The sequence below is a fragment of the Zootoca vivipara genome, chromosome 3, assembly GCF_963506605.1.
Source record: "Zootoca vivipara chromosome 3, rZooViv1.1, whole genome shotgun sequence".
Classification (NCBI taxonomy): Eukaryota; Metazoa; Chordata; class Lepidosauria; order Squamata; family Lacertidae; genus Zootoca; species Zootoca vivipara.
In genome coordinates, this window is record NC_083278.1 from 55,731,521 (window position 1) to 56,308,236 (window position 576,716).

At 41.5% G+C, this 576,716-nt stretch overlaps 3 protein-coding genes, 1 long non-coding RNA gene and 1 pseudogene across 13 annotated transcripts in view; 2 read left to right on the forward strand and 3 right to left on the reverse strand.

The window, feature by feature from the left end:
- Nucleotides 1–36,194: 36,194 nt before the first annotated feature.
- LOC118082752 (vesicular inhibitory amino acid transporter-like) lies at nt 36,195–48,764 on the reverse strand (annotated as a pseudogene).
- Nucleotides 48,765–54,245: 5,481 nt separating this feature from the next.
- On the forward strand, nt 54,246–66,182 carry LOC118082108 (uncharacterized). The gene is made up of 4 exons (XR_009557339.1): nt 54,246–55,025; nt 63,005–63,094; nt 64,136–65,108; nt 65,930–66,182. It is a non-coding gene; the product is annotated as an uncharacterized LOC118082108 (long non-coding RNA).
- A 27,313-nt stretch (nt 66,183–93,495) lies between these two features.
- LAMA2 (laminin subunit alpha 2) lies at nt 93,496–471,050 on the forward strand. 8 transcript variants are annotated; one of them, XM_060272671.1, is made up of 67 exons: nt 93,496–93,724; nt 192,594–192,764; nt 195,092–195,204; nt 214,733–214,975; nt 231,974–232,153; nt 233,928–234,017; nt 239,834–239,951; nt 240,853–241,031; nt 241,469–241,568; nt 244,837–244,997; nt 250,226–250,366; nt 254,616–254,789; nt 295,128–295,229; nt 297,078–297,289; nt 304,426–304,537; nt 309,186–309,239; nt 309,801–309,914; nt 316,988–317,115; nt 319,037–319,123; nt 327,894–328,105; nt 332,120–332,226; nt 333,733–333,996; nt 335,800–335,980; nt 342,250–342,386; nt 345,303–345,539; nt 348,453–348,596; nt 354,089–354,268; nt 355,431–355,619; nt 355,714–355,847; nt 359,939–360,056; nt 366,035–366,169; nt 367,250–367,374; nt 372,005–372,091; nt 374,214–374,407; nt 379,766–379,908; nt 380,394–380,492; nt 384,905–385,016; nt 387,354–387,516; nt 390,347–390,557; nt 391,651–391,767; nt 393,596–393,759; nt 394,265–394,403; nt 399,958–400,060; nt 410,830–410,946; nt 414,065–414,247; nt 419,560–419,714; nt 422,897–423,040; nt 423,873–424,006; nt 425,743–425,902; nt 431,094–431,218; nt 432,279–432,441; nt 434,942–435,086; nt 436,752–436,893; nt 439,438–439,449; nt 442,737–442,857; nt 443,466–443,642; nt 445,317–445,465; nt 448,224–448,400; nt 450,610–450,805; nt 455,737–455,796; nt 458,055–458,167; nt 459,278–459,467; nt 460,820–460,975; nt 461,519–461,672; nt 462,597–462,727; nt 464,083–464,305; nt 469,351–471,050. In XM_060272671.1, the coding sequence occupies exons 1-67, from the start codon at nt 93,592–93,594 to the stop codon at nt 469,506–469,508; spliced, it is 9,792 nt and encodes a 3,263-aa protein (XP_060128654.1). In that variant the 5' UTR covers nt 93,496–93,591; the 3' UTR covers nt 469,509–471,050. The 8 variants fall into 8 exon arrangements, with proteins under 8 accessions (XP_060128654.1, XP_060128658.1, XP_034964920.2 ...); XM_060272675.1 differs by having other exon boundaries at nt 374,214–374,269; XM_035109029.2 differs by lacking the exon at nt 455,737–455,796.
- A 21,637-nt stretch (nt 471,051–492,687) lies between these two features.
- On the reverse strand, nt 492,688–540,212 carry ARHGAP18 (Rho GTPase activating protein 18). 3 transcript variants are annotated; one of them, XM_035109024.2, is made up of 15 exons: nt 540,033–540,212; nt 523,167–523,363; nt 520,842–521,077; nt 517,223–517,286; nt 514,694–514,854; nt 512,923–513,088; nt 508,644–508,735; nt 508,391–508,468; nt 505,489–505,648; nt 504,102–504,184; nt 502,707–502,913; nt 500,976–501,140; nt 497,093–497,217; nt 496,472–496,533; nt 492,688–495,550 (listed from the first exon to the last, which is right to left on the reverse strand). In XM_035109024.2, exons 1-15 carry the CDS (start codon nt 540,146–540,148, stop codon nt 495,459–495,461), a joined length of 2,004 nt encoding a protein of 667 aa, XP_034964915.2. In that variant the 5' UTR covers nt 540,149–540,212; the 3' UTR covers nt 492,688–495,458. The 3 variants fall into 3 exon arrangements, with proteins under 3 accessions (XP_034964915.2, XP_034964914.2, XP_060128662.1); XM_035109023.2 differs by having other exon boundaries at nt 523,167–523,366; XM_060272679.1 differs by lacking the exon at nt 540,033–540,212 and adding an exon at nt 528,536–529,380 and having other exon boundaries at nt 523,167–523,366.
- A 25,731-nt stretch (nt 540,213–565,943) lies between these two features.
- TMEM244 (transmembrane protein 244) overlaps nt 565,944–576,716 on the reverse strand; it is an 11,801-nt gene continuing 1,028 nt past the window's right edge. The window contains exons 2-6 of the mRNA XM_035110537.2: nt 575,461–575,546; nt 575,011–575,084; nt 568,411–568,536; nt 566,646–566,690; nt 565,944–566,038 (exon numbers count right to left, since the gene is read on the reverse strand). Coding sequence (XP_034966428.2) covers nt 565,944–566,038; nt 566,646–566,690; nt 568,411–568,536; nt 575,011–575,084; nt 575,461–575,546 — 426 coding nt within the window. The remainder of the gene's footprint in view (nt 566,039–566,645; nt 566,691–568,410; nt 568,537–575,010; nt 575,085–575,460; nt 575,547–576,716) is intronic.

The following is a 576,716-nucleotide window of genomic DNA, read 5'->3' on the forward strand; positions in this document are numbered from 1 at the left end:
TGTTAAGACTAATCACAGGGGTGTTTTTTAGGTTTGGCCAGAAGAATGCCACAGTCTTCTCAGTAGGATTGGCCTTCTATGAAATCTTTGGGTTTGGGGGCTTATTTGAAGGTACATCTCTTCCTAACTCACATGCTGAGTTTATGGTTTTCATACGTTATCTGTACTGTAAGGGTTTTATTCCGGGAAAGGAATTAGAACACTATTGACAGAACAATGTCCACCCAGCATACATCCATTCCTAACTGACGCTGGAGGATTTTTGTTTTTTGCGGTCATGGGTGTCACATTTTTGGTGTTTTCAAATATAAGTGCAAATGAAACAAAATAAAATGAGCAAGACCAAAATAGAAGAAGAATTAAAAGTGTCATGCCTTTGTTGTTTCATTTCCTTTACTACGGAGTGTAATCAATACTTTACAACAGGGTTAATATGCTCTCTTCAAGCATGCTATTATTCTTTCAAAAGAGCACAATAACTTTATTAGTTATGCTGTCTGCAACACTTCCAATGTGACAAGACTGCGTGGGTGTTCAGATCATGAGCAATTCTTGGTGCCCTCTCTTGGAGGATTTCCATGCCTGTTAACAATAGCAGCTAACACTACACAGCTGCAAGAAATTTTAATGTTGGAAGTTCTAATTTTAATTAGTATAATTTACACAAACAAAGAAACCCACACAGAGATTTACTGTTTCTCCCTAGCAGCAACTTACTATTCAGATGCTATATTTGCCAACCCTTTCCTATGCAAATGAAGTTTGTGTAATACTTTTCCTTTCCCACAAAGAAAATGAAAATGGAGTAAATATAAGTTTTCAGAAACCTCTGTGATAAAACTCTGATACAGAGCTCTTGCCATAATATCCATTCAAGTTTCTTAATGTCATCTCCATCCCCCGCCAATAATTAAGTGGGACCTGAAGAGAATATTCAGTCTTGTCTATGGGATTCATAAGTCTTCAGTTATATGGAGGTTCTCATTGAATACTGTTTACAAGGCCATCCAATCAAATGCATTTTGAAGTGTACTTAGGTAGAGGTTTCCAAAAAAATGTTCCATGAAACACCTTCTACATGTTATCTTTTCATATGGACGTTGATTGCTCTATCCTACACACTCAGAAGTAAACTTCATGGAGATCATTCCCACGTAAGTGTGTATACGATTGCAATCTAAGACTCTGAAAATAGGGAAAGAGAACTGGGGGCAGGTGTTGGTGGGCTAATGCATGGATCAGTTCTGTTTTAGGAAAAGTGGGCACACCCAGAGAGAGATATTAGGAAACACATATCCCTTGACAAATCTAGCTTCACCATATTCAGGTTTAACTGCATACATGCCAAAATTCCTGACTCTGCCCCCCCCCTCGGCAGTAGAGAAGCCAGTGGATGCCAAGATTTGATTGGTGTTTCTAACATACTTTCAGCACTTGCCTCCAGATTGTACTGAAAGGTGTCATTGTTGCTGCTATTTCCCACTGGCACTCAAATGCCTGGGTCCCAAAATTTACCCACCATACAAAGACTTGGTGAATGGGTTGAGCCTCTCCCCCACTTTGCCCCGTGAACCAGCTTTGATTCAGGAGACCTTCCATTTTGGCTTTTTGACCAAATGCTGGCTGCAGCTCTATTTTCATAACGGTGATGAGCTTTTCATGCCTCAGTTCAAAAATGAGATGAATGAAAGTGCAGAGCGGAAAATTAACTGATAACACCAGAGAGCTAACCTTAGGCTTGCCCAAGTGACAATATGCAGACAGTTCCTGCCTCAGTTCTTTCCAGAATGGAGACCTCTTGCTGAGAATTAACATATCACAGAATATAGCTTTTGAATTCAAAAAGCTAGTGCTTCACCAAATGAATTTGAAAGCTCTCAGATGAAGACAGTTTTTACCCAGGGAATGATGGAACTAAAAATTACAGGTGCCAGGAATTCTACACCTTGGGTTCTGCACCATGAACTTGGCTTACATTGTTATGTAACTTTTCTGCTTATGTAATTTCACACACAACATAATATGTGGAACTACTAGAGTAGGTCAGGACTGAGCTGTTCAGCAACTGAGTTGCCTACACTTCTTGACTTCATAACTTTCAGCAGCGCAAAACAAAGGGGTACTCTTGCGGAGTCATCACAAGATAATGTGTCCCAGTTTAAGACTGTTACAACTCTAGCATACACGCTTTAACTTGGAAAAAGCATCTGCAGTTACCCCCTTTACTTAAATGCCTAAATCTACTTAAAACTCCTCTCTATACACAGTCCTATGCTCCAAGCACACCAACCGGATCTCTTTACTACAGGGGTGGAATTTCATGATATGGCACCCTGTGAGCAGTGGCAGAGCTTCATGCTCTGTCACCAGGGGGCGGAGAGCAGGTGGGGCATGCATCCCAGGGGTGTGACATGCCGCCTGCAGGGTGTGTAGCGCCCAGCATGGGGGGGGGGGGCAGCTGCGATGGCATCCTGCCGGCATCGCACTGCTGGGGGTGGTGCGCTCCCCCCGCACTCCTCTTCCTCCACCAATGCCTGTGAGAGGCCAGATTTGGCACCCCAAATGAATCTTCTCAATTTTTTACCCCCTTGGCTTGCTGCCTTGTGCTGGTGAACCGCCCTCTTTGCCCTAAATCCAGTGCTGCTTTATTATCAGGCCCATATATTGAAGTTGCTAGCTACTTTGCCCTTTCCAGAAATCCATTCTGTCTACGATAGAACAACTGACTGAGGGCTCAGAATGCTTGTCCCCCCCCCCCCACACCTCTCAACCACCTCCAGTCAGGTAACATCTTGAGCATTTATACTCCCACTATGTGCTCTGACTTACAGACCAAGGACCAGTTCTATGAGAAAATAGGTCAGGCTGTCAAGAGAGTCTCAGGCTGTGAACACCTATTGCTGCCTGGGAGATTTCAGTGCCAGAGTTGGAGACGATCATCATACATGAGACAACTGCATAGGCCATTTTGGTATTGGCAGCATGAATGAGAATGGATGAAGGATGCTTGAGCTGTGCTCCTATCATAGCCTCTGTATCACAAACACATTCTTCTCTACCAAGACAAAGCACTGAGTCGCTGGAGACATTCAATGTCAGCCCACTAGCACCAGCTGGACTTGTTTGTCACCAGGTGATCGGCACTGAACTGGGTTAATGTCACACGGAGCTACAGCACAATGCCAACTGCAACATGGATCATTCTCTGGTGGTGAGCAGGATCTATCTCCAGCCAAAGAAAGTGTGGCCTTGAATCAACACTGCCATTCATACCCAAATGCTGATTCCATTGAACAAACTCTACTGAGCTACCCCAGGGATAGAGTCAAAGGATAAAAGAGACAACCTCCTTTAGCAAAAGAGAGCAACAGATCTCTGACTGGTTTGAGGCTGGCATAAAGGACATGGAATCTGTTATTGCTGCAAAGCATGAGGCTCTTGTGAACTACAAGCATGCACCCTGTGAAAAGACACTTGTTGCACTGAGAAAGACAAGGGGCCGTGCCCAGACGATGTGCCCATGACTACTGGCTAAAGCTGTGTCAGAACATTCAATTTGCTGCTGAGACCAGCAGCACTTGCAAAATGTACAATATCAATAATGGAGTATCTAATCAGATAGCCACATTTCTACAACAGTTTGATGTGCCACGAACCAAGGCCTTTTGAGTAGCACAATGGCATGAACTGGCAGGACAATGGGGGGGGAAGAGGAGGTAGAGAATCTCAGAAGGGGTGTAGCTGGGACTGGGACACATCAGGGCGAGCTGGGGATGGGGAAGGAAGTACTCACAGAGTGATGGAGGATGGAGGATGCACAGGACCCATCACCAGAGCCAGAGAGGCCCCTGTCTCCATCACCACGGTGGGCTCTGAGGCGTAGGGAGCAGCAGGCAGGATGCTCCAGCAAGCAGAGGCATGCAGGGGCCCACAGGCCAGCTCCCTGGCTGGCCAGGTGGGGCTCGCTAGCTCTGGGAGGAAGTGTGTAATTTCTCAACTGGAATAAGCTTGGAGCAGGTGAGGGTCACCTGCCTCATCAAGCCCAGGTGCTGCAATCAGCATGCAAAGCACAAAAGGGAAGCAGACTTGAGGTGCTGTGTCTGCTCAACTGCCCATGTTGATGGTCCTAGACCTCTATGGGATTGTGCTTCAGGTTTAACTCTGGACTGTATCCTTACTTCAGACTCCTACTTGGATTGATCCTGGACTGTGTTTCCTGACCTTTGGGTTTTGCTTGTGTGACTTGACCCTCAAACTTGGACTTTGGACTTGGCATACTGACTTGCTGCCATGTAGGCCAGGGGTTCAGGACACACAAGGGCCTGGACCTTCACTTGCTGGTCTAGCCACACCATTCCCCACCAGGAATTCCTCAATGCCACATTGCTAGTGTATGGATATTGCATAATTTAATCACTAGGTGGTACTCGACTCAGTTGTATATGGGTGTATTCAGATACTCTTCTGTTCTTGCTTAAGGGGGACAATAAAACAATACAATTCTTGCTGTGCCCTCTAACTCTTCCATGACATCCAGGGATTAAGAAACAGATAATAATCAATCTCAGTAAGGCTCATTAGGCTAAATGCAGAATACTGGTTGGTTCCCTATCTTTTAAAGCAGTGTTTCTCAACCTTTTTTGGGCCGCGGCACACTTGTTCCGTGAAAAAAATCACGAGGCACACCACCATTAAAAAAGTTAAATAATTTAACTCTGTGCCGCCCTATATTATAATTATGACTGTAAGAAACACTAGCCAAATATTGCTTTCCGGCGGGTCAGTGTTGTGCATTGGCGGCCGCCAGGCTCGTTTGCACTGAGCTTTGGGAAAGAGGAGGAGAAATATTGCTTTCCGGTGGGTCATTGCTGTTCATTGGCGGCCGCCAGGCACGTGACAATGCAAATCGCCCTTCTCGTTGCCGCACGTCGCGGCACACCAGCCAGCGTCTCGCGGCACACTAGTGTGCCGCGGAACAGCGGTTGAGAAACGCTGTTTTAAAACACCATTGCCTTCTGAGATGCTTGCTTTGTAGGTGGTCAGTCAGGTGACAGTAAGCGGATGAGTATACCATATCTTTTTTTTAAAAAAAAGGTTAAATTGCCAACTAGTTTTTAGAGCAACCTGGGTGTAGGTGAGGCTCAGGTTGAATAATATAATATATATGAGCTACCTGGATGTAGGTGAGGCTCAGGTTGAATAATATAAGAGAGCAGAACTCAGATGTTGCTTCTTTCAGCAGCAGCTCCTAGTGGGCTGTCTCATATAGGAGCTGCAGTTCAGTAGCTACCGTAGCTCCATCTCTACTGAGAGGTGCCCCTTTATTTTAAAGGGCCTGTCTTCACCAGGAGGCATTTAATACAATGAAGATGGGGAGATCTTGGTTGCCCTGGGGCTTCTGAGACTGACAGTGAGATGTCCTCAAGCTGGGGGTGAACTGGCTTCATGGACTCTTCTTGTAGAACTGCTTCCAGTAGGTTAGGTGCTTTGGGGACTGCTCCCGAGGGCAATTTGCCATCACATTCTGAGTTCCTTGCCTCATTCCTTGCAGAAGGTATGACAGTTGGTTTCTTCTGCTTGGATCTTGAAGCATCTGTCTTTGTAGCAGCTAACAAATTCTGTAGATCCTCTTCTTCAAGCCCCTGCAAGGGTCTAACTCAGGCATCCCCAAACTTCGGCCCTCCAGATGTTTTAGACTACAATTCCCATCTTCCCCGACCACTGGTCCTGTTAGCTAGGGATCATGGGAGTTGTAGGCCAAAACAGCTGGAGGGCCGCAGTTTGGGGATGCCTGGTCTAACTAAATGGAATCTTCAGTCTTTTCTCTACTGATACAATGAGCTGAAATTATAACCTGATTAACACTGCAATCATAAGGGTATTTGGTTGGGAGTAAGCTTGATCAGTAGGATTTTTCATGCATAGGATTGTGCTAGATTCAGGTAGGTAGCCGTGTTGGAAGACCTTTCATTGCCTACAGCAGTGTTTCCCAACCTTGTGCCTCCAGATGTTTTGGGACTACAACTCCCATCATCCCTAGCTAGCAAGACCAGTGGTCAGCAATGATGGGAATTGTAGTCCGAAAACAGCTGGAGGCACAAGGTTGGGAAACACTGGCCTACAGACAGCCACCCGATCTTAAACAACTCCTCACCCACAATAATACAGCAAGCAGACTTAACTTGGAACACTGGTACCAAAGCCTGCAATAAACCCAGATGCCAACTTTGCTGCCACAGACACCCAGACAACACCATCACTGGACCCAGCAACATCAAACATCTCAGACCTATTTAATTGCTCATCTTATAACATTGTGTATGCCATCAAATGCCAGCAGTGCCCTTCAGCTGTCTATATTGGACAAACAGGCCAAACCCTACGCGAAAGGATAAATGGACATAAATCTGACATCAGGAATCACAAGACAGAGAAGCCAGAAGGAGAACACTTCAATATCCCAGGACATTCAATACAGGATCTCAAAGCAGCTGCCTTATTACAAAAGAATTTCAGAAATAGACTTGAAAGAGAAGTTGCTGAATTACAACTTATCACTAAACTGAAAACTATCGAGAGACCTGGTCTTAATAAAGATATTGGATTCCTGTCTCATTACATATGCTAATCATCTGCATACTATCCTTTGCTTTTTTCTGTAGGACTAATTGTAGTCGTTAACAGTTGTCAACAGTTCTGGTTACAGGTAGGTAGCCGTGTTGGTCTGGGTCAAAGTAAAATAAAAAAATTCCTTCAGTAGCACCTTAAAGACCAACTAAGTTTTTATTTTGGTATGAGCTTTCGTGTGCATGCACACTTCTTCAGTTTTTATTTTGGTATGAGCTTTCGTGTGCATGCACACTTCTTCAGGTTTACCATACCCATTGAGTCAATCACCCATCTTCTACTACCCTCCTGAAAAACCCCACCCCACCCTCCCACTATATATAAGGGTTTGGTGAATTCTGTTTCAGTACACATGTGCATGAAGAAGTGTGCATGCACATGAAAGCTCATACCAACGACAAACTTAGTTGGTCTCTAAGGTAAAGGTAAAGGGACCCTGGACCATTAGGTCCAGTTGTGACAAACTCTGGGGTTGCGGCGCTCATTTGGCATTATTGGCCAAGGGAGCCGGTGCACAGCTTCCAGATCATGTGGCCAGTATGACTAAGCCACTTCTGGTGAACCAGAGCAGCTCACAGAAACGCCGTTTACCTTCCCGCCGGAGCGGTACCTACTGTATTTATCTACTTGCACTTTGACGTGCTTTTGAACTGCTAGGTTGGCAGGAGCAGGGATCGAGCACCTGGGAGCTCACCCCGTTGCGGGGATTCGAACCGCCGAACTTCTGATCGGCAAGCCCTAGGCTCTGTGGTTTAAGCAACAGCGCCACCCGCGTCCCTAGGGTGCTACTCTATGGTGCTCTAAAGTCTCTAAGGTGCTACTGGACAATAGGATTGTGCTGTTAGTTTACATGTTTCTTCCCCACAGACATCTTTAGTTCTAAAGCCCAAATGCTGGCAGCTTCTGCAAACCATGAATACTATAACTTTGAATATTTGTATGTCTATCTTGATGCCACCTGCACTACACATCTGTGTTATTTGGAAGACTAAAGCTTCAGCACCTTATTAAATGTCTTGCCTTCGTAAATGCAATGAGATGATTTAACTGACTTACAAAATAGATGCCTCTTAATATTTCTATAAAGTTGCTATAGCAATATTGATGACTTTATGATGGCTTTATAAATATAGTTCTGATGACAATTTTAAATATAAAAGTTTCAGTTCACATTCAGTCATGTTAAATGGATTTAATGCCTTAACCAATAAAACTGCAGAGACAAAAGAACACAGCTGATAGGACTATGTGTCCATACTTGTGTTCTTTAGGGACGGTGTGTGTGCATGCACACAAAACTGCCCAATGGCTTAACCAGGTTTCCTGGCTTGTAATAAATGAAAATGATTGCTGTTAGGCTAGCTGCTATGAATATTAAGAGAACTGATTTTTATTTTTTTTTCAAGAAAGTGTTTAGACACACATAATTCATCTATGGTGAGTTGTTTAAAACATGCAAGGACACAAGTCTCTATCAGTACTGGCTTCAGACCAGTGCAGTCTTGTCTACCAATATTGCAAGCTATGCTAATAATGCAGAGCAACTTTCAAGTCACTTAAACAGGGATGAGAGAAGAAGACAGAGGCAGCTAAAGGCTAAAGGCCACCCACCCCAAAGAACACCTGAGCCCCTGATCCTCCCAAAACAGGCAAAACAAAATGACTGCTATCGTCATCAAGGCTAACTGATAAAGAAAACAGAGAGGGTTGGTCGATTTTCCAAGCATCCAGCTAGACTGCCTTGTCTGCAGTGCACCTTGGGAGCAGACCTGTGCTGTGGATGCAGGAGCTAAGGTCAGAGGGGAATGTGTGGAGAGAGAGAGAGAGAGAAATACAGAGGAGCTGCAGCTGAAGAGGTCAAGCCCTGAATAGTGAACTGATTCACATACTTGCTTCCTTTCCTGAAGCACAGTATCTCATTTTCTCCTTTACATAGTGCCAGGCCAAGCTTACTTCATCAGTATGAAAGTTGAGAGTCCTAGATGCAAGCGAAAGGCAACAACCCTCAATTCCTCTCAGCCATAGAAACCCCCTTAAGACCCACCTGAAATATGAGGTCAGATTTTATTTGCACACTTGTTTTTCTCATTTTCTTCTTTTCTTTTCTTCCTTCTCCCCCTCACCTTTCTCCCTAGCATTTTCCCTCTTTTTATGTCATTCTAAAAAAATGGCCATGTTAGACAAATTTCACAATTCATTCAATTGCTCTTTTTATTTATTTATTTATTTTAAAAAAGAGATAGAAAATGAAACAGGCAACAATCAATGTTCCTTTTATGTGTCACATTTTTAAAAGTATCAGAAAATCCAAGATCAGCAGAGGTCATAATCCCAGAGCTGTTTGTTTGTTAAAATACCAGTGGTTCAACTACTTTATACTGAATCAGGAAAATATCCCACCCAGTTCAGTATTATCAGTATTTTGTATTTATTTTTATTTAACAGTCTTTTAAAGCCATGTTTCTGGGCAAACTAATCCAAAGTGTTTTACAACATTGAAAACTCAAACCATCAGTGAAAATAAATAGATAATCAATAAACAAGCCAGTAAACACACACACACACACACACACACACACACACACACACAAACACACACACCAGTCCTACTACTGGAAGATTCCCTAAGGCATGGTAACATAAGGGAAGTATGTATGAATGGAAGAAGAATGAATATCATTCAAATTTGCATTTTGCAGGAGCATAGTATGAGGATACAAGATCAAGGATATTTCTTGTTTGTTTGTTTTTGATTTCCCTCATCTGGAATGCAAATCTAAAAATTACCCTGGCTAGAATGTGCCAATAGTTTTTATCCCAGATTAACAGTATCTATCCATGCATACAAAGAACACAAAGGGGAAGAGGTTAATGTGTGAAAATGCCCTTATTGTCCAAGGTGGAATTAACAGTTATTGTTTCTTTTCCCTACTGCAATTTTCCTGAGGGGCAAGTCTTTATATATATATATATATATAGAGAGAGAGAGAGAGAGAGAGAGAGAGAGAGAGTGAGTTTCATTAGTTTTCAAGAAAGCAAATACATATGCAATAAAACAAGTACAAACAAGAACTTGCATGAAGAGCAAAACCTCTTTTACAAGCATGGATACCCATCCCAAGGCAGACCAAGCATTGGCTCGAACCGCAGAACAGACTGGTGCACAATGTCCGATCCCTGAGGCTCAATTATCGAGCAAGTGCCTATGCCACAGTGTGGCATGAGAAGCCAGTGGATAAGAGAATTGCATGTTTCTATTTATTTATAAAAGTTTTTATACATATAGTGCCCTCTCATAAAATATCAATGTGATATAAAGCAATAGAAAAACATAATAAAAAACCCAGTAAAAGCAGTACAAAACACACTATTTACAACATTAATACATGGAAACCAAACCTTATAAGAATATAAGAGCTTTCATGTTTCGTTGAACCCCTAACTACCTGGCTGTGTTGTGTTGTGTTGTGTTAAATACCGTACTCAGAGAGGGCAGTTTCCCACACTCTGTCAATACAACCCACATTGTAAAACCCACTTACAACCCAGTGTCTTCCAATGTCTTGAAATCTCCATGCGCGTTGCTGGCAGGAGCATTGAGACCAAATCTTTATGCACAGCAGAATAATTCAGAGAGCTTTCCATCAACAAGAAAGCCAAGGCTGGATATGATTATTCCAGACATTTTATCAAATATTTCTGTCCAAAACTGGTTGACTCAAGCACAGTCCCAAGTCTTTATCAGGGTAGGATTTGGATGGAAATTCTTGCTGTCTAGATTTGAAACCAGCTGAATCAGTAGAGCATAATCAGAGTCATGGGTTCGAACCCCACATTGGGCAAAAGATTCCTCCATTGCAGGGAGTTGGACTAGATGGCCCTCGTGGTCCCTTCCAACTCTATAATTCTATGATCCTAACTCAAGTGATGGGGAAAGTGAGCACATGATGCTGTGTATGCAACTTATTGTTAGAAGAGCTCTGGAAGTTAAACAACTCTCGCATTACATATTCTATATCTCAAGGAGAAAGAGGTGGCAGTATACAATAGCAAGGTCAGATTGTACGTGGAGATGGGAAGACACACATCAGTGACAGGAAAACCTTATCGTGGATTCCCATTGACATTTATTCTTCATCTCTTTATTGGATGAATATCTTTATTTCCTGTCCCCTCACTCAGTTGCATGCAAGCCCTGTGTTTGATCTGAGATTTTTGTGAACCCCTGGGAATGCAGCTTCCATCTATATGGAAATCTTGTGCTTATACATGCCTTCCATCACGTTCCACTGTTTTGTTCACTTTCTTGCCCTTTTCAGGCTAGGGTTGCTTTTTTGAACAATTTGTCCTCTCTCAAAAATAAATTTAACAGAACATACAATTTTCCTATTCAAGCTCTGAAGAACTGTTGAAATGCAAGGAGCAATGTTCATCTCCACTTTCTGGGCCTTAGGCTCCTTTCCTCTCCTCTTAGCCTTTTGAATCTTGGTTTTTGCCCCCTGCCTATCTTTGGTGGGCTGAGTAGGAGGAGCTTCAGGTGGCAGGATGCCATAGGACACAACCACTTTACTGACCCTAAGCAACATATGAGCACCATGATGGAAGTAATCTATTGATTCAGTCATGCAAGTCATTGTCATTGGATATCACTTTCATTATGTAACATACATATATTTCGTGACCCTTGTAAAGTCCAGATGAGGAAGTACTGGATTCCTGATTTGGGTAAGAAAACTTGGTGTGTCACGATTTCCCCTTGCTTCCCCTGTTCCGGAAGCTGATTATCTATGTGCCTTACAGGAACATATGCTGCCTCAGCCCCCACCATATATATTTTTTTGGTCCCACTCTCGCCTCCTGAGAATTTTCTTGATAGCAAGAGACTTCCTTGGGAATGAAAGTTATTAAAGTATTCTTTTAATTGGGATTGCCGTGGAAGGAAAGAGATAAAAAAGGGGATCATTCCTCAAAGGTATTCTGCCTGAGGCACTTTCTACAGTCCAATAAGAGGTGACTGAGAATTTGCTTTTAATTAAGCTGAGTTAATTAGCAGAAACAGGAAGGTCGGAACCTTCTGTAAAGCAATTTGGTGCAAGGATTTAACACTAGTAGAAGGTTCTAAGGAAGAAATGGTGAAAGGCCACACATTATTTCTTGACGAAATGTATTAGGCTGAAGTATGAGGAAAGTTTGTTTAAATTCTGGGTAACACTTTAGGCCTCATGTATAGTACCTGGCTCTCAGAAAAGGCACTTTTGGCCACTTTTAGAAATTGAGAATATTTTGGCACAGATGGGTAGACAGGACAACGGTGCTCTGCGCCATGTGATGTGCAGGATTGGCCCAAAGATATCATCTGAATCTTAATGGAATGGAGAGCAAAGCAACTGAGAAACAGGATTCGGAAGCAGTGGGATAGCGAAAGGGTTAAATACCACTCCCCGCCCCCAGAACTCACAGTTTCTTCACTCCAAATTGTCCATCCATCCTAAAACAGCTTTTCCTTAGAAAAAAATCAATCATCTGCCTTTTTTTATTACATGCATATGCACATAACATGTAGTTAGGCCTTCAGGCATCCTATCAAGTAGAATAAAAACTTGTTGTAAAAAAAACCCCTCTTATTATTTAATGTATAATTTTATATCGTCAACATCAGCTGGATTTGATCTGCTGTCCTACATGCATTCACAGAAACCAGAAGGAAACACTTTAGTAAATTATGGTGTGGTGGGGAAGGTAGCTAAGTAAGTTTCTTGCTGCACTTTAGTTTTTGTACAATCTAACAACACTTGCAGAAACTATTAGTCTGAGAGATTTTGTGGGAAATGGTTCAGACAAACATTCTTTTTGCTTTCTGAAAATTAATATCAAGTGCTTTTACAATATGGAGCCCAGAGAGGAAATTGCAATGTCCTTTCACTGAAAATGTATCGTGCAGTTCATTACATCCATCATGTGCGATGCCCAGTTCCTTGAAAATTTGTTTTCTGTAACTCTGATAAAGGTAAGATCTATAGACCTTTTGTTGTAACGAGGTGAGTCATTCCAGCTTGGATGTTTCTCACACATTTTCTCTGGGTAGAGGCTCTCTTTTATAACCCTGATAGAGTGAAAACACATTAAACCCATCAGAAGCTTGTGTCTGCAGTATGTCCAAGATAAGCATCATATAAAGGACTCTGCCAGTTCCTGATCAGATTCTTCTGCAAAACAATCCACTCCTTTTATCCATTTACTTCAACTATTTGTTTTGCTTCCCTGTAAGAATCCTCTATGTGGTACCCAGAGCTCCCCAAGGCATTTTCTTTCCATTAACTCCTTATTGATTTTCATTTATGTGTACAGATTACAGCATATACATTAACTGAAAGCATCAGCTGAGGAAAAGTTCAGACTTCAAATGAGTTCCAGCTTGGTGACAGTGCATTAGCATCTGAATGTTAATCACAGCCTGCGACCATTGTGTTTACAGACACACTCAGTGACATACAGCTGGAATGATATTTATTCCTTAGATGTCTTAGAGCCTTAGTTCTCTTTTTTTTTGTTAAAATAACTTTTGAAGTAGAACTTATACTGGCAAAAACCCTTAAGCAATGCAGGCAAGGCCTGCTGAAGGCCAGTCTCCGTGCTATCTTTTCAAGAAGGCCTCAGGTTTAATAGGCAGCATCTCAGATCCCAGACTGAAGCCTTGGAATTGTGATGAAACCCGTGCTTCCCATCAAGAGCATTACTGTTAGTATCAGGCAGTTGAGTTGATGATGATTGCCGAATAATCTACACCCACTAGCATAAAATGTCACTTGGTCATAGCTTGAACCTAGCTAGCAATCATAAAGAGAGAAGATACTGGCCACTTCACTAGGACTATTAGTTTTGACTAATTTGCCTTAGGCAGACTGCACTGATAGGAATCAAGAACTGCTAAATTGAAAGGGATCACATGAAGGCACCCAAATGAATCCTATAAATCTGTGGACCCCAAACTTCCCCCCAACTACTTAATGAATTATCTGCCTCTTGTGTATTGTAGAGTTCATTATAGAATAACTCTGGACAGTTCTGTCACCTGCTCTTGTGAAACATTAAGGACAAATCCAGAAGAGAAGCTTTAAAATTAAATTGACACCTTTCCAATTTCAGAAGACTGAGATTTCATTGTGAGCTTTGATGCGAGATACCATACCATACCTTTGGAGCCTGTAACACCACCTGCTTTGCGTCACAAGATTTTTCACCTTGCTCCCCCCCCCCAACAATCTTTCTCCAGAAACCTTTTCATTTCAAGCATGTAGTATACTGTATAATTTTATCTGAATTGTGGGATCTTCAAAGCACAACATATTTTATAACAAGAGGCTTGATCTGCGATGAAGATGAATCCTTTTCTCTCTGATTCATTGGAACTGCATATACTATTGTGCATACCAGCGAGGTCCAGGCTGATTGTCAGCAGTTAAGTTTAGCGCAGCATGTTTGGAAGAATGAGATTGCAGAGTTCCTTTGTCCTGCCTGTTTTTGTAAGCATCTCTTTACCACTGTCCTAGATTCTCTCTTGGCTATGTGACTGTTTGGGAGAATTACCAATGAACTACTGCACATCAGGCTATGGATCCTGAGACGTTTTGCTTCCTGTAAGGACTGGATAAGGCACTTCTTCCCTTCTATACACTGCAGGTACTCTGACAAATTATACTTAGAATCATGTGCCCCCAATTTACTCTTCAGAAGTGGCCTTTAGGGATTGTTTAAATTATGTCAAGTGGAGTAATGGTAGCAAATCTTACCATTCACAATGAACTGCAACAGTTCCCTTGAAGGATTGCTTTAACCCATATGTGCCCACTCAGCTGCTTTCCACCTGCAGAACCTCACTTTTACAAGTGATACAAAATGTTCATTCTACCCATGCAAGGAATTGATCCATCAGTGTGGCAGCAAGTGCTCTCTCGATCTCCCTGCCAATTAATATTAGGAAGGTGCTTTAACTGTGCCTGCTAAAAAAAAATTTGTTTCAGCAAGACCTGCAATTCTAATCAAATTTTATTAAGAATAATATTTTCCAAAACTGTTGATCTAGATATGTTTTGATATTGATCTTTTGATAGCATTTTTTGTCAACTTGCTTTTAATATTTGCTTTCATTGGTATTTTTAATGAATATTTCAGACTGTTCTGTGGAAGCCACTTTGGAGCATCCACTTGCCATCTCGCCCATAGGGAGAGAAACATCACACCTCGTACCACAGAGTTGAAAGGTGGAGCCCCAAATGAGTAAGTTGTTGATATTTGTTGATTGGCTCCAGTGACTTCACTTGATTGCCTTCAGATTAGTGACAAATCAGTGGGCAGTGCAATCCCAAGCGTGCTTACTAGGGAGTCAGCCCCATTGTCCTCAGTGAGACTTGCTTCCCACCAGTGTTCTGCACTAGGGGAAGACATCATAACTCATCTCAGGGGGCCTTTTCTGATCAAGATGTGAAGGCATCTAGGGAGGCTGCAAGAATGCCAGACAGGGGTGAATTTATGGTATGTAGGGTGCTATGTGCACACTTCTTGGGGGCCATATTCATTCACCTAAATAAATGTGACTATGTCATAATTTGGAATGTATGAGAAGAAAAAGAAGAGGAGGAGGAGGGGGGAGGGGGAGGGGAGGGGGAGTTTGGACTTGATATCCTGCCTTTCACTCCCCTTAAGGAGTCTCAAAGTGGCTAACAACCTCCTTTCTCTTCGTCCCCCACAATAAACACTCTGTGAGGTGAGTGAAGCTGAGAGACTTCAGAGAAGTGTGACTAGCCCAAGATCACCCAGCAGCTGCATGTGGAGGAGCAGGGAAGCAAACCCGGTTCACTAGATTACGAGTCAACCACTCTTAACCACTACACCATGCTGGCTAAGATGATAATAATAATAATAATGTTTCTGCCATTGCGGATGATTTGAAAGGGGCTTCAGAAGACCCACCAACCAGCTGATTATTGGGTATTCAGAAGCTCATTTCAAGGCACCGTCTTGCTAATTTGCCCAGCAAAAAGGGTTTCTGTTGTGCCAGCTTTGCAAAGTGCTTGGCAAGCTGCTTGCAGAGGGAGGAGGCACCAGGTGACTGACAGATGGGCAGCTCCACCCAGCTGTCATAATTGGCCCACTGGCCGGATCCAGTTCCCACCACTTTCAGAAAATGTTCTCCTTTGAAATAGAGTCAGGAGGGCCCCACCCATAATTTGAAGTGACCTGGGTGAACAATCTTGGAAAAGGTGGTCTTGGAGATAATCTGGCACCAAGCTGTCTTCTCCCTCCATCACATTCCTCACCATCTAATGTAGTCAGGATGCCCAGAAATGTGTATTTTTTATCCCTTTCCTGAGCACATCCTTGAAACATCCAATAAAAGATGAAACACTCATCAGAATTTCATATCAAGTGTGTTTATGTTGATTGGTAAAGGCATCTGTTTCCCCACCACCCCCAATGTGTAACAAGGAAATTTCAAGACAGTGTAAGAAAACATGATGTTTTCAGATTGACAATTTAGCCTTAGGGGCCTGATTATCCCATGCACAGGATGCTGCAGAGCACCAGGAAAGTATGTAAATTGAGCACTCTCCAATCAAATAAATGGCAAGGGTTTGCGCAAAGCAAGCTGCCCTGTGTATGAGCTACATACTTATGATTTTCTCATCAGGTTGTCAAAGAAAGTCAGCCAAATGTAGATGAGGGCTATAGCTGGGGGAAACTGATGCATATGTAGGCTGCTGTGCAAGTGCAAGCACAGTGTGTTCTTTCTTAACGGAACTGAGAATTTGTAATCGTAACCTAGAGCTGAGTGCAGAGATCAGCAAATGTCATAGCTAGCTTCGTAATTATGGTTCACCTCAAAACCTTCCATAGTCCTTACAAGTACTGAGCTGCAAATAAAATGCTATAAATGTGTTGTAAAGTGCAATGTACAAAAGTGACACTAGATGGCGACAGTGAGCTATGTCAAATTCAATCTATTTTTCAAAACTGTTTTTTAGAAAAAGCATTTTCACAGCTTTTTTAAATATGTGAGTAGATTCCACCCAAGTCACTAGGACTACTCCTGCCCAAGCCTTCCAGCCAAGAGCTCTGGAGCAAGTGCCATCCATCTCATCAGAAGACTTCAGCGCCAGACGTTCACATAAGGTTGTGCCTGTGGTATTTATGGGTCCAAATTAGGGTCAAGTGGAATGTTCTTCTGCACCTTTGACAAGGCAGACCTTTCCAAAGGCATATAATGTGGAAAAGAAGAATGGAAGCTTCAGGTTTGTGGCTCCAGTGAAAACAAATACAAAACTGAGTGTCTTACCTGAGCCCTAGTATAGAGTTGGCAGAAGAAATGAAGGGCTTGATGGATGAGAGGGTTTCTTCCATTATCTTTTTCCTTGATGAGCCCTCCCATCCTGTGCCAAAGTGGCTCCCAAGTTAACAAGGAGTTACGCCATGCTATACATTCCCATCTGGCTTCTTAATGAACAGTGTGTTCCCATTACTAACCATTGCCAGCATCCCATGGCTGGTAACCAGGCAACTGTATCAGGATGCAAATTGCTATTGAGTTGCTTTCTGATTCCAAAGGCAGACCTTTTACTGCTCTGTCCTGATGACGTGTTATCTACTTTATGCTGATAGAAGCTATATTATTCCCTGCCTCACCTGCGCTGCCTGTCCTGGGCGCTGGGTACAGTTACCAGCTACAGATGGTGAGGACCAGCTGTCCATGCTCAGCTTAGTATCCCTGAGGCAGCTGTAATGGGAAATTGGTATATGCAGTGTGCCGTATATGTGCTGAGTATACTCTTTGACTCCTTCTGCTTCTCCTTATTTCCCCCTGTTTTGTTCTGCAGCTATTATAAATGATGATGGTTATTTGCTAAGTGTTAACCAATGTGGGCAGCAACCTGCTAACACTACAGTACGTCCATGTGCTGAGGGCTTTTCTGGTCTGCTGGAGCTCATGCTGAGTAAATGGTGCTAATTAACAAACTTTCTCCCACCTCCTCCACTTCTTAGGTTTTACTGTTTGCTGTTTTTGTTTTTGTTTTAAATGAAAACTTTTCTATGGTTTGCAACAAAGGCTATGACTAGGTGGGGGAGCACCTGCTGCAGCTGTAGAAAGTCCCAGTTTCAAGGCCCAACATCTCCAACTTGGGCTGGGAAAGTCATCCTGCCTGAAACGATGGAGAGATGCTGGCAGTCAGAGCCTTCTCACACTGACCATTTCTAGTAGCATAGTGGCTATTTGACCTGATGTGTTTAGGATTGAATTTGGAGCAGAAAGTGAGTGCAGGGTGTCTGTTCCACATTCATGGCAGGTTATGTCCATGGCTGGAGTCATACTCTTTACATACCCTCATGTTCTTTCAGCCAGTGAATTTTGGAGTTATGAGCATGAGCATGGGGATAGCCCTTTCATAAGCATTACTACTACTACTACTACTGTTGTTGTTTAGTCGTTTAGTCGTGTCCGACTCTTTGTGACCCCATGGACCATAGCACGCCAGGCACTCCTGTCTTCCACTGCTTCCTGCAGTTTGGTCAGACTCATGTTGGTAGCTTTGAGAACACTGGCCAATCATCTCATCCTCTGTCGTCCCCTTCTCCTTGTGCCCTCAATCTTTCCCAACATCAGGGTCTTTTCCAGGGAGTCTTCTCTTCTCATGAGGTGGCCAAAGTATTGGAGCCTCAGCTTCAGGATCTGTCCTTCCAGTGAGCGCTCGGGGCTGATTTCCTTCAGAATGGATAGGTTTGATCTTCTTGCAGTCCACGGGACTCTCAAGAGTCTCCTCCAGCACCATAATTCAAAAGCATCAATTCTTCGGCGATCAGCCTTCTTTATGGTCCAGCTCTCACTTCCATGCATCACTACTGGGAAAACCATAGCTTTAACTATACAGACCGTTGTCGGCAAGGTGATGTCTCTGCTTTTTAAGATGCTGTCTAGGTTTGTCATTGCTTTTCTCCTAAGAAGCACGCGCCTTTTGATTTTGTGATTGCTGTCACCATCTGCAGTGATCAAGGAGCCCAAGAAAGTAAAATCTCTCACTGCCTCCATTTCTTCCTCTTCTATTTGCCAGGAGGTGATGGGACCAGTGGCCATGATCTTGTTTTTTTTTTTGATGTTGAGCTTCAGACCATATTTTGCACTCTCCTCTACTACTACTACTACTACTAATAATAATAATAACCTAGTATTCCAGAATTTTGATGTTGTGGGACTATAGCAGATTAAACTATGTGTTTAATTAACTATGTGTCTGCTTGAGCTATGGTCAACCTGGTTATTGTGAGGAATGTTTGCCTGCTGTCATGGGCAGTGCTTTGGCTCAATACCATTTATTACATTTGTATACCGCCCCATATCCCCATTTCTGAACATAAAATCACAATATAAAAACACAAAATGCATAATAAAAATTAAAACAAGAATAGCCCAATAGTCCCACAAACACTCCCCAACACAACTAATAATCCCACACACACTCCCCAATACAACTGCTGCCCTGTGTGTGTGTGTTGATGATGATGATGCGTAATGGGTCCTGTTGTGCTGTCCAAAAGGCCCAATAGGTCCTAGCTGGAGCTCTGGAAGGGCCCAATAGGGCCTGACTGGCTGCAGAATATTAAGATAAGATAAGATATCTTTATTGTCATTGTCCCCTTGCGGGAACAACGAAATTACTTGGTTGCTACATCCACTCCGATAAAGCATTCCGCATAATCCAAAATTATAAAAACCTAATTAAAAACAGTAAATATAATACAAAATAACAAGTAAAATAAGATGACTTCAAAGTCCAGGCTTTCCATTTAAGGCCAAAATTGCTCTAGAGAAGAAACTGTTCCTGAGACGGCTCGTTCTTGCCTGCATTGTTCTATATCTCCGTCCCGATGGCAGGAGCTGAAAGAAATGGTGACCAGGGTGCGTTGGATCTCTTGATATATCTAGTGCTTTTCTATGGCACCTGGTGGTGTAAATTTGTTCTAAGGTGGTGAGTGAGCAGCCAATAATGCTCTCTGCTGTTTTAATAATTCTACACAGCCCTGCTCTGTCCTGGGAAGTACAGCTTCTGTACCACACACATAAACCGTATGTGAGCACGCTCTGTATGGCACAGTGATAGAAGGCAAGCAGCAGCTTTTGTGGAAGATGGTTTTTCCTTAAAATTATCAAAAAATACAGTCTCTGCTGCGCCTTCTTCACAAGCCCCCTTGTATTAACACTCCAGGACAGACTCTCCTGTAACTCAATGCCTAGAAATCTAAACTTCCTAGAATGCCTAGAAATCTAAATCTAATATTGAGGGGGCTCGAGGGGGGGTTCAGCCCCCACAGCCCCACATAGATGGCGTACCTGTCCAGTATGCTTTATTCAAAGTGTTGGTGCTGACCTTTAAAGCCCTCAATGGCTTTGGCCCTATATACCTGAAGGTGCATCTCCACCCCCATTGTTCAGCCCAGACACTGAGGTCCAGCTCTGAGGGCCTTTTGGCGGTTCCCTCACTGCGAGATGTTAAGTTACAGGGAACCAGGCAGAGGTCCCTCTCAGCAGTGGTGCCCTCCCACCAGATGTCAAGGGGATAAAGAAATACACAAGTTTTGGAAGACATCTAAAGGCAGCCCTGTATCAGAAAGTTTTAAATGTTTGACATTTTATTCTGTTTTTATATGTGTTGGAAGCCACCCAGAGTGGCTGGAACAACCTAGCCAGATGGGTGAGGTATATCTAATAAAATTATTATTATTATTATTATTATTATTATTATTATTATTATTGCTTTGAAGGAAGCAGATTCAACCGTGTCTGCCTGAAAAGAAGTGGGATGACATCCAGCCCCACTGAGAACACTGAATCTGAGCAGCCCAACTGTTCAAGACTGCAATCTCACCTTGGACAAAATTTACCATGCTGCAGAAGTACAGCAACAAGTTGGCAACTCTTCCTAGACGATGACAAAAATGCATCCATGTTTTTTTCTCTGGCTTCTCAAATACAATACAAATGACTAAAGAATAGAATAAATTTCCTATCATTTTACTTCCCCTATAAGACTGTAAATCTTGAAATAGCATCAGAACTTTTTTCTTTTTTTAAAAAAAGCCTTCATTTCCTTTTCAAAAGAATTTTGGAAGATTAAACTTTTTCTAACAGAGATAGATTATCCTGGTATTAATAGTAGTGCAGGAGAGCAGGATAAATGATTTCCAGCAGTTGGTTACAAGTTTTTAAAGTTTTATAGTTAATGACCAGCAATAGCAAAAACTGAAACTTGATTTAGCATTTTTGTAGATAGACATCACTCTATTTTTTGAAGCACAGATAACGTGCCTTATAGTTTCCATTTCTCCACTGCCTTTTTTCCTCTTTCAAAGTAGCTGCTTAGTATAAAATGAGTTTTGGATGTACAATTCAGCATTCAATTCAGAAAGTATATTGTATGGTAATCAGGGTGAACATTTAATAAAAGTGTTTGGGTCTCAAGAATATGCCTTTCAATATCCTCTCCTGATCTACCTCCAAAGGTCTCTTATCAGTAACCCTGGAAAGGAATGCATATATCATTTTTGTTGAAGAAGGAAAAATAAAGACTGAGGTGGCCTTTGGAAAACAATTTTCTGCATAAAGGGGTAAAAAAACAACAACAATCTCACAATGCCCTATAAGTTTAATTGGAACTGTAAATGGTTTTTGGTGGAATACTAGTGCTGTTCCAGAACTCTTGAGGGCAATAGGTTTGGATTGCATCAATAAGCTATATTAAGCTTCGGTGATACAATATTTTTGATGCAGTGGCAGGTAGAGAAGCTTGGTCCAGCCTTTACCTCTGCTTAATTTATTTTCCTTTTGAAGCAAGAGTTGCTACCCTGCAGCCCTCAAGTTGTTGTTCAACTCCAATTCCCCATCAGCAATCACAGGCAATGGTCCGAGATGATGGGAGCCATTGTCCAACAGCACATGGAGGGCACCACCTTGGCTACCACAGCTTTAAAGGTTTGGATCCCGACTGAGGTCCAGTGGAGGCTCTGAATGGAGAAACGAGGAGGGGGCTGTTTTAATCTACTCATTCCCCTGCAGCTCTGACAAAATCTCCCACACTGTTCTGAAGGTTTCCCTCCCCAAATGTTCAAGGTTTTTGGGAGGGGTCAGGGGCGGTTAATGCTACCGTAGTCCTACTCAGAGCAGACCTATTGAAGTAAATGGACATGACTAACTTAGGTTCATTCATTTCAATGGATCTACTCTGAGTAGGACTAGTGCTGAACACCACCCAATGAAAACAACCTCCCCACCTTTCTCCATCAGGAGTTTTCCATGAGAGCAGTTACACCCATGAGCTCCTTCCAGTGTGATATATAAATATAATAAATAAATAACACAATGTTGCTTCATTTACTGCACAAGGTGGTGATTCATCCCTGCTGTGTTTGGAGGCTCTCCTGTGCATCCTTCTGAATGAGGCCCCAAATATCTGCCCCTAATCTAACCTGGCCTCCAATCTAACCTGGTCCTTTTGTATCCCTGCCTCTTCTCCATGTATGTCTTTGCTCCCGTGCATTACTCCTATTTTGTTCTCTCGGCATATTGCCCTTGCAAAGGACACTCATAGTAAAGTGCCAATTCCAATTTTGTTCTTTTTTTTGGGGGGGGGGGCTTTGGCAAGATGCTCTCAGAATGCCACTTTTATGGGTGTAGCTCTTGTTGCTGTTGCCACTGTCCATTTCCTTGCCTCTACCTGTGGACTCTGCATGCTTCCCCCACCACCACCACCAAAAAGAAAGAAAGAGGATAAGACCTGCAGGGATTATGTTTCCTCTCATTGCTTGCTCATTCAAGGAGTATTCACACATTACGTAACATAAGTGCACAATCTTTGTACCTTTTTTGCACAATAGCTGAGATGTATGCTCATACGTGGGTGGCACTCTGGTCTAAACCACAGAGCCTTGGGCTTGCCGATCAGAAGGTCGGCGGTTCGAATCCCCATGACGGGGTGAGTTCCCATTGTTCAGTCCCAGCTCCTGCCCACCTAGCAGTTCAAAAGCATGTCAAAGTGCAAGTAGATCAATAGGTACCGCTCTGGCGGGAAGGTAAGCGGAGTTTCCGTGCGCTGCTCTGGTTCGCCAGAAGTGGCTTAGTCATGCTGGCCACATGACCCGGAAGCTGTCTGCGGACAAACGCCGGCTCCCTTGGCCAGTAAAGCGAGATGAGCGCCACAACCCCAGAGTCATCCGTGACTGGACCTAATGGTCAGGGGTCCCTTTACCTTTACCTTTATGCTTATGCAGTTATTCCCATGTAATGGTCAACAAATAGACAATTGTACCTGTGTGCACAGCAGCTCATCTCTGCAAATCAACACGTGTACGATGTTTCACACAAGGAGTGTTTGCGCATCATGTAAAATGAATGCACAATTTGTGTATACAATAGCAGAGCTATACACTTATACAGTTCTTTCCATGTAACGTTCAAGGGATAGCTCAGTCGGTAGAGCATGAGAATCTGAATCTCAGGGTCATCGGTTCGTGCCCTATTTTGGGCAAAAAGATTCCTGCATTACAGCAGGTTGGACTAGATAATCCTCATGCTCCCTCCAGCTCTATGATTCTATGATATAAGTGTACAGTTGTACCTGTGTGCAACTCGACAAATGTACAGTGTTTCACACAGTTATAAAGGTTCACTCTTGTTCCTGTGTTCAGTATAACATGAGAACAAGTCTTTAGAGAAGGCAGGTGAATGATCAGAAGCAGCAAGGACCGGCACAGCAGGACGAGGAGATTTCAAGATTGAACCCCTACTGTGGTTTGAACCTTAGGAGATGCCCCAAAGCACTGACAGTTGGTGCTGACCATGGTCAGAGTTGCTGCTGCAATTTAGCTTGGCCAACTTCACTCCTGCCTTGTTACTGGAATAAAGAGGTCCATTTTCTTTTATCTCCCGTCTATTTTCCTCAGAGAAGTCACAACTGATTTTAGCACAGCTTTATGTGGAAAAGGATATTTGAAATACATAAGCCGCCGTTAGTTATCCTTTACTCATGCCCGAAAGTATACCTTGGTATGACATATAACAGAATGTTCACATTTAATCCCAATTTTGCATTAAAAGACATTTTGACAAGGCACAGATAGCTGTGGTGAATCGGGACTGTGCTGTATTGCAATATTGATCTCAAAATGTAAAACAATGATCTGATTTTTATAGGGGTTGTACATTATCATTTGAAAGCCTGTTTGGCCAACTTAGAGGATGAAATAAAAATGTATTTGGAAATATTTTCTCAGCTATTTTCATTAAAAAATAAACCTATTAACTTCAGTTTACGTTTTTAGACCATTATCCCATATTGAGCTATTATTTTTATCTAGCACATTACTGTACCCTTGTACCTGCTGGCTCTTAATGAGTGTTATATTTATTGTGTTTATATCTAGCAAAGACCTTTTTTTAACATAGAAATGGAGGAAAGCTCTGCTGTTGTTTTGAAAAGAGCCACCAAGATGAACAAGCTTTGGACTGATGGGGGCTCCTTAAGATTTTGCAACAGCTTGGTGGTACAACGTCAAAGAGATATTGGTGTGGTAATAAAGTCTACTCTATGGCCCTCAGGTGTGGTGCATTTTGAGATACATGATGTGGTTGCTTGTTCCTGACTCTTGAGAGCGGTGGGTTAGTGGCAAATTCTGATCTACAGACACTAAGGCTATGAACACACTATAACTTTAAATCACATTTGAAGCACATTCTTTCCCTCAAAGAATTCCGGGTGCTGTAGTTTTTGCTTCACAGAGTTACACTTCCCAACAACCCTTAACAAACCAAAGTGCCCAAAATTATTGGAGAGGGGGAATTTGCTTCAACTGTGATTTAAAGGTATAGTATTGTAAACAGCCTATGAGGGCCAGCCCACCCATGAGGCAAGGTGAGGCAACCACCTCAAGTGGCAGTGCCCCCACAGGCACATTACCTGCCCTGCTGCCTCAAGAGAAGCGATACTGGCAGCAGTGCTGGTCTCTGGTGAGATCCTGCACCGCTGTACAACACAGGTAAGGCAATTTTCAGCGAATGCATGGGGGTATTGCGTCAGTTTGCTTTTCTTGGCGCAGAAAGTATTGATCTGATGTGTAGAGATCTTTCCTATTCTAATTAATTCAAGAGGGTTCTGGAAGCTTCTCTGTGTGAAAGAAACAAGCGGAAGGTTCGTGGTGTTTGGGTTATTCCTTCAGAGAAGCTGAGTACAGCTAGTTTAAAGTGGTTCTATTATCTCTTCTGTCAAGGTCATGCTGACTATAATAATATGCCAGAAGGAAACTGAGTTTCACACTTTCTCTTTCTATCTCTTTTCCTTCTGGTGTGGTGTCCTGTATCCTTACGTAGTGTTAAGGTTTATACTTATTATAAGTTATTGTGAGTTTAAGTTAAATCTGCTACAGCTGGATTTCTTATGGACAGTGCCAATCCTGAATGTATTGGATTTGTGACCATTATGCTCATTTGCCTTCAGTAGCAGATCGTGAAGCTGAGGCTCCAATACTTTGGCCACCTCATGAGAAGAGAAGACTCCCTGGAAAAGACCCTGATGTTGGGAAAGATGGAGGGCACAAAGATAAGGGGACGACAGAGGACGAGATGGTTGGACAGCGTTCTCGAAGCTACGAACATGAGTTTGACCAAACTGCGGGAGGCAGTGGAAGACAGGAGTGCCTGGCGTGCTATGGTCCATGGGGTCACGAAGAGTCGGACACGACTAAATGACTAAACAACAACAGCAGTAAAGCTCTGCTGGTATGAAATACAATTTCCTCTGTTCTATTTTTTGGGAATCCTGCTAACTATACATTGGAATCTACTCTGGATCAATATTGAGTAGAATTTCCATGACAATGCATGCCCTTTTTGCCTCAAGTGGTGAATGGGATGTGCCTATAATTAAACAACAAAAATATTTTTTCTTAAGCCAATGGAGACATTCTGGGATGCGCTGCTAAGGACCATAAGCATTTCTGCTTGCTTGATGGAGTGATCTACCCTCTCCTCCCCTTGTGCACTGTTCTGGGGGTTCTCCTACCTCCCTGAGCAGCTGAGCCTATTTGGCAGGAAGAGGAGATGGCCCCATTGCACTAGTGAGCATCCTTGCCCAGGTTTCAGCTAGTCAGACCCATTAGTTGCATCCAGCCCTATAGCTTCAATACCAAACCATTTTCTTCTTATCCCCCCCCCACACCTTGATTAACGTCTAGACTGATCAAGGGTTCTGATAGACCCCCAAAGCTCCTTGCTATTTTGTCACATTTGGTCACAGTAAAGGGACTTTGGGAATTTTCAAAAGTGGCAGTTAAACCCTTAGCGATGCATGCTAACATAACCTATCTCTTGCTCTGCTTAACTCATTTGGTGGGGCTTTGGCAGAGAAAAGTTTACATATAAAGGACTGGCAAATACTGTAGTGCCCCAGGAGATAACATAATTGTTCCTGCAGTGCAGAAAGTGGCTGGGCCCTTCCTTGCTCTCCCATGCCACTGATTTAGAGATAAGAAGGGAGATAAAGGTAAAGGGGCTCCGAGGGAGCCGGCGTTTGTCCACAGACAGCTTCTGGGTCATGTGGCCAGCATGACAAAGCTGCTTCTGGTGAACCAGAGCAGCGCACGGAAACACCGTTTACCTTCCTGCCAGAGTGGTCCCTATTTATCTACTTGCACTTTGATGTGCTTTTGAACTGCTAGGTGGGCAGGAACTGGGACCGAGCAACGGGAACTCACCCCGTTGCAGGGATTCAAACCGCCAACCTTCTGATCAGCAAGCCCTAGACTCTGTGGTTTAACCCACAGCGCCACCTGGGTCTACAGGAACATAAAACATATTGCAAAGCCAGTGAGGAGAACCATTTCAATGAGAAAAACTGCAGAGATATGTCGGGAAAGACAGGCTCTGCTTCTGTCACAAGTAGAGTATACTGTATAGCAGGGGTCCCCAAACTTACTTCGCCGAGGGCCGGTGCCGCCAGCGCCAATCGCACTGTGGGCTGGAGCACGTGGGAGCGTGCACCCATACATGTGTGCACACGCGATTTCCAGCACACTTCCGGGTCACTGGAACTCCAGAAATAGCTTGTGCCCAGAAGTGCTCCGGAAATGACGCTTGTGCATGCACTATTTCTGATGCTCCGGCGACCCGAAAGTGGGCAGCCACGCCGTTAAGAGCAGGCGGCAGCAGTGGGCGGCTGGGGGCCACATAAAAGTGCCTCGCGGGCCGCATCCGGGCCCCGGGCCTTAGTTTGGGGAAGCCTGTCACACTGGAGTGGAAATATTATTATTATTATTATTATTATTATTATTATTATTATTATTATTATTTATACCCCGCCCATCTGGCTGGGTTTCCCCAGCCACTCTGGGCGGCTTCCAACAGAAAATAAAACACAATAATCTATTTAAAGCCCTAAACGGCCTCGGTCCGGTATACCTGAAGGAGCGTCTCCACCTCCATCGTTCTGCCCGGACACTGAGGTCCAGCTCCGAGGGCCTTCTGGCGGTTCCCTCACTACGAGAAGCCAAGTTACAGGGAACCAGGCAGAGGGCCTTCTCGGTAGTGGCACCCACCCTGTGGAATGCCCTCCCACTAGAGGTCAAAGAGAACAACAATTACCAGACCTTTAGAAGGCATCTCAAGGCAGCCCTGTTTAGGGAAGCTTTTAATGTTTAATGGATTTCTGTATTTTAATGTTTGATGGATTTCTGTATTTTAGAATTTCTGTTTTGTTGGAAGCCGCCCAGAGTGGCTGGGGGAACCCGGCCAGATGGGCGGGGTATAAATAATAAATTATTATTATTATTATTATTATTATTATTATTATTATTATTATTATTATTATTTATTAAACATTAAAAGCCTCCCTGAACAGGGCTGTCTTCAGATGTCTTCTAAAAGTCTGGTAGTTGTTTTCCTCCTATACTGTTGTGCATTTGGCATCATGATTAATCCGGACAAAAATGGGATTAAATTTAATAGAAAGTGTGACTACTTTGGGAAGTGCTTAATTGTTAAAGGAAACCCATTGGTAGTGTCTGCTGCAGTCTTTTTGATTCACAGTTATTTCTGTTGTTTGTTTTTCATCAGAATTAGCCATTCATCTCCTGAGCAGTTTCTGACTGGCCTGAGCTACTCTAGAATTCCAACACACTTTTAATGGCATGTATTGCAGCAGTCTGTGGTCTTCCCAGTTGTTGTCTGTGAATTTCCCAACTGGGGCTTGAATGTTCCACAGTCACTGGCAGACTTCTGTTGCTGTTGTTTCTTTCCCCATAGCTCCACCTGGCTTCTTCATGCTCCATTATTTACCCACAGCAGGAACCATTTGCTTTTAAAAAGGTTATGCAGTGTCAGCAACTACAGGGAACCCTTGCTGTCTTTTTGCTGTTCCTACACTTTTTTATTCCTCTTACCAGGTTCATACACACATCAGCTGTCACTGCTGGTTTTGCCTTATTTTTGCATTCTCTAGGGCTGCCATCTGGTCAGTCCTAAATAAACCCGACCAGTGTTCTTTTGGGGGGAGGGGGGGGTTGAATCTGGCCAAAATACAGAGCAGAAGAATTTAACCATGCAATCCTATGCATGTTTACTTGGAAGTAAGTCCCTGTCTGCACTATACTTTTAAGCAGTATCATACCACTTCAAACAGTCATGGCTTTCCCCCAGAAATGTGGGCACTGTTTGTTAAAAGTGCAGGGAGTTTAGGAAACCTCTATTCTTCCACAGTGCTCAAATTCCCAGATACTACACACACACACACACACACACACACACACACACAACCTGAGCCTATGATGGAGGGGCTCACAGCATTAGCACCCCAGAAGGTTTTGCTTCCCCCATAGCCACAGCCTTGGATTCAAACAGAAATCAAGCATTGGTCTGCCTCAGAGGCGTCAGCCTGCAGCCCATGTCCATCTTCTAGCTTCTAGTTCAAATCACTCAACTCTCCACTCTGGCCTTTGTCTTTCTAAGTACACCTCGGTTTGAATATTTTCAGTTTAAGTACTCCGCGGACCTGTCTGGAACGGATTAATCCACTTTCCATTACTTTCAATGGGAAAGTTCGCTTCAGGTTAAGTACAGACTTCCGGAACCAATTGTGTGTGTAAACCAAGGTACCACTGTACCTGCCAGTTGAGGGAAGGAGTCCATTCAATTTTCCTCTGCTGCCATGTCACTTCTTAATGGCCCAGTAGAGGTGGTGGTAGTAGTAGTAGTAGTAGTAGTAATTTTATTATTTATACTCCACCCATCTGGCTGGGTTTCCCAAGCCACCCTGGGTGGCTTACAGCATATAAAAAAATTGTAAAACATCAGACATTAAAAATTTACTGACACAGGGCTGTCTTCAGATGTCTTTGAACTTAATCCGTTCCGAGAGACCATTCAACTTCCAAAACTGTTCAAAAACCAAGGTGCAGTTTCCGATTGGCTGCAGGAGCTCCCTGCACTCAAGTGGAAGCCATGTCAGACTTTCGGGTTCCGAAAAACATTCACAAACCAGAATACTTACTTTTGTATACATACAGCCTACTTCCTCGCAACCTCCTAACATGATAGAAGCAGGACTTTCTGTAATAGTACTCACTGGCATGGAGTGCTGGCACCTTTTCGTTTGTTTGTTGCTGCCCATGGCCACCATTTTGTGCTAGCACCCATTGCAGCTAAAAAAAACCACAGGTACCAGTATTCTGAGTGTCAATCCTTATGTAGCAGAAGCTGTACCATCTGTGTACAAGAAAGGGCCTTCATGGTGGCACCTCAGTTGTCAAATATTCTCCCCTGAGTGCCTTACCCGGTGTCTTCTTTTATGTAATTCCTGTACCGAGCAAAGCCCTTTTACTTACTTCTAGTTTTGTCTCCAGTGATTGGTTTTTATGTTGTTCTGCCATCTGGTGTTTTATATTTTATTGCTGTTGTTGTTTTATTGTATGCATTTTATTATTTCCATTTTATAATTGGGGAGAAATTCAACACAGCACTGTGTCCATTGTTCCACCAATGCAAGCTTTCCAGCTTGCCAGACAGAACAACCCCCTTTTGTGCTGTGCTGGGGGTTCTCCTGACCCCACCCCACAAACCAATGTTGTGGGTGCAGGTGGAGGAACTACCAATGGCTGCTAATCACAATGGCCATGTGCAGCCTCCTCTGTTGGAGATAGTAGTCTCTGAGCACTGGTTGCTTGGAATCTGAAGTAGGAAGAGCCCTCAGGTCCTGCTTTGAGGCTTACCATAGGCATCTAGTTGAGATGTGAGAAGAGGATGCTGGATTAGATGGGCTTTTGGCTTGATCTATATTCTAAAGATGTGGCATGCTGGTGAACACTTTACACCAAGAACTTTAAATATAAGCTACTGTTACAGTCATCTTTGTATCCCAACCTTTATCCAAGCCTGTCAGGTGCTGTACATGGGAGTTCTCCCACTTTATCCTCACCACTCCCCTTTAAGGTAGGTTAAACAAAAATCTAGCAACTGCCCAAGGCCACCCAGTAAACGTCAGGGTTGAGCGGGGATTTCCCTATTTGAATATGCATAAGCTCTCTTAACTCATCAAGCTAGAGACAGTTTTTAGTGTTTTGTTCACTGCTATTGTTTCTTTTTCTTTCTAAATCCCTCTACCACATTACAAGAACAACAATCACTCTACGTGCAAAGGCAACCTATTCTTTCATTTTGCCCCAATTGAGTGTGCAGAGGGTTTAGAGAGAGTTTAAATCTGGCCAAACCTAAAGGGAGGGGAAGCGGAGGGCTTGGCACACAAATGCAAGATGGCAGACATAAGCAGGAGCTTTGGATTAAAGTAAAATAAAATAAAATAAGCAATTTGATTTGCCTAGTGGTTTTGCCTCCTTTAACATCGCAGTTCCCCACATCTTTTCTTTCATCATATTCTAGAAATGCTAAGACTGGGAGAACATTTTATGATATATTTATTTGCCCAGGTATTTTCTGCTATTGATACTCCATTGTAGCCATTGTTCTGCCTACTGCATTTGTATTTCGTTTCATATTACTATTGTACGCCACCTTAGAATCTTAGATTCTTAGATCCAGTGCATGCTTGTATAGGTATCATTTGCTTAAGGGGGAGTAGTAATTCTCATAAAAAGCACATATTTGCACACATGAAGAAATCTTCTTGCTGGATAGGAATGAATGGACAAATCATTATGGATGAAAGTGTTCCCTGTATGTACTAGTGTTCCCAGACTTCATAGAAGACATTGATGAGATTTATAGCCTTGGGTATATATTATAATCTGCATAATTTATCTGGGGTGGGGGATTTAATGTGTGGAATTTATCACTATTCACGCATTATATGAGCCTGTGCTTTCCAGTTGGTAGGCTCTTGCTTCGCTCTTTAGAATTGTACCTGCTCCTCTTAAATTTGAACATAGTAATGGCCTCTTGGTGCAAATCAAGTGATATAGATGTAAGGGGTGTGATTTTGAAAATGTTAAGTGCATGAAATTGGTAGGTTGTGGGCATCAAAACACTTACACCATTTGAAAGCTGCTTGATGTCCTCTGCTGCTTGGTTTAGCCACGCAGTAAACTGTTGTCCATGTGTTTTCCACATGGTTCAGTCCCCCACTGCATGGTATATCACATTCTGCCACTGTTAATGTATTTCTTAGCATGGAGATAAGTGGGTGTTAAGAGCATTCAGCATTCTCTAGAGTGGACATGTGCATGTGCATGTGCATACAAGCCACATGAGTTCATCAGTGAAATGTGGTTATAGAAAGAAGGATAACCAGGGATATTAAGTGTACTGTGTCATCTTTAATTGCGCAGTTGTAACAATTCAATGTGTTAGTCTTCAGAAGTCATTGTTGCTCATTCAGACCAGAATCATTGTTCAGAAATACAAAGGGAAAACGCTGCATTTTGAAAATCATCATTTGGCATTCAAGTCTATGAGCCAACCTCTGTTTGCACATTTTTATTATGACTTGGTGCCAGCTTGAGTGAAAGTGTTAGTAATGATAATTTAACTTTTTGTCTTTCAAATAATTATTCTAATTACCTAACCTAAGATAGATTTGACATAATAAGATGCTAAGTATTCATTAAAGTACTCTATCTGGATTGTTTCCTATCATAACGGATTATCACTAATGCAGAATACATTGTGATGCCTATTCTTTTAATAAGCTAATATCTTTTAAAACTAAAGTCTGTTGTGCAGGATGTTAATTATATGTCTGCTTATTGAAGTAGATTTTATTTTATTTCAGCTTCCACTTTGCTCAGATAAAACACAAAAAGGAGTCAAGAAATACTCTGCATAACAAAGAAAATGAATTGCATATTAACTTCCTGATGATGCCAGTGTGGCTTCTCCTAAACCATAGGATAATTGCATTTCGGAAATGGGAGTCTTACAAATGTAAGCAATGAGGGGAAAGAACAGTAAATAATTATTTTTCTCATTTTTCTTGGTATAGCCTCATCCTTGGAATCCTGGGGGTGTTCTTTAAGGTGGTGGTGGAAAGGCTTGAGGAGGACCAATTTTTATTTTGTAAAAGCCTCATTAAACTAAGGGGATCTCGACTGTATTGAAAAGCACAGATCACAGATATTACAGAATAAATAGATGTTCACCATTCACAACTTAGCCTCTTCACCCTCAACCTTAGATCTGTGCATCGGCAGGTAGGTTTTGCTGTATTCACTTACTATCCATTTGCTACACTTGGAGGCCAGAAAGTAGTTTTATGCAAGACAAATTGTTAGTGGCCTATATACCGTGTTTCCCCCTTTTTAATACGTAGTCAAAAAGTAAGGCATGGCAGGGTTTTTAATCGTTTGAGAAATGTAAGTCATACCCCGAAAATAAGCCATACTTCCGCGACGTGCAGAGCAAGACCACCGAGCGCCCCAGCCAACTAGCGGGACCCAGCACGGCGGCCGCAACAGGAGGAGGAAGCCTGCCAGGTTGGGTCGGTGCCCGGAAGCGGCGGCGGCTGCTGCAGCGCCAATAAAGCGCGCAGCAGTGCCGCACAGAGCACCAAGGGCACAAGCCAGCAGGACCGAGCTCCTGCAATGCCGGCCGTGGCAGGAGGAGGAAGCCTGCCAGGTCGGGTTGGCGCTCGGAAGCGGCGGCGGCTGCAGCGCTGACAAAGCGCGAAGCAGCACCGCTCTCTCTCTCTGTGTGGGTGTCAGTCTCTTTCTCTCTGTGCGCGTCTCTCTCTCTCTCTCTCTCTCTCTCTCTCTCTCTCTCTCTCCTCGTGCGTCTTTCTCTCTCCCCCCCCCTGTGTGCGTGTCTGTCTCTCTCTGTTTGTGATCGTGTCTAACCCCCCCCCCCCACAGAGAAAAGGTGCCGCGCAGGTTCCTCTTCGGCTCGTCATTCAGCTGACGCCGCTCCTTTCCCCCCTCCCTTCCCTTCCTTCCGTCGGTCCGTCAGTTGGGGTTGCGCACGCCCAAGCCTCGTCCCCCTCGCGCTTCCCTCACTAGCTTCTCGGAGCGGGACAGGTCCCAGCCTCCCTCCTCATTCCCCGGCCAGCGAGAGAGAGCCCGGGGAGCAGCCTCTATTCCTCTGCGTGCACACACACACGGCCGCCGCTGCCTTTGAAGCCATGGTGGCGAGCGCGAAGCCGAAGCAGGAGGAGAAGCACCTAAAGCTGCTGAGGGAGATGAGCAGCCTCCCAGTGCTCCCACCCAACCGCGAGTGCTTCGACTGCGACCAGTGCAGTCCCACCTACACCGACATGACGGTGGGGAGGAGGGGAAACGGAGAGAATAGAAGAGGCAGAAAATGCACACGGAAGAGAGCGCCAAGCGTCCTGAGCCAGTGGGACCCAGTTGTACCGGCACTTTAAAAAAAAAAAAGACATCCCCTGAAAATAAGCCACCGTGTGTTTTTTTGAGGGAAAAAAGTTGTAAGACGGTGTCTTAAAAAAGGGGAAACACGGTAGCATATGGCTTGGTGCAATAGCATGAACTAGGCATACTATGTGATCCACTGATGTCATATCCTCCTAATGGCATAATACAGCTCTCTCTTTCATTGCACACCACAACCAAGATCAGAAGTGAGAAACCTGTGGTCGCAGGATAGCCTACAGCCATTGGTGTAATCTCACATGGATGCTCTCACTGGCTCTGGCCTCTAGAAAGCATCCTCCTGGTACCCGAGGGAACGGGCTCTCAACAGAAGAAAGGACCTCCATCCCTGAATGGGGTGAATGAGACAAACAGGTGCAAGTTACAGGTAGGTAGCCGTGTTGGTCTGAGTCGAAACAAAATAAAAAAATTCATTCAGTAGCACCTTAAAGACCAACTAAGTTTTTATTTTGGTATGAGCTTTCGTGTGCATGCACACTTCATCAGAATGAGACAAACAGGTGCAGAATGGGTTGATTTTCAAGCACAGCACAAACCTCAGAATATTTGCATTATAATACCTGAAAAGAAAGAAAAACATGCGGTATAATGGGAAGAAGTCAATGCAGGCACACAGTCATTGATGCCATTTCTCATCACGGAATGAATTTGTTGATATATTTGACAAAAGATGAATTTGTACCAAATACAATTTTCAAAAATATCTACTGGTACTTAGGATGGTGCAATGTCCGTTTTTTGTGTGGTGGGGGTAAGTGATTACTAAAAGTAAATGAAAAACAATGGAGAAGTTACCTTAAACAATACCCATGGTTCAGAGGGAATTTTATTTTTTTCAGTGAATACTCTGTATCATTAGATTGTTAGAATGGCAACATTTTATCGGGTTCACTGATGTACTGGGCCAGTTTGCAGCAGCCTCATTGAAGGCAGAGATTTTGTTCTGCTATGAAATATATCCAGAGCAAAATGTTAGGTCCTGGGGAATGGACAGAATATTCTCTGACTCTCAATGATGTGAAAAGGATTTCAGTTGAGGAACAAAATACAGAAGCACCTGGCATTATATCCTAAACTTGTTGTTTGTTCAAAATAAAAAAAATTCCTTCAGTAGCACCTTAAAGACCAACTAAGTTTTTATTTTGGTATGAGCTTTCGTGTGCATGCACACTTCGTCAGATACACTGAAACAGAATCCACCAGACCCTTATGTATATTCAGAGGGTGGGGGTGGGGGTGATGGGAATGGGTGATGGGCTGATAGGAGTGGTAAACCTGTTGATGACTGTTAACAACTGTTAATGACTGCAATTGGTCTTGCAGGGGAAAAGCAAGGGCTGAGGTGCTAAGGAAAGCTTGATCATGTTTAATGAGATAAGAAACCTTTGTCTTTGTTCATTCCAGGTGGCTCCATGGTTTTAAGCTTGCTAATGAGTTGCAATTCAGCAACTTCTCTTTCCAGTCTATTTCTGAAATTTTTCTGTAATAAAACAGCTGCTTTGAGATCTTGTATAGAATGTCCTGGGAGATTGAAGTGTTCTCCTACTGGTTTCTCTGTCTTGTGGTTCCTGATGTCAGATTTGTGTCCATTTATCCTTTGGCGTAGGGTTTGTTGTTTGTTGTTGGCATCAATCTGTCTTTAGGGACAATGGAAGAGTGGACCATTGTGGGGGCAAAGTGATAGGCCAGTAATTCTGTTTCCCCCTCCTGTGTTATTCTGCTGCATTCTCTTTGCACAGTAGGCTAGAATTTTTTTATTTTTTAAAAAAACAACACAGCTCCAGATATGAACTATATATCCTGTCTCACATTTTTGGATTCGCCTTGCCTCAAACTCTTCTACTACTGTTGTATGATATCTTGGTATTCCATTTGGGAATTAAATCACTTTCCATCTGAAATGTATTCAACATAAAAAAATATATATTGTTGACATAAATGCATGGATAGCTTGGCTGGATATAGTGGATGCTTGTTAAGCTTTAGTCCCCCTGAAATCAATGGAGCCTGTAGGTCATTCCTATCATGTCCCAGTGATTCCAGCGGGACTAAACCATGATTGGATCCAACTTCAGTGCAGACTTTGATGCAATTGCTTATGTTTTCTTTATTTCTCTAAACTTTACTTTTTTACAATAGGGCCTTTGGTGTAGTCTTGCTACTTTTAAGGGCCTTTGGTCTAGTCTTGCTACTTTTATCCAAACGCTTTCAGTAGACATTTTATAGAGCACACAAGACCACCTAGGCTGAAGAAGATGCCCAAGGTAAACACAGAAATGTCTGTACATTTCTCCAGGAATATTAATTTTCCTCATTTCAGCTTCAAGTGAAAAAGAGATGGAAGGAGGAAGGTCACTACCTGCTAAACCCATCAGAAGAGCAAAATGTGCTTTGCATATGGCCATCAAAATTGCAGGAAGTGATAGAGACATGTGGCTCCAAGTTATGTTGTTATTGTTTAGTCGTTTAGTCGTGTCCGACTCTTTGTGACCCCATGGACCAGAGCACGCCTGGCGCTCCCGTCTTCCACTGCCTCCCGCAGTTTGGTCAGACTCATGTTGGTAGCTTCGAGAACACTGTCCAACCATCTCTTCCTCTGCCGTCCCCTTCTCCTTGTGCCCTCAATCTTTCCCAGCATCAAAGTCTTTTCAAGTTATGTAAGCATGCCAAATCTCTGTCATTGAAAATAATGACATTGGGTAAGACAGAAGTGCCTTGACTAAGAGGCACAAGTTCACTAAGGTTTGCAATGAGGATGGAAGGTTGTCAGTAATGACCTCCTTTGTTTCTTCACCCCAAGTCAGGAATGCAGTCAGTGCAAAGATTGTCTTGAAGACACAGGCCAAAAGATCAATTCGGCATTGATCTACTGTCTCCAGGATTTTGCATATTCCCCTCTAGGGTAGGAAGAAATATGTGGGATGTGTACCTGAAAACTACTGAGATCAGGAAACTCTCAAATTCGACTGAGAGGCTGAATCTTGCCCAGAACCACAGGTGCATTTAGGTCAGACAGTATGTGATCACTACAAAGAAAATGACAAAATGGACTAGGGAGCCAAAGAGGCTGAGCTTGGACACAACTTTGAGGGTTTTGATGAACACACAAGGAAGCAGGGCTACGCAGGCAATTACTGACCATGTTTTCTCGGTCACTGGGAGATCTGGAAAGCTGTGTGACAGCACGTTGCCACTAACAACCAGATACAAAATGTATGTCATGATCAGTTCCATCGCCTGGGTCACAATGACAACTCTGCCACCAAGTTTCGGAAACGGCTCTTTGCAGCAAGCATTAGTAATGTCTTCATATGTGCCTCTCACTTTTACCAGCTGCCCGTCTTCATTTTCCTCATACAAGCATGCTATTAGGATTTTGCCAGTGCAGCAGCAGAAAACTGCAGCCAGGATATTGAGAAGCAGCCCACTGAATCCACTGTGGAGTACAGCATATGGCAAACCTAGAACAAAAATCCCCTAGAGACAAGAGAGAGAGAGAGAACAACAACAACAAAAAACCCAACCTGAAGCAAAATGTTTACTAGAAACAACCCATTCAAACTCACAGCTGTCAGTGGCTACCTTTTGCTAATTGCATGGAAGGATCGCGGTTACATTAACCTGTCTCAGTAAATAATAGCTGCCAGAAATGTGTATATTCATGATGAATGAAGTTAGCAGGGAAAATAACTGCTGGCAGAAGCACAGAAATCCAGATAAGCCAGAAAATTGAAGACAAGCAAATTGTAGAGACAAGCTCCTATTAAATATCAAGTGCTGATGTGATTGCAGGCATAATTTAAAAGGCTGCGAAGCAGTTATTTAATCAATGTGCATATTAATGTTCAATAGCAGTTCAATAATGATAAAATCAAAGAGCTTTCGCTGTCCCCATGCATTTTGTGCAAGCAGGGAGGTGGTACTGCTGGATAAATAAGCAGGGGGACCTAGAAATAGCATCCCTCTCATAGTTCTGACCTTGCACTATTACTTTTTTATGGATTTTACACAGATTCATGAAAGGAAGAACTCTTCACCTTCACCCATAAGGCAGATACACATCCTTTATACTCTTCTGATCCCAAATACTTATGTTCTGAATTTTCCTTTAATCGTGAATACAGCCACTCTGTTACAAACAGCAGCAATATTTAAGCAGCAGATATATATGTGTATTTTAAATGCATGCTAGATAAGAAGACCATCAAAGTGTTTTTTTAAAAATTAAAAAAAAATACATTGTGTGGAAGATAGGTATCTGTTTTGGCTTGGCACCAATTCTGTAGCTGTAGCCTTTGACCCTGCCAGTGATACTTTATACTATAGAAAGCTGCACAAGTCAAGACTATTTGTCTATTGTGCCCAGTACTGCCTACTCTGACAGGCAACATCTCTTCAGGGCCTTGGGCAGAGATATTTTGTGTCACCTACTGCCAGTGTACTGGAAGAAGTGAAGCTCACCAGTGTCGAAGCAATGATACTTTAACATCAACTTTGTTGGACTGGTCATGTTGTGCGAATGCCTGATTATCGTCTTCCAAAGCAACTACTCTATTCCGAACTTAAAAATGGAAAGCGTAATGCTGGTGGTCAACAAAAGACATTTAAAGACTCTCTCAAGGCAAATCTTTAAAAATGTAGTATAAACACTGACAATTGGGAAACACTGGCCTGCGACCGCTCTAATTGGAGAACAGCCATGACACAAAGGTGTCATGAGCTTTGAAGACACTCAAACTCAGGACACAAGGGAGAAACATACTAAGAGGAAGGCACGCTTGGCACATCCACACCGTGATCAACTCCCACCCAGAAACCAATGTCCCCACTGTGGAAGGATGTGTGGATCCAGAATTGGCTTCCACAGTCACTTACGGACTCGTTGTTAAAACCGTGTTTATGGTAGACAGTCTTTCTCAGCTACGAGTGATTGCCAAAGAAGAATGAAGAAGAAATGCATAGCTGATTGCATAGCAGATAAGCAGAAAGTATCTAGGTTTGCTCAGGAATTCCAAGAAATCAAAAATTACTGTGATTTATAAATGGATAATGTAATTTGTTATTTTCGAGGGCTGTGCACTGCTTCCTGCCTTACCTAACTGGGCCAACCCAGCAAACGTCCAACCAAGATCTCACTCCAATTCAATTAGGGGTGGGGCTAATGTTCAATTAAGGAACATGGGTGGCACTGTGGTCTAAACCACTGGGACTCTTGCGCATGCTGATCAGAAGGTTGGCAGTTCAAATCCACGCGGTGGGTTAAGCTCCCATTTCTTTGTCCCAGCTTCTCTCAACCAAGCAGTTCAAAAGCATACCAGTTCAAGTAGATAAATAGGTACCACTACTGCAGGAAGGTAAACGGCATTTCTGTGTGCTCTGGTTTCCATCATGGTGTCCCGTTGTACCAGAAGTGGTTTAGTGATGCTGGCCACATGACCTGGAAAGCTGTCTGTGGACAAACACCGGCTCCTATAGCCTGAAAAGTGAGATGAGCGCTGCAACCCCATAGTCACCTTTGACTGGATTTAGAGATCTGACTCACAGTCCTATTAGTTTCTTGCCAGATATGGTTAATATCAATGCAGTTTTAAAAGGTCCAGTCCAATATCTTAAATTGAAATGGCGTCTGATGGTATTCAAATATGGACCCAAACCTCATTGATCTCAGAAACCACCATGCCAAATTGGGCAGTGATATCTTTAGAGGCGTTGAAGGGCACAGAGAAACCAACTTTCCAAAATTAAGCTATGCCATGTTATATAACATTATATTGCATTGTATGCATTGCTCAAGAGAGGCAAATCTGTTTACCCTAAATTCAAACATATTTGTTCTATCTACCTGCCCTCCATCTACCTATCTCAAACCTACAACATTTCTCTACAGTACATACAAAACTGGGTGGGTGACCCTCCAAATGAAAGTCTCACACTTTTCATGTACCGTCATGCCCAGTGTGTTATTTTTATGGCAATTTAATTCACATTACCGTAGTACTGAAACTGGCAACCTCTTGAACCAAGTTATGCATAAAAAAGATTCAATTTCAGATAAACAGTTCTCACTGACATTTCTCATTTATATATTAAAAAGTCTGCAAATATACCACGGGCATCAGTCACAGTTTTGTCAGTGTTTTTCATTTCATGAAAGATAATTGAAAGAAAGAAAAAAGGAGAGAAAATTATTTATGGAAATAAGGATCTAATAAGGATCTAATAGATAAATGTCCCAGGGACAGTGGAGCAACTGCAAGGAACAAGTATGTTACATGGCCATGGGAATATTTTTTGGGGGGGAGGGGAGTGATGGACAAAACATAACAGAGGGGAGAAGGCTAGTTTCTCACAAAAATAAATTGAGAAAAATAGTGCCTGTGCTTTTTGTCTCATATCTCTGTTTCTACAAATGCTGTAAACCTACTCTTAAAAAGAAGAAAGAAGAAAGGAAAGATGGGAATCTGGGGATTATGACAGATTTAAGGGGGACAACTGTCCCCCTTGCCACATTCCTGCCCATGTTATGTTACTCTGTAGACCACCCTCTCCCAGAGATGGAGTCCCCTGCTTTAAAATAGTCCCATCAACTATTTACAGGTGAAACTCGGAAAATTAGAATATCGTCAAAAAGTGCATTTACCGGTATTTCAGTAACGCAATTTAAAAGGTGAAACCAATATATGAGATAGATGCATGCAAAGCAAGATATGTCAAGATTTTATTTGCTGTAATTGTAATTTGTTGTTAGGCGGGTCAATTATAAATGGAATGTAATTAATGAAATGAAATGTAATAGCGATGTTTATTTTTGTATCATTGTAACTATTTGTTTTATTACTGTGGAATTTCCAAAAGAAAGCATTTGTAAAAATTAAAAATAATAAGTTGCATTACTGAAATAAATGCACTTTTTGACGATATTCTAATTTTCCGAGTTTCAGCTGTAAATGGATTGAACAAAAACAAAAATATATGCAGCTTATTATATAAATTGACTGGCTTACCTATACCAGAGTGTTGGTGTTTTCAACAGCTGTTTTGTGAAACGTATATTATTATTTTTTAGTGTACGTGTGGGGTTTTGTGTCAGCGTCAACTGGATAGGTTCTTTTTCTATTCGCTTGTTATATTTTCTTGATAGTGAGAGGGATTGGAGGGCATTGCCTGTACTTTTCATTTCATTTCTCTCTGACTGCATTCTTTACAAGTTGACCATCACCACCAAATCATGTGAATATTTGGGGGATAACACTTCACGCATCTGATGAAGCAGACTGTGGCCCAGAGAAATGTTGTTAAGGTTCCACAACACTCTTTCTTCTATTCTGCTGCCATCACTAAGGTGGCCACCTCTCTGGAAAGAAAACAAATAAATGAGTAAGATCCACTTCAGCATTATTTTTGAAGCAATTGTCCAAAGCTGCATCCTCTTCATTCTTGCACTGCAAGAGTGTTACACGTAAGCCATGGTGGCTGGGGCCCATTGGAACAGATAGGGCAGAAGGCAAGCAGGAGTTGACATGCAGGGTCAACTAATTCCAGTTTTTGTCCCCATCCTCCTCCCTGCTAAATTCTATAAGGGCAACAGTGAGATTATGGCAAAGGAAGTTGGCTGGCAGCACCACCTACTGGACTGGATGTTAAGGAGGCAGGCAGATAGAGGCTAGTTGAGGGCTAACTGATGTTGGTGGGGCATGCTCACCTCTACTAAAAGGAGTCACATAAGCAGAGAAAGTCTGCCCTGCTTGCTTCTGCAAGTTCATCAGATTCTTATTTCTGGCACTTGTCATTCATTGCCAGTGCAAACTTGTATAATCCAAAGCCAAGAACTGTGGAATGAGTGGAGTTTGAAATAGGTAGGTCTCTGGCTGAGCCAACTGAAATCCCCCATCCCAGCTCAGTCAGAGATATGTCAGCATACGTCCTCCATCCTTCTGCAGTCAGACTCAGCCAAAGCTGACACATGACGCTGGGGTAACTCCTCAAAAGTGGGGGCAGGCAGGACAGAGCAGGGGGAGACTTAACCCTATTCCAAACTCTATTCAGTTTGGTCACGTGGCCTAGGAACTCAGCAAAAGTTACACTTGCAAAAAACAACAACAACAACACCTTTATTTTGAAGTCTTGTCTTTCCTCTGCCAGGGTTTAGAATAGGGATATGTTACATTGGCGGGACGCGGGTGGCGCTGTGGGTTAAACCACAGAGCCTAGGGCTTGTCAATCAGAAGGTTGGCGGTTCGAATCCCCACAACGGGGTGAGCTCCCATTGCTCAGTCCCAGCTCCTGCCAACCTAGCAGTTCGAAAGCACGTCAAAGTGCAAGTAGATAAATAGGTACCGCTCTGGTGGGAAAATAAATGGCGTTTCCGTGCAATGCTCTGGTTCGCCAGAAGTGGCTTTGTCATGCTGGCCACATGACCTGGATTGGCTCCCTCGGCCAATAATGCGAGATGAGTGCCGCAACCCCAGAGTCGGTCACGACTGGACCTAATGGTCCAGGGTCTCTTTACCTTTACCTATGATACATTGGCATAATTTAAATTACATTGGCTTCCTATAGTTTGGATTGCTCTGCCCCATGACTTTTGTGTGGTCCTTCTTAACCACGCAAAGGAACTAGATGAGCCTTTGCAACAGGTCTGGGAGATGGATTTCCAGTCCTGCTAGTTTGCAGCACCAGTACAGCCCTGAAATTACTGACGAGAGTACAGTACTCCATAAAATGAATTAGAACAACAACAAAAAAATCCACTGATTTAAAAACAACTGCACAGCATTTGTGCAATGCTCTGGTTCGCCAGAAGTGGCTTTGTCATGCTGGCCACATGACCTGGATTGGCTCCCTCGGCCAATAATGCGAGATGAGTGCCGCAACCCCAGAGTCGGTCACGACTGGACCTAATGGTCCAGGGTCCCTTTACCTTTACCTATGATACATTGGCATAATTTAAATTACATTGGCTTCCTATAGTTTGGATTGCTCTGCCCCATGACTTTTGTGTGGTCCTTCTTAACCACGCAAAGGAACTAGATGAGCCTTTGCAACAGGTCTGGGAGATGGATTTCCAGTCCTGCTAGTTTGCAGCACCAGTACAGCCCTGAAATTACTGACAAGAGTACAGTACTCCATAAAATGAATTAGAACAACAACAAAAAAATCCACTGATTTAAAAACAACTGCACAGCATAAGAACAAGCATAGAGGTGCAAAGGTGAGCCCCTATTAACCTCCCCAGGTGGATTTCCCCCCTCTTTTTTGCAGCTGTTACATTTAGGAAATGTGCTTTGGTTCTCCTAAATGTGTTGTGAGCATCTCTATGGACCAGAAAGATGAAAATAAAAAGAATAAAGACTCCCAGGAGTCTCTGTGGAGGGGAATATGCTATTACACAACATTACATTGCTTACAGGTGTCTCTTCATATATACTGCTGTGTGTTTATAGAAAATGTATTTTCCTGGTGCTAGCATAAAGCTGAAAACACAGTTGAAAAATTGAAAATGTCAGAATTTATCTTCTGAATAATAATAATAATAATAATAATAATAATAATAATAAAGGACCAGTTTTTAGGAACCCCAGATTTTAACAGCCATCTCTGTCCAAAATTAGCAAACCAGCTATTCCATTACTGAAGACACTTGGGTTTTAATCATTTAATAAAATTCTTCCTGTTGGTTTGAGGGTTTTTTTTCCTGAAGCAAACATTTGTATTACAAAATGATGCTGGAAGTTAACGACCCCATTGCTTTGTTTGTTTTTAATAGGGAGAAAAGCTGCCTTGTGACCACGGAGCTCGAAATGGTGTCTAAGAAAACAAGCTCAACAATTTCAAATCAATTTCCTTTCTCCATATTTTTTTTCTGACTTGTTTTGCCAAATAAAAAAACAACTTCATCCAATGTGGTTTTCTTTGTTTAAGGGGTTGGCCTTGTAATCTGATTGCTTCAGACCCAGATACCTTTGCAAATTAATTTAGTGTGTGCTGGCGCAGTGTGTGTGTGTGTGTGTGTGTGTGTGTGAGAGAGAGAGAGAGAGAGAGAGAGAGAGAGAGAGAGAGAGAGAGAGAGAGAGAGAGAGAAGTTTTTAAGGGGGTGGGGGGTGGGGATTCGAGCTCTACAATTCTATGATTCTGTGATTTGGGGATAGGAAGGAAAAATGGAAGCTACAGGTATGTGCCAAACAAGGAATCCCTGGGCTGGTTTAGGGATTAGCCTAGGGCTGGCTGAATGCAAGCCATTATGAAACAATGGCCAAGCATTTACAAATCAAATAAGGTACTTACCGTAGGTCTGTGCAAAACAGGGGTTGTCAAAGTGACAGGGAAGTGTGTGAGCTGACAGTAAAAAAAATACCTTACTCTTAGGTGCCACACAGGCATAGCTGCCAAGTTCTCCCTTTTTTAAAGGGAAATTCCCTTATGCTGAATAGGCTTCCTCGCGAGAAAAGGGAAAACTTGGCAGCTATGCACACAGGTGCCTCTTTGTGTGTGTTCTGGAATATACCTGTGTATTCAGTCTGTGGCCTTGGCCAAGGCTGTCCAAAGTACAAGAAGGTGGCCTCCTTCCCTTTGTCTGGTTTTCTTTTCTGTCTCCTCTTTTCCCTTGTTGTGGCTTCCTTTCCCTTCCTTTATCCACCTCCTTTCTCCTTATTACTTTTCTTTCCCCAGTCTATTCACATAGCAGGTGTCATAGGCCATGCTTTTTGCATGCTTGGACCATTTCATGTTGAGTATGGCGGCTGGCAAAGCAAGGTACGACCTTAACCTCTGAAAAAGGACCTCTAGCTAGTCTGATGGGCACAGTCATCCACTCTCTCCTACACATTCTTGCCTTCGGATAGGCAACTAGATTTGGCCTTGGGTTTCTAGTTGCTTATCCTAGCATATTTCTTCAGACGGCTCATTTCCCAGTGTTTAGGGTGAAAAGAAACTAAAATAATGTTACACACTAACCCAATGTTCACAAGCGCTGTGAGATTCCAGGAGTTCCAGGCTCTTATCCAAGGTTGTGTATCTGTTGGGAAGATCGAGGCACAGCGGAGGCTAGTGTCGAAGAATAATTGTTTATTAGCACATATTCACTCCTGGAGTTTTCAATGGAGTGGGTGTAGAACAAGCATTCCCAAACTTCGGCCCTCCAGGTGTTTTGGACTACAATCCCCATCATCCCTGATCACTGGTCCTGTTAGCTAAGGATCATGGGAGTTGTGAGCCAAAACATCTGGAAGGCCGCAGTTTGGGGATGCCTGGTGTAGAACATTACACCCCAAAGCCCAGGAAGCTTCTGGCCTGGTGGTGCATTTTGCTGATGTTGAGAAAACATTTGGGCATGTCTGTGATATTTTCATAAATATTCAAGAACCGTTCCATTGGCCTCATAGTCAGTGGACTAGGAGGAATAGGCTACTACCCTAAAGCCCAAGAAGCTTATGGCCCAGCTTAGGGAGGAAGGCACAATGTGCTGATGGGTCCAAGAGCCCTCCCTCCACCTTCCCAAAGTCCACTTGGCTTTGGGAAGGAGGCAGGACGTCTCCAGCCTTCTGTCAGAGGCCTGTCACTCCCTTCTCAAAGCCAAGGAAGCTTCTCCCTGGCTTAGGGAGGGAAGCATGATGCCCAGGCTTGCTTGCAACGCCCCTCCCAATCACCCTCGCAAGCTGGCACCTCTGACTCTGTTTCCTAAGAAATATTTCGCCGGACACCACTGGACTCTTCCCATGTTATGATGACTGGACTTTGAATGAGGAGTAGGAGGATGCCCTCTAGCCTCATTCAAACCCAGCATGCATGCTCATCATAATTTCTGTAAACTGTACTTGCATAAATCCTGTCCAGACAGTAATCAGTAATCTCTGAAAATGCATAGGATGTGGGGTGAATAAGTATCCCGTTTTACAGAGGACCATCTTCTATTTGATGAGCCACCCAGTCCAAGTCCAGCTGAAAGAGAAAGAACTACAAAAAGGAGAACAGAAAATGCAAAGGTGCCGATCAACAGCACCAGATAGCAGACTCAGCAGGCACACAGGTGGCCTGGCATCTATACCTAATTAGCATATGCAGATTTTATGTAAATTGGTGTCCTCTTTTCTCCTTTGGTGATGTGTGAGTGGCCACCCTCAAAGGAAGCTGGAGTGAGGATTGTGGAAAAATCCTACTTCTCATTTTACCTGTACACATCATCCTTCAGATACTGTTCAAAGGTACAACAGATAATAGGAGAGAATCCCTTCGAGGCACATTGGGGGATGGGGGATTAGGCTAGTCTGATATCATAAGCTTTGACCCTATGCCAGTTTTTTGGTTACTTACAACATTACTTTTCAAAAATATGCATGTTCATTCTTGAGGAAATGATACAAGTTTGGATTCCTGACACACACTTCCAGTGACAAACATAGGTTTTTGGCAAAAGGAAGAGAACAGTTTATCATTTGGGAGGATTAAGCTGATTACTGGTTAAAACTGGGGAGGGTGATGCCTTTATTAATTCCGACTGATTTGTGTCTGAGAGTGTGTTACGCAGGGAACACTTGCTTATTTCCTACCCACTGAAATGAATGGGATTTTGGCAAGATCATTTCCTGCATGTGCCTTTTTTTTCAGAAATGGTGTCACTTAAGATAGCTATGTTCTTTTCTTCTTCCTTTCCCCTGTAGCAAGGAATGTGGCAGAAGGAAAGGTTTATTTTCTCCACTTAGCTCCAGGTGCAAACATTCTGTGCAGCTCACTACCTCTGAGACTTAGGGTGTGATTTGTCATCCTCTGTATTCTGTGTAATCAGTGTTTAGGGCATTTAGTCTTCTGGAATAGGTCTATTTGCTCATTCAAGCAAAGCATTGTGCTTTTTCCAAAGAGAAAGTGTGCCATTTGTTGGATTTACACACCTAGTGGTGCATGATAGATTAGCTATGGTGTGTTTGGGAAGGGAGAACACAGTCTTTTGGATACCTCTGTGCTATAAATGCCAATAATACGCAATGGGATAATTAACATATATGGTTTTTCAGTCTTAAAATCATTGGAAAGCAGGGCCTGATTTCAGAATCTCTGTTTGTAAACACTAGGGGTCACTCTTCCTTGGCTTAAAAGTACAGTCACTGCCCAGTACCCGCTGATATCTGAGGAGAACATGTTTCTGTGTAGGAAAAGCTTTTGGCTGTAAAAAAGTTTTTAGCCTTAGGCTGTCAGTCACGGAGGCCCAGCATCTATATTCTGTTTGCCTTGTTTTCCTCCAAGCGTCGCTAAGATTTCTCAAAGGCTGTACATTAAAGAAAATAATTTACACAAAGAATGAAGTGGAGAGTAAAGGTAGTTTTGACAGTTATAAGTTTCAATCTCAGACAAATGTGTACCGAGACATCCCCTCCTCAATAGTTATCAGAAGCCTAGATGTATTGACTAATGAAGGTTACTTTACTTTTCTCCCCTCATTCTTAGCACTATCGCTTCCAGGCTACACATGGGAAACGAAAGAATTGTAATTATGGCTTTCACTTGAAGACTACATGAAAATGCACATCTCAAAGGAAAAAGACAAATGCCTCAGTTAGGCAGACATAATATATGTAATCTATGGAATGGCCTTGAAAGGCAGGGATAAGTCAGGAATGGGAGGCAGAAAAAAAACATCAATTTACTTCTCTGTGTCTGTTTCTATAAAAATTGGGAGGCATCAAAGTCTGAGTCAAAAGGAAAAGGTGCTAGAACATTTTTCTTGCAGACTGAATGTGGAATGCGTGTGTTTCTTTTGAGGGCAGGATGGGCAAAAACCTGTACACACTGATTTCCTCACTTAGTTCAGGAATAGCAGTAAACCATAGTTTGCAGTTAATGGCCCAATGAGCAAAAGTCCTTCAGCCACGAGTGGAGGAACAGTGGAGATGAGGGTCCTAATGCTCATTGCCCTCAACTTTTGGATAGCAACTGTGTGAAGTGGAGAGCTTTGGGTATTTGTGGAGACTCCCTGTGTTTTGGAGTCCTGAGTATCCAGGATTCCAAAATGTGAGTGGACTCTATAGATATAGGACAGAGGTCGGCAACCTCCGGCCCATGGGCCGAATGCAGCCCGTGAAGGCCATTTATCCGGCCCACAGGCCGCCTGTGAACCGAGCCGCCCGCTCGGTGAGTCCCCCGTGTGCTGCGCTAAACCGGTGCAGCACGGCACAGGGACACGCTGAACGACGCCAGAAATGGCGCCTGTGCAGACGCCGAAAATCACATATGCACATGCCCAGATGCCGAAAATCGGTTCTGCGCAGGCACAATTTCCGGAACCTGCGCAGCCACAGAAGCGATTTTCGGCACTGCGGACATGCGCAGACGCCATTTCCAGTGTCACACTGCGCCTGTCAGCCCACAGATGATGGTCATGGCTGGATAACCTTGCTGACGCCTGATATAGGTGGTTCCCCAACTCACACAGTTGCTTTCCATGAATGGAAGGAAATGATGGCAGAATAAGCATTCTCATTCCCACTGCTCCTTCACCTGTTTTCTGAATACTGCCCCGGAAGAGGGCTAAACTGTGTTTTGCTGCTAATCCAGAAGTAAGGAAGACAATCCAGGTGCACAACAGATGGAGCAAGTGCACGGGGACAAACCTCAATCACATAGTACAAACTATGGTTTAGTGTTACATCTGCACTGAGGTTTTACACTGGCCTGTGCGCTCTTGAAAAAATTGTTTTAGAACTCAGTCTTGAATGTGCTCACAGGGCCAATTCAAAGTGCTGGTGGTTGTTGCCCTAAATGGGTTGGCACCAGTTTATGTGAAGGACTGCCTGAACCCACATGAGCTTACTGTTGTGTAGTGGGTCTTCAGTGATTTCAGTTCAGTGCAAATAAGAAGCAGGAGGCGAGGATCTGGTACAACATCTCTTTACTTCAAAGAACAAGTAAGAGCCAGAACACAGGGAATGGGGAAAACTGGGGCTTATATAGTAACAGAGAACTAGCAGGGGAAATATACATTTTGGCGGGAACCAATGGCAAGGATTCCCTCCAGCGGAAACCAATCCAGCAGCGGATCCAAATCCTGCACTCTGAACCAGCAAATGATAGATGTTCCCTCTGGAACTTATACATTCAAATAAACTCTGTAATACAATACAATAAACTCTATATTACAATACATACTTGGCTGTGCTATTACTTTAATACACAACACTTACCAAGCTCTTCAGTTCATTTGTGGAGGCCCTGTTTGCAAGACTGCTCATGAGGTCCACCAGGCTGGTAGGTACAAGACAGGGGGCCTCTCAGTGTCTGGCTCTGTCATTATGGAACTCCCTCACACAGAATGTTCACCAGGCTTCCTCACTGAAGGCTTTTACATGGCCTTGAAAGACCTGACTGTAAGAATAGCCAGTCTAATCTTGCAGTTGGAGATGGTAACACACAGAGGCCTGATTTTGCTCTTTGTGAGAATCAACTGCTGTGGCTCTGGGAAGCCCCTTACCCCAAAACAGTAGCAGCATCTGTTAGAGTACTAATGATTTGAATCTTCCATCCTATGGTCAGACTGTATATATGTGTAAAGAGAGAGGTGAGCATGTTAATGATTATGTGTGCAACATGGGTGTGTAGCAATTAAACAAACAGCAACAATGAGACTATCCTTCTCATTGAGCACAAGGCATTCACTGATATAATATAAAAAGCAAGCAATATTTTGGTGCCTTGCCATTACGCACTGCAGTGACTTAGCTACTGTTGCTAAGAATAACTACATAAAGGCTAGCTACATGAACCAGTTATGTGCGATATTTAAGGTCTGCTTTGCAAGCAGGAGGAGAAACATTTGGGTGCATAGCCCTTCTATACATGGGAGGAGAAAATCTCAAACCAAAGGGTTACAAAGAAATCCTCTTTGCTCCACCCCTGTCCCAAATCGTAACAACGTTTTCATGGTAGGGTTGTCACAAGTTTTGATAGGCTGCTGAAGTTTTAGTAATGCAAAGAGGGCTGTCACAATAAAAAAATAAATATCCCAAAGCCTTGTGTGGCAGTGGAGAAGTAGAAGTGGTATTTAAAAATCCTGTTGTGCATTGAGCATTGCAGTTTAAAGGGCCCCCCTGACAGAGTGCCACCATCTGATATGCAGGCACTTCACAGCCCATTAGGCTGATGAAACTGATTGAAAGGAGCGCTTTGGGATAGGACAGGTTGACTATGATGAACACATCAGTTCCCGCTGATTCTTTCCCCCATTCATTTCCATACGGACAAACTTGTTCCCATCTATCTGACTCACTTCCCCTGATGTGAGCAACAGAAAGAAAAGCCACAGACATGCTCCCAAAGCTCATGAACAATGTAGCATCTTCCGCTTGTGACTGGCGAGTGCCATTTGGGTCACCTTGACGGCCATTCACTTTTTTGGGGGGTGCAATCTTTTACTGAGGCTCCAGAAAAAATAAAAATAAAAAAGCCGTCTTAAGAGCTCTCAAGGAAGTGAGAAGAAGGGGCTTGCCCAGTGGGGCTGCAGCAATAGCATCCTGGAAGTGGCATCGTTACTGCTTACCTGGAGGTGAAGGTGGTGATGAAGTCAGAGTTCGGTGGGCAAACTGGCAGGAGTGTTTGATCGGTCCTGCTGGTGCATCTTCGTAGCCCTAACTTTGCTGCTGCCTTGCCCCTCCAGCTGCTAATAATTGGCAGCAACACAATGGTGCTGGGGCACATTTGCTAAATAGTGCTCCTGGAAGTAGGTGGATTAGTCAATAACTCTCTAGATCCCTTTCTGTATAGATCCAGAAGCTCTGGAGATCTACATTGTTGTTGTTCATTACATCTATTCATTGCTTACTGAATAAATTGTGTCAAACGGACTTGCCATGGGAAAAAAGAAAAAGCTATACAAAATTTTAAAATACCAAAGCAATAAAATGTTATTTACTAAAAGTATCGGGGTGTAGGATGGCCCCACTCCTTGCACCTATCAACATGGAAGCTATAATTTTCTGGCCAGGGTTGTGCATTGAGGCTTTTGTCACCTGCGTGTGCAAAAGAAGAATATAATATAATATATTTCTTTAGAAAGGGTAAATGCCTGGATCTTTAAAAATAAATGCCATCAAAATTACATGCAATTCAGCTTAAGGGGGAAAGGGCTTAATGGAAATAATTTATACCCAATGCAGAATATAATTAGAATACATTTTTATTCCATATGGACCCAACACGAAGAAGCCTTTCACCCCCTTTACCTCCCAAACAATCCAGATTATCAAACTTTTCCCAATTTGATGTTTTTCTAATAGCTCTTTTGAGTGATTTCAAATGCAGCTCAGAACTGCTACCTCTAATTGCCATGCAAAACAGTGTTGCCCTTTCCTCCGGCTAGGGCAAAACGACTGTGTCGTTCTCATTTGTTACACTCGGTTTCCACCAGTAAAGAGCAGTCTGATTGCTTTAATCATTCTTCTAAGGTCCGTGAAGACTTTCCCTGCCACCCCAAAGTTCCAATTCATTATTTCACACAGGCTTTTCCATCATCATCCCATATTTGCCATTGCTTTCAAAAGAAAAGCAGGGTCCTCTAAATGTAGAGCAAGTGGGAAAGGTTTTTGTCTTACAGGAAAAGACACACACACACACACACACACACACACACACACGGAAACAGGCAGGTATGTGAGATATAACATTGTCAAGCTTTATTACTCTCTCATAACAGTGAAATACGTCTGGGGTGTCTTCTTGTTGCTGTCTTGTGCCTTTGGCAGTGCCAGAGTTGGCTGCCAGCTTTAGCAGAATCATCGGTTTGACCCCATGTCGCTCAGGAGAACAAGGAAGAGATGACAGTAGCTAGGTTTGCACTTCCTTTCCAACTGCTCCCATCTCTTTCCAACTAGGGTGCAGTGGAAGCTTTGAAAAAGAGGAACTGGCTTGTGTAGCTGGGCTGCTCTGTGACAGCTTGGAGCTTCTAAAGTATCAAATGAGTCAGTACCAGTAGATTTGCTGTCAGATTGCAAAACAGGGAGAGAGACCATATTTATATAGTTAGCCCTCTCTTCGCTGCCCCACCCCCAATATTCGCTAGACATATTAATGCCTTGGCTATCTGCTCATCAGGTGCTTCCACATAAACCAAAAATGTATATTTCCAGGACCCTCACCAAAAAATGCTGAAGAGCACACAATTGTAAAGAACAGTATATTGATAATAATAAGTTTACGATTAAGTAGACAAAATATTATTACAATTGCAAACTGTACAGCTCAGCAAGACTTACAAAGAATCATATAGCACAAAAATTATTATTGTAATGTTCTAAACAGCTGACACATATTACACCTGCAAACTATACATTTCAGTTTGGCTTACAAAGAACTATTATTATTGTGCCGAAGAATGCTGTAAGCAGCTGACAACAAGCTTCTGAATACAGTCCCTTTTCAAAAACCTTCCTGTTTTATAAAATCATTTATTTTCTATTACCAGGACCCACCCTTTTTTGAGATTGCATTTTTTAAATTGTAACTTTTAAAACTCTTTTAAAGTTGTCTTTTAAATGGTTGTAACCACCCCTGGAGCTAAGGGTGCTGGAAGGGCAGTAAATTAAATAATAACAATACTGTTTCCGTTCTGCTGCATTTAGTCTTCTTCCAAAAACTGCATTATTTGTCTCACTGTCCACTGTGACAAAATTATGCAGCTTACATAATTTACATAATTAAATATGCAAAATAAGTATATAAAAATATCTCATGTTATTCCACCCCATTCATCACCCCATTCATTTCAATGCAACAGAAACACAATGCAAATGGGGGTGGGGGGGGGGAGACCCAATCAATTACCTATCATTTGCCTGAAAACCACAGCAGCAGCAAATACCAATCATATTTGCTGGATTGACTTCCTTTCTGGGCATGGAAAGAATAAATGAAGATTGGCAAGTTCGGCTCCTGCTTTTGTTTTCATTGGACTTCTCTGACATCCCTAGTCCTAACCATGCAGCTGTGTTGCCTGCACCCTCCAGGTGAGCTGCAGCAACACCATGCCAGGAAGGAAATTTTGCAGCAATGCCCCACCGTACTAACCACTATTTGTTCAAGCAAGTCCCACAAGTCTAGGGAGGAAAGTTTTCACCTTGAAGGACACAACTTGTAGGCAGGCTAGTGATTAATGATAAGCATGCTTCCCCATACTTGGTTCAGAATTTGCAGCTCATTTCTCAAAACTGTGAAACGGGGGAAGTATTTTCCAAGACCAGTCCAAAGCATAGACATTGTTGTGCTTTTGGCACCAGGAGCATAACAGGATCTGAAAAGCTCTCCAACCTCTCATGAAAACCATTGATGACCAGAAGACCTACTTCTGCCCCAACGCTTTCCGCAAGTAGTGAGCTCTTTTACATCCAAAACACTGCTATGACAGGTTCTTGAGTATTAAGAATGTTGAGAATTACAGTTCTCATGGCTTCTAGAGCAGGTGTCCCCAAACTAAGGCCCGGGGGCCGGATGCGGCCCAACTGCCTTCTAAATCCGGCCCGGGGACGGTCCGGGAATCAGCATGTTTTTACATGAGTAGAATGTGTCTTTTATTTAAAATGCATCTCTGGGTTATTTGTGGGGCATAGGAATTCGTTAATATTTTTTTTAAAAATATAGTCCGCCCCCCACAAGGTCTGAGGGACAGTAGACCGGCCCCCTGCTGAAAAAGTTTGCTGACCCCTGTTCTAGAGTGTCATGATACACAGGAACTGCTACATCATGAGATACATTTGGATGAGAAAGGAAAGGGGCAGTTATAGCAGTAGCTGAAAGCCCCCACATTTGGGTGCAACTATTATGAAATAAACCTGGACATAATGGGCATTAAGGGGAAGTCAATCTTTGAGCTGATTGTTCTGAATCTGTTTCCCCACATGGCCACTTTAAGTGCCATCACTTGAGACCCAGGCACCCAGCACACCTTAGAAATTATGTACTGATTGCTACTACCTATTCACACTCAGTGTTAATATGACACCTTGTGTTGTGCAGACAATATTCCCAACTGAACCAATGCCTTATGTCAGGATTCAAATATGCACAATGACAACTCATTGGTCAAGAGATCTCTGGTGTGCTTGATGGTGTAATAAATTCCATCCTTTATCAATGGTTTGTAGCTCAGTCCTACATTCATGTTTCCTTGCAAGTCATATTTATGAAATTTGCTCCCATGCAAGACTTGCAATCTGAATGGCACATCTCCATGTAACAGTTCTATTTTTTTGGAATTGGGTTGGGTATTTGGGGTCTTATCAAAGCAAAAGATTAATACTGTCATGATAGCATCTTAGCTCCAAAATATTCGAAACTTCTAACCTTTATTTTAGTTATGATTGGCAGTTTGTGAGGTATGCTCAAAGTAGAGCAGGCAAAACAAAGGGCATCTCAACTTTTTTATGGGACTTCTTTCTGACTACTGGAGCAAACATATATTATGAACTGAATACCTTTAGCTTTCAAGCTTTTCAAGTTCATTAAGAAACTTCCCACGCTACATAAGCACACTGATAAAGAAACTGCAGCTGTAAAATGAATTTCTTTTATTTTAACTGTATGTTTTTTGCAGTTGGACGATGTTTTTTTTTTGAAAACCAACTAGTGGGAGTTTTCTTTTTTCTTTTTTAAACTGCATTGGCAGTAAAATACACAATAGTTTTTTCCTGAAACTTCAGTTAAATATCAAAAGAAGTATGAACTGCTTTGCCTTCAAAGGAAAGAAGTGTAGAGAAGGAAAGAAGTTCTTAAATACCTTTATATTTTCCCTGCATGTTTAGAATCCCTTTAACAGCCATCCAAGTTAAATTTTGCCAACCTCTCTGCTTTCCCTCTTTCTGACATTTGGCTGTTGCAATCATACAGACCCAAACATTTCCTATTCCTAACAAGATTCAATATGAAATATAGGCATATGAATGTACAGCAGTAATTGATCACATGTTTATTGTTTTTGATGCACTTCTTAAATTCAGTGCTACTGCCATTTCTGTAGCAACACCAATCGAGCCAGAATATTTTAATTTAGCCATTAATCTCATTAAATCAAATAATTCAAATACAGCGGATCAACAGCTCTGTACATGTGGCTGCTGTGCAGGTGCATAGCAAGGGGGGAACAGAGGGGGTGGCCCACTCCCAACTCCGTCTTTTGGGGGGCAGCACGAGCGGTGGTGGCACCTCGTTATGTAGTGTGCATGCGCAGCGTCACTACGTAGTGATGCCCTGCCCCCAGGTGCGCACCATGTTTGCCGCTCTGGGTGCCCGAGCGGATTCCTACGCCAGTGTTGCTGTGTACATCAATGATGTACAGTATATGTTGCAGCCAAATGGTACATCATCTACTTTGCATGCAGGTGGTCCCATGGTGAATTCATGTCATCTCCAGGTAGGACTGGGAAAGAATGCTGTCTGAAATCCAGGAAAGCTGCTGCCAGTCAGTGTAGACAAGACTGACCTAGATAGACTACTTGACTCCATATAAGGTGATTCCTGATGTTTCTATGATGCTCTTTTGCTTGGAATTTAGGAAGTCTAGATAGGGGCAGTTCCAAATCTTTATTATTCTTTATTGTTATTTAGATAGACTCATAAATGTATGCAACACAAGGAAATGTATACAACCAAAGGAAAGAAAGACAGGACCCTGTCTCAAGGAGTTTGAAATTTAAAATCCAACAATGAAGGAGAAAATAGAGGGGAAATGAAGAGCGAGTGTTAACAGAGTAACACGGGATTAATGCAAACTCATGCTACAACCTTCAATTTTGCATTTACAATCCAATGCTACAATAACTGATTAAGTAATAATTGCCTTACACTTTTATTTGGTTTTGTAATTTGAGTAGAAAATGGAAATCTTCAGAAGGCTGTGAAGAAAAAAACATATCTGAAGAAGTGTGCATGCACACGAAAGCTCATACCAAAATAAAAACTTAGTTGGTCTTTAAGGTGCTACTGAAGGAATTTTTTTATTTTGCAATAAAAAAACAGTTTAAGAAAATTATGAATGGGTGATGGGCAGGACGTCTGAGCATTGCATTACCTGAATATTACGTTCCAACCAGCTTCCCAGGTGGTGATCAATGAACCTTTAGCATTTTGTAAACATCTGGTGATCTGGGTCTTGGGAATGGGCACCAAACACCCTCTACATCATGGGTCCTGTTGAGTTGATCCTGTCTGGCAAAATTTACATTTTCTTCATCTGTATATAGGCAACCTTTCCATCTCCAAAAATGATCCAAAAGAGGTGAAAACATTTGCTTCATTCAAGATATCCTGTACAAATGAGACTGTTTGTTGCTGAAGTTAATTCTGCAGATGTATTATTTCCTCATTGGGAATTTTTCAAGATGTACACTGACAGAGCAGCTGTGCTATATAGCAGTAGATTCTCCTTAGTCCTTCATTTCTACCAGTCCACACAGTGTATGCAAAAAGGACTCTCTGCAGTAGTCCTCAAGGCACTGCTCAAAATTATCAAGGGCGAGTAGCCTACAAACCAACACCTCCAATTCAAATCCTTCCAGTTGTGGTCATTACATAGGTCAGTCAATCATGATGCAGCTACAAGTGGCTGCCAGAATATATTGCTAGGTATTATGCAAGCCCATCTTCCATTACAAACAACTATAAACCATAAAATAATTACTGCCCTTAATTCTCAAAATTGACTGATGCTGCCAAAAGGAATTCTAATATGTTTTCAGTGGCAAACCAATAGTTTAGGAAGGTTGTTAGGGTGAGTCATGGCATCCTTAAAAAAAAAAACAGTTCTCTTGAGCCAGGTGAAAATTTATAGACTGCTGTGAAAACATGTAAAAACTAATAATTTGTTCAAATTTAGCTACATAAAATAGAAACAATTTTTTGCTTGACACATTTCCTCTTTGTTGTTGACAATAGGTATAAATGACGTGCCTTAAATGTGTGTATGAATTTAGCAGCTTAATCTTTTTAGTTGCTATTTTGTTCATGTTAATCTTGTTTTATAAATACTTTATTGATTTGTTAATCATATACCATGAGTTTTGCTGTAATTGTGATGTTTAGCTTATTTTTAGTTGCTGTTTTGTTAATAGTGCTTTATAGATTGTATTATTTTATGTGAGTTATGCTGCGATGTTCTGTGATGTTCTATAATCTTATAGTTTGTAAGCTGCTTTGAGATTCATTTGAATGTAAAGTGGCATAGAAATTTGATCATATCAAATCACCATACCTCATACACTGTATACAAGATCTGTATTCTAGCACATAGGTCGGATCTGAGCACGTTTCAAAGAAATGGATAAATATGATCCTTTTGTGTGCCCGAGAGTGTTCCTACATTTATCTTTGCCCCTCTCCTGTCAGATGAAATATTCTCCACTGAAGTATTATTTTCATTTCATTTCAGGTATTTATCAGTTGCATACTGTGGAATACTGGTCCTTGTAGTGGCCTTCATTTAGTAAGAGAAACAGAGAACATAAAACATTAAAACAACCCTAAACTAAGCCAGTGACACTCTAAGAAAGCTGGAAGGAAATGCCTTAAAAATATTTTTGTCATGTGGTAGAAGAACAACAAATATGCTTCCTGTACATGTACATGGCAGCTATAAGCAGGTAATTCTACCATGGTTTAAATTCCTGACATCCATCTTTAGGATGGCCTGACTTCATTCCTGTTTCAAACAGCTGGAATTTGAGAAATATATAATGTGATTATTCTGCGCTTTTGATTTTTTATTACTGATGAAGCATTGACATTATAGAAGATGCTTATATTGTTAAGGGGGAAAACACATTTGGTTGATTCACTGAGTAAGTCCTATGTGAAAGGTATAATCTCGTGGGATGTGTAATTAGCATTTTAAAAAGCATTTTTATTAGATTGGAATACAAATAAGAATTATTTAAACACACTTGACTGAGAAACTAAATTACATCAGCAGTAAAGCTTCCATAGTTTATCAATTTATGTTTGATTTTGCACATAGGAGAGAATGCATTGTTTGGCTATACCTTATAGTGTTGCCTTGGAAAGAAATAATTGACTGAACACAGTACTTTTTAAAAAGATACCTGGAATGTGTGTAGATCAGTGCACACTGACCAATGCACAGCCATCTTGGTAAGGCTGTACTCCAGGCATGTCCAAAGTCTGTTTTGGAGGCCTAATCCGGCCCGCCAGTAAATTTAATCCAGCCCCCATGGCAGTATATGTCCTGTGGTAAAATCTCAACAACTTTGCAGTAAAACTGTAATAATAATAATAATAATAATAATAATAATAATAATAATAATAATAATAATAAGCTCAACAACTTTGGTGAGCCCTCATGCATGTTCACTTCATCAAATCTGGCCCTCTTTGAAAAAAGTTTGGACACCCCTGCTCTATTCTGATGGCATGAGTATCATGACGACAGGTAGATTCTTATGTGCTGCAGCCTTCGTCCGCCTTCACAGCCATTGTAACATACCACTTATTATCTCCCACCTGTTCTGCCATTTAGGACTTCATGGATCATTCTTTGTCTAGCTACTCCCCTTTGACCTTACCAGCAGGTGACCCTGCTGGGAGTCTGAGATTCCCGACGGCTTCACTCACAAGGGTCATAGGAACGTGCAAGCCCACACACCATGACAAGGTGATGATCTAGCAAGTGATGATTACCTGTAACAGGCCCACTGGCACCACATTTAATGCAGTATCATACCACTTTAAACAGTCATAGTCCCTCCGCCAAGGAATCCTGGAAGCTGTGGGTGCTGAGAGCTGTTAGGAGACTCCATTGCCTTCACAGAGCTAGAATTCCCTGGGAAGAAGAGTTGATTGTTAAACCACTCTGAAAACTAAAAAAAATTCCTTCAGTAGCACCTTAAAGACCAACTAAGTTTTTATTTTGGTATGAGCTTTCGTGTGCATGCAACTTCTTCAGATACACTTGAAACAGAAGTGTCAGACCCTTATATATATACAGAGGGTGGTGGGGGTGGATGGGAATGGGTGATGGGCTGATGGGAGTGGTAAACCTGTGGATGGCTGTTAACGACTGCTGATGACTGCAATTAGTCCGGGGGGGGGGAAGCAAGGGCTGAGGCACTAAAGAAAGCTTGAACATGCATAATGAGATAAGAATCTGATGTCTCTATTCATCCCAGGTGGCTCCATGGTTTTAACTTGGTAATGAGTTCCAATTCAGAAACTTCTCTTTCCAGTCTGTTCCTCCCAGAGCTTGAGAAAGGGAGCTGTCATTGTCCAGGAGAGGCTGTAGATCTCTGATGATGCGTTGTACTGTTTTAACTTGGGAGCTGTATGTGATGACTAGTGGTGTTCTGTTATTTTCTTTTTGGGGTCTGTCTTGCAGTAGGTTCTCTCTAGGTATCAGTCTGGCTCTGTTGATCTGTTGTTTAACTTCATCAGGTTTTCTCTGTTTTATTACAGAGAAATTTCAGGAACAGACTGGAAAGAGAAGTTGCTGAATTAACTCTGAAATCGATGGTTTTTGACTCCCCATCAGGGACATTTCATAATATGAATTAACTCTGAAACCGATGGTTTTTGACTCCCCATCAGGGACATTTCATAATAAAATATTTATATAGTCGCTGGTAGTATTTCTAGTTTATTGAATCAGGAGCTGCTGCTTAAATTGTCAACTCTGTTAGACAGCAGCATATGCAATCTAGGGTGCCTCCAAATGTTTTGGACAACAATTCCCATAAACGCTGACCATTGGTTGGGCTGGCTGGGGCTGATGGGAATTGGAGCCCAGCAATACCTGGATACCATAGGTTCCTTACCCGTGCATTACTGGTTTCAGTTAATATCTTCTCAAACACTTGTGTTTGTTTGTTTGTTTTTTAAAAAGAAAACATACAGTAAGTTGATTAGTAGGTTTGAGAAACACCCTTCATTTAGCTGTGTTGGCACGTGTTCTAAACACATGAGTTGATTCGATGTTTTAGTTTGGGGAAATGATTTCACTTTGGATCTAAAGAAGAGATTATACAGTTTCATTACAGGGTGCTTCCAAGAAAAAGCTTAGAAAGACTCCTCTGTTGGATATTAGAAACAATCCGGCACTTTCATATTATTGAGTTGAGCCATGAGGGTGAGTCTCAGATGAAGGCATGAATATTTTAAATCAAACCCTTTTTCTCTGCTACAGTGAAGCAGTTGACTACTTCCTGTGCCAGTTTAATGATTATAATAGTTGATATGTTTTGCCCTATTCTTTCCTCACCTATTGTTTTTTCTTCCTGTCTTAATGAGGTTGGAAGCCTATAGGCAGGGTCCAGTTGATTTAAAATCTGTACAGTGCCTAAGCAGTCCTTTTAAAAGAAGGACGAAGAATCTGTGGCCTCCCAGATGTTGTTGGACTCCAACTCCCATCATCCTTGATCATTGGCCATGCAAGGTAGGCCTGACATCTGGAAGGCCGCAGATTTCCCATCCCTGTCCTGGTCTAAAATAACAAATGATGATGCTGGGTCATGTGATGATAAGAAGTGGTGGGAAGAGTCCTGCTTATTCATCCCTTCCTCTGATCAGTCTTAGAGTCTTAAGACTATGTGAAAAGGAGAAAATAGTTCCTATACCTTCACCTGTTGCACACAAACGGGAATCTTAGCAGTTGCAGCATCTCTCAACCCTGTCAAAAATCTTGCACAAGGTACAGGAGACTTTGAATATGGACTGCTTTTCGCTTCTGGGAAATTCTGCCTGTATTTGGCAATGTTTTGTAGGCCAAGTTGCAGTTGCTTGGGTCAGATGAAATTGTTTCAGGAGGGAACATGGGAAGTTACCTTATACAGATCCAGAACATTGGTTCATCTAACCCAGTATTGTCAACATTGAATGGCGGAGGCTCTCTAGGGGTTGAGACTTCTTCTGTCTTTCTCGACCCTACCTGAAGACATCAGGGGTTGTCCCTGGGACTTCTTGCATTTGAAACATGTATTCTACCACTGAGCTAAGGGAAATCTAGCCACATAAGAGAATGTATGGGGGGGAATATAAATGAAAGTTCCCAGAATATATAGGACCTGGTTACACAAATGTGTCGTCAGCAGGATATGAGATTTGTAGGATTTATGTCTTCATACCTGCTGCGGCTAAATATATTGAAGAATAGATATTTATTTTATTATTTAAGTTAACTACTGGCCTTTGCTGAATAACTGCATGATGAACTGTCTTCCCTCATTACCTTGTTGCTGTCTTGTTTCCCTTCATTGGCTCGTTCTTAAATGTCAGCTTCTAGCTTTCCAGAGCAGGGAGTGTGTCCAATTTCCCTGGGAGTGACAGGCTTAGGATAAGTTGAGGTATTCCAAAATAACATGCAGTAATCCTCTTTTCAGGCCAGCCCTTGCAAAGTAAGCCATCTGTAAACTAACAAACACTTGAGCGTATCACTTGACATTCTTGTCAGTAAGAGGGTTATGGCAAATGTGCACTCATCCCTGTTATTTATTGAAAATGACTTTTTTATTGGTCCTCCTCTCCAATGAGCACAAGAGATCATCAATTTTTTAAAAGCTTAAGCAAATAATTCATCATTAATTATTTTTCTTCTATATTTATCCCCCCCTTTAAAAATGTAGAATTATCTCTGTTAAGTTCCTTATTCCCAAATTCCTTATTCTACAGTGGTGTAATTTAGTATAGATGTTGTGTTTGTGTGTTTAGTGTCACTTCCGTCTTTGCTGGGTTTCAGATCGAATGCTACTATTATTTGGAGTACCTATATTTTTGGCTAACTCAATAGTTCCATGCACCAGGCAACTATTATTTTTCCCAATCAAACCTGAAGTGGCACCTCTGATATTGTTTAAAATTCTGCTAACGTACATTCTTTGGATATTGTGAGTTGCTAATTAAAATGATAGTTTAACCTATTTTTTAGTCTAATGATTGAAAACACACATGGTAATCTGTGGGCCTCCAGATATTGTTCTACTCAAACTCCCATCTGACCCAGTTAGCATGGGCAACCATCAGGGATGATGGGAGTTGGAGTTCAACAACATCTAAAGGACAGATATTGAATTTCCTACAAGCAAAGATTCTTGGTTTGTTAGCTTATCGCATTCTCAATAAATTGTCCAAAGCCAATACAATTAAAACAGTCCTGACCTTACCATTCTGCTGGAATTGCCAAACTGCATATTATGTTTAATGTGACCATGCATTAGGCACCAGGGCTGGCCCTACAATGAGGCAGAGTGAGACACTGCCTCAGGTGGCAGATGCTGAGGTGTGGGGAGGGAACAGAGCTGTGAGTGCCTTGTATCCCCTATGCTAGCCTGCTGCCTTCAAGTGCAGTGGAAAATACTGTCCTTCTACCAGTATTGGAGTAAGATTCAGCAACCAGTCCAATTGAGTTCTCTAGATGCTTTAGGGGCAAGGCCTTGTCCTTTACCCTCAGGCAGCAAAATGCCTTGAGATATCCCTGTTTGGCACCAGTAGCAGCTTTCCTCCTGCAGCAAATTGGAGCTGGAAGGGTACAGGCCTGTGGGACACAGGGAAGTGTCTTACATCTTCCTTTCCCACTTGCTGAGGTCCCAGTCCTGACAAGCCTCCCTCTAGCCACTATTTAAACAAACAGATACGTTTAAATGCATGTTACATTTAATGTAACAAATAGAGTATTCACCTAAACTTGTTTCTCTCTGCGTTGAATTTCTAAGGGTGAAATATGTTAGAATCATAGAATTGTAGAGTTGGAAGGGATCCTGAGGGTCTTCTAGTCCACCCCCTGGCAATGGAGGAATCTTATCTTGCTCCCTGCTTTGAACACCTTCCCCGTTTCTGCTTTACAACATAGTGGTTGAGGTGTGTAAATAAGAACTGCAGATAGCCTGGCTAGCAGGTGGAACAAAATACTTTCTGTATTGTAGGAGCCCATAAAGTTAGTGCTGGATAAAAGGGGCATGAGGAAGAGTGATCGTTCTTTGTGGTGATTTATCCGGACATATGGCATATGGAAGAATGAGACTTCCATTCCCTGGAGTCTGGTTCAGTCAGTGTAGTAGGCCCTTCAAATCTCTTGAGCTATCCCTGAACAGCATGTGGTGCAATGGTTAGAACAGGCTTCTTCAACCTCGGCCCTCCAGGTGTTTTGAGATTACAATTCCAATAATCCCTGACCACTGGTCCTGCTACCTAGGGATCATGGGAGCTGTAGGCCAAAAACATATGGAGGTTGAAGAAGTCTAGGTTAGAATGTAGGAATAAGACCTAGGAGACCAGGGTTCAAATTCCCACCCAGCCATGGAACTTTCTGGGTGACCCTGAGTCCATCACCAATCCTCAGCCTCTAATTTACCTCACAGTGTTAGTGTGAGGATACTATGGAGAGGGGAGAACCATGTGCACTACCTTGAGCTTTTTGGAGGAAAGGTGGGATATAAATATGATAATAAATATCAATAAATCATGTTTTTCTTTGGTGATTCCCATTGAACAGAAGGGGTGATGCATTTACATGGGCTGAGGTTTCCAAGCGAGGGTTCTCCCAAGCCACTGAAGCCATTTCAACAAAATACCATATTTTCATGTGAGTTTGGCGAGGTGGAGGTTGGCTTTTTAAAGGTACAGTATTTGTGCTACTGAACTTCAACACATAAAAGAAACAAAAGGAGGCCAGGTCTTTGAAACTTGTTTGTCAAAGGGCTGTGAAGCATCTGCTTCCCAAGTTCAACTTTTTTTTCTTTTCAGAAGAATTGCTGCCCACATTATAATTAGTTTCTACTGAGGTTATTTTCCCACCAATACTTACAGTAGTTCTTTCGAAATTACACTCCTCCCCCCCTTTTGGTAATCTTTGAAGAATACTGTAAATGTAACATACATGGCATGTTAGAAGTACATAAGACAAAAAGTCCCTGCCCTGGGGGACTTAAAGTCTAATTCCAACAGACAACAATTAATGGGATGACAATTTAATTCAAGAGTTGGGGGAGATGTCAACAAAGAGATCAGTACTTGAAGGCTTCTGGAGAGAAACAGATTTGGAGCAGGGATTTGAATGTGTGGGATGGCTTTTGTCAAGAGCAAGAAGTGGGAAGCTGCTCATAAAGCCTGAGGGACAGTATGAAAGAACTGAGACTCAAAGTGGCAGAGACAAAGGAGATACAGTACTAGGAAAAGACAACTGTGAGGTATACAGATCCAGGAATGAAAGCAGGCATCAGTGTAGAATTATGGGACTGGGGAGCTGAAAGCAGGACTTTTGATAAAGAGATTCATAGTTACTAGCTATTATTTAGAACATTGTTCACCTCCAGATGTTGTAGGGCTACAACTTGCATAATCTCTGACCACTGGCCATGTTAGCCGAACAAATTCCATATGGACTGGTAGTACAGACCTGTCAAGATATTGCACATGCAAACTGGTATAGTGGTGCTACCCTTCGAATATTTAGTGTATCATTTCAGATTGGCTATCATGTCTTAATGCTGTTGTAACTGTGTACTGGTTTGGCAACAAGGTCATGAGTTCCAGGCATCAGGCTTTTATAGATGAATATTTCCAGATCATTTCTAGGTTGGTGGGGAGGGAAGGAGTGTTACTGAATTATATTTTGTACTTGCAGTATTCTATCCACTCAAATGCAAGGGAGAAGACAGTAATCCCACCCTTGAAAATAAGTGCTGGCCTGCTCATTCGAAGTGAGCAGGCAGTCATTCCAGAAATGAAGAAATGGCAATACATGGATTGATTTTGTGACCAAGACACACATGGTATGGAGTTAAGGGGAATGATAACTCTGGATATGTGCAGCATAAAATCTGTACCAGGGCAGTCCCAAAGTGTAAATATAATAATAATGCATTTGTGTATGACTGAGTTAGCTATGTATGCTTTTTTATGGATTATCATTAGTACTGGTATGTTGCAACAGAAATGATGGAAGTCAGCTTTATTTTGAGACTGATGAAATTCAACAGTTGCTTGGCATCATTAAAAACTGAAATCTCCACGTATGTGTGCAATTAAAATTAGAGACCATACTGTGGTGAGAAAGAGTGATAAAGATAGCAAGTCAGGAAAATTGTTCTCGATAATAACAAATTACCCATAAGCAGTTCAAAGAGAGATTAATGAATGCTTGTTGCCAGTCTGAAAAACATCAATGCTGGTAGCAATTGCAAAGGTTCATGTCCTCTTCACTGACTTCCTCCTCCACTAGGTGAACCGTAAAAAGAACAAGACCAAGTGTTGCTAATCAGTAGTGCGTAACTCCAGCCTCAGCAATCTGTCACCAAACACAGGATAAAAATATAGCCCTGTCATCATGCAGGGGTCACAAAGAAATGAAGTAAGTGTTCTGATTCAAACAGTGACTCAAACAAGTAGAGCTATTTGTTTGTTTATTTATTTGTACAGCTGCCTGGCTAGCTTCTTCCGATGAGTTAAGAAGATAAGACGAGCCCTGCTGGATTAGACCAAAGGTCCATGCTGTTCATTATCCTGCTTTCACGGTGACCACCAGATACCTATGGGAAGCCTTCAAATTGGACATGAGTGCAACAATACATGCAATTCCCAGCAAATGGTATACTGAGGTATAGTGCCTGCAACACTAGAGGCAGTACAGAGCCATCATGGCTGGTAGCCGATGATAGCTTTATCCTCCATGATTTTTTTCTAATCCTTATTTTATTATGTACATCCAGACCAGAATGAGCTCATGGAGATCTGGGAGAGACAAGCTCTGAGAAAGGCAATGCATGTGTGGCAGGTGGTTGGACGATCAGCAAATAGGGTGTTCACATTAGAAACAGCTGGAAGCAGCTGGTCAGATTTGGGTACCAGCAGTTCCAAAGCACTTCAGAGCTTCTTCTTTTTAAAAAAGTAATTTATGTGTGGGGGGAAATAACTTGTATCAAAAAAATGGGAAACTCCATATTGTGATAGATCCATAGCTGCCAAGTTTTCACTTTTCTCGCGAGGAAGCCTATTCAGCATAAGGGAAAATCCCTGTAAAAAAGGGATAACTTGGCAGCTATGGATAGATCACAAAGATAAATATTGCAAGTCAATTAAATATTAAGCACGATCCTTTAAAATCAATAATATTATGAGGAACTCTTCATCTAAGAATGTGTGTAATCAAATCATACCCATAAAACTATTAAATCAATGTTACAAGGCATAATGCAATGCTTTCTAAAAAGCTGTATAACCAAAATAGACTTCTAAAAGTCCACACATTTCAAACACTGACATGTAACAACTTGTTTCTAGTCTAGCACATACTAAGGCTTTATGTATTGCATTTGGTTGGATTTCTGAGCTCTTTCCAAATAATCAATATATATATTGATACAGTTGTGTTTCCTTCTTAGAAATGGTTTTGCATCTTTGGCTTTTCTTCTCTTTTTAGATGTGATGCTCTTCTTCCATCTCTTTGCCAATATATTGGTACCTCAGGACCTGGGAGAGCTCCCAGGGATGACACACCAATCACAACTCATTCTCCATTACCTGCTTGCCTTCACTATGATTCCATGTTCCTGTGTGTGTAAATGATGGAAAGAGCCAGACACACAAATGCATCCATGGGATTCCCTTCCACCCTGGCTGAGGATTGCAATTTGTGGTAGAAAACGAACTGCTAAGTGCCTGCAAAAAGTCCACTTGCTGAGTTTATTCTTCCTTTTACTTTTTTTTTAATAAAAAAATCTGCACTGGCTTCCTGTTGAAATAGGAAAGCCCAGCTGTCAGTTCAGCAAGTGGGATGGCTGTAGAATGCAGACCACCAGAAAGATAGCTTACAGCGTCAAAGGAATGCCTCCCCCCCCCAAAAAAACCCAACCTCTTGGTCACCTTGAAAGTTAAGGTATGTGCAACAATAACCCTGTACTCAAACTATGAGAATTTTGCCAACATTTTCTCTTCCTTTCTTTCCATTTAGGAAATTATATTAAGGTGTTCTCTCTCTCTCCTTCCTATGCCTTTAGAATAATTTTCAAATACATTTGGGGGGGGGGGAACCCATAATATTTTTAAGCACATCACTAGCTCTAAAGCAAACAGTGCAAGTAGATAAATAGGTACTGCTCCGGCGGGAAGGTAAACGTTGTTTCCGTGCACTGCTCTGGTTTCGCCAGAAGCGGCTTAGTCATGCTGGCCACATGACCTGGAAAAACTGTCTGCAGAAGCAGACAGACGCCGCTCCCATGGCCTTTAAAGCGAGATGAGCGCCGCAACCCCAGAGTCGTTAGCAACTGGACCTAATTGTCAGGGGTCCCTTTACCTTTACCTTTACCTCTAAATATCTATTCAGTGAACAGATACTCAGCTGTCCCATTCCCCCCCCCCAACAGAATCAGACTGACTGCAGTTCTTCAACAACAACAACAGCAACCACACACACACACACACACACACACACACACACAAGAAAATAATAACCAGCCAACCAGTGATACGGTAATACAAGAACAGCTAATTAGGGAGTCTCTTGGTTTAGTAGCACTTATCGTGTACCCATTTTTCCATTCTCCTAACTTAGAATCTTGGCTTGCAGATATTATTTCATTCCCCCTACCCTCATATTTGAGTTATGATCTTTTGTCTCCGCAAGAGCTCAGCTAAGAAGCAATATAGTTTTATTTCCTCTCTTCTCCTTTATCTCATATCATCACCTCTTGATGTATCTTCCTCCCACTCCGTAGGCATTCTTTTTAACAATTTCTGAAAGCCTTATATATTTGACCCAAGTGTTTAGTGTCTACCAAGTGCATTAAGTTATACCATCTTCCTATGCACCAGCAAAATCCATTCCCTGCCATCATCCTGCTCCTTGGCAGCTCATATCAAGTCTTCGTATAGTGTGAGGAACAGGGCCAAAAGCTAGTGCAATGGTACTAGTGGCAGATATTGCACAGGATCTGTGGTCATATCCAAGTGCTAGCAAAACACCTCACACACAGGGGCAACTACTAGTGGGGCTAAGCGACCAAGTCATTTTACCCATTTGTATCCACCTATTAACATTTATTGTTTGGGGAAAGCTATTGATAGTTCCAGTTGTTCTTAACTGGGTTCTACTTCCAGATCTGTACGCCTGGTTTTTGTTTTTGTTTTTAAAAAGAGATCTCTGTTATCTCTAACACAATGGAATGCACAGGATTATGAAATTTATGACAACAGAGAATCATAGAATCATAGAGTTGGAAGAGACCACAAGGGCCATCCAGTCCAACCCCCTGCCAAGCAGGAAACACCATCAAAGCATTCTTGACTTAAAGACCTCCAAAGAAGGAGACTCCACCACACTTCTTGGCAGCAAATTCCACTGTCGAAAAGCTCTTACTGTCAGGAAGTTCTTCCTAATGTTTAGGTGGAATCTTCTTTCTTGTAGTTTGAATCCATTGCTCTGTGTCCGCTTCTCTGGAGCAGCAGAAAACAACCTTTCACCCTCCTCTATATGACATCCTTTTATGTATTTGAACATGGCTATCATATCACTCCTTAACCTTAACCCCTTAACATGAGCTTCTGTTATCTTCATTGCCCAGGTAGAACCTTCTGATCAAAGTAAGGGACATTAGAATCCCTCTCTATAAGAACCTACTGAGCAGAAGAACACTCTCCCCTTCTGCAGTTTCTGGCAACTGACATTCAGAAGCATACCACCTCTGACTGTGGAGGCAGAGTTTAGCCATTATGGCTAGTAGCCACTGATAGCCTTATTCTCTATGACTTATTCTAGTTCTCTTTTAAAGCCACCTGAGTTGATAGGCATCACTGCCACCGATATATTCACGAGGCCCCATCAGAAGACTCCAAAATTTCAATATATTTAATTTAGGGACCCCAAAGAAGGACAGTTTGGACTCATAGTTCATAAAACCAGTTTCATAAGACTGACATAAAAATATTTGAAAAGGTAAAGTCATAGTTTGTTAAAGGGAGTGGCAAGGATAGGCACCACTGCAGGAAATGAGTTGCTATGGTGAGCTGGGAGGTATGGTTTGAGCAAAGAGGTACCATTTGAAGAAAACTGAAATGAAGACTTAAATAAACCATTGTCATAAATGCTCTTTATTATAGCTTCTTATTTGCCATAAATAGCTCCCCTTACCTTGAAATGCAAGTTCACCTGAAGCCAGCTGAGCACTATTCTCTGTGGCTCCAACCTCTAAATGGCCCCTATAAATGGAAAGAGGATGAGCTTGGTAGAAGCTCCTGCTTAGAGCTCCTTGGCTTTGCCCTGGACCTGCTTCCTGACTCTTCTGTTTCCATCAACTTACTGTACTCTAACTCTTTCTCAATCTTGCCCAATCTTTTTGGTTTGTTCCCTATCTACCCCCCCCCCCAATCCTCGATCTAACTGTATAAGATCTAGTGTATAAGACGACTGGGCCTATAAGACGACCCCCATTTTTTTCAGTTAAAATGTAGAGTTTGGGATATACTCACCGTATAAAAAATACGACCCGGCATATAAGACGACCCCCAACTTTTGAGAAGATTTTCCTGGGTTAAAAAGTAGTCTTATACGCAGGAATATACAGTATCCTTTTTTTCACCAACCCCTTGACATTAGCTTTGCCCCTGGGGGGGGGGAAGCCAAGTGAGTTTTCAAACAAACAATTATGAATTGCTTTGGAAACACACAACAATAAATTTAGATTATCTATGCCAACTGCTTTAAAAAAAGTGAGAAAGAAATATAACAATGTGATTTTTCCCTCCGACAAAAAATCTTTAGTTACTCTAGACTAGAGAAACAAATGGGTTTTTATACATACATTCTAATTACCTGCTGGTGCAACTGAAAAGCCGTTTGTTAAAATTATGGGTAAAAGAATGAAGACATGTACCAGTACACTACTGCTTAGGTTTTATTTTTATTTTTTTTTAAAAAAAGGGATTTGTGAAGTAGATTGGTATTGGGTTTCAGTAAATAATGGAGCACTTCAAATATTGCATGTCAACTTGTGCTTTTAGAAATAGGTGGTTTGTTTTGATCATTCAGAAGGGAGTGCAAATATCTCCAGCTAATTAAAGTAGAAAAATTAGTTATGCATATTAATAATACAGCACCTGTGTTACCTATACAGAACATCCTATACTGTACAGCAAAACAACTGGTCCCCCTCCCCACCCCCTGTTTGCGGCATATGAATCACAAGCCACTTCTTTTTTAATCAATATATCCCATGGACTGCAAGAAGATCCCATGGACTGCAATATATCCCATGGACTGCAAGAAGATCAAACCTATCCATTCTTAAGGAAATCAGCCCTGAGTGCTCCCTGGAAGGACAGATCGTGAAGCTGAGGCTCCAATACTTTGGCCACCTCATGAGAAGAGAAGAATCCTTGGAAAAGACCCTGATGTTGGGAAAGATGGAGGGCACTAGGAGAAGGGGACGACAGAGGACAAGATGGTTGGACAGTGTTCTCGAAGCTACGAACATGAGTTTGACCAAACTGCGGGAGGCAGTGCAAGACAGGAGTGCCTGGCGTGCTGTGGTCCATGGGGTCACGAAGAGTCGGACACGACTAAACGACTAAACAACAACAAATTTTTATTAAATATTTCTTAGTTTACAAAAATACATGCATTGTCTCTTGTTTCAAGTTGTGTTTTCTACAAATCAGTTTCACTTGCTGTGAGACGTTAGTGTTGCATGCAGCATTAGGTTCCAAAGACAAGAGGGGGAAAGAGGGGGAGGAAGGAATGGTGAGTGGGGTGGGGTGGCAATGCTTCTATTCTTCTGCTTAGCATATGCGTGGGGTTTTGTGTCAGCATCACTTGTATGGGTTCTCTTACTACTCGCTTGTTGTATTTCCTTGGTGGTGAGAGAGGTTGGGGGGTGTTCTAGGGTGTGGTTGCTTGTCTTTGGTTGGCTGTAGTGAGATTTGTTAATTTGTTTGAGTGTGTCCCTGTGTCAGTTTCAGTTTATTGGTTAGTTTTCATAGTGAGGCTGTTTCTCATACTACATATGTGATGCCATTGGTCCATGTTTCCCCCCAGCAGATCTCTCCAGTGTCTGGCTATGATGCTTCTGGCTGCTGAGAGTAGGTGGGTTATGAGCTCTTTATAACATGAGTGGGGATTATTTTGTGGGGATTTCCTTTAGTTTGTTTGAGAGGAATGGCATAGCTGCCAAGTTATCCCTTTTTTAAAGGGATTTTCCCTTATGCTGAATAGGCTTCCTCGCGAGAAAAGGGAAAACTTGGCAGCTATGGAATGGGTATGCTGTGGTGGAGGTATTTTTGATTTATTTATCTCTCCAAGTGTACTCACTGTTTTGTCTCGTCAGCGGGAAGGTAAACGGCGTTTCTGTGTGCTGCTCTGGTTCGCCAGAAGCGGCTTTGTCATGCTGGCCACATGACCTGGAAGCTATACGCCGGCTCCCTCGGCCAATAATGCGAGATGAGCATGCAACCCCAGAGTCGGTCACGACTGGACCTAATGGTCAGGGGTCCCTTTACCTGTACCTAGAATGTATGGGATTATGTGATGCACTTGGTTGACAATGAAGTATAGTTCTATGCTGGGGATTCCCCACCCTCGTACTGAGAAGGGGAGGTGTAGGTATTTGGGGTTTATTCTTGTTTTTTGTGTGTGAGAAGATAAACAAGTGTATTCCCCCCCCCTGTCATTTGCAGAGTTGGGTTGGGGAATCCAGATTAGGAGGGTTTGGAATAGGTAGGTTAATTTTGGGAGGGTGATCATTTTGATCATGGCTATTTTGTCTGAGAGGGTGACGTTGGTGTTGTTCCATCTCCTCAAGTATTTGTTGATTTGTTGCCACAAGGGGTTGTAATTGTAGAGGTATAGTCAGTTGAGGTTTCTGGTTATTTGTACCCCTAGATAGCTGAGTTTTATCTTGGTGATGTTGCCAAATTCTTTTTGGATATGAGGGGGGTGTTGAAACACATATCTCAGATTTTGCAAAATTTACTTGTAGGCCTGACACCATTGCAAAGGTGTTGAGTTCTTTGGTTTGGGTGGTTCATGGGGTCTGGTGTTGTGACCATCAGGTCATCTGCAAACAGCCCTAATTTATATGTTCTGCCTTTTATTTTTCCATTTCCTTGATGTTTGTGGCTTTCATGTTAGTTAGTATTGCTATTAGGTATTTCCATTCTAAGCAATCAAAAGCTTTGAGGATGTCTAGAGGCATAATAGTCAGTGGGAGTTTAGTTGCCTTGCTGTGTTTGATCAGATTCAGTAGTTTCCTGATGGGGGTCTGTTATATTACAACCAGGGACGAAGGCAATCTGGTCTGGCACTAGGAAAATTTTAGGCAGTTATCTTGTAGTCTTGGTTTATTAATGAGATTGGGTGGTATTATATTCTACTTTGAGGCTTTCTTTGAGTGGTTTAGGGATAGAGACTATCTTGGAGGAGGTCCAGGTTTTAGGAATGGGGCCCCCTTTTATGATGTCATTGAATAGGTGGGTCATGTAGGGCATCAGGGGTTCTTTGAATTTCTTATAAAATTCTGCTGTAAAGCTGCCTGGGCCTGGGGCTTTATCACCAGCCACTTCTGGAAAAACAATATATCTTGCATTGTGAGCTATAAGATGAATACCCTTCAGTCTCATTCAGTGAATTTATCCCTGGTGTATACACCTGGTCACCCTGGTGTATTGATGTAAGTGATGGAGGCTCTTCTATCCAAATGCCCAGACAGGGGATGATGGGCCATAGCTCCACCATGGTGATCTTGGGAGGGGTTGCCCTGACTTGGTGTACATCCATAACCCTGCTCAACCCTGCCCAAATAATCAATCTGCTGACAGGTTGGTTGATTCATGATACACCCAATGCCTGTGCTGAAACCTGTTGACATCTGTGATCAATAAAGTTGTGGCCTGTTAAAATTCCATGTAGTTGGCCTGTGTTTATTCCAATTTCACCATGCTTAGGCCCTGCCTTCACTGCACCTGGGCTCCATAATAGATATATCGTTTGTCAGGATTGTGGTGCATAAAGAAGTTACTCAGTTCAAGCATGTATTCAAAGTAATTGTGGACCCTAATGAACCTTTCATATTAAAGATGGCCTTTTCCTATATATATATATATATATATATATATATATATATATATATAGTCACCTTGTGTAAAACGGCAAATGAATTGCCTGCCTTCAACAAACAACCCCCTCTTGTTCTTGTTCTAGACCACATCTTGAGTTTGTCTTGAGTTTGTAACACAGTTTATCTACTGGATTATTTCCCCCAACTTTTTATAAGAAGCAATTCCTAAACATTATTTGTGTGTGTTCCCCCACAAGTTTCTTTTGCAGAAACTGCACCTAGCTATTTATTCGTCTTAGCTGGAGAAGTAGATTGCTTTTTGTTTTTATTTGTTTACTTTTTTTTGTAAACGTGAAGTCCTGGCAAGAAATTTGTGTGGAGGAAAGTGGGAAAAGTCTAAGGATATTCTTTACATGAGCAAGAGGCAGTGTGGGGACCCAGGGTAAACACTGATTAGTTCTTTGTGTGTCTGAAAGCAAGTGAAAGAGCCAAACAGACCACTTTCATGAATGGTGATAGAGCAGACTCAAGTGACCAGGGGTTTTTCCTCCCTCCAAGCACAATAATCTTAGCAGTTGTAACAAAGTATGGGCATGCAGAATGAGGTTGACTGGTGGGGTTCAACACTGGGGATCAAGCAGCTGTCAAGTCTTACCTGCAGCAGGTAACCTAATAGAGGTTTGTAAAATAATGGATGGTGTGGAATGACTAGAGAGGAATTCTTCACCCTCTCCCACAGCACTTGAACCTGGGACCATCCAATGAAGCTGATTGGCAGAAAGTTTAGGAAATACAAAAAGCAAGTCTTTCTTCACACAACACATAGTTGACTTATTTAACTCCCTGCTGCAACAAGATGCCCAGAGGCTTAGATGGCTTGACAAGAAGCCGCCCTCAATGTGTGCGGTTGTTTGCTTAGGATTTCTGTCAATGCATTCCATTAACCCCAGAGTGAGAAATTTCCCATCAGGAAATGCCCAGAGTAGTCCCAAATCAAAGCAGGAGGTGATGTCCCCCCCACACACAGTGATGTCCCCATCCGGCAACCCCCAGCTGGACTCTAAATTCTCCAACCAAGGTAAACAGGGGGGCTCAACTGGCCAATCCAAGTTGAGGGCCACACACCAAAAGTGCTCCTAGGACAAGGAGGAAGCATGGGGTCGAAGAACGGGGCTGGCAGTGGTTCAAAAGGGAAAGGAAAGAGAGAGGGGGGCATTTCAGCAGACTCATTTGAACAAAGAGATGCTGGGACTCCCAGTGATGAATCTGAAACTTTGTTCTCATCTAGCAGAGCAATTCTTATGGGAAGATTTGAGGATCAGGAATTGTATCCAATTAAGTCAAATCCATGGAAATATTGAATGTAAGCTGGTCAGGTCCATGGATTTAATTAGTTCTACTCTTAGTTGGATTCAACCCAGGATCCTAAATATCAGGACATGACAGAATTCACGGTCAGAATCAAGTAAGAGGACCAGCTTTCATAGCACAGTATAACCATATCCACACACCCAAACTTACTGTTAGAAACCTAGGAGGAACATGTTCATGTCCACCTATGAGATGTGCATCTGAATCCGCATTAAGTGTACATATGGAGCCTTGCTTTGGTGCATGCAGCTTTGTTGCTTGATTGGCATAAATCCATTTGTAATGAGTGACTTTTTCTGGCTGCACATCCTGCTGTTGATTTGCCCACACTGCAATTACTTTTACAAAGGAAACCGCTTTCTTTTCATCATAAAGAACTATGCACATGGATCCCACATGTGATACTTTTCCAGTGTCTCCTTTCCAGTCTTAAAATGAACCAGATTTCCAGAAATTGCTACTAAAACAAATGGAATGGTATTTAGAGAAGTACGAGCAGCGCAGGATGACCTTGTAACAGTTTAGTTGGCCACAGAGGCCTTTTTCTTTCTTTAATGGTGTCCATTACTGAAGTGTATCTCTAAGTGCTCACCAAAATGCATTAGATTCACACGGAGGCATCAATACAAGATTTACTCAAGAATTCTTTCCCTGGCTTTTCAGAAGCTCTGCTGAGTTTTAAATACTTTTTTAAAATCATTTATAAACTAATGTCAGATGTAGGAGAAAAGCATTTAAGATTTCACACAGTTGTCACATTGAATAAAGCCGACAAGTGGGCTATGAAAAAAAACTGGGAAGCTAATTATTAATATAAATGGAAGTGATGAAAAGCAAAACAAATTATAATTCAAAGCTTCCCTCACTGTGCAGTTGCCAAATGCTTCTTTGCCGTACCAATTTAAGGATTCTGGGCTACATATTATCATTATCCTCATTAGATTCTGGACTCGCATGTTTGTTTTGGTGGGCTTTTTTCTCAGTCGAGGTAAATACTTCTTCTCATGTAGGTCCACAGGGCATAAATATGTCACATCTGGGTATCAGCTCTAGATGGATTTGTACATATTACAAATTGTGTAAGAGACACACACACACCCCGATCCCCAGATGGACCATATTAGTTCCACTGAAATCACATGAAATGTGAGATATTGAAACATCCATAAAATAAAAAGCATTTGAAAACAGCTGATTTCACAAGAATGGTGGTCAACTAACCACTGAAAAAACCCTTTCAGAAAATATGTTCTGTTGTATTTGGATATACAGTAGTACCTCAGGTTACAAACACCTTGGGTTACAAAGAACTTCAGGTTACAGACTCCGCTAACCCAGAAGTAGTACCTTGGGTTAAGAACTTTACCTCAGGATGGGAATAGAAATTGTGCGGCAGCAGGAGGTCCCATTAGCTAAAGTGGTACCTCAGGTTAAGAACGGTTTCAGGTTAAGAACGGACCTCCGGAATGAATTAAGTTTGTAACCAGAGGTATTTGGATAGGAACGTGTATCCCTATATATATCAGACTATTTGTCCTTCTAGTTCAGTATTGTCTACAAAGACCGGTAGCAGCTTTCCAGGGTTCCAGACACGAGTCTTTTCCAGCTATACCTGAAGTTGCCAGGAATTGAACCTGGAACCTTCTGCATGCTCTACCACTGAGCTATGCCCTTCCCCTTACTGACTTATTTTGATGGGAATGTGTTAATCATTTGCCAGTTATTTTAGTGCTATGCTTTTACTGATGCTTGTTATGCGGTTTGAAAGTTTGTTGTGCATTGCTCTGAGGAAGGGTGATTAACAGGGGCGTAGCATGGGAAGGCTGCCGGTGCAATGGCCCCAGGTGCATTTTTTAAGGGGGTGCTGCACATTTGGCTCCTTATGCTGCCCTGTGAGTCCTGCACTGCTTTGTGAGGCTGGCATCTGATCTGAATGTTTCAACAGGCAAATGATTCAGATCAGATTCCAGCTTCACAAAGCAGTGCAGGGCTTGCCGGGGGGGGGGCAGGATGAGGAGGATGCAACAGCCATGCGTCATCCTCATCCTCACCCCACCCATGGGCACCGGGAGCCCCCTGCTTGGCTCCAGTGTGGGGGCCACTCCAGCAGTGTTCACCCTCCACACCCCAACCCCGCCAGTGCATGTGTGCATCCGCACCGGCAAACCACACTACATAACTTAGGTAGGTTCATTAATTTAAATAGGTGTCCCCTGTGTGAAATTTAGTTGAATACCACCCACTGTTGCCAGAGTACCTTACATACCTGTATGGTTCCCAAGTGGGCTGCTTCCAAGCAAGTAAAAGGGCCTGCTTACCTTAAGAAGCTGAGCTGTATGATGTGCATGGCTCTGGACTGTTTTCTGAACCTTGCATGTCTAGGCATTCTCTTCTCGTGAATAATTTCCAGGTGCACCAATTCATAGTTCATATAAATAACCACTCCCCAAATTAAACTGCATGAAACAAAAGAATTACTGCAGAAGTGAAGTGCAGAGCTAAGAAAGTAAAGCAGCACACTGCTGTCATGATCTCCAAAGGACAGCAAAACCTAAAAGCAGCAAAAGGAATAGCAAATATAACAGGGACATTAAATAACTCCTTAGCTCCTGCTGAGAAAATAATCACTTCTTACCAAGTCCATCTTCTTATAAAGGGCAAGTGAACACTATGCAGGGCCCAAAGGATAATAAACTTGATTTCTCCTGGAACTAAAGGGGAGTTTCCCCCGTCTCTAGAAGACCTTGAATTCCCTGCTTGCAGTTCCAGATGTTTAGTTGATAATTGTTGATGACTTCGCTGATCATAACTGTCAAATTAAAGCACTTAAGAGGAACAGTCCAATATCAAAACCATTAGGGAATGCAAGGAAACCACATTGTATGTGGTCTGATTATTCCACTAGTAAAATGTCTGCACCTTTCAAAGCTTGACTTAGATGCTCCATAGATTAGACAGTGGCAAGGCTGCTGGATGGAATAGGAAGTTGCAGGAAGGGACAAATCACACCACACCCCAGAATCTTCCTAGCAATAGGGAGTCAGGACCAATTTGATAGTGACTGGGGCCACCGCTATATAATAATAATAATAATAATAATAATAATAATAATAATAATAATAATGAAATTTATTATTTATACCCCGCCCATCTGGCCGGGTCCCCCCTGCCACTCTGGGCGGGTCCCAACACACATTAAAATACATTAAAATATCACAGAGTAAAAGCTTCCCTAAACAGGGCTGCCTTTAGGTATTTTTAAAATGTCAGGTAGTTGTTTATCTCTCTGACCTCTGATGGGAGGGCGTTCCACAGGGCGGGTGCCACTACCGAGAAGGCCCTCTGCCTGGTTCCCTGTAGCTTTGCTTCTCGCAGTGAGGGAACCGCCATATAAAAATAATATGGACAATGTTACTGAGGCAAATCCAGCAGATTCTCTTTCAGTGGTCTCATCCAGACGGGGATGTAGCCCCAAGGGAAGGGAGTGCTAGGCATGAGTCTGGGCACCATCAAAGGAAACAAGGCAAAGCCAATCAGAGGTCATGTTTCAATGAGGCAAAACTGTTACGGTAGCATCTTGAATAGCTCCGGCTGAAGAATCATATTGTCCTGGCTCCCAGTTGTGAAAATGGTACACAGACTCTTGGCACAATCCTTTACAAATGCTTTATTCCAGAATCTACTGCAATGTCCAAACAAACATAGATCGGGCTATAAGCTGCACAAATCAGCAGCTGAAACAGAGCTCTACAGTTCATGGCTAGGCATAAGCTAAGATGTTGTCCCAACACTTCATTGGCATCCTGAGCTTCTCTTTTGAAGTGAAGGACAGCCACTCCCCATTCACATGGATACCATCCTGAGCAAGCAAGCAGGCACTCTTGCGAGTAGCTCATGCTGGTGCAACCAATGTTGTCCCCTTGGAAATGAAGGTGGGATTGAGGCTGCTTGTTCACTGTTCAATCTAGGCTCTGGCATCTCCTCTAAGGTACTTTGATGCTTAGATGTTCAGTGATTCTGAGGGAGGGCTCAGCCCCATTGGACTGCTCCCCAGGACTAGTTTCCACACTATTACCCAATCTCCCTCCCCATCTGACCAGCATTGCCGTGGCATCTCTATGGGCTCATCATGACACATATGAGCAGAATGTTGCTTCAATGACAAACAGGCCCACACTGACCTTTAAAGACAGGCTAGGTTCCATCTGGGTGGCTGGTTCCACATCCGGCCAGTGCAGCCTCTCAGTTAAAGGAACAATTTGTTCACAACGTTCTAATGAGGACCACCTGATGACCCATTTCTAGTGCCTTTATTCAAGGAAAAATCTTCTGTTGGTCAACAGCTACAATACCCACAGACAGAGGATATTGTGTGATATTTTGACTTCCTGTCCATTCTTCCAGGCCTAATAGAAATGGAGGTATATATGGCAAAAATACCAGTGCATATTCAGAAAATGTAATAGGCACATGCAGTATAAACTGGATCTATCAAAACTCAAACCAGGTTGGAGGGACTTCCCTTCAACAACAATCTTTTTCTTTTATAAAGAAAATCAGCTTTAAAATCTTATTTCTCTAGGCTAGGGATAGGGAACCTCTGGCCAACAGGTTGGACACAGCCTGCAGAGGATCTCACAAAGGCAATCTTCTCCTTGGCCTTGCTGCCTTCTCACTTCTTTGCCTCCCCAGGTCACTCTGCAAATTGCAGAGGATGAGACCCTAATTAGAAATGGGGCCATGTCATGTCATCCTGGGGGCTTTGACCCTTTGCTAATCCTGATGAGTTTCAGAACACCTGCAATTTGCTGTGGGGACAGGGAGATTCAGTTTGCTCCAATGGGTATTTTCTTTTACTGATGTAGATTGCAGGCACAGTGGACCAATCCAAATGACTGCTGTAGCAGCAAGCAACAGCCCTCCTACCTCCATGCCAGAGTTTCAGTTTTGATTGAGAACAGTGTACCGGAAATTTGTGTTGGGAGGAAAAATCCCACTATAATTCCAGAGAGATTAATAGGTATTTATTGTAAAATGTCAAGTAATATGTGGTACAAAATTGATATACCGGTATTTTGCGTCATATGAATATATGGTTATTTTACCACAAATTGGTTGAACCACTTTCCTTTTATGCCCTTGATTTTTTTCAGACTACAGCATTTGTTCTTGATTAAAGGGCTGTAGTGCATACAGCCTGATCTTATGCTCTTGCTTACAATACCGGTATTTGTTGATTCCACTACAGCCATGGGAAGTTCTGTTTTCCCAATCACATCAATGGCACATAGATCAGAGACGGTGCATACCGTAGTTACTACCACTACTGTCTATGAATCTTTAGGAAAGGGTGGTAGCTCATTGGTGGAGCATCTGCTTTCCATGTAGATGGTCCCAGGTTCATTCCCTAGCATCTCCAGGTAGAACTGAGAACATTCCCACAATACAAACATGGAAAGCTGCTGTCAATTAATGTAGACGATACAGAGCTGCACTGACCAATAGCCTGACTCAGGCAGCTTCTTATGTTCCTATGTAGTAGCCTGCACAGTCCTACCAACTGCTCCTGTTCCTATGTCATTCCAGATTTTTTTTCCCCCGTAGCAATGAGGAAAGACACAAAGTTCATGTTGGGAACCTATAACCCTCCAGATAATGTTGGGACACTTACTCACATAAGAATTCAGTGGCCAAGTTTCTCACCGGAGCAAGATGGTTTGAGCATATTATACCAATCCTGGTCTGACTGCACTGGCTACCAATTAGTTTCTGGGCCCAATTCAAAGTGCTGGTTTTGACCTATAAAGCCTTAAACAGCTCAGGATCGCAATACCTCAAGGACCACCTCTTTCCATATGAACATACCCAGACCCTAAGATCATCTTCTGAGGCCCTCCTTCGTGTGCCGCCTCCTCGAGAGGTCCAGAAGGTGGCAACACGAGAACAGGGCCTTCTCTGCAGTGGCTCCCCATCTGTGGAATGCTCTCCCCAGGAAAGTTCGCCTGGCACCTTCATTATAGACCTTTAGGCGCCAGGCAGAAACATTCCTTTTTAACCTGATCAACATCCAATACCCTTTTAAAATTTGGCTCTTTGGGGGAGGGGGGTATTATTGAGTTATTGTTTTTATTTTAATTTTATATATTGTGATCTTTTTATGTGAACCGCCCTGAGACCTTCGGGTATAGGGCTGTATATAAATTTGAAGAAGATGTCAAGTCAGTATGGCCAATAGCCGGATGATTATAGGCCCCAAGACCACAACATCTGAGGATTCCATGCCTTCACTAAGTAGTTCAAGGAAGACAGAAGGTCATTGACTATATCTGTGTAGATGTGTATTGTCCTGATGACTTCATTGCGCTTGAAAATGAAGATGTATCCTCAGACAAAATTAAGTAGCATTGAGGATTTATTCTTCTTTTTACTTCTACATATTTTTGAATACTTTTCTTATATTAGGCAGAAGTCACTGTAATATGAGAGATTGTTGGGTTGGGAGAAATCTTTAGAGACCCAGATAAAAGGAAAACAAGCTTTGTTCCAAAATATTTCTCAAAGTGACCTTAGAATGGTATGAATATATTTCTTTACAGTAACAAGTAAGAAATGATACCTTTGTAGTTTAGATTTGGCATCATGGCCTCAGGGAGTTGCTAGCTGTCTCTTATGTTAGGAAATGCTTAGGAAATTCACAGTGCACAGTTCCTAGCTTATATTTTTAACATGAAGCTTTTAGTTCTTAGCTTATGCTCTTAACTACTATACCATACCAGTTCCTGAAATATCAAATCCTCCCTGCCTCAGCAAGAAATTGCTTGGTTACTAGTCACATACCCCTCCTTTGGGAAGGAGGGAAGAACATAAATTTGACAAAATGATTCTCTTAAAAAATAAAACAAGAATATTTGGAAATTACGTTCACTATTCAAGGAACCTAGGTTTTCTACAAGAGCACCTTCAGCTAAAAGGTACTTCACTTTTATAGTGTCTGCACATTTCAGTGCTGATTTTGCAGAAGTTTACTGCTGGGATAAATTCAGGCCGTTGTGTGCAAATAAGTTACATTACTTAGAATAGCCACAGGAGTAGGGAGCAGCAGGCTTGTTACAAGCAACATCTGCGCCTTCTGCTCTTGATAATCAGCCACTGCTTCCCAGACAGGTTGAGAGAATGAAAAAGGGGGAAAGGCCAGTGCCAGAGGAGTAAGAGAGCATTGTGGACGAGCAGGTGAGTAGCAAGACCTGGGTCGGGTTTCCAGCGACAAGTACGAAGGGAGCCAGTTGTGGATGGTGGGTTGCCATCCAACTCTGGCAGTGGTGACACCAAAGGGGATATACCCTTTGGGATGGCATGGGGCTGGGGACTAGGGTTGCCAGACTCAATAGAGGACAGGACTTCTGTGCCTTTAATTGCCCTGCTCTCTTTTGAGTCTGGAAACCTTAAAGAGAAACCAGCAGACCCTTTGCTTGGAAATTAAACAAAGGGTCTGCTGGTTTCTCTTTGAGGTTTCCAGACTCAAAAGAGAGCAGGGCAATTAAAGGCACAGAAGTCCTGTCCTCTATTGAGTCTGGCAACCCTACTGGGGACATATGTTTGTGGTAGACAGCCTTAATGAAAGAAGGTGGATCAGAGGGAGAGTCTGGAACTGCATTTACATTCTGAGTGGCAGACAGGACCTGGATGCAGGTGGGAATTTTTCCCTGGGTGAGATACGGAGTCGTTTGGAGTGAAGATGAGGCTGTAAATCCCTCTAGGTGCTTCATGGGCAGCTGCACTCTTTGTACTCTGAACACAGTATGCCGCTGCTCTAACATCATTTTATCTCTCGCATCACCTCCCAGGGCCAGCCCAAGACATTTTGGCACCATTTTCTTGATAGTTGGCTGATACAGCCCAAGAAAATATGGGTGAAAGTAGATGACAGCCACATAGAGCCAAATTAATGGTGTCTATTATGACAACTCTGCAAAACCATCCTACTTAGGAGTAGAATGGTCTACTTAGGCGTAGAATGGCCCTGACTTTTCATATCCCTGTCCTAGACTGAGTTTCTAGATGTTTACTGCATACATTTTGCTAAATGTTTTATGTTCACTACATTCATATGTGATTCTGTTACTATTATATTATAGTGATCCTCTGACTATGCTGATGGGTTTGTTAGTTTCTTCTGCTTCTTTTGCTGTCTTTGCTTCTTCTAAAATGTAAATAAAATCTATACATTTTGCTTTTAATCACAGTCTCTATATAATAAAATAATTTAATCACCATGCAGTTCATTCCCAAGATTCACACTAATTTGCCTTGCTCCTAAATAGACCACTAGTTGGAATATGCTTTTGAAAGAAGAATATCACCAAAAGAACCTCTAGGGTGTAGGGGATTTTAATTTTTTATTTTAAAAAGCTGAACTGTGGGAAGTGAAGCAGATGGTCACTATCTTGAAATTTTATTTGTTAGATATAGCCCATCTGGTTTTCTCCTTCATTGCAAGGTTAGCTTGCAGTACCATCAATGTTCTGAAAGGCTAGTCAATAGAATCCTACAGATCTGGTCTAATTTAATATTTATTATTTTTGCAACTGTTGTGCTTCTGGCAAAAGCCTATAAAGCTTTGTTGATGTGTTGATTAAACCTCATCGTTCTTAGATCCAATGCATGGAAAAAGCTAAGAGACATAACAGTGTAAAATTAGAAGTCACTAGCTCCCTCCATTAATCAGTTTCAGCAATTCTGGCAGCCATCCTCCTGCAACAGACGCAGTAGTTAAATGAAGGTGGTAAAGGCTATTTTTAAAAGCTTTTTTTTAAAAACTGAAAGCATCAAATGTCATCCTAAGCTGGTTCTAGTTTCTCTTGGCTGCACCAGACTGTGAAAATCAGGAGGGGTTCTTTAGCAAACATCTGATCATCTCAGAACGTAGTTATTAAAGCGCTCTTAAAGGCCCAAACTAGATGTGACGTTAATTGTATTAATGGAATTAATGGTGGGGAGGAAAGCTGCTTCTCTCCTCCAAGTTGTTACCTGCATCAAGAGGGAAGCCTTCATTGGCATCAGTGGAGGCTTCCTTTCTTACCAAAAGGGACTGAACAAAACAGACTGGATCCAGAAAGCAAAGAGCTTGGCAAAGTGAGTTATAAACAGGTAGGCTGAACAAAACAAAGGCCCATCCACACCTTTGCTTAATATGGAATATGTACGCCTTGCTTAATATGGAATATGTACGCCTTGTGTGCCCTTTAATTTGCTCTTGTCCATACAGCTGCTGTCCCAAAATTTATCCCTGCTAAATCCAGGGTCTCCCTACCTTTTGAAAATCCCCAAAGGACACCCGCTCTTCTTTCAAAGCACTCCTGCCAGTTTCCCATGAATGCGCTTGTCAAATTTTTGGGGTTTGGTTTTATGTGGGCATTTTGGATGTGGAGCAGTTTCTGCAGAGGCTGGAACAGAAAAGAGTAGAAAATTGAGAGAATGGATGTGGGAGCTTTGGGTTAATATCACATCTGAATATAAGCTGCGAAGTATGGGGACAAATTGATTGTTATTTGTGGATTTGTGGATTTTGCTGGGATCTAACAGTGTACGGAGTCCATTGATTCAGCAACTAGTCAGCAGATCTGACCAGATTCCAAGAGAATTAAACTACCACCACAACTAGAACACACTGACCATGCTAACCTTTCTATACACAAGAAACCCAGGGTGAAGAAAACTTCTTTGGCCTTTGGCTCCATCTGGTTATTAAGGAATATTCCCCTAGTTTAAAGGCCTCTCTAGATGCAGCCAAAGTTGTTAGTTGACACTGCACCCTGTGTGACCTCTGCACTACTAGCTGATTGAAAACTCTGGAACAAATTCACGTTCAGCTTACACTTTTCAGTGTGATCCCTTGCCATTGTTTTTCCAACACCTCCCATATTTGAGCAACAGCTAGACGATTTTCAACAGGATCAAGGTGTGAAGGGAAAGTATCCTGACGGGGTTAAACTCTCCCTCTCCATCTCCTGTACTCTTGACACTTTTCAGGCTCTCTCACAATTTCTATTTCCATAAGTGCGGGGCGGGGAACACATGCATCTTAATTGTACTCACACAATAAACATCACAGTTGCTTTGGCCCTCTAAAGGGATCTGCATTTGTGCAAAGGAAATACAAATAAATATATCTGACCATAAATCTAGGGAAAGGTGAACCACATGACATGTAGTTTGACGTGCACCATTCTGCAAGGGAAAGCACAAAAGATGAGCTAGTAGTTGATCCTCTTGTGCCATCCTAGGGCTCAGGAGCTGGGAAGAATGGAGCAATCCTGCACTGCTGCTCTAAAACAAATACTCACGTAAAGTAATTTGTTTCTCCTTTCCCATCTAAGGTAAGCCTAATCGGAACCATAAAAAAACTGACATCTAGTAGGTGAAGTTGGGTGTAGGAAAGGAGAGTAGTGAGCTTATTATAACATGCGGCTCCAGGGTTATGGGCATGAATGTTATGTGCAAAGAATATGGAGGAAAAATAGAAGCGAAGCGGAGAGGGAGCCAAGAAAGGAGATCATTTGTATGCTGGAGAGCTATTTCTAGTTGGTCAGATGGTGGCCTCTGTACCCTCTGCTTCTCTTTTTGCACACAGGCACAGGCACACTATGACAGTAGCACTACCTTACTTTTCCACAATGCTTTCCTAATGAAGCTATGGTCCCCCTTGGCTTCCTACTTAGTGCTAATCATTGTTGCATACCACATGTTTCCAGACAGCATTCCAGGCTGTTTGTTTTTCAGTAGACATGGCCTGATGGCCAGGTTCACAGTGCTTTAGCTTTGCCAGGAATCCTTGAAGCCAGAGAGTCTCTGCAGCAGACGAGTTTGGATTTAAAGTAACACAGACAAGTAATAACAAATTAAATATTTCAGAAAGGGATGGGAATATGCATACTTTCATTAGCTCATTAGTTTCTGAGTGCCACACAAAGAGAGAGGAAATGAAAATTCAGCTTGCTTGTATGATGCAAACACAAATCCACCCTTAGCTGCCGGTATTGGTTCATGGTCCCCACCTCCTTGTACTTTGGTGCAAGGTAGAGATGGAGAAAGAGAAATGTGAAAAATGGTTGAGAATCCCCAACACTGAAGCCTTGTTAATGGACTGTATTATAGAAGCATGAAGATGCTTCTATAATTAAAGTGAGCAGCAAAAATAAGATTCCATCACTATAAGCTCCACAATTCTATAGTCTTTAAAAATGGCATCTGTTGGGCCAAGAGCATGAAGACCCCCCACCCCACCCAGACCCACACTGAAATACAGAATCTCTGCACTGAGCACTCAACCCCAAACAGATTCCCCCACACCCTCTTCACACCTCACTCCACACTGAAATCCTTCAACATACAGTAAGGTTTGGATGTTTCATAAGGTAGCACAGGACCAAGATAATATGGAGCATCTTTGCCGGTCCCAAGCACTCCACCCTCTGCATTTGGATTTTGGGCCTGAAAGACCAAGGGAAAGTGCAGATGCATGGAGGACAAGAATATAAGATGAACCTGTTGAAGAGAGAGGTTTGGAAGAGAGATTCTTACTTTCTTGTAGCAGCGTGTAAGCACAATGGTGATTACTCCTCTTGAAAAGTCATCTAAATTGGTGGCCATCACTACCTCTTGTGGGAGCAAATTTCATAGTTTATGCATTTTGTGAAGAAGTACTTTTATTTGCATGTACTTAATCTTCCAACATTCAGCTTAGTTGGATGGTGTCAAGTTCTAGTATTATGGGAGAGGAAGAAAAGCATTTCTTCATCTACTTTCTCCACACCTCTATTATTTTCTCAAAAGTAAAAAAACAAAACAAAAAACCCAGATGTTGTAATCTTTTGAAGTTGCTCCATCCACTTGATCAGTTGGGCTGCTCTTTTCTGAACCATTTCCAGTTCTACAATATCTTAACTCGGACACGGGTGGCGGTGTGGGTTAAACCACAGAGCCTAGGGCTTGCCGATCAGAAGGTTGGCAGTTCGAATCCCCGCAATGGGGTGAGCCCCCTTTCCTCAGTCCCTGCTCCTGCCAACCTAGAAGTTCAAAAGCACATCAAAGTGCAAGTAGATAAATAGGTACCGCTCCAAGCGGGAAGGTAAAGAGTGTTTCCATACACTGCTCTGGTTCACCAGAAGCGGCTTAGTCATGCTGGCCACATGACCCGGAAGCTGTACACCGGCTCCCTCGGCCAATAAAGCGAGATGGGCGCTGCAACCCCATAGTCATCCGTGACTGTTCCTAATGGTCAAGGGTCCCTTTACCTTTAAACTTTACACAGTATTTCAAGTGTGGCCACACCATACTTTTTGTAAGGGAAGGTTGTAAGTATGCAGATCTTGTGGCATTGCACATCATTGCTGATCACTGGACACATGTGTTAAGGCATCAGCCTGAACTTCTAGTTACCTACCTTTGTGGAGTTTGAGACAGTCTTAGTTCCAATCTTAAACTGGTAGGTTTTTGTTTTGTTTGTTTGTGTGTTTGTTTGGTTTTTTAAAAAATAAATCTATATATGTATCTTATACCAGGAGGTGAAGGCAGAAGGTAAATGGGATCTATAGTTAATAGATCTGCAGTAGATTGGCAAGAGTTTCTGACTCCCAGCAACTAAATGAATTTCCTCCTAAATTGTCTTGTTGAAATGAAGAAAGGTAATCAGAAGTGGACTTTTGTGAGAAGTGACCATGACTTCAGTTCATTCATTGAAAACAAATTCCTGGGCACCCTGTTCTTAAATTCTAATGCATATATTTTTTTACACCTGGCTCCAGTTGGCAGCTATTGCACTTCTAGTAAAAACAACATAGATTTGACATGCCTGAAGTCTGCCCACCAGAGCCATACACCTTAATCAGTAGGTGCTTATACCTTTATCTTTCCTCAATCAGACTGAACTTATACTGTAATGAAACTATACATACATCTTATACCTTTTATATTTCATCTTTGATTTGCTCCATTATTATTGTCTCTGCGCCATCAATCTTGAATACCAGCTATTTTTTTATATATCATAGAACAATGATATTTGTCATGATAAAGCCCCTTGACTTTGTCAGAATGGCAGCTGAATTTCATGCAGGACCAGTTTTCCCCCACTGTCACTCAGAACCAGAGTTTATGGACTATCTGAACTCAGGCTAACTGGTGACTCAAGGTCAGGTTCGCTACACACCTGTCATTTCACTCTTCCTATATGGCTCCATTATCCATTTCAAACATCCCATTATTGTTTCCTTGTGGGGGTGGGCCTGATCCAGGCACCTGCTTGGCATAATTGAATTCAGGGTCAGAGCATTGCTTCTGCTGCTACCTGCTCTCATTAGTTCTGCAACTGTTTGGGCAGATTCTTCTGACCTTCTGCTTGGAATAAAGGTCAGCCACAACTTGACATGAAGAAATAACAGTCAGCTTCCTTAGAAGTGAGATTGGGTTACGCTGAAAATGTATACTAAATCAAGTATACAGCTGCAAACTGTATCACCAGTTTAAAGAGCTTTATTAAACCCAAGATGAATACCACTCTCTTTATTGTCAAAGGGCGATTTCACACTCTATCTAGGTGTACCCATAAAGCTATAAAGTACCTGCAACAAATTGGTATTGTCCACATACACTTATCAGGTAGCCATGATTACTGGTTGAATGGTAAACTCAGTGGTAAACTCAAACTTGCCTCTGCATACCGTGTGAATTCAGTCGATTTCACACAGTGACATGACTAAACTGATAAAGCCATTGGAACAGGTAAGTGAATAATGTACTGTGCCCAGCTCTGAATGTTGCAGTTTAAGAAGGATTCTAGACAAACTGGAACAGGTTCAGAATAAGGCAGAGTCTTATAGTATAGAAAGTGGTCAGTGGTATAGAAAGCAAATCCTATTAGGAAAGAAAATTAAAAAATCCTTCTCGTAGCACCTTAGAGACCAACTAAGTTTGTCTAGGTGCACACGAAAGCTCATACCTATGACAAAATTAGTTGGTCTCTAAAGTGCTACGAGAAGGATTTTTTTATTTTGTTTTGACTTCATCAGACCAACACGGCTACTTACCTGTAACTAGTCCTATTAGGAAAGGTTGAGGGAACTCAGTATGTTTAGCCCCGAGGGGAGGGGAATTTTTAAAGAAGGAGATCATTTTATTATTAATAATAATTTATGAATTGCCTTTCACACAAGTCTGAGGCAATGTGCAAACATACCATAAAAAGACCTACAAATAGTTCTAAAACAGTACAAAAGATGTATTTAAAAACAGTAATGTGCAAACATACCATAAAAAGACCTACAAATAGTTCTAAAACAGTACAAAAGATGTATTTAAAAACAGTACAAAATAAACACCTAAGACATTTTTATCCATCCGAGAAGTTTGTAAAAAAAAAAGTCTTTGATTGTTTCTAGAAAGTACAAATACTGGACACTTTTCATATCTCAGCAGGGATATGAGATATCAACAGAGCATGCGTAGCCACACTGAAAGCCCTGCTCCAAGTTACTGTGGAATTGGCTTCTGAAATTTTATCTGGAACTTCAAGGGGAAATTCTCCTGCAGAATGCACTGACCTACTGGGTGAATAAAGAATAAGTTAGTCACTCCAGTAATGTGGTCCTAGGCTGCATAGGGCCTTATGTGTTAGCACCAAAACCTTGCATTTGGCTCAGTAGTAGACTGATAGCCAGTGCAGATCCTGTGGACAAGGTGTTAGATGTTGGTGATAGCTTGCCCCCACAAGTAGGCTAGTGGCCATATTCTGTACTAGCTGCAGCCTCCAGACCAACCTCAAAGGTAGCCCCACATGTGGTGGGGCTCTTCATGTACCTGGAGGACCATTGTTTAGAAGAGGGTGAAGACTTGCTTTTTGCTGCCCTGGAGAGACTAAGGATGAATTTCAGTGGAACATTTCCAGAAATATATTGATGGTAAGATATTTGACTGTGGATCCAACTACCTAGAAGGGTTATGGACTCTCCCTCTTCAAGCAGTGGCTTTATAGCCCATCTCTAGCTCTGGATTTCCTACACTGAGCACAGGGCTGGATGACATGGCCTACAAGGCCTCTCCCAACTCTATGATTATATAATTATGACAAGACAGTATGAATTGGGATAGGCTTGCCAGCTGCCACCCTTGTTGTCTTGTTTGTCGACTGAAAAGTGTACAAGCTGCAAGAGATGATGCAGCACAAAGTTCAAGAAAGGAAAGGGGCGTTTCATATAAACTATATAAGACCAATATTTGGCACAGCTAACTTTCAAAAGTTACCCGGTAATCTTAAATATATGGTTCCTCACTAAGGAGTTAAGAATTCCTCTCTGCCTCATTTTCCATATGCTTGAGAGTGACAGTGGGGAAATTCTGGTTGCTGTCATTTTACTGATAGAAATGCACACCAATTTTTAGAATGCTTATGAAGTAATGAGAGTCCTTTGAAAAGAAAGTGCAAGTAACTGGAACACATACCATTTTGGTACAGGTCTCAATTGCAGAAGAATTTCAGAAGAAAAGAGCTCTGTTCAACATGGATGAGTAGTGAAGGGAGTAAATGGATTGTATATTTATTTACATTGAGCAGAATTTTCTGCTGTCAGCACAATGTGATGTGCATCTGAATTGAATTTTGGGCTTGAAGTAGCTAAGCAAATACATTAAGAAAATAGGACTTTCAGGAAAGTGAAGTGTCCATGCAAAATTTCTGCATCTTTTTCATATGCCATGTGATTTGTATCTCGTACACAGTTTACACAAATTTTCTTTAACAAGATGCTAGCTCCATGTTATGGAAATATTAGTAGAAGATTTTGTAATGTTGCCCTATTATATTTATCACTGTATGCCATCATAAGAACTTAGCCAACACCCAAAAACATGCAAGTGAACACTTAATGTTGTATTTAGCAAGAAATGAATGTGTATATGCATCAGACTGAAGGGTCAAAAGGCAGGGAGCCCAGAAATAAATAGTAAATAAACCAAACTAACTGAAACCTGGCAGCAGCCATTCCAGCCAGTTGCCTAAATGGGAGACAGGAGAAGCAGGGCTCATTCTAGCTGAAAGACCAGTTCCATCAAGCACCTCCTGTCCCTGGATTAGTTCAATTCCAGGTGTTCGCTATAAGAACTACTGTATTGTACTATTTAAAAATTGGTGCCTGAGTCCATTTCCCCGCCCCCCTCCCTCCCTACCATTTCCCCCCTTTTGTGTTGTGTTTTTTACATTGTAACCCCATGGGCAAGGATTGTTTTCTTTTAATTGATTGTATGGTAAACAGCTCTGGGAGCCTTTTTGGCTGAAGAACAGCGTACTACAAATAAATAAGCTAAGCACTGCATAAATAAATCCAGCTGTGCTGGATATACAGATAAGTTCAATCAAGTTTTCATCTGAATGACCCTTGAATGTATTTAACTGTGTGTGTTTCTTATGGATGTGATAAAGGGTGGGCTCTTTCCTATAACTGCCCATGCTCTAACAAGTTTGCCTTTAAGTGGCACAAATATTCCTTCAAGCCAACCCCATGCTTACTTGGTCCCATTGAAATTTATGGCATGTCCTTCCATTGAGAGGTGTTTAGGATTGATATCTTTGTGATCTAATCCCGGTTTTCTTGTGCTTCTCTTATCTTGCAGTGTGATAGGTGACACACCAGATGAATTGCTTTCCTTGGAGTGTATTCCAGAAATGCAAACAGCAGTAGCACTGTTTTTGGACCTTTTATATATCACTATGGTTTCTTGCCCTCCCCATTTTTCTTCTATTCCATGTCTTCTTTCTTTCAGTCTTGAAACTCAGCACGCTCCTCAGCCATCTCAATTCCGTTGTCAAGATCTTTCTCTGGCTGTCCTTCTTCTCCAATATTTCAACCCAAGGAAGAAGAATGGCATGACAATTGAATCATAGGTATTGATTTTAGTTTCTAATGAAATATCTTTGGCCTTCCAAATCTTTACTAAGTTTTCTGTCCTTGGCAGCATGTAATCCAATCCTTTTTAGATCATCCTCATAGCCCTTTTATGTCACCTTCACAACTCCAACTTTGTTACCAACCCTCCCAAGAATATAGATTATTCCACTAGTTATATTTCTTGATATCTAAGTTCAACACACTCAAGACCAAACCCTTGTTCTCAGTGTCAATAGAGTACAAGTAACACTTTTATGTCCGCAATTACCAATGCATTAGGCATCCACACTTCAGCAGTAAGTATAGATGGGTAGGGAAGCACACCCTTTTATCTCTCTGATTATGTGCAGGAAGAGTTGTTAAAGGTGATTACAGCTAGGCTCAGCTTTTTAAGTGATCTTGAGCAGGTACACCAGCTCATGTCTTCAAATGATTAGTTTCTCCCTTTGTATCTAAGGTTTGTATCCCTTGCCCTACTTTTTCTATGTACCATACTAGCTGTTATCAGTTATCTTGAGCCAGTAGATAGTACAAATAGTACCTACAACAACGCAATGCAGTGGATCCTTAGGCTAAAGGCGAACTCAGATTTTTATTACATTGCTTTAATTGGCAAAGATGTGAATATGGCCAAAATAAACATTTAAACAGAAAACTCCTCAACATTTATCAGCATATTTCAGCTGTCCGAGTCGAGAGTGGTCCAGCTACTAAACTGAAATTGATTCCTGACAAGATGGAGGCATTGCGGGTGGATAGTTCACAGGTCTGGGAAATAAGCAAGGAGCCTGGCCTCAGGGCCAGCCCTACGGCCAGGCTGGGTGGTGCAGGGCGCCAGGGCGCCCGCCCACCAGGGGGGCGCTGCACAGCTGCACCCGCCCACCCGCCGTGGAGCTGCACCCCCGGCAGCCGCGCTGTGTGCTGCGCCTGCCCGCCAGCCCAGCCTCGCAGCTCTGGCCACGCAGCTCCTCCCACCCGCCACGCTGGGAAACGGGGTGGGGGCGCCGGAGGGATCCATCACACCACGGCGCCAGGGCACCAAATATACTTAAGACGGCCCTGCCTGCCCTGAATAGGATCACACTCCCTCTGAAAAAGGAGTTGTGAAGTCTGGGGGTGCTGCAGTCATGGCTGACATGCTAGCTATGTCTGTTCCTGGCCAAGAAAAGTTTGGCCACAGTGATCTGTGCGCTGGTAACCTCATGACTGGATTAATATAATGCACTCTATGTAGGCCAGTCTGCAAAGCTGAAGCTAATGAAGAACAGGATGACTAGACTGCCATGATGAGGCAGCTGGGTAACACATACAAAGGATTTGGGAGTAGACAAGATTTGAAACATATGCTGGTAGCGTACCCTGTCACACATCTGCAAAAAAGAGTTGAGCATAAGATATGTGTAACTACACCACAGTAAACTGGCTGGGAAGGCAGGAACCTGGTAAAATTACCGCCCACTTTACGGGATGTTACTGTGTACAACTGATGCACTGAGAATCAGTCTGAGATAAAATGCCACCAGATAAATGGGCATATGTTTTTCTAGTCCTCAAGCATGCCTGAAAGGAATTGAGGGCTAGTGTAGTAAAGAGGGAATGGAGGGAAGAAATACTGAGAGTGATGATGAAGGAACCCATCACTTCAGCTTCACTTTTTGACCCACGTATCTTTTCAATGTGTTGGTTTCCTCATCCGTTCATGGTCAGTTACTTCTCTCAAGGGGAAGAGGAGGGCTACCGTTCTGTACATGCTATTATCTATTCTCAGGGAACCTCTGCAGGCTCCTTCACTCCCCGTTCAAGAGTCTGTAATATATACCCTGCGGGCTAAACCGCACCAAATCGATTTGAACCCAGAATATTCCATTGTTCCACCCCCATCCCTTTCACTATCACAATTGTCCCAGTATTTTAGTTTGGAAAAAGCTCCAAGACACATGCACACACATGTTTAAAGATGCCAGGCCTGCTACATGGAGAGAGTGTATATTGATTCGAATCCGTGTCTCACTCACTCATTGGTCCAGTTCAGTCAGTGCCTGGAGTTGCTGATGGAAAAGTGAGTTCTAGGTCGTTCCATGAAACTTCTTCCGCTCAGGTGAGGTCCTATCATCATCATCATCATCATCATTATCATCAGTGCTTTTTTCTGGGGGAACCCAGGGGCACACATACCCCTAAACATTTTGTGAATCTAAGTTTGGCCTCACTGAGGGGCAAAATTTCAATATGATTAGGAAAATGAGAGTACATCATCATCATTTATTATTTATTTATTTATTTATTTATTTATTTATTTATTTATTTATTTATTTCTACTGTTAAACGTTCTCATTCCTATTGTTTTCCATTCCCTTGTTGTTCTTCACGCTTTCTGGCCAAGACCTTGCCCGCTGTTCCGCATCCTGCACCCCTGGCGCGCGCGTCGCTCGCTGCCCCCTTCATTCGCTCGAAGCCTCCTCCGTCCTTGGAAGGCTTCCCTGATTGTTCATTGTCCCGTGACCTCCTCAGGCCCTTGGCCGGTGCCTGACTGAGGCGAGTGGGCCTGGCTGAGGGAGCGCGCGGAGCGGGACAGGGGCGTATCCTTCGGCGGCGCCCTCCCTTGTGGCAGCGGCTTCGACGCCTCTCTCCCTCTCTCTCACAGGCAGCGTCTCTTGTCTTCACTTGAAACTCATTTCGCTAGCCGGGAGAGAGCGAGAGAGCGCAGCGTCTGCCGCTGAGGAGGAGCAATGACGCGACCCGCTCTGCCTCCTCTCTTGGTCCTGGCCGCCTTACTGAGCCGGTGCGGCGCTCAAGTTCTTCAGCCGCAGCAGCAACAGCAGCAGCAGCAGCAGCAGCAACAGGCAGCGCCTCAGCAACGAGGTACAGTAAAGTTTGCCGGCATGGAGCTAGTTCCCTAGAGCTGTGAGGGGCTTCTGGTAAACACACACAGACACACTTCGGTTGCTCTCCCTCCCCAGCCCGCTTTTTTCTCATCTCTCGCCTGCTTCTTCTGAGTCTTCCCTCCACGTCAGTAAATGAAGAGAAGCAGCAAATGGTTGGTGTTTCACCCCCCCCCCCCTGTGCACTGTAGCATCTCCCACAGATGGGCTGAAGAGGCACTTGGGAGAGCTGTGAAAGGCAGCCCGGCTCCAAGTTTCCCCTCTTCTGGTTAAGCTGTTATGCAGGCAGCTGCTGGGCTTCCACGCTGCAGAAGGGCAAAGTGGAGTCAGGCTCCCTTTACGATCCTTCACCCCCCCCCCGCCCTGCTTTTTCGGTCCCTTGGAGAAGCATTTGATCTCTTCAAAACGCGCCTGTTGCAAATCAGATTTTTCAGACCGAGGGGGTTCTTGACACCACCGACTTGACGGGACGCATATTCAAGGCCAAGTCCCCCCAAGAGTCACAACTGACATCAGTTTTCTCAGGCGGCTTTGAGGTTCTGAATATTATAAGCCTTCCAACTGAGAGTCCCCAGTGCTGGCATATTATTATTATTATTATTTATTTATTATTATTTGAAAGTGATGATTATGAACTGGAGAACTGAACCTGCGTTTCTAGGGAACAGTCTCTTTTCTGCTTATTGCTAGACCATTGCCAGGTTTTACTTTCAAACTGCATCTTCCCAAATAGTTCCATGAAATAGTGAGGTTGTTATGACTTACTATTGTGGTGATGGGAAATAACTCCTCAAATATGGTGTAAGCACCTAGGGTTTGGGCTAGGTGAATGTTACATTGTATACTTCTTTTTTCTTATTCTGCAATATGATGAATTGGAAAAAGAGAAAAATCACTTAAGAGGATAACATGGGAGTCATATTAATTAGCGTAAAAATGGCTCCAAAAGACATACAGCATGAATAAAGTCTTACGATATTGAAGTAATTGCATATAGGCTTTAGCTTTACTAAAGAGAAAGAGTGCTTTTCAAAGAGTACTTTTCTCTTTGAAGAGAAAACTTTGTGGTAAGGTTAGAAAATGGCTGTGTTGGGGGTGGAGGGATATGATTAAAAATAACAAAGCCTGTTCATGACTTTAATGTAGAAATCTGAAAGTAATTAAAACATTCAGACTCATCTGAGGATTTTCTGCCCATCCCACATTTTGCATTAAAGGACCAGATGCTATGGTCAATAGCCAACTAAGCCAACTAAGTTGGGGTGTGTGTGTGTGTGGACTTAAGTAACTTTAGTCCATTGATTTCATTGGGTCTGCTTTGAGTGTAACTTAGTTGGATATCATCCTTAAACTTGTAGGTTGTATGTGCCCTTTAGGAAACCTCAAATAGCTGGCTCCTTAATGCTAATTTTCACTCTTTGGAAGATTAATGAGGGCTTGTCAAATGATTAGGAATAAGTACCATTGAAATCAGTGGAACTTACCTTTTGTTATTATTGATTATTAATTTATGAACTACATTTCACATGCATCTCAAGGTAATTTATAAACATGCCATAATGATTTAACAATGTTTTAAAACATTACAAAACAACAAGAACGATAGGTTTTAAACAGTATAGCATGAGCACCTAAAGTGGAAACTTATTTGATCCGTGCAAAGGATAGGGCTGCTTGTGTCTTCTCAGATTCTAAATAGAGTTATGATAAACTATGGGGAGAACTCAGACAGGTTGACTACATTTGGAAATAGGCTCACTGGAAAACAGAGAGCAGTCAGTCACATTTTAAAATAGCACATTTAAAATACATTGGGGCACATATTCATTGCTGTTGCCATTTAGTGTTCAGACGAGGAGGTAATTTGCAGCTATAGAAATACATATTTAACCATTTTTCTCACCTTCTCTTAGTACTGATGATGTAATTTAAAGGGGACCACTATCATCATACATGATACTTCAAAGAGTAAACCCAAGCCTGAGATAATATAGGTCCTTTTGTTGAGGACCTTTCAGTGTAAATGTAAGCATTGAGGGATAACCAGTGCTAGAGAAGAGAAGGGAAGAAGGGGAAATTCTGCAATTCAATATGAACAGGTGTAATTGCATGTACATCAACTTCATTTCAGTTGGGGTTGAGAACTATGTAGAGTAATAGTTTTCATTAAAAAGGTGAACAAGAAATAGGGAGGGAGAGATGGCGCTACAGAAGTAACTCTGGAGCATTGAGGTCTCTGAGTAACCTTGACCATTAGTATGAACAGCCAGACTTTAAGTAGAACCTGGACATTGCTGATGCATTGGAGAGTTGGAATATTGGCATGATCCCATGGAAGCAAGCAGATGAGGATGTTAATGTTGCTATGATTTGTCCAAGAAGAGCATTAGAGAAACCCAATGTCATTCACACCCCACTGAAACAAACAGCCAGACTGTATAGCTCAGTCATAGTCTGCTAACTACCTTCTGCAGTCTTGAATCTAGAATGGTGGGTAGGGATTAGAACTATAGCAATGCCTGTTATGTATGTTATGTATGTTTATATTGGAGAAAACCACAATGTTTCCTTTTGGTGACAATTGGTTATTCTAGTAGTGACTCCTCACCACTATGCCATATGTTTTTAATGCCTATTCCAGGCATCCCCAAACTTTGGCCCTCCAGATGTTTTGGCCTACAATTCCCATGAACCCTAGCTAACAGGACCAGTGGTTGGGGAAGAATGGAATTGTAGTCCAAAACATTCATCTGGAGGGCCAAAGTTTGGTGATGCCTGGCCTATACTGTAATAGATAAGTCTACTTTGCATGTAATTTATCTGGGTGGTTATGAAAAGAGAGCTAGTCAAGAGCAAGGAAAGAAATCCATTTACTGACATAGAGAAATTATGCATTTATTATTTTTATTTATTGCATTTATAGTCCATCTTCAAGGGCTTCAGGGTGGAGTAAACGGTTCCCCTTATTTTTAGAGACTGAGCCTCGGTCGCATGCTCACTTAAGTCAGTGAGCCACACCCCCCCCCCCCGGGACGTCCAGATTGGACGCGCCAGGGAGCGCCGCGCCCGGGGCATGGCCAATGGCTGGGGGGATGACAGCCATCCCCCCAGCGCGTGAAGGGCTTGTGGTGCGCCCACAATCTCCCCTCCTGCTATGCTGGAAGGGACTTTGTTATACGGGGCAGCAATAAGGGATATTATGCCCATTCTTAGAACTGTTCTTCTTAGAACTAACTGCATGATTCATGGTGTTGATATTTGTGCATGTGGCTCTATACAACCTGAAGGAGTGCCTCTTCCATTACCATCTGATCTGGTGCTTTAAGATCTGCAAGGAAAACTCTGCTTGTGGTCCCATACGTAAGGGAAATCTGTGTGTTAATGGCACAAGGCAGGACTTTCTCAGTGACAACCCTCTGGCTATGAACTGCTTCCCACCTGATAATCAGTTGTCCCACACATCATCAGTGATTGGTGATTCACTTTAACAGAGATCAAATGTTGTTTGCTGAATTGTGTTTTAAAGGTTGATATTGTTCTGTTGGTGATTTTAATCATTGTTGTATATTCGTACTGTGCTTTAAGATTGTGGTTGCCTCTCTGCATTCTTTTAAGAGGAGCAGTAAGGTAAAATAACAATAAATACATGAATAATTGACTGATTAACTCTGAGAGGTAGGTTAGCACCTACAAGGTCTGGCTCAAGATCCCTTGCTGAGATTTGTGGAGACTTTATCTTGGATCTCCCCAGTCCTAGGTCAACACTCTAGCCATCACACCAGCTATAGATGATTGTGATATAGCAACAAGGATGTCATACGGCACCATAACACCAATATTACCAGCCTTCCTTGTTACTCACAAATACATCTCTGTCATCCTTGAAGCATTGTATATTTTGAGTGATCCATACAAACTTTGATCAAATGAGAGAATTGCAAGGTCAGCCATTCCTGAGGGATACAGCTGAACACCTTATAGAATAGAAGGCATTGTATGAAATACACTCTAGGAAACCTTATTTTATCTGAGTAACTGTTTGCTGCTTTTCCCTGTCTGTCCTTATATCCTGTTGCTCTTTGAGTGACCCCACTATTACCTCCTGCCTACTTGGTAGGATGAAGTTGTGGGAGGATTATGAAAAGGACTGTATTTAACAGGCTTAGTATTGAGCAATATACAAGTTCCACACCCCTACGATTCATCTGCGACTATTTCATTTGTTCAAAGCTGCCATTTTGTTCCAAGCCAATCTAAGCACACATTCAGAATTTGGCACAGTTATTCCGTCCTTTCCTCAGTGGGGAGGCATTACATTTAACAAACAATACTGTGTAATAAATACTGTCATAGTACCAAATGGCACTTTTGGATATTTTGATATATATTCCTGTCAACCATGTTCAGGGCATTTGGGGTCATGAGATAGTTAAGACGTTTACAGGATTTCCAGATGGCAGTTAAAATGTAGAATTCCAGCACATCTTGCACCTCAGACAATATGCTACTCTGTAATTTGACTTTTAAAGTTATTTGGAGACTTTGTGGTCAGAAACCTGGAGTTAATTTAATATTTAGCTTGTTGCATCATATGTTACTTATTTTTCTGTTAACTGAATTATGCTTTTTTTCCTCCTAGAGGTCTTTTCAAAAGTATTAGGTCCATGAAGAAAACAATATTTTAGAGCACTGGATCTTACAAGTTTGCATGGTTTTCGTTCAGGAAAACATGCCAAAAAGATATATAGTAGCCCTTAAAAAACCAGGCTACACACTGCCTCCTCTGGAGTATTAGAATGAAATTTGTGGGAGTGGAGAAAATACTTGATGCAATTCTAGGAATCGATTAAAAAACACCCGCAAAGCTTAAACAAGATTTAAATTTCACACTATGTTAAATACATACTTCGCAGACTTTAGATGAATTTTACTTTCATATTCTGTTTGTTGAAGATTTGGAAATGGAATTTTAAAATTCATATATTTAATTGGGTTAGATAATGATTTAAGGGTCAGTACCTGAGCCACAAACTTGATATGTGAAATCTAAATCTATACTGTATAAGTATTTTAGTCATTTAGGTTTACATTTTTACAACAACTTGGTATCCAAATCTGGGCCATCTGCAAAAAGACTAGGGAATCAACACAGTCTATGCAAATAGCCTGAATATTAAATCCCATCAAATTCAGTTATTTTATTTATTTTTGGGATATTTGGCCTTAATGCTTATTGCTATTACTATTATTAATTACGTGCTCTTTAGCCTCCAGAGCAGGAGAAAACAAGCATGTTCCCTGTGACAGCCCTTGAGATATTTGAAGATAGTTATCATATCTCCTCTCAGTCCAAGTTTTTCTTAGGTTAGACCTTTTGCAATTAATGGACTTAGTCACATCCATTCATTTCATTGTGCCTACTCTGTATAAAAGATTAGTTGAATTCCACTCATAAAGTTGTGTGCAATGGTGTTGCTCAGCTGACAGTAAGGCTTCCACCAATGGAATGAGAAGAGAAGCAATTTTTGGTGATTCTCTCTCTTCCTTGTACTCCCTAAATCTGACCCAGGGGGTTGGGGCATGCTCCAGAACTGATTTACTGTAGTAAAGTTTCAGGGGTAGCAGGGGAAGATGGAATCAGTGAAAACTTTTTGCCTCCCCAATCAGCTGAGAGAAGCCTTACCAACACTGCTGAATTATATAACCCTTACTCTTGTACTATGATTTTTGTTTCTGGATACAGTGATCTATGATTTATACTTGAGCAAAGAGTTTGGTAACTGTTTCATTCTTGAGTTTCCCTGTTGGCTAAAATATCAGGATGTTGATTATATGATTATGAGCCACCAAAGTAATGTGGCTGTAAAGGACCCTGTTTTTATTATTTAAGGAGGTGGGTGGCACACTTTTAATAGGGATAAGAAATACTTGCAAGATACACAGTATACTATTGGAAGATTTCAACTACTGAAGAAGAATAGAACATTTTTCATGAGGGGCACTATTATTTGGGTTACTTCCATATTCTAATACTGTACAAAGATAGGAAAATTGGGACCCTCGAGGTGCTGCTGGACTACAGTTGTCATCATTCCTGATCATTGGCCATGCTGGCTGGGACTGATGGGAACTGGAGTAGATCATCAGTAGGGCAACAGGTTCCTTACACCTGGTATCTTTAGTGTAGTATTTGACTTCTCAAATTTGTTGTGTGCATAATGTGCAAAAGGACAATTCCATGAACCAGAGAGGTTCACAGTAAGACCCATGCATACAGTGAGGTTAAGGGTATATCTATGTGCTACAGTAACCGTGGGTCTGTGGTTGGAATGACATCCTATGTTGAACTCCACCCCTTCTCCCCATAATGTATATAAAAGCTCACTTGGTTCCCTAGGCCAGACTCTGTATCAGTAGCTGCCACTGTTAAGGATGAGAAAAATTGAACATTATGACTTTAGGAAATGGGGTAAGATTTCTATCATAAATGGAAATTCAGCACCACATTCACACCGTTCAGAGGGCTGTCAGAAGTTTTCTTTGAAATGCAAGGAACTGTTCCCTTACGACTGCTATATCCATGCTACCTCTTGCATTATTATTATTATTACTAATTATATTTAGTAGTTGCTTTTAAAGAAAAGTAAATGCATACTAACTTACAATACATACACATATTTGGGCTCACTGGGTTGATATGGCATTGTTAATGCCAGATCAATACTTTGGCAAAAAGAAACTCAGTGACCAATTGATGTTGCAGAAATTAGCAGGTAGAAACACAGCTATTGAAGTTGCAAGGCCGTCAATGACATTCTGGTTGAAAAAGTAACATTGAATGCAGTTTCTGAAACATCTTTTACTGATTATGAGCTGATTATAATAATTTGATCGTACATGAGTTCCTGTATTGTTGGGGTCACGAAGAGTCGGACACGACTAAACGACTAAACAACAACAACAAATGCTTCATAGTATTTAGACAGTTGCCCCTGCTTCTTATTTTAGGTTTCATTACATAGAAGCATTGTATATCAAAGTGACAATTTGTGTTTGGGGCAATATGATGTTTTAGTTGCAATGTCACATCAAAATTTGTTCACACCAGCATATTGAAATTTAAGATAATAAACATTTCTTTGTAGCATGGATCAAAGAAGAATGCTTAAATTCATATGGAAAAAATACATTTCAAAAACAATTACTTCTACAAATGGTAGAATGCATACAGATGTCTACATGATGTGCTTCTGAACAGCACAACATAAATTTAATGGTGATTGTATTTCATAACATTGCAATCAGCAACAGTACATGCCAGTGTCACTTACTGTCCACTGTAATATAGCTGTCATATTTTTTTTTAGACAAGATATCGTCAAGAAAGAATGTACTAGTTTAAAGCAAGTGATCTTTAAAGCAGGTGATCTTCTTTCGTGCTTTGAACTGCTTCATCAACCTAAAAAAAGGATCTGATTCCATCTGACATAACGTGTGGAACCTTAAATAACTGCAGAACAGTATTGGAAAGAAATATATGTAGCAGTCTTGACAAATGCATGATTCAAATGGGAAGTTAACAAAGACACGGGAGAGATATAAAAAAACTTGGATTTATTTTAATTCTGATCCTTTTAGTGCATATTTCAGATACAAACCTGTCTGACTGTATGAGAAAAACACTTTTAACCCTTCTCCACTTTGTTTCTATCCTACAAATCCTTTCCCAGGTCATTTAAAAATATTTGTTTCCCAACTGGAAATGACCACATCAGGGTGGCCTCAGGAAGAATTGTTTGGGCCCCGAAAATTCTTGGGAATGGAATCTGGCCAGCAAGTCATCTCCTAGGTTCCTCCACTCTCAGTGGAGTATTTTGAGAGATAGATGGGGCCCACTTGTCAATCACCTGACCACTATAATGTTAGATGATTTCCACCTTGCCAGCTAAGGTTCCACCCTCCCACCTTGCCAGGTTGACATTGTTACTGACTGGGAACTTCCAAGCTTCCATGACTTCCATAGAAAACTCAGTAGCACAGTCCTGAAATACATGGATATTGTTTTTCTTAATTAACGACAGGGTTGAACTACCTGTTATATTTTTTAAAAAACTCTTGCTTGGTGGATGCTTCATCAACATCACACATACAAGTTTCACAAGGGCTTGCCAGAGTCTTGCAACAGCTTATCCCTTTGTGTCAGAGCCTAATGTCATTACAGCAGCTGCAGCAAGGATATACTAGTGGACTATTGTGAAATCTTACCATGAATAATAAACTTACTTTCTCATTCCAGCCTAAGTACTATTCCAGCATCCAATTCTGTTGGAAGTTGATAGTCAAATGTTTATGCATTGGTTTCAAAGTTTTAAATCATAGCCAGTTACTTCAAACAGCCATAAATGCTTGCATGTCACTGGGTTTTGCTATTCAAGCAGCAAGGAAATGCTCTTGGATAGCAGCTGCAAAGAGCTATTTATTTATTTAATTTAATTAGATATTTATAAACTACACTTTCATTTAAAACATCACATGGTAATCAGCCCTGAGTGCTCACTGGAAGGACAAATCGTGAAGCTGAGGCTCCAATACTTTGGCCACCTCATGAGAAGAGAAGAATCCTTGGAAAAGACCCTGATGTTGGGAAAGATTGAGGGTACTAGGAGAAGGGGACGACAGAGGACGAGATGGTTGGACAGTGTTCTCGAAGCTACGAACATGAGTTTGACCAAACTGCGGGAGGCAGTGCAAGACAGGAATGCCTGGCGTGCTCTGGTCCATGGGGTCACGAAGAGTCGGACACGACTAAACGACTAAACAACAACAACAAAGGCACAGTATTACAACAAAAACATCAAACACATCAGTAAGAGATGATTGGAAAGGAATAACAGATTGGAAAGACCTACCTGATTTTTTTTTTTAAAAAAAGAAAACATCTAGAAATGAGTAGGGATGGCTAAACACTACGCATACTTCATGTGATAGGACGACTCCCATGCCTTGAGGATGTGTGCGAGATGTGATAGAATTGGATGTTCATGCAACTAATGTATGAACAGAGTTTTGAAGACAGTTCCTTTAATAGACAATAAAACACTCAAGGCAGGTTCATAAGGATGTAGGTGACCCTTCACATCTAGTCCCAAACAGTTTAGGACTTAAACGTTTAGTGCTAGTACTTTAAATTGAGCTCAGCAACACATGGGTAACCAATGTAGCTGTTGCAAAATTGGTGTGGTAATATCAATACCCTAGCTCCAGTAGGCATCATACAGTCTGGATTTTGCACAAACTGGTGCAAAGAAAGCATTACAGTAGTCTAGTCTGGATATAAGCAGGTGTACTTTCTACAGATAGGGTTGCAACTGGCAAACTACCTGTCAGAGGGCCTGGTATGGCTACTCTAGAGTAACGACTCCAGCATGGTCTTTTAAGGCTTTTATTAAGTGCTGATTATTTACAGTGTTCAGAGCAATAAAAATGCATCCTTAAGGTGAGGTGTCAGAACTCCCGAATGGCGATTGGCGCGTTTTCTTCCAGCACCACAACTTTGGCAGACCCAACCTCTTCCCCCTACGTTTGCGTCGCAATTCGGGAGTTGGGGGGATTGGCCTCCCCCCCGTGCGTCCAACTTCCTGTCCCACCTGAGGCATGGGCTCCACAACCCTGCCTGAGCCTCGGACACCACTTCCTGACTCTCCGCTGGAGGCAGAGCTCTCCTTACTCTCTCCCGCGCTTGGGGATGGGCTGGAACTTAAGATGGGAGGGACTTCCCTGTATCCCTTGTCCCTCACATCCACCCCCCTCCCAGGCTCCTCTCTCCCCCTCCCTAGTGGCTCTCTGCTTGCTGGGGACGAGTGAAATCCCAAGAAGTCAGTGGCATCCGAGCCTGTGGGTGTGAAAATTTCCCCCCAATCCGGCGATCTCTCTCCTTCCCCCTGAGAAGACGGAAATCCCAAGAAGTCAGTGGCATCAGAGCTGGTGGGAGTAAAAATGTTCTGCCAGTCCTCTCCTGCCTCTGACGTCGTCGACCTCGGTGAAACCCACACCTCTTCTTCCGTGTCCTCAAATTCCGCTTCCCATCTCCATGGGGAGCTGCTGCCTGCTATCCCTTCCTCCTGCTCCTCCCCCTCTCCCTCCCTTTCCATGTGCCAGGGCTTGGGCCTGTGGGGGAACAGGGCGTGGAACTCTTCCACTAAAAATTCCTCAGGTACTTCCGTGGCCGGTATCCACTCATTGTGGGATGGCGGAGTGTCCTCCCATGCTATCAGGTACTCCAGCCCTCTCACCCCTCTCCTTGAGTCTAAAATCTCAGTTGCCTCATTGAGCTGTCGGGCGTTTCCCGTCTCCCCCCCTCCCTCTGGAGGTTGATCGCTGTCCCTGAACCTGGTACTTTCCCTGTACGGCGACAGCAGTGATCTATGAAACACTGGGTGCACTCTCATGTCCTCCGGCAGTGCTAGCCTGAAGGCTACCGGGTTGACCTGTTGCGTGACCGTGAAGGGGCCCAGCCTCCTGGGTGCTAACTTTTTGCATCGCCCCCTGGTGGGAAGACCTTCCGAGGATAACCAAACCTTGTCCCCCACCCTGATGACCTCTCCCGGCCGCCTGTGGCGATCTGCCCCCTTCTTGTACGCTTCCTTGGCCCTCTCCAAGTGTTCTCGGAGCTGCTGGTGCACCGTCTCCAGGTCCTCTGCCCAATCCTCTGCCTGTGGGCCCTCTTCCTCCTCCTCCCCCTCCCTCTCCGGGAAAGATCTGAGGTCGCGCCCGTAATTGGCCTTAAAGGGCGACACCCCTGTGGAGACGTGCACCGCATTGTTGTAGGCAAATTCTGCTAGTGGCAGGCGATCCACCCAGTCCGTTTGCCTCTGGCTGACGTAACATCTCAGGTACTGCTGCAGAATGGCGTTGACCCGCTCCGCCTGTCCATTGGTCTGCGGGTGCCGAGCCGTCGACAAGCTGACCTCCACCTGCAGGAGGTTCATTAGCCGTCGCCAGAACCTGGAAACAAATTGGCGGCCACGATCCGAAATAACTCTTAAAGGCAATCCATGCAGTCGGAATACGTGGTCCACAAACAGTTTGGCCGTCTCTTCTGCCGAGACCGCCCTGGCACACGGTATAAAGTGGCACATTTTGGACATGAGGTCCACCACCACCAACACTGCGGTCTTGCCCCTGGACGACGGCAGGTCTGTGATGAAGTCCATGGACACTACTTCCCACGGCCTGTGCGGTGTGGCTAATGGCTCCAGCAAACCTGCTGGTGGCGCTCTGACCACCTTTGCTCGCTGGCAGGTGTCACATCCCCTGACATAATCCCGAACATCCTCCCGCACCCCTGGCCACCAGAAGTGTCTCATGACTAGGTGAGTGGTTTTGTCCCTTCCGAAATGACCCGCCGTTGGGTTGTCGTGCATCTGCTTGAGAACCTTACCTCTCAGCTGTTTGGTTGGGAGGTACAGGGCTCCCCTGTAAAAAAGCAAACCCCTCCTTTCCTCAAAGTCTTTGGCCTGCTCCCTCCCCCCTCTCAGGTCTCTGAAGATGCGGGTGGCAAATTCATCCGCTGCCGTCAGTGCGGTGAGTTCTGCCTCGCTCACCACTGCTGCACCGCATGACCATGCAGATGGGGGGAAAACGTGCCTGGGTGCTGGTGGCAACTCCTCCTCCATGTACTCTGGCTTGCGGGAGAGGGCATCCGCCCTGACGTTCTGCTCCCCCGGGATGTAGTGGATGGAGAAGTTGAAGTTCGAGAAGAACTCTGCCCACCGTATCTGCCGCTGGTTGAGCACCCTGGCCGTTCTCCAGAACTCCAGGTTCTTGTGGTCTGTGCACACCTGGATGGGGTGCTTGGCGCCCACCAGGAAGTGTCGCCAGTGCTGGAACGCAGCGTGGATCGCGAGAAGTTCCCTATCAAAAACTGTGTAGTTGCGTTCAGGCTGGGTCAGCTTCCTGGAGAAGAAGGCACAGGGTCTCCACTCTCTGTTGGCGTCCAGTTGCAACAGAATCGCTCCCACAGCTTTATCAGAAGCATCTGTCTCCAGGCGTAGGGGCGCATCCTGCACCACGTGGAACAGGTGCTGGTCTGAAGCGAATACCCTCTTGAGGCTTTCGAACGCTGCTTGTGCCTCTGGTGTCCACCTGAACTTCTGCTTGCCTCTCAGGCAGTCGGTGATGGGAGCCGTGACACGAGAGAAGTTCTTGATGAACTTCCTGTAGAAGTTAGCGAAGCCTAGTAGGCGTTGGGCATCTTTGCGCGTCCTGGGGCTGTGCCAGTCCAGGATGGTCTGCACCTTGTCCTTGTCCATCGCCAGCCCCTTGTCTGACAGCTTGTAGCCCAGGAAGTCCACCTCCTTGGTGTGAAACTTGCACTTCTCCAGCTTCACATACAGGTGGTTGTCCTTCAGGCGCTGCAACACCTCCCTGACATCCTTCACATGCTGCACTGGGTCATTGGAATAGATAAGGATGTCATCCAGAAAGACCAAGCAGTTCTTGAAGAGGAGGGACCCCAGGACGTGGTGCATGAAGGCCTGGAAGCAGGCTGAGCCCCCTTGCAACCCGAAGGGCATCACCAGATATTCAAAAGAGCCCAGAGGCGTGAACATCGTGGTTTTCCATTCATCGCCCTCCCGGATCCTGATCAAGTTGTACGCCCCTCTTAGGTCTAGCTTGGTGAAAATCTTGCCCCTGCGTGCCGCTGTCAGAAGATCATCCACTCTGGGCATGGGGAAAGCCACTGGCTCTGTCACTGAATTCAGCCGTCTAAAATCCACCACCAGACGGCGCTGTTGCGTGTCTTTCTTGTCCACCCAGAAGACCGGGCTGCCCCCTGCTGCCTTGCTTTCTCTGATGAACCCCCGCTTGAGGTTCTTGTCGATGAAAGCGCGCAGATCCTCCAGTTCCTGGTCTGACATGGCGTACAGCTTGGCTGGGGGTATAGTTGCCCCTGGCACCAGGTTGATCTGGCAGTCAAAAGGCCTGTGTGGAGGTAGGTGGTCGGACTCCGCTTCGCTGAAGACCTCCTGCAGGTCCCAGTACGGCTTGGGTATCGCCTCACCCCCTTTGACTTGCATGGTGGCCACCGTGGCTATCGGAGGCCCCTCCCCTGGTTGGTGCTGCATGCAATGTTCCAGACAAAAGTCCGACCCAAACGTGATGCATCTCTGGTGCCAACTTATGGAGGGGTCGTGGCGCGCCAGCCAGCTCATTCCCAAAACGATGGGGGGGTCTGAGATGGTCGTGACGTTGAAAGCCAGTGTCTCTGAGTGCCTTCCCACTGTCATTCTCATGGGGGGGGTTTGATGAGTGATGGCCCCTCCCAGCAACTCTCTGCCATCAATGGTGGCCACGTGCAGGGGAAAATCCAGCTGCAGAAGTTGGATCTGGTGCTCTTCTGCAAAGTTTCTCGAGAAGAAGTTGGCGGAGGCACCACTGTCAATTAAGGCGAGGACTGTCAGGGGATAGCCATTTGGGAGCGTCAGCGTGACTTCTAGAACCACTCCTGCTCTGGGAGGGGTGGGCTGGCTCTGCTCCTCTCTGTGCGGGTGGGCGGGCTGGGGCTGTTCACTGCTGACTGTGCCTGGCTGCTGCCCCTTGTCTCCTGCAGCCAGGCTGTCTCGTTTCCCTGCTGTGGTGCTACGTCAGTGGGGGAAGGTACAACCGTTCCCGCCTTTCCTTGCCACTCTCTGCGATGAGGGCAGTCTCTGACGCGATGCCGGGGGGAGTTGCAGAGAAAGCAATTCCCGCCTCTTCCCTCCTTGCGTCTTGGCGCCGCCGGGGTTTGAAAAGCCCGCGCGCGCGCTCCCCCGATCTCCATCGGTTCCGGCTCTGGGCTTGGTCTGGGCGGGTCTGGGGGCGGTCCCTGGGGTGGGGTTTGGTGATGTGGTCTGTCCTGAGAGCGTGGGAACCAAGGTTTTGCTGCGCGCGTCGCTTGTTTGTCATACCATCTGGATTCCTGTCTCACCCCCACCGCTAGCGCCGCTTTGCTGAGCTGATCCATAGTCTGCGGTCTAGGACCTCTTGCCAGCTCATCCTTAACGTCTGCATGCAAACCCAGGTAGAAGGCTGATTTCACTGGCTCACTGTTCAGATCCCACCCCAGTTTGTGTACCAGCATGGTGAATTTCGCCCAGTAGTCCCTAACTGTCGATTTTCCTTGTGTTAAGTCATGAAGCTCCTGTTTAGTGGCCTCCATTTCACTGTCGCTAGCGTACATTAATTTTAAAGCTTCTAGAAATAAAGTTGCGTTCTTCATGCAAGGATTTTTTTGCGCGATGAGCGGTCTTACCCATTCCCGGGCGGCCCCCGTCAAATGCTCTATGATAAAGTAGACTCTGTGCGCGTCATCTGGGAATTCTGCTGCATGCAATTCCAGCGCATAATTTATTTCTGTCTCGAATCCGAGGTACTCCCTCGGGTCTCCGCTGAACTTGGTGACTAGGCTCTGTCCCCTTCTCACTTGGACTAGCTGCGGCTGGGGTGCCCCCCCACCTCTAGCGGCTTTCTCCTCTTCCAACTTTTTCTGCAGGTCTAATACCATCACCCTTAGCTGTTTCTCAGTCTCCTCTTTTGTCCTCACCTGGTCCACCAGCTTGTTCAGCTCCTCCTGCGCCCCTCGCGCCTCCTCCTGAGCGGCATGCAATTGCTGCTGTGCGTGCGCTGTGAGGTTCTGTAGCTCCTGCTTCGCTGCTTCGGCCTCCAGCCTCCAATGCTCAGCCTCTTGAGCGCTCATCGCTGCACTCCAAAGTAGCCAAAAAAAGATTCGGGAGTTGCTGTCAGAGGGCCTGGTATGGCTACTCTAGAGTAACGACTCCAGCATGGTCTTTTAAGGCTTTTATTAAGTGCTGATTATTTACAGTGTTCAGAGCAATAAAAATGCATCCTTAAGGTGAGGTGTCAGAACTCCCGAATGGCGATTGGCGCGTTTTCTTCCAGCACCACAACTTTGGCAGACCCAACCTCTTCCCCCTACGTTTGCGTCGCAATTCGGGAGTTGGGGGGATTGGCCTCCCCCCCCGTGCGTCCAACTTCCTGTCCCACCTGAGGCATGGGCTCCACAACCCTGCCTGAGCCTCGGACACCACTTCCTGACTCTCCGCTGGAGGCAGAGCTCTCCTTACTCTCTCCCGCGCTTGGGGATGGGCTGGAACTTAAGATGGGAGGGACTTCCCTGTATCCCTTGTCCCTCACACTACCTTATATGGATAAAAGTCATTCCAAGAACTACCTATGCCTCCATATATAACACTGGGTACAGGAGAACCCTCAAGCATTGTAATTGTTTCTTTAGAGAAACAATTGTCTATATCAGGGGTCAGCAAACTTTTTCAGCAGGGGGCCGGTCCCCTGCCCCTCAGACCTTGTGGAGGGCCAGACTATATTTTGAAAAAAAATATGAACAAATTCCTGTGCCCCACAAATAGCCCAGAGATGCATTTTAAATAAAAGGACACATTCTAATCACGTAAAAACATACTGATTCCTGGACCGTCCGCGGGCCGGATTGAGAAGGCGATTGGGCCGCATCTGGCCCCCGGGCCTTAGTTTGGGGACCCCTGGTCTATATAGACCAGCGGTCTTTTTAACTGCCTGAACTTCCACCTTATGTGGATTAAGCTTTGGCAAAAATGTAGCAAGGAACTGATTGCATAGAACTGATCCATTGCTCTCGCTAACTGTGACTGGTGTATTAACATCATTTACAGAAGAAAATTTAGTCATTGGAATTGAAGATATAGTTGGTATGCACATGCAATATAATGTGGTTCTTTTAAAAACTGTCAGAAACAAAAGAATCAAGCTTTCTAAAATAGTGCCATTGTTCTGTTGGTTAGACGTGTTACCAAAGGATGTGCTTCCCTCTCCTAATCACTTCTGCACTGGCCATACAGTAAGCGCGTAAAATATTTGCTGGAGTGGGTGGGTGACTTTGCCATGCACACTCTATACATTGATTATGCATACAGCTGCTGTGTTTCTTCTTCCCAGTTGTAATACAGACAAGTGAACAGTGTGTCAGTTAAACATGTGGATATTTTCTACCACCTACATATCTTGGTAGCTAGGGAGAGCCTCCAATGTGTACTTGTTCTACTGAAGGCTAACAAAATCATTTTGTACACGAGTTACATACTACGGTCTAGCTGGCCATGCATTAAATAGCAAATAAAAACGCATCTTGCCACAAAGGACATTTTATATCCATCCATCCATCCATCCACTATGGAAAGCACTTAAGAGAAGGTAAAAATGCCTATAATGCTGGAATGAAGTGTGAAGTTAGAACATTTAACAAAAAGCTGTAGAAAACTAAAACAACAGTAGAATACTGTCATCTTGGTAAGACAAGACAGGGCTAACGGGCAACCCTTTTCCAAAAAACAATGCTGGCTCATGGTCCAATTGTTCAGAAAATTTATTGTCTTCCCAATTGGAACTGAAGAACTGAGTAAGAGTTGGGGTTTCTAGTGCTAAGTAAGAAATCCTGGATGGAAATGAACAATAAATACCTGGTATTTTGACTGTGATAAGATCATCTTAAATGCGAGAGCTGAACACTATCTCATTGTGGAATGGTGATTATTAAACACAGGATTTTAGTCAGTGATTTTACTTCTATTAATACATTAAGCATGGCAGTTGTTGAATAGAAAATGTAGGCATAATATGCTTCTGCATTAAAAGCAAAATTTTAGATCATAATGGTACAAGAAATTGGTAATCCAGAGTAGATTCTAACATTTCCTGAAAAGCATGCTACCATTCCTGAACTGTCACATTTTGGAGAGTTCATAACTTTGGACAGAAAACATTTTTGGCTTCAGAAGCAGGCTCACCCCCCCCCTTCAACCCTGAAGTCATCTCTGGGAATGGGCAGCCATCACTGCAGAACCTCTGTGCCACTTGGAATGTGGCTGGTGGCTATTGGCTGAAGGGATATCACCTGTCTCCAAAGCTGGCCTCTGAGGTAGAACAATGTTGGTGAAGCTGGAAGTTTCAAAGCAGGTGCTCCATTGCTGAGCTATGGGGTCTCTCAAAGCAGTTCACCTCGTAAAAATCCATAACACATCATATAGGATGTGAAAAACACATCCTATAAAATATAAACTATGAAAGCAACAATTTCCAGCAGAGCTAATCCATCTCAGCCAAAGCAGCCTTCTGAAACAGTTGTGTTTTAGTTAAATGCCGAAAAGTACAAATGGTCAGAACCTGGCTAATCTCCTGATGAGGAATTCTTAGAACTCAGAAACTTGCACACTTACTTGAAGACATTTGAGCTACCATGACATGGCTACCTTTACTCCAAAGGTACTTTGGGCTGTATTCAACATCCATGTCCCATCAGTACAAGGATTTCTGCAGAATGAACTTCTGCTTTCTCCTCCCTATGTACCTTTCCAAAATATGTTCCAATCTGTTGTTACATGTAGATTCAGTCAAACATGTGTATATTTATATTCATTTCTGGGAGTATAATTATGTGGATTTACAATGCTATTTATTGGTTGTCTTTGAGAAAAGGGCAATGAAGAATAAATAATATGTACCCCTAGAGTATTTTCAGTAGAATTAAGATTGAAGATTTAGATATTTTCTGGGGACATAAATACAGATTAAAATACAAGCTGCATTAGGTATTCTTCTTGCCACTTTAATTTTGTCATAAGTAATTATAAATGTAACTGGAAGTTGAAAAGCAATTGCACTGGATAATACAGGAGAATAAATTTTCAGAAAACTTGTCACAATCAAATTTGAGGGATTTGCAAACTTATATATAAAAAAAGACTTCTCTACACTTTCATTTTATAATAGCAATGACTGCCCGTAGGCAGGGTAATTTTCATGTATTAATGATGACTTTTCCTAGGTAATGACTGAAGATATTGCCAAGAGCCACCAACCTTCCATGGTTGGCTATTAATCTTCCAGAAATGCCCTGTGACTTGACTGTAATGACTTAATTGTATTCTAACAGTTTGAAACCAGCATAATTCCCCTGCATTTTGTCAGTCATTATATATTCCTGGTAGTGGTACTAGAATTGTTTTGTTCTTTTAACAGTCCCTCTTGAAAGAACAACAAAAACCTTTAATACAATGATGTATTTTTAAAATCATGAGAGCAGAACCAGGCTGATAAAATCACTGTCATTGCATCTTTTCTTGCAAAACAGATCATTGCCAGTGGTGATAGTGAAGTTGCAAAAATAATCTCCTGCAGTAATGGCATAGTATACATCATTATTCATAGTTACATTGTACAAAGATTTGTACAGGACAGTGAAGAAAAGTACCTCAATTTATTAATATCATCCAGCATATTAAACCTAAAAGCAGGAAGGTATTTTCAGCATTGTACTTATGATTTCACTGTGAAATGTTGTCTCTAGTGATTATACCCAATGTGTTGCATAGAGGGGAACATAAATTATTGAGGAATATTGTTTTATTTAAGAAACCTGATCTCTTTAATATACCCCAGAGAAGGCTGTTGGGTTATTTTGTCACGGAGTAGATCCTTGCACGCATGGAAACCTTTCTGATTATACTGAGCTCTAGGGGCAAATTAAAGTGTTAAGGGAGCAATAGTACCTCTGGTGGGGGGACACATCATGCTCGTTTTGGGGTAGTTTGGCCATCTTTGGTCCCACCTGGCACTCAGCTCTCACCTGTGGCTCCTGGAAGCTGTTGGCATGCAACAGCAGCCACACCCTGGAATGGTTTTGATTGGCTGGCTAAACCTTCAGTGAGTTAAGGACTTCCTCTGCATGCAAAGATAGGCTTTGGCAAATTGAGTGGATGAGACCAATAGTGGGCCCAATGGTCAAGAATGGTCTTGTCTACATATTTTGACAATTAATGACATAATGTCATTATTTTAACATCTGTTTTTGGCACCTGTCTTTTTAAAAAGACAACAAAGTGCACCTCCAGGGTTGAAGTCAAACTGAAGCGTCTTTCCCATGGTGTAAGCCTGGGCAGTGTGTATGGAGGTCCTAGGCTGTCCAGACAACAAGAATGTTTCTTTTCCTAGATGGGTTACCTTTCCAGGTTGACGAGCCCTGAGTTCATGAATCACCCAATATTAACTAAAGAACATAACTGGTTGAAACCCAAGGACCATTTAATCTAGCATCCTGTCTCCCTCAGTAGCCCACCAGTTTTATCTGGAAAGCCCATAAGTAGAATTGTAAAGAATCAGCCCATTCTGATGCAGTTATTCTCTAGATCAATTATATACCCTTTCACTTCATGCATACCTAGTAATTTACAATGTAAAATTAAAAACATGCACAGTGGTATCCTGGGTTACAAATGCTTCAGGTTACAAATTCTGCTAAACCAAAAATAGTACCTCAGGTTAAGAACTTTGCTTCAGGATGAGAACAGAAATCGCGCAGTGGTGGCACGGCGGCACCAGGAGGCCCCATTAGCTAAAGTGGTACCTCAGGTTAAGAACAGTTTCAGGTTAAGAACGGACTTCCGGAACGAATTAAGTTCTTAACCAGAGGTACCACTGTAGTGGGAGACCCAATGGGTGCCATTCCATTAACAGAAGACATCTGTCTGTAAAACAGTGAGGGATGCTTTAAGAGAATACCCACTCCCCTTTGCAGCTGCCCGCCACAAATAATCTCTGGAAATTTCAAATTATAGCACAAGTTGCAGGACAAATTAATTTCATATAGTGTGAAATTTACTTTTTGCATAGTGTTGAGGATCTTGTCCTATAACTTGTGGTATAATGGAAGTAACTGAGTGAATAAATGATTGAACAAGTTATTGAGCAATGGGTCACTTAAGTTCTAGCAGCCATGATGCTTATTGAATGAAAATGTAAATGAAAGATATCTCTGCATCTTGGAATTATATTAACTGGTGACAGCTTGAGACACATGAGAAATTAGACCAACGAGGTCAGTACATTCTATAATTATGTTATTGTAGTTTCATTTGAAGACCACTGTTTAATTCTGGATCATGCATCAGACTGATCCAATATGACTGCTTTTTAATGGTGTTCTAATATAATAAAGGGGGGAAAGCCTCCTTAGAAATAAAAACATAGTAATGATATGAGGTATTGGAATTCCTTAATAGAGACACACATTGCTTACATGAACAATCAGTTTCCTGGAATCATCCCACATTTTTCTGGCTAAAATGAAAGATGTCAGCTGGACCTTGCGAACATCTGTTTTCAAAACTCTAAGGAACAAAATTGTTCAGAATGTTCTCAGGTTGTACTACATTAAAGCTACTGATCTTTTCCAGCACTCTCTCACACAGTGACATACAACCCACACAATTTCATTTTAGAATGCCCTCAACAATATTTCACTTTCTTGGTAAAGCTAAATCCTATTTAATGAGAAAAGGAGATGTTTGCATTGGATCCCAACCATTGGAGGAGTGTGTATGAATACCCCACAGCAAATTGCTAGGTGGCTTCCTTTATTCAACTCACCAGGTCTCTTCGTCTGGCCCTTGGCACAACCTACAAAGCATGACACCTCTGCCAGGCTACATAGCCTCCACACTACTTATCTGATGAGGATGGCCCAGTGGTCAGAAGTTTCAGGACACATAGCTCCAAGTAAGCAACTTGCATCACCAGAAGTTAGGAGACTTTTAAAGTATGTATTCAGACTACCTCTCCTAGGCATCACTCTCTTCAGAGTCTTAAAGGGTCAACCTCTGCCTCCCACTCCATTCCATAGGCTTCTCCCTGCACTGTTGCACCAGTGATGTGTGGTTAGAAGCACCTGGTTCCTCAGACTTAGGGGAAGTTGCCCATGTGAGTACAGACTACAGGTCCTGGTAGCCCAGGACATTCTTCTGGGGACTCCTTTGGACAGACTTGTGCGCTGTGTAACCCTGATCTCCAGCAGACATCTCAGAGCCCTGAATTTGATCATGCTGCTTAGCTGGTGCCTCTGCAGTTTATGGCTCTGTGTCTGGATTGCTGCTGGATTCAGGGGTCATGCCACTGGCTATCTGAGTAATTTTCTCAGTGTTTAGCTGAGAAAGAAATTGCTAGATGCAGTACAGCCTGTCAATAAGGAGGAAAACCTTTAGCAATTCTCCAAGCCTTAGAACACAGGAGAAATCGATTTGTTTTCCCCGCTCCTCATCCCCAATCAGGCATTTTGCAGCAGATAAGGAGATAAAATTCTGATTTTCACTGGGCCCCATGGTTATAAGTTCTAATTATTAACTCCTATTAGCTTCACAGTAATATTAGGCTTGAGAAAGGAAATGAAGGAGGGATTGGTACTAACCTTGTGAGTCAGCTCCCAGGGGTGTGTTCTTTTAAGCTAATAAACAAATTGTAAATTTCAGCTTATATAATGCGTCCAGGAAACTATAAATTAAATAATTGTACAAGTGTCCTAGATAATGCATCTGGAGTTGGTTACTACACTCACATCCTACCAAGAGCAAGCACATCATGAGATATTGGAAATCTGATAACATTACAAGCCTTTGAGCACCATGCATTCTCATCTGGAACACAGTTTCCTGTAGTATTGCTGATATGCCAGATAAAATAAATGGGTGTCCAAAATCAACCTCCATTATTACTGCTCTCTTTCAGTTCCTGTCAGTGCTGTGACTTGTTGCTAAATGTAACTGTACATTAAACAGCAGGAGAAGCGCAGGGTTTCTTCCTCCTCCTTTGCAGTTTTGCATTGATGCTGCGTTCACTTTTAGACAAAAAAGAAAAGCGAATGTGGCTTACATACCATAGCTTCTTGGTAAAGAGAATGTGGTTAATTTTGCTTTTCTGCTACGGTGAGGTGTACAATTTTTTATTCAATAGGACGGACTTCCAAGTAGCTATTCACTTTCAAGTTTCTCGCTTGGGGATGACATTGTTATTTCTCTTTTCATCCTCCTGATGTTAATATTCCTGTACTGGGCTTCTACACAATAATAAGCACCAGAATTCCCCCACCCACCCCCCATCTCATTGATAACAGCAAAAAATAAGTACAGCAAACAATATAGGCCATAGAATTAAGTGTATAAAAAAGATTCTTTTAGTTCCTCCACATTATACTCTTACAGAAATAATTATGAAAAATATAGGACCATTGCTCAATAGTAAGGCACCTGCTTTACATGCAAAAATTGCCAGGTTCAAACTCTGACATTTCCAGGTAGGGAAGTTTTCTTGCTGAAATCCTGAAGACAATCTGTCAGAGCTATCGAAACAGATTCTGTTACATAGCCAGGGCAAACCCTAGACTGAAAAGGGCCAAGAAAAACCATTTTATTCGGGAAAGCTTAGAATTGTTCAGCCACAACATGCAAAAGTATAACTAATTCACAATTATGGTATAAAAATACTTCTTGTTTCTTCTGAATGTCATTCATTGACTGTATTCAGACGTAATGCCAAACCATGGCAGATTAATGCAATGGGGCTTCCCAAAGCAGGATATCAAACCACAGTTTGAAGTTAATTTGCCTAACTGTGGTTTGCGGTTATGTCTGAATTCACAAGACATTTCCAAGCATCAGAGCTTTAGCTCTGCCTCAGTAGGCTTCTGCCCTATGAAGATGGATGTTGTTCCATTTTGAGAAGCTACTGCGCTTCAGAGACAGGAATGAAGTTATGAGGCTGAGTTGCTGAACAGATGGAGAATAAAAGCAGACAAGTGGCTATAAACTATGGTTAGCCTGCTGTGTATGTGCAATCGTTGTGTAGATTACTAACTGTGGCTAATGCAAACCATGGTTTGTGTGATGGCCGAATTGAGACAGTTCTTTTGTGAGTGTGAGGGAGCTATTGTGATGCTCGGGCCCCCTCAAAGTATATTGAAAGGTATGTACCGATTAAGAGAGAGGTTGAGAAATCAAATAAACCAAATTAACATAATTTACATGCTCTCATTTTTTCATTGTTTTGCAAGAAGGATATTGATGTCCTTGTGTTTGTGTTGCCTGACTGTGTTTGAACTTTGTTTTGAAATGAAGGAACAGCAGCTGTAGCCTTGGGTATCTTTTGAGAGTAGGTGTGGTTCATACCCACCATCCCAGCAGGATGGCTTTGTTTTATTTGAAATGAACTTGGCTGCCTTAACTGAACTTGAATGAACACAGAAAAAGTACAAATCTTCCTTTGAGATCATCTTGTTCTTTCTTCCTAGAACAGTAAGCCAAAAAGGAAGGTCTTCAGCTCTAATGGTGTCAGACATGAAAAACAGCCCTCATGAGGAGGCTGTATTTTCTTGCTTCAAAACATTAGCTGGAAGGAGAGATGTTCCTAATGCCACTGTTCTGAGCAACATAAGGATAAGATAATCCTTAACTACAAGTAGCCCAGCAAAATAATAGATGAAGCAATATTTAAAGACATGTATTTTGACAGCACTGAAGTGTTGTTTATGACCAATTGCACACATGTTTAACAATTTAACATCACAGTCCTTCCAGTAATGACTTGCTAGGATTTTGTATTATATGAATTTTATACTATGTGAAACAATTCAGATGGGGAAGGCTTCCAGACCCTTTTGTAGGTTAATATCATCTTCATTCTGCTCCAGATGTCACCACCTGTTGTTTAAAGATAAAGTGTGGAACTATCACCTGAGAAGAAGCAAAATATTTTCTAATACTTCTGCAAAATCCATGCTGAACACAAAATTCACTATTGATCATCAGGAGAACCATTTTACATAGATGGAAATGTAACCAAGTAATTGTAACTTGCCATGTTCTTAACCTCCTATTCCACTGTTGGTGGTATGTTGCAAAACCAGATTTATTAAGTCCCGGGTGAGCCACCAAACATAGTTGGTAGGTTGCAATTAATAGTTGCGAGACAGGTTCTGCAGGCCTGATCTAATGTAGTAGTGGTGGCTGCTTTTGGAGTCAATATACTGTATTGGGTTAGAATTATTGATTTGGCCCGCTATATGTTCACAATAAAAGCACTCAGAGTGTTTGGCTATACAGTGGTACCTCGGTTTATGAACACAATTGGTTCCGGAAGTCTGTTCATAAACTGAAGCGTTCATAAACTGAAGCGAACTTTCCAATTGAAAGTAATGAAAAGTGGATTAATCTGTTCCAGATGGTCCGCGGAGTACTCAACCTGAAGCGTACTTATCCCGAAGCATGGGTGTAATTGGTTCCGGAAGTCTGTTCATAAACTGAAGCGTTCATAAACTGAAGCGAACTTTCCCATTGAAAGTAATGGAAAGTGAATTAATCCATTCCAGATGGGTCCGCAGCGTTCATAAACTGAAAATTCGTAAACTGAGGTGTTCATAAACCGAGGTTCCACTTTATGGGGTTATTTCCTCAATTTTTTGCCTGTTGTGTAGTTGGGGGAAAAGGTGGAACACCGCTCCCTCCTTCAATCAGCTGTTTGACTGGGAAGGCTAAGCCTTGAAAATCAGAAAGACTCATGTGACTTCCTCTCTACTGAAATGTTTTTCCGAGTTGTGTGGAAGATGTTTATGGTAAAGCAGCTTCTGTATGGCTAGGTGAACATTGTAAGGATTGCCTGTTTCCACATGTAGCTGGTCCACCAAACAATATACAGCCGGTTTCAGGTTAATTCTGTTTTCTATATTCTGCTGTTCTTAATCCGTTGCATTATTTCGGTGACTACTTTCCATGTACATGTATGATTTAAGTAGAACTGGCATGCATTAAAACTGGAGACCCAGTATCTGTCATATTCCAGTGCTATGAATGTTACCTGCAGAGAAATACACTTTAACTGCAGTTACCCAGCAGGTCAGTACTTACAACAATTCAAATGTAAGGGGAAATGGGTGGAAATCCGACTGTATTTTAGTGACCTGCTGGCATGTAAGTTTGGTTTTAGTTCAGATGTAATATTCAATGCACCATTGGCTGTAATTGCAACTACTCTATGCTTTTCAAAATGTAGTTTATGAAACACAGCACCTCCCCTGACAATAGTATTACTCTTTTATAAGTATGTCTTCTCTCGAAGAAAAATTATTGTTGACATTTTTCACATAAAGCCAACTTGCCCTTTAAATCTTATCCAGGTGGAGATAAGAGCTTTATCCTCAAATTTAAAGCCCCGCACACAAGTGCACACATACACACAGAGGAAGAGAATGCCTGGGATATAATAGACAACAAACGTGAGCATAGGACTACTTTTGCAAACCTACTTTTTGTTTCAAACAGAAACAGGGGGAAAAAATCTGAAGGGATCAACATATTCCCCCCTCTTTCTTCCCTCAAAATGAACAGTTCACACCTGGTAGTTTTAAAATCTTTAAAGTGGTTTGAAAATACCCTTTTGCTTTCCCACTCCTTGCATACATAGATGCCATGATTCATTCTGCTTGAAACTGACCGTGGCCTGTAAAAAAATAATCTGTAACGTTAAGTTAAAACTAACCAAAGAAGAACATTGTCAGCAAAAGCTGAAACTGGCTTAGACTGAGTTAAAGTTACCTGCTCTACCTGACTGCAGCTCAGTTCTGACACCTCTCAGGTGGGCACCATTCCCATCTAAAAGAATGAAGGAGGTGTTCATAGTGAGTTCTGGCACCTCTTTGAGCTGCCATGACATTTTCAAAAGAGTTTAATGGTGTAGAAGATGCGATTGTGTAATGAAATTGTGGACCTGAATCCACTGCATCTGTGAAAGTGGTGTGCCTACAAAAACACTTTTCAAGTTACGGAACAGGAACTGAAAACTATTTTAGGAGACATGTTTCCCTTTTAGATGACATTTCTATAAAAGTGTAAATCCCCCATGACTCACAGTACTCCTAAACACATTTGGGAAGAAGATGTCATGAGGATACCAGGCATTGCTGCACTTGAGCTCATAAAGAAAGGTGCTACATTGATCTCATTGGCCGTGAAATAATTCGGTGTTTGAAAGTGATAGCACAGTGACTTTTTTTGCAACTTGGAACCTATAAGGCATACAAAGGGGGGAGATGGACTTCGTTGGCAGATTGCCTTTCACATTTTCAATGCATTTTAGTTTGTGGAGTGAGGCTTCCAGTTCATATTAGTGATTGTGAGTGGAGAATCAGTAAAATTAGGACAATAACATTCAAAACCTCATTGCCCAGAAATAAAATCATGATTATTTTTACAATTGTGAAATCTTATCTTCAAATCTCATGAAATAAGATTTTAAAACATTTATATTCAGATTGCATATTTTTGAAGAGGTAAAAAAACACACCCTTAACTTGTTGACTTCAGATGCAGTGAAAAGAGTCTGAAGTTTACATTGACTTGCTCAGCTTTTTGATGTTTGCAATCAGTAGGATCCTTTCAGGGTCCATATTTCAGCCATCAATCACAATGCTACGGGCATCTGTCCAAGGCTGTATTTAATCAGGCTTTTTTTTTCATGCGTGGAGCTCAGCTGCTAGGTAAAGAACTCAGCCTGGCTGACAAAGTTTAAGGGAATACTTGGGAATATAAAGAGATTTGTTGCAAATTGAACTGGCTTCTTTCAGGAATGGTTATTTTTAATTGTTACATAGGGAGGCTTTCTTTCCCTGATTATTTTGTGGTGGTTTCTTTTCAATTTAGGGTGGGGGTTGTCTAAAACATCAGATTTAGCACTGACACAAAATATGTGCACATATTTTATTATCTTATCCTCTCTCCTATGGCCAGGATTCAGGACTGATTCTTATGTGTAGGTTCAATAAATTTGATTAATTTTGTAATCTGGCACTTGAATCCACATTCTGGTATTGAATTCATTACTCACCATACAGTGGCCATCAGTTTGAGGCTTCTTGTGTGAGCTGTTGCTCATAATGTTTTTAGTTCTTGTTTCCAGGAATCAGCACTGCCTTCTGAACCCTTGCCAATCCCCTGCAGGGTGAATTAGTACTTTTGATTTACAGTTCATAGGATTATAGTATAGTAAGAAAGAAAGAAAGGACAATGGCATGCATAAACCAGACATGTCCAACTCTCAAGAGACTGTGATCTACTCCAACTATAAAAACAGTGGCAGTGATCTACCTATTGGATTGACCAAAGTTGTTGAGCTTTTTGGGGGAAGCCAAAGTTGTTGAGTTTTTTTTTGGGGGGGGGAAGCGAGCGAGTGAGCGAGATCACACAATCGACCATGATTGACCAGGGACACCCCACGATCGACTGGTAGATCACGATCAACCTGTTGGGCGGCCCTGGCATAAACTATCTCCAGGGATAACTATAAATAACCATTTGAGGAATGCTGTCAATACATCAATGTGTATTTTTACATTCACTGTGATATGAATGCTGTTAGTATGGTTTAAATATTTGTGATTTAAGCACAGCCCCAATTCAGACAATGCTCCGAGTCCAAATCATACGTAGTTAGGAAGATTGTAAATAAGCTCTGGTCTCCTCTATTTGCTGCTCAGCATTAACTATAGCATGCTGTGATATCCCCAACTAAGGTTGTCATGTGTTTGGGAAAAGCCAGATGTATCCTATTGGGGGGGGGCAACATGCCCATCTGGGCAGATTTTTACATTTTAAAGGAAATGCCTGGGTTTGGGAGGAGGGGGTTCGAGGGGCTCAGGCTCAGGCTCTGCACGCCACAGCCACAGCCACTGCTAGCCCCAGCCAGGGAAAGAGGTGTGCGGTTCCCCAGTTCAGGCTGGCAATGACTTGGGCTATCCTCTTTCTTGCTCTTCAAGATATGGCAACCCTATAATAGTGAGTGCTTTCCCCTTTGAGTGAGGATCCAAAATCCTGGGTTCCTAATTCTAGTTCTGAGTTCTGCATGATGTTTAGCAGCAGGCAAAAAATTTAGGGAATTATGCAGTAGAAGGGGAGGCAGGAGTGCTTGAGTGTAGGGCTTGTCCCCCCCCCTTTAATAGCCCATCATGCCTTCTCAGGTCTTGTGTGTCTTTATTCTGAGGAAAATGTAGACTTGGCACCTATTTTGTTTTTGATTTGAACAGCTAGTCTTGAATAGTATGTAACTGAAAGCCTGCTCCTAGAATTTTCCCTTGAATTACTTGTGGGTATTTGCCACCAGAAAACAACAGGAGATTATGTACTGTGAACTTGAATGTTCCTCTTAAAACTTGTGGCAATGTAAGTGCTTAATGGATGTGAAGAGAATGAGGAAAGAGTGTTTGTGTGTGTGCATGTATTCTACTGTGGAAGTTGTTTTGAACAGAGATTACTTTACCTTCTCCAAGGATGCGGTAAAGGTAAAGGACCCCTGACAGTTAAGTCCAGTCGCGAACAACTTTGGGGTTGCGGCGCTCATTTCGCTTTACTGGCCAAGGGAGCCGGCGTTTGTCCAGAGACAGTTTTTCTGGGTCATGTGGCCAGCATGACTAAGCCGCTTCTGGCGAACCAGAGCAGCGCATGGAAACGCCATTTACCTTCCTACCAGAGCGGTACCTATTTATCTACTTGCACTTTGACATGCTTTTGAACTGCTAGGTGGACAGGAGCTGGGACCGAACAATGGGAGTTCACCCTGTCGCTGGGGATTCGAACCGCCGACCTTCTGATCAGCAAGCACTAGGTTCTCTGGTTTAAACCACAGCGCCACCCACGTCCCTTCCAAGGATGCAGACATGATATCAAATCAGAATTTATCTTATAGGTGTTTTGTGTATATATATTTCACATGAAATATTATCATTACTTGGAGTTTAGATTTGAATTATGAGTAATTTATTTTACAAGAATTACACTGTCATTCCGTATTGGTTTCAAAATAGAAGCTCAATGAATTTTTAAATTCAACACTGCATTATGCCGTTGAAGGAGGCATTCAAGCAACTGTCAGATATTCAGCAAGGATACCTTTCTTTTATTTCAATGTGCTGTTCATCAGACTTTAAGAAGAGTTTGGATTTGATGTCCCACTTTATCACTACCCTAGGGAGTCTCAAAGTGGCTAACAATCTCATTTCCCTTCCTCCCCCACAACAAACACTCTGTGAGGTGAGTGAGGCTGAGAGACTTCAGAGAAGTGTGACTAGCCCAAGGCCACCCAGCAACTGCATGTGGAGGAGCGGTGGCCGCTCTTAACCCACTACTCCACACTGGGTCTCAGTTAAAAATAATAATAATAGTAGTAGTTGGAATGCCACTTGTAGTTTTTTAACAATGGATCAATGCCATATTGGAAATGTACCAACCAGAGTTTTAACAGGGATTTGTTTTGTGCTTGATCTGTTCAACATTATCATTAATTACTTAAATGAAGTGAAGGAGTGGAGAACATACTCATCAAATATACAGACAACCCCATATGGAAAGAATTTCATATATTTTAGTAGATTGGTCTGGGATTAAGATATTGCAGATTTGGGCTGAAAACATTTGAAATTTAATACAACAGTATAGTGCACAGAAAATAAAAAGATTGAAGGCATATGTCATAAAGGTGTGTTTCATATGAGGTTTAGTAATAGCAGAATTATCCATGGTGCTTATTTTGAGCATTATGCTGCAACTAATTGAAGCTTCATTTTTCAACAAATTAACTAATTGGTAAACATTAAGTGGCCCTGAATGTTGAAGGACACTGTTTGTTAATCTTAGCAATGGCATTTTGTATAAAATTGACTTCAACGGGAGAGAGATAATAGCATTTAACATCTTGTTATAATTCTTGCAATAACCCTGTAAAATGGGGCAGTATTATTATTTTAGTAGTGTAAGTGTGGGCTGGCGCAGAGAGAGGTAAGAACTTCTATAAGCCTACCTAGCCTGTGTACTCCTGAGCCTGATTCAAGGGGCTAGAAATGGCCTGCAAAGCCCTGAATTGTTGGGGCCAAGTATCTGCAAGAATATCTCCTTGAAAGCAGCCAACTTAAACTTCATGCAGGAGGGACTTTTCTTGTGGTCCCCATAGGGTGACTATTAACCTTGGTTATCCCTGCCAATTAATAAACCAACAAATGGGTTGCTTGATACAGAAGACACAACCAATGCCTGTGCCAAACCTGCTGACATCTGTAATCAATAAAATTGTGGCTTCTTTAATCCTGAAATGGCAGTCCTGTGTTTATTGCAACTTCCCAAGCTCTGGTTCTCCATTCATGGCTTCAGCTACAATGAATGCTCCATATTTATTATTTCTGCTGACCTTTGCCTTGAAGAACATGGAAAATAAAATTTAAAAACCCTACCCAATTGAGTTTGTACACTGACAGATGGAATAAGACAGAATGTATCTGGACTGGGGGTGCCTGAACTCCTTTAAATAAAAGTGATAGTATTAAAAAAGCGGAGCTTTTATTAAGTTTATTTTATAATGATTTTTAAAATCCATTTATGTAACATAATAGAAACAACAAAGTATTTAGGGCTTCATTACAGCTAACCAAAAGCTTTTGTATGAATTAAGAAATTGGGGTGTATTTTGTTCATGGTTCTCTTTAGTAGGTTCCCATGCTCTTGTCAGCTGGTGAAATGACAGAATAACTTCTGTGATACCACTTGGTTAAGACAATATATTTGGAAACAATTTGCCAACCAGTGTTTGCTTTTGAGAACAGCAGGATAGACAGCCAAGCAAAAACAGACTTACAAAAAGTCTCAGGAAAATCCCCCAAACCCCCCAAATATGTTTTGGGTTTTTTTATTTAAAAAAACAACCAGAAAATAATTCCCTGAATGCACAATCTGTCATATTCTAATGAGTGCTGGATGTTTATCAGTTTGCTCTGGTTTTAATTAGAAGCAGTAACAACTCAATTTAGAAGTAGCAACCATTCATTGCAATGTTAAGGGATTGTATCCAGATTTCACTCCCACCAAGGGGAACATGCTTTGGGAAGAGTTCTGCTCAGGGGGTGCTTTTGATGTCAGAAGGGAAGGCACCTTTTGACTTTCTCCCCTCCCCTTGCAGCCCCCAGTGTCACTTCCCACAATTGTTCTGCTGAGTAAGAGAATCCTTCAGAATGTTGTAGGAGATGGCACTGGGGAAGGAGCTGAAGCAGGAGGGCAAATTGATCAGTCAATGGACAGAAGGAGCCTTTTTATTTTAAAGTAGCTCTATTAGATTCTGTTTATATGTGTACATTTCATATAAACAGCTGTATATCAAGAGAAGAAATAACAACAATTTAAAAAACGTTAAAGTCAATAGTACAAAATGCACAATATTCCATAGGTTATGAAGTATTTGGGGAGGGGCAAAAGCAGTAACACTGAGTCCTTCCAGAACGAGTTCTTCGTTAATGAGGGGCTGAGACCTGCTCCTGAGGCATTGATAAAGGGTATAAAATGAACTAAGTAGCCTCAGAACTCCCTGAGATTTTGGGCCTTTTTTATTGCTTTTCTGAAAGAACAGTTTGCCAGATATGATTTTACCAGAGATGATGAAGTCTGGACCTGTTCCAATATCCTTATGATGTTTTCTGAAGGATGAATAGATAGTGTAGTAGATAGTGGGCATATCATATCATTCAATAGCCTTATGCACTTACTATGCCAAACTCCTTTTGTAATCATGTAATGATGTCTTTCCACTAGCATAATAGAAACCTGCTTCCCTCCAGCCTGTTAAACTCACCTAAATCGGCCCCCTAACCCTTTAGAGTAGATTTTGAGGGCACACGGGGGACTGCGGAAGGGAGGAAAAGGAAAGTCTGCTCAAACTATTCCTGGATCTCACCTGTGGCTCAACCTAGCTGTGCATGTAACAAAAAGCAAATTAATGTGCAACTAGCCAATTGGCATAATAATTGCATTCTGTGAGGGTTTACTGTGGATCTTATCATATCAGGCAATATGTTTTGCACAGTATAAGACTAGGGCTTTAGTGTTGCGACACCTACACTTTCAAATTCTGTTCCCTTGAATATTAGACTGGTCCCACATCTGTTTTCTTTTTGGCACCTACTGAAGTTCTTTTTTTCAGCAAACCTTTTAAACTGAAGTCTTTCCTAGTCTGAATCTATTTGGATATATTACTGTTATTTTATCATTTGATGTTTAATGCCCTGGTCTACATTGAGAAGAAGGGCTGACCCCCAAAGTTAGCAAATTTCCAAGATGTAGTACAAAACAATAGCTGGCATAGACAGGAAGTTTAAATTGTGAAGGAAAATACCGTAATAAAAAGAAAGTATTTATATAAATAGATTCGCTGCCTGAGAAACTCAGCATTTCTGCTCAGAAGAAAATATAAAAGTAGCAGGAGATCAGACATTCCGGGGGGGGGTGGGGAGGTGGAGAGTACCTATTTTTTTTCACTTGCATTTTTTTTCACTATTTAATGAGGATAAAAGAAAAAGTGGTTTTGAAAATCAAAAATCTAAATTTCAAATGGAATTATTGGAGGGGAAAGGTAAATATCTGTCAAAAATGTATTATTTCTTTTTAAAATGGTATACTAAAGATGAGGTAGTGAAAGAGGTAATGATAAAATGGGCGATGGATTTGGGTTATAATACAGTATAGATTTTGAAAGGTGGTCGAAATTGTGGAATCAGAACATAAAATTCACAGCATGTATGATACTGAAAGAAAACATAATGAAGAAGATGTACCGTTGGTGCCTAACTCCGGTCAGATTAGCAAAAATGTATAGAACGAAGGATAAGAATTGTTGGAAATGTAAAGCAAAGGAGGGGAATATATGGGGTGGTCATGTGTTCCCAAAAAAGGTTTTGGGAACAAATTTACAATGAATTTAAAAAGATATTACAATATACTTTCCCAAAAAAGCCGGGAGCATTCCTACTTGGACTCATAGGAAATGAGATAAATAGAACTGATCAAAGACTGTTTCTATATGCACCATGGCAGCTAGAATCTTACTAGCTAAGAAATGGAAATCAATAGACTTACCAATGATCGAAGAATGGAGAACAAAGTTGCTGGAATATTCAGAACTGGCGAAAATGACTGGAAGGATAAGGGACCAAAGAGATCAGAAGTTTCAGACAGACTGGTATAAATTTAGTGATTACTTAAAAAATTATTACAAAGATGTGAAGACACTGAGAGGTTTGGTTTAATATCTGCAATTCAAAATTTTAGAATCTCTGACCTTAAGTAAGAGAGGTATAAACTTATATAAAAGCCAGAGATGGTTCTAGAAAAGCAGTAAATAGAGTATGGAACTTAAAACCAATAGAAGAGATGGAGGGAAGTTGCAGGCTCAGCGGAGTATCAGTATTAATTTGTAAAATGTAAAGTATGAGTGTGGAATGCATTTCTTTTTTGTTTTTTCCTGTTATTATTTTTTGTTATTTCCTGGTTATTGCAAAAATAAAAAATATTTTTTTAAAAAAAGATTTTCCCCCACTTGAATAATACACAACATGAAACATTTTCTTTATATTCTCAGAAATTATAGCCATGACCTAATCCTTAGTCACCAAGACAGTGACAAAAGAGCTTAATTTCAGTGCAACTAACCTATTTTTAAAAATGCAGAATATCTAAAAATATATATCGGATAAGAAATGAGGAATTATAACTGATTAAAAGCTGGAAGAAGCATCAAATAGCAGGGATTTCATAAGTAGCTGAGAAGTGATAAAATCACCAATTGTTAACTGAAACAAATTGTACAGTAAATGAAGTGATTTTGATAGGCATTTTAATCATTTAAAGATGCTAAGGCAATATTACCACCACTATTAACCCACTTGTGGATGTGGCCGTCCTAGTAACAGGGTAATGACAGTAATATTATTCAGTGTTATTGCTTTTTTTTGTATACTTCTATACCTTAGAAAACTATTAACAAAATCAAGGTGATTATCATACATTAGAATTTAACTATTGTTAGGGAAGAACAGTAAAATATGACTTTTAAAAATATCAGTTACTATAAAATAATATACTAGACAGTGAAATACTTGAAATCTAAACATGCAGATTCTAGCCCAGCAATCCACTTTGAAAGTGTGCTATATTCAATGTTGCATGAACAGACTTCTGCTTTAGAGAGTTCCCCAAAATCTCTGCAGCAGACTTTGTGGATCCATGGGGGCACTATGGGGGTGGAAATTTGTTCCTCCAGTGGAGTGTGTTATCCTCTTTGAAAGACATTAATGCATTTCACCCATGGAGTTTCTCCTCTGATTTCCCTATTGAACATAAGGATCAGCTCCTCATCCTTGCTACTACCAATCAATTGAATCAGTAATTTCATTAATTCAGGTAGAGAATTTTTTATTTATTTTATTTATTACATCTATATACTGCCCTTTATCCGAGGATCACTGCGTGGTTTACAGTATAACTTTGTATCAGGGTGTTAACTTGAAAAGATATGTTTCATTGAATCAGTTTAACTCACTTGCTGGAACCAATTGAACTCATTCACTGTCTGAGCATCTTTCCGCAATGTACCTGCTTGCTGCTTATTATATTATGTACTCTAGATTTAGCTCACTTTGGTAGATGTATAGGGAATAGTGAAAGGATACACCTGTCTTTGGACAAGGACACTGTACTAAATGACCTTTCAGCACCATCCAACTCCATTTTCCCTTGTTCTGGAAAGGGATGCAAGCTTGAAGCAGATTTATGAACTGAAACTTTAGTTGATTAATCATTGAGGATGATATACTAGACAATACTGAGAGTTAAAGGGAAAGCACTCATTTTTGTAGGCGATTTTGGCTCTGGTGTGTTATGATAAAAGATGGCACAACTTCCTTTTAATTAATCAAAAAGGCACATATCTAGGTACTGGTAAAATGCAAATAAGCTTATATTTAATATTTAATTGAATTAAATATTTGATTGAATGAACTTATTAGAGTGTAGATTAATTCTTCAGCCATTTGACACCTCTAATTCTATAAAATCAACAGAACTTATTCTAATGTGTTTAGTATTTGGATATCCCATACTGGAGGGGAGTTAAAAATTATCCTGACCATATCTGCAAGTTTTTGAAAGCGTGACTTTCATTTTTTAAATTTATGAAATTTATATTGAATAAATAAATTGGAAAAAATTATAATTTGCACGATTACATTGCAAAGCTCTAAAGCAACTTACGTCGTTTTCAGTGTTCACAACACTGTGAAATCTCACTTGTAGTTCAGTTTTGTAAAACAACCTCATTATGAATTTGACATTATTTCCATAATATGTCCATTGTTTCCTTGCAGCATGCACTGTTACATCTACATATGGGCTTGCAACAAGCTACATCTGTCCCTGATACATGATACAAGAGAAATATTCCAAGAATGCTCTGACCACTGCTAAGTTACAGTGACAGTAGATACATAATGTTCCCCATGGAGCTACTGCTGGAGAAGGAAATGTATTCTTAATCAAACAGCTTGCAAACCTTTTCATGCTGTAAGAAAAAAGGTCCTCCAAATATGCTTTATAAGGAATTCCAAGAGATGCAGTCAACCTTGCCAGTGTTAAGGAAGAAACCACTGCATAGAGCACAGTTTAAAACAGGAAGGAACTAGATTGCGAAGGCCATAAGCTTCCAGGGGGAGAATGTATGTTGATGTTTATATTCTTGTTTAGATACAGCTTTAAACTGAGAAGCTTAAGATTTCCTGACAATATCTGTAGGCTTACTCATCCTCAATCTTTGTATTTTGCTATGTTGCTACTTCACAGCAAAATCTGTGACAGATTTTATTTATGAGAGAGAAATAGGAAAAGTAAGTTAGAAATAGGAAATGAACTTTAATTGTGCAGTGCGTCAACATCTGGATTGTCGTTTACTCCAGGAAAGCTTGACGTGGCATATCTTCCAAAGAGATACTATTTCCCCCTTATTCTTTTGGCTTTTGTTGCGATTGTTTGTTTTCAAATGTGCTGGCTTACTGAGTTCAAAATTAAGGTGACTCATTCAGGACCAGAACTGAACAATGGAGACACAATAAAAGCCCTCATCTGTGTCTGAAAGCCAACTTGGATAATTAGCTCATGAGTGTTCCTTCAGTCACATGTTGATGCACTGAGGCAGGATTAGGTTAAATTAGCAGTGCTGGAAAAACTGATAAACTTGTTTTATACATGATCTGCAAAGTCTGTCCTTGCGTTGGACTGTTTCTTCTTCAGTTGACTGTGTAGAAGAGTTGTTCCTAACATGGTGTCCTCCAGATGTATTGAACTACAACTCCCACCATCCATAGCCAGCGTGGGCAACGGTCAGGGAGTTCATAAGCCTAAACATCTGAGGGGAAAGCAGGTTGTGGAAATGCAGCTGCTGAATAACCAGTAGAAATGTCCCTTCAGAAGCTGCTTCAGATTCTACATGCAGTTTTTTTCCTGACACTTATTTCTATTCTTGTTTGAACTAATCAAACAAATGGACAGCTGAACAGGAATCTAAACCGACTTAAAATTTAAGATGTCAGTTAGTCTAATACGAAACAGTTCTGCTGAAGACCAGCCAAAAAAAAAAAAGGTGGGAAGTGTGTTTTGCTTAAATTTTCAGAAGGTACAGGTAGCCCCTGAATGTCATGACGTTTAAGCAACATGTGGCCAAACAGATCTGTTTGGCACCATGATGTTATCAGGTTCACAGTTTGATCCCAGATTGGTTGGGATTTTGAAGAGGGAGAAGACCCTGCAAATGTGCCAGAGTAGCAGTAGACCACATCTGTGAACAGGCATGTAAAAGTGCTAATTACCCAAAAGGAAAAAGTCTGTGAGAGCCACACTGTGAAGCCTGTGGAAATGCTTTTTAATTTATATGGATGTATAAGGATGACTAGATAAGAACTGAAACATAATTCTCAACAAGTATTTAAACACTTGAAAGTTAATTAAAAGTGCCAAATGCCTGGTTACCACATGTAGCCTTCTACACAAATATGCTTGGGCTTGTCTGTATTTGAATGGAAGAATTGGCAAGTGAATCTTAAGCAGCAAAATTATATTGCAGTGAATTCCTAGATCAGAAGAACGCTAAAATGAATCTGCTTCACATTGGTTGCAAATACTTAAATACTGTACATGTGCTCATCCAGGCATGCCAACAAGATTTTCCTAGGCTCCGTACATTATATGTGGATTGTGGGGAGGATAATCTATTGGCAAGAGCTGTTTCTTATGTGCCTATATTGATTTAACCTAGTCTGCCTCACAGGGTGATATTCTTAATAGTTATTTGATTTATTACTTGCCCTCCACTGTAAAGTCTTGAGGTGGGTTACAATAACATAAAATGTATTATTAAAAATAGTTTTAAAACAAATTACAGTTACAATAATAGAGTGGAACCTATTAATAGGGTGGACCCTATCGTAAGTATAAATATAGTGTGGGTGTGTGAAGTATAATGTACATAACAGTGGGAATAAGCTTGCTTTAACATGTGGGACTTATACAGTGGTATCTCGGGTTACAAACACCTCGGGTTACAAACATTTCGGGTTACAGACTCCGCTAACCCGGAAGTAGTACCTCGGGTTAAGAACTTTGCCCCAGGATGAGAACAGAAATCATGTGGTGGCGGCGGCGTAGCCGTGGCAGGAGGCCCCATTAGCTAAAGTGGTACCTCAGGTTAAGAACGGTTTCAGGTTAAGAATGGACCTCCAGAATGAATTAAATCCGTAACCAGAGGTACCACTGTACATCTAAAGTATGCAATAATCAGGCCAGATTCACGTTAACTGAAGCTTTGAAATGATAGTGTCCCATTACCTTCTACATCTTCACAGCAGCCATAAGAAGTAGGTTAGGTTGAAAATTGGTTACTGGCCTATGGCAGGAAGTGAGGAAAACCAATGTTGAGTTGAGTTTAAAATGTGAAACTGCACACAGTCAGAGAATTTTCTTTTCATTTATCAAGGCTAGCAAAATGTGTTTTGTTTCTGTTTTCCTGAGAGCTGTGAAACACCACCAAGTCAGAGTATTTATTTATAGTCCACAATAGCTTAGACCATAATAGATTTGTTTTTAAGATAACAGAAGACCTGGAGATGATGATGATGATGGTGATGATAAAAATAAAGCTCTTTAGAAAGTTATTTATTTCATAAAGTTTGTACAAACAAAACCCTCAAAGTAGTTTATAAAAAGATAGAAAACCAAGAAAAAATTACAACAATAGTTAAAAACACACAAAGGGTTAAAATATGAAAAGCAGGTTAATATTAACATCAATGCCTTTAAATTAATAAATTTCATTTATTTCTTCTTGGGGGAAGGGGACCCTAACAACCTTAATTAGCCCTAGCTCAGCACTATTATATTGGGTGGGTGGGGGTGGGTGGGTGGGTGTGTAATGCCATCAGTTTGAGATATACTTTGTGGTTATGGCAAAACACTATTTCAAAGGGTTAAAAAGAAATCACTGTGCTTAAATTTTGAGTTCCTGAGCTGTCATCAATCATAATGTTGGTTTTTGAAATTATAAACAAAATCACTAAAAAAGGAAAGGTTATAATGTTTGGGTTATTTTTTGTGGTTAAAGGTAAAGGTAAAGGGGCCCCTGACCATTAGGTCCAGTCATGACCGACTCTGGGGTTGCGCGCTCATCTCACATTATTGGCCGAGGGAGCCGGCGTATAGCTTCCAGGTCATGTGGCCAGCATGACAAAGCCGCTTCTGGCAAACCAGAGCAGCGCACGGAAACGCCGTTTACCTTCCCGCTGGAGCAGTTCCTATTTATCTACTTGCATTTTGACGTGCTTTCGAACTGCTAGGTTGGCAGGAGCTGGGACCAAGCAACGGGAGCTCACCCCGTCACAGGGATTCGAACCGTCGACCTTCTGATCAGCAAGCCCTAGGCTCAGTGGTTTGTTTCCGTTTAAATGATGAAAATGGGAAAACAACTTTAGTGAGGCAGTTCAGTTGTCTGTGAACAGATGTTACTCCAATATAATCGGTAGTTACAGCATTGTAGTTAAAATACAAACCACTTTTATTCCATACTTTTGAAATGGTACTAATTAATCAGTGAATGAGCATAATTTGCAGAGAGCAAGACAATCAGTTCAGTTTTATTCAGACATTTCTAGAAAGAAAAACCCACTTAAATGTTTTATCAAAGTTGACATTGATCTTAGTTTCCTTGCATGTGTGGGGAACCTTTGGTTCACCAGATCTTGCTGAACTGCTACTACTATCTATCCCAGCAAACATGACCAGTGGCCAGGGATAATGTGAGTTGTCATTCAGCAACATCTGGAATTCCAAAGCTTCCCCACATCTGTTGTAAAGGTTACATAGTAAGTGGTCCTTTGGACAAATTTTATGTTCACTTTTCAACTTAATGGTGCATTGGTACAAGGTAGTGGACTGTCTGATCAAGAAGAATGCTTTGTTATTTTTCTGAAGAAATTTGCAATCTAGCCCTACATGTTTTCACAAAGTAGTCTGTTTTCTTTAGTTAGGGGATGTTGGTTTCCAACACTCATCAGCCCCAACCAGTTTGGCCCCAACCAGTGGTCAGGGATGATGAGAGTACTAATGGGAGGGGCTCACGGGTTTGCCATATGCCAATGAGTCTGTTGATGTGTGTGTATATTCACACAGTCGATATTTGACGATATTTGACGTCACCTGGAGTTAAGCTATCTGAAGGACATGTAGCAGGATTTGTGGGGACTATATTTGCAACAAGCAAGATAAGCCTGAAGGGTAGTGGAATCCATAGTCCATTGGAGTCTGCTGTTCCACAGGGATCTCTTCATGGTGAGTGCAAAATTCATAGTGTTCTGAAGGTGTGTGTGAGTGTGTGTGAATGACCCTGAAGCAAATCAGACATGGGGATGATCTTGACTATTGTATACCATCTTAGTTAATTTTTAGGGGATTTTTAGGGGGGTAAGAATATTTTCTTTCCTCCAATACAGCTATCTACAACATATATTATTCCATGAGGTAGACTATGGGATCTGGAATACCTGGGAAACAAAATCTCCTTCTGAAATCTGCCTATGATCTACTGAGAGCTCTTTCTCTAGTGTTCTTTTGTACCATACAAACTGATTCTCAGAAAGAGCTTAGGAGCCAAGTCATAAAAGTAAAAGAAGGAAGTGAAAACCTGAGAGAAAAAGGAGGTTTTATTAAAAATATATAAAAGAGCATAGAAAGGTGATATGAAAGCAAGGGAAAATGTTGACTGAAAGAGGAACCTAGTATTTCTTGAAAGGAAACCAGCTATTCTTGACTCTTGCCTGCAGAGCGTCTTTACAGACTCTCCATGGTTGTCCCTAAGACCAATCAAACGATCAAGCATTCTCAGTTCCCATTTGTCCCATTATAAATAGGTTTCCATTAATAGGAAATTTGACCCATGCATACACAGAAAGACAGGCATACAGGTGCTTTCTTATGCACACACACCTTTCACAAAATCACTCATAAACCTGAATGCACTTGAACATTATTTTATAGTTTATATTAAGTATGCCTACTGCTGGCATCTTAATATATCTATATCTATTTATCTAATCTCCCACCCCCTCCCATGTTATGGCTGATATAAACATTATATTATACAGTACAAGAGGACAATGAAACAGGCTCCAGATGAGATTCCTTGTGCAGCATCACTTCAAGTGTTTTATTGTATCCAACAGAGAAGCAAGAATGTCTCCTAAATCTGACCAGATTACTGATTATGCTCTGTTAATTAAGGCACAAGCTGTTTGAATAAATTGTCCACTCAGGCACATGCATAGGATGTGACTATTTTTGAAGTGTGATTTAGCAAAGGATTGATTGTAACACTGAGAACCCCCAAAGAGAACCAGAGCTTCAGTGCAAATCTGTTTGAATATATCTCTCCATGAGACATTAAACAAGTGATTTTAAAACTTTTCACTTCTTTGGAGCTATTTCCATACCAGTTCATCTGCCTCAGAACCCCTGGACTTTCCAGAAGGCTCAACCTTGTCCACCAGATTTCTTATTCCGTCAAGCAACACTTTCCACACCTCATGCACTGTAACTCTACCTAACGTTGCATCTGATCTTACACTCCTGCTGTCCTCCTCTTCCTCAGGTGGATCAGTGTGTCTAGTTGTTAATCAGAAGGTTGGTGGTTCCAGCCCATCCAGGGATGTCTGTGGGCAGGATTCCTGCATTACATGGATTGGATTAGATAATCCTCAAGTCCCCTTCCAGCTCTACAATCCTATATTCTGTTACTCACTCTGTTAAAATGGTCATATCATGAAGAAACCAAGCACATTAGGCCTCCCTGTTGCCACGTGTGAATTGAAAAGGGCATACCCGGCTCTGCATTTGCAGAACAATATAGGCAAATTGTCTTTCAAGGAAGCTCATCCACAAATACGTATCTTTTTGTTCTGAGCAGCACCTGTTAAAAACCTCTGAGCTTAACCTCATATGGCACATGAGTTTATATTACGTATCCAGCTGGTTATTGGATCCCTGCTGTTTGCTAATGTTTCAGCTATAAAGCTGGGTGGTTGCATGTTAAAAGTTTAGGGAAGATTTTAATGTTTAACAGACCAATGTATTTTAATATTTTGTTGGAAGCCGCCCAGAGTGGCTGGGGAAGCCCAACCAGATGGGCAGGGTATAAATATATTATTATTATTATTATTATTATTATTATTATTATTATTATCCTTTCCATAGGACACTATTTTTATGCAAGACATAGTTCTCTGCTACCAATGATGTAGTGTGTACATGTATGTATACATGTGCACTTTAGATACATTTGTTACTTGAGAAGTAGTAATTGTATACTGATGAAGCAAAAGAACAGTGATCTTCGTCAGGAAAGATGACTATTTTTTCTGCCAGAGTCCTAGTCTATGATAATAAACCTATTGAATTGAGATAAGTAAGAGGTTATATTTAACAAACTGAAGGAGACTCTACACGCCCTGGCAAGTCAGGGGCTCTTGTTACTTTCAACAATAAATAGAAAGGGCTAGTTATTTCTAGTGGGTAGAGATTGCAGTTCTCAGACAAACAAAATAGCCTATATCCATAGGGTTCAGGTTCTGGACCTGGAGCCTAAGGTCTCCTTGGCAGTGGCGGAGCTTCATGCTCCAACACTGGGGGTTGGAGAGCAGGCAGGAGCAGGGCTGGCGCCTGTAGGGGCATGGCACCCAGCACGGTCAGGGGAGGGCAGCCATGATGGCATCCTGTCAGAATCGCACTGCCAGGGGCGGTGCGCTCCCCCCCACTCCTCTTCCTCTGCCAGTGCTCATTGGAGGAGGAGTGGTGCCCTCTAGCAAATTTCCATTCTGCCAGTAACCCAAACATCCCTGCCCCAGGACTGGCAGTTATTACCCCAGCATCCTGTGCTACCACCCCTATCTCCCCCAGACATAGAAGAGAGGTGAGCTAGGCAGGACCCTCAGGGCTGCCACCAAAATGCCCAGATAGCTACACTGGAGATTATTCAGGAGAATGAGAAATCACATGAAAGGATCTGGCCAGATCTGTTGCTGCCTGGGAGCCAGGAAGGAGTGAAGCTTCCAATCCTGCTATAATCTCCCAGTCAGTGCTGCTTCATTGCTTGAAGCTACTGCTTCCATACAGGCCCAAGCTCCAGTCTTCTGAGGAGATGTACAGTGACCTTAGATTATCAGTAACGAGCATCTGGATGAAACACTTTGAGATTATTTGTTTATGCAGAACAGGGTTCTTATCTCAGGATAAGAACCCTGAAATAACAGCCTCTTGAATCTTTACTGCAAGCAAACAACTTAAACATCATTAACTCTTGTTCCAAATTTTGTTATTTTTTGTATGTGTTTATTAGCTCCCTTCCAGCAACATCCCCACAGTTTCTAAATAATATGTCCTAATATTTGAGCTGGGGATGTATATGCTTGCTACTTGTATGGCGGGCTCACTCTGCTTTGCTATGAATTATTTAGTATCCCGACACCTTCCCAGTTCTCTTTGTCTCAGACAGACAAATCACGGGTGAAATGCATGTGTATTTATGCAAAACTGAAAATGCAAGACAGTTTAACTCTGTGAGATAAATATTCTTTGGTGACAGCAGAATGTTTCTCCTCTATCCTACCATGCTTGTGAAGACAGTTCAATAAACTACTTTACAGTGTTCCTGATCTGCCCGGCAAACAGAAAAGATGTGAAAAGGGGAGACACTTTCTTCTCTGTGATGTGATGTACTGTGGCCATCAGGCAGAGATGTTGCCAAATTGCATTTCATCTCTCTGAGGAATTTATTCTACCTTTAAGGAAACTATAAGCTGTTTCAAATGGGTTAATCCGATGGGTTAGAATGATTTTTATTATTTGGGAGAAAAGCATAAAAATACAACAAAACTACCAAATGCTAATCTGGTAATCCGAAACCGCTTTGAGGTTTTTTGTTTGTTTGGTGTGTAGTTTTTTTTGGTTTGTTTTTTTTGCAAGCAAGTGGTATACAATTTTTATGAAATAAATAAATAATAAATGCCTTCATAGGTAATATTCTAATTCTAGGTAATAGTCTAATATTTACTCTTTTGAATCAGAGGAGCAGTCCTAAAATGCCAAAACCATGAGTTTGGGCAAGGCCCTGTCCCTGACATGTCTCAGGAATCAGCCACTCAGGCAATCTCTATTGCAAAGACTCCCATGTATAAGGAGCCACTCACACCACTGTTTTCAGTGGGAGAAAAACTCCCATCGGTGGCCATTGGACCTTTGCATTTCTTGCAGCTATAGGTGCAGGAGGCCTCAGCTCCAATTAGGGCATTGGGAAGAGCAAAGAGTTAAAGTTCACCTCTGCTGGTGCTACGTTCAGTCCTGATCCAGCCCAGCCAACTTCCATGCCATCCATTTATTAAACAAAAAATAGCCACGCAAAGCCAAGCCACATGACAGTCATATTTAACTTGGCCCTTGGTCCTACCTATCTCTCAAACTATGTGCTGTCCCAGGTCCTGATGATGAATTAGCACTACCGTGTTTCCCCCTTTTTAAGACGTAGCCATAATATAAGACATAGCAGGATTTCTAAGCAGTTGCGCGATATAAGCCATAACCCGAAAATAAGACATAGTGATAGACCCTTCCCCCCTCCCGCCAGCCAACTCCCCCCCATAAAAATCTCTCCCCATTTTACTGTCGCTCCAAAGACACGTATTTCTTTTAAAAGCTTGTAAAAATGCACCGTAGAGCCGTTCCTGCAGCCTCGTGATTCCCCCTCCCGTTTCTGTAAGCATTTTTTAAAATACCTGTAAAAGGATTCCAAAATATATTTTTTTTAGCTAGGCTGTGTGAGCTCTGCTTGCTTGGTGAAGAGGAGAAAAGTGGCATTTGCGGAGGGGAGAAGATGAAAGCACGAGGGAAAAAAGAGGGGCGATTGAAGACGCTGCCTTCCCCTTTAGGGAGAGACTCTGTGTGCGCGTCTCTCTCTCCCCCCCCCCCCCGCCTCTCTCTCTCTCACACACACACACACACACACAGCCCACCTCTCGCTTCCCCCCACCTTTCCCCCTTTTAATAGCCTTTTAAAAAGTGAGGATTCTTTTTTCTTTCTATTGCTTGTCTGTAGAGCTTCCCCTTTAAGGATTTGTACCGGTACCGGGATCGCTGCCGGTGGCGCAGTCCTTGCCTTGGGGATTAAGGACTTTCCCCTTCTCGCTGTTTAGGAGCTGCTAAACACTGCCCTACACCCTACACAAAAGTTAACATTTTGTGGGTAAGAGAAACACGGACGGGTTGTTAGGACCAGCAGATTATCTCACCCGGCTTTCTGCTGGCTCAATTGCTACTTAATTGCTACCATTTACCATCTTAATTGCTGCTCAGCTGGCTTCTTTGTTTTCTGCAGTATCTCAGCCGGTAGCCTCTTTGCTATCAGTGCTACAAAGTGCTACATTGTTGGAACTTTCGCTCTTAAGTCTTGAGCAGTTGGCTGGCTGGTAGAGATCCTTATTTGCTTTAGTATAGGCTACTGCTACGACTGCATCACACAGATAGATTCCATTATACTGTACTGGTTTAAATTTAAGAAGCTCCAGTGTAGCAGATTGCTATTAAGTGAGTCCCCACCTGGGAGGGGAGAGAGAGAGAGCAGCCCTTCGGAGGAGCTCCTTCCCTCCCTCACGAACATCCCAGGGCCGGGGAGAGAGGGCTGGGCCAGCGATGCACACACCTCCCTTCCCTCAGACTCCCTCTCATGGAGCTTGGTGGTGGCTGTTGCCCGTCATTTTCTTTCAGTCAAGAGTCCTGCCCCGCAGGGAGACAGGGAGCAAGAGGGGCACTGCTCCTGATGTAATAAAAATACCGGTAAGACATTCCCTGAAAATAAGCCACCCAGTGTTTTTTTGAGGAAAAAAAGTTATAAGACGGTGTCTTAAAATGTGGGAAAGACGGTATGTGTCACCCACTGTTGCTTGTTGGACTCCTGTTACAGTTTCTGCAATCCATCTGTAGCAGGGATTACAGTATTACAACCCACAAATGTTGGGACCTACTGCCAGGCAGTGAAATGCCACAATGAACCTCGTTACAGAAAGATTCCTTCCTTATTAGTGGCAACAAATTGAATGCTAGGAAATGCTTTCCCATTTCTCCACACCTGCTACCCTCTCTCAAGTTTAAAAGACATATCAAACTGGATACCATCATACACTACAGATGCTAAAAGATGTAAGAGAGCCTGTTCACTATGAGAATAATCTCCTGACATCCTGACTTATCCAAGTATCAGTAGATGTCTTTCCTGAGTAAAGGCTTGGTAAATACTTGAGGAATTTCTCTTACGTTGTTCTCTTGGTAAAAGATACAGAGAGTTCCTGTATTGATTTCACTGGGAGCACAACCCCTGCTATAGTGTGACTGGGGTGGATGTTTCAGTTCTAAAGGACACACATTTAGATTGAAAGCACAGCTCTATTGAAATTGCTGCACCTGTTTGTGGTATTCTGCTGTGTAAATGAAACATAAATTTCTGCTTTAGGAAACAGCAAGCATTTAAGCAAACATCATTTCTGGTAAATAATAATTTTGACATGATTCTTTAAAGGGCCTCATTCACAATTTTTTGATTTTTATGTCAAAGCATTCCGCGTCCCCTGAGTAGTATATTGTGTGATGGCCAGGGGTTGGTAATGCTTCACATTCGAATGGAAAACCTAATTTAATCAGTGTCTGAATTCTGAAAGCACTTATTTGCTTTCAGTTTTTCACCTAGCTCACTCACATTTTTTCATAAGTGTATAAAAAGGTAATTTAAATGCTTTCCTATTCATATAAAATGTTTTAGTGGGGTGCTAGAACAACAAACAAACAAAAACAAAACCCTGCTTGTATTGTCCCCACATATTCATGATATGCATCTAACTGGACAATCTAACACATGTCAATTCAGAAATAAGATTCATTTAGCCCATTTTAACTTACTCCTAGGTAGGTGGGATGGGCATACTTTATACTGGGTGGTATACTTTACACCGGGGAAAACAAGCCTTTAAAATAGTTTTTGACTTACCCCACCCTTTTTGCCAATGAAACGTCTGTGATTGAGGTAAATAGAGATTGGAATAGGGGTAAGTCTCAGCCTGCCCCACTCTTCCTCCAGAAAACCCATTTTTGGGGACTTGCCACAGCCACAGCAGACTTTGAGCAGGCTGGGAGGGCTTAAAACCTAGCTGAGCTCGGATGAGAGACTTCAGCCTAGGCTCAGCCAGAGATCCACCTATTCCAAACTCCTCTCATCTTGGTGGATCTTGCGTTTGAATCACTCCCTAGTTTCCCTAACCATCTTACAGCAAACTCCTATGCATGTTGACTCAGTCCCATTGTTAGGTAAGCCGGTATAGGATTGTTGTTGCTGTTTATACATTTTTATTAATACAGGCAACCTCCCATTTACATGTTTTCAATATGGCCACACACACACACACATCACAGTGATCCCAGAAACAACCCAAAAACATCACAAAAGGGGGCAGGATGTGGTGGGGGCAGTTTGGGGTGTTTGTAGGCTTCTACCATGGTCTTTCTAATATATGTGATTTCACTTATGTGTGCGGTGCCTCGGAACGTAACCCCCAGGGAATTGCCTGTATTACTCTATCTACAAACGTGTACATATAAAATGCAATGCTCAAAGGGGAAAACAAAAGTCACATTAAACTATTGTAACAGCAAACATATCAACATTATTTACAAAAAGCTGAGGTCTGTTTTTCAATCATTAATAAACTTTTTCCAATTTCTGGGATTATTATTTTGTGATTTTTTTTCTCCAACTCAAATACATTTGGTTAATTTAGCAAGAACTGCATATATAACTGACTGGCTCATTTTTTAAACTTGGTGTATTGTATATCTTTTAATATTTTGCATAAAATAGTGCTAAAATCATTTCATGATGGATCTTTGGGGTGTTATTTGTAAAATTCTTGTTGGGTTCAAGTCTAAAAGAAAGAGTGTTATTCTACTTATTGATAACTGAATATCTGACCCAAATTCATATGCTATGCCTATGTTCTGTAATAGTAAAAGAAATTGCAGACGAATCACAGGTGTTAAAAAGATTCAGATACTAGGCATACAGTATCACAGATTAAACCACATTTTCAGACCAAGCTCTAGAATAAAGTTCTGGTAACGTTTGTTGGAATGGGGAAGCTACAGAAGCAGTTAGATTGAGTCCAATGCTACCAATCTAGTATCTTGCACAGACTTCTGTCTTCTTCAGCCTATATGAAGCTGGTTGGGTGGATACAATTCTTATGGGCTGAATTTACCCTTTTGCAGTAGACTCTGTCCGCACATTATACTGCTGCACACTGAGGTAATAATATAAATTAAGCCTAACGGAGCAGTCCAAACCCAAGATCTGGGATCCAGTTGGGATCTTGTGGATCTCCAGCTCAGCTGGCTCCACCCTGGCTCATCTGGAGTTATACTGGTATAAGCAGGCATCCCCAGACTTCACCCCTCCAGATGTTTTGGACTACAATTCCCATCTTCCCCAACCACTGGTCCTATTAGCTAGGGATGATGGGAGTTGTAGGCCAAAACATCTGGAGAGCCGTAGTTTGGGGATGCCTGGGTATAAGTCTCCAACTGCAGCTTAGACTAAGAAAAACTGGAGTAAGTCCCTTGCTGAGGATGGTGTAAGCTGAGGACGGAGTAAGTCCTTAAGGGGAGGGTGTTCCAGGGATGTGGCAGGGGCACATCTTTTCAGATCAGGCAGTTGGAAGCCTGATGGAACTTACACTAGCGAAAAAGGTGGTGTATGTCACCACCTATTTTACAGGCTTCTTTTTGCTCTGTTGGGTTTGAGTCAACTCAACTGACTGTAGGCTCACTCCTGAAGGGGGCTTGGCTCTGGTGTATTTTATGCAGGTATAACTTGAACTGACATAAATTGCAGTGGGTAGCCCTAGTTAGGATTGCTCCCTAAGTCCCTGCAGCCAAAACCTACACATTTTATGACAAAGAGCCTCCAGAGCATGGATCTTTTAGGAAGACTTCACACATAAGTGAAGAAAGGTGCAGTTCAGTTTTGATAACATATGCTGCATTTTTATTTGCTCACTTGCATCCAATTAAGTAATTTCTGAAGGCAAGCAACTTGTACCATCCCATGAGCTGGACGATAGGAGGTGTATTTACATGACGAATCCCTGTGTGGCTCTGTTAGAGACAAGACCTCTGTAAATTATTAATAAACTTTGGCAGAGATGCAGAGGTAAAAAAATAACAGTTGTGCTATCACATTTCAGCTGAGGAAGCATTCATTGAAATTCTATATGGTTATGAAGCATTGGGAAAGGCATCATTTAATAGTTAAATAGACTGGCTGATCCTACAGGAAGAAAATAATCTAGTCAAGGATTCCTCAGTATACTATTGACCCAAATTAAATGAAAGTCCAGATGTTTACAATCTGAAGGATGTGGAAAAAAGAGGGAATGTTTGTCAAAATTTGATTACAATAACTTATGTAGCAAAACTATTTTTGTTTTTATAGATGGAAGTGGTTTACTACAGAATCATAGAATTCACTGGATGAAAACTTATGCATTTTTCCCTTATTGTTTTAACTTTTTGTGCATGGATACGTTATGACTCCACTGGCACACATGAAGAATCTTCTTTTACAACTCCTGCTCTTAGGTTAAAATTGAATATGCCTATTTCAGTAGGTTGGATTGAGGCTCAGTCATACATTGAGTAGGCTGTATGAAATCAATGAGATTTGAGTTAGTCCTTCCCATTGCTAAACCATTGTCCTGTCCTGGATCAATGAAATGTTTCAATGAAATGGAGAGCCAGTAGCAGCAAAATGCCATACATAACTGAGTGCCTTTATTATGAAGAAGTCAGATAAATTAGTACATAAAAATCATGCCCCAGTTGTTTAAACTGGGTCTGTGATAGAATTCCTTACTGGTTCTCATCTGGCAGCACCTGCAGTCCACAGCAAGGTTTCATATCACACCCCGTGAAACAGAGCACATGTATGATGGGCACACACCTCCTCAGTTTGGATATATGAGGATAGGACTGGAACAAAATCTGCGCTCTGGTGTGCTCTCAGCATCTCCTGCACCCTTCCATCAAGTGCTTAGCTGATTGGGCAAGGGACCAGAGAACATGGAAGGCCATGCTGATGGCAGCAAACCCACTTAGTAGTCTGCCTTTGGTTATGCTACTCCCCACCAAGTTTCCAGTCCTTTCCACCTGCCACAGCACCATGTATAAATGTGACAACTGCTCAATGGCAGAAATTCTTTAAGAATTTTGTGTTGGAGTAACTGGACATGAGAATGAGTTAATTTCCTTCATGAGTGTGAATCACTCCATGGATGAGCTATTTCCAGGTGCAAGGTCAGCCAAGCTGGTTGCTACAGCAATGACCCAGTGACCTGTCTATATCTGTGATTAATACATGTCAGCTCAGTGGTCTGTTAGTCTGCAGTTAGTCTGTGTATCTGTTAGTTGGTTAGCCAGTCAGTGTTTTTTGTCTAGTGTTATGTCTTAAATTACATAACTTATTTAGCGCAACAGAAATACTTTGTACTTGTATGTATCTGTAAAAGCCTACAAGATACTGTACCTACAAAACTGTTTTACTGAGCCTTCTGCAACAGTAACCTTTCTCTACTTCTGTGTGGTGACTGGTACTGGGAGCAACCACTTCATGGGCATCATGCTTGAGATTCCCTGCATTTTATCTCATACTGTGTGCATCCCATAAAAATCTCTCTGCTCAAAACAGAACCTACCAATTCCCCTATGCTTCCCACTCTATTTCTTCATCTCTTAACTGTAAGGTACATGAAGTGATTGGAGTGGGGGAACATACTTTATTCATACTGGACTACATGCAGTGCCAGTCATACTCAAAGTAGACCTATTGAAATTCATGATGACTAATTTTAATGGGTTTACTTTGAGTAGAATGCAGTTGGATATAACCCATTGTAAATATTTAGAAAACCAAACTTGAAAAAATATTGTAGGTTAGACAGAGTTTGGCAACAAATGAAAAGGTTCTCACTGACCCTTTGAAAATATGATGATGTTCAGGCAAGGTAAATAGAACCTTATTTATGTCTCAACCTAACATTTTCTTACCTAACTTGAAAAGATACGGTCTTGATTCTGTTTTGTATGACTCATTTTAATTGAACTCATATAGAGGAAATTAACATCGCATAAATCCCTTACACAGTTAATTTCAAAATTAATAAAACTAAGTAAGATACTTACAACTACAGCATTTTTAATAATTAGTCATATATGAAAAAGAAATGGCCTGTAAAAAGAAAATAGCCATTTATGTAGACATTATAGCTTCAGAGAACTAGAGAAAGTTCATTTCTGGAGTCCCTTGATTTTCCCTGGACATATTAATTATCTGAATTTATTCATTATGCTATGAGCAGAATATATGAAAGGTCTTAAGCAGGGGTGGGCTTGGGGACTGAAAGTGGCCCTCCAGGCCTCTCTTTCTGGCTCTCATAACAGACTGAATCCTACCAACCCATAGTGTGAATTGGTTCCATGGCTTCAGTCCAATGTATGCTAAGCCAGGAATAAGCTCAGCTGAACTCTGTGGAACTGACTTCAGAGTAAAGATGTTTAAGATTGTTTTCTGTATTAACTACCCCACCACCACCACCACCGCAACAGTAATCCCGATTTAGATCTGGCAGTTGTAAGATTCCAAAGACATATGAGAGGCATTGCTCTAGCAGTTCAGCTGGGAGACTTTGTGTCTCTTTAGCATGTGTGCATTTCTTTCTTTCTTTCTTTCTTTCTTTCTTTCTTTCTTTCTTTCTTTCTTTCTTTCTTTCTTTCTTTCTTTCTTTCTTTCTTTTGGTTTCTGGCTGACAGATAAAACCCACATAGGGAAAGGGACTTATGCAGACATTGATTGAGCAGAATCTCACATGCTATTTCCCCTTAACATTTCTTGTATTACCGTTAATTCATTATGCTACGTAAATAAAGGGAGAAATTGATGGTGATGGTTGGTATTCAGTTCTGCTACATTCCTGATTAGGTTTTAGTGAACCTGGTTTCATTAAAATAGATTGGGGATGTTGTTTTGTTTTAGACAATAGTTCTGATTTCACTGTAGAATTCCAGCTCAGTTCTCTGTCTTCAGATTAGCAGTCTCTGTCTTCTGCTTCCAAGTTTTTGATTTGCTTGAAGCATTTGGAATGCATTGGTAAATGCTGGACACGATGGAAGCAAAAATGGATTCTTAGGATGCTGCATAATGCTGCAGAATAGCCTACATTTCTAGACATTCTTTTGAACACACAGGTCGGAGCAAGATAACACAGAAATCACTGCACTGCAGGAGGGTTGTATTCTAATCCTAGAATCACTGGGATTTACTGTTTTTGTTTTTGTTATTTCAATTTATTACCTACCCTTTGTCATAAGGCCCCAGGGTGGGTTACAACAATTAAAAAATTAAATATTAAAGACAGTTTAAATCAAATTACAGTCACAGGAATAGTGTGAGTCCTGAAAACATTTACCTCAAGTGTCAAAGGCCAGGGTAAAGAGGTGAATCTTCAGCATATGATGGAAGCTACATAATGAAGGTGCTCAACCCACCCTTGTGGGGAGGGAATTCTATAAACTAGGAGTTGCCGCAGAGAATTCCCTCTCCCAGGCTATCACACCCCCACACCACCACTGCTCAACTTCTGAAGGTGATAGAACTACCAAGAGGACTACCTCTCTCCATATAAAGTGACCCAGATCCTATAATCCTCATCTGAGACCCTTCTTTATGCACCTTCTCCATGAAAAGGTCCAGAGGGTGGCAACACAAGAACAGGCATTTTCTGCCGTGGTTCCCTACTTGTGGAATGCTCTCCACAGGAAGGCTAGCTTGGCACATTCATTGCATATATTTAGGTTCCAGGCAAAAGCATGCTCTGTAATCCTTGGATAAAGGGCAGTATAGAAATAATAATAATAATAATAATAATAATAATAATAATAATAATAATACTTTTAGGCAGCAGACAAAAACATTCCTCTTCTTTTGACTAATCAAACTATGGCCTTTTAAACTGTTTATGTGGGGTTATTATTTATGTTTGTTAGTATATGTATTTTTGTGCCTCCTCTGTGTCTCCTCCATGAGGATGGTATAGGAATAGTAGTAGTAGTAGTAGTAACAACAACAGCAACAACAACAACAACAACAACAACAGTCTGCTCTGCAGATCTTAATGCCTCAGTACATCTGTAAAGAAGATGGATGTCTTTCAAATATTTGAGGCCTTAGATATTTAAAGTCCTAATTTAAAGTCCGGGCACCTCGAATTGTGCCCGGAAATGAACTGGCAGTGAATCTAGCTTTTCAAAGCTTTTAGTTCTAAAGGGAACCCCAACCAGTAATCTGGTTGCTGCATTTTGGACCAGTTGAAGGTTCTGAATTGTCTTTGAGTGCACCACCATGCAGAGTCCATTGCAGCAATCCAGTCTGGAAGTTACCAGAGCATGGAGTACTTTGACCAAGTCATATCTGTCCAAAAGGGGTCACAGCTGCTGAACTAAGCCAGAACTGGAAATAGGGCTTCTTAGCTACTGAGGCCTCTTGAGCCTCAAGTGACAATGTTAGATCCATGAATTTGCTCCTTCCAGTGAAGTACAACCCTATCCAGAACAGGCCTTCTATCCACCTTCTGGACCTGAGAACTCGGAACACACAATTCCTCTGATTTTTCAGGGTTCAGTTTCAATTGCTTGGCTTACATCCAGCTCATCACTGCATCAAAGCACTGGTCTTGTGCCCCAACCACTGCTCCCAATTCAGATGGAACAGAGAGATAGAGCTCTACTCCAAAACTCCTGATTGGAAATGTACTGGAAAGAAGAGAAGAAGAAGAAGAGTTTGGATTTGATATCCCGCTTTATCACTACCCGAAGGAGTCTCAAAGCGGCTAACAATCTCCTTTCCCCTCCCCCCCCCACAACAGACACCCTGTGAGGTGAGTGGGGCTGAGAGACTTCAGAGAAGTGTGACTAGCCCAAGGTCACCCAGCAGCTGCATGTGGAGGAGTGGAGACACGAACCCGGTTCCCCAGATTAGGAGTCTACCACTCTTAACCACTACACCACACTGGCTCTCACTGGCTCACTGGAAAGTTCACCAAGATAGAGATCACTGGTCCAAAGATGATATCTACCAACTGAGGAATGTGGCACATAATTGTTTGCAGTATGGCGCACTGCTTTCAGTCACAGAATCAAAGAGGGCTTGTGGAGCATCCAGCACTGTCACTTTTGAGTTATAATGTGACAGTGCAGATACAGCAGTTCCTGTCCAATAGATAGATTCTAGGTGTTTTCTACGAAGAAGAGCGAACTTGCAACAACTTGCTCTTATTGCTTTGCATTGCTGTCCAAACATTGCAGATGTTTTGTCCCTAATAATGAGGGTGTCACTGCAGAAATGTACAGAAGCAGAGACAAACAGGAAATTCAAGTGTGAATTGTGTTTATAAGGGTAAAAAATAATAAGGTTTTAGACTCTTTAAGCCTGAAAAGCAAGACAAAAAGTTACATGTTAGTTATCTTCCAGCTATTATCATTAAAACAGCAAAAGAAATACACTGGAGAGCAAAGCCTTTTTACTCCATTAATTTTTCTCCTCAATGTACTAGAGGCATGATTATAATAACAAAACAATATATTGCCTCAGTAAAACAAGGAAATCTTTGGAGAATTGTCATGTATATATCAGACTCAGTTTGGGAAAGTGAACACCATAGGAAAGCATTGTTCCTCTGATACTTTTGAGTGGGCAGTGGGCTCAAGCAAAGCCTGGAGCTGCTGTCTTCTGCACTGACTTTCTCTGCATATACTTGCAAGCATCTTCAGTTACTGACAATACGTGTAATAAAAAAAAATATAGACTCCTTTCATTATTTCCAAAGCCATGTCACATGAATAAAGCTGCAGGCTGTGTTATCCTCCATGAGGTTTGGCATTAAATGCAAAATGAAATGCTAGCAATTGCAGATTACTAGAGGGAATGAGAGCTGAGGAAATGCTAAAAAGATCTCATGAAAAGCAAAGGATCACATGAGAGATGAACTTATTCAAAGAACACATTAGCTCTCTTGAAAAAGTAAACTGTGTTGCTGTTGTAAGGCTATGTTCCAGTTTTTCTGATAGACAGCACCTACAGCTACAATAGACAGTAGTTCTAAATCCCTTGAGAAATACTAAGCTCCCTGTTTTTTGGTAGCCTGCCATGAAATGCCATAAATGCTCTTCTGATACGACCACAGGGCAAGAAAATAGCATTCCCATCTTCCTTTTTTACTCATTCTTTCTCGAAACAATACTAGCAAACGTTTATTTGAATTGTCCCTGTGAATTGGGTGAATGTTTTAATTATCTCTGCATGGAACTGAGCAAGAGCTACTTTGTCAAGCCAGCTATAAAGCCAGGATTCCAAGATGGCAGCATACAAAAAACATGACTTGGGTAGTAAATGTTCAGTAAATATTTTGGTGCTTAGGCAAGATCAATCTAGCAAATGCTACATAGCTCAAAATTCTTAAGCAACCTGGTAATACTGTCTTCTTGCTGATTAAATGGAGGAAGTCCACAAAATATTTCCAGTACCACTTCAGTTTCATGTCAGCATTATCCTGGTCATATTTTCTTCAGAGGAACATGAAATTGCATTCTGCAAATGCAATCAACCAACCCATGACATTACTCAAGTTCCATTCATTTCAATAGGAGTGTTGTATCTTGCTTCAGGACAAGTCCCACTGAAGCTAGTGTAATACTACTGCTCAGTAGGTTTCTTTCCCAGCTCTAATGCTTTGCCCTACTATGTTTGCATGATTCTAATGTATGTAATTTGTGCAGGGTTGCAGTCATTTTTATGATGTAGCTTTATTGTCACTCCATATTAGGACAACTGCTTAGGTTGTAAGCCTTTATAATAATATAATAATTTATTAGTTATCTTTTCCCCATGCAGCAGCTTTTTATCTGGCTTACTCTGACCCTTTGTGCTTTTCCATTCCTTGCATAAAAATAATTTATTTGACCATAGATCATTTGCCATGATTGTTGTACAACCAACGGTCCGTTTTCTTATTAAGAGTTTAGAAAGTTAGACATATCCCTGTTCTTAAATTGTTGAACAAAAGGCATGAACACCACCAGCCCAGCAAAACAAGTCTGTTGGGCAGGCCCTCAAGTGTCCATGTAGTCAAGATGGTGCATGGAATCCACTTGATGCTCTTGTGCTGATGGAAGAGATTTTAATCCAGCACATGCCTCCACTGATGAAAAAAGAGAGGAATGGATCCCCCACTACCCGCTTTGGCCTTTTACCAGCAGCCCACAATGTCACTCAGTTGTGGTGGGCCCTCCCACTTTCTGTAACTGATTTTCAGTTGGGCACAGAGGATTGTAGAAGGAAGGAGAAAATGACCACGCACACACACACACACACACACACACACACACACACACACACACACACATACACCACCTCCTCTCTTCTTCCATGTTGGATCAAAGGCCCTGAACACAAGGATAACAGAATTGGATAACACTCTTGTTGGACTGGTTCCAGAGAAAGTCTGAGTGGAACATGAGTGCTGGCATTGAGATGTTGGATATATTATCTTGCCTGATTTTGTGGAATCACAGTTCCTGAAGCCTGAGGATGTGGGCAAGCTGCTTGCTCACATCCAAGGTGTGCTGAACATTTGGTTGTGTGATGGGGTAGTTCCTGCTTCCTTGAAGGAGATGGTGATGCTGCCACTCCTGAAATAATTTGTCCTCACCTGTACCCAGAGGTTTACTGCCGGGTCATTAGCACTCTCTTTGGGGATAAGGTGATCAAGGGCAGGCATCTCCAAACTTCAGCCCTCCAGATGTTTTAGACTACAATTCCCATCATCCCTGACCACTGGTTCTCTTAGCTAGGGATCATGGGAGTTGTAGGCCAAAACATCTGGAGGGCCGCAGTTTGGGGATGCCTGATCAAGAGGGATGGTGGCAGTGCAGCTTCAGGCCCAGTTTGGGGATTTAATCAACCATACTCAGCTTGATGGCTTCCTTTTATAGGAGAGGGACATGGAAAGTATGACCCTGTTGCTTCTCCTGGAACTCCCAGTGACTTTTGATGCTATCTGTACCACTGGGCCACTGTACCTCAGACACCTAGTAGCTGATCTGTGGGCTCAGTTTTGTCCCCAATGCTGTTTAATATCAAAATGAAGCCCCTAGGGGTGGTCATTAGGAGAATTGAGGCAAAATTCCACCAGTATTGACAAGGGCCAGGAGTCAGCTTCGTCTGCTGAACAGCAGCCTGAAAGGGGAGAAGGGGGAATGACTCCACCTGCAGCTGATAAGCCTTCACAGAGGAAAAGGTACTGATGAGAGCCAGGTGGCAATGATGAGAGCCAGCTGGCTCTGGCCTTCTTAAACAGAGCTCTCAGCAGCCATCAGGTGCTGGAAACAATGCATGTAGTTCCTGGTCTTACCTTGCTGTTTCCTGCTGAGCTGTTTGACTTTGTATGTGGAATCAGCTCTCAGGTAAGAGTTCGTCAGAGACCTCCGGCCTCTGCTTACTTGGCAATGGAATTTGGACATGGCAACATCATGCTGACAGTAACCAACTCTATTTCTCTGTAACTTCTGAATCAGTAGAGGCTGTGCATGTTGTAAACTGCTGTCTGGGTGCAGTAAGAGGCTGTAAACTACTAAAGAACCCTGATGGGGACCCTATGGATGAGTGGTTTCCAGATCTAGTAACATACCAGCTCTGGATGGAGTTGCATTCCCATGAAGGAGCAGGTGCCTAGTACTCCTTGTTTCACCTCTGTCACGGGAAACCAAGGTGACCTCAGTGACTTGGAGCACTTCATGTACTGTGCCAACTATGTCTGATCTTGGCCTTGCTATGGTGGTCCATACTTTGGTAACCTCACTGTGTTATGCCTGATTTGGAAGCTGCAACTAATGCAAATTGTAGCCACTAGGGTGCTTAGTGGGACACCCAGCTTTACACATATTACACCTGTGTTTAATATAATAATAATAATAATAATAATAATAATAATAATAATAATAATTAATAATAATAATAATAATTTATTATTTATACCCCGCCCATCTGGCCGGGTTCCCCCAGCCACTCTGGGCGGCTTCCAACAAAATATTAAAATACAGAAATCCATCAAACATTAAAAGCTTCCCTAAACAGGGCTGCCTTAAGATGCCTTCTAAAGGTCTGGTAATTGTTGTTCTCTTTGACCTCTGGTGGGAGGGCATTCCACAGGGTGGGCGCCACTACCGAGATGGCCCTCTGCCTGGTTCCCTGTAACTTGGATTTGCACTGTCTCCATATTAGCTACGAAGAAAAGTTCTAAGGTTTTGTTGCTGACATTGAAAGCCCTAAAGGACATAGTATAGACCAAGCTGATTTCTAAGGTTGTTGAGGGAGACTTCACTGGTCATTTCTTGCTCAGCAGATTGTCACTTGGTCATAATACAGCCTTGTGATAGCACAGCCCCTCTGCCCCCCCCCCAGGTTATTCATGAGATTATGAGATGGCGGTAGTAATGATATTTAAACACATCTTACAAACATATATTTACTCAAGGTTTTCTGGGCTTGTATATATAAGCTCAGTTTGATCTTGCTTTTATCTTTTAAATTTAACTTTTAGGACATTATATTGCTATTATGTAAACTGCTTAGAATTTTTTATTAAGTGGCATAATTTTTTATGACATAAACAAGCACAACCCCACATTTGCAGTGGGGCTTTCTGGAACAGTACCTCCCTCTGTGTTCAACCCCTTGCACTCCCTGGGAATCCATTCTTGAGGAACGAGAGACCCTCTTTAAACCCCAAACAGCCTTAGCCCTGTGTACCTGAGGGAGCACCACCACCGATGTCCACCTCCAAGGCCCTTCTGGTGGTTCCTTCACTGTGAGAAGTGAAGTTACAGGGAACCAAGCAGAGGGCCTTCTTGGTAGGTAGTGGCACCCACCCTGTAGAATGCTCCCCATCACATGTCAAGAGGATAAATAACTATACAACTTTCTAAACACATCTGAAGGCCTGTATTGGGAAGGTTTTTAATGATTGATGTTTTACTGTGTTTTTATATTTTGCTGGAGTGGCTTGGGCAACCCAATCAGATGGGCAGCCTATAAATATTATTCTTATAGTAAAAACAAAAAACGTATCTATTATTTTATAGTGGAGCATGAAGGGGGCTGCAGCAGGAGAGAGCAATTGGTAGAGTGGAGGGGGCTGCTGTTTTGGATCCAGTTAGGTGTGTTCCAGGCAAGGAGGTGTTTGGAATAAGATGTTTGGAAATATTAAGAGACGAAAGAAAGAACAAAGGACTTGAGCAAGTGAGCCAAGATAGATGCTAAAGTGAATAAGGGATGAATTTACAAATGACTTATTCTTCAGCAGTGGCTGCTGATGTGTAGATGAGCCACGTATAATTTTTTAAAACTTTTTTAGCTGACAAAACTCCAGAACATCTGTGTTTTCTTTGCAGTATGTATAAACTGAACAAGCAAAAGACATGTGTGCTGTATATGGTGTGAACTAGGCTGTATCTTGGATGCTACTCCTTCATGTAAAGAGGAAATTCTTCAGCTCTGATATTTCTAGGGAATTTCTAATGGAACAATAGGTCAAACTGGGTGAAACATAGCAAGCATATGTCTTATTAAGCTCTACACAGTATTTACTAAAGGGATAACCCAAAAAAACAAATAAGTATGCTTGTTTCTACACAATGCCAAAATGAGGGGGATAATCGGATTTCATTCATGTAAATAGCATTAGCACCAGCTGCATTATTCTTATTATCATGATGCTTTTTTGACTCTGAGCTTTTTGGTAGATGCTGAATCTCTCTTCGTATTCTTCCCTATATATATACTGTACTATAAAAGTATTTGTGTGCTAAGTCTGTTAGCCAAGACTGAATATACTTGCAGTGCTATCAAAACAATATCAACATTTATTGATCTATTTAACTACAGTAGTAGGATTTCTATACTGATTAATCATCTATAACCTCTATATTGCACTTTACATTTCTTCTCAAAGCAATTTTTATCCCAATTAAGAATTGGATATCTGATGTCTGCCTAGAACATCTCGCTCCATGGAAAATCAATTTCTTACCCAACTGCTTCTGAACTTGAGGGACCTCCTCTAGAAACAAAAAGAGCCCACATTCAGCAGAACTCCACTATCTTCAGTAGATAAGCACATGAGATGCAATTTGGATAAAAATTCTTACTTTTTAAGATAGCAACTGGATGATTTTCTGTTGTACACCCCTTTTATCACAAATGTAATATTATTACTGTAAAATAAGGAAGTAGACCTTGGAATTTTTAAAAAATCAGATTTAGGATGCATTCTATATGTATGCAGTGCTAATGTTTTTATGTTTTTTAAAAAAAATTGAAAAAAATTGTTGAGCATGGAACTTGTTTCCCAGTTGCTAGATGACTTGTGAATGTTGCCTATGCTCAGTGCTTCTAGAAAAAAGATGTAGGAATAGCAGGATTAGCAGTGATTTCATTCTTCCCCATTTTGCTCCCCTCCCATTGATACTGTAGTATGATTGGATGGTACACAGAATTGCTAAAACCTACGAACTATGATCTGGATTGAAAAGTGTTGTGTGTTGGAAGTTTTGGAATGCAACTCAGGTTGTATTGATGACTGAAGATTTGCATGGGAAGAAAGTACCAGTAGGTAGAGGAACCTCTGTGTTATCTTTCTGATCTAACCTGTGTTGACCTTTCCTCAGAAGCTAGACAGGGCTGGTGACCTCACTTTCTACTTCTTTCTCTTCTTCATCTTTACATTAGGAGAGGAGACATTTTTGTATGATTCTCCTGCTAAGAACAAAGCGAAAACACGGCTCTTTGCATCTCCACCTTAGTTAAACAAAACTAGGATCTTTACTATCAAGCGTGTATTTCCTTTAATACACTTAGCTCTCTTATCTTCCTAAAGCCAGAGTCTCGCTCTGATTGTATCCAAGGATAAGGCATGCTCCTCTAAGTAGGTTTTCATTGTTACCTCAACGTCTGCTGGTGCAGAAGCAATGCATAGCAAATATCTGCAAAGTAATTATCTAGCCTGACTCCAGGTTTTGGGTAACACTGAGCAAGCTGCCCTCATTAGCCCCTAGTGGTGCCCACCCCACAACCTCTGCCAGTCTACCCATAGTGGTGATGCCAAGTGAAAGTGAGCAGGAACTGAGGGCCTCTTGGTTGTAGTACTGGCCAGAGCTCCTCTCCAGTACTCACCAACACCACGACTGGAGTCCTTTAGCATGTGATGGAGGCAAGTTAAGGCATGCCACACTGGCCTAGCCATCCCTCTCTGTTCGTGCCACCACCCAGCGGATGTGACAGTATTGGTCAAGTGGCAGAAATATTAGTCCTAATTGGGGTGCCACAATTGCCATATGTTGGTGGTGGGCCTGGAGTCATCTCATATCTGGGGGGAAATGTTGGTAATTGCTAATCATCACACCCTGTGATGTGCAATACACAGCGAACACCTCGTTTTTGCAGGGTTTGTGTCAATGGTTTTAAACCAATGTTTCAGAGAATCCCTTCATCAATTAAAATGTTTTTGAATATGAATCTTGGCATATAGCAGTGATTAAAAGCATGAGTTATAATCTGCATAAGAAATTTTAAGAGCAGGCTGGATTGGGCTAATGGCCCATCTAGTCCAGCATCCTTTTCTCACAGTGGCTGACCAGAAGACTATGGAGAAACCCATAAACCCTGAGAACAATAGCACTCTCTCCTCCTGATGTTTCCAGCCTCTGACCATGGAGGCAGAGCATAGGCATAGCCATCATGGCTAGTAATCACTGATAGCATTACACTCGATGAATTTGTCCAATTCTTTCTAAATCGTGTCCTCTCTCAAAGAGGTGAGGCCTGGCAATCAAACCCTTGTCTTGTGCATGGGTACGATTGGATAGCCACAACACCCGATTGGTAGGTCCCTTGATGCCGGGTTGAATCTGACCAATGGGGATGCTAGCCAAATGGATCAAAGGACCTATATATGCCAATGCACGTGACCTTGAGCTTTCTCTCTTGGTCAGTGCATCGGAACACCCGCCCACCTCTCCCTAGATTTAGGGCTTGCGTGCTTGACCTTGCTATGCCGTCGTGTGTCATCTGTCATTGGGTTAGGGGCATGGCAGGAATTTTCCCCACTTGGCTGATTGGCTGGTGCCATTTGGGTTTCACCTCCCGCGTAGCAAATCGTCACAACTTGTAAGGTTGCGGATAGGATCTGATTCAGGTGATAGGGATGGGGGAACGGTCTCGCCATCCCTATGTGAAGGGTATTCCGTTAAAGGAATCCAGGGACTCAATGGTTTGGTCAACCCTGAGAGGGGTTGTGCCTGAGTCCATGGGGACATCTGGGTGGTGGACATAGCATGTCCCCAGCGTTCTGCCATTCCGGATGTTCACCCTAGGCTGACCTATGGTAGAGCCCTGGGTCAGCGCTACCTGCCACGGTGCAGGGAGCTAGTCAAACCAGAGCCTATGCAACCACTCACTTGCTGTAATCAATAAAGTTGTGGCCTGAATTCTGCCAAAAACCAAACCCAAAATTTGAGTCTTGTGTGAATTTATTTCAGGGGGAGGTTTAAACACGCAAAAGTGGTGGACATCACTGCCTTCTGTGGAAGTTCTATAGTTTAACTATTCACTCTATGAATTCCATATCATACATGAACTCACCGTAGGCAGGCCACAGGAGTCACTGTTCATCTTGTTCTGCACTGGAGAGTTTTAGCAGAGCCAGGAACGAACTGCTTCTTGATCTACTCCAAATGATGCTTCTGCTTCAATCGAAACCCAGCTAGCTGGCTGGCTCAGGTTCCAGTTGGGCAGAAGTCTACTCTGTCCCTACCTATGAAACTGAACAAAACAAAATACTGATAGATTGTTCAGTAGAAAGTATAGTATCTGTAAATGTGGCTTTAGTACAACCTACCACCCATCACCAGATTTTTAATACAGTGATACTTTGGGTTACAGATGCTTCAGGTTACAGACGCTTCAGGTTACAGACTCCACTAACCCAGAAATAGTACCTCGGGTTAAGAACTTTGCTTCAGGATGAGAACAGAAATCGTGCGGCGGCAGCAGGAGGCCCCATTAGCTAAAGTGGTACCTCAGGTTAAGAACAGTTTCAAGTTAAGAACAGACCTCCGGAATGAATTAAGTTCTTAACCCGAGGTACCACTGTATGGTCTTTTTTGTTGGGGCTATTTCTGCTTTACACTGTTGGTCTTATTGCTCATTCTGTCATACAGCCCTTTTCCAAAAGACTAGGATCTAAACAGTGTTATATATGTACAGCAGAAAGTTACCAAGGGGAGAAATGAATGTGTTTGTGTGTGTGTTAGTGTTACTAGATGTTTTAACCTCAAGCAATCTGTTTAATTTAATAGACATCTTCCCCTAACCACACAATCAGATTCCATTTCCAAATTGTGCTATAGCTTAATCTCAAGCATCAGCCACTTGCTACAGACAACCGGGTTTTTGATTAGCTCTCCCTTGTATTTTATCTGTCTGTTGGACTGGCTGAGGGTACCTGCATTATTGTTTCCTTGCAGAACACAGATTACATTCCTAAACCAGGGGGATTATATTTGCTGCTGTTTGAACCACAGTGGTATGTTAAACATAAAGAAATGAATATTTTACCAATGCCTCACTGGCATTTCTGTCGTGCTCACTCTACCTCTGTCGAATATTCAACAAATTAATTAGATGGCAGGCCCGAAAAACCTGTTTTTTTATTACATATTCAGTGACAGAATATCACATTTTTATTCTTTTGATGTAAATCAGAGTGCTGTACCTGTAACTCCTGTATTACTCACTCCTCTCTTCCCCAGCCCCCGCTTTGTTCATAACCTATTTCATCCTTTTCTGATTTATGTCTCTTACGTGTGTGTGTGGTCATGAATTTTAAGTGTATTCCTATGAATAAAAATAGGTCAGTTGCTTGTACAGATTTAGAAGAAAAAAACCTACTGATGTCTTTTTAGACTCTCGTCTGGAGGGCTCAAGTTTAAAATACAGATCAGTCAAGGTCGACAATACTGCTATCAGATAGAGCTCCTGAAATGGCTGTGCTGAGTTTTCTCCTCCTTTTCTTTTAATGCTTAGAGGTAAATCAATTTCTTTTGAGGATCCTCTTTTCTTTTAAGAATCTCTGAGATAGAAGGGGGTGGTGCCTTGCTTTCTGAGTAGCTAAATATAGATATGACACGCTATAGATGGTCATTGTCACAAGCCTCTGTTCCTTCACCCGATGGGTTTTACTTTATTTTAACTGTTCATTTTGTTCCTGAAACCCAGTTTTTAGCAACACAGCAGCTGTTGCTTTACCTGCACAATTCTTAGAGGCAATGTGGGGCTCCCTGCTGCTAAACAGCAATTAATCCTGAGTTTATTTGCAAAACAATTTAGGTGCTTTAAATACTGGACAGTGCTGTCACATTTTCTCAGCTTGCTTCACATTTGAATCTATAAACTTTTTTTTTTTAATGGATCCTGAGAGGTCCCTTCCTGGGCAATAAAATAACTTGCTGGTTACAAAGGTATGGTATGCTGAACATGTATTACACAATCTTGACAGCTAGTGAGTCTCACACACCTTATATATTTGTTGTTGTTTAGTCGTTTAGTCGTGTCCGACTCTTCGTGACCCCATGGACCAGAGCACGCCAGGCACTCCTGTTTTCCACTGCCTGCCGCAGTTTGGTCAAACTCATGTTGGTAGCTTCAAGAACACTGTCCAGCCATCTCGTCCTCTGTCGTTCCCTTCTCCTTGTGCCCTCCATCTTTCCCAACATCAGGGTCTTTCCCAGGGAGTCTTCTCTTCTCATGAGGTGGCCAAAGTATTGGAGCCTCAGCTTCAGGATCTGTCCTTCCAGTGAGCACTCAGGGCTGATTTCCTTAAGAATGGATAGGTTTGATCTTCTTGCAGTCCATGGGACTCTCAAGAGTCTCCTCCAGCACCATAATTCAAAAGCATCAATTCCTTGGCGATCAGCCTTCTTTATGGTCCAGCTCTCACTTCCATACATCACTACCCGGAAAACCATAGCTTTAACTATACGGACCTTTGTTGGCAAGGTGATGTCTCTGCTTTTTAAGATGTTGTCTAGGTTTGTCATTGCTTTTCTCCCAAGAAGCAGGCATCTTTTAATTTCATGACTGCTGTCACCATCTGCAGTGAACCTTATATATTATGGATTAGCAAATTTGGTTACCCAACAAGCAGTATACTTTGGATGTACAACTATGTACTGTCTCAATTCTGAGAAAAAGTACATGTCTAAAATTTGCTTTTGTATTTGGGGTTGCAATGAACCACCACCACTTGATGCAGCTGTAAAGCATGCACATGACTGGAAAACTCCACAGACGGGATAAAATAGAACATTGTTTGAAGATTTGTAAAATGTATAAATTCCCACTGACTTTCCATAGGATCCACAAAGGTTACCAAGTTCTCCATATCATAGTATAATATACAGCTTCCTGTTATTGCTTCTTAAATTAACAGTTATAGCATTATTGTGCATGGTTTTATTGTGAGATGAAGTCAACACTTGTCTGGGTGGTCACATGGCTGCGTCAATTTTGGCATCAGTTCTGGTGGTCATGGGCAGTGGAAGGCATAGTTTGGGTAGAGGGTAAGATTACCACTTGGGGTGGAAGCCTAGGTACATGTTCTTCTTCTCTCTTTTTAGCCCCTTCATTCTCCAAGAAATAAGTGGGTGCTAACCTACTGAGTCTTCTGGTTTGGCAGTGCTAGTACTTAATTCCAGGTTGGTCCAAAATAAGACTGTACTCATCCATGATTTGATTGTGGATGAAGGGACTGACCTGGCATACATCACTGAGACCTGGTGGACCTGATTTAACACAGCTATGCCTGCCTGGGTACTCGGAGCAACACCAGACCAAAGGGTCGTGGAGGTGGTGACACCATTGTCCATATCAGTTTCTGTTAGGAATTCATTCTTCATGAAACAGATTCATAGTTCCTGGAAACTTTGAAGAAACTTCTGAAACACTTTTTTAAAGTATGGGAGTGGCATTCCAGGCTTAATTGGTGTCAGCTGGAGAGGCAATTAAAAGGAGGAAGTTGAGTTTGCAATGTGAGGTACAAGGAGAATACACATACGCTGTTAGTACACATGCTTACAGCTAGTTTGGATATATGGTGAAGTGTGCTGCTCATACTATGAGTTTGTGGTATCAGGACTGTTTATTACTAGACTGAAAGTATATCGTGCCAAAGAGAGGAAGGAGGATTGTAAATAGTTTATGCAAGCATTTTCAGTTACTACTATGTGCAAAGTTATTTTTGATTGTGCATTTGAGTGTGACTACAGTTCTTTTCGTCTGCCACCAGGGGAACTCTGCTAGACACTTTGGGAAGTGGTTATGGTTGGGTAACCTCTAATAGTTTCATCTCCTACACTAGGAAGCCTCTTGATATGGAGATGGGCATAGAGGGTCTGCAGCTAATGTTCGGCCAGAGAGACAGATTGGGGGTGCTGCTAGTGTATTGACAACCTGTAGGGACGTGGGTGGCGCTGTGGTCTAAACCACTGAGCCTCTTGCTGATCAGAAGGTCAGCAGTTCGAATTGCCGCAACGAAGTGAGCTCCCATTTCTCTGTCCCAGCTCCTGCCAACCTAGCAGTTTGAAAGCACACCAGTGCAAATAGATAAATGGTGGGAAGGTAAAGCGTTCTGTGTGCTCTGGTTTCCATCACGGTGTTCCGTTGAGCCAGAAACGGTTTAGTCATGCTGGCCACATGACCCGGAAAGCTGTCTGTGGATAAACACCAGCTCCCTCAGCCTGAAAGCGAGATGAGCACCACAACCCCATAATTGCCTTTGACTGGACTTAACTGTCCAGGGGTCCTTTACCTTTACCTGACCACCTACTGTGCAGTGGGCTCCCGATGTGGTGTTGAAAGAGCCTTTTTGCCTGGAGCCTAAAGGTGTATATTGAAGGCATCAGACAAACCTCCCTGGGGAGAGCATTCTACAGGGAGCCACTACAGAATAGGCCCATTCTCGTATTCAAGACCTTATAGCTGCTAACAGTAACTATTAAACATATCTAATTCAGTTCACAGGTATAGCCATCTTTTCTCTGTGCAATTCATCTGTGCAATTCACCAGGAAGGCCTGCACATTATGATGCACAATAGCTTCCTAGGAGCATTTTAAAAAAGCAGCTGTAATATGTTAAAGTAACATAAAGGCAGCCTTTGAATCAGACCACCTTTTAAGTATTTAAGTACCTTAATTTTGAGGGAATTATGTATGTTTAGCCTGAAGACTGAGATGTGATATTATAGTCATCTTCAAATATCTAAAAGGCTGTCACATGGAAGATGGAGCAAGCTTGTTTTCTCCTGCTCTGGAAGAAAGGACCCAAACCAATGGCTTCAAGTTACAAGAAAATAGTTTTCAACTAAACATCACCTTCATTGTCAAAAGGCAATGGTAAAGAATCACCTCTCTGGAAGGCTGCCTGCACCAATCAGCTGTTTGGCACTGGGAACACACCTTCAAGGGGCTTGCTGTAGCTACCAAGCCACTGAATGGTGGTTATAGGGAGCTCATTTGAAGCCTAAAAACAGAAAAAGCTTTTTGCAGGAGGTAACTTGAATCCAACCACTTATTGCAAACGGAGCATTTTTCCTCTGCAGATGTCTGTGTCTGCAGATATCTGGTCAGAGTCCGTACCCCTGTTCTGTATGATTGTTACAGTGTCACTGAGTAGCTACAATAAAATGGTCCTCTGTATTAAGGATACATAATCCAAATGGTGAGTGTTTGATGTGTTCAAAACACAACAAAATTCTTTTTAAACTGCACAGCTTCTCTCCCCACATTGAATCATGAATATGCTCAAAATTGGGACTCAGAGCCTTGCTGAGAACCTTGTACTCTGAAATCACCCCTCCCCCCAAATTCTGAAATAATGCCTCTGTTTTGAATTCTTGAAGAGTTATCATGAAAGCAGCTGGACTTTTTCCAAATGAGAATGAAAAAGTTAAGTGTTGAGAATTTTGCCTCATTGCATAAAGCCTACTTTACATTCAGATTGTTGAAGACGGAGCCCTCACTTGCCCATGATTAGACTCTTTATCAGTATGCTGTTCCGCTGGCAGTTGGCTGCTTTATTTTCTTGTAGAATCTGAGGCAAACTGCTTTGCATCCTAAAAAAGAAGAAGAAACAAAATGAAACAGTATTACTTTTTCTGATATGACCTGTGCTATCGAAACTTAATTTCAGTGGATGAAAGCTGAGTGATGTATCACATGAAAGCAATACCGTCTTATATTTTTTTCCTTGAGGAAAATATTTCAAAGAATAATGTTGTCGAGTGGAGAGCAGCACATAAAACAACTAAATTTGCCACGTTCCACAAAATAAATGTATGCTGATTATACAAAATTGCATGAATTGATTAGATACACATAAAAGTCACCATAGTAATATCTTTAAAAAGTTAATCTTATGTATGCAGTTACATTATTTCATTGAGATGTTTGAAAATGAGTGTAAGGCAGAAGGTCATAGAATTATCCTAGCCATTTTTTAGGCCAGCGCAAGATAATTGCCAGTTTTGCTTTGTTTCAAATACCAGTAATTATAAAATGGGGGTTAGCAATAGGTTGACAAGATATAGCACACTCTCACCCTAATTGTATTTGAAGGGTTCATTTATATAGTATCTGACTCATTTTTCTGTGATCTCTTTATTTGTATTAAGAGAATAGAACATTACAGCCAGAGAATCCCACATTAATTGCCATTCTGATTTTCCCCACTGCCGCCATTTTGTTTCGTGAAACAAAGGCCCTTTTGTGTGACTAACTTGCCCTTCAAATATTTATCACAAAAGCCTCATCTCCAAAATGACCTTTTTAGGTTACAGAGGCTATTAAAAATATGTATGCCCTCTTAATATGCAAAAGAAGTTCATTTCATGGAAATAATCGGACTGAACTGTGTAGGGGCAGGGAAAACAAACACGTTCGAATACTATGGGAGATATTTAAAAGGAAAGGTAATGGGTTTAAGTAATAGCTTGGCTTGAAAGCTGTGTGGGATTATTTCCCCCAATAGAAAGTCAGTTTCCAGAGTGATTGCCTTGTGTTAAAAAGACACTTTCACAAAATCATTGTGCTTTAAAAATAAAGGGTTAGTTCAGACCAGAAAATTAGTTTTGAGGCAGTTACAATTAGAGATGGATAAAATGGGACGTAGATAGTGGCAGCTGTGAAACACGATAGATGACTGATGGAACAAATCAATAAGGACAGGCAAGAAATCTTTCTAGGGCATCTGTATGCTTGAGTTGGGATAAAAAAAAGTCACATGGAAAGAGCAGCATGTTGCATAACCTTTTCCAAGGAATGGTAGTAAAGAGTGTTGAAGAGCAGACTGCAAAGCACTCCTTGGGCACAGCACAGATGGCACAGCTAGCTGGGCACAGCTCTTGGTGGGGGGGAGGATACTTGCATAGATGAAGTGTTGACTGATGGCGATGGATGGTTCCCATCTGCTACACCTAAAGCAGGAAGATGTAGGTATCAAACAAATGGGCTGCTCTCTCTCCTCTCTTTTGCAGAATTAAGGGGCGAGTCTAAATAGCAAAGGAATGCTTAAGGTCTCTTCCAGGCATCCCCAAACTTCGGCCCTCCAGATGTTTTGGACTACAATTCCCATCTTCCCCGACCACTGGTCCCGTTAGCTAGGGATCATGGGAGTTGTAGGCCAAAACATCTGGAGGGCCGCAGTTTGGGGATGCCTGGTCTATTCATAGAACAGTAGAGCTCAAAAGAACCTAGAGGGTATCTACACCAACCACCTGCCCTAAAGTAGACAATTTACAGTAGGACACTACGATCAAACAATTGCTCCTGAAAAGGAAGCCCAGGGTCAGTGTTCAGGATGACAACCTACATTTACAGCCTGCTGTTCCAGTTCTATAGATCCCAGTTAATGGGAAAACAAATCGCCGGGAGTAAATGCAATTGCTGCAAGACTCCAAAGATGATGGCTTTAAATCACAGATTTCATTACCAGGAGCAATTCAAGGTGATGACATTAGCTTATAAAGTCATAAGTGTCTTGCGAGCCAAACACTAGAAGTGCCACTTCTTCACATATCTGTCAAATTGGGTCTTGCGTTCTGCCGGAGACACGCTTTTCATTGTTCCATTCACAGCCTTTGCCCATTTTGTAGTAAAATGGAAAAGGGCCTTCATGATTTTACCCTGGTGGTGGAACTCCCTCTGCAGATGCCACAATCTACCTCACAAATGATTTTTAGGAAAACAACTGAAAATTCACCTCTTCACTTTGGCAATTTGGACGAGTGCTGTAGGCTGGAGCATTTGTTTTAAACTGGTACTGAAGTGTTTTCAAAAGTTTTTTTTAAAAAACCTAGGTGCATTTCACCTAGGTTTTGTGGTGTAACATCTGACCTGCTAGAGAGACTTGCCTTGATCTTCTTTCCTGACAATCTGACTTGGCCTGTTCTGCCTGACCTGTTCCTTGTTTCCACATTCACTGTGAGCCACAAGCCACAGTGGAACAAGACACTGTGCTCCTCGCCTATTTTGGGGCATAATGATGACTACTACTAGCAGGAACGACAGAGGACGAGATGGTTGGACAGTGTTCTCGAAGCTACGAACATGAGTTTGACCAAACTGCGGGAGGCAGTGCAAGACAGGAGTGCCAGGCGTGCTCTGGTCCATGGGGCAGACCTTCTCACCAAAGGAGCCCAGTGGAGAAACACTACACCAGACCTGCACTAGCAGTGTAATTTGGGTTTCAGTATTGCACACCCGCCCACCCTTCCACGGTTCTGTTAAGAATACCCAGAGTACAACATGGAATTGTAATAAAAATGTAAGCAATTACAAAATACAACTAAAACTCAAAGGAAAGCGAAACACAAACAAAGTGGCAGCATGTGTAAAAATCTAAAACTTTAAAACTTAGTGTTATAGTTCCCTGGAGGAATTTAAACACACCATTTGGAATTCTTCGTAACTCTTCAGCTTCAAGTGAGAATATCTTAACACTCCAAGGACATTACCCTGATGTTTACCAATAAGACAAATATTTTAAAAGGACATGTTGCCACACTCGAATATCAATAATTATTCTTCCAGTGACCCAAATGTGTGTGTGTATATATATATTTGTATGTTTGTTTAATTTTAATTCTCATTCAGTTGTATTTCCTTTATTCCTTAAATGTTATAGAAGTATATGTTTTTGATTAAATTGATAAAAAATATTTTTTAAAACACATTTGCAACATTTGGTGTTACAAATTAAAGCTCATGGAAGTAAAAGTTTGTTTAGTTTCCCATGACAGGCACACAAAGAGATTGATGAATCAGAAACAGATTGTTCTGGGTTTTTCTGGGGAGAACCATGGAGAATGAGGCTGTAGGTGTTTTCTGCTGTCCTACAAACCTTTTGAGCTTTTCCAAAAACAATAAAGCATATAATTTTAAAGAAAAGAATGGACTATGGATTCTTCTGACAGGGGATATTCTGTGTTGAGGAGGAGGTGTGGTATCATGACATCCTTGTCATTGACGCACATCGATTCATGCCTCCCATACCTTGCTACCTTCAGAGGCATTGGTGTGCAGTGTCAAGAATGCTGAAGGTAGTGCGAGGCTCCTAGTCAGTGTTACTGCATTATGTCTTTTTACTGGTATAGTATAGACAGATTAGCCTATTTTTGTTCCATGCCAGTTTCACATGCATTCAATCATAAGCCTACCCTGTATCATTGCCCACATTTTTTAAAAAAAATCACATATAAATTGAATGCATTTTTTGCACTTTGACAAAATTCAAATTCCTCCCCCAAGCCACACATTTCTTAATGCTTTCCTATGCACTTCCCCCTAACATATGTATTTTTGTACACATATTTTGAACTAAAATCTGGATAGCAAAATTTGGAGAAATGTGCAACTTGATTGTTGACTGCATTTTAATACACGTATTAGTCTGGGATCAACAGATGTGGTCTGTTTTCTATAAAACAGGAAGCAAACAAAATTGTCCACCATCTCTATGTTGCACTTAGCTGCTGAGAATGTCTAGGAGTGCTGCCGTGCTACCTTGACACAACACGAATGTAGTTGTGGGGTGGCTGGCACAGTTGGACCATATGACCACCTTTGCCTTCTGGAAAAAAATTCAGTGTTGCAATACTTGTTCAGCTTTTGGTGTGTACTTGTACATATGATGCAAGCCTAAATAATTTGACAGGATTTTGCCATTGATTATATAGCTGTATTCCACCCAGCCAGATGTGAATGATTCATTCCAGCAATTCCTGCTAGCATATTTGAAGTTTTCTTGTGATCAGGTTTGGTTTCAGATTTCCCACACCATTATGGTCTCATTATTTTATTATGCAGAACTGACTGTTGCATTGGGATGCTGAAGCACAGCTTCCACAAGGGTTTTGTTTTGTGGGTGGCGGTGTTGGTTGTTTAGGTAAAATAGTCACTAATGTCTTTGCGTTCCCAGCAGATAATTTTCAGGGCTGTTGAGATGTTTCCTTTATTAAGCATAGGGCCTAACTAAGCTAAAGTTGTTGTTGTTTAGTCGTTTAGTCGTGTCCGACTCTTCGTGACCCCATGGACCATAGCACGCCAGGCACTCCTGTCTTCCACTGCCTCCCGCAGTTTGGTCAAACTCATGTTCGTAGCTTCGAGAAAATTTAGCTAAAGTTAAATACTGTATTTCTAATCCCCTTGTCCCAAATGCAAATCTTTACTTTCCTATGTATTGGTGAATGGCTGCCATTTATTTGTATAAGCAAATAGTAAAATGCTGCAGTTGAGAATAGGTGCTGCAGTGAGGGGGAAATTGGTTAGCCTGGCCCTCATTGGCAAATATTTGCCTGTGATGTGTGCATATGGATGCACATGGACATGTTCGCACCACACTGTGTGTTCACACACTCTCGGGAGGCTTTGCACTATTTCAAATAGGAATTTGTTGTTGTTGTTGCAGCCTAATTGGATGGGACTGGTAGGAGCCTGATTTTAAAGTGTACTTATCTGGTAGTAAGGACCAGCAAATTTGTCTGGAATTACTTTAGAAGCAGAATAATTGGGGCTGCAAAAGACACAGAGTATTTCTGCTTTGACCTAATGCTGTTATTAATTCCCATTGTAACTGAATTTAGAGAATGCAGAACCTTGAGGACAGTATTTCTGCCATCGTCCATTTTTCTTGCAATGTTGTTCTCCCTGCTTACCACCAATTCCGAGTCTTCATGAAACTGACCTTCACTGTAACTTCTGTATATAACTCATAAAGTGTATAGATCTGGAATGAAATGATAATAATAGTTTTCTTGCTTATACTGCAGGGTCCTATTTCATCACTTCTGCTGTATATTAGAGATAACATTTGCTTTCCTCAAAGGAAACCAAAATGATATGAGCTTTTGGTGGTGATACAGCTGCACCTGTAGACTGGCAGCTGTTGAGGGTTATTGCAAGTTGTGTAGTCATGAAAAGGGGGCAACAATTACAAATTAGAATTAAAATGGCTACTAAAGAGGTTTGTGTAAGTATTTTTATAGTTGGAGATGTTGACAGTAAAGTAGAAACAGCATATCTATTTCCTGGAATTCATTTATCAGGGAAAGTACAAGCAGTTATCATGCATTCATTAAAACATGTGAATTCCCTGTGCTAATAGGGACAGTGAAAAATCAGGCCCTCCTTCTCTGTCTCCTCATCTAAAATGCTTGGTCAAGCTTTGACCATCTTCTACCACTACTCCTGCATCCTTTCTATTGTCATACCCACTCCTCTCACATCTGTCAAGAACTCTGATGCCAGACTTTTTCATCCTGCGTGACACGTTTTCTTAAACTGTCACTCTGGCTTCCAATCTATTATCTCTTATTATTTATTTATTGGTTCAAATTGTATCCTGCCTTTCATCAGGGCAGGTTACAGTTAACAATAAAACAGTGATTAAGCCAATGCAATCATAGAACAAAATTTGTGTGTGTGTGTGTGTGTGTGTGTGTGTATATATATATATATATATATATATATATATATATATATATATATATATATAATGATGATAGTTCAGTAGGGTAACACAGTTAAAGTGCAGATCAAACATTAAGTCAGTACCCTACAAAAGCCTGAGTGAATAAGTACACAAATGCACACACACAAAGTATTATGCTGCTGGCACTTATCTCTGTTATCCAGTATCCCCCACCTGCCTATCACACTACCACCTTTGTGCTGCTGCAGCAGGGAGAAACAAGTGACAGGCTGGCACTAAAAGTCAGGCAAAGGCAACCTTTGCAAGTTGCCGCTAGCCAGTTTTCTACAATGCTACCTTCCTTTCAGCTCCCCACACCATAGCCCATCACATTCAGCAGTGGTTCCCCAAGGAGAAGCCCTGCATGATCTGTTGGAGGAAAGGAGAAATCTGCTTCCACTAGCTCTCCCCGCTTGGAGAGTTTCTTTGAATCAAGCCTAGTACTCTCGGAATTAAGGAAGGCATAGTGACTTTGTGAAAGCCAATAATAATAATAATAATAATAATAATAATAATAATAATAATAATAATAATTTATTATGTATACCCCGCCCATCTGGCTGGGTTTCCCCAGCCACTCTGGGCGGCTTCCAACCGAATATTAAATTTGAGAAGGACGTTTACATTGTTTTGAAATTTGTAATGAGCTTTAATGTGCTGTGCTGTGCTGTGCTGTGCTGTGCTGTGCTGTGTGTGTGTGTGTGTGTGTGTGTGTGTGTGTGTGTTTAAGTAAGAGTTGAAATATCCCAGAATATCATATTACAGACATATGAGGGCTAATCTTATTATCTAAAAGGGCATGGGAAGGGGAAACCATTTGGGAAGTCTGTGTGTTTATAAAGTTTCAGCTACAGTTACACACCACATATATTATGTTTATCTAGTTATTGTTAAATGCAACTTACTGTTCTATTTTAGGCTTCATAATTTTACTTCTGTGCGGTAGAACAAAAGTGTTTTCTTACTTCAGGTTCCTAGACATCCAGTGAAGGTTTAAAATAATGCGCATCTGTTCTTACTCATTTGACTTCATTCCTTAGTGCTTGTTTTCCCACTTGAATCTTCTCACAGTAGCAATACTTACAGATCCCAAGGCTCAAAGGTTCTGCTTGAGAAGAAGAACTTGTATTAACAGCATATATCACTGCACTGACAAACGACTCAGCCACCTCTATTAGTGATCAAAGATTTTTCATCCTTCTAGTGGCCATGGGCATCTTTTAAAAAAGCATTTTATATGTAGAAAATAATCCTCTGGTTTCTTTCATGTTTCTGTTGCCTTTCCTCCCGGCTGTATGTCTGTGTGAAGTAATTCGTGTGATTATGCCTTTTCGTGTGAATTAGCCTTAGCATTATGGTCGTACAGCACCTACCTGGATAAAATGTCTTTCATGTTGCTCATGGTCAGTGGTGGTTATAGATGTTGCATGATGTGTTAACACATTTTTCTTTGCTTTGAGGAAGAGCAAAGCTCTCGCTGCGGATTAATAATTTTACAACCTCTTGATTTTGTGTGGAAGCTGCACTCTGCCATTGATGTTGCTATCTACAGGTTACTTTCAACCTGATTGAACTATGAGCTATGACCATGAAATTAATGAAGGATGGTAATGATTGTGACAGCCAGCTTTTTTTATTTAAAAAAACCCCACACATGCACATGCACATGTGCGTGCACACGCGCACGCACACACACACACACACACACAATTTTTAGCACTCATGCAGAATTGTTTCTTGCAATTAAACTTCATACACAAAAGAAGCTGGAATATTTGTCTTCACTACCAAATGAAATGGTAAAAATGCTGCTAAAGTAACAGCCCTACAAAGCCATGGCTTCTAATCCTGAATTTTAGAACTGATCTACATTCAAACTGCTAAGGGGAGAAAATGCCAGAGTAGAGCAATATTAAGTTTTGAACCACTGTCAGTAATGTCTAGGACTGAAGCATCACTTGACATTTCACCACTATTAGAAGGACAGTTACATCATGATTGCAGGCAGGTTTGCTGATGTCCAAATTTAAACATCTGTTGAATTAACTTCACTCCGAAATGATGTATTGAAGATATTAATTGTTATACCATTGAGGAAGTGATACAGATATTTCAGTCCTGAAGTCATGCACAGAGTGGTGTGCTGCAGTTTCCAATGCAAAGCAAGTATGGTTGGCATTAACATATTTCCCACTCCCAACACTTTGCAACAAACCATGAGTTATTTCTTGGTCAATGCTGTACTGCAAAGTGGCAGATAAGAAAGGGAGGAGGATACCAACTAGCACCTTTCGGTAATGAGTGAAGTGTTGAGGTTTTTGTGTTATCCTAGTGCACATTTAGCTCTTCTTTGTCAATGGGGTGGGTGGGCGAGTGTCTAGGAAGCTGTGCTTATCTGATGACATCATTGCTTTGTGCTAACCCACACCTCTAGAGGTTTCTGTGCAAGCAAATCAGACAAACGGAGTCTGCTGCTGGCATAGGAATGCAGGCAATTGCCTTAAACCGAGTCAGACCATTTGCACATCTAGTTCACTGTTGTCTCAGGAATAGCCAACATTGTGGCTATTGGATTACAATTCCCATAATCCATTACTACTACCGTGTTTTCCCGAAAATAATACATACCCATAAAATAAGCCGTAGCAGGATTTCTACACATTTCCACAAAATAAGACATGGATGCGGCGCATCCCAGCAACAGCTCACTGCCCTCAGCCATGCCATGCCACGCGGAGCCCTTCCTGCTGGAATAAGACATCCCTTGAAAATAAGCCATAGTGTGTCTTTTTGAGGAAAAATAAATATATGACAGTGTCTTATTTTCGGGGAAGCACAGTATGCTTGCTGGCTCAGGCTGATAGAAGTTGGAGAGCACCACATTGCCTGTTCTTGACAGTGTTTTAGAGGAGTCTGAGAAGATGGATGAAAATGAGGAATATGAGAAGAGAATCACATTCCTTGCAGTTAGCAAATAAAAAGTAATGATCATTTCTCACTATCTTAAATTCGTGCCACAAGATTTGTGCAGTGTGGTACAGTTCTGAGCTCTAGGTCACATTGTTTAATGTATTTTTAATCTTTGTTGGAAACCGCCCAGAGTGGCTGGGGAGACCCAGTCAGATGGGCGGGGTACAAATAATAAATTATTATTATTCTTATTATTCTTATTTTATTATTTATTGTCAGTCTACCTCTAGATGCCAAGGATTAAACCTGTTCAATCTGTTTTGATACTCAAAATCTAGAAAAAGTGAATGCTGAAATTGTTTCTCTATGCAGCTGTGGAACAATTGGCCCCTGTGTATTTTGCTGTGAAAATTCCCAATTAATATGCATGTGTTCCATTTGAACTGATGTCAGATGCATGTACAGTATTTATATTCAGATGTTCAAAACATCAAATCAGAACAAGCTCAAGCAATGGCTAGATGCAATTTATTGCCAAATGGTAATTAATAATGAGAATACCCCTGTTATAACGTGGGAACAAACAGTCACTACTCCTAGGTAAATCTTATGCCCAGCCCAAGCCAATAATAAATACAATGTGACACTCAACGTTTGAGAAGAAATAAAATAATATGAGCAACCATTAATGCAATCTCAGTATTTGCTGAAGAAAAATCATATAAATAAATCATATTAATAAATGATTCTACTGGGAGCAGAGAGTTAAACCTTAAAGAGGTCATTCCAGTTATCTTTGCCGTATGTCACTGTGATATTTAAGACACACTGTTGCCTTGGGAGACAGCAGCACTTTGATCTGATGACCTGACATCTGTGCTTCAGATCCCTGACACTTAGGGTTATTATATTAATCGACAGACTACAAGTGGCCAGTCCTCTTTCCTGCAGTCAGAGGTCATGTGGAGGTCACACCCAGCAAAGGCCATGGAATAAAGTTATGCTGCTCCCTAATATTCCCGCAAGGGCATGTAACAGTTGCCATATACTGTGTAGCAGAAAAGGATGTCATCTGCATGGGGATGGGGGATTATGTGTAATGTATTCCATTTGGGTTCTTAAATTAGAACACATTCTATCCAGTCTGTCTAGGAATTTGTATTGGCCTAGAGACTCACTGATATCTGAGAATTTACTAAGTATTAAGAAGGATATTGTAGAGCTGGAGAACCAGAATTACCAGAGAGATACAGTAGAGCCTTGTCCCTGCGAGGAAAGTACTGGGGCTTCTTAGTCTAGAAAAAAAGGTGAGGCATGATCAAAGTTTGCAAAATTATGCACAGTTTGGAGAAAATGGAAGGACATTTTACTCCATCTCTCTCAATACTGACACCTGGGGTTGTCATATGAAGCTGACTGGCAGCAGACAGACAAAAGGAAGCACCCTTTTTCATACACCCTTTTTCATACATTGTATATAGCTGAACTATAGAATTGCTACCACAAGATGTGTTGATTGCTAAAGGAGTAAAAAAATTGATTCACTGATGTGTCACATTTTCTTAACACAATACTTTGTGGCAACACTGAATCCTGGATCACAAATCTAATTCATGGGAAATTGTGAATTTGGCAGAAAACTCTGAGAATTCTGACAGGTTCTTCAGACTCCTTCTTGATATGACATGAGGCTTCAGTTTTCAGGAGATAGGATGCACATTTTCTGTTGCTGCAACAAGGGGTATCCTTAAGGTCATAAGAACCTCACTGGACTTGAATAAAATATCGATCACATGATGCAGTGCACACACTATTTGAATGGGAATGCCCATCAACTTTGTGGGGCCTGGCCCCCTCAAATGTTTTATTGTGGGGGCCAAAGCCCCCATGGCCCATAGGAGTTGGCTCCTATGCCAAAGGATCAGAGCAAAGGTCCATCTCATCCAGCATCCTGCTCCTAGAGTGGCCAGCCAGCTGCTTCTGGGAAGCCTGCCTTGTTGGTATTGATGAGACAATAGCCAAAGATTTGAAACAATGTGTATTTTAAATCTGTAGAGGAAACATTATTTTGACATTTTTCTAAAACAAAAAAGGATTTGCTCAATATAATAAATAGATCTGGCTGCAAATCCAAAATTTTTGAACTAGTCCAGTCTTTTTTGAGACTTTGGCATTTCCTTTACTGAATGATTTATTACGTTGTCTAACAGCTATAATCATACTTTCCTTATTTCCATAAATTGCTCTGTATTGCAAGTTCCCCCCTTCCTTTTCTCTCCTGAAAGGACACTTGTTTTACATAACAAATGAATTCATTTATTTTTAGACTATGCTATTTCTGAATTGTTTTTATTGTCTGCTTGCATTGACAATTTGTTATATTCATTTACTCATGTGATTTGTCTCTAAGAGGAAGGTGAAGACAAAAGGAAGGTGAAGAGTTTTGAATTTAGAAATTTTTTACAGCCCATTAAGAAAATAAGAGGTTGTGAGAACTGCAAAAAAATTACTGAAACATTCCAGAGGATTAGATTTTCAGAGAAAGCTGCTTGGTTTCAACTAGGTTGGGAAAACACATGTTTTTGTTTTAATTTCCAGAACATTGGGTTCCAACTATCTTCCCCCCCCCCCTCCCATAGAACATCCATAGCGATGGATAGAATAACTTGAATGTGCCTCCTTTATATATTATTTTACAAGTTTGTAGGGCAGATTTTAAGAAAAGGCCCAAATTGCACGGTTCCAGTGCTTGTGAAAGGTCCTCCAATGTTTGCCTCACTGAGGCTCCATGCTTTTGTGGGGAGATTTCTCCCTCCTCCGTGTGAGAAGTTTGTCAGGATTGTATCTGTACCAGACCCATTTGAAAGATTGTGCACTAATCACTGTGCATCTTCATGTACGACAGCCTTCTGCTTCTCCCACTTTGGGAAATGCAGACTCAGATTTTGGGAAATATGCAGGATACTTTCACAGATGGGACTTAAAGCAAGTTTTGCTTCAGTGGTGTTCATACTGCAAACATAAAATCTGCATTGGTCACAGATATACTTTAAATTACAAATGCCTTTTTTTTTCTTAATCAGAGATTAGCAGTAATATTGCGAAAGATGATCAGAGATTCAAGTTTTGCGGGAAACTGTTTTGCAGGGAAATCCTATGAATATCAACTCAAAATTAAGTTCTACTGAGATCACTGATGCTTACTTCCAGGGAAGTGGGTTTACAATTGAAGCCTTTTTGCTTGCAATACACTTTGCTCCACCATTGAAGCCACTGCTTTCCCCTATATTTTCCAGCTAAGACACTGATGAACACTAGGCTAAGAAGTATAACAACTGGGTTTAAGAGCTGCAATGCTCAAACAGATCACTTGCACAGCAGGGCTCTCTGATGCTTTGCAGGGAGGCGACAGTGAAGGACTAACAAGAAGAAGCTTGTAGTGTTCAGAATCCTTGCTGTGATCAAGTGTTCCCAGAAAGGGTGATAGAAGAAAAATAATCAATCAAGTTCTCTCTCTCTCAAAAAAAACAACAACCCTAATACAATTACTCCAAGACATTCCGTGATTGTTGAAGCCTGGATAAAGCACTTTTGTTTGCACTGGGAAGTACGATTCTTGCCATCATACCACAAACTTAGGTGATTCAGGTCTGTCAGAAATCCTCAGTGAGAGCACACCAGTAAAATGAAATAAGTGCATAAAATAAACTGGTTAATATAGAATTGAACTGAAGTAATGGGACTTTGGCAGATTTAGAAATGCTTCATGCTTTCATTCACTAAGCTTTGTGTCAGGGGTACTGGAACTTGATCTTTTGACCAGAGAGCAACTGGGGAGTTTAGCACTTCCAATTAAAATGGATCGAGGAATACCGTAGATAGATAGATATTACCAAAAGTTTAATATACTCTTAGTTCAGGGGATTCTGGGAAGGAGGCCACAGCTGAGCAACCCAAGCTCTTTGCTGCCTTGCTGCTCCCTCTCCTTCTCCCTCTCAGTAAATGGCAGCAATGTGCTGCTGCAAAGTCAAGAGATTAAGGCAGCTCCACCTGCACAGCCACTGCTGCTTCTGCTGCTCTTTAAATGCTGTTTTAATGAATTAAGTTAGTGTAGTTAAGCTTCAAAGTTGCGCATTTAAAAACAAAGGTTATATAACTTATGCTAGATTTTATGCAGAAAATGTAATTTTATAAAATATTTTTAAACGTTTGAAATAATGTTTTTTTATATATTTTAATAGTACAGTGTGAGATACCCAGAATATATATTTTTTATCTTGTGTGTGTGGTCAAAATGAACAGATAAAGCATGCACACGAAAGCTTATATCCAGAACAAGCTTAGTAGATCTCTAAGGTGCTACTGGACACTTTTTATTTATTTATTTATTCCGACTGCATCAGACCAACAAAGCTACCTACCTGAAGATAAAGCTAGGTTAGACCATTGTCCCATCTAGCCATGTTCTGACCCCTGAGTCTGGCAGTGGCCCTCTTGGGAGAAATATCTCCTCCAGGCTTTGCTCCTGAAATTCCCCTGGAAACCCAATGGCTTGAACTTGGGGCTTTACTCTATGCAAAGCATGTCCTCGACTGCTAAGCTGTGGGCTGTTCCTCAAGCCATTAATCGGCTATTTGTGTTTGTATATAGAGGATTTGAGGGGAGGCAAGACCCCAGTCCTACTCAGTGACATTGGGTACCTATTTATTTATTACTTAATATAGTAATTTCTGCCCCACCTTTCGAGAGACAAATTCTTCCAAGACAGCTGCTGTTTCCTGCTCTTTTCTTATTTAGATAAATTAATTACATAGTTTATGAGCTACAATAAAATAACTAGTCAGCACTAGATTATGATCACATAGTTTGCAACCATTAATACTGTAGCCTGAATAATAATAGTGCTTTACTATAGCAGGCTGTACTGTTCTAGTATATACAACGTTGTGGAATAGGATGCAGATGAGAAGAGCAAACCCTCCCATTTAGATAGTATAATTTTCAAGTGTGGGAGTTAACCCTGCAACAAAGCAGCCAGGTCACACACACCCCCAATTAAAAGGAAAAGCACTTCTGCTGAAAGCAGTGACAGAGCAGCCCCGAATTGTTCAGCCGTCATTTTGAATGGGGTGCCCCAATGGTAGTGGCACTGCATCACCATTCCTGAGAGAAAAAGTAGCCACCCCCATTGGGCAAACTGAACTAGAGATAGGTGAGATAGCTAATGTTTTGTGTGTCCTCTTATGTTACGTTTTATTCACCATCCATTTAGACTGGGGCATTTGCAACTTGGGAGTTCTCCTTTCAACAAGCCTGGCCATTTGTTCATGCCGCAAGGTTTGTGGGTAAGAGAGAAAGGAAAACCGAGGCAATCATTTGGCTCGTAGTGACTAAGGAGGCATTTTGTCACCCACAGGTTCTATTTTTTTACCCAATTTTCTTCCCAAAAGAGGGTTATTGATGACAAATGCTAGTAAAAGAAGAGAAGGAAGAATTGGAGCCACATGTTCTCATTTAATGGCTTCCTGTGGATGTTGAAAAATGGAGAGGTACAACAGTGTTTCTCATATTTTAAGTCATCCCTACAAAATAAGCCATGGCAGGATTTTCCTGAGTTGAAGAAATATAAGACATACCCCAAAAATAAGCCGTAGTGGTGGGAGCAGGTCTGGATGGCGCCATGGAAGAGGAAGATGCCTGTCAGCGCCCGGAACCGGCTGCTGCTGCCCCTCCAAAATGTCCAGTAGCATGCACCGCGCCAAGCGCTGACCCGGCGGCGGGACTGGCAAGAGCCGCAGTGCGTGCTGCTCCAAGCCCCGACCCGGCGGCGGGACGCAGCAAGAGCCGCAGCGCGCGCTGCTCCGAGCCCCGACCCGGCGGCGAGACCCTCAGCGCGCGCCACGTGGAGCCCCGACCCGGCAGGACCCAGCAGCGTGCCCTGCTGAAGCGCCGACAACGCGCGCAGCAGCAGCCAGTTCCGGGTCGCCGAGCCGTGACAGGAAGAGGAGGGACGCAGCGGGACGCAGCTACAACGACAAAAAACACCCGGCCGAGCCTTCATTGGCGGCCGCGGCTGCCACTCGCTGGTCCCTCCTCTTCCTGTCGCGCGTGCGCTGCAGGTCCCGCCGGTCCCGCTGCTGGGTTGGCGCTTGGCGCTGGCGCTGCTCCAAGCCCCAACCCGGCGGCGGGACGCAGCAAGAGCCGCAGCGCGCGCTGCTCCGAGCCGGGATCCGGCAAGAGCCTCAGCGCACGCCGCGTGAAGCCCCGACCCGGCGGGACCCAGCAGTGTGCCCTGCTGAAGCGCCGACAACGCGCCCAGCAGCGCAGCAGCAGCCAGTTCCGGGCACCGGACAGGGGAGGTACCATACTGTATTTTTTTAAAAAATAATAAGACACCTCCCGAAAATAAGCCTTAGGCTTATTTGAGAAAAAAAGATTATAAGACATGACTTATAATATGAGAAACACGGAAGATAGAGCTCTCTGGAAACCTATTGCAAAAGTGCCATGGGGTGGAGCAAAAGCCCTCCGGTGCCATCTTCTGGAATTGATTAGACTGTGCCCCACAACTCACTCCAGTTACTGGTGCAGAAGTGTACGATGATCAATGGTACTGAAAACTATTGAGAGATGCAGAAGAATTAGCAAGGACATACAGAATTTTCCTCCTTCTCCCAGAACAGGATGTATCAGGGCAACCAAAGGGTTTTGTTGTGTAGTGGGTCTTCAGTGATTTCAGCTCTCTTGACAAAACATGCTGTAGACAGTTCTCTAGTAACAGCTCTTTATTAAAGTGAACGAAGAGTCGGACACGACTAAACGACTAAACAACAACAACATTAAAGTGAACAAGACTGAAGACTGAGGAGAGCAAAGCTACATTTATAGGGACAGGGGACTAGCTAGAAAGGGATACATTTTGGAGGGAACAATATCAAGCAATCACAGTGCTGCCTTTTGGAGGGAACCAATAAGACAGAGGATCCAAATACAGCAGCTTAAATGAACCAATAGTAGCTGTACCCTCTGGAACCAAAAGGTAGTTACTTTATCCTAATGCAAATACAGACAATAATAATACAGATATAAAATCCTTTGACTCAATACACAACAGGTTTCATTGCCAAAACTCGGCAGGCACTATTGATCTAGAGCAGGCATCCCCAAACTGTGGCCCTCCAGATGTTTTGGCCTACAACTCCCATGATCCCTAGCTAACAGGACCAGTGGTCGGGGAAGATGGGAATTGTAGTCCAAAACATCTGGAGGGCCGAAGTTTTGGGGGTGCCTGATCTAGGGAATCTATAATCTTCATCTGTTTTCCTAACCCATTTTAGACTACAACTCCCATCAGCCCCAGCCAGCACAAAGGGGACCATGAGAGTTATAGTCCAATACCTCATGGGTACAGGAGGCTGATCTGGATATTATGGGGGAAAGGAAGGTCCTGAGCCAGACAGAGCAAAACTGAGAAACTTCTACAACCAGTTCAATCCTTGGCATACCTGCCAAGTTCCTGTCAGAGAAATAAGGGACCGGATGGAAGTAGCAGACTGGAAGTAGCGCTGCAGCCATTTTGGAGCTGGGCAAAGCAGCATCAAAAGTCGCTTCTGAGCATGCTCTGCCCAGTTCCAAAATGGCCGCTGCGCCAGAATAAACCGGAGAAAAAACAAAAAAATCTGTTTTTTCGGCTGGGAACAGCTGGAAAAACGGGGGTTTTCCCAGGGAATACTGGAGACTTGGAAGCTATGATCCTTGGTCCTTCATAAATCTTCTCAAAAGATACCCCACTTTATGGATTTCTGTACTCTTATTATGACCATAGGTCCTTCTGACCTTTGGACCCCTCTAAAGGCAAGCTTTTAAGTCCAATGCTCTGGAAAAACACAAACTACCTTTATATATTTGCAAGAGAAATGTGACTTGAGAGAAGCAAGGAAATGTAGGCTTGATTACTTGGGAAATGACATTTGGTCATCTGTGTCACTGATGTTGGAACTTTTTAATCACACAAAGTGACAGCAGATCAGTATATGCTGAAGCACAAAAGGCAAGCTGAGTGGAAAATGCAACAAAAAGGGGAAAACAAAATCAGATTAATGCTGAGACTTGAGCTGTCACTCTGCATTAATGCAAGTGGGTGTGCCTGGAGGGACTTTCTTAGTAGTCTCAGCATTCCCACCTCCTTCCCAGGAGTCCAATATTTTCTGAAATCTAAATTCTGTCACTGTTTCTCCTCCATCCAGGAGGATTGTTAGCATGCAATTTTCTGTTAGGATGATGTAGAGCTAAGTGCTGCATTTTCATTTTGGCAGCCTTTGTGGGGCTGAGCAATGGATGCAATTTTTACTTTGCTGCAGCAGGCAAATTCCTGTACAAACTCCTCTCTTATCCCTTATCAGAGTTCAGCCAGATAACATTCCAACCAGGTACAACACTAAATAAGGGTGTAAATGAGGAGTGTAGCCTGAGATGAGTCCTGAGAGCTAGGTAGAGAGGCCTCTAGGGCTGCATTCAACCCCTAGGACTGAAGTTCCCTACTCCTGTCTTAGGATAGGGATAGAGAGCAGAACTGTTCTGCACATTTCAGGTCATGAGAGTATGTAAAATCACACTATGAAATCAGTAGAATGAAACCAACAGGTAAGGAAGCGACAACAGGGTGTTCTGAACTTACCTCTGTACTATTGCTAGAACAATTGAACAATAATTTAGACAGACTGTGACCCACTATAATATTTTACAGGAGAGAATACTAGTAGGGAAAAACATCACAGCTCTTTCCAATATGCCCCTGAAATATTAAACATACCATATGTATGCAAGTCAGTGAGCAGAAATATGTAAGGAACAGTTGTTTGGGGTTTTAATTTGAGTTGAATGGTAAGATAAGAGAGCCTGGGGGTACTCTTTAAATGTGGAGAATTAATTGAAATGTGTATTTCTATTATCTTTAGAATAAATAGAAAGTTCTCTTTTTCAAAAAGAAAGGGTTTTTCCCCTCCCCTTTCGTCATGGGAAATTAAAGTAATATGTTTTGGGGTTTTTCAAATGTTTCATTAACAGATCTCATAGTTCCGTCTCTTTGGGAAAGAATTAGGCAAGTGTAAAATAGGAGAAATGAATGTAAAGAAAGAAAGAAATTGCATTTGGCATTACTGGAATAGTAAGGTGTGGGGACATTTGTTTAACTGCTTAAGTTTAGAATCCAGTGTTTTTATTTCATTTATGGAGATTGATCAGAGGCAGGGCTGGCTGGCCTATAAGGCAAAGTGAGGCAGTCGCTTCAGGTGGCAGATCCTGCCTGCTCTGTGGCCGCCACCTTCCTCCTTATGATTGCCCACTTCCTCCACACCTGCCCACCACTGTGCCCGTCACTTCCCACTCTTCTCCGACATCCTTTTACTCTCCAACCACCTTCAGTGTGGGAGACTGAGGAGGAAGAGGTGGTGTCAATGGTTGGGTGGCATTTTCTGTTTTGCCTGAAGTGGCAGCACTGATCAGAGGTTTGCTCTGGTAAGAAGCAATGTTTTACATAAATAAAGAGGAGGAGGAGGAGGAGGAGGAGGAGGAGGAGGAGGAGGAGGAGGAGGAGGAGGAGGAGTTTGGATTTGATATCCCACTTTATCACTACCCGAAGGAGTCTCAAAGCGGCTAACATTCTCCTTTCCCTTCCTCCCCCACAACAAACACTCTGTGAGGTAAGTGGGGCTGAGAGACTTCAGAGAGTGTGACTAGCCCAAGGTCACCCAGCAGTTGCATGTGGAGGAGTGGAGAGGGGAACCGGGTTCCCCAGATTACGAGTCTACTGCTCTTAACCACTACACCACACTGGCACCAACTGGAGTTATACGATTGAGTGGAAGCTGGATGTCTTACAGAGATGTCTGAAGAGGTGTATAAAAATAATGCTAATCAACTAGCCTATACTTAGGGATAAGAGACTGGGAATTCTTATGCACACCTACACATTCGTCTCTATCCTTATTTTCCTTTCCTTGTGTAAGTAAAGCAGTCTTCTTTGCTATGCCTGTTTAATTTATAGACCTTGCTTTCTACTTACGTTTTATATTTCTCTGCTTTTCATAACAACTTAGCAAAAGTAAATTGAGCCCTTGGTACTAAGGTTTAAACCAGGCACCCCCAAACTTTGGCCCTCCAGATGTTTTGGACTACGATTCCCATCTTCCCCGACCACTGGTCCTGTTAGCTAGGGATCATGGGAGTTGTAGGCCAAAACATCTGGAGGGCTGCAGTTTGGGGATGCCTGGTTTTAACCATTTAACTGTGGCTTCTCTGATGAACTGGAGAGTTCCTGGACCCTTAATTGTCACCTACTGTATCATATATTAGAGAAAGCATCCCCAAACTCAGCCCTCCAGCTCTTTTGGGACTACAACTCCCATCATACCTAGCTAACAGGGCCAGTGGTCGGGAATGATGGGAATTGTAGTCCCAAAACAGCTGGAGGGCCGAGTTTGGGGGTGCCTGTATTAGAGATTCAGTGCTCTGGCAGGTTGTGCAACAAGGGTTCGATCTATTCCCAAATGACATTGGTAGCCTTCCAATGAGAAGAGATGGGGCTCTTCTTGCAACAGGGCATGTGGCAACAATGGCAAGCAAAAGGGGAACTGTGGCTGGGAAGAGGAACGAGCTGGCATTGATGAAGCCATTGTGGTTTAGTGGTTAGAGTGTTAGAACAGGACCTGGGGAACGAGCGTTCAAATCCCCACTCATACATGAAACTCATTGAAGTCCCTCAGCCTATCCAACCTCACAATATTCTTATGAGAAAGTGGGGAGTGAAGAGAACATGCCACTTTGAGTTCCTTAGAGAGAAAAGGAAAGTGAATACAGGTGAGATGGAGCACAAACCTATATATAACATTGAGGTCTGTTGATTCCAGTGTGCTGGGCTCTGTCTCAACGTTTTCAATCACTCCCATTTATTATCTCAAACAAGCTGGAAGTTACATAAACATCATTCTTCTTTATATATGAAGAACGGAGGAGGAACAACTGATTTGTTAGAGGCTGCCTAGCTAGTTCATTGCTAAACTAGGATTTGACAATTCCTTTGAAACCATAACATTTCACAAGAATTTAATGCAATAACCCAATCCCAGCTTCCCTTCCAAAACTGTTTGTTTGCTTCCTCAATCCCAGTTCGTGCTGAGGATGGAGAGCTCAGAGCAGATGGCTGTCAGAAAAGCAATGACTACATACCATGGCTGAGAATTAGTGCACAGAAAATTATGCATCTTGGTGAACAGTACAGAGATCCTGCCTATAAATGCCAACAGACATCTGGCTTGAAAACACTGTAAAGCCAGTTTAAATATTCTTCTACGCTTACTTTAATATTCATGAATATTAGATTATTACCATGTCGGCTAACACCTCTCTGATTGAAGTTTTACTTTCCTTCCTAGGATTTGAATTTCAAGCATTTATTCTTTTGTCATTTAAAAATCATCCTAGAGTGAGCATAGGTTTGTAATATTTTGTTAATTCAGGGAAGGAAAAGAAAGGAGGAAAGGCATAAAAACATTTGTGGCAGTGAGAGTTGTTAGTTGGCTTCCAAAATTCTACGTTGCTTACTGAAAGGGGTACATTTTCTTAGAATCATGCCATTTTGTTCTTGGGTAAGGAAAACAAAGGTTTCTAAAAAAGAAAACCAAGTATCAAGCCTTTGTTCAGCCAGTCAGTATGATTGCCCAGAGGACTATAGGAAGCTGCCAGTGTGCTTGTTTAGAAACACTAACTGTATGAACTGAGCTGGGTTGGGTGGGGGGAGATTCAGACAGCAATGGACAAAGTCATCAGACTGCTGAAGGCAGTGAGAACTGGGTGCCTGATTGTTTACAGTGGCCAGTGTGAGAAGAGCCAGTGAACAATCTGGTGATGGCAGCTGCAGCTGTTGCTGCTCCTTCTCACCATGACCATCCTGCACTTGTTCAGTCCTTTTCAGCCTAAGATATGAGAACAGGTGAGCAATGGTTAGGAGATTCCAGGGGTCTATGTTAGACTGCCCTCTCCTGCTGGAGTGGGAGTCTCAGAAGTTGCCCTATTATGGTGACCCTTGATAGTGACCTGAGCCTAGACTTTGGGGGAGTTTCCAGTGCCCAGTCGGAGAGCAGGTATTTCCCCTATTTTCATGGTTTCTTGCTCCTGTTTCCCTCATACTAGTCAATGAGAATCATTTTAAAAAAATGGTAAAAGCAGACTCTGACCTCCTCTGAGATCAATGATCTGAAAGCCAGATTAAACAGAAGCCCTATAAATACTAAACAGGTGCTAGAATAATAGAATTATAGAGTTGGAAGATACTCTGAGGAATCCTGCCCACAACCATCCCTTGGGGGCTCGAACTACCAACCTTCTGGTTAGCAGTTAGACACATTGACCTCATATTTAACTGGAAAGCAACAGAGATCTATTTTGTTTATACACATATCATAATGTCTATGATTAACTCACATGGATTTTCAGGGAGGAAACCATACATTATAAGGGTATGCTTTTGACAGAGTGGGGAAAAGTTGCTAGTCTAAAAGAGAGAAAAGTTCTTGGGATTAAAGCAGAAAAGAATAAAATGAAAAGAGCATCCCCTGAAAGAAGTGGCAACACCACAAAAATGCATTAGTTCTCTTTTAAACAAGAAAAGATAACAGAGCTGTTTAACGCTGTAGGAGCAGTTGATCAGAGCAGTAAACATGAACTGAAAGGCGGTGGTATTGGATTTTGTTTGCCTCTGGACAAATAGTTTTTAACATCATATTTTCCAGTCTGCAAGCACTGCTGTGCTTGGACAGTGATTTCTTAAAATGGAACTTATTTTCCAGTTGTATAAAAGTGTTCTTTTACATTGTGGATTGAGTGCATTAAGTTGCTCCCTGTGGTGCACAGCTGGAAATTATCCTTTGCTGCAATGTTTTGTTTTGCTTTGCCCCAGAGTTTTTCTGTGCCTACTCACTGTGTTCCCACACACCAGCATAGTTTAGTACTACAACAGGGAACTTTCTTTCTCTTCTGTTCTCTGCTGCTGCTGTGTGTGTGTGTGTGTGTGTGTGTGTGTGTGTGGATGGATGCTTCTTAGAACATCTGAAAAAGACAGTTGTTGTTTTTTTAAGCTGCCTTTGAGTATTCGATACAAATTTAGTGGCATTTCAAGCTTTCCCCTGCAGACCTGGAAGATGGGGTTGGCAAAGTTAAGCTGAAATTTAAGCAGTGTTTTCCTTTCCTTCTTTGAAGCAGCAAGTGGTGTTTGCAGAGAAAGTAGTTGGACCAAATAGTGCTGCATTAGGGAAAAGTGTAACAATATTAGTCACAAAACAGTGGTGGAGAGAAGTTGAATGCATTTCCATAATCTTTTACAAAATGCATTTTCGATTTGCAGTTTTAAAAACTAGGAATGTTTGTATGTGCATAGGGTTGTCTTTTCTAGGCTTTAACTTTGGCCTGCTGAAATTGTGACCCACCAAGGCCACCAGCCATAGATGACGCAGGATCCTACTCTTTTGCTGCCAGCTTTGATATGCAAATGGGCTCAGGTGTTAAGTGCTGGGTAGGCTAAAATATGTGACTGGTGGTCTGTGTTCAGTTTGGTGGGTCAAAAATTACACTGGCCTGCTTTAAGCACCTTTAATCTTACATGCCTTCAGGAAACAATTGTTAAAGCCATCAGGCCCCATATCACCTGATAGTAGTGGCACTGGCTAGGGATACAATGGATTCTATCTAGGCCTGAGTTTCCCAACTGGTGGTCCGCGGACCCCCAGGGGTCCGCGAGCTATGCCAGAGGGGTCCGCGACTGGGACTTCCAGCGAGGCAAGATGGCGGCCGGCACGCTGGCGCGCAGCTCCGCAACTGGGACTTCTTGTTTCCTGTTTCCTCCGCAGACCGGGAAGGAGCGCGGGGTGAGCTCTCCGGAGAAACCCTGAGCTTGCGAAGGCAAAAAGGAGGCTTGCTAGGGCTCCGCAAACCTCAAAACCCTAGAGTCTTATTGCGTTCAAGCGACTCTCCTGCTCGGAGACCAACTCAGAAACGAGTTGGAGGGAGCAGGATTGAAGTCGCGAACGCCAAGATTCACCGTGCCTTGCAAGCGCTGCCACTGAGCTCCACGGAGAAGCAGAGAAGCACCCCAAAGCCGGGTGTTTCCTGAGGTCGAGGGAGGAAAGAGGTGACTACACAGACGTAAAGAAGAGGAAACCAAACACCACCACCCCCCCCCCCCCCGAGGAAACTAAAGGTACAACCTTAAGGGGATTTACCGGAGGCGGCTAGATAAAATGGCGCTGGAAGCGGAGCGGTAAGAGAGACAGAGTGGGAGTCAAATCAGCTGAGTAGCGGAAACAACGACGGGATTAAAAATACGTTTCGTGGGCTGACAAAGGGGATGATAAAAGTCTAACAACTTCTGCTTCATAAGCATTACCAACTGGAACTTGCGTTTTTCAGACTGAGAGACTGGTGGTTCCCTGTTTCTCCCTTGTGGTTTCCTGCGTCTCCCTGTGCTCCCTGCGTTCGGGAGGAACGGGGGTGCGGCCACCAGGGCAGCCCTGAGCTTTGCTAAGGTAAAGGATAAAAGAGTAAAAAAGTGTAAAAAGGATCTTTCCCAGGAGCTATTTGAAGCCATTCCAAGCCGGATCATATACAATTGGGCCATATATTCATACAAGACTGTTACTGGGAGGCTGTCCCTGGCAACAGAGATAGCACTGAACACTTTGTATCGGTGTAAAACTGTATCCATTTAAGACTGTATCTACTTAAGACTGTGTCCATTTAAGACGGGAAAGGAGAGAGAACAGACCTTGAAAGTAACTGTTAAAGGACACATCGAGTTGAGACGGTTAAATGCGGTGAGCTACTATTGCGTGGAAAGATATAGGAATAATTTAAAACTGTGACTGGGAGAGTAAGATCCAACGGCTACTCTGCCAAGTGTTCTCTACTTAAGTCCTCAGCCATTCCTGCTCTCAATTTTTGCTTCGTTCCTGAATTTAGGGGACCCAGGTGGCATTGTGGTTAAACCACTGAGCCTAGGGCTTGCTGACCAGAAGGTTGGAGGTTCGAATCCCTGTGACGGGGTGAGCTCCCGTTGCTTGGTCCCAGCTCCTGCCAACCTAGCAGTTCGAAAGCACGTCAAAATGCAAGTAGATAAATAGGAACCGCTACAGCGGGAAGGTAAACGGCGTTTCCATGTGCTGCTCTGGTTCGCCAGAAGCGGCTTTGTCATGCTGGCCACATGACCTGGAAGCTATACGCCGGCTCCCTCGGCCAATAATGTGAGATGAGCGCGCAACCCCAGATTTCAGAGTGAAAGTTTCAAGTTTGGAACCTAATATTTCAGAAATAATGAACTCAAAGGACAGATTTAACTCATCTCATTAAGAACTGAAAATTAAAACTAACTGTATACTGATGGAGTACTCTGTTGTAACTGTAAAAAACGTATTAAAAAGACTCTTAATTTGGCTCTCACTTTTTAATTTTAGGATTAGGAATTAATGGGGGTCCTTGTCACAATAGCGGCTCAATAAGGGGTCCTCGAGAAAATTTTGTTGGGAACCCCTGATCTAGGCCATCTCAGGTCCACCCCATTCCCTCATTTCCAGCAGGGATCCAGCCAACATCACTTTGCCACGCCTTCCAGGCAGGAAGGGGAGCTCTGTGCCAACTGATGTCACTGCACAGGCAATGGCCAGCAGAGGCTGATGGAGGCCCACGGGACTAGGCAGAGGGACACCTTCGTCCATTCAACCCCTCCACTCCAGCCTGGCACAAAGGGTATTTGGATTGCCCTGTTAACACCAAATAAGTAAATAAAAGAGGAATTGCTAGTGTTGTGTAGAATTTAAACTTAAAAATAAATATCCATTGGTAATTTGCTTTATTTTTTATTTATATGTATGTTTTTAGGTGTGCGTATTTTTAAGTGGGGAACCAAGCTGCATTTCAAAAATGCCTATATAATATTATGCCTATGTCTTAACTGGGCAGGAGGACTCATTGATATACTTGCAGTTCACCATGACCTACTGGAGAGGTGGTGGAGATGTAGGAAAAGAAGGCCATTCTACCTTCTAAGAAAGCCAAATAAAGAAAAGTAAAATGTGTAGGCTTTCACAAATCCATCTTACCATACTATTTGTTATATGCTAAATTAAATATGCTTTCTTAGTCTAGCTGTGGTTGCAATGACTACAAATTCAATTCAATCTGAATATCAAAGCAGACATAAGGCTGGTACAAAGTAAAAAGAATGTGAGGGAAAGAGAAGAAAGACAAAGTGAGGGTTTTTTTTTGTTTTGTTTTACCTGGCACCATCTTATTTAGAGTATCTTCCAGTTATTCTGTTCCTCTAAGTATGAGGCAAGGTGGAATAGGACTACGTATGCGGAATGCAAATTTTTCCATTGCCAGAAGCATCCAGAAATCGAGGGCTGCCAATCTTTCCTACTGTATCCTACCCAAATTGGCAACATAGTGTAACAATAGTTAGCAGCCAGCTTCTCTGACACACACAAACTTTTGGGTAGTGAATAAAATTCCCTGTTTGATACAAGAGCACAATAATATTTCCATTGCTGACATACTTCCCACTCTCCCTTTGCAACATTCTGATTGTCTAATTTATTCTTAACCACATCCAGGTGGATTTTGCTTAGGAATAAAGCAACGTTTTAATCAGTACTACGCATAGTATTGCCAGAGTGAAATGGTTTTCAGATTGGTTCCAAAACAATTTGTTCCTGGGATGCCTTTTGTTGAGGAAGCTGCTGGTTCAGTTCAGTTTTGTTTATTGGTCAAGCAGACAGGTTTTAAACACTAACAAGTTGTTGGTGGAACAGACTAATGTGTTTTTCATTGGATGGGAAAACAAGGGACCGACAATCAAGCTTATTTACTTCTTGTGTCTTCCTTAAAAGCATATTTACATTTTGCCGACTCAGATGATAAATAAATTGTGGACTATAAATTCCTGGTGGATGGTGTTTTCATTGTGCCTTAGCATTTATTCATTTATTTTGCAGCCATAATTCAATCTAGAGGATATCACAGGCTTATAGGTATTTGGAGAAATATTTCACTCCTGTATTTCAGAGATGCTATTTGGACATGATGTTCCAAAATTACGCAAAGGCAAATGAAATATTCTGATTAGCGCTGAGTGCCCAGCACTAGATCACAAGTGACTGTGAACATACAGAGGTGACCTGTTCAGGAAAGACTGCAGTTCCAACTTCAAAACATTTAACAACAACAAAGCATACATACAAAGAACCAAAGAACACCCACCCCTTACCAACAAAGGGCTTTTATCCTTATCAGCTGTGTAGCAAATGTATTAAAATGCCAGCTCCAAGGCTTGGCAATCCATCAGCAGCAACTGCAGTGTTTGAGTTCATGGTAGGAGAGCTCATTCACCTTCTGGTGCTTTTGTGCTCTGCCTGCCATCTACGCTCATGTATGCCAGCAGGGGGTTGGATATGACAAGGTTCCTTCTCTCCGAAACACTGGGACATTGACAATGTCTCTGTAATAAAACATCTAACAACCGTTGCTTGTGTTCATGCTGATAATGTGTTGTATTATGAGGTCAAATTTTGTTCTCAGTTAATGACATGTTGGCACAGTTGGGAGTGGTATTTTCTTCCAGACAATTTTGATGAACTGTTACAAAAACAGCCACATATAATGTATGTGTGCTTCTGTGAATGGTGCATGTATTCAATACTTTCTTTAAAATTACTGGAATTAACCAAACCAACTATCCAGGGAACATCTTAAGTCCCTGAGTCTAGTGTTTCTATTTATAAAGAGCTGATAAATGCTTCCTCCAGGGCAGAAGTAGTATAGGTGCATTTGTTCAGAGGGTATTTCCCCATGTCTGAAAGGAAAGTAATATTCTTGGTGGGGGGGGCATTTTGATTGGCAACCAATTGTTCCCCTATTTTAGGTTTTATTGTTGCTCACTTCCTAGCAAGCCAGCTATCTCAACATGCTTCAAGCCATAACACAAGCCAGTATATGGTCCTTTAGAAGTTTGCAAAGCACAAAGTACTAATCAAAATGAAATTAAGAAATGGGTTCTTATTTAAAGTTGACATTCTCCTGAGTCACCATTAAATCCAACATGAAATAATGAAAGAATAAATGAGAATAGAAGTGTAACTCTTTAAAAGCTTATTAATACCCTCAATTTAAACATGTCTATGATTTAAAGATCCCTGTCCATTTACAATAGCAGTTGGTAAATAGCAATTAACATAAAGATGTTAAATAAAAAGATGCTTTAAAATGAATTTGAGAGATTTCTTATTGGTGATAGGCAAAATTCCCTATCCAATTCAGAATTAGGATCAGAATTGCAATTTGTTTTGCAAAATATCAACTATAGTCCAGTCCCCCCAGGAAATTTGAACCCCATCTAAAGATGTGGGGGTTGGGGTGGGGGGGCAGAGACAGGAAACTGAAAGAAGAACCCATTTTTCTGATTTCTTCAAGAGTGTTTTTGTGTGTGTGTGCTCCCCCCCAAAAAAAGACCTAGGAGGAAATGCCCCCCCTTCCAGGTTTTGTTCCCTAGGTCCTCATATCTATAATATCATCATGAAATGGAAGCCTTGGCCCCTTCATATTTTCCTGGCAGCAGCAGTGGAAATGTCTCATGGAAGTTACAGCATGCTCAGCAGTGAATTAGACACAAGTGTGCTGGGACATGGATAAAGCAATCCTATAATGCAATTATGCCCAGTTTGGGGATACGTTGCTGTGCTATGCCCACAAAATGGCCACTGCATTTTATATGTGCCCAGTGCAAGGCAGGAGGTAGAAAACCATTGCAAGAAAAAACCCATTGCAAATGTGGCTGTTGTAGTCCCAAAATCCTTGACAGAACTGCCACTGGCCAGCAGTCCCAGCCACCCCATGAACACACATTGGCCAATCTCAGAGCATGGCCATGATGATACTGTTCCCCTCCAACACAACACACACATTATTACTATAATCTATATACCACCCTATACCTTCAGGTCTCAGGGTGGTTCACGGGATAAAATCAGAATATAAAATCACAAAGTACATAAACAAAATAAAAATAACAACTCAATGACCCCCCCCCCACACACATACACATTTTAAAAGGGCATAGGATGTCAATCAACCACAGGCCCGGTTAAAGAGGAACATTTTTGCTTGGTGCCTAAAGGTGTATAATGAAGGCACCAGGCAATACCACAGCTTTCTTCTCAACAATAATGATGACATCCTCATGTCATGTGTGCGATGTTGATGCCCCATCACCCTTACAAGCTGGCACCTCTGTTGGAAGAGGAGTCATCTGGCAGTGACAAGACATTCTCATGGGGCCAGTACCATCTACTCCACTCCTCGATAGGCCAACCATGCTGGGCAGCATCCTAGACCCTTGAATGGCTGAAATATTTGCCAGGGGCAATGATCATTTAGGGAGGTGGTTGGTTTTAAACAGCTGACTGGGAAAGTGTGATGCACTCTCCATGAGTTGCTCTTCCATTCTTGATTCCAGATTCCAAACACCTCTCCCCTCCTCCAGATTATAACAAAAACAATAAGGGCACCATTAGATGCATCTGCATATAATATCTAGTTTGTCCCTAAAAGGCCAGGGTGTCCTCATGGGGAAAATAAAATAATGCATTTCATGTGGGTTTTGTGAGAGTGTGTGAGAGAGGATTAAGAGTAAGAGACATAAAGTACGCATAGCTGTGTGTCTGTGTGCATCTGTTTCCTCCCTGACATTTTTTCCCACCACCTCCTTTTATATTCTTTCAATATATTTTTCCAACATCCCATACTGTAAATTCTTGCCGGCCTCACTATATTATGAGCTTATGTGATGTTCCCATTAGCTGAAACTATATGTGGTGCACTTTAAAGCAGGCTGCTGGTCTTCCTGCTATGCCTAGATTGCTGGCTTTTATATTATTCATGATGCAGAGCCTGAGGTTTTAAGTAAACCTGGAGGTGCTATAGCTTCTGACTACTCATTTGCTCTTTCAGTACTCAGTCTTGACTCTGTAACTTCCCTGCATAGAGTCATAAATATATCTTAGTGGAGGGTTTTTTTTGTGGGGAGGGAGCTACAAATTATATATACACTTTAAAACACACTAAAGCAGGGGTGTGTAATCTGCAAAAACCCTGGTGAGGTGCAAATTCAATAAAGTCCTGGCTATTGATTGACTGGTTGTACAAATTGGACAAGTTAGCAGCTAATTGGGTGCCTTGCTTAGGCAATATGTTGAACATGGCTTTTAAAAGGAGCATTGGAGTCACTAACTTAGAATGTCAGAGGATAACTGTACCATGACCGAAAAGGTCAGTAATTAAATGGCACACAGGTTAATTGCGGGGACAGACAAGAGAACTGAGATGGGAGATCAAAATGCATTAATTTAGCAAGGGGAAAGAGGAGAAAAGCTTTGAAAATCTGTTACACATTCAAGCCCATCCTTGGCAATTTTAGCTGAGATTAGGTTTTGTGCTCATTAAAGTCTGGAGCTAGATTCAGGGAATACAGCCAAACATGGGGGTGGCAAACATTAGATCCAGCATAGCTCTCAGACACAAACCCACAGTGTTGATGTCTTAAGCTTTTCATATCCTCAGCCCACATGATCTTTCTTTTGTGGGAAATCTTAATATTTGATCCAACTTACTACTTAATATTTTGGGATTTCCTCCTCCTTCTCCTTGCTACACAACACACACAATGGTTCTGCTTTTAATTGGAGATGTGATATCCTTCATAGGCTGAAGCACCTGTTGGGTTTTGTTGCATTACATTAAAAAAAAACCAACCCTCTGTTAAATAGGTAAAATAAATGTGGATATATTGAAAAGGTAACAACTGATTAATACAAAAATATTGGGGGCACAGAAGATGGGGAAGAAAATAACATTTTCTTTAACATCTATGGATCGGCATTAATGAAACTGCTTGACTGCACTACTAATTTTCTATTGTGTGTGTGTGTGTGTGTGTGTGTGTGTGTGTGGCCTGTGTCACATTGCTGAAGCTCGGCAGGTTTGGGAACCTTCTGCAAACTGATATAAGTTCCATGATGGGAGAAAGGTGGAATATAAATGAAATAAATACAATAAAAAGCATGATCTTAGCGTCAGAAATCACTACAGCAGTTTAGGATCTACAGCCTATGTTACCAAATTCTTCTTCTACTACTACTACATGCATCTTAATTCCTGCACCAATGTGAATGATAGAAATACTAGTATCTTGAAACCCATTAAATTAACGGGTGCTAGAACATGCAATTTCCCCCCCCCGCCCATTCCCCCTCTCTCCCCCTCCCTTCTTTTCTCCACCCACACGCGCCGGGACTCTCCTGGGCTGCCACCGGTGCTGCTCCTCCGTCGCTGCTCCACCTCCTCCTCCTCCACTGCCGCGGTCCATGCCTAGGCAGGGGAGGGGGGAAGGTAAGGGCGGCCAGGGCCCTCTTTCCTTCCTGCCCTCCCCCTGGGCTCGAGCCTGCTTTTGCGAAGGGTTAGCAGGGAAGAATGAGCAGCATCCCTCCGCTGCCACCGGCTTCTTGCTGAACGCGGTGGAGGCGCAGGGTAGCGGAGGAGATGCTTCACGAAGCAGGGAAAGAGGGGCGGGCGGCGGGCGGCTGCCACCAGCCCCCCTCCCTGCTCCCTGTCAAACATCTCCTCCCCCCCTGGCTGCTCTTCCTCCCCCCCCATGCGCTGCCCCCGCTTCTGTCTGCCTCTGACCCTGCACCGCAAGGGAAACGGTAGGCAGAGGGGTGGGGGGGAGAGAGCGTGCGCGTGTGTGCGATGCCCGCTTGCTGCTGGTCGTCGGGGGGGAGTGTAGGAAAGAAAAGGGGGGAAAGCAGCCTCCTTCTCCTTGCCTTTCCCAACCCACCCAGAGCTGAGCCCACCTCACGCCGGGTGGGGGGAGGGGTTGGGATGTGGTGATGGGGTGGGGGGTGGGGAACGGCGGCAGAGGGGACACGAACCCCCCGGCGGTGGTGGGGAACACGCGCTCATGTCTCAATCCCTCACGGTCCCTTTCCCTCTTCCCCTCGCGCCATTAGTCGGGAGGCGAGGCGCGGAACAGCGGTTTGGAGGAGAAGCCGTTGAGGGAGAGAGAACCACATTCCGCCCCCCGGCTCTGTGTGTGTCCAGTCTCTGCGTCCAATCCCTGTGTCCGTGGGGCACATGCGCAGTAGTGTGGACACAGGGAATACTGGACGCAGAGACACTTGCACTTTATTATATAGGATTCTGTTTTATTACTGCGCCATGACAAATGTTCTTTTTTTCTTTCAGGTTTGTTTCCAGCAGTTCTGAACTTGGCTTCTAATGCTCTCATCACCACAAATGCTACCTGTGGGGAAACAGGGCCTGAAATGTACTGCAAGTTGGTTGAACATGTGCCTGACCAACCTGCAAGAAACCTTCAGTGTCGGCTCTGTGACCTGCGCAGTAGGATTCCCAATCGTACGTGTGTAATTTTTCTTTCATGATGTGTGTCCATCTAGCCATCCTGTCTAGCATCACTGTTAATAATAATGCTTGGTTAAAATATTGCACCTTCATAGCCCTGGTTATTGAATGTGCTGATTCATGCACACTGGGTCGGGTTTTGGACATGGGAAGAAAATCCACCAATGGAAGCATCTCCAGTCTTTTAAGCCTCTGTTAAGAAGTGTGTACTTCTGCAACCCAGTCTCTGTTTTTAGTCTGCAGTGTAGCCAGCCTTTAAAATACACGGGCTTTCAATACAATCTCATCACATTTTAAGGTTTGCAAAATGTTCATTTGCCAGAATGAACTGTTTTATTTACCCAGAGATGGCCCTTTAATAAGAATGCCATGTAATGTAACCAGACTTTAAATGGTCCCCTTGGAATTTGTGAATCTGGTGTACCTCCCCTTAATTACTGTAGAAGGAAATGAACACACACTCCCCAGTTAATCATGTGTGAGCACAAATTAAAGACCACACTTTGATGGGTTGCCTGTGTGAGCTATCTCCCCTGTCATTCATCATTGAGGTTGGTCCTTAAGCCTGCAGTTCTACCCCATTTTTCCTGGTGGTGTATAGTATATTTTATCTCTCCCCTTTTAAAATTGGGAATACATTCCAGCAATTAATCAGTGGTTTTAAATTAATTAAGATTAAATTTCCGTAATGGGATTACAGTTAATTGTATATTCATCTCTCATTCCTCCTTTTCATGACTAACCCTTATATCAATTTGACTTGAGGAGGCTGATAGCAAAATTTCCAATTAGACAACTTCTATCACTATCACCTCAGAGACCTGGGTTTGATTTACAGTTGATTTCTTCCCCGCTAAGATTTTTTTCCCACTGATTGCCCCCCCCAAAAAAGATCAGACATAGTAAAAAAAAATATTGAGAGCAAAGGAATGCATTTTCCCCTGCTCTTGGTATTTTATTTTTAAAATGTTGTTGATATGAATCCAATAACTCAATTCTCTTCCTAATTTTTTAACACACTACTGTTAATGCTTCTAGAGCTATTGAATCATTTGATATTTGCTTACAGTTTATGACATTTGCAGTTTTTAGACTGACACCTATTCCTCCCACAACTGCTTTAATTGTGCTTCAGACATTCTGCTGTTTCACTGATGAGGCAGGATTCCTTTCCTTCAGTGAACTGCTGATTTGAATCAAAGCATAAGCTTATAAAATTAGCACCCTGGCTCAAAATTTTTAAAAATGTGGTTTTTAATGTGGTTTTTTACATGTTGGATCCAAATCATTGCTGTTATCTGTTGCTGTTATCCAAAAAGAAAGATCAGCATGTACAAGGAAGGACCCATCCATTGGATTGGGGCACGCATGTGCAACTGGGCCCTGTACACTTTGATATCCTAGCTAGATACCTGTAACCACTAGTTAGGAACTGTGGATGGCGTTTCAGCATTGTCCTGACCAAGATGTCTGCAAGAGACTGACAGGGCAATCATAACCATGTCTACTCAGAAGTCCTACTGAATTAAATGGAGCTTACTCTCTAGATACTGATTTACAGGAATTAGGAATTAGGCAACTGGAATTAGGAAGGGCAGCAGCACAACTTAAAGCACTGGATTTGTACCCTGATACCACTGAGCTTAACTAGCAAAACTAGCCATAGTGCTTGAAAAATTCTCCATTTGTCAGTATGACATATCCACAGTTCACAACTACCACTTCTCCTCCTTCATCTTCTTCTCACAACAGCTGACAGCTTCATTGGGTGTAATTCTCTGGGCACTGCTGCTGAGCATTTGCTGTTCATTTCAATGCACTGTGCATGGGAAATGTATTTAAAATCTCATTGAAATAATGAGAACTTGTTTTCCGAAACAACAGCCTATAGCCTAAACACTACAACAGAGCATTGTGTTTTAAGAGGCCTTAGGAGTAAGAAGTATGGGGAATCGTGGAAAGATCATCCCTCTCTGTGTTTAATCTGCATCTTTAATCTCTTCCTGATTATGTCTTGGAAATATATTTCATCCTAAATCTTTGTGATGCACTTCTAAAGCTTGTGTTGTGTTATTGCAAGCACAGGAAAATAATTTTATCCAGGATATTATATGTGCCTCTCACACACTACTTGTTGTTGTTGTTGTTGTTGTTGTTGTTGTTGTTGTTGTTGTTGTTGTTGTTTGTTGTTGTAAATTACTGTATGTAACTGAATTGGCTGAGTCAGTTGAAATGGAATTTGTGAGTGAGATGGAAGCCAAGTCACATTCACTGCTAATTAGCTTCATTGTTATTTTTGCATTTTACTAATGTTCCAACAGAGCGACACCCCATAACAAGTGCAATTGATGGCAAGAATACTTGGTGGCAAAGTCCCAGCATTCAGAATGGGTTGGAATATCACTATGTGACCATCACACTGGACTTGCGGCAGGTAACCTTTATGCTTTGTTTCTGCTGCTGAATTTTGGTGCTGACATTTGTTCCTATATTTCTACCTGTCTATGTAATCTTGAGCATCCAGGTATCAGGACAGGGAGCAGCATAAAACAAATTGGAAAAATATATAGAAAAACGGGACTTTTATGGCCATTACAGATGGAAACGAGAGTTCGCCCCTGCCTGCAAAAGGTTCAAGGTTTAATCTCCAACATTTCCAGGTAGGGATGGGAAAGACTTATGACAAAACCTCCAATCAGTATCGATAATATTGAGCTAGAGGGACCAATAGTCTGACTTAGTGCAAGGGAAGAAGTAATCCTCTGTAAATCACATCCTCCAACACAATATATTGCTCGTGTGAATAGAACACTCACACGAGCATTTATTGGTGTACAGAGAGTGGTGGTAACAATGGCATTACCTTTTTCAGAGCACTTTTTATATACAAATATTGAACGTCTAGGGCTGAGACTGGAGTCTAGAACACTGAAAGTTAATCTTTAAATGTTCTTAGAAATGCAAAAAGATTACAACACAAGCACTTTGTTGTTAAAAAATGGCAAATGTGCTTCCATGAAGCGGGCATAGTTCCAGTTTTCTTTGATCCAAGTAGGCCTTTGAAGAAATGTCATTGTGTTACAGAAAGCTCTGCAAGCTGTGTATCTTTTTGCGGGGGGTGGGGAGGAATTGAACCTAGTATATTCGGAAGTCAAACAAGTCCTGAGATACATTTGCATTAGACTCTGTAGGAAGTTTCTCTGTAGGAAGCTTTGGGTTTCTCATCGCATCTCCTGTCATTCTTCTCCTTCCATGGTAAGTTTGATGAAACGGCAAGTGTATAGATTCTAGGAGGCTGTTATCATTTGATGTTCACAAGAATGCTGGATTATGGCAGGTGTGCAACTAAGAGGACTTGGAGTGACAGAAGAGAAGTGGCTTTATTTCCCTTTAGCTAATGCAAATACAGAATATCTAGTTAGGTGCCAGAAATAACACACCGCGATGTTATATTTGTTCCTGCTGCAGCTCAATATCCAAGAAATTGAAAATAGCTTAGATAACCTAAGAGGTTCCACCCTTCCCTTTACTCATTCCCTGTGGAGCATTATCACACTGACTCCTGAAGCTGCCATCTTGACTGCAGCGTTGATCCCACACCCTGTGTGACAATAGCCAGAGCACCAGTTGATGGGGGATGAGAGTAGAGATTAAAGTTAAATGAAGAATTACTGAGTGTATTTTATTTGAAGGGGGAAGAAACAGAGCCAGTTACTAACATTAGGATTAAATAGGCTAATGAAACCGGGAACAAGGCATGTAGAGCTACTTAATAAAACCAGTGCAGACGGAAATAAGATACTTGATATGAGGTGAGCTGGGATGTATAATCAACTAAGCAAAACTCTTGGCAAAACTCAGCGGACCTTTCAGTTAACACCCACAAATCACTTGCTCTCCCCTTCCCATGGAGAGTGACTGAGTCAAGTATAGTACATTTCACAACCAAAATTAGCAGCCTCATCCTTCAACAGATCTGTGAAAGTTCTGCCTCTCTTCTTACTACTAAGATTCTCCTGTGTATTTTTTAATTGTATTCTCACTCACCCTGTACTGCTTTTGCCCTAGAAAAGGATCAACCTGGGCGGACTCCTCTTTCCCAAATTATTTTCACAACCTCCTTTGTCCCTTCAGCTATACTCAATGAACAAGTATCACAACCCTTATGAACTCTGTTGCTTCCGAAAGACCAGGTTTATGACATCCCCGCTTTTCATAAGAGCAATCTTCCCAGGGTCCTCTTCTGTCTTCTTGGCCTCCCTCCTGAGTTATTTCTGACCTCATTAACATAACATCTGAAAATAATTATATAAATGGCCCACTTGCTAATCAGCTTAAGCCCTAATATGGTCACCAAACAGTTTCTCCAAAAATAGCTAGTAAAAATACCGTGGTAATTCAGAATCGCAAAATCTGAAGGGAATTTGTCACCTCCCTTCCCAGTAATGCCTACTGAGAGCTCCTTCTCCAAAGGCCTAAAGGCTTCATCTGTTAAATTAGGCTGCTGCAGCAAAATCAATGCTACCTGTTAGTTGCAAGAGAGCAGCCCCACTAGAAAAGATCAGGGATGAGTGGAAACTGCAGAAGTCCGGCCTCTGCACTTCATGTCAACCTCTTCCTCACTGCTCCACTTGTTTTTTCACCATATAACTCCACTCACACCCTTTTCCAAAATGCTATGGGGAATGTTGTGTAGCATAACATTGATTCCCAGGGAATGTTGGGAGAGAAGTTGCTGCTGATGGCTCAAAGAGGAGCTTCGTTGCCACCCTCAGTAGTGGCACATTAAAAAATATATAGTGAAATAACGATAAGCAAAAAAGGAACGGTCACTGCAGCAAATAATCTACCTCTCCCCCCCCCCCAAGAAAAAAATAACAGAACGACATTCCAAATTATTTTCAATCACTAGGAGAGAATCCACAAAATCAGCAATTGCTATGTCTATTTGCTTGCCCTTAGAATTTCGGATATCCCCCAGAGCAAGTAATGCTTCTTAGGCTGGAAACATGTGCTGTGGCCAATGTGAGACCATTGCCAAAAGCAGCAACCTATGTCCCCACTTCCTCACATTTCTGGCCAGTGATATTTTTCTAGAAAAAAGGTGCCAGAACTCACCATAAAAACCTCCCTCCTCTTAGAATGAAAATGGCACCCACCTGAGTGGTGCCAGAACTGAGTTCTGGCGAGTTCTGGCTAAAAAAAGAGCTCTGCTTCTGGCAGTGTTTTATCAGGGGAGATGTGTGACACGAAGTCAGCATGTTGTGGGATCCCCTCCTTTCTCCACTTGCACTTCATTGGCTGTTGCCAAAGCTTGCAACTTTATGATGTCACATCACAATATCTGTGGTATTGAATCCACAGAGAGAACGATGAGATGTGATGCTACTCCTTTCAGTTGTATTGTGCAGGTCTAGTCTTAAACACATACCAATCTATGTAATAAAATACTGAATAAAACATGGGGTTTCTCTTTTGGTTGTGGTTTTATGGATGGAGTCAAAAGGACAAGATGAAGACATCAATTGATTGTGCTTTCTCTCCTCAGAAAGCTTGTGATCCAGTCATTACTAGGCATTTTATGGATTATTATTAAAATGCTGTATCCTTTTGTACAACAGATTGGACATTTTCTATTGCTAAAAGTCATGGTCTGTAAATTGCAGGAATGCATTAGTGGCTGTTATTATTGATAATTATGAATGTACATAGAAAGCTTTTAGCAAATTCTAATGTTGTGGGGAATGAACCAAGAAAATAATTACAGTTTTCATCATTAAATAAACCTAGACCTTTTGGAGGAGTTGAATTATATTTTTGGTGACTATCCATCATAATAAAATAATAGCATAACACAATAATAAATAATAATGCATTTTCCCCCTAAATGACATCATTTTAGCTGCATAAACAGGAAAATATAATTATTATTCCATTTTAGGGTAATTATAGCGTTCCTTTCAGAAGCATGCAAGTACCATAAGCCAAGGGTATTTATGGTCTACCCTTAACTCTGCCCTTGACTGGGGATCATAGGGTTGTCTCCAACACTGTTGCTCTTGTAGTGGGACTTTCCCTTCCACTTCTCCCCCCTGCACATCCTTAAAATCTATGCCAGAGGGCTGGGGCAGCCTTCAATACAACCCATAGTTTTGTGGCTAGGAAACAGCTGAAATCTTATATGCATAGCAATATAAGTCAGCCCCCATCACGTTTCAAGCTTCAAAATGGAGAAAAGGTTACAGCATTTGGTAATTTTTAGTTTAGAGAAAAGGCAAGTTAAGACGACAAGGTAGAAGCTTACAGCACTGTGCATTGTATGAAGAAAGTGGATAGAGAAAAGGTTTTCTGCCTCTCTCAGAAAACTAGAACTAAGAGTCATCCAATGAAGCTGAATGTTGGAAGATTCGGGAGAGACAAGAGATTTATCATTATTAAATTATTAACATTTTTCAAACTCTGCTTAGCTAAACTATGTAATTTGCTCCCACCATGCCAGGGATGGCCACTAACTTGGATGGCTGTTAAAAAAAAGAAAAAAGGATTAGGCAAATTAATGGATAATAAGGCTACTAGCGGCTACTAAGCCCGATGGATATGTTCGACTGCCACAGTAGGAGGCAGTATGCTTCTGAATACTAGTTGCTGGAAACCACAGAAGGGGAGAGTGCTGTTGTACTCAGGCTTTGCTTGTGGGCTTCCCATAGGCTTCTGGTTGAACATCATGAGAACAGATGGGCCACTGACCTGATGCAGCAGGCTCTTCTCTGTATTTTTTTAAATTTAAAAATCAGTAGGCTTCTATCTGTTGCAAAGATTGGGGGCGGGGGGATTTTAAAATAATATTTAGAAAGGTCTCTCTAGGAAGACGGATCAGCTTTGGACACCAAGCCACAATAGAGGAATCATGAGCAGCAGAGGAGAAAGTCATGCAAATGACTCATGAAGAAATGCATAGTTTCCATTAATGTCTGCCTTCAATTTATGTAAATGTTTCTTCCCCCATGAAAGAGGCACCTGTTTCCCCCTGCTTCATTCACAAGAGGCTTCAGAATGTCTTTATAATTTCAGTGGGGGGGGTTCATGTATTTGTTTATTATACTTTTTATTGTAAGCAGGATAAAAGGGAGAGAGGGAAGAAAGAAACAATGTTAGCACCCATTAACAATAAGTATTTTATATATAATATCAGGTTTTAAAATGTACACAGCTGCTTGACCATCTAAATTTTACAAACATGAAATGATGCCAGCCTTTCCTTGTCATTGTGATGTGAATGTGATAGTGCATTTTTTTACAACTTCTATCAAACGTTTCTCCGGCATTCTGGAGCCTCCTGGCCGTTCACATGTCTTGATCTGAAAAAAGCCCTACATGAGGAGTTACTTCATGATATCTTCTCCCTAGACTATAACTGAAGTGTTGGGAACAGGAAGACTGACTACTGAGTACCTCAGATCAGTGCACTGGCTAATTTGTATAGGAAGTTCTTCCTCTTATCCCAAAAAAGGTCTTTCTTTAAAAGCAGAAACCACTTTAACAGATAACAGACAGCTGTCAGGTACTTGGTAGGCAACCTCCCCACCTTCCTGCACTTACAGCAGGCATCCCCAAACTTCGGCCCTCCAGATGTTTTGGACTACAATTCCCATCATCCCTGACCACTGGTCCTGTTAGCTAGGGATCATGGGAGTTGTAGGCCAAAGCATCTGGAGGGCCACAGTTTGGGGATGCCTGACTTACAGGAAAGTGAAGTCGAGGCTGCTGTGAGGTTTTTCCCCCAGGAAGTCTGCTCACCCAAGAAGGCTGCAGAGTGCAGTCCACCAGAGATACAAACTGCAGTTTGAAAGAAAGCTCTCTCTCTCTCTCTCTCTCTCTCTCTCTCTCTCTCTCTCTCTCTCTCTCTCTCTCTCTCTCTCACACACACACACACACACACACACACACACACACAAAACAGGCCATCCTTCAGCCTTCTAAACTAATCAGAATATATTTGTGTGCATATTCATGTTTGCCATCTATATATAGTACCTGTTTGATTAATGCCACAATCCTACAGAGTTAGGCATCTTCAGCTAAGCTATTGAAGCCAATGCAATTAAAACCGTCTGCCTTTATGCAGTACTCGTGAGTCAGCAGCATGCTCCAAGATCTAGAACAACAGAAGCTTGTTGAATTATCATGCAATATTAAGGCTTATCTGTTAGCAGTATTGTTTTTATTGGTGGCCAGGTATGTTTTCAACTGTGAATTGTGCGTGTGTGCGCACAGCCTGCAAATTCTGGAAACTTATCTGTACTCAAGTTCGTTAAAAATCTATCAGTGAAGTGTGCAGCATTTTCATGTAAATATGTTTTTATACTCTGCTGAAAGCCGGCCAGAGTGGCTGGGGAAACACAGCCCGATGAGCTTACACCCCCTCCTGTGGTTTCCAGGAACTGGCATTGAGAAGCATTTCTGCCTCTGACCATGGAGGCAGAGCATAGCCATCATGGCTAATGACCTTCCCCAACATAGTGCCCTTCTGATGCTTTGGACTACATTTCTCACCAGCACCAGCCAGCACCAGCCTCCCCATGTTGGAGAAGACTGTTCTAACATGCATACAGACTTGACACCCTAGAAGCAGTGGCAAGCCCCATAAATGAAGTCAAAGTGTTGGGAAGTTTCGAAGTGTTGTAGTAAGATTACACAATGGTAGCTGAGTCTTGGTCAGCTTTGCTCCTGTTTTTGAAATATACTGCAGCTAAGCAGTTTACGGGGAATCAGGACAAAACCTTTAAAACTGGATGTTTGCAGCATAAATAACAGTATATGGGAATATCTATGGTCACAAGATATGACAGAATTACTATTGCAGCTGCCGTTTATCTCCGAACAGACATTGAAATTTAGGATCTTTGCTAAAGATTAAAACCGCTCCAAGGGCAGAAACATTTTATTGCTAACACAGAGTTAACACAAGGATGATGGCAGCAATAGACCCTTTAGAGGGGATGTTCTAATAGTTGCATAGCTTTTTTACATTTGCAAATATATGGATCATTTCTCCATGGCGGGCTATGGGGAATTAGGCTTTCATTGTTACAGTGCACTTAATTATGATTCAATACATTTCAGGGAACAAGATGTATATCCAATGCTTTTTGGGGGGGTGTACGCAGGGGTACGCATACCCCTAAACATTATGTGAATCTTTGTACTTTTGTCCATTTAATGTATTCACTTTTCTTGAATTGAACTATAAAATGGTGATTGAGTCAAAATGAGAGTTCCCCTAAACATTTTTTTAAGAAAAAAAGCACTGTGTATATCTAATAAATGCAAGTGGAGAATTTGTGGCCGGAACATTTGGATAAAACCAAAGTGGGGAAGGCTATTCTAAATTTGACACTGTTTCAGCAGATGATCCAAAAGTAAGTCAAATTGGTAGAAAGTTTCAAATTACCATCATAAAACAGACAATGAGTTTCAGAAGTAGTTGAATCTTGTATAGGCTTGCTCCTGTTTTTGAAATATATTGCAGATAAGCAGCTTATTGGAAGTAAAAACAGTTTTTTTTAAAAAAAAAAGCTGGATGTTTTCAGCATATATTAATATAATGTAATATCATATGATATGTTATGATAGGAATATAGGTGGTCACAAGATAATGGCAGAATCATTTGCCTGAAATTATCTCCAAATTATTGGAGGTGTATCTAGCATAAACTTTTCATCTGTTGGTGAAGATAGCCAGACCTTTGGGGATGGTGACAAAGACTACTTACCATATTCAAACAGCAGTGGAAGTTGTACCTTGGAGTGGTCCCTTCAAATTATTATTATTATTATTATTGGCAGGCAGTTGATGCCTGCGGGGAGGGTGATGCTCTGGTGGTGAACCTTACGGGGCCAGTCTTCTGTTGGGTCCACCAGTGGGGCATAAAAGCTTGAAGCAGTCATACCACTATCCTATATATGCTATAGCTCTGCCCCGAGGTAAATGGGCAGCGCATGAGTGTGGCTTTGCTATGGGGCTTCTCATTCTCCATATTGGGCCAGGAAGAGTTTGTCTGCAGACAGATTGGGCCTGCCTGGAGGTTTTGCCTTCCTCATAGCAGTTGTCAACTTTTGGGGGGGAAACAGTATTGTGTTGGATCCTTAGTCTAAATCAGGCATCCCCAAACTGCGGCCCTCCAGATGCTTTGGCCTACAACTCCCATGATCCCTAGCTAACAGGACCAGTGGTCAGGGATGATGGGAATTGTAGTCCAAAACATCTGGAGGGCCAAAGTTTGGGGATGCCTGGTCTAAATCGGGGGGGGGGGTTAATTCAGGGTAACCTGGTAAAGGAGTCCAGAGGCTGGGTTCTGACTGAAGACCCCAGAGAGGGGCAAGTGAATTGGCTGTGCAAATCACAAAGTAAGTCAAAGCAGTTGTGTTTCTTTTTATATTTGATGGGTGAAATAAAACTAAGCCAGAGTACATGTTTATTTCAGTGACTCTGCTCTGAATATGACTAACATTGGATGTTACCCAACATGTTTTATTTTGTAACCTGATCTGACTTTGTTTTTGGTAAGGGAAATCCATATCATAACCTAAAACATACTCACCAGTGCAGCACCCCAAGAACACCACTTCATTTTTGTATCCATGAGCCTGTTTGTTTATAACCTTTATCTATCATGCTCACTGCCCCCCAAAAAAACCACTCTCGAAATTAGGGTTATTGAAGAATTAATGAAATCACAATGATGTTAAAATGAAAGCCAAAGCTTAGTCCAACAAAACAGATAAGCTCAAAATAGCCAGCTGTCACAGCGCTGTCAGACAAGGAATGTCCAGAGTGAGAAATTAACTCTTTATTGTAACATTTACAAGTTAGGGAAAGGCATGTCCATCAGTCCTACGTTTCCCAGCTACTCCTAGGTGTGCATCCCATGAGGCAGTTGCTGCAACAGAGAGTCCCCGCTCCCTACCTCAGCTTGTGTCTCCCCTATCCCAGCTGCACACATATAACCTACATGTAACCTTTTGTTCCTCCTACTTCAGTCTTCTTCTGCTCCTGAGTGGAGCAGGAGAGGTGGGGGCAGGAGGAGAAGGTATGGAAGCCCTTGACTCTACACCAACCTGACCTCTCTCTCCCTCCTCCAGCACCTGTTCTTCACTCTCGGATCCTACAGCTTCTCCTGCCTCTGACTCCTGTCTCTCAGCTGCTACAGGCTCCCCCCAGATCACGGATCCCATCTTTTTTTTATCCCAATCAGTCTCCAACCCCACTCCTCCCATTGCCCACTCATCAGTATCCAACCACCCCCCTCCTCAGTGTCCAGCCAGTCCCCAACACCAACAAACAGTTTGACCAAATCATAAGGGCACAACTTCTCAGCAGTCATGTTTAAAGCTTTTTGATGCAACAATGACAAAAATGCCATTCTTGAGTCAGATGTCAGTCATCACAACAGAAATGTGGCAGAACTAAAATGAGAAGCCCTTCTACTTCAGTAGAGTATTTTTACTGTTTCACAAAGCTTCATTATTCCATATTTAACATTCCTTTCATATAAGGCACATTAGGAACAATACACCATTTTAAAAAATCTTGTCAGAGTGTGTGGCAATGCTGCTACTAACATGAGTTTGACCAAACTGCAAGGCAGTGGAAGACAGGAGTGTCTGGGATGCTCTGGTCCATGGAATCACGAAGGGTTGGACACGACTAAACAACAACAACATGTGACAATGCTAGCAGGACTGCAAAGTCTTCATTCCTTGTCTTGACTAGCCATTGTTATAAAGAAATGTGTAAAGGTAATAAAATAGTTTTTATTTATGTTAATTACATTTCTACAAAGGTCCGGGATCTACCTTATTGAGATGATAAGCTCATGATATCTTTTAGAGAAGTTGTTACAAGATGCCTGTTAAGATTGAGAAAAGATAACACTAGTCCAGTTTATGTTCTGCTGAAGTGCCAAGAGACATCTTTGCAACTGTGAGGATTAAAAGATTTTATATATATATATATATATATATATATATATATATATATATATATATATAATTGGCACTATATCTCCAGACAGTTGTCATCATTCCTGCTTTGCATTCCAAAGTAGACCTTGCAAACCAGTTTCTTCTGCTGAAGGTTACAAAGGACAGGAATAATGTGAGCATTTCCCCACACTCTCCTTCCAAATTCTTCTTCGAGCGTGACTTTTGTGACACAATCCTACATACCAAAGGCGGCCTTCCACATCCTTTTTGACTGCAACTCCCATCAGCCCCAGCCAGCATAGGCCATGGGCCAGGGACCAGTGATGTACCTGCTATACACAGGGAGTTACTTGCTGGGAATAAGTACCATTGAATTCAATAGGACTGGTGACTGAGTTGGATTGCACCAAAAATGTCATCTATGCATTTTCAGTGACATGACTGAGGTTTTAGAATGAACCTTGGTTGGACTAAGGCTAATCTATCACAATAAATAAAGGGGTTGAAGGACTCCAGTACAGCTTGTTGCTGCAACTCCATGAAATATAGCTATGCAAAAATTAAGTCTCAAGTTGTTAGAAACTATACATAATTCCTACATACATATTGCTCATATTACAGATATGTAAGTAGCTATTCAATTGTATTTCTCTGTGTGACGCTGTTCTGCAAGCTAAATTACACAAACGGCTCCTAGCTAATGGATTTATTTTGAGCCAGAAGAGCAGGTGGGAGCAATACACAATGAGATTTCCTGCTTCATTGGCTAGCGGTATGTAGATTAATGATTCATTTCAGCACAATATGAATAATATTAGTGTAGTGAATTACCCTTTGTAATAGGATACAGTTTCCTGTGTCTTATGAGCCATTTGTTAGTGGGTATTGCAAGTTATGGAAGTGTGCTTCACAGTGTGTACTGTACAGATTGAGGCAATTACCAGTGGAAATGGAATCTTGTGTCTTATCATGTGGGCCATAGTGTCTAATACAGGAAAATTCTGGGAAATATTTAGAGGGGTTCTTTGGTAACTCAGTTCTACAAGCTATGCTGCCCCACAGGCCCCAGGACAGAAAATGGAATTTATAAAATCTAAAACGCTGTAACAATTAAAAATTCTAACAAATAAAATGGGTGTGTGTGCAGCTGTGAATAATTGCTTAGCTATTCTTAACTGCTAAACACTTGAAAAGGATTTTTCTTTTTTTTAAAAAAAAATACTTCCACAGTTCATAGAGACATATTTTCACATATGATTTACATTAATTATAAATGATGGATTAAATAGGTTTTGGAAGTTGACTTGGACTTCTGAATGACCCAACAAGTATGTTGATCACAACACATGTCTGAAGCATACATCTGTTTACAAAATATATAAACACTCTAATAAACATGTTTTTGCATTTTGCATAGACCTCTACTTCTATCACTTTTAGCTTTCTCTTCTATTATAGTTTCACCCTCCATCCTTTCTGCTATTTTAAATTATTCATTCTTACGATTGTTCCAAAATTGCCAGTTAAAACAGAATTTGTGGCATATCCTGACCATTGTCCACATTGGATCAGCCTATGTCTTACATATTTCACGAAGACATAAGCTACAATTTATTTTTATCTATCTAACATTTTTTATCTATTTAACAAAATTTAATTTATTTATTTTTAAAAACCCACCTCGAACTGGCTTACAAAAGATGGACAGAGGTCAGTGTACTGAAAAAAATGTTTCAACATGACCAAATAGCCACAAAAGCCCAAATGCTGTTGACTTCACATGTAAGAAAATTTTAATGCAAATTAATAATTGATTTTTGTAACAATGGCCAATGCAAGGGTTTCCCGAACCTCCCAATATGCACAAAAATGTAAGGTGTGAACTAATTGTGCATGGATTCGGTTCACAGTTCACAGTAAAATCTGTGAGCTTCAGCATTTACTTTAGTTTGAGGATGATATCCTTGAGTGAGTGATCTGAATGTTCATTTTGTGTGTGTGGTTCATTTCACGTATCTTCAGCAAATGAACACCTGCATTTCCCCTCAATCTCAGGGGAAATAGTAACCAAACCTAGAGGCAGCTGTTGAGATTATTGAAAATGACTTTCTGTGTGATATCAAGAGGGCACTTGGGACTGATCCTAGAGGTGGCAATGTGACATGTCTGGTATGCAACAGAACATACTCCTCCCCTCTCTGGGTGTGGCTACTTCCATAGCTTAGTGGGAACTAACGGGAACATTGGTCTTGCCAGTATAGGAAGTCTTAGCTGTTATGTAGAGCTGTTGGTCTATTGTTTGCCAAAAAATACAAACTTTTGAAGTTATCCAGATTCCTGCTGCTTCCTGGAATTTGGGCACACCGGTTGCAAGATTTTCTCAAACCAAGAGTCCCCTTCCCAAACCCATAGGATACTCCATTATCTCAGAACTGGGCCCGCATCTTCCATAAGCCTGAAGCATTTCTAAGAGAGAGACTGCAGGTATTCCTTATGCACCATGAGTGAGTGTGAGTGTGTGTGTGTGTGCGTGTGTGTATCTGTATCTGACAATTTAAGATAACACTTCATGCACCTTAAGAAGTGGACTGTAATCCATAAAAACTAGTGCAACCCTGTTCTCTCATTAAAAACTAGTGCAATATAATTATTTATTTATTTATTTATTTATTTATTTATTTATTTATTTATACCCCACCCATCTGGCTGGGTTTCCCTAGCCACTCTGGGCGGCTTCCAACAGAAAAATGAAATAAAATAATCTATTAAACATTAAAAGCCTCCCTAAACAGGGCTGCCTTCAGATGTCTTCTAAAAATCTGGTAGCTGTTTTTCTCTTTGACATCTGATGGGAGGGCGTTCCACAGGGCGGGCGCCACTACCGAGAAGGCCCTCTGCCTGGTTCCCTGCAACCATTTAGGGCTTTAAAGGTCAGCACCAACACTTTGAACTGTGCTCAGAAACATGCAACCTGTTCTCTCATTATCTTCAACTAATATGCTTAGGCTGCAAACCATAAACCAGTTACTTCAGAGCAGCCCTTTTCAAACAAGCTGCCATTATGCTGCCATTGCCTCCTTATCTTGCTATCTCATTCAAGTCATCATCAATAGTCCAGAAGAAGTGTGCATGCACACGAAAGCTCATAACAAAATAAAAACTTAGTTGGTCTTTAAGGTGCTACTGAAGGAATTTTTTTATTTTACTTCGACCCAGACCAACACGGCTACCTACCTGTAAATAGTCCAGTTAGATTGCATGTTGTATATTGCAGAGCTGGTGCAAGATTTGAACCCAATATTTGACTAGATTTACAGCTCAAACCTGCAGTGTCATTTTAAAATGTCACGTGTTCCTAGTTTCTACTGGTTTCTGTAGTCTGTTTCTTACAATATGGGCCTGCTCCCTTGTGGGGATTTTGGAAAGGCAGAGGAAATATCCATTCTCCTATGCCAGGTCTCTGACTGCTTATCTAGTCCTCAAGGGTTGTTCTTCTCCCCACCCCTTTCCATTGTTTCTTTTCATGAAGCCACTCTCCGGCAGTTAAGCTGTGGAATGGACACTGCAATATCTAGGGTATTCCTCAACTTTCTCAGATGTAAATAACTTGGTATAATTTCAACAAAGAACTTGTGGAATTTTCACAATTAAAGGCTGAAGTGGAGAGAGTAGTCTATTGTCTACTCTATGCTTCAAAATGAGTTTAGTATGCTATATTAATAATTACTGGCAATAGGTCTTCACATTAAAATAAAAACCAGTCTCAAAAGAGTTTTGATTAGCTTGGAATTTTGATTATTTTCTGGGCTCTTTTTTAAAACACTCTTACTGCATTTTTTTATCATTGGCTTAGCTAAAAGAAAGTGCTAAAAGTTTCAGATCTGCAGTGAGCAGAAAAATTTAATGTAGATCTTACTATCCTGCTGCAGGAAACACAATACACATAATATCTAAGCACCTGTGGGCTCCAGTCCAGCATGTTAATGGAATGAAACTTAATGCTAGTATTCTGTACATACTTGGAAACCAGTCCAAACACCACCCCCACCCCCAAACGATGTGGGGAAGCCTTGCACACACTATTCCCAGGCTGGATCTTTGCATCCATAATGTAGGTCTGAATACAGAGTTCAAGATACTGGATCAGGAGTCAACAGATTGCTAGCAACAGATTTAGCCAAGTAGAAGCTATTATTTGAACCACACCTGTCTGCATTTGGAACTAATATGGCAACCATTCTTGTTATAATAGTTGAAATGTGCTGCATTCCAGTCTTCTAAATGCCAAAGGGGGGGGGGATAAGTTTTCTTTTAATAGATAAAACCAGATGGCTTTGAGTGCATGGTAGAAAGTATCTCTCTTCATGAAATAGCTGTACAAGTGTGATTCAACAATTTTTTCACAAAACACTAATACTAACACAATATCCTTATTGTTCCTTACCATTGTCTCACCAGATTTCACTGACATAAATTTCATTTATTATTTTTAGAACAGTTTAATTAAACTAAATAAAAAATAAAATGTATACTGTATCATTATAAAAGTTAACAATTATACATGCTGTACTTATCTAATATATACATATAACCTACTATATTTTGTATAAATGTGTTCCAAATATCATTACACTTATCTATGCAAAGTCTATGTTCATAAGCAATCCGTTCATAAATTGCAAGTGTAGTCATATCTTCAATCCATTGATTAAATGGAACCATACAATTATATTTCCAGTGCATCAGTATCAGTCTTTTGGCCATAGTAAGGGCATGAATAATCCATTTACGGTGTCCAGTTGTCAAATTCCATATTGTAAGTATGTAGTTTGAAATATTATCCTCTGAAAATTGTATCCCCCTTTCCCCCGGACACTGAAATAAATTTCTACCCAGCCTTATGTAGAATACTCATATGCTCAATAAAGCAATATAGTGATAAGTCCATATAGATCTGCCTTGGAAGGCAATTCCAGATCATTGGTGACACAAGTAAAGCAGGTCTGATCTGCATCCCTAGCTGCCAAATGGCATTCTGAGGGGGAGATGCTAGAAGCAGGAATGTTTGGAAGCCTACATATGGGAGACTAAAACCCCTCAATTCACCCAGGACCAAAGGTGGTTACGAGTTTCAAATGTAAGCACTGGCACATTGAATTGAGGCCAGAAGTGAACCATGTAGTGCAGAACAGATAGGCTATAGAGTCTGGAGGTGAAATTTAGAGCAATATTTTTAAATGCTTTCAATGGCATGTGTCACAGAACACCATGTTCTTTTGAATAGTTGTCCCTGAGCATGTGCAGAATGTATTTCTGCAATTCTGAACAAACCACAGGTAGTACCAGTACATATGGGATTAAGGGCCGGAGCTTTGAGATCACAATTTATGTATTTCAGATAGGTGTCAGATACTTCACACAGCACACAATTATTTTATGGCATTCACTGTTGCAAGATGTACTGGTGGCCATTAAATGTCAGTGATTTTAAAAGAGAATCATACAAATTTCATTTGAGTTAGTAGTCATTGTGGTCGGATGCAATCTCCTGGTTCAGAAATCCCACTTCCTGAGGAGCAAGAACCAGAGTGAGCTGTTACTTTCATGCCCTGGCTGTGGGCTACCTGAAGGCTTCTGCCTGGCCACAGAAAAAAGTAGGATGCTAGGCTTAGTGAGCCTTTGGTCTGCTCCAAAGTGCTTTTCTTATGTCCTCACATTGACAGAGTGCTGCTATGTGATAGAAACAGACAAGGATTTCCAGGGGTCAATCAACCTACTATAGCTGAAAGTTGCCTCAGAATCCCAAATATGTTTGCTTGGTTAACACTTTGAACATGACCTTCAAGATGAAGACAACTTAAGGTTTAAGAATGAATCATATCCTTCATTAGAGGATCATTCATTGAAGAGAGTTGTGTCAAGAAAAAACTGTGGCTCAGATTTTCTTTCAAAAAAGAACAACCCATTGTTTCCAATTGCCTGCCTTGGTGATTTCAATCATGCTCCTATTCAGTTTTCCTCTCTTGACTCATGTGATAGCAAGTCAGAGGAAACACCACATTTCCTGGGAGCAATGCTAAATTCATGCTAGCCTGCCACCTTTTGCGAACATTTTAAACTCAGAGCACTGAATATAACCCAACTTTTAGAATGGTTGATTTGAGTGTTTCACAGTTCTCTCTCTTTTTCTCATCTAAGTACTATGTGACCCAATAATCTCTATGGCTGGAGTAATATAAATGCAATTGGACATCTTTAGAACAACTGAGCCATTTATTCCTTGCCCTCCATCCCCAAAAACTGGCAGATGAAAATTGAATATGGCTCCCCACGATAATAAGTCAGAGAGGAGCTCTTGTAAAATGCAGTCGTTTCCCAAGGTATTCAAACAGGAAAAGAACCTTAAATTACCAAGCACTCCAAACAGACCAATTCATTTCAAATGGCTTCATTTTGTGAAAGGGTAAAATATACTCTAGTCGTATTTAAGCTGCACTACATTGTTTGCTATAAATGACATCCATTCATCTGATTCAGTGTGGCTATAACTACTGACTTGAGTTCACTCTGTCATTTAGTGGGGAAATGAAGAGAGTAGAGGGTTTGTGTTGGAAATGTCAGGAAGGGGAGTGAGCGAGAGCTGAAAGACTAAGGAGCTGCAATGACAACAGCATAACCACTTTTTGTGACATACCTTGTTGCTGCCATTGTGTCCTTGAAGAAGTGTACAATGATAATAGCTAAGTTCCTGTGTGCAACTATCACCCAAGACGGCCATCAGTATTTCCTCCCTATAACATTCAGCAGGTTTGAATAGTCAGGTTCCAGTGTCTGTCTTGAGTCATGCTAGTGAAAACTGTAATGGCCCTTCTGAACTAGGGCCTGGGAGACTAGGGTTCAAATCCCCACTCAGCCATGAAGCTTACTGAATGACATTGGGCTGGTCACTCCTCAAGTGTGATGTTGACTTCCTCCCTTATTATCTGGAACCACCTGCATGTTGTGAAGGAGAAAGTACTTTGCTATTACATTAGATAATGGTTGGGTGGCGTATTTCTGTTGCAGAAAGGGACAGGGAAAGGAAGGATAAAAAGTCAGATATGGGACACAAAGAACTGTCAGGAAATGATCAGGGGTGAGTGTGGGACAATGGCTTTGATAGGACTAGGGTGATGTGAGTGAATAGAAGCAACCTAATTGGCTAGGAATCACTTAAAATTCCAAGGGAATAGTGGCAGCCTGATGGAACTTCATTTTGGCTTGACACAGTCAAGTTAGATGCTTCAGTATACTTTATGAAAAGGATGTCAATATCCTATCTGGGACAGGGCTTCTAGTCTTTGAGAAAGTGAGTAGAACAAGTTCTATAGCCGGGTTTCCCCCAGATGTTGCTGGATTACAACTCCCACCACCACTTGACATGCTATCTGGGGCTGGTGAGAGTTGGAGTCTCTACAACATCTGGGGGACACCATGTAGCCTAACCCTGTTCTATAGGGGTGCAGGTCCTCCTACCGTAGTGCTGCAAAGATGGAAAAAATGGATTTCCAAGCATTGCACAATTGGGAATCTCTCATAGACTAATATAGGTCCATTAATTTCAATGACTCTTAAGTTAGTTGGATACAGCCCTCTGTATTCTAGTTGCTGGGATATAAAAAGCTGGGGAGAACAATATCCCAATTGGTTTCCTGGAAATATTTGTCTGGTCACTGTTTGAAATAGGATAAGAAATGTTTGAAATAGGTCTGATCCCAAAGGACTCTTCTTATGCTCTACCAGTTTGTTGTGATGACAGTTAACCATCCTCTTTTCTAGCAGGCTTAGCCAGACAGACATAGATTTCACTCTGTTTGCTGCTAGGTGCTTGCAAGTCACAGTTAAAGGACACGGATGGTCAGTAAGGGGAAATGCTTCATGATACAGCTTTATGCAGCACTAAACAGTACAGTGCTCACCTCTGGATAATTTAGAGAGTGAGGCAGTCACCCCAGAACCTTTCTTGAACACAGCAATTAAAAACACAACAAAGTATAAATGTTAGCTGACACTAAATTCATTTTTAGAAAGCTCTCGGAGTTCTCTGCTGGGAAACCCCTGAAGTACTTAGTTACGGTAGCAAAGTATTAGTGTGAAATCTCCATTTTTCTCCTTTACACATTTTAATGCCAACACTGGAAAAGCTGCCAAGCTACCATGAAAAAAAATGAAACAGCTCTAATTATTTCATCTGTTCCACTCTGTAATTATAATATTCACAAACTTCAGTTGGTGTGAATTGGCAGAGTTCCAGTGAAAACCCAAGCTTTCACCAACTAATGATATAGAACATTGTCTTCTAGTTTCTCACCATAAAATTTTCTTTGTCATTCTTCATACTTCTTGCTGTAACTCCAGAACTGAAAACACTAAGCTTTCTGTTTACACCTTGCATTTCTTAAGAACCCCAGAAATGGAAATGATGGCTTGCTGTGGTTCTCCATTATCTTCAGGAGGGCCTGTATTGGACCTGGAGAAATACATGCAGCTGCTTGTCTCCAGGAAAACTAAGCAGTGTTTCTTCTGTGTGATAAATATTGATTTATATATTATACAACAGTGTTGGAGAGGCTATCTAGAATGAAACCCTATTACCTTTCAATGTATGCTAATACTTTCCTTTATATCAGGCATCCCCAAACTGAGGCCCTCCAGATGTTTTGGCCTACAACTCCCATGATCCCTAGCTAACAGGACCAGTGGTCAGGGAAAATGGGAATTGTAGTCCAAAACATCTGGAGGGCCAAAGTTTGGGGATGCCTGCTTTATATAATGGATGGATTTCCAGTATATAAAATGCTGTTCAGAGGGCAATACCTATACCCCAGTCATCCAACTGCCCATATTTGCAATATATTTTGTCTAAGAGTTTGCTACATTCTAAATGTGAGTATCTAGGAAATCCTTTTATTTTAATTATTCTTACTGAGATGTATACTCGTATCCACCTGTTTCATTTTTATCTGGGTTGTAATAAAATCTGATTTACAGAAAGATAAATTATTAGCACATCCAAAGCTTATTCAAATATAATTGTGTCTTGTGTATCAGTCTTGGTAAGTAGGTTAGTAAAAAATAAATCCTTTGTAAATTAGTTGGAAAGGCAGGTGAAAGAGCAAATCATAATGAGTGTTGATTAAATGTTCATAATCTGCTTATATGAGAGCAGTACTCAAAAGCTGCAGGTAGAAATCACCAGCTGAATGTTCAGGGTGGTGTTTCTCAGATGAAGAAAGATTAAAATGGGTTTCCAGGTGGGATTGGAACACCAACTGGGGACTGGGAAATATATGGAGGATGGTGGAGCTCAGCGGTAGCAATTTTGTGAGGTTACTGAAATTTTATTATTTGCTAAATTTGTATAATGGTGTGTGTGTGTGTGTGTGTGCCATGCCTTGTGATTGATTATGTGGAGTAGGGCTTACCTAGTCCCCTGCCCCATATTTTATTCAAGTTGGCACCCTTGTGGGTACAGCATATCACATGACATTGTGATGGTTCTACAACCTGAATCAGTGCTCATCTTTGCTGTGCTTTCCCTCTTCCATAGCCCCTTGACCCAAGCTCCTTCATATTAGATATAGGAACTGCTAGGATCTTAGTGGTAGAGCTTGAGATTGAGGTACAGCCCTTTCATGCTACTTTATATGCTAGACATCTATCCCAAAGCGAGCAACAGCAGAGCAACCATAGAACAACAATAGAGGACAGGAGGTTTAACACAGGGCAAATGTTCAGCTTCACTTCTCATGTATGGGATGCTGCTGTAAACAGGATATATGCTACTGTTTTCTCTGTAGACTTTGTATTATAGCTTGCTAAAGCCAAGCTATAATATCAAACTTCTTCAGAATCAGCATTGCTTGCTGGTAAATGAGCAAAAGAAAATTATACTTCAACCAGTTATTCTGATATATATTTTTCTTACATTCTCCCAGGTGTTCCAAATTGCTTATATCATTTTAAAAGCAGCTAATTCACCACGACCTGGAAACTGGGTTTTGGAACGTTCACTAGATGGTGTCAACTATGAGCCCTGGCAGTACTACGCTATCACGGACACAGAATGTCTGACTCACTACAACATTCTTCCCCGCACTGGACCTCCATCGTATACAAAAGATGACGAAGTTATATGCACTTCATATTACTCCAGGATTCATCCACTGGAGAATGGAGAGGTAAGGTGGGGGAGCACTGCAGATGTCAATATGGTGGCAACCACACTGCCCTCTGAATATGCATATTTTCCCATAAATTAATGTTTGTGCATGCATAAGATCGGGAGTTGCATTTAACATATGGCATTTCACTTGAAAGCTTATAGTTTGTATTAACTTACTTGTGCAAGTTATCAACTGAAGAAGCCCATTTTGGGCGAAACAGGGATGTACCCAGGAACCTTGTCTTTCCTTTTCCTATGGACGGTACCTGTGTGCTGAGCCTGGCACCGGTGGACACATTCGCTACCATTTCTTGGACTTGGGCCCACCACGCCCTCCTGCCAGTGAACCCACGAGCGTCTGGTCTGCGCCTGCTGCGCCTCGTTTCTTTGGGTACTCCTCCAATATCTTATTTGGTTGGACTGCAATCTCTATTAACACTTTAAGTTTTGGGACTGTACCCTCGCCTTTGACATAGTTTGTTTTTGTGTATATAATAATAATAATTTTTGTACTCATTCTGTATTAGTTTATACATTTATTATAGCCAGTTACGGTAGTGTATGGTTTTAAGATCGGGAGTTTTCAAACATAGCCATGGTGTACAGAAGAAAGTATATTCAGATGTCTCCAAAATTTTATATCCAGTAACAGTGGCTATACTCAAGCTTTGCAACATCATTTACAGGTTGTGAAGATAGGGAGCCCTCTTTATTTGATGCTTGAGTAGAAACGTTTGCTCAGGGTGCTGGAGCAGAGCAAAAGGTGTTAAGCAGCAAAGTAGCATCTCACTCTCTTCCAGTGTTGTGGCTTGGTTTGGTTCTCCAGAGTTCCCCCTTGTAAGCTCTATGTGTGCATCACATGTGGCCAGAGGGATATAGCCTTAAGTTGTGTGCTGTGATTTAGTGCTGAGCTACACCCTAGCCTTTGGTCTGCCATGGTGAAATAAATGGGGGACTGTTTTTGATTCAGTTCCCATTTTTCCCTTTCCAAAACAATGGACAACGAGAAATTGAGCTATTCCTTGACATTCAAACTACCCCAATCAGTATTACTGAAAAATAACATGCCAAAATGTTTTATACTACATTTCTTGCAAAAAAAAAGTGTTTGGTAGGCTAAATTGCATGCAAAAAATATGTATATTAGGAGAAACATACACTAAAATGCTGGGCAAGCAACTGCAAATCTCGCAAATTTGGCTGTCACAAATTTGTGAAAACCAGACAACAAATATGTAATTTTCACTTGATCATCCACATCAGGTATCTAATGCAACAAATCAAGGATAAACTTAGCTCTCAGTTCAGCATGCAGAGGGCAATATTGTACAGGGTGGTGGCATATCCAGTGTTCCACTGGCATAGCACAGCTTTTGCCAAATTCTGTAGCCTCTCAGCTGATGGATCTTCTCTATTAAATTGGATCCTAAGAGAGTGATCAAATGGCAAATGTTCTGTTCCTAATTTGCATTTTTGGATATGTCCAAAGGGATTTTGGATGTGTCATTTCTGACTCATATGGTACATTGTGCACAAATCAGTGATGGATAGGTAGGTGATATGTTTTGTGGGGAAGTGAGTCATAAAGAGCTTCCTGGTTTTCAAATTATAATGAAAAGGCTGGAATGAATGTATAAAATCAGATTTATATTTAAAAACATAAATGCCAAACCATATGCTTTAAAAAAAGAATGTGAATTTCCATGTCATACCACAAAATTGGGTTTTCCCAAGAATTTTTTGGCATAAATTTCAGGCTGTGTTGTTGGGTTTTATGATGGTTTAAAATGGAAAATTACTATACTCCACCGGGTTCTAAGGACTTTACTGTTCTTTATCTATACTAGGATGCTAGGCTAACAATATTGATAATATGAAAAGAGCCATAAGTGTGTGAGCTTTCCTTTCAGCACTAATTAAGACTATGTGGTGTAAACGTGCAACTGCCTTTACACTACCTTTCCTCCCCATTTAATAAAATTTCAACCTTTTCAAAAGCTTTACAAAGACAGCATCATCACGTTTGATTCCTGCGATTTTCATTAATCTGAAAACTAAAAATTAATGGTAACCATGGTGATTTTTGCTTCATTTCACTTGCATTGAAGCCACTGTTATTTGCATTTAATTTTGTTCTTTATAAAAAGCAGTTGGTTTCTTCTTTTTAAGGATTAGAACTTAGTGCCTATGTTTTTATTAATCTTGTTATGTAAAATTATTCTAGCGACATTAACTCTTACTCTTAGTAATATCTTTTTTTTTCCTGTGGAAGATACAGGGCTTTTGTTTAACTTGGTCTTCATTTAGGCTGAACTTTCTAACAACCCCATGCATTGCATTCTTCATTTTTATGATCCCTTTCAGTCCGATCAGTGAAATCAGAAATCAGCTCTGAAGAGCAGAGGTTTGTCACGAATTACTTTCATATCTGATGAAGGATGAAATCTAATTTGCTTTAAGTTCTCTCCCCCTCCCCCTCCCCCGAAAGTCTGGTTTGCTCATCCTCATGTCTGTTCCTCCACATGTATCCATATGTACACTCTGCACTGTTTCTGAGCAGGGTTTCTATCTACCTGTCACACCCTTTTACCCACAGAGCAATAATGTACATTTAGTAGCTTAACTAAGAAGTTTTCTGTTTTGCATCATACTGCAATTCATTGTGCTTTCTATCATTTCAATGCTAGTGTTTTTTAATGACTTTTAATGACATGCAAGTTTCAGTCGGGATACTGTGGGGCTTTGCAAATAAAGCAACAATAGCACAAGAGGCCAGTCACCCATCCGAAAGTGTGTTTTGATTACTAATGCCATGCATTCCTTAAGAAACCACCAGAACATGTAGAGTTGTATATGGTTTTCAGACTACTTTATTAACTCAAGAGGGCATATAGCAGTGCACATGGATACTGTAAAACAGATACAGTCATACCTTGGATCTCAAACACCTTGGCTCCTGAACAAATCGGCTCCCGAACGATCGAAACCAAGAAGTGAGTGTTCTAGTTTTCAAACAGTTTCTGGAAGCTGAATGTCCAGTGTGCCTTCCACGACTTCTGATTGACTGCAGGGCGCTCCTGCAGCCAATTGGAAGCTGCCCATTGGTTTTCAAATGGTTCCAGGAGTCGAACGGCCTCCCAGAACGCATTCTGTTCGACAACCAAGGTAATAATAATAATAATAATAATAATAATAATTTTTATTTATACCCCGCCCTCCCCAGTCAAAAACCGGGCTCAGGGCGGCTCATACATACAGGTACCACTGTATGTGTACCAGGATACACAGCCAGATCTCAGACAAGCAGCATACACAGAGGGATTACAACATTCTCTCCTATGTCCCTGGGTCCAGCATTTTCACAAGAACTGCACAGCACATGCACCTTCACCACCCCATACCTCTGTAAATCCCAGGTCCTGTTTATCTTATACTAATCTTTGGGGTCACTCATACTGCAGGAATACCCCTCAATTATCACTCATATGCATGAATATTCCTCAATTATTCCCATTTGAAATTTTACAGCTGAATGTGTGGCTACACTCAGTTTGAAAGCATTGTGTCTTAGGGAATGCAAGGTGAAAGTTGCTTCTGTGGCATGTGATGTCTTCCAGGCCCGGCTCTAGGTGCAGTCCCGGTGGCACGGGGCCGGCAGGGGGGGCGCTGCGCAATGAAGCCGCGCTGCGTGCTGCGAGGGCGGGGGCTCCGGAGCGATCTCCGCGCCTCAGCGCCAGGGCGCCCGACCTGCTCTAGACGGCCCTGATGTCTTCTTCACACCTATAAGCCAACACTTAATGACGTGTTCAAGAAACCGGATGGTAAAGATACATCTATATCCAGCCATAGTCCAGCATGCCAGTCAGAATCCACGGGTGCTGACAGTTCTTGGGCATCTTTTCCACCTAGGCATTAACACATACCTGATGAGCTTCAGCAAGGTGGCTGCATTATGTGTCCTAAGACCATACCTTGGCACCTGATACTGCTCAACACTGCACTTGTGCATTTCTTCTGCTGCAGTTGGGGATGGTCAGATGTCGTAAATGTGAATCTGAAAGAGTCACATTTGTTTGGGGGATTTTTAATTCCAAAATAATATTGTTAGCTATGCTTTAATTTTATGTTGCATCTTCTAGTCTATTGCTCATCCATTCCCATCTGCATTGGTAGCTGACTCATGCATGACTTTTTGTTGTCTATAAATTTGAGTCCTATATGTATAGATCTACATGGTGACTATTCCTGGGAACAAAAGCAGTTTGCGAATTAATCATGTCAGTGAATGGTAGAGGTAATGGTCATAATAAGATCCATTTTAGTGTGCATAAGCACATATCTTTTATTATCTGAGAGTGACTGGTGAACTTTGTAATGTGAAGCTATATTATACAACCTAGCCTATGAACTATTTCCTGATTTCTTTAGTTTTATAACTACCTTAAAGGGGGACATCAGAAAGCACCTGCACATTTTCTTTAATCAAACTGCATTTGATTGCCTGGTAAGATTATAGGTAAAAGCACACTCCCCAAGGAGAGATGGAGAGTATTAATGCAGTATCAATTCTTCATAAGTACAGCAGTGCAGTAAAAGGAGTTTTGAAAGAAGCTATTAGTTATGAGCAAGCAGGAGTCAGGCAAGGACACAACATCCTGGAGACAGATACAGGCATGGGTGTTGGATATGGATTCTATACTCAGAGGTGTGTATTGTTTCTAAATCAATGCTAGTTAGTATTTTTAAGACTGTGTGTGTGTGTGTGTGTGTGTGTGTGTGTGTGTGTGTAGATATAGTAACAGAGATAAAATATTTTTATACTGCCCTTCATCTGAAGGTCACATAAGAATACAAAGTGAGAACACAAAATACCTTGTAATAATAATACTAATACTAATAAACATAAACAAACCACAAACACATTTCAGTCCATAGAACGTTTATTCAGCCAAAGGCCTGGTTATATGGTTAAATAGTTACATTTATAGTTCTTTTTCATTTGTGAGAGGAGTACAGGACCACCACTCAGTGGATTTAATATCTGCCTGCATAAGGTTCTAGAAACTAAGTACCATTTGCTGCTGCAAATTATTCTAGCAGAGACTGCAGTTTGAAACAAAGGTATATTGTATGCACAACTGTGGCATAAATATGGATCCTGCTCTGGATTTCTTCTTTTAGACAATGTGTTATCCTAAACTGTTTCACAGGGAATTAGGAAACACAGAGTTAATGCTCAAAATTATTACGTCAAAACAACATTCAAAGAGTTCAATAAAAATGTAGTTTCTCACTATTGTTTATTTCCGCCAGGAGTTTTGCTATCATTTGTCAGTTCAGTGGCATAAAAGTCCTGGCATGATGGGGAATATCACTATATACTTAGTTCAAATAAACTAAAGAAATGTTAGGAGACACAACCACGTGATATTTCTGTGTGCTTTGCTCATGGAAAAGCACAGATAGAAACAGAATTTAGTAACAACCTTGAGAAAAGCATGGTCTTATTGGGCTTCAAGTGTTGTTATTTGTATGGATGCTGGACAAATTCATCAAAATGAGATTAAAATTCAGCATCTTTCTATTCTGATGTGAAATATGGTAGTTTTTCAAGTGCTTCCTCCATACTCTCAACACTTGGTCCATCCTGATACAGCACAAAGATAAGGGCTAGAGGATAACTTCCTGTCGCTATAAAAATTGATTTAACAAATGTGTCAGTCTTTGTTTAATTTGGCTAGCCAAACGGAAGCTTGAAAACACACATTTAGAGACTGAAGGGAATCTAGAAATCCACAAACAACTCAAAAGGGGAAAACTCAAATAAAAGGAATCACGCCAACAAAATTTAGCCAGTTACAGATTGTATAGAGAAAAGCCTCCGAGAGAAGCCGTGAGATTGTAGCTGTGCTACTGCTTTCATCTACCATGTGCTCATCTGCTAACACCTGGATCCATTTTTAAGCCCCCCTCCTTTGAAATGTAGGTCTTGACTCCTTTTGAAAAACTCCCTTTTTTCTATGTAACTCATTCCTGAGCTGCACTAATGTCAGGCCAATAATGTCAGGAGTGCTGAACTCTGGTACTTCTCAATGCCTCTCTTAGATCTCCTTCATTCCTTTGCTGCTTGAATAGGTGTTCAGGACAAACTGATTGGCTGATAGAGGAAAGCATGGAGAGGAGGAGAAAAGGACTTACAAATGAACTGTAAATCCAATTCTCCCCACAGCCTGATTTAATCCTTTCACACTGGGAGTTTCAGAGTGTCAACACCATTGGGTCAAAGGGTCAACATGTCTACAAGTACTCAAAACTGAAACATATTCAACCCAGCGTGGTTTGAAAAATCGCTGTGACATCGTGCTGCCCAGTAAAATTGGTTGAATATAGCAAATGTAATTCCTACCCAAAAAAAGGAAGCCAACATCTACCAAAGTGTTCTAAACTCCCCACCATCTCTGTATGCAGGTATATGTATTAAACCCATTGACCTTTCCATTCTAATCAATGCACTCGTTTTTTTAAGACTCACATTTCATGCTTCTTTTTCAGGATTGCTAATCTTCTCAATGCAGGTTTCAGTACACTAAAGAAGGGAGAAGGTTTGACATGGTGTGTCTCTGGTCAACCTGTACATATACAGGAGAGAGAGAACCGATGATCAGCTGTCTGTTGTGTGTAGGCACCACTACTTTAGAAGGTTCTAAGCTGCTGCTAAGCTGCAAACTCAGCAAGCCTGATAAAAAACTGATTTTTGTCATGGCTTAAAATTAGCCACTGTTTCTTTAATACAAAAGGAACTGAGTCAGCATGAGTCAGCGGCCTACAATGGCAAAGCCTGCACGACTCATGCAACTTTTCACCTAAATGATGTTGTTGTTTAGTCATTTAGTCAGGTCCAACTCTTCGTGACCCCATAGACCATAGCACGCCAGGCACTCCTGTCTTCCACTCCCTCCCGCAATTTGGTCAAACTCATGTTCGTAGCTTCAAGAACACTATCCAACCATCTCATGCTCTGTCGTCCCCTTCTCCTTGTGCCCTTAATTTTTCCCAATATCAGGGTCTTTTCCAGGGAGTTTTCTCTTCTCATGAGGTGGCCAAAGTATTGGAGCCTCAGCTTCACGATCTGTCCTTCCAGTGAGCACTCAGGGCTGATTTTCTTCAGAATGGATAGGTTTGATCTTCTTGCAGTCCATGGGACTCTCAAGAGTCTCCTCCAGCACCATAATTCAAAAGCATTAATTCTTCGGCGATCAGCCTTCTTTATGGTCCAGCTCTCACTTCCATACATCACTACTGTTCACCTACATATGCCTGTATATAAAGAGTGGTCATTGATTGTGTGTGGTGTGGGTTGGTTGGATGGTAGAAAGCTGGTTGCGTTTGGTATGTAAAGCTGTTGGTCATGGTTGGAGAAGACATTTTAGAATAAAAGCAGCATTCTGCAAAGTACTCTTTTTTTTAAGGACTCTTTGTGCCGACTAGGGTCCGAGGACCAGGCAAAGGAGATCAGAACCTTTTCCTTTTCAAACACTGACATGTTTTAGATGTTTTAATTTGCTAGAAGCCACCCAGAGTGGCTGGGGCAACCCAGTCAGATGGGCAGCATATAAATAATAGAAGTTGTTGATGTTGCTAGATGCCACAAGTGGGTTCCAGCTCCACTTTGGCATGGATTCAGTGTGTGAACAATCTGCTTCTTAATAAAGGCCGGACATTTCCCAAACTGCCCATTCTTGATCACTTCACTATATCTAACTATGCTGGCTTCCTTACTGGCTTGCCTGCCTACCTGCTCATACCCTGCTTGCTTCTCTACTTACTGGCTTAATTCAATGATTGCTTAGCCTCTGAGCCACATTGGTCCTATGTAGCACAAGCTACATCAGCAGTTTTAAATTGCATTTTTACCCTTGCACAATTGGAACGTGGGTAGGATAGATTCATTTCAGGGGCAGTTGCCCAACAAACAGATCATGTGCAACCCAAGGAGTAGACTAAATGTGATAGGGTAGCAACAAGAGTGGGGAGCGGTGAAACAGCTGTGATTTTCTCCTCGTGCACCAGCACAACTCAGTGTTTGTTCACCTTACTTGAGGAATAAATGTGGTTCAAAGTGACATGCAGGCAACACGATTAGCAATCATATTTTGAAAACTTAATACTGGGCATGTGTGTGTGTGTAGTTGTTATCAAGGTCACAGCAGGTAGAGAAAGGAGGTTTAAGCTTTTATTCCCCAGCAGGAGTCTCTAAGAAATTCTGCCTCCATCCCATGTAGCAATTAATTTTAGGGGGAAAAAATCTCATATAGGCACTAGTGGGAGCTCTTCCCCACTTAACGCTAAGGGCCCAGGGGGGCAATTTTCATGCAGCTGGGAGAAGAAGGCTTCAATTGACCCATATGTTGTGATCTAGACAGCAATCAGCGCCCTCATATATACTTTTAAATCACATAACACGTGATTGCTAATCACATCATTAATGTGTCGTTTGCCCACAACTACTGTTTAGTTGGTCTTCAACAGCAGAGGAGTTAGGGTTGCAGTCCTAAGCACAATTTCTAGGGCACAAGCCACATTTAAATCAGTAGGGGTTACTTCTGAATATAGATGCTCATGAATGATTCTCAAGTTTGCATGTGAAAAAGCTTTTTCTCAAGAGACCTTTGAGGTGGATTTTGAACTAGAAAAAAGATTAGTATTTGGGAGTAAGTAATTGATGAATGAATAGTAAGCTATTCAGTCTGCAAAAAGAGAAGAAGTATTAACACTATTAAGCAAGTGTACGTAGATATTATGCTCTAGGATAAAAACGATTGGAAAACTTTTATTGCTCAAAAAAGAACACAGAAGAGGATTTGCTTCTATTTCTCTTGGGGAAAGCTGAAATAAAGATACCCTTCTGCTGACAATAATTTCTTTCCATTCTGGCTTTGTGTTATAGAAGCCTGATAGTAATTAATGTCATCTGTAGAAAACAGAACAATGATTAATAACATGATTCATAGAACTGTCTAAGATAGTAAATGATTTAAATGTAACAATTTACAAAGTACACACTGTTCAGAATGAGCCGGTGCTATTTAAGGGTGAAAGGGTTAGGAAACCTATTTGGTCATGTTTGTGTCTAACTCTTATACTGCCTTGAACAATACTTTTGTTTAAGTGCTAGAATGCTATTAAGGGGCAAAGGGAATGTTGCAAATAACTTTCATTATTATCCCAAAGAGCAAAATTTTATTGGCTATATGAAGCCTCCAGATTTTGGAAGCTTCTCTCCGTTGCTGTTGCAAAAGACAGTTGCCTTCATATGAAGGACCACCTGTGCCAATATGAGGCTGCCCAGATATTGAGATTAAAATATGGGCCATTACTCTCTTGGTGTGAGATGTGAGACAGACAGGTTCCAGTGACAGGGCTTTTCTGGTGGTGGTTGAGCACATTTGAAGCTTCCTGTATCTCACATAAAACATGTGGCTATTGTATTAGTCCTTGGCCTGCCTATTTGGTAACACAACTCTAATTAAGACTTATCGCTTGATCCCCAAGCCAAAAATCCCAAGTAACAGTGTGTTGAGTGAATGTAATTTACCCATGAAGTGAAATACAATCTCACTCACAAGTTTCATGTAGATTTGAAGCTGCTTCTATCTCTCTCTTGCGGCACCCACACAAGACTAGAATCTTGTCAGATACTTGAATTGGGGCTACGGAGAGAAAAGTTTGTTTGTTTTTTGCAGCTTTCTTCAAGTTTTTAAATATTTACAAAATGCTTGCATCATGTGATCATCATGGCTTATATCCAGAAGGGGACGGCTTATTTAGAAAACCATCCTCCTGCTGAAAGTGGGAAGCACACCAGGGAGGGGAGGAAGGAAGGAAGGAAGGAAGGAAGGAAGGAAGGAAGGAAGGAAGGAAGGAAGGAAGGAAGGAAAGCAGATAGGCAGACTTTCTTGGCCACCTTTCCAGTGATGGATCCAAGAGCAATCTTCCGAAGAAATCTGATTTCATTGTAAAATGAGATTTTAGAAATCAATGTTTTGTTTATATACCCCACCCCAACTTCACAACCCTTAATTTTGCCTCATTTCAAAATATGCTGGTAAAGTTTGTTTTTGTGCACTTTAGTTAATAATAATAATATTATAATAATAATTTATTATTCATACCCCGCCCATCTGGCCAGGTCTCCCCAGCCACTCTGGGCGGCTTCCAACAAAAGAATAAAACACAATAATCTATTAAACATTAAAAGCCTCCCTGAACAGGGCTTCCTTCAGATGTCTTCTAAAAGTCTGGTAGTTGTTTTCCTTTTTGACATCTGTTGGGAGGGCGTTCCATAGGGTAGGCGCCACCACCGAGAAGGCCCTCTGCCTAGTTCCCTGCAACTTGGCTTCTCGCAACAAGGGAACTGCCAGAAGTCCCTCGGTGCTGGACCTCAGTGTCCGGGCAGAATGATGGAGGTGGAGACGCTCCTTCAGGTATACTGGACCGAGGCCATTTAGGGCTTTAAAGGTCAGCACCAACACTTTGAATTGTGCTCGGAAACGTACTGGGAGCCAATGTAGATCTTTCAAGACCGGTGTTATGTGGTCTCGGCGGCCGCTCCCAGTCACCAGTCTAGCTGCCGCATTCTGGATTAGTTGTAGTTTCTATATGCCAATAAAGGTGTTGAAATTGAAATTGAGTTGTAGTTTCCGAGTCACCTTCAAAGGTAGCCCAACGTAGAGCGCATTGCAGTAGTCCAAGCGGGAGATAAGTAGAGCATGCACCACTCTGGCTAGACAGTCTGGAGGCAGGTAGGGTCTCAGCCTGCGTACCAGATGGAGCTGATAGACAGCTGCCCTGGACACAGAATTGACCTGTGCCTCCATGGACAGCTGTGAGTCCAAAATGACTCCCAGGCTGCGCACCTGGTCTTTCAGGGGCACAGTTACCCCATTCAGAACCATACAGAACCAGGGAATCCTAAACACCTGCCCGCCTCCTGTCCCCCACGAACAGTACTTCTGTCTTGTCAGGATTCAATCTCAATCTGTTAGCCGCCATCCATCCTCCAAATAAATAATGTGTGCACATTGGCAATCAAGTACCTGTGCACATGACCACTTTGAAAAAATAGGAATGGAGGATGGATATGTAGTAATTGAAAGGAGAGGACGTGCTCAGACCACACAGTTACAACCTGTCAAGGTCTACCTGCTAGTAAACCTTTTATCTGTCAACACCCTTGCACCAATGCACTCACATGGAAAAATTTGATCTGAGCTACCTTTTGCGCGGGATGCGGGTGGCGCTGTGGGTTAAGCCACAGGGCCTAGGGCTCGCCAATCAGAAGGTTGGTGGTTCGAATCCCCACGACGGAGTGAGCTCCCGTTGCTTGGTCCCAGCTCCTGCCAACCTAGCAGTATGAAAGCACGTCAAAGTGCAAGTAGATAAATAGGTACCGCTACAGCGGGAAAGTAAACGGCGTTTCCATGTGCTGCTCTGGTTCGCCAGAAGCGGCTTTGTCATGCTGGCCACATGACCTGGAAGCTGAACGCCGGCTCCTTCGGACAACAGAGTGAGATGAACGCCACAACCCCAGAGTCAGTCATGACTGGACCTAATGGTCAGGGGTCCCTTTACCTTTACCTTTTGCGAGAGAGAAAACCCCCGTACAGACACTGCCTTTTAATCATAGTGGTGGAATAAAATTTCAGAATTTTGCATGACTGGATTTTAGAAAGTTAATTGGCTGAGGTAGCTTCCGAGGTGAGGCCTTGGAGGGTACTTGAGAGGAAGCCTCATAAAAATATGACAGACACCTTGATAGTTATTTATTATTTATTTATTTATTTGTTGTGCACACAGAGCTCAGTGATCAGATAAAATTAACTAGGAAAAATGTGGAATACTTGGCATTCATTTCACTGTGAATAGGGTGGGAAATGGACTGTTTCATCAGCCTAAGCAAAAACTTTGCAGGACCAATCTCACAGCTGGTTCAGGCTGCAAACCCATGCATAGAAGAGGAAATTTCAGCAAGTATAGCGTATCGTGATACATGATGTTGAATTGTATCTGCTGAAACAGACTGCCAGCTGGTGTAAAGAATCCTATCTTCTATCAACAGATACCTTGATTGCCACCTGGCATGTCACACTTAGTAAATCCCTGTGGTGAAAGGCTGGAGCTTCTGCTTTATTGCCTTTCAATGATAAAAGGAAGTTGTGAGACAACAAGTGCAGACAGTGGGAAAGGGAGGCATCTTTCCTAAACATAGTTTATTATAATCATTTTGCATAAACAGAGTGTTCCGTTTGTGTTTGGAAGCTAATACTTGATAGGTCTTGCACTAGTTTTCCTGACAGAAGCTCCACAGTTTTTAACAGCTGTGTCTGATATTTAGAAATCCAATAACTTTTTCTAAAGTGGAAATAGAATGCCTGGAAAAAAACAAATACCTGCTGAATTTTTTTGCCTGTCAAATGGCTCTTTAAAGGCACTCCTTTGTAACTACACTGACTAGTACATATGTATAACATTTATACAATGATGGTACCTACAGGTAGCTTGAGAAAATAGTGACAAATGGTAAAGTTGTTTCCATTGCTATCATTAACTATTCGTCTTATTACACATGTTGGATTAATAGTGCTGTGATGTGGCTGTGCTTGTCTCTTCATCCCCAACCACGCAGCAGGAGTTTGTTCTTGGCTTAGAGCTACTGCCAAGCTTCAAGCACAGCATGAATGGTCTGAATGCCTGGTTCCTCCTATGAAGAATACTCTGTTTCTTATGTATCTTTCCCCCTTTTTAATTCATTACATAGACTATTTCCAGTTTGAAAAGTGTCACATCTGTGTTTGTCTGGTTTATACTTTAACTGGAATGAAACAGGATGTTGTGATTCAGATACAGATCTTGCTCCAACTTTAAGCTGTCAGTACTGAAACTATTGCACAGATGTTTCATATGTGAAGTCAAATTACAAAGAAACACTGCTCATTCCTTTCCATCCTCTCTGCCGTCTTATCAACCACTATTTTGAATCATATACTGCAATAAAGGTAAGTGGTACCTAATAACAATGTGAGATCGCCAAAGGCTACTTCACATGGTCATTTTCACCATTCAGATTTCTCCGCGGGACCTTGCCCATGATGTGAAGCAGGAATAAAACAAACATAAATTGCTATAATAATTCCCACAATCTTAGCAGTGCTTTTGGGTGCCATTAGGAGAATGCAAAATTCTGTTAAAGCATGTTGATGTCCCCAGTCACAGATTCCTTCTCTGCATGATCATGTAAATGGAAAAACTTAATGGAGAAAAAAAATGCAGCAAAGCCATACTTGTTGAATTTCTGCCTGTTGCTTATATTTTTTTCTGTTATACATTAGCCTAAAGCACAAAGACTGTCATGATTTCAAATATGTTCTCTAGATTTTCAATCCAAGCTGCATTTTTGTCTTGGATTCGTGCATCTTGCCCAAATTAAAATGTCTTTAAGATTGTCCGCTTAGACAAAACCAAAAATTCTTTCCCTATATAGTGGGGCAGCTAAATCAAGTGGCTACATTTCCCAATAGGCCCTTCTTCTGGTCTGTGAGCAGGAAAACAGGAGTTGTCCATCCATCCTCAGAGAAGAAAAAAGGTTAACAGTCTCAGCAATAAACATCTCTTCAAGGTTTAGAAAACGTTTGATTTTATTAAGTCTATATAATTCATTCCAGAATTCAGGGTGGTTGTTGTTTTTAAATGTATACACAGCATCCCCAAATGGAAACAGTATTAGCAAATGCTATATGTGTTATCCTTTTTACATGCTGCTTTTGCATAATGTTGCAATGAATCATACGTGTTTATTCAATGCCTATTGGTCTCTAGTATGTGTAATTATTGTTGAAAGCTTCCGCCTCCTCCTTTGTTTTAGCTAGAGCGGTAATAAAGGCGCTTTTTTATAAAAAGAAATAAAGAAAAAAGGTGCATGACAAATATACTTTAAGGGAATTGAATTTCTTATTACACTGTGATTTATTAATAACCACTCCTTTGACACTGAACAATCTCTTTAAATATCTCACAAAAGACATTTTTCTGACAAATTACTTTCCATTCAAAAATGAAAAATGCAAGAATTGCACTACTGTAGAAGAAAAAGGATATATCAGAGAAGCAATTTTAAGTTTCAGGTGCAAGTAGCTTGAAGGAAGTGACTTGCTGAAGAAAAAGAAGTTCTTCGGTTTAGCTTAAGTTGTGTGAGGTACAAGTTGTCCATCATATAACAGTATTTGCTAAACAATTCATTAAGCTGACATTTGCCTATCCTCTTTTGGGGATTGAGTTAGCTGAAGCAGAATATGACATGAACAGCACTTGACATTTTACTGTGGGTTTAAAGCAGTGCATTTTAAGCAGTTCAATTCTGTATTCATTAGTAGTCAATGGAATGGAGTCTAATCATTAGTTAAATAAATCATTAATGTACTAAGATAGACAGAAATCATTTACTATACATTCTGAATGCTGTATAACGTAGGAAATATATATTAAAGTCCTTCTTTTCCCATTGCACATAACTAGCTATGCCACAAGGTATCCCACAATGCACCTGGTCAGGCTGTAAAAAAACAGCAGGGTTAAGAACACAACCACATCATACTGGAAATTTTACCATGTCAGGTCAATTAACTGCAGCAGCATTGCAGTTATTTTCTAAGGATCACCCCAATCACACATCACATTGATCTGCTGCTAAATGTTTAACTGTGAATTTTAAAAAGCAGCATGTTGATGGACAAAGCTCATAAGTCCCTGCTTCTACACACCCCACCCCACTACGTCTGATTTCACCATGATGGGAGAAATGGCCGCAAGCCTAGTCTTGTCATTTCATCCAAACCTGGGCTCATCGTTTGTTTCTCTCCAAACATACCACCAAGTTTGATCTTGACTTACGGTTCATAGTTTGATTGGGGGAAACAAATCATGAATCTGTGTTTGCACAACATGACAAGGCAGCTTTTGTGGTTTTCTTTCCCCTTGGTGTGGCATGGCCAGGAATGGGGAAGAAACAAAGCAGGTACTATTGAACAGTGGGTAGCAGCACACTGCTCATTCACATTAAACCATAGGTAAACATTAACTATGGTTTAATGTGATGTGCAAAGATGGACTTTGTCTGTTGTGATCTCAGATTACACACCTCCCCACCCCCTACCCCGGCCTAAGTGGTTTTGGTATGCAAATGGAGAAACTGGCCAAAAAAAATGTATTTAGGGTTTTAGAAAGAATCTGACCTCTCAGTAAATATACACATTTTTAAGCTCTTGAGAAGGCACCAGCAAAACCCCTCAGACAAGAATGTCATTTGTTTTGAAAAATAAGTGATTTTGAATGCTTTGAGAAGCATAGCCAAACAGCTGGGATTTTTTTTATATGTCAGAAACAACTTGGGAGTGACTGTACTCAGTGGACTCTCTGGCAGAATATCGTCATTTAAATACCAAAACTGTGAGCAGGGGGAAAAAAAGAAATGTTTTGTTAAATCTTTCATGAAGCTACCATATGGTTATGTTGCTTTAAAAGGAGCATATGTATGATTTTAAAAATAGAAATATAGAATTTGAGTTTTCAAAAGCTTTAAAGCTGGAATCATATAAACTTATTTTTCTCTTCCATTGTGACAAGTGAAGAAACCAGACATTAAAGAATACAGATAGTCTTCATAATTACATGTGGAATGTCATTTACTGCCTAACATTTGAATAACCAGAAATGGAAGAAATAAGACACATTCATGTGAAACATTTCTTACTGTTCCCTAAGCCAAGCTACATGTAACATGAGAGTGCTATGATTGGATTTCACACCTTTGGGGGCGGGAGAATTAAATGAGGATGTGGATAGAGGGCCAATAGGATCAATCAGAATAGGGCAGTGGTGCTGGAGAGTTACCGGTAACCCTTTAGCCATGGACCTTGACTGTGGTTGAAATATCCCAAACAAGCTAGTCTTGCTAGGAAAACAGGTTTAGTGCCTCTCTTTTCCCCCAGGAGGATTAATATCAGCTTGAAGGCGAAGACTGCAGAGAAGAGATATTAAAGGCATCTTTCTATGGCATTACTGCATCCATCCAGTTTGAGGGTCCCTGATTTTAAAGGTTTTTTTGGGGGGGGGAGTGATCCACTCACAGATCTCATGTGTAGACCAGTTCTAAAATGCAGAACTCATAATTACCAGAAGCAGTCTCATTTGCAGTTTGGATCTATAGCTTGGTCATCTGTATCATATGGTGAAAGCTAAAATGGTTACCTGCAATCTGCCATAGATTAGTGTGACATTACTAGATGCTAGAATGCTTTCAAAGTCCTTCTAAGTTATCATACAACAGTGCCAATCCTTCCTTTTAACCCCTTTAGGATTCACCAGACTTCCTCAGATTTGCTCACGTCAGTTTACCCAGCAGAATTTTAGAATGATGAGGGGATGGAGGGAGACATATACAAGAAAAAGAGAGAGAGAGAGAGAAAGACTATTTTGAAAGCATAGTTGTTTCTCCACTGGTGATGAATGGATTGGTCTAGAACCATATTAATTTAACATGTCTGTTTTACATTAGTCTGTGATTTTTAAGAAATCTGTATGAAAATTTCACATTTTATCACAAAGTGTATATGTGATACTATATGTAAAGATAAGATGATATGTACATTAATTTTTATCTAATTATACATATTTCTAAATGTCTTTATCGTGAAATGTACATATTTAACAAGTCTTGGTACTTTTTTTGAGCTGAGCATTGTATTGTAAAATTGTGATAAGTGTGAAACCCGAAGGTTAATTACACATTAAGCTGCACATCGGCCTAGGTCAGTCTGCTTCAGAATTCACAGATATAAAATTCCTCAAGCATTCATGTTCCCTACCACAATACCTGATGCTGAATGCTACAGCCCTAGTGGTTTTAGAAAGAGTGAGAACTCTCATTTAACACACTCCTATTGTTTATTCTCCTTTGTAGATTCACACATCTTTGATCAATGGACGGCCAAGTGCAGATGACCCTTCTCCAGCTCTTCTAGAATTCACTTCAGCTCGCTATATTCGCCTGAGATTTCAGAGGATACGGACCCTGAATGCTGATTTAATGATGCTTGCACATAGAGATCTCAATGAAATTGACCCAATAGTTACAAGAAGGGTAAGTCCTGACACAGATGCCAACTCCCCATATTTCATGGGGGCCAGCTGTTCAATGAAAAAGGGTCCAAAGTTCCACAGAGTATATGGAAGCCTATGGTGAAACTAAAGTAGTCTATTAGATCAGTGGTGAATGGTGCCACTTGGCTGCCCGGGGCGGCACCACCTGGGGGTGGGGTGCCACTCCGCAGCGCGCACGCATCCTGATGGTACGATGCATGATGCGTGCGCCAGGATGAGCCAGGACGGACTGTGCATGTCCGCACATGCGCAGTCCGTCCGGGTTGGCGCTGCTGCTCTGCTCGGCTGGCGCACTCTGAAGCAGCCTCCCGGCAACCCGCTCTGTAGCGCGCTCTGCTTCTTCCTGCTCGGGGGGAGGAGGCGCGGGCAGAGGCGGCCAGGGGCAGGCCAGGGGCCGGGGGCGCTGCCCCTGCACTGCCCCCAGCTGCCCCTGCCAGAGTGGAGCTAGGGGCGGACCACCCCCTTCGCCCCTCCCTTGCTACGCGCCTGCATTAGATCCCAACCAGTGTTTCAGTTTTCACCTGCATAGAACAACAGTGTGAATACAAGAGCAGATACACAAGTTCACTTAATGCAGATTAGTTATGTTATTGCACCCTTTGTACTTGAAAGACTGAAAGAATGAGAGTGTGTTCCACCTGTTTTGTGCCTGCTTACAGGGAACGAAATGTTCATAATTATTTCAGATTCATTAAAACAGAGTACAAGAGTATTAGGTTATATATGTGGCATTGTGGTCCGCTGCCAGTGATGCAGGGTGGAATGTTTTCAACAATGCACATAATTGCTATACTGTATATAGTATGTTTTGGGGGCAATTTGTAAAGAAACAAACAAATCATTGTTTCATGAAATTAGCTAGTACCACAATGAACTGATGCAATAATCTCCATTTGGGTGCAATTCGCTGTTATCTAAACCACTGAGCCTCTTGGGCTTGCTGATTGGAAGGTTGGCAGTTCAAATCCGTGGGATGGACTGAGCTCCCTTTGCTTTGTCCCAGCTTCTGCCAACCTACCAGTTTGAAAGTACACCACTGCATGTAGATAAACAGGTACTGCTGTGGTGGGAAGGTAAACAGCATTTTTGTGTGCTCTGGCACTTGTCACAGTCCTCTGTGTGCCAGTAGCGGTTTAGTCATGCTGGCCACATGACCCAGAAAGCTGTCTGTGGACAAATGCCAGCTCCCTTGGCCTGAAAAGCGAGGTGAGCACCGCACCCCATAGTTGCCTTTGACTGGACGTAACTGTTCAGGGGTCCTTTACATTTACTTTATTTACAGCAAGGTGAGTCTCAGCTGGGATATAGGCACGGCTGTAGCACTGTAGCTAGGGGGTGGGGGCCACACAAGATTGGCTAAAAAAGATGTCCATAAATATCTCTATAAATAAAAATATTGATTATTGCCTCATAAGAAAAAGGTTTTAAATAGTGGGTGAATTGAATGGGTGGGGGTGGGGAGGTTGGAGGAGAGGAGCTAATTTGTTTGTTTTGGAACATGATAAAAAATAATACACAGTTTTCAATGTATTCATGCCCATTTTCCACTGAAAATGAAATACAATCTATCGACATGTCTTAAAATAGTTCAAAAATGTTAAAAATATTTAAAAAGTAAATTTCCATTATAGTTTCACAGTTGTTTGAATACTACACTTAAAACATATTGATTGTGCTTCATTGAATTTGTTTTCAATTTAATTACTTTTGTCTATTAAAACATATTAATATAATATTTTTATATTCATTTGCAGTATTACTATTCTGTGAAAGACATCTCCGTTGGAGGAATGTGCATTTGCTATGGCCACGCAAAGGCATGCCCACTGAATCTAGCTACAAATGTATGTATATTGCAAATCTCCTTGAACCTTAAAAAGGAAATCATTATAGCATCTCCTAGGGTTGCCATATGTCCTCTTTTTCTGGGATCCGCCCCCTTTTTTAAAATGAGAGTTGGCATAGTGATCCGTAGTTAAAAGTAGAAATCAGCAAATGTGTCCTCTTTTCTGCTCTTCAAAATATGGCAACCCTATCTGATACCTGCCATCCTTAAATATATGGTTTTGATTGCTCCCTGGTCCTGAATGGGATAAGTGTACCCCTGAGGTACCAGGTGCGCAGCCTGGGAGTCATTTTGGACTCACAGCTGTCCATGGAGGCACAGGTTAATTCTGTGTCCAGGGCGGCTGTCTACCAGCTCCAACTGGTATGCAGGCTGAGACCCTACCTGCCTACGGACTGTCTCGCCAGAGTGGTGCATGCTCTGGTTATCTCCCACTTGGACTACCGCAATGCACTCTACGTGGGGCTGCCTTTGAAGATGACCCGGAAACTGCAGTTAATCCAGAATGTGGCAGCTAAACTGGTGACTGGGAGTGGTCGCCGGGACCACATAACACCGGTCCTGAGAGATCTATACTGGCTCCCAGTACGTTTCCGAGCACAGTTTAGGGAAATTTTTAATGTTTGATGCTGTATTGTTATTAATATTCGGTTGGAAGCCGCCCGGAGTGGCTGGGGAAACCCAGCCAGATGGGCGGGGTATAAATGATAAATTATTATTATTAAGAATATCCCCTTTTCAGGTTACGCTGGCTTATGTTCCACCAGGCTTTGCTATGAAGGTTGTGCCACAGCATGAGGGACTTAGGCCAGCATATCGCTGACTGAGGTGGATTTGGGGCTTAAATTATCTGGAGCTGGAGACCCCAATCCTCAGTTGCTCATACCGGCAGACATAGGGTGAGGATTGCCTCCTCAACCTGTTGCCAATGTTAACACCACACAAAGTCTGTAGGGAATGAGATGGACTTTCAGGTGTTTAATTGTCTATGTTATTAAGTTTATACCCTGGTTTTCTTCCCAAAGGAGCCCACCAGCAGCAAAACATTACATTTAAAAAATTATTACTTGAATTGCAATTTTTGCCAATAGGACAGCATGCTTACAAAATATCTCTAGATGAATTCCTGTGGCCATCCTTTCTTTCATCCCATTATGTTTGTCACGCTGTGCCTTATAAAAGTAAATGCTATCCGTTTAATAGATGCCTGTAAATAAATAATGGTTATTACTGTGCTAATGTCTATGCATGTTGTCAAAACTGAGTGACAAATTGTGCAGGTTTGGAAAGTCACATGTTTCCTTGAAACGTATTTTGTTTTGCCTAGAGCTTCAAATTTTTCAAATTCTGTTAAATTAATTGCTTTAAAGAACAATAATCAAATTAATTATGGTTTTTGCACTTCATTCCAATAACAAACATACATATTTTTAAAAACTGATAAATAAACAAAAGCATTTTATTGAATTTTCAGTTACGTCAGAATTTAAAAGTGATGGCCAATAATTGTTCTGAATGTAAATCTCATAGAATCCTAGAATTACAGAGTTGGAAGGCACCTCAGGGGTCATGTAGCCCAACCCCCTGCAATGCAGGAATCTCAGCTAAAGCATCCATGACAGATGGCCATCCAACCTTCCAAGGAAGTCTGTCCCACTGTTAAACAGCTCTTACCATCAGAATGCCCTTCTTGATGTTTAGTCAGAATCTCATTTCTTGTAACTTGTAGCCATTGGTTTGGGTCCCACTCTCCAGAGCAGAAGAAAACAAATTTGTTCCATCTTCCATGTGACAGCCCTTTAGATATTCGAAGTTGGCTATGATATCTCCTCTCAGTCTCTTCTTATCCAAGCCAAACATACCCAATTCCCTCAACTCTTACTCATAAGGCTTGGTTTCCAGATACTTTGTTATCTTGGTTGCCCTTCTCTGAACACAGCTTGTCAATATCCCTCTTAAACATAGCTGCCAAGTTTTCCCTTTTCTCGCGAGGAAGCCTATTCAGCATAAGGGGAAATCCCTTTAAAAAAGGGATAACTTGGCAGCTATGCTCTTAAATTGTGGTATCCAGAACTGGACACAATACATTAGGTGTAGTCTGACCAAGGTATTACCAGTGGTATTATTACTTCCCTTTATCTGGACAATATACTTCTGTTGATACAACCTAGAATAGCATTATCTTTTTTTCTTTTTCTTTTTGTTATTGACTCATGTTCAGCTTGTGGTCTGCTAAGACTCCTAGATCTTTTTCATATGCACTACTGGCAAGCCAGCTGTTCCCCATCTATATTTGTGCAGCTGGCTCTCCCTGCCTAAGAGTAGAACTTTACTTTTGTCCCTATTGAAATTCAGTTTGTTAGTCTCTGGACCCTGTTCTACTGTCTGTTAAGGTCATCTTGAATCCTGATTCTGTTTTCTGCAGCATTAGCTACCCCTCCCATTTTGGTGTCACCTGCAAATGAGCATCCATTCAATGCTTTCACCCAAGTCATTTATAAAGATGTTGAACAACAACTGGCCCAGGACAGAGCCCTACTTATCACTTTTTTCCAGGATGAGGAGGAACCATTAATGAGTGGTCTTTGGGATCAGTTAATCAACCAGCTACAAATCCACCTAACAATTACTTTGTCCAGTCCACATTTTACCAGCTTCTCAGCAAGAATATCACGAGGGACTTTATCAAAAGTCTTACTGAAATCAGGATACACTACATCCACAGCATTCCTCTCATCCACCAATCTTGCCACTCTATTTTTTATAAAAAAAGAAATGATTCATCTGACAGGACTTGTTTTTAAGAAACCTATTCTGGGTCTTAGTAACCACAACATCCTTTTTCTAAGTGTTCACAGACCAACCGCTTAATTACCTGTTCCAGGACCTTTCCTGGTATCAATGTTGCTAATTTCCTGGGTCTTCTTTTTTACCTTCTTGAAGATGGGGACAACGTTTGCCCACCTCCAGTCTGCAGGGACCTCACCTGTTCTCCAACTCTTATCTGGACATACTTTTGTTGTTGTTTAGTCGTTTAGTCGTGTCCGACTCTTCGTGACCCCATGGACCATAGCACGCCAGGCACTCCTGTCTTGCACTGCCTCCCGCAGTTTGGTCAAACTCATGTTCGTAGCTTCGAGAACACTGTCCAACCACCTTGTCCTCTGATGTCCCCTTCTCCTAGTGCCCTCAATCTTTCCCAACATCAGGGTCTTTTCCAAGGATTCTTCTCTTCTCATGAGGTGGCCAAAGTATTGGAGCCTCAGCTTCACAATCTGTCCTTCCAGGGAGCACTCAGGGCTGATTTCCTTAAGAATGGATAGGTTTGATCTTCTTGCAGTCCATGGGACTCTCAAGAGTCTCCTCCAGCACCATAATTCAAAAGCATCAATTCTTCGGCGATCAGCCTTCTTTATGGTCCAGCTCTCACTTCCATACATCACTACTGGGAAAACCATAGCTTTAACTATACGGACCTTTGTCGGCAAGGTGATGTCTCTGCTTTTTAAGATGCTGTCTAGGTTTGTCATTGCTTTTCTCCCAAGAAGCAGGCGTCTTTTAATTTCGTGACTGCTGTCACCATCTGCAGTGATCAAGGAGCCCAAGAAGGTAAAATCTCTCACTGCCTCCATTTCTTCCCCTTCTATTTGCCAGGAGGTGATGGGACCAGTGGCCATGATCTTGGTTTTTTTGATGTTGAGCTTCAGACCATATTTTGTGCTCTCCTCTTTCACCCTCATTAAAAGGTTCTTTAATTCCTCCTCGCTTTCTGCCATCAAGGTTGTGTCATCTGCATATCTGAGGTTGTTGATATTTCTTCCGGCAATCTTAATTCCTGCTTGGGATTCATCTAGTCCAGCCTTTCGCATGATGAATTCTGCATACAAGTTAAATAAGCAGGGAGACAATATACTATAAACATACTATATGGACATACTATAAATGCCTAATTTAAGATTCCATATACAGTATAGGTTTCCAAACGCAAAGCATGATTCAAATTTAAGGATATTTTTTGCTGTTTTGAAGAGAAGAGAATTGTACTATTAAACCAGAGCTGCTCATAGGTTGTATTAATATGTAAATTTAAATTAGGGTGTCAATTGTAAAAATCTATATATAAAAAGCCAACACTTAATATTTCACAGTGCTATTGAAATCCAATACTGCTATTTCCCCATATGCATAAAAGCCTATGTCACCACATTTCACTTCTCAAGTCCCATCTAGGGATGCTTGAGGTATTATGTTTCTGTAAATTCCAATGCAAAGTGACCTGATATACACCTCCCACACTAATGTACAATTCGGAACAAAATTATCCTTCTGATTTTGCACTTCTTTCAATTTTGTGATATGCTTTTAGCTAAAAAAAAAAAGTGTCAAAATGCAGAAAAAATACAGTGAAACGTTTTGAAATGATTCAAATGCAATAAATGTAATGCTTCAAATGCAATGCTTCAAATGTAATAAAATACATTGAGAAAATGTGTACATTGAGATCGAATGGACTGTATTCATCCAATCAATAATACTAGCAGAAGCTAATGCAAAGACTCCCACTTGCACAATGGGAATTTGTCCACTGTTATTCCCCTGCATGTACCCTGCACATTCCACAAATCTGCTCCATAGGGTTGGGGGAATCCAACAGAAAACATGCCTCCGGGCTACACTGATTACAAGCCAATATGTTTAGAATTTTGATAAAACTCTGTTTAATTAAGAGTAAATAAAATATTTAAATAAAGAATAAAATATTTATTTAAATATTTGTTTAGACGATTAATGTGGAAAAGTAACAAAACAGACTATTGCAAGAGCACCTGCAAAACTGACATGGACTCACTTGCCCATCCCTAGTCCATTCAAACTTATAATACAATCAAAATTATGCTGTCCTCTAAGTAAGGCATATGGGTATAGATGTGATGCCAAAATACTGTAATGAAAACAGGTAGAGAACAATGAAACTGTCCCATATGGAATGCAGCATAAAATACAGCAGATCAGATAAAAAGCATTAATAGAGATAGCTGAAACATTTGTGCAGTTCAGTACTATGCAAGTTTGCTTCAGAGTAAGTTCCATCATGCTTAATGGGTCTTACTCATGGGTCTTACTCATATATCACCAACTTAAACTTGTATGACACATTTCAGCTGGAGTCTTTCTATTGGCTGCATCTATCTTTAAAGTGAAGCCAAAGACCGCATTAAAGGAGACCAGGCATTCCTTAGCTATTTTGATCAAGTACATATCTCTTACTTTTTGTGTTTAAAACTCAAGGGAGCAAAATATTTGACAAAATTCTTACAATAAAATGACATGAAATAATTCTGCTCACTAGACAACATCAGAAGCAACTCCTCAGAGCTGCTGTGTTAGCTTCCCAACATGCATATCTCTGCTACTTACTGGGAGAGAAAGGGGATTAGTCAACGTGGTAGGGAGTTCAGTGCAGTGCAAACACACTAGCAGAATCAATCTGGTGGTCCTGCCAGTGCATTTGCACCATGCTGACCTCCCTGTCACCTTGTCCCTCTCCTGCCTGGTAATCAGCAGTGATTCACCTGCCAGCAAGTTAGCATGTTATCCTGGGTGCTGTTGGTTCTTGGCAAATCAAGGTTGATAGGACATCTAAACCAGGCCTTTCCCCTTCCTATCTGCGTTTAGCTACTCAGCACATCTGCAAATCCCTTCTCCCTAGAGTACCAAGAGACATTGACTGACATTTTCCAATTGTCTAAGACATTCCTTTTGAGCTGCTCTAATGTTTTCCCTTTCTACTTCCTTTTTAAACAACTCAATTAGAGATCTTCCTGTCAATGTGAACACAACACATGTGGAGAAAGTTGTGATCGGTGTTGCCCTGGATTTAACCAGAAGCCTTGGCGAGCAGGGACCTTCCTTGTAAAGCATGAGTGTGAAGGTAATGGAAAGACTCCAATTAGATGTTGTTTTTGACATTGGTTAAAAACAAAACAAAACCAGACAAGCCAGCTCCAGGCTGCCACAGCAATCAGGCCTGGATTGGGCCTGATGCCAGCTGGAGCTGACTGAGAGAGCAGTTTAGGACACAGTTTGGGACGCAGTGGATTCCAGGCCTGCTCAGCTTCAACCTATGTGTGAGCTGTCTGCTGGTGGGGAAATGCATGGCCACCTCTGCTTCATATGATAAAAGCCTGCCAGAATAAAAGGTCTTCAACAACTGGTGAAAAACAATGAGGCAGAGAGCTGTTTTATGTGTGCCAATAATGTCAGTGGGAAAAATGTAACCATAGCTTAGCATTTAAAACAATGATACCTACTAGTGGTTAATCCTGGTTAAAATGTTCTCTTTCAAGTATACTGTATGTAAATAATTTTGAACAACTGGAAAGTAGCTATCAAAGCGTCCAACCATTTGTAATGATTTAATACTGGAGTAAAAAAAGGCATTGCAAAAATAATGGCCTTCCTCTATCCAACGCTTTCATGCTCAACCCATATACTTAGAAAAAGTGACGTGTCTATACTGATTTTAAAATGGCACTTTGACATGCCTAAAATACAACGACTGGAAAAAGCATTGAGGATTGTCCCTCTACTAACAAAATGATTTGAAAAGGAAATATCCAGAAGAATGCTTTGACATCATTTGCGAGTGGTCCCTTATTAATTTAAAGACCAGAAAAAGCTGTTTGTAGATGAGATATTTATGCCATTTGTTTCAATACACAGAGCGCAAGTGTCAAAATGATGAAAGAATATTGTTAAATTTCTGGTAAAACGTTGTTTCTATATGTCTGCACCGATGCGACGTTTGCTGATACACTTTCCCCTTTTTTCAGCTTGCAATTGTCATGGGAAAGCTGAAGAATGTTACTATGATCAGTCTGTGGCAGACAGAAAGCAGAGTCTGAATATCCGTGGGGATTACATAGGGGGTGGAGTGTGCATTAATTGCACACAAAACACGGCAGGCATCAACTGTGAAACCTGCATTGATGGGTACTTCAGGCCAAAGGGGGTAAAGTATGACCTACTCTTATCTTCTGTAGACCTAGACATAATTTTCACCATAAGGTGCTAGGTTATTAAGTGGTAAAACACTGTTTTGATTGCCATTTTTGGAGGGTTAAATTCTAATTCTGACAGCCTACTAGTGGCCTTTCACAATGGGAAATTGGTAAAGGAGAGATTCACAACGATATGAAAGTAAATTGTGTTGATATGAAAGACTGCACTAGAGGGTCAGGGCTTCCAGCTAGATTTCTGCTTGAATTGAAGCAGGATGCAATTCAGTAAACATCGCTTTCCTATCAGGAGGGGCATGTTGTTTACCAGAGAAGAGAAATATTAGCGCAATTGCCAATGAGAGGAATATGACAAGCTTTCGAATTAAGTGCTTATGTTTCATAATTTTGTTTTGTCTGTAACCTAGTTGCCCTTGCTTTCCTTACACAGGTGCTCCCAGCTAGTCGCAATCCATGTCGGCAATGCCATTGCAATACTATTGGCTCTCTAGATGGCACATGTGTCAAGGATGAAAAACATGCTTTAGGAGGTGAGATTATTATTTTTTTGACTGGGTCGCCGTGTTAAACATTACTACCACATTGTTAAATTGAACGTTAAGTACCGTAGTAACCTCTTTTCGCTTTCCCAGTGCTTACAGAAATACCATCTCACAGGAGACCTTTTCAAATCTGCTTGCCTACTTTCTTGTAGAGTTCTTCCTTGGAGACCTAATCATTCCACCCCCATGCCATTCTGTCTTACATTCTCTATCTTGTGACATGCTCATTTGAGGAAACAGGAATCTCTTCCCTATGGACTTCAGGTTTTTCTCCTCTTTCTGTCTTGTTGTATATGGAAAGGTGTTGCTGAAGAATTTGTACAAAAATACACACTGATACGTATCCCATCATTTCCCGTATGCCTGCCAAAGTTGGCCCATGGCGGTGAGGGGGGGATAAAGATCTGGTGTTCTGAGTGCAGCAGGACATGATTACATTTCCTTGCTCTCTGTAGGAATTGTACTGCAGAGGGAAAGCATGGCATTTTTATATTAAGAGGGTCCTCTTTTCAGGGCAGACTCTGAAATTCTTCCCGTGCAAGTAGTTCTCACATTGGGCTTGTGCTTTTCATAATAATGACTTATGGGTGTAGTTCCATGAATGAAAAGGTGTGCATTAGAAGCAAACATTTCACTGCAGGCAGGTCACAGACTACCATGCCTAGACATTCAGGCAAGCAAGGATTGTTAGAAATGTAGCATGTATCTCTCCTTCCATTCCTGGCAGCCAGTTCTCCCCCCCCCCTAATGAAACTAATTCTAAGACAAGATTAGAACCTCTGCCTTAGATTCCTCCTTTAGCATATCTAATTTGCATAAAAATCCTATACATGGCTCCTCAGAAGTAAACCCCATTGAGTTCAAGGGGACTTCCTCCTAGGTATAGGATTGCAGCCTACAGCAAATTCACTTCAGGCTGAACTTTTAAAAAAGAAAAGAAAAGAAATTATACCTATCCAGTTGAAGAAAACTGTGTATTGAGCCCAATAATGAGTCGCTCTTACAATCTGCTGCTGTGAAGTCGGGAAAAATGCTTGGTGTCCATACGCTGTAAAGGTTTCCCCCCCCCCCAAAAAAAACACAGTTCTTCAATCTATGTAAGCTGGGGAAAGATGGTGCTTATTTGAAGGAAAGGGTGAAAAGCATATTTATTTTCCCCAATGGATTTTCTCTATATATTTGCAAATCAGTATGAATGCACATTAGCTATACTGAAATTGACTTTGTTGGTGCTGGCTGTTTTCTGTATGGAAAGAAATCTTTATTTGGAGTAAAATGCAAACCTGCTTCTAAGGTATCTGTCAACCCAAGCAAGAATAAAAATGCAGTAATCCTAGGAGTATAATGGGAAAGGATGATAATGAGTGATTCTCTCCGAACCTAAAGCCTACACATCTTGTCTTTCTGGCACACTGAAGCAAAGGATTATTGGATACAGCCATAATGTTAACAATTTATTCTATGGTCACATTACAGCAGTATTTCTGTGCTGGTACAATTACCTGCTGTACTAGCATTGTTAAAAGAAAGAAAGCACTATAATATTTACCAGAAATTTGTGCCTACGAACTGACCAGGAGCTGGGCTTGTTGATGAATCTGTTAGATTTATCTCCCTTAAGTTTTTCAGATACTGTACCTTTGTTGAATGTGCATCAATCCTAAAGTTTTTATTATTATTATTATTTATTATTATTAAATTTTAATTTTTACAACAAAACAAACAGAACAGATATTTCAAACTAAAATACATACATCCACTGACATCTCACAAAAATAAAAATTATCATTGAACAAAAGACAACAAATTTGTTTACATTATTATTATCCTGTTGACTTCCCGTCACCTCCCATAGCGCAACTCTTCTTTTTTTTGCAAAGTACATACTTTTCTCTTCGTCTTCTTATAGTCTCTTTTGTACATCAATAAATCCGTTCATACCGACAATTCTTATAGGTTCTAATATTACTTTATAAGCCAGTCATTCTAAGGCTGCCATGGAAATTACAATATATCCATTTCTCTCTTGCAGATATCTCCTAAGCACGTCCCATTTTTTTTAGCAAACATCTGTTTCGTAACTCCCCTTAAGTTATCTGTTAACTGAGCCAGCGTGTATCAATCCTAAAGTATTCAGGTTGCCTAACTGTGTTCCAGCTCCCTTTGTTACAATACACATTTTAAAGATTTCAGTGGACTTAAAATCACTTCTCAACAAAACTGATTGACGTTTAAAAAGTTCTTCTTTTGATTATTAATAATTGCCAGTCCAAAATTTTTGAAGTTTGATTCATTAAAAATGGTGTGTGTCCACTTCATTTCTTCACCATGGGAGGAAATAAGTAATCAGACTTATTGTTCAACCTCCAATCTACCTGCATAACTCCACATGTAAAGAGCTTGTTGCTCCAGTCCAGAACAAATGGCTCTCACAAGCCACTCTTGAGTTCGTATATCAATAATTTAGAAACTTTCACTACTTTGTAACTAAGCCAAGTTTTACTTGCACTACTTGCACAACTTTTTCTGAATGCTGTGTGGAAAAGCACATGACTCTGATTTTTGGAAGGTTAGTAAGTAAACCGTTTTAAACTTACCAAACCTGTGGTCTTTTTTGCTAGGGGAAGAGGGAAACTTTGGAAGCGCAAGTTTTAAAGGTCCAATGGCCTATATTTCCATGCTTTACTTTGCTGCATGCTTTGTGCTTTTAAATCTCTGCTGGAGTTTTCTCACCTAAGAGTACTTGTCCCAAACCTGGATCTTGGCATGCAGTGAATTCTCTTTTCTATATATATATTCCATTTACACCAACAAGAAGAGCCTCCTGGATCAGGCCAGTGACCCATCTAGCATCCTGTTTTTGCAGAGAAACTGTGAAGCAGGGTCTGAGCAAAAGAGCACTGTCCTCTCCTGTGGTTTCCAGCAACTGTGATTGGGAAATATTACTTCCCCCAGCTATGGAGGCAGACCATAGTCGTCATGGCTAGTAGCCATTGATAGCAGTCTCCTCCATGAAATTGTCCAATCATATTGTAAAGCCATCTATGTTGGTGGCCATCACAGCCTCCTGAGCTGTAAGTTCTCACAAGATCTGGATCCTAGCAGACAGTGGCCTTACTGTGCCTTTATTAGCCTGAGTTGTTTTAATTAAATACATGAGTGTTACTTAACCTCTCCTCGCCTGTCAGCTTAACTCACTGAGTTTATGTTAAAAAAGCATCTAACTGAGCTTGGTGTTTGCTTGCTTTTGCTACAGACCAGCATCCTGGCTTCTGTCACTGTAAACGTGGCTTTGGAGGAGAAAGGTGTGATCGATGTGCATTGGGTTACAAGGGATTTCCTTACTGTCAGCCCTGCAACTGCTCTCTGGATGGCAGCTTAAATGATGACCCTTGTGAAGGACCCTGCAGGTGCAAGGTATGGATTACAACCTCTCTTCCTTTCAGTGAGCATAAACTTTTCATCTGTGCTAACAAAGATAAGAAGCTTTGCCTTCATCCATTTTTTCCTTTTGTAAGTCCCTCTGGCAGTGCCTGAGTGTCAAACAAGTGTGACCCCCAACCTTGAAGTAAGTATTTCTGATGTGAATGTGATCTCTTAATCTTGAATAGTGAATGGGAATTGGAGCTGCAAAATACCTTTGCTAAAACAGACTCACGCATGCACACACAGATGCTATACAGATAGTAAATTGCTATTTAAAATTATGTTTCTTTATAGTGCCGGGGGGGGGGAATCTGTGTTGACAACAATAACTTAGAGAGAGACCCTTAGGTATTTCTTTTAAATGAAGCACACAAATAACCTTTGCAGATTTGGTTTAATTTGGCAGCAGTGCGTAATCTCCCCCTCCTGCTTCAGAATGAGGGCAATAGGATGGACCTTGTCACACAGCCAAATCTGATTGGCTACACTATGCTGTGAAAGTGTCATGTTCATTACATGATCTCTGATTGGATAGGATCAAGGACAGAGAACATAACAGCGCCAAGGCAGCATGACATTGTGGAAACAATGATTCTGAGCAAGCAAGATAAATCTAAAAGTATACAAGTTAGGATTGCTTTTGCTGACACTTTAAACTACCTTGCCTGTCCCCCTCCCCATGATGGCAATTTTCACATCAAAAGCCCGACTTTGGAATGAATGGATGTTAAGTCTGGTTGGTGGAAATGTTATGGAGTAAGCAGGGTTCAACTTGCAACACTGATGGTCCTCCTGTTTCACATTGGTGTTTTGTTTTTTAAAAAAATTCTTGAAGTTTTCTTTTTAAAACAAACCCCAACTGAAACTGAACTACTTTTTGGGGAAAATATTGGGTTCAATACTCAATACCCTGTGATCATTCAACCAATTAGCTCAAAATTACTACAGAGATAGCTTAACAGCCCTGAAATCTGCTCTGGGTATTAATACTTTCCTCACTTGGCACATGCATAAGACCGACATGTTCTCTATCAGAAATAAAAAGGCTTCCTGTCCAATTTTTAATTTCCAAGTAAGAAGATGTAGAGATTCCAGGATTGGGTAAATTATACATTATATTGTTAAAGTGAAAGGTGTGTGCCCAACCCACAACATCTACAGTGCATTGGACCTAACAAGCCAAAGGCTGAGAGAGATAAGTGTGAGGATTAATAATAATTTGTAGTAAAATATTGATACATGAACCAGAAATTATTCTGAGTGAAATCATACATATGTTCTGATTCGCAGGTATAAATATACATTATGGTAACATGTGCAGGTACTACCAGCCCACATCTCCCTTCCCAGATGCTGAAAAGCATGTGGCATTATGTCTTCCTATGAATGTTTTCCTGCCCCCCTACTCTGCTTGTTTGTCTGCAGCTTAGGTTAATGTATGTGTTGATGCCACACCACAATTTTCCCCGGAGGAAGATTCAGAAGTGGGTTAGTGGGACCTACATGTCTTCCTATGTAGCTTGATCCTCACCATTGCTCAGGAGCACGACGTCTTAAGATTCACAAGTTATTTTAGGCTAGCAAGCTATTATCTTGGGACTGTAGCTTTCACTAGAGATGTAGGAACATGCCTCAATCTGTTCCAACATTGATCCACACTTTCATCCAGTATTTTTTGTTCCACTACAATTGGCTTATTTTGCACAAGTCTTCCTTCCATTTCATTGTCTGCTGATGCAGAACTATACAACCTTCCCTCTAGCTTCAGTATTTTCAGTCTCTGAGACTTCCAGATCACAAGAGAAGATATTGTAAAGTTTTCCAGCTATGGATGTCTCTCTGTCTGCCACAGCAGTGCCTTCATGCTCCCACTGCCCATTACCTTTAACTCCAGAGGCGACAGTCATGGGTCCATGAAGATTTACAGTTCTGCTACTACCAAAGCCAGAGGTTTTGAACAAGGTCAACCTCAAAGTCTGTGACACACAAGGTCAACCTCAAAGTCTGTGACACACTTACTGTCAAAGGAGGGGAAAGAGAACTTGCAGACACAATGTCAACTGAAAGCAAAGTGCTTGTGGAAAATATAGAACACTACCTGTTCTTTTTTCCAGTGTGCAAGTATAAAGGAAGTTAAATGTAAATTATTTTCCAGCCTGATCCACAACCTGCTTAAGAACCAGCTGTATTGAACACAGGTACCTCTGATAGAATGTGGACTAGGCTGACAAGCAGTTAGGAGAGATATCATGCATGTCTGTATGTTCCTTAGTTAACCCTCAAAACCAGGAAACTATCACATGGGAATAAGCATGCAGTCCTCTTCCACTGTTATGGTCAACACTGTCAAGAGGACCGATAAGTGGGGCAGTCTTGATCAGAGAGCAAAGTAGGTGGTTGTGGGTCCTTTTACCCTTTTATGCATTGCACTTCAAAGCTCGTGTGAATTTCTTCTTACTGCCCCTTGAAAATAGGACAGAGCTGGAAAACAAAGTGGCCACATGTACAAAAAATGCTCCTTGGAAAATGTGTGCACTTGCCACTTCCTTTGTGCAACCTCCTTTGTTCCTTAGCTTCAAAGTGTGAAGAAATCCAAACAGTAACATGTAAAGGAGCAGAAGCAGCAGGCACTTAATGTGCTGCATTAAATGAGCCACTGTTCCTATTGTATTCATCTATAGAAAATGATTTGAGTTGGTGTAACCTCTGCCCACCTTCGCCCACTCCCTAATAAACTGGGGAAAACAATATTACATTTTCATGAGGGCAGGGTAGCTGTTTTCCACTCGGTACTCTTAATTATTTATTAATTGCCTACCCACAACAAACCATTGAAATTAACTGGGCACTCTGCTTTTGGTTTATCTTCCCCCACTTCTTTTTCTTTTTGCAAATCAAATCATTTGCATTGTTAGATTTGCTTCTTCTTTCGCTAGCCTTACTCCAGGATAGCATCATCACCAGAACAGATCCAGTTCACATGAGAAATAAATCTCTGTCCTGGAAGTCTACGGAAAGTTGGTGATGTTTGCTGGCACTTCTGTCAAGGGATATATGAAAAGGATTTTCTGGATATAGGATTAGTAGGCTCATAGTAATAAAATCTGTATTTAACATCTGCCCTTGTATTTTCTCTTAAAGACTTTCATTTTCTTTTCTTCGTTCTCGACAGCTTTTCTTTTCTAAGATATCCTAGAACTCCAGAACTATTTTAAACCCTCTTCTTCATGTTAATCCTATATCTTTGGCTGCAAGGGAAGCAAGTAACTTTCATTGGGCATGTATGAGTAAACTATTGCTAGCATGATACTGGCTGTATTAGGCTAGCCATCATTTCCATCCAGGGAATGTTTTGGCATTTGCGGTGAACCACAAAATGGTGTCTCCCTCCCCATCAGGGAAGAAGAGGTGAATGAAGATCTACATTGGGATCTGCTGTCCCTCCGGATCATGCCCCTTGAGGTGGTCACGTCACCTTGCCTCATGAGTGGGCCAGACCTGTTTCTACGGAACCAACAGCCTTTGCAGGTCTATGGTCAATCATATTTGTCCATGGAACACAACACTTCATACAATCCTTACACTTATTGTAGCGCAAGCAAGTAATGAACTTTTAGACACTCTGACCTTTTACTAGTAAAAGGACAGTGTGGCACTTGGATTCCAGTTAATTGCAGTAGACACATTCAGAATACTCATCAGATGATTATTATATATCATATATCAGAGGAGTAGGACTCTGCCTAACAGTAAATGGAGCATAATCTTTAATCCAGACTACATACATCTGCCATTTGCAGTAGATATGCATAACTAAAACAGGGCAAGGCAGCTGGCCAAATGTTTCCTTTTCTTGGCAATCTGCAAAGTAATAAATGCAACAGTATTATTGCAAATGCAACACAATTTGGAAAGGGGCAGGGTACCCACTTAACATTACTGAAAAGGAATAAACACATTAACAAAAAAGAGGCAAAAAAGAACACAGCATAAATTTTGTGTATGCAAATGTACTTGTATTGATGCATTTGGAGAAATCATCACTATAACTTTAATAGAAATACAATCCCCACTATAGTGGGGAAGACCAGGTTACCTGTGTGCCTGTTCAGACTGTTGTTTGGGTACTAGTTGTTGATAGGCAATGTAAAGGCCTAGGCATTCCCTTCTTAGAGCTCGTTTAAACCAGATTTCGACCAGATAGCCCTCCAAACAGAGGGTGCCAGCAAATAGAGGGCTGTCCTCTGACAACCCTTTGAATACAGAGCTGTGCTCTGTAAGGTGTGGTCACCCTAAAAGAGGTGAATGTCCTAAGGGCACACTCATGTTCAGCTGTGAATTTCTTTAAATGTGCAATGGGTAAACTCATTGAGGTGGTTTACAGAAGGTATAAATCTTGCAGGTTGTGAAATAATTATTGTGGCTGCCTTCCCTGCACACCTGGTCCCTGCTGTGATTCTGGGTTAGATCCAGATTCATAGCAAAAGCTGAACCATGTCTACTTAGAAGTAAATCCTATTGAATTCAGTGGGATTACTCCCAGATAAGTGGAACTACTATTTCATCTTAAGTCTAAGTCTTGCTGAGAGTAGACTCATTGCATTTAATAGTTGTCAGTGGATCTAACCCCCTGGGCGTAGCATGTTGGTCATGGCATTAGACTGGGGCCTGTTTGCAAAGTCTGATGCACTTAGGCCAATTCAGCACAGTTGCTAGTACAGTTTTTTGTACTTGGTTTTTTAAAGTATCGAAAGTCGAACATTTCGAATGCCGAAGTAACTGCTTCAGTTTTCAAATGCTTTTCAGAAGTCGAACGTGCCACGTGGCTTCCGTATTGAGCTTTCCGGAAGTAAATGCTTCCAGAAGTAAATGCTTCAGTTTCCGAATGTTTCAGAAGTTGAACAGTCTTCCAGAACAGATTACGTTCCAAAATGAGTTACCACTGGGGCAGAGACATTCCTCACATAGACTGGAGTTCTACACTAATCACCCACTAACATTAATATTTCTTTTAAAAATTCCACCCACAAATCAAAACCCACAAAAGGAACAAAAAGGCAACTTGACTTAGCTCTAATGTATGAGAGACTGTTTTTGGTTTTTATTGGTGTTTTATGTATTTTAAGTTTGTTGTGTATCACCCTGAGGATCTTTGGAGGAAAAGTGATTTCTGAATACTTTCAAACAAACTTAACTAATATTCCCATGTACATTTGCAGGCCAATGTTGAAGGAGAAAACTGTGATCGTTGCAAACCTGGCTTCTTTAACCTGCAGCAAGACAACCCCCAGGGCTGTGAAGCGTGCTTCTGCTCAGGAATAACAAATGACTGTGTGGGCTCTCGTTGGACCTACCATGCTGTAAGCTAGAATAAATGTGCACACCCTTCTAGCGTATCTCCCTTTTTAAATGTTATTAATTCCAGCATATCTCCCCCCTTTTAAATGTTATTAATTGAAACCAGCTTTGTATAGTGTTTCATACTTCATAGCTATATTTTAAATTCAAGAATATAACAATACTTTACTTGTTATTTTTACACTGGAGAGCAGTCCTAGAATCGATGCCCCACAGAAAAATGCAAGCAAAATCATTCAGGGAAATTGCTCTTTAGGTGCAGATGAGAAATGTGTGAGAGAGGAACTGGGGAAGTGTTATAGTGCTCTTATGCTGTCCATCTTAGAGACAGATCGGAGAAAGGCTTAAAATTCTCTGGAATGGGAACAAATATACCTGTTTTCTCACACAGGACAGCAGCAAGTTTAATGTGAAATATCTTCTTGGGGTAGTTATCTATTACTTTTGGATATGTTGTTGAAACATTATCTAAGAGGATAACGTCATTCTTTAAAAACAAAACAAAAAAACGCCCTGATTTTGAGAAGCATTACGGGGTGGGGACTTTGTAAATTTAATGGTTTCTCCCCCTGCCCTCCCCCACTGGGGAAAAAGAATCTTGAAGCCTCTCAAGTTTCAGGATTTTTGCCTGAGATGAAATTCAGTTATATTTCCCTCCTGACTGGATGCGTATCTGAAACCATCCACACCATGCTTGTAGCTTTCAGTGTATCATAGTGACTAACTCATACTGAAGCATGTGAAGGATACCATGTTTCTCCACTGAAAGCTAAGAACGATGGATAACTTCTGGCATGACTTGGAGAACTGTGCCTTGCTGTCATTGGGCTTGATGACTTCTAAACAAACTTAGAGCACATTTGTTTAGGAGGCATCCAGAACATCTGGACTCAGCAAATGAGAGAAATGAGCATGTGATAAAGAGGGGTAGGTGCTCTTTGTCAAAGAATATCCCATAGTACCTGTAACTGTGTGGGGAATGCCTAGTGTTTTCATCACCCTGCAGCCCACTGGGGTTAAAGTGAATGGTTGGAGGCTTGAGGCCCTCACCTCTCCATGATCATGTAGTAAGTTTTAAACCGCACATAAGCTGTGTGGATGATCTATCTATCTATTTATAACTCAGCTGAAATTCAGTGTCTCCATCTAGTGGGTTCCACTACTTTGAAATACCATAGCAATTCTCCAGTTTGATTGGGCTTGGAGAGGGAACTATTTTGATTTAAATAGCTATGTGTTGTAATTGTGGTTTTGTATGTGTGTGAAATGAGATGCCTGCTGGGTGAACTCTGTAACCAGGATCTGTTTCAGCTCACAGCTGAGCCGTTTCACAACTCTGATGGTATCCGCTCACCCGAAAGCGATCAGCCTTGAGCTTGCCTGCATATTTACAATTTGCCTGGGAATTCCATAATGTCAGAGGTTTCCCAGGGCATCCCATGTGCTTTTCTTAAATATGAATTGATGTTTGATATTATGTAGAGCAAGAAAACTGAGAAGGGACTGTTAAACAGTTGGACCTGTATCTGATAGTCTGCTAAACTCCTATTGTATTCTTTTGTGCTGAAGGAGACTGCTGAGCTCCTTACAGCAGGGGTGCACAACATATGACACACAAAGCTACTTTGATAGCTGAGGCATTGTGAGATGTTTCACAATTGTATTTTATTTTAGAGGAGTAAAAAAATACCCACCATTTCCCCTTTTTGGGAAATTGTCTGTTTCATGATTTTGGTAAACAGAAAAAAATAGCTTGTTCATCTTTTAATAGTGTTCCCCATTAATTGCAATATCTGCAGGCATGAGGTGACTGTGGAATGTGATGGAGGGTGGTTGAAAATGCAAGGGCCCTGGCTTGAATTGACTGGTGCCCTTTTGAGCTCGGTCCACCTGTCTTCAAGCTGAGCTATGCTTAAACTGAGTCTCAGGACCTGCAAACCCCCCCTTTCCTGCCAGTCTTTTCCCCTCCCCAAACTATCCTTAACTTGGGAAAAGAGGCACAGGCGGGAGAAGTCCTGCAATCAATTTATATGTGCTACACATTATTTCCTGTCAGTTCATGAGGAACAGTGCAGGTCCCTTCAGGTCCAAATTATGCCCTCCGTGCATTATTTCCTGCCCAGGATCATGTGACTTGTAATTTGGAGCGTGTCATGTGCAACCAAAGAGGAGACCTTCATAGGGTGTCTCCTGTCCCTGTCTTCTGCTTTCTGTCTCATTCTCCTGCCCTCTGATATTCCTCCTCCAAGATAGGTTTTGTCGTTGTTGAAGCACAGGCAAGGAAGCAGAGCAGGCTTTGAGAATCAGAGGGAGGCAATGAACTGCAGAAGCCCAGTTGATTTTTTGAACGAGCAGTAGTGTGCTTCCCTATCTCTAAATATCAGGACTGTGAGTTAAGGATAACAAGAATTATCTTCTTCTGCTCCATGGAGTTTGAAAGCAGGGAGTGAAACGATAGCATTCTGTTTGGAGTTGAGTTCAGAAGCTGGCATGGCTTCCACAATTCACTCCTCAGCTTATGGAACCTCTTGAAAGATGATAGTAACATCAGGATGTGAGACAGCAGTTTTTAGATAGACCACTGTCTTGGGTCCCAATTGCATTTCTATGGCATAGTGTGTGAACTACAGACTTGCTGCATCGCAGGCCTTTTCGCCTCCAATGCAGGTGGAATAGATCTAACCCTTGCTCATCTCAGTGTCCCTCAATTCCACTAAGAAAAGAGTTGGATTTTTAAAAAAATGATTCATTACTGGATTGGAGATCACAGATGCTCTCTCCTGTGATACAGACAGGGTTCTGCATCCCTTGCTGTTTGGACGGCAAAGGGTTAGGGGTAGCTACCACAGCCCTCTCATTATGATGCCCCTCTATTCTAGCCAGGGAATAGGTTTTAAACTCAGCCTACCTAGCTTACAAAGTGCAGAGCAGGCACTCATTCCTATCATGCTTAGAGTCCTCCTCAACTCAGGAGGAAATATTAACAAATCCAGAGATGGCTGGACTAGGGCATGAGGAGCTGAGTTTCAACCCCATAGAGGGGTGATCCAGCCAGGCAGAAAGTTTTTAATGGGTGGGTTCTCCGGTCACAGACACCCTTCACATGACATGGGGAGCTGTCCTCATTCCTTTTATGAATACCTCTAATATAGAGAGAGGACTAGGTAGTTGGCCCCCAAGAGACCCATCCAGTGAACTACAGGTGGGCTTTTCTAAGACTTTTCCTCGCTGTACCAAAGGTTTCTAATCTAGCAAGCGAAAAGTGTTTTTAACCTACCCCCTGGAGGGAGATATTTAGGATGCAAATATTCCCTGAATGATGCTTTTGCATCAGAAGGGTGGGATATAACTATTTTAATAAATAAAATCAGATGGTTATGATTGCTCCCTCTTTCTCAATCCTGGAACTTGAGAGAAATCAGTGTCTCTTAGCTACCCTTGAAGAGGCTTCTGGCTGTCCTTTGAAGAGAATGTCACTTGCCCTGAAGAAGAGTCTTTTCATTTGAAACGTTCTGGATCTTAAAGTGTTGCTTTCAGTGCACCACTGAAGTCTTGTCTCATTTTATTGTGGGGGCTTGGTCCTTCCTTCTTTTCTCCACTGGACGCCATGATTCCAGCCAAGATTCTGGTCTGAGTGGCCCACCTCCAAGAAGCTGCTCAGCTTCCAGCTCTTCTTACAGTTTCCTTGTTAAGAAGTTTGTCTTGCAAATCCTTCAGATTCAAGGTGATACATTGTGCTTCCCTATGCCATACATACGCATGGTCTGAAAATTCTTTTATGGAGGCTGCCTAATTTTATCATAAGGAGGTGCATCTAATATGTTGTTCAGTGCAATGCATTAAATATAATTTGACTTCCTTTCTCATGAAATTGGCACATGCAGAATTACAGTTAAGGAATACATTCTGCAGTACTCAATCATAAATTGTTACCAGCCTCAAATGGTGTGTGTGTGGAGTGAGCCCTTTGAACTCATAAGAACTAAAAACTCTTTGAAGAGAACCAATCATGACTTTAAATAAATGATTCTAAAACTTATGCTCCACTTGATTTCACTGAATATGGAAAGAAGGGAACTCCTCTATTCATAATTTTATGCAATATGGCAAACTCTACTTTCTGCTGCTGTGCTAAATGGGAATCTGTTTAAATTATGAATAGGAAAACAAACCAAAAAAACAAGGAAGGAAGATGGATTTTGTAGGTTTCAGTATGTGAGTATTAGTAGGTATTTTCTTTTGTCACCATAGATCATGGACATGAATGGCTGGCACCTGACAGATGTAGCTGGTCGCACTAGAGTGACTCCTCAGCAGGACAGCTTTGATGGACCTCAGCGACTTAGCATCAGCAACGTGGCTGCGAGGACTGCTTTGCAGCAGATTTATTATTGGAGTGCACCCAGTCCTTATTTGGGCAACAAAGTAAGTGCAGATGGTCTTTGCCTGGGTGTTAATTTGATTTATTAATAGCGAAAGATGTAAGCAATTATTTTTCTTTTAGTTTGCATTTGCGGGGTAGATATTTGACCAGCAAAATTGCTTGCTGAAAGCAACTGACATAGGCATACAGAGAATCCCCGTGAGACACGAGGCAAAGGGTAAATAAGCTAAGCAAAGCGCTGCTGCTCCCGGGGCCTCCTGGCAGCTTTGGGTGTCAGGTGCTAGGAAAGCTCAGATAATTTGCAGTATTATTTCTAGGATGAATTGGCTGGTGGTCTATTCTGTGCAAGTAACATGTGTTTCTTTCAAGCAGTCTTATCTTCCTTACCACACCTTCACATTTCACTGGTTCTTTCCCACTTAGTTTACACAGATGCTGACAGCAGATCAGATGTTGAGGGGGTGTGCTAGGGGGAAAAACGTGTATTGCTTAGTTGGAAACTTGAGTGCCGGGAGCTATACCTTGGGATTCCAGAGATAGTGTGCTGCTAAAATGTTTACAAGCCTCATTGCTGTGTCTAAAACCACACAGTTGCTTACAAGCTGACCCATCTTCCGAGGTCCTATATCTCTGGGATATTAAGCTCCACTCCTGGCTGCACCAACTTATGAATCCACAAAGGTGTGGTACAACAGGCAAACAAATCCAGGTAGTTTGCTTGCACCTGACATATACAGTGGCCTAAAAACACAGATAGTCCTCAGGTAAATGATATTACGGTTTAAGTTCCAGCCACTCCTGATTTTTCAAAAGTTACTTGCCATGTGACTCAGAAGACCACTACTTTTTTTAAAAAAAAGAACAACCCACAACTTAAAACCGCACTGGATTTGAGGAGGTATGCATGGTTCCCTGCAATGCCAACTTTTGACCTTAAGTGAGCTTTTGATCCTTTTAATAGGGATATTTCTAGGAGGTGAGACTTTCCTCACCACACTGCTACAGTGGCAGGATAATCCACATGTGGAGAATTTGTACTTAAGAAACATCTGCTTAACATTTAGGAGTTGGCATGTTTCCATGAAATAGGATCACTCTTCCCACTCATGTTAAAAAGGTATACCCATCATATGTTCTGAATGGCGGGGAATTGTAAACAATTCCTGCAAGTTCAGCAGATAACTCACACATTCTACGAACATAGGCAATCTCATTTTCTTCAAATATTCCAAATAAGCAGCAAGATCCAGATGTCGCGAGAAGGCGGAAAATGAGGGATATATATATATATATATATATATACATACATACACACATACATACAGTGGTGCCTCGCTTAACGAACGCCCTGTAAGACGAAATTTTCGCTTAAAGAAAGGATTTTTCTAGCGGAGGTTGCCTCGCTAGACGAATTCATTTTACGAAAAATTCGTCTAGCGAATCGCGGTTTCCCATAGGAATGCATTGAAATTCAATTAATGCGTTCCTATGGGCAAATTTTTTTTCAAAAAAATGCAATGCATTCCTATGGGATTCGCTAGACGAATTTTTCGTTATAAGAATAGACCCGTGGAACGAATTAAATTCGTCTAGCGAGGCACCACTGTATATATATATATATATATATATATATATATATATATATATATATATATATATATACATACATACATACATACATACAGTGGTGCCTCGCTAGACGAATTTTATATATATATATATATATATATATATATATATATATATATATATATATCCAATATAGAGCAAGAATTAAAATGCAAGTCACCCAGGCTTGCTCTCAACCGTCTTGTGGGGTCCGTTGCTTGACTGGATCTGTAGTATACTTAAGGTTATGCCCTGTGTTTGCAGAAACTTAGGCACATGCAGAAGAAATATAACTTATTTTGTTGCTCAGAAATCTTAATTGCATATATACATCCCAGCTCTAATTAATCAGTCAAGGATGGGGGAATTCGGCCCTCTGACTGTTGCTGAACTACAACTCTTAACACCCTCAGCAAACATGGCCCGTGACCAGGGTGATGGGAATTGTAGTTCAGCAACAGCTGGAGGGCCAAAGGTTCCCTACCACTGCTTTAAGTGAAGCCAAGGCCCCACTCACTGATTTCAAAGTGGCTTATGAAGTTGCCTCAGATTGAGCCATACCATTGGCCCATCTACCTCAGTAATTGTCTATTCTGACTGGCAGTGGATCTCCAGGCAGGACCTCTTAATTTCACCTGCCAACTGATCCTTCGGACTAGAAATGCCGAGGATTAAATCTGGTACTTCTGCATGCCAAACATGTGCTCTGCCACTGAGCTATGGAGGCACTTTTTCCACCAGTACCACCCTTGTCAGGTTACTGTGTTTTTGTATTAGGGTTTTAAATCATAAAACTGACATTTTATGCCTAAGAATAGAATATTGGTGTACATATTAGAGTACTCTTGTGTGAACTGTGGCAGCTGGCACATGAAAAAATGGTCGTGGTGCTGAAAAAGCCTGGAATCTGAATAGCTATAAAACAAGCAGGAGCTTTTGATATGTTTAGTCTTGCACTGTTTTGTTTGTGGTGTAGTTTATTTGAAACTTTGTGAAGATATCCCAGGCTACTTTCACCAGGCTTCCCTCCATAGCTTTTTCCTCTTGGCTGGAAATCTGTGAAACAGAAGGTAAGTGAGCAAGTAAAGATTAAGCTGCATCTCTTTGAAAGAATATGGACATATTGTTCAAGACTATAGATTGTTACGGAGACTCAAGTCCGGTACGAGCAGGGTCCGTTTTGCTTGCTCTTAGGCAATGAACATTTCCTGTGCTTTTGGCAGATACTTTGCAGATATCTTTTCCCACTTAGGAAGCAAAATAATGGAAAGAATATGTGCAATTTGTCTGAACATGGAAGGCATTTTCCCCCACTTGTAATTTGGAAGGACTTTATGGTTTACTGTCAGACATCACTGTATGAATGAAACAATTTGCCTTAATAACTGAACCATATAAATTTTTGATACTACAGTAATACTGAAAGCACTCACAAATTACCATAGTACATCTTAACTGTCATGTTGCATCATGTAAATTATAGCCATGATGACATACTTAGCTGGGGTGATTTAGTGCATTGCTATGGAAATGGCATATTGAGGGTTATTATTTGTAAACTCAATAAAACGTTTCTCTAAATAGCTGAAACTGGATTAAACCAGCTTTTCTAGATGATGTTTGCTTGCAGTGCTTCAAATACAATCTCCATTGTATGCATGGTTTTCTGAGACTTGCTGCCTAAGGTAGCACAGAATAAGATTTCAATATACAGTAGCTTGTGACCTTACCGTCCATTTTTCTGACACCTCCTCTTCCATTACTGCTATACCTAATGGTGGGAAGCATCAAGAATTTATATTCCATCCCTGTATGCGGTCCTTGCACTGAAACATTACAGGTCAAATTCAACTAAGTTGCTGTACTAGCAGAACCTAGTGCAGCCATTCCTACTAGCAGAATGGGACTCCCCCCCTCCCACCATGTGCCCCCATAACTCGCCCCCCCCCAAAAAAATCTGCTCTGGAGCTTTAGAAGAGGAAAGGAGAGAAAGAGTTCTGTCAGGCAAGCAGAAATATTTGTGATGTAACAGTCTCATTAGTTCTGCACTGAATACAAACCATAGTACTGTATGTATGCATTTATTTCCAAGACCTTTCAATCAAAATATGTTGAAGTTGTTTACCACCGGTTGTAATAATACACAACTCCTCAACTCACTCACAGGAACATAGGACACTTCCATGCACTATGTCAGACCATTGGTTCATCTAGCTGCATATTGTCTACACTGTCTCTGATTTCAAGCAGGGCTTTCTCCCAACATTAGTTGGAGATGCTGGGGATTGAACCTGGGACCTGCATGCAAGGCAGATGCTGTACCACTGAGCTATGGCCCTTCCCCAAACATAAACAGACATTCCAGCACCCCACAAGCACTATGGCCTCCTTGCCATTGTTCATAAAGGATTGTGCCCTTGTTCAGCTTTAAACTTTAGATGTGGCTTGCTGATAGACTAGTCCAGGGGTTCCCAACAAAATTTTCTCGAGGACCCCTCACCGAGCCGCTATTGTGACAAAGACCCCCATTATTGTGACACGGACCCCCAGGGAGGAGGGAGGGGAATGGAGAAGACAGGGTACCTGCACAGTAGCGCACAAATGAAGCCGACGCGCGCAAAGCATCTTGGGGAGGTGAGCGTTAGTAGAATGCGCGCGCTGCCTCTTTGCAAAACAGTAGTGTTTGTAAGCGCCACCTAACGGCATACAGCAGAACTACTGCCTCTATCTAATTCTAGTTTTGCGCTAGACTCTGCTCATGCAGGAAGTGGCCAAAACAAAAAATCAGTTATCATACGAAATATATTTAATATATTTTTTATTCTAATAGCATCTTGAGGACCCCTCTGGCATAGCTCGCGGACCCCTGGGGGTCCCCGGACCACCTGTTGGGAACCACTGGACTAGTCAGTTGCAATAAATAAATAAATAAAGGAACCTATCCCTGGTCAAAGTGTTTATCCTTCATCTTAGTGGCCTCCCTAGCCCACACAGGCAGCTCATGTTTGGGATGAGAATGGTTAGGGCAGAGGTTTTCAACCTTTTTGAGTCCACGGCTCCCTTGACTAACTACATTCTTTTTGTGGCACCCCTGTGGGGCTCAGGAGCACACTTATGTCACCCCTTGCCTGCAGAGCTGGCAGCTCTCACCCTTTTTCGAACACCCTCCCTTGGGGAGTGTTCCCTCAGCCGCCTCTCCTCTCCCTTGGGAGTCCTCCAGGCAGCTGCCACCACCACCTGTCTCTGAGCTGCCCACCCTGCCCCAGAGAGAGGTGCCTCCTCACACTGACCCACAGGAGCCTGGGACTTGTTTGTCCATTCCCAGCAGCAAAGGCTGGTGGACTGACTGGCTGGGCTTCCTCGCCTGCCTGCCTGCCTGCCTGCCTGCCTGCCTGCCTGCCTGCCTACTTACTTACTCTGAGCTCCTGGCAACCGGCATCCCCTGGTCAGCCCCAGAGGCAACATTCGCCTGGGGAGCTTGTAGCCAGGGCTGCTGCAACAAACAGCTCCACAAGCCTTTGGGAGGCGGAGACACAAGAGGGCATCAGAGGAGGGAGGGAATGAAAGAGTGACAGAAGCCAGTGTTGCCTGCTACACACCTGACCATCATTCAAGGAACCCCAGGGTGCCACGGCACACTGGCTGAAAACCACTGGGTTAGGGCATATTTAAAAGCTGGTGGTAGCCTGAGTAACACTCTGAGGCATTGCCTGGTTTATGGGGAGATTCCATATCCCTCAAGTGAGCCATTTCCTTGTTTTCTGTAAGAGGAGAACCAAACTACAGATCAGAGATTAGAATGGATGATCTTCAGTCTCCTTCCAAATGTCTTATTCAGATGCTTGCAAAAAAAAAAAACTAAAATAAAAGGTTGTAAATAAATCCCTTAGGCCAAAACAGTTCTACAGCTTTGGAACAAACTTTGGAGTATTATATGCTTGGAGTATATATCTGTAAAACTTTGTAGTGTGTGTATATAAAGATGCTTCTACATTTTACAAAGCAATCCTCTTTTCATCAAGAACTGCATATATTGTGCATGACAAATGTGTGCCCTTAAGCATTTGCACACTTTAATCCAGTTAACCATGTACAGAGCTTCAACCTGACAGGAGCTCCCTGGTACATATACAATTATGTTTAAAAATATGTAGGTGCCACCCAAACATTACATGTTCACAGCAGGAACGCGGCAGCAAGCTATAACGGCAGCATAAAGTGTAGGGTAGCCACAACACAGTCTTTGTACTGTTATATTTTGCTTGTAACAACAGGGAATATGAAGGCAGGCATCAAAAGACAGTAAGAATTGAGGATGTGAAGATGGGCATAGCTGTTATTGCACCAGTATCCTTCAGTGCCAGTTTCAAAAGATGCAAACAAGCCCTGCATGATTTCCCAGTTGGTGGAAGTTTTCGTTTGGACTGCTGTAAAGAAACTTTTTTGTGCAAGTTGAAATTGTGGACCTAGAATTCTCTTTCTTTTCTTTTCTTTTTTTGTTAAATTGCTTTAAACGTCTTGAAACTTATATAAGTTGAAGTCATGGGGAAAGTGTTTAGGCTAATGTTGCAATCCCCACCCCCATTTCTTTTCACTTTTCCTAAGGAAGATTAGCTCTGGCAGAGCAATTAAAGGTGCTAATTGGATTAAAAGGAAGTAAAGCAAACTTTTTCAGCCAGGCTGGAGGATATTCTGCAGTAATCGAATGCTGAGTACCTCTGAGACTGTGAAGATTGAACAGGCATGTAGATACCAATCAGAAATCCATCCAGCTGTCTCATGGGATAGGCATAGTGTTTGCACAGCATGAGAAATGTATATGTATGTGTGAGTGCGTATATTGCCAGTGAAAACAGGGAATGCTCAGGCAGGCCCATTAAGAAGGAAAAGAAGAAGAATGCTTCCCCACAAAATAACTGTAAATATATTCAGCAGCGTAAAACAATCATCTGTGTCTATTCATGCGTCCTATCTGTTCTTGTTGCTGTCGCTCCTGTCGATCCAGAGTTGTGAGGTAATGGCCCCATGATTCAGGGAAACTGCTGAAGTGTATACTCAAGCTTCAGTTTGAGAGATGGGTTCATTTATCATCATAATAAGCTATTACCATTGATAGGTCACAACTCATTGAGGAGACAGTCAGTCTAATTGGCTCAACTCTGTCAGCTTTCAGTTTGCCTCAAGGAGATGAGCGGCACTTTGCAGGTAATATTCAATTGCCCAACAAACTGCTTCCTTAATTATTCATCACCTTTCAAATTGGGGAAAAGTAGAGGGGGGGTTCAATGCACATGGCTCCTTTCTTCAGTCTGGTGGCCTTTGACCCTCCTACCCCAACACCCGCCTCCCCAGTCCTTTTGGCTAGGGAGGCAAGAGGATTTCACAAAAATAAAAGTTAGGGGCACTATTATCTTCTAGAGATCTGCTGTAAAAAAATTTTTTTACATCTCCTGCTCATGTATGTTTCCTTTCTAAAGGAATTTATTGTCATTAACCAGAAAATGCAGCCTTCGCTCACTTCCCACCCCTTTCCTTGAAGAGCCAAGCATAATTGTGAAAGCTAATGGAATTCTTTTAACAAAATGTTGTAGCTTAGATAGTGTTCCAGGGATTAATCAAGCAGTATGGACTGATTCAGACATCTTTAGCTATAAAGTAATGAAACATTTGAGAAGATAAAGCTCTCCACGGAGTTAAAGGACACTTTACACTCTTGGTTGGACTTTAGGCAATCATGTCAAACATTGAATCATTCCTGCTATTTTAAACGCTTTTCTTTGTTGCTTTTAATTCCCACCCACCCCCACCCCCCATGATACATGTATCTCAAATGACAATTTCAAACTAAATGGGCACTTCTATTTTCTAGTTGTTCTGATACAGCTTTTTAAAGAGTTCTGCTTCGTAATTTTCGGTTGGTAGACCCATAATGGCCCCTTTTTGTGAATATGTAAAATTCACCTTCTGGCCCTCTAAAATACTTTACACTTTTTTGCTGAAGCTAAATGTGGCAGGCTATTTGGTTAACTATACTGGAAAAATAGATTGCATTAATACACATATATAGATACTGCAGTAGACTCCTTCTGCATGGTATCACGCATCTCAACTACTCATTGCTCATCCTAGTGGTATTAAGGAGCAACTTTCTTATATCTTCTTTTACGTAAACATGAAGCACCCTTTTAATGAGCCCGATCCTTGTTTTACGTAGCTCCATTACTTTTTTGCTTTTAAATTTTTTTCCTACTCATATTGAAATACTGCCCCTCAATGAGGCCAAACTTAGATTCAAAAAATGTTTAGGGGTATGCGTAGGAGGAAAAAGCACTGTGCAGCTCCATATTGTCTACTCTGACCACAATATCAGACTTTTCTAGACCCTTTACCAGAGATCCTCTTTCAATATTGGATATGTCTGGGATTAACCTGAGACCTTCTGTAACTTCAAGGCACTGGTGGGTCAGTTTGCATGGAGTGGGGGGGGGGAGAGAGAGAGATTTGGCACTACTACTAGAATGTTGTTGTTTAGTCGTTTAGTCGTGTCCGACTCTTCGTGACCCCATGGACCATAGCACGCCAGGCACTCCTGTCTTGCACTGCCTCCCGCAGTTTGGTCAAACTCATGTTCGTAGCTTCGAGAACACTGTCCAACCATCTCGTCCTCTGTCGTCCCCTTCTCCTAGTGCCCTCAATCTTTCCCAACATCAGGGTCTTTTCCAAGGATTCTTCTCTTCTCATGAGGTGGCCAAAGTATTGGAGCCTCAGCTTCACGATCTGTCCTTCACTACTAGAATGGTAGTTGGCAATTCTGCACTGTGAAAGCACAGAGCTCCTAAACAGGCTCAGCGTGGATCATTGAGACCATATCATGCTCATCCTTGTAGCCACTCAACATCCGCAGGCTCCTTTGGTGTTAATTCAGCACCATGGAAACCTGCAGGTGCTTAATGCTTCTAAGGTTAGGTGTGAACCGTGATGCTAGTGACCCGTGCTAGGCACTGCTACCTGTTCAGCAGCCTCACATCTGCACAGTACAGAGTTGTGATCTCATGCCTTCTCTGTCACCTTACATTGCTGTCCAGTGAGGGTACCAAATTCTCATCCACTGAGCACCAGCAACTGATGCTGGCTGTCCCCAACAAGCTTCAATGTAAGTTGCTGCTGTACATGGATTCTTCTATACTTTCACTATTGTGCCCCCCACCAATCTTGTCACAAATGGTGTGCCAAAATTCTGTAGTGGCTAAGGTTTTATATGAAAAGCTCTCTTTCAAAGAAATCAGTTTACCTAGTAAATGTCATGTTCTGTCTTTCAAAGAAATAAAAATAAAAATTGATGCTTTTGGCTATATGGTTGGTTGGGGTTTTTTCCCCAGAGGGGGCGGGTTGCATAAAGCCTTAGGTTTACCCAAGCTCTCATAAGAGTACTTTCTGAGAATACATTCTTTAAAATACATAGAAGTATTTTCTTCCTAATTTCACAAATGCATGTACTCCTCAAACAGAACAGCATGGTTAGCATGTGAAAACACTGCCCCACAACTTAGCATCAGTTTGAACACTGCCAACAAATCACAATCTGAAGCCATGATTTGTTGTTGGCTTACAAACTTTTGTTTCTTTTAACTATGGTTTGGCATTATGTATGAACACTTCCTTAAAAATGATTTGCTTGACTACCACACCCAAACATTCACCAAGCTTCAAAGGTATGGGTTAAGAGCAGCAAGAAAACAAAACTAACTTTGGACAAACAAGCCATGGTTTGTTTAACATATAAACCACAGTTTACCATTGTGTGCAAACCAAGCTCTTAAATGCATGTGGTACCTTAATGCAGACAATATTAGTTCCTCAGGGTTGAGAAGTTACTCCTGACTCCAAGGTCAGGCTACCATTTGGCTACCATTTCCATAAAGAAAATAATGTGGTACTAGGCAACCAAAGTTTTTGTTTTGTTTTGTTAGCATCATTATAAAATGGGCTAATGAGCAGCATAGTTAGCTACATCAGTCAAGTATGATGAACAAAGCTATGTGGTTCAATACAGAAAAATGAGAGAGAAAATGCATGTATCATGTGATTATGACCTTATGTCACTTGACTCTACTAGCAGATTACACGCACCAATTTCAAAGCAGAAAATTCAAAAGGCTGTTGGCTGGTATCCAAAAATCATTTTTGCAATTAGCAAACATACAAACATGAAACCAGGTAAACAACTTGAAGTCCTATTAGGAGTCCTATTTCTGGAGCTTCAAATTAATGACGACATAAGAGATGGCCTTTCTACCTTATTCTTTAATAATATTTATTTGTGTGCATTAACATTCTACTAATTATCCCTTAATCTGCTATAAACATTCAAGGAACATGAACAAGAACAAGCTGTGGCATTCAGACAGATGAAATGAAGGGATGGGTTGCTTTGCCAATCTTGGCTACGTTTTTGCAACTTACGTTTTAGGAATTAATGGTCTCTCAGTTTATGTCCTGTTTATATAGATGTAGGGAAGTTTTAGAAAATGTAAACACTATTTTATTAGCTCCGTATCATTCCTGTGCTTTCTCCATCTCCACTTCCACCTCTCTCTCGCACACACACAATATAAAAAATGAGTTGATACAGTATGCGTACCACTGCTTTATGCCCTGCATTGCATAAACTTCTCTGAATTAAGTTTTGTAGAGTTATTGTGTATACCAATAACTGCCTCAGATTTGGCCTCAGCACCATTGAAGCCCAAAGAAATTCTGTCTCTCTGACTGAGTTTGTCTCACTTTCACTATTTGGGATTGACTACCATCTCTCCAATACCTTTTAAAAGATCAATTGAAAACAGTAGCGATAGCATCAGCAGCAGAAGTGGTATATATTGAAGGTAGCTTATCACTGTTGACTTACTGAGACTGGTTGCCAGGGTGATTTAATTTTAGCTGAAACAATTTAGATCATGATGCAAATGAAAAGTAAAAAGGCTTGATTCATATCACCAATTAAAATTAAAATTTAATCTTTAAAAAACCCACCAAACTGTATTCCCATAGTTATCATGTAATACAAAAAATGCCAGAACATATTTTTTGTTTCATTCATCTTCAACTATTTAAAAAGCTCCAGTTTTCTGCTTGGTCCTAAGTCACCCATCTAAGTGTTAAAGGACTGACTCTTTAACTTTGATATAATCACTATTGCAAGGAATTAAATTTAAGGCTATACCTTGCTTATTTCCCATAAATTGAATCAAGATTCTTGTCACAATTTATTTTTCTAGCATGGGAGAGTGCACAAGATCATACCTCCTACTGTCAGGATCCTGTCAGCAGCTCCTGGCTTGTTGCCCAGGAAAGTATAAAAACAAATGTTTATTACCGTCCTTTTTTATTTCAATCTTTATGGATCCTCTTGTATAATGACATCCCAAGTGAATCTCCACCCCACCCCACCCGTCTCTCCCACTTCCTCATTTGTCATTATCATCGTCTCTTCTACGGGTGCTGCTACAAGCCCTCTGTCTTTCAGCTCTTTGCTCTCCTACTTTTAAGGTTTGTCGGGTTCTGGGAGATGGAGTCTGCAATGCTTTCTAATGACAACATATCGGCTAGGTGTTATTCCATCTGTCCCATGATTTCCCAGATTTCTCCCTCATCTGCCTCTGAGCTGCTATCTCCCTCAAACCCCTGTTGTAAATCTATACTGTCTTCCTCTTCCTCCTCCTCCCTGGAAGGATCAGGATGGGGAGGCAGTCTCCACCATTCCTACTCTGCCCAGTCCCTGACACCTACACTGCCTGATCACAGGTATGGGGCCCATATCAGCTCCCCCCCCAAAAAAAAAATCACTGTACTTCACTCTCACTTCCATTGTGACTACAGATATAGTCTGTACATCTTTCCTGCTTAATCTTGTTATGATTCTTTCTGCAAAGTAAGCTGGGAAGTAACTTTACTTCTGAGTCCTTTGTAGGATTTGAAGTATCTATATGCACTCATGCTTTATTCAATCTCTTTAGTCTCAACTAGACACGGGTGGCGCTGTGGTCTAAACTGATCAGAAGGTTGGCGGTTTGAATCCCCATGACGGGGTGAGCTCCCGTTGCTCGGTCCCAGCTCTAGCAGTTCGAAAGCACGTCAAAGTGCAAGTAGATAAATAGGTACCAGTCCGGCGGCAAGGTAGATGGTGTTTCCGTGCGCTGCTCTGGTTTCACCAGAAGTGGCTTAGTCATGTTGGCCACATGACCCAGAAAATCTGTGGACAAACATTGGCTCCCTCGGCCAGTAAAGTGAGATGAGCGCCGCAACCCCAGAGTCACCTTTACCTTTTAGGCAACTTTCAACATCTTCCCTTACCTTCTGTATTGTGCCATTTGACTTACTGTTATGGTTGTCACTTGACACAGATGTGCAACTGCAGCTTCACAGCTGCCCACTTTGAAATAAATACTCTCCATAGCTGCAGCCATTTGACTATCACTTCCCCAGTACAATGGTAGACTTTGTTGTTAGAGATGCTAGGGTTTTGGTTCAAGTTTCAGGGAGTCATAATACTGGTCTCAGAGAAGAGGTAAGTATTAGGAGTTCCAAATTTGGAGCAAGTAAACATGTGGAAGGGACAGTGCTATTGTAGGGGACGGACCTCACTTGTTATCCACATGTTCACTGGCTCCTCTGCACAGAGCCTAAGGTGGTAGAGTGTATCTATTCATATGTTCTCTCTTAGATAGTAGGGTGTGCCATCATGCTCCTGCCTCCTGCCCCAACACACATTCAGTATTCCCTGTTTGACTGCACTGGTTCATGCTGGTACATAAATGTCATTTATCATGACACATACCTAGTGAAATATTGATTTTTCATGCACTGAATTAGAATTGAGTCCAGTTTGCTCCCACTTGTTAAGATATAAAATTGTTTGGGAGATGCCAACAGCTGAAGTGTAAAGAAACAGTTATGTAAAACGAAACAAACAAACAAATCTTAGCTTATAACAGAACCCATCTTCCTGGAAAACGTAGGCAGATAAAGACCTTTCCCAGGCACACAGTGAAACTAAATTAAAGAAATGTTATGAGTTGAAATCATATGGCAGCAATCATGTTTCATGATTGAGAGATAATCTCCAAGCATCTGACATTGTGGGAATACAAGATGGAGATTTGAGGATCTAGAGACAAATTAATAATTTAGGACGATTGATCTTGGCATTTCAGCTTTAGTTTATTGATTGCATTAGTTACATTGCCTCATGTTTTTCTGTATCATTTATATCCTGTAATTTGTTTTGTATTTGTTTTCTCTATGCACCAAAAGTTCACTAAGAATTCAATCGAACAGAATTCAACTCATTTTTATCAAAAGAGAGGTACTGTGTGTGTGGTGTGTGTGTGTGCCTAGCTATACACCTGTCATGGATATGGCATGGGAGTTATAGTATGAACAACTCTGAATCCTTGGTCAAGAGCAATGGATGCTGGGAGAGACAGCAAGAGCAGGCTGGGCCTTTAACAAAACTTGCTAAGTCCCTCTCTGCTAGCCCCAATTAGCTGCCTGCAAAGGAATGTGGTAATTGCCTTTGGCTGGAGAAGAAACACCAGTGTTCCCTATTTCCTTATGGTACGGATGGGAGGGGGTTTAATCACTCTATCCTGTCCACCTGGGGTCGGCTTGACCCTGATGAGTTGGGAGGGAATGAGAGAACTGCCTTACTATCTGCTAGTATTAGATCAGAGTGTGAAGTAAGACAGGTGAAGACAAATGGGCAACACCTGAAATCATTGGTAAACTGCTAATTGGAGCCTCATTTCCATTGGTGGGAAAACGGAACCCCACCTGACCCTTTCCCCATAACTTGGGAGTTCTAGCATTAGAACTTTGCATTTTGCCACTTGCAATTTTGCCAGAGCTTCTGCGAGTATGAAGCTGTGAGAGGAGAAGGGGGGCCTGCGGGCTGCGCCTTCTGAAAGCTTTGCAACAAGTTATATCTTCATAACCGTATGTATCCTTTAGTTAGAGCAACTTGAATGCTTATGTTTATTATTTGCGATCTCTGTAACCTCACAAGAAATGTGCACTGCTAATTTTTAAGTTGTATGTTTTACACTTTTTAATAAAGCCTTGAAAAGGTATATTTTGGTTTGGACCTTGAGTATTGTTCAGGGTGGGGCAACTAGTCCGGTCCCTTGACCCTTTGGTCGCATACTGAGTGTTGGGCTGCACAAGTGAGTGGGCCTGGGTTTGAGTAAAGAAACCAAACCAGTTGAATTTCTGCCTGCTTTATTAAGAGTAGTCAGAGGCTTGCAACCTTGAACAAGGCGGAGAAGCTTTCCCTTTTGGGCTCTCTGGCCAGGTGCAAGTGAGAAAGGGTGGTGGCAGCGAACTACCGGGAAATTGTTTTGACTACGGCTCACAAGAGAAGTGCAGAGTTGTGTGTTTCCCACAAGCTGCTCAAGCCAGGAGATTGGCTGGGACAGGCGAGTGAGAGCCACCGACCATTACAACACCTGTCTATATATTCTCTCTCTCTCTCTCTCTCTCTCTCTCTCTCTCTCTCTCTCTATATATATATATATATATGTATGTATGTATACTCACAGTGTGTGTGTGTGTGTGTGTGTGTGTGTGAGAGAGAGAGAGAGAGAGAGAGAGAGAGAGAGAGAGAGATGCATTTCACTGTTGAGCTCAAGATAACAATGAGACGTTTGTGCTCTTTAATGATTGTTTTGATCATCAATTTTCTTATTTATATGTCACTGAAGGTTAGAATAGTTTATTACCGAGAGAAAACAATACAAGAAGAAACAAAATTATGACATTGGTTTCTTTTAAAAAAAATTAAACATTATCATATGTTAGGAAATGCATTGATCCTTAGCCACACAGGTGTATTCAGATGTCCCATTATTTTAAAACCTGAGATTTTGAAGTTTATTTATCTCATTTGTACTCCAAGCCCCAAGGAGCTGATAGCAATTTGTATGCCCTTGACAACTTTGCGATATTGGTTAGGTTGAGACTTGCCCAGTGATTTTCATGGTTAACAAATAAATTTAATATATTGCCCACTCTGGTTCTGAGGCGGTGATGTTCTTAAATTTGAATAAATAGTTTGGTATTCTGTTTATATTGAAAAATAAGTTTTACAAGTTCCTTGCTCCTTAATACAACTACTTGACCAGATCCACTTTATTTAATTTATGCAATAGGTTTCAAATAACAGCTGACTTTGACATTAATCAAATAAAATAGACTTGATTATGTTTGGTCAGCTGTATCTTATGATTTAAATATTTGATTTAATTATATTTAATCTATTGTTATTGCAAGCCCTTGCCAAGGACAGAGAATCCCTCTAGTTTACACTGCTTTGCTGCTTAAATCAAGAATCTTGATACTCGTTTGAGGCATAGAATTCTACTTAACATGCACCCACTCACTCTGAATTAATCTAGGGAAAAACACCACCCCATTTCCCATTCTCTTTGGGCCTATTTATATAATCAGTTATTGAGAGATAGCCCACAAACTCACTTCAACCTGTACTTTGTTTACAAATTCAGAGGGTGATTTGCAGGTTTGTGTTGAAAGAGTGTCAGCTGTTTACTCACTTCTTTTTCATCCAGGAAATAGCTATCAGTATCCCTGCTTTTATCTCTAGATAGCTGGATTGCAGAGGCCTCAAGACAGATACTGAAATGAGTAAATAAGGTCAGGTGGTGAGCAAATGGGGGCAGCTAAAAACATTTTTTTCCCCTATGTACAGTAGATGGGACTTTGTCTATGGAGAACTATTTTGAGACAAACATATGCGTCTTCTTCACTGAGTAATAGGCCTTTCCTTTACAGTAGTACCTCGGTTTATGAACACAGTTGGTTCCGGAAGTCTGTTCATAAACTGAAGCGTTCATAAACTGAAGCGAACTTTCCCATTGAAAGTAATGGAAAGTGAATTAACCGGTCCAGATGGGTCCGCGGCATTCGTAAACCGAAAATTCATAAACCGAGGTGTTCATAAACCGAGGTTCCACTGTACTTACTAACTCCAGTGTGCATTTCACATCACCAATTAAGATGCACTGGAAGACTATGGAAGGAAATGCACTGGGGAGGGGCGGTGCTTAGTGTGTATTAAGTGATAACTACTTCTCATCAAATGATCTTGAATGTATGTCTATAGACACATCGCAAAGCTAGAATGAATCTGCAGATTTTTAAGAAACATGCAGTTGAGTGCTATAAAGTAGGAAGCCCAGAGCTACATGTTCCATTACAGTGGTACCTCGCAAGACGAATACCCTGCAAGACGAATTTTGTTTTGCGAAAAATTCATCTTGTGAATCGTGGTTTCCCATAGGAATGCATTGAAATTTAATTAATGCGTTCCTATGGGCAAAAACTGAAATTTCAATGCATTCCTATGGGAAACCGTGATTCGCAAGACGATTTTTTCACAAAACGAATTGACTCGCGGAACGAATTAAATTCGTCTTGCGAGGCACCATTGTATAGCTTTCCTTGTGACACTGATTCCTCATATTTCCATTCTCGCACAAACAAAAAGGGAAATGAAAAGGACAACCTTTCTAATGTGGATTCAATGTTCTGAGGATCTGGTTCTCTCTCATTAAAAAGAACTCGACACAGTACCTAGTGAAAACAATGGGAAATGCACTACTACAAGTTGTAGTCATGGCCACTAGCTTGGATTGTTTTAAAGGGCTTAGACAAATTCATGAAAGATAAAGCTATCTCTGGCTACTTGTCATGATGGCTGGGTTCTACCTCCATTGTTAGAGGGAGTATGCATCTGTAGACCAGTTGCTGGAAATCCCGCTTCAGAGGTTCCCTTGGGCATCTGGCTGGCCATTGTGAGAACAGGTTGCTGGGCTAGGTGGGCTTTTGACCTGATGCAGCAGGGCCATTCTTATGTCTGTAACATTTACATTCTCCAAACATTGCTTGGTGAATTTGTGTGACAGTGAAATATTGCTGAGTTTAACCCTCCCTTTCAGAACCAGGTTTGCAAGTCAGAAAAGTGGTGGTGGGGTTGTCATTTCAGTTGGGTAGGAAAAACTATTTGGAAAAGAAGTTTTGCTGCAATACCTCTGCCCCATTCCCCTACGCTGCCCCACTTGCAATGATGCTATATCACGACGTAGCATCTTTTCAGAGGCATTGTGATAGCAAATGCCCCCTTTGGCCATATTTCAGCCATCTCGGTTTATGAACACCTCGGTTTATGAATTTTCGGTTTACGAACGCCGCGGACCCATCTGGAACGGATTAATTCACTTTCCACTACTTTCAATGGGAAAGTTCGCTTCAGTTTATGAACATTTCAGTTTATGAACAGACTTCCGGAACCAATTACACCAATGCTTCGGGTTAAGTACGCTTCAGGTTGAGTACTCCGTGGACCCATCTGGAACGTATTAATCCACTTTCCATTACTTTCAATGGGAAAGTTCACTTCAGTTTATGAACGCTTCAGTTTAAGTACTCTGCGGACCGTCTGGAACAGATTAATCCACTTTCCATTACTTTCAATGGGAAAGTTCGCTTCAGTTTATGAACAGACTTCTGGAACCAATTGTGTTCATAAACCGAGGTGCCACTTTATATATATGTATGTATATGAGAGTGCTATCATTGTTATCTACGGTACATAGGCTCCATCCTTTGCACACCACTGAACACAGTAGGACTGTATATAGGATTGCTCTGACCATGGGTATCATTTTGATCAGTGCTAATATAGTTAATGCCAAATTATTATTACTTACATTTATATTCATTCTTTTCTGCAAATGAACTCAGGGCAACATGCATGGTCCTTTACTACTCTTATTCTCATATCAAACCTGTGAGGTAAGTTGGGTTGAGAGATAAAGCAGAGCCCCAAGTCACCCAGTGAATAATAAGAATAATAAGGTGTTGGAGGAATTTGAGATAGGAAGAGGAACGAGGCAGGGGTGCCCCCTCTCCCCGTTGCTGTTTGTCCTGTCAATTGAGTTCCTGTTAATTGATATCAAGGAAGACAAAGAAATTAAAGGAATTAAAGTTAAGGGGAAAGAATATAAGATCAGCGCTTTCGCGGATGATATGTTGGTAATGGTAGAAGATCCAGAGGAAACAATTAAAGGCTTGAGGGAAGTTCTAAAAAATTTTGAGGAGATATCGGGGCTTAGAATCAATGGGAAAAAAACTAAGGTGATGGTCAAAAATATAAAGGGAAATGAATTGGATAATTTGGAGAAATCTTTAGGATGGGAGATAGTAAAAAAATTCAAATATTTGGGCATTGTAATTGGTATAAATAATATAAATTTATTTGAAAATAATTATGGAAGAGTTTGGAAGGAGATTAAAAAGGATATTGACCGATGGAAAGATTTGAAATTCTCATTTTCAGGAAGAATTGCGGCAATTAAAATGTCAATACTCCCAAAGATGCTGTTCTTATTTCAGATGCTGCCTATAGTAGGTAAAAAGGAAATTTTCGATAATTGGAGGAGGGATTTAAGTGATTTCATTTGGATGGGGAAAAAACCAAGGATACAGTACAAATTGCTTACGGATATTAAAGAAAGAGGGGGTTGGGGGGTTCCAGATCTTAGGCTTTACCATGCATCCGCCTGCCTTTGCTGGCTCAAGGAATGGTTTGTATTGGAAGATGAGGAAATATTGACGGTGGAGGGATTTAGAAATACATCTGGTTGGCATACTTACCTGGTTCAGGGAGAGGGAAATAAATTTAAACAATTTTCAGATCATGTTTTAAAGAAAACTTTATTTAAAAATTGGTTGGAGTTCAGGAATCTATTGGAACCTCAAATCCCATGGTGGGCTTCCCCACTAGAAATGACAGCAGTGGGAGGGAAAATCCAAAAGAGAAATTGTCTAACTTATCAAGATGTATTAGAAAAGAAAGGAGACCAATTAATATTGAAATCATATGAGCAGATTAGGTCAAATTGTGCTAGTTGGCTGCAATATATCCAAGTTCAAAGCCTTTTTAAGGAGCATAAAGTAAAAGGGTTCCCTAAAGGGAAATCCAAGATTCAGGAATTAATAATTGACAATAAGATCAAATTATTATCCAAAATTTATAAATATCTTTTGGAATGGGAATTAAAAGATGAGGAAATAAAGTGTGTTATGATTAAATGGGCACAGGATCTGGGCAAACCAATCTATAAAGTACAATGGGAAAATTTGTTTAAGAGAACAATGAAATTCACGGCCTGCGAAGGAATCAAAGAAAATATGCTGAAAATGCTTTATCGTTGGCACCTTACTCCGGATAAGATTGCCAAAATATATAAAAATACCGATAAAAATTGTTGGAAGTGCAGTAACAGGATAGGGGATTATATGCATTGCTGGTGGGGTTGCATAAAAATTAAAAAATTTTGGGGGGATGTCTATGAGGAATTAAAAAAAATAGTGAAAGTTACTTTTAAAAGAAAACCGGAATATTTTTTATTAAGTTTGCTTCCAGAAAACCTCCCTAAGGATAGAAGAGACATTTTTCTTTATGGATGTGCAGCAGCACGATTATTGATAGGTCAGAATTGGAAAAAAGAAGAGGCACCAGGGGTAGCAGATTGGCAGATAAAGCTAGTTGAATTTATGAATCTTGACAAAATGACTGCCGTAATTAGAAATGTATCGAAACAGAAATTGATTAAAAAGTGGGAATATGTGGAAGAATATTTTAGGAAGAAGAATATCCAAACGGAGTTAAGGGTCTGTTTAGGTTAGAAGAGAATAGGGGTTTTTTGTTAAAAGAATCAAGTGAAAAGGAAAGGGATTTATATTAATATGATATAAATGGAGAAATGACAACGCAAGAATATAGTGAATAGGAGAAATAAGCGACACGTTAAGAGTTGGGAAGTGGTTTTATTTTCATATTTGTTGTTTGGATTTTGTGAACATATAATTTTATTGTACATGCTTTTAAAAATGATTCAATAAAGTTTACTTTTTAAATTGAAAAAAAAAAATAATAAGAAGAATTAATAAAAAATTTATTATTTATATGCTACCCATCTGACTGGGTTGCCCCAGCCTCTCTGGGTGGCTGCCAAGTAGAATATTAGAAACACAAGATAACATCAAACATTAACAGCTTCTATATACATGTAGTTCATGACTGCCTGGCTGAGAGTATTTTTCCTAGCGAGGAAGTTATGAAATGAACACTGAGTATATATATATATATATATATATATATATATATATATATATATATAATTAAGATGAAAAATGATGAAAAATGTACATATTGACAATGAGCTGTTTTGAATTTGTTCAGGGTTATTCAAGAACACCAGGAAAATATAAAATATCTCTGCTTGGAAATTTGACTTTGCAGGAAATTACAAACTATTGACTCAGGAATGTGTCTGCATGTTGTATATAAAAAGATACTGAAAATGCCCCTAATGTGTATTTGGTATTGCTGAGAAAACTAATGAATTTCTCTTCGTTAACTTTAATGCGTCACAGCACAAATGTGAAATTAAATGAATTAATAATAGACATTAAACAAGTAAACACTTCTTCTGCCAGTGATCTCTTGTTATTTTGTTAACTGTATAAACAGTTATAAATTCACAGTAGATTGAGTTGCCCTTCTCAGTGAACTTCTTTGGGACAGGGTTCAACATCCTGTTTGGAGCAGAGAATTACGGCCAACCAAAATGAACTCCCACCTATTTTTGTATGAAGTGGATAGTGACTCTGTAGCGTCCTCAGATTCCCCATGGTTTTTATGCATTTTAACTTCCAGTTTAAGACATGTTAAAAATGCAAACGGCTTTGAGGTCAGACGGTTGGAGAGTAAGCCATATAAATAACTGTAATTATATATATATATAATTAAGATGAAAAATGATGAAAAATGTACATATTGACAATGAACTGTTTTGAATTTGTTCAGGGTTATTCAAGAACACCAGGAAAATATAAAATATCTCTGCTTGGAAATTTGACTTTGCAGGAAATTACAAACTATTGACTCAGGAATGTGTCTGCATGTTGTATATAAAAAGATACTGAAAATGCCCCTAATGTGTATTTGGTATTGCTGAGAAAACTAATGAATTTCTCTTCGTTAACTTTAATGCGTCACAGCACAAATGTGAAATTAAATGAATTAATAATAGACATTAAACAAGTAAACACTTCTTCTGCCAGTGATCTCTTGTTATTTTGTTAACTGTATAAACAGTTATAAATTCACAGTAGATTGAGTTGCCCTTCTCAGTGAACTTCTTTGGGACAGGGTTCAACATCCTGTTTGGAGCAGAGAATTACGGCCAACCAAAATGAACTCCCACCTATTTTTGTATGAAGTGGATAGTGACTCTGTAGCGTCCTCAGATTCCCCATGGTTTTTATGCATTTTAACTTCCAGTTTAAGACATGTTAAAAATGCAAACGGCTTTGAGGTCAGACGGTTGGAGAGTAAGCCATATAAATAACTGTAATTTTATGTTTTTTAAAAAAAGGTAAAGGACCCCTGACAGTTAAGTCTAACTACTGTTGTCTATGCTCTGGTAACTTGAAGGTTAGATTACTGCAATGTGTTATACGTAGGGCTGCCTCTGAAGACGGTTCGGAAACTTCAGCTAGTGCAGAATTCAGCAGCCAGGTGAATTCTGGTTGGTTTGAGCATATTACACCGATCCTGGTCTGACTGCACTGGCTACCAATTAGTTTCCAGGTCCAATTCAAAGTGCTGGTTTTGACCTATAAAGCCTTAAGTGGCTCAGGACCGCAATACCTTAAGGACCGCCTCTTCCCATATGAACCTACCTGGTCCCTGAGATCATCTTCTGAGGCCCTCCTTTGTGTGCCTCCTCCTCAAGTGGTCCAGAGGATGGCAGCATGAGAATGGGCCTTTTCTGCAATGACTCGTCGTCTATGGAATGCTCTCCCCAGGGAAGTTCACCTGGCGCCATCATTAGACACATTTAGGTGTGAGGCAAAAATGTTCCTTTTTAACCAGGCCTTTGGTTGATCTTATTGACATCCAACACCCTTTTAGAATGTGGCGCTTTTGGGGGGGGGGTATTGAGTTATTGCTTTTGGTTTGATTTTATATGTTGTGGTCTTGTGAACCGCCCTGAGACCTCCGGGTATAGGGTGGTATATATCTGGGGATGGGGGGGATGACCACATTGGCTGCCCCTGGACTGTGGGTTGGCTCAACTTTCCAGATACTAAGACTGTACATTTTTTTTCATGTGCAGTCTGCACCACCTCTGCTTTCAAGTGGAAAGAGCTTTCACATGAAGAATTACGTTTCATGTGAATTGTCTAGCTGTCAGAGAGAAGGCTTGTACACCTTTCCTCTGCCCCACAAGCTTTTCATGGTTAGTGCAATCAAAGGGAGGAATTCATTGCCATCCTTAGTCATACAAAGTTTAATAATGATGATGCTGATGATGCTTTTCTTATCTTTCCATTACATAAATGTATTTGCTTGTCAGATGAAATGATTCCCCCTCCTCCCCTGCTCTGTTTTGGGGCTTTTCCAGACCCTCCAGAGCTGATTTGGGGGAGGCAGAGCATTCTATAACTCTTTAGAAAGCTCTTAGTTAATTAGGGCACCACTCAAAATATTTCTGAATTTTGTTTTGTTTTATTCTCAATGTACATTGTAAAATCTCCATCATACTCCTAGCTGCTATGGTCACAGTTTGTTTTGTTAGATTTTTTCTTCATAAGTATATATTCATAAGTATATATTCATCATTTATAGAAGCCATAAAAGCTTCACTCTATATAAATCATTATGTATCCAAGCTTCACTCTATATAAATCATTATGTATCCACTACATTCAATCCAGTGGAGCTAAACCAGTTTACGACAGAGCCAGAGCAATTTGTAGTAACGATAAATTACTAGCCATAATTGAGGTTGAATTCTGACAAGACAGAAGTACTGTGGGGAACAGGAGGCAGGCAGGTGTGGAGGACTCCCTGGTCCTGAATGGGGTAACTGTGCCCCTAAAGGACCAGGTGTGCAGCCTGGGAGTCATTCTGGACACACAGTTGTCCATGGAGGCGCAGGTCAATTCTGTGTCCAGGGCAGCTGTCTATGACCTCCATCTGGTACGCAGGCTGAGACCCTACCTGCCTGCAGACTGTCTCGCCAGAGTGGTGCATGCTCTAGTTATCTCCTGCTTGGACTACTGCAATGCGCTCTACGTGGGGCTACCTTTGAAGGTGACCCGGAAACTACAACTAATCCAGAATGCGGCAGCTAGACTGGTGACTGGGAGCGGCCACCGAGACCACATAACACCGGTCTTGAAAGATCTACATTGGCTCCCAGTACGTTTCCGAGCACAGTTCAAAGTGTTGGTGCTGACCTTTAAAGCCCTAAATGGCCTCGGTCCAGTATACCTGAAGGAGCGTCTCTACCCCGATCGTTCTGCCCAGTCACTGAGGTCCAGTACCGAGGGCCTTCTGGCGGTTCCCTCGTTGCGAGAAGCCAAGTTGCAGGGAACCAGGCAGAGGGCCTTCTCGGTGGTGGCGCCCGCCCTGTGGAACGCCCTCCCATCAGATGTCAAAGAGAAAAACAGCTGCCAGATTTTTAGAAGACATCTGAAGGCAGCCCTGTTTAAGGAGGCTTTTAATGTATAAGAGATTATTTTATTTCATTTTTCTGTTGGAAGCTGCCCAGAGTGGATGGGGAAACCCAGCCAGATGGACGGGGTATAAATAATAAATTATTATTATTATTATTATTATTATTATTATTATTATTATTATTTAATTTGTAACTGTAGGATTACTAGAAATATGAGTTCCCTGCTGATGCACTGAGCCATGATTACAACATGAAAAAGGCAATAATATCAAAACCCAGAAATTGAATTTTCTGTCAGAGAACACAAAGTCCTTTCCTTTTATAATCAAATCAGTCAGATTTTATTTGTACATTTCAAAATGCCTGTGTGGAAATAATACAAATCATTCCATCCATAAAATGTGCCATTGACAGGCACAATTGCAAATTAGTTAGGGCACCTCCTACTACCTGAAAATGGGTCACATTAGCAGATAGTGACAGAACAACAAAATAGTAGGTGCAATCTTCCTCTTTTAAGAGTTGAGGATTACTTACAGCCATTGTAGTCACTTAAGTTAATAAGTTCTCACATGTGAAGTTACAGTACATTATCCACTTTCCTATCTATTGTAGGATCCAGCAAGGCTACATCAATATCCTGAGGAAATGTAGTTTTCTATTTTAAGAAGACTTTTCTTGCGTGGCAGGATAATATCTTCATTCAGCATGTTTACAATTATAGCACGAATTTGTGTCTGCTTGTGCAAGTCTGGAAACAGTCACTTTAAAGCTTAGCTTATTGATTCCAAGATAAAAGTCTTGTTTTTGATAAGGTTGGTAATTTGTGATTTCTTCACTTTTTCTTCAGTCATGTGGAATTATAGGGAAAGATATGAAGCAGACAAGAGAAATGTCTGCTACTGCTTTTAACACTTTCAGGGTCCATTTTTGCCTGATTTGTTCAAAATGTTCAAATCACTTCAGGCTAAATGTGATCAATGCATAGTCGCCTATGCAGAATACTGAAAGAAAAAGAGCGAACAATTTTTTTCAGGCAGGCCATTGGTAGTGCCATTTCATGTGAAACTTATGAAATCTCTGACTGTAATGGATGTTTGTAGACAACATTTAAACCATGGTTTATGAGAGTGATCCTAGGCTGGCCCTATACTTGTGGGCTCCCTTTTTTTCTTCTAGGATAAACACAAGGAGTGTGGAAGCTTTCACTTTTGATTAGCTGCAGTTTGTTCTGCTACCGAAACCCAGCATGCTGTGATTAATCTTAACTATGGTTTGATTGAAACAAGCCAACTTCAAACCATGGGTTCTGAAACTAGCTTTTTTCAAGAAACTATAGTTAAGATTAACCACAATTTAAGGTTCATGCATAATGTTATGCTGGAGTTAATGGACAGAAGAAGCAGAAGCTTTATAGAAATACAAATTTTGAATGATGGCTGCTTCAGATCGCATATTGGTTTGGGAAGTGCAATTGGATAGGTTTGCATTAGAATGAGAAACTGAACAAATTTCTGCCTCAATCCTACCTGTAATCCAAATTATGTTTCAAAAAGAGTGCTTGCTTTTAGGTGGATCAAAAACAAAAGTAGGGAAAAAAGAGGGAAAACTCCAGGTGCTAAAAATGATATTTATTCTATGTCTGAGTTCTTTTAAAAAACACAAGTACACACACATGCACCCGCACACACAATATACATGGGAAATGGGACAGTGAGCATAAACTGTTATTTTGTATAATATGGTTTCATAATCTCAACCTAAATGAATACCAAGCAAAAGTTATTGAGTTACCTTTTGTAAGCAAAACACACACAGAGAGAGAGGGGGGGGGAGAGTGTTGCAGGTTATCTATCTTTTCATGATTAGACCTTTCTATCAGCTAGCCTGGTAGTAATTGTCTTTCAAATAACCAGAGAAATTTCTATGCTAACATTTCTAACTTTCCTACTATAAGCAAGATTGTGTCTAACTGAGCTTTGAGCAGTGTCAAACCCTATTAATCATTTCAGAAGATAAATTCCTTCAGTCTCAAAGAAAACAAATCTACACAAATTCTGCATTGCCTGCTAACCATACGATTAATAGAACTGTATAAACTCGTAAATTAGAAATGAAAAGCTACTGTTAAGACTTCTACGCTATGTAGATATATGACTGTGGATTCTGGCATTATAACACATCGATTGCAATCCACACACTCTCTACTTTAAAGTAGCCTCTTTAACTACAGTGGAGTAAGTAGCTTCTGACAATTTACTTGTGCTTCTTTAAAACATTCTGAAAAAGATGCTGATAGACATGAATCAAACTGTGATCCTCAAAAGGTTGTTCACCATTTCACTTAAAAAGTAAGTGACAAGTTTGTAGATACTCATTCAGGAATGAAACTCATTCAGCCACATCAAATGCTACCTGACATTGTGTGTTTTTATAATTCTGTATAAGAGAATCTCCTATTTTGTGAGTGTGGGTAGCATCAGAGTTGTTAATCCAGTGTCAGCAAGACCTTTCTCCTTTCTGGAAAATATATCCTCCTCCATCACCTCTTAATTAAAGCTACTACCTTCTTTGAGCAAAAGCCTTATAACCCACCAAAAATCTTGCATAGCAAAAGGCAAGCAACTGACAAGCACCCAGCAGGCCACAGAACATGGCTGATGTGTTCAGCTCAGTGCAACCTGAGTTGCTCAAGCCTGGTTTACAATAAATGTACAGTAGGGAATACAGGGGAACATCCAGAAAATTTTAATTTGAGAGCTTTTGGCATGCTGTTTCAGCATTTTTTGCCCCTGCAGCTTGGAGATGCTAGAGCTTTAATTTGTTCTAGTCGTGCAGTGGCCCAAATGACTGAAAGGAACCAGGCAATTTCTTTGTGAAAGCATGAGGTTGTGTTTGAGAAATTGACTTTAATATGTGGTAATTGAAAGAAAGGAAAGACAGCATTAGGTGATCAGCATGGTTCATATCACTTACACTCCAATGATAGCAATGAGGTTACTAGGTAGGCCTCCTTCAGGAGGGCACTTTGGAAGCAAAGAAGCCCTTCAGAAAAGTCCTTGCATCTGGTTGCCACCTGCTGCACTTGAAACCCAGAGACAGGGTTCAGACTATGATCACAGCAAATGGGCAGATGACTGCAGGGAAAGTCAGTCCAACAAATATTTGTGTCCTAAGTCAGTGTAGGACTTCAAAGGTTTTAGTGCTTTGAATTGAATTCAGAAACTTTCTGGAAGCCACTGGAATTGTTTCAATGCAGGCATGATATGTATTTGCCAAATCCTAGGTCCAAATCCTACTACAGTGTTCTGTATTGGTGCAGTTTTAAAGGCAGTTTAACTTCAAAAGCACTCAAAATAATTTTGCAGTAGTCCAACCTTGAAGTTAGGTGTGGGCATGGCCAGCCTATCTTGGTCCAGGGGGAGGTTGCAGGCAGTGCATCATCATCAGGAGGTAGAAGGTCCCTCGTGCCACTGAGGCTGAAGAGTACAATAACACTCCTAGACTGCATACCTAATTGACTGACTGTGTATATCTTGATCATGCTTTCAGAATTTGACTTTTCTGGTCTTCTTTATCACTTTTGTCCAGATCTTTCTTAGCTCTTTATCCATTTTTTCTGAAGTACCCTTGATTTCCTCTTCAATGTCACACAAGATGCCCATGAACATATTGTAGAGAATGTGTCCAAGAACCACTCTCCACGTTCATACTTTGCTGTTCATACACTCTCCACTAGTGAGTGGGGCCATCCCCATCACTCCACCAAACACCAAACAAAATAAAGGCCCTCTGTAGGGCTGAGCAGTTGCCTGTGTGTGACGGGCAAATGATCCTGCAAAAGGGATTATCCCTGCTGTTCTTTTCCCCCCTTTTAAAAGAAATACATAAAAGCCTTCCTCTGCAGGGATGAGCAACTGCCCACTTCACATCCATGTGGCTGGAGATCAGACCAATGAAGTAACCACCATCACTTTTTCTTCCACCTCCCTGCCCCCACATGATAAATCAATGAAACCTCTTCCTGGGGCCATGAGCACTGGGTTTGTGACCTCTGGCATAGGGGATGATTTGTAGCCAGATATATTCACAACTTAATCTCTTTGCTATTGCCAGTAGATTAAAAACACAATAACATAAATGCTGTTCTTTTGCTAATTAGCCATCTTATATTGACTTTCAGACTTGCAGTAAATATTATTGTTGACCCAAGAACTGGGATATTCACACTAATCTAGCAATCCTTAGTGGTTGAAGGGTTTGCATTGATTCTTTGATGGTGATAGAGTTTCCCTACCAACTACAGCTTTCCCATTCACTTCAGTCTTGAATACTGCACACCACTTAGCTGAAATAATCAGAGAACCTTTCTCATGTAAGAACACTATATATTGATTGGAAGAGCAGATGGGTCTCTGGAATAGGGATTTTGGCTGTGATTAACATTGTAGTACTTACTGCACATGTCTGCTCAGAAGTAAGTTCCATTTACTTCCCAGCCAAGGGAATAGGATTTCAGCCTTAGCTTGGCAGTGTAATGTTGTGAACAACAACAACATTTTTCAACAACAGTGTAATGTTGTGAACAACAAAATGCATCATCATCATCATCATCATTATTTTGTCTTAAGATGTCTTTCAGTATTAAAATCCTGTGATTCTGCAACTTGTATATATGTATACAATGTATATGTTTAGGTTTCAGGGTTAAATTAACCATTTTGGCCAGCAATAAAATTTAATGCTATCCACATTCTACTTAAATAGAAAGCTATTCCAAAGCAATGAAGTGACGTGTTTGTGAGGCACGCAGACACATAAAAGAACACTTCTTTTTTATATAAAAAGGAAAAAGAATTTGTGTAGATCATTTTCAAAGAAAACAATTTGACGTAAATTAAAATTATCTAAAGCTGCATAAATATGTGTACCACCCACAAGAGTGTGAGAAGAGGAGTGCCTTATACACCATGACAGATTGTCTCTGTTTTCATGCCCTGCTTTGAACTTTGAGCTAATTTTTTGCAAATGCCTGGGAGCCTGACTTAGGGGAGCAAGAAGTCAGTTTTCTTAGGAAAGGGTAAACAATGCTGTGTTCATAAATGGCTCCTATAGTTTATTGTGGGAGGAGGGAGGGAGGGAATCAAATGACAATGTTGTTGTAGTCCCAGTAAAATGATAATTAACAGCACTCTATGGAAATTATGTTCATGTTTTGAAACCTGATAGTTAATGTTAAACGGTGACAAACATTTTTCCATCGAAATCGCATAGTGAATATATGCATGCCTTATTGACAGTTATATAAATGTTTAGAATTGAAATGTAAGACCAGAGTGCTCACACACTGTACAGCCCCAGCAGCTAATGCACTGTGTATTCATCAAAAATATGTATCTTCAAATATTTTAAAAGCAGGAAAGATCCCTGAAGCACTTAGAAAATAACAAGGCATTGGACATAAACTAACATCTCAGTTATGAATGCTATAACACTTCACTGTGCAACTTGGTTAACTCCTGATTTCTTTATGTATTCAGTGTTGCAATGTTGTAAGTAACCATTATACAGCATTTTAAGTATACTTATAAAAAATATTTGAAATTGGCCCTACTGAAGAAATAAGTCTGTCCATCTTATTTATTTATTTAACGTATATGTATTTTGCCCTGTAACCAAGTTCCGCCTCGCTTCCATTCTAGGCGTTGTTATAATGGGTGTTTCTATGGACACAAAAGCCAAAGTAGCTCCTCAAACACTTCCTCCATGAATGTACATTGATTAAGCCATCAAACCAAGGATAGCAAGCCTTGTGTTAACCAGTGGGACGAGCCTATTTCCCCGCAAGGATATGTGCTCTGTTATTTTAGATTTCAATGTAAGTGTAAGGCTAATCAGAACTTCAAAATGTGGGCCCATTTGGACCCAACTGCCTCTTATGTGAAAATGAGGCCTTGTGCTGACTGGGGCCCTGGGCCTCTGCCCAAAGTACTGTCCAGGTGACAGCTGAAAGAGTTCCAGTGCCAAAGGGAGCTACTGGGCAGGTTTCAATATAAAGGAGCTGGGTATTCATGTGGCCTCTCTGAGCACTGCAAGTCACTGCCCCACAACAGCAGTCTGTGTTTATATGTTGTGCTATAGCTTTCATAGAATCACTTCTGCAGAAATATATAGCTCTTTTAGCCACATATCCTATTTTAGCCCTAAAGTTTATAATTGCTTCAAGCTATTCCATTTACATTAAATATAAGGTACCACAGGGTGCTCCTAAATATTGAAGAGTTAGGAGACTAAAGCAAAACATTTGAATTTATAGCAAGAATTTTTTGTATTAGGACATCGAAGTCTGACTCGAATACATTTGTGCAACATATACACTCAAACTTTGAGAGGAAGGCATTGATGTTTGACAAGAACAAATTAAATTAAATTAAAATGTTTGGGCGTAATACAAAGTACACTAATCACACCCTCCTCAGTGTATTTTTATTTGTGATTTATAATTTAAAAGCCCGGTCTTTGCTGCTCATGAGTGCTTGTTTGTGTTTGGGTAATTCAAAGGGACATGGAGAAGTTCTCCATGTTTTAGGTTGTCAGGAGTGTTGAGGGTTGTTAGGAGACCACCATTCCCCTCAAAGAGCTACACTTCTCAATTAACAGGTAGGTAGCCCTGTTGGTCTGACGTAGTCGAAACAAAATAAAAAAATTCCTTCCAGCAGCACCTTAAAGACCAACTAAGTTTTTTTATTATGGTATGAGCTTTCATGTGCATGCACACTTCAGTGTATCTGAAGAAGTGTGCATGCACACGAAAGCTAATATCAAAATAAAAAACTTAGTTGGTCTTTAAGGTGCTGCTGGAAGGAATTTTTTTATTTCTCAATTAACAGTCACTCCTTCTTCCCAGGGAACTCTGGAACTTGTAGCTCTGTGAGGGGAGTAGGGGTCTCCTGACAAACCTTTGCACTCTTAACAAACAGTAGCTCCCAGTGTTCTTTGGTGGGTTCTTTGTTTAAAGTGGCATAGTACTGCTTTAAATGTATAATGCATGTGGGGTTCCAATTTAGCCGCTATCATGCACTCGCATGATTGATGCTGCTCCACCAAAAGCACTTGCCTGTGGTTCAGTTGAGTGTAGCCAGTATTACATTTAATAGGTGTTTGGTACATCCTGCAGCTCATCTGTATATATATATCTATGTACCACCTGCACAGCTACCCAAGATGAGGACTGCTGGTATGTCAACAGTGCACATCTGTAGGCCAGCACATCTGGGTTTGTTATTTTAATGTGATGCTGGCCATGTGGTTATCAGCACTTATGTGACTTAAATGAAACCATTAAGTAATCTTCAGCTATACAATTATAACTATTCCAAAAATACAGAAATACTCAAATAAATTCCTCCTCACCCTATACCAGTGTCCTTTCAAAACGAATCTAAAGAAGAGTTTGGATTTGATATCCCGCTTTATCACTACCCGAAGGAGTCTCAAAGCGGCTAACAATCTCCTTTCCCCTCCTCCCCTACAACAGACACCCTGTGAGGTGGGTGGGGCTGACAGACTTCAGAGAAGTGTGACTAGCCCAAGGTCACCCAGCAGCTGCATGTGGAGGAGTGGAGACGCGAACCCGGTTCCCCAGATTACAAGTCTATCGCTCTTAACCACTACACCACACTGGCTCCCGCATTATGGCAGGAAAAGCATTATGGCAGGTCCTAAAGTGCTTTGAAGCTAGTTCCATCACATTCTGTTTTTGCATTTGTGAGTGATAGAAAGGGTCATCTGCAAATTAGTTTGAAATGCCCACAGCTAAATGAAGGAATAAGAATACAAAGCTTTCAGTTAGATCTTTGACAACAAATCCTATATGTGTCCCCTTAGCAGGGGTGTGGGAAGAGGGGGGTGATAGGGGCACTCCGCCCCAGGCAGCGCGATCCCGAGGGTGCCATTTGCGGCTGCCTGCCCCGCCCCGCAGGCGGTGTGCCACGCCCCCAGAATGTGCGCTAGCCTCGCTCCCGCCTGCTCTCCTCCCCCGGTGCCAGAGCATGAAGCTCCCATTTTAATGATCATGGAACTGAGAGCCCCACCTCAACCCTACTTTAACCAGCACGGCCATTACATTAGCTATAGATAAAACTAAATTTTGTTTTGCTTCTTTTTAAAAATGTGAATGAAACTGCTACAGATCTTCAGTGAGAAAGTTCATGATGATCTGGAAGGTATTAAGAAGCATGTTTAAGTTATTGAAGTATCAATATGATTAGTTCTTTGCAGAAAGAATGATAACTGTCACTTTCATAAAGTTTTATATATTTTCTCCTTTAATGCTTTTCCTTTTATTTCTTACTCTTTTGATAGATGGCAGTTAAGAAATTTGCTCGAGATGATGAAATATAACCATATATTACAGTATCATTACTTTAAACATAATCTGTTTTTTATGCACAAATAACTGGGATGTCAAAAAGTCCCAAGAACCAAACCTGCTGTGTTTCTGCTTCATGTTTAATGTTCTTTGCTTCCCTTCCTCCCTCTCTCCTGCTTTCTTTTTCAAATGCATTTAACCTTAAAATAGGTAACTTTGACAGAGAGTAATGGATATTCTATGTCAGGTCAATTTATGAAATGGGTTTTGCCGTTCTATCAGCCCCTTGCTACCTGCAAAAATAATTATTGTTATTATTTTGCATTCATGTATTCTCTTTCATTCCAAATAATTCAGCCTACTTACAAACTGTGGGGTATGCAGCAAGAAGCCACTTTTCTCACCATTAGCGACCCATGCTTTCTCTGGTTAAACAGCAGTGGTACATCTTTTAACGCTTTGGGAAATGAAAATGAAGATAATAGTTTCTAAGTGACACTGTATGCTAGGATTTAAGGCAGGTACAATATGACTATGGAATAGTAATTCAGCTTGCACACAGAAGCTAATGACTAAAGCTAATGGTCAGCTAATTTCCAGGTACTGGAGGAGACTCTTGAGAGTCCCATGGACTGCAAGAAGATCAAACCTATCCATTCTTAAGGAAATCAGCCCTGAGTGCTCACTGGAAGGACAGATCCTGAAGCTGAGGCTCCAATACTTGGGCCACCTCATGAGAAGAATCCTTGGAAAAGACCCTGATGTTGGGAAAGATTGAGGGAACAAGGAGAAGGGGACAAGAGAGGACGAGATGGTTGGACAGTTTTCTTGAAGCTACCAACATGAGTCTGACCAAACTGCGGGAGGCAGTGGAAGACAGGAGTGCCTGGCGTGCTCTGGTCCATGGGGTCACGAAGAGTCGGACATGACTAAACAACTAAACAACAACCATTTCCAGGTCACTTGCACCAGAAATATTTAATGCTTACTGGAGACTACAGAATATAAAACTGTCTCATAGTGAGTTAGACCATTGGTCTGCAAAGCCTCTACTCTGACCAATGGCAGCTTTCGAAAGATATTTCCCAAGTATTTAACTAGAGACGCTGTGACTTTTGTATTCAAAGTATCTGTTGTAACACTGAGTTATGGCTCCTCTCCTAGTGTGGGGCGGATGAAATATAGACACTCGTTTCCTGAAATCTTTGAAAATATACATAGTATTTCATACCTCGAATACCAACTCTTAGGAGTGTCTTAAACTCACTTTATTGGCTCACTGCCTGTGGATTGCTACTAAACATTTCCCTTCTCCTGCAAGACCCTTGGAAAGTTACAACTTCATATTGATCTTACAAGTGTGGACCTTGGGGTTGAAACCAATGGCAAGGGAAAAAGTTGAGGTCAATTTATAAGACTCTTATTGCAGAGACAACGGTGACTTCTTTTGTCACCTTCCTTTGTGCATTATTACTGCTAGGTGTTTGAGAGAGATAGGGAAAACATGCAGATCTGCAGTTGCAGGCTGTCAGTCTAACAACCTGGAATAAAGAACATTAGTCTCTGTGGCTTGGGGAATATGCACAGAGGCCCAATGCTGAAATCCATGGCGAACTCTGCACTCACATAACAGCTCCTGCTCGCCCTGGCGGAGGAAGAAGAGTGCGGGGGGGAGCGCACTGCCCCCGGCAGTGTGATCCTGGTGGGATGCCATCGTGGCTCCCCCCCCCCAGGACGTGGGCCACTCCCCCAGGACGTGCACCTCACCCCTCCCTTCCTACTCTCCACCCCCCAGTGCCGGAGCATGAAGCTCTGCCACTGCCTGCTCGCTCCTCTTTTGCACATGAGAAGAGACGCTTGAAAGCTTCCTCTATTGGTTTTAAATAAGGCACACCTTCCTGTTAAATCCAAACTGGCAGAACAGCAGTTTATTCTAACTGTTCAAGCAAACCAGAAGCAAGCTGTTGTTTCAGCTACTGGTTTGTCAGCCCACCTGCACTGCCTGCAGAAAAGACTGTGACAAACCTTCAGCATTTACAAATATTTTCGTGATGATAATCAGTGTTAACACTGCGCCCTCTGTTTTATCTTTGGCACATTTCAAACTTTTGTTAACAAGTTGCATCCATATGCAGAGGATGGTTGATCTTGGACTCAATTTGTTCTGGCACCCATGTTCAGCACCAGGATCTGCTTTCTTTTCTAGGGCTGACCCCCCAGAATATTTGAATGGTATTTTATAAAAGTGAAGTTGCTCTGGGCATGCTTAGAGTACTTTGATCACCACCCAAATGACTGGCAGGGTATTTTCCCCACCTTCTCTCTCTCTCTACACACACACACACACACACAGGCATAGAGCATTAGCGATCAGGGATTCTTTTCAAGGCAGATGGCAAGGCTTCCGCAAAGGTCTGAGCCTTCTGTTTGCCCTTCTGATGGTTTAAAAAAATAATTACTCAAGTATGAGTAATCTGTGAGCATTTATTCAGTCTGATTATGAAGCCGCTTCCATTTTAAGACAGTCAACAGTGCTAAACGGTCAATGCTAAGGCTACTTGCTGTGTCCATTTGGATTTCTGCTGAGGAGCCAGTAGCATGAACCAATTAAACCCTATCTTTGTGGACAATAAAATAGGTTCAACGTTCACCTTAATGTTTTCCTTTATCAATTACAATATAAGAAGATGAAAAAGAAAGTCAGTGTTTCCCCACAACCATATACCTCGCTGATCTATTTCACTGACTTCTAATTATTGAATTATATAGTTTAGTAACAACAAAGCAATTGCTACTGGGGGAAAAAATCTACTCAGCAGCTGGTGAGCTTGTCTTTTTCAATTTTTCTACTTTCAGGATGAGCTAGAGGTTTGGATAATATTTATAATTCTGATGAAGCACTTAGTAGATTTTTAATAACCCTTCAATGGGGAAAACCTGGCATATTCTGCAACACTGTCACAGCTGTCAGCATTATTTTTTGCCAGACTGGGTGATTTCCAAGGACTAATTGAGGCCTTCCTATTGCCCCCATAATATACAGTGTGTGTATATATGGTGTTTAAATAATTTCCACCTGGGAGAATTACAGAATGAGTTTCAGAGACCATTACATATTATATCGGAAAATGGGGAATTAATGTCTAGAAATGGCATTCCTATGTGACGCTATAGGCACATGATGTTTCCATGGGAAAATAAAGTCATTTGGTAGTTTTGCTACTCTTCTATTTTGGAGTACATTTATTTTACCTTTGTTGGGGTTGTTTTGCTACCTTATCTACGAAACAGCAATTTCACCTGAAAGTAGATTGAATTCCCCCCCTGAAATATAAAGGGTAACTCTCTGAAAAGAGGAACAAGTAGCATCAGCTTTTTCCTAAAGATAATTTGTGTGCATGCCTATACATGGTTACTAGCTTAAGTAACCATCCTTTATAAGACTATAGTCATATGTTGGCTTCAGAAGACTTATTTTGGGGGGAATTCTCAAAGCTACCCAATGGAAATGACTATCCCAGCTTGATATGTTGTAGTTCATTGCAGGGGGAGAGGGGTTTTTCACTATTTGCTTTAGGTGCAAAAATGTCTAAAGCTGACACTGAGGAATGGTTATGGGATTTGCTGTGCAACAAAATGAATATCGCATCCACATGGAAAATATTTACAGAGAGCAAAACTTTTTTTTATTTTAAAAATGCCCTTGTTCTATATACTTATTCAAACAGAGCAAAGGGAAATGCTACTTTCCTTTTATCTGTTATACCAATGCAAACTCTGGACGAAGGTCTTATCAAAGATAGCGAGTTCTTTTTAAACTCATTCCTTTCTTAACAAACAGAACTTCAGCAGAACTAAAATATATAATAGTAACTGAGAATTTATATTAAAATGATAAGACCTACATACTTTGTTTCCATGGTAAGAGCTTCATTAGAATTCATTTCAACGTCTCTCTCTTTTTGCCCTTTTCCCTAAATACAACGAACACATATGAAATTCTCCTTATGACTTCCCAGCTAGTATTTGTTATTTCAAAAAACTGTAATCCAACCCTGGGCTGGATTAATGACGGAGCAGTTCCTTAAAACATAAGCATGTAAATTAAAGCAAACAGATGTTCAGACACTCCATCTGTGAATCCTATAACCCACATGAGGCACAAACATACTTACTGCCCATCTGTTAAGGTGGCTTGTTCTCCATTCAGTACTTTGTCACGGGTGCCAGTCAGTCTTTCATTAGGTTGGCAGGCTGTTGAACACTAAGATTGCCATTTGGGGTGGGGGATTTCTCCTGCCTACTGTGCACTGAGATATGTGGCATTGGACACATGTTTGTTTATAGTTCCTTGATTATTAATTTTTTTCAAAAAGGTTGTCTGAAAATTCCAGTGCTGAGTCATTAAAGATATATTGCAATGAATGCTTATAAAACTGGGGGGGGGGGGGAGTTCAATAGGACAATTCACAACTCCAAGGCCATCTTCCAGTCGTTTTGTCTCAGTATGGTCTAACAGTATCAAAGAAAAGGAATGAATTGTGGAGGGCAGACAAATGTTGACACCCCTTATTTTGTGGCCTGTCCATGGCTAGTTAAAATATGTGGGTTTGCCAAAATGAAACTGAACATTGTGAGGTAGGTTGGAAAGAAAACAGAATTAGAAGGTACTAGTTTGGAATAATTATAATAATAATAGTAATAATAGTAGTAGTGGTGGTAGTAGTAATAATAATAATAATATATTTATTTATACCTCGCCCTCCCTGGCCAAGACCGGGATCAGGGTGGCTAACATCAGGTATAAAAACAATTGATTAAAATACAACTTAAAAACAGGATTAAAATAAAACTTAAATGCAGCCTCATTTCAGTGGAAACTGTTTGGGGGGAGAAAACGTAAAATCTTCACCAAGGCCAACTATCCAGACTGGTCCTATGTGGGCCAGAAAAAAAAAGCCAGGGAAGTCCCCAAATAGGGGTTCCATCACAGAAGGAAAAGGAAAAGGAGGAGATCAGGCTTATTCCAAGCCAAAGGCCAAAGGCAGAACAACTCTATCTTACAGGCCTTGCGGAAAGAAATCAGATCCCACAGGGATCTGAAATGATTGAGATGCCCATAATTGATGGGATTCAATCTTGCCTTCTTATTTAGATTTATTGTCCTAGCATCTCCCAGAACCATTACTAAGTCTGGATTCTTAAACCAAATCTAGTGATGTGCAAAATCGGTTCTGTTGCTTCGATAGATAGTTCGGCTTTTTCTCTTGTTCCTCCCTTATACCTGGCACAAAGGGGGGGGTAGGCATGGACCATGTTGTTTTCTTAATGTCTGCTCCTGGAGAGTAAAAAAACAGCCCCACACAGGGGTGTAGCAAGGGGGCGATGGGAGCGGGCCGCCCCAGGTGCCACCCTGGGGGGGGGTGACCCTTAGCACGCCACTCCCTGGCCTGCCCCTCACCTCTGCCTGAGCGTGCCGAGCAAGCTGCGGAGCGAGCAAGCTGCGGAGCGAGGCTTTTTATCAGGCGGCAGGGCAACGGCACCTCCCAAGCCGCCTGGTAAAAAACCTCATTCCGCGGCTTGCCAGTGGTGCCGCTCCAGCGGCGTATGGATGGTGCCAGAATCGGCGCTGGAGCACAGGCAGCGGCAACCTGCGACGCAGCGCGCATGCGCAGAGTTGCTACATAGTGACACATGTGTCGTACATAGCAATGCTGTGCATGTGCGCTGCGTCGCGGGGTGCCGCTCTGAGTGCCGGAGCGGCTTCCTCCACCGCTGCCCACACATACTGAAAACATACTAGCCTGTAGTTGCCACTGAAGAGTGTGTGTCCAAACTGGCAACATATACACAAGGACCAATGCATGGGCGTACCCAGGATCAAAACTAGGGGGGGGGCAAGGGGAGGGGCCAAGGCACGGAAGGGGAGGGGCCACAAAGTGGGCGGGAACGGCGAACTCGCGCTCCACCGGGCTGTGCCCCTCCCTAGAAGCAGGGCTGGTGGGCGGAGGCGGAGCCCAGCCCAGCGGAGCGCGAGTTCAGCGTTTCCGCCCACCGCGCCGCGCTCCCTGGTTCCCCGCCGCGCTTGGCCTTGCCTGAGGGCGCGACGGGGAGCTGGAGGGAGGGTGCGGCGCGGCGCGGCGGGAATGGCGAACTCGCGCTCCGCCGGGCTGTGCTCCGCCTCTGCCCACCAGCCCTGCTTCTAGAGTAGGGCAGCTGCCCTAACTTGCCCCGTGGTGGGTACGCCCTTGGACCAATGTTTGAATTTTTATTTCCTTCATGCAGGCCTTAGTTGTATTCAACACTAGCATGTCGGTGCTTTATTTTGTGGTAAAAAAAATTATATTGGATGGGACTTGATCAGTGAATGAGGGCGAGGGGTTGAAAATGCTTCTCCCCTCCCAAATTGGGTACCCTATGCAATCTACAGTATTGCTTCATGATGAAGCAGGCCCTGTGCATCACTGAAGAAATGTCAGAATCATAAGACTAGAGAGATGAAGTGGGGAACCAGTTATTTATATTATAGTTAATGGAAAGCATGAGTGTGCAGAATGCATCAATTTTAACACAATAATTTCTTATTGCCTTTTTCAATTATTGCATTTTCTTTGAGAAAGTCAAAAATTAGAGCCAAAAATCCATTGTGATATTTGAATTTTACCACTTAAGTGTCAGGAGCAAAGAGCACAGGGGGTTATATACGCACTACTAGTATTTGTTACATTTCTAAAGAGTGTTCCAAAAAATAATTCCTTCTATATATGGTTGGGAGATATAATCCACCAGGATGTTCTGCAGAAGCCCCATTGAAATGAAATTACTGCTCAGGAAATCGTACTGGTGGTGTTGGTGTTTTGTTTTGTTTTTCTGCTGTATTGGAGGGAAACTTTAAATAATGGTAACTGTAATCTCAGGCTAGATCTAGACACATCAAAGAAGTGGTTCAGTTAAACGCGTTGTGAACTCATACAGGGAAATCCAGTTGGGAAAGACAGGACTCCACATCGCCACCTGGTGTCTCAGTGTTATATCGCATATACAGCGCATATAAAACACGTTTTCTTTACCAATGTAGCTGAGTCCATTGTGGGTGCCTAAAGCAGTGTTTCTCAACCTTTTTTGGGCCACGGCACACTTGTTCTGTGAAAAAAATCACGAGGCACACCACCATTAAAAAAGTTAAAAAATTTAACTCTGTGCCGCCCTATATTATAATTATGACTGTAAGAAACACTTGCCAAATATTGCTTTTCGGCGGGTCAGTGATGTTTATTGGCGGCCGCCAGGCTCGTTTGCACTGAGCTTTGGGAAAGAGGAGGAGAAATATTGCTTTCCGGCGGGTCAGTGCTGAGTATTGGCGGCCGCCAGGCACGTGACAATGCAAATCGCCCTTCCAGTCGCGGCACGTCGCGGCACACCAGCCAGCGTCTCGCGGCACACTAGTGTGCCACGGAACAGTGGTTGAGAAACGCTGGCCTAAAGTAACCCAAACATGTTTTTTTTTAAAAAAAAAGAAAATTACAAGCTTGATATAATTTATTGATACGATTTCTGTTACTATTTATCAAGCATCTGTAATATACAGAATGTGGTACACAGAAAGTGTACCTGCTCTCTACGAACCTCATTTATGTTTCTTTAGAAAGCATAACATTGGCTTCATGCTTTCAGACACACTTGCGCAAGGAGGGGGAAAACTCCTGTATAACAAATGATGATGGAAGATAGCACATAATTCCCTATGAACAGCCTCAAAGAATATCCACATAATTCTCTTCAATAACATGGATGAGAATGAGAGTTGTGGGGAGGAGGGATCTAAAGGAGAGAGAGATATATATTTGTTATACCTGAATATATAGACTGGCTTGCCTTATTCTTCCAGTATTTGTTCTGAATACTGTCATTTGTGATTTGCTTTTGATGCTGTTCCAAAAAAAGAAGGAGAAAAGTCTAGTTTGCTTCCTATTTTCTGGAATGCTGGGATCAGCATCTTTAAAAACGTTAACAAAAAGTCCAGAAAGAAAATTCATTCTAGGGTCAAAATATGCCTTGAGGTTATTTGCCTCACATTGTTTTGAGGCAGCGAACAAATGTGAAGGAAAAGGCAGCATTCAGAAAAATATGCCTGTAGGAGAACAAGATTGTGGCACTCTTCCTAATTGGATTTGCTTTTACTTCCTGGGGACAGATCCCCTCTGTTTTAGGTTATACTTCGCAAGACACATTCAGTATTTGCAGCCTAGTCCTCCAGGCTGATTGGACATGGAGTCCCTCTGTTTGAGCCTTGAACCTGGGAATTGGAGAGGATGGGAAGCGGACATGATAAAAGAGAGACATGCATCCCTAATCCCTCCAGCAATTTAGTATCGTCCAAATATTATATCTTGCGCATTAGGGTTTTTCCAATAAGAAAAATGAGTCAAAAACATTATGGTATAGCTATGGCTTTTATTATATATTTTTTTAAAAAACCACCAACTTTATTTATATCCAGCACTTTAGAAAGAAAAAGAACATATATGCTTGGTTCCCAGCCTTTAGAAGTGTCTGAAAGCACTTCTATCAGAATTGCTTATTTGGAGTACTGGAGGTGGGAGGAGAGAGAGTCGTGTACAGGAAATGAACAGTTTGTAATGATTTTTCCTTGGGGCTCTCTATCATCCACATGTCCTTTTGCTATACAAGAAGTCCTTCCCTTGAAAGCGCTGTAATTGGAAAAGAGTAGTTCAAAATGGTTAAAGGCATGTTTTCTGCTATGTAATCAGCATCATTCTTCTTTACCACAGATAACAGCTGCTGGAGGACATCTGAAATTTACCGTTTCATATGACCTCACAGGGGAAGACGATGCTGCGGAAGCAATGCTGCAGTCTGATGTCATCATAGAGGTAGAGTATTGCTTCCCTGTTTCTTTGAAATGCTCATTGAAAGGATGGGTTGCTAGTGACACACAGTCAGCAGACCTCATAAGGCGAAAAGAAGAAGCTAGCAAGAAGACCCTTCCCTAAGATGCTTACATTCCAATCTAAATTGGAACCAGCAGTGAAGGAGAAGAAAAGGGGATGAGTCAAAGAGCAACAGGGTGAATATATGGAAATGCAGCTGCATATCCTTAGTTTTTGTTTGGGGTGATGAAGACTAAAAGCCAAAGAGGCAGGGAACTTCCCCTTCTAACTTCTCAAGGGCTGCATTTCCTTGGAGAAAGGAATTGAGAGCCACATACCGCAAAATGACCAGGGCCGATAGATAGATAGATAGATAGATAGATAGATAGATAGATAGATAGATAGATGATAGATAGATAGATAGATAGATAGATAGATAGATAGATAGATATAGACAGACAGACAGACAGACAGACAGACAGACAGACAGACAGACAGACAGACAGACCGAGGGAACACCATTCACACCCACCCACAATTCACACAAATCAAATATGTGTTTAATATAACATACACATTACACACCATATTAACATAACCACACACCTTTAACATGCAAACACAATCACACATTGAGCATTCCATACACACATGCACACACACACACAAATAGCCCACTGTATAGTGCCGGACATCTGTTTCTGGATCATCTGAGCAGTAGAATGGCATTGTCAGGAGGGGCAATTGAAACTCTTGTCCTGCAAGATCTCTTCCCGCCCCGCCCCCACCTTCTGGTCAAGCTGATTGGGGAAACGGCTAAGCAGCAGCAGCAAATAAGATTCCTGCTCCTTAGATTCCTGCATTGCAGGGGGCTGGACTAGAAGACCCTTGGGATCCCTTCCAACTCTACGATATAGTACTCTGATTCCTTTGGGAGCCGCAGCTTCAAGGTTCTCTACATCTTGAGTTGGTCGCTCCCAGTGGAACCAGTGCCCCTCAAGGTGAGAGAACCCTTCATGAAACTTTAAGCAGTGGCTGAAAGGGGAGATGCAGGGAACATTCAAAATCTCATTTGATGCTGGCAATAAACTACCCATCTCCCCATTCAGCTGCCGCTTGAAGCTGTGGCTCCAGAGGACAGCATTTTTGCAACCCCATTTGAACTGCCACCAAAGCAGGGAGGGCAGACCCCAAGAGAGACTGACACACTGTTCAGAATAGCTATGGCCACTGCTTTCCCACCTTTGGCTTAATTCAATGGTAATAAATATTGCAGGTGATGTAATCTAGTGCACAGCTAGGCATCCTTAGGTCCCATTAGCAGTGTGTAGAATGATGCTCAAAGACTTGACATGAATTTATTTCATTATTAAGTTCATCCCAAAGGAGCCCAGAGAAGCGATGTAATTATGAAGAAAGATAATTACAAAAAAGGGCCCATTTATTTCAGTGAAAAAGGCTTCTGAGTAAGTTGTTTAGGATCGTAGTCTAAATAGAATAATCAAGCTGACTGGGATATGCACTGTGTAGGCAGGTTGCACTATTTTATTGCTGCATTTATTTCTATTGTATAGTTGGTAACAGGCAGCATAATTCTAGAATTTCCCCCCATGAAAATGCAAAGCTGTGACATCAGTTACCAACATATTATCAAAATTTTGCATGCATTACCTTGTTGCATCATTATCCAGATTTCCACACCAGTGAAAATATCAAATTCTAGAGGGTGTATCACGTGTATGAAAATTGCCTTGTAGCATATGCCAAAGTGCTGTGCTCTCTATAAATATGTGGCATTATGTGTCACTTCTTTAAAATGTTTTCATCCTTAACATTTATAATAATTACTAGGGAAGTGGCTTGAGAATCAGCACGTCGCAAGAGGGAATTCACTTGAACCCGTTTGAAGAACACACTGAAGAAGTGTTGCTGAAGCACGACTTGTTTCTGCTGCATGGCACTGACTTTCCGGTCAGCAAAAGGGAATTCATGTCTGTGTTGGCAAATATAAAGAGTCTCCTTATAAGAGCTACATACAGCTATGGGATGAATGCCATCTACAGGTAATTGTTGAAACAGCATTTTGTTCTGTCTGCAGTTCTATTAAGCAGGTTGATCATTGCTTCTCCCCAGCACCATCTTAATTTAATTCCAGATGGTTTTGCTTTCTTGGATCAGTATCACTAATTCATTAGCTTCTAGTGGCAAATTCAGCAGCAGCAAAGTTGCTGGTGAGCAACAGGGTTTTTTTAAAAAATTAATTATTAATTTATTCAAACTAACCAATCACCAGCCCACAAATAGGTTTAGGTAAAGAAGATATAGGATGGACAGATAATGACTCAAATAGTTCACAAAGGCAAGTAGTTAATATGCTATTTGGCCAAGTGTAACATACTAAGGTGTTGGATTTAGCAAAGTGTAACATACTAAGGTGTTGGATTTCTCAGTCATTCGGCTTCACAAATGGTGCACACTGCTGCAAAGGGGCAGTAACACTGAATGAGAGTAGTACCCAATGCCTGCGTGTTGAGTTGCAGTGAGATTTCTAATTGTCTCTGCACCACTAATAATTTCACTGATGCCTCTGCAAGAAAGCTGGTGAACAATTGAGCTTGGACACAGACTTCTATTTTATTAAGAGCCTCAATAAACTTTGGTTTATTTTGAATCCTCCCTATTTCCCCCTCTGATTTAGTTGAGATTCTTGCATTACTGGGACTAGATCAGGCATCCCCAAACTTCGGCCCTCCAGATGATTTGGACTACAATTCCCATCTACCCCGACCACTGGTCCTGTTAGCTAGGGATCATGGGAGTTGTAGGCCAAAACATCTGGAGGGCCGCAGTTTGGGGGTGCCTGGACTAGATGACCCTCAGGGTCTTTTCCGGCTCTACGGTTCTATGATTCTTTGAAACTTTCGGATCATGCTTCCTTCCACTACTGTACTTGCCCATCCTGTCGTGATGCACTCACCTGTGTCAAAAACCCCTATTGCTAGGACAGCCCACTGTACTAAATGTGCCAAACCTAACTTCCTAAATATGCTAAAGCCAAGATCTGGCAATCTTTCACATTGAATACAGTTTCCTTACCATTTCATGTTTCCTTGACTTTACACAGCCGTTGTTCTGTTTCTTTGTTCACCCCACCTGAGTCTTTAAACTGCTGCATCTCTTCAACCTTGAGTCATCTCAAGGTCTTTGATCTCTGTCAGCTCAGTCTGTGCTCCCTGTTTTTCTTTTGTACCTGGAACTTGCTTTTCAAAAACTTACGCTGTTTGAACTCTTCTTTATCTTTCAAATTCCTCCTCAGAAATAATGCAGTTTCAGGCTTGTTCTACCTCTTGACCTTATTCCGTAACTAGCTATAAGCCTGTGAATACAGCCAGCTTGAAATCTCATGCAAGGCACATCATCCCAAACTGACAAATCCAAGCAGTGCAAGATTGGCAGATTCCCTGGAATACCTCCTGACATTGCCCAAAGAGTTGCAATGAGTGGTTTCACTGCTCTTACATCTTCCCCTTTAGTTACAGGTAGGTAGCCGTGTTGGTTTACGACTCTTTACGACTACAATTGGTCTACAGGAAAAAGCAAGATTTTTTTTAAAAAAATTCCCTTTCCAGTAGCACCTTAGAGACCAAAGCAAGGGGTGAGATGGCTAAAGATAGCTTTATCATGTATAATGAGATAAGAATCCAAACACCATTACTGGTCCCAACAACATCAAACATACCATCTCAGGATTATTTAGTTGCTCATCTTCTAACATTGTGTATGCCATCAAATGCCAACAGTGCCCCTCACTGTGTATTGGACAAACAGGCCAAACCCTATGTCAAAGGATAAATGGACATAAATCTGACATCAGGAATCACAAGACAGAGAAACCAATAGGAGAACACTTCAATCTCCCAGGACATTCTATACAAGATCTCAAAGTAGCTGTCTTATTACAAAAGAATTTCAGAAACAGACTGGAAAGAGAAGTTGCTGAACTGCATCTTATCACCAAACTTAAAACCATGGAGAAACCTGGTCTGAATAAAGACATTGGATTCTTATCTCATTATACATGATAAAGCTATCTTTAACCATCTCACCCCTTGCTTTGGTCTCTAAGGTGCTGCTGGAAGGGGGGGATTTAATCTTGCTTTTGTAGACCAATTGCAGTCGTAAACAGTTGGGTTTCCACACCATCAGTCAATCACCCATTCCCACCACCCTTCTGAGTAATACCCCTCCCCACCCTCCCACTATACATAAGGGTCTGGTGACTTCTGTTTCAGTGTATCTGAAGAAGTGTGCATGCACACAAAAGCTCATACCAATGACAAACATAGTTGGTCTCTAAGGTGCTACTGCAATGAATTTTTATTATTATTTTGCTTCGACCTTCCCCTTTGTTATAGTTGCACATATGGTGAGAAATACTGTTTGGAATGTCCTTCTTGCCCTGTGCAGCAATAGCATCACAGCCGATGGGAATGCTTTAGGGACTGTATCTCTGAGTATCTCCAGCCTGGGCTTAATTTGCAATGTTTATTTCTATGTACATACATACATACATACATAATTTCATTTGTATGCCACCTTTCCACAGTCTAACTAGGCATCCCCAAACTGCGGCCCTCCAGATGTTTTGGCCTACAACTCCCATGATCCCTAGCTAACAGGACCAGTGGTCGGGGAAGATGGGAATTGTAGTCCAAAACATCTGGAGGGCCGAAGTTTGGGGATGCCTGGTCTAAATTATGCCCAAGGCAGCTCACAACATGAAGAAATACATAATTACAACATAACAAAAACAGTCATTAACAATAAATAAATAAATAAAACATCAAAAAATACACAACCAGACTGAACGATTGCCACGTAAATCATACTAAAATCTAAAATAAAGATACACAAAAAATAATATCAATAGCAGCAATAATCCCTCCTGCAACAAACCCCCCTAAACAATACCCCAGCCCAAGTGTTTGATCAGCTGCCTCAGCTTCTGCAGCTGGAGTCAGTCAGAGCCCTGTTCTCCCAGGCCAGGTGGGGAAATGACTGCAAGGCAGGGAGCAGGTCATCCAGGACTCACAGTTTCTGAACCACTTGATTGTAAAAAGTACCTCTAAATGGTTTACTAAAAAGGAACCATTGATGCAATAATATTGCATTAGTGATGGATTTATACTGGACCATGGAGACACCATAGTTTTTCTGCAAAGCTTCCCCAGTGTTATACTATCATTGCCATATGGAGGAGCACTCTTGCACAATGACAGCAGGACAAAAATAGAGTGGGAAATTTGTGGTATAAAAAGTTACAGTGCAGGATTTTGGCAGGCTATTATGACATATGTACAGATTGGAAGTGAAGCATTTCCCCCTTTTCCCATTTTGTGTCTTTCCTTTATTCAGCTCTGTGCTGGAAGTCCTCCACATCTCTCTTTTTACGCCTGTAGAATGAACCATATACACTGTGAATCCATAATACATTGCAGCCCTGTGCAGAATGTTTGAAGCAGATACAGATGAATAGATGGAGGAAAGTAGGATCATGTCTTCTGGCTTTCCCCCCAGCCTTAAGGCACCTTCTGTTTGCATATATCCTGACACATGTAGGTTCCATAGGCCAGATCTTTACCCTCCATTTTTTTCAGTGTAGCCCATGCAATTGGAGCCTATGTATTTATTTATTTTATAATATTTATAGCTCGTTCTTCACTGAATGGTTTTTAGTTACAGAGCAGGAAACAAAGTAAAAGAATAAACAGAGAAAAACAACAGACCATCATTACAAAATCATATACACAACTTAATTGTATGATAAGGTAAACAAGCAAAACTGCTAAAGTTAATATTTAACCAATTTAATCCAATTTAAACGAATACCCAGGTAAAAACATTCCAACAGATTGATACAGATTAAACAATTCCCACGTCTTTTTTTCACAAACAGCAGTCCATTCCCCCTCCTCTCTGTGTCTCACACAAAGAGGGCCACATTCCTTGCCAGTAAACTCTCGCTCTGTGGCTTTTGAGTAACTTAACATCATTCACCCCACTCTGCAAACCATCCAGGCTCTCACCCTTGTTGCACACAAGCACCCACAGCAAGAAACTCCCATCCCTTATCCACAGCAGGAACAGAGCAAAATAAAAGTGGGGTAGCAATAAGGTGCAGCTGGTGTTTCTCTTATCTTCCCAGTCCTGAGGAAGCTCATGGGCCTCAAGGTCAGTAGGGCTGCCAGGTGGAGATGTGCAGATAGATCAGGCATAGGCAAACTCTGGCCCTCCATATGTTTTGGATTACAATTCCCATCATCCCTAGCTAACAGGACCAGTGGTCACGGATAATGGGAATTGTAGTCCCAAACATCCCAAGGGCCGGAGTTTGCCTATGCCTGAGATAGCTTTTTCTGGTCTCTCCCATCTCTCTTCTCCTCACCAGTTGGCACAGACAGTGTTCAAGTTGCTCCAGAGCCTGCACATGCAGGTGTATGCATGTAGACCCTGGCACAGACAGGGACTCTAATACATGACATTGGTGGGGAAACAGCAAGCACAGAATACACATAGCCCTTTGTATATTCACTGCTACCCACTCCCAAGTGCCTGCACAGGGCTAGAAATATGCCAAAGCAGATGGCAGGATATAAAAAAAAGTAAGGAGTTCCCAACTCAGTATGGGGAATTGGCTTGGCATTCCTTCATATTTCTTGTTGCACTATCAACACGGAAGTGCTGTAGCAGATGTTCACATCTATCTCCTCCTTGGAGCATCCTAGCTACAATCACTGTGGCAGATAACTGCTGCTCCTTCATAAAGTATATTGGATGGTGTATTAAGTAAGCAAATCAATATTGTTAGAGCAGTTACAGGAGTAGAAAAGAAGGTGCCCTACTCTTATTGCCACCGTGCTTTTTCTGTGACCTGCATATTTCCTGGGTTGGTAGCAGTCCAGTAGTGACTGGAACAAAAAACTTCCTGGCGCTTTCATGAAAAACTGCAGCAAATATGACTTAGGCTCCATGTGGTACGAAGAAGTGTGATAGGCCGGTACACATGTAGCCAATATTCAGATTTCAGTACATCATGAAAGTTAGTCAGAGAATACAACTGTGGAATAATGTTGCGTGAAATGCAAACTGTGCAACCCAGAGGCTTCCCAGCAGCATTATATGGGGGCGGTGATTTCTTTTTTCTTTTAATCTCAAGCTACAACAATTAATATAATAGCAGATCGTAAACTCTGCTGCTATTGCTCCAAATGCTGCATCTCTTTTAATCTTGTTTGCATTTGCAAGTCAACAGTGTCTGCCACACTAGCAGTCATATTAAATATTTGGTCTAGAAACTCAAATTTCTCAAGTGTCTCCAAGATCCTGTGTCCCATTACTGCCAACATTATGTACTTTAATGTCTTCAGCATGGCACAGAGGAAAAGAAATTACTACATTGAAGTGGGGAAAAAATTGCACTGCTGGTTGTTTTTTTCAATGAGTAAAAACTGTTAAACACATTAAAATACCATTTACCAAATAGCAGAACCTAATGAAAATTGGGACTGTTCAGTGAATACAAATGTGGAATAATACTGAGTGAAATGTTCTGTGTGTAACGGTTTCTCATTGTTCCAAATTATATCACATAGTACTGGAAGAGACGATCTGTGGTTCAATAGGCAAATGGGATAATAAGACCACTGGCAAATTTTGTTGTGTTTATAATAGGCTTTAAATTCTTTTGATTTACTCTTTGCCTTTAAGAATCTTACTAGTACTTTGCAAGATGAAAACGATTGATCCCAAAAGGAAATTCTTATCCACTGTCACAGAGCAGTCCTAATAACCCCATAACAAAAGCACAGAAAAGCACAAAGCAGCCCTAGTGGTAGTCATTGCAAAGCCCCAAAGTAGAACATTACAGATAGAGATGGGGGAACAAATGTGATTCAGTTCACATTTAAAGGTAAACTTGCCTAGTTCGCACATCCCAAAGCAACTTACTAACCAAAACACAGCCATTCTTTGAAATTTGCACTTTTTCAATTTAGCAATGTAGTTCTCTCTCCCAAGTAATGTAAACAACAATGAATGAACAATATTGATCAGGACTGCGCAGGGGCCATGCCAAGAATGGCCCATGCCTCCCAGCTGACCAGGGACTTAATGGCCTAAATGACCATGGGAGAAACACTCGTTGCAAGGCTTCAATAGTAAAATCTGGCCCTGTGTCATTGCATGTAGCATCAGATTAGGTCTTGCCACAGTGGCACATCTCATGAGCAAGACTCCCACTTCAGGCCTCAGACAAGCTCTGTGCAGGCCTTTCTATTGATAATTGGTTGATGGGCACGAGAGAAACATAAGGGCTTCTTGGCAGTAGCTCCACCTTTGCAGAATACTGTTCCTGTGGAGGTATGCATCACCTCTTTTCATTATTGGCCTTCAAATGTGCTACAAAGGCAGGTGTTTGGAACCCCTTTTTCCTAAAAGGACAGTATTGTGCTGCTGCTCTGATGTGTGTTGATACTGCCATTAATATAGCTGGCCTCACTGTCTTTTTCAGTGTTATTCCTATCGATATTTTACGGCATTTATGGTTAAATTCAGATTTTGATTGTATATCTTGTGTTTTCAGCTGGGAGTCACTTTGTGAGGGCTGGGCCCTAAAAGGTAGCTTTTTTATTTAAAAAAAGTATAAAATTAATAAAACTATGCAGTATGTTAAGAAGTCATACAGATGTTAAGAAGTCATGTATGCTTGGTGAATGCAATTAAGGATTTCAGTGCTTTAAAGTTGGAAAAGAGGATTTCATGGTGACAGTTCCTCAGCTCTGGGTTTTGACAAGCAGCCTGCTTCTGTGTGTGTCTGCAATGGAAGTAAAAATACATAACTTGCAAGCTAAGCACAGTCCCCCAGCTGCTGATCCACTTGTTGTGACAGCTTTCTAATGTGGGCTTGCCACAGTCTAAACATGAATGATATCAAGCAAGAAGAGGTAGAGGCGATGAATAGAAAGACCCACCTCATTTTTAGCAAACAATTCCCCCACCATACTATCTGGTCTAGGAAACATTGCAGGGTTGATGTTCCTTTCACAGGGAAATAGTAATCTCTCTCTCTCTCTCTCTCTCTCTCTCTCTCTCTCTCTCTCTCTCTCTCTCTCTCTCTCTCTCTCTCATTTTTGCACTCTAGGTTGAGTGATGTCAGCCTGGAAGCGGCTGATCACTTTTCAAGTGGACAGAAATATGCATCTGCTGTGGAAGTTTGCCAGTGTCCTCCAGGATATTCTGGTACCTCCTGTGAAGTGAGTATCTCATTGAACAGATCCGGCTCCACTTCAAAGATACTGTATGTCTGAAATGTTCAAACCAATTCATGGAAAGTGAGTGGATAGACAAGCAGCAAGTAACATCTCTTTCTGGCAACCCCAGAAAACAATCATATGTGTGCATACTGGAAGCAAGCCTCACCGTGTTAAGTGAATCTCAAGTAAATCGTTCTGGAGTTGCAGATCCACTTTTTTATTTTAGTTTGAATTGCATGGAAGAAATGTCCTTTCTTCCATTCAGCTGTGCTTCATTCTTATGTGTTTTTTTTAATCATCCCCTAGCCTCATTTTTTCATCCCATGATTGGGGAAGCCCTTTAAAACTCACAGCAACCATGGTGGCCCCAGGCCAAATTATGACTACTGCACAAGTTAGGGTTTTTTTTTTCTTAATCCTTTCACTCCTGCTGAAAATCTCCCACCCACTTCCCTGCTATTATTTGTCCAAAATCTGCTTCAGTAAGTTGTTAAAACATTTTGGAACTTTTCCTTCTCTAGTCCCTTACACTTGCAATTGAAAGAAACATTGCTTTTGATACTTTCCTAAGTGACTGTTTAAAACAATAATACAGAGAGAATTTTGTTATCAACAGTTCCCCCTTGGCCTGATCGCTTCTTTATCAGCCATTATAGTTACAGAAACTTGACACATTCAATCAAAGTATGTGTCATGCTTGAGTATTACAAAGCAAAATGACATCTTTGCGCTTGATCTGATATGCAGCCCTTTTTCCAGAGTTTGCTGTGATTGCCTTTCCCGCATTCTGCTTTCTCTGGGATGCTTGCTTCATTGGTTTCGAGGGTGCAGTTTTGTTGAAGGTGATAAATGTAACATTCCCATATTTTCAGCACTTTCACCAAAATGCTATCAGCATATTCTCAGAGTAAGTGCACATATGCTTAACTAACTCATAGAGGCATTGCTCACGGTGGAATCCTTCAAAAATCCTTCACAACCATGCCTCTAAGGAAGCACTTTAAAACACAAAGATGTTCGGTTTCACAAGACTATAAACAATATGCCATTTATACAGGCACTCTAGGCATTGACTTGTCAGCTCTCTTTTCCTTGAATGTGTGCCATGATTTTATATATTTCATTTAGGACTTAGAGCCTTGATTCACAGTAAACATTTTCACTTGTTCCTCCTATTAGAAATAATAATACAGAAAGAAAAGAAGAGGCAGATCATAAAGGCTGGCAAGGGATTTGTGGGTTTTGTAGTTGTTCAGAACCTTGATTCACCAGAAATGACAGTGAGGTGAAAGAAATTAATCTGTACACCATGGACAAGGATGACCCTCTTGTATGTTCTGCTTTGAAAAACAAACAAACAGCAACACTATTGCCTGTCTCAAGGGCATTATTTTTATGTGCTTCGCATTATATGACAAACAACAAGATCATTGAAAAGCATTCCTTGGTCATACGAAACCTGCCAGCTTTTGAAATGCATTTGTGATGTACAAATGCCATGAAGAGACAACAGAATGAAACAATATGTTCCTTTAATTTCTGTTGTTCTCTCACATCCTGTTCTACCTTTTATCTGAGGAGTAGCATATACTGGCTTCTTGTCCACAGCCAAGCAATTTGGCTCACTATTAAAATATCTACTGCTTACCTTGGCTGTCTTCTGAAGCTCTGACTCCTGCATTGAGAAGTTTCCACCTTGACCTTCATCAGCTTCTGTCCTTCTTTGTAATTAAAGTTTAGCCTGCCCTTTATTGAAAACCTTAGATAAATGCTCCCTCTGTAGATTTTCTAACTGGAATCAAATACGAATTACTAAATATAAACAAAAATGGAAGTCACATACAGATAGTCACATACAGATTGTCTAATGCATTGAAGTTGATGCAAAGCACTGCACATAGTAGTGCCAAATTTGAATGGGACTTCACAAGGTTCAACACACAGCTGATTGATGGGTTTTCAGAAGGCCCTTTCAAAGCTTGATCTTATTGAAAAATAATGGATGGAATTCTGTGCCACGCAATGGTGAACATCCTGTCATCAAAAGCATTGCAGCTTCCCTCTCCCCCTGCCCGACTGTTCTGGGGTTTCTCCTAAATGCACCCTGAGCTAATTTCAGGAGGCCTTGTGGGAGGAGAGGGGCTAAACCCCTGTCGCACCAGTGGCATTGCACAAGACTTGTGCTGACAGGACTCACTTGATGAATCCCACCCATAGGGACATAAACTGGATTTTTTTTGTTCACTTTTATACCAGCTTCCAGCAAAGAGTCTTGGAATTTTTTGTGAGGCTATTGAAAACCAGCTGTTAAAATTCCCAAATACCTGCCAAATAAGAAAAGCCACTCCCATTCCCATGATTCCCTGGGGCTTGACAGTTAAGCAAGCTTTAATTCTGTTCTGATGAGATGCTGCATGACTTATCATCCAAATTCCAGTGTGCCATACCTGATCCTGCTCACTATTTCGGGGTGGGGAGATATGAGTGTTGCATACTTCATAACATACAATTCATTGTAAGGCTGGGACTTTTCTACCAAACAAACAATTTATACATTTGGTCTTCAGAACTGCTCTGTGCCCCTTACAGATTGACAGTAAAGAAATAATGTTTTTATTGAATTCATTTCTTGCATGCATTTATTAAGAGCATCCTGCTTGCAACTTGAACTGGGCAAGATAATAAGGTGTTGCTTCCTTGCCTGACCTTCAATGGCCACATGTCTTTTGATTAAGAGTAGAAGCTTGCAGATACTGAAGAATCTTTGAATTGTTCAAGGGAGTTCAGAAGTTCAAAAGAAAGGGAGCAAAGAAACAAATTCTTTAAAATACTTTTGACTGCTTTCTTCCATGTTGTCATGGAACATAACATACTGTAACTAGTCATACCGTGCTTGCTGTTGAGCAAATATTTATGTCCTTCTCTTTGGGTGCATTTTAACAAAACAAGAGGTATATAAGATTATGTATGTTGTCAAGACAAATGAACAGGGCAGACAAAAAAGAAATGGCTTCTTCACACAGTGTATAGTTAAACTCTGGAACTGGCTCCAATAGAAAGCAGTGGTGGCCACCAACTTGGAAGGCTTCAAATGAGAATTAGACAAATTCACAGAGGATAAGTAGTAGTCACGATGGCTATGTTATGCCCCTGAACACCAGTTGCTGGGAATCATGTGAAGAGTGCAGTTGCACTTGGATTCTGCTTGTGAGCTTTTCATAGGCATCTGGTTGTCCACTGTGAAAAGAGAATGTTGAACTAGATGGGCTTTTGGCCTGACACATGTTCTTATGAGCTATAGCCCTTCCCCTTGAATTCAGAACTGTACGATGATTTTTAAAATATATGGCAGGTAAGGACTGCTGCCTGGCTTTTTATTCTGAAGAGCAAGCACAACAGTCGGGGTTTTGCTGATAAATCACACCTACAAGATGTCACCTCCACTGAGAAATGCCCATTGATATAAATAAAGTGTACTGAACACTGCTAAAAGTATATATGTGTCACACATTTTGAGATGACAACTATCACTACATGTATAAATAATTAACTTATTGTTTAATGAGGACCCACATGCATATGGAGAGATATAAAATTTCTGGAAATATTGAAGCCAAGTGGCAAGAATGAAGAACAATTTTGAAGTTTATGCAAATATATGCAATTCTTACTTTCTTATCAAGCCTAAACTTATTTTACGACCTCAACAACATTAAGAGTATCATTTATTTATTTATTTATTTATTTATTTATTTATTTATTTATTTATTTATTTATTTATTAGACTATGAAATGTACTATTTGGCATATTTGCAACATTTGAAACCAGAAATGTCTTAGTTTGTATGACAGATATACCCAATGTGGTCTACTTCCTATTGTGGGTCTTAGAGCTCGCCCAGTCAAACTTTTTTTTTTCCTGAGGCTTTGGCACCTACACTAGTTATTTTCCATTTTTTCGCCCCATCTGCTTTTTATCCTCTGAGTAGGCAGGGCAATTCCCCAGCCAGTAGTACAGAATATGCCATAGTAATTTGAGCAGTTCTAGCTGGTGGCGCAGAAGGTGCTGCGTTGCACACCTGCCTTCTCAATGCCATCCATCTTTCCTGCTTACTGAGAGGGAGGGAGAACAGAGCAAAGCAAAGCATCAGGATGCAGATTATGAGGGCACACTGGTGGAGCCAATCCCCTCTGTCCCTTACTGCTTTGAGGGAAGAAGTGAAAAGATTGACCGGGGGGGGGGGTGCAGGCCAACAGAGAACAGAAACAGGGTGCTTGTTTCTGGTATTACCAAACTGGGGAAAGGCTTTCTCTGTTACTCCAGCGTTCTGGGGAAAATGCATGCAGCATTGTGGTTGTAATGTGCATGCACACTCCCAGCAATGTGGAGGCAGCTCCCATGTCACTAGGTCTGTGATGCATGCTTTCTTTTCTACCTTGGCTTCTGCTTCTCATTAATCTTTGACCAATATAACTCACGTGGTATTTCAGCCATGATTTGCAGTATCAATAAAAGAGCCAGTCTTTTCTCACTTCTCTCCTTTCCCCACTTTCTTTCAGTAATTTGTCTTCTAACTATTTTCATTCTGTAAATCTTGGTATGCGAAGCTGTCTTACTTTCTACTCTTCATTTCTCTTACCTTTTCAGAAGAAAGAACAAGCTAATGCCTCCTTTAGTCTTATACCTGCCTATTCGGTTAAGGTCAGTTTTTCACAGACATCATGCCAGGAATATAGGTTTTCAAGAGGTGTTTCAGCACTTGGGTCTTTATTGCTTATCACGGTGGTTTTCAAACTCTGGGACACCTTGAGGGGCATAGAACTCCTGGAAAGGGGGTGCCAAGTTACAGGGATCCTTCCCACCTGCCCCAGCAAGACAAATATGGGCAGGTTGAAAGTCCTCTAGCAAAAGGTCATCATTGAAGCTTTGTATGATTTTTGTAATTTCCCCATTATTATTGCTCGTTAACATGTGTTATGTCCCTGTCTCCTGGTAATTGTGTTTCCCTAGAAATTATTTGTGGGGAGGGGGTTGGAGGGATACTGTTTTATTCCTTTTTCTAATGCTCCAGTTGGATTGGGCCACCACACAGACCTTTACACACAGCAAAAGCCTGCATGCAACATTCTCTGCCATAGAACAAGTCGGTGCTGGGTTTGGAGGAGGCAGAATGTCATATTGAGCACCTTTATTTTTGTCAAATGTGCTCCTACACCACTTCCTCATTTTTTTAATATATTCTCAATGTTTCATCTTCTGCAGTCTTGTCAGCCAAGGCACAGGAGAGTCAATGGCACCATCATTGGCGGAATCTGCAAGCCGTGCACATGTTTTGGTCACGCAGAGTCCTGCGATGATATCACCGGAGAATGCCTGGTAAGTGCTGACTGACAGCGCTGAGATCAGCTCAGTATACCAATGCAATTGAATTAACTACCTTAGGGACTATGAGTACTTAAGGAAAGAAGCAGTGATTTGACAGGAGAGATCTTTATATTGAACTGCTTCTGAAGTTAAACAATCTCTTGGTAACATGATAAAGTAGCTACTGAAAATAAGGGCAAACCAAAAGGGTTCTTTACATTACCTGGATAGCAACAGGTCCTGCAGAAAGCAGCAAACAGAATATCGCAACAAACTTGGCAATGCACAATAATCTACATCTAGTAACCTCTGTTGTGGGTCTACTTTACACACATAATAGTAGTAACCGAATAGTAAGTTTCGTTATTGTGCAGGAATGATGGTCAAGGGGGAGAAGTGTAAATATTGCAAAAATTATGAAGAAATAGTGTGAATGGGGAGGGCACATGTTTTGAATGAGATGGAAAGGTGCTTTTCCCTGATGGAATGCATATATTTGGGATAGCTGCCTACTAATTCAGCAGTTTTAGTGCATTTATTACCCAGAATAATCATGCCCAGTGTGCCACTGTTTCCAGCCTCCTCAGTAGCTATTTTGAATGGGTGAATTACGCTGAATAGACTGTTCTGATTAACTCAAGGGCATTTTAGTTTTATATTGTCTGACATGGCATGAAGCTTGAAACAACATTTCTCATTTCATTAGTCTTGCAGAAATGCAATTTGAGCCACTGCCAATTTAGTAGGATATCATACTCCAGATTCCCTGCAGAATTCAAACCAACTCTGCATTGTGTATATTTTTAAGTGTTCCTCCCTTCTTTTTGATTTTCCCAAAGAAAAGCTTGAGGGGAAAATCTAAATGAAAATCCAGGGTTTTTACAATGCAATTTGACATTTTAAATTATCACTGGCCTTTCTGTTTTCCTCCATACAAGGTGTTTAATTGCTCTCCAATTCTGAACAAGATAGCTTAAATTGGTGGATTGCTGGATTTTTCAAATTGCTTTTTCATGAATAAATGCCCAAAATGACTCTCGCATTAATCCTGTGCTCAGTCTTAAGACATACTTAGAAAAGAAAACATGCCATGATAACTTTATTTTGAAATACTTCACGTAAATCTAGTGGGGGGAGGAAATCACCTGACAGAAATTGATCTGTTTTCCTCAGCAGCCTTCAGAAAACCTATTTCATTGTTTTTTCATGATTTCAGTCTTCTAATGCTAATGTCTAATGAAATTAGTTAAGCTTTACAGCAAAACCAGCTGGTGGTTTAGAACTCTGTGCTTCGGGCAGCAAATCAACAATTCCATTTCTGTAATAGTACATGAGTGAAAAGAATTCTAGAGCCATTTGCTGAACTTGCTGGACATCAGGGCTCCTTTCAGGCAACTTTGACAGGCAGGTAGGGCTGCCCACTTGGCAAGCACCTGATGCCACATGGCGTCAGGTGATTCAAACTGTAACCTGAAACTACAAAGAAAAAAAATCAAAAACAGACTGTTAAGCATGCACTTTATTATTATTATTATTATTATTATTATTATTATTATTATTATTTACTTATACACTGCCCATCTCCTGCCAACCTAGCAGTTCTAAAGCATGTCAAAATGCAAGTAGATAAATAGGAACCGCTACAGCGGGAAGGTAAATGGTGTTTCCATGTGCTGCTCTGGTTTTCCAGAAGCAGCTTTGTCATGCTGGCCACATGACCTGGAAGCTATACGCCGGCTCCCTCGGCCAATAAAGTGAGATGAGCGCACAACCCCAGAGTCGGTCACGACTGGACCTAATGGTCAGGAGCCCCTTTACCTTTACCTTACCCCGCCCATCTGGCTGGGTTTCCCCCACCACTCTGGGCGGCTTCCAACAAAGATTAAAATACATTAAAATATCACAGATTAAAAATTCGGTACTACAGGGCAACAGAAAACAGTGCTCAATGGAAAAAGCACTGTGCTTCAGTTTTACCTGCCCAATTCCTGACATCATATTATGCCAGGTGATGGTTAGAGGTAGACATGGTTAGAGCAATGTCAGGGCATGGGTCAAATGGGGAGGCCTGGTGGATCTAATTGCACCCAGAGGCCTGGGAATCCCCTCTTCTGTTCTTTTTGTTAAAATAAACTAACAGCCATTCATTCTCCCTTGTTGTTGTCCTAGGGGTTTGAGGTGAAAGCAGTCACACTTCCTTGTGCTTCCACCAACAGAGTGACTTAGTGCAAGCTCACACATTGGCCTCAACCCAGCTAAAGTTCCTCATGACTAAGTCCTGTTGAGAGAAATGTGTCTTGAGTTAGTTGTGTCTCAGTGGGGTTTACAATGCAATCCCATGCACGACTTTTCAGATCTGAGTCGCACTGAATTCACTGGGGCTTTTCCCTACATACATGGATGTAGGAATTGCAGGCTTAGTCATTTCTGAGTCATAACTAGATTAGAATTTATATGCTCTTTTTAGGAGTTCGCTTATTTTTTATGCCAACATCTAAAAACGATATGCATTGACTGCAATAAACACATGCTTTGAAATGCTGATGTCCTGTATGATTGCAAACCGGTGTTTACTGCCAAGTGATGTGAGAGGAAACTCTTCAAGGAGCAGGCAGAAATGTTTAGAAGAATTTAATCTTGGAGAAAGTTGCAGCCCTAGTACTGGTTACCTGTAATGTTATCTGGCAGATATACAACATTACTGAGAAGACTAAGGCAAAAATACATCCCTGGAAACAATAACATGTAGCATCTCCTAATCTCTCTCTCTTTATCCTGTCCTGTCTCTGCTCTTCACTGCAGCAGCTAAGCTTGTCCTATATCATCCTGTAGAGACAAAGTGCACAGAAACAAAGTCTTCAAAATCTGTTTGGGGATTTTGCCTTGACTGTAAGTGAAGTAGGATTGGTTGATACCCAAGCAGGCTGTTAAATGCTGCAATTCAATTTGGATCGCAAGCCTTTTGAAGTGAGAGAGAGAGAGGGAGAGGGAGAGAGACAAGTTTGAGTGCTGAAAGAAGAGGCATGTTTCACATCAAAGGGTTTCGTTCCCCCCTATTGAGATGTACTGAGCCTTTTGGCCTTCTCATTACTATTCATGGTATGTTTTTTTTTTTTGCCCCCAGTAATACAACAGACAATTTAGGCAGCTAATTTACGAATATGTTACTTCTTTTGACTCTTCCTTAGCTTTGAAATTTACTTGAAAAGAAGTTGAAATGTGTTTCTTTGACTTATAATAAGAGCTCAGCTCAATGGCTTTATCCTACGTCTGATTGTAGGGGGGGGGGATCGCTTACACACTCATGGAAGGCAGTGCCTGTTACATTCACATGACCACTGTGATGTTACACAGATGATAAATAGCTCAAGTTGTAAACAAAGAGAAGTTCTATTTTGTCATGTTGTAGACACACTGTTTGTATGTCCATAAGTTTGTATCCAAAGGTAAAGGTACTCCTGACTGTTAGGTCCAGTCGTGGATGACTCTGGGGTTGCATGTTCATCTCGCTCTATAGGCCGAGGGAGCCGGCATTTGTCCGCAGTTAGTTTCCAGGTCATGTGGCCAGCATGACAAAGCCGCTTCTGACGAACCAGAGCAGCACATGGAAACGCCATTTACCTTCCTGCCAGAGCAGTACCTATTTATCTACTTGCACTTTGACGTGCTATCAAACTGCTAGGTGGGCAGGAGCTGGGACCGAACAATGGGAGCTCACCCCGTCGCAGGGATTCGAACCACCAACCTTCTGATCAGCAAGCCCGACCACAGCGCCACCCACGTTCTTGTATCCAAAGTTAGTCATACTCAAATCAGATCCATTGAAATGAATGACCACGAGTAACTTAAGCCCATTAATTTCAATGGGCCTACTCTGAGTATAACTTAATTGGATTCAATCCATGGGGTTGAGTTTCACAAAACCTTGCTAAAGTATTTAGTGGTTTTAATCTTGTTATGCAGCTGAGATGAAGTGGAAGGCACTCCTGTAGTTTTTAGAGAGTTCAAAATAATCACACCACAATTACAGTTAAGGATATGTGACACCTTCCCCTTTATTTCCACAGAGGTTTCGGCTTTGCCTTCCCACCCTCTTTTATCTTTGGGAAGTGCAGAGTATCTCAGATATCCTTGGTTTCCTCAACAATGCCAATTCCTTCAGGCTTCTTTGTTATTGTTTTACTTAAAATAGTTGCAATAATGGATGCAACTGTTGTAGCAATAGTTGGCACACGTGTGTTGTGCTACTTTTGGGTGCGCATCTGAATACTCTTCAGATTATAGCACTGGCAGTCATTTGCAGTTGGATGTGTATTTTGATCAACATTCAGCATCTTCATATAACTTGCACAAGAGTCTGTGCATCTAGCCACTGTTTATTATTCTCCCTAGAGCCCCCTCCCCAGACAGTAAGTCAAATAGAAACATATGTAACGAAGATATGAGATAATACCAACATCAACAACAAAAAATCTGCATAGGAAATTAAACCGCTGGATTGTTGTGACACCCCTAATTTCTGGTAAAGCTTAGTTACTGTGGACTAGGAAAGTGTATGTGGAGGGGGTTGCATTGGCAGAGAAGGAAGGGCAAATTTGTGAACTCCTCAACACTAAAGAGTGGTTCATTGATCAGCCCTGATGACATCTGAACTGGGCCTGAAACTTCAGAAGCAATCGTGTTTATGTTCCCTTATATAAGAAATCACTTACAGAATCAGGAATTGTTGTGGAAGGAAAAGAGAGGAGCTTGAGGAGAACCATGGCCCCGCACAACATGGTTTCTATATTCTAATATTACTAGAATAATGTGACTGGATATACTTGTCAATGTAACTTGTTAGTATGAAGCATGTGTGCACCAGCAATATTGTGAAATGCAGCTTTCCAGGATTTGAATTTTAATTCAGAGGATTATTGTGGTGCAAGCTTTTAACAGAACGCATCCACACATGTCTCCTCTCACATAAATCCCTGCTAAGAGGCTTTTTAAGGTTTGTATGTAATGATGTGTGAAGTGACTAATAGACATTTCGCGTTTGACCACTCCTGTAACAGATATCAAAATCCTACCTGTCTTCACTTTGCATATTTGATTTATGGAAAGCCAGATTCTTTGGAAGCACTTGGCTGATTATTACACAGTGGGCTGGTTCTCCTATAACACTAAGCCATGGTTTAGTACTACAGGGAAGAGCCTTGGTGAACTAGAGTGAAGCATCAGGCTTGCACACTCCCCTCACCACCACCCCGCTGTCCCAATCTTTGTCCTACATGGCTGGCAGAAGGAGTTCAACTTCAAACTTGGCTTAGTATTATTTGTGAACCAAGATTCCTGTATTGGTACAAACAATTGTTAGTTAAACAAGTCAGCTTCATAGCTCACAGTTTGACGTTCTCCTTCTGGCTGTGTGTCAGACAAAGAGGCATTTGCACATTCACATGTGCAAACTAGCCCAACGGCTGTGTTGGGGCATCATGATAAACTTTAGTTTATTGTTATGGGGATGAGCTTAGGTCCTCCAACATGACCAGCCAGAGGAATCAGATCAGATCAGAAGCTTTCACCTGTTTTCATTAATCACAGTTTAGCATTATGTTTGGACCTTAAACTGTGGTTAATCTTAACTATGGCTTATTGAAGCAAGCTAGTTCACAAATTACTACTACTGTTACTAATATTCTTTATTATTAGTAGTAGTAGTATTACTACTACTATTATTAGTATTACTACGGTATTATTATTTTAGTATCATCTCAAAGCAATTTACACATAAGATCTTTTTAAAAACAAATAATAATAATAACAACAACAACAACCAACCAATACATTTAAAACAAGACTAAACCCCTAAGAAATGAATGCTCATGGTAAGGCCCCATTTGTCAAGCTGGAAGAGCCTGTTGGAACAAAAATGTACTCAACTGTTTCTGGAAAGTGCAGATAGTGGACCTGAAGCAGGCTTGTTTTTAGTAAACATTATGGTTAAGCCTAAACCAAATGGACAAAACCAAATGGAAACCAAAGCTTCCTATCTCCTCTTCACATCTGCACTGGAGGAGAGGACAATGGGCAGGGCCATTTTACCCTAGGTGCTAGGGGTGCGGGGCACCCAGGAGCTGGGCTCTCAGGGGTGCCAGGCCGAGAGTCTGGGGCCCGAGAGTTGAGTCTGGGGAAGAGCCCATCCATTGGTCAGAGCGCCACAACGGGCTCTTCTGCTGCAGGCTCTTCTGTGCCACAGATTCAGGGGCGACCGAGCCAGCGAGACACTGAGCCAGCCGGCTGGCTCCGCCATCCTGCGTGCCTGGGACTGGACAACCTGGGGGGGGGGCGCCGGGCAGATCTTTGCACCCCAGCTCCGCATATACTTAAGACAGCCCAATGGGAAAATGCACGAGTCAAATGCATGCCTAATCTTACTCCCATAATAGTGAATCAAAGGTTTTCATTACATCTGGACAAGGGAATATGACCTATTAAGATTTGTCATGGCCAATAGCCAGTATCCAGTCCATAAAGTTATTTGGATTGGATACTAGCTATTAAGTTTGCTACTTGTCAAATTGTTGTAGAGCAGGTATTCAAATAAAAAAAAGTTACATCCCAAAGAACAACTCAGGTATATTTTTATTCATGAATATAAAATTCATTAAGTCTTAAAACTTATTTCAAAGTCTCTCTGTGTGTTTATTTAGGCAACTGTTTTAGCAAGAAATGGTTACAATTGTGCATCAGAGCATTAGGACACAATTATTCACATGAAGCTACAGAAAGCAAACCATATAATAAAAATCCTTCAGAGGTTCACTTTATACTTGAGTGCATAGCTGAATCTTGAATGTGTGTGTGGGGGGGGAGCTTTTAAATACACACTTATACATGTTAATAAGACATGGCAGGGTTTGTATGAAAATCCATTACCTGCAAGTGCAAACAAGAAAATGTGGGACAGGGGAGGGAGGGAGAAACAAAATTTTGAAGGACAGCTCACATTATTGCTTTCCCTCACATCTGTGAGAGTGTTTATCAACTATGTTCTATGACATTCTGAAAAGATGGTTTTGTTCCTTCCCCTGTCTGTTTAGAACTGCAAGCACAACACAGGTGGCTTGTATTGTGATAGATGTCTTCCTGGTTTCTTTGGAGATGCTACTAAAGGGAAACCTGATGACTGCCAGCTGTGTGCCTGCCCACTGAGTATACCTTCAAACAAGTAAGTATACCCACTGAACAGTGGCTTTGCATCCTTTATTGGAACCCTGGGTACACACAAACACACATGTACAAACCAGGAGGGACCAGGGGCTGGATGTGGAGGGGGAACAAAACCCGCCATGCCAGCCAAACTTTTGCCGCTGCCGGACAGGCATGGGGCACAGAGGGTTTGTGGGGCTGTGCTGCACTGCCTGCCTCCCCCCCCTCCCGTCCACAGCAAGAGGGAGCCCAGCCAACTGAGATGGCCCTTGGTGAGGGGGCCGGGGGTGTGGTGGCAAGACCGGACTCCAGGCCCCAGAGACCCCTGGTGGCAAGCAGGGCAGGTCCCTGGCCCTCCCATTATGCCCCTGCAACTGAGTACTGAGTATACCTTCAAACAAGTAAGTTGGTGGTATCTATGGCCTATTACTAAGCAGGCCAAATGAAAGGCCGAATGGAAGTGTTCTCCCACCCCCTCCCTCAGCAAGGGTGTATATGAAATATAAGGGCAGCCTGAGTAGGTGTCAGAATCAATCCATCAGATTCAGAGAATTGACTGCTGTTGAGCTCTTTTGCTAATTTCATAGATCCCCACTTCCTTTAAAAAATGTGGCATAGTTTTGATTACATGACAATCCATAGGTCTCAATCAGAATCATTGTATTGTATATACTGTAATACTGTATTTGTAATATTGTAATATTGCAATACTGCAAAGTTTTATCACAAAATGATCAAATTACTGCAATCAAGCTTGTTTATATTTATTTCACCACCATAGCCATATTAAGCCAAAGCTTTGTCCTAAGGCTGCCGGTCTACTGCTGGGTTGTTTGGCAAATTGAATGTCTATGTAGTGCACACAAACCTCTGAGGGAAATAAAAAGAAGAATAATTGAGGACTTATCTCTTTAAAATAGTGGAGTGACAGATATCCTGTTGTTTCAAACTGCCTGTGTCTTCCAGTGTGCCAGCAGATTACCTCATTACATTGTGTCAATCAGATACTCAAAGAGGGGAAACTCAGAAAACAAAATGCTGGAAGGCAGAGGGACACAGCTAGAGTAAAATACTAGCAGAGGATTTGTAAGCATGCAAATGATTGGGTTGCTGAGAAACTTAACTGTATCGTTTATATTGTATCTGTAAAAAGAAATAGAAGAAAGAAAGAGAAAGTGGTATGATAGGAAATTGTCATTTGCTATTGCAATGACTAAATAATTGCTATTGCAATGATTAAAGCGACATACATGAGGTTACAGGTCTTCCTCAAGTTTAAAGAATCCATGTAGCTCTGGTTCTTTTCAGTTGTATTAGGATTCTAACCTTTAGTCATGGAGGTTAGGAATCAAGGATGGAAAATATCTACAAAGGTTGCCACTCCTGATTCTGAATCCCAAAGAATAACGTGTAAGTCATCCACCATTCATTGATCTTCACTTAAATACAGCTTTGACATACCATGAGAAACATCACCACAAAGTTTCCCCTTCCCTGCTTTTAATGCGGCAGTTTTATTCCACTATTCATGTAAGCTGAGTTTACTGAGCTTTCCAGTCAATTGTCCGTTAGCTGCGGTGAGATTTAACTTGGGAACAAAGTCTGGGATAGAGCGCATTGCCAGGCCCTGGAGGGCTCAGACAAGCAGCTGTACATTCCTGCTTTTAAATGGTGTAGCGGCTCATTGATAGACTAAAGTCCCATAACAACATGTCATATGGATGCTGCCACCCGTTCGAGCTATATTCAGTGTCGGCAGAAATAGCAGAGTCATTCCAAACTCTACCGGCTGGAGCCAAACCTAAGCTCCATGTGTGAGACCAGAAGGACTTTCCCTGTAAAAGCAGCGCTCTCTGAGGAAAGACAGCAACGATGCTGCTAATGAATGTCTTTTTATCTTTCCTCTGTGTCCCTCTTCTGGCCCTTCATCAACAACAAAGTTTTAGCCCAACATGTCATTTGGATCAGAGTCGTGGATTAATATGTGACAAATGCCCCCCTGGGTATGCTGGCTCACGCTGTGAGAGGTAAGCGCCATATAGGATTTTATTGTCTTTGTCTAACAGAACTTCATTTCATGGTTCTTTTCCAAGCCTCTATATTATTCAAGCATCCATATGCACCCAGAGTCAGAATTGTGGGGTGGTGATGTCATACAAGATTTCTATTTAAATGAGAATTTCCATTGTCTATTCCACATTTGTACAGCAGATTTGTTCTCTGCTCAGTAGGCCTGCAAAATTGTTTTTATTTAATGCTTCAGATAAGCATTAAGCTACAAACAAAGTATTTTCCATAGAAGTAGTATTACTTGATGGGATTCTTTTTGCTGGATTTTTGTGCACCTGTTAGTTTCCGTTGTTATTTTTGTGTGTTCCTAATTTGGCTCAAATATTGAGGGTCTATTTAATCAGTTATTCAGTGAAATGTTATTTCATCTCCTAACGCTGAGCCAAACAATGTAATTGCGGAAGCTAGATTTATTTGTCTCAACTACTTTAAAACTCATATTTTCAGACTTTGCTGCTTCTAATTCTCCTCTGAATTTGCCTATTTAGCATGTGAAATTACTGGGCTACAAATAAAGTTGCAGTGTTAAAAATATTTCAGAGGGGCTGTTTTTGTTCTCCTGCAACGTGATACAGGCACGCTGTTTCCAAAGTGATGGAAGGTGTACAAATGTAGAATCTGGGTATATGATCAATCTTTCCCTAAGAGAATCCCATGTTTGATGAAATTCTGTATCTTGTGTTGCATATCCTCAGCTAGGAAACAGGCTTATGCTGAATCTGACTACTGATCCTTCTAGATTGTTCTTGTCTGCAGTGACTTGCAGTGGCTCTTTAAGGTATGGGGGCAGAAGGCTTTGCCAGCACAGGCTCTTAATAGCTGCATCAGGTGAAGGGAGGGCCACAAGAATGAACACAGGAGAATGGTCTTGGGTTGAACCAGGCCACAACTTTATTGATTACAATAAAGTGTCTGGAGACACTGGGTGTTGAACCTGGTATCTTCTGCATGCAAACTATGTGCTCTACAACTAAGCCACAACCCTTCGCTTTGCCCTGTTGTTCTGGAAAATTTGATATTCTGGAAAGTTTGATTTGAGACACAGCAAAAAAAAAGAGAAAGACTGTAAATTGAAAGTCCATGAAAGGCAGGGATAACTCAAAATGTTACGGAAGTTGGTAGTGTTCCCCAAATACTTCCCAGTATATTAAGGTCATATATAGCACAGAATAAAACCTTGCACCCTTAATAATGGTCTTTGCATACCTTTGACTTTCCCAAACTAGTTTTTCTGGGGTCACCCCTGATAAAAGCCACTTTATTCTCACTGGAAGCAAACAACACTTAGCAGTTGGCATCCAAAGAAAGATTGTGGCCATGAGTTTTTCAGATTCTTTTTGTCAGGTTGAAAATGTCTTCGAGATGTGCCCACTTTGAGACAACTTGCCACAGCACTTTAAGGCTACTTCTTTTTCTTGTCCTTGCTGTCACTATAGGAAGTGAGAACATAATGAAAACAATGCCTCTTAAATACCAATTTTTCTTATTTTTCTTATGCTAATAATTATCTTGCTTTTCATCAGTGAGGGAGCTCGAGGTCTTATAAGTGGTGTTTTGGAGTGCTTTTCTAGCCAGACACACATTAGAATGGACAAAGGGCCCGATCTGCATACAGTTTGCTGGGCCCAACAAATCCTGTTTATATTATTGATCACCACTACCTTGGTATAATGGAAGCTGGAATGTTTAACATGTTGGCTACTGCCCAATTCATTGGGTTATATGGCTACATCCTACAAAGTGCTCTAACTGTTCATCATTCTGACCTACATTCAATATTGCCATTCCTGAATGACATCACTGAAGACATTCCCCAATATGAAAGAAAACCCAGTCATTGGGTGGGGGGCGGGGGTTGTTCTGAAGGTCTACGGCTCGTTACGGTATTTCTAGTTAGAAAACCCAGGTTCTTTCACCCTCTGAACCTTAAAATGTGGAAGAACTGACATTTGGAAAGAAGAATACAGCTCAAACATGGCAAGCAGTCAGCAATTTGCAAAGCCTCGGGAGAATGTATGGCATGTGTAAAAGGAGTGGGGGAGGTTCCAAATGTAGAATGTTCCTTTCAATTAAAGACTTTTGAGAGTGATCTTAGAAAGTGCAGGCATTTAGCCATATGCTTCGTTAACATTAAGAGTCAAAGCAGAAGGCTCAGAACAAATACCAAGCCCACACTTTCTTTGTACATTCATTTGGTGTTATATTTGGCTGAAAGCACCTGCCAAAAGAAGGCTTAGGCACTCACCCGCTTATCACTAGGGCTGTTGCTGCTGAGTGCTATTTCTGTCTATCTTTTCCTGTCTCGCTGGCAAGTCATCACCCTCTTCTCAAACCTGAGGGCTGTGAAGTTAATGAATGCAAGAACAAATCAGCCGAAGAGTACTTCTGTGACAGTTTGTCAATGTAGGGGGTCACTGACAAGTCCCATAAGCAACAAGTAGTATTTCTTGAGTGGAGGGTAGTCCATAGGTTAGCAACAAGGAAGGAATTTGAATAAGTGTGTGTCTGTTTTAATTGTCACAAGTTGCACAATAACGCACCGAGCCATTGGTTATAAAAACAACAACAACATGCCAGCATTTAGAAAGCCGTCTTTGTATACTATCATATGTGAATGAGTAATAACTTCAGGAATTTGCATGGAATCCCATCTTTCTTTTTTTAGCTTGGGGGCGCAGCTCTGAGTCATGTCGCTATTAAATTAACTGTTTTAAAATTACCCTGACGTGTTCTATGTTCAGTTTTGTCTTGCAGCAACCACCCATGATTTCTCACTCCTAGAGTTGGCAATAAATCTCCTTTTGTGTATTTATAATGCTAGAAAATTAAGAATACTTTATAGGGTTTTTGTTGTTGTTATCAAGAACATTGTTCCATTTATTTGTATGCAGATCAAGTTCTGGGCTGCATTTCTGTTTGTTTTGTTGGATTGGTCATTACCAAGTTCTTTTTTTCATTTTTTTGCATCTGCTCCCGTTGCTTAAACACTTGACCATTCTGTACTCCTTTTTGCTCTAGTGTTCTAGCAGTCACTTTCTTTGCTGTTCCGTTCCTTCTGCTTTCTCTTTTCCCATACATTTAGAATGCTTCTGCTTGCTAAGATACCGGTAGCATCATCCCTTTCTTTAAATCTCTCAACTGTCCCTTTGTTGCTTTCAATTTTGTGCCCTAATCCTTGCTTTTGAGGCTCTCTGTCTCTCTGCCTTTGGCAAAATTCAATTCTTATCTCTCTCTTTATTTCCCATCTCACCGTCTTCTCTCTCTCAACAAGCACATCTGAGGACTGGAGATGAGTTAGGCATTTGTGGGCCAACACGTGTTCAGTAAGAAAAGTGACCCTCAAATTCAGAGCCTCAAAGGAAAGGACTAAGGCTAGAGATTCATTCAGAAAGGAACAGGCAGCAGTTGGAGGGGGGGGGGCGAGACAAGCAGCCAGACATTTTGATAATGTTACCTTAGTAGTGAGTAAGAAGGGGGCATTCTGAAATAACCTACAAAGGAGAGAGAGCAGAATATGGGGAATGAAAGGGATGGGTGACAGGAAACTAGAAGCAACATGATCTGATTGCTTCTATATTCATGACGAAGAGTTCAAAAACAGCCTTTGCAATGGGTCAAAATGGTCATTTGAATTTATGTTCCTTAATTAAAATTAATAAATAAAGACGTGTACAGATATAGTTTAGTAGCTTTAGTTAAGCTGCAGGCTCCCCCCAAAAAACTAAGTATGAAGAACACCCTTGGGCTAACAATTCCCGCCCTCCCAATTCCTACACAAATGACTGCTGTTCAATTGTTTCAAAAATTGGCATGGGGGCACACACTTGATGATTTTCTCTCATTCATATTGCTATTCTACAAGTTGTTCAGGTTGAATAGCATAATCTGATGCTCTATGATTCCATCCATCCTGCAATTTGAATGGATGTACACAGAGCCTAGGGCTTGCTGATCCGAAGGTCGGCGGTTCGAATCCCCGCGACAGGGTGAGCTCCCGTTGCTCAGTCCCAGCTCTTGCCAACCTAGCAGTTCGAAAGCACGTCAAAGTGCAAGTAGATAAATAGGTACCGCTCCAGGGGGAAGGTAAACGGTGTTTCCGTGTGCTGCTCTGGTTCGCCATAAGCGGTTTAGTCATGCTGGCCACATGACCTGGAAGCTGTACGCTGGCTTCCTTGGCCAGTAAAGCGAGATGAGCACCGCAACCCCAGAGTCGTCTGCGACTGGACCTAATGGTCTGGGTTCCCTTTACCTTTTACCCTAGGGAGAGAAATACTTTATAACTGTCATATATGTGCCTGCCAGGTAGATGTGGAGGTTATTACTCTAGTTTATAACTACATCTAAGAGGGACAAGAATGTCCTTTTTCCAAAAAAAGCTTTTCCAATAATAATAATAATAATGCTGGCATCTGACTGTCTCGGGAGACAATGGAGGAGTGTTCCTTTGTGGGCGAGGTCAAGCTGTTGAAAGGTTACAGTGCCTGCTGTGGCTGTAGAGACCGATGAGGAAGAGACATGTTTGTTGCAGCTGAGGCAGATGAAGGCACCCAGTTGTGCAGCTACAGATGCACCAAGGCATTTCTTCTCTCTGTGTTCCTCCCAGCGATCAATTCTCCTCTGGTCACTGCTATGGATACATGACTTGACTGCTTGTCTCCAGGGACTGCAGTCGCCTGCAAGGGATTCCCACATGGCGGGGTTGATGTTACCAGCCTTCATGTCATGCTTGCAGACAATAATATTCATAATATCTGATTTTTTCTTCCTCTGTTTCTTTTCCTTATAGCCATTCGGCACTGTTGTTGTTGTATTTAAAGAAACGACTTCCCTATTAATATAAGATATTAATGTTACACATGACTCATTCCTCCTTTGCGCCCGTTCTCATGAGCACAGCCCATTGGATAAGAAGAGAGTAAGTGAAGTGGAAGAATTCCTAAAGGAAACATACGGAGCTATAAAGTAGACAACATTCAGGGTTTACCAGGAAATTCAGAGAAGGAAAAGGAAGCAAAAAGGAGACTAAACAGGATTAGGGTCACTTCTCCCCCCCCCCCCCAGCAATCAGTGCTTTTGATAGATATTTGGGATTCATCACAAGACACATCAGTAGAATGTGGTTCCAGAACACTTGGAAAAGGCCAGGAGACCAAGGTTTATGTTAACTTTAATTAGCAGTTTGAAATGATGAGAATTGGGGCAGGGAGGGAGGAGAGTGATCAAAGTGGATTGTCATTAGTAGGAGGGTTATTTATGATTAGCACATCAGTACTCACAAGTCCTTTGGGTGTTCTTCTTATGACTGGCTTTGTACATTTCTGCTGGCATTATCCGATACAAGACAAAAGCTTAAACGAAAGAGGATGGGCAGAGCGAAAGAAATGAACCCTGATAAGCGAAGGCGAAAATTATTAGCAATTGAAGGAGTCATCTGTATTATATCAGCATACTTGCAGAAATTGCATTGGACTGGCCACATGAGGCCCTTTGTTCTACAGGTTCCATGTAGACTAGGCCTGCTTAGTCAAACCAAGGAAAACTAGCATCAAGTCTGCCATCCCCTTACTTAAGAGTGGCCAGCTCAGATGCTTTAGGAAACTTTAGAGAAAAGGCAAGTAAGAGGCAACATGAATGATACAAGCTTATAAAATTATGCATGGCATGGAGGAAGGGGATAGTGAAAAGTTTTTCTTGATCTCTCATAACATTAGGTAAAAGGTAAAAGTTAAATGTGCTTTCGAACTGCTAAATTGACAGAAGCTGGGACAGAGCAACGGGAGCTCACCCCGTTGTGTGAAGTTGAACCACCAACCTTCCAATCAGCAAGCCCAAGGGGCTCAGTTGTTTAGACCACAGCACCACCTGCATCCCTCATAACAGTAGAACTCATGGACATCCAATGAAGCTGAATGTTGGAAGAATCAGGACTTTTTCATGCAGCATATAGTTAAACTATGGAACTATGGACACATTGAAGACCACCAACTTAGTTGGCTTTAAAAGGCTATTAGACAAATTCATGGAGGAGAAGGGCTATCAATGGCTACTAGCCATTATGGTTGGAGGCAATAATGCTTCTGCATGACAGTTGCTGGAAACTGCAGCAGAGAAGAGTTCTCTTGCGGTCAGATCCTACTTGAGGGTTTCCAACAGGCATCTGGTTGGCCACTGTAAGCACAGGCTGATGGAGTAGAGGGGCTATTGGAGCAACAAAGCCTCTATAATAAAATTTCACCCACTTTAACAACTATTTCTAAGGGTGCAGTCCTATGCTGAAGATCTACCATCTGACGGGCTATAAGAGTTAGTGGAAGTTCTCTGTGGTAGCTGTGAGGAGCATGAGGCAACTTGAACCATTGCCAGGAGGGGCGGCCCTGTAGAATGGAGACACTCTAGTAGGATCTTTAGTGTTGTGTGTGAGAGAGCTGGTGCTGGGACTTAAGGAGTGTCCCCATCATTGGCAGCTCGTCATCTCCCTTCATGTATGAACAGCATACATGCTGCTACAGTCCCTGATTGGTGGACTATGGTGGTGTTTCCAGGGATGCCTTTAGCATCTCTATCATTTTTCTATGTTTTATTTTGTATTTCTCAAGTAGTTCCCACCCCTTCAGGACTGGGAATTCATTGGATGCAGTGTTTTGTATGTGTCTGCAGACTGCCCATAGTTGTCCATCATAAAGAAGAGTGCATGATATGAGGCTAGAGAAAGATAGTTCTTTGACTCACTCCTTATCATCTGAGTTATGCTTTCCCTGCACTGGTTAGTGTGCTGTGATTGGGTGCTGAGTTACACTATATGGCAGTTATGTGAACCCCTTTGGTATTTCCTCTGCCCTCAGAAGCTCAGGGTGGCAGGTCAACTAGGGGAGGACATTCTCTGTGGTAGCCCTGATGCTGTGGAATTCCCTCCCCACAGAGGTGTGTGTGACACCTTAATAGCACGGCTTTCATCGTATGTTGAATACATGTCTTTACCCTGGCCTTTGACACTTGGGAGAGATATTTTTAGGACCTTTTCTAGTTCTGATGTAATTTGTTTTAAATGGTGTTAATGTTGCATTTTACATCATTGTGGCCTGCCTCGGGACCTTGTATTGAAGGGTGGGTGAAATATACTCGGAGTCGAGAGTGAATTTCATGCTCTTTATTCAGCTCATATTCATCAAGGAGAAGAAGAGAAGACGAATGGCTCTTTTCCCAAAACCATCTGCTTATATACATTATTTACACAATGGGCCTTGCGTGATTGGCTACTTCAGGGCTACACCTGTGGGCCAATTATATTGTGGATTGACTTCTGCCTGCAGCCTGATTGGCTGCTCCTACAGGCCAATCAGGTAGCAGATTCACTTCTGCCAGCCGCCTGATTGGCTGCTCCAGCAGGCCAATCAGGTTGCGGATTCACTTCCACCTGGAGTTGGATTGGGTAGCTCCCGCTGATTCTGAATCCTATTGTTCTAGGATTCAGCTCAGTACATAACAGTGGGAAATACATCTAATAATAAATAAATAAACACATCAGAACCACAATAATTATTGTTGTTAATCAACAACAATAATTCTTGTGCTTTTGTTCTGATGTGGATGGAACATTCATCAATGCAGGAGTGGGATTTTAAAAATTATTTCCCCCTTCCTTCAAAGTCAGTGGGAAGAAGGATTCTGTGGTTGGTGTAAAGTGCCATTGGTGGGAGTATAGACTTTGGCATAAATATGCTCCTCTCTTGTGCTTCCTACATCTCCACCCATTTCAGACATGCCTTAGAGAATAATACCAGCATCAGAGAATAGCACCAGTACAACAGATCTAAAAAGTACCAAAATATTTATGATTCCAAACCTGAGGGAAGGGGGCTTCATCTGCTAGCAAAAGAAATCTTAACCAAGCGTTAGATTAGCCCTTCTGGGTGGGGTGTTTGAAAACTAGGTGCCCACACACTGAAATGACCCTCTCCCTAATGACATCCAAGGTTCAGTTTCTTGTGTGTTTGGGGGGGGGTGTTACCCAGGAATTTATCTCAGAAAACAATCTTAAGGTCCTGGTAAGTATATGTGGCTGAGTCATTCAAATGTCCTTCCATCCACTTAGGAACTTCTCTCACATTGCTTGTAAATGTTTAAAGGGAACTTAACTGGGGTGAAATCAAAGGTTTCTTGTGTTAGCTTGTGTGCCCCCATCCCTTGTTATGTATGCAGTTTATTTCGTTGTCAATTTGCATGGTATTTTGTTTTCCTTTCTCAACCAGACCCTTTATGCTGCATGGCAAGGTATGTCAGATTTGCTGGTTAGCTGGCATAGTTGAATTTTCTTCTTGTATACTTGCACATGATGGGCTGTATCATAAAGGGTTCTCCACATGAATCTGATTTCCACTGGAGTGGTAACAGACAGGTTTCTTATTATGCTTTTCTCTCATCTTCAGGCCCAGTGACCAGCTCCCTCCCCTCTCCCTGCTCTTCTGCATCCCCCCTCCCTCCCTGAAATCTAATAACTGGTGGAGCTGGCAGGATTTCAGCTAGTAATGAATCTTCAGTGCTGTTAAGGAAACCGGAAAAATGATGGGAATTGTGGGTGGGTAGGGAAACTCTGAGAAACACTTGAGAGAAAATAAAGCTGTCTTTAGTGATTCGTATGGCAACAGAGCTGTAAACAATGTTGTTATTTTTAAAAAAATGCCAACAGGTCAATGTAAATACTTTAAGATGTTATGTCTGTCGCCCTAGGTGTGCAGAAGGATATTTTGGACAACCTTTAAAACCAGGGGGGTCGTGCCAGCCTTGCCAGTGTAATGACAACCTCGACTTCTCCATTCCTGGCAGCTGTGACAGCTTGTCTGGAGCTTGTCTGATATGTAAGCCAGGTACAACAGGCCAATACTGTGAGAAGTGTGCTGATGGGTATTTCGGAGATGCTGTTGATGTAAAGAACTGTCAACGTAAGTCTTGGAATCCTGCTTCTCCTGTCAGAATGCATTCATTCCCTATGGGCATAGCGCACGAGGGTCTGTCAAATAGGACATGCATTTATTTTCGTGGTATTACGTACAGTAAGTGTCACATTATCCAAACCGCGGTTAGTTCAGATTTCCTTACTTGCTATCTAGATTCTGGGTCATTATTTATTTATTTAGTTTCGTGGTGCTATCACTTGTGCACAGCATTTTACATATTAAAAGAGGGCAGGTGCTACCAGCACCCTTTTCCCATCTGAACTCCAGATTATACCAAGGGTGGGGAACTGGATCCGGCCCATTCACCCTGCCACACATTTGATAAGTGAGCTGGTTTGACAGTTGGGTTGTCATGATGACATTGTGGGACCCATTTTTACCTTCGCGGAGAATCAACTTTAGAAGGGTGTCCTATGTGTCCCTTTTATGGCCTGTGATGCCTGCCTTCATCTTTGGACAGGACTTGCTTCCCTTCCCAGTCTCGTTTAAAATCGCCTGCTATAGGAGAATAAAAATAAGGACCCTGGGGAGGAACCGCAGAATTCTTCCCTGCCGCTTCTGCTTTCCTAGGCCAGACTAAATGAGATGATGATAAACAAGGGTATGAAAATAACAGCATTGTGTTGAGCTTGCCCTCTTCATAGGATTGAATACAGCTAACCTCATGTCATGACACCATTTGGCTAAGTGATTCTCTCCCCTGTCAGCGGCAACCAATTATGTGGAGCAGGAGGAAGAAAAAATGCACATCACAATGATGATCTTGTCATATGCACACAGGCACATGCAGCAGCCTTATATTCTCCCCCTTCTCCCCCTAGTCAAGCTGACCACAGTTTAGGGGTTTAGGAACACCTTTCTTTTTACCTTGTAAGCTGGTTGACAAAAAGTTGCATTACACATATTGAGGAGGAAATGAAGGTAAAGGCTACCCTTTTCTTGCCAACTTCTTCTGCATATTTCTTCTGCCCTTATGTCAGGCATCCCCAAACTCGGCCCTCCAGATGTTTTGGGAAAGCAACTCCCATCATCCCTAGCTAACAGGACCAGTGGTCAGGGATGATGGGAATTGTAGTCCCAAAACATCTGGAGGGCCGAGTTTGGGGATGCCTGCCTTATGTTCAGTATCTGTCACAGTGCGTGACTAATCAGAAGGATGTCACCACTGGTTTTAAAAAAGAAATTGTGCAATAATACTGTTTTGTTGTTCCCATTGAGTTGCTCGTTTAGTGTAAAGGTATGAGATATATTTCTTTTATTTATCTGTGTATTTAATATTTACAGCCGTACCTTGGAATTTGAATGGAAGCCATTCCAGAAGTCCGTTCAACTTCCAAAATGTTCAGAAATCAAAATGCAGCTTCTGATTGGCTGCAGGAACCTCCTGCAGCCAACCAGAAGCCGTGAAGGCCCCGTCAGATGTTCGGGTTCTAAAGAACATTCACAAGCCAGAACACTCACTTCCAGGTTTGCGGTGTTTGGGAGTAAAACATCCGAGTACTAAGGCATTCAGGATCCGAGGTACGACTGTATTTAGATTGAGGGTTCCCACCCTGGTATGTGGACTACCAGTGGTCCACAAGCTTTATTCAGGTGGTTCACAGCATGGCTGCGATGAACACTTACCATTTGAGTTCTATAAAATTTTGGAGAATTCAAATTGTAATACAACATAAGAAACAAAAGAAGCAATAGGAATACAATTAAAAATCATACAGCATCTAGCACAGCACATCACAATTACTACAATAAGCAGAAAAATAATAATCCAGTGGTCTGCTAAACCCATCAGCAATTTTTTTAGGGGTCCATTGTGGGGGAGGTTGGGGGTCGCTGATTTAGATCATTTCTTTACCGCTTTACATCTATGAAAGTGATTTACAGTGGATCTTAAAATATCATGTACAACATTGCAAAATATAAGAACAGAACTTTACAAATGAATTTCAAATACAAAAGTGCAATAAATGCCCATGGTTTAAAGTAGTATAATTAAAATGGATCATATGTTCAGAACCGGAGCAGGAAACCTGATTTTAAGAAATTGTATTAAATTAAATTAATTTGATTTGATTTGTAATAATTTGGAAAATTAATTTGAAAAAAAATTGGGGGGGGGATGAAACAACATATCCTTTTAAACAAACACTACAAGTTAAAAGCAAATACTGTACAAAAATACGTTAACAGATGGAAGCTATTCCAACATTCCCTCCGTAGTAGCATCTCCCAAACATATCCTTAGCACTTCACCTTCACCCGTTCTCACCAACCATACTCATAACACAGTTAATGCCCAGCTGACCACTTGGCACAGAGCATCTGATGTACAGAGAATCACCTGGCAGCATTAAATATAATTTTCAACCAGCTCATTCATGGATCTCCAAGGCAATACAGTGCCATACAAACATAGCCACTCCTTGTCTTCCACCTAGGTAGGGTCTTCTGTGGATCAATTCAGTCTCTTGCACTAATAAGATGTTCATAAGATTTCCCCACCATCACCACTTCTGCACATTTGGGATTTTTACAGGTTCCAATTTCAGCAGCTGCATTGGAGTTGATTAATAATTCATTGGTGCGGTGCCTCGTGACTTGCTCTTTAAGGATGTCATTTAAAAAGCAGCGGATTTGAAAAATCAAACTATGAGCAGACTTGAAATTCCCATTGCTGCACTTCTTTCCTTGAGGCATTGACATGGCTGAAACTTTGAACATTTCCTCTACAGAGACAGCTGTATAGGAGGCTCTGTGTGGAGCGAAAACATACTATATATATATATATATATATATATATATATATATATATATAACATTAAAATAGATAGCTTTTTAATGTATATTTATATTATTTGCTTTTTGTCATTAGCTGAGTTCACAGTAGAACTTCTCAGTATATTAATGTTCTTGTGCTTGCAGTTACTGCAAATTTATTTCTCCTCCTATTACAACTAGGCTTTCTTTTTTGCATATTTCTCGGGCAGGCTTCCATGAAGTTTGCCCCGAAGCTGTGAAACAGAGGGACTGTGCCTATGCTTTGTTGCTTTCAATTTTTCCTTTTCATTAAAGAATCAACTTCATGATTGAACACTTGCAAAGCAAGAGTCTTGCTCTCAAAATACTGTGTTTTTTCCCTCCCTTTCCCTTCTTTCCTTCCTGCTGGGGTCATTTAAATTAGTCAATTCAATTGGCAGCTCAGTTTTGTCACCAGCCTGTTATTCCTAAACATTATTTTTAAGAAACGAAAATCTAAAATAAAAGTATCAAACGAGTAGCCCAGATCTATTTGTCCATTATTTCACAATTGGCTTTTAATTATGGAAACATCACAAGATTCGTGCAGCTGAAAGTTGCATGGTCTTCACGGCAGATTAAAAAAAGAAAAGAACGTAAAGCCCTAACGATTGTACATTCTGTATAATTTGAGGCACAGCTAAATGGTTTAGGAGAACTGTCTGGAGGGGAGAGGCACCCACCACCCAGTGGGAAGTGGCCAAAGGAAATACTGGATGGATGTGCATTGAAACCCATGAGGTGTGTCCTTGGATCCATTGCAGGGATTACTGGGCCACAGAATTGCCTGGCTTTCCCAGGGGTGTATTTATATTACGGTAATAAAATTCTCCTGTGAACATAAGTCACATAATCTGGTACTAGAATTCCATTATCTGTGCAGGCAAGGACTTTTTCATGCAGAATGTATAGCCTGGCATCTGCCATTAAATACAGAAGAAGCCATCAGTGACCTAATCAGGATCGTGTGCTCATGGCAGGATTCTAGTTGCATGGTTCTGAGTCAATTAAAAATGGGAGAGGGCAGTGGCACTCATCTTTCTCTTGTGTGGCTAATTGTAGACCAAGAACAGAGTTACAGTGTGTGTGTGTGTGTGTGTGTGTGTGTGTGTGTGTTCATTTTGGAGTTCATTTTGTGTCATGTACATATCGCAGTGTACCAGCATGCATTACATTATGACACCCTTTCTTGTTTCCATGTAGCTTGTCGTTGTCATCTCAATGGCTCATTTTCAGAGACTTGCAACTCTAAGACTGGGCAGTGTGACTGCAGACCCAACGTGTTGGGGCGTAGATGTGATGAATGTAAGGTAAGCCATAAAAACTGATCCATCCTTATTGTTTTGCCCCTTTCTATGTGTTATATTAGAACGACTCTTTTTTGTTGTTTAAATAAAATGTTGAGGGTTGTTTTGGGCTTAGAACTAAGGATGCTAACTGTCTTTGATATGTGTCTCATAATTTATTTCTAAGGGTTTCTGGATTTATTATTGGTGCTAATGGGAACATGTTATTTGTAGTGCACAGAATCTATCCCCTTTTAAAATTTAAGTCAAACAAAATAAATGTACACCATGAATAGCTAATAACTTTTTATGTATATAATGGAACATTTTAGTTCTTTGCAAAACAAAAACAAAAACTGACATAATAGTTGACATGAAAAAAAGAAAGGAAGAAAATGGGCAGAACACCCCCCTTTTGCATTGTTGCGTCATGATCCACATGTTTGTTTCTTTAAATTTTATATACAAATACAGAAGAAAACATAAGGAACAACCCTCTTGGCTTCTAGAATTATCATTCAACGCAATTGTGGGCTCAATGTCCATTTGCTTTTGTTTTTTCTTTTTAAAAAAGAGGTTAGGTCAGTTATCTGTTTTCTGACCACTCATCTCACACCTTGATCACAATTATTATGTCAGTGTTTACAACAATAAAGCAAACCTTCGAAGCATTTGAAATGAACGATTTGAAATGAGTGAAACAGATTGGCCCAATAAACGGGTAAGGCCGTCCAGAAAAATAGGAAAGTGATTCTGTGCTGTGGTAATCTGTGGAACTTCAAAGGCTTCTCCTGAAAGATTATTTTACTTCTCTCCTGTGTGAATGTTTCATTAGAGCACTTTAACTTTCTATGGGGGAAATTACAATAAGAAGCCATTAGGAGAACTAGGGGGGAAATGTCAATAGTAAAAAACCTGGGATTTGAAAAGTAACATGGTCATCTCAGGATAGAATTCCATTTTTAATGGCTTTTTAATCCAACAGAAGGAAGACCATTTTTATCAGTTCTTTCTACCCACTGTCACCCTCTGTGCCACCTTGAATGCTGTTCTGGATGGTCCCCCCAACCTTCTGAAACAGATTTTCAGGGGTACAACGGGCTGCAGGGTGAGATGGAGTTGGTGGAAATTGCCTCTCCCTTACATTGGCAGTGGTGACCACTGGGTCAAAAGTTCTTGCATGAGCGAAGGAGCACAATTGGATTCAACCCCCATTATCATCATGTTTGGCATTAGCTCATTTACTAGATACAGATGTGTTTACATTACTGGAGCATTATCCGTTGTAGTTTAGAGCAAAGTTTACTGGCCTTTATAAGATGTGCATATGATAGTTTTAAGTGTAAAAAAGGGGGCCATTGGATTTGTGTAATCTTTAGTAGGTTCAGTTTAATTCCATATGTACTCTAAGAAAACCAGATTGTTTGGTGTACAAATATTTATAATAGACTTCTTGCTCTTTTCCTCTCTTCTAACTTTTTCTTATACAACTTTGTTTTCTAACTTGTTTTCCCTCTCTCTCTTCAAAAGCCTGGTTATGTTTGGGTTCCAGAAAAGCAATTCTGTACACCATGTGGATGCAATCCTCTAGGATCCATGTCACTAAACTGTGATGTGTCAGGGAGATGTATATGTAAATCAGGATTCGCTGGTAAACGATGTGAGCTGAGCAGACAGGTGTATATCCAGAAGGAAAACCCATTACCGGCTCAGCCAATCAGAGCACCCCATCAGAGATGGGGCTACTCCAGTGCAAGTGGGTGCCCGAGAGGTGCTTTCAAACCTGCCTCTTTGGTAATCAAAAAGACCATGTACAGCATGCATTGCATTCTAGCATGTGTCTGTGTTGTGTTACACTAACAATGCAGTAGAAGGAAACCATTTAGGAAACAGTCAGTGTTCTCTCAAACATTGTCTGGTACAATATGCGCTAGAGAATAAATCCCATTGAAATTCCTGGGATTTAGTTGGAGTTCAGGACCCATGCTACTGCAGTGTGATGCATCAGGCAATTGGGGTAATTAATGAGGGGGGTATCTGAGAAAAAAATAAAATTTGAATGCTGACTTTTCGGATATGTAAGAATCAAGTTACAAAGGAACTTGGACAATATTAGTAACCCACATAACCTAAGTTATTGTGATTACTTGAATTCACCTAAAGTAATGTTCTCAGGTAACTCTCTATATGGAGTTACTTATAGCGGGACCAGTTAGTTGAATCCAGCACATAGTAATTAACACAAATCTTATTAGACCATTCACCTAGTAGTAAGAAAATAGTTAACAAAACATAATTTTATATGTGAATTTGTAGTTCTCCTCACTGGTGCACTGCAACCACTGACCCAACTTCTTAAGTTAATTGTGGGTTAAGTAGATAATTTTATCTAAAATGGAATTTGATTTTCTGCCTTTCCCCCTTATAAATAGGATTTACTTTTCCTATGAAACTGTTGATTTAGAGGGTGGGTGCTTGCTGGTTTAATTGCATGAGTTGAGGCATTCCTTTCTGTTCTTAGTGAGATACAATGCTATAGTACTAGTCATAATATACAGTGCTGAAACGGTGGACAAATTGCATGTTTATTGCTGTTACTTGGCTTTGCATGGGGAAGCAACTTCAGCTTCTGTGCCTGTAATCTGAACAAGGCCTGCTGATCCCATGCTGAAGTAGGGATAACTGAAGCTTATGTATTGAACAGAACCTTGCTCTGAGGTACTTTCTGAACAGGCAGGGTTGGTGGACCATGGACCTCTAGCTTAACTGGTAGACTTATGGGGCTGAATTTAGGCCAGGACTTTCCAATGGTTGAGCCCCACAAAAGATTCCAAAGGCACAAATTGGGATTTGTCAGCATGCTTGGATCAATGATGTTGCACTAATAGTTGCTGCTAATACAGATTCATGGTGATACAGGTTTAACAGAAAATCTTTGCCATTCTATACCATTTCTATACCATTGCAAGGAGGGATGTCGTCTGCAGAGATGGAAAAAGAGAGGCATTTCCCTATCTCGTTTTGAATGTGCACAGTTGGCCTCCACATCATCTAAAGGCCTCAGAGGCCACATAAGCTTCACTCTGAAAGGCAGAATAATGGCTGTATGTGTCCTATGGAAGAGTGATAGCTGCCACACTAAATCAAAAGCCCTGTGGCAGTCCGAAAGAGGGCTCTTCTGTTAGCTCATCCTTTGTTATTAGGCACATCAGGAGTGCATATTAAAAGTTCCTTTTGCAAGGTGCTCCATTAGAGAAGAACCAAATCCAGAGTTTAGAATGCTTGGGATTACATTGTACTGATTCCTTAATGAGGACCAATGAATCAGATTTCAAATTAACTTTGGAGCTTTGTATTTCAGATGTTGGTATCTTATTCATTTCAGACTTCAAACACGAACTTGGTTAAATTGGGCTACAAGGAGAGGTGCCAGATTTGAACCTCCTTATTTGTTTTAATCTCTTAGGACTTAAACAAACTGCCTCATTCACATCCATTGACCCTTCAAGAGTCAGTGCTTCTCGCACACTTTTTTCCTTTTGCATTGCTTGCTATTTTTATTTCTGTTAAATGATTTCCCTCTGTCTACTGTGACAGCCTGGAACCTTTGGCGTACAGTCATCCAGAGGCTGTGTTCCTTGCAACTGTAATTCATTTGGATCCAAATCTTTTGACTGTGATGAGACTGGACAGTGCCATTGCCAGCCAGGTGTTGGAGGAAAGAAGTGTGACCGCTGTGCTCATGGATTTTATGGCTTTGAAGAAGGAGGATGCACCCGTAAGTATAGATCATCAACTTTCATTTAATAGATGGGGAGCTTTCCTTTTTATTATGTGTGTGAGGAGAAAGACTTCTTTCAGGCCCAGCAGTAGATCTGAGTTCATCACATTCTGTTTCTCTGGGATTTATCTCTAGGGAAAAATTTTTTAATGCACTTTAGTTTTTGTTTTATTTTTTGTTTTAAAAAATTACATGTAGCAAAATGCTTAAGGTTAACTCCAAAATATGCACTTTGCATTTCTTTTACAAAAACATACACACCAGGATAGATTTATTCTATTAACCAATTCCATCGTGTGTGGCTTGTAAGAAGTGTTCTTCCTTAGAACCTATAAGGCCCATGAAAAATATCTTAATAGTGAATGCAGGGTGGTATAATCATACACGGAGAACAGTTTCTTAAATAATCTGATCCCAAGCCACGCATTTTGCATTTAGAAGGTTCCAGGTTCCACCCATGGCACCTTCTGATATGACTAGGAAAGGGTGCTGGCTGAAAATCTGGAGAGCCACTGCTCATCCATTTTACTGGGCTAGGTGAACCAATGATATGGTTTGGCATAAAGTGGTGTTCCTGTTGTACAATTTTCCCTTGCAATATGTTATTTTTGTTACAAATAATAAGTGTTCGACTTGGAGCTACCTAGAGATAAATGTAGCAACCCAGAGCTAGGTCTAACAGGTGGAATATAATGGGTGAAAAAGTCTAGCTTTACATACTGCATTTCAAACCAGAAGGTGTAGTCTGGTTGCATATCTCTTCTGTTTCCACATGACACATCACAGGGTAAATGTAAGAGGAAAATATTCCTTACCAATTTCTGGGAGGCGCAAGTAAATCCTTGCAAAATGTACCACAGAAATGGAGCCTAAGCATTGCCAGGTGAAACTGATGGAAATAATAAATTATCAACTAAAATGAAAAAAATATAATCACATGAAAGTACCTCAGTTCTTTTAAACAATCCTGTCAGTAAAAATAAATAAATTGCAACTCTAATTTCTATGTGGTGCCTACTTTGTGTATTTGTGTTCATTATACAGCTCAATAAGAAAGAAAAGAAAATGGCCGTTCATTCTCTCTTCCACATGGTTACCTCTCTCCACACATGCCACCTCTTGCTCTAAGTGCTTCACACTTCCCGAGGCACACTCTCTTACATCGTCCTTTAAGTCATTCATCTTCAATTGGTGGCACAATGGAGTTGTAACTTTCTGTAAGGTGGTTTGTGCCAGCAGCCTCATTGTTCCTAATTTATTTATTTGTATATTTGTTTATTAAAAAAAAACATTCAGCAGCAAACCAAAATCTCAGAGGTAAGATTCTCTGTCACATGATAGGCACATATCTGAAATTGTCCACAGATTCTGATCTGTTTGGGTCCTCCAAGAAAGAAAATAGTTACCTCAAGGGTGGAGAACTTGTGGCTTTCCAAATGTTGCTGGACTTCAACTCCCTTCGGCCAGCATGGCCATTGGTCAGGGATAATGAGAATTCTAGCCTACAACATCAGGACGACCAAAGTTTCCTTGTCACTTGACTACATGATGGCAAGTCAGAGAGACAGAGAGGTGGGGGGGGGAATAATTAAAAATGGTTCTCATCTTAACTGATGAGGTTAGAAATGGGTCATAGGTCTAGGAAGACTGCAGTCCACTGAATTAGACTTTTTATTTGGTGAGCAGGAGCAAGGAGCATACAGATAACATCAAATCTGGGTTCCTTTACTTCTCCATTTATCTACTGGCAAAGCTAAAGTGACAGAGTGTTTCTGCTCTGTTCCCCACTCTTCCTTCCAGCAAGAAACTTTAGCCAAAGGAATCATTCTCTCAGTAGCTGACCTAAAAAAATTGGGGAAAGATTCACAATGCAGAGAGCCTTCTGAAGACCACAAATGTGAGCTTTCCTGTGCGCTACTGGATCTTTGTATGTTAATTTATTCCCATTTTTTAAAAAACCTGGACTAAAACTTTTGTGTGTGTGGCAAAACTCCATGTAACATTGCTTCCCTTGGGTCTGAAGCCAACTCTCCATAGGGCACATCCATCCTCAAGGGACCTGCAATATAAGTATGACCTATATGAGTAGCAAAAAGATTTCTCAGTCTAAGATACAATAGTCAACGGAGCAACTTCCACAGGGAAATTGTGGGTGCACACAAGTTGCTGAATTGGACAGAATTGCTGAAAAGGGTAACATTAAGCCTATCTGAAGAATGATTATTTCATCCTTAGTTTGAAGCACTCAAATGATGCAATTACACAGGTCAGCTTATATTCCTTAATAGTGTGATTGATAGAAACCCTTCCCATTTAAGTCTTAAGCTTTTTCTCTTTCCTCAGCAATTCATATGAGCTACTTTTGATTAAAAACTTAAAGCCAGAAACTCATACCCCTGCATTTTATGCAATAAAGTATTTATTCTTCCTGGCCTTCAAACTCTTTACATTTGCACTACTCTGGAGTGCCTGATCTATGTCATGGGTGTGTGATGATGCCCAGTCCTACTCACTCAGAAGAGTGTTGAATGGGGCTTGCAAGGAAGTAGGCATAGGATATTAAATCAGATTATGGATCATCTGGCCCAGTAGTATCTACTCTAGCATTCTGTCTTCAATGTCTAAGCCAACAAGGTATTTACCACCACCACCACCACCCTGCTTCCCACCAACACCCACAAAAAAGAAAGCCTCTCTTAACTAGAGATATCAGGAATTGAACCTAGAAATTCATCTATGCAATGCTTGGGTTGCAACACTGAACTATATCCCTTGCCTGTTCGGCTTAAGTGTAGCAGTGGCCTAAAGGATATTAAATGTGATTTCAATCCATTCCGTCTATGAAGTAGCAAAAAGGCAACACTCTGGGCAGATGAATATTTCCTAAGAATTGTACAGATTGCATGCTGAACCACGGCTCTGTGCTTTTGTCTTCCCATACAAGAAGAGTCAATCTATAAAGGCATGCTTATTGTTGTGTAAAAGTTTAAACATGTCAGCACTTGGTAAGGGTAAGAGGTCAACTTTTGGATTCACGGAAGAGAAAACTTGAAATGAAAAACAAATGGTAACTGTAGTCTTAAGGCTCTTAGCACAAATGGGGATGGAACGAGAGCACAGTGAATGATCTTTGTGATTTGTCATTTTTTGCAGCAGTTGCAGGTTTGGAAAGCTGTTTTCTTTTGTGAAAACTTTCTGCAACTGATACCTGATTTATTCCAGAATGTCTAGCTCTGTCTCCTTCATTCTAAAATGTCACATTTTCAATCATACTAGGGTGGAAATGAATGATGAAAGAATTTGTGTTTACATTTTCACCATAAATTGTGCTCTAGCACCCACACACATGCATGAGATATCAATGTCACATAAATGTGTGTGGCACAAGTGTGGCAGATGCAATGGATAAAAATTGTAGGAGGGCACTTACAGAGCCCCACATCTCTTTGGGGTTTCCCATTCTCTTTAGTAGTCGTATGCACTCTGGGTTACTCTGTTGAAGACTCTGAAATGACATTCCTGGATTTAGCTAATGTTTAATTTGAGACACAGATCAGCAAATCATAACCATTTTAAAGCCAGCAACTGAAAAGAATTCTATTTTACAGGTGGGGAGTGGGTAAAAGAAATGTCATTTAATCTTCTTAGCTTTTGTTGCTCTTAAAAAAAATAAAGTTGAATAATTATATAGTATCATAAGTACAGGGACAAATGGTGAATATGAGTTCCACAGAAAAAAGATATTGGCCTTGATCAAGAAATGTTCTTGTACATTGATGGGCTGAATGCTTGCTGATGTACACAAGGATTATCATCCCTTCCTCTGTCAAGCAGATGGACACTGCTGTCAGTTTTGTGAGAGGAGAATAATAGAATTGCAGAGTTGGAAGGGACTCCAAGGGTCATCCAGTCCAACCCTCTGCATTGCAGGAATCTCAACTAAATCATACATGACAGATGACCATCCAACCTCTGCTTAAAAGGCTCCAAGGAAGGAGAGTCCATCACCTCTCGTGGGAGTCCGTTCTACTGCCGAGCATCTCTTAGCCACAGAAATTGCTTCATTTCCACTACATCAGCCATTTTAACAAGGGAAGAGCCCCCTTATGGGACTGGTGCCATTACATCTCTGAAATGAAGTATGATAGAAAGAAATGTCATTTGGCATAATAAATCTGGCAGATATATCACAAAACGGGGGGGGGGAGTATTGACATTTGAAGACCAAAGATGTGTAAGAGGTATAAAGAGAGTCTGTTTCTACTTTTAATGAGTTCTGTAATTTCATTTTCTAGCACATTGTAGAGGGAAGAGGAAAGAACAGCATAATGGCTTACCAGTTAATCTTTTTAATTAAAGACAATGATACTGATGTCTGAAAACCCTGAGAAAAGCCAAATGCCTTCAGACTGCTTAAGAATATTCCAAAGAGATACACAAACTTCCATTAATTCAATGGTGCTTCAAAACTGCATCTAGCGAGCAACTCTCCATTCAGAGAGAAGACAGCATGATATGAGGGTGGACTATACTATTAGATTTTCAAAGCCAACTGGGTCTCCAGCTGATTCCTGTTTGAGACCCTGTGTGACTACTCACCATCTAAATGAGATGGAGAATCTTGATTGGAATTATTGCCTCTCTTTTTAAAATAATAATAATAATAATGGGACCCAGGTGGCGCTGTGGTTAAACCACTGAGCCTAGAGCTTGCCGATCAGAAGGTCGGTGGTTCGAATCCCTGTGACGGGGTGAGCTCCCGTTGCTTGGTCCCAGCTCCTGCCAACCTAGCAGTTCGAAAGCATGTCAAAATGCAAGTAGATAAATAGGAACCGCTACAGTGGGAAGGTAAACGGCGTTTCCATGTGCTGCTCTGGTTTGCCAGAAGCGGCTTTGTCATGCTGGCCACATGACCTGGAAGCTATACGCCGGCTCCCTCGGCCAATAATGCGAGATGAGCGCGCAACCCCAGAGTCGGTCACGACTGGACCTAATGGTCAGGGGTCCCTTTACCTTTACCTTTAATAATAATAATAATAATAATAATAATAATATATATTTAATGCAGCCAAGAATAAGTGGGGGGGTTAGATAGTCACTAGGGAGCTTCTTTTCTTCATACCATTTTTACAGTATGAATATTGCCTCCCCCCAAACTGATACTTGCTTCAATAGGCAAAGCTTATGAGCAGGACAAAAGTTAAATAGAATGGCCCCATTCTAGCAACCCACTTCCATCTTTCCAGCACCAAATAAGTTACCTTAGCACAGGTAGGCACCCTATGGGTCTCAGAGGCCCTCAGCGCAGCCCACTATAGGTGTCCAAGAAATTTCAATGTTTGCTACCTGCCATGTGGTTTTCTTTTTCCTACAGATGTGTTTGCTCCCCCAGGCTCCTTTGGAGAGGAACTGTGGGATATATAAATTGAATAAATGAATTCATTATTGTGGAGGAGGATGCACGGTCACAGTCATGTCTGTGCACCATGTTCCCCTTGTAAATCACACTGCCTTTTTTTAAAAAAAAAATTGGCAGATAAGGGAGTGCAGTTGTGTTGGGAAGGGTGATGTACATACTTTACTCCCCATGAAATCACAATGGAGGGGTTGGGAGTGTGGGCTCCTGTCACATCCACTGGCATACGGCCCTTGACTGACCACTTACCACCACACTTGGCTCTCAGAAGTAAAAATGTTGCCCAGTCCTGATAGCATTTATCTAAAATTGTGTTTCATACTCTATATTTCAGTCATTATAAGAAAAGAGATTGATGCATAGCTAGAGCCCCAAGAGTATGCTGGCAATGTGTTGCCTCATAGTTGATAGATGTGGCAAGTGATGGCTCTGTAAAGTTTCAGCCAGGCATTTCATGTTGTGGGCACATATACATAGCTCATTGTTGGGACTCTACTGCTTTTGTTTTTATTATTTCTATATCAGACCCAACTAGGTACATGACCTTGGCTCAGTTTTCATCTCTCCAGTCCATAGTTAGATGCACCCACCACAGATAAATTATTATTAGTATTAATTCATTTCTGGACCAGTCTTTACCACCCATGGGGAATCACATAACACACAACCATAAAACATGATAGAGTTGATGATCAAAACAATTATCCGTCAAACAATAAAACGAAACAGACAGTACAGTATAAAAACCTAAGATTTTGGACAACTGACATTACGATGACAGAATTTGCTTCCTTCAGATATTTTAAGCAATGTGCTTCATGTTGTCTTTCTCTTCATCTTCCCCATGAAGCTTGCGAGTGTGCCCATCTTGGTAATAATTGTGATCCACACACTGGCCGTTGCATTTGCCCTCCCAATACTGTAGGACAGAGGTGTGATAAATGTGCACCAAATCACTGGGGTCATGACATTATCAGCGGGTGCAAGGTGAGTGAACCTGTATTTTATCTCTGTGTGTTTCTTTGCTTTCCATGTGGTAAACTACTACTCTTTGGAACCAAAACCACAGTGGGAGTTTTCTAAAGAATCATAGAACTGAAGTTCTCTTTTGTGAGCATTGGCATTGGCCCAGATGACAGGATGTGCTATATTTGAATTGGAGCTGCATCTTTCAGAAGACAAAGTGTTCAAACTCCACATGTACCTTATTTCAGCTGTTGTGTACTGAAGTCAGAAGGACAGTCTGTCCAAATTTGGATATAATTTTATCCCTTTTCACAAAACAAAGGCAAAGTGAGCCTAAGGATAACTCAGAAGGCTTTGTATTGTGTCTGACAAAGCTTTCTTTGTTCCAAGCACAATTTTAATAGAATTCTGAGTGTCGTTCAAGGATACCAGTCTTCATGAGCAGTATTAGAACTGAAGTTGGTATTACATTGTCCCAATTAAAAACTGAAGCCAGAGATACAAGAGAGGTCCTATCTGAGTTACAGGATCAATTGTGGGTCTCCTAAATAATATTTCATTTGGTACACAACTCAACTTACCTATGAGGATATATTGGAATCGTCTCCGTGTATACTACCCTGAGCTTTGTGAAAGAAGATTGGTGCAAATGTGATAAAATAAAATGAAGGATCCATGGTACTACCATGTGTAGGCGCTAGGATACGTCTAAGCCTTTTATCATTGACTTGACTGTGGGCTTGTTGACACTTCTGCTTCCCCCATACCTAGAAAGCATGGTTTTCCACTTGCCCCATGCTTCCTAGGCATGGATCCACTGCTTTCCACAAGAAAACCCACTCTTCACTGAATCATACCAAACGTCAATCCACCGGGAAACTGAATGACGTTTGCTCTGATTCAGCAGTAAAGATCAAGTTTTCCTGAGGAAAGTGGTGGGACAAGCAGAAGTCTGGATAAGCCGTATGTAAAGTATTTTCTTTTGTCTCTCTTGAGCCAACTTTAATTCATAGTGAGAGTCATTGTAGTCTGGTGAATACCATGATGGCTTTGGATGTGATTCACCTCGTACCTCTGCCATAGGTTCACTGTGTGACCCGAGTCAGACAAGTTAGTTTCTCTCACTTCCAGGTCCCTCTCATTATGGTAAGATTCAAAATTACCGTCTCTTAGAGATATATTGGAAATGGGCATTATAAAGAATAAAATCGCCACATATCAAGCGTGTATACAAATGATCATTAATAGGAACATTAAGAGGCCTAACTTAACATTGTGGTAGTTTCTTTCAGTGTAGGCAAGCAATCAAATGCCACAGTGCTCTCTCTTAAAAGGCTGTTTTTCATGGCCATTCAAACCAGTTAACTAATGCAGAATAATTTATTTTCTTTTTGAGTTGTAAAGCTCCTCTCACAAAACCTCTGCCTTTCTTCACCACACAGATCACCAGGCTTCTGCAAACCAGCTTAATAGGGGTTGAGGACCTCTGTTTCAGCTCTGGGATCTCTCCTATCTATCCTCGCCTTGTCTATTATATGAGTGCATTAGTATGGCAGCTGCCACAGCACTCTCTAAATTAATAATGATATGTCAGCCAAGTCTTCCCTTTTAACGCATTGCAACTAATTTCTCTAAGGCAAGGTGTGATTGCCCCCTCTCCACTTGAGCTTTTAGTGGAGCCGATTTCAGAGCCCATCATAACTCACTGGCAGGGGAAGATTGTGTGAAGCTTCCTCCTTGCAAAACAAACATTACATTTGATTGTAATTTACTCTGCATATGGTGAACAATTTGCCCAGTAGGCATTATCCTCTGGCATCACTTACTGTGCAGGCTTCCTGCTCCAAATAGGCTTTAATTCTTAGACTACACAGAAGCCTGCCAGGCAATTCTTAACTGTTAGTGGTCCCAGATACATACAATCCAGAATTTGGCTGCCATATATACTGAGCGAAATAGAGCTTCAGAACAGATCTTATGATTTTAACTTGAGGTGTTGCCAATTATCTCTCTGATGGGGTTTCAGTGTGAATCATAAACTACTGCATTTCTAGCAATCTTTTTCAAAGCCTCCCAGCTCTACTTTTTCATCTTTAACAAGAGTGCCCATGGCTGCTGTTGTACTCTTGCCTGTTAATATAAGCCACAATTCTGGATACAACATTCCTCTTATGCATGTGTCCAAATAAAATATATTTCTGCTGTTGCCACAACAGCACCAGTGAGCATTATCTAGTGTGGATATTGGTTGGGTAATATATGTATTAATTTGCTGACCCTGTAAATTTTTATCCCTCCTAGTTTCCAATCATAAAAGAATTTTACAGTTGCAAACTATAGTAATAACAAATGTGAGCAGACCAAACCTTAAAGCAACAAACTGCTGTTTTAAATTAATCTGAAGTATCCAAATTTAGGATCAGCTCTGATGTGCTCAGTATCATTATTGTAGATTTGAAATGTAAGTTCAATACAGAATTAACATTGTGATCCTTACTCCCAAATGCCTTTTCAACTTCTTTGCAAACTGGACAAAGATTCCAGGACAAGAAGGAGTCCTTTCTGGTTTTGCAAAAGTTGTTTCTTTGATTTGATTGAAGACTTTCTCCATAACAAAGAGCTCCAAAACATTGTGCAAGCATTGATTCACTAGTGGAATTTATCGGACCTTAGTTTTCATGCAGGCTTTGTGATCCATACCAATCCACGTACTTTAAAAAAATGTCCTTCAAGTGACAAAATACCTAAGAAATGAATCCAGTATGTGTGGACTCTTTACCTGCACAAAATAGTTGCCTAGCCTATTGATGTAAATATGTTGACAATTGGCAATAGTTTCAGTTGTTCTTGAGGGAGTTGTTTTTCTTTGGTTAAAGATGAAACACTTTAACATAGAATCATTAAATGTTTTTATGGAACATCTCCTCTTCTCTTTAGGCTTGTGACTGCAGTCCAGCTGGATCTCTCAGTTTCCAGTGCAACCCTGACACTGGCTGCTGTTTCTGCCGCTCAGAATTCTCTGGGGAGAAATGCTCCGAATGCAGGCTGGGATATCGCAATTACCCGCAATGCAATGCCTGTGAATGCCTGGCAGCAGGGACTGAGCCACACACTTGTGATTCAGAAATGGAAAAATGTTCATGTTCTGATCATACAGGACAATGCACCTGCAAGGTAAGTGAAGTATTAGTCACCAAAAGTTTTATCTTTGTCTCTCAGCGTTCTCCACTATAGCAACTTTCATTTGGCTCAAATTGGTAGACAGCTGTTGATTAAATAATAGCGAGTGTCTTCCACCAGGTCACACACTCACAGCCTGAACCCCTGAGCAGTAACCCTAATTTACTTCAGTGTTTTTTAATTCCAAGTAAATAGGTATAAAGTGTGCAGTCCAGTGCTGAGGGCCTTCTGGCAGTTCCCTCGCTGCGAGAAGCCAAGTTACAGGAAACCAGGCAGAGGGCCTTCTCGGTAGTGGCACCCACCCTGTGGAGCACCCTCCCACCAGATGTCAAAGAGAAAAACAACTGCTAGACTTTTAGAGGATATCTGAAGGCAGCCCTGTTAAGGGAAGCTTTTAATGTTTAATAAATTATTGTATTTTAATATTTCTGTTGGAAGCCGCCCAGAGTAGCTGGGGAAACCCAGCCAGATGGTTGGGGTATAAATTATTATTATTATTATTATTATTATTATTATTATTATTACACTTGTGTTTGATGAACTTGAGTGCAAGGCTGCTTGTCTTGACTTGCTACATGGTTTCCAGCAAGAACAGGTCATCAGTTATCCTGAAACAGCAGGTCCTAAACTCCTTCTTTGTGCTATACATTCAAGGGATGAAGGAAGCAAGACAGAAATCCTTGATCTATCTAGGTCAGGCATTGGCAAACTCGGCCCTCCAGATGTTTTGGGACTACAACTCCCATCATCCCTGACCACTGGTCCTGTTAACTAGGGATGGGAGTTGTAGTCCCAAAACATCTGGAGGGCCGAGTTTGCCTATGCCTGATCTAGGTTTCTTGATCTACCTTTCATCCTTCAATAATTGACCAGTAGTGGGGCTGTTATATCTGGTGACTAGAGTTCATAGCTCCTTAGCTGTTGGCCTCCCTGGCCTCATGGGATCTACCTGCCCCTGTCCCAAAGCTAGAGACCATTCCACATTTCTTTCCTCTGGGAGCCAGTGGGATAAACAGACTCCAACCAAGTGCAGGAATGGAATAAAGTACAGAAAAGTTGGTATCAAGGTGGGATAGCTGAGAATTGGCCACTAGAGATTGGCTTGCTCTCCCAAGATCACTTCAAATTAACTTGGAGAAAGATTTAGGAAGCTGCAGGAGAGAAAGAAAATAAGTGGGCTTCTCCCCACCTCTGCAGCCTTTTATCTCCCCTCCCTTTGCAATGTAATGGGGTAATAAATTGAATGAGGGAAGCCCACAATTCTTCTCTAGTTTGGATTTCAGTCTGAACAGGAGGAAAAAAAGGGGGGAGCTTGTAAAGGATCACTAATCTTTGAGGCCACCTTAAACGAGCCTTTAAAATTATTTTCCAAGCAAGGCTCTGGAGAGCTTTGCTAGGCACCTTTAGTGATCACCTCAGTGCTGCCACACTCAGAAGTCCTGTTCAGACTGACAGCATGCACAGAATGTGGCACATACACTTGCCCCTATCCAAATTAGTCAGGCTTCAAGCATCAAAAAATTAACAAGTCAAATTAGCTTTGACTCTTTTATTCCCATTGAACCAGGACCATTGAGTTACAGGGGTCACCAACCTTTTTGGTGCAATGGGCACACATTTAGAATTTTGAAAGAGAGAAGTGGGTGCCACCCTCTCTGTGTGGCACTGAAAGCTCAGCATTTGTAGCAGCTACAATGTTGGAGGTTGTAATGAAAATTGCCCTTAAAGCACATGGGAATTCCAACTTTGTGTAGCTGTTGTTGTTGTTGTCGTCGTCGTAGGATAATGAACCTGAGATGATAGCATCTTGACTTGCACTGGATCAATAGGCTGCAAAATCATCTTAAATCCAAGTTCATTGCCTTAATGGATTTGTTTATGGTGCCCTGAGGTTTTCTCTTTTAATCAACAATGTATAGAATTAACATCATACCCACTAAAATGAATTGTTTGTGCGTGCGTATGCACACACACACACACAAAATTTGCCAGGACAATTTCTCATGGATTGTAGAAAACTTTTAATACTTTAATACTTTTCTTCAGCATGGTCAGCCTGTGTTAAAACACTGCCTGAATATATTCACAATTGTTTCTCATTCTTAAGGCACGATTCATTGACTGTTTGTTTACTTTTAGCCTCATTGGCTTTAATGTAACTACCCCATTGTAAATTATCATTACGTTGCCCTATTTATTTATATGGTTAAATGATGTGTAAAAACAGTTAAAGAAGAGCATAAGAGCAGCCCTGCTTGATCAAACCAAAAGTCCATCTAGTCTAGAATCCTCTTTGCCATTGTACCCAACTATATATTTCTGAAAAGCCCACAAGCAGAGTTGGAAGGCAAAACTCTTGTGTTGTTATGCCTACCTGGAAACAGCACATTGGTTGTAGCTCATGGTTTGTCTGAAGTGAGACAGGCCAGCAGCCTGCGACCAGATGACATGCTAAGGCAAACCATGGCTTAGTAGCAGTAGAACCAGGAGATGAGTGTAGTGCCTACCGGTACAATCTCCTGTCTGGAAACTTGCGCATTTGGGTGTTTTGCACTGAGCTACAATTGACAGCGTGAACCAGATCTGTGTATCCCTGTGATGAGCCTTGCTGGATATTAACTTGTTCTGGGCCTGAACCATTATGATCTAGAACTCAGTTCTCATGCTTCCCAGTGGTACATGTTTAAATACAGGATAGCAGGCAAGTAAGTTTGTGAAGTTTTGTAAAATTGCAATGTATTCTGCAGACATCAGCATGTTTATCTCCAGATCTTCATACTACCGTTTGTCCAAGTCAATATGTATCTTAAAGAATCTTATTGTGATAACTACTTGCTATAAGAACCACGCAGTGTGCGAGTGTTTTGATGCTGTTGTCTCTAAAGTGTTTCCCTCTTTCTACAATAGGTTAATGTGGAGGGTGTCTACTGTGACAAGTGCAAACCTGGCAGGTTTGGACTCTCTGCCAGAAACCCACTTGGCTGCAGCAGCTGCTACTGCTTTGGCCTGACATCACAGTGCAGTGAGGCAAAGGGGCTGGTCCGCATGTGGGTGAGTAAGGCGCTGCTGAGCCATGTAATGCAATAATGTTGTTTCCTGCTGGTGTCTTTTAGTCCAAGACAGAGATGGAACTAGGAAGTGTAGGAAAACATTTAAGCAGTGTTTTTCATTGCACACTTATGAGAAATGGGTAGAAGACCATGTTCCAGTAGGCAATCAGGGTCAAAACATTCACAATAAGTGTCAGGCCTCAGAGCAAAGCTATTAAAACCCTGAAGAAAGGTGATGTAATCAACCGAGGACAACGGTTCCATGAGAAAACGTAGCACTTCAGAGCTTTGTTTTTCAAATGCAAAGCTCTGAGGAAAATCGGAGGTTTTCATTTCTACCTAGAATAATGGATTGCTAATATATTCAATTGAGGGACCCAGGTGGCACTGTGGTTAAACCACTGAGCCTAGGGCTTGCTGATCAGAAGGTTGGCGGTTCGAATCCCTGTGACGGGGTGAGCTCTCGTTGCTTAGTCCCAGCTCCTGCCAACCTAGCAGTTCTAAAGCACGTCAAAATGCAAGTAGATAAATAGGAACCGCTACAGCGGGAAGGTAAGCGGCGTTTCCATGTGCTGCTCTGGTTTGCCAGAAGCAGCTTTGTCATGCTGGCCACATGACCTGGAAGCTATACGCCGGCTCCCTCGGCCAATAATGCGAGATGAGCACGCAACCCCAGAGTCGGTCACGACTGGACCTAATGGTCAGGGGTCCCTTTACCTTTAATATATTCAATTAACAAGGGTTTTCCATGTCCACTTAAGCTCCAAAATACCAGGAAATTAAAACAAGTAAGAATCATACCTTTAACATACGTGTTCTTTAAGCAATATTGATATGGTATGGCATCCTATCTTGTACTTAGTTTCAGCTCCACCACTAACTTGGAGATGGATGGCTGTCAGTGGTAGAGTGGTGGCTGCAAATCCTGCAGAAAGAAGCACTGCTTCCCTTTAGGCATCGTTTGATCATGTGTTTTAAAAGTCAGGCTGTGTTTGCAAAGGAAGCAGGGTTTGCACCTGGGAGCTCAGATGGAACAAATCTCAGCAGGGCTTGCATCGGGTGCCAGATTTCTAAGTAGTGCTATCACCTAGCCAGTTACTATCTTCTAGCACTTGTATATATTATACATTTTGTCTTCTTTGTGTCCTTGAATATAACATTTTCTACCAGCCTCCCCCAACTTTGTGCCCTGCAAATGTTTTCGGCTGCAACTCCCATCAGCTCTAGCCAGCACTGCCAAATAATTTTGAAAACCCCTTCCAGTCCTTCAGGTGTTGACATACCTTCTTCAGTGGGATGTCCCTGGTGATCAAAATGTAGAAAAATTTCCTGTCTTAGGAACTGGCAAGTTTCTTCTGCTTTTAAGGCTGATTTCAGTATTAAGAAACATTTGCCAGTGCTTTGACAAAATGTATAATTTGCACAAAATGGGAATAATTGGCTAGTTAGAAGGATTTTGGGGCACTGTCGCATAATGCATGTCAATCAACAATGTGATTCTGTGGCTTAAAAAAAAAAAGCATTGAATTGTCATCACTAAACCAATGTATCCAATACAAAGGCACTTCTCCACTCACTGTAGCACAGGCACCCCCAAACTTCGGACCTCCAGATGTTTTGGACTACAATTCCCATCTTCCCCAACCACTGGTCCTGTTAGCGAGGGATCATGGGAGTTGTAGGCCAAAACATCTGGAAGGCCACAGTTTGGGGGTGCCTGCTGTAGCACTTAAGTCAGAAGAGGGGAGAAAAGAGAGAACAAATGGTGTACAGTTTGGTGCTATCGTTGCTGTTTCCCCCCACAGTTCTGGTGTCCACCTACATTGATCCTATGGACCCAAAGGTATCAACATGTTGACTAGCATAATCGCCATGTGTTTTATGGATGTCAGATGCACTGACTCAGCATGTCTGACTAGCATAAATTATAATGCAGTGTTGTTTAAATGTCATTTAGAACATTGTGTCCATTCCTGGGTACCACACTACCATGTGGCTTTTCATGCAGCATATCTATGTTGGTCCTTTCTGCTGGAAGGAGAACTGCCAGTGATACCATGTTGGGTGAAGCTGGAACCTCTAATGTGGCAGTGGTTCTGTCTCTCAGCTGGAGATGTCTCTTCCTGCTGACAGAAGCTAGCAGAGAGGGGATTATGTGTTAGTTTATCCCCATCAGCTGCAGTAAAAATCCACCTTTTAAGACTTTTGTTGTTGATAAAGCTAAAAAATATCCATGCAATCATTCAAAATATTTCAAATATTGTCAAATATTAAGATTTGGAAATAGGCAATTTCCTCTTTTAGCCTGAGAAACTGAGGGGCCATGTGAAGCATACCTTATTTGTCAGTCATGGAGATAAAGAAATATATTGGGGGGGTCACCTTTCCCTACTTTGCCCCTTCCTAGGCTACAGTTTTGTTTTTAAAAGGCAATGGAAGAAAGAGGGACAATGGAATTCCAAAAACATAAATTCATAGATGATGCAACTTCGGTAGCTTAATGGCTTTATCCACATTTTTCTTGACTGCACACAGAATGCAAAATCTGTAGGAAAAGATTTGGGACACTTATTATACCATTACCTTTGCACTATATGGAAATTTAAGCTTTTAAAATTCATGTTCCATCTTGCTTCCGTACTTATCAGAACCTTTCATAGAACTCACATCAAGATTTTCAAGTAGACTGAGTACTAGAGGGGGAGACAAAAAAAAAGGCCAGTATTGTGCTGTATGTGACAAGTTGTTGAAGAGTCCAAGCTGGTTCACACATGGATGTTCCATCAAGTGAAGACTGCACCATTAAGTGTTGGTTTGCACATGAATGAGCCATTTCAGATCAAACACCAGATACAGAACTTTCATATATCACTTAAACAAATGCCATCCTATTCAGTTAATTGGGGTTTAGCCACAAGTCACCATTTGTTGACTAATCAAGTGATGAAAAAGAAAGTGCAGTGCAGCACATGTATTTATCAACTGGCCCTCTGGCATTCCTTGAAAGGAGATACCTTTGATAGTGAATTATGCATTCCTCGAAAGGGAGACCTTTTATAGTCAGGTATGGTCCAATTTCATTTATCGATTGTGGCCTGGGAGGAGAATAAAAGTCAGTAAACATTACATATAGTATAGCCAAAGCAAACCTATGCATGTTGACTTTGAAGTAAGTCCAAGTGTGTTCAGCAGAGCTGAGTAAACATGCATAAGGATTGCCATTGTAGCAGAGGTGGGGCTTACTCCTGGGTAAATAGGCATAGGACTGAAGCCTAAGTTAATCAAAGCATCACCTCTCCTGCAACCACTCCCTTTGGAAGGTGCAGGTGCACCTGATTTAAAATTTCCCTAATGATCAATTATCCCTCTGTGAATTCTCATATCAAATGAGGCTTGCAGCTTCACGCTGCAGTCTCTTTCTTTCTGAACATTAAAAACTTGTAACTCTTCCCATCTATTTTAGAACAGATTGAGTGCAACTGGCAAAACCCTCTTATACACCGGTACCATGACACTGAGGCGTGCATTTCAAATACTTTGTGCATTAACCAGTTTCTTGCTGATTAGCATGTCTAATGCATGAGAACTGGGAACACCTCCAGAGTGAAATCAGACACTTCATTTTGGCATTAGCACTTCAAAGAAATGTGCTGTCATACTGCTACAGATACAGTAGAAAAATAATAATGTCAGTTCGGGGCCTCATCTCTTCTTCTTCTTTGCTAGACAGGAATTTTGTGAAGTTCCACAAAGAGACTGATGTTTTCAAGGATGGTTTTCTTTTCTTAATTTAATTGCCATATCTGCATCTTTAGCATCAGTGCAATTCTGTATAGTTTCAGATTCTCCCCTTGTACTTGTTTAGCATTCTACACAATTTCTCTTCGCACGTGAGAAATTAATTATTCTGATGTTCTTTCAGATTTATTTGATTTCTGTAAGTTTGTCTGGCATGTTTTTGCTGTTTGTTCAAAAAAAACCTACCTGTTTTATTTTTATTTTTAAAAACTTTTTCAAAATTAAAAAAAACTGGGTCAAGATGAGATTGAAAACTAAGAAATGTCACATGAGGTCTTGCACAAGCAATAGATTTTTAATGTGAAACCTGAGACTCTCCTAGGTTATATATAGGCTAAATGAGGTCTAATATCTACGGTACATTCATCCAACCCAGGCATTTTCTCTGACCTGTGCATCCCCATCAGTCAGAGCAATCCTACATTCACATTTCTCCAGGACCAAAGATTCAATACACCAAGTGGAATATTCACTATAGCCAATACTCAGCCTAGTAGGGAAGGAGAAATACAGTCAACCACAAAAGGAGTCTGGCTCCTGCATAGACTGACTATCCCTCTGCCCTTGACAACCACATTATAGGATTTAGTGTAAACATGCTCCTTCCCTGTGCTACCCAAATCCCAACCATGACTTCACTTGATTTCGTTGTCCCAATGGCTCTGTGCCTCTGACTAGGGTTGCCAGACTCAATAGAGGACAGGACTCCTGTGCCTTTAATTGCCCTGCTCTCTTTTGAGTCTGGAAACCTTAAAGAGAAACCAGCAGACCCTTTGCTTGGAAATTAAACAAAGGGTCTGCTGGTTTCTCTTTAAGGTTTCCAGACTCAAAAGAGAGCAGGGCAATTAAAGGCACAGGAGTCCTGTCCTCTATTGAGTCTGGCAACCCTACCTCTGACTCTTTTGTGGTGGTATCATATTTGGCATACCCCCAGGGCTTGTCCTAAATCCGATAGCCCCTTAAGTTGTTTAATAGGATTGTGCCCTGAAGTATGGAAAGCAGCAACAGTTGCTAAACTTACAGAATACATCTGGTGCAGAGATAGTAAACAAACCGTAGAGCACTATGAAAAGTTTGTTATGTTTAATTCACTTTTGCCTGAATGATACAAAGGTGAATGCCATTAACTATTTTAATACATACATACATATTTTATTTGTATGCTGCCTTTTCACATTTCAAACCATGCTCAAGGCAGTTAATAACATGAAAAGATACATAACTACAACATAACAAAAGTAGTCATAAACAATAAATCAAATATTAAAACATGCACAACCAAACTGTATTTCCATGTAAATCATAACAAGATCTAAAATACAGATGCAAAAAATCAACTGCAGCAATGCCTTCCTGCAACAAGCCAGCCCCATAACAACAACAATCTAGCCCAAGAGTCTGATCAGCTGCCTCAGCTTCTGCAGCTGGAGTCAGTCAGGGCCCTGTCCTCCCAGCCAGGTGGGGAAAGGCCTGCAAGGCAAGGAGCAGATCTTCCAGGACTCACAACCAAGATGGTCTGTAGGATGTCTCTGAGTATGTACTATTCAATGCTTTACTATGCATATTCCAGTGTATATTTTATTGTTATCTTGCTTGTTTAATAAAATATTTAAATCTTCAGATAATTCACAAATTAATATTGTTTGTCCAGAAAGAATAAAATATTGCATTTGTCTAATCTTTTAATTACTATAGTTGACTCTGAAGCCAGATCAAGTCATTCTTCCTCTTGTTGATGAAAATGTCAAGCAGCAAACTGTCCAAGGGATTATATACCAATATCCAGAGACAATTGCAAATATCGACTTGGTCACTCAAGAGTTACGCTCGGAACCATTTTACTGGAGACTTCCAAAACAGTTTGAAGGGCGGAAGGTAAAGGGAATGAATTCTTATTGGAGCTGATATTTTGCAGTTTTTACATTTTGTTTCCATAGGAAGGGTAAGATGAACTGAATAGTCACAATTGTTTGCCTGCTGGTCCTTGTGTAGCTAAATAGGCAGTCTTGGGAGAACCCCAAAATTTGCAAAAGTTCTTTAAAAGAATCTTCACGAAAAACTGTTGGGGAGAGCCCCCCCTTCCCACCCCCAAATAGCCAAATGAATCTTTCTGAACATTATTTTATTGTTTGTGCAGAAAGAACAACTCTCAACTAAGCTAGTATATATTGCATTTATAAAATAAAATAAAATAAAACTGGCAGAACTCTCCTTATTTGTTCTTCCCATCCCAGATAGAGGCAAGCTCCATTGGAATACTAGAAAAACACTGTTTAATAACATTTGCAGTTCAGGGTATGCTGAGGCACAGCCATCTGAGTACTGAGGAAATCATTACAATACAATACTCTTAAGTACAAAATTCTGTTCATAGCCTATAGCTATAGCTGACCTTGATCAATTTGGGATTATCCAGAAAGAAACACAGTCTCTTTCTAGCTGACCCTAACCCTCCAGCTATATTAAGATACAGAGCAGTGCACTTGGGAAGTGTAGTAGAAAAAGCTCCCACAACAGCCACCATGTTGGAATGTGCTTTAGGTTATCTTGAAGTAGGCTGCTGTGTTTTGCTTTGTTTCATTTCAAATTCTAGAGGGATTGATTTGTTAGCCTGTTACAGGAAAAATAAGAGTGTTTTGAAAAACAAGAAATTTGTTTTTCAAGTCACCATACAAAAATGGCTGAGACTGTTTCCTAAAATGGACATGGGGAATTGGGCTTCGTAGGTTCAGTTTAAGTCATTTTGTGGGTCTGTTATGTGGGGCACACAACACAGAAGTGAACTGGTTAGGTTTATGCTAACTGAAGAGCTCAAAAACATATTTTAAACATACTGGAAAGGTACATTCACCTACAGCTACATAATGTTTAGATCCACAAAATAATGCTTTCAGACCTTTAGTCTCATTGAAAAAAAGATACCGGTAATATTTTTTAAAATAATAATAATAATAATTAATAATAATAATAATAATAATAACTGCATATGGTGTTGGTTTCCAGTCAATGTTTATATGGTTTTTATTTTCTTTGTTAGTTGACAGCTTATGGGGGAAAGCTGAAATATGCAATCTTCTTTGAAGCACGAGAAGAGACTGGCTTTGCAACCTACAACCCCCAGGTCATAATCAGAGGTGGGCTTCCCACCCACACGCGAATTATTGTCAGGCACGTAGCTGCTCCTCTGAACGGTCAATTGACAAGACATGAGATAGAAATGACAGAGGTAATTTTTCAATCCAACCTGTTCAAGATGCTGTGTCACTGGCACTTTGGAAACAGTTAAATCATTTGAGGTGTTGATGTTGTTTCCCTTTCAGCATGAGTGGAAATATCACAGCGAGGACCCAAGGGTCAGTCAGACTGTGACCCGTGAGGACTTCATGGATGTTTTGTACAACATTCATTACATACTCATTAAGGCTACCCATGGCAGCTTCATGAGGCAAAGCAGGTAACCGTTTTGCATGATGCAATCAATATTTATAACCTCGGCATCTGTTATCAATCTCCAGGTAATTTCAAAGGGGATTCATTTTCACAAGGAAGGCACAAGCCACCAGCTGTTGCCCTCGGGTCCAGCTTCCATTTGGCCTGATTAAGTTAGTCTCTTCTAATGTACAGTCTCACACAGTATTACCTCCATCTTGCACCATTGGTGTCAGTAGGCTGAAGAGAACCTGTGTTGGACTAGGCCAATAAATTACCTTTTTTATATAAATCTCTATATGGCTTAAATGGCAGAACCTCTCATCCTTGAAATCAAGCACTGACAGCAACTATATTCAATAAAAGATAATCCAAGAGAATGAGGGAACACAACAACCCATTTAAAATCTGCTAACTAAAGAGTTGCCAGCCAGTAATTAATTGCAGAAAGTGGAAGAGGGTTAGATTTTGAGTAGTGGGACCAAATCCCTTCAGGGAATCACTATTAGTTAGCCAACATGGATGTCTCAGGGCCAGTACAGTGTAATAGTGTGTCATTTTTAAGACCCAGGTGCCCATTTTCAACTCCTCACTCAGCCATGATATTCAGTGGCTAGCCTTGCATTAGTCCAGGGATAGACTAGGTAGGAGAATTAAAAGAATTGTTCACATTACAAAGTCAATTTATTGTGACCACTTAGGCTGCAGTTCTCCACACACTTTCTCTAAAGCCCCAATGCTGGGAATTCAAATTAGGGACTGCAGCACCTGTAGTCCCTGGATCCTCAGGAAGCCAGGCAAGCTAGGCTTCTCCTATGCCTGTTTTAGGGCGAAAGGTGCCCAGTAGGTTGCCTGAAAAGAATCACATGACCTTCCAGCTTGAAGAGAATCAGCTGACTCCCCACACCAATCAGGACACCAAGCCCATTGAAGCCAGCTTATCGGTTTGAGTTTGCTTACTGTGTTTACCGTGAGGGCCCTGACTACGCTTTTGCTAGCTTCCCCTGATTTCTGTTTTGCATCTGCTTCTGGACCCTTTAACTCTCTATTGCTGCCTTGGAAGTCAGTGTTCTGACCTGTTATGATTCTGCACTTGCCTCTGTGTTTTTCTTTCTTCCTTCCCATCTGCCATATCTAGTACTACCACCACCACCCCACACCTACAACCATGTCTTATTGATACTGGGACCTTTGATCCTTCCCTTCCTAATCCAGTGTCTTACTACATGCCTATCTATGATCGTGTCTGTTTCCTTTCTGATCCTCATTTATCTGCCCTTGAACTAAATCCCAGCTACAACTATCCCAGGGCTAAACCAAGGCATAGCGCTTGTCTCGACGTAAACCCAACTGAGCACTATGAGTGTCTGTGTGAGTGTGCATCATAATAAACTGCACTGCAGAACATGTCAGTTTCCCGGTTGCTCTAAATTTTAACAAATGACCGAGTTCTGCAGATCAGCCACCGACTCACTGCTCACACACATTTTCCAGTTCATAGAAGAGGAGCCGTAATGTTACTGGAGTTTGCTGCTCACATGAGTTGCTTGATTGCTTGAGCAGTTGTTCTCTAGCTATTGATCATAGGAACCAACTCAATGGGAAATATCGATGCAAGTTGCTCTTGGGTGACTTGAATACCCTACCTTTATGGAATACTGGTACTCCTATCTCTTGTAAATTTGGTATTTTTATTGAAATGATTCTATGACCAAAACAATCATTTTGTTGGGGGCAGGGGTTGCGTAATGCACCTTGCTGATTATTCACAAAGTCATTTAGTTTTTCATAGTGTATTTAAGAGTATACAATTGTTCACTACTTTTTGCCAACACTATCTTCAATTTAATCATTTTGGACAATTCTTTTCTGAGGGTAAGGCATAAGAAAAAGGGGTCCAAAATACTGCTCTGAAACATTGGGGGGCGCCAATCACAGTTATAGAAGGGGGGAAATTCACTGCATCTTCCTTGCCCCGACAGATGCTGCAAACTCCATCCCAATGCAAAGCAAGTGCTCTCTAGTTTCTTGCCTCTTACTTGCCCCTACCAGAAGGCTGGTAGTTTAGCAGCGCATCAAGAAGTTTGCAGATCCAGCGGCACTATGTACCTATGATTCCAAACTGCAAAGGGTACAGGGCATACCAGGGGCAAGGAGAATTGGGGCAGCTAAGAGGGCCATTATTAGATTCAGTGAAGTCAGACTTTTCCTATGAGTCTTTGGGAACTGATTCCTTAATTATGGCACGTATTTTAAAAAGGGGAGTTGTCTGACATGTTTGCAAATGCAGCACTGCAGATCACCAAGACATTGCAGCAAAATAATATAGAGAAACCTTACACTGACAGTAGGTTCAAGTGTAAAAATAGTTTAATTCCAGTGGTAACTCTATATTAGCTATGTAATTTAGCCACAACGCTAATCGTGTTTCTGCATCAAAGTGACGCTATTACAGCAAGTGATTCAGAAGCTGCCATTAGAAAACCTAAAGCCAAACATTTTTCTCCTGCTGTGTTAATTTGGTTGTTCCCGGATTCAGATTTACTGCTCAAAATGGAAACATTTCTTACATTATGTGGCTGTTTTCCTTTTTCAAGAAAAGTGGACAAGGACACTCTATTTACTTGAACTGGAACTGTTTGCTCCATTTTAGTCTTTTTTCGGAAATCCTAATATAAACTGGGTATCTGTGTTAAAAATTCATTAAGTGGACTCTAGGCAGCAGCCAACCCTCCCTTGCCATAAGCTTTCTAACACACTACAGGTGATTTGTTTTTGTTTTGGAACGCAAGTACAGTAGAACCTCGGTTTATGAACACCTTGGTTTATGAATTTTCGGTTTATGAACGCCGCGGACCCATCTGGAACGGATTAATTCACTTTCCATTACTTTTAATGGGAAAGTTCGCTTCAGTTTATGAACGCTTCAGTTTATGAACAGACTTCCGGAACCAATTACACCCATGTTTCAGTTTATGAACGCTTCAGTTTAAGTACTCTGCGGACCCGTCTGGAACGGATTAATCCACCTTCCGTTACTTTCAATGGAAAAGTTCGCTTCAGTTTATGAACGGTTACTCCGCGGACCGTCTGGAACGGATTAATCCACTTTCCATTACTTTCAATGGGAAAGTTCGCTTCAGTTTATGAACGCTTCAGTTTATGAACAGACTTCCGGAACCAATTGTGTTCATAAACCGAGGTACCACTGTATGGAGTTAGCTGCTTTCTGTTTTAGCTGCTTCTGTCTCTTAGCACTCTGTTTTCATGGCACATGAACCAATTCTACTGGCTCCAAAATGGCAACATTCTTTGTAACAAAACTACAGAAATTGCTAGGTAAGTCACCAGTCAGGCACTGAATGTGTAGGAACCCCCCCCCCATTTATTTTCTTATCTTTCTATGACTTCCAAAGTGTTCTCTGTGGTATAAACATCCACCACATCTCTTCTGCCCCACTGCCTCCCCACTCCTGCTTTAAACCCATGCATATTCATACACGCACGTGTGTGTGTGTGTGTGTGTGTGTGTGTGCACCACACATACATGCACGTCAGCATCCTTCATAAAGAAGGTATAATCTAATGAGGTGAGGTGGAGAAGACTCAGCAATGTGTTTGCTATCTCTAAAAAAAAGGGGGGAACCTTACATGGCATGATAAGTGTGTTGGAGCATCTGTTTGAGGTTCTTCATGATATTCTGACAAAATATTAGATTCTGGCTGCAGATCTTAAAAAACAGTCTTGGAAAGGCAAGTCGGCATTGTCTTTGAAGTGTGTTGCACATCCTGTAAGTTCCATTTTGTTTGCCGAGCTCTGTTATTTTGGCTCTAAAATTAAAACAAAACAATACTGAAGGTGAATGCGCAAGTATACTTTACATTAGTTCCCTTGGTGTAGACTAATCGTAGCTATAAATGACGTTAAAAATGGTGCTAGCTTTGATCTTCCTTGGAGGCAGACAAAAAATAAATGGGTTTTTTTTTCTTATATGAAGGATGCCAAGAGGCTGAGGAAAAAGTAGCTATATTCAATTTTGTGTATCAACTAAAGCCAAATCAATGCTGAAGAGATTCATTAGCTAGTTTTAATTTTTTTCTCCACCCTTCTGCCAGAATTTCTGAGATCTCCATGGAAGTTGCAGAGGAAGGAAATGTGTCGGGAAGGACACCTCGTGCACAACTGATTGAGAAATGCGAGTGCCCTTTGGGTTATTTTGGCTTGTCTTGTGAGGTAGAGTAACTCTTTCACTATGTGTCTATACTGTATCCACTTTATCAGTAGTGATGAGATGAAAGGTTTCCACCATTCCAGGGGCAACACAACTATAGGGGGATCTGGGTGCCTGAACACACACACAAAAATTGTTGTGGGTGCTCAGCACCCACACCGCAGGGCCCCCACACAACGTCTGAGGTCTCGCAAGGCCTTGGACATGCTGTCCAAAGCCTTTTGAGACCTCTGAACCTGGCTTCCGGTTCCACCGGAAGTCAGGTTCCAAGACCAGAGGTTGCACGTGATTTCATGACGCCATGACGTTACACGCACTGGGCGCCCATAACCTGGGGCCCAAGTCAGCTCCCATGCGGCATACCATTCCTTTATGAAAGGAGTGGGAAACATGTAGCCCTATGGATGTTGTTGGACTCCAACTCCCATCAGCCCCTGTCAGCATGGCCAGAGGTAATGGATGATGAGGGCTGTGGTCCAACATAATTTGAGCACAGGTTCCCCATCCCTGTTAGTGTTCCTTCCAGTTTCGCCCTGTGTTCTTATTTTCCTGAATTCCAGTTTAACTTGGTGAAGTTCCAGAATTTGTTCCAGAACTGGAGCTTACACAGTGTGTTACAGTTTTCTGTTCCTTCAGCTCATCTGTATCTTCCTCTGCCCCTTTATATTCTGTGCATCAGGACCATGAAAATAATATTGATACAGTCATACATACAGTTCTATCAAAGCACGGTGTGCCGTGGAGTGGAGTGGAGTGGAGTGGGGCGTTATAAATGCACACACTTTCAGAGGTGCACTGACACGGAACTCTCCCCCCCCCCCAATTTTAATATAGAATACCTGCTTCCATCTGCAGCTTGGGGGGGACATTATTTTGATTGAAAAAGGGCACAGAGTATTAACACACACATATATACCCTGTGCTCTGCACCCAATCCCATTTACCCCTACATCCCTATGGCTGGTTTTAACCTTTAGAGAAGTGTCAGGATATTTGATCATGCCTGTACCTATATGACATCCAGTTTGGACTCTGAATAGACCCATTGAAGTTACTCCCATCCACTGATTTCCATAGGCCTACTCTGGGTATAACTAAATTGGATTTGACCCATGACGCTAGATTAAATTGGATTTGGTCTAATTCTACCAGGTGATCCTTATGTTCTAGTGAATCTGCTGTCACAATTCCAGACCAATGGTATTTTCATAATGTGCAGCAGGAGGCAATCCAGACAGAACTTTGAGGATTTAATTAGGTTAATAAGAGGGTGCTCTAGTAAAATGGGTGAGTGCTCAATAAATGGGTGGGTCAATAAATTGGAGTGGATATAAACAAAACTGGACTGGGCTGTAAAGGCTATGCTAAGCAGTCATCGAGCATACTCTCAGTACGCCAACTTTGTATTACAGTTCTTTGTGATTTTGCTTTTCTGCTTTTAGAAAAAAACTTTTCCGTTGAGATTGGCACTTGTGTTCTTTAATTTTGTTATTAGTTGTATACATAATGTGCATATCAAAGTTGTTATAATGGAATTTAAAGATGACAGCAACTTGAAAACCTTTACACCTTACATCACAAATACAATTGTGGTTGTTGTTGTTTTAAAAAAACAAATACGCTATGTGCACCTTATCAACTGAGAAATATTATTATATGCTCAGGTTATTCATATTTTGCTCACATTTTCCTCTCTGAAATTATTTCACAGAGGAATATAAATAGCATATCAGATGAAACGGGAAAGATTTTATTGTTATTCAAAGACCTGTCATATTGGTTATTTATTCATATCTGGTGCCAAGGGTATAATTTCTAAAGTTACTGGCACTTTTAAAACATTCGTTTATGGTGCTTGTTTTTGATAACTACAGTTCACAGAATTCAGGAATATATAGTGAAGAACAAAATCATCATGCATTATTATTCATCTAAATTAGAATTTCCCCCAAACTTTGATGATGCCAAATGAACAGCAGGTATGTTCAGTTGGCAGCTTTAACATTCCAAATCTTCCAAATCCAAAATGAATGTAAAAGATCTTAAATGATGTGCTGAATCCTTTAAAAGAAATGTGTTGTCTCCAGACTTGGACATGCTGAAAGTAGGTCCATTGAAATCAACGAGACTTAAGTTAATGGAGGGAATGTGAATTGAAACTCCTTCCACCAGCCTAAGGGCCAAAAACATGTGATGTTAGTCATGTAGCTGCTCCTTTCAGTGTGGGGTAGTTTATTTGACAAATGCCTGGGGCACAAGCTTTAATCAGGATCTCGGTGTGTGGGGTTAAGGGACCTTGAATGCTTTCCCCACCCCTGTTGTGGACATGATATAAACAGGATTTATTTATTTTTTGACATTGCAGAATATAGGTGCAGGGGACCTAATGTGGATGCAGCCAAGAGTGGAGGACAAAGGGTTAAAAAACTAGCCCACCACCACAGAGTCCCAATCCGATGCTGCAGGCAGCCAGGCAGCCAGGAAGGCTCCTTGCAGATCTTTGTGATCTATGTAGTTTGGCCCCAAGTCTGCTGGAAATAGTTTTTCAGTGCATGTACTCTGTCCTGAAATGGCTCAGGAATGCAGTAGAAGTGTATCCATTAGACTTCTGTCACACTTTAGACTGCATGTCCATTTTAACCTTTATAATGATTCTACTGTAGTTCTTTTTGACAAATGCATCCTGAACTATAGTGTTCTACAGGAATAGAAATAATGTAGAAAGCCCATAGTACTTGTGGAGGGCTTATAGTATATTTTTCACTGACCGTATGAGCTGGACCATTTGTGTTTTGTAATTTGTATGAGGAACATACATCCCAGCTATTCAAATAATAGCTGAACCATCACTTTCACCAACCTGCCATGTTTCAGAGAAGCTGTCTCCCCCCTTTTAACGAGCACGGCTATTTCTTCATTTGTTTTGTTTTTTAAAGTAAGAATAGATTATTATTTTTTTGTAAAAGTTGCAAAACTGCTGCAGGAGGGATAGAGGTGTGCTGGTGTTAGTTTATGAGGTGGTTCCATGGAAGATTGCTAGCTCCTTCACTGCTAAGTGAACCTGACAGCCTTACCTGTGTTGCCACCATGTTGTGTTAAAGATATGTGGGCTACTACTTAGGTTGTGGGAAGGGATCATTTTCCACTCTGCCCTGTATTCCTTGCACACAGCACTGTCTCTGTTCTACTGCAGCTCATCTTCTTCCAAAAACTAGGTTATTATTCTTGCTATCTGCTGTAGTGAAATTATGTAATTTATGTAATTATATAACTTACATAATGATGATGTCATTACATTACTCCACCCCATTCATTTCAGTGCAGAGGTGTCACAGTGTAAATTAGGGGGAAAGGTATAATCAATAATGCATCGTTTGCGGAATGAAAGCAACTAAAACAATGAATACAGATCTTATTCACTGCATTGATTTCCTTTCCAGACACGGGACAAAGAAACTAACATCAGCAACTTCTGTTCCCGTTTCCATTTTTGTCTGAACTCTCCAACATCCTTAGTTGCTACTTCAGCAAAACTATGCAGGTGTATGTGTGCTGAGTGAGTTTCAGTAACTAGGCAGGCCACTGAGGCTATCTTTTCCCAACTCTGCCTTCTGCTAGCAGTGCAGCAGCCATAGTTCTGAGTTAGCAGCTGCCATGTCTCTGGCACCGTCTCATGATACTGTAACCAGGAGTATCTGAAGAAGTGTGCATGCACACGAAAGCTCATACCAAAATAAAAACTTAGTTGGTCTTTAAGGTGCTACTGAAGGAATTTTTCTATTTTACCAGGAGTGCATGTTTACTCAGAAACAAGTCCCATTGTATTCAGTCATTCTGAATGAGGATTAGTTCATAGCATTGGAAACTTAATGTTCCAATCAATCCTGGTGCTGTGAAAATGCTAAGCTGTAAACCTAAACCGAGAATAACTGAAACAAAGTATTGGGAAAGCTCAAAGGTGAAGGCCCTCTAAGTGTGATGAGTCTCAAGGCACAACCAGCAACATAGGAACAAAGGAAGCTGTTTGTGAGGCACACCACTGGTTCTCCTGACTTAGCAGTGGCTATTCGGGGGTTTCAAGCAGGGGAAATTCCCAGCACTATCTAGAGAAGGCAGGGATTGAACCTGTGACATTCTGCACACAAGGCAGGTGCACTATCACTGAGCTTTTGCCCTTGCCCTAATATTAGTTCCTGTCCAGCTTTGAGTCAGACCACTGGTCCATCTAGCTCAGTATTCTGTATATCAGGGAAGGCAAACCTGCAGCCATCTAGATCAGGCATCCCCAAACTTCGGCCCTCCAGATGTTTTGGACTACAATTCCCATCTTCCACGACCAATGGTCCTGTTAGCTAGGGATCATGGGAGTTGTAGGCCAAAACATCTGGAGGGCCGCAGTTTGGGGATGCCTGATCTAGATGTTGCTTGGTTACAACTCCCATGATGTCTGAGCTATAACCATGCTGTTTAGAGGATCCAGAAGTATCTGGAGGGCCTCAGCTTCCCCGTGTCTGATCTATATTGTCCAGCAGCAGCTCTTTGAGGTTTCAGACAGTGTCCTCCTGCCGCCAATCCTGCCTGGAGATGCTGGGATTGAACCTCTGCTTTCATAGCATGTACTGAGCCAAGGCTCTTCCCTAACCTTATTGTTGATTTTCAAATTCTGTACTTCTCAGAAGAGCTATAGATGCATTATAACACTACCATTGTTGTTATCATCATTATTTACTGTTGCTATTTTTATTTTATAAAGCAGTTCTGTAGAACTCTGAAAAGGCAAACTATGTCCACAGGTTTACAATATGGTTAAAGATGAGAGGTGCATTAGGGAATAATAGGAAAGAAAGGAGGGTCAGAAGATGCAGGGTTGCTTCTCTTTTTTTGCATCTGTCATCCTTGATGGGAATTTTCAGCATGCTTACTGATTTTTACTGCTGGGTGAAGAAAATGTACAAGACCTAGATAAATTTTATTTCAAGGACTAATGGTCTCAGGCCGTGGTAGCATTTTTATTCTCCTGAATTCTTTATTTTTATGGTCTTTAAATTATACGAGTATAAATAATGTAGCCATGAAGACATATTTTGCTGAGTATCACTGGGCATTAGCTTGTTATCTATCAGCCTGTGTGTAGGCAGATATTAGCTTGTCATCTCAGAAAAACACAGCAAGGACAACATGAATACAGAGTACTTTTGCTCACTTTGTACAGCCAGTGTGTGTATACAGAGAGGGAGTTCTCTTTCTTAGGAAATAGATCTAGTTACAGGAAGGTAGCCATGTTGGTTTGCCAAAGTCGAAACAAAATTTAAAAAATCCCTCCCAGTAGCACCTTAGAGGCCAACTGAGTTTGTCATTGGTATGAACTTTCGTGTGCATGCACACTTCTTCAGATACACTGAAACAGAATTCACCAGACCCTTATATATAGTGAGAGGGTGGCGAGGGGTATTACTCAGAAGTGTGGTGGGAATGCCAATCACCCATTTCCACCACCCTTTTGAGTAATACACTTCCCCACCCTCTCACTATATATAAGGGTCTGGTGAATTCTGTTTCAGTGTATCTGAAGAAGTGGGCATGCACACGAAAGCTCATACCAATGACCAACTTAGTTGGTCTCTAAGGTGCTACTGGAAGGGATTTTTTTATTTAGGAAATAGAGGGAGAGATACATGATGTACAAGGAGGGAGCATCTAAATGAAAGGTTTCTCTAGCTGTAATATGAAAAGCCTAGTAGTGTTGCTTTGCAACCCAAGGGATCTGGCAGCAGAGTTTTCAATTAGGATTGGTTCTGTTACTTCTAAAGTGTAGTGTGCATTGTTTGCAAAACAGCTTGAAGCATGCTGTTGGAATGATGAAGAGCAGGTCGCCTGTCAAAGCTAGTGGGAATGGAGATGTGTTTGCAGTCTTATCCAATCCTTCCTATTCAAGCCACAATATAATGGCATTTGGTTTCCTCGCTGTGTTTTCTTGCAGACATGCTCCCCAGGTTTCTATAGACTTCTTTCTACATCTGCTGGCAGAAGACCAGGACCGGCGTTTGGTGCCTGTGTTCCGTGTCAGTGCCATGGCCATAGTGACATGTGTGATCCTGAAACCTCCATATGTCAGGTACAACGATTCTGCTTTGCGTATACTGTTTATCAAATAATTTTGTCTTTGTGCTGAATTCTTTTGCACCATAACAAAACAGCCATGGACCTTTTTAAAACAAACAAACAAACAAACAAATAAATAAATAAATATGTTGTGCTATATATACACACCAGAGTTTGCAATGGAAAATAAAGTATGAACTACAAACACAAACAGCCGTATGCTGCAGAAACACAACTGGCCACATCTCATTGGCACATGTCTGGAATGTATTCTACATCACTTTACCTACCAACATGATTGCCACACAAGCTGTGGACCAAACCAAATAGGGCCAATTCTACCTTTATTTTTATTTTTTTGTGTGCTTGGGTAGCCCCTAGGGAACTAGCTGAGAAAAGAAACCCAAAAATAGATGATTACAGGAAAGAGTATGGACCAACTTAATAGAAAAACTTCATGTAGTTGGTAGGTGTATTTCTGGGAGAGTTGGGTGAGCAGATTAAGTAATGTGGGGAGAAGACAAGAGATTTGTATGCCGGGTTTGTTTTCAAATATCTAACCAGAACTCGGGTGATCTTCACTAGATCTCTGGAGCCAATGCAATTAGAGATGGATGAGCTCACCAGAGCTCCCATTGAATTATCTTGGAAATGATCCTAGTTCTTCAAATATAAACAAATAAATCAGAAAATCTTGAAATGTTTCCTACACCAAACCGAAACCTGGAGAATTGACCAAGCATAGGGTTTCAACTTTCTAATTCTGTCCTTATTTAATGTAATGGTGGTGGTGGGGGGGTTAACACTGTCCCATTAAAGAGGCAGAATTAAAGACTGCAGAGCAAAAGGGAAAGCTTGGAAGGGAACCCCCAGCTGATGGCCCATGTGGTGTTGTCTTCCCTTCTGTCCCTTATTCACCTCCCCCTCACCCAACACCATTCTGCTTCACTTCATTTTAATGGAGTGAGAAACACAACGCTGGATTAAACAAACCTTAGGTCTATTCCAACCAATGTGTTATTATGTAATGGTGGTAACGAACAAAAATGTTTTCAAGCTGATTCTTGAAAATTGTGGTCTCTCTGTTTCGCAGAACTGCCGTCACAACACTAGTGGCAACCACTGTGAAAGGTGTGCCCATGGGTTCTATGGGATTGTTAGAGGATCACCTAATGACTGCCAGCCTTGCGCATGCCCACTGACTGTTTCAAGCAACAAGTAAGCCTGTGTTACAAATCTGCCTTAGCTTTAGCCTAGATCTCCCTTGGGGTTCTCCTGGGTCAGTTGTCAGTGATTAGAAAGAATGGTGCATGGGGTCACAATGAATAGTGACTGAACCACCTCTGCTGAATTGTCTTGCTTCAGAAATTGCTTCCTGGCTAATTAGCTATGTAGAAATCCATAAAGGGTGGAAAATGTAATAGTCAACGGATAATGAATGAGCATTATAAAAATTATTCTCACAAGTGAAGCTAGAACGGAGCTTTCAAGTTCAATATAATCACAAGGGAGCCATGGAGAGACTTATGCTCATATTTTGAGCTGCCATAAAAGCGTTACAGTACCTCGCTCTGGGCTTTGTAATTTATCGAGTTCTTATTTAATGTTATGTTGGTTTGGGACAACTTGTGAACGATCAGATAATTTAAAGGAGATACTATCATGCTGAATCCATTTGGTAGGGTATGTTATGCTAATGACCTTTCCATCCCATTATTCTTCTGCAAATGTGACTTAAAATGTTATTAATTTTATGCTGAGGGGTCTCTTCTTTTTCTCATTGTCCTTTATGCTGTATCTGATTGTTTATCTAAAAGACTTGTGCTATATTGATTTCAGGCTTTAGCAATACTCAACATTTCTTTGCATCCTTTGAAGATGCTGCCTGTTCTTTAACACGATGACCAACAGTTGCATTCATGACAGAGAGCCATCAAACCTCTGTTTAAAAATCTCCAAGGAAGGAGAGTCCATCACTTTCCAAGGGAGTCTGTTCGTTCTACTGTCAAACAGATCTCACCATCAGAAAGTTCTTCCTGATATTTAGTTGGAGCTTGTTGATATATCTCTTAAATTTTGGTGCTCAGAACTGAACACAGTACTCCAGGTGTGGTCTGACCAAGGCAGAATTGAGTGTCACTATGACTTCCATTGTTTTGGACACTATACTTCTGTTGATGCAGTCTAGAATAGCATTAGCTTTTTGTGCTGCTGCATCACACTGTTGATTCATGTTCAGCTTGTGGTCAGTGGCGGACCTTCATGCTTGGGCATGGGGGGTGGAGAACAGGCGGGGGCGGGGCTGGTGCACATCCTGGGGTGGGGTGCGCCACCTGTAGGGGCGGGGCATGCGACAATGGCACCCTGACAGGATTGTGCTGCCAAGAGCGGTGTGCTCCCCCCACACTCCTCTTCCTCCACCAGTGCTTGTGGTCTACTAAGATCTTTTCCCCATGTACTACAGTGGTACCTCTGGTTAAGAACTTAATTCGTTCCGGAGGTCCGTTCTTAACCTGAAGCACCATTTTAGCTAATGGGGCCTCTTGCTGCCACCGCGCTGCCAGAGCACGATTTCTGTTCTCACCCTGAAGCAAAGTTCTTAACCTGAGGTACTATTTCTGGGTTAGCGGAGTTTGTAACCTGAAGCGTTTGTAACCCGAGGTACCACTGTACTGGCAATCCGGGTGTCCCCCATCTTAGATTTGTACAGCTGATTCTTCCTGCCTAAGTGTAAAATCTGACATTTGTCCCTTTTGAAATTCATTTTGTTAGTTTGGACCCAGTTCTCCAATCTGTTCAGGTCATCTTGCATCCTGACTCTGTCTTCTACAGCATTGGCTACCCCATCCCAGTTTGGCGTCATCTGCAAATCTGATGAGCATCCCCTCAATCCCTTCAGCCAAGTTGTTTATGAAAACAACAAACGTTGTGTTTATTGAGCCACAGTGGGCCCAGGACAGAACCCTTACAAGGGTTATTGTAAGGACTATAAGTAGATAAGGCATGTGAAATGCTTCAAACATGCACAATGTTCTTATTAAAACCAGTTTTCTTCATAAGTCTCTATCAGTTGGAACGAAAGTATCCTAGCTAGCTAGACTGCGGATTGTTGAACATATCTAATTGTTTATGAAGCAAGGCAGAATACTAAGCTTTGAGTATATTGCTCTTCTACTTTTGCTTCACTGCAGAGGCCACAGTACTAAGAGTCAGTAGGAGTTTAAGTCTTTAAATTTTTAACATGTTTTCCTGTTTCTTTATTCAGCATTCAGTTTCAAATGTGATGAGCTGGTGTGGGCGTAGGGGGAGGGGAATCTCGAGACTGTGACTTGCTTGGCGGGTCTGTTTTCACTGAGTTGAAAATGTGTTGGATAATGAGTTTGTGAGTAGATCAATTTGTTTACATTTTTTGCAAAGGTGTAATTTTATTACTCATTCAAGCACTATTGATTTAATGCATTATAAGCATGTTAGAGGAGGGTGCTGACTGTACTACAGTATAGCTAAGGGGAAGTTTTTGTCTGGGGCTCCAGCTGCCACACTGCTTTTTTAGCATTAATCTGGCTCAGCAAGTGTTGCACAGGTAGTTGCAAATGTTGTGGCACCTGCTTCCGTCAATGCTTTTCCTCTTCTCCTATTTGATGCATGTTCTACAAACCCTGGGCATATCAGCTTAACATTTCCAACAATTCCACATGCTCCTCGGGGCTTTAAAGTCTGCACGGAGGTTAAATATCATGTCACAAAATTCTTACAACAACCTTGCTTAGCTGGTAAAACAGGCGAAGTACCAAATTGAAGTGTGGCCTATTGATTTCAATTGGGTTCCTCCCAGGAGTAGGAATAGGATTGTAGCCTTGAAACAATTAAGTGGTAAGAGCAGATTCTGTAAGCGGAAAGGCTGAAGCATTTGGATAGTTTTATTATTTTGGGGGTGGGTGGGGGTGGAGATGTTGAACAGTTGAATCTTAACTGCATAATTTACACTGGGGCAGGTTACGTAAATTCCGCTGGGTTGCTAGGTCACATGACTGAGCTCCCTGAACAGTCATTTTGCGGGGCTTATGCCATCATCAGTTACACTGGCTTAACTTCTACTAGCTGAACCCCAGCTAAGCTGGGGAAGGGACTTAGTCTGGTTTCAGCTCAGCCAGAAGAGGGACTTCCACAGGTGTAGCCTCAGCTCAGCAGGGGAAACCCAAAGTCCACCGAACCCAAACCCTCTCATCCTGGTCAATCTTGGGTTTAGATTGTTAATCTCCAAATAAAAGCAGCACGGACTGGAATGACAACTCTGCAACATTGCCACAGGCCTTTATTTATTAAAGGATACTTTAAAAATCTACTAAAGATCAGAACATGTATCAGAAACACTTTTGGGGTGCATGTATCATAATTTAAGAAATTTATCTAGTTGTTAACCAGCAATTTATTCATTTGCTTGCCAGCTGAGAAGCAGGCACACTTCTACAGTACAAACAATGTATGAGAGGGTTTAAGCAGGCTAGACAGTACCATGAACTCTAAAGTACACATTAAAAACTTCAATGGAAAGTAGTACTGTTAACCAGCATTATTCTCTTCCTAGCAGACATTCAGTGTCTAAAGGCAATGAAATTGAATTTATGAATATTACTATTCAATGACAAACCTTGACACTGGCCCCTTTGGGTCAGTTCACTCATTCAGACTGTTGGCAGTGAACTTGCATTCCATTCAAACCCATTTATAAAAAAGCAGAGCAGAAAACTACTCTGTAATTCATAACAAAACAATGTAATAACAGCAACGAAAGCAGATCTCTGCTCTCCTCTTGGGGTCATGCCCTTTCCCCATTAGAAAATCATGCACACGTATTTCCAGAAGAACAAAAACAATAACATTGATCTAAAATAGGGGTTATGTGACATCCTTCCATTAATATGGGAAATTAACAGTACAATCCTGTGCATGTCTACTCAGAAGTAAATCCCATTGGGTTAAACGTAACTTACGCCCAGGTAAATCATCTGCATAAAATTGTGGCCAAAAGAAAAAAAATTAAAAGCACGCTTTTCTTTTGTAAAAATTCATGCCACCAGACTTTTTATATGCTTATTGTTTATCAAAGAGTAGCTCTTCAAATTTCCTTGAAGTGCAATCTTACTTGACCACTGCTGCATTTGTAGCCTTGTTGTTTATGTGGACCAGAACAGAAGATGAGGAGAGGCAGGGAAAAAACCCTCTCTGCTGTCCAACTCCCAAGCTGGTGCAGCAAAGAGGCCCAGGTTAGGGCTGTTGCTATAATGTGATGAAAGTGGGACTGGCTCAGCATGCCCTGGTTCCTGTACTAGCTCAACCAAAGAAACACCCTGGGCAAGGGCGGTGGGGGAAGTCCCAATTATTATCACTGCAAGGATTCTGCTGGTGGTAGTACATTGGTGCTCTCTTCACTGGTTTGGCTCTGCCTGTGATGGAGGAGGGAGATTCAGGTAGGGCTTAACAGAGGAACACTTCTGCCTCATCCATACCCGGCATGGCAGATTTTTTTGCCCATGATAATTCACATTTAAAGCCACTTTTTCCAAAGCAAATGGCATTTATGGTCAGTTTCTTTTGTTTCGGTTACCAAATGCTATATAATTTTGTCAATTGATGAAACAGGACATTTCCCACTAAGAAAACGTACATTGTGTGATGTGACAAGTCTACAGAAGTCTTTAACTGACATTCTTTTGCATCAGAATCATCACAGCTGCATTTTTAAATTGTGGGGGGGCGTCCAAAATCACTTGGATGCCCCTCTCTGCACCTGTCATATGTTACATGAAAGAAAGAAAACCTTGTGGTTTTGATTTTCTGCTTTCAGCTTCAGTCCATCATGCGTTGCAGAAGGCGTCAATGATTACCGATGTACTGCTTGCCCACCTGGATATGAAGGACAGTACTGTGAAAGGTAAGGAAAAGTATTGAGCACAAATTATAAAATAAAGACATAGCAACTAGGAAACAAATGGCAAAAGGAGTAATGGACAAGCAAGCAATAAATGTGTGCTAAATTTGTCTAATCAGAAAAGGCCCATTGTAATGAGGGAATAAATTGCAACCAGGACACAGGTGATGCTGTGGTCTAAACCACTGAGCCTCTTGGGCTTGCTGATTGGAAGGTCGGCGGTTCAAATCCCCGTTATGGGATGAGCTCCCGTTTCTCTGTCCCAGCTCCTGCCAACCTAGCAGTTCAAAAACATGCCAGTGCAAGTAGATAAATAGGTACCACTGCTGTGAGAAGGTAAATGGCATTTCCATGCGCACTGGCACTCATCACGGCCCTCCATGCACCAGTTTAGTCATGCTGGCCACATGACCTGGAAAACTGGACAAATGCCAGCTTCCTCAGCCTGAAAGCGAGATGAGTGCCACAACCCCATAGTCTCCTTTGACTGGACTTAACCGCCCAGGGGTCCTTTAACTTTACCTAACTTTAACTTAACTACCTTAATCAGAAGAGGCCCATTGTAATGAGGGAATAAATTGCAAACCGTTGGATGGTTTTGCTACAATCAAGCGGTTTTTATGTTTTATTAAATAACTGGATTCGCATTCCTAATTCTCAGATGTGGTTATAATACAATAAGTTTATATGTCCCCTTGTGACGCTGTGTGCCATAGAATCAGAACAGACTGCAGAAAGGTCAGCTGGGCAGTGATCACATAGCCCAGCACTTTGAGGTCCCTTATGGGCTAGCAGCAGAGTGCAGCCCCTCCTCACTGGCATGGAGAAGCAAAGCAGAAGCTCCAGTACTTCATGGAAAACAAGGGAGGAGCTGTGAAAGAAAAGCAGGACCAGGAAAGTGTTACTGAACTCACCCTTGGTTGGCAGAGGGGGTGCAGGTAGGATAGAGTAGATGGCCTTCATTCAGGCAGTGAAAAGGCAAGAGAGCAGAAGGTGACCAGCAAGACCTGTATGTTGCTGCTCCTACCAGTGAACAAGGAAGCGCTATGTCAAACAAGGTGGAGCCAGCAAGACTTGAAGAGTGCTCTGCTCTTCATCTTCTGAGTCTGCAGAGGTTATCTTCCATCATCTCTTGGAAGATTATCAACAGGTGTTTTTCTGCCACGGTGAGACTGTCTGCCTACCCGTGTCTGAAAGAAGGAACAGATTTTCTCCATAGCTGACTGAAAGTCTTACCAGGCTCCTACCTCTCTTTCTGTCCATTGCCATCCCCTTGCTGAATTTCTATGATGCAGAATGACTTGCAGTGGGCTAGGTTGGATCTTGTTATTGGTAACCCTGGAGATGCCTCCAGATTGTTATGACTTTGCTATTCTTAAGAACGGCACGTGGGGATTATATGGGGATTGAACAGAACCAGCTGGTGACCTGCTATATCTCCAAGCTATTGGGAGCTGTTGCTTCACATGCCTGAAGCATTTGATTATTAGGACATGCTAGAACTCTAAGATGAAAAAGTTACTGGGTATTAGTTGCAGGCCTCAAGTAGACTGTGTGGGAGCAAGCCTCCTTTGTAAGCTTATATTGAATAAAATTTCAGTGCAGCCTCTTTTTTCACTGTCAGATTAGCATTCCAAAAGCCACCATTGTTCATTTGTATAATCACATTACTGCAAAGCACAGTTTGATGGAGGTGTCTGCAGTAAAGCTAAATGTTTAACATCTTAAGTAGAAAGATGGGATGATATCGAAATTCACTGAAGACAAGAGTTGTTCATAGGAAGAACGAAGAACGAAAAAAGGAGATATGTGATGAAAGAAAGTGCTTTGCTCATTTACACACACACCCTTGCCAATGGCAGCCACCCCCTCCCTTTTATACTTTGTCAAAGCCACCCATCACCTGCCTGTGCTACCTGTGCTACCTCACCAGAACCACCACTTCCCTCCAGAACTTGCAAAACAAAAACAAAAACTTCCCCCTGGACCTTGCCAAACCTTCCCCCCCCCCTCTACTGTGTACGAATATCCATCCTATCCTTCTATGGTGATTCCTCCACACAAACTCATTTAACCCAACTACATAAAACTAATTTAGTTTTTATTGTATTTTTGCAACCTATAGATGTTCATCTGGATACACTGGGAACCCAAGAATTCCTGGTGGATCTTGCCAAGAATGTGAGTGCCATCCATATGGTTCTCTGCCTGTTCCCTGTGATCCTGTAACTGGACAGTGCACGTGCAAACCTGGATCTACTGGCTGGAAGTGTGCAGGATGTGAACCCCGGCATGCTCGAGAAGGCATAGCATGTGTTTGTATGTATATTAACAGTACTTCTGGATCTTGGATGACTTGTTTTGCTTTTCAGAATGTGAATCTTGTTTTTGCAGAATTTCACTGAGAATAGGCGCTGCCCCTCCAATATCCTTTCTCTGTCTTCCATGTCTTGAACTGCTGATATTGGTGAGACCCAAACACAGAGTCTGTGCATGAGTGGAAAACAGTTCTGCTTACACATGGGGAGGGAACAATAACTTCTGACAGCAGGCTCTTGTGCTTTACAGGTTGCCACTCTGGAAGCTCCTTTGGTTTCTAGGATGGAGTAAATAGGGAGATAGTTACTATTTGAAGGGAGGAGCTTAAAAGCTTCATGTATGTGATCAGAACAGAAAATCACACCGGGTTGAACATGGAGCTGCCTTATATCAAAGCTGACCATTAAACTGGCAGCACCTCTCCAGAATTTCACAAGGGGATCCATCCCAGTCCTATTGGAGATTGAACCTGGGACCATTTGCATGCAAATATGTGGTCAGCTGCTGAGATATGAGCTTTTCCCTTGTTTGAATCTCATCCAGCAGAAGGAGTCAGATGGATTTTCAAACCCCACAAAAATATACTTTTTAAAGCTTCTATCATGGTTTTCACAGGTCCTTTGACAGATAAAATGGGATTTATTTAATTTTTATGTACCCTCCTAAATATTGATCAACTGTGTCATTTTCTGATTAATATTTTCTTGGAATGTTGGCTTCCCCAGCTCCCCTAGTCCTGCTGGTTCACATATACCTAATAAAATACAGAGCTGGGTGAAGGAGTACAGGATGTTGAAGGCTGTATACTTTGATAAAAGTATAAAAATAACCACCATTTCAGCACTGACAGCACTGATAGATTTCTCCAGCATCGCTCTTCTGAGTAGATTGCCTTCTCTTTTATTATTGCTTGAATTCTGGTCACTGTGAAATTGATCCTGTATTTCTGCTTTCTGTCCTCAGCATGTGACCAATTTACTCTGATTAGCTACACTTAAGCCTATCAAAATGATAATCAAAAATTACATTGCAGAATCTGCTTTTGGATGGTTAGTCCATTCCCATCAAAGACAAGGACAGTCACAGGTGAAACGTGAATGCAAAAATAGAAAGTTGCAATTGAATAAGGACTCATCTGTGATGTTTGCTTAACGAGTTGCTAAAAACACTGGGAACAATTCTGAAGAAGTTAAAACAACGCCTGCTTGGACAGTTAAACAATCACACGATTAGAATAAATGTGAGGAGAGGGCAAGGACCTGCTGATCACCTCCCCATTGTCCCATCACCCTCCACACTTTGGAGGAGAAGGTCTGGCCTGCTGTAATTCTAAAGCTCTGTGTGACTTAGAACCCTGATTGTGCAGGTAAAACAGGCTTCCTTCTTTGTCCTCCAGGCAACAATGGGGTTAGCACTTAATTTTCATGGTTGGCAATGTAATTTGCCAAGCATAGGGTTGGCAAAGCTGCTTTCTGCAGGGATCAACTAAGCAGTCACACATCCAATCCACTGGTCTTGAACTCACTGCCTATCAGCTGATGGGCAGTGACTGCACCCTACTTCATGCAAGAGTCAGCTGCACAGTCAAATTTCCCGTGGAGAACTTGGTTGTGCAGCCTGTCAGGCCATATCTGTATCTACCCCCTACTTGATAGGGTGTCAGGTGTGGGCAGATGAGTGTGGTTTTTGGGAAACAGCCTCACAAGCCAAATTGGTACCCATTCCAGGCCACTCCATTTGGCTGGTGGGCTTAGAAGGTGACCTACACTCTGAATTCAGTTAGCGTTCAGATGGCAAGGGCTTGCTAAGCAAGCAGTGAAAGACAGCTTTCTGCCATGATTGAGGTTCTTAGGATTCTGGCCTTGGAGAACACTTTAAAAAAAAAGACTGATGAGCTGGGCAAGACATAAGGCAGTATCCATCTTAAGTGCTTTTGCTGGTGCAAGGCCTTCTGGTTACACAACAGAACTACCCCTCTCCTCTCCCCACAAACACTCCCCAAATCTGCTTTGAGGGGAAATCCATAACAGCTTTAGGCAGGAGGCATGGGGAGAGAAGAGGGAGCAGAACTTCCATTATGCAACCAAAAGTCCTTGCATTAAGACAAGTGTGGGGAAGCTCAGAGGTTGCTGAGCTTCAACTCCCAACAGCCCCAGCAAGCATGGCCAATGTCCAGGGATGGTTGGAATTATAGTTCAGCAACATCTGGAGGACCAAAAAAATTCTACACCTGTGCTATGGGAAGCAATTCATTTGATAATGCCCGTATGATGTAGCTTTCTTTGCAAGCAGATTTTTTTTCTTTTTTTCTTTTTCTTTTTTTTAAAAAGAGACTTCCTTGTTTTAACAAACATGCATTTCACATTTAAGACAACTCTGAGCTGTGCTGTATTTGGTAAGTGAAGCAGATTTGTGAGGAAAAGCCGTTGCTTCCTGCTAACTCTTTACTGAAACATTGCATGATTTTTTTTGTCTTTCATGTGTGCACAGCAGTAATGATTTGGGCATAATGCTGCATTTTCTAATACCGGACACAAATTTATACTGACAGTTTTATATATTAAACCATGGAAATATTTAGTCATGTATAAATTATGTAATTAGAGTCTTGAAATGTTTTCAGTGCGTTCCAGGCTGCATATTGGAGTAACATTACTCTGTCTCTTTTACTAAATTGTGGAACTTGCTACATCTTCTCTTTTCAACCCAATTATCTAGCAAGAGGTGTTAATGCATGATGAATGTTCAGTGTGCACATTATAGGCAACAGTTGCTTGTTCATTCTGAATATTTTCATGTCTTTATAAGCCATTCAGGATTATTAATTTTTTGCTTTTTTTGTTTTTCCTATCATGCTGAATTAAGTTGGTTTTCATTTGCATCCCATTTTGCTATATTTATTGCCAGCTATTTCAAGGTTAACTAGAAAAGGGTTACTTAAACAAAAGAGTATACATCAGTGTTAAGTAGGGAAATCTGTTAGTATGTGGCTATATGTTGGTCTAGCACAACAAAGTATTTTTATTTTATTTTTTTAGGATTCTAGGTTTTTCAAATAAAATGGTATTCTACTATTTATTTGATTTATAGTTTCTGAAAGCCTGCCTGACAGATCTGTCTGACTCCTTGACCAACTAGAATAGATGTTGGTATATAAAACACAGAGCCCAGTGTTAAAACTATATGTTATTTATGGAAATGTGCTTTCTCTTTGTGTTCCATAAGCAAGCATACAAATGAGAAGACTTGCACCACTAATAGGTTTTTCTGATGTGCATGCATAAAGTAGAAAATATTGCCCCCTTACTCAAGCAATTATAGTGCACTTCAGTTCAAGCAACAAATTAGTGGGAGGACTGTATCGAGTGGAAAGGAAAAAGAACTTAGTGAGGAAAGGAAGGAGCTGAAAATAACATCTCTGTGCTTCCTTGTGCAGCTTGACAGTTGCCTTCTCATTGCACTAAATCAATTTGCCTCCCATCCAATGATTTTCCTTGCTGTTGTTTCTACTTCTGCAGCTAAATGGGAGCTTTTAGTTCCATGCTGGCTGAAGCAGCATCATAGCTGCTTATATGAGAAAGAGTTGACATGAATTTGACTGAATGCCAAAAAGTATAGGAAGGGATAAAATTTGTGCATAGCCCCCCATCCTTCTCAGTATGGTAGTAGAAGTAATATATTACTTATACCCCAACCATCCGCCTGGGTTGCCCCAGCCACTCTGGACGACTTCCAACATAATAAAATCACAGCAAAACTTCAAACATTAAAAAAATCCCAATACAGGGCTAACTTCAGGTGTCTTCCGGGGGCACAGTTTTGTATTTTTATATACACATTTAAAGAGGGGCTCCAACAACTACTCTGCTCCTAAGTCATTTCAAAGAGGCTCCGCAATGGAGTCCTGTCGTTAACTCTTGGCAGCCCTTGACTGGTCATAATGATTGAGTTTTGGAGAGAAGACTGGAGGGAAGATTATCATTTGTGATGAATGTCTTGAGTGAGGGCTCTAGAATAATCCCAGATAGTGGATGTGGACGTACCATTATTTAAACACAATCCTTAAACATCTGTACTGGGAAAGTCTGTGGTTCTGCAGCCCTTCTATGCAACCCATGTGTTGCAAACACGAGCGAGCCCTTAATTCTACTGATGACAAAAGGGCAAATTGTTTTACATGCATACATTCTGCTTTAAAAATTTGAATTAAGGTAATTTTAGATTGTCTGGATTAATTTTCCTGTGGCAGAGACTTTTATTATTAGTCTCCTTAATGAGAACATTACGATGGCTCATGCATGATTGCATTATTCACCTGCTCTTGATTCTCAAGTTTATTGCCCTCCTTATCCTTCACTTCCAAGGTCTTACCATTCTACTTTAATTTCCCAATGTATTTTGTACTTCTCCATTTCTACCACCTTGAGTCACCAGTCTCCTACTCTCTTGCCATTTTTTTCACCATGCACCCTTGCTATCCTTATCCCTGGAATGGTCTCCTTCGCATACGTTTGTCCCTCTCACAGTTTCCCCACCCCACCCCAATGCTGTACCCCTACTGTAGTGCTGCCTTCTGACATCCATGAATCGTGTGTGGTTGTCTGCAAAGGATCCATACATACACTTGCAGTTTGGGTGTCTGCACAACTGGGTGTCCCAGCCAAGTTTGCTGACAAGTTTACTTAATACATGGTGCAGGGGGGGGGGCACAACTATCTCAGGAGCATGAGATTGGAGGTGGGTGAGAAGCGTAGTTCCTGCTTAAAACTGTGAGTGCCCTACATGCAAGTAATGTGTGAACAGGGCTTCCCTTTTCCCTTTAGGTCCCAGCTCAAAAGTCCAATTTCTTTTATGAAGCCACGTTACTGGCATTAGTCCCAGTCGACAATTGAACTTAGCCATTGTGAATTAAATGAATTTGCTTGCATTCATTCTTGTTGCCCATGCCTGTGCCCACCCACCCTCCATGTTGTCTCTTCCCTCTCTCCATCCAAATTGAGATTATAAGCTCCTCTGGACTGTGACCTGTGGTTTGCTTTTGTGACTTTATAAAATGCACTATATACTGAATTCCTCCTATACAAAAAAGCAATAGCTGAAAACACATTGTAAATCACAAAGCCCTGTTTTCAAGTTGTTGACAATTAGATATCCCATTTTATCCCATCTGCTGCTCACATCTTTGTTTCCCTTCCTTTTATTGCACCATGGGTTTTTAAGGCGCCATTTATTGGAGTTTAGTGGCCTTATATTTTGGAGAACTTTATGGGCACTGTAAAATATTTCTGAGTTGAAATACCAAGCATCTGCCTCAAATATTTAGCAAGAATAAATATTCTTTACTGTCCTTTCCCACAGTTTGTGATGACGACTGCACTGGAGTCCTACTTCGTGACTTAGAATCTCTAAACCAGATGGCTTTGAGTGTCAATCTCAGCGGCCCGCTACACCCTCCATATAAAATGCTTTATTCGTTTGAAAATACGACCCAGGAATTAAAGGTATTTTCAAAACCATCACCAGCTTTAGATTTCACATCTGGACAGAGAGGCCATCACATACGCTTTTTTGGGCATGTGAGATTATGTATAGATCAGGATGGGTGGGTGGTGTAAAAATGGTTTAATTACTTTAAGCATACCACGATGGTTAAATAGCTATTACAATAAATTATTGGGAGGATTAATAAGTAGAAGATGCTATAGTAATTCATGTTTGTTCTCTTGGACAGAAGGAAACAAATTGTAAGAACAGTGGCGTGAAATGTGTGCCGTTAATGTCACAAAATAACTCTTAACATTTTATAAAGAAGAGCCACATTACATGTTTATCAGTGCTGTGTTTACTCAGGCCCATGCATATACTGCTTGCCCTCGTTTATGAACATGCTTTATGTGTCAGCAGCGGCAATAATTAAGGTCAACAGAGCAGCTTTATTCAGCGTTATTTCTGAAATCCATAATGTAAAATGACTTTATTTCTTCAGCATTTACTGTCACCTCAGCGAGCACCAGAGAGACTCCTTCAGGTGGCAAAGAAGAACTTGGATACTCTTGTGACGGAGATGGACGAGCTTTTGACAAGGGTGAGCCCAGAGGGTAAAGGGTTAGACCCCAATTTCATTTTTAAGAAAAGCGTTTCAGGACACGTTCTTATGTTACTGGAGCCACTTCCCAAGGACCCCATCTCAGGTTGCTATGCCCAGGGCCGTCTTTAGCATATGCGCCACCGGGGTGCAAAGATCCGCCCAGCGCCTCCAAATTGAGTTTAACCTCCAAATTAACTTTTATTATGCTTATGTCACTTTTATCATTTGATAAATGGCGCTCATGCCTGTGCGGCTCTAAACGGAGTTTTGTGTGTGTGTGTGTGTGTGTGTGTGTGTGTGTGTGTGTGTTGTTTAAAACCAGCTTTTCTAAAGAAGACAAAGAACACATTGGGAGTTAGTGTAAAGACTCCACACATGCGCTTACGGTTGTGGGGGGAGTCTGAAAGATGAGATGGGCGGGCACTGTGTGCATGCGTGGGACAGCCATCTCGGGCAGCCTTTCATTGTGGCTTACTTCTAGAGGAGCTGGGAGGGCCCTTGCGAGCGCACATATACGAGTTCTTCTTCCGGAGCCTGTGTGCGATCCCATCGCTAGATAGGCGCGTTCTCTTTCTGTCTGTCTCCCCCTCTTTCTTGTCACTCTGCCTCCTCACAGCTTTGTGAGCGAGACTTTCCAGAGTGAGTGCTCTCCCTGCAGCAGCATTAACAGGCAGGTGGCGCGAGATCAGTTGTGTCAACGGTTTCGCTGACCCCGCTGCCGCATAGCAGCTCAATACAATACTCTTTGGCGGCTTCAGCAGCGGGCGCCTGGCACCACACAGAATTCAGCGCCCGGGTGCCCTGCACCCCTTGCACCCCTTGGTAAATACGGCCCTGGTTATGCCAATGTCTGTATGCAGGATGTTCTAAAGCTTCAGGTGTTCTAAAGCCCCATACAAGCAGCATCATGTGAAATGAGTGGGTACAAATGCCCCAATCTCTACCTTTGTTGTTGCCAGGGTCACCCTCCATGGCTTGAAGGGCGAACTTCTAAAACAGTGGAGCCCCCTGTTCTTATGGAGGCTCTCCTTGCTGTTTAGAACTATGATTGCCTCAGTTCTCCACCACACAATGCTATTTGAGTGAGAGGTTTTAATGCCTGAAGAGGGCTAGGAAGTCATGTGGTATGGGTGGTAATAGGGATACTTCACACACTGCTCTCAATGAGAATATGACACAATTGGTGTCAGAATGGTGTTGAAACGATTCTTTGGTCGATTAAGAAATTAAGCCTCCATTATTTGTCAATATCAAGGTGTATTTGGCTCTGGTACTACCATTAGACACACAGGTGGCCCAAGACATTTTTGCGGCTGAAGCAAAATGGTGTGCTGCTGCCCCCACCATGTAGGGTAGGGGCATGAAGCTGTGCAAGGGCTTTGCCCTCAAGGAAAAGCCATTGCAAAGCCTTGCTGCCTGGCACAAGGGTAGGGCAAACTCTGCAAGGGCTTCTTCTTGGCAAGAGGGGAGGTGTTCTACAGAGCTTTGCCACCGGTCCCTCTCCGCCCCTAGGGCCAAACAACTACTCTGAGAGCTTCACATGGTCCATTGAAACACCATCAAAGAAAGTAGAATTAAAAATAGAGAACGATGGGAAGGGGTGTCCATTGCAGATCCAAACTCTGGCTTGGGAGTGAAGCTTCCATTCTTTGTTCTTTTTGTGGTCCTGTCCTGGATCAGGTCCTGCGAATTTAAATGGCCCAGGTTTAAGTACAAAGACAGTGACCTTGGTTTATTTCAACAGCTAATTAGACACCATCTCAGCTGCCTTCTCATTCTGCCTGAGGGTTATCTAAGTGTACGTTGAAAGCTTATTTTCTACTATAATAGAGGCTGGTCAACCTTTTTTTGACAAGTTTCAGCTGTTTTGTACCTGTGTCCTACACCATGCAATTGTGTCAATAGCCAGAAAAATAGAATGAATAGAATGTGATTTGTCACAGAATAACACTGTTATTTTCCACCAAAGGCTGCTTTTATAAAGCCCCCAAAGGAAAAAATAGGCAAGGCTTCGTTTCGCTTTTACTTCAGTTTGTCTTTTTTTTATATTTGTCCTAGCATTTGTCTGACCTGTGGAAATAAAATAAAAACACTTTCGTTTATTCCAGTTTGTAATCCAACAGAGGCACAGTCAGACAGAGAAAATCGTGTATTCAAATCAAATCTCAGTTATGACTTAGAGCCTATCAAGCAACCTTCATCTAGAAGAGATGAGGGGGAAATCTTGTTATTAAAAACGCCTTTATTTTGTAGGGGGTAAAGTTCTCTTGAGATGACACCTCTGTTGTTTGTTATTCCTTTTATTAGTAAAGACTCCAAACTGTGCAGAAATTGGAATTTCATTAGTCAATCAGGTAGTAAGAATTTATATTAATATAAAGTGTGCCACCTAGTGGTGAAGTAGCCTAGGTCTTATTTCAACAGTGATTTTGGTTTAGGTGCTTGTTTGAACAATGTGAGAAGAACCTGGGAAGGAGGTGAATGATTAAACTTGGAGATTCAACATTTAATAAAAATTAAAAAAAATTATCCCTGGTGCTGAGAGATAAAAATCCCACTTTGTGAGCAAACGCTGCTTGATATAACACACTGTATTTTAGAGAAAATGAGTGAACCCTATCAGAAACTGGGAGCGGCAGGTCTTAGGCACTATGCCTCTCTCAAATCCATAAGATGTTGATGGTTCAAATCAATAAATCCCCTGTTTGTTGAACACAGGATCTCAGTGAACCAGTCAAGCGCTCTCTGCAGGGGTATAGTTACCAGGGATAGATCTTTTAACTGTTAGATGGTCAGTCTAAGAAGCAGAATAAGCGTGAGGAGGAGAAAGCAGGACTGCAGCATCAGATATGCATGCTCCACATCTTGCCCCCCCCATCTTGCAAAAAAGATCCTGTCGAGTATGCAGTGTTTATATTATTTCCCCCAACTATCAGCTGTCAGTTGCTCAAGCCTCAAGCCTCCTCTTTTCAAATTCTTGTTATCTTGACCCCAACTCATCAGCACAGGGCCAGAGAGAAGTTAGCCCTGTAGCACTGGTGAAAACTATGCTGTTTAGACCAGGCATAGGCAAACTCGGCCCCCCAGATGTTTTGGGACTACAACTCCCATCATCCCTAGTTAACAGGACAAGTGGTCAGGGATTATGGGAATTGTAGTCACAAAACATCTGGAGGGCTGAGTTTGCCTATGTCTGGTTTAGACAGAACCTCTCTAACATGAGTTTTCTTTGTTAACCTGCCAGTAGATATTGATGCTTTATTAATAATTTCATGTGGGTTTTATTCTCATATGTTGTACTCTGCCTTGAAATATTCGTGGGGAGGGTGGATTGTGGTTACATCAATAAATGAACACATGTGTTCATCTAGGGTCTTCCTCTGGACTGAAATTGCACTTGAAGGGACCAGGCTGGTCTGTCCCTTATAGTTCTGAGGAGATTGGGTATTGTAGGCCTTGATGTGCATGTTCAGCCAGTTGTGTTCTGTAACACAGAAATAACAAGCTTCGTGAGATATCTAGCATTTCCCGTTGCTTCTTTTCTGGTAGCAGAGTGTTCTTTTCTAAGCTAAGCATTGATTCCTCTCTCACAGCATTTAGAATGGATACATAGCTTCAATGTTGAAGGCATTAAAGACTTTGATGAAGTCTATAAGTGAAAGGTAGAGTTTATTCTTTGACGCTTGTCCAGAGGCATCAAAGTTCTCTTATAAAAGAAGACAACACATGAGTACATGCATACATTATATTCCTTGATGCGGAAAGAACTTACATGAATGAATAGTTCATAAAAACATAGGGTTGCATTCAGTGTTTAACATGGCCCCTCAAAATCAATGGGCATGACTAACTTGAGTCCATTAATGTCAATGTGTCTGCTTCAAATGGAACGTAGTTGGGTGTAACCCATACTCAGCTTATTAAAAAGCATAACAAGAGTGTAAACAGACTGTGAAGTATCCATTGCAAGAATGATCTGGAGTGTAACTTTAGTGTTCTGTAAGTTACACTGAAATCAATAGGGCTGAAGGGGCTAATAAAACACTAAAACCTTCATGGCTTCAATAGACTTCAGTACTTTCACCATGGATGGAGCTCGACATGTGCTAAGAATGATAGCTGGTGAACGAAGTCAAAGAAAAATAATGTCATCTGGGATCTCTTTGTGTCCTGTTCCAGTATGTGTTCTAAGAACCCAGAATAAAGCCTCAGATGCCTCTTTAATGGTAGAAGGGAGTAATAAAATGTAATTGTGTACTTGGGAAGACTGTGTGTCACTTCCAGTATATCTGATCAATAATTCATTGATTGCCTTTTGCTTGAGGTAAAGTTTCCAAGTAGATTCAGACAGATGGAGTATCTTCTTGTCATGTTCATTAATTACACGTTTCTTTAATCTGTATCGCCAGGCGACCAAGGTGACAGCAGATGGGGAGCAAACTGGGCAGCACGCTCAGGCAACTAATGAGAGAGCGAAGATGCTTGGACAGTTCATCAAGGGCACCCTCCAGGCAGCAGAAGGTATCGGAGAAGGGGGAGGCAGGCAGGCAGTGCCAATAGCCTCTCGAGAAATGTAAAGCATCACCGGTTGGGACCAAGAACACGAAAGCACTGAAAAAGAGTACCATACATGAGCCGAAAGAAATCAATTGATTAAAATGCTGGACTTCAAATCTGTTAAATGAAAAAAACCTATATAGCCAAATAATTGTAGACTTCCTGCAATCTAAGTTTGCTACAACTGTTGGCAGATTGGCAATTAAAAGCACAGAGCAGCAGAAAAATTGAACCTTCTCCTTCAGGGATCTTCAGGGATGTTCAGGTTCTTGAAGAATAACTATTATGATTAAATAACTAATGGGGAACTTCTGCTTTGCTGTTGTTTATTTTCAAGGCAGTAAAAATTACATTTGGGAGGAGAAGGGGGTGGGGAAAGTCCTCTTGTTGTTTTAGCATCCTGTGTGGTGCGTTAACAGTACATTTTTGATTTCTCAAAATGGCTTTAAAAATGCATTACTACTTACTGTTAATGAACACCTGCTATTTAGTGTTTGCAGATGGCAGCTAGCCATACATATGCCCAGGGACGTAGGCATTATGCCCCTGCAAGGAGCATGATTTTCTGAACTTCAAAGTACAGTTGAGAGCCATAACTAAAGGTATCAAGTCATTTTGGGTGGGGGGGTTGAAAATAAGAGAACACCATGCATAAGTAATAAACAAAAAGGGAGCAAAACAACCACATTATTGTAAACTTGGTGCAGCACAGTCATTGTTTGAATTTAGATTTCATAGTCTGACCTCCTTTGTTCTCTTCCTAGTTGATCTTTTATTTTCCAGCTAAAGTAATGAGAACTGCCTGCAATTTTCACTACTCCAGTCCACCTATGTGCCAGCTCAGCAGCCATAACTGCGCAACTAAATCCATAGCCAATAACCTATTGGCTGTTCAGTGACATAGGGTGAATGCAAGGGACTAGACCCTCCCCCCCCCCCCCAAAAAAAACAGATTGGCACATCTTTCTTTTCTTTTTTTAAGGAGATTCCACACACCCAGCCCTCAAAGCTGAATTAAGAGGCGAGAAACTTGCTGAAGCCCTTCTTTGCACAGGCGAATCATCATTTAATAAGAAATATTGGAAAGGCCCTTAGTGAGATGGGGGGGGCAGGTGACCTGCAATTTCCTGCTAAAAACCTGACAGCAGTTAATGGGAAATGCTTTTCATTGAAACCCTGGATAGCTGCTGCCAGCCAGAGTAGACAATTTTTGTCCAAATGGACAAAGTCTGACATAGTATAAGGCAACCTAGGAGGCTGTGTTTTCAATTTTCATGGTGTTATGAATGTCTCTTACATTCACAAAAATCTGGATACTAATAAATTAACATTCCTGTCCTAAATGCATGGATGATTATTCTTTTGGGGGAGTTTCCTCTGAAGCATAAGCTTCACACCGCCCCAGACACTTAATTTGATGTAACGAGTTTTAAATTCAGGCTCTCTGACATTATTTATAGTATTATAGTGTACCGGACATACAATCATGAATGCTTTATGTATACTGTTGACTTCTTGCTCTGCACTAAGAAGTCTCCATACAATTATTTCTCAATCTATTGCAAATTAAGGATTGCCTCTAACAAACAGTCTTTTAACATAATCCAGGCCTTTCATTAAAATTATTTCCTCAGTCTCCAAAATTTCACTACTTATATTGTCCCCACAAATAATTTAACCCCCCTGTTTGCTTCAAATCCCACCTTTTCTATAAAGCTTTTAGTACAGCAGCCTAGTCCTCATATCCCACTCTAATCAAGCTTACATATAGCACAGTTCATGTATTCTAAATCCTGAAAACAATATAGGAAAGCTGGATTGAGAGCACTATCTCTGCCCACCTTGTCACTCTCCATCAGGTGGAAGAATAACTTTTGAAACAGGAAACCTGCTCTGTTCACAAGGACCTGCTTTGCATGATTTAGAACCATAGAAAATCAGGATTCTAAATCACACAGGAAAGCTTCTTGAGTAGAGCAAACTCCTAACTTTGGAACTTATTCTTCCAAGTCATGGAAGGTGATTGGGGGTGGGGGGGGGGTGGAGCAAACATCCCCACTCTCCCAGACACTCATATTAGGGTTTTTGAGTGCTTGAATATTACTCAAGTATAACCAATAAACATTTATTTATTGTGCTTTAATTGTTGTAACCCTCCCTGGGACCTTGGGATGAAGGGTGGGTAATAAATGGTAATAATAACAATGTTCTTCTGTTTATCCCTGCTTCCATTTCCTTCCCTTCCTCTGTTTTCCCTTGTCTCTCTTTGATGATATATATAATTTGCCAACTTTTCTGCAGCTGCAAATGAAACAGCTTTAAAGCTGAATGAGACACTTGGAAGCCCAGACAAGCCGCTGGACAAAAGCCTTCAAGAATTGCAGAGGGATGTTGACAAAATGATGGCATTGCTCAGGAAGAGAAAGCTGGATGTCCAAGAGAAGGCAGCCCTAGATGAGCTAGAGTGAGTAGCAAAGCAATAAATATAAATGAGTTAGCAAATGAGTTCTAAAGAAAATGACTGTGATCTATTCAGATTTCAGTGGAACTTGAATTTTGAGCAGTGGTTCTGGTCCACTCAAATAGACAATGAAGGCAGGGATAATAGTAAGGATTTATTCTCTGATTCAAAAAACTCATAGTCATTTCTCAGCATTGGAAGATTTGCTCTAAGTATCCAAAAATGATTAAACCTAACCTGATCCTCCAAAAACCTGGTTTGTACTGGCATATTTGGATACTCAGAGCCTTCAAATTTTTTGTCCAGATTAATAGCTTTAGAAAAGCACCAACAGTAGTTGCCTGAGGTTATCCCATACACACCCAGCTATGCTGACCTGACCACTTCTTTGATCGTGTTCCTAGAAATAAAGGTTGGAACAGTGAGGCACTGGGCAGCTACATCTATTGTCACCTGTACAGAATAGCTCTTTTTCAAGCACACTGATCGATTTGCCAGCAAACATATTCCCATAGATAAAGGGTTTGTTATCGAAAAGATCCCCATTACTATTTCCACATTCATTTATGTCCAATTTCATGTCATTCTTTTCCCTTTGCAGTTTTCCTTTTCATTTTAGTGCATGACTTTACGAATAAATCCTATTGATTCCAGGGGAACTTACATCTGAGTAATGAGTTTAAGACCACAGTGTAACTCATGCATCCCCAAACTGCGGCCCTCCAGATGTTTTGGCCTACAACTCCCATGACCCTTAGCTAACAGGACCAGTGGTCGGGGAAGATGGAAATTGTAGTCCAAAACATCTGGAGGGCCAAAGTTTGGGGGTGCCTGGTGTAACTCATTATATGTAACTCTACTCCTTCTAGTATGGTTCAGTACAATAGATAGCTGGCATATAGCTGTAAGAGTTGGGGGTGCTCTCCGCAAGAAATGGTGCTGATTACTCTGAGCTATACATATTTCAGTCTTTATTTACAGAAGCAGTAGGCATCATTCAGCCATCCTTACTGTCAGACTCAGATCCAGGAAGTAACTTTTGGCGGCTTTTTCTCCAACATAAAAGCTTAGGGAGCCCTAATCTCTGCCTCTGCGTTCTACGTTTCAACTCCCACCTCTCCCTTGCTAACGGGACCTGCATAGCTTCCCCCTCTGTTCCCGAGCTGGTGGAGCGGTGTTGGGGCTCCGGCTCAGCATGAGTGAGCCCTTTTACTCTGTGGGTGCTTCCTGCCACCCCTCCCCTTCTCCTTCTGACATTTCCTGTCCTTCTCCTCCCAGCTCTTCCTGCCCAGCCTCCTCCTCCTCCTCTCCCCTCAAGGTGTTGCTGGGCAGTGCCGTGACAATAGCCCATGGAGTTTGTTCCATCCTCCAGACTGCAGCTAAAACTGGAAAATATTCAGTCTCAAGCCTATTCAGCTATTCTACACTGATTATTTTGAAATAACCAGTCTGATCTTTGGCTATAGTAGCATGTAAAATTAAATACACAGGTTTACTATGATTTTGTTTTGTTTTGTTTTTAAGGTTAAGAGTGTGTTATTTATTTCAAACAGAGGACAGGGGTGAGAAAGTAAAACAGGAATAACAGGGCATGGGAGATAACAAGGAATTAGTGTGTGAAATTTTGGGCAGGAGTCAACCAACCCATTCAATCAGTGCAAGGATATCTGCTTGTGCAGCAGGACTTTCCCCCTTTCCTCATTCTGTGTGGGTGGTATTGGTTGCCAGCTGGGTACTTGTAACATGGAATGGCAGCTTCAGTTGCATTGCCTCCATGCGTCTATTCCAGTGATCTGACAAATCCATGAGCTCTCCAACTCCAAGGTAGTGCTGAAACTTGAACTAGCCAGGGCCGTCTTACCCATAGGCGTTAGGGGTGCGGGGCACCCAGGTGCTAGGCTCTCAGGGGCGCCAGGCCGAGAGTCTGGGCCTGAGAGTTGAGTCTGGGGAAGAGCCCAGCAGCTCTTCTGCTGCGGGTGGCTCTGCACCACAGGTTTGGGGGCGACCGAGCCAGCGAGACGCTGAGGCAGCCGGCCGGCTCCACCCTCCTGCATGCCTGGGACTGGGCAACCAGGGGGGGGGGCACCGGGCAGATCTTTGCACCCTGGCGTCGCATATGCTTTAGACAGCCCACAACCTAGAATAGCATTCCATATCCATATTGGTTAAATAACACATTGGTTAAGGGTGTGGGTTTTTTCATTCATTCAAATAGGGGTAGAATTGACCCCCCCCCCAAGCCACAAGTGAAAATATCATTTTTATTTCACTAATTTGACGCACCACATGGCAATTTGCATTTCATTATGGTTGAAGACTATCTAAAACAATTTGTTAATGATTTCTTTATAGTGCTATCAGGGTGCGTTTGACCCTGCTTGTAAACTGAAGGTTAATGAGAGGACTTTTTCTGAATTTGTTGAAAAAACTATATGCAAGAAATGAAAAATGAAGTTGATTTCTAACATTGGTTTGCAACTTGGCATATCTGCAATTTAGGCCAGAATAACTCAACAGGAAACCTCTTTGGAATAGGGTTTTTGCTTTGTTTTTGTCCTCCAAATTAAGCATGGCAATCAGCAGAAAGTTAGATTTGCTGCTGATGTTTCTGATTTGGATTTAGACATACATCACATAATTTGGTTTTTTTTTCCACCAGTATTACAGAGTTGGAATAAACACCCAGAACTAAGGGGATCCATGCAATTTTGTAATGTGTTCTAATAATTTATAAGAAAATCTAACCCAAGTCCATTTTAAAACAGACATCAAAAGCACATGGAATCATAAGTATGGCACGCATATTAACAATACCATGTCTCATATGTTACAGAGCAGCAGAAGCCCTCTTAAAGAGAGTTAACAAACTGTTTGGAGATCCTGGGAAGAGAACAGAGGAGCTCAAAAATGAAGTCCGAGACAAGCTGGCAGACTACCAAGATAAGGTTGATGATGCTCTAGACCTGCTGAGAGAAGCAACCAACAAAATTAGGGAGGCAAATAGACTATCTGCAATCAACCAAGGAAATATGACATCTGTGGAGGTGAGTGTTGAGATGCCCCACTCTGACTGTCTTGACTATCTGCCACTTGCAGATTCTCTCAGAATCAGAAATGTTTTCCCCTCTGCTTTTAAAACGCTACAAGCAGATTTAAAATCTTGACAAATTAATTGACATGTTGTTTTAATTCCTAGTTGGGGGGACTAAGTTAAATTACTGAAACTACTATTGATGCCAGAAAGAAATGAAATGGAACTTAAATTTTTACTCTAGTGAATAGTTTGTGATCTACGCATGCATATACAGTATTACAGTACAGATGTAATATAGCAACCCAAGTAGTCATGGCCCCAAACAATCATTGTTCTAAAATCTGTGTTGAGACTATACACAGACCCAGCCAATCAAGATTTAGTATTAGAATGGATATACTTCCTCATTCTGTCTTGTTCTCAAGTCAGGAATTAAATGGGCATATGTAAATTCAGATTATAAATCAAACTACCCTATATCTTTTATTGTTAGCAACTGGTGTAAATGATTTCCCTTGATTTAATTTTAATTGCGAAGTCTTGAAAGCACATTATACCATACATTAACAAGTGCTTAGCCATGACAGTAAGAGCGAAGTCAACTTCAAATGAAGACAAATGTTTCAGTTTCTTGTTTGTTTCAGTCTTTTCTGCCTCAAGGCTGTTATGAGTTGCATGATGCTAGCTTCCATAGAATTGGGAGGCCTGAAGGGCTAACCATTGCCATTCCCTAAAGGTAGATCAGGTGCTTCTTCAAGGTAGAGAGAAGGAAGATGCAGAAAATTAAAATATTCACTTCTCTGTAGAATTTTATTATGTAATCATCCCTTTGAATTCTGTGTTTTAATCAGATTCCTCAGATCATGGCAAGCTCCCCAAAATAGCATTTTCCCCAGAATGCTTACTCAGCTTCGTATGCAATTTCCTAAATCTGATATTACAGAAGGTGGAAATCCTGAGGTTTCTTACAAACACCTTACTTCCTAACACAAAAGAAGCAACAAAAGTGCTGCAAACACAATGTTTTATTAAATATAAAATATAAAAACAAACGCATATTCATTTTGAGCCATTTTCCTCACATAAACAAATATAATCTATAGGAAAAGAAGCAAGCTTTAGAAGATGGACGACAGGCGGTGGAAAACACTCTAAAAGAAGGAAATGACATCCTTAGTGAAGCTAATGACCTTGCAAATGGAATCAATTTAGCTGTGGAGGTAAATATTATATAGTTGAAGAATGAGCACAAAGAAACAGATTTTCACAACAGTGCAATATTTTATTTTACTATGTACAGGTAGCAACCATTTTGTGTGTATCCAGTTGGCAGCCGGCGCATGGGTCAGTGTGAACACGAAAGAAGGCAGAATGGTGGTGGAACAGTGGACATTGTCAGGGATGGGCCAGAAGTGTCAGGTTTCCCGGAGGGAGGGGGAGACGCAGTGATGGAGTAGGCTATGCCAGAGGGGAAGGAGCAAGAAAGAGTTGTTGAAGTCAGTCGAGAGGAGCAGCAAGGGTTAAGTTCCATCTCAGACTCCCGGGGGGGGGGTTAAGCCAGCTCTCACGAAACGTGTGGGGAAAAGGAGGGGTGAAAGACAAGGTGAGCAGGTTAGCCATTTCCTGGCATGTTGGCGGGGCGGATGCAGAGCTCAGTAGAGATCTGAACTGAGTGACTCTGATGAATGATCATTGTGTGCTAATGACTGCTTGTAAATACTGTAAATAAAGACTATAAAAACGTCAGGAGCCTCTTGTGGTGATTTTGTGAAGAGAGAAAGCCCACCACCCCTGACAGACATAATGGGGTTAACAGGGCGGGGGGCTTCTGCGTGCTCCACTGACATGCAGGGGCCAGGAATTGAACCCCCTCACAAAATGGTTGCCGCCTGTATTTCTTACTATAATTGCATTTTTATAACTGCTTCAATTTGTATACCGGTATTGTTGTAAACCATTCTGTGGCCTTTTGAAGAAGGACATTATATAGATTTAATTAGTAAATAAGTAGAGGCAATAACAGTCAAATGTGATTTATATTTATTGGAAACATTCAACTTTGCCATTTTCCCATGTATGTATTCCCATGATAAAATCTAAGGGTGAAGACAGACTAGCTGTGTTTGCACAGAACCACATCTTACCAGGACACTGAAAATGTGCTGGCTCCCAGGGAGGAAACCACAATTGCTTTGCTCCTCCCTGTTTCTTTTAGCTTAGTGCTGCATGGCAGCTAAGTCAATGTTTGGCTTTTTGTGTTGTCCAAACCTGGGATCACAGAATCACAGGATTGGAAGGGTCATCTAGTCCAACCCCCTGCAATGCAGGAATTCTGCCCACAGCCATCCTTGGGTAGGCTCAAACCACCAACCTTCTGGTTAACAGTCAGACACACTGATTCATTGCACCACAGAGATTTATGGTTAAACTGTCTTCTCCTGGCCTATGATCTGCAGCCAAGGTTTGTTCTTCAGCTTACCCGACCACAAACCACATATGAACCAGACCACAAACATTCTAAACTGTTGTGGAATTGATTTTGACACACACATGCTACACTTGGATGCATTTGTTAGTGGGACAGAAAATGTCACCATCCTTAGGATATATAACTGCCTTCATACGGATGGGTGACATGCTCTGCACAGTTAATGTCTGGTTGGCCTGGAAAAGCCAAGTTAAAATCTGAGTCAGAGATGAATTTGGTGATGCTGATGTTCCCCTAGCCTTTGAACCAAGTATTACAAGCTCCTAAAAGTCAAAGCCAAGCCCCAGGCATAATCAGGAGTTATGCTGACATCTTTAGTCTTCACTCCTAATTCCTATATCTGACAACAGAGCCTGAAATAGTTGGGAGCCAAGCAGCCATAAGGATGACCAGCATCCAGATGGGTAGCCACCTGGGAACCAGCTTATCTTGCTTTTTGGATGAGTTCTTAGCAGAATAATTAATACATTTTTTAAAATAAATGAATGGGTGAATAATGGGGTGGGGCTATGGTTTCTGTGTTCAGTTGTTTAAACAGTTTCCTGTTTTGTTGCTCTTAGTATGTGGATGACGTCCGGGATACTATAAGTCCATTGACAGATAATCTAAGGGATAAAATAGATGATCTTTCCCAAGATATCAAAGACAGAAAGCTTCCAGAAAAGGTGCTACAGGCAGAGGCCCATGCTGCCCAGCTGAATGATTCATCTGCTATATTGGATGGGTATGTTAACCATAAGTTTGTTGTTTTGTATATCAACTTGATTACGCTGTTGGATTCTCTAACAGGCAGAAATAAATAACACTTTTTCTATTTTAAACATCTATGAATATAGATCAGGAACTCCCAAACATCCTCACCATTCAATCCTAAAGTTCCCAGTAGTCCTAACATTACCAGATACAAGACACAGAGCTCAGGTTGAAGTGTTTGCACTTGTCTTTTGATTAATGGCAAACAGTCCAAAGAAAAAGTAGAGTTTCTGGCAGCATTAAGTTTATCGGAAACTTAGGTGTGCAGGGTTACCGACAATACATCTCAGACTTGTTTGCCCTTTCTGATTGGGATCCAGCTAGTAGGTTCGTAGTGACAAGACACACAGAGCCAAGTCTATCCATCACTGAGTCCCATTGAGTTCAGTTTAGTCCCAAGTACTTAAATAAAGGATTGCAGCTTGTGAAACTGCCCATGGAGTTTTTAAAGTTATGTGCATTTTGTATCCTAACAGAATCCTTGATGAAGCTAAAAACCTCTCTTTCAATGCCACTGTAGCTTTTAAGGCCTACAGTAATATCAAGGATTATATTGATGAAGCTGATGGAATTGCCAAAGGAGCAAAAGCTCGTGCCAATGAAGCTATACAACTGGTAAGAGAAAATAATGTTTCCTTCAAAGAGTCTCCTTTTTATCAATCTGAAAGATGCCAAATATGCTTTTTATCAGGGGTCAGCAACCTTTTTCAGCTGATCCACTGTCCCTCAGACCTTGTGGTGGGCCGGACTATATTTTGAAGGGAAAAAATGAACGAATTCCTATGCCCCACAAATAACCCAGAGATGCATTTTAAATAAAAGAATACATTCTGCTCATGTAAAAACACCAGGCAGGCCCCACAAATAACCCAGAGGTGCCTTTTAAATAAAAGGACACCTTCTACTCATGCAAAAACACGCTGATTCCCGGATTGAGAAGGCGATTGGGCCACATCCAGCCCCCGGGCCTTAGGTTGCCTACCCCTGCTTTTTATTAACACCTGTTCAAAAGCATTACTCCACCACATCTTTTGAGACTGGTGCCTCTTTTTTTGTCAATTCCTTTGAATGTTTCCTTCTTCCTTTTTAGTTTGTATGGTCTTCTAAAAGAGAACAATATGAGTCAATGTCTTTTACAGCATCTTCATTTCAACACCAAGTCTGTGGTCTTTCTAACCTTCATACAAAAACTCGTCAAGTCCTATTTACATGGTTTCCACAGTCTTTGTAACTACCCCACTGTTTCTCTGTGTTGCATTTGCCCCTTACATGTTCATGTGCCACACTGGTGCTGCACCTCCCTTTACAGGGCACAAATCATGGCACAGTACATAATTATGGGCTCGTCCACACTTCTGCTTGTCTCATGCCTAGAAAGCACAGGTTTAAGAGGTTTTCCATTTGCCCTGTGCTTTCTAGGCATGGATCCAAGAGGTTTTTTCATCTGTCCTGCTGCTTTTCCTAGGAAAACCTGCTGTTCAGCCCTGAATGGAACAAATGTCAATCTGTAGTAAAAGCGACTGATGTTTTTACATCAATAGTCCATGTAGTGTGTGACAGAACACCAGGAAACAAAGACGATGTCAGGAACTGGAATGTCTCTGAAGAGTGTGGTGTAGAGGGAGGGGACCAGGAGAATGACCCAGATGGGGGAGCCAGTGATTTATAAGGTTTGACGCCACCTGCCCGGCAGGAGTCCGGGAAGTAGGGAGAGTCAAGGCAGGCCACAACAGAGGAAGGTCCACCAGATGTGATGGAAGAAGAGGAGGCTGTTCAGCCAACAGATAGGTCAGTAGACTCCCCACCTTCACCTGCCCCGCTGTCTTCTAGAAGCAGGAGGGGCTTGAAGTGGGAAGAACAGCAGCGACTTCCATGCGGGGAAAAGTTGCAGGTTGCAGGCCACCTGTCGGTGGCAGGGGGTGGTATATAAGCTGGCAGGAGGGTGGGTCTCCCTGTTGCTGCAACTGTTGTGCAGGGACTAGAGGGTAGAAGTGTGTGTGTTTGTGTGTGTATACGGAGCACAGTAGAAGCTGCTGTACGTGCATTTCTTGTCAATAAAGAGTTAACTATCAGACATGTGCCTTCCTTCGCTGGGGAGGACAGAACATCTGCTATTGAACATCTGTCAGGAAAACAGTGACCTGTGGAATATATTATAGAGGCAACCAACTGTATCAGTCGCACATTAGTACTCGGGAAGGAGTGCACATAGATTGATTACAAGTGTGTGCAGTGTGACAAAACATAATATTCTACAGTTTCTGCAGAAAATATAATGATATTCCCAGGCAAATGCACCATTAAAAGTTCCTAGGACCTTGGTAATCATCATTTCAGTAAACAAGAAAAGCAGCAGAGACTATATCCTAAGAAAAGACAGAAGGAGAGGAGTTATGATTTTGGCTGTTAAGTGTCTCAAAGGTCAGTTTGCTTGTAAGGTCGTAGCAAAGAAGTAAAATGAAACAGAAGAATGCTTACCAGTATCTACACCTGAAATGTGTTACACAGAGATCTTACTCCAGTGACAATCTGGGACTCAGCCCTATTTCACATAGTAGAGTAATCTGCAAGCTTGCCATTAAACGGTTGTTCGCAACTAAGATCTACTCAGAGTATGCCCCTTGAAATTAAATGAACACAGCTAAATCAGGTTTATTTCAGTAGGTCCAATCGGAATCGAACTTAATTGAATACCACCCAAGGTTTGCATGAAGCATTATTAAAAAAAAGTCCACTTCTGTACAAGGAAGTTTTCCAATAGCAATTTGTCGATGTGCTGCTGCTGTTTTTTTTAATTCTTAATATTATATTGTTATGAATGAACTAGTTGACCACAGTCCTTCCCTGCATGCTCAGAGGAATGATATACAACCCTGCCCTGCAATCACATAGCTGTGTTGGGCAGTCAACAGCACCATATGCTATGCACATGGTGATCAAAGATCTGCTATTCATTTGCTTGCTCACTTCACTCCAAGAGAATTCACTCCCGTCCCTGGTATGAGGTGCCTGTGGGCATGGGGAAGAGCAGGTTCCTGGATTCACCATGGGAAGAAATGGAGACGGCATGATTGTGCATGGTTGTGCATCTGCTACCAGAATCCCTTTGCCTCTTGCCATCGATTCACAATGGACCAGGGATTTATGGACTGCATGGTTTTAAAGCTAAGAGCAGCCAGCAGTGAAAAATCCTAAGAATCCTAGAATGAAGAATAAGTGGCAACTAGAAAGATAAGCAGTATTAAAATATGACAGATGAATTCGTCTCATGCCTTATATGATGGATTCTTCTTTGCTTCTAAAGCAAAATAAATTCATCACAGATGAGGTATTTCCACTATTAAAGTGGATTTACATAGCCCATTACTTGTGTGGATGGCGATGGTAATCTAGGTTCTATCATGATAAAAGATCCAATTCAGAACTGAGGATCCTTAAAAAAGAATAATAATAAAGGCTTAACATATATTTAGGAAATGCTGGTATTTTATAAAATGCAGTAAAGCCATTAAATTGTGAAAGGGTTTGGTGCTATATATACTATAATTACCTAATTATTGCTAACAAATTTGTTTTTGTTTTTCTTATACAGTTTATAGAAGCTTCAGTATAGAGACACTTGGGGAGTATATCAAATGTCACACTAAGGGAGGCAAGTGGGGGTAGGAGGGGCAGCCCCATTGTGCAAGCAGAAGTCCCAAAAAGTACACAGGCATAATTCTGCCGTGGGACCCATTTGCTGAATCCTACCCTATACTAGACTATTTAAATTGTGAGGAAAAGTTTTATTGCTTTCGTTAAGGCAGTGTTGGTTTATTTATTGCTTGCCTTTTACTAGACTTTTACTAGATATCTCACAGTCGTCAGATTTCCCCCACCCCAAAGCTACTTTTACTCTACAATGCTTTGCTTGAGCAGCGGATATTCTTCTTACTCTTTTCTGCCATGACTTAACTAGGCCATATTTCCTCACAGTCTTTCTTGTATTTATTCACAATCACAGTTGGTAATTCTTATTTCTTTCCTTTTCCATTCCTTGTTTCTTCTATTCTTAAGCTTTTGTAGTACAATACTGTTCTTACAGGATAATTCCTGTGATCTCAGGGCACCTCCAAAAGTTACAATTTTTCACACATTTTCATTTAGGGAAAAAGGTGAAAGTTGCACATAGTCATGTGTGATGTTATGCAGATATATTACAATTAAGAAACATCATACATGTCTTGAGAAGCCACAACCAATTGCAAGTTTTTGTTATGTCTTCACACATCAAAACCAATGTGTATTTGTATCCTTGCATAAAACATCCATCCTTTCTACATACGGGTGTTTGCAATATTTAAAGTCTCCCATACATGGTGATTTCAGCTCTAAAACTTCCATTGCATGCTGGGTATCATGTATAGAGCATTTTCATTGCATGGCAATCATAATGATAAATTCAGTTTTGAAAGTATGATCTGTTCCTACTTTATCTATGTAAAATGTTATGCACATCAGTGCCAGTTAGTGCTGGATAAAGAGTAATCTCTACTGATCTGTTGAATAGCTTGTGTAAATAGTTTTTTTTTTTACAATGCATGTATTCCAATCAAATTTCCCTCATATCCAACTTGCATCTCCTTTTTGCTTTATTGCAAATTGACCTTTTCACATCTTCATTATGCTTATTGAACTTTTTTACTGTCCATTCAACTAAACATTTTATTTGTTAATAGCAATAATAGTAATCATCAACATCATCATCATCTCAATCCTTCAGTATATATTTCCTTACTAGTGCAGTGATCACCCCAATGCCTCTGGATCTGAAGGGAGAAAGAATAGAAGAAATATAATCTAATGTGGCAGGGGTACAGTTTTGCTGCATCTGATGGAATACCATTTTGAAGAATAATTTGAATATTTAATAAGAGAAAACAAATTGCATAAATAGATTTTCATGAATTTCAACTTTATTTTGATATTTTTACTAAATGGATAATATGACCCCATCCAAGGTAGGCAAGGCCAACAAGCAATCCTTTGGGTCTAGACTTGCCCCCAGTCATCATCATCATCCTTGTCTTAAGCTTCAGCTTGCTGTCCTTTATCCTGCACAGTTCCGGTCTAATTTGCTGAAATGAAAATAGAACTGAATGCCTTAAACCTTTTGATGACACTGCATTAAAAACCTCTAGCAAGTCTCATAGGACTAAGATTAGGCATAGTCATCAAAAATGCTAGGACTTGTAGTCCCAGTCCAGAGTGAAAAGACACTGTATAATTGTCCTTCTCAATGCTTTTCTGGGAGGAAACAGAATACATTTTTGCTATTACTCTGCCTTCCCACTCTAAAACACAGACATACAAGGGCTCAAAGAATCGTACAACCTGATTGCCTATAACAGCAATCAAGCTCTTATTTTAACCACGTATGTTAGCTGTTAAGTTTTTATAACACCCTTCCTCCAAGAAACCCAGAGAGCCTCCCTTCCTCTTTTACCACAGTCATTTCGTAAGGTAGGTTAGATGAAGAGGGTAACTGGCTCAAGATCACCAGGTGAGCTACATGGCTGAGGTTGAATTTGCACTTGTATCTCCGCAGCAGTAGTCCAACCCTTCAACCACTATGCCACACTAGCTCATTAACATTCTTTGCACATACAAACATCATAACACTTCCACAGATGTGTTTTATGTCACAGCAGACTCAGTTTGGCTCCAGAAACATACTGGCAGAATCCTCTTTTTAATGTTTGTAGGCCATGTCATGCATATTTTTAGGGATAGACAGCTGTATTCATGTAGATGCAGAAAGAATTTATAGATTTCAAATCTGTTCTAAATAATGTTTTAAAAAAACAAAAACAAAGGGAAAGTTCTGCTCCCTAGTTCAGCCCTGCTCTCATTTTCTGTTTCATGGCTGCCTGGAAAGTATTTGCTTTGATGTAAGACCCAAATTAATATGAAAAATATTATATTAGTTCTGTATGAGAAATATAGTGATTTGAGAGCATAATTTAAACTGCATTGATGATCATTTCAAATTTTCATGACGCTTGAACTAAATTGCCCCATTTTACTTTTTCTGAGGATTCTCAACTTCTCCTGAACCTGCTGCTTAGCATGCATTTCACTGACAGTAGTTGGTTGTTGGGTCTCTCCCCCCCCCCTTCTTCTTCTATAGGCGTCTGGTCCAGAAGGATCATTAAAGGATGGTGCCAAGAATGCTCTGCAAAAAAGCTTCAGGGTTCTTAACGATGCCAACAGGCAGGCAAATGATGTTAAAGGTATGTCTTTTTCTTTCCCTGCAATAATTGGGTTTCATTGAAAAGCTAATGAGATCTACTGTGGTCTTAGTGTGCAAATATCTCTATAGGAAAATATTTTGATTTACAATTCTGTCTCTATAATCAGTACTTGATTTCCATATGAACTGTATACCCACCTATGGTGACAACAGTCTCTTACATCCAGATCCTAATTCAACCAGGAACTTTCTTGGAAGTTTGGAGCAACTTACAGTCTCTTAACCACTGTTTCACAATAGAAATTTAATAGCAATGACCTACAGAGGGGCAGCCACATTACGTAGTTTGTGGCAGCAAAAACAATGAGTCTGGTGGCACCTTAAAAGTTTATGGCATAAGCTTGAATGAACAAGAGTCCACTGCTCAAGACAAATGAAGTGTTAACCTCAGTTGTAAGATGCACACACACACACACACACACACACACACACACACACACACTACATGTCTCTTTGTGTGTCTATCTGCACACATACAGGTAGGAAAAAACTAAACTAAACAGTGCTGCCAATAATTGGAATTTATGTCCATTGGGTACTTTATTACATTTCTTCCCTCTATACTCAGTTGTGTGCATTTTTGTACCAAGCAAGAGAGCTCTAGTCTGTGAAAGCTTAAATCATAATAAACACGTTAATCTCTAAAATGCCACCAGAGTCTTTGTTAACATTAACACCCTAGATCACATAACCTAATAGGAGGAATGATATAACAACATGTTCTCTATCCTCAGGAACAAAGATGATTATGTCAGAATAAATGAGGGCTGAGTTTGAATACACTTGGACAGAAGATACTGTATCACAGTCATCACCAAACTGCGGCCCTCCAGATGTTTTGGCCTACAACTCCCATGATCCCTAGCTAACAGGACCAGTGGCCACGGATGATGGGAATTGTAGTCCAAAACATCTGGAGGGCCGAAGTTTGGTGATGCCTGCTGTATCAGAAGGTCTGAGGACCCCAGGGACAGAAATGCACAAAGGAAGAACAGGCAGTGGCTTCAAACTATAACATCCTTATTTAGGGGCAAACTAGACACTTAATGCCTAGGTATTTAAAAAATATGCAAACATCTGCTAGAGGAGGGGTAATAGTTATTGGGACCCTGGCAGATGTGGAGGAGGAGTTTAATCATTTTACCACCCCCCACCCCCACCCCACCCCCCACCCCCCCCCCGCTGTTGGTCCTGAAACAAATCTCTCCTGGAGGTGATATTTGCAGGTGTGAATCTGCCTCCAATGAAGGGATTCAAAGAAAGGGTTGTCCTCACGACTGCAGCAGGAAGAAAGGTGTGAAGCTTTCCTTTCCCACATGCTGCGATCCCAGTAATTATCAGCATGCCCAGTTGATGCTGTTTGTATTTTTTAAGAACTTGCAAATTAAATGCAAGGGCACATTTAGCATCACATCTAGTTTTCCCAACTTGCTCCAAGAGTGCTGAGTGGGCTACAATATCTTTTTATGTCATCTTACTTTCACAAGCACCCTTTCAGTTAGACAAGAGTGAGGGTCAAACTAGATGTGTCTTTAGAAAGCACACCATAATTTTGAAGAATCAGCAATGTGTGTTTGACTAGAGGGATGCACCGAGAAGAAAGAGGGGAGGCTTAACTCTTCCCTGCCCAGGCACAATCCCAATGGAAATTATGGCTGCTATTATTCTGGATTGAGGGGCTCCCATTGATGCCACTAGTTGCAGTCCTGGAGAAAATTCTCACCCCCATTCTTACTCATTTAAAAAGAAAAACACGGCATCCTTTCTAATGACTACGTTGAGACACATCTATTTTGACTCTGGGCAGCTTCCAACAGAATATTAAAATACAATAGTCTATTAAACATTAAAAGCTTCCCTAAACAGCGTTGCCTTCAGATGTCTTCTAAAAGTCTGGTAGTTCTTTTTCTCTTTGACATCTGGTGGGAGGGCATTCCACAGGGTGGGTGCCACTACTGAGAAGGCCCTCTGCCTGGTTCCCTGTAACTTGGCTTCTTGCAGCGAGGGAACCGCCAGACTGGGAACCGCCAGTCTATAGAGCATAGCCTATTGTACACAAATTACAGTCACATCCATTGCTCTGCATTCTGTCTGTTTCCTCTGACTTTGCCCACCTTTTCCCTCTGGTCCCACCTACCATGGTCCTCAGAAGGCTCTCTAGAGGAACCTGCTCAAGATCATCTGGCAAGTCACAACTTCATAAACTGGATTTGTTGATGGCTACACAACTGAATCTAATCAAAGTGCCTTATGCTGTATTGCAGAAAGCAATTGTATTTCAGTTCGTGCATTTTACATCTTGCATTCAACACCTTCGCCATCACGTTGTTGAGACATTGCTTTTCGTTATATGAAAAAATACTTATTTTATTTTTAAAATTACTGCTCCCCCCCTTCACTCTCAGTACCAAGGGAAAGTTCTGTCTTTCTAAAGCAATCTAATATCATCACAAAGGCATCTTTAAAAATTTCAAGTTAAGTACTCCTATATGGTCATGAAGCTCTATTACAGGTTAATTGGGAGGTTATGGAGCTGATTTTTCTTTTTTATTAGACAGTTCTAACAGTGATGAAACTGCTTTGGTGAAACATAAAGCTTTAATGTTTTTTTTCTCAGTGCTCTATCCTGTGTATATGTTAATATTTTGGCACACATTACTCTAACCCTGCAGGATCTGGTTGTGGCCTGGATAGACATTAAGCCAAATTGGAGCCTGAGATTCATTGGTTTTATTTGTTTGTGGCACTTGTTGCTGCATCATTATGTTATAACACTATCATTGGTGTTATTAACATAATTCCTTAGCCATGGCTTGGCATTTCTAGGTTAGGAAGAGAGCACTAAAAAAAAAAAACTTACAGAACAAAGTCTCCTTAGAATCCTCCAAAGTCCCTATAGGAAGCCCACAACTAAAAGACAAATAATAGAGACTCTGTAAAGAGCTAGTAGGCAGAAGCAGTCATTAGTTTGGAATTTCTCTCTCTGCACTACAGGTAGTACATTAGTTAAAGTAATGAAAACCCGTAAACCACTCAAGTAATATATCCTCCAGGAACTCAGGCCTAGGCTGCGACAGAGATGGGAATGTTTTCTTGCTACATTATGACATCCACCTGATTTGTGGCCAATTACATAAGGTATAAAATGGCTGTTAATCAGGAAAATGCCATATATTACCTCCAAAATTTGCTGAAATAGTCCTTACAGAGCAAAACGTGTGACGGCAGCTATTAAAATGGAGATTTACTCATTTCTTCCTTTTTCTCTCTCTCCCTTCATGGGGCTGGAAGTCTGAAAGGGGAGAACTGATAGGAAAAGTAGATTCTACAGCTAGCATTTTGCACATATGTGGATTTCAAGCTCCTACCGGTAGCTATAAGTGATCAAATTCTTCTTTCCCTTGTCTTGCTGTATAAATGTGTAAGGGGAGTGGGGTTGTGAATACATATTTTTGAAGATATTTTATTCAGGCAGGCTTTTGTCTAAAGGTTAATTTCAAAATGAAAGCGCAGAAAGTATATTGTATTTGTTGGTGGTCATTCAGATCTAAGCCATTCCCTTTTTTCAGATTAGCAATTGATAACTTAACGGGAATTCTTTTTTTCAGAACTTCATTTCTAGTGTGCAGGTACTTTGTACTCAGTGCTTTTTTCTAGAAAAATAGGTGCTGGTACTCACCATGAAGTTGTTACAGTAAGTGCCATATTTTTTAACAACTACAAAAAGAGTACTGTTTACCCTTGAGTATCTCCTGAAGAAAAGCACTGAGGTCCCTAATAATGATTAGCACTGCCTTATAATATGTATTCCTGCAAAGTCACAGGATCTTTGTTATACAAGGTGAGTCTTTTAATAGAGGCCCCGTGGAACATGTGTATGTATCCACGAGGCCTCTTTTAAAGGACTCACCCTGTATAATCATCATCTTTGTATATGTTCCTGGATAAATCCCCATGAGCTTTTGGTTTGAATTACTTTATAACCACAAAAACGTATGGTGTCAGCAAAAAGTGAAGCACTTCCCACCATTAGTCATTGTCACCAAAGTATAGAATTAGAAAAGAATTCAGCAGGCTTTATACTGGTCACTTCCCCCTATTTATCTGAGACTTCATAACACTACAATTACCAGATCTGCAAAAGTAGTTCTTCTGAGATGTTTTCTAACAGGGGGTATCCAACTGAGTCATATTTGGAGTAGACCCATTGAAATAAATAGCTAACCAAAGTTGGTTATTGCTAACAGTTCCACTTATTTTAATGGGAATGTTCTGAGTATTACATAGTTGGATGACACCCAATATCCTAGACATATCTCATTATACTTTTTTGATGTTTTCTTATAAAGACAACTCAGTTTTAAAGGTATGGGGTGGGAAGGAGAGGGAACCAAATAGGATATCCCTCTGCTTTGCCAATGTCAATGCCTAGGATCTGGACTTGCAACTATCTTGGAGAGCTCTAGGTCACCAAGGCCATGAAATTGAGAGAAGCCTCCTCGCTGAGCCATCTGATGTAGGTACAGGAAAACTCTTTCTTGCATATACTGTCATGAAGGATATGGGAGAGAAATTCTCATGAGCTATGTATCTTCTGCCACTCAGCCCTGAAAATGTCTCTGTGTCAAACTGGTTCTAGGAATCTGGACAGAATGCAGAGTCTGACGTGTGGGCATTCCTACCCTTCTGCTTCAGCGATTCTCCTTATAATTGGCTCAGTTTCAGCAGCAAATATTGCTTTGCTGTGCAAAGTATAGACCAAGAAAAATTATTGCTGCTATAGATGGGCTTGTTGTGTAATTCCAATGGAAGAGAAATTATTGAGCCTTCAAAGATGCCTGTCTGCCTCTTGACTCCGAGTATATTTCAGTCATCTTCCCACTTCTCATTCTTCAGCTGCTTCACAAAAACAGTCAGGGCTCACCTAGGGCCTTCACATATTCACTGTAAGCCCCTTGCATTCATAAGTGCACAGGCTAAGCTTCTCCATCCTTGAGTAGAATGTGCTGCCTTACGTTGCAGTTGCCTCTATTATTCTCATTACTGTATGTTTGATTACTTCCTTACAGACTGCATGCCTGTTCCTAACATAATGAGTGAGAACTAGCTTAACTTTGTCTAAAAAGCAAGGAAGTTGTCAGTCACAAATAAACTGAATGGATTTCATGCTACAACTACATCACAGTGTTTAACTTCACCACAGGTGACTTCGGAATATGACTCTTCGGAATATTTATCACCTGTAGAACAGAGCAGTTTCTTTAAAAAATAATGGTGATTTTCAGAACTTCATCCTCCAGTCTGCATGGAACTCCCTGAGGAAATTTATTTTGCCTTTTTTCCTTGTTAATATTTAGAAAACAATTAAAATGCATTTTGAGATATTAAATGGGAAATTTTAAAACAGATGGAGTTTGGATATTGGAATTTGGGAGATCCACAGAGATTAAAACTTATTAAAAGTCATAAAAATAGCCTGGCTCAGTGGTTGCAAAACTAGAAGTAGTTTTCAGAGCAGGGTGATTCTGAACTGTAAGAATAATTGGTATAGAATCATAGAATCATAGAGTTGGAAGAGACCACAAGGGCCATCCAGTCCAACCCCCTGCCAAGCAGGAAACACCATCAAAGCATTCTTGACATATGCCTGTCAAGCCTCTGCTTAAAGACCTCCAAAGAAGGAGACTCCACCACACTTCTTGGCAGCAAATTCCACTGTCGAACAGCTCTTACTGTCAGGAAGTTCTTCCTAATGTTTAGGTGGAAGCTTCTTTCTTGTAGTTTGAATCCATTGCTCCGTGTCCGCTTCTCTGGAGCAGCAGAAAACAACCTTTCACCCTCCTCTATATGGCATCCTTTTATATATTTGAACATGGCTATCATATCACCCCTTAACCTTCTCTTCTCTAGGCTAAACATACCCAGCTCCCTAAGCCGTTCCTCATAAGGCATTGTTTCCAGGCCTTTGACCATTTTGGTTGCCCTCCTCTGGACACGTTCCAGCTTGTCAGTATCCTTCTTGAACTGTGGTGCCCAGAACTGGACACAGTACTCCAGGTGAGGTCTGACCAGAGCAGAATACAGTGGTACTATTACTTCCCTTGATCTAGACGCTATACTCCTATTGATGCAGCCCAGAATTGCATTGGCTTTTTTAGCTGCTGCATCACACTGTTGACTCATGTCAAGTTTGTGGTCTACCAGGACTCCTAGATCCTTTTCACATGTACTGCTCTCAAGCCAGGTGTCTCCCATCATGTATTTGTGCCTTTCATTATTATTTTTTGCCCAAGTGTAGTACTTTACATTTCTCCTTGTTAAAATTCATCTTGTTTGCTTTGGCCCAGTTGTCTAATCTATTAAGGTCATTTTGAAGTGTGATTCTGTCCTCTGGGGTATTAGCCACCCCTCCTAATTTGGTGTCATCTGCAAACTTGCTCAGGATGCCCTCAAGCCCATCATCCAAGTCATTGATAAAGATGTTGAACAAGACTGGGCCCAAGACAGAACCCTGTGGCACCCCAGTAGTCACTACTCTCCAGGATGAGGAGGAGCCATTGATGAGCACCCTTTGGGTTCGGTCAGTAAGCCAGTTACAAATCCACTGAATGGTAGCATTGTCTAGCCCACATTTTACCAGCTTCTTTAAAAGAATATCATGGGGCACCTTGTCAAAGGCCTTGCTGAAATCAAGATAGGCTATATCCACAGCATTCCCTTCATCTACCAGGCTTGTAATTCTGTCAAAAAAATGAGATCAGATTAGTCTGACATGACTTATTTTTCAGAAACCCATGCTGACTTTTAGTGATTACAGCGTTCCTTTCTAGGTGCTCACAGACTGTTTGCTTAATGATCTGCTCTAGAATCTTTCCTGGTATTGATGTCAGGCTGACTGGGCGGTAATTGTTTGGGTCCTCTCTTTTCCCCTTTTTGAAAATAGGGACAACATTTGCCCTCCTCCAGTCTGCTGGGACTTCGCCTGTTCTCCAGGAATTCTCAAAGATCATTGCTAGTTGTTCTGAAATCACCTTTGCCAGTTCTTTTAATACTCTTGGATGTAGTTCATCTGGCCCTGGAGACTTGAATACATCTAAATTAGCCAAGTATTCTTGTATTACCTCCTTACTTATTCTGGGCTGTGTTTCCCCTGCTGAATCATCTGCTCCATATTCTTCAGGTCAGGCATTATTTTCTTTTTTGGAGAAGACTGGTATAATTTGGACAAGGCACCCAGGAGAGAAGCAGTCAGTATAACAGACATTGACTGAAGAACTGCTAAAACTACTACCTGAAATGTATCTGTTATGAAGAGATTATTTTTGAAAGCATTACATAGGTGTTATATATTTTCTTTTGAAATGTCCAACAGATCTTGGAGCAATATTAGAGAATTTTTATTATGAAGTGATTGATAAATAGAAATAATACATGTTAAAACAAATCAGATTAAAAAGTCATTGGAAGAGTCATTGTTTAGGCAATAAATGACCCTTAGTCTCTTGATTGTCTCTGGTTTCTTATGAAGGGTGGCATATAAATTTTAATAATAATAATAATAATAGCAGCTTTTTTCAGTCAGAACTCTCAGGTGGGGTGTTCATTGTGAGTTCTGGCACCTCTTTTTCTAGAAAAATAGCACTAATAATAATAATAGGCATTCATCATTTATTATTACTATTACTACTAATACTAATACTATTATTATTACTATTACTATTATTTATACCCTGCCCCTCTGGCTGGGTTTCCCCAGCCACTCTGAGTGGCTTACAGTACATATAAAAACATAGTAAAACGTCAAACATTAAAAACTTTCCAATACTTCAGATCAGGGGTTCCCAACAAAATTTTCTCGAGGACCCCTCATCGAGCCGCTATTGTGACAAGGACCCCCATTAATTCCTAATCCTAAAATTAAAAAGTGAGAGCCAAATTAAGAGTCTTTTTATATTTTATATTTATACGGTTTTTTACAGTTACAACAGAGTACTCCATCAGTATACAGTTAGTTTTAATTTTCAGTTCTTAATGAGATAAGTTAAATCTGTCCTTTGAGTCCATTATTTCTGAAATATTAGGTTCCAAACTTGAAACTTTCACTCTGAAATCCGACCGCATGTTGAGCCGATTCCTATATTTGTTTTTCATGAAACACATGGAAGAAAATGCTTGCTTTGTTTACAAACACTACTGTTTTGCAAAGAGGCAGCGCGCGCCAGGGAGGAGGGGGGGAATGGAGAAGACAGGGTACCTGCGCAGTAGCGCACAAATGAAGCCGACGCACGCAAAGCATCTTGGGGAGGTGAGTGTTAGTAGAATGTGCACACTGCCTCTTTGCAAAACAGTAGTGTTTGTAAAGCGCCACCTAACGGCATACAGCAGAACTACTGCCTCTATCTAATTCTAGTTTTGCGCTAGACTCTGCTCATGCAGGAAGCGGCCAAAACAAAAAAATATGTTATCATACGAAATATATTTAATATATTTTTTATTCTAATAGCATCTTGCGGACCCCTCTGGCATAGCTCGCGGACCCCTGGGGGTCCCAATACCACCTGTTGGGAACCACTGCTTCAGATATTTGGGTCTTGAGCAATTTAGGGCTTTAAAGCACCAGCACCTTAAATTGGGCTTGCAAATGAAAGGAATATGGACAACTATGGCTGTACCTGATAAAAGTCTATCAGGTTATGCGCCCACTGAAGCTTCCAAATTGTCTTTCAGGACATGCTATATGTAACATGCTTCGATAATCATGGCAAAAGACATTTTATTTTACTTTCAGAAAATGTGCAGAGCAACACTGAAGAGTCATGTTTCCTCATTGATTCCACACACACCCATGCAGTAGATATTTCAGAAGTGAGCTACTAATTCGTCAATTGGCAAATCTATTGTGTCTCTAAGAGAGACCATTTATTGTCTTTCTAGGAGAGACCATTTTACAGGCCAATTAAGAACGCTTTGTGGCATCACAAAATGCAATATATCTCTTATTTAGATGTACCTAGTTACCTTGTTTATACAAATGTTTGAATTCTCTGTAGTTTGCCACCTATGGCAAGCAATCTATACATGATTTATAACTCATTTCCCAGTTTTTGCCATCAGTGCAACCCCTTTTTTCCATGGGAAAAATGCCATGTTGCTATACATTTCTTCCCTCCAATGCTACAGCACCATAACGTCCATTTTGATGGGAATAAATAATGAAAAATGTCTCTAAAATGATGCTTCAGCACTAATCAGCATTTTCCTTGCCAAACTACACTCCTGAGTTTGTGACATATGTATTTGCAAATATCCACCAATCTGAGTTGGAACATAGTTTTGACAGCTTTAAAAATCATTTTTATGGAAGATGCCCTAGAAAACACCACTGTCATGCAAAACAGCTTGCATAGACTATTGAATCATACACAAAGGATGATATTAATTTCATCAGTAGTATATTGAATATTCAATAATTGTCCTTATGGTTTGTAGCAGTTTTTCCATTTAAATGGATATTAGTACATTATTTTATCTACAAATTAGTTTTGACTTAAAATGTATCTCTCTCTCTCTCTCTTGTGTGTGTGTGTGAGAGAGAGAGAGAGAGAGAGAGAGGGAGGGAGAATGAGTGCTGCCTCCAGTATTGATCATATTATAGTTAACATGATATCATGGCCTTTCAATGGGTATTACATCTGCAGCAGCTGCATCAAATCAATGTAATAGGAATTTGGTAAGTAAAACACTATCTTTGTGACTCTGACCTCATTGATTGTATTTACACACACACACACACACACACAAACCACTGAAGAAATTAAAGATATTCTGAGGTCACCACAGCAGTTTCATCTATTGATGAGGGCAGAAGATGTTAGGGAAAGTCTCCTGTGTCTTCTATTCAATTTAACAATTATTGAACAGTTGTTCAGCAAGTTTCCTCTTTTTTAAATGCAGTCCTAGGAATGGTGTGCAATTTGAAATACAACCAAACGCACATGGTTCTCTATATTCTCTAATAATGATGAAAATTCTCTAAATACTACCGTAAGTATTGTATAGAACAGGTCTCCCCAAACTGCGGCCCTCCAGATGTTTTGGCCTACAACTCCCATGATCCCTAGCTAAGAGGACCAGTGGTCAGGGATGATGGGAATTGTAGTCCAAAACATCTGGAGGGCCGAAGTTTGGGGGTGCCTGCATTAGATACAGTGGAAATCCTTGATTTACATTTCAAAAGTTATGGGTTCTATTTCTTTTCTGCAAGAGTTTCACAGAAAACCTTTCTATGCTGCCAAGGTTAGGCAGACAATTTAAGAAAAGATCTGTGATTTTCATTTTTGTGTGGTAGCCATCAGATAGATATAAATATAGGTATCAGTATTTTTTTAAGTATATAAGTATTTTTCTTATAAGTTATACTTTCAAATCCCTGCTCAGCCATAGATTTTATTTATTTATGACATTTATATCCCACCTTTCCTCCAAGGAGCTCGGAGTGGTGTGCATTGTTCTCCTTCCCACTTTATCCTGACAACAACCCTGTGAGATAGGTTAGACCCAATATTTTGTTGGAAGCTGCCCAGAGTGGCTGGGGAAACCCAGCCAGATGGGCGGGGTATAAATTATTATTATTATTATTGTTATTGTTATTGACCTTTCAGCTTCCTGTTTTCCTGACAACATGGTATATGAAATAAACAGAGGCTTCAGAAAACTAACTGAAATCTTTGTTTTGTGCCCCCTTTGCAGAAAATGGGGATAATCTAAAAGGAATGCAGAATAGGTTGCAAGATGCAGAGGAAAAGAACTCGGATCTCCTGAAAGCTTTGAACGACACCTTGGGGAAACTGTCTGTGATTCCTAATGGTAAGTAGTAGGGCTGGCCACCATTTGGGGAGCACCCGAAATCCATTTCCCACATTGCTTGAATCCAGCCAATCAATTATCATGAAGTGAGTGGGATTATGTTGTGTGTCTCTGTGTTACCAAACAGCTTGAAATGAACTACAGTACAGTGGTGCCTCGCTAGACGAACTTAATTCGTTCCACGGATCTTTTCTTATAACGAAAAATTTGTCTAGCGAATCCCATAGGAATGCATTGAATTTTTTTGAATTTTTTTTGCCCATAGGAACGCATTAATTGAATTTCAATGCATTCCTATGGGAAACCACGATTCGCTAGACGAATTTTTCGTAAAACGAATTCGTCTAGCGAGGCAACCTCCGCTCGAAAAATCCTTTCGTTAAGCAGAAATTTCGTTAAGCAGGGCATTCGTTAAGCGAGGCACAACTGTATTGCAAATGTAGCAAAATTGCCATCAGTAGAGCTAGGCCAGGGGAAATACATCTCCGTGTTGGGAAACTGGGTACCGGTAATTCTTTTGTCTGCCTTGGGCTTTCCTTTCTGCATGCAATCAACACTTCATTAAGGAGGACAAAGGCCCAAGTACATTCACCCACCACTACCGTTGCCCTCTATTAGTTGGAAGGCAACAGCATGCAGCAGGGAGCCTGATCTACTCCTGCCACGCCAGTTAGATTGCCACTTGCTGGGAATCAGAAGTGGGGAGAATGCAGATGCACTCGTGTCCTGCTTGGCAGGCTTCTCGTAGTTATCTTGTTTCCCTCTGTGAGAACAAGATTCAGGATTTAGATGGGCCTTTGGCGTGATTCAGCAAGGCTTTCTCATGTCAGTGTGTGTTAGAACCCTGGAAAATCAGGAGTCTAAAATACATTGGAAGCCTACATGAACACAGTAGACTCCACACAACAGGCTGTAGCTTTATAACCGGGGGGGGGGGAGGGGGGCCCTGGCACTTATGCACACTCCGTCCCTTTCTCCTCTTGGGGATGGGGTGATTTTTTGGTTTGTTATTATGTTTGCTTTTCTGCTTTTATACTGTAAAGTGCCCTGTGATCTTCGGATGACAAGCGGTATATAACTGTATTAAATAAAATAAATACATGTTGCTAATTATTTGGATAAAGGAGCACACAAAGAGGGTTTTTGTTTTGTTTTGTCTTCCCATGCTATGCTGTGGTGGCTTCATTGCCCAACTTCACAGCACAGCATCAGATGACAAGGATCATCGTCTAGACAATACAGGTGTGAACACTCTTCCCACCATCTCTACACAAGGGTGCTCCATTGCTCATCTCTCCCAGTTCACAGACAGGACTAGGCCCTAGTAAGTAGTGATGAAGTATTGACAGACTTGGCTGAAATATTTTTCTGATCTCTGTTTTTTGACTAGGGATGTGTGTATATTATACTTTTCGCTCTGTGCCCTCCTGCCTGTGGGTATCTTTGAGGATGCTGGTGTTCTGTCTGCCACAGAAGAATGAATACTTGGCATTCTTCTTTTTTTTTTCCTTTGGCCTTGCAGGAGCTGTCACTTTCTTCTCATTCTTAGAAGGCCAGTTCTGGAAGTTAATTTTCTTCTTCTTCCAAGAAATGAAAGACAACATAGGCTGGATCTAGACAAATCAAAGAAGCGTTTCAGTTTAAAGTGTTGTGCTTTCGAACTGCTAGGTTGGCAGGAGCTGGGACCGAGCAACGGGAGCTCACATCATCACATGGATTCGAACCGCTGACCTTCTGATCAGCAAGTCCTAGGCTCAGTGGTTTAACCCACACACATAAATCACTTTTTCTTTACCAATCTAGCTGAGTCCATACTGCTAGCCAATCCACCGTTTTCCTTTAGCTCATTTTCCCCAAGTACCACTCCTTCCTATTACCGTAGCAATACCGAGCACAATTCAAAGTGTTGGTGCTGACCTTTAAAGCCCTAAACGGCCTTGGTCCAGTATACCTGAAGGAGCGTCTCCTCCCCCATTGTTCTGCCCGGACACTGAGGTCCAGCGCCGAGGGCCTTCTGCCGGTTCCCTCGCTACGAGAAGCTAAGTTACAGGGAACCAGGCAGAGGGCCTTCTCGGTAGTGGCACCCACCCTGTGGAATGCCCTCCCACCAGAGGTCAAAGAGAACAACAATTACCAGACCTTTAGAAGGCATCTTAAGGCAGTCCTGTTTAGGGAAGCTTTTAATGTTTGATGGATTTCTGTATTTTGGTGTTTTGTTGGAAGCCGCCCAGAGTGGCTGGGGGAACCCGGCCAGATGGGCGGGGTATAAATAATAAATTATTATTATTATTATTATTATTATTATTATTATTATTATTGTACAGAGACTAGCAAACTGTCAAAGAGTAAACGCTCTCTCTAGTTAGGCAAAACTCAAAATTTCCAGAGAAATATCGCAAATCCACAAGTGAAGAGAACTGAAATTGACTGAGACTTTTTGCATTCAAAAGATATAAACAGAAGCAAACATCTGCTGCCAGTATTTATCCATATGGGGCAAACTGGCATGGCTTCATAGGTATATTGCCATACTTCCTACTGGAAAGAACAATTCTCTGTGGTACAGTATAACACTCGGCATGGTATCTTCAGTGTGCCAAAAAATACTGGATCACAGACTTTTCTGATTTAACAAAGTTGTGATCTAATTAAACTAGCTCACAAGCATCTGTGCTCTTTCCTTTGCCAGTGCAGGTGACAGGGTTTGGACGGGACTATGAAATCATGCTTATAATATGTAAGATTCGATTTCAGACATAATTCATATAGATACCATGGTAGTTCAATTAATAGGCATTTGCAGTCCTCTCATTTAACAAAACTGGTAACACGGGGCTCCATTCCACTGACAGTTTTTTCCTTCACAAGATATTTAGCTAGGACATTCCTAGCGATATCTGACGGCAACATTTACTGACAGGATATCACTGCACTTTGGTGAGAAATCTCCTTTACATTAGGTGAGAAAAGAACTATATTTTTAATGGTTTCCATATCTAACCCGTGATTTTGCCCTTCTTAACTACATCAAGGGGAATGGCCTTGCGTCAGTGATAGAGCACATCTTTTCATACAATGTGGACAAGTCTCTCATGCCCACCTACCTCCCATTTAACAGACACAGCAGCCAAGGTACAAGCCGTCAAAGACAAAGCCAAGCAAGCAAATGATACTGCGAATGACGTCCTGGCTAGAATCAGAGATCTCAATGAAAATCTCCTTGGCTTAAAAGACAACTACAGAAAACTGGCTGAGGATGCAGCCAAGACAAATGCTGTGGTGAAAGATCCCACCAAAAACAGTAAGAGCTTATTTTTCATACCCACTGTTGTTTGTTCATGTACTTCTGTAGCTATGAAAGGCTTCCTCCCCCTTAACTCTTAAAGCATATAAGTTCAAGTGCTATAAAAAAATTTCCTTCAGTAGTACCTTAAAGACCAACTAAGTTTTTATTTTGGTATGAGCTTTCGTGTGAAGAAGTGTGCATGCACACGAAAGCTCATACCAAAATAAAAACTTAGTTGGTCTTTAAGGTGCTACTGAAGGATTTTTTTTATTTTGCTTCGACTCAGACCAACACGGCTACCTACCTGTAACAAGTTCAAGTGCTGTTATTACAGACGGCAACCACTTTCCGTGGGGGTTACGTTCTTGGCCTGCGCACATGTCGGTGGAGCGTGCATAAGCCTGCCCCTGTTCTGCCTTCTTCCAGGTCCAAAAGTACACACATCAATTGGACACACTCAGAATGGTGTCTGCCTTTACATGCTTACTAAATTATCAATGGAAAAACACAGATTAATTGATGGTGCTGTTTGTTTATTTTATTTTTATGAGACCTTCCCAACAATAGTCCATTTGTTTCTCCGTATCTAGTTGCTGTTTTTATTTTTCAAATAGCACAACCTTTCCCAATTTGGTGCCCTCCAGATGTTTTGGACATCAACTCTCATCAGCCTCAGCAAGAACAGTAATTCTGGCAGGGAGTAATGGAAGTTATAGGCCAAAACCTCTGGAAAGCAGTAGGTTAGGGAAGGTTTACATAGCACATAATTGGCAGTAGGCTTTCTGTAATCCATTCTCTTGGTTCTTAAAGCATCTCCATTAAGATCTGTGGTGCTCTGGGCACCACAGTTCAAGAAGGATACTGATAAGCTGGAACGTGTCCAGAAGAGGGCAACCAAAATGGTCAAAGGCCTGGAAACGATGCCTTATGAGGAACGGCTTAGGGAGCTGGGTATGTTTAGCCTGGAGAAGAGAAGGTTAAGGGGTGATATGATAACCATGTTCAAATATATAAAAGGATGTCATATAGAGGAGGGAGAAAGGTTGTTTTCTGCTGCTCCAGAGAAGCGGACACGGAGCAATGGATTCAAACTACAAGAAAGAAAATTCCACCTAAACATTAGGAAGAACTTCCTGACAGTAAGAGCTGTTCGGCAGTGGAATTTGCTGCCAAGGAGTGTGGTGGAGTCTCCTTCTTTGGAGGTCTTTAAGCAGAGGCTTGACAGCCATCTGTCAGGAATGCTTTGATGGTGTTTCCTGCTTGGCAGGGGGTTGGACTGGATGGCCCTTGTGGTCTCTTCCAACTCTATGATTCTATGATTCTATGATTCTAAGATTAAGAACTCTAGCGCCGCATTTAAAAAACAAAGAAGTCCTTGAAAGATCATTTCTAGTGCAGTAGAAATAATGACAAGCTTTCGTAGTATGAACATGTCAGCTTGGTCTATGAGCTAACCTTTAAAGGGGGGGAGCATGAGAGAAGAATTTAATAAAGCTGTCTTTTGGTTGTAGGAGATGTAATATAGCCTCTTGGGTAATATAGCTGTGTTAAGAGTATATTTTATGCTGATCCCTTAGTTATTATATTCACGGAGTAAGCCCTGTGTTGCATGGTAGGAGAATTGAGCAAGAACATCTCCAGCACAGTTGAGTGACCTCTAGCATTGCAATGACACAGAAAATGAATAGTCATTTCCATTGAAGTTCCTTAAATATTCACAGTGGAAGAACTTAGGTGTGTTTAAATCACATACCTTCTGAAGTATTATGTACATGAACTCTGTCCTATATTCCTTCCGTAAAGTCTCAGTTCTGCATTTGAAAATGCAAAAAAATAATAATCCAGTCTTCATTTTTGAGTTGAATCTAGGAATAGACAGTTCAGTCTATCTCTAGTCCATGCCAATTTTGCATATGTGCATTCCGTTCCACGTTTCCATTAATATGCAATTTAGGGGGGAAATCCATATGAAAATTCACATTTAAGTTTGTATTTAAATATGTATCTAACTGTAGATAACTATGTATTTTACTTTATCTCAATGTATGCCTTTCTAAGTGTAGTTATATTAGAACAGGAATGCTCCTCAGATTCTCATAGCTGTCCTTCCTCCTCCTCACTTTTCCTACTCAGATTCATTCCTCTTTCCATTGCCACCTACAGTGAACATTAAATCTGTGCCACCTACACCACAGTAGACAAGAATTTGAAACCCCACAAACTTAAATCAAAACTATCATTACACACTCAGCTCGGTACAGACCTCCAGCTGCCATCTTAATTCCATTTGCTTGGGACTGAGCCCCACTGAATTCAGTAAGACTTGTTTCTGATTAGACATGGTTAGGATTGCCTTGTAAAGTAATGAAAAGGAAAAGGTGAGATTTGAACAGGAAAGGCAAGACAAGCAGGAAGAGGACAAAAGATGCACGTAATCAAAGGAAATGGGAGAAGAAGGGGGCGGGGCTTGTGAGACTGGAAATGCTTCATCTGCATTGAGCTATTATAACATGAAGTACACTTACATTTACTCTGTTGATTGTGCTCCAGTGGCAATATATCTACAGGACCTAATGTGGGCACCTGAAACTGGGGAAAAATCTCCACTTCCACCAAATCTGCAGTACACTGTGTGCTAAGCAATGAACTCCTCCAGTTTTCTGTTCAGTGATCCATTTTATTGTGTTGTTGTTTGTTGTTTCGAACTTACTGTCTTACAAGTTTTCTTTCTTTTTCTTTTTTAAAAAATCTTCAAAACTTGTCTGCAGAAATCAGTACGTATAAGGTTCTAATTTTATTATTCTTTCTAGCCTTTCCCCTTCAGCTCTGCTCATATGCTTCATTCATTTTCTCAAATACACTTGCATGGTACCTATGCAAGTTGCTGCGCTATAACGCCTTACTATTCACCCTAGTCAATGTTCCAACATTGACACTAACACTGCTATTCATACCAGGAAAGGGATGCACCTCACGACCAGTTCTGATGCTACGAGCCCACATTTAGCGTCTTAAAGCAATAAGAGAGAAATTGAGTAAAGAATGGCAGGAGGCAAAAGTTGTCATTTTATTGAAAGGTCATACGAAGTCAAGACTCCTGGAAGGTGCAGTTCTCCTTCAGATGCTCTGCATGTTCCAAAAAGTCAGATTCTGAAAACTTGTTACTTCTGTCATTTTTCACTTGCCTTTTTTCATCTATTGTATCTTGAAGATGAGAGTGCAAAAACATACTACAACCAGCTCTACAAAGAAGCTGACAGTGGACTTAGTGTTTGTTTCTTTCTTTATGGACCTGAAATGGAGGTCTGATAGTATAGAAATCGATGTCACAGGACTAGATATAGGGTAGAAACTAAATTCAGTTTACATTTAAAGCTGAATTTCTCAAATTCACACTTGCCAGTGTACAATATGAGAACCAAAACACAGGCATCCTTCAAAGTTCACATGAAAATTTTGTGGAGCACTTCTCCAATCATTGTTTACAAAATGTATGTACTGTGGGAAATGTGTATTAAAATGAATATTTAGTGAAAATAGCATATAAAGTACATGCTAGAGAAAAATTATTTTCAAAGCTGTACATTACTCAAAACTGCAGACAAAAATGTGTTCATTAGCAGAAATTCAGACTAAAATGGAATTTTCATGAAGAATTGAAGGGAAATAGCTTCAGAACCCTGGAGAACTGAACTTAAGATTGTAAGAATGAGAAACTGAGGGAACCAGAATTGACCGGTCCCACCACCCTAGCAAGGAATCAGAAATACGTTGACTGTAGGCTCTTGGGTCGCAATGAAAGCCACTGACTGTTCCATTTTGAAAGGATTAGACAAATTTATGTGGAATATGTCTGTCAGTGGCCATGACAAATGAATGAAACTTCATTCTGTACCTCTGAAAACCAGATACCTGAAGAGAAGCCACAGCAGATTGCTATTGTCATTATATCCTGTCTGCAGACTTCCAGAGACATCTTGGTCTCATCGAGCAAACCAGTGCTCATAAATTTCTTTCACATTGATGTGAAAGATGATATAGCCTCTCCACAGACAAATTAAGAAAATGCTTGTAATGGCACAACAAATGCAATTTAATTTTTTTCTGGCAATTGTATTATGTACCTAGCACCCGGTAATTGTTGTTATAAGTTTTATTATATGCAAGACACACACACACAATACAAAACAAAACAAACAAACAAAAAATCTCTTAACACATTAAACACACGAAGAGGGTTCAGCACATAGAAAAGACTATTGGTCTCACTCCCCATGCAGTATGGGCATCTAAGCAGGAAAGCCTATGCTTGCATATCTCTACGCTCCCATGTTAGCTGGAATCCTGTGTGACATGGGGTGGTCATGTGGTTTACACTTTATAATCTTCAGAGCTAGTGAAAAAAATAAGTGTGGGCTACCAACCTTTACCAGATTTAACAAATATGGAAAGTCCTGAGACATGGGTCTTCCTATTTGGAGTTAGACAATTATTTTCTTCTTCTAATTTATGACTATGTAACTAATGAGTGCTAATTTGTTTCCTAACTAATGAAAACTAATGAGCTACCATTTTAGTACAAAATGCTTCCATTAAAGCAAGACCAAAAGGCAAACTCTGGAACCCATACGGTGACCTCTAAGCTCTAGCTTTTCCATGCCACAGGATCTGAGTAAACCTCAAAAAATCACAAAAAACCCTGTAACTTCGGACCCAAAGCACTCTTCTGAATATTTCTCCTTTGCACCTATTTTGCCAATCAAGCTCTAAAATTATTGTTGCAATTATTTGGCATCTTTTAAATAAATGTTACCAGTGTATGTATTTTTCTGGGCTTTGCAAACACTTAAATCCCAAATGAATAAAGCATGATTTATTTATCCGAAAATTAGCATGCACACCTTCATTGTAGCTACTTTACATTGCTTCTGAATTGAGAAACTATGGGTTAATCATGGACTGCAAGTGACCATATGAAACCACACCAGGAGTCCAAGATTAATCCACAGTTTCCAGTTACACATAGAATGGAATAAGTTTGTTTAAAACAATCATGATACAAACCTTGGCTGGCAAATGAAGGGTGTGTGCATGGGCACAACATGCATTCCTGGATTAATCATCCACAGTTTATAACAAACAATCCCCATATAGCCCACCCCCAATAAAAATAAAGATTTTTTTAAACAATTTTTTTAAAAAATCTACAGTTTATATAAAATAGGATTGTTATATTCAAACTGGCCCAGGGTGTTCTCAAGTTTTACTCATGGTGTTTGCAACCAATTTCTAACACTGTTTCTGGTTGTGTGTGTTTTTACATGAAGTTGCTGATGCAGAAGACACTGTTAAAAACCTGGAAGAGGAAGCAGATCGACTGATGGATAAACTCAAACCAATCAAACAACTTCAAGATAACCTAGGGAAAAACATCTCTCAGATTAAAGAACTGATAAATCAAGCCAGGAAGCAAGCCAATTCCGTAAGCCTTTCTAATAGCTTATTCTATTTCTTTAACTATCTTATTTCATTCATACAGAGATCTCAGAAGGAATAAGGAGGGCTGAAAATAACGGTGCTGGTAACAAAGCTCACAAAAACTGGGTGGACTCATGTTGTGCTTTAGCTTGCTTGAGAACTGGAAATCTAAGGGTTAACATCAGCAATGTAGGAGCCATTTTCTAGTGATATTGATAAAACAGGAATGAAGGAACCACACATAATGTTTGTGTAACCCACTAGCATCCCTCTAGCTGCAGGAGGAGTGGGGTGGTTTGAGTCTGAATTGACAGCAGACCTCCTAGCTGGTTGCACTTGCCCAACCCTATATTGTAGTAATAACAGAGGTTTCCTCATGGCCAAGTAGGGGAGGCAATTACCATGCCATAACCAGTAAATGTTCGCTTGGTCTTGGAGGGAGTCTGCAACTTTTAGGGTGAAATTCAACATTGCATTAAGGCGATTGTTCCATCAGTGCAAGCTCCCCTTTCCACATGCTGTTCTGGGATGTTCTGGATGCTCCAGAGACGACTTGAGGGCATTTGTGTGGAGGAGAGGGTCAAGTCCCCTTGTACTAGCAGAACTCAGCACTGGTTCCTGTTAGCTGCTCTGTTGAATCAAGCCCTTAAGTTTTACAATATCTGTATTGATAGTCCATAATGGGATCTTACAACACAACAACCAGAAACTCAAGCAACTGTCTTCTCATGGCTCATTTTCACGTGATTTAATGTGGTATCTACCTGGTCTGTCATTAAACTGAAACTCATTGTTCCGCTTCCTTTGGAGCATCACTCTGACACAGTCACTGTGATTAAGCCACCATGATGTCACATTGGTAAAAAAGTAGTGCTGTAATTACAGATGGGCCTTGAGACCAAACATTCCCCATTGGATGCATGGACCTTCTTCCAGTAATGGAGTGGTCTAGGCCTCTGTGTGCTTGTTGTGGCTCCCAGCAGAGGTGCTGGGATGACGGTCAACATCCCGAGAGTATCTGTTGATGCGTATCAAGCATATTATAACTTTTGAATCCACACTTGATAGGTGCATTGAGCATGAACAGCGAGCAAGGTTGGAAATGATGTGTCAGTTTATATTTAATGACAAATACTAATCAATAATATCGTGTATTATAATAATGCTGAATGATGAATATATTGCTCAAGTGTTTACATTAATCATCCTAACAAAACAAAACAAAAAAGGCCCCATTACTGCATGATGTAGAAAATTTCTTATCAGCAGGCATTGCTGCTATATATGGAACCTGACAGCATCTTTGCAGAACCACCAAGAATATTAAATTGGGTTGCTTTCCCTTTTTCCTGATTTTCTTCACCTTGTGTCCTCGGGTTAAGAGCATCATTTTCTAGCCTCATTACTGAGTCCCGAATCTGTCTTCCCAGTGTAATTACATTTTAAACTCTGGGATCAGCTGGTAACGCTAAACTTATTTGCCATATGACCCACAAGAATCTGTAAAGAAAATCCTTAGAGATGAATGTTTGGCCAGCTCCTGTTTAATTCAAGTCAAAACATCATGCTGCCTGCAGGAGAAATACAAAAATAAATGTATGTAGTAGAATGCTGATAAAACAGCACCTTCTGTATATAAATGATTCTTCATGCAAATAGAGGCAAGGCAACAGATTATTTCTTCCACCTCTTGAAATAATTTTCATGCCTAGGTTTTAAAGCTATTTTCATAACGTTTATCATTTCTCTGAGGAGGCATTTCAACTATTCCTCACTGTGTGGTTGGAAAGCCCAAAATGATGTGGTGGTTCAGCAATTCACTGTCAGTGGCATTTCAGTCATGCCAAAAGTTTTAAAACACATCATCTAGTGAATTTTGAATACAACTACATGTGACACCTACAACATCTTTTAAAATCTCAATACTATCTAGAATATATAACAAAAAATAAGGCTCAGTTATGATTCATTTAGGTATGTGAGGCTGTGGCAAATCCATATAACACTGCCCAGAATGAAAGAATGTAAAAAACAAATACAGAAATATAATATATTACATTTTTACCTAAATGGTCCCACATTGGACATCTCCTTGCTTTCATAGTTCTTTTTTTGTACCTAATATAGCATCCTGTGGCTAGTTCACAAATGCTACAAAAGGAGGCTTGTTTATACACTCTCATCATGTAGCCCTCCAGATGTTGCAGCTCCCATCATGCCTGACCATTAGCTATGCTGGTTTTGGCTGATGGGATTTGGAGTCCCAACAACATCTGAGCCAGGTTCTGCATCCCTCATGTGCACAGTTACACAGCCACATATTCACATTAGAGTTGAGAAGAGGACACAGGAAAAATGGCAGCTGTTTTCATGATACCATAATCAGATTATTTTTTAAAAAAAATTGAAACGGGTAAGGAAAGCACACTTGCCTAATTTTCCACAAATATGGATATGATACTAATTTGTGCCATCGCCAAAATGTATTTCTATTTCATAAATCTGAAAAACAAAATAGAATTGTTTACATTCTTATTTGTTTTGGTAACAAGATTCCATAAGCTCAGTAAAGCAAATGGTCCAGGACTTTATTGAGTCTTTTATTATAGTCACATAAATGCCATGGCAATAATATTGTAAGCACCAAGTGAACTCTTAATGGATATTAGATAATTGGTTTTTAGAGCTGCAAGAGATCCTCTGAGATGGAACTAGCAACAACTGACAGTAGAACTAAAATACATGAAAGTCTTCCATAATGCAAACAGGAGAGGAGAATGTATTCAAAATAAGGCAGCATATAGACCACACATCCCCACATAGGCTGTGTTCATTGTTACCCTTGTGGGTTCATTAGCAACCATTTCTGAATATATTCAACAGCTATGTTGTCATAGCTGACCCTTGTTCACAGTCACATATCCTAGTTAATTCTTACTGCAAAATAATTGCCAGTACATGACCTGTAATCCAAACCCAGTTTTTAGGAAGTAGATTGCAATTTATTCCATCAGTTTAAACTTCAAGGGAGCATATGATTGAAAAGTGACAAAAATGAGTCCGCTGCATGTATTTGTGGATACCTAACTGTTTCACGGGCGGTAATGAGCTGTATAACCTGAGATCTCGCTCCTGATTTCCCCCCCCCCCAAAAAAAACCTTTTCTTTCTTCTGTTTCCATTGAAGATTAAAGTATCTGTGGCTTCTGGAGGCAACTGCATTCGTACATACAAACCAGAGATAAAGAAAGGAAGCTACAACACTGTCATTCTCAATGTAAAGACAACAGTGGCCGACAATCTGCTTTTTTACCTTGGAAGTAACAGATTTGTAAGTCTGCATTCGTTTTCTTTTGGGGAAATTTTTGTTCGGTCTGTACACCTGTAGCAAATGTCAATGAAAATAAAGGCACAGTGGAAGGGCAGGGAAACTAAGGTTAACTAAATAATTGTAATTCGCCATAAGGCAAACAAAGATCAAAAGGACTGTCTTTGAAACATGTGAAACAGATTTATAAATTACACAGCTGGTTGATGTACATTGGGATTGTGGCAGAAAAAGCTCACTGTGTTGGGCTCAGTCACTGATTATTGCTTACGGGGAGTGGGAGGGGCCAAGGCAGTGAGGTCACTGTGATGCAAATTCACCTGCAGGAGGATCAGATGGTCTCTGCTGGTTCATTTGCACTGCACCAACCTCCACACCAGTAGTATTTACTGCTATATTAGTATATTACTATTATATTATAATAGTATTTACTATTGATGTAGAACATGCTTAGTCCTGAGTTATGTCTGCACTGATAGGTTGTGGCTATTATTTTCACTATATGTTCAAATAAGCCAATATTTGAAATCAGCCCATGAAGCGGGAAAATACATGTTTATGCTATAATTAGAGTAATACACAAAAATGATGTGTAAATCATGATAAGGAGTAACTCTCCAAAAGGGAAATTAAGGATTTTGAAAGATTATTCTACCCCAAGTGATGGTGGCTCATTGTCCTCCAGTCCACTCATATCTTTCTTATTTTCATTATTTTACTAATTCTCTCACTTGCCTTGCCTTTTTGTTACTGTCTCTGCTCTCAAGTAGCTTTGCTATTACAGTATTTCTCCAATTATGTTGATTATTTAAAAAATGAAATGTCTTTTTTGTAGACTGACTTTTTGGCCATAGAAATGCGTAAAGGCAAAGTGGATTTCCTGTGGGATGTGGGATCCGGTGTTGGACGGGTTGAATATCCAGATCTGACAATTGACGATGGATTTTGGTACCGAATTGAAGCATCAAGGCAAGTACTTGGTTTTTCCATACAAGCCTCACCATCACCACTCCCCTTTGTATTATGATATAAAATGAAGATGCCACTCCTTCAATTTCATTTGCTCCTGAGATTAAATCTTTCCTGGTTAGAAGCGGGAAGTTTTCAGCAGTGGTACTACCACCTGTGGTACTACTACCGCCACTTCTTCCCCAATGGCTTCAGCCATAGTTTATCACTTCCTGTGGGTTAAAAAATACTAATCTATTCAGGTAGGGTTTTTTTTCTGAATTGATGAAATATGACCTACATGGCCAATAACTTTCTGTTGATATATGAATCAACATTGTCTTGGCTTTTATAATGTATAGATACTGTAGTCTTGTATTCTTTGTCAGGAGCATCGTGATTATAAAGCGTAATGCAAACACAACTAAGATCTTAAGAATGCACTAGTTTTTATGCCGTTTAATCATGACCACATCCAATGTCAGGCCTTTGAACCTTACCCTCCCCCAAATCTTTCTGGCCCCTCCCCCCTCAAAAAATGTGCCAGCAGTGGGCATGAACATGATGGGACATACTTAATATATCACAGAAGATTATATAATGCAGTCATTGCAGCATATATAGTATATAATTCTGACCTTATTTTCTTTGAATATCACACCATGATAGATTATTTCTGAAACAGAAGTGTGGAACCCAAGTTTTATGGAGGCATTTTTATTATTCTTAGAAGTTATATCAGACAGGAATTCTAAACAGTACTAGTTAGATGTCTATACCAATTAACTAGCCACCTCTATGAAATATACTAATGCTTATTCATGATTCGTTAAGTATGTTATACGACATCGTAATTATATGTTTAGTAATACATTTCATTTTACAGTCTAATTATACAGTAGGCACCATTAGAATAGTTTAACGCTTTTGCCAGTAATTTGCATGACAGTGCAATTTATGTTATTTTCTAGATAATATTCACCAGGGAATGCCATGCATATCTTGTTCCGATTATCAGCATGTTGAGGCAAAATGAATTGGAATTTAAAGGCCTGGCACTTGCAGGGAAAGAAAAACTTTGATAAATATTTCTGCTCCATAAATGGAAGGATATAATTGATGCATGGAATAATCAATCTCTGTGGAATAAGTTAATGCATTAAATGATTGTTGTGTTTCATTTTCTTTAAAATCAATGGAAGGTTTTCAGTTTTTAATAAAAGTTTTTAATTGAGAGCTTAATCTTTCATTTGTTCCGTTTGAATAAACCTGAGATATATCTTTATTCTGGTTACTTCCTTTTAAAACAGCAAATATTTGTTTGGGGTTTTACAGACACAATATTTCACAATAAGTAGTGTTTATTGCTAAAGAACCTTCCCTTCCACATGCATAAGATGGGGGGGGGGTGGCTTTCTGGAAGCAGCAGTGAGATTGTGTGAGGGTCTGGCATCACTAGTCCCCAAATACTGTCGTGGCCCGATAATGAACTACTACTAATGACACCTTTAGTCAGGCAGCTGTGATGAGGCCTAGTCAGCGAAGAGTGGCCCACTGGCTGATCTCCTTCATGAGATCAACAGCTAGTCAGTTATGCTGTGATCCACAATGTCTCCTTATAGGCTAAAAGTTGTGTGTAGAAATTCACAAAATGTCCCATTGTATGTGTAAATTACTTCACTGACTCAGGACTTTTTATGAACCTACAAATTCATTGATCAATGGTTCCCACATCTCTCTTTTATTCCGTCATGAAGGACTGGAAGAAATGGCACAGTTTCCGTGCAGGCATTGGAAGGTCCTAAAGCCACCATTGTACCAAGCATTTTCAGTGCAATTTCTCCACCTGGTTACACAATTCTGGATGTGGATGCGAATGCCATGCTGTTTGTTGGAGGCCTAACTGGCAAAATAAAGGTAATGGGTTGTTACTTCACTGGTCCAGTTTAATCATGTTACCATCCTTTCATTTACTTTCTTTTAGATTGAGCAAAGATAGCCATCTTAGTCAAATGAACGAAGCACCCTTCCATGTTCAGTAGCTCTTATCAGGCTGCATAGAAGAGCTCTGGATCAGGCATCAGATGGTGCATTGACACTGTTCTTATTTATAATCACATCCAGTCCATGCTTACTCAGAAATGAGTCCCGCTGCATCTACTAGGTCTTACTTCCATGTTGATATACATGGGATTGCACCATGAGTTGTTGGTTTCTATCTGCAGTATGCTTATGTCGCTTATATTGGCTAATCCAATAAGCATTCTGGGTATTTCATTTGCAGAAGGGTGGTTGTGGAAATAGGTGACAGTCTATATATTTTATCACTACAAAGGTGACGATATTAATGGGGCACGTTGCTCTATGTAATGCTTTCTAGCAAACCAGATCAATATCAAATCCTTTTCCGGCATTACTGAAGAACACTGGATATAGTTTCATAGAACACAGAAGACCTGCAGTGTTTTAAAAGGGGTCACAATCACTATTCCATTAAACACATTTATCTGGGACTAAAGTGCTTATAACTGAGCGAAGGATTTCAGTATTAGCTTTCAAATTCCTTTTATATTGGGGGATATGGCACAAAGAGGCAATGCAAGGACATTTTTCATTCATTATGGTTCATATGGCATAAGGTCAGAGCTTGCACATACTCATGCCCCCATATCCTGGCAGTCGGCTCTGAAGTGAAATCTAAGATTATAAGTGGGTGATGTTGGATGCTTTGCACAAGCACTCGGCTGGAATGACAAGTTTGGAAATACGTTTGACAGGCTGTGCAGGTATCTTCCAAGCTGCTCTGCATCCAGTCTATCAGTCAGACTGAAAAACAATGACAATCCAAAGAGATCAAGATACTGTCAGTCAGTCTGAAAAAAAAAATACTTTGAAGAATTACTTATTTCTGTGTCTGAACTACTTTCTAGCAAAGTTGAAGAGTTGTTTCTGTGCCTGATCTAGCAAATTATATAGTTTTTTGTGCAAGGTTTTATTTTTTTGTTTATTGTTTGTTGTACGTTTCTGAGCACAATTCAAAGTGTTGGTGCTGACCTTTAAAGCCTTAAATGGCCTTGGTCCAGTATACCTGAAGGAGCGTCTCCACCCCCATCGTTCTGCCCGGACACTGAGGTCCAGCGCTGAGGGCCTTCTGGCAGTTCCCTCGTTGCGAGAAGCCAAGTTACAGGGAACCAGGCAGAGGGCCTTCTCGGTAGTGGCGCCTGCCCTGTGGAGCACCCTCCCATCAAATATCAAAGAGAAAAACAACTACCAGATTTTTAGAAGACATCTGAAGGCAACGCTCTTTAGGGAGGCTTTTCATGTTTAATAGTTTATTATATTTTACTTTTCTGTTGAAAGCCACCCAGAGTGGCTGGGGAAACCCATCCAGATGGGTAGGGTATAAATAAATTATTATTATTATTATTATTATTATTATTATTAACAAATTTATAAACTGCCTCACAGAATAAAGCCATTTAAGCAAAAATAGTTATAAAATTGAACTTCCACAATTACTGGGTTCTACTTCAAGGAAAAACCTTCTTAAACAAAAATCTGTGCTGCACTTTTAAGTTTCCTGATGCAAAAGGAGACGAGGCAACCATGGCTTCTATCTCTCATTGGCCCCCTGTCCTGCCATCTGCTGTGTGGCACACCTGGAGTTAATGGTCATTGCAACTAAAAGAAAAATAGTCCATGAGACAAATGGGCAGAAGAAGCTGCCCAACTCTGAAAAAAGATACTGTTCAGTTCTGGCAACCATATTAAGGTGGTTCTTACCATTTCCCCTTTTTAGGATTTTTAAAAATATATATATTTTTCTTCCCTCTTTCGACTTGCTTCCTCCCCCCTTTCCAATGTGCTTTTCAAGTTTGACTCCAGTAGAATGCAGTGCCTACTCATCATGAAGTTCTCAAATGTGCCAATTAAAATATTCACAATGACCTTGGAACAGATCGCCCAAGTTGTTACACTTTCAAGTCATGCCTCTCTTTGAAAGTCAAGTTGCTCTTCTCCATATGCTCACACATTAATATTTTTAATAATCATAATTGCTTCATGAAAAGTAGCAGGTGCTTGTGTGTCTCAGATTGCTAAATATCTGGCTCACATTGATGAAGAGAAACATAAAAAAAGATTGGATACTTTAGAAAAGGACAGGTTCCTCTTGGAACAAATACTCTAAAAGCAGTCCATATGACCTTAGCCAAGTATTGGGGGGGGGGATTTGAATGTTAATATTGCTGTCTTGTGAATAATAATTATAATAATAGTAATAAATCACTCCCAACTTCTATGTCAAGAGTCTGCTCTAACTGCTAAACAGTGAATCCTAGTTAAGTTCCCAGCCTCTCTTTCGGACATTCTAAGGCAGCATTCAGCAGATGGTGTGATGGGACCATGCCACTCACCTGACCGCTGGTCAATTGTGTTGCTGTTGCTCTCCAGGAAGGAGAGGGAGAAGGACAAGGCAGTGGTAAGGTTGGCGCAATGCAAAGGCACTGGTCGGAATGCTAGGTTGGCTCTGCCAGAGTGTTTGCACCTTGCTAACCACGCCACCCCCTCTCCCCATCTACCTCCTGGTAAGCAGCAACAGCAGAACCAGCCAGAGATGAAGTTGGCAGCACCAGCCAACCACACCATCTGCTACTGGCAGCATTTATTATCAATAATAATAATAATAATAATAATAATTTATTATTTATACCCCGCCCATCTGGCTGGGTGTCCCCAGCCACTCTGGGCGGCTTCCAACAGAAAAATAAAATAAAATAATCAATTAAACATTAAAAGCATCCCTAAACAGGCTGCCTTCAGATGTCTTCTAAAAATCTGGTAGCTGTTTTTCTCTTTGACAGCTGATGGGAGGGCGTTCCACAGGGCGGGCGCCACTGCCGAAATCACCTAACGGCTCTGCTCATATAGTATGGAAGAGCTTTGGGATTCTCCAAGCTTTTAAGCAGTAGAGAATCTCAGGCACAGAGGCTGAGTGCTACCTCCCAGGCCCCTCTATCTGGCCCTTGGGATTCTCACCAAGCCACACCCCTCACAGCCCTGATCCATGCCCTTCTCATGTGTTTTGGCCTGGCAGGAATGTCTTCTTGAATGATGGTAATGCCTTTGGATTGCCTGTATGGAGGATGGAGAGGTGTGTGCAGAAATCGAGTCCTCCCTGCAAGAGAGGGTACTTGTTGCGGTGGGTCCTGACAACCAGGTCTAGGTGTTGGGGCAGGGACAATTGGAGCAGCCACAACACCCTATTGGTGGTCCATCTGACGGGGTGCAATTGGACTGAGGGCATGCCAATCAAACAGTCAGATGGACCACTATTTAAGTACTGCACATGTCCATAGGGAGCCTTCTTCAGCACAGTGCATCGGAACACCCGCCCACCACTCCCTAATTTTAGGGCTTTCGCTTGACTTTGCTATGCCGTTGTGTGTCGTCTGCCATTGTTGCAGGGACACGGCAGGAATTTTCCCCACTTGGCTGATTGGCTGTTGCCATTTGGGTTTCACCTGCTGCATAGCAATTCGTCACAACTTGTAAGGTTGGCGGATAGGCTCTGGTTCATGCTGATAGGGGTGGGATGATCCCTTACCACCCTATCCACAGGTATTCCTCTTAAAGGAATCCATTGGACTTCTGGTTGGTATCCCCCCAAGCTGGGTGTGCCCTCTCCAGAGTTCTGGACACACATGGGGGAATCAGGGCCTGGCGGTAGTCAGGTTCCCCATCCCAGGTGTGGACCTTGGCTGCTGACTCATGGTGCGCCATGAGTCAGTGCTACCCTAGGTAGCTTTTGGAACCAGAGCCTATGCAACCACTCACTTGATTTGTAATCAATAAAGTTGTGGCCTAAATTCTGCCAAAAACCAAACCAAAAATTTGAGTCATGTCTGAATTTATTTCTAGGCCTAGGTTAAAGGGTCTCCACATGCAAACCTCTATTTTTTGTATGGATGGAATGTCTGAATTTATTTCTAGGCCTAGGTTAAAGGGTCTCCACATGCAAACCTCTATTTTTTGTATGGATGGAATGTGGCCTACTGTACAATGTTAAGAGTCAAACTTGTTCCACCCACTGTCCCCCCTGGCCCTGCACATCACTGGCATATGGCCCCTACAAGGTTGCCAGGGAGAGAATGTGTTCCTTGACTGAAAAAGGTTCCCTACCCCTGGTGTAAATTTTCACATGGCTTGAATCAAGCAGCTAACACATAGCTGCTGCTTGTTTGAGTCAGACATGAATAACAACTATCAGTAGGAAGGAAAGGTTGTAATGAGCAGTGTGTGGCCATTCTCCAGGATCCATCTCATTGAAACTTCATTTACAACAATGAGTTCAGAATGAGACCACTTGATATTCCGACTTCAGCTGTGAGCACACTTTATATTGACCAGGAAACCATGAAGCAATGAAGGAGGCAGATATGCCAGTCCACAGTTTACCAACAAGGAGAGCAGCCTTAAAATGGCTTTGGGGAAAGACTGCAGATCAGCCTGCTCTCACCTCCTTTCATCACTGTTTAGCATCCTAGTATGTGACGCGGGTGGCGCTGTGGTTAAACCACAGAGCCTAGGGCTTGCCGATCAGAAGGTTAGCGGTTCGAATCCCTGAGACGGGGTGAGCTCCCGTTGCTTGGTCCCAGCTCCAGCCAACCTAGCAGTTTGAAAGCACGTCAAAGTGCAAGTAGATAAATAGGTAAGGTAATAGGGAAGGTAAACAGCGTTTCCGTGTGCTGCTCTGGTTCGCGGCTTTGTCATGCTGGTTACATGACCTGGAAGCTCTACGCCAGCTCTCTCGGCCAATAACGCGAGACGAGCACCGCAACCCCAGAGTCGGTCACAACTAGACCTAATGGTCAGGGGTCCCTTTACCTTTATGTGAAGCCACACAGCTGACCTCAAACAGCAAACTAGTGCGTCTTGTTTTCTCATTAGTGTACATCCCTGGACACAAAGGATTGGGTCCATTTCAACCACTTTTCCACATCAGTTGAGGACTTTTGAACAAGCAAATGCTATCTGCCTGATAAACCAATGGCCATGTATTTATTTAACCAGGAGCTCAGAACTCAGTCTGGATGCTTTCTGTTTCCAGAAATCTGAAGCTGTACGAGTTACTACTTTCACTGGCTGTATGGGAGAGACTTATTTAGACAGCAAACCAATAGGACTATGGAATTTCAGAGACATTGAAGGGGAGTGTAAAGGGTGTGCTGTCAGGTAAGATTTTGCTGTATATTGTCAATGTTATTGCTGTTGATGTGCAGGTTACCTGAACAAAAAAAAAAGTCATAATTCTGTTGAATACGAAGCTGCCTAAATAAATTCTCCCCTATCTTTTCATGCTTCTCTTCAACAGTTTCAGTATAACAAATGCCAATTACTAGACAGAAATGAATAACCACATATGCTTCATGGATACAAATCTCTGCATATTAACTATAAATGGGGCATGGATGCTGGAAGCTAAAGATACATCTTTTAAACAGCTAAACCTATTAAGCTCCTCTAAATATCACCTCTAAATATATTACAGCTGGTTCATTTGGCCATTTTCATATAGGAAATGACATTTTGAAACCGCCCTAATTTTTGGCATAGGAACCAAGCTCGTGAAAGTCTGCTCATGCATATCCAATCCATGTCTGATTGACTGGTCAACATGCTAAACAAGATAATTGTTGGTGTCGGGGTTGGTGTGTTGTGCGACAAGCACACAGAGTGCAATGAGATTGAGTGTTTGGGGGGGGAGGCTCAGTTAATTTCATTGTACACAGGTTGTACATTGACAATATAGGTATTATTATTATTATTATTATTATTATTTGTAGAGTTCACACACAACACAGGACTAATTCCTTCCTCTTGTTTTCTTCTTCATAAAGTATTGATTTGAAAACACATAGTGGGGATTGGGAACTTCCAGTGTGTGGGCCAGATTTGGCCCAGCACAGGTCTAATTTGGCCTGTGGGATTCTTTCCCACAAGCAATGCCCACCTGCCCTACATAATATGTAGTACATATGTGATGTCTGCTGTAGAACAGGCAGATACTCAGCCCATGGGAAACTTAAATGTGCCGGGGTGATCTTACTGCGCATTACTTGAAGAGTGGTGCGTCCACCTGCTGCAGCAGCTGCTCAAAACATTTCAGCTTTGAGAAGGTTTGCCTATGTGAAATAGTTGCCAGCCCCTACTAATGCTTTCTCATGGTTGCTTCTATGTAAAGCAGTTCTGGAGGTTCTGATTTAGATTTTGAAAGTTTCCCTTTCCTCCTCAGCCCACAGGTAGCAGATGGTGAAGGAACTGTTCAGTTTGATGGAGAAGGTTATGCTTTGGTGAGCCGTCCAATAAGATGGAACCCAAATATCTCCATGGTCATGTTCAAGTTCAAGACACTTTCTTCCACTGCTCTTCTGATGTACCTTGCTACAATAGACTTGGTAAAGCTAGCCTAAATTTTCTTGGCTTCTTTCATTAACATTATGAATTACACAGTTCCTTGTAAAGAGATTAACATGCATGCTTTTACACTTGTGATGAATGTCACTTAAGTGAAGACACTGGGTTTAATGACTTCTGTGAGGCCATTGATAGTCTATCTGTGTGATTTGCAAGAACATAACTGAGCAGCTTGTATAATGCTTTGCACAGAGCTCTGTGCAGATCATTACAAAGATTATTCTTACAATTTATAATCTGTAATGTTTTTTTAAAAGTTGTATGGCAAAAGACTCCTTAATAATGGCTATTGTGTTTTACCTGTTATCTGTTAGAGTTAGGCTTAACATTGGGATCAAAAACATTTCACCAGAATGCTTTTGTTAACAGTTACTTTTGTACCTGGTTATTTGTTAGCTTCCTTGGGTATAAAGGAAAGGAAAGTGAGACATACATTTTTAAGCAGACATCCTTCTCCATGTGTGGGTGCAATGTCTGCATACTAATAGATTTGCCTAGGGCAGGATGGGGGAACCCGTGCCCTCCAGATGTTGCTAGACTGCAACTCCAATCAACCCTGTCCATTGGACATGCTGGCAGTGGTTGATGGGCGTTAGCATACAACAACATCTGGAGGGCCACAGGTTCCCCACCCTTGACCCTGGGCTCAGTAGATCCTTATTCCTTACCCATTCCCACCATGCACAGACATTACAAGAATATTACAGAGATTGGGAGGTCTGTGTACACTTCCAGGGCCTCAACTACTTCTCCTTCTCGGCACTGTGGAAACTACTTGAGATCTCAATCTCAAGTAAATTGTATAAATGTTCTCATCTTCTGGGTGCAAGTAGACATCAGAGCTAGGGAACCTGTGACCTTCCAGGTGCTGCTGGACTTCAGTTCCTATCAACCCTGTTCATTGCCTGTGCTAGCTGGGACTGATGAGAACTGGAGTCCAGCAATGTCTGGGGAGACATGGATTTCTCATCTCTGACTTAAATTCATGCCTGGGCTGTATAGAACAGATCAAGCGTAGAAATGCATAGTCAATGCACCTGCCTCCTCATTTGAAATAATCAGCCCATGCACATGAGTTGCCCTCTGAACCAATATAATTTTGGGAGGTGGTAGGATTAGCTCAAAACCAGGCATCCCCAAACTCGGCCCTAACAGGGCCAGTGGTCAGGGATGATGGGAATTGTAGTCCCAAAACAGCTGGAGGGCCAAGTTTGGGGGTGCCTGCTCAAAACAAAGGCTCATTCTAGTCAACTGGAACTTACTGCTGGAACAAGACTATTAAGCTGCAGTCCCACAGAGTTTCACTTGACATTGTTGCTGTCAACAGAGCTGTGAAATTCCTTCAGAATCACAGCCAATCAGGCCTAGACATTAGTACAGAGAGGGGTGGCTAGATATTAGATATATGAAGTCTACACAAACCTCCCAGTTCACATAGAGAACTGGGACATGTTCTCAGGTGATAAAAGAAACAGTCCCATAGGGATCTATCCATTAGGTGATAATCTAATTATAGGGATTTTAACTGCAAACTAACTTGTCATTGTTCTAGTTCTTCCCTTGGAAACTGAACCAACTGTAATAAACAGATGGCAAGAAGTTCTGTATAGATTATACTGCATGTCTGAAATGTGTCAATTATTGGCAAATATAATGAGAACGTTGACAGTTCTAGAGATATTTGTGAATGTCTGAAACTCCAATATGCACTGGCAAAATGCAGCCAGTCACTTAAAGTGTGATCGCTAGCATTTACTTGTTATGGGGTTGTCAGAATATTGATATTTACCGAACGTGGACATTACCAGCAACACATACACAGGGTGTGGGTGTGTGCAAAAACAGGCAAGCAGTCCATGGAGCACTTTGGCAGTGATACAAAGAGACACCTGAGTTAACCAAGCGTGTATGAAGGCACACTGGTCTTTTCCAGGTTCTTTCTTTCTTTCTTTCTTTCTTTCTTTCTTTCTGACACAAAATCCTGTAAAGAGGTAGCCACACAAGAAGAATATTAATTTGGAGACTTGAGTCGGAGGTTATTTATTATTTTTCAGATCATTTTTTAATGTTATCAAGATCTGTGTTGCAGTGATGAATGCAAACGACTCTACCTTGCCGTTCACAATAATTTACTGCCTGGTTGGAAATTAAAGAGCAACATATTTCCACTTTATTCATTTACCTTCTTAGGAACTGAGGAGGCAGCAACAAATTAACTTCACCTATGATGCCTTCTTTGAACTAAACCTCCATTAAGAAATGGCAGGAAAATAATCTTAGATATTGTTGGGGAGGGAGGCTAGTCACTATTTGAGATTATTTTCACCAGAAAATCACCTGTCTTTCAATATCTCAAAGTGCAATCATCAGACCACATGTTTACTCAGAAGTAAGTCTCATTGAGCTCAGTGGGGTTTACTTCCAAAAAACTGGGCATAGGATTGCATCCTAAATAAAGTTTCTAATGCTTCTCATTAACAGAAAGATTTCATGAGCATAGAGCTCAGCGATGGGCGTATTAAAGTCAGTTATGATCTAGGTTCAGGAACAGCTTCTGTTGTTGGCAACCAGAACCACAATGATGGGAAATGGAAATCATTCACCTTGTCAAGAATTCTAAAGCAAGGTGAGTTCCTACAGTGATAACATCATAAACGTCCTAATTATCTTATCCAGCACAGCTAACTATCTAATCATGTAGAAGATGATGTACAAAATTGCTGGGTTTAGAAAGTTGTAAAAGAAAGTGATTTAGCAACTTCTTTTGCTTAAATTACAGATGGCTCAGGTTAGCTGTGACTGATTGCAGTGTCAAACAGGTCTCTTATGATTTTCTTTTGAAAATGGTAGCTTAATTTTTCAGGCATAATTCTGCTTTATAGCTACCTAAATTACACTCTAAAATGCATCTGAGTGAAAAATGTTTTTTTTCATGCAGTGCCCTGATGTTGTTCAGAGTTCATAAAACAAACCTACACTATTTTTTGTTAGAATGTAAATTGGGTTTTGTACTTCATGGTGCCTTTCATAACTTAAATCTATCAAATTGCTTTCCAAATGTGAAGAGTTAAAATACTGATGGCACAGTATATCTGTCTACGATACACAATGGGCCCTTTTTGCACATTGTCACAGCCCCTTTGTTCTGCAGGGAGAAAAAGACTCCCCATAAATGACAGGCAACTTTAATTTACATGACTGCTAACGTTGCAGATGAATTCAACTTAAAATAAATTGCAATGAGAATATTTCCAAAGGCAAAATATCTATAGGAAGTTTAATCAAGCCTTTAAGAATTTCATACATTTCTATTTGAAATAAGAAAGCTGAGCTGAAACAATCTTTGACTCCAGTTGATTCATGCTGTCTTGCTGAACCCTGAAATATAGAAACTTCTCTGTGTATGTTCACCAAGATAAACTTTTGCAGTTTTGTCCCTGCCAAATAAAATACTCTGCAGTCGTGGAAGGGTCACAACCCATTTAAGCAAAGCGACTGGAATAAAAAACCTGATCACATTGGTGGTACAGTGGTACCTCGGATTAAGAACTTAGTTCGTACTGGAGGTCCGTTCTTAACCTGAAACTGTTCTTAACCTGAGGTACCACTTTAGCTAATGGGGGCCTCCCACTGCTGCCGCACCGCCGCCACACAATTTCTGTTCTCATCCTGAAGCAAAGTTCTTCACCCGAGGTACTATTTCTGGGTTAGTGGAGTCTGTAACCTGAACTGCCTGTAACCTGAAGCATCTGTAACTTGAGGTACCACTGTATTACATATTTTATTGCTATTTTGGTTTTGATGGATATTCCAGTTTGTACATTCTCAAAAATCTTTCCCCAATCAGTCAACATGATAAAATAGGGATAATTAAGCTTGGCACTATATCTAAGGGTGCGGGGGGGATCTCTCCCAATGAACTGTCTTGTTTTAATAATTCTAAACTTTTTGGGGGTCTGACACATCCATTTCCCCCCTTTTGCATTTTTTTATTTCCATGCTTGCTTTTTTGTTGTTCTTCAACTGTTTTCTGCTTTTTCACCCTTAGGGGTTTCTCTTTTCTTCCTCCTAGCAAGCAGTTATGTGCCATTTAACTAGAAAAGGCTATTCAAAAACCAATCATTGGTATAATCAGAATGTACTTGGTCATACTTTTCACTCTCTTAATTGAAAAGAGGGTAGGGATAAGTGTGTTTGCTCAAGAAAGGAAGAAGTAGCTATAAACATTTGAAAAAATTTCTGTAGCTTTCAAGTAGAAGCCAATTTAACTTTTCTTTTTATATTTTCTCAGCTAATGTATCAATTGTAGACATAGACTCCAATCAGGAAGAGATAGTCACAACAGTTGCTACAGGGAAGCACTTTGGCCTCAACTTGAAAGCCGACGAGCCCATCTATTTTGGTGGATTGCCAACACTGAGACGAAACCTAAGGTAATGGCACTTAGCATGTAGTCAACTAAAGGAATTCAGTAGCAGCAATTGTTCTCTAAACTTTTCCTTAACGATTCATGAAAGGATTTGAAAAATACTCGGAGTCAAGAGTGAATTTCATGCTCTTTATTCAGCTCATAGTCATCAAGGAGGAGAAGAGAAGACGAATGGCTCTTTTCCCCAAACCATCTGCTTATATACATTATTTACACAATGGGCCTTGCGTGATTGGCTACTTCAGGGCTACACCTGTGGGCCAATTATATTATGGATTGACTTCTGCCTGCAGCCTGATTGGCTGCTCCTACAGGCCAATCAGGTAGCAGATTCACTTCTGCCAGCCGCCTGATTGGCTGCTCCAGCAGGCCAATCAGGTTGCGGATTCACTTCCACCTGGAGTTGGATTGGGTAGCTCCCGCTGATTCTGAATCCTATTGTTCTAGGATTCAGCTCAGTACATAACAGGATTGCACACAGAAAGGATACTTATGCCACATACCCTATTCTGAAACAATACACGAATCAAAACACAGCCAGCCACTGAAATTCACACTTCTCTGAATTTTGCAGGGGGATTCCCCAGCCAACTAATGCATACAAAAATGTTTTTACCTAGGACAAAATGTGCATACAGGTGCATATATTACTGAAAATAACATACAAAAATGCATTATATTGGGACTGGTGGAGAAACAGCTGGTGGGAAAAAAATGTGTAGTGTCAGGGGACTGGTGGGTAAAGGAAATCCTCTACTCCTGCCCATAACTTCTCCGCTGCAGCCCCTATCATTCCAGGCTCAATTTGCACAGAAGAAGCAGTAGCCAAGTTTAAAGAAATGTGGTTGAGGCACAACATGTAGCTCCACGCCCATTGCACTATTATCTGTTTTCATTTTCTGTTTAATCACATATGAACTCAATACAGAGTTTCTTGCTCAGCTTAAAATTTTCCTGTAAACTTTATTATGCATAAAGTCTTTCCCACATGCTTTCCTGTCTTTGTTAATGCTAAATGAGTTGATGAGGTGCTGGAGTGTAATAGGTGTTTTCTGTTTTTAAACAAACTCTGGAACCTTTATCAAAGTTTACAGAAACATTTCTGCAATGGAAAAAATCTCTGTGGTACAAAGTGCCAGTACTGTGCAACACAGGCAAACCCATTCACCTATATCAGCTCAAAAAGAATAACAATGATGAAGTCACTGCATAGGCAGAGAGATCTAGATAATCTACTGGGCTGCTACAGAGTCAAACAGCCATTTTTGCACTGTTATTGTTTTAAAAATTTTAAAATTTGCTTGTTAGCTGTTCAGGTCACAGGTCATTTTTAAGAAACTAGGAATTGAGCTGCAGCTCAACATAAATGACCTTATTTTATGTGTCATGTAGAAACCCTAACATAAGAGCTGTGCCACATAGCTGTGTCACCAAAGCATCCAGTGACCATCCAGACACATCTGGAAACTCACAAGTAGGACAAGGAAGTTCCATTTCGCTATTGTGGTTAATGTCCTTTGAGAGACCCGTTTTCCACAAATGCCTTTTAAAAAGCTATCTAAGCTACCAGCCTCCACCACATAATGTGCAACTGAATTCCATAAGTTATTTGTGCATTGTGTGAAGAACTTTTATCAGCCCTGAACACTCTACCAATCAGCTTTGTTGGGTGGCCCTGAGTTCTAGTATTATGAGAAGAAAATTTCCCTCAAGTCCCTCTTTCTCCATCATTTTACATACCTGTGTTATGTCCCAAATGTTCCTCTTCTTTCTGAAACTCCCAAATGTTTCAGCTTTTCCTTATAGGAAAGGCGATCCAGCCCTTTGATCGAGGAGAATGATATTCAAGGAGGGTGCAACTTAAAGATTATGGAAGATTTTCCGTGGACCTCCCCAACTTGCTATCTCCTTCGATCCAGTGGGCAGAACGACCCAGCGATTGCTGGCAGTGTTTGCTCTCTCCCAAAGGATCCTAGGATGCAGTGGCCTCACACAAGTGATGGTCAAAACTGCCAGCTGATATTGCAGGCCCAAAAAGTGGGAGAGCCCATCAGCTACTGCTGGATTTGCAACAAGCCATTCTTAAGGCCTTACCCTCAGTGAGGGATCTTCTCTGTACCCTGTCCTCTTCCCTTCACCAACAGGTCTAGGTGTCTTCCCCCTCTATAGAGAAGGTAGTCCAGGAATTAAGGTGGGTGGAAGCCCCTCCAGCCTAACATACTTGACTTTCTTGGTTAGAACTTCTGCTATTTACAGACATCGTGTGGGGCTGCAGAGAAAGGTGGTGGTTCAGTTGGTTAATTTTTGAAACACTCTGAGGATTTCCTGGTCAAGTGCTTCCCAGCATGCAAGTCCTACGTAAGGGCAGTGGGTGGTTTGCTAATAGGACATGGGTTTATATTTTAAAGAAAGTGGCCTGAATCTTAAGCGGACCGAACAGTCTGTATCATTATAAGAATTTGGTTTGTTATAAATGTTATCATTGCAAATAATAAACAAAATTGTATTTGTTTGTCTCTCTCTCTTTCTCTGTTCATTTTTATCCTAGTATGAAATCCAGGTAAAAAAAAAACCATCAAATTTCAAGCAATACTTGCATGCCTCGTGCTCTGCATGGGTTAAGCGCAGCTTGCAACAGGTGGCGAAGCAAAAAGCAATTTGTGTCTGTATCTGTTCCAGCTGTTGCTCTGGGGCTGTTCATTTGGCAATGGATCTTGCTGCAGCAAATCAAGCTGCTCCTCAGTGCTTAACACAGCCTTGCCGCATGCTGCGCACACACTTGCAGCAACAAACACTTAGCCTAGCATCTTCACACAGCTGTTTATATCTTGCTGTGTTAGGTTTTCTTTCCCTTTTTCTTTCCCTTTTAAAAATTAATTATATCAGAAGTACAAGCTGTATTTTTTATTTAAAATAATAAGCAGTTAAGAGTTTCTGCTCAGCACAGAGCAAATTAGTGACAGAACGCGTGCAGAAATATGTGTTAATGGAGTGTCAATCACAAGAGATTGTTTATTTTCTCAGCAAATTGCAGGGAGGGACACTTGATTTTTCCAGCCTCTCCGTGCAATGCACGCAAAAGGTCTGTCTCTTTCTGGCATATATGTTTTCTGCATATGTTCAGGAACATAAAAATTGTCTTATTGGATCAAGCCATCTGCCAGGAAAATAATCTCTACCATAAGCAGAGTGCAAGGGTGATAGCTTGTGGCTTCCCCCAGAAAACTCATATTCATAGGTGTACTGTACTGATGAAAGGGGGACAGAACTTCTGTGACTTTCTGAGGGGAGTGCAACAGTCTCCACAATTTTAGATGTGAGGTATTTTTATTTACATTTTACAAGGTGGTAAGGGCTTTCTTTCTTTTTCTTCTTCATCTCCCTCTTAAAAAGAAAGCCAGCCCACACCAGCCCCTAAGGCAAGTGATGTTTTGGTGAGAAAATCTTGGCAGACAGGCTGCCTTTTCTATACAAATATGGGCCAGATTGCCTCATGGCAACAATATTCTGTGATCATGTAATCTTGGCTTGGCTTGCTTCTTAAAAGGACAAAAGAAAGCAAAAGGAAAGTTCACTAGCTTGTATATATGCAAGTAAGAAAAAGAAAAAACCTTAAAGAAAACACAACCAAAACTTTAACCATCAGTTCCCCAAACATTTAGCACCATTTCCCAATACCACCAAAATTTGATGGGGACATATATTCATTTTGAGTTAAAGCAAAATAAAAAAAAATTCCTTCCAGTAGCACCTTAGAGACCAACTAAGTTTGTCATTGGTATGAACTTTCGCGTGCATGCACACTTCTTCAGATACCTTTTGAGTTAGTCTCTCTTGATGAGCCTGGAAACCCTGTTATCTTCTGCTGAGTTCTAAAAAGCAAACCTCAGCCTCCATATTTTGCTCATTGTCTATAAAACTACAATTATTTCCTCATGCCCATCTAATAGAGAGGGATCCCACAGATGGGTTCATGCAACATTAAAATTTAAATTTAAGTTAAATCATATCATAGCCCTTATACAGAAGTAAATTATATCCTTTTTGGAGATATTTTTGGCAGCCCCGGAATTACAGTCTGTGTACCTGAAGGTTGCCCAGTGAGGTAGAGTCTCACACTGCTGCTGTTATATAAAACTGCATTCAGGTGGTTTTGGCAAAATTAGGTGGTTCTTGAAGTTCAAAGGATTGTGTGTGTGTGTGAGAGAGAGAGAGAGAGAGAGAAAGAGAGAGAATGAGAATGCATGTGGAAGAAGAAGAAGATGCAGATAAATCTTTCCCATAACTTTCTCTTGAAACAAGTATCTTGGTGAGGGTCATTTTTAGCTGGGAAATGCCAGGAGCGTTGAAAGGGTTAAGTAACCTTTCTCAGCACATCTGTGTGCTCAGGCACAACCCACCCCAGCCTGCTATAGCATAAGGAAAACTGGTGGGGAGAGAGTCTTAGAACTCTGATTAACATGTAGTTTGAGCCTCAGTGGATATGAAACTCTGGCAAGATTTGCTTGGTGAGACAGATGGAATTACAGGTTGTTAGGCTGCAGAAAAGCTCTGCTACTGTGGATCAGTGCGTGAAGAAAATGTAGGAGACAAAACATAGAAAAATTTTCAAAGCTGGAAAGAAATTGTGTTTGCCTTTCTCAGAACTCCTTCTCAAGCTCAGTTGGTCCCCACAGGGAGACTTTAAAACCTTCAACTAGCAGTAACATAGAATTGAGATTTTCTTTTCTTGGTATTAACTCTAAAGTACTTGCAGCTTTTGAAATAGACATGCTATGCTTTGCTGAGATGGCTACAAAATGCAAAAAAAATTAAATGTTTTTAAATGCCACAGCAGAAAAAAGATATTTGGGGACATAAGTTGTGCTCCAGCACCATTTTCTGGGACATAAGTTCCTCACCTCTGCTATCTTCCTGAACATAGGAGAAACTTTGAATTCACGGTAGGTTGCTAACATTTTTGTGATGTGAGCACAACTAAATAATTGGGCAAGTGGCTCAATGTTACTTCTTCCATATGTCTGGGGCTAAAGAAAACACTTCATGTAAACAGGCAAACTGTCAAAAAGTTTTCTAACCTTTATCTTTCTACACTTCTTGGAGAATAACCTATTATTTTGTCATCCTGCTACATTTTACACAGAGATAACGATACTAAATGCAGAAGCAGGGGAAAGGTCTGTATTTTTGGTAAATGACGCGAGGCAGAATTTATGCAAAAGTCTGCAATCATGGGGAAGTTAGTCATTGATAACTTTAGACTGGAACTCTTCTGGTAGAATGTTTAGCATTTTAATATTCTGGACAGTGCTATCATCTATTATTATTAATTATTATTATTATTATTATTATTCCCATTGAAATCAGTAGGTTTTGTGAACTATGTGACTAACGTCCTCTGGATTGTGGTCAGTATGTTTAAAACAGTACAGTCATACCTCGGTTTAAGTACTTAAGCTTTGGTTTGAGTACTTTCAGTTTAAGTACTCCGCGGACCCGTCTGGAACGGATTAATCCACTTTCCATTACTTTCAATGGGAAAGTTCACTTCAGGTTAAGTTCACTTCAGGTTAAGTACGGACTTCCAGAACCAATTACACCCATACTTCGGGTTAAGTACGCTTCAGGTTGAGTACTCCACGGACCCGTCTGGAACGGGTTAATCCACTTTCCATTACTTTCAATGGGAAACTTTGCTTCAGGTTAAGTACGCTTCAGGTTAAGTACAGACTTCCGGAACGAATTGTGTACTTAAACCGAGATACCACTGTAATATGGAAAACTGTTTTAGCCTTTTTGTGACTGTTTTTACTCAGAACTAAACCTGCTTTGACCTTATTTTTACAGGCCTGAAGTAAACACAAAGAAATACTCAGGCTGCATCAAGGATATTGAAATTTCTCGAACGCCATACAATCTTCTGAGCAGTCCTGACTTTGTGGGCATTACCAAAGGCTGTACACTGGAGGTTAGTTTGCTTTCCATGTTTCCTTGAATGATCTTAAAATGATTACTCCATGTTTTATCTTGGAACCATACTCACAGCAGCCAGTTGGGAAAGAGGGCAAGTGCTAAGATGAAGAAGGGGGGAACAGGCTGCAGAATCCACATCTCTCTTTGCACTGGGGTTTTTGAAGGTACTGTGCTCTCTGACTTGCAACTTGTTGACCCCAGCCATGACTAGCTTCATCACCGTGTGACCCCAAAATTTTGGCTCCCTGCCAAACTGACTTCTGTGACTCAGGACGCACACACATTATACTTAAAAACCAACCCACCCACCCCTGCCAAAGAAAAAGAATATTAAGGAAAGTATTTGGTTGTGGGTGCTTGCAGATCTCAGAATACTGCACGGTGTGTACAAAGCCTCAAAATAATAATAATGCTGGAACAAGACTGGGCTGTGCAGCTCTTTTTAGCTGAATCTACTTTTCCAAATGTTTTCTGATATTGGGTGATTTAACAGATGGACAAATGTTTGCACAGCACTTTGAATGTAAACTGCTGAGCTGTTTATTATTGCAAGAAAGTTTTCCTGCTCTGGGTCATACTTATCCAGTCCCTTCTTTTCTGCAGAATATCTACACAGTCAGCTTCCCGAAACCGGGTTTTGTGGAGCTGCCACCAGTCTCGCTCAATGTGGGAACAGAAATCCACTTGTCCTTCAGCACCAGAAATGAATCTGGCATCATACTCTTTGGGACTAATGGGGCACCTGTAGCCCCACGGAGGAAGCGCAGGCAGACTGGGCAGGTACAGAATACCACAAACTGTGTTGCTTGCTTGCTACATCTTCATTGGCCAAAGATATTGTTCAACTCCTGCACTGCAAGGGCTATTTTGTCTTTACGTTGTATGGGAAGGGAAATAAGATGGAGATACAGAACATTTCATTGAAAGTTGTTCCTGTCAAGGGATCTCATTAAGCTGCCATATCATACCTTTGGTCCATTTGGTACACCTAGACAAGGGGCTCCCAAACGTTTTAGACTAGTGAGCACATTTTGAAAGCTGAGAGAGTGTTGGAGGAGACAATCACAAAATAGCTGTCATGGAGGAATGTGTGGCATGACACAAAATTAGAGAGATAATCGCCTCCCCCTGAACCAATTTGGGGGGTTTGCAGAAAAATGAAAACTGTTGGGCAAGTGGAAGTCATGGAGCTTCTGCTGGTAAATTCCGCCCACACCATTCTCATTTCAGACATCACTTATTAGGTACTTGCAGAGTTTACCCTATAACTTTATTTCTAGGACCTACCCAGGGCCACCACTGTAAGCCTTCATGGGTGCCATGGCACCCACAGGTGCTGTGTTGGTGACCCATGACCTAGACCATGGGTCATGTACCCTATCGCAGATGTATCATTATTCCTCTTGATAATGCTGCTGTTCTATGGTTTCCACCCCTTGAACTTAAATAGAGACATAGCAGGAAACACTTAATGTACTATACAATACCTACAGGACAATGTTTTGGTTCATTTGACGGTTTCTGTAAAAACTGTTTTTCCATTTACATAACAATCACTTGCCACTGATCAGGCAGTGCAGGGGTAGCCCTACAGATGTTTTAGACTGCAGCAACCATTGGCTATACTGCCTGAGTGCAATAGGAATTGGAATCCAAAACATCTGGAGGCCACTACATTGAATACCCTGATATATCCAGTTAATTTTTTTAAAAAAACACCCAGCCTGTTTCCGAAGAGTTCAGTGGCACTTTCTTCCAGCTAAATGTGTATGAGATTGTAGCCTTAGTGATGCCATTGACTTTTCCTCCAACTCCTGATAGTGCCTACGACTGAGATGGGAAATGCTTTGGTTTGGAGAGGTTTCTAGTGCGGGGGGAAATCAGCAGCTGTTGTGTGAATACAGTTAAAGTAGAAAATGCTGGCTTTCCGTAATTTATATGGAATCTAAAGGAAAAGTATTCTCTTAGCTATGGCTTTGCTCTCAGCAAAAGAATTCAGCTGGCAACACCATGTACAGTGGTACCTCGGTTCTCGAACATCTCTGTTGACAAATGTTTTGGAACCCGAACAGCGAAATGCTTCCATTCTCGAGCGCGCCTCGGAAGTCTAACGGCTTCCGCTGCATGTTTTTCAATTTTCTCAATTGAATTTGCAGGCAGCCCTTTGCGCCTTGGTTTTTGAATGTTTCGGAACTCTTCTAGAACTGATTACGTTCGAGAACCATGGTACCACTGTACTACGTTTTAGAAATCTGTGATGATTTCAGGCCACTGTCAGTCATGGCTAAGATTTGACATGTTTATGGTTCATCCATAATAAAATAATTGGAAGCTGAAAGGATGAAAGTGTTCTTTTCTGCCATACAGAGAGGGTGTGGCACGTTGTTTGAGAATGATCTTATAAATACGCAAAGGCGTTAAGGGCTTCCTTTAAAATGCTGGTTTCTATTGCAGGCCTATTATGCTGTGTTCCTGAACAGTGGTCGGCTAGAAGTGCACGTCTCTACCGGGATAAGGGACCCTCGCAGGATCACCATCAAACCTGCATCTGGCGAGTTTCATGATGGCAGAGAACACAGCATCCGAATAGAAAGACTCGGAGGGTAATAACTCAGAATATAGGGGTACTGTAACCCTGAACATTTATTCCAGCCCAGTAACTGAAACTATGAGGAGAGGAGAATGAAATCTCCGTGCAGCTTTCATTTAAAAGTCATCTTCTGACAGTGATGATTTCATTATGGCATAGGTCACGCTTTAGTGTAGGCATTGCCGCTTAAGATTTTCATTAATCTAAATTGCTATGTTAACCTTTGATACTTTTTGCAAATACACTTTATTAATCTAATTTGTGTGGCTGAGGAATTGGATCTTGAACTAATATTAAGGAACAGCTTCCAATGAGAAGGAATAGCAACATCAAGACCTAACGACGCCCACGCCGAATTCACAACACCTGAAACTTCTTTATAAGTTTCTCACATGAAACTATGGGAAGGTTGGGGATTGATGCCTTCCAAACTAGAAAAGAGAGCCCTATACCTTTAAGAGTCAGGGTGATCGGGAGGAGAGAGAGACTAAGGAAAGAGAAGAGGTAAGGTGTGGGTGGCTCGCAGCAACAGAGCAACGGCATTCGTTCTCACAAGCACATGCTGCTAGATGCCTTGGTGCAGGTGCAGTGTTTGAATATTGTCTTATATGTTAGGGATAAATCATATCTAGAAGTCATGAAATAGGATAAAAATGTAATAACATTCAAGGGGGGCCCTGCCACTTGCTTTAGGGTCAGTCCTGCAGATGGCAAGGAACAAAAATGAAAAAGATCTGTCCGAAGTAGGGGGGAGGGCTTTTTAAACACACCGACACACCTGCCCTCCAAAATAGCACCATCAATCCAGGTATTTATGCCTGCAAGTATTTGGTACAGCCCTAATGTGCATCCACTGAAAACATAAAATAATAACATAACATATATAAATAATGTAACATAAGATAATACTGATAACATAGCATAAATCACTCATCCATCCACCCTACAATGCTTCTGGATCCACCATGGGCTATGCTGGCTTGGAGGCCAGAAAGGATTACTTTGGTTATTAGTTTTTATCCCTTATTATGTCAAAGAGCACTTTCTCTTGGAGTCCCTGCAGCTCTAATAAATATCGTAACAAGCAAATCCATTCATTCAATTTCCTCAGAATCTTCCTCGTTCTCTAACCCATGACCTTATTCCCAAGCAAAAACATATTTTGTCAGCCTCCTTGGTACTTGTTCAAACTTCAAATTCCTAAAGTCAGGTTTTTAATTTTCTTTAAATGTCACCATAAATGACAAAATGCAAGCTGACAAGTATTGATAATACTACAATATCTAGCAGAATGCAAAGGAAATCCTTTCACTTAACAAACCAAATAATAATGCTGTATATAATACACAGGATTATGTTATTTGCTACCCTGTAAGGACTGCTAATGCCAGCTCATCATCGCTTTTACAGCACCCTCTAGTGGACAGAAATACAGAAATAGGCTCATTCTTGTAGTTTTCATAACTGTCCAAAACACATACACAACAGACTTCATTTTCCCATAAACTGGGCTGGAAGAGAAATGAACAAACCTCTTCATCTGCTTGTTACACAAGCTTTATTTTATTAAAAGCAGAGGACATTTTTGAAAACTCTTCAGAAAGCTAATTACCCATATGATTATAAACTAATTGCTTCCCATTCCAGGATAATAATAGGACAGCACTGAGGACTAAGGCATATCATCATGTGCTGGTCTTCCGCATCAGAGTGCATAAACATTTTCTCTTGAACAATAGCAGAGGGCTTTGTAAATTATTAGAGATCTAACCAGGAACAGGTATTTAACAACTACAGGAGTATCAAGCAAGCGTAAGAATGTCCAGCTTTACTGGGAAGAAGGTATCCAAAAATTTAGAACATCTAATGTGGAGTTATTGCTATTCCATTCTCTGGCACAGACTCCTGAAGCTCAAATTTGAGACTTTTTGGAGAAAACAGAGGCTGTGGTTAGGAGGAAGGAGTGGGGAAATTGCCATGGGTGAGTGTAGCTTTGGATGGAAATCACAGCAATTAAGACAACACCACAAAGACCAAAGTAGAAATTATGTTTCTTTAGGGGGGAAATCATTATTATTAGTCCAGAATTCTGGATAGGCCCTTTGTACAAAAGGACCCCCTGATGCTAAAGTTAGTTGCTATATTGCAGTTGTACTTGGCTTTTGAAAATATATAATATGCATCTTTCATGGATTCCAGCAGCCACCATACTCAGGAAGTTTCACTGGTCTTCACTGGTCTTCAGCAAGAGCATACTAACTATGATAGTGGGGAAAACCAGAAAAATTAAGAACCAAACAAAATGTGACCCCTTTCATTTTTTTTTTATCCTGGTGGGCCATGGGAAATTATACTTTAGCACTAAAAGTAGCCTTGGTTATTTCTATCAGTAGTAATGCTGTCGATCTGTAGACTCTTTTTTTTCCAGCTCATCCAGACACTACTCTCACTAATATTCTATTGGTTTGGAAGTTTAGGGAAGCTTTTAATGTTTAATAGATTATAATATTTTAACATCCTTCTGGAAGCCACCCAAAGTGGCTGGGGAAACCCAGCCAAATGGGTGGGGTATAAATAATAAATTATTATTATTATTATTATTATTATTATTATTATTAGGCCAAAACTAAAGAAACTTTAGCCAGAGCAGTTTGGGCTCTCATCCTGTAGCTCTTTAAACAAAGCGAAAACTGCATCCATCAGTGTCCATGGTACAGGCCCAGCAGCAGGAGCATCATTTGTGTATTAAGTCACTTTCATTGATTTTGCAGGTTGTTTGTGATCCAAGTAGATGAGGACAGAAGCCAGTCTCAAAGACTCCCGTCAGATCAACCTATTTCCGTTAAGAAGCTTTTCGTGGGAGGGACACCGCCTGAATTCCACATTGCCCCTATTAGGAACATACCTGCCTTTGATGGCTGCATATGGAACCTTGTCATCAATGCTGTGTGAGTATCATTTTTTGGACAGGTTATAAAAAGCAACCTATTGATATAAAGCTATGTTGCTTACAGAAAAAACAAAATAGAATGGAGATCTAACCAGCCTGAGTTTCCCCACCCCTGTACTATTCTACATAATGAAGTCTTAAATTCTGACACTATGTGGTTGCCCATAATATAAAGTTGCCAACTGAGCAATATTTGCCTGGTATAACCCAACCATTTGTGATATTCATCAGAAAGATGCCACACTCTTAATTCCCATGTTAATTTTTGACAAAGTAAACCAACCACAATGGTAGCTGATGTTATTCCTGACATGGTAAAACACCAGATGGCTTGATGAGAGGAAAGGTCTGCTAGTCAGACCAGAGGGGAAAAGTCAAGTTAATGGTGATTTTAAAAGAACTGAAAATGAATATATGAGAACTCTGTTACTTGATGCTAAAATTTTATGATATTTGTATGCTGCTCCACAACATAAAGCTATCTGTGTAGTGTGCAATGAACAATTATACACTCATTAAACATATGCAGAAATAATTTGTGGAACAAGATCTCTATTTGATGTCTATGCTTTTTCATATCTTCCGGCACATGTTATGTACTAGCTGAGGGACACGTTGAACAGAGTAATGGCCTCGCCAGTGTTGTGCCAGGTCTCAAGCACTAGCAGCTGTCCAATTCAGTTCCACAGAAGGGCCACACATAGCATGACATCTTAGCTCCAGGTTTACATATTAGCTGAACCAGGTGATTTGCAGCTGTATGATCAGCGATTCCCTGAAGTGTATATGCGTCACATGGCACTGTCTCTATGTACTAATGTTGACAGCATTGAATGTGAGCAGAACCTGCTATGTACCTGAATTATAGGTTGCACATGGAGCTCCAACAATACATCAGCTCTTGGAAGTTAATAATAATAATAATAATAATAATTAATAAACCTTTATTGCCACTACACCACCTGTGTGCAGTGAAATTAAACGAGCCCCCCTCCCCCACACACATACACTCAGTCTTGTTCGCACTCTGTGTGCTTGTCGGAAGTCAGTTGCACCACTATTTTTTTTCCCATTCAGCAGCCCAACAGCCCACAGATAAAAACTGTTCTTTAACTCGTTGGTGCAGCTGACTATACTTCTGTATCTCCTGAGGTGCTGGCCGGGGTGTGAGTCATCCCTATAATTTTCCTCGTTCTCCTGAGGCTGCGGTCTCCTGTGATGTCATCTAGCAAACACAGGGGACAGCCCATGATGTCATGTGCTGTATTCGCCACCCTCTGTATGGACTTCCTGTCCGTGGCTGTCAAACCAGCGTACCACACTGTAATACAGTATGAAAGGACACTTTCTATTGTGGACCAGTAGAAAGAGATCAATTTTTGTTTGACATTGTTCTTACCCAAGACCCTAAGGAAATGGAGTCTCTGTTGGGACTTGGGTTGTATTGATTTTCCAAGTGAGGTCTTCACTAAGGTAAACTCCCAGGAATTTGAAGGAAGAGACTCTCTCCACACAGCCCCCCCCATATACAACAGGGCTAGCTCCCCTCTCTTCCTCCGAAAGCCCAACACCATCTCCTTTGTCTTACTGATATTTAGGTGCAAGTTGTTCTCTAGGCACCATGTCGAGACTTTTTGAACCTCCTCCCTATACGCTGATTCATCTCCACCTGTAATTAGACACCTGTATGCTCACTAGGGGAAAGGGGCAGCAGTGGGAGGCACACCAGGGCAGCTGTTTGGCTTCCCCAATGCATTTGCACTGCCCCACTGTGCCAACCTCACATCTGCTTTGCCTCCCCTCTGTGTCCCAGGAGCAACATAGCTGGAGGGCAGTCAGGGAAGCAGCACAGCCCCATTGCGCTGACCAATACGGGTGGGTAGGTGGGGGGTAACTTTGTGTATTTTCAAAGGAAAAGGGAGCAAGCTTCATGGCTATGTAGGGATTTGAACCTAGTTTTCCCAGTCTTCTTCAACACAATGCACAATGCATTGGCAGTTCACCATGATGGTAAATGAAATGAAAGCCTTATAAAGAGAATCCAGAATTATCTCAGAAAATTGTGTGTTACATCATCAGATTAGTTCCTAATCCCCTCAGCAACTTGCCTCCAAGACTGCACATTTTAAAATTATTGATCATGGTGAAAGGGTCCAGTTGAAGAATTCCTGTTGTTTGACATCACTGACTTCATTGTCTCTCTTCAGTCCAATGGATTTTGCCCAGCCATTATCCTTCGAAAATGCAGATATTGGCCAGTGTCCTGATCAAGACCCACTGCATGAAAAAGAGGATGAGGATCACATCTCCCGTGCAACAGTTGAGATCCGTCCTGAACCAGATACTGCAGAAAAGACAGCGAGTGCAACCTCTCCTCCTCCACCCCCTTTCCCACCTTCACATGTAAGTGTGTTTCTTTTCTATGATGTGACTGGATGGGTGAGTTGGGTTTTTTTAAAAAATAAAAATCATAGGTTTTACCTGGCACTGGTAACTGCAGTGATTATGGCGACGGTGCCTGAGCAGTTCCTTGGATTTGCTAACTGAACACTTTGCAAATAGGGCTTCCTATGGAGACTTTGTTCAGCATCTCAGTGGTATCCCTCTTCTGGGCAATACAACAGGAACACAAAGCCTGCTGCTTCTGAGCAAGTTGAATCTCTAATATGATCTGTTCATCCCAGTGGGAGGAATTCAACATTGCACTAAGGCAGTCATTCCATCAGGGCAAGCATCCCCCATGCCCTGTTCTGGGGGTTCTCTCAACATCTCCCCCCCCAAGCCAATTTGGGGTGGGGGGCTGGGGGGACACAGGAGGAGGAAGGAAGCCCCGTTGTGCAAGCAGTTGTTTTTATGTAGGCCTTCTGCTAATAGGACTTATCAGCTGAATCCCCCAAAATGCATTCGCCATGAGATCCATTTCAAGTGTTGTGGGTGTAGCTTTGTAGGTCTTGCTACACCACTCAGTGAGACTTACTGGTCGCTCATAGTTCCTGCTTAACTCAAAATGGTGAGTCTGCTGCCAGTTTTCAGCTGAATGATCAGTACAGAGGCATACATCAGTTAGCACTTGTTGCTTCATTACTGTGGGGAACATTTAACTTTTATCACCAGCTTCTTAAATTCCATGGAAATCTGGATCAACTTTCGGTCCTTTGAGATTCTTTCTGTCTCCTCTTTGGCCGTTCTCTGCATTCTGAATTAAACCAACACAATGTATCCATGGATAGCTGATGAAAAGCAGGGGAACTTTAAAAAATAAACAAATACAGTCCTAACAACAAGCAAGTCAAGGAGGTGACTAATGTGAACCTCAACTTGGGAGACATAGATTCCATTCATCACTATTGTTTTAGAGAAAAGCATAGGAATATAGTATATATTTAATATTTTTGTAAGTTAATTTTATACTCAAAATATCACTGGGAAACCTGGTCTTTATCCCTACCTCCACCCTTGGTTCACCCTCATCAGAAACCTGGCCTAAGATGCAAATTTCACACAGCAGATATGAGGGTTCCTGTGCCTTTGACAACATAAGGAATCACCATCCAAGAGAAAAATATGGCTTTTCTGATGAAATTCCACCCGGACAGTAACTTTAGCCAGGTTGTGTTTGTGAGGTGAATACCACTGCAAAAAAGAATTCACCACTTCATTTTTACCATTGTCACCTATCTGATACTTGTGCTTTTTCAGTTGCTTGTATATGAACCTGTCATCTAAAGAAAGAAAAGCTTCAATTCTCATTACTCAATCTCTTCTCTTTTCCACTTTCCAAAGATAGAACTTATAGGTCAGAATGTCAGCATTTCAAACTTTGCTTGACACCTGTTTGTTACGGTAGTTTCATCAGATAGTCCTATATAAGCCACTGTGGAAAAACAAGCCAACATCTCTCCTCGTCCACTACAATCACCACATTATATACAGAGGGTTGGGTTCTAAGACAGAGTAGGACAGATCTTTCCTGTCCTGTGCCCTCCTATGAACCCATGAAATGTCTGTCTGCAGGGCAAGGGGATCCCCTGAACAGCACAGACTGCAGTAGAAGAATAGAGCTGCCAAAAGTCCAGCAGAGAGAACTTTTGAGAGCAGTCCATATGTGGCTTTCTTGTGGACTAATTTTGTGCATGACATTTAACATATGGATCAGTCATTTTGAACTACTCTATGTAACTATTGCTAACTGTGTGCCTTAAAATGGTCTGTCTAAAGAAGAAGGAATCTAAAAGGATGATTTTCTAGCCGAGATCAATCTTAATAATAATAGAGGATGGTAGATGTGCATTATTGATTCATAAATATGATATAGAACAATTTTCCTTCAATCCCACAAGGTGGCATAATGGTAACATGCATTTATTAATGCAATATTTCATTTTCCAGTTCTTTTTAAAACATATAGTTCAATAATATGTTGGGAATGCAAACAAGTTGAGCCAGATTTCCAACCAGAAGCTGGTGGTTTCAGTTTAAGCCATGCTACAGTTTATGCTAGGTTGTCATAGTTTTCCTGCTTGAAACAAAATCTAAAATGAATTTTCCATTTCAGTTTCCTTTGCAGCCATGTAGCACGTCCATAAGTAGTAAGAACAGACTTCTCAGCTGTTCAATGTAAATGGCAGGTGATATATCCAAATGGTATATTATAGCAAGAATAAAAGCAAGCAAAACCTTCATTTACTGCAGAAGTAAGATCATGAGTTGCAAAACATATTTTGCAATAACTTTATTATCCAAAAAGGGGAAATGATAACATTAACCACCACTTGTTAAACTTCAATACATTCAAAACACTGTACATGCTTAGCTCATGAATGGGATAGGAAACTATGGTTATGAAGATGTTGTTGGACTCCAACTCCCTTCATCCTTAACCATTGGCCATCTTGGCTGGGCCTGATAAGAATTCAACACATCTGGAGGGCCAGATTATCCATTCCTGATTTAATTGGGTAGATTAAGCTCTAATCTTAATCTAAGAGGTTAGAGTAAGTAATAACACATTATATGTAGGACCACCTCCGAAGACAGTTCAGAAACTTCAGCTTGTGCAGAATTTGGCAGATAGGCAGCTCACTGAAGCAAGACGGTCTGAGCATAGAACTCCAATCCTGGCCTAAGTACACTGGCTGCCCAATCCAGGCCCAATTAAAAGTGCTATAAAGCCCTTAAACAGCTCAAGAATGCAATGCCTCAAGGAATGCCGATCCAGACCCTGCAGTCATCATCTGAGGCCCTTCTTTGTGTGCCTACTCCACAAGAGGTTCCAGAGGGTGGCAACACAAGAATGAGCCTTTTCTGTGGTGGACCCCCCTTTGTGTATGCTCTCCTGGGGAGACTTGCCTGGCGGCCTCATTACATATCTTTAGGCACCAGGCAAAAACGTTTCTCTATAACCAGGCTTTAGGCTGAATAACATTCTATGGCCTTTTAAATGTGGTAAGGCAGTTTTTGGCTTGTTTTTGTTTTAATATATATTTTGTGCTTTCATTTTGTGTTTTTATGTTGTGAACTGCCCTGTGATCTTCAGATGAAGGGCGGTATACAAATCTAATAAATAATAATAATAATAATAATAATAATAATAGGTTTTGTTAGTCCACTGACATAATTATTTTATACAACATGAGAGGTTCTGTGTTCATATACCAGTCAAACTGGAATATGAGTACAAGCTTTGTATATAGACCTAGATTTATTTCCTGCTATCCTTTGGAGTAGATAATACTCTGCTTGATGAACCAAATGATAGTATTTTCGTCTGTCTTCTAAACAGTTTACTATTTTAGTAGAATGATGCCATTCAGAAGGTAATGGTTTTATATATGCTGAAAAGCTGACATAGCTAAGATTTCAGACAGACAATTTCTGCCGCAATGTCCAAGCAATGAAGATGAATACTTCAGTAAGATTTCCTTTATGTTGAGGTGATATCAATTGTCCCTTAAAATATCATTTTCAGGTAAAATATAATGGATCCTCCTTTATTCAGAATGCCTAGTATTCTTAAGTAGTGCATAATTAGATTCTAAAAGGCCTTTACTATGGAAATAACAAAATGTGTATTTGTTTTGAAAGTGGCACAAGAGACACTTGGTGTTTGCTGCAACAAGCGCAGCTACCATTTTAAAATGTGTTACTACTGAAATGGTTATTAGGCGACTTTAAACACGAGGGAATGTTCACACTTCTCAATGCTTTATTAGACCAATGTAATTTCATTTTATATTCCTCAGCCTGAGGATTATATCTTTAGTGTTGAGTCATCTGAGCAGTGAATGTCTTAGATACCTCTGATATATTCCATAATGTACTAGGTACGGGCTTAGCCTTTTTAACTTCGTTCTACACAGATGGCTTTCAGAGCAACTGTAACCCCTGATCAGTTCCACTGGGAATAGCAGCCTGAGAGACGGCTTTCTCTGTGGTTGCTCCTAAATTATGGCACTCCCTCTCCACAGAAGTACCGTATTTACTCAAGTCTAATGTGCACCTCAGGTTTCAGAACCTTGAAACAAAACAAAAAAAGTATTTACTGGTGAATGTAAATGTCCCCTCAAATCTAATGTGCACCTTAATATTTGCAACATAATTTGGCCAAAAAAGGTGAGCATTAGATGCAAGTAAATACGGCATGTTTAGCATTTTTATTGTATAGTTGTCCCCATATGCTCTTTACCGTGGCGTTTTACAGTTAAGCTATTCTTTTTGGGGGGAGGTTGCAACCCACCTCTTTTGCTGACCTGATATTCCATTGTTCCATTTTGGAATGTTTTTATGTTTTTTTAAAAAAAAATATTTTGATTTTTATCAGTTTTTAAATGTATTTATGGTAAAGGGTGGGTGATTAAGCTAGCTAGCTAATTAATTAATCCCATGATGCTGGAGTGATCATGGTGTGCTCCTGACAGGAGAGGTGAAGGGCCCTATGTGGAGCACGAAATGGTGGGAAATCATTATCTCCCACCCTCCAACCTTCTGCTCCAAGCAGGGCTGCACATGCCACTCTGGGCCCCAATTGGACAATTTTGTTTGCTCCTGGAAAGGATTTCAACTGCTGGAGTTTGTTTGCTGTTGCTTTGTCCTGTAGTTTATGTTTCAGGTTTAATGCAGGCATAAACAGAGCTTAGTTTGTATTTTGAATAGGGATAGTCTTCATTTCTGAGGAGGAAGATTTTAAAAATAATAAACTAATAACTTGAGGTTGGGTGTTCTGGATATTAGAGTCCTACAGTAGCTCTCTTTCTGCTGCAAACACAAGAGTGTGTGTGTAGCGAGACAACTTCTGTGATTGCTGCTTCTGCCTCATGTTATTTACTGCTTCTTAGGACTTGCTTGCTGCTGAAGTGAAGAGCGCCAACATTTCAGCTGACTTTGGCACTGTGACGGTATCTCCCAGTGTTTTTCCCAATTTCCCCCACCCTGGTTTTATTTAACACTGCTAGATGCTGCAGTGCTGTTTCAAAGTGATGTTATCTTCTTGCTTTGCTACTAAATGGCTTTTTCTCTTCCCGCCTGCCTGCCCGTCGTAGTGCAGCTTTGCGGACAAATGTGTGAGACAGTCAGACAGCAGTCTTCCCATTTGCTCAAACTGCTCTACTGAAGGTATCAATTTCCTGCCTCACAGGAAATGTCACATCAATAAGAATTCAGCTAAAAGAATTAAATTAAAAGGTTCCTTCTTGAAGCTGTTCTTCGGTGTATATGGCTGTAAAGTTTCAGTCTTTTAAAAAAGCTATACATTCCCATTCCAGTAACGTTTCTAATAAAGATGAATGCTTTCATCTTCTCCCTCTGGATGTTTTTGGTCCATGGTAGTATTTCATACAATTTTGGTGTCACTAAGCATCTTTATATTCTTTCCTGGTCCATGCCAATCAAATGGTGGAGGGCCCGTATATGCTGTTATCTATACACCTCATTTCAAGTTGCAACTGACAGAAAAAAAATATACGCAGCTCTGTTAAAACAGATGTGGACCTGACTGTAGGTACAGGAGTGTGAGATTGCCCTTTGCCAATGGTCAGTTGCTGAAGGACTAGCCTCACACATTTCCAGCAGGGCTCTTCCAGACTTGACTTTCTGGTTCATAGCAGGACATGCAGCAAAAAGTACCTCATAATAATAAAAAAATTCCCTTTGTTGGGGTCTAGAATGAACCTGGTTGTTCAGGACATAATAGCAGCCTGTGTAGATATTGCTGGTTCATCTGGAACAGCTGCAGAAACCATAACTGGCACTCTGAACTTGCAGATTTTCAGCGGCCAACACTTTCATTCAGAACATCAGTTTCTCTGAAAGCACTATGTCTGGAAGTGCCTTTAACATCTTTGTGCCCTTTCTCTTTGTGCCCTCTTTTGAAGAGAATGTTTACCCCCCCCATTCCCCCCCATTTGAAAGCAGATACCCAGATCATTGTGATTGGTTGCATGTTGCTGAAGCATAAAAGGAAGGAGAATCTTCTTTAAAGTGTAAATGTCTTGTTTGCTAATGTATAATTGATGTTTTGAAAATGTTTTATGGACGGAACTCCACACATTGCAGTCTAATCTCCACTGAATTAGAATAAAAGCAGACAAAAGTGGTTACCCGGGGCTATTAAACAAAATGTTTTGTAATAAGTATATTTGGACCTGTTTTTGCCCTGAAACATTTTTCTCTTGTGAATTGCTTGTGTCAGCCTAGTCATTTATCCTCTTCATAGCATATCCACTAGAAGCGGAAAACATATAATATGGAATTCATGTTCGTTTAGTACATGGCACTGATTTACTTACACCTGTAGCTAGAGTGTCAAATGTAAAAAAAAAATAGTTTTCACATAAAATTTAAGAGAGGGAATTCCAAAGTCTTCAGCATGCTTCTGCATACCAGTTGCCAGAAACCAGAGGGAAACTCAGGTCCTCCTCACCTCAGGTTTCCCAGGTAAAGGACCCCTGGACGGTTAAGTCCAGTCAAAGGCGACTATGGGATTGCGGCGCTCATCTCGCTTCAGGCCAAGGGTGCTGGCTTTTGTCCACAGACAGCTTTCTGGGTCAGGGGGCCAGCATGACTAAACTGCTTCCACACGGAAACACCATTTACCTTCCCACCATACCTTACCTATTTATCCACTTGCACAGGCATGCTTTCGAACTGTTAGGTGGGCAGGAGCTGGGACAGAGCAACGGGTGTTCGCTCCATTGCGGGGATTCGAACTGCCGACCTTCCGATCGGCCCAAGAGGCTCAGTGGTTTAGATCACAGTGCCACCCAGGTCCCTAGTGAAAGCAGGATGGTGGGTTATTGGGCTGATCCAGCAGGGCTTGTCTTCTGTGCTTATGACATAAAAAGCTGAGTTTGCTTCACTCACCTAACCTATGATGATAGTATGCCCCCAAAAGCAGGTGTAGTATTGGGTCTGCAGTATTACTTACTTCAGCTTTAAACCAAAAAGGCAAGCACAGGAAGAAAGAGAAACATTGTTTTAGGATGCGTCTCCTGTGTTGGTCAAAGTGAATTCTGCCATTTACAAAACTAAGATACTGGCATGGTCCACCCGTCATACAGAATGTGACCTGCTTTCCTTAAGAGTGTGTGGGGAGGGCTCCATGATAAACTAATACAGCACAGTGAAGAAGAGATGATGGCAGTGTTTTGTTTTGCAGGAACACTGCGCTGCTGATGTGGAGCCAATTACATTGGAAGGCGGCAAGCAATTTGGCCTCTCAAGGAACAGTCATATTGCAGTTGCATTTGATGACACCAAAGTTAAGAATAAGTATGTTCCATTTTGAGATGATATGGTGGTGAAATTCATTGTGGTAGATAGAGTAGTGTGGGATGAGTAATGCTGGGAATGCTTTTAGGCAGGACAGCCACAATTGAAGGAGCTGTACAAGTTTCTCTTCATTTCATGCTGCACAAAATGACCATATGAAATGTTCTTCTTCTAAAATTCAGCTCAACAGATGCTACACTTAGCAAGAATTCCATGTTAGACTTGAAGCTCCTTTCCTAAATCAGTATAGCTCTTTAATATGTGTCTCATTCCTGAAAAAGCCCAGCAGAGCAAAAAAATAATAAAGCAAAAGTGCCAAGGAGACAGAATTAATTGGTCTATATTTAGTAAGTCACAGACAAGAACATTTCTGTTCTTCCTGGAAGTCACTAATTTCCTAGAATTATTTAAACTGCAATCATGGGCACTTAAAGTTGCAATCCTATAGACACTTAATCCTTTGGGACTAAGAATCATTAAAATCAACGGGAATTGTTTCTGGGGAGATATACATAGGATTACACTATTAAGAATCCTTTTTTACAGTAAATATTTTGAAATATGAATTTACACATTTACACATAAACTGATATTAAGAATATCAGTTTCAGTTTCAATTATGTATATAGAAGACAGCCTCAGAGCCTTCCATGAGATTTTTAAAATGTTCTTTGGATGCTAATTATTGTTTGAATTCATCTATTTTATGTTTTTCATATAAGGGTCTGGATCCAGACTTGCTTTTGGATGATGGAATGGCAAACCCCATTCTAATCAGAACTCGCACCTATCCAGTTCAGTAAACTGAAAACATGTTTGCTCTTAAGGTGATCTATTGGCCTTTTGTGGGCAGAGGGATAAGTTTTTATCCCTTATTTTTCTGCACCACATAAAGACAATATTACTTTAGCTCTAAATCAAGTCTAAGCAGTAAGTGAATGAATGCTGTATACATACACCTTGGAAAGTTCAGAAATAGGAAATGGGTATCTTGGTTTTGTTTGTCTTATAAATAATGTTGCCTTTAGCAATGTTAGTTTTATGACGAGGAGTGAAAGATAAAACAGATTAATGCTTCCTGACTTTGTGCTCTTTTTTCCAAATGCATAGACTTACCATTGAATTGGAAATCCGAACTCAGGCTGAAAATGGGTTGCTCTTCTATATGGCTCGGATCAATCATGCTGATTTTGCCACCGTTCAAATAAAGAATGGCTTTCCATACTTCAGTTATGACCTGGGCCATGGGAACACCAGCACAATGATTCCTGAGAAAATCAATGATGGCCAGTGGCACAAGGTATGAAGCAATGATGGTCAGCACCTATACAATTAGGTTATGTGTGGAACGGGGAGGGGGATCCCAAATGAGGAAGCACTGTGGAAGGAAGAGATTGGATCGAATCCTAGCTGTCTGTAAAAGGAATGACTTCTGACATTTTTGACCCATTGAAGGGATGGATCCCACTGGCAGAAGTGGATAGTATCCCCACACCTGTTCCAACCCTTCCTCTGGAGCAGATTCCTGGACGTTGCCTGGGACTATAGGGGAAGGTGGGATTGGCAGGAAGCTGTCACCAGTGGGAGCAAAGTCTGGATCCAAATCAAGCAAGGCAGAAAAACGAGACATGAATATTTTCATAGGGTTTATTCAAACATAAATGTCATGTGTATTGCAAACGTTGCTATTCACCAGAAGTCCTAGTTGTTAGCTTCTGGTTGGCTTCTGTTGAAAGCAGAATGCTCAGCCAGTTTCGCCCCTGTCTACCTGCTTGCTTGCTCACTTGGATTAATGTGCTTTCTAGAAGACCAAACAGTACTATTCCACACCATCACTAGTATTTCATGGAGCATAAGACTATCAATAGCTATTAGCCACTGCCAGAGGGAGGGTGCCTCTGAATACCACAAGTCAGGAGAATGTTGTCAAAAAAACGTTGTGGTTATTACGATTGCTTATGCAATGTCTTACGAATACATGCCATTTCCCAGTTTCATAAGTACTCCTTTTTTTTAAGTGAATGTCATTTCCCTAAGCACCTCAGTCCTCAGAATATAACAGTGCAATCCTAAGCGTGTTTGTCAAAAGCAGACACCAAAAGACCTTACTTCTGTGTAGGATTTCAGGGTGCAGAAATATAGTCACCTAAAAGCAAATCCCAGGGAATATAGTGGAGCTTATTTCTGAGTAAACATGCATATGATTGCACTGCACACAGTAGCGGACATTGTGGTGAGGCTCGCCACTCATCCGACCTACCATAAGTTGTGTAGAGGAAGACTGGCAAGGTGGCAATGGCAAGATTCCTTGGTCCAAACACACCACTTCAACCTCCCTGCTGCCTCCGCCACTCTCTTCTTGTAAGCTGCAGCTAAGAGAGCAAACAGCAGTCAAGTGGCACATCGCCACCACGCCATCTGCTACTGACAGCACGCAATACTATTAAGTGAAAGGAAGGTAACTTAGCATTCGTTCAAATATGAGGGATGTTGCATCACAAACCAAATCATATCCCTATTAACTCAAAAGTAAATTCCACTGTGTTCAATGGGTCTTGCTCTCAAGCAGTATGAATAGGATTGGAACCTTGGATATAGTGGTGGCAGCAGCAGCAGCAGCAGCGGTGTACTAAACTTCTATCTTTTTTCCAGATAAAAATATTCCGAACCAAGCAAGAAGGTGTCCTTTTAGTTGACGGTGCTACAAACAGGACCAGAAGCCCAAAGAAAGCTGACATTTTGGATGTAGTGGGGATGCTGTATGTTGGAGGATTGCCAGTTAATTATACAACTAAAAGAATTGGTCCCGTAAGTGAAGACAAATTTTTGTGTTTTTTTTTTAAATCCTCACGCATCGTATGTGTTCCGTGACATCACTGTCATGCACATGGTGTAGCCACACACAACAAAAGGGTGAGCATTTTGCTTCCGGTGTCCTTTAAGAGACTTGAGGTACACTCAGTACAAAAACTGCATCCTTAACCTCCCCTTTGAGGCTGAGTAACTTATTCCTTTCCAAGCAATACCCATCTGCAGGGGCTAGCAATGCTGGCATGCTAAACATCACTCAAGTGGTCCAAGCTGTTTCTCTGGTCCAAGGTGTTACCAGAGTGGCATCCATCCATCCATGAGGAAGCAGGTCTCAAGGTGTTCCAGTAATGCCGGAGCTGAGTCCTGTAGCAGATGTCGTTCTGGGGTTTTTCCTGTTATCAGTCTCTCACAACTACAAGAAACCTACCATTAAAATTATGGACTGGTCATTTCTTCGTTAGAGGGCAAATGGGCAAATTTAGCAGGGGATCAAATACTTTCCCCCCTCACTGTACTAACACCCTTTTCACCCTTACTCAGGTTGTCTATAGCATTGATGGATGCATGCGAAATTTCCAAATGACAGAATCTCCTGTTGACCTGGATAATCCTACCTCCAGCTACAATGTCGGAAAGTGCTTTGCCAATCCACAGAAAGGAACATACTTTTCAGGAACAGGGTTTGCCAAAACAGGTAATGTTATATGAGGTTTTGTTCCAAAATGGAGCACCAGGGGATTGTTACAATTCTTCTTCAGAAATCATGGTTGGGCCCTCCTAAGAAGACAGTTGCCAAGGGAGGTATGAATATATCGAAGCATAAAGGCTGAGAAGTGAAGAAACAAAATGAAAGAAATATAGATTTTTATGATGGCCCACAGGGATTGCTACCTGTGCAAGGCTTGTTGAAATGTACTTTGTTCAGCAGCAGTAATATCAGGTCTTGAGCAGGATTGCGGCTGCTATGATTACATTTTGTAAACGTTCTTTTAATGAATGAAATAATATCAAGAATGCAATTTAAAAGAACTTGTGCAGTTATAACTATAAACCCCACAATTCTAAAACATTGATATCTCTTTAAATAATCTTATTTTATTTTATCAAAGAGCATGACTTGGATTCTAACTTTCCTCCCTTGAGTGCAGCAGAATTCACATTCATGGAGCAAGGCTTCCCCTGCCCTCCCCTTCAGCTTCTGCACTCTCAAAATCACATTGAACTCTTATATGAACAGAAATGTTCCTATGGTGACAGGATTATTCAGGTGTTAAACTTCACCTCCAGAGGCATTAAAGACACACTGATACCAACAGATTGTCTCTCGAGACAGATGGATACCAACATTTCATGTCCTCATCCTTTATCTTCTACCTTGCTAGGGCAGTAGAGCCCACTGAAGCTATCAAGCCCAGGCTGAAAGCCAGTCTTCCATTGCTGGCAAATTAAACATTTGTTGAAGGAAAGGGCTTAGGAGTTCAGTGTACCTGTGCCCCCATGTATTTTCTGTTACTGTGGCAACAACATTATTACGAGTCTTTGTATGACGTGGAAAAATATTACTGGTGTTATTCCCAAGCCTCTGAACTTGACACAGCCTTTCTTCCTCACTTCTCAGTTGGAGCATATAAAGTAGGATTGGATTTGCAAGTGGAGTTTGAGTTCCGCACAACTCGGACAAATGGCGTCCTCTTGGGGATCAGCAGCCAAAAAATGGATGGGCTTGGCATTGAGTTGGTAGATGAAAATGTGAGTATGGCGCTATGAGAACTGTGTCAGACGATCTTTTGTTTTTCAACCACTTCATGTAAACCAGCGTTACCTAACCTGCTGACTTCTAGATTTTCTGGACTCCAACTCCTGTCAGCCCTAGCCAGCATGGAAAACAGGCATAGGCAGGAGTGATTGGGGAGGTGAGCCAGTGCTGCATACCTGGCTTCACAGTAGTGGAGTGCTGCAGCAGTGGGAAGGTGGGAGCACCAGATTGGCTCGACTGATGAGCTACATAACACCAATCTCTCCCCCCACACACACACACCTCATCCTGCTCTGCCCAGTAAACAGCAGCCCCCCCCCCCGTGCTGCTGGAAGGCCAGGTGCACAGCACCACCTCATTTGCTGCTGGTGGTCAAGGATATAAGAGGAGTTGTAGTCTAAAGCACCTGGAGCTCTACAAGATTTTTGTCTTTATACCAGTACCAGGGCTAGGCGATATCATCAATATACCATCCAAAACTGGTTTGAAGTCCATATCATGATAAGTTTCATAATTTTGCAAAAAATCACAATGTTTAGCTGAAAACCAGGTATCGCCAAGGGACTCCGTACTTCTTGTGAAGTGTAAAAAGGGTTTCATTTGGCATTTTGAGGTCGTTGCAGGCCAACTGAAGAAGCCCAATAGGGTCTTTACATATGGGTGTCACTCTGACTTGCAGGGCAGAGCCTGGCTGCTCTGTCCCACTTTCACATTTAGAATATCACTTTAGCACCTAACCAGGTTTGTAGGAATAGGTAACCAGATCCCTTATGATGAAATTTCTGTTTGCCTTTCCAAACCTCATCACGGTTCTTCTAAAGGAAATTCTGCATAGAAACTATTGTGTGCCACACATTCCAGTACAGCTAACAGAGAAACCTTTTGCAAGTTGCTAAAGTTCTTGCAAACGCTTGGATCATCAAATCCACCGCTGAAACAGTATTTTGCGTCTATTACCCATTTTAGTTTGGCAACAGTAAATTGACAAACATTATGCCCATAATTTTCAGCTTTCCTGCCAAGATGGGTTCTAAAGCTGCAAATTAATTTCAAGTGGATCTTTGAGTACAGCACAAATTCATCCATTTACATTGATTAAGTATTTAAACACTGTTTTAGCTGGAGAGGATAACCAAGCCACTACTGCCTTTAATGGGCTAGGATCTACACCATAAACATGACATATAACAGTCTCTGCTTTTATACCTTGTATATCAACTCATAGCTTTAAGGCAGATCCCATCTGACAGCATAGCAGCCAGCCTTGCAATTAGCAGATTACATTTTGTTTTGCTTTGTTTCTAGAGCTAATTGGTTTTCCTAATTGTTTCTGTAATTTGCTTGCCAGGTGATGTTCCATGTCGATAATGGCGCAGGTCGATTCTCTGCCATCTATGAACCTGCTGTTCCAGGTAGCTTGTGTAATGGAAAGTGGCACAGGATTATAGCACACAAGTTGAAGCACCGTTTAATTTTGACAGTAGATGGCCAGCATGTAGAAGGGATCAGTCCGAATGCAGCTTCCACTTCAGCAGAGACTAATGATCCTGTCTTCGTTGGAGGATATCCTGGTGAGTACACAAACTCAAGATCCAGTGATTGTCAAATAGGGTATGTGTTTCATCCCTGATGGATGACCTCTGCAAAGAGCAGGACAGGGAGAGAGTGAACTGGCTCCTGATCTCTCATCAGCTTTTGATACTGCATTCACCATAGTATCCTCCTGAACTGCCTCTGTGGAATGGGAAATGCAGACACTGTATCACAGTGGTTCTAATCCTACCTTCAAGGCAGAGTCCAGGACATAGCCTTGGGAGAGTGCCTTTCAGCCCCCTATACTATTTCCAGCGCTATGTAATACCTATAGGAAGCCGCTGGAAGCAGTCATTAGGACAGGCATCCCCAAACTTCGGCCCTCCAGATGTTTTGGACTACAATTCCCATCTCCCCCGACCACTGGTCCTCTTAGCTAGGGATCGTGGGAGTTGTAGGCCAAAACATCTGGAGGGCCGCAGTTTGGGGACGCCTGCATTAGGAGTTTCAGGGTGAGATGATATCAGTATGCTGATTACACTCAGCTCTATTTCTCCAGGACATCTGAACGTGGAGAGATTGTGCAGTCCCCTGGGCCATTGCTCGGATGCATTGGTGAAAAGGAAGCTGAGTTTGAATCTTGGCAAAAATAGAGGCACTGTGGATTAGTAGCTCAGTTGCCTACTCCGGGTGGAGTAGCATTATTACCTCCCACCCACCCCGGACTGAGCAGGTTCATAGTTTGGGGGTGCTTCTGGGTCCAGCTGTGTCACTGGAGACTCAGGAACTGCAAGTGCATTTTATCCACTGTGACTGGCTCAACAGCTACAGGCATTTGAGGGTCAGGAAAGCCTTCCCACAGCGGTTCATCCACTGCTACTGCAATGCATTCTATGGAGGGCTTCCGTGGCACTTGATCTTTTTTGGGTGCCTGCTAAAAAGATTCCTGTTTAGGCAAGCCTACCCAGATGCTTAGGAATTTGAGGTAATTTTAATCTGTTTTAGTGTTTTAACTTTTTGTATGTTTTAAAGTAAGGTTGTAAATATCTCTTGATTTTATTGTTTTACATTTTTATAAACCTATTGAGGGTGTTGTTGTTTTAAACAAACAAGCAGTCTATGCATATTAAGAAAAATAAATAACATAAAATTTGTGAAACTATCTTGTCTGGATCCCATGCTTCATGAGGTAAAGAAAAAAAATCTGAAAAACAACACATGCTAGTGAAATGGGTAGTCTAGCCACTTTCCAGTGAATCAAAACTAACCTAAACCACCAAATGTTTGGCAAACAAGACCAGTTGGGATAGGGAACCTGGCCCAAGCCAGCAGTCGCAAATCAGGACCAACATCTGGAGGGCTACAAGTTCCCCACCTGTATCTTAGGTTATAAATGAAATAAATAAATCAAAAAGCTCCAATTACCCTTCTTTATACTCTATTATTTCCCTTTTTGTCATCAATAGTGTTATGTACATTGGTGTCTCGCAAGACGAATTTAATTTGTTATAGGAGTCAATTTGTCCTACAAAAAATTCGTCTTGCGAGTCGCGGTTTCCCATAGGAATACATTGAAACTTAATCAATGTGTTCCTATGGGCTCCGGGGGACTGGTGGTGGTGGCGGCGCTTGTTCTCTTGGCTCAGGGAAGGCAGGCAGGCAGTTCCTATCGGCTCCGGGGCTGTTGCCGCCTGCCTTCCCCGAGCCAAGAGAGCAAGCGCCGGCTGTGTGCGAGGCGGCGGGGGGGGAGATTCTCCCCCCCCTTTCGCTGTCACGCCGCAGACACCCAGGAGCATCGGACGGGGCTTCGGAGAAGGCGCAGCGCCTTCTCTGATCCCCCGTCCGATGCCTTTCCCAGCTGGGGGGGGGGAACGGAGAGTAAAGATCCCTTCCTCTCCACTTCTCCCCCCTCCCCGCCTCCACAGAGCAGACATCGGACGGGGGATCGGAGAAGCGCTTCTCCGATCCCTTGTCGCCACCTGCCTTGTCAAGCCTCGGCAAGCAGCGCCCGCCGCGCTTTGGCTCCGTCCCCCCGGTGCTGCTTACCGGGGCTTGCCAAGGCAGGTGGCGACAAGCCCAGGGGGAACCAGTTGTAGCGCGGGAAGAAGGAAGATCAGCTGTCAGCTTCCCGCGCTACGTTCTGTGGCCCCGCTTCGCAAGACAAAGCGGCGGCCATAGAAAACCTCCTTGTCTTGCGGGTCCCTCGCGCAATGCAAAAGTCTTTCGTCTTGTGAGGTACCACTGTATTATGTGTTAAGTTTGACTGCAGTACTCATTCTGACCACCATGGCTGCAGTTCTCACTCAGGTCCACAACATGCAAATGAAGGATTGTGACTGCTGTTCACGGATTGGGTGACTAGGGGAAGTTTGTTACTGTTGCAAGTTACTGAGTACTATAAGCCAGCCAGCTAAGCTATTGTGCAGTCCAAATAAAGAGCTGGTTGTTTTAAGAGCTGTGTCTTCATCCGTCTTGCCCACGACTCAACAAATAGCCATATTGAAATATCTAGGCTCAGGCTTGGGTGATATTGCAGAGAAAGGGACTTGTAAAGTTGTGGGGCAGACACTGGGGTTGGGCAATGTCAGCTTTTCAACATCACAGTGTATCACCAGCCAATCATGATGATCTGACATGTTGAAACAGAGGGAGGACAAAGCTACATTCGCCCTGGTGCTTGGCTGAAATCACTGCCATTCCTGCTGGACGAACTGAACTGGTTTCACGCTGGTGCCTCGTAGGGCTCTGGGTCAATGCAGCTTTGTCCTCCCGCCAGGAGCAAGGGAGTCTCTCCGCCCCTGGAGGGAACAAGCTACGGAGAGTGGCTCCCTCAAAGTCCAGCCTGCCTGAGCAGATGCCCTGCATCTGACCACCCCAGGGGAAATATGCAGCCCACCATCTCAGGCAAAGGCAGCCAAGCACATGGAGCCTATTAAGCTTCATTCACATGGGCAGAGGAGGACAGAAATCCACCTGCCCTGTCCTTTGGCTCACGGGGGGGGGGGGCTGCCTCCCTCAACGCCGCTGCCTGCTCCTCAATGGAGGTATAACAGAGCCCCCATCTTTCACAAGGTGGAGGTAGGGTACGGTCTCTGCTAGACTTCTCCACTGAGGGGCAGGAAGCTGCGTGCCCCTCAATGGAGAAGTTTGAACGTGACGCTTGTTCCTCCCTCCATTGTATGATGGCCAGAGTGCGATGGTGGCTTCACCCAGGGGTATATTGCGAGTGAAACCACAGCCACTCCCGAGTCCCTCTGCCACCAGTGCCCAGCTGCAGCTTGTTTCTCCTTTGGTGCAGTGCGCGCTGGTGGCAAAGGGATTCAGCAGCAGTGGCGGTTTCACCTGCAATACCCCACTGGGTGAAGCAGCCATTGCACTCTGGCCCGCATACCAGTCCTGGGAGATGTATTAAAACATCACCCAAGCCTATACCTAACACCACAGAAGCTGGTGCTTATACACCCAGGAATCTTATCTAAATGCTGGCAAGTCAGCACATACCTGCACATGTGGTGGGAATGCCCCAAAGTTCAATCCTTCTGAGTATCAGTGCTGCAGAAAATTTCCAAAATAACAAAACGGGTAATAGATGCTACTCTAGAACTAGCCCTATTAAATATTTTCCAGGACAACCACACACACAAGACATGGAACTCATAAGTCACTTACTCACAGCAGCTAGAAATATTGTACCTAGACTTTGGAAGGGACCTATCAGGAGTGAACATAGACCACTGGTACCAAAATGTATGGGAAACCGCCTTACTAGAGAAGTTTACCAACAAACTTAAACTAGGCACAGGGACAAGCAAAGGAGGACACCTTCACCCTGGTATGGTTCCCCTTTATCACATCACATCACAGCACAACATACAAATCAATATGGCTAGCCTGACCCAACAACCTAACCCCCCCATGCAATCAATCAACCTCAGAATCCCCTAATCTCTCGTATTATCAATATAAATAAACAAATAAAGCACCTACCCATGTGATGCTGACATAAATCCCTACACTAACACTAGGCAACAGAACAACCCCTCCCCAGCATGGGCGTACCCAGGATCAAAACTAGGGGGGGCAAGGGGAGGGGCCAAGGCACGGAAGGGGAGGGGCCACGAAGTAGGCGGGAACGGCGAACTCGCGCTCCGCCGGGCTGTGCCCCTCCCTAGAAGCAGGGCTGGTGGGCGGAGGCGGAGCCCAGCCCAGCGGAGCGCGAGTTCAGCGTTCCCGCCCGCCGCACCGCGCTTTCTGGTTCCCCGCCGCGCTTGGCCTTGCCAGAGGGCGCGACGGGGAGCTGGAGGGAGGGCGCACCGCGGCGGGCGGGAACGGCGAACTCGCGCTCTGCCGGGCTGTGCCCCTCCCTAGAAGCAGGGCTGGTGGGCGGAGGCAGAGCCCAGCCCAGCGGAGCGCGAGTTCGGCGTTCCCGCCCACCACGCCGCGCTCCCTGGTTCCCCGCCGCGCTTGGCCTTGCCTGAGGGCGCGCCGGGGAGCTGGAGGGAGGGTGCGGCGCGGCGCGGCGGGAATGGCGAACTCGCGCTCCGCCGGGCTGTGCTCCGCCTCTGCCCACCAGCCCTGCTTCTAGAGTAGGGCAGCTGCCCTAACTTGCCCCGTGGTGGGTACGCCCTTGCTCCCCAGTATCTTTCCCCCAACCACAGTATGTCTATGACAAAAGTGTCTCCCAGTCCCACTAAATGTAAACAAACTGAAAAAGACCATGAATTGAAAGTGGAGACAATAGATGTGCTTTTCCCTGTTTATCTGTTACTTTTTTTAAAAAAAGGTTAGGACACCTTCAGTACCACAAGAACAACTGCAGTTTGTCTTTCGTAAGGTATGCATTATCAATTAAATATCTGGCATGTAGCCTAAGCCATCTCCCATCCTGGTCCCTTAGCAGAGGTATCTGCTGGATCAGAAATCCTTCCATGAGCATAAGGACTCAATTGGATTCCACCTTCAGCTCACATTGCTTTCTACTCATAAATGCTGCACAGAAAATGAAATATGAAGGAAATGTTTATTTTTAGAAGAGAGGTCTGAATAAGTACCTTCGTTTTTTCCCCTCTTTCTTCCTTCACAGATGGACTAAACCAGTTTGGCCTGACCACTAACATCCGTTTCAAAGGATGCATTAGATCCATGAAGCTCACCAAAGGAACTGCTAAACCTCTTGAGATTAACTTCAGCAAAGCCTTGGAGATAAAGGGAGTTCAGCCTCTATCTTGCCCTACAAATTAACAGGACATCATCCGACTCTGATATGAGCCTGACCACTTAAAACCAAAAAAGTGCCTCAGATTTTTAAAGAATCCTATATATACACATTACCTTCATAATAAAAAGGCTCTTTTGCAAATATTTTGACTTCAGCCTGTTATATAGTCAAAACGGTGCTATTTCAGGGTGTGCTTCTAAAACAAAACATTAGATGAAGAACATTTTCCCCTTGGAATGAATAAAGTTGCAAGCTATTCATGTTTGATGTGTCAGTCTTTTCCCTCAGTTTGAAGTGAAATCTTTTTAGTATTTTGAGGAATGGAATTGTATTAACACAGACCCACAGTCTTCAAGTACAAAATGGAGATATGGTTCAATTTGTATGGGCATGTTGAGATAAAGATAGCCTGTTTTATGTACCCCACCTTGTAGTGTTGGTTGCCAGTGGTAATGGGTAATGTAATTTCCCCTGGGGGTGTTTTCTCTGGGGATGACCATCTCTGGGACCTTTGGCCTCACTTCCACTTTTCCTTTCCACTCTGTGGCTGGAACAGGCCCAGCAGAACAATTTCACGAGCAAATACAGTGGTACCTCGGTTTAAGTACACAATTGGTTCTGGAAGTCTGTACTTAACCTGAAGCGTACTTAACCTGAAGCGAACTTCCCCATTGAAAGTAATGGAAAGTGGATTAATCTGTTCCAGATGGTCCGCGGAGTACTTAAACTGAAAGTACTCAAACCGAAGCGTACTTAAACCGAGGTATGACTGTAACTGGATCACTGGCTTCCTTCAAGGCATTTGTCATCCACATCAGGTTTTGGTGGGAGAAACAAAGACTTGATCGAAGGGCAGTGAGATTCACAGGCCTGATTAATTGGAATAGAGAAACCATTTTAATATTACTTGTGCTGTCATTACTTTTTGTACTTTGTTATAACAAGCAGTTTAAGTGTTTCTGGTCTCAAACCTGTAGTCTCATGGTCAGTATGTCCCTACAGGGAGATGCATGTGCCGTGCCAGCATCTGAAGCACATGCATGTCTCTGCAGAGGAAAGTGTGCTACCTTTCTGTATTTGGTTGTAAGTCGCTTTGTGTTGCCCTGGGCAAGATAAAGCAACTAAGAAGTTTAATAAATAATAGTAATTTCACAGGAAGTGGAGAAAGGGTATTGTGAAGAGGGTTTGGGCATCTTCTACATTACATATGGAGAAGCCCAATGTGTTAGTTTTGACAACCCCAGATCCAAACAAACAAGCCTAAATCCACCATCGCTGTGTCAGATTAATGAAAAAAAACTCAACAGTAAAGCTATCGGGACATTTTAGGAAAACAGTATTGTTTCCCTGCTTCTGAATGTTTTCCGTGCACTCGGCTAGTGTTTTCTATACTCTGTGTAATGCACTCTTTCCATGATATGCAGGACTCAAAAGTTTTCTTTGCATGTCTGGTAGGGAGGGAGTTATGGGAATGACACTGTTCACTGCCTAAGGAATTTGTGCAATGTTGCTACAAAGATCATGTTGAATTGAAATCCTAATATATCATTTGAACAGCTTTATAATGTTATGTGCTTTTTAAAAATATATAGCTGCTCTTTGGTGCCCATGGTGCTGTAAGACATTAACACATTCCACATTCCACACATGGCATACTCATTTTCCTTTGCCTAATTACTTTATAGCATTAGAAAAATCAGCAGGTGAACCAATGAGTGACATTTGCATAAGTCATTAAACACATCAAACATTGTATTCCATACATGCATATTTTAAATGGACAGTGGGAAAATACACAATGCAAAAGTTACAGAAAACTAGTATAGTCCCTTTGGAGCAGAACAGCAAAATAAAGTACAGTCATACCTCGGTTTAAGTATGCCTCGGTTTGAGTATTTTCAGTTTAAGTACTCCACGGACCTGTCTGGAACAGATTAATCCACTTTCCATTACTTTCAATGGGAAAGTTCGCTTCAGGTTAAGTACGCTTCAAGTTAAGTACGGTCTTCCGGAACCAATTACACTCATACCTCGAGTTAAGTACGCTTCAGGTTGAGTACTCCGCGGACCCGTCTGGAACAGATTAATCCACTTTCCATTACTTTCAATGGGAAAGTTCGCTTCAGGTTAAGTACAGACTTCCGGAACCAATTGTGTTTGTAAACCGAGGTACCACTGTACTGTAGATTAAAATGCCACCCACTTTCTTTGTACTAAACAGTCCCTCAACCCACCAGGCTTCCAGAAGAATCCTACTCTTGGGTAGCAACGCATTGCCTGCCTTCCAGGCTTATAATGCTTTTTCTTATGCCGAGTTTCACCTTAAACTAAAAACCTTCCAGATTGGCTACCTGCAGATACAGATTTTTCCTTGCCAATCACTGGCTCTGCCCAGTGGGCCACATGAAGCCTCTCAAAACAAGAAATATGCCAAACTGCTCATCTGCAATGAAAGTTTCACTACCCTGACAGCAAATAGCCTGGGGCTCAGCTAAGTTTCCAAGTTGTCCCTATAATCCCACAAACAGAAATACAAAAATGTGCATCCTCATACAAGTATAATATACATTCCCCGCCAGTAAAATATGCAAGATCCTGTACAAATAAGGACCATAGACTCAGTGTAGGACAGCAAAGTCCAAATCATTCACACATGTGTAGCCCAGCTCAATAGCGAACTATGTATGCAAACAACTTCTCCCTGCATGGTTTCCACCTCTGATCCAAGAGTAGAACATGCAGAAGTTTTAAATCCACCAGGGGCTGGATTCAGCTTTTTCCTCCTCCACCAAGCAGCTGGTTCATGGAATCTTAACCTTTTTAAAAACACTGAAGCCCTTTCCCCAGCCCAATTTGGAAATGCCAGTGATCAAATATGGGCAAGCACCATACCTGCCAAGTTCCTGACTGCAGAATCCGGGACCAGCAGCTGCGTGACACCGGAAGTTGCATAGATGCAACTTCCGGTGTCGCTCTGCCCATCTATGGGCACAAAAAATGGCCGCCGCTGACACCGGAAGTCGCGTCTATGCACTTCCGGACATGTGTAGACGCGACTTTCAAAGCCGGCGCCGGCCATTTTCGGTGCCCATAGATGGGCAAATCAGAAAAAAAGGCCGCTGGCAGGAGAATATAAGGGAGAATAACAGGAGACGAAGTGATACGTGGGACCACCGGGAAAAGGTAAGAAAAAATGGGGGTTTCCCGGGGAAAACGGGGTACTTGGCAGCTATGGCAAGCATGTGTTCTGCTCAGAGGACCATAGTAGCTCAGTGATAGAAGAATCTGTGGACATACATACAGAAGGCACCAGGTTTAACAGCCAGCATCTTCTTCCCGGAAGCCCCAGAAAGTCATAGTCAATACCACAGGCAATATTGAGCTAGATGGATCAATAGTCTCACTCTAGAGCAGATTCATATGCTCCCAAATGGAATCCATGCACAGAGTTAGATTCGGCCATCCTTCTGAGATTGGCCTCAGAAGTACAAAGAAATTGTGCGGTGCCATTTTTTTTTTACATTATTTCTATAGAATTCTTTTCTTGTGTGAACTTCACAGCATTTTCTTTTTTTAGTATTAGAATCCCCACCCCACCACCACCACCACCTCTTTCTTTCTCATCAAAGTTAGTTTGAACACAAATTAAATTGATCATTTCAGTTTGTCTTGTCTTAATTAAGAGCATCTCTCCAATAATGAAAGCAAATACTGGGTCTCAAGCGGTCTCACTTTCTCAGTGTTGCAAATTAATTATACTGAATAACATGCTGTCTTCCTTTTCTTCTTAATTTAATATAGCGAGTTTCTTTGCTTCTGGCTGTCATTGCTAATAAGCGCAGCCAAGGCGAGCATGCCCTGGGCTTTTCAAATCTTGTTTTTGAGTTAAATTTAGATGAAATTCTCAGTCTCAATTTGATCTTTGTGCCGCCACACACCCCAACAATGGCTTTTGCATTCCAGCAATTGTTAATTGAGTTTGCCGATATCAACCCACACAGCAAAGAGGTGCTGTTTTCATGTTGCAGCCTAGGATGGCTCCCAATCAAAATCAAACCTGCTTGGAGTCATAAATGGTGCTTCTATGACTTGCTGTTAGGCCATTCTCACATCAGACTAATTAACCAGGAGGTCAAAAATTTACACTGGATTTTACATTTCATGAAACTGCTATGATAAACAGAGTAGATATTCTAATGCAGCACTCTCGTTATATTGTTATGGGCCACAGCCCCCGAGGTCTTTTTTTGGTGGCCCTCAGCAACATTTGACACCCCTCCCTTGCAGCCCTTGTGCTGCCTTCCCACAGCTGTGTAAGCAAGCTGCTGGGCTTTGGGAAGGAGGCATGATGGCTCTGACAGCGTCCTAAGGTCCTCCTTCCCAAGGCCTAGTTAGCACTTTCTCAGCTTTGGAAAAGAAGTAGGAGGGCTCTAGGATCCTGCCAGAGCCTTGCAGCCTTCCCAAAGCCCAGCAACTCACTTAACATCTAATTTTGGCCTTGCTCCACCCACGCTCCCAGTGTGCATGCAACAAGGCAGTGTGAGGACCATGGCTTCCTTGTCAAAGTTGTCTTGCGGCACACTTGGTATGAAAAGTTGGACCGCCCTGGTATAGAGGGTTTATTGGGGGGAAGGGGGTTAGTCAGGGTGTTTTCCAAAATGGTGACTCTGTATAGATGAAGGTAGACTCTCTAAGAGGAAACCACCCAATCAGATCCAATATAATAACAATAATAATAATAATAATAATAATAATACAGTGGTGCCTCGCTTAACAAACGCCCCGTAAGACAAAATTTTCGCTTAAAGAAATGATTTTTCTAGCGGAGGTTGCCTCGCTAGACAAATTCGTTTTACAAAAAATTCGTCTAGCGAATCGCGGTTTCCCATAGGAATGCATTGAAATTCAATTAATGCGTTCCTATGGGCAAATTTTTTTAAAAAAAAATTAATGCATTCCTATGGGATTCGCTAGACAAATTTTTCGTTATAAGAATAGACCCGTGGAACGAATTAAATTCGTCTAGTGAGGCACCACTGTAATAATAATACACCCATCTAAATGGATTATGATTATGGCCTTAGCTGGCCAGTTAAGTACGTACAGTGGTACCTCGCAAGACGAATTTAATTCGTTCCACAAGTCAATTCATTTTGCGAAAAAATCGTCTTGCGAATCGCGGTTTCCCATAGGAATGCATTGAAATTTCTTTTTTTGCCCATAGGAATGCATTAATTAAATTTCAATGCATTCCTATGGGAAACCGCGATTTGCAAGAAGAATTTTTCGCAAAATGAATTCGTCTTGTGAGTCACCATCAGATCACAAGACGCATTCATCTTGCGAAAAATTCGTCTTGCAGGGCATTCGTCTTGCGAGGTACCACTGTACTTCCATTTACATTAACCTAGCTCAAAGCAACATCACCATGTAAGGTAAAAGAGTGATAGCCAGAGTTTTGTGGGAAAGTTCTGGCGACTGCTGGCAGCTGGAGGGTTTCAGAGGTGGGGCACACATTATTAGAAGGGGAGGAGCAGTCCAGCTTGGGCACCGTTAATGGAGCGAAAGAGGGAAGGCTATTGAAAGGTTCATCTCACACACACACACACACCCAAATGCAATGTTTTAAATTGCAGTAACTTTCCTTGTTGCTATTCAGCAACAGACCTAATTTTAACCCATGGCTGCCATCACATCCAGTTCAGCTTTCCTTGGATTTCTCAAATGTATAAAATCTGTCACTCCTTGTTTTAATGACATATGAACAAATTTTAAAAAAATCCTTCCAGTAGCACCTTAGAGACCAACTAAGTTTGTCATAGGTATGAGCTGAAGAAGTGTGCATGCACACGAAAGCTCATACCTATGACAAACTTAGTTGGTCTCTAAGGTGCTACTGGAAGGATTTTTTTTAAAAAAAAATTGACTGCGTCAGACCAACATGGCTACCTACCTGTAACTAGAAAGAACTCCAGACCATCTTGCACATTGGCCATGTTAACTTTCCCCCACAACAACCTGCAAGGCAGCTTGTCATTTCATGGAAGCACTCTCCCTGTTACACTTAAATTACTTAGCTTAGTATTTTTTCCTTTGAACAAAAAACAAACAAACCCACTGATCTTCCCATTACTTGTGAAACTTTGTGTATTGGAGCACTTCTGAGCTAGTTGAGATAATGAGCAAAGGGAATTACAACTTTAAGGACTATTTACTTAAACACTACTGGAAGCTGAGCTGCAGAAACTATCCGCTTAGCTTCGGAAGCAGCAATTTCAGTTCCTTTGTACAGCTAACATTTAGCACCAGCCTGATCTAATGAGCGCAATTCAGAATTGGAAGAGACCCCCAGGGGTCATCTAGTCTAACCCCATGCAATGCGGCAATTCTGCCCACAGCCGTCCCTGGGTTGGCTTGAACCACTAACCTTCCAGCTAACACAGTGACCCACTGTGTCACAGCATGGCTCTGGAAACAACTTCAGGGTCCAGGGCCAATTGCATGCCTCAGGCCTTTCTAACCGGCCCCTGGGTCTCTCCCTGGGGCACCCCCTTCCCCTGGCCACATCCCTCCCCAGCATTACCCCATGCCTTCTCAAGTACATTTGCCTGACTGGCATATGCCCCTGAACTGTGAGGGAGGGAGTGTACAGCCCTCAGACTTTTGCATGGCTGGAACGCACCTGCTCTAATGCTATAAGAGTCACACTCACTGCTGTTACCTTTGGTCCTGCCTGCCACTGGCAAGCAGCTCTCAGGAGGATGCCCACAAGGGAATGTGACCTTCAGGAAAAAAAGGGATCTCCACCATCACTGGTGTATAACAAGCATCTGCATGCCACACACACACACACACACACACACACACACACACACTGTTTGGCACTGCACTCTGCACTCAGCTTAGTGCTCCATCTAGAAGTCCACTCCTCTTATTGGCATCAAACCTGCTCCCTGAACTACTTTTTTCAGTGAAGGTGCCAGGGGCTGCACATTAAGTCTTCCACATGTGCTGTATCTACTCTACCACCAAGTTATACACCCATCTGAATAACAGATCAATTCCCTTGATAGCAATGTCAACACTTTGCTTAAAAATTGTTTTTCCTATGAGTCAAGATTCCGATACGGAGAAGGTGAATTAAACATCATCGGTACTTTCTCTCAAGAGCTCAAGGTTTATCTAGTATAGCTAAGAGATAACCTGAATAACAGATAACCTGCTGGCAGACCTATTGTGCAGCAAGAGCCATTAACAAGTCAGTTGCTAGACTCATAGTGGCAGCGGCAAAACAGCCTATGGTCTCCATTTTTATGTATAATAATTGGGTCTTTGAAGTGCAATCTCCATAAGACATACCCCCAGCTGTCTACAATTTGTTCACGGACCAGTTCTGGATTCTGATCGATATGCAAAATCTCCTTTCCATGCTGATCTTGCCATTGCCTGATCCAAGCAATGTCTTCTCTGCCATTTACATCTGAGCAATGTCATTTATACTAATATGCTTCATTCTAATTCAGCTGAGTTCCAATTCGGTAACTTACCTATCTGCAGAGAAATGAAATACATTTGTGCACAGAACCATTATCCAAGGACCATCAGGCAGAAGCTACATGCCTTTCTGGGTACTCATCTGTGGAGCCCACTCAAAATCAGTTGCTGGCCTGAGGCCTAGCCGAAGCTCATCTGAGGGCAGCACAGTGGGATCAAGTAGCTTTGTCAAGCAGAGTAACCAAATCTCATTTTCTACTCTAATGGAATGGAACTAGAGCAGAATTATACATTTAAATATCCTTGTTAGTACTTAGGCTAACTGAGCCATGGCCAGTCTTAAAGCGCTCTGCCTCACTGTCACTTGCTGCTTATGTAGGAGGCCATAAAACATCTGAAACACTTGTACCAGCACATGCTTTATGACAGCTCTGCTCGCTGCCTAGCTTATTGCTTGCAGAGGCTCATTGATTCGCCATGCTGGAATGATTGCTTTTAAAACAAATACCTATTCACCTGACAAGGAAATATTAAACCGGCTTTGATAAGCGAGCCCCGTAATGCCTTGTCCCATTGAAAGCAGCAGATTTGCTATAGATTTTAACAAGAATTCAGATTTAACTCTGAACAGCTTAATTGTACGATTCATATAATTTCACTTAAGCATCTTATTTTCAACTGTAAGGATAATGACACCGAGAAACCTTCACTGTGGGAATTAATGCTTCCTCTCAATGAGGGTGTGTGGCATTTAAGAGCGTTCAAGTGTCCCAGGCCTGTTGGCAAAATATTAAAAGCCTTTAATGCGTTATAAAACAGAACTAAGGACTAATAAAAAATATAAAGGTAGTCTCTTTACACTGTAGTGGAATTATTAATAAAGGTATCCTCCAACAATATAGTAGAATTACTGGTGATGAACATGACCTGAAGTAGACTCAGAGGGTATTTCCACAGTGTCGCTGTTTCTGAGTGGGATTCAGTCACATACCAGCAAATTCAGGCAATTAAAGGCAAATGCACAACAAACCTGCATCCCCAAAAGATTTAACCTTTCGCTAGAATGAAAAGTGAGGGGGAAATGCACTGAAAAGCATGTGGTAACATTTGCTTTGATACAAGGGCACCTAGCATCTCCACAAACAAATAAGAGTGGATGCTCATTAACAGCCAACATCATCTAATCGTGTTGCAAACAAACCAGGATGAATGCTCAAAGCACAGTCGTACCTTGGAAGTCGAACAGCTTAGTTCCCGAACGTTTTGGCTCCCGAATGTCACAAACCTGGAAGTGTGTTCCAGTTTGCGAACTGGTTTTGGAAGCCGAACATCCAACGGGGCTTCCGTGGTTTCCAATTGGCTGCAGGAGCTTTGATTTTCGAACGTTTTGGAAGTCAAATGGTCTTCCGAAACTGATTCCATTCCACTTCCAAGGTACGACTGTATATTAACTTTACTTGATCCACTTCCTGTAATGTTCCCCAAAATTTACAGAGGCTCAGCTTTTATTGTAATACTAAGCCAGCATGAGAGGTGAGCCAGCAAACTGCTGACCTATCACTCCCCAGATGTGATCACATTCATAAAAAATTTAAACTCAGCTTGTTTTTTTATGTTGAAATCTTGGAAGCCAAGTTTGGGGCAAGTACTCTCTTGTGAGAGAACCCCAGCGGAGATTTAACATCACAAAATAAGCAGCAAAGAAAAGCATAGAAATATAGGTTGTGAAACCTTTAAAATGAGCCCTTCCAGTGAGCCCCAAAGTGTCCCCTTTTAAAAGATCTTTCCAAGCTATCCCACTTCCCTATTATAGCACACATTAAGTAACAAAATTGTTTACTTACATAACTCTTCAAAGGTCAGATTTCTGTGCTTTTTTCCAAACAGTAGTCACAAAAGTTGCCGAAACAATTAAAAATGTTGCTTAGTTACAAAACATAAACTATTGGTACAGGAAAAAAATGCTAGTTTCAGACTCCATTCAGGACTGAACCAAGAGAGGCTAAAGCCCTGTGCTGGCTGGAGCAATCAGCTCAGAGCTCCTCGGGTACTGAATTTCACCTGGACAAAGACTTGGTTACCCATTTCCTCTTGTGGTGAGAGGAAGTGGCACAGACAGGACAGCTTTCTCTATGGATTTAACCCTTGTTTGGAAATACCAAACAATAACATTTAATAAAGAACAAGAGTAGTTTTACTAACCTAACAAACCTGACTTCCCTCTAACTCCCAGCCTTTTACCTATGGTCTCCCTCACCCCCCCCCCCTCTCTCTCTCTCTCTCTCTCTCTCTCTCTCTCTCTCTCTCTCGTCTTTCTCAACTGATTCTCTGCACCTGTCACTCTCTGACTCCACACACCTGGCAGTCAATCATTCTTCTGTTACAACCACCTCCTGGTGCATACTCTTTGGGAGAAAGCAGAACCACCAGCTCCCAAACAACAGAGATGGTCCAGAGTGATACCATAGGACAGTGGTGGCGAACCTATGACACGCGTGTCAGACATGACACGCAGAGCCCTCACTGCTGGCACGCACCCCATCGGCCCACTCGCGCTGTTGTTGCTGTTCCCCCCCCATTTGTTCCTGCTCCTCCTACAGCTTGTCTCTGCTGTTAAAACCTGGATCCTTTGTTGTTGTTGTTGTTGCTGCTGATAGCCAGAGATTGGTTTTTAACCCTTTCTGTGCTGTTTTTTCTGGCGCTTTGGCAGACTATGATTGGGTGTAACAGCGTTCGTTTTTTAACCCGTTCTGTGTGGGGTTTTTTGTCGCTTTGGCAGACTATGTTGGTGCTGTGTGTTAGTTCCAGCGAAGGTATTATTCGTCATTTATTTCTGTTCTCTTTCCCCCCCCCCCCAAAAAAGCGCAGCAGCTTTGGGGCATCCCCCCCAAAAAGCAAAGCAACTTTTGCACCCCCCCAAAAAAACCTCCAAAACTTTGGTCAGCAGCTCCCCCAAAAAAGCTCAACAACTCTGGGCACTTTGTGATAAATAAGGGGGTTTTGGTTTGGTTTGGTTAAATAATTAGTTTTTGGTTTATTAAATACAGTTATATATTACAATTATACATTTTTGTTATTCAAACTATAAATATCGCGAAATTATGGTTTTTTTCTTGAAGTGACACACCACCTGAGTTATGCTCGGTTTTTTGGCGAATTTTGACACACCAAGCTCAAAAGGTTGCCCATCACTGCCATAGGAACTAGTCAACAATACTGAAAGCTGTTGAGAAGTCTTAAGAAAATAAATAATGGTGCAAACCCGCGACCTACCCACCCCCATCTTCTCCTGATGCAAGCAAGCTAGCCAGCCAATCCTAGGGTGTTCCTGTTCTGGAACCCAACTGGAAGTTAGCTGGATTCAGATCCATAAAGTTAACTTAATCCGAGAGCATCTGAATGTTCCAGCCCACTGTCTGCCACTCAGCTGTTGAAAGGCTCAGACTACTGTTGGCAACATTATTATTTTGTTTGTTTTTCCACCTGTCATTTAAATACTTAAGGCATTTCCCTGCCTGTGGCTATTAACATGCTTTTGGCTCAAGTGGTTTGTAATGTAAATGTGAAAAACCCACCTTGGCTGGGATATTTACTCACGTTTACTAAATGCTCCTTTTCTAAATGAACAACGCGCAAACATTGACATAAATAGCACACACAAGGCTCAAAAGTGATTTAAACCTCACTCATGAAAATGCTCTTTTATGTAAAGAGAAAAGAAGCTGTAAAGCTATTATAACAACTGTGGCTCACACCTGATACGGAAAAGATAAATGAGCACTATTAAAGCCTTATTAGGCAACTAATTTGTGGAACAACTGGGAACGATTACAATGCAGCGACAAAATTAATGCTTAGTCTTTACAAAATGCTTTTCATCTTCAAAGCACTTCTTCCATACTAATTAATTCACTCCAAGTACCAACGTAGACACACAGAGAGACACCGTTTTAAGTCCAATAATTTCACTTAGGCTTATCTGGATAATTTTGCTTCAGCTATATTTGGCTTTCAAAATTTCTGCTGACACTGATCCTGTTTGGAAAGGAAATGGAGTCCGAATCCTAAACACACTTTCCTGAGCCAAAATTCTATTGAACTCAATAAAGCTAACTTCAAGTACACACACATAATATTGCCCTTTTGTCCACGAACTACATCCCCAAAGAGCTATTTGTGACATGATCCCATCCACTGATCACTCTCAGTGGACTAGGAGGAAGCTTTCTAACTATAGTTGCAAAACAATGCATTTGATAGCCAACAGGGCATAGCTAATCCATTTTTTGTTATTCTGGAGTAAAGCTCCATGTGCTTAGGTGGAAGTATCCTGGCAATACAATGAGTTACTATTACTTTACTGAACTGCATTCATTGTTTTGCTGGGTAGGTCACAAGTTGTTTGCTTTATTTATATGCTACTATGTTTGGTATTACAGTGATTGCAATTTTTGTTGTTGTTTGTTAATGCAATTGTGATTATTGTGAGCTGCTTTGATTATAACGGCTGTAGACTAACATCTGCAGGGCAACACATTGCCTGCCCCTGCTCACTTCAGTACACTTCTGCCTATTGCTCTGTGACCTTAGCTGGAAAACAGCAACAAAATCTGCTAGTTTTATTGGTGACTACATTTATATCCACCATGCATTAGTGAATAGGTCTTTATGGCAGGGGTGGGTGACCCTCTAAATGCTGCTGGACGCTAAGTCCCATCAGTCAAACCAGCACAGCCTCTGGTCAGGGGTGGTGGGAGTTAAACAATGCCGTAATATTTGGAGGGCTATATGTCCCCCACCTGTGATTTAAAGAGTCAGAAGTTTTCTAGAGGATAGTTTCCCCCCCTTCATTGGGAAAGATGCTACCTCAGCCTTATTCAAGACTTTATTCATCATTCCCCTCCCCCTCCATTGTTGCCTGGATTCTTAGCTTGCCTAAATGACCATTTGTCACATCCTCTGTAGATTTAATTTAAAAGAGCTGATAGAGGAAGTACTGTCCCTTCAAGGCAACTATGTAATTACTGGAAAGCACTCTAGAAACCCAGAAATGGTAAATATATTGAAGGTAATTCACAGTGAATAGACTTCAGCAACTACCATCCATTTTATTGCTGCATTTCTAAATTGCTTCATTGCAGTTCCCTTTCAGAGGCTCCATTGAAGCTCACTTGTATTGTTTTAAGAACATGTCTGACGTAATACCAGCTGACAAGGAAAAGTAATTATTTTATATACAGTGTGTGTTACGGTTGTCACAATCTTTATTATGGGAATTGAAAATCTAGAGTAGCGGTGAACGGTTAAGAGGAGGAGGAAGAGCGGCTACTTTTCACTTTACCTGGAGAGTAAATTATATTTGATATGTCAGCACATATTGCTGCATGTTTAAAATCAACTTTTCTCTAGCTCTGATGAACAGAAAGGCCTAGCTATGTGGAGCACATGCTTAGAATGCAGAACGTCCCAGATAGCAAGCGACGTTAGACCCATGCCTGAGATCTTGATGCCAGTCACAATAGACAAAACTAAGCAAGATGGACAAATAGTCTGAATTAACAATAGATGGCAGCTTTCTTGGTTCCTAAATTTGTGTTCCTGTTATGGCAGGTGAGATATATAGCACATGGTGAACATTTGGTTTTTGCAAGAGGGACACATGACTGTGTGGCTGTCTACTTTAAACCCATTACAAATGGCTATCAGAAAGTATTAAGCACATATGGTTACAAAGATATGGCCAGTTTTGTGGTGGTGATGCCATAGGTTGTATACCCAACTCTCCTGTTGCAAAAGTGGAACAGACATTGGCACATTCAATGGGACTTCCTCACCCTCTCCTTCTCCACTGTGCTCCCTTCGAAGTCTACTTCGAAGTGTTGGGGGAGCCTCCATAGTATAAAATAGGCATCCCCAAACTTCGGCCCTCCAGATGTTTTGGACTACAATTCCCATCATCCCTGACCACTGGTCCTGTTAGCTATGGGAGTTGTAGGCCAAAACATCTGGAGGGCCGAAGTTTGGGGATGTCTGGTATAAAAGGTGTACAATTGATTGCCTTCCTAAAGCAATATAACCACACTTTAGTAAGGGAAATATTATTTGTACAAGCCATTCTAAAGAGATCATTACATACCAGCACAGGGCACTTTGAGAGAAATGCAATGGATATACTGCCACCCTGACCCTAGCCTCCTTTTGGAGAACAGGTGGGATATACATTCAGTAAAGAAGTAAACTATGGTGAAATTTTCTGAGGCAATTTCTCAAAAAAATGATTCTTTGGGGTTTTTAAATATCTATAACTTCTATCTATATGCTTCTTCCTAGCTTCTACCTTACCCCCACTCCCCGATGACCTGAACCATGTCTCTAAAAGCTGGTTAGTTGTCCAATGCCCCAGTCCCAACCCAGATGCTCTCTAGCCTCCACCTGCTTTCGCAGCCTGAAAATGCTACACAAGCATGAAAACGTTTTTCATGATAGACATAAAATATTACCAGATGTATTTGCTTACAGTTTATAGACAGCACAGGGAAGGTTATAGAGCTTTATGTACCATCATGTTTTTCAATTAACTGTAATGTACAGTGCTCAAAGCCATGAATGCCTGGGCACTCAGCGCACAGCTAGCTATGCATTGAAAGATAACTGCACATTTTGTTAATTGTAAAACGCATCTTCTTGCTAAAAAGTCAGTGCAAATTGTATTACTGCAGAAGGGATTTGGTAAGGCAGGAAATTAGTGGATTCTAAATGTTTCGTAAGATACTTTTCATCTCCTAGTAATGGAGGTGGGTTTTCACTCAGATTCCATCAATATATGCCTTTCATCACGTAAAAACATCCTAAGGAAATATTGTTGGTGTGAGAGAGGTTTGGAAGAGATTCCTACTCTCCAGTAGCAGAGTTAAGCACGATGGTGATTGCTCCAAGCATATTAAAACTTGGTTCGATTTTACATCAGCCATCAGTCACCTTTAAAGAAACATTCCCCACAAAAAATACTTGGGCTACAATAAATCACAGATGCATAAAGTCATGGGGAAAAGAATGGTTTTACATACCAGGACATAACAACCATCTGTTCCTTAGCCAGTTTTTAAATTAGGTATACACAACCTCAGATGAACAACAACACATGACATATTACACACCATGTCACGATTTATTTAACAGAAATAAAGCCAAAATGGAGAACCCACATGTGGGAAATCTGCATGAGCACACACACAGGCAGTGCAGACAGGATGAGGTATCCTTGTCTAGACCTCCATCTTCTAACACAGCTTGCATTGGGCAGAGAAGGGGGCCTTGCTATGGATATGAAAGCTGTGTGCAGGCATGCAGGTCTACATGGCGTCCTGTCAGGGTAGGCAGAGTGAAGGAGGAAGGCAGAATTCTGCTCAGCCATGTTGGGTAGCGCAACTGTGAAGTGGCTCCTGCCCTTGATAAAAACACATGATGCATGCTGATTAGCCTCAAAAGGCTGCTCTGAATTTGGAGTGGGAGCGGAGGGTGACAGCCCATGTCAATTGAATCGCTACTACCTAATCCCAAGCAGCTAATGCTCTTCAAGTGGCATGAAATCTAACCAAAGTACTTTTTCCAACAAGTCAAACTAATTGGCTGCCGGCAGAAACTTTTAATTAGCTACAGCTTCAACAAGAAGGTTTAACAAGCAGTATCTGATCTTTCACCCCGCTGCAGTCAGCTCTCCACTACAATAGGGAATACATGCTGCCAAGATTCACAAAGTGGACTAATGATTTTCACCGAAAACTAAACATGTTCCCCATCAGTACATTTCTATTAGAAACCTCGCCATTTTGCTTATCGATGCATTGATGCTCCTCACCTCCTGCAAAGCACCAGGGCCCATTTCTGGTACATACCGTGTTTCCCCCCTTTTAAGACACCGTCTTATAACTTTTTTCCCCTCAAAAAAACACAGGGCGGCTTACTTTCAGTGGGATGTCTTATTTTTTAATTACTGGTACGGTTTTTACGGCTCAGGGCACTGGCTCAGGGCGCTGCTGTGCTCTCTTGAGTGCTCAGCACTGCAGCAGCCACCGGTTCCGGGCGGCGGGGCAGCAGGCGTCCTTGGCCAGGCCAGGCGGAGGCCACTGGCTCAGGCGCTCCCCCCGCCGCTGCAGGGTGCTCCAAGCTCCTTGGCTGGGCCAGGCAAGGAAGAAGCAGTGAGCCCAGCGGTGGTGGCAAGCGGTGGTGGCAAGCGGAGCACGGGGATGCAGCCAGCAAGGCGGGAGCGCGATCAGCTGTTAAGCAGAGCTCTTGGCCGCATGGAGCGACTCTGTGAGTGGAGGTGCCTGTGGGGGTTGGTTTCCATGGCGTGGAAGTATGGCTTATTTTGGGGGTATGTCTTATATTTCTCAAATGCTTAAAAACCCTGCCATGGCTTACTTTATGACTATGTATTAAAAAGGGGGAAACAGGGTAAAGCAGCCAAGGCTCACTTGAGTTTCCTTTCTTATCCAAACCAGACTCCGCAGAGTGAAAATACAAAAAGACCCACATAGATTTTCATCACTCCTCCTCTACTAATGTCAGGTTTATCTGGACTCCTCAGACTTGCTTTCCCTTTAAACAATTGATCAAAAACCATTCGAGTTATGCTTAGTTCTTTGACACTAATCTTACTCTTTATAAAGTACGCCTTTTGCACATTATGGAAACTATATTGTTCTGGTCAATTGTTGTATTAAAACGGTGAAACCTAAAAACTGAATGTATTTTTAAAAACCAACTTGGGTGCTGCTAGCTTCATGGAAGCTATTGCATCAGACCTATTGTTCCTTTTCCCCAATATCAACTGTGTATGGAGTGGCTCTATTATTGTTATGACATTAGCAAAATGCTCTGTCTGCTGCTACAAAGATATACATGCATGGAAAAGCCTAGCTCAACAGCATATGAAATCAGCCCCCTGAAAGCCTTGTGCTGCCTAGAGCTTCTCCCGTCTCCATGATGGAAGACATATCTTAGGTTGCTGTGACAGACAGCAGAGTCAGACCCGAGTCTGGTGATGCAGTTCCACTGAAACTCCACCAGAGTGCGGGAACCCCTCACCCATTGGCTATGGAGTCAGCTAGCACTTTGGGGAGGAGAATAAAAGGAGCAGTTTCTGAGGGAGAGAGTTAGGGGACCCAGCTAGACTAGTAAAGAAAAAGTGATTTAGATGTGTATGTGCAATATAACATGTACAGTCCCATTTTTCTCTACCCGTTTTCCCCGTTTAAATTTACACTTTAAACTGAAATACAATACTTCAGTTTGACTGGAATTGGAAGTTAAAGAGTGAGAAAAGGAGAACTGGTTCTGAGTGAAGTGAAACATACACACTATCTATAGCAAGAGGACAGAACCTCGCAGCTTGGATAGGGAGACCAGGTTGAGGGTCTGGGAAAGGTATACAGACAGGAGTGTCCTAGGAGGGCTGAATCTGAGCTGGGAGAGGTAGATCCTGTGGGAATTCAGGCTACCTGGGTCTCAGTATAGCCAGGAGGGGAGAGTTCTTCTAGGTACTGAAGACTCCCAAACCAGTGACAAGGAGTGGTGTGACTCCCGGGTCTGTCATACTGTTGTGTATTGAGTCAAAGGATTTTATATCTGTATTATTATTGTCTGAATTTGCATTAGGATAAAGTAACTGCCTTTTGGTTCCAGAGGGTACAGCTACTATTGGTTCATTTAAGCTGCTGTATTTGGATCCTCTGTCTTATTGGTTTCCTCCAAAAGGCAGCGCTGTGATTGCCTGATATTGTTCCTTCCAGAATGTATCCCTTTCTAGCTAGTTCCCTGTCCCTATAAATGTAGCTTTGCTCTCCTCAGACCTCAGTCTTGTTTACTTTAATAAAGAAGTGTTACTAGAGAACTGTCTCCAGCATATTATGTCAAGAGAGCTGAAATCACAAACCCCACGTCACAACACATACTATTTAGAAGACCTCAGGCATGTGGTAGTTAAGAGAGTGGGTAACTGAGGAAAAGTTCCCCTCGCTCATGAACCAAAGTATTAAGCTGTGAAGGAAGCTGTATGGTGTTGAAAACACTTAACTCTAATATCCAAGTGACAGAAACTGAGCCGAGCATTTTACCATCTATTCCGGAAACCTGAATATTTATCACCTGAAGTGTAACACCTGATTTTTAGTAACTGAAGTTTAAGAGGAGCTGTGCCTATAGTGTTTTGTTTAAGCCCGAGACATCTTTAAGTAAAAGTAAACAAGTTAACTTCTACCTGAAGGAACACATTTTCTGACTCTTGTTCAATAAGCTTTTCTTGTGTTTGTTTGTTCAACTCCTGCCAGAGACTTTGAATCATTAAGTTTTTCCTCACACAAGTCCCCCACTAGACAATCTACGGCAGGGGTGTCAAACTCAAATTCATCGGGGGCCGCATCAGCAGTTGGGTCACCCTCAAAGGGCCGGTTGTGTCTGTAGGACTATGTGTCCACTCTTTATTATCATAAATTATTGTCACTGCATTCAATTATTACTGTTTTTTGTAATAATGTAAGCTCATTCCCGCCCCCACGCGGATCACATTCCTGCGTCGTGGCGCGTGTGTGGGAGGGGATGTAAACGAGGGAAATTTGAACAAAAGGTGGGGGTCAATGGCTTCCGGGGGGGGGCTCAACTAAACCTTCGGCAGGAGGGAGAAAGCCACTGCTGGGATTAAAAACCTGCAGATGGAAAGAGGGCTTCCCTCTCCCGCCCTGTGCACACCCAAACCCCGCTAGGCAGGATGCCACACGCTGCAACCCACCCCATGCTTTGGAGAGGGGCAGGAACATGCGGTGCAGCGCCAACTCCCTGCTTTGCTTTTGCATCCTCCCTCCTCAGCGCCAGAGTCCCTTCCCCTCGCGCTGAGGGAGGGCAGCGGATTTCCCAAGGAGGAAGGCGGCGGCAGCCCCAGCGGACGTGCATCTTCGCCTCAGAGCTGCTCTTCCCCCCACCCGCGCTGTTGTCGTCTTCGCCGCCGCCTCTCCCTACTGGGACTGCAGGCAGAGGAGGCTTGAAAACCTCCCCCCCCAAAAAAAAATTCCCCTCCCACCTACTCAAACCGCGAGGCGACTCCATCTGGAGCCCTACATCACGAGGGGCTGAGAGGAGGCGGCGGCAGAGCGGGAAGAGCAGGAACCCGTGCCGCCGCCGCCTCCCTCCCGGCCGCCCCCTGGGGAGCAGCTCCGCCGGAACTGAGAAGCCAAAGGGCGGCTCGGGGGTGGAGGACAGAGCAAAAGCCAGGCACCCTCCCGAGTGTCTATGAGGAGAAAACGGGGGAAGAGGGAAGAGAAACCCGGCTCCATCAAGAGAGCAGCTGTTGCGCTTCGCCTACTTCCCCCTCAGGCTCACTCCGCGTCCCTTTCGCCCGCTCGCTCGCCCACCTCCCGGATGCAGCTGAGAAGAGGAAGGGAAGCGGCGGGCGGCGGCTCCCCAGTGCCGCCTCACTCGCTCTCGGAGACAACAGCAAAGCCCGCCAAAAAAAAATCCAGCGCTTCGTCCCGGCAACAACTTTGCCGGCGGCGTCTGTAGGGCTTTCCTACCTCCTCGGCGGGCTTCCTCCTCCTCCTCCTGCATCTCACTTTCCCGTCTGGCCGCTGTGCCACCGCCTCCCTCAGCCTCATTCGAAATTGAAATTCCCTGGCCAAGGCCGTCAGCGCGGCTCCAGCGCCCCGGCCTCCGCCTGCAGCCCCGCCCCTGGTTTTGACCCTTGGCCAATCGCAGGCTCCAGAACTACTGTCAGCGGCTATTGTCGGCGGCAGCTACGCGAGCCACATGACGAGGTCTGGCGGGCCGGATTAGGCCCCCGGGCCTTGTGTTTGACACCCGTGATCTATGGTAACTTGTAGAAGTTTGTGTAACTGGTGTACCATGAGGTGGGTGAACTATAATAGGGGGCAGTTAGCGGGAGTGGATCTGCCACTTTATTAATTGGTGGTATTAAGTGGTGGGTCTGCTACAGTTGCATTCACATCCTGTATTTAAAGCACTATACCGCTTTTCAACAGTCAAGACTTCTCCCAAGGAATTCTGGGAGCTGTAGAGTTCCCTGAGAAGTGTTTTGGTTGTTCAACCGCTCTGGAAATTGCTGCTCTATGAAGTCAGGGGTCTTTTAACAACTCTCAGCACTTTTAACAAACTACAGCTCCCAGAATTATTTGGGGGAAGTCCTGACTGGTATCACAGTGTTTTAAATGTATGGTTTGAGTGTCGCCTTAGTTCCACAGTGCACATTGCAGGCTGACAGTCCATCTCCTGTCAATCTCTCTTTGTGGTCTAAAGTTGCAAAATGTACAATCCCCATGTGTCCACTGTGAGATAGTACAAACCACTGAAAAATCTATTGCATGTAGACAGCTACACATCTGGGTAACATACAAGCTCCTAAGGTACCTTCCTTATTTCTCTAGACCAGGCATCCCCAAACTTCGGCCCTCCAGATGTTTTGGACTACAATTCCCATCTTCCCCGACCACTGGTCCTGTTAGCTAGGGATCATGGGAGTTGTAGGCCAAAACATCTGGAGGGCCGCAGTTTGGGGGTGCCTGCTCTAGACTAAATGTGGGTTAAATAAAAGAAATTGAATTAAGCACAAAACTCTTTCAAGACAGTTAAGGAGTGTGACATGAGGCACTGGGCAAGATACAAACTAGTGCAAGTTGGTGTCTGCTGGCAATGGGGATTCTCCTTCCTCTTCCCCTCGCTCCCTGCCCCCAGATCTGCCCTGGGTGACGCGACTTTCGAAGCCGTCGCCGGCCATTTTCGGTGCCCATAGATGGGCAAATCAGAAAAAAAATGTCCGCTGGCAGAAGAATATAAGGGAGAATAACGGGAGACGAAGTGATACGGGGGACCGCCGGGAAAAGGCAATAAAAAGCGGGGGTTTCCCCGGGGAAAACGGGGTACTTGGTAGCTATGGGTTAAGTACGCTTCAGATTAAGTATAGACTTCCGGAACCAATTGTGGACTTAAACCGAGGTACCACTGTATGTAGTTTGTAGAAGACAGGTACTAAATTAAATGTCTCTTGCACTGGATTAATTTTTGGGTGTTTTTTTTTATAATCAATTCAGTCTAACTGGATGTAAGCCATTACACCTTTTTTGGTTCTATGTTTGAGAACAAGGCAGTAATGTTCTTGTTTAAAATGGTACCACCAAATTGTTAGGTTTCCCAATGATTGTGCAGTATTAAATTACTACTGCTCTCCAAGGCTACTTTAAAAAAAATACTTACATTGTCAGATAAAGCAAACTAATGGCTAACTGAACAGCACAAACAGATGCTGCAGGTAACAGGAATTAATAAACCGTACGAAATGAATGATGCTTCTCACTGTTACTGACAGGTTAAAAAGGCGAAGTCTGCCACAGTTAGGTGGACCTTGCAAAAATGAGGTGCAAGTGTCAGCAATGCTGAAGCAAGATTAAAATTTCCATCACCTATTCAAGCCAAGCCAATTTGTATTTTGATGCACACCTCTTGCATTTTCTACTTAAGGGATATCTAGCAACCACATGTTCAGATCTTGTATCTTTAATACATTTGCCTCTTGTGTCCAGGCATTATTGAAGGAGAGCCACTTTATCAATAAATGCCAGGGTTTCCATACAAACTCTGAGAATATTTCAACCATTTCACATTTCCGGGTGTTTGCTTTTTCAGCTTTGAGTTCAACTGTGGAGCAATGCTGCCACCTATGGAGGCTGTAAAGAAAAGTCCCACAAATAAAAATGGAGAAAGTTCAAGACAATTGTTCCGACCAGAAACAAATGAGAAGATGGAGTATACCAAAAACAAATCAGAAACTGAGCATTTTGGTAGCTGGATTTATAAACAATCAAACATGCCATCATTTAGACCTGGGCATAGACTTCTGCTATTCACTGTGGCTACTTTCCCAAGGAAGGGGGAGGAGCATGTAAATGTAAGAATCAAATACCAAAGGCATAGCAAAAACATGGAAACCAAGTGCTGTAAATTAATAGCTTGTATATAGTGTGCGGGGAACAGTTTTTACCTGAGGGACAGTTCTCCTCCCCTCCCATCTCATAGGGGCACCTACCTTTCAATCATCTGGGGCAATTTGCTCAGCAACTGATGACTGTGCAGTCCAATTCTGTTCTCTGCAGGGGTCTGGTTTGCCAGCAGGATTGAACCCGTGTGACCTCAGCTGACTAACAGGCGGATGTTGTTGTTGTTTAGTCGTTTAGTCGTGTCCGACTCTTCGTGACCCCATGGACCATAGCACGCCAGGCACTCCTGTCTTCCACTGCCTCCCGTAGTTTGGTCAAACTCATGTTCGTAGCTTCGAGAACACTGTCCAACCATCTCGTCCTCTGTCGTCCCCTTCTCCTAGTGCCCTCAATCTTTCCCAACATCAGAGTCTTTTCCAAGGATTCTTCTCTTCTCATGAGGTGGCCAAAGTATTGGAGCCTCAGCTTCACGATCTGTCCTTCCAGGGAGCACTCAGGGGTGATTTCCTTAAGAATTGATAGGTTTGATCTTCTAGCAGTCCATGAGACTCTCAAGAGTCTCCTCCAGCACCATAATTCAAAAGCATCAATTCTTCGGCGATCAGCCTTCTTTATGGTCCAGCTCTCACTTCCATACATCACTACTGGGAAAACCATAGCTTTAACTATACGGACCTTTGTCGGCAAGGTGATGTCTCTGCTTTTTAAGATGCTGTCTAGGTTTGTCATTGCTTTTCTCCCAAGAAGCAGGCGTCTTTTAATTTCGTGACTGCTGTCACCATCTGCAGTGATCAAGGAGCCCAAGAAAGTAAAATCTCTCACTGCCTCCATTTCTTCCCCTTCTATTTGCCAGGAGGTGATGGGACCAGTGGCCATGATCTTGGTTTTTTTGATGTTGAGCTTCAGACCATATTTTGCGCTCTCCTCTTTCACCCTCATTAAAAGGTTCTTTAATTCCTCCTCACTTTCTGCCATCAAGGTTGTGTCATCTGCATATCTGAGGTTGTTGATATTTCTTCCGGCAATCTTAATTCCTGCTTGGGATTCATCTAGTCCAGCCTTTCGCATGATGAATTCTGCATATAAGTTAAATAAGCAGGGAGACAATATACAACCTTGTCGTACTCCTTTCCCAATTTTGAACCAATCAGTTGTTCCATATCCAGTTCTAACTGTAGCTTCTTGTCCCACATAGAGATTTCTCAGGAGACAGATGAGGTGATCAGGCACTCCCATTTCTTTAAGAACTTGCCATAGTTTGCTGTGGTCGACACAGTCAAAGGCTTTTGCATAGTCAATGAAGCAGAAGTAGACGTTTCCCACAGGCGGATGTGGCTCGGGTTAAATGCCCTCATGGGCCAAATTAGATCTACTGGTGGGCAAAGACCTGTCTACAAACCCGAAGTTCCTCATTCCTGTTGTATTCACTAGGCAAAACACTCCCACACAGCCCAAAATAAATAAAATACAGGCAAAAAACCAAACAACACTTCTCATGCAAACAAAAAAGAAACAATTTAAATTTTAACATTGGGACAAGCAGCTCTGCCCGGCTCCAAGGTAGATGTCTGAGGATGCAGTGGTGTCCACTGGGGTCCAGGTTTGAATATATATCATCAATTGTAAATACAGAAGTAGGCATTAAATTAAATGGCATACAAAGATCTAACTGTATTTGTGTGTCATTAGATTCAGTGCTTCTCTCCCCCCCCCCCCCCCGAGACTTCTGTTTTCAAAGACCTGGTGGTGTGCCCTATGCAACAACACACATACACAGAAAAGGAAAACACAGACTCACCATTTTTCATCTGAAACATTTTATGTACAAATCTACACAAGTGTGGTAACTCCCCATCCTTCCCCATTAGCTGATTCAACAACTAGTCAGTGTATCTGTTGTGTATACTCCATGTATACACCTCATAAATCAAATGAGATTATGAAAATTAATTTACATATATAAAAGAGCTGTTCAAATAGTAATAAAAAGATAATGGCACTAACCCTGCAACAAAAGTTATTTTTTTAAAAAATCAAATCTACAGGCCATTTGTAGTTTAATGACCGCTACAGCTGTTCCCAGCAGCAGTAATTGTTTCTGATTCAAATACCTAAAATTTCCCTTGCAATTAAGTCTGGTTTGCAGCAACTACAGACTGTAAAGTATTACAAAGGTTTCATTATGCATCTCGTATTACCTGTTAAACTAGGTTCCAGATTCATAAACTATTCTGCCTTTCAAATTCCCTCTTTGCCAGAGATGGCTGCTGGGAATCCCCAGTTATGGCTGCATGCCAATCAAGGAGAGAAGGGAAAGCCATCCTGGTAGCCATGTGGACTGTAGCAGGAGAGATAAGAGTTCCAGGAGCTTCCAGCTTAAGGATGCAGGATTCACAGCCCTCCAGATGCTGTCAGACTACAACTCCCATCAGCCCCTGCCAGCATGACAAATGGCCAGGGATGATGGGAGTCCAAAAACAGCAGGAGGGCCAGAGATTCCCTGTGCTAGCTAGTTCCTGCTCAAACAAGCTTTCTTCTCCCTACTTTACTGACCTGAAACAGTCAAATCCCACCAAAGTACCAGATTGCAAAGAGTGAGGGTTCAAAAAATTGTTTTGTTATTTATGGTATGTTCACGACTCATACAGTCATTTTATGGCAGGAGATTATGTTGCAATTCCCTGGGAATGTTACAAGTTCAGATACCACTGAGGTTTGTGCCTCTGAACATCTGACTCTTCTGGATACAACACCTATTAATAGGCGATAGCCTATTAATTGTGGAGCAAGAGAAGCTACAATAATTTCAGTGACACAGGAGCACATGGTTTGTCGGTGGTGCAATAGCTCATAGCTACCGCCAAAAATGAATGTCAGTAATAGTCACTTGTTGAAAATAGGAAGGCATCTTAAGATTTGCATCCTAGCAGTAATATATTTCATCCTCTTTTTGTCCTTATTTATACAAGCTTAATTTCTGTTGGTTTTGTTTCTGAAGAACAAAATGCAAAGGTCAACATGTCCTTGCAAACATCTGCTGTGAGCCCTACCTACGTAAGGTAAATACTCATCTGCATAAAATTAGCCTCACCCTTTCCACTGTAGGGAGAAAAACACATCTTTATGTTCAACCACAGGCATCCCCAAACTGCGGCCCTCCAGATGTTTTGGCCTACAACTCTTATGATCCCTAGCTAACAGGACCAGTGGTCGGAGAGGATGGAAATTGTAGTCCAAAACATCTGGAGGGCCGAAGTTTGGGGATGCCTGTTCAACCACAAGTGAATCGCTTTTGATGACAACTTTGTTGTTAAGAGAATGCTTAAGCAAAGCCCAGGGCCATACCTTTCATTGTGAGACTTTCAGCCATGTTAATCTGCACAGAATGCACAATAGTGTGCTCAACGACTACACTGTAAGCTTCAACGTGAGTATGCTGAAATTAAAAGGTCATGAATATTATCTTTGGACTTCATTGACTTTAGACAATACTGAATTGAAAACATTATCTGTGCATATGTCTATTTGACCCTTGAATGATCATTGATATGACTAGTCACATTAATACCATACATGGAGACACTATACATATTATTCTTTCCCCAACCTGCATAGATTTCCCAGTGTGAGTATTGCACTCATCACACAGAAGCATCTATATTCAAAATTTCACACTATTGTCAAAATGGAATTAGGAAGGAAATGCCTAATATGTTATGGAACTTAAGTTCCATATATATTTCCTTTCCCTAGAATGCTTATATTTGTAGCAGCTCATTAAGAACTGAGAAGACTGTAGAATCTAGGGTGGTAATACAGATATTTTCTTTGGTATACTGACTTCATAGCAATACATTTTTCATCACAATGATCACAGGAATTGTTTCTGGGTAAAGATAGTTTTGTCAGTATTATGTCACATTAGCTTTCCTATATTTCTGGGGACAAAAAGGGTAGGTACATGGTTTTGTGTGACTTAAACAAATGCATGTAGTAAGCTTGTGTGGCATACTTTGTGCCACTATTGTCCCAATTACATAGGGAATACAGGCACCATTTATAATTTGGATGGCTCAATGAAGGAACATCTAATTTTTACAGATGTCTTCGTTAAGAAAATTGACCCGTCGTTGGAGAAATGAAGTTATAAACAAGCAATATGAAAGTAATGGGAATTAGATGGGACCATACCAAAGGCACAATGCTTCCCATAAGAAAAAAGTTCTGAACATACTGTTCCTGTGCAACAAAATCAGTTAAGATCACACAGCTACCTGCCCTACCAGTTTTGCTACAGTAGTTTGCATTGACTTGGGAGAAAGAGAGAAGGCTTCATGTAAGCCAACTGCAGCACTGACAATGCCCCTTAACAGTGCAATATTTGTGACATATCCAATGAATACATCACACTTTTATTTTGGTGGACGTGAACATTAGTTTTACAAAAATCAGTCACAGTTATCTCTTTGAAAATTAAAAAAGTCAGCAGTTTTTAGATTTTATAACCCACTCAGCATTTGGGTTCAGCTGATGCAAATCCTTCATATAGGTATCATCATCCAGGCAGCGTTCACCTGTTAGGAAAACACATATATTATGTAAAACTGCAGATTATTTTGAAAATGATTAAGACTGTATGCAAATAAGAATATTGAGCTTAGTGGAAGTTGTTTCTGAGTCAACATGCATCGGATTATGGAAACAGAGGAAATGAGGACCAAGGGATAAAACAAAACCACAACTTTATTAACTCTGATTAATAACTGAAGCAAACCACAACGCCTAATCACACAATGATCTCAGCAGATCAGATGCTGAATTCTATGTGAGTTTCACACTGGTTCAGAGACGGAAGCAGTGAAAACCACTGAGTGGTCAACTGCCACACTTTAGGGTACACTGAGGGAATCCATACTAAGTTCGCCCTCCAAGCAAGTTACTTCTAGATGGGCAAGTCCAGCATGCCCCCAGCTTCCTGGCCCCAATTGTCTTGAAAGCATGATCACTCTATGCTTCACCTTAAGGAGCAAACCAATCTTTTACTTGTACTATCCCAGCAGTTGTGAACGTATAATGATAATCAAATTAATTAGGCCCTGGGAAATACATCTCCCCTGCTGAGAATCCTACTCAGCTCTGAAGTTGGCCAATACCATACTGTGGCTAAAGGGAGAGTGGGTGGGTACTGAGCTGCCGACAAACCTATTGCCTGTTTCTTGAGGTGGTTTCATTGGCTGCCACTTCATGAGGATACACATTGCCAATAAATCCTCACCCTGCTCCATCTACTCCTGTACATTCAAACCTGCACATCAGGGGAAAGCTTCTAGCCTAATTCTTTATATACATCACTTCCAAAACAATAGGTATTGGGGGCGTTTCCATGCAAGAAATTACTCATACACCTGTATGAGGTGATTCCAGCTGCTTTAAGCAAACTGTGTTTTAAGCAAAGTTTGAAACCAGCACCAAGTCTACAGTGTAAAGAGCCTTACCAATGTTCCCTCCAACTTCATATAAAAACACTTCTTCTTTCTTCAGAGACTGGACGGTTGCACTACAAAGAAATGCAACAAAATGATTGAGCAGAGTACCAAATAACTTGCAACCAGAAGCTACTAGATGTCCTTCGGAAAATGCTCTACAGCTCAGGAGATTTGCCAGTGCGCTAAAATTATCTTGCTATCTTTCTCCATCTGTTAACTTACTGAAATAAACATCTCATATTGGGATGATTAGAAAAAAGGAGCTACACGCTACAATGAATTGCATGGAAACAAAATTACTTGAAGAAACTCATATACTCAAAGGTCCACAAATGTGATTTGGGGAATCCTATAGTCCCCAAGATGCCCTCACAGAGACCCACGACACTGTGCCCTAAATATACACTTGTCCCTTGAGCTTAATTATGTCAAGGTACATTTGTTTGTTTTCTTGCTGTAGAATCAAGTCAACACGAAGAAGAAGAAGAAGAAGAAGAAGAAGAAGAAGAAGAAGAAGAAGAAGAAGAAGAAGAAGAAGAAGAAGAAGAAGAAGGAGGAGGAGGAGGAGGAGGAGGAGGAGGAGGAGGAGGGGGGGGTTGGGGAAAAGGACACAGACAGAAATGCTTATACCTTTTTTGGCTGAGGAACCTGGCCACTACATCACAAGCTTTTAGTTCTCCTGTCAGCTGGATTGCCATGGAAACTTTGGAAAGATGAGGTGCTTGCACCCGTATTACTCCCTGAGGAACATCAGCCTGCAAAGCAATAATGGAATTTGAATGGAGTATCTTGCAGCTGCCTTTGAGGAGCTTCTCAAAACATAGTGCAGAACAAATAGTTGGGACAGCTCACATACTGAATAAAGTTAGGGATATTGTATGGAGAGCAAGATGGCAGGGTGGGTGGGAATTACCAGTTATAGAATTAAGCAAAATGCTTACAGACGCCTATATTTTATAATAGTGATGGAACGTATTGCTACATATGCTAAAAGAAATAATATTTTACATTGTTACCACCACATTTGCACAGTCATGGCACATTATGAAGCATGCTTGTGTGATATTACATTTGCACATTAATCGGATCCTGTTGTGCACAGGAAACAAACAAAATATTATTCTTAATATTCTTATAAGAACATTTCTGAACCAATTAGATATTTTATTTTCTAACCAAATGCGAATTCTCTTTTCAATTATACTACAGACCTAAAGAAAAGCTTTTATGCAACTCTTAATTGCAAAATGTGAAGAAATGAGTTTAATTTCAATTTCTGAATGAACTATCTCATATCAAATTATGAAATGAAATTGCTTTTAAAATGTTAAGGTTCTTTCCTTCTTTAAAATCCAACACACCCTCCATAAAATTTTATTAAAACCTATCTTATTAGTTGTAATCCTTGGATAACCTCTGGAAGATTTTTACTACCATAGCCTGGCTTCTCATATACTAGATTTAATAACATGAAAGAAAGCAGTGCCAGAAGAGTAGGTGGTACCCACTTCTCAGCTTGCAAAAAATGAAAATACAAACTCTCTTTATATTACAGACCAGAGCCACAGATAATAAGGGATAGGTGAGTTGGGAAGCTATATGTAGAGGGTTACCAAGTATTCCTATTGGTAGGGCAAGAAACCAATAGCTTCCAACTCCTTCCAGAAACTGTAATAAATAATAAATAATAATAATTTATGTTGCCTTCCATTAGTGCCTGCAGGCCTGATATAGGTCCCAATTTGGCCTAAAAGGCTATTTTCCCCAAACTACAGCCACTTGCCCAACAACTGATGTCATATGTTGGTGCCAATTGTTGGTGGTTGCAAAGTGCTGTGCTTATCCAACAGTGAGACCCGCAGAGTTCCCTTCATTGGAACCTCCCCAGTGTGGCTGAGGGGGACTTGCTGTCAGTGCCTATCAGCTGATTGGTGCTGGCAGCTGGTGAGTCCAAGTGGGATCACCTATAGTGCAGAGCTACTTATCAGGAAGCTGAGGACGTACAGTACTTTGCAACCCCCCCCCCAATCAGATTATTCCCTTTCATAGCACTGCCTTTACCCACAACAGTTTGATTTCAAGTTACAGGGAACCAGGCAGAGGGCCTTCTCGGTAGTGGCACCCACCCTGTGGAATTCCCTCCCACTAGAGGTCAAAGAGAACAACAATTACCAGACCTTTAGAAGGCATCTCAAGGCAGCCCTGTTTAGGGAAGCTTTTAATGTTTGATGGATTTCTGTATTTTAGTGTTTTGTTGGAAGCCGCCCAGAGTGGCTGGGGGAACCCGGCCAGATGGGCGGGGTATAAATAAATTATTATTATTATTATTATTATTATTATTATTATTATTATTATTATTAGGGCAAGAAAAACATGTACATTGACACCACTATGATTAGTCCCAGGGGACTGACAGGTTGGTTGACACAGGGTGGAAGAGATAAGGATCCACTCCTACCTTACTGGATCACTCTATATTCCTAATGGACAAGCTGAATTTTGCCATTTCTAGATAGGTCTAGAGCAGTGTTGGGTCTCCAGCTGTTTTGGGACTACAATTCCCATCATCCTTGACCACTGGTCCTGTTAGCTAGGGATGATGGGAGCTGGAGTCCCAAAACAGCTGGAGAACAAAGTTTGGCCAACACTGGTCTCAAGAAATAATATGTTCAGCACCAAGATGGCCTGAAATGACTGAGGCCAGCTATATCCAGTAGATGTTTACACAACACACTGAAGGCATGCTGTGTAATGAGCCCCACTCGCTTTCCTGCTACATCATCAGGTGACAGCCTGAGTCACCTTGACTTGTACTGCAGTGACCAGGGACAAAGAGTGCAGGGCTAACACTCCTTAAAAGACAATGGGAAAAGGGAATCAAGGAAAGTGCTAGATCTTCTTACTCTCCTGAGGTTCCCTCTTGTCTATACAGTTGCATACAAAGCATATGGCATGCTGCACTATCCAAGCCCATATACAATAACAACTTTTTATTTTCCAAGAGAATTCAGTTTTAAATTTTAGTTTTGAAATTGCTGCAGTTAAGAGAGCTGATCAAATATTGAGGATTCTGCATGCTGTGCTCTAGATACATAAGCAGCAGTGAGCTGTAGGGCCTAATTTTAACATCAAGAGGCCACAGTGGGGATAAGAGTAGGGGAACCCTTTTCTGCTTTATTGTCGGATGCTTTGTTGCCCAAACTCCCTCCCCCAGCCGGGTCAGAAACTGGAATGGTGGAGCACAAGGAGTTAAACTGGGGAAAGGTTTATCTCCTGGTCTTATTTTATATATTAAAGTTAAATGCACAGCACCCCAAAAAATTGTAACAAAAATGCCTACCATCACCACATCCAGTTTGGCCCCCAATATGCCAACAGATTATAATGAATAATCATTATTATAACGTGATGAGCCAGTGCAATATTGCATTCTTCCACAAGATGTCTCTAATTCACTAAATTGTGAATATGACTTTAGTTAATGATGGGTTACAAACATCCAAAGAGATTCTGCATTCAGAAGACAGATCATGTATGTATTCTGATACTTGATCTTAACACAGGCTGGATATAATTAATTAGAGACAAAGTTATGTCTAACCAATCGAGAACACCTGACCAGCAAGTGTTTACCCCAAAACACTAGTGACTATGAACTGATTTGTATCATTTTTTTAAAAATAAATACTCCATACCTAAGAAAGGGGATGGATTTGGTTTCTTCTACTGTTGTTCTTATTGATACTTCCATGACTGGTTTTAGGGACTGTGTTTTAAAATCACTTTATTGTTTATTGGCATTTATTATGTGGTACGCTAATCTGGATGCCAAACTGACAGAAGAAATAAACTTCAATCATTTCAGAGGTGCTCTTCTACTTTCCTCTGCTGAAACAAGTATGCAGTTTACACCCTTGCTCAGGGCCACTCTGAAAGTGAAGCAAGAAAGCTAGGTACAACTGAACCATGAGTTTCACAACAGTAAGCAAGCGCTCTGGAACGTTCAAGTGTTGTAAACATAGGCCTTCCGAACTAGAACATCTAGCCATTTTGATTATCTTAGTTAAAAACTAAATCATGTTATAAACCCCTCTTTGCTAATAGGCAAGGCATTGTTTTAATAAGATATTTTTCAGATAATTACATTTATTCATCAAGAAAAGGCAAATTGTAAATATGGCGGCGCTGCTATTTTATCACTACCACTAGCTCTGGCAGTTTCAATTGGAGAACAGCCTTTACCAAAGGTGTCATGGACTTTGAAGAAATTCGATCTCAGGACACAAGGGATAAATGTGCTAAGAGGAAGGCATGCTTGGCAAATCTACACCGTGATCAACTCCAGCCCGGAAACCAATGTCCCCACTGTGGAAGGATGTGTGGATCCAGAATTGGCCTCCACAGTCACTTACGGACTCATTGTTAAAACCGTGTTTATGGAAGACAATCTTACTTGGCTACGAGCAATCACAAAAGAAGACGTACTCTAATTTACTGAAAGTTACTTGCTTACCTCATTGACACTTTTTACATCATTGACATTTTTATCTTGCTTCTCGTGTTTTTCACGGTCATAAGCCATTTTCTTCAGCAATTTTTTCACAGCTTTATCCTTTTTTTCCTTTTTCTGACTTTCAGTATTTTGCTTTCTTACTTGGTTCACAAGGAATGTAGGAATCTAAGCAGACATAAAACCTGTTACTAGCACCATTGATACAGTTGGCTCCCATAAACAAATGTTTATATTCTTCTAATGACAAGACATATCAAATATGGAATATCAAACACCAATATTTATGTCAAACAACAACAGAATTATATTGTTAAAAATGAGACTCAAATGATAGTTGCAAAGACATGGTATGAAATATAATTGCACAGAACCTCTTCATAGTAAAACCATATAAGGTGTAGCTAATCATCTTAGGTCAGTTTTTGTACAAGTAACAGGTCTATTGGTGTCATGAAATCAGACTGCCTAGCAAGCTTTCAACACTAACATATATGGGAATAACCTAGATATAACATAGTTACAGGTAGGTAGCCGTGTTGGTCTGCCGTAGTCAAAACAAAATAAAAAAATTCCTTCCAGTAGGACCTTAGAGACCAACTAAGTTTGTTCTGGGTATGAGCTTTCGTGTGCATGTACACTTCTTCAGAACAAACTTATTTGGTCTCTAAGGTGCTACTGGAAGGATTTTTTTTAAAATTTTGTTTCTAGATGTAACATGGCACCGATGGTATAATTTATTCATTCTAGAATTTGTTTTCTGTCTTTCTGTGTAATCCATACTCAAGACAGCTTACAACCACTTAAACATGATTAATAATATAACAATTACATTTCTAGAAGAGAAAATCTCTTTTCCTTCAGTGAAGCTTTTAAAAAAAATCTGTTGGGTGTTTTTATTTGGTTTATTGTGTTTTTATATTTTTAGCTTTTATATAGTTATGAAACCGAATCTAGTGAAGGACAGCATATAAATATTTAAATATAATAAATAAGTTATTGCCTGTTCTGAAATACAAAATAACATTTACAAAGGAGGGGCTATTTACTCTTGTCATGAGTAAAATATGCAAACTATTTTCTAAAACACACGAGGATTCATTCTGAAAATATTCCTATGGGGAATTATGTACTCCATCCATATTTTGAATAACATAAAACAGGCATGTTTTATAGCTTACGCTGACCTTGTTTTTACATAAACCAGCTCAAAATTATTATTATTTATTAATAAATTTGTATATCTATGTAGCTCTTACATCCAGCTGCTCAGAATGAATCGAGTCATCTGCATCTAGGTAGACCCCCGGTGGCACGGTGTGCCAGGGCGCCGGGCCGGTAGGCAGGGCGGGGGCGGCGGAGCAATCTCCGCCCCTCAGCACCAGGGCGTGCGACCTGCTCGAGACTGCCCTGTGCATTGTGTGTGTGTTTGTGTGTATGTTCAGTAAAATTTGTAAATTGTGGCCCTTCTGTTTGAGACAATTCTCTAAGGCAGAGCTTTCCAAACTGTGTGTCGCAACATGTTAAGTGTGTCGGCCGCAGTGTGTAGGTATGTTGCACGAATGCTCCCCATGCTCCTCCCGGGGCTGGAAAGGGGTTAGTTTAACCTCCAGTCTGCTAGTAAAACTGAATTACTATGTTGTGAAATGATGCATGTCTAAAAATTGTGTCATCAACATGAAAAATTTGGAAAGCTCTTCTCTAATGACAATAAGCACTTTTAAACAAACTTACAGTCCACAAAAGGTTCTGGTTTCTAATCATAAAACGCATGACATTTGCTGTCCCAGCCGCCATAACGAACTCGCTTTGCTCTGTGTTCTTTGAGCCCAAACCATGAAACATGAAGATGTTTGGAGCCATAACCATGGCAACATTCTTTAGGGTCATTTTATTTTTATCTCGGTTATCAATTACCCTTTGAAGAAATTCAAGCAGTGCCTGAAAATGAGAACAGCATTGGCAAAGTAGGCATGTGCAAACAAACAAGAAACATGCTCAAATTTTTAAAAAGTTTATTCTAGTACGTGCACAGTGTTAAATCAACTAGTAACTTCAGTGGTTAAACTAAACAAGTGATTTCCCCAAAAATCAAAGTAAACTTCCTTTTACTTTCAGTAAAAAGAAAATTAGGCATCTGAAATCTTTATTCTGGATCAGAGATAGCCAACATGGTGTCCTCCAATAAATAATAATAATAATACCTTTTTGTCATTATACAACCTGTGTACAATGAAATTAAACGAACTACAACTTCCATGAGCCCAAGCCAGCATGGCCAATGGTCAGGGTGATAGGAGTTGGATTCTACCAACATCTGTAGGAAACCACACTGGCTATCCTTCTTCTAACGAATATATGATTGACTAGGTCAAGCATGTATCACATATTCAAGGCTGCCCTAGATTTTGTTTAGCTATACCCTGGTTCTTTGCAAGACCAGCAGTCACCCTATCTCTGGGCTGACTCACTCCTTAAAGGTAACAAACAAACAAAAATCCTTCCAGTAGCACCTTAGAGACCGGTTGTGAGATTTACTATGGGGCTGGGATGGGACCTTGTAGGCCATCTAGTCTAGCAGCAAATCCAGAGGTAGAGTATCCATCAATGGCTGTCCAGACCCTACCTGAAAACCTCCAGTGTGGAAGAGTCCAACATCCCTCTAGTTAATTAGTTTTATCGCTAAATTGCTCTTATGGTCAAGTGATTTCTCCTAATGTTGAACTGATAGCTATCCTCTAAGCCCATTAGATCTGAGGCAGCAGAGAACAAGTGAGAGCTTTTCTGATATTTGAGGAGTGCGACCATATCAGTCCTCTTATTGAGGGTAAACATACCCCATTCCCTTAACCTCTCCTAAAAGGAAAGGTTTCCATACCCCCAACAATCCTTCCTGAAACCATTCTAATTTGTCCACATCCTCCTTTGAAGTGTGGTGCCAAGAATTAGGCCCTGCACTTGCACCTTTTCAGCAACCAAGATTCCAGGGATCCAGGCTTATCGTTGTGGTAGAAGCATGGCTCTGGAACCCCAACTGGGGCGGAAGAGAAGTGGGGAGTAGCCCTAGTTGCTGTGGGTAGACGAGTAATTGCAGAAGTGCTTTTTTAATGGTGAATTCATAAGTCTAACCTTAAGAGTATCTCTATTTCCGTCTGGGAGAAGGAGGACCAATAGATTCAGTGCTTGCAGCTGATGCTTCTTCGTTGGAAGTTCTGTCAGTGGAACATGCAAATGTCAATTTGTGAATATGTGTTTGAATCATGCATTTTCCTAAAAAATGTTAATGTTTATGGATTTCTCTTGGTTATCTTCACAGGTAAAAAGCAGCCAAGACATTTCAGCACCTGAGGCAAACCACAAAATGGCACCCCACTCCCCGACAGGTAAGAAAGGGGGGGTGAACATCAACATCAGGAACGAAAGAGGTATAAACATCTACATTGGTATTGACAGCCCTGTGGATCCTGCCGCATGAGGCAGTCACCTCACCTTGCATCTTGTTTTCCGATTCTGCTTCATGACTCAACTACCACAAGATCCATTACTACCAATTTTGGGATTCATGATTTCCCAGGTAATGCCTTACTTTAGCTACTTTGTTTCATAATGTAATACTTATTAATACAATATTTAGTAGACCAAAGAAAAATCCTTCACAGATGAAACATCCATTTATGAAAGGAATTTATGACAGTCAGTAAAAAGAATGGCTTAGCCTCACATGCTAAAAAGCTCACTGAAGCACAATGCTCTTTGTTGACCATGCTTCTGGTATTACTGCATTGCAAGTAATTTGTGGTGCTAAATGTAGGATGGGAGCCCCACATCTCTGTAGGATTTCTAAGGCAGCAATTACAACCAACAACAACAACGTTATTAGGAGTATTCAGCAAGCTTGAAAATCTCTATGTAGACATTTTCTTTAAAATGTTTACTGATAATCTAGCCATCATGGCAAACACCCCTGTCTGCCATTATTCCAACTGGAATAAAATATTGGGGGGAGTCAATATTTTTTTCCACTATGAAAGACATAAATACCATTTTATGAATTCATCCACTGTTTGCTGAACAGTATGAGGCACTTGTGTATTTGTTTTCACATTCAAGCAAGCTAATGGACTATTTGCAGAAAATTTCATTGACTCACTTGCCAATGAAGAACAGCCATGCCCAGAAATGATTAATGGTGCAAGTGGTTGTTTGACTGTTCTACATCAAAGACTATCGGGGAGAACATTTTCCAGAACTGCAGGAACACAATTCTTGTATGTGCAACATGATATTCTACAACATGGGTTATTATCCTGTAGCCTGCAAGGCCATACAGGTTTTTTCTCCCTGTGACTCACCAGAAAGTTTGTTATTTCTAGAAATGTTTTTTTGGGGTTTTAATTACTGAGTCCTCCCATAAGTTCCCTATAGGGATGTAAGAAGGCTGACCCTGGGCCTGGGGGAAAAGGCCTGCTCTGCATAATGACTCCCCTAATTCTGAACCAGAAAGAGTTATGCTTACTTTGCACATCCTGGAAGGCCTTGAGATACTCCACAGTGAGCAGCGGTTGAGGCAGTTCTCGGATAAAGAGTTTCAGAAGACTTGCTGCATCGTGTTGTTTTACATTTTCCCATTGGAAAGTCCCTTCATAAAACTTTGCTTCAAGCTCATGGCAAAGATTCTAGGAGACAAGAGGCCGAAAAGTCTTTATGCACTTCACACATATATTTAATGCTTTTTTAAAAAGGGGGGGGATATGAAATCATCTTATCTATCCAAAACATCAAAGGTAAAACTAGGCACACATTTTAACATAAAAAACTGAGCTAAGTTTTTGGGTGTGAGTCAATTATATGTCAGGGCGCAGGGCTAAAAATGACGTTTTGTATTTCCTGTGTTTATATAATGCTACGTATACAGTCAAAACAGATACTCTATTTGACAGTGGATCTCCTTTGTGCTCTCTGGCCCACTAACAATATTCAATAGCAAAAGAGGATGTGCAAAGGCGCATTCAGTATACCTGAAGGAGCATCTCCACCTACATCATTCTGCCCGGACACTGAGGTCCAGCACCGAGGGCCTTCTGGCGGTTCCCTCATTGCGAGAAGCCAATTTGCAGGGAACTAGGCAGAGGGCCTTCTCGGTGGTGGCGTCTGCCCTGTGGAACGCCCTCCCAACAGATGTCAAAGAGGAAAACAACTACCAGACTTTTAGAAGACATCTGAAGGCGGCCCTGTTCATGGAGGCTTTTAATGTTTAATAGATTACTGTGTTTCATTTTTCTGTTGGAAGCCACCTAGAGTGGCTGGGGAAACCAGGCCCCTATGGCAGTTTATTTCCTGGGGTAAAATCCTTTAAAAAAAAGTCAAACCCCAAAAAAGGTTAACAACTTTGGTTGGCCCTTAGGGCCCTTCACTTCATCAAATATGGCCCTCTTTTAATAAAGTTTGGACACTACTGTCCTAAGCTAACAAGACACCTATGTGCAGTATCTGCAATTCAACATTCAGAGCAGGTTAAATGAATAGCTCCCGTGATCTCCACACATTTCTCTCCAAAAAGAGCTTGCATGCATGCTTATTTGGCCATCTAAACAGAGGCTTGCAATCACTCTGCATGTTTGGACAACAGAGATTTGTATTGTATTTACCCTCCCCACTCCATTATTGCCTATTTCATCTCAATGGAGCTATGCTTGAAATCAGCTACTTTGCCAGGTCAAGAAGATTTCTATGCAAGTGAAATTGAAATTGAAATTGACATACTTTATTGTCACTTGTACAACTTGTATACAGTAAGATTACATGAGCACACACACACCCAGCTCTCTTAGTCTTAATTCCCCTTGTTTACTGATGCACACCCACCAAACCCGAAAGTCGGTTGCCCTGTTGTTATCTTTTCATTCAGCAGCCTAACAGCCCACAGATAGAAGCTGTTCTTTACCCTGTTGGTGTGATTAATCAGGCTTCTATATCTTCTGCCCGAGGGCAGGAGATCAAAAAAGTGCTGGCCAGGGTGTGAATCATCCCTAAGAATTTTCCTCACTCTCCTGGGCCAACAGTCTTCTGCAATGTCATCCAGTGGATTCATGGGACAGCCCATACTGTAATATCTTGTGCTGAATTCACCATTCTCTGTAGGCACTTCCTGTCCGTTGATGTCAGGTCAGCATACCACACTGTGATGTAGTATGAAAGGACACTTTCTATTGTGGACCAGTAGAAAGAGATCATCAAATGTTGATTGACATCTTTCTTTCGCAATACTCTTAAGGAAATGGAGTCTCCGTTGGGCTTTCTTAACCAGCTGGGTTGTATTGATTTTCCAACTAAGGTCTTCACTGAGATAGGAATTTAAAAGACGAGACTCTGTCCACACAGCCCTCACTGATGTACAGCAGGGCTAGTTCTCCTCTCTTCCTCTGGAAGTCCAACACCATCTCCACAATTAATCCACAATTAGCAGGCCCAGAGTATGCACATGATCCTAAATATGAAAACCATCTGCTCTGGATTTAAAATTTGACATGCACAGTGGTAAAAATCAGGTATGAAGTGCAAGAAAAAAAGAGGATGAGTTTTTCTCAAAACAAAAACAAAAACCAACCTATACACAAATGCTCTCAGAGGGACTGAGAGCAAAGGCTTGTTTACCCAGGTGGCTAACCACAATCCAGGATAACATCAGAGTAATGAAGGGTCAACATGTAGGAAGAATAGAGTTAATTGTCCTTCACCCTGTCCTTAATGCAATAAAAGAATACCTATACCAACGCATACAAAAAGCCTACATTTGTGAACAAACCAGAACTGACAATGTAAGAAAATAAGTTTTGGAAAGGAGGTTTCTATCACACGCATTCCTGCTCAGTCACTCAGCTTTAGCAAAACCACAGTCAGTTGTCCAAAGATTAATATAAAACTGTTTTTAAGATAAAGGTAAAGGTAAAAGGACCCCTGACCATTAGGTTCAGTCGTGTCCGACTCTGGGGTTGTGGTGCTCATCTCGTCTTATTGGCCGAGGGAGCCAGTGTACAGCTTCCAGGTCATGTGGCCAGCATGACCAAGCCGCTTCTGGCAAACCAGAGCAGCACACGGAAACGCCATTTACCTTCCCGCTGTAGCGGTACCTATTTATCTACTTGCACTTTGACGTGCTTTCGAACTGCTAGGTTGGCAGGAGCTGGGACCAAGCAACGGGAGCTCACCCCATCTCAGGGATTCAAACCACCGACCTTCTGATTGGCAAGCCCTAGGCTCTGTGGTTTAACCCACAGCGCCACCCACGTCCTGTTTTTAAGATTCGATTGTTATAATTATAAAATGATGTCAGGATCTCATGATTTTGCCACTGAACACAAGTTATATATATGTAATTAATCTAACACACTCTTTCCAGAATTGAAAGATTAGTTTACCTTTACCCTTGCTGCCACACCTGGTATTCGAAGAAGCCCTTCTGTATCCAGCTTTCCTTCTTCTATATGGGAAATGAGCTGCAAATTAAAATGGAAAGTATCTCAACTCAATTTGGCGACAACTAAAATTCTCGTTGAAAATTTTACAGTTACAAGCTTTTCTGTGCACTGATGTAACTATAGGTGCCTTATATGTTTGTTTTCTGCTGAAACCTAACTGGTATGGAAGAAATTGACTGGCCAGCCTACTCACTTTTTGAAAAATTAGTGGTATCCGGATGCCTGGCACCCTCTTCTGATCTTGTTCTAGCAAAACTGACAGCGGGACACCAAAAAGACCAGATTCTGTATAAAACAACGAAAGACAAACAATTTGCTTATGACAACATGAAAAATGTTTTCATAGACTCTTCTCCACTATGTTCAGATCAACACAGTTTATAATTAATAAATCCAGACAATTTACAGTCCAATCCTATGTACACTTATCAAGGAGTAAATGCCACCGAACAGAAGATCGTTTTTATTTTTTGTGTTTTACTTTTTTCCCTTTTTTTCTCTTTCTTTTTTTTCCTTCTTCTTTTTTCTTTTTTTGAGGTGAAAAACCTTGTGTATAATTATGATTTGTTGTTGTTATTTCTTTGTAAATGAATGTTTATGTCTTATTTGTATGGTTTTAATGATGAAATAAATAAAAAACATTTTTTAAAAAATGCCACCGAACAGAGTGGGGTTGAATCGTATGCATCTTCACCCAGAAGTAAGTCCCACTGCATTCAATGATAATTTACTTCCTGTTAGCATGCACAGGGTTGCCGCATCAGCCAGCTCTGCATATTTGAATAATGCATGCTAGCTAAAAGCTAAAAGTTGCAGGCGAACCCTACAAAGCTGACCCACTTCAGAATTCCATGCAAACTGAAGTGTCAAGAGTATTTTCTAACAGACATTATTTCTTGCTGCATACATCCATCTACTACGAATTAGCTACACTTCATCTTCTCAAATAGCAGGATTGAAATATTCTTCTGTTTTTACGTTTCTGCAATCTGTCTTGGCATTAATTGTCTATTATCGTATCTATTTTTAAGATTTTTCAAACATTTAAAGCAAGAAAGGGGCTCCAGCAATAAACAAGCAAGCAAACAAACAAACAAACCACAAGTAAAGAAAAGGAGGCACACTTTCAAACATTTAACATTTGGAATAGCTCACTGACACATACAAGATTGTAACCTCAGTCATTTCTGTTTCCTGCTTTATGAGTGGCCTGTGAACAGGGCCCATTCTCACTAGAGGACATTAGGCAAACTTACTGTTTTTGCCTTAGCTGCTCATCTGCAATATAGGAACAAAAATGCTGGCCTTTCTTTAACAGGGCTGTTGTGAAGGTTGTCAAGATAAAGATATGCAAACCTTTGAGCATGTGAAGTAAAGGTAAAGGTAAAGGTAATGGGACCCCTGACCGTTAAGTCCAGTCACGGACGACTCTGGGGTTGCGGCGCTCATCTCACTTTACTGGCCGAGGGAGCCGCCGTTTGTCTGCAGACAGCTTCCGGGTCATGTGGCCAGCGGTACCTATTTATCTACTTGCACTTTGACGTGCTTTCAAACTGCTAGGTGGGCAGGAGCAGAGACCAAGCAACAGGAGCTCACCCCATCGCGGGGATTCAAAACGCTGACCTTCTGATCAGCAAGCCCTAGGCTCTAACTTTAGACCACAGCGCCACCCACATTGGGTTGTATCCAAAGGTTGTGCAAGTGGAAGGCAGCTTGCACAACTGATGTTTCTCTTCCCTCCTCCTGATATCCACAGCCCTGGTACCACCACACCTCCCCACCGAAAAGCCTCTCTAGAGGTGTGGCCCTCCTGAACAGTGTGGACTGTGTTCTATGGGGAGAAGAGGATTTGCTGAATACCAAGCAAAGGGGAACTCATGCATGTGAAGCTGCCTTCGAGTCATGAAGCAAGTGGATACAGCCCTTATTATTCACAGTAATGCAGTCACCAACCATAGCTGGTGCTGAGGTTGGGATGGTAGAGTAAACCATTTGAGTAAACCATCTATAGGAGGCTGCTGAGTCAGACCATTGGTCCATCTAGCTCAGTACTGTCCACACAGACCAGCAGCAGAATTCTCCAGAATTTCAGACAGCCATCTCTACCAGATCTAATCCAAGAAGCTAAGGATTGAACCTTTTCCTATGGAAAGACAATGGGGTTTTCCCAAATCAGAATACCCTCAGGAAAAATCACATGGAACAAAAAGTTAGACTGAATCAAGAGGGTCTCTCCGTAGCACTTAAAATATGTGATCTGCAGAGACCCCCTATTTCCCAGGGATGAAAGGAAAAAATGGCTATCCTAAAGAAATATCCCATATTCAAGAGGTATTTGGCATAGCTTTAGTATGTTTAACTGGACACGGCTTTTTTAAGAATATAAAAATGGAAGGTTGTGGAGGAGGGAAGGTTCCTTTACCCTGATGTGGTTGGAAGAAATTATTTTCTGAGCTATGAAGATTGTACTCAGAGAACTCAACTGTACCCAGCTGTATCTCCCTCATCACTCACAGTTGCTTTCAATTATTTAGCTACTGCACTGTCGTCTCTGCTGAACCCTGACTGCAAGTTTTTGCCCAAGAAGATATTTGATTAACTGGTAACATGTTTCAGGTCCTTGTAAAACATTAAAGAGAAGGTCAGAAATAGAGGCAAGTTAACAAAATGGAAACGTTTCCTGCATTTCATAGGTTACTTTTAAATCTGTGCAATGCTTCTGTTTTAAATTTAGCTCTGCATTATGTTTTATTATTTCTACACATTTTTAATTCGTATAAGCTGCACTGAACTTCAGATTGAAGGGAAAGCAGAGGGGGGCTCATCTTAATCAACCAATAAATAAATAAATAAAATATTCCCAGTCCAGTGCGTTTAACCAGGGCTGTACTCACTAGAAGCTAATCTGGAAATATACAAAACTTCAGTTTAAAAATAAAACTTTTTAAATGTAAAAGTCACATCTAAAACATACAAGTGAAACTAAATAAAACCAATGAAAATGTTAAAGGAGAATTTTCAAATATATACAAAGACACATAAATTTGCAAGTCAACAATCTCAAACTCAGTCTTGGTAGTCAACTTGCCCCAATAAAAATTCTGTTCTTTTGTGAGTTTCCTCACACTAAACTAAGCCTATTTTACAGGATGTTGACTTTACAGATATATGCATGCATTACCTATATACACTTTTGTATTTTCAATCAGAGGAGCGGGGAAGCAACGCTGTTTTACCTCTTTTTTAATAGGAAAAGGACTTGATATTATGCCATTTAACTTGGTGACCTCAAAAATGTTCCCATTTGCCCATATCTATTATTAAAGGTAAAAACAGATTTTAAAAACCAATATAGACTGCTGTGTGGGAAGTCCAAAAAGAATCCCTGTATAAGGAGTGGAGAATGATATGAGTGTATAACTGAAGACTTATAAGCAAATAAAGAAAAAGAAGTTACTCATTTGGATTAAATTACATGCTTTGAAAATTTGACAGGCTGTCTTTGCTCTGATGCAGGATGCCATCACTCACTCACTCACTCTCTCACACACACACCCCAGAACTGGAACGAAATCCCATGCCAAACTAGAAACCACAGGAAAAGGTCATAAAGCTGTAATTTTCATAAAACATTTGCCTAGAATAGGAACACTGCAATTATATTGTGATTTAACATAAATTACAATTTTGTTGAGAGCCTCCAAGTGCAGTCCAATGTTAAATTATTTCATCCCGCCCTATAGATCATAATCAACATGGATGGTTCTCCACAAACAAAAATAAATCATGGTTGAGAGCACTTTTAGAGTTAAGCTTCTAAAGATAGGCAAAGGAAAGAAATGAAACGTTCAAGCAGTGAAACAAGCGTGACAGCATTAAGGACAAGCTTAGTGAAACACTCCATCAGATTTAAAGTAGGAAGAAGCGATATATTCCCAGAAATAAGGGTGGTTGGAAACTACTACCTTTCTTTGCATGCTGCAGCCTCGTCAACCATTTGGCATGCTTCAGCCAGAGTTTGAATCTCTCTCTCTCATTACAGTCAATACAACTTGAATGTAATTAAGTTGCATTGATTGTAATGAGAGAGCTAAGATCATGCTTAACAGGTCGCCACTAACCCTGATGGAATGCAAAACTGCTTCATATGGCATGGATTGTATCCATCCTACGGTACTCACTTTACTACATACGCCAAGCCACCACCCTTTAAAACAAATACATTTGGTTTGCAGGTTCTGTTGACTCCCAGTGGATACCAGAGGCCCATTGCTTCATTTAGAATACAAGAATACACAATGTGATGCATGTATAGCGCACCCCACCAAAGCAAATGGGAAGTTACAATGACCTTACTTCATTTCTGCCCCACCTAGTACAGTTTCCATGGGGAAACCAAAAAAGTGACCTCAAAGATTACACATATAGAAATGCACATCAACATAGTAGCACTGCAAATGGAAGAAACTGACCTTTGGTTTTGATTTTTATTGCTTTTTGTGGCTTCAGTTCTGTTCCAAGTATATCAAAAAGAGCCGTCAGCTCAATTAATGCCAGAGCGTGGACCTTCTTCATATCTTGGGGGGCAAGGTCTCCAATCTTTGTTGTACCCGTTTTGTCTTTTGGCAGTCTGAAATTCTAAGAGTTTAAAATAATAGCATTAAAGTCTACTCTCTAACAAGCAACAAAAGGAAGCGGAAGCTAGTGCTGCATTTCAGCAGTGCATATTACAGTGGTACCTCGGTTTATGAACACAATTGGTTCCGGAAGTCTGTTCATAAACTGAAGCGTTCATAAACTGAAGCGAACTTTCCTATTGAAAGTAATGGAAAGTGAATAAATCTGTTCCAGATGGGTCCACGGCGTTCGTAAACCGAAAATTCATAAACCGAGGTGTTCATAAACCGAGGTTCCACTGTATTGGGGAAGGTATTTTTTTGCTATAATAAATTCACTTTTTGTACCCCTAGTTTAAAAATTTCCTCCCCTCCCAAGCATACTATTAAAATTACAGCTTTATTGGAGACTTGTACACAGGTACCAAACAGGAGGTACATGTGGGGCTGCGGTCTCTATGGGTAACAAAATAAGGGGTGGAGGAGTTGCCCATACCTTGAAAGTAGATTTGGCTTTTGCCTGTTTGAAAACTGAGTACATGCCAAGAGCACCGTGCATCTTTTTTTAAAGCAATCAACGTCGGACAAATAAATTCGGACTAGAGCTATGAGCACCTGATCATCAAGTGAAAGTGTTTTCATCCCTAGAAAAGGACCTAAAGCCTGGTCTAAACGGCTGAAGTAGTAAAATAGTTCCTAAAACTATAAATCTTCAAATTGGAAGTGGTCATGGCGAAGGTTGCATATGAGAACACTTCCCAGCCCATTACTGAACACAGAAAACTAGATTAAGGCTCTGCAGTTTCACACTTCGTTTTCCATGAATGTCCCATTACCAACTGTCAGGGTCTGTTCTAGCAGTGAACATTCCCTGACTATCGCAGAAAAGAGGCACCATGGCTCAGGCAGCATCCTAGAGCCCTTACTGCAACCTGAGACAGGATATCAGGAGGAGGGATCCGGGGAAGTGTCCAGCGGGGAGATGCCTCGCCCTTTTAAGTTCATGCCTGACTTGAGACATTCCAAAGCGCGCAAGCGCAAAGGGAGGAGGGCAGGAATCCCACGCTTATTATGCTGGGGGAGGAACAGACAACAGGCATTGGGAGAATCTTTGTCAGACATGTATTCTTGATACTGAATCACATTGTAAATATCAGGCAAAATAAAAGTCTTAAAGACAGAATGGCTGTGGTACTAGTTTCTCAGAAGTAGCAAAAAAAAAGGACCGTGACACCAACAATGCAATCAAGCACAATGTTCCTGGGCTGTACCATTTAGCCACCTCTTCTTCTATTTTTGCATGCACAAATAACAACATTTATTTATTTATTTCACAAGATTTATACACCACTTGTAATAAAACCTCAAAGCAGTTTACAAAAAGATTATCAGTTAAAATTAGTGAAAAACAACTACCTAAAAACAGTCAAAAGGTTAAAATCAACAATAAGCTTAAAAACCAGATTAAAAGACATGTCAACATTCTACATGTCTGAATGTGTAGTACTCTCTATTTCTTTGAACTTGAAGTTCTCAAGTGTAATTTTGGAGGTGCTGCAGAAGATAAATAAATAAGAAACCCCCACAGAATTAAAGGTATTAAAGCAAGACCAAAAAAAGCACCTACAGGAAGGAGTGTGTCATCCTCTTTGCCCTTTGAGACTTTGCCTGCTGGGTCATCTTTGAGCGTAGCTGCCTGCTCCGAAAATGATATTTCCAAGTTAATGTCCGTTTCAGTCACTGGAACATCTTCTCTTGGATGATCATAATCAATATGTTGACAAGATGCTAGATGTGGAGAAAAAGAAATGGGGGAAATGGTCATTAAATTTTAAATGCATGTTTTTCCCCTCTTCCATCACCATATTTGAGTGGGGTGCTGAATTAAACATGGAGTGGCTCCAGAGATTCATGAACAGAAAATCTGCTCACAGAATGCTTCCACCTTCTGATAGGTTATGGGAGACTTTATGAACCTCAGCTGGATCACAGACCCCTTACACAAGCATATAACTGCTTTGCAATCAGGACACGATATGACGATCACAATTTTTTAGAATCTTCCCTCCAGTTAATAATCTTACTGCTGTACTGTTTAAAAAAATATTCTATACTTCCTAGCGTGTAAACCTCATTGATGGTAAACTGCTATTATGTAACTATCTCTAGCTTAACAAAGATAATACCACAACTAATGAGCAGCATTACTCAGTTTCAAAGTTAATAAATTATCATTTTTCAATTATGAGGCACGTGTGATGACTACTGCAGCTTTAAAGTTTTTGTTAAATACGACCTAATTATCAGATATTATTATTAGAGGTGAGTAAATTACTTTGTTCCCCTACTTTGCTCACTGCCCTAAACCCTAAACAAACTCCCAACTTTTACTTACACGCTTTTAGTTTTGAATTTCACTTCAAGAATATTTGGTGCCTTTGAAATGCCAGGCAATTCTGATTGCCATTGGAAAAACAACTGCCCCCCCCCCGCTCTGCTAAAACAACACCATTAGCTTGTTATTACTGACGAGCCTCTGGCAAAGCCCAGAAACAGGTGCTGAAGTTTGTACCCAGCAAAACCTGGACAATTCTGCAAATGGAACAGATCTCTCTCCCATTCCAATCCTGGCAGCAGAGCTGCACTTTACAGCAAGGTTCCCAACAGCTGTAACATATCAGAATATACACAGGCTGATTTAGCTTTTCCCTTTTCATTCAGTGCTATGAGAGCATTAGCATATGGAAATTGCCTTTCAGAACTTCTCCATTTGTAAAGGCTCATAAAGAGGCACTGGAGAAAAAAGAACCAGATGTTATGAAATTCTTAAATAAAATGCTTGGTGATTTTCCAGGCTAAGATTCTACAGCACAGTTTACTGGCATAAGCCCTGTGCTTTTCTGTCTGCCTCTCTGCCTTGTGCTGACCCAGCAGTTTGGCAGCAATCCCATCTTTGAAACTGTTCTTGCTAGTGAATGGCTGCCTGGTGGCTGAAGCAAGCAGAGAAAAGGCTCATTAATGCTCCTCTAAGCACATATTATTCAGCTGACGGTATCTTTCTGCTTCACAATATTTTGTATTTCCAACTTGGCTCCTGCTTATTGAACATGTATTCCGAGTTCTGAAATATATTGATAATTAGTAATATATCCCATTTTTAATATCAAACTTCATGGGTGAAGTTATCATTAGTGATAAAAAGCAGTGCTCTTGTTTTTCTGTTTATTTGGAAGCATACCTTTCTCCTGTCCCCCCCCCCCCGTCAATTATATACCAGCATTTATGGCTATCGTACACAAATCCCTGTTTTGTAATTACCGGTAGTCATTTTTCTGACCATGCTTCCTTATCCTACTTTTAAGATATCCTTGTCTCTCAGACATGGACCTAGCTGCCTTTGTATATGCTTCAAAATACAGTAAGGTTGTCAAGTCATTACTCTGGTGTCTTGGGATTTCCATAAATACATCCAAGAGTTGAGGAACTCTAGTTCCATTATGAGAGTACAGTACAACTCAGTTCAATGTGCTTTAGTTTTATTTATTATGAATTCCCAACATCCAGATTTATATACCCATCTTAATCCAATGACTGGATTTCACAGAGCTAGTCAAATAGCTGGGTGCAATTGTTTTATTAACTTGTTTAATCTGCTCCTTCACAGCTTTTGGAAAGACAAATTGGTTAAAGCTTGCCATTAGGGTGGTGCAACTGGGGTCCCAACACCAGGCACAAAATCTGGAGAGGGAGGCACTGGCACATAGGACTGGCTGCTGCCAATGACATTAAACAATAGTTACAACTTTCATTGTGCAATATATGGATTGTAAGAGTTTATGAATATTACGATTACCAAATTATTATTATTATTATGGTCTGGTTGCTGTTTATAGAAATAGCAATGGTATTCGATCCACACTGGGAACACTTATGGTTAATTAGGGCATTGGAGCCACAAGACTAAATCCTTGCATCTGATGAGATTTTTGACTTGGCAGAGATTTTGACACATGTGTTTGGGTTGTCTAAAAGAGTCCTCCAGAATATGGTCTATATTCTGGAAAAAGCTTTCTTTTAAAAATTGAACCTGTTCAGCAATATATCTTGTTAAGACATTTCAAAATATAAACAATACATAAAATTTGTTAAGATTTACCCTCTTTTGTGTCCTCCTCTTTGTTTTCTTTTGTTCTTACAGACTGGTGTTCACTGCCAATTTCCTAAAATGCAGAAAATAAAATATTCTGAATATTTATTAAGAAAATAAAATGACAGGCAAGACGCTTTTCTCCCACCTGATCTTAAGACATCAGAAAAGATGCTCTTGCATGTATGCTTTCATGTGTGAATTTCCTGTATAGAATTTATAGAAAATATTGCCAGGATTTAACAAAGATTTTTAACACAGTCAGTACTTGAAAGGCCAGAGGTTTAGGGATATATGGAGAATCCCTGCTTCAGAAGCAAGGAGCCTGTGGTCCTCCAGATGTTGCTGAATTACAACTCCCCCTGTTTGTGACCATTGGGCTGGTGCTGATGGAAGCTGAGAGCCCAACAACATCTGGGAGACAAAGGATTCCCCACAACGGCCTGCATGAAGAACAGCTTTTAAGCATATTGTGATGGCCAACTGTGAAGGACGTTTGGAATTTGGAAACTATGAATGAACCTGCAGTATATAACTTAAGGTATAACCCAGTTGTTATTCTGTCTGAATATGTGAAAGTTTGAAGAGCCTAAAGAGGATAGGGAAATTTTTAATATTCATGTTAACAATCAACTACATATGGAAACCAAAGACCCCATGCCCTAAAAAAAATGTATGATGAAGTTATGAGACCTGGTGCTCATGCTGAAACTCATAAATACAGTATTAACAGAATTGGAGGGGGCAGACTGGGAAATAAGATTTGATTGAGAAATGGACCATTTTTGTTATGCATGGGAAACACACACACACAAGCAAGTATATAAATATATAATGAAACAGTTGGAATAAGAGCACATTGTTTATTAAAAAAACAGTTTTGTTGACTATACATTTCTGATTTAATTTCTTTGTGTATCCATTTTTTTTAAAAAAAGACATTGATACACACAAATATTGTGCTCGGTCTTTTTTAGTTCCAGTTACTAGAGATGTCAGTTAGGTTTGCTGGGCTCAGGCTCAGGAATGAGACTCTGGGATCCTGTAAGGCTCAACCCAAAGGGAGAGGTGAACATTAGAAGGTTAATTCCCACCCCCACCCCAGTCCAGGTTAAAATATTGGGCTGAAGAAGGCTTTCCAATGTATTCCTTCTTTGCAGAGCAGCCTCAGAGGAAAGCTTAACCCCAGATGGGATCGTCTTCCCTCGCAGGAGGGATGGACTTTTGCTCAGAAGCCCCAATTTTCCACAGTCCCAATTCCAGCTTCTTATTTTATCTGGGCCTCAGAAAGTCAGCCAAGTTCTTCCTCCTTCCCACAAAAAGCGGGGGGAGGGGGGGGGCCTCCAACTATTCTTGAGGCAAGTAGCAGAGAACTTCCCCTTTCCCTGTGGTTATATGCTTCTGCTAATACTTGAACAGGTTCTTCCAGTGCAGGGAAGTTTGCATATTAATCCAAGGTCAGGTTAGCCAGAACAGGTGCAACCACTTCTTGCTCTTGACACTTCCCCACATCCCCCATGAGTAATGATATTGATATCCTTTTAATTCAGTATAAGAGCAATCTTTCTCATAGATTTCCAAACCCTAAACTGGGAAGGGTAAATACAAGCACACTAGCGACCTTCCTCAACCTTCCCAATGATCTCCAGATGTTTGGGACTAGCACTCCTATTGGACCTTATCAGCACAGCCAAGCTGGATGGGGTTGATGGGAGTTGCCGTCCAAAACATCTGGAGGGCATTGAATTGGAAAAGGCTGCACTACAGAGAAAAGAGGAATCAGTGAAACCTTCTATATACATGATGGCTTCTTTCTGCCGTCCATTATTGAGAGTAGTTCAGAGAACACTTTAAGAAAGTATTTGCCACCCAATCCTACATTTGGAAGCCCATCAAATTTAGGAACATATTTAAAAAATTGTCTGAAGCAGTGTCAGACCACTCAGGGTTGTCTATGTTGACTAGCAATGACACTCCAGGGTTTCAGACAAGTGCCATGCCTATAGTCCTATCCAGAAATACCAGGATTAAAGCTGGCATCATCTGCATGCGATTCAGATGTTCTACAACTGAACAATTGGCCCTTCTGTACACATTTTGATGGGGCACATTCCCAAGTAAAGGTACACAGGACTGCAGTCCAGGGAAGTGTTTCAGGCCTTTTCATTACTAGTCTTCTCTCTATTTGTTGCTCCTTATCTGGTTTTATGCTGCAACATTTCAGCACCAAATTGCTCAAGAGAAAAACAGGAACCTTTAGTCCTTGCAGGTATAATCATAATAGCACAATTGCTGTGTGCGTTATTTCCTATTGTTTTAGTAAGTAATTGAATTTTGTAGCAGTTATATATGATTTTGAATACAGAACAGCAGCATGTGACTAAAGGACAAACATTTAAATGAGCCTAATATGCAGCTGGTGTCACCACAGCTTGAGAATGCAATTACACTGCTCTAAAAAGGAATGCACAGCACTTTTTGATTCAGTAAGAAAAACAAAAGCACCTCTTGATATTCTTCACTTCAAAAAGGGAAGGGAAGCACTAACTCAGGCATAGACAAACCCCAAACTCCAGATGTTTTGGAACTACAACTTCCATCATCCCTGACCACTGGTCCTGTTAGCTAGGGATGATGGGAGTTGAAGTCCCAAAACATCTGGAGGGCGGAGTTTGCCTATACCTGCACTAGCTACATCATCTGACAAATTATAGCATCCATAATAAATGGAGCATCAGCTGTACCAAACTAATTTCATAGTTTAATAAAAACCCTGTGCCTGGCTCTCAGGCACATAAATGAGTAAAGACTTACATTCCCAAAATGGGAAAAGGTGGTGTCTCCTGAGCCTGTGCATCTTTCCACTCTAAGTTTTCTATACAGGAAAATATTTTTGCAGATTTGTAAAATAGGGAGTCTAACAGACAAATGGATTTCTCCATTTTCAGAACTAGAGAAAACATCGGGATATTGAAAGCCATCTCAAAGCTGAACAATCTACAGTGGTACCTCGGTTTGCGACCACCTCGGGGAGCGACCGCTTCGGTTTCCAACCACCACGGACCCGGAAGTGTTTACATCCGGGTTCCGCGGTGCTCGGATGCGCAGAAGCGATCTGCACAGCACATGCACACGCAGAAGTGCTCTATCGGCGCTTCGCGCACGCGCAGAAGCATGCCTCAGGGAGCGACCGGCTCCCCGGAACCAATTGTGGTCGCAAACCAAGATACCACTGTACATGCCAGCAAATAAACCCTATGACTTGATTGGCACTTAAAGTCAGGAAGACGGAACTCCACCTCACCTCAGGCTGCTTGAACAAACTGCTTCCCTTTGTTTCATGTGAAGACCTGCTTCACGAAATAAAGCTAGGCTTCGCAAAACATATGCAAGACCCCCTTCTTAGTGAAACACAAAACTTCCATCTTATTCCTAGCAAATTTAAACGCAGCAGCACGGCCATATCCTAAGCAGCATGCAACAAGCAAAGCAACCATTAAGAAATGCCCTCTTGTTGAGATTTGTGGAACGGTGTCTCCTCCTCCCTACTTAACCCTAATACCCTGCGTTCGTATACGGGTTTTTTAAAAAGTGAGGCTAAAGCAAAAGCCACAAACCAGGAACTCACTTTTTCCTTTGACTCATTTTGCTGCTTGAATATATCTCTCACATCAGGAACTTGGTACTGCTTGTTTTTCTTCCTCATTGTCTGTGTGACTGTCTCCACTCTTTTCTGCACGGCTGCTGCCTGCGTACGCGTCAGTGTAGCCAAAACCACCATGCTTTCTTGAGAGTCAGCAACAGCCTCACCAAAGAGGTTTGACAAACCAGCTTCTTTTAGCCACTCCTCTTCCAATTCCCCCTCTGGCCCAGACAAAAGAAGAGAAAAATTAATTTGATGACATTTGCATGACCGCCCCATGGGTTTGTGTTATACTCAAAGTCAGCCATAGATTTCTGCAGGAAAGTCAGAGGTATATAAAAAAAAACTGCAAGCAGTTCCATGGAAGGTGTTCCTCATACAACCTTTGGCTCTTCTCCCATACATATTCCCTGTAATACAGGATTTTGGGGGGGAGGGGGGTCTGTTTCATACATGAAATTAGAAAGCCCAGCACCAGAATTTATATACAATTGCCACATTCAATGGATTTGTACACCATTTCTGCTAGTTCGACCTTCGTTCCCAGCTGTAACAGTGCCTTGTTTTCTTAGTACAACTCTTCATTAGTTTAATTTAATCAGAGGTTATCAAGGCTAATGTGTGATCTTACTGCAAATGGGTGATTATATTGCAGCATCCAATTATGCTTGCTGCTGCGTTCTCTACTCCTTAGTGATTTTCAGTAAGGTGATCATTTCCTCATTTTTTCTAGATGGCAACACATTGTTTACTAAAAACAAAACGGTCCCGGCAAACAAAAACGCAGGCCATTTGCTATATATAGAAATAGCTAGCAAGGGTTTTTTTCATGTTAGGAATATAAGAAGCTACTCATACAAAAGAGAGGACTGCAGAAGTGTGTTTTAATGTCAGAGAAATGGCATTGACTTAGAACATTTCCTAGGAAACATTTACCTGAACCTCAGCATTTGCTCGCTAAAATTAGTATAGAAAACAGAAGTGCATTCTCAGTAAAAGGGTTCTAAGGTATTATCATTTTCCCCCACAGCTTCAGAGTCCTTGCAAAGAAAACATGATTATATATTCATTCATTCATTCATTCATTCATTCATTCACACACACACACACACACACACACACACAAATCAGAATTTATTTTGCATAATTTTAAACATTAAAGACGCTCTATTGCGGAGCGGGGAGGGTATTTTACTCAATGTACAGTAGTATTATTTGAGAGTACAATCTTGTCTCTCCATTGTAGTGGCAATATGTAACTGCCTCACCACTGTCTTTGGGCAGTAGAGGCATGCTGCTAGTGTTCCAGAGTGCGGAGGTCCCATCACAGCCCAGTAAGTGAAGACATGCCACCACAGTGGCAGGTGGATGGAAAGCACTGAAATAAGGAGTTGCAGGGTGGCGGCAAGCTTAGAATCACAAGATCCAAAATCCCATGAATCCCTCAGACCCAAAGTCTTGTGGATTCCTCAAGGGGCCCATTCCTTGGGCCTCTCAACTATGCAAGCCTGGGGGAGGTGTGGTGAAACATTATGAGGAAACCCCCACATTTCACCTTGGCTGACAATTGTGTTTTTTAAGAACAGTCCCCACCCCACCCACTATAAATAGGTCTGAGATATCATGTACTCTATTAAATAGGTCTGAGATATCATGTTAACCTATTGACTACCATATACTCAAATGCATTTGGCAACTGAAAGGGCTGTTTATTTGCACTGGGGTGTTTAGTTGTTTTCTGTTTTTTCCAAATACAGTGCATTTTATGTAGAAGCTGTTTTATTGTTGTTGTTTTTACTATATAATTCTGACTTCCTACAGGAATTATTGTTCTTTGTGCAATTCTGGGTACTATGGTAACCAGAATAGATATGACTTCTGAAGAAGCAAAAGAACTTCCCATTACCCTTACCAAAGCAGTGGCCAAAATCCAGTTACAGTTTATTGCAAAACAGCAGAAATGTAAACAAAGAAAAGAGGAAATTCTCTCTTGCTGCAAAAGCTTTAAAAGCACATATTGGGGCAAAAATATGCATAGGTTATGAATTCAAGCAAGTACTTTCTTAAAGTATCATGGTTTTCCTCCAGCTCAGGATAGTCTACTCCACAACAGCAATTCTAGGTCCTTGAAAATCATTGCCATTACACAGTCAATGTGTTACCAGATTTACAGAGGCACTACTACAGTCAATTCCAACTGACCAAATCTTAAATCTATCTTGGTATGAGGTTTCAAGCACAATAAATAAAAGATCTAAAACAGAGTCTTCAAAACAGAGAAACGGTTTTCTTAATTCCAGTTATAATTACCATCAGGCTCCTTCACCAGAACCACTGCTTGTTCTTCAGAGTTATTGCCTCTGGTTTCATTGATGTTTTCAAGTTCTTTCCAGTAGTCATCCATGGATAATTCATCGAGTGAATCTTGAGAACCTGAACGATTATAAGGGGGCTTCCCTGAGGGTTTCTTAGAGTTGTCATGGTTCATATTATATTGACCAGATCTCCTGCTAGAAAACAGAGAGAGAGAGACTTTATAATATGGTGCATAGTTTACAGTGACATCAGCAAAGCCAATAAGAAACATACCACTGATCTTCACACAACTTTTAACATTTGAAAATGTGACATTTTAAGTAGCAATTTGTCTTTTATGAATATTTCTAGACTTTGAAGACCAATGCATATTTTATAAAGTGTGGAGTGGAGAGGAGAGTTTCAACTTTCTCAAAGGATGAATTACAGTAAGCCTGCAACTTCACGTGTGTAGCATAAAATTCTGCTTCATGTGTGTAGCATAAAATTAAAAAAATTAAAAGGGGGCAGGAAAGGGATGGGTTTCTGGGGGAAATGTTGTTGACAACCCTACCCACCACTGAACCCAATGTGTTTTGACTACACGCGATTTTGATTTTAGTCACAATCCCCGGAACATAACCCCCATGTTAAGTTGCAGGCTTACTGTACTTTTAAAACATCTCATCAATATTGAGGAGTCCATTGGTGTCCCTGAAGGAGGAACAATTAGTTTTTTTCCTGAGTAGGGCAATAGTGAATTGAATTGTTTATCACTTTGTAGCTGTATTTAGATATAAACACTTCAAATATGAATCAGCTCCCCTGGAACAGCTTGTGCTGAACTGAAGAAAACAAGTTCAATATTCTGAAGTTCACCCTGGCATTCAGACTGAGGCAGGACTTTCGTTTCTGTAGTTCCTACTTTTTAAAGAAATGTAGCTTTCTATGTAAACCTCACTGGCAAAGGCAAGACATTCTGCCACACAATGTGCACCTACTCATTGAGTTATGGAGCTAACTCCTAGAAAGGGACATGGGTGGTGCTGTGGGTTAAACCACAGAGCCTAGGGCTTGCCGATCAGAAGGTCGGCGGTTCAAATCCCCGCAACGGGGTGAGCTCCCGCTGATCGGTCCCTGCTCCTGCCAACCTAGCAGTTCGAAAGCACACCAGAGTGCAAGTAGATAAATAGGTATCGCTCCGGCGGGAAGGTAAACGGCGTTTCCATGTGCTGCTCTGGTTCGCCAGAAGCAGCTTAGTCATGCTGGCCACATGACCCAGAACCTGTATGCCGGCTCCCTCAGCCAATAAAGCGAGATGAGAGCCGCAACCCCAGTGTCGTCCACAACTGGACCTAACATTCAGGGGTCCCTTTACCTTTAACTCCTAGAAAAGCAAGTATAAAGGTCACAGCCTAGAGTGTGTCCTTACTAAGAAAACATGTACTGTATCCTCTTTTACATAATTTATAAATAGATTCCTACCTCTTAATTTCCTGCTCCAACAAATCTATCTAATGAGTTTCAACAGTGTCTTGTACTTTGCTTGATTGATTCTTGATACAGCCAGTGCTTTTTTTTTCTATGGGGACGCAGGGGGACACATACGCCTAAACATTTGTGAATATAAGTTTGGCCTCATTGAGGGGCAGTATTTCAATATGAGTACTCCTAAACATTTTTTTAGGAGAAAAAAAAGCACTGGATATAGCACTGAAAAAGGCATTACTCTGTAGATTCATTTCCATGAATTCAATATGACATAGCAACTCCTGACCATGAATGGCACCACCATCCATGACAATCCTTTAGGCAGGCACACCAGGAAGAGAAAAAACAAACAAACTCTGAACTTTCCATGACTTCTGAGTCCCAATCATGTCCATTCTCCCTAGGAGGTTAGAACCAATCAGTATCACAGAGGAAAGGTGCACGGAAACCCATTCACAAAAGGTTTGCGCTAACAGGGTTTTCTATGTCCTGTGCAGATTAATGTAACAGTAGCTCAAGGGATACCAATTACCTTCACAGCAATTCCTGGTAGTTAAAGGCAACATGGTAACAATAAGTTAGCAGGACATAATGGCTGGGGTAGAGAAGGAAGTTGCTCACTAATCACAAAATAAAAATAAAAATACACATACGTATGAACTAAATTGGTGGAAACCTAAAACCAACTGCATTGCTACCATGGCCATATCCTGCGCAATCTAGATCCATATGGAAACTGTTTAACTTAAGAAATGGTAGCTAATACTGGCCTAGCTCATGACATACGACCCTAAAACATTAAATATACCTTTTCTAATTTTAATCCAGTAGAACCAGAAGGGATAGCAGTGCACTTGTTACAGACCTATTTTCCAGTTGCAAAATAACTAATTGTAGGCTGGTTTGCTTATGGAAGTCAAGTGTGTTGAGCTACCATTTATATAATGTTGAAGATACAGTAGAAGAAAATCTGCATTCACGCAAAGCACAATGCCTATACAATTGCTGGTCTAGAATCTGGGCTTTACTATGGCAGACAGAAGAAACAATTTTCTGAAATAATTTGTCAAGAATTTAAACTAGTTGATGTCTGAAGAAAAAGTCTGGGGAAAATCAGCAACTAGTGAATGAACGACTTGTGCAAAAAAATTTTTTTACAAAAGTTGTATCTTCTTAAACACATATGTTCCAATTCTATTTTTAAATAGCTATTAACAAAAATGCATCTTGAAAATTACTCAAAGGCTGATGATGGATAATGCAGCTGTTCATAGACCAAAACAATCAGAATCTATCACAATACATATTAACACATCTCAAAACAGTTTCACAGACTTCCTTCCCTGTGTTATAAGAATTTTACTTCACCTGTTCCTGCTATTTAGATGGAATGTATTGCAGCAAACACTTCTAAACAAACAAAATACTCCTCTTTTCTGTTCCTCTGTTCCTGACTGCAAACCTGCATGCTGTGTTCCAGTTCACATCAAAGCACTGGAAAACTATTCACAAGTTTTACACATAGCATCTAATTTGGCCCTTTATGGCACAGCATTAGCAGCTGGGTAGAGATCCAGCAATCTACACACAGCACTAACTTTCAAAAGTACAGTGAACATCAAGGGGAGTATTCTTGTATTATCTTCTCCTTCCCACTACTCAAACATTTTCCAGTTTGCAGAAGAAGTATTAGTGGACACAACATGACCCAGGAAGCACCCAAGTGTCTGCTTGACTCACACAAGCCTCAGTTTCAGGGTAAATTGTCATAAAACTACCGGTACCGTATTCACACTCCAACTGCTAAGCAGTTAAAGATTGATGGAATGTACATAAATCCTCTCTGGGGCTTTCCTGTCATGTAAACCTCAGCGGTTGCTTGCATAGTTGCAAGATAAACAGAATCCTTCACAGAGTCCCAACTGATTGTTACAGTCATGATAAGAAGTCACATTTGTTCCTTTCTGATATTGGGGTTTCAGTCAGATATTACAAAATCAGTCCACAGCTGTGCCACCACAGTTTTAAAGCAACTTTAATCACAGTTATTAACAGTGTTATTCGCCCATCTATTGGCTTTAATACGCACACACAAAACCAGTGTAATATTCCTGACAAAGGCTTTAATCTGCTACAGAAGATATAAATCCCTTAAAGTACTAGTCCTATGCTATCTCCAGTAGAATTTATGCCATCGTAGCCCCACTGAGCTGAGTGAGGGTTATTGCTTTTATAAATACTCCTGAAGGTTACTTTCATCCAAAACATATTGAGTATTTTAAAAGACCTATGTTTGATTTAAAAAATTATTTCTTTGCACCATTTTGAGGCTCTATTTCTCTTGGATTTCAGTTCTGTCCTCTTGGGCGCTCAGCTAGCTAGGACCTGGCCGCTGGCCTTCTTTGGAGATCCTATCTGGCTCATGGAAAGTTTCAGTGATTCCTAAGTTATTCTAGAGTCCATTCATATATTAAATGCAGATAGGTGGAAATTCCTGCATGTGTTTAGTTAAGATACAAAGGTGAAGGCCAAGCTGGAAACCACCTCTCCAATGCTCGCTTTCCACACAGCATGATGAGGCTGCTTCAAGCAATAAATACATACACATATAATTATGAGAACTGTACCACACCCTAATTATGTGAGACTTGCCTCAAAGGGCCAAATCAGAAAAGATGTTAAATTTACAGCTGCCACCAAAACCAGCAGCCACGCAGTTAGTTTCCCTTCAAAGAGTCTGGTAAACCTCACTGCAATGGTTCTACCACAATACTGCTTTTCACTTATACCCGCTTGAGATCATTGGTTGCTGCCAAATGAGAACAGGCAAATGCATGATATAATGATGGCAAGTAGTAAAGTGGCATATAGACATGAAATATAGCACATGTGGCACCCAGTCTAGAGCTCTAAGAGTGGGGAAATGAAACTTGCAATCTAAGAAAGATGTCAAAATGCAAATCATTGTTGTAAACCATGTTTTAGCTTATACCGTATTTTTCGTACATAAGACGCACTTTTTTCCTCCTAAAAATTAAGAGGAACTGTCTGTGTGTCTTATGGAGCGAATGCGTGGTCCCTGGAGCCGAATTGCCCAGGGGCTAAAGGTAGATTGTGCTTTTGTTTTTTTTAGAAAGAGCTAAAGGCTAACAAGAGGGAAAGAGAGATGTTAATACACCCGAATCTGGCATTTCTCCACTTTCCAAACCAAGCATTGGGTTGAAGAAAAGATGTTGAAGAGCACTGTGTAGAAAACACAGTATATAACATTGCATTATCTAGTTATGCATGCATCAAATTTGCATCGCCTCTTGCAAATCAGCAGTACCAGTTGAATATGCAAATAATGTGTGCTGCTCAGGTACAAGAACATAGGAAGCTGCCTAATACCAAGCCAGACGATTGGCTCATTTAGCTCAGTATTGTTGGAACTGGCTGGCAGCTGCTCTCCAAAGTTTTTGTCAGTCAGGGGATACTCCAAGACCTAACTGGAGATATATACCATGGATACGCAAACTAAGGCCCAAGAGCCAGATCCGGCCCAATTGCCTTCTAAATCCGTCCCGCGGACGGTCCAGGAATCATTGTGTTTTTACATGAGTAGAATGTGTCCTTTTATTTAAAATGCATCTCTGGATTATTTGTGGGGCATAGGAATCCGTTCATTTTTCCCCAAAAAAACATAGTCCGGCCCCCCACAAGGTCTGAGGGGCAGTGGACCGGCCCCCTGCTGAAAAAGTTAGCTTACCCCTGTTATATACTCTATGTCACTGAGCTGAAGCCCCTCTCCAACTTGTACAGCATTAAATTGTGATTGACAGCTATCATGCACATTAACATTGATACAAAAAAGAAACAAAGGTATTCCTTTCTACAAGGCTTCTTTAACTTACAGTGGTGCCTTGGTTCTCAAACGTAATCCATTCCGGAAGTCCATTCCAAAACCAAAGTGTTCCAATACCAAGGCGCGCTTTCCCATAGAAAGTAATGCAAAATAGATTAATCCATTCCAGACTTTTAATAACAATCCCCAAAAAGCAATTTAACATGAATTTTACTATCAAATGAGACCATTGATCCATAAAATGAAAACAATAAACAATGTTTGAGTCACACAATCAATCAGTAGCTGAACTGGGTTCCACACAGTCACACACACACACACACACACACACACACACACACAAAAAGAGCCACAAAAACACAAACCACCACACTAGCCCTTACTAGTTGACCAACATCTTCCACAGTATTTGAAAACCTAAGAAAGGGAACGGATTGTGCAGAACAACAGTTACACTCAAAATATGCCAGATTAGCTTAATTCATTCCAGATCAAATACTTTGGATTTAGAAAACTCTTTACAGAAGGCCTGAGACTGCCAGAAACTGCTGATGGGATTCCCTTCCCATTGTAGCCACAGCCTCCTCTCTCAGACTTCCCTCCCAGCATATCATTTAGGTTTTTTAAAAAATCCTCATACCAAAGCACAGGAAGGGAGTTTGAAGGTGAAATACATTCACTTGTGAAGGAATCACATAGGCATAGATTGGTGTCAATGCCTCACATATGCATATACAATCAGAAACACTGAAGGATGTTATCACTTCAAATCAGTAACCTCTGGGGATGTAGCTGAATGCTTTGGCGCTATCAAACCAACAGGCATTTTGTAAGTACATATATAGAATGACAAGGCATGTAACACAAGAACATAAATCTTTCTTTTCTCTCCTCCTCCTCCTCCTCCTCTCTCTCTCTCTCTCTCTCTCACACACACACACACACACACAAATTCTCAATAGCTTTCCATATGCATATCAATCCTTATTCAAGTTTGAAGTCTATATTCATATTTCATGCTATTTGATGATAAGGACAGAATTGCAAGAAATAATCTATCAGGAAATCTCCTTAGTCTGCCAGAAATCAATTCATTAAAAGCAGCTATCCCTGTCAGACCCACAAAGTGTTGCAAAGGAAACCAGATCTTATTAATCACACTTCTTTCAACATTGCTTCTTCAAATACTTTTACTGCAAGGTCATGTATCAAAGGTTAAATAAGCGCAACTCAAACTCCTCCCCTGCACATAGAGACCAGATTTGTGATTTGTCTTGCTAACAGGTATTCCTTCAGTAGCTAAAGAATTTATAACTCCAATAGTGTACAGTATTTATGGCAAGTGCCAATGCAAACAATTGAAAACAATTTTGCCTCTACTCATTGACTCTTGCAAATAATGGTACTTGTTCAAATATTTGCTTTTTGAAAGAAAAAATGTTTTTACAATGAAGATTTCAGGTATCAGAAAGACAGTAAAGATCCTGAATTTGCACTTGAGTACACTTCCATGTTCCTTAAAGGAAAATTCAAAATTAAAATTTGTCACTCAAAACTAAACAAATGTTGTATTCTGTACTAAAATAAACAAACACGGTGAAGATATTTAAACATTTTGGTTCTCTTCCAAATAAATACAAGCCGAACAAAAAGTCTGACCACCTATTACTGAGTTTACAGTGATCAGGGTTTAAGAACTGAAGCATCCCAAGATGTCAAAGACGTCAATAGTTGGACAAAGCCATCACCTACTTCCAAATCTGTCTGAAAATTCTCATTTCCGTTGCACTTTTCCACTGAAGATCTACCGTACCAATGCATTCACAAAAGGGTATATGGAGGAACCCATCTGCCACAGGACACATGCTCCAATATCGAATTGCAATGATCTGTGGATTCCTACACTAATTGGTTATGAAGCATCAAGCATGCAATCCGTACCCTCTGCTTGTAAACATAAGAGAAGACCTTGCTGGATCAGACTAAAGTTCCATCTAGTCCAGCATCCTGTTCTCTCAGTGGTCAACAAGACACTTATGGGAAACCCACAAGCAGGACTTGACTGCAACAGCCTTCTCCTCCCTTGTGATTTCCATAAACTGATAGTCCAACACATACTGCCTCAACTGGAGGCAGTACACAGCCATAATGGCCAATAGCCTTATTGTCAATTAACTTGCCTAATCCCCTTTTAATGCCATCCACATTAGCAGCCATCACTATATCTTTTGGTAGCAAATTCCAAAACTTTAATTATGTGCTGTGTGAAGTACCGGTACTACTTCATTTTCTCCATCCTGAAACTTCCAATATTCAGCTTCAACAGAATGTCTCGTTTCTAGAATTATGAACAAGAAAATCTTCTCTCTATCCACTTGCTGCACACCACACACAATTTTCTAAACTAAAAAGGTTGAAATGTTGTAACCTTCTTATTGTGGTGGAGTTGCTCCAGCCCCTTGATCATTTTGGTTACTCTTTCCAGAACCTTTTCCAACTCTACAATATCCTTTTTTGAGATGAGGTGACCAGAATTTTACACATATTTACTCTTGGCTTCTGAAGGTGAAATCTTTGTTTCAGGCCAACAGGGGCAGAAACTTTCACACAAAATGCATTTAGAAGTCACATATATTGGAGAGTGCACTGATCAAGCCAGGATCTTGGTCTTGCCAGCAGCTCTCAAATTTCAGCAGTGCCCTGTGTGATGCTAAAATTAAGCGCTCCCTTACCTATCAAGCTCCTTTCTATATCATTGTTGTGGGTCCCAATGGCACTGGTACCAAGTCCTGCCAAACCAGTCACACTACCCTAAAACCACCTTTGCTCTTACACAAGTTCAGCATACACACTTTTAAGAACATGGAGCACAGGGCTTATATCAAGTTCCATACAATCTTTCTCCTGTGGTGTAAATCAACCTCACCTAATGCATTTTGCTTAAATCATTAAAATATGAAGTGAAGGAAGAGGCTATGATTTTTATTTTTATTTTTAAAAATTATAGCCTCTTCCTCCACTTCATATTTTATGAACATGTGTTTATTTATTTATGGATCTGTAGGACAGATGCTCGTAACAAAATCCACCTTATTTCCTGTAGATGAGGAAGCCATTGTTACATTGTTAATTTAAAAGGAAACAGGAAAACTTGATCTGAACAATGCCTTAAAAGGGAAAAAAATCAAATACATTTATTTTTGAGTAACAATGCCAAGGTATGTTTATGATAAAACCAGTTGTGTGCCGTTACACAACAGATTTATTACACCAAACAATTGTTTTTTTTCCAGTAGTTGGGAACAAAGTATTTTATGATGATGCATCAGCAACTGGGCAGAAATAATTCTGGATACAGTGGAATTAAAAGACATCTAGCTGGCATTATTTTTTTGCTACAAAATTGGAAGGCAGGAGTGGCGGAAAACCAACTGAAATCTTTGTTCAAGTTTGGAGAACGCTGGCAATTCAGAGCTGAACATCAGGCTACACTGGAAATGTACACCTGTGCCCTCTGACACCAGGCTCCATCTTACAATACACTCATGTTCAAAAGCACAGCCAGGTAGAAGACAAGAAATTTTGGTATCTACAGCTGATTATAGCAGGAGCCTGCAAACTGTAGGCAAATCTAGATAGAGAAAGCATTAACGGATTAGTTGGTGAGTGAGTGAAAAACATAGTGCACATGTTAAAAATACACCAACAACCTGACGAAAAAATTTACAAATTGTCAATGAAAGAAGACTGTTCAGAAGTTTGAACAGGTACAAGAAAATGTTTCATCAAGGATTCAGTAGCTTGGTGATCATTCAAATGTCAGCAGTTCAGAAATTCAGCCCTTCGTTTTCATAGCATCTGTCTCTGTGTTAGGACAGCCTAGACAGCAGTTTTTGTCCATGCCATTATCCTATTGGCTCCAGGTTCTATTGTTAAAAGGTTGCTTAGCATAATTTGGCTATCAAATGAACAGAGTTCAAGCACGCAGGGCCAACAGGTTACTCATTGTGTCTTCACAAACACTGTCCCTTCTCACACAGCATTACAAGAATGCAATACTATGCACATCTCAGATACAAGTCCTGCAGAGATCAAGGGGGTTTACTCTTAAATATGTTACCAGGCCCAACTAAACAGTGCTCACATTGGTGTTTAACCCCTAAACGATTTAGGTCCCAAATATCTGAAGGACTGCCTCCTACCCTACAGACTCTCTCAGATATTAAGGTGGCAGTTCAACTACCGCTGGAAGCACAGAGGATGCATTCTTTGTGGCAGCTTCCAAAATGCAGAAATCCCTTCCAATGGAGGTGCATCAATATTAATCTTCATAGTTTCTGTCATTTGCTGAAGTTACAACTCTTTACCTTAGGCGTTTGACAGTTAAGGTGTTTTTTGTGAGCCACCTCTAGTGTTCGATGCACATTCTTTGGTTTGTTTTCATTTGCTTTATTGGATTTTAATGTTATGTGATTATATGGTTGCAATGCACTCTGAGACCTTACACGAAAAAGTGGGTAAGAAATCTTTTATAAATAAGTGGAAACAGGCTTGCAGCATAATAGTTTCTTTGCATCATTAAATATAGCACTAGCCATTGGCCTTGACATTATTGAGACAAACTTTCCGCAAAAAAATTCTATTAGAAAGGTTACCATAAAATCTTTCATACCAAATCTATTCATCTCAAAATACTATTAAAATGTTTCCCCTCAGAACAGATCCTAAGATCATAAGAGGCCTATTATCTATCATATCCTCTAGTTCAGGGGTAGGCAATCTAAGGCTCGGGGGCCAGATGCGGCCCAATCGCCTTCTACATGAGTAGAATGTGTGCTTTTATTTAAAATACATCTCTGGGTTATTTGTGGGGCCTGCCTGGTGTTTTCACATGAGTAGAATGTGTGCTTTTATTCAAAATACATCTCTAGGTTATTTGTGGGACATAGGAATTCGTTCATTTTTTTCCTCAAAATATAGTCCGGCCCCCCACAAGGTCTGAAGGACGGTGGACCAGCCCACGGCTGAAAAAGGTTGCTAACCCCTGCTCTAGTTCTTTCTGTTTATTCTGCCTGAATTTTCCTTGCAGGTAAAAAGGGATGGTGAACCTTTTTCAGCCCAAGGCCACGTTCCTTCATAGGAATGCCAGTGGTGGGGGCCAGACAGCACAAGGAGGTTGACAAGAAGTCTAGTCTTGGGCACACAAAAAAAGAGAGAGCATCCAAACAGAAATAACAGAGAGGCAGTTGGAGATGTGAGACCCAAGTTCTGGAGAAGCAGTTCTGGGGTAGAGGAAGCTGGGCATTATCTGCATTTAGGTGGCACTGTAAGGCATGGGATTTGATGAGGTCACCCATGGACAACATGGAAAGACCACAGAACCAACAAGAGATCCTTTAAGGACCCCAACAGAGACTGGAAAAGCCAATGTAGCATTTTCATATATGAATAGGTAGGAAAATATGTTTCTCCCAGCCCACCAACATAATCCTCTGCCTAGTTGTGCTCCACAAACTTTTTCCTCCTCTATGCAAGAGACATGTTTAGTCAGAAGTAAGTCCTCTGACTACAGAGGATCACATGCATCACATGTACTTTTGTCCTGGGAATAAAACCATGACAAACCACTATTTGTCAGAGCACACATGGCTCTTAGAAATCCAGCTGCACAGCAAAAAGGCAGCTCGTATCACGATGTACCAATATAACCATTTACTTCAAAATAAAGGTAAAGGGGACCCCTGACCGTTAGGTCCAGTCACGGACGACTGGGGTTGCGGCGCTCATCTCGCTTTACTGGCCGAGGGAGCTGGCGTACAGCTTCCAGGTCATGTGGCCAGCATGACTAAGCCGCTTCTGGCAAACCAGAGCAGCGCACGGAAACACCGTTTACCTTCCCGCTGGAGCGGTACCTATTTATCTACTTGCACTTTGACGTTGGCAGCAGCAGGGACCGAGCAACAGGAGCTCACCCCGTCGCGGGGATTCGAACCGCCGACCTTCTGATCAACAAGCCCTAGGCTCAGTGGTTTAGACCACAGTGCCACCCGTGTCCCCTATTTAGAGTTTCCAGACTCAAAAGAGAGCAGGGCAATTAAAGGCACAGAAGTCCTGTCCTCTATTGAGTCTGGCAACCCTACCCCAATTACTTCAGAATAATCACGTAGAATTCAAAGGCATTTCAGAACTATCAGCTATCATTCTTTTTATCCTAAAAGGACATAAACAACGGTATAGCACCAAAAAAAACCCACATTTCTTTACAAGTGAAGATGTGATTCTATACGTATCACATTGCTACCTTATCAATGAGCAACACTTGTTAGCACATTTTTAATCTCATCACTTTACTGCAGGTCTAAGTATCACTGTAACCTCTGACATATCAGATAAGATACATGATTCATTCTCACCAATTCTGTTTCACTTGTTCTTCTGGAGACCAAGTAGTTGGCACTTATCCCACACGGCAATGTGAAACAGCCATACCAAACGAAATGTGGCAGCAAGAGATCTATGATTGGAACTCCCAATGGGTTTTTTTTTTTTTAGGGCAAATACAAGGGTAGAGGGGGGTGCCAAATGAAAAGGGATAACCCTGTGTCATTTTCCCACTCCAAATCACTTCCTGGAGGTGCCATTCCCCAATAGGACAAAACATACACACTCTGAAATGGTACCTAATCTGATTGCACTTTTCCAGAATATAGCAGAACTCTATTATGCTGCAATACACAGCTGTTTTCCCTATTTTGGAATTCTACCGTAATTGGACGACACTGAAGTTTACAGTTGCTAGCGTAACGGATTCCATACACACAAGCCCCATTTTCATTTTCCATTGCTCAAGTTTTATGAATGGGATTAGAACCTGATTAACCAAGTTAAAGCAACAGAAAACCCAGCTGGACTTCTGGGGGGGACGACCCCTGAAACCCTTGCGTCTTGCTTCTCACAATAAATCCCACACAAATTATCACAAAAAGTGTATGCTAAGCATTCAAACACCCTAACAACATTTCTTCATGTCACATCAAACTAACCTCATGTTGCATCTGGACATAAATTTAGGCTCATGAGGAAAGCGGTGTAAAACAAAGCACTCAAATGCTTCCTTGGAATGAAGCCTTATTAAGCACATCTGGTATGGGGGAGGAATAGAAAAAGCAGCAGCTCAAGAGGAAGTGACTTCCTTTCCATCCCACAGAAGAAGTGCTTAGTGACACTGTAACAATGCTGGCAAGCTCATGGGATTCAGATGCTCAACTCCAAATTTCAATTTAGCAACACAGGCGCTGATCTCATCAAGATTATTTGCGGCAACAGCTGTACCAATAGCTGGTTACTATATCTGCAGAGACAGGGACTCCCACCACTATAAGTTTCTTCTCAAGAGGCATGGGTGCAACATGAAACCCAAAAGCACCTGAAGGGGCCTCATTTGAATGTCCACCAGATCCTGCCATGATCCATCTTAAAACTCACAGGTTGCAGGTGTAGGTGGCTTGATTACCACCAGCAGATTGGTCTCCCCCCTTTTTTTAAACAACTAGTCTGATTAAGGGGGATTCAAAAGCTGGTACACTGCTTTGTGACTTTTTGGTTCATGTAATAAAGATTCTTGCCTTAATAAATCTGGATTTATTTATTTACAGGCCAACAACATGCAAGGAGTAGAGGCAAAAGTGAATGGAGCTTGCTGGATCAGGTCAAAGACCTACCTGGTCCAGCACTTGCCTTTCATCTAAACTAAAAAATAGTAACTTTTCCTCAAAGGGCAGTTCTTCCAACCCATTAATCATTTTGGTTGTTCTTTTATACACCCTTTTTCCAGCTCTAATATTCTTTTTGAGGTGAGGTGACCAGACATGTACACAGGATTCCAGGTACAGTCACACCATTTATTTGTATTACTACTACAGTATTGCCATTCCAGCCTGACAAAAGCCAGGCATTTCTATACGCACACAAACGCACGCACACACAGAGAGAGGGGGGAAGGGAGAGAGAGAGAGAGACTGACTCTCCATCTAGGAAGAGGCATTAGATCAGTTTGAAGACAGATTATAGGGAGAAGAAGGAATTGAGTGAGTACCAGTGAGGAATGTAGCCGGAGGCAGGCCATGGCCCAGGAAGAGTCCTGAGGGTCAGACAAATAGGCCCTCTTCAGTACTGAGGTCCCCCACCCTGGAATAAGAATCATTATTACAAAACCAAAGGCTTCCGGGTTCAGCGCCAGCGTCGATCGGCGGGGTTTCGTCTCGTCTCCGAGACGGCCCGTCTCTGCTAGGAGTGGGGAGGGCAGCGAGAGCAACGCTGCGCCCCTTAGAACCTCGGGAAGGGCGTCCCGAGGGCAATTTGCTCGGCACAGACCCAATCCGGACTCCCCAACTCTTCGGTTAGCTCTAATAAGAGCTCCGGAGCGAGGAGGGTAGAAGTCGCGGGGGCCATTTTGAGCGGCAACGTTATTCTAGCAGGGAGAAGCTTCAAGCCGAAGGCGGAGAGCGCTGGATTCTTCCGAAAATAAAACGATTGGAAAAGACTGTAAGTAACCTCACGATTTGGATTATAAAACAATTTGGTCTGGGAGAGAGGGGAGAAAAGAGGAAGCCACCCCCCCCCACGGCAACAAAGAGACAGTAAATAGAAACCCGAAGCCATAAACAGAAGATTTGTAATTCAAAAGGATCCCTCAAAGGCATCAAAGAGAATATCCCCTTTGATGCAGGGTGAAAAGGGGAGAGAGACTGTGGTTTATGACTGCCCTGCAGCAATGAGGTAAAGCCTAAGAAAAACCTTTCTTTCCCTCGGGAGCCGGCAGCCCAGGCAATCCAGTGAGTTGATCAGGATTTATAAGTCAATTTTTACTTCACTTTGTATTTCTGGACTTTGTGGAATTTCTTTTTTGGCTTAAGTGCTTGTGAAATGTGAGTTCGAACTTTATTGTTAACAAGACTTGAAGAATGCAGCCAGCTTGTTAAAATGGAGTCGAGAAAATAAACTGTGATCATATTCCACCCCACGTGATAAGTTTTGACCTTGGCAGGACTGAAATATGTCAACAAAAAAGTGTTCCCCTGAGTTCCAGCGGTCTGTTTTGACCTTAATGTGGGAAACAAGAATAGAGTTATGTCAAGAGGAGACACGACGACAGGAGTTACAGCAGAAATTTCAGGAGGTGATGGCGGAATATGATTTTCTAGGAGATGAAGCTTTTGACACTGAAAAAGAGCAATGTGAGAATGACAATGATGGGGAAGGAAAAGATGAAGATGAGGACTGTGATGATTCAACACAAAATGAAACACACCATGAAAAAAATGATGACTCTACTCTACAAAAAGTTGGATGGAGTGCCCTGCCTTTGAGGGGGGCACGATTGGTATTATTGGAACTCCAGAACGCCCACAGGGAAGAAGGAAAAAATATGCAGAGAAGAGAAGAAATTCAGGGGTCCTGTATGGTGACCTGGATGGCAAGAGACTGTAAACAGGGGGTGGGGTGAAGGGAAAGTGATGTTGTGATTATAAGGATGGATTAACAGGTTTATAACTGGTCTGCTGATTTTGGAATTTGCTGGATTGGGGGGGGTGGAGCCGGTAATCGGGGATGTAAGGTTAAATTGAGAATAGTTATAGTTTTAAAAGTGAATGGATTTTGGAAAATGTGAAAATATGGAGGCTTATAGAGGGAGAAAAAAAAATTAGGCACGGGAAGAGAAAATGGGAGTTTGAATTTTCAGTGATTTGAATATTAGATGAAAATGTTAACAATTGATTTATAAGTTGTATAAGATACAAAGGTGTATTTTTATAAAGTAAGAAACTGTTGCAGATGATAAAAAAGGGATGAAAACCGGGGAAGGGGGGGAGGGGAAGCCCATAAAATATGGTTTTTCAACTATGAATGCAAGAAAAATTTTTCTGTTTTGTATTGTTTTTTTCTTTTTCTTTTTTTTTCTTCGCCCTTTCTTTTTCCCCTTTTTTTCCTATTTCTATTTTTCTCTTTTTTTGGTATAACAATAGATGGTTGGATGGATGTCCTCCTGCGTACTGCCCTGGTTTGCTGGAGCTCCCTGGTGGCAGGGGGGGGCTTTGGGGTCAGGGGAGGGGGAGGAGGACAGAAATCCAAGCATAAAATGGACCACTTCTGACTGTTCACAAACATGGGATACTTCTGTGGCAGGGGAGGAGCCATGTGGGTGGGTAGGAAGGAGGTGGAAAAGGGGTTTAAGTATGTACCGTTTTTTTGTTTTTTTGTATTTTGTAAAATTAATAAAAAGTATGTTAAAAAAAAAAAACAAACAAAACCAAAACCTGATATTGTAAGAAAACCCGCTTTCCTTGAAACACACACATATATATCGGGACATAGTGAATATGCCCCAATCCTGTTGAAACTGTTCTACTTCACACTTGTCTTTCCTCCCAAACCCCACATAGGTGCCTTCAGGAGTATTCATTCTATTTTCAAGTAAGCTTTCTTGTCTGTGATGACCTCTAGCTTATGCAGTCAGTATTTTGACAAACACCTCAGAGTAATAAAAATGTATTGAGCTCATTGGGGGAAAATAATGATGGGGAGGGGGAACCAAAGTGCACACTGCAGGAAATACTGTTTGCACCACTGCAAGCAAGGGGAAAGGGATATTTCTACTTGTAAAATAGCCTAATAATTTACTCTTGCTATTCTTACAATTAATTATTGAAAGAGGTTTAAATGTGTGTGTTTTTCTTCTTTTTAACAATATAAAATGCTGTTTCTTTTTTCCATAGACAGTCCCAGAAGAGAATGAAAAGAAAGCTAGTGCCTCCCGCTGCCATAAGGTAGCTCAACTTTCCCCCACCAACACCTTCCATTCATTGCTCGATCCATGTAGTAACTTGGAAGGAAAATCCCTTTTCACACATAATTTTTTATAACTACATTTATAAGAGAAATTCAAATAAGACTAATTCTAGGTAAACCTCTTAGATATTTAATGTTTCATCAAGTAGCGTACTAATCATGCAAGAAATAAATAATGCCTACATCAAAGGTAACTCAAAATTTAGAGGAAAATATGCTTAGGATCGGAGTGCAAGGGCAAGACGATGTTATTTCTCCTCCAGAAATCGAACATGCTGGTGCCGGGGGGGGGGGGTGAATTTCAGGACTTTTGCATTGGGTGTAGTATTTGGTACACTATCTCATTCCTCCTCTCCCCCACACACAAAATTTATATACTGTACCGCTTGCTCGTTCAGAACAAAACAAAACAAGCCCTCAAAGCGGTTTACAAATCGCAGCCGGCATTAGCCTTCGCTTTCCACCTGTTGCACGCTCGGCAACCGCGCCCCAGGGTGGTGGAGCTGCTGGCATTCCTCCTGACCGTCCTTTAAACTTTGGTCACATGGCCTGACGCAGCCCTTCGAGAGAGGCAGCCTTTTGTACCTGGCTCCAGCCACCCTGCCTACGTCAACAGGTAAGCAGGCAAGCAGGCAGCCCTCCCTTGTCCTCCCCCACGAGCACCACCCGCCCAGTTGCCGCGGGCACCCCTTCCTTACCTTACGGGGGACGCGCCCGCCGCCTCCTTGGCGCTGCTTCCCGGCGCCTCGGCATCGGCGCTGCTGGGGTGATAGGCTGTGAGCACCACCCCCTGGGAAGCAGACCAGCGGCTCATGATGCGGGCGAGGGCATCGTTGTTCCTGGACTGGGAGCAGCGCCGGCGAAGTTCCTGCCTCGCCCGGCCGCGGGGCTTATTAGCTGGCCGCGGGCCCGCCCCCTCGGAGGCGAGGCTGCGCTTCGCACTGGGCGACGCGGGCGAGGGAAGGACCAGCCTCAGTCCGGACCGCCTCCAATTATATCCTCGCAGCCTGGGCCAAGTACCCCGGCCGCCTCTTTTTCCAAGCGAGTCTTGCTCTCGGGCGACCTTTTCATGAGTCAGCTACATGCTTACGCTCATATGTTCTGCGCCGGTCTTTCCCCACCCCAGCCGGGAGTGTCGCTTTGCCTTTTCTTTTTTTCTCCCTTTCCTCCACCTGCTCCTTCCCAACTGATTGTGTCTTCCGTGCAACGCTTCTTAACCCCTTGCTCGCAGGTTTCCTTCTCTCAGCGCCTGCGGCGCGGTGAACCGCGGGGATCTCAGGACCCCGTGGCACAAGCCTATCTATGATTGGCACGCGCGGCCATCCCAGCGTTTCCTCGCCGCTTTAGCGGGACGTTCCTTGCTCGCTACATGGAAACCAGTATTGATCCCGCTACTGTGCTAAGTCAGGTGCACTAAGCTCACACTGACTTGCTAGGTTCGGACATTTGTAAAGAATCATTTATAAACGAGAGGAGCCAAACTAAAACTTTGAGTTTCTGCATTCCTCAAAGAAGTTGTTGCAACAAAGGAACTTTTGGGGTACATTTTAAAAACATAAGATGAGCCCTACAGGGTGAGGCCAGAGGCGCATCTAATCCACCACCCTATTCAGCGGAATTTAGTTTCTATTTGGGTTTTGTTTTTGATAGGAATGTGCTGTGCGTAATTATGCAAGCCATTGTTATTATCCTTTGTTGTTCTCTCTCTCTTTAGGAAAAGCGGTCTTCACTTGGTCGCTTCAGGTACGGTAGCTATGAGAAAAAGGCATTCATGGAATCATAGCCTGTAGAGTTGGGAGAGATCAAGAGGGTCATCTAGTCAAACCTCCTGCAAAATCTCTTTCTTTCCCTCCTTGTTGCTACGCAGACCAAGCCCTGGCATTAAAAATAGATTCAGAGTTACTTGCTAGTGGTCATCCATTACACATATGGTAGGGTTAAAAGATGCCTACTGCAATTATGGTTATTTGAGAATAGGTCTGGGATTTCCTGAATATGCTCTTGTACAACCTGTCTTGGAACGGAGTGCATCATTTATGAATCAAGACACAAACAGCAGCTGGGACAATTTGCTCCTATACAACCAGCTGAATGATGGGTTGTTTTTGGATTCAGCTTACCATAAGACATGTGGAACAGGCAATGGCTCCCAATTTATTGTTGGGCCTCAACTCCCATCATCCCTGAAAATTGACCATAGTGGCTGGGGTCAGGTCCTGCCCACCCATGAGGGAAGGTGAGGCGATTGCCTCAGGCGGCAGGATCACAGGAGTGGCAGTTGCTAATGCTGCAGTCCCCCCCCCCCATCCTGTCCCTATCAAATGAATATTCATATAGAATATGAGATGGGATTGGACTGAATCTGCCCTTAGACTTGATTGGGTTGCACAGTACTGTGTGTGGGGGGGAGAGAGAGAGAGCTTCCTTTCACTCCTGTGAGATATGGATTTTTTTTTTAAAAAAAAAGTAAAATAAATATGTATTTGCCTATTTATGTAAAAAGTAAGAACAAGGCAGGTAACACAAACACAGAAGCAGGCATTAACATCTCAGTCAAAACCATGGACTGACAGAACAATCCTATCTGTTATTCAAAAGTGAGCCTCAAAAAGTTCAGTGAGACTTGCAGCCTAAATTGACCTGCTGCTCACCAAGCATACCTCAATGTGATCATTGTCATTAAGTGTTACAAACTTTTTAAATTATCTTTCCTGTTACCTGAGCTCCTGGAGGATATACCAACAGTGTAAGTGAAGTAAGGAAATCATAAACATCGTACAGCACAGCCCTTACCATGTCAACTCAGAAGTAAGTGCTATTGGATTCTGTAGGACTGAACTTCCAAGTAAATGGGAGTTAGGATTTCAGCCTTAATAGAACATTGTTTTGCCATAGCTCTTCTTTAAACATGTAGTGTACAACACTGAAAGGATTTACAACTTTGATACTATGTTTCATTGTTTTAACTGCATACCAAAAGCTGTCCTCAGTTACCAAACATCCTACAGTGAATAAGAAAAAAAACTTGATGGAGGAAAGAACATAGAATCAAATGTATATAATTTACAATAAATATGCAATACAGACACAATGTAGAAAAAATACAAGCCTTTGTTGTACAAAACCTTTGAACACAATACAATTCTATAAACCAAAACAGGATACAGATTGGGCATTCTAAAAATAAATATGCAAAAGCTGTCTTTTATTTAATAGGAATCTGAAAAGATTCCACAACTAAGGTTGAACAAAGCGAAGTTTTTACATGTCAGAGTATGCAAACGCAGCTTGATCCAGCTGAGCTGTCATTAGGGACTGCTGGAAGAGACAGAATTGAAAATGGTAAAGGATGAACCACCTAACCACATGCTGGTGGCACAGTGGGAAGCAGGAGGGATTAGAACAGGCATCCCCAAACTTCGGCCCTCCAGATGTTTTGGACTACAATTCCCATCTTCCCTGACCACTGGTCCTGTTAGCTAGGGATCATGGGAGTTGTAGGCCAAAACATCTGGAGGGCCGCAGTTTGGGGATGCCTGGATTAGAAGGACACCTAAAGAGAATCAGTAAATATTTGCCACTTTCAGAATTAAAAACTCCTGTCTGCAGATACTGAACAGATTTTATTCGAGAATATTGGGAAGATGAAAGCATGCATTTGATTGTTCATTACTCTGTAATTTAAAACATAGTTTTTAACTGAAACACTCCCCGAAATGGAAAAAAAAGTTCAGTGCATACAATTCACTAAGAGGAGAGTAACAGGAATGCCGAAATATATTCAAGAACTTTTTCTTATTGGTGGATTCATTAACTCTTTAAAGTGTGCTTGAAAAGCAAGGATGAAATGTGTCATTAAAGATAGAATGATATATGTATCTGTGCTTTATTACCATTAAAAAATACAATTGAGGTTGGTGCACCTTTCGGAATGTATCTATGGCTACAATTTTCTGCACAGTGCACTAAACTCTCAGGAACTTGCTTCCAAGTAAACATGCATGGAATAAGCCTGTAAACATCTTTGCCCCAACACACCACATGTCGCTGCTGCTACTGAGACACTATGATTCTTTGTCAAGTAGCAGTTAGCTATTGTCTGTGCCATCTCAAATGTAGTGATGTGGTCCCAGAACACCTAACTATGCTGTGAGGTTGCTGGTGATGCACAACACAAATCCTTGTCCAAGCCAGCTGCATTCTATGACCCATTCATATTTTAAACTTTTAAAAAAAACTTTCAACGCTGAGTGCTTTTACTTTCTGTAACCATAATGCAGGCACCCCCAAACTTCCCATCATCCCTGACCACTGGTCCTTTTAGCTAGGGATCATGGGAGTTGTAGGCCAAAACATCTGGAGGGCCGCAGTTTGGGGATGCCTGCCATAATGGATTTGAAATGTGTCTTTGTTTACTTCTTCCCTTCCCAAGTTTTGAGCATTAACATAAGTACCCTCCTCCCCTTTCAATTCTGAGAAAATTTCCGTTTCTCTGTCTTTATGAGCAGGTCATGTGCCCTTTCTCAGTGTGGTAATATCTGCAGTTCATTTTTAACGACAGTGAACGTCATTAACATAAAAGCACCAATATAGCAAGATTAGCTTTTCATTATTTTTTTCACTAGATGTACTATGCCATTATTGGTTGAATTCAAAGCACCCCATGTCTGAAGATAAGGCACCAGGGGTCAACAATTTTGTCTCCAACTTGCAGCAGTTTCCCAATCTTCTCAGTTTCCCGAGAATTAGGGGGCCATGTAAAGTCTGGTGGCATGCAAAGATCTGCAACCTACCGTAAACAGAAAGCTGTGCCATGCACACAAATGTCTATATACTGTACTTGGGAGTTCTAATGGAATGAACAGTAAAGGCAGCTGTAAGAGCTCACACTAACACCAACAACTGCAAAGACTTATCAAGGGCCAAGTCTCTCTTTTAAAAGATCTTCGGGTCACAGAGAATATCACAGTAGCCATAGCTCATAAAATTGGCTAATTAAATTACACTTAGTGCAAAGGTACATAATATCAGTACAAACTAGGCCATGTAACCTTGTAAAGAGTTGCCTGGGTTTAACAGTAACATGATTTGCTTCCTGCACTACTGCTCAAGGCCACTTGCCTCATTTTCTTTAATTGTGTTATGTGCACACTTGAGCATTTGTTTCTTTCATCTGGTTGTATTACACATGTTTTGTTGGATAGTAAAAGAATTCAATAAAAATTGTGATATTAATATTGGTTAATACTCTTTCCACAGGCATGCGGGGACAGATAGTGATCTCTCTGTAGTGCAAATCCAATATTTATTTAAGAAGCAAATTTACTCTGGTGCTTTTACAAGCTAAATCTGGCACCTCCTGGCAATTAAACAGAGGCATATCAGCAAAGTGACATGGGAGGAAGCTTCACTGAATTTCACTGAGGTTATGCAGGTCTGCATGTTCAGCATTTTAAACTTCTGTCCATTCTTTGCTCTCTTATATAAAAGATTAATGGTGAAATGTGGCAGGATTGTACAGCTGTAAAGTACAGACATAAGAGCACCCCTGTAATACAGGGGAAATTAGGGGAGGGGAAGTATAATCCATGTTTCTACTTTTCTTAAAATTTGATTATCTCAGTACTCATCAGCTATTTCTGTTTGCAGATTAATAAACCAATAAATTAGAAAAAGGTTGACTTGCAGTTAAGGCTACCAATCAATTGAGATACCAATCAGTCTTGCTTTTATGTGATCAAAATAAGTCCCACTAGTTTAGACAGTTGTTTCTGCATGGCTTAGCTGTAGATGCATTGTAATTAACTGTATTTAATACTGGTACATGACTTACTTCACATTCAAAGCTAATGCAATATTAAAGTTCTGTCCACACGTTAAATAACATATACAAATAAATGGAGCTTGACCCTTTTGTCCTACAGATAATTTTAAAAGGGTATGTTGGTGCACTCTGGTGGTTGCTTTTGTAACTATTTTTAATAAACAAGTGTGATGAGAGGAAACAGATAGTAAAAATTTAGAGGGTGCCACTCTTCAGCAAGTAATCACTTGATTGTGCAATGAATGACTATCTTATATGTATAGAAATCTATGGAATTTCCTACCAAGATGTATTACCCTTGATCAGGAACAGTGCTAGATTGTATGACAGATGTATGTAAATATCCCAATATGCAACAGACTGCTTTGCACTGCCTCTGCCATAATCTGAAAAAGAGTAACCAATATTTATTCTTGGCTTATTGCTTGTGGTTTGTTTGTGGGAGATAAAAAAAAAAAACTTGGGTTCAGACATACTGCTATGCCATACTGCGGCTTAGCTCTCAGTAGCATGGCAACTACAGGAGGAGTGGGGAGAGAAGCAAAGCAGTCATGATTTTATCATTGCATGCACTTGCTCTTCAAGCTATAGTTTGACTCAGTATTACATGCAAATGAGGCCACAGGCTGCTTTACATCACAGGGTTACAAATAGCTTCTTTGAACTGTTTTATATGCCACGCTGCCCTTTTTTTTCTTTTATAAATTCAATGTGTCTGATGGTTTGCAGGTCCGCTTTGTCTGACAGAGCACCCCAAAAAGAAAGAAAAGCCCTTTTTCAAGTGCATTTGGTTCTGCTCTGTGAGGATGCTCTTGAAATCAGTTCATCCTCCTTGAATTCATCTTCTAAGTGCATCAACACTTTATATTTTCTATGCTATACTCCTTGTTATGTTTTTGTCCCTAGAGCTGATCTATATGCCTCTTTATTACTACACCCATTCACTTCTGCCAAATAGGTCACTACACCCAATACTCTTCTTACAATCCTTTGTTCTCATTTGTTTCTGCCCCTATAGTTTCAAACCGGAACCTGTTAAACAACGGGGGAAATAGCCCTCGCTCCATGGACTAGAATTCCAAACACTGTCATTTAAGTCACTTTCCAAATCAAGTGTAAGGAGGTGGACCCTGCATGAATTTTCTGAGTTCTGGGATGTGCTGTGGATCCATAAAATATCTAACCATTTGCAATGGAATGTTGCACAACAAACAACAACAACAACAACAACAACAAGCCTAGAGTTGTACAGTGCACAGACAACAACCGTTTTAGGCATGTCCAATTTCTCTCTCACACACACAGAATACATGCCTCTATGTCAAGCTGAAAGTTGGTATTCACAAAATTTTCACTCATATCTATAGTATTAGTAAACAAGACAATGGGCAATTTGTCCTCCATTAATGGTATACTTCATCTTGCCAAAAGGTAGGACAAAGCATGTATTTGCCTATCCCTCTGCTAGCTCTCATTCTGCTGACACAGAGCCCCTACAATCTGCTCATCATGAGTGAAGCACAATGTCTACAACCCTATCTCTGTGACAATGAGAATCAGAAACACAGCTCCACCACCAGCACCCCACATGGTGGAGCAAATGCTGGGCTCTGGCACAGAGGCCCTAAAGGCCTTGTTGATGCTGATGCCAGCCTCCCTTTTTAATTTAAAACCAAAAACAAGTAAGTGATTTTACATACCAGAACTCTAAAAAGAAACATCTGATGAGGTAGCTGCAACCACAACCATAATAACTTTCCCAGAATGCTTTTTGGCCACAACATTCAGTTCAGAGGCATTCTGAGAAATTAAGGTGGTGGCTGCTGCAATGGATTTTTCACCTGGCACTTCACTTTTCAGAGCTGGGCTGCCCGTTGCTACCACCTTTCCCACTACTGCCTGCTACTCGCAATGAGGGAACTGGCAGAAGGCCCTCGGAGGTAGACCTCCGTGTCCAGGCTGAACAATAGGTACAGAGACACTCATTCAAGTATACAGGGCTGAATCCGTTAAGGGCTTTAAAAGTCAACACCAACACTTTGAATTGTGCTTGGAAATGTACAGGGAGCCAATGAGTTTTAGGACCGGTGTTATATGGTCCTGGCTGCCATTCCCAATCACCAATCTGGCAACTGCATTCTGGATTAATTGTAGTTTCTGGGTCACCTTCAAAGGTAAAGGGGCCCCTGACCATCAGGTCCAGTCGTGTCCGACTCTGGGGTTGCGACGCTCATCTCACTCTATAGGCCGAGGGAGCCAGTGTTTGTCCGCAGACAGCTTGCGGGTCATGTGGCCAGCATAACAAAGTTGCTTCTGGCGAACCAGAGCAGCACACGGAAACGCTGTTTACCTTCCCGCCGGAGCAGTCCCTATTTATCTACTTGCACTTTCATGTGCTTTCAAACTGCTAGGTGGGCAGGAGCTGGGACCGAGCAACGGGAGCTCACCCGTTGCAGGGATTCGAACCGCCGACCTTCTGATCAGCAAGCCCTAGACTCTGTGGTTTAACCCACGGTGCCACCTGGGTCCTTTCAAAGGTAGTCCCATGTAAACCACATTGCAGTAGTCCAAGCAGGAGATAACCAGAGCATGTGCCACTCTGGCGAGACAGTGCATAGGCAAGTAGGGTCTCAGCCGGCATACCAAATGGAGCTGGTAGACAAACTGGACCCTAGAGTTGACCTGTGCCTCCATGGACAGCTGTGAGTCCAACATGACCCCAAGGCTGTGCACCTGGTCGTTCAGGGGCACAGTTATCCCATTCAGGACCAGGGAGCCCCCACCCCACCCTTGCTCACCCCCTATCCCTCAGTTATTCTGACTTGGGATTCAACCTCAATGCATTAACTGCCATCCACCCTCCAACCGCCTCCAGACACTCACTGACTCTCTATATGATAAACTCACAATTTGTAATCATAACTCAGAAATCCTACAGCTTTTGAAAAATATCAATTCCTGTATTCCAGCGAGAAATGTAATGAGGAACAAATTACTAGAACTAATTTTAGAATACTTTTCAGATGTTTCCAGGTGGAAAGAGTTTGCAGTTGCACTGAATTGGTTGCTTGCCATCTGCTGGCTGAAATATAATGCTGCTGCAATGCAAAAGCACTTTCAGGAGTTTGTTAAATTCAGATGAGAGAAGACTTGGAGTATCAGTTAGCAAACCATTTCAGCAGTACATAACGAGAGTAATGAAGCTCTTGTCCTGTATCACCTACACCTTAATACTGGCAGATGGTAGGTGGGCATTTTGACCACCTGCTGTATTTTACATGACTCATGACTTCATTTGATTTCTGAGGCAGCCTAATTTTTAAAGGAGAAATGAGCAGGGTTTTCCATCTCTTTACAACTCTGTCTCTCTCAAACCCCAAACCAAAATACCACTAATCTGTTCAGGAGGAACAAGGAAAGATGTTCCTATTCCAGCAAGCATTCAGATAGTAATGGCAATGGTAGTTTCGGGCAGGCAGGATATTATTATTATTATTATTATTATTATTATTTAATTAAATTTATTTGGGGGGGTTTCCTAAGATAATGTATGGAAGTGAGAGCTGGACCATAAAGAACGCTGATCGCCAAAGAATTGATGCATTTGAATTATGGTGCTGGAGGAGACTCTTGAAAGTCCCATGGACTGCAAGAAGATCAAACCTATCCATTCTGAAGGAAATCAGCCCTGAGTGCTCATTGGAAGGACAGATCCTGAAGCTGAGGCTCCAATACTTTGGCCACCTCATGAGAAGAGAAGACTCCTTGGAAAAGACCCTGATGTTGGGAAAGATTGAGGGCACTGGGAGAAGGGGACGACAGAGGACGAGATGGTTGGACAGTGTTCTCGAAGCTATGAACATGAGTTTGACCAAACTGCGGCAGGCAGTGGAAGACAGGTGTGCCTGGCGTGCTATGGTCCATGAGGTCACGAAGAGTCGGACACAACTAAACGACTAAACAACAACAACAACAAAGATAATACAAAGCAACTTACAATACATAAACAAACAAACAAAGGTGTGTGCAGCCCCAGGCACACAGTCCTGGGGCCAAGCCAGAGGCCCTGCATTCCTCTGTCTCTCTCCCATCAAAGGTCATCAGAAAAGGCAACCAAAGAAGTTTCCCAAACAAAATTGGGCCTAAACCCCAATGAAAATGGATCTAGAAAATTGGTTTAATCCAAGATAGCCTGTATCTGGCATGCAACTACTCACTCAAGAATCTTGCCCAAAAAGGGGAGATTAGCATTACAGTAATACCTCTGGTTACGAACCATCCTCCTTGCGAATGCTTCAGGTTACGAGCTCCACTAACCCAGAAGTAGGCATTCCTGGTTGCTAACTTTGCCCCAGGATGCGAGTGGAAATCACGCGCTGGAGGCGTGTGCGCAGCGGGAGGCCCCATTAGCAAAAGCGCATCTCAGGTTAAGAACAGTTTCGAGTTGAGAACAGACCTCCAGAACGAATTAAGTTCATACCCAGAGGTACCACTATACTGACCAGATGACTGACCAAATCTAGGTAGAAGTAAAATAAAAAAATTCCTTCAGTAGCACCTTAAAGACCAACTAAGTTTTTATTTTGTTATGAGCTTTCGTGTGCATGCACACTTCTTCAGATACAGTGAAATAGGAGTCCCCAGGCACTTATATAGAGAAGGGGTGGGGATGGGGATGGGGAGGGGAGGGGGGATCACTCAACAGCTATCAGTCAGTCAATCACCCACTTCCACCACCCTTCTGAGTGATCCCCCACCCCCTCCCCCACCCCTTCTCTATATAAGTGCCTGGGGACTCCTATTTCACTGTATCTGAAGAAGTGTGCATGCACACGAAAGCTCATACCAAAATAAAAACTTAGTTGGTCTTTAAGGTGCTACTGAAGGAATTTTTTTATTTTACTTCGACCCAGACCAACACGGCTACCTACCTGTAACCAAATCTAGGTAGGGTTTCTTAAGGAACGGCCATATTTATCACTGTTTCCTTTCAGCAGACAAGGACCAACCCCTCTTGCAGCTGGCTGTCCCCTCCCCACTAGTTTTTCTCAATTATGATTGGCAAGAGACATGGGCACAAGTCATGGAACCCGGATTGAACCAAGCACCTTGTCCACATCCTTGAGCCTTACAAATTTAAACTCATCCCAAATAAAAGAACTAGACAGTGTTCTGGACACCTCCAGAGATTCATCAGCTGTAACAGCCGTCAAGATCCTGGCAGATACAAGCAATTTTATCCCCAAAACGCTTTGCAAATGAGCCACAGAAAGCCACCATTGGTTCTACCACCTCCTTCGACCCTCTGTAAAAGGCCCCCAAAGGCCCCATACTATCTGGAAAAGCTCTGCGAGAGGACACCATGAAGATGCAATGGAGGCAGCAAAGTATGCATTGGTTGTCACTTTCACTGCCACTGAGTAGGCAGCGTTCAATTGTATTCATCTGGAGCATAGCTGCCAAGTTTTCCCTTTTCTCGCGAGGAAGCCTATTCAGCATAAGGGAAAATCCCTTAAAAAAGGGATAACTTGGCAGCTATGATCTGGAGTTTTCCTCCACTTGCGTTGAAGCTGTCTCTCAGCTTGTTTCATTGCCCTGAGCTCTCCTGTACACAAAGGTACCAAGTGGGTTATACAAGTGGGAGAGGACACAAGGGATTATTGTGTCAATGGCCTGAGCCATTCTCATACAGCATTCCATAGATTAGCCAGAGCTTCAAGAGAAGCACCAGTCATATTAGCCAGAACATTTGTTAAGAGTGCTGGGAATAGTAGCTCTGTGGGAGTAAACTGCAGCTCCCCGGATTATTTGGGGGAGAGCCATGTGTTTTAAATGTATGGTGTGGATGTCACCTTGTTCCATCTAGCTTTATATTGTCCACTGAATGGAAGCGGCTCTCGGGGATTTCAGATAGGTCCTATCAAGAGATACCAAGGGATGAACTTGGGTCTTCTGCTTGAGCTAGTGCCCTCTTGTGTCTCTGGTGAAGAATGCCCATGCATATGAAATCTCATGCTACAACAAATGAGCACGCTTGTTTGGGATATATCACAGAGCTCTTTTCTGCTGATCAAGCCATGCCTTGCTTTGTGAGGCAGTCTGGAGTGCCTGTGGAATTCCAAATCAGAATGGCTAGGGGATTATAAATATTACTTGTAAACTATTCATATAATCAGTATTAATCACTATTCATTATGAATCTTTATTTATTTAAAAGGGAAGTGTTTTCATAAGCCACACAGGGAAAGGCAGTCTTTTCTGTGCTGTACAGTCTGATCTGTTTTGAAGAGATTATAAATATATTTGTAATTTTTTTGTTTAGTTTAGACACATATATCTAATCAAGATTTAACATTGTTTGAACACTTATCTGAAGTCCACAGACCTCCTTTAAATTTGAATATGAGAGTTTTTTCTGATTCTGGTGAGTTTTGTGTTATCTAAATTTCAGTGAATTTGCTATTACCATAGTAAACATCTCTTGAATTTGGATGCAAATGAAAGAAATGTTAATGTAGACAAGATGTCCTGTGATCTAAAACCTAATTCTTTTCCAACAATGGTAGGACAGATTTGATAACCAGAGCATAATGGTCTGCTCTGTTAGTCAAACCAACAATTAAATGTGGTCAGAAAGGGGAGGGGGGTGTTTGCTCTGGTTGCTAAGCAGTGATTCATCATTTGTGTTATAATCATTTGTAATATTTGCTCTACATACTCAATAGATAAGAAACCAAATTAAATCTATCTAGGTGACGTCCTTTAAAAAATCGTCATGTATGTCATAAAGTTCAGGAATTTTCAATTTTTTAATAAATGCATACTTGGGCAATCCAAAGATAAGCACTTGGCCACCCTTCACCACAATAAAATAGCTGCAATTGTAAAAAGAAGTAAAACCATTCCAACCAGAACAAAACAGAATATACTTAATAATCCATTAATTAATTAAATCAATGGTGCCCAAAAGTGGATTATGCCACCAGTGGGTGTTATTTGGTCTGTGATATACAGTTCCCCCCCCCCCCGTGTATAATAATATGTTTTTTTAACCAAAAGAGTAGGTTTAAAATTGGTGCTCATCTTATACACAGCTGGTGCTGAGGGGTGTTTTTTTTAATTTGGAAGATCCAATAAAATAGTCTTATACATTGGGGGCGTCTTATATACGGAAAAATGCGGGATATAGTATGTTGTATGAGAGTTATAAATGGAAAATACAAGTAACAATTAAATAGTCTTAAAAATATAATTCAGTGCAGATGTTCATTCCAAAGAGCCTTTAACTCCTCTCCCACTTAGAATGGAGGCTCATGTGTGCTCCATGCACCCAGGCTACCCTACGAGAGAATAGGTACATGTGGTTCACCACTCTTCAGTTTATCTCAGAATCAGTGTAATAAGAGAGCTGGGGGGGGGGGAGTGTCCTACCCTTCACTAATACACTTTCAGGGTGGCTAACAGCCAAGAAACTATTAAAACAATAAACAAAATAAACAACACAACATAATAATGTCAGCCAACAGGGGTAATAAGAAATACTGAATTCAGTAACATTTACTTCCTGGTAAGTGGATTTAGTTATAGATCGCAGTCCAGTGCTGCACATGTCTGCTTCCCAGTGACTTCAATGAGCCATATTCAGAGATTTGTGTGTGTAGAGGATTGCAGCCTTTAAAATCCACCCCCTGCTATTATTGACACCGTCCTTATGTAATGTGCTATACAAGTATCTTTTGTAACATCAGTGATCACTTTGCTTATGAATACTGTACTGTCTTGTTTTTTATTGGTCTGCCCCTTCTTTGTCTTGCTTTGTTTGTTCAGTGTTTCTCATATTAGTCATTTGAGCCTGTTCTACCCATTTCTGTCTCCTTTGTTCGTTGTTCTAAAGTATTGTTTCACATTGGCTGTGAATTTATTTAATTATATGTAAACATATTTTAATTGTGTACAGCATTTTTATCAACAGGGAAGCTTCCTAAAAATAGAAGTAAATACTTTTGGTGTACTATTTGTATATTTTTGACTTACACCCAATTTAGATAGAAATATTAGTAGTGGAATCCTGGAAACTACATAATTATTTTGTTAACAGAACAAGAATGCTTAACGCAAATCAGAATATATAGATATAGATATATAGATATAGATATATAGATATAGAACAATTAAAGCAGTGTATTAGCACACCCATTTCAGAAACTATAGCAGCCCAAATCTAGTATGTTAGTTAATCAGTGTAATTGAATCAGTTTAATTTGCTGCAGCTAAGTAAAGTTGTTTCTGAGCCACCCAGAGTTGCCACAGTTTCTAGAAGGGAATTGAGAAGAGACACATAAGGAGAAATCCAGAACCATCAGGCTCAGTCCTCAAAAGCCGTTCAAGCTGAATGTTTGATAACCTAAAATCTTTGATAACCCATAGTTTTCTACTATTCCTAGTAAGGTAGCCATGTTTAGTTTGCTGCAGAAAAACCAACAAAGAGTATTGTGTCAGTTTGGAGACTAATACATTCAATATGGCATAAGCTTTGACAGACTACTGTTCACTTCATCAGATGCATGAAAGCTTGTGCCTTAATAAATGCATTAGCCTTTAATGAACCACAAGGCTCTTTGTTGTTGTTTTTACTAATCAACTAGTTAACCTAATGAAAGGAGATGATCAAGGACAGAACTAAACTGGATTCAAGGGCAACAGTCCCTAAAGATGAAGTACAGAAGAAATTTGAACTGGATGTCCTATTCTAAAACACATTGGGTATAATTTAGTTGAATAATGTATTTTTGATAATATAGGAAGAGTAGAGAGGTTACAGTGAGGAGTTACAGTATATGAAATGAAGCAGCAGGCTGAGCACAATGTTTGATTCCTGTTTAAATCCAAGGCTGCAGCTATGGAAGAAGCAAGACCCTCTTCAGGTATTAATACTGTGAACCCCTCCATTGTAAGCTCAGGTTTTGTGTGTGTGTGTGTGTGCATACACATATACATATACATATACATATACATATACATATACATATACATATACATATCCTGAAGCTGAGGCTCCAACACTTTGGCCACCTCATGACAAGAGAAGACTCCCTGGAAAAGACGCTGATGTTGGGAAAGTGTCTGGAGTTTGTTAAATGTTGCTGCATTAGTCTACTCAGCCTTGGAAAAACATTATGCCTTCCAGTTCTATGCCAAATAAGCCTTAAAAACATAACTATTGTGTTCTACTCTTGTTTTTTATTTCCCATCAGTACTGCTGATTCTCTAACTACCAGGTCAGCTCATAATGATTTCAGATAAGCAAGCAGCATCATAGTAATTTATTGCGTAACTGTAGGTCATAACAACAGTAAATAGAAGAGGATAAATAATTAAAGTCAAAAAGCACAGAAGCATAACAGTAAATAGGCATTGCACTGCATAAAATCGGGTCAAGAGAGAAATTTTAGCCTCACAAAAATGTTAATCCACAGTAACATAGTACATTTGCATAGGCCGCCTCCACCATAATGTTTAATTAAATCAGACTTGTCTTCCCTGTTTAGGTATATCAGTGTCTAGACCCCCATTCCCTGATGGCTTTTCCCCTTTTTGAAGTGTGGTTTATTCAGTTCAGCAACTGTGTTCAAGACTCAGCTTACAAAAGTCCTTACATTCTGAGTGTAATCAATCTAGGGTCTTTGACAATGCCAGGATAGCCAAAGCTTGTCTAATTAGTTAACTGAGAGTGATTAATGACTCAGGCATTTATCAATCAGTATTTTTTACACATTCTCAATATTTTGCATATAATATGAACCCAAGCAAAACTATCTCAGCATAGGTAAGTTCCTCCTGCATTCCATATATAGCAGCCATGAGTATGCTCCAGGCAAAATTTCTCCATCCTTATTTCTTCATTGCAAATGATTCAACATATAACCATGTCATTAAAGTAAGTTTAAAATGTGCAAGATAATCCTTTTAAGAAATGTAAAATGAGATGTAGTCTTTTGCAAATCTATGCATTTAGCAAAGTATGGGAGAGGAAATACTTCTAAAGCACAACAAACATACCATGCATACTAGTTTCAATAATAATCTTTTTTTAAAAAGTGAAAATGCAAGCGCTTCTAGCTTAGCAAATATGGAAAGACACTTCGCCCTCACAGCCTGACTCATTGAGCTATCTGTTATTTGCTAGGACACTTCCAAATCATAAAGAAAGTTGAAATTTAGAAAAGCAAGTATCCAAACAACTGATTCTGAATGTTCGGTAGGGCTTTAAACTTACGGTAGTTTCTCCAACAGTAGCTACTCATGTTACGTGGCAAGTTATGTTTGAACCTAAGGAGACTTTCCAGTTTATGACAGGAGACTGTATTTTTAGAAAAAATCCTGCTAGTTATGGTCTTTAGAGTCCAACAATATTCAAGGTACTCTCATCACTAGTAAGTTTGAAAAACACATTTTTAACCAGTTAATAATAATAATAATAATAATAATAATAATAATAATAATAATTTATTTATACCCGCCCATCTGACTGGGTTTCCCCAGCCACTTTGGGTGGCTTTCAACAAAATATTAAAATACAATGGTCTGTTAAACATTAAAAGCTTCCCTAAACAGGGTTGCCTTCAGATGTCTCCTAAAAGTCCGGTAGATGTTTTTCTCTTTGACATCTGGTGAGAGGGCGTTCCACAGGGCGGGTGCCACTACCGAGAAGGCCCTCTCCCTGGTTCCCTGTTACTTGGCTTCTCGCAGCGAGGGAACCGTGAGAAGGCCCTCAGCACTGGACCTCAGTGTCCGGGCAGAACGATGGGGGTGGAGACACTCGTTCAGGTATACTGGAGCGAGTTGATATGCATACTGAAAATTTTTCCTCCAAAGCACACTACCAGAAAACAAGCCTGATTTGCACATGGGACAGAAAGACTTCAGGTACTGCTGAGTTCCTATTCTACTGGCTTAAACCATAATCAGAGTAAGTAAGGGATACAAATATGAGTAGCCCAGAATCTATCTATCTTGCTGTCTGTCATATGCAATTGGGAACATATACATACAGTATGTACAGCTGGAGAAATAACAGAGTTCCATCGTCACTCAGAAACACATTTTTTGCTTACAGAATGCATGCTATGTTAACCACTGCCTTGTAAGAATTTACTTGTAAAGAAATCAGAACTACCACTTCATGCATTAGCAAACGGTTGTGCAAATATCAATGCTTAAAGGCTGAAATGGGTCCTCTCTTTTAGTTCAAAGGATATGCATATTATGATCATTTGTATTCCAGAAAAATCCATTTCAACTAACATACCCCCCAAGTATTATTATTATTATTATATTATTATTACATTAAGAGAAAAGCAAACAGGCTCTAAACATCAAAATGAACAGGGTGTTGGTAGGATTGCACTGAAAACATTTTCTAGAAATCAGGATGAAAAGTTTAAAGTAATAAATAAAATATGTGCCAAGATAGTTTGCTAGTGTAGAATCTACCTCACTCCCTTGAGTCTATGTGAAGCTATCCTCATTTAATGGTTCTATACTAGGACCACCTGCAACAATTATTTGTATATGAAAACATATAAATTATGTTATATAAACATATTGTAACTTCCACTAATAAAGTTCTTCTTGCACTCCTCCTCATTACAAGTGATATTTATTTTTAAAAAATCACTACAAAATATCAGTTCTCACATTTAAGAGCAGCAGTCGTCCTAGAACGGACTTACCAACTGATAAGGCATTTGAAAACCTATTGCTACCCAGAGGATCTACCGCAGGTGACTACTAAGAGAGTGTATAGTTTGGTATCTGTATGTTTTCTCCAACGAGTGTGTTATGTATTAAGAATATGCAAGAAGTGGTTTGAATTTAATCCAGAAATTTTTGCACAGGGAAAAGGGTCCTGATCCTATATCTTTTCAGCTACCCACCCCCACAGGCACTCTCAGCTTGCTTTTGTTTTGTGTTGCTTCTGTCCCTTCCCAAGGGCCAGCAGTCCTGACCCCCATTCCCCAATGGCATGTCCAGTTTGGGATGGAACTGACAATTTAGTCTTATGTCAAGAGACTTGCCTGATAGTGACAATGGCTGTATCCCTAAAAGAGGAGTGTGTGGGTGTGAAGTGTGTTGGGTGAATTGCTAGGAGGGGGTGCATTTAGACAACTTTTTAACCCAGGAAAATCTTCTCAAAAGTCGGGGGTCGTCTTATACGCCAGGTCGTATTTCTTATACGGTGAGTACAGGTATATCCCACACACTATATTTTAACTGGGAAAGTTGGGGGTCGTCTTATACGCCCAGTCGTCTTATACGCCGTAATATACGGTAAACAACTCTCTGACTTTTAGAAGACATTTGAAGGCAGCCCTGTTTAGGGAAGTTTTTTATGTTGGATGTTTTGTCTGTTTTTTATTATTAATATCCTGTTGCGAGCCGCCCAGAGTGACTGGGGAAACCCAGCCAGATGGGCAGGGTATAAATTATTATTATTATTATTAGTATTAATAATAATAATATTAATATTATATTAGTATCAATTATTATTATTATGCATTTAAGTGTCAAAGAAACAATAGACTGAGTACACACTAAACACATGAGAAGCACAAACATTTCCCTCAAAGAATTCTGTCGTTTGTTAAGGGTTGCTGGGAATTGTGAATCTGAGAGGAGTAAACTACAGTGCCCAGAATTCTTTGAGGGAAAGAAGGTGCCCAATGCCTGAGAGAAAGAATGTGAATGGGGCGATGGGGTGGGGGGTGCATAGAGAAAATGCAATAACTATATTTGTGGGTTTTTGTAAAAGAGAAGTTAAAACAGGCTTGTGAGAGAGTGACAATGGCTCTTCTTCGTGTGTGAAATTGCTGGAGCGCGGTGCGTGCGCCCAGTCAACGGAGCGCTCCGAATGGGCGCGCGAGAGAGGGAACCGCGGAGAGTCCCCCGCCTCCGAGGCTGCGAGGCTTCTGGTTGGAGGAGCCGGCGAGGAGCGCGAGAGAGAGAGCGCAGGCACCGGCCGCCTTACCTGAGGTGCAGGTAGTGCACCAGCTTGGTCACCACAGTAACCATCTTGGCGAGGTCCACCTTGTCAGAGACTGAGTCCGAGACGAGCGGGAAAGGGCTGGTGGTCTCCGGCTGCGCTTTCCTGAGGGAAGGATGTCTCCAGACCTCCCCGGGGCCACTTCTTCCCTTGCCTTCTTTCTACTCGCTGCTGCTCGTGTCCCTGGGGGTACTTTCTTCAGCTGAGGCTTCCGCCTGTTCGGCATGAGGATGGGCGCCGTCTGTCGTCCTCCCTCCCGCCTATGCTGCTGCTACTGCTTGGCTGTTCGCGGGAGGCGACGGACAGAGGGAGGAGCGGGCAGGCGCACAGCTATGTGGGCAACAGGCTGCCTCTTGGGCGAGCTGTGGCTTCTTCTCTCCTCCTCGTCCTCCTCCTCCTGCTCCTGCTACAAGGAGTCGCGTTCCCACCCCGCCGCTGCCACTACCGCCCCCTCTCGCCGCCCCAGAGCTTAAGCGCGCACCGAGCAGCGATAGGAAGAGATTGCGGGTCGCGCCAGCTGTCATCTTCTAATCACCTCCCCGGAGTGATTTCAAGCAACCTATCGCAAAGCGCGTCACTGTTTCTGGCAGAGTGCGTTTGTCATCCGTGTGGTGGGCGGAAATTCAACAGGTGGTGCTTCCTCCTTCCATAGGAGCCAACTCCTAGGGGTCAAAGTGCCGGATTTACGTATAAGTTAAACAAGCTATAGCTTAGGGCCCCACTCTCTTGCCCCCCCCCAAAAAAAACAAAAAAACCCTGGATGTACATTTCCAAAATATAAGATTAAAAAAACAAAAAACCTACATACTGTACAGCAACAGTGTTTTGTGTTGTGTAGGCTCCTATGATGTAAGTAATTTGCCCTGCCTACTAACCCGATCCCTAAAATATCACTGGTTTGCTCATTTCTATATACAGTGGTACACAAAAAACAGCAACAATTTGTTGTTGGCAAAGGACAGCTGGACATATAATGGGCCCTATTACCTTCAGTAGTTTAGGGCCTCATCAAACCTATATCCCGCCTTGGACACCCCGCCTCCTGCCAGGAAATATTTGAGGAGCCTGGAGCCCGCCAAAGTTAATGGGTGTTGCCATTCAAATAGTTTCCGTGTGCCATGTCATGTGATTGATTATGTGGGGCAGGTTGGCACCCCTACTACCTGGTGCTTATTCCTTCTGCCCCAGTGTTGGTTTAAAGGTATGGGTGTGTATCGGGTGCACCTTCCACATGTGCCTGCGAGGCACAGTCCTATGTGTTTAGCAGCTGAGTGACAGGCAGAAGTTCATGTGGCATACTTTCGCCTGTCATAGACACCATTCAGTTCATATAGTGCTCTTGACCCAGTTTGCAGGCATCTGTGAGCCCCAATTAAAAGTACATGGCATCGGTTGCTACGTGTGTCAATCACTTTTCACATAGCTCTTCTCCATTCTGTGGATTTCGAATGAAGTGGAAGCTCAACAGTGAAATTCAGCTCAGAGCTATCTCATAAGGAAAGATTCTAGAATTCACAAAACGGTGAGCCTCCAAAAAAAAAAAAAAGGCTCTACCTGTACTGTCACACTTCCTTATCCAGTATTAAGGGTTTTATCCTCTGCTACACAATGAAAGCAGAGACAAGTGTGCACATTGTCTAAAGCTGTGATTAACTAACAAAAAGAAAGGGGGAAAGGGAGGGAGGGGGGGAGGGAGATTAAAGTCTTAGTCATTACCTGACCAGATGGGTAATAATCATATAGGCTCTTAATCAGAAAAGTAAATGGTCTAATTAAATCACATTTGGAAATATATATTTAAAAAACAAAGATTAATCTTTAGACACTGATACCAGTTAATGAGGATTTAATGTTTATGGTTGTAATTTGGTGTACATTGGATTATACTCAGTAGCGAGTATAATGTGTCATTAAAGATTTCCTAAACACCTAAACAGAAATTGCTCATTCAAAATGGGAATTTCTGAAAGCATACATTGGTATATTTTCTAGATACATCCCAGAAAAAGGCTGGACTTGTGCCAGATGGGTGGGGTATGTATGTATGTATAAATAGTGTGTGTGTGTGTGTGTGTGTGTAAGTAAAAGGGGGTTGTGTGTTGGTCTCCACCTCTCACCAAAACCGCTTGACCAATGCCAAAGAAATTTGGACACAACGTCACCTGCAAATAAGCGAGTGTCCACATACAATTTGCATACACAGAATACACCCCAGCGCAAGGTAAAACCCTGTTTTGTGGACCTCAAACTCAGACAGCAGACACTGCCGTGCATGCTGGGAAATAGAACCCAGAAGCTGTGTCTCCAAGGGTGGGACAGAGTGCATCCTGGGAAACAGATGCACTGAATAGAAGGCCGAACCTGCGTCTCAGCAACCAATATGCTACAACTGACAGAACGGCCATTCCTCCACATAGGGCCACGCCGGGATCCTGCCCCTAGCCACCCACGTCCCAAAACACGTCATCTCAGGTTTGCAGGGAATGGAGCTGGGGATTCGCCTGCGTTGCGGGTGGGGGCAGGACGGGGACGGGATAGGTCATGGGTCGGGGCAATGTGGGGCCAATCACAGGGATGAGCCAGGGGTGGGGGGAGGAGGGGACATGCGTAAAACATTTCAACAAAATGAAGAGGGACTCTGAAGGTGAGGAGAATCTGAAGGGGGACTCTGAGGGTCCATTTAACAGACTGAGCCACAGCAACGTGTGGCTGGGCCAACTAATAATAATATTTATGTCAGCACAAATAAGCTGATATTCAGAGTTTTGGTGTTTGACTGCAGTAATGCTCCACAACCATGGATTCTTTTCAGACTGGTTTTCGACCTATGTTTAAGACTAAAATTGCCTCAGTTGCCCTAGTGCAGGTTTGCGGACCTGTAGACTATAATTTCAATCATTCTTGATCATTGGTCATGCTGGCTGGAGTTGATGGGAAATGCAGTCCAGCAACATCTGGAGGGCCATAGGTTACCCATCCATTGGATGACATATACCTAGAGATAAATAGGGGAGTGTTGTTTTGGATCTCTTGCCTGCCTTCAGGACCATCATAGTATCTGACCTAGATTGTGCTGCTGGGATGCAACTTGGGGATACTTCCTGGAGGTAAACCTCAGGATGTGCTACTACACCTTTCAGAATATGCAGCTACACTTCATAGCCTTTGAGCTGAAGGGTACTTCAAAGACACTTATTATCTCCTATGAATTTTAATATCTATGTGAAAGTGCTGAGAAGAATTGAGTATAGTGTTATAATTGGTACGGTATGTTGGTGATACTCACTGAGTTGTCTCTGTTTTCCATCTAATTCTAGGGGAGCAGATGAAATTCTGAATAGGTGTCTTAAATCATTGATTGATTGACATATTTCTATACCACCAAATCATAAAATATCAAGCAGGTTTACATGGGTAAAGCATAAAACATCACTTATATAATAGCTAAAGTAGGCAGATTAAGATTGTGGCAGTCATGAAGAGGGAAAGGCCTAGATTTCATCTCTGCTTTTAGCAAAAAGAATGAGATAGTGGAAGATCAATCCATAGACTTCCAAATTATATCTAGTTTAGCCCTTGGTCTTCCTAAATGTGTCTCTGACTTCAGAGACAATACTTTCACAAAGAAAACTCTCTCTAGTGAATAGCTCCTGGAGATGCAGACAGCTCCAGTTTTTGTTACGTTACAGTGCAAAAATTACCAAAAACTTGGTGATTTAGAATTCTCTGTGATTCAGAATTCTCTATGGATCAGATCCACATAAGATGCGACAATGTGGGTTTGCTGGCTCCACATTCACACTATGCCCCTTTATGGTTCCCCCAAAACATTTCCTGCAGGTCAAAGAACTCTCTGGAATGGGGTGAGATGAGGCACAATGGGCTGCAGCAAGATTGAGTAATTGCCAGAATTTGGTGTGACTACTTATGCAAGAAAGCTTGGAATATAAGCCTATATGACAGCCCAACCTGGTGCCCTCCAGATGTTTTGGACAAGTTCTAGCTAGGGCTGATGGGAGTTGTAGTCCAAAACATCTGAAGGGCACCAGGTTGGCAGAAGCTGCTTTATGTCCCTTTATGTAGTTTTTTATTGTAAATATATGTAAGTTAAATTCTACAATTAGAATAAAGATTACAATCTAAATAACTGGTTACATCTGCTTATTTAGTGTTATTGATTCTGCTTCTATGATAGAGACTTGTTTCAAAGTACACAGCTGCAAATTCGAGAAGAAGAAAACAAAGGAAGGTATGGAGAATGGAGGCAGGTGAACTCTTGAACTAGAGTACTAGACCAAGAAGTAATGGGACATGAAATTGTGGGTGTCAGAGCATCTAAGGTCCCTGAGCTCAGTTGTTCCTGCCCACAGAGATTTCATAAGGCAGTGCCCACCTTGGTGCTTAGAAAACCTGAATTTTCTGCTAGAGACCAAATTCATGCTTGTACCACATTCCTTACTTAACAAATGCAATGGCAGAAGCTTAAATATTAACTTTAAATAATGTACATATATACATTTGAAAATAATAATAATAATATGAATTAGAACATTCTATTACATTTCATATTGATGGCTTACTTTTTTTTCTAGAGCTGAAAAGTGATATATGAGCACGTGCCAACATGAAAGAGGGATCTATCTTTTTATTGTTTTCTGCTTGGAATGCTGGCTAGTCAGAAATATATTTCCTAAAGCAGTGGAAACCCTTAAATCCTTTGTAGTCTTCATATTTGAATACTCACTGAGCTCTAGTTTTTGGCTTCTTGGTTGTATAAAATGTTATAAGACCAGACCATATGTCATTTCAAAACTTGGGAGTTGGTAAAAGAGTCAGAATGATAATAAAAATTAAATAAACTTACCCTGTAGAGCAACATTACTGAAGCTGCTGCTTAAAATAAGAAAGACTGTTAAAAATAGATACCTGTTTCACCCATGGATTAACTTGAGTCATAATCCACTAAAGCTCTGTGCCTAGGTACATTTTCAAACCATGCCCCAAATAGTTTACAACGAATGCAGTTACATACATTGCTGTACCATGCAAGGATTTTCCTTGTGCAGGTGAACGTTCTCCCCCTCTCCTCTCCTTCCAAAGCTCCTAAATCTGTTTTGGTCTCTTCTGGATTGCTCTAACTTCTACTGCCCTCAAAAGCTTGGGGTGCTGGTGACCTAGAAGAGGGCATACTCTTTGGAAGCCCCTAAATTGTGGAACTCACTCACTCCCCACAGAGGTGTGATTAGTATCTTCACAGCTGACAATTAATGCTGAAAACACACCTGCTTGCCCTGGCTTTTGACACCTGAGATGTATATATATCTAGGACCCACCTTATTTTCTTATTGTAGTTATTTTAAACTGTTTTTAAGATTGTGTTGCAATTGTTGCAACTTGCCCTGGAACCTTAGGGTAGGTTAAAAAAAATTAAAAATAAAAAATAAAAACCACCACTACCACCACAGTAATATTATGCTTAGAGATATTTGCCTCATTTGTTAGTTATATGAAGTCATTCAACTGCTTCACATGCAAATAAGCCTGAGATCATAGCTGTCAACTTTTCCCTTTTCTTGTGAGGAATCCTATTCGGAATAAGGGAATTTCCCTTAAAAAGGGGGGGAAAGTTGACAGCTATGCCTGAGATGAGGAAGGACATTGGTGTAATGTCTACGGATGGCACCAACATCCATCTAAAGCAAGGAAAAGTGCAATTCCACTATGCAGTTCTGAAGAGCCATTTGGGAACTGTCTCCCAGATTAAAAGTTTCATTTTCATTAAGCAATTGCCTGTGTTTCCTTCCTTTCCTATAGTACAGTGTTTGAATTACCAGTATAGGGAGAACACCCTTCTGCTACCTTCCTTTTCTACTGCTTGTAGACAACTAAGGGGAGCATGACTTGTTAAGAATTGGGGGGACTCAGTAAATGGGGATACTGTAATGGATTTCACAAAATTTCATATTTTGAGCACTGTGGCTCATGCTGGGGAAATGCTTCAGAATAAGAAGGTGGATAGATAAAAAGCAGTGTGTATGTATATGTGTCAAATCTCACAGGCCCAATAAACAAATCATATATATATATATACATATATATATATATGTATATATGCTATTCAATTCAAGGGACCACTACGCTGCAGACAGATGCGCCCTCAAAGTCACATACCGTACTAAAGACTAGGTTGGTTGCTCTTTCTGCTTTCTGGGGGATGAGTTTTTACTAATTAAACCGGTGAACTCCACACCATCCTCTTATACTTTCAGTGATATATGGGTAAGACTTAATGGTGTCCTATAACTTTCTATCTGCATTAAGAATAGCTGTAATTTTGGACTTAGCTTCACTTCCACATTTCCTTATGCATTAAACATACAAACATCATTATATTGCAATGGAAGCAGCTCTGTGGCTAAGACAAGTGGCTTTATAAAACTTGATCATTATATTCATAATAAAAACCAAGACAATTTTTTATCCCAGTAGAAAATTTAGCATAGAAATTTTACCTTAATTTAACCAAATTTCAGAAATTTCTGACAAATCTTAAATTTCAGCAAGGCGTTCCAAGAAGGCTTTCATGCATAGCAAGGGACTATCTGGGTAGGTAGGGCCTTGGGACACAAAGACCCAACATGGGTTTCTCAAAAAAACAAGTCATGCCAAGTGAATCTCATTTCTTTTTTGGATAGAGTGACAAAGTTGGTGGACCAGGGGAATGCTATGGACTTGAGTGTATCTTGATCTCTGTAAGGGTTTTGACCAAGTCCTGTGATATTCTTGCAGAGAAGTTAGTAAAATGTGGGCTGGACGTGGTAACTATTAGGTGGATTGTAGCTGGTTGACTGACCAAACCCACAGAGTTCCTCACTAATGGTTCCTCATCACCCTGAAAAAAAGTGACAAGTGGGGTACCACATGGTTCTGTCCCAGGTCTGTTGTTGTTCAATGTCTTTATAAGCGACTTGGATGAAGGAATGCAACAGAAGACAGTGTTGGGATTCAAGATTACCTTATCAGACTGGAGAACTGGGCCCAAAGAAAATTAATTCCAATAGGTACAAATGTAAGGTTCTGCACTTAGGCAGGAATGTAAGATGGCTTGCCAGTAATACATGCAAAAAGCATATAGGGGTCTTAGTAGACCACAAGCTGAACATGAGTCTGCAGTGTGATACAGCAACAAAAAAGCTAGTGCTATTCTAGGCTGCATCAACATAAGTATAGTGTCCAGCTCAAGGGAAGTAGTAGTACTGCCCTATTCTGGGCACCACAATTTAAGAAGGATACTGTATTGACAATCTGGATCATGTGCAGATGAGGGTGACCAAGATAATGAAGGGTCTGGTAACCAAGCCTTATGAGGAATGGTTGAGAGAGTTGGGTATGTTTGGCCTGAATAAAAGGAGACTGAGAGGAAACATGATAATCACCTTCAAAAATCCAAAGGGCTGTCACATGGAAGATGAATCAAACTTGTTTTCTCCTCTTCTGGAGGGCAGGACCCGAACCAATGGATTCAAGTTACAAGAAAGGAGAATCTGACTAAACATCGGAAAGAGCTTTGTGGTGATAAGAGCAGTTTTATTGAATAAAAATAGTTATTCCTATACAAAACAAGCAAACACCTGGGTTATAACAGTGTATAGAATTCTGATCTACTGAAAACTTCATGCTAGCGTTGGCCCACACATCCATGTGCATTTTCAAAAAGCAACGTAGGCACTGGAAAAATGCATTTCAGAAATTATCCAGAACTGGATAAATAAAGTTGTCTTTGAACAGGTAGTAAGCCAAACTTTGTCCAACACAAACCATCAAAATTAGGCCCGAACCTGTAAATAATACAAGAATATGTTAGATTAGTATTAGGAACAGCTAGCAATAATTTTAAAATACAGTACCTGTTTTGCAATGGAAAGCAGCGATGTTTTGAGAGGCATATATTTGGCTGGGCTGTGTTTCAGCGGTTTTTTGTTTACAGAGCAGACAAGTAAGGAGGGGGATATGATAGAAGGGTATAGAATTATGCAGTGTGGATAAAGTGACTAGAGAAAAGTTTTTCTTTCCTCTTTCTTAATACTAGAATTTAGGGCAATCCAAACAAGCTGAATGTTGGAAGGAAGTACTTTTTCACACAGTGATGACCACCAGCTTAGATGGCTTTCAAAGAAGATTGGACAAATTCATGAAGAATAAGGCTGTTCGTGGCTACTAGCCACATTAACAATGTTCTGACATACTGCCTCTAAATACTGGGTGCTGGCTCTCACAGGTGGGGAGAATGCTCAGGTTTTGCTTCAGGGGTTCCCATAAGCATCTGGTTAGTCACTGTGAGAACAGAGTGCTGAGCTAGATGGGCTTTTGGCCTGATCTGACAGAGTCTTTTTTATTATAGCTGTGCTCTTTTGGATAATTAAATCATAAGCATTTAACTCATACCTAAAGCTGCCCACCAGTGCAATGTCAGCGGGAATTCAGACATAACTGCAAAACGAAATGTTACATTTTAGGATCAATGTCAACATGACAAAAATTACAATGTTATATCAAACAACACTGTAAAACCACAACCGCTCACACCCCTGTGCTAGAAACTGAGATATGAAAGCCAGGAGCTAAACGGCGCCTTAAGCCTAGGTTATGGGCGCAACAATGAAATGTCTAGGTGTGCTTTTTTATAACCAGAATACAAAGCTGAAAATGAATGAACTGCAGCTAAAATACTATGTTCATTTTTCACATGAGGAAGCTGAAAAGGGTCCTCCTTTCCTCCACTCTGAAGTTTTAATCTGAAATCTTAGGCGCAATACTGCACCCAGAGCTCAGAAACTGCTTGTGCTAACGAAAATGCGCCTAGAACAATGGGAGTTTCGAACATGGCCACACCCCACTTGACTTGCGTGTTTAGACCTTTAAACCTCCCCCTTAAATAAATTTACACAAGGCTCAAATTTTTGGTTTGGTTTTTGGCAGAATTTAGGCCACAACTTTATTGATTACAGCAAGTGAGTGGTTGCATAGCCTCTGGTTCGACTAGCTCCCTGCACCATTGCAGGTAGCGCTGACCCAGGGCACTATCATAGGTCAGCCTAGGGTGAACACCCGGAATGGCGGAAAGCCGGGGACACGCTATTTCCACCACCCAGGTGGCCCCCTGGACTCAGGCACGGGCACAACCTCGCAGGGTTGACCAAACCATTGCGTCCCTGGATTCCTTTAATGGAATACCCCTTCACATAGGGGTGGCAAGAGTGTTCCCCCATCCCTATCACCTGAACCAGAGCCTATCCACAACCTTACAAGTTGTGACAATTTGCTACGTGGCAGGCGAAACCCAAATGGCACCAGCCAATCAGCCAAGTGAGGAAAATTCCTGCCGTGCCCCTGTCCCAATGACAGACGACACACGGTGGCATAGCAAGGTCAAGCACACAAGCCCTAAATATAGGGAGAGGTGGGCGGGTGTTCCGATGCACTAACCAAGAGAGAAAGCTCAGGGTCACATGCATTGGCATATATAGGTCCCTTGATCCATTTGGCTGGTGTCCCATTGGTCAGATTAAACCCAGCATCAAGGGACCTACCAATTGGGTGTTGTAGCTATCCAATTGTACCCACCCACAACACAAGGGTTTGGTTGCCAGGTCTCACTACAACATGTGCCTTCTTTGAGGGAGGACACAATCTGTGCAGCAGGTAAAGGCACAAAGGAACAATCAGGAGGTTTGGGCTCCTGGTAGCTCATTTACAAGTGTGGCTCACTGCCCAGCAGTGCACAATCAGCAGGAATTGGCTTGTTCACACTAGGAAGTTCGCATCAGGAATTTCCAAATGCAGCAGAGGGGTCTCATCATCAGAGTTGATCAGCTTATCAGCGCTGTCAAGTCAATTTGCAGGTCTGTTGGATTCAAACTACATCTGAAAACAGAATTTTCCCTCTGCAGATAGTGCGAGGCTCAGGTTTGCTTGCAGTGAGCCCCTCCACTGCATCCCCAGAACAATCCTGCGAAGTAGGCCTCATGGCTGACCAAGTGGAGCTTTGGCAAGAGCTCAAGAGCTCAAGACACAGAAGCAAGGACAAGCTAATAATCCAAGTAGTGCTAGTAAAGCCAAAGGCATCACTTAAAAAAACCTGGGGTAGTTGTTGTTTTAAATCAACAATACTTCTTTTTCTGTGGATTTATTAACTAAACAGCATACGTACCAGCCGCAGTTATGGTGATGTGAATGACCGTAACAGTCACTGCATAATCCCAAACCCATTCTTCTACAACCAACACAAAGAGCAGTCCAGAGACGAGATAGGTTATTTCCAGTGACACTAGAAGAACTAAACAAACAGAAAATGAGTTACAGTAGTGGATGGGATGCTGTATCCTATGGCTGCTGCTAGTCCCAAGACTGCTAAATTATCCACTGCTTGGCAGCTGTATTTATCCTCAGCTCCAGGCTCAGTTTGCTAAGCATTCTTTGCAATTAAAGAGGCACACAGGGTTGTTAATGGGACGCGGGTGGCGCTGGTGGGTTAAACCACAGAGCCTAGGGCTTGCCGATCAGAAGGTTGGCGGTTCGAATCCCCACGGCGGGGTGAGCTCCTGTTGCTCGGTCTCAGCTCCTGCCAACCTAGCAGTTCAAAAGCATGACAAAGTGCAAGTAGATAAATAGGTACCGCTACAGCGGGAAGGTAAACGGCGTTTCCGTGTGCTGCTCTGGTTCACCAGAAGCGACTTTGTTATGCTGGCCACATGACTTGGAAGCTGTATGCCAGCTCCCTCAGCCAATAGAGCGAGATGAGCGCTGCAACCCCAGAGTCGGTCACAACTGGATCTAATGGTCAGGGGCCCCTTTACTTTACAGAGTTATTATGGGAGACACGTATCTCTTTCATTCAGGGCCAGTTCTATCATTAGAGAGAAGGAAGCAGACGTTTCAGGTAGTAGATAGCAGAAGGCAGGGAAATGGAGCTGCATTTACCCTGTGGCCCCCTAAGCCAGCCTGCTGTCCTTAGGTTTGGTGGAAGATGCTGTCCCAGAGCCAGCATTGAAGTAACATTTTGCTACCTGTCTTGACTTTTGAACCTGATCTAGGGGGAGACGCCATCTTGTCCTTTGCCTCAGGTGGAAAAAATGTGTTGCATTAGCCCTGCTTTAATTTATGTGTATGCTTTGATTGGGGAGTCTGAATTCTAGCCACATGCTAGCATGATGAAATAATTCCCATGTGCTGCCTGTATTGATCTGGAAGTGGAAATCCATAGCATCATTTTTAAGGGATTTTGGATTTCCTCTGGTGATCCTCTTAACACTTTACACACCATGCCACATGTTTGCAAGACTGCCTCATCAGCCCCGCCATCTAATATAATAGCAAAGTAAATACAGCAGGGTCACCTTTACTTTCTATCCAAATCTTTGGAAGATGATGCTTTTCAAGGAAGGAGGTATGGTACAAAACAAAACAATCCTGAGGTAGCAGTACATCTTGAATTTTCTATGGATACTGCACCCCTCAAAGGGGAGCAGAAAGATACACTACACACCACATGACCTCTCAATAACTTAGGATGGCTGACAGTTGGCATATGAACAAATTTTTGCAGGAAGATTTCATTGTGACATTTTAAACACCATTAATATGTTTTAAAGTACTTATTGTTCTGAATGTGGCAGATTTTCATAATTGCCGCTGTAATTTCCCCCGCAAAAGTATTTACTGTAGTCTCCTGCCTGCCACGAACAAGATCCCATTATGCACTAAATTAAAGTAGTTTATGGGTACTTATTGTTGCTTAGACCAGCAGTAACCTCATGAAGGAAATGAACTTAAAAATTTACACAGTTAAATGTTGCCTTGAGCAGTTGGTTCTCTATCAAGACCGAAAGACAATCCACCTTATCCTTCAAGGAGCTGTTCCTTCATCAGCCAAAATTAATAGTAAACATCCACTGACTTTAACAAAGACAAAGAGGTTTCTGGGTGATTAAATAAGATCCATAGTCTTTTTATACCCATTCTCTTACCCTCTGTCATAACTGCAACAAGATCTATGAAAAGGTAAGCAATAATACTTTCCTGATATTAATTCAGAAGTGTCCCTCTAATTTATTACTCAGACCTTCAACAGCTGCTGTGGTCATTACTGTAATTAATCTACTGCTCTCCTGCAGATAACCCTGGACTTAACTGGCTTTCTTTACCCACACCAGCATTCAGGAAACCCTAGAGACCAGGAGATTGGAAGGAACCAAGGGCTAAGTGCTTAGTTTCACAATCCAGTCATTTCACAGCTCTTTCCTCCTCCTCCTTTAGTCTCTAGGATTTGGGGGAAGAAGGAGAAGCAAGGAAACCTGCCACCCCACAATCCCATCCAAATAATTCTACTGAAGCTGGCTCACATGATTTGCATGAAGAATGAGACAATTCACGGCCAGAAGTAAGAGCTCTTCTACAATGAAACAGACTACCTCCAAAAGTGGTGGGCTGTCTGTCATTGGAGGTTTTTAAGCAGAGCTTGAATGGCCGTATGTCAGAGATTCTTTAGTTGTGATTCCTGCATTGCAGGGAGTTGGGACCCTTGGGATCACTTCCAATGCCACAATTCTAGGATTAAGGCAGGTAAGGCCACCAACTGCTGAAGCTAAAGCACGTCAGGGTCTGGTCAGCATGAGGGGAGAAAGGAGGGATATAAATGTAGGACAATAAGTAGGAAGTGTCAAAGTCTCAAAAGTGGACTTGTGGTTCTGCTTCTGTGAATGGGAAAAGCCCTAGCTTCCAAACTAGTAACATTTGCAGGCAATACCAGATGGCGCCACTCAAACGCCCTCCAGCTGAGTCGCTGCTACATGCTAAGATGGAGACAGGGAGGCTGGCGTGGCACAAATCCAATCCAGTGCTCCAGTGGAACCAATCCAGTTCACTCGCCTCACTGTCCTCTCACCCTTCCTCCTCTCTTTGTCCTGGTATGCTGTAACAACTCAGCTGGATAGAGGTCAGATAAGCAGTGCAGCCCCACCATGCCATTCACTACTTTCTGAAGCGAACCAGCTCCCCTTTGTATAATAGATGTTGAGTCAGTGCCAGACTGGGCAGTATGAAGGACTCATGACTGCTGTTAGTAAATAAAGCCCTGACTGCCACCATGCACAAAGTCCCTCACCCCTTTGCTCAATTTCAGTGGCTGCCATGTGGTGGTGGTGGGGACCGGGACTCTGAGTTCAGTGAAGCCACATGTTTACACCAGGTGTTACAAGGGACACACAATTTCTTATCTCAACCTTGAGGTAAAAATAAACCCATTTAAATCGAGCCATTTCCTCACAAACCTTAAACTTTTTTCTTTTTTTAAAAAGGATATCTTCATAAAAATATTGAATAGCTTAAAATCATGAAAGTTTAAAAAAATATCTTGCACTTTCTATTATATGCTTCTGCTCTGAGACATAGATAAAATTATATTATCTAGTTTTGGCTACACAACTATGAAAGGGGGGGAAAACCTGCTCTTCAAAAGCAAGTTTATATAAAAGTGGAACTTGTCTATAATAATCACCATTTTTCCTGAGTTGCACGTGGTCAGCCCTATTTGCATTATGACTAGACTGGCAATCCCAAAATGATTAGCTGCTGTATTCAGGAATCCACAACAACTTAGTGATGATGCTTTAAAACTTGGCACAAATGCTAGAAAGCATAGCTGCCAAGTTATCCCTTTTTTTAAGGGATTTTCCCTTATGCTGAATAGGCTTCCTCGCGAGAAAAGGGAAAACTTGGCAGCTATGCTAGAAAGTGGTGCTGTTGGTTATTGGAAAAGTGTAGCAATGGGCGCAGCATTGTAGAAGACCTGTGGACTGGAGAGAGGATCTATAGCCTGGAATGCTATAATAATCTAGAGAATACCATACAAGTGGGTAAGCAGAGGTCAAGAGTGATGGAATGGTCATATTAGTGCAGTATGCGAGCAACTAGCACACAGAGGTAAATGAAGAGAATGAAGCTGCACATTTGTGAGTGCCATATTAACATAGATGCTGGTAGAAGCCCAGACCCTCCAAGTGTCCTTATTTTCCAAGGATGTCCCTGAGAAGCCATCCCGGTTTCTGATTTTATCCCGCTTTTCCTTAGGATGTCCCTATTTTCATTGGAGAAATGTTGGAGAGTAGGGAGTTAGCCGACCTCCGAGCCGTCTGAAAACAATCCTGTATAGGGAAGTTTTAAAAAAATGTTTAATGTTTTCTTTTGTTTTTATATATGTTGGAAGCTGGCCAGAGTGACTGGGGCAACCCAATAAGATGTGTGGGGTATAACTAATAAAATTATCATTACGGAGTGGGACATCCCTATTTTCATCAGAGAAATGTTGGGGGGGGGGTATGGTAGCCTACAGATGTTGCAGTCTTCCCTAGACGCTACAAGCTGTGGTGCTCTTAAGCTCCAGAGTAACTCTACCAGCCAGGAGAGCCATTGGAACCTCCTGACATGCAATTATTGTAAAGGCTTCAGAATCAGATTGACAAAGTGCTGATTCTATTATCCAGCTACCAGCTTGTGATCTCCTGGCCTTGGACTCCTGGTTTCCAACTTTCTTCCAGTGCTATTTTCAGTTTCTTTTACCCAAGCCTTTTAGAAATGGCCTCAACAAGTGTTTGGAGGCAGGAGGGCCTCAGAAAAAGATGCTTGCCCAAAAGCCATCATGCAAATTCATACCGGTATTTAAATCTACTGTATGTTACTGCTTGCCGGGGGCAGGGAGGACCCACAATAAGCTAGAACATCATATCAATAAGACTGAGATGAGATTTGTATACAATAAGTCACTTATTGCAATTACACATGGCTTTGCTGCCACCCCCACCCCAAGTAACCAAATCACCTCCCTGAATGTTATTTTAATCTAAAAGCAAATCAGTAGCATATCTCCTCACATTTTCTGTTTCCGTAAGTGTTTGAGATGTTTCTCAAAACAATTTACATTTTAAAAGGTTTCATTCATAGCGATTTAGCCTTTGTTTAAGAAAAAAAGACCATAAAATAACTAAAATGTATGTATTTAATGTAAATCACTCTCTTTTAGCTCAGAAGGGGAGCCATAATAGCTTTACAAAGAATCACAGCCAAGATGATTCACAGCTTATACAGCAACAGGAATCCACAACCAATCCTAGCTATTTGATTATTATATCTGAATGATACATGTGCTTTCACAATCACGCTTAACATTTCACACTTAACAAGTTCAGGTGTGAGGAACTTGTGGCCTTCCATATGCTGCTGCACTTCAAATAATAATAATAATAATAATAATAATAATAATAATAATAATAATAATATATTTATACCCGGCTTCCAACAGAAATACAGAATACCCTAATTTCTTAAAGATTAAAAGCTTCCCTAAATAGGGCTGCCTTCAGGTGTCCTCTAAAAGTCTGGTAGTTATTTTTCTTTTTGACATCTGGTGGGAGGGCGTTCCACAGGGCGGGTGCCACTACCGAGAAGGCCCTCTGCCTGGTTCCCTGTAACTTGGCTTCTCGCAGCGAGGGAACTGCCAGAAGGCCCTCGGCACTGGATCTCAGTGTCGGGCAGAGCGATGGAGGTGGAGACGCTCCTTCAGGTATACTGGACCTGAACTCCCATCATGCCTGGCATTTGGCCATACTGGTTGGGGCTGACAGGACTTGGAGTCCAGAAACATCTGGAGGACTGCTGGTTCCCCATCCCTGGTGTGCATGAATGAAATCTTGGGTGTATGCCTTCAGAAATGGGAACCTCGAGTCCAGACCAACAATGTTCAGAACCCTATTTCCCTATTTATCTTTTTGTGGGCCTGAACACCTTGCTTTGGGATATGTTCTTTTGTTTTGCATGACAGGAATATTTCCATATGAACTAGGAAGGCTGAGTAATTGTGAGATGTGTCAACAATATTATCAGGGCTAGTTCTAGGTGGGCATCTCAAGTAGGGTCTCAGATGTGAATGCCCTCAATTGAAAAGTCATACATACAGACCTCTGGAATCACATTGCAGGAGAAGGCATCGTAGGTCATCAAGAAATCTGCAGCTAAGGAATCCCCAACATGTGGCTTTGCAGCCTCTGCTTGAAGACCTCTCCATTCAGTATCTGGTTCCACTGTCAAACTGCTATGTACTTTAGTACTTCACTAAACTTTTTTTTTTAAAAAAAAAACCCGATTTCAACTGTTTTTAGTTGTTGTTTTAATGTTTTATTGTTGCTGCGTCTGCCACCCTAGGCTCCTCCAGGGGGGTGGGATATAAATGGAATAAATAAATAAATACAATTGACTTGAAATTACTAATGCCATACAGTATGAAATTATGAAACCATGAGGGGAAACCTCAGGTTCAGGAGTCAAATGCAGGCCTGATGGTCGTAATGGGTGGCCCTCACTACAAACCTCTCACGAGCCCTGCTTTACACCTTCCTTGAGTGTTTTTGCCAGGTTGAAATGTGCCCTTGAGCTCTCATAATGTCTCTTCCTTGCGTGTGTGGAGGATAGAGGGCTGTGTGTACAAACTACTCTACTGTACAGAGGTAAAATTCACATTTGTTTCTTTCCTCACTTTTTGCCTATGGCCAAAAAAAGGATTCCCTGAAGGGAATTTGGCCCTCAGTCAGGTTGAAAAGGTTTCCCCAACCCTGCTAACCCTGCTATAAGATGATATGGTCTGTATAATTCTTAAACTTAAACTTTTAAAAAAATTCAAGTGTTTGAAGTATTTCAATAGAGAAACCCTCTAAGAATAAAGACCATCTTAAGAATAAGGACTTCAAGGAAGAACATTTACCTAAATAATATGGGTGAATCCATGATGGGCTGGTCTTGAAGTCAAATGGTGCCAGTCCATCCAACATCTGCAGCCTGTGAAGAGTTGGGAAATTTTAAAGTTTATCCCAGTACAAGAAGCTTATGATACTAAATCAGGCAAATTATTGTGCATGTGTGCTGATTTCCTAAATGCTTTTAATGTCTTGCTAAGGCAATTTTAGCTAATTGTTCTACTTTTCACAGAAGATGTTTTAAACGCCATTATGTATTTTACAGTGAATTCAATGATCCACTCTGTGTGCTTATATGGACACATTTAGCTACCATACTATGCTTTATTATGCTAAAGAATTCCACCCAAAGTATCTGAGGCCATGTTTGAGCAAAATGTTGTCAGCATTGCACTACATCTGTAGTCACATTCATTCATTCATTCATTCATTCATGATTATTGCCAAAGTATTCCTACCTGAAAGCTGTGAAACAAAAGCATAGGACCACATAATACACAGAGTAGAATATGATCACACATAGTAGGAGATTGAGCAAAACAACCTGTAAAGGAAAAATGACATGAAATTCACTTTCAAATTACCCAGAAAACAATAACTCAGCAGTAAGATACCTTACCGTAAACAATTATTATTATTTTTACTTTAGTACATTTATGTCCCTCTTTCTTTTCTATAATGTAACTCAAGGCCATCTGCATAGGATTTCCAAGCAACCTCCTATCCAAGCACTGACCAGACCTAAACCTGCTTAGCTCTCAGATCATTCCCTAGATGATTCTATGATCTTGCAAGCAACACTATGAGGTACCGCTAAATCCCCATTAGTGCCATTTTCCGTAAGGGTATTGAGGCTGTGAGAAGAAACTGTGCAATTACAGACCACAGTTTATTAAAAGTCAGTTTACCCAGGTGGCGCTGTGGGTTAAACCACTGAGCCTAGGGCTTGCTGATCAGAAGGTCGGCGGTTCGAATCCCTGCGATGGGGTGAGCTCCCGTTGCTTGGTCCCAGCTCCTGCCAACCTAGCAGTTCGAAAGCACGTCAAAAATGCAAGTAGATAAATAGGAACCGCTACAGCGGGAAGGTAAACGGCGTTTCCGTGTGCTGCTCTGGTTCGCCAGAAGTGGCTTTATCATGCTGGCCACATGACCTGGAAGCTATACGCCGGCTCCCTCGGCCAATAATGCGAGTTGAGCGCGCAACCCCAGAGTCGGTCACGACTGGACCTAATGGTCAGGGGTCCCTTTACCTTTACCTTTACTACAATGAACACTTCGTAAGCGTGTCCATTTTGAACATTTGAATATTACCATTCTCCTGCTTGCCTGGATTTATGACGAAGCAAAAACATGTGCTGGATTTTCATCCCTGTTTGCTAGGGCAACACAATCCGATGGGAAGCCACATGCACAGCTTGTTAAGCTACCACTTTGTAGGACCCAATGACTCATTCTTGTGTTCATGGCTGAACAGAATCTTGAGCCAAGTCCCAAATCCCGCAACAACAACTTGTTCTCCATCCACCTCATCTCATGTTTGCAAACTTCATACAGCATACCAAATAAAACGCTAGTTGTCACCACCCTAGAAACGTTAGTTACTTGGAGAGAATCCTGCAAATGATAATAAAATGTATGTGAAAGATTTAAAGAACGGACTCTCTATAATTGGATGCCAAAAGGCTATTTTAGCTTAAGGTTACCAGACATCCCC

Coding starts and splice junctions, on each gene's coding strand:
- ARHGAP18 (XM_035109023.2), bottom strand. CDS start 540,148: ATGAGCCGCTGGTCTGCTTCCCAGGGGGTGGTGCTCACAGCCTATCAC. Junction 517,287..520,841: donor AAAATGAGTCAAAGGAAAAA/GTGAGTTCCTGG, acceptor TCTGCATTTTAG/GAAATTGGCAGTGAACACCA. Junction 508,736..512,922: donor AATAAAAATCAAAACCAAAG/GTCAGTTTCTTC, acceptor TGTTTTATACAG/AATCTGGTCTTTTTGGTGTC.
- LAMA2 (XM_060272671.1), top strand. CDS start 93,592: ATGACGCGACCCGCTCTGCCTCCTCTCTTGGTCCTGGCCGCCTTACTG. Junction 348,597..354,088: donor AGGGGCTGGTCCGCATGTGG/GTGAGTAAGGCG, acceptor TAATTACTATAG/TTGACTCTGAAGCCAGATCA. Junction 366,170..367,249: donor CTGAAACCTCCATATGTCAG/GTACAACGATTC, acceptor TCTGTTTCGCAG/AACTGCCGTCACAACACTAG.